Genomic DNA, 407994 nt, shown 5'->3' on the forward strand with positions numbered 1-407994 from the left:
TTTTAGGGAAATTACTTTAAGTAGATATAAAATGTATTAGCCTTCCTAACAGCCCAGTTAAGGTACATGCTTACATACTGATTCAGTATGTTAAAACATCCTTACATCCTAAACCAGTTAAAAAAAAAAAAAAAAAAAAAAAAAAAAAAAGTCCACTTCATGAATAAGAAGTGGAAGCAAAAAGAGAGAAATCAAGACCTCGCTATTTCTTCCTCATTCAGTTTAAAGACCCATTGCCCCATCCTAGTCCCTCTAGACCAAAAGGGAGTTTTACCATTGACGTTAATGGGAACAGGATCTGGCCCAGTAACTGGCTGTTTTGGATCTGTTTCTGTCACCCTTGCTGCATTGTTGCTGAGAGTACAGAACATCCTCGCCTTCTGTTTTTCACTCCTTAATGTTTCCTTAGAATACTTAGGCGGAGAGTGACTGTAAATGCTTAACCTTTGTCAATGGCAGACATTCAAGATAGTTTGGCTGCCTCCTTCTATTTCCTTGTGGACACTGATTTAAGAGTCCATCCAAAACATTCAGGAGGATATGACTAACATGAAAATCTGTCACTGTATAAACACAGTGACCAAAACCTATTTGGCAGCACTTTAGATCTGCTGGCTAATAATTAGGTATTAATGTTTGCTTTAACAGCACCAGTTGTGATGATCTAATGTCTTTTAGTATTTATATGGATAGCTCACCAGTTTTTTTTTCTTTTTACAATGATTCAGCATAATTACATGGGAGATAAAGAACATCTAAGCAAAAAAAAAAAAAAAAAAAAAACTTATTTCAGTAACGAATGCAAAATTTCAGTCGGGGCACATTAGCAATGACATGCTGAGCTCACATGAGAAGAACAACGCCTGAATTTACTGGAAACATTGCAGTAAGGGTGAGTGAAGTCATTGAAAACAAATCGCTGTTCCCTTCCTAAACAGGCTTGGGATGGAATAGGGTCCTCTGGGTTGTGACCAGATTTAGCCTTCACAGCCAGTTTGTTTCACAGAAATGCAATACAATCTCTAGGGAAACAAATCTGCAAAAAATGTACACGAGAAGTTTTGGGGAGGAGAGTGATACATGGATCTAATGCAGTCAGAAATACATTAAAAGCTATAAACAATTTGCTATTGTTTGGGCTGTTTCAGAAGATTGCTTAATCATTTACTGACACTCTTATCACTGCAACAGGTTTTATGTTATTCTGATCCAACTGTGTCAAAAGTTATGTGAACAACACATATATCAGTCTATAATTCAGGTACATGTTGTTACTCACTATCACAAAAACTATAAAAACTCTGAAACCCTAATGATACCAATCCAAGTACACTTTGATAAGCTTGAAGGGCGTAAGATTTGTGTTAACGTGTACCTCCTACAGACTGTTTTCAGAACATCATAAAGGAGTAGGAAAATTACCTTTGATATACCTGCTACTAAAGAGCTTGTGAAAATGTTTGAGGACAAGACCTTTTTTCTGCCCACTCAATGAAGCAAGAACAGCAGAACAACACTACCTTGTTTGACTGTTTGCAAGAAGCAGAAAAATCTGTACACTTCTCCACACACACTCCTCAGATCACCCTAGCAGACCTTAGGAGATGACGGAAAGTCAAATAATGTGTTCTGAGAACCATATGAGAGACAAATTCACCCACAAGCTTTCAAAATCTAACAATGGCACAGAGAATTCAGTGCACAGAATTGCCACCATGGAGAGTATTACTGCTGCTTGGTACCTTCAATTCTTCATTATTTTTATCCTTATTGTGGTACTTTGATATGATGAAGAATACATTTCTGTACAGTCTACTTTTAGCTTTACTTGTTTAGGTCTTACCCTCATACTTCCACTTCCCTTGCAGTTAATTTCCTGTTTTAGCTCATTAATTTCACTCTTATAAACACTTTATCTAGGAAGCTGGAAGTTACTATGAAAGAATCATACAGATTAGGAGTCATCAAATTCATCCTTCCTCTTTTCAGGAGGAGAAAACAAAGAAAGGATGACAGGGAATGAGATGAGAAGCATTACTATGCTATACATGTGACTAATTGTGCCAGCCAAACAAGTGCAGCTGGAAACAGGATATGTTTTGGACAAGTCACTCTCTACAAAATTCTAATCTACTATGAGATTCATTTTTTCAATGAATATTTTTAACTCTGCAAACCCCAGCTTTTGCTTGGCTCACCGGCGACATATATTTGTCTTTGGGACTCTGTTGTCAGTATGTGGATCCCTCTACTTTTGGGAAGTAATGAACTTTGATCTCTGTGGGGAAATTTGATAAGGGTGAGGTGAGGAGAGGAAGAGAGTAGACTTGCATCCTAATGTGAGATATTGTTTGCCCTATAACCTCTCTCTGCCTCTCTTATGGTGGATCTGCTCAAATCACCTTTACCGATGTCAGTTCTTTATTTTCCTGCTCATAGAGATATTAATATGAGACTGCTTCAAAAAGGAAAACATTCTCTCTACAGCTTCCAGTGCTCTGGAGATGTGATCAACTTGCCAGAGGTACAGACATCTCCAACTTCACATAAAGCAAGAATTTTCAGACTACCTGGTAGATACAGGACATTTTCCAAGACAGGAATGAAACTGAAGTGTGCTGATATTCTGCATTTGCACTGAAATGGCAAAGGAATGCTGCTCACAAAGACCTGCCTTTCATTCTCCAGATGTCCTTCCTAAAGTGATTGCTTTATCTGTTACTCACTTGTTCTTTCCACACCCACCTGTGAGTATTCTTCCTCTCCCACTTGCATGCTGAGTGGTTCCCTGATAATTTAGACAAAGACCACCATTTTCACCAGGTTAGTTAACCTGGTTAGAGAAAGCTGGGGACTTGCTCATGTGAGCCACTGCACTGATAGATCAGATGGGATAGTAATTTCCAGTATGAATGCAGCGATGAATGGCTGTGGAGAGTAAACTTCTCATGGAAAAGCTGGAGCTGAAAGAGGATGTGGTACTATGTCCTGAGACAGCCATGCTAGGTAACATAAGCAAATGAGCTGTGTTTACATGATTTCCAGGCACTAAATGAAAAGACTATCCTAAAACCTGCCTCAGTCACCACTAAAAAACCAGCATGCTGTCCTCTGTTCTGCTATGAGAACACACTTAAATTCAATACATTTTTTTTTCCATATTACAGATACGTGTATGATTTTCAAGAAAGACAATAGGTGTTATGTGCCCAATTCTGTACTGAAGACTTCCAAACTTTTGTTTGAATCCTTCAGCCACTGAATGTGGAATTTGTTATCATATGCCAACTGGTAATGCCAGCTTGATGCATACCATTAGAGAAGTTTGTTTTTCATCTGCTTATCATTTTTCTAATCTTTAAAAATTGGTCATTTGATATTCCCTGTTACATGCCTGCATTTTTTTTTCCCTAACCAGATAGGGTCAGCTAGCTGCATAAATTAAGTTAGGAAAAAAAATACCAGAAAGAGGTAGTTTGGTTTTTGCTCAAGATTATACATATATATATATACACATACATATATACATATTAACTTATCATATATACATATACATATATATGAGAAGTGAAATTATTTCTAGAAACACCTGGTACCTTATACTTTGGAGTATGGATTTGAATTTTAGAAGCACTCAGGACTTGCTTCATGGACAGGCTGGCTGTGTGGTTGTGCTCACAAAAATGACCTACATTTGGTTTTCCATGGATTGGTTTACATATCTTCTACAGTGGTATCGTTGATTCTTTTTTGATTCTTTCTTGCAAATCCTCTTTGTTTGTTTGTTTGTTTGTTTGTTTGTTTTTGTTTTTGTTTTTACTGACTATGCTATCCCCCAGGTTGATTTGCTAATGAAATTCATTCAGTGCTCTTACAGGTTGTTTTGGCCCTCAATTTGTATGTGGAGAAGGAAGACAGGCCGTTTACTTCTTGATAGGACATTACATAGACCTGGAATAGGGAGAAGACCACAGACAGAAATAGGGTGGATGGAGGAAACTACACTCAGATATAGGGGTGAGAGATCATTTGACACAATAAAAGAAGAGATGGGCACATTGACAATGGCAAAAGCAGTCAGTAAAGAAGTAGGAAAGTTGAGAGGGAATGAAGAGGTAGAAAGAAGGCAAAGAGATTGTGACAACGGGGAAAAGATAAGCTCATACTCAGAGCTGGTGGATACACATTTCCCCACCATTTCATATTTAGGGTGAATACAACTATACCCATATAATGTAACTATATAATGAGGTGGGGGAGAAGGGTCTTCTTTCAAAACACCACTAGGACTTGAGGAATGCCCCCTATTACCTGCTTGGTAGAGGAGCTTCCACTAGGGCAAGATGTTGCCAGTGAAAAGTTCATGACTGTTCCTGCACTGAGAGGTAAGTGGATCTGTTGGGGTAAGCAAATGAGACTAAACAGACACAAGAAATGTTACAAGAGAAAATACAGAAAGTTTTACCCTTCAGAAAGGTGTACTCTCTAGAGTACATTCCCCATCAAATCCTAAAGTGGAACCTAGACTTCTTGAGTTTGCTGTCAGCAAACCTCTGTAAAACCGTCTGCAAAAAAAATGTCCAGTTCTCCCTCAGAGCTGTTCACAGACAGGATGACAACCTGCTATTGCTATCATTTTCTCCTTCAAGCCTAGTGACAGAGGTAGATCTTAAGTTTCCAACCTCCAATTGACTTGTGTGGGCATCAGCATTACTCTGTGCAACAGAATGTCTATTTTTTTTCCCATTTGATGATTTAAAATGTGGGGAAATGGCATGCTTAGGAACTATGTGAAAATAATATGGATGTCATTTCAAGGATTTTTTCATTAAAAAAAAAAGTGTTTCATTCATTATATAAAATGGATGTGATCAGGACTATGTAGAAAGAGAGATTTTAAAGAAGGATCTCTACAAGAAATACAGACCAAAGGAATGGGGCACAGATTAAAGAGGAAATGTGTGAAATATTAGCCACCTGCTATGTTAAGGTGTTTCAAAGAAGCAGAGAGACATGGATATGAAAGAAAAATACACTTTCCATGCTAAAGACGTATACCAATGCACACAGACACATGCACACACCTGTTCCCTCCTGTAAGGATTGCACAGCAGAAAAAAATGTCATTTCTCACTGACTCAGGCATTAGCTGTCCCACTCCATGACTGCAGACACAACCCCATCAATTCAGCATTTACTTTATGCTTCGCTCTTCAATGAAGATTTACACTGAAAATCATAATGAAACAAATAGGGACAGATTTCTTTAGCATTATTTGTATAAAATATTGCCAGAGAGACAGAAAAATTACTTTGGTCATGAAATAATGTCTGAGAGTGATTATATCAAAGACATACTAACTTTGTTCTTTCCCTTTGGCAATGTTTTACTAATGTTCCCTTGAAAACCAGTCAGAATTTATATCCCCTATCTGTATGCATGCACACATATTATATTCAATTTCTCAGACTGGCTTTAACCCAAAATCTAATTTTTAAACCTGTAAAATTATGGATACAATTTTGCATCTGCAATTTGTTGGTGTAATTTAGGTCCCTGGAACAGGTAGCAATAGACTCTGCCCTAAATTACCAAGCTGTAATGTACATTAGGTGGTATAATATCTCATTGATGTCATAGAAGGTATCTAATATATTTCAGTAAGCAGAACTTTCCCCCTCCTCTGTATTCTTTGGTACTAAGGAGAAAGAGAAATCTAATGCTTGGTAATAAAACCCCTGTCATGCTACAGTTTCTCTGTCCCAGTCCTCCAACACAGTCAACCATGAAACTGTTGGCACTTGCCCCTTAATATTTCCCATATACATGAAATCTCTTCACAGCATAAGGTAGAGACTTTTCAAGACCTGCATTGTGTTTCTTATTCCCCTAGTAAGAAGGAAATATCAGTGGCAAAAGAAACATAAATGGAGTGCTCACAGTCTTGGCTGTTCTTGGGCACCAGAGTAGCCCTTTGTGTCTGTAGATACAGTTTGAGCATTCCAAAGGCTGCTCTAATTTATGCAAGGCACTGGACTGACATCTGGCTGCCTCTAGACTCCAGGGGAAGATATAAGTGGCTTAAAGCCAGTTGTGCCTGTTCAAGTGATGAGAGCAGCTCAGCCAGATCAGAAAATCTGGCACTTAAATATACAAATTACAATAATAATATTTTGGGGCAGAAGAATAAATAGATGCCAGCCTTAGCGAATGTGGCCCAATGGTGATACATAAATAAAACACCATCTGCTGGAGACTTTGCAAGCCTTTAAGAGATGCATTTTTGAGTTCTCGGATTTTTATTAAAATATATAGATCATCAGGGCAAGGTTTAGGGACAGATAACTGTGACTTCTATTTTCAGTTCTTTCCAAAGCACGGCACTTTCAATACTAACAGTAAGGTTTCTGTTTCCCCCTTCACAAATCTGCCCAGCTTTACTGTTTGTATTATCAGACAATGATGAAAAGAGACTGGTTGAGTACTCCTGTATTCATCCCTCCGTCTTTCTGTGTGCTGAAGTTTCAGGGTATGCTGTCTTTCCAGAAAACTGCAACAAGAAGCACTGCAGTTAGAATCTGCTTATTTTTGATGTTCACTAAATTCACAGAAGGTATGTTATGTGGTATTCCTTCCATCTCAAAAACTCTTTTTTGGGTCATTGACACATGCCACTGACCTAGCTTACACATATTTTGTGGTTTTGCTCTGTGAAAAGGAAGTATTAAGCTCTAAGCTACTGTAATAAATTTGTTTGGGTTTGATAGAGATTGACTGCCTTAATGCTACCATTTTTATCAGCTATAAATTGCTCTACAAGCTGTGGAAGGAAGGACCTTTCATGCTCTATTTTGACTTAGACTGGATAAATCATTTTCTATGATTACTTAGGACCTCTGCTTAGGAGGATTACACTCTCCTGTTCTAACAGAACATTTGTATGACTATAGATAACATGATGACAGCAGTTTGGGCTTTCTGCTCTGGGCTCATGTACCCCTTCTGGGAAGAAGGGGGACCATGTTGGGCTTCTATCTTGTGGGAAAGTAAATGATTAGGGAATAAGCAACATGAGCTCCATTTTACTGATGAAGACCTGAACTACACAATGATTGAGTGGTCAAGACTATAACAACATCGTTGTAAGGGCTAGACTTAAACCCAAACCTTAACCCAAAGTTTTAGTTGGAAAATCATTTTTGCTCTCACTCAACTAAAACAGAGACAATTGGAAATATCCTTTCAATTAATATTGGTGAAATGGAACACATTTTTTGTGGACGTAGAGTTATTTTTTCCTAAGCTTTCTATTTTTGCCTTTCTGTAGTGTCTGTCATAGCCTTTTCCTATCCTGGGGTGAAAAAAATTGAACAGTTAGCACAAGTATCAATAACACAGTTAACCTCTTTTCTGTGTCAAAACTGCATTTTGTTAACCTCTCTAAAAGAGGAAAATCTCCCCCAGAGTGTCCAGGGCTGACATTTAGCTAAATATTTTCTCAGTGACCTGTGAACTTCACAAGCATATTAACCATATCACTTAGTGCCAACCAGAAACAAGGTTTTCAGAGAGAAGTAAACAGAGATCGTTATTCATAGGATCACAAGATCATAGAACAGCTTGGGTTGAGACCTTAAAGATCACCCAGTTCCAACCCCCCTGCCATGGGCAAGGACACCTTCCACCAGGCCAGGTTGTCCAAAGCCCCATCCAGCCTGGCCTTGAGCACCTCCAGGGATGGGGCATCCACAGCTTCTCTGGGCAACCCGTGCCAGTGCCTCACCACTCTCATGGTAAAGAATTCCATTTTCTTAATTTGGAAATTGAATAGAATATAAAGATATTCCCTGAGATTAAATTCCGGAGAAAATAAGCAAAGAAATAAAACAAAAACAAAATAAAAAATTATAACCTATCCACTTGTAGTTACTAGACAACAACCTGAAAAATGCTGTGAAGCAACAATTAGTCTGTCCTACCAAGAGCTTACCCTAGTTGAGCAGGTTTACTCACTGTGGAAGATGAAAAAATTCTCTTAAAGCAGTTGTAATATTGGAATCTAATTTTCCACCTCTCTGTGACGTACTTCAAATAGTTCTAATTCCAAAACTCTTGACTGCTTCATGGCTCACTGTAGCTTACTTTCCTGTCTCTTGTGCAAGACTTTCCCAGACAGAATTGCTCTAGACAATGTTCTGCTTGGATGTTTGTGGAAATAATAAAGACTGATTTTGACAATTCTGTTCTGCCCTTCTACACCTTTGTGTGGCACTGTTACTGATCCCAGACTATAAAACCTGCAATATCAGATCTCAATTTGTCTTTCAATATCATAGTAGAAAGCCCCTCCCATCTGCCTTATTAAGAGACATAAAGACATTGTCATTCTTAGAACAAATAATTTTTTTCTCTGAACCTGTTTCGATAGTCTTCTACTGAGGAGTTTTTCATGTGGATGGCAATCCCATGAACACAACAGAGGAATAGAAAAGTGTCTCTTTTATCCACCAACTTGCATGAATATCTTCCCAAGAGAAGATGGTACTTTTTCTACCTCTCATGTCATACAGTGTTTAGGAAGACTAGCAACATGCCTGTCATTGTGAAAGGGTTAACCTGACTATGGGACTCAACCTTCACATCATGCAGCAGTGCTAAATATATCTGTTATTAGAGCTCATTAGATTTGCCAAATGTCTACATGTCTCCCTGACTCCTAGCTCTCGACGTGCCTTTGTCCAGCTGACTCATTGATTCATGACGTCTTTTCGGCTGCATCACTGGTAGCACTGATGTTTTTCATTATTTATTGAACATTTTTTTTTTTTTTCTCTTTCTTAAATTTTGCTCCCTTTCTCCCCCTACAGCATTTTCCAAGAGTAAGATTCCAGTTTTAACCAAAACCAAAATTCCAAAGAGCCAAATAAAATAACATGACAGCTGCCGGCTGTGCAAACTTTGTGAAGCAGGATGTTTTATGGACCCACACAATGGCAGCATCATAAAGAAAAACTAAGTTGGTTCCTTTGTGAACTGGTGGGGTGACTTTTCTTCAGAATAAACAAAACAGCTGTGAAGCTTTCCAAAGTCACAGTTAGAGCTATGTTTTCACAGAGAGGAAAAGAGAAAAAGAGAGAAAATATAACAAGAAGCTGCTTGAAAAGCAGGTGTTTCAAGACAGGTCATAGTATAATAACCCAGCTGAAAAAGGGCGGTGACAAGGGATAACATCAACATTGAAAGTGGTCAATATTTTCCCAGTCATAACTATTGTTATGCTTAATAGATGCTGGCAAACAACTCTGTTGTAACCTTTTAGGTACAGAAGATCAATGGTCTTATTAACGATGCCACTGGATAGACAGTGATATACAAAATAATATGTATTATATTAGCAGAAATAACGTAACTCCTGTTTCCCCTAGTGCTGGAATTAATTCTCTATTCTGCTTAGCTTTGTAAAGGAAAACAAAAACTTGGATCAAAAGTGGATGTTAGCATTTTAGGTCACTGTGATCTAAAAGAACCTAGGGCACACCCATTGTTAGAAGAAGCATATTGATTGTGTCTCTGTGAATATTTTTTGTCCAGCATGATCCACATGCAAAGCAAATCAGGAATGACTAATGGGGTTAAATGTGATCATCACTGCTATCAAATATCAGGTCAGAGTTTCCCATTCTGCACTAATCAGATTTTATGGTATTAATACTAGAATTTCTTTTAATTTTGTCTTTATACTTTGCAGTGCATATTTGTGTTGGACATGATGGTTGGAACTGTGAGAGTGAATTCTGTGTCCTATAGTCAGAATTTGGTGTCAGCTACAGTCTAGGACTAATGTGAGGTAGCTGCAGGTACCCAAGCCAGTCATTTAATGTCTATGACTCACTTAACCCATCCAGAAAAATGAGTGAATACTTACTAACTGACTATACTTACGAAAATTCCAATCAGTTATAAAGAAACTACTTACACCAAACCACATTTAACCAAGGGAGAAATGGACACAAGACAGAGCTATTGACCATCTTGCTACTCTCTGTTCTGTTCTGTTCTGGACTGGTCAGGAATAGGAACACATCAAAAATCAGAGCAATTGAGCATGCTGTAACAACTTCTACCTCCAAGGCATGACCTAGGAAATTACAGACAGCAGCAGCTCAGTGTCTTTCTGGTAGTCTGTATTTCAGGAGGGTTTCCACCATCACCACTCCAAGACAGAAAATATGAGGACAACAGAATCAGAATGAAATAGGGGTCAGCTTAGGTGGTTAGAGTGTGCAAGTATATGCACACTCTCTCTAAAGTTGTGGACTGTTGATGTATGTCTTCATCTCTGCCTCCTACTGATCCCACCTGCTGCTGGAAGTGCTCTTCTGTGCAGAAAGTTAGAGCTATCTGGAAACAAAATGATAGAGCTCAAGTTCATTGCTGGTTTGGCCATTCAATGTGTGGCATGTTCCTTGGTGGCCCTTACAGCCATCCCCTCTCTGCTAAAGAGAGGAGGATACTGTGCTGGGGGAAGCCTGGTTAAGCAATAGTTAATCTTATGGTCACAAATTCTCTAAAATCAAATGACTTCTGCTATGTCTGAAATGCTATTTTAGTGCTTTAAACTTCAGGCAAACTTCCAGCACAGACACTCCTATATCCCAGAAGGCTGATTTAAGTGCATATATAAAGCCTGGAGAAATGGCATTTAGTTCACTGTGCCCTGGATCTATTGCATAAAGGATTAGGAATTTATCCTCAAAACTGATGTTATTCTTCACCCACAAGTAAACATTTTTGAGGTTGGTCATTGTATCTTGGACCAAAAAAATTAATCTTTTTTTGAGAAAATAATCCAAATACAAAATACTTAACATAGACCACAAATATATGGGCTAAGCCCCCTTCTATTCTCCCTCAGGCTGTTTGTTTGCCTTCATTCAATTAAAAAATAAAGAGAGCATCTTCAAAAGTGCCTAAGTAACCATAAGACAAATGAAATAATTTTCCATCAGTCATCTAAGCTCATGACTGTTTGCAACTTCACTGAGATGTAAATTGATAAATGTTAAAATTATGACAGGGAATCAGGGTTCTAAGATATTTATTTGCTTTTGAAATTTTTATATGAAGTGAGACCTGAACAAGAACATCTGGGGATAACCTAAATTGTCAGACTGTGGATGTAGCTTGATGTGGGCAGAGTTTTATGTTAAAAATGGGTTTGTTCTATAAATAAATAAATAAAATAAAATAAAATAAAATAAAATAAAATAAAATAAAATAAAATAAAATAAAATAAAATAAAGGCTAATACAGGTCATTTGGACAAAGAAAAACAAACAAATAAATTAAAAACTGCTGAATGTCTTGCTGCCTTGTGGGTGATAAATAAAGAAACTTTCCCCAAGTTGCAGGGAAAATAAATAAATAAATAAATGCTGATGAAGATGACTTGTGAGTTGGCCTGTTCATCTTAGTAGAGAATGGCTTGATGATATTCAGGAAATTTCTCAGCCTGTATGGAAAAACTCTGCTGTGTTATCATGAGAATTACATGCTTATGTGAATGATGCTGCTCCTTTGTGTCAGGATGATCAGTTCCTGGGGACAGGGTTACCAGCCCCCTTCTGAAGTATATTTTATCACTGTTCAAAGTTGATAAAAAAAAAAAAAAAGTTAGTTTAAAAAACAAATATAAAACACAATAATATAGTTTATTCTTTAAAATTTAAAGCTTGAGGACTAGGTATTTCTTTTGAAGATGTACAGAACAGTAAACAGTCACTCTAGCCTTTAAGCTAGCTCTTCCTCAAGATTTGTCTTTTGAAAAAAGGAGTCTTGATTAAGCTGTAACAGCTACTTTATACCTTGCTCTCTATTAGGTATCTTTTGTGTAAATAAGCATAAGTTTTTTGAAGGTAAAGGTATTATTACCAGCTCAGACTAATCTCAGGGCAAGAAAATAAACAGTCTTTCCCCTTTAGAAGACTACAGTGTCTTTAGAGAAAGAATTCTCATTTACATGAACTTGGAAGTCAGGTATACTCTGACATCTGGGATATAGAAATACCTCCTGATATTTTCAATCACTTTATAACAATGCTCCAGTTCTGAGTTATAATTCATCAAAAGTTTAGTGGCATATTTAAAGGGATATATGGATTTGTTTATCTGACGCAAATAAAAGATGTTTCTTTCTATGGTACTTGACTAATAGGCTGCAAATGAATAGATACTGTAGTCACAAAGGGACAGTACAATTTTTATTCCTGAAGAATCTATAGAGAACATTAGTGCATGGATAAATAATGATAATTTTTTGAAGAGCCTAACCAAATATCATAATGTCATTTTCTGGATTGTGCATTGAAGTGCACAGAAAATGTGAGTCTTTCAGTGTCATATACAGGAAATCTTTGGACAGGCAGACATGACACATAGATCTTCTCTCTAACATTGTAGGATGAGGAGATTTCTTCCTCTCGGCAAACTCATATGTGCGTCACTTCTCTCCAGCTAGTTTTCACTGGACTTAAATTATTTTTACTCTTTCACCTTATTTTTCTTCATCTAATTGTCACAGCACTCCATCTTGCTTGTTGTTTCTCTAAATGACAAAGTAGAGGTCTACATGTATCTAGCCAGAGTGCTGACAGAGGGATGGCTTTTTGTTATAATCAGTTGTATGTTGCTTTCCTGTGAGATGTCCCTGAATTTAATGGGGAATAAAGTTTCTATGTTCAGGATAATAACCCTCACTTTTGGCATTTGCTATGGAGCATGAAAGAAAGGTGCTGTCTGAATTCTCTGTGCGGGAATACATGTCAGGATGGCAACAAAGGGGAGGCAAATTATTGACTCCATGTGCAATGTTGGACAATAAAGAAAATTAAAATAATTAAAAAGCTGAAGTTAACCACTAACCAAGCAAAACAAACAGCAAACACCAATAAAACAAACCAAATAAATGAACAAACAAAAAAACAAGAACAACAAACCAAAAACCTTTTCATTTTAAGAGGAGCTATTTTGGGAACTACTTTGGCACATTTCCTAGTTTCTTGTCCTGGGTGTATGGCAGCAAGTTTAATTAGATTTCTTAATAAAACTTCTGAAATGCTGCAGTTGTGATTTGTGCCTTGTAGGTCATTAATTTACTTTCTGCCACTTTAAGCGTACAGTCTTCTCAGAGCTGGCTAAAGCATGCACTGGCACATGATTCATAGTGATTGATGGTGATCATCCATCTGACATAACAGGTGAGGAAAAGAGAAGGTGGACATTGGAAGTGCTACTTGAATTACTAAGTAAAATACACCATCCATTACAAATATAGTGAAAAGATTACCATTTAGTATTACATTAACCTTTAGAAAAGCCTCATTTTGGTAGATCATCTTTTCACCACCATATTTTGTTCCAAAATTGCTTAACTTCTGTCTCCAACAGAATTTAACTGTTATTTCCCACTTAAATCAATTTTCGCAAATAACTTCAGTAGGTAGCACTGAGAAGAGGAGCGATTTGTCCCTCATGCAGGGAACTTGTGGTCTTCAGACAATATCTTTTCAAGTCTTAGTACAGAATTATACCTTTGTGTGTGTGTGTGTGTGTGTGTGTGTGTGTGTGTGTGTGTGTGTGTGTGTGTGTGTGTGTGTGTGTTTTTCCTGATTTAAAAGGAAGGGTAATAGTCTTGTCTATATTGGACTCTCAGACCTTTCCTGTGGTGATTAAATTTCCCTCTTCAGGGTGCCCAGCTGCTCTTCTTGGCTGGACTTTTTACCAAGTCACTGTTGTGACTTGAAGGCAACATTTTAAGAGTACACCCCACCAATTCATGAGAGCTATATATTTCTTTCCTTATACCTTAGAAGTAAGACATCAGTGGTGAAACACAGACTCTGATTCTAGGTATTAATGTTTCCTACCCAGGCAAATTCATCACTTTTCTCAGTTCCTCCCTGTCTGAACCTGTGTAGCTGAGGGTTTCCCAGTACCAGTGGTCTTAATGCAGGTTTTTATTGCACATGCACCATTTGGCTATGCCACGGGGTGTTTCTAAGTGAAGGCTGTTTGTTTGCCTTCTTCTAGTAGGATCCTGACAGATGTTGCTCATCCAGGCTCATTTACTGCAGGTAGCAATGGGTATTCTAAGTCCTGCTAATGGACGAGCAAAAAGTCACACTCCTAGATCACAAAAATTCAGTGGAAACATAAAATAATTGAATTTACCAACAGGTACCAGCATATTTATCTTTCTGGCTGAGGTCTGCATTTTCAGAACAGCATGGGAACAAATTCTAATAATTTTTGATGGCAATCAGATTCTGTTTCCCATGTAAACAGTGTGGTGCAGTTTCTTGTTTTCAGTGCCGTATGTTTTCATGATCACACTGATTTGCTTTGGTTCACTTCCACTTACCTCCTAGAAATATGGGAGTAAGGGGAAATGATAGGTATTGTACTTGCTATTGCTTTGTTGATAACTTTGTGTCTTATTCAAATCCATGTGTTTATTGCCAGATGAGAAATATCACTAAGATATTACTAATGCTGACAGTATATCACTCTTTAAAGCAAGGCAAATTCTTTTGTTTTTATTATTATTATTTAAAAATTAAGCCCTTTGCAATATTAAAAGCTTGGAAAATTCTCATTTACATGTTTAAGATCAAATGTATTTGTGGGCTATTATCATTGTTCACTTTCTGTCTCTGTATCAGGGATTCCAGTTAGCTTTCACACAGACCCCAAGTCCTGTCAGAGGACATGGATTGTAGCAAGGTATTCAATCTGTTGAGACAGTGGTCTTTACTGAGGTGGTGAAGAAGTAAAAATTTGGCTCTGTTTTGGGGAACCCAAGAATTAACTTAACTGCATCGTTCAGAATTGCTTCCAAGTATTAGCTAGTATATATTTACCTCACAAACAGAGCTTATCTGGGACACATAAAGAAATTGAGGGTACCAAGGGGATATCTTTCTTTAATGAATTGAGTTTGAAAAACAAAAGCATCTCAAGCTCATCTCAGGTTATTACCATGTGTCCAAACACTAGGCATTTTGATATCATTTAAACACAGATGGGAGAGCACTCACTGCTCTTTTTAAAGTTGAGAAACTGAAGCAGCAAAAGCAACCTAGGATCATGTACAAGGTCACCAACAAGAAGTCCTTGGTGGAACGCGGTATGGAAGCCAAGACCTAACACTGTCACAATGAACCTACCTTACTTGTCTAAGCAGCTGACCTTTATGATATCCTTTGGATTTGGAGACACTCATATTCAGCTGAAAGTCTGAGCCCTGGGTTTTAGTCCAAGATGCAGCAATGAAAATTTTCTTGTATCCAGATTTTTATCAAAATGTGTCCATCTGTTGTCCAAATCTTATCAGTTTTAGGAGAAACCTTTATGCCTAAACTCTTCTCTCCTTGACTTTAAGTGAACACTTTGCATGCCAGACATTGATCTTTTATCTGGATTTTCTTGCCAACCCTTCAAGATGGTTGCTGTCACCATGGCATCTTATTTCCATATTGTGTCTGAGAGTGACAGCAATTATTTCCCACTGGAACTGACTTCAATGTCACTACACCGATTAATCAGCAAAGGTTACTATAAGAGAAAGTATCGGTCTTCCTTTTCCATTGGAGCACGAAAATGCCAGATCTTAGCAGCACAGCACCTTGGGGATAGATGTGTTATTTTTCCAATGAAAGGCTCTGCATAAGTCAAACATCCCCTCCCCCTTGCCTTCTCTTCTCTTCTCTCTTTCTAAAACACACACTGAGGTTTAGTATAAAGTTAATTCTATAACTCAGGGATTCAGTGATCTTTTTTTTTTTTTTTAATGCTATTGACCTCCCATTTCCTTGTCAGTCGACACCAAGCAATTCCCCAGATGGAGAGAAAGATTTCCACTTTGAATATCCCTGAAACACATTTAGAGCCAAAGGCTTTATCATGGGAATAAAAGTAGTGAGGTTCTCACAGCTGGGAAGATTTATACAGCTGAGTCTTACCAGCGTAAATGCCTACAGACAGAAACAGCTGAGCTATGTATTATTCTTTTCCCTCCAACTTGCACGGAAGATGAAAAATGCAGAAGCAGCCTGCAGATAGCTATGACTGACAAGGGAAGGGAAGAGCATAGCTGCTGCAGCTGCATTTTTATAAGAAAATTTCAGCTCCAGAGGTGAGGGACTGGGGCTGACATGCTCACCCCAGCCAAGAGGAACTGCCCTTTCAGCTAAAGTGCTCCAGACAGTGCCGGCGAGTCTTAAACATCAGTCAGTGAGGCATGGAGCTGACACCATGCTGATGAGTCCCAAGAGAAGGATGCTTGGTGGAAGATGCAGTGAGTTGAGTGCTATGCACAGCAGAATTGCTGCTTATGGTCTGCATTAAAACAGAATCTAAGCTGTCTCTGCTGTTCTCTCAGTAACAACAGCAGTATTTTATTCCAGAAAAAAAAAAAAAAAAAAGAAAAGAAAAAAAAAGTGAGAGTAGATCTTTCAGAGTTTAATCCATCTCCCTTGAAACAGACAGTCCATGCGTCCATGTTTCCCTTGGAGACAAGCAGGAAGAGTGATTCCCAGATGCTCAGCTTGCCTTCCACCCAAGCAAAGCCTTTCTGACCTGACTGAAACGGCCTTCAGACTTCTCAGAGGAGTCTACACTCTTGCTGGACAAAGGTGAACAGGGGAACTCTGAGAGTTCAGTAGCCATGATAACATAAATATGTCTGTGCTTGTGAGCATCCCTGCCTCCAACATTGTTGTTCTGTGTTTGCATTGTTTGTGCTATCAGTAGTCCTTCATCTCACCTAAGCCCTGGAGATGTGAGCTGCACTCTGCAAAGTGAGTTCATTGCATCTTTCTCAGCCATGATAATTCTGATGATTCCATCATCTCCAGGCACTTTTGTGCCAGAGAGGGGGGAACAAGTTTTAGAAAGAGTAGAGAGAGATCTGTGTGAAGTTATGTGTCCATCCCACAGTGGAGAGGAGATACCTCCAGATAACCACAATGTGCTTCCCATCACACCTGGTTTTCTCACCCAGACAGCCCATGGTCCAGCAGTGCTTTCCTTCTTCTTATATGCCCAGATGCTCAGCCAGGCTTGGGATCCAGCTTGGATGGATCAGCTTGGGATGCTGATCCCTTCAAGAACATGTGAGCTTGGAGCCATCCTTGTTTTATTATATAATGGAGACTAAAATACTCATGGTCTTAAGAACACCAACAAACTGCTTTGACATGGTCAGAATAAGGATGACCAATAAACTTGTAAATCATTTTAGGAAGGGAGCTACATTTTCTAAATGTTGCTAGTAAATCAACGTAGGAAGGGAAAAATTTCAACAGGCCTGGATATTGATTAAAAATATCTTTCAGCAAGCCTAAAATGAAATATCCCGAAATATCCTAGAATACCCTAAAATTAAGGGATCTGGAAAACAGTCTAAGAGATTGTATTGTCAATAACAACATACCTAGTGATTGAAGTGCTCAGAAATAATCAGTGCCAGGCCTGAGGGACCTGATAGGGGGTCTAATTTACAATACTGGTAAAAAAAACTACTCATTGAACACCAGGTTACTTTGGATACTCAGAAACCACTCATTCTACTAAACTTACATCATCATGTCTATCAATATCCAATTATTGTCTTAATCTTAACTGTAATTTTCCTTGGGATATGGACCTCGAACACATGTGTAACAGCCCTTTATTCACTTGCCCTTAAAGTTATTTTAGTGAAGTTTCAATATCATAGAATCATAAAATCATAGAATATCCTGAGTTGGAACAGACACACTAGGGTCCTCCAGTCCAAATCCCGGCTCCTTCTCTAAGTTTTAGTTTTATGTCCTTATTCTGTGGTGTCCAAAACTGTACACAGTACTTGAGATGGAGCCGCACCAGACAGCAGAACTGGACAGTCCCTTCCCTCAATTGGCTGGCAGTACTATGCTTGATTTACCTCAGGACATGGTTGGACCTTTTGGCTTCCAGGCCATGATCTTCATTATCATTATCTGGATGCACAATCCTTGGAAGTGCTTAAGGTCTGGTTGGATGGGGCTATGAGCAACTTGCTGTACTGGGAGGTCTCCCTTTCCAGGGCAGGGGGGATTAGTGGGGGGGGGAGTTAGATGATTTTTAAGGTCCCTTCAAAACCAAACCACTCTATGATTCCTTGATTCTTTGATTCTATGATTCTGTAATTCAATGATTTTAAACAATCAGGTTTTGTAGGACAATATGAACAAGTAGAAACCACATAGCAATTGAGACTCACTTTTTGTTGTCATTTCTATGTGATATCCTGGCTAAGAGTTTTGCTCCTTTCTTCTTCCCCTCAGTCATGACATCTGACTGGTGTTTTAATCCATGAATGTTTCTCAAGCTCCCTCAGGCTTTAGAATCCACCACAAGGTCAAGTTCCCTCACTGACCTTTTCTGTAGACAACAGGAGACTGATTCTGCACCATGGAGGCATAACCAGAGTGTAGAAAGCTTCTGGTAACCATTTTAGTGCTAGAAATCAGCACTCTCCAGATAGTTTTAGACAAGAAAATGAGAGAACCTGCCGTCTCCTTCCAATGTTTTCATGTCCTCCATGGAAATCAAGGAATACCTACCTGGTGGGTACCATAAAAGAGACATTTAGGAGGAAGTACAGCCTTGTCTCACTGAAGCAACCTGTGCAGGCAAAATGTAATAACTCATTTTAAGGCTTGGGAACAGGAAGAGCCAATGGTATAGTGAAAAGGGGGAGGGCAGGGAATTGAGAAGTACAGGTTTAGAATCCCTACTGTGGGTGAAAAATTGGAAAACTCGAGCCTGATCTATGTTTTTCCCCACTTCTTTATCTCCTGTGAGTGACTGATCCTCCCAGTGCAACATGCCCTCACTCCTGCAAGCAATCCAGATTTCCCTCTGCCTTCAGACTCTCCAGTCAGAAACAGGAAAGCTTTATTCTCTAGAAGAATAACTTCATATTTGTGCCAGGTGTATATTTATACACTGTTTGAAGGCTTTCACTATCTTGCAAACTCATATTGCTTATCCTTGTCTAGTCAGGTTTTGCTGATTTTGCACCAGCTCAGGCTAGCCTGCAGACCCCAAAATACTCTGTGGAAACCTGTGTGACCTTCAGCATTCTTTTTTGCTGTGTGTCTGCCTTTTGCTATCTCTGCAGATGCTGCATAATGGAGGGAGAAAAACTGGAAAGCTAAACTATAGTGAGGTATCATTGGAAAGTCTAAAGCTATAAATATATAAATAAATAAATCAGAAATTTGCAATGTCAGCTACAGACTTCAAAGGATATTGACATTTTTTAGTGATCATAAAACATGTGATTTCTCTTAAACTTTTGAGAGGTTGTAAAAAGGACTAAGTTAAATTATGGAATCCCTGAAAATTATAAGACAGCTAAGTCAATATTGATGGTATTTGATAAATGTATCTTTGTTCATGAGTAAGGGTCAATGTTTTTCAAATATGGTGTTCAAAAATGATGGAGATGCAGGAATTCTGAGGTGCTTAGTACTTGGGCCTTGAATGACAACTTAATATAAGGAGAAAAAAAAAAAAAAAAAAGTTGCTAGGAATTGGCCCTTAAAAAAATAGATAAATGAATAAATTAGGTTATTTCAGAGCAATAGGTCAATTTCCACTATGCCCAAGTTACTTTTTTTTTTTTTTTTTTTTTTTTTCTTGTAAGAAAACCAAATGTCTTTACAATGTAATTTGCCAACTATCAGCAGCACCCCCCCTACCCTCCCCAAGAAGGCCAGGAAGGCCCCTCCTAAAATTGAGTTGCACATTTGTTTCCTACTTTAGGACTTCTAGACAGCATGCTTGGCACATCTGAGCTGCTGGCAATCAGTGTATACAATAGTAGGATCAACTGCATGATATAAACTTTTATAACCAAAAATTTATATGGGAAAAATTCAAAGCTCTTTAAAACTGATGCTTTGTTTCTATAGGTGCAGCAGGAACTATATATGCAAAATCTGTTGTTATTTTTTCTTGTGTATGATACCTCATCTGTAGATTTATTTTCATTGTAAAAATTGTAGCTTTAGGCTACCTATTACTTTAAGCAGGTAACTTGCCCACTTTGCAGTAAGAATAAGGACTCTGTGCGGTACTTAGAGTCAGCCAGTACCTTCCCCAAATTTCCAGCAGGGTCAGATGTCAGACTGTTTCTTCACTAGGAAAGGTCTCACTGCAATACAAAGAATCAGCCAGACAAATATGGAGGTCAGCCACCAGTGATGACTATTCTGTAATTGTGGAGGGTACTTCAGTGTGACCACTTAGCTCCAACACTGGTTGCACTGACACTACTACAAATGCATATTCTGTAAGGACTATAGGCAGACATTAAGTTAAGGAGAACTAAAGAATACATAGGGCCGCTCCTTGATAGGGAAGGTCTCCTCACAGACAATGACATAGGCAAAGCAGAGACGCTTAACACCTTCTTTGCCTCTGTCTTCAATGCCGATGATGGGCTTCGGGACCCAGGGTGCCCTGAGCTGGAGGACCAGGACGGTGGGGATGCCAAACTCCCAACCGACCCTGAACGTGTGTGGGATTTGCTACTCCACCTGGATCCCTACAAGTCCATGGGTCCGGATGGGATTCATCCCCGGGTGCTGAAAGAGCTGGCGGACATCATCGCAGAACCTCTCTCAATTATTTTTCAACAATCCTGGGAATCTGGATAGGTCCCGGTAGGCTGGAAGCTGGCAAATGTTGTGCCGATTTTCAAGAAGGGTCAGAAAGAAGACCCTAGCAATTACAGGCCTGTCAGTCTCACGTCAGTGCCTGGTAAAATCATGGAGAAGATGGTTCTCGAACTTATTGAGGCGCACCTGGGGGACAAAGCAGTCATTGGTCCCAGCCAGCATGGGTTTGTGAAGGGTAGGTCCTGCCTAACTAACCTGATTTCCTTTTATGATAAGATCACCCGTATGGTGGACCAAGGGAAACCAGCTGATGTGATTTTTTTGGACTTCAGCAAGGCTTTTGACACGGTTTCACATAGGATCCTACTGGACAAAATGTCCACCATACAGCTAAATAAAAACATCATACGATGGGTGAGCAATTGGCTAACGGGCAGGGCCCAAAGGGTTATGGTAAATGGGGCTGCGTCAGGCTGGCGGGCGGTCACCAGTGAGGTCCCTCAAGGCTCCATTTTAGGGCCGGTACTTTTCAATATTTTTATAAACGATCTGGATGTAGGAATAGAAGGTATTTTGAGCAAGTTTGCTGATGTCACCAAACTTGGAGGAGTTGTGGACTCTGTTGAGGGTGGAAAGGCCTTGCAGAGGGATCTGGATAGGTTGGAGAGCTGGGCGATCACCAACCACATGAAGTTCAATAAGAGCAAGTGCCGGGTCCTGCACCTGGGACGGGGAAACCCTAGCTGCACGTACAGACTGGGCGATGAGACGCTGGAGAGCAGCCTAGAAGAGAGGGATCTGGGGGTCGTGGTAGACAGCAAGTTGAATATGAGCCAGCAGTGTGCCCTGGCAGCCAGGAGGGCCAACCATGTCCTGGGGTGCATCAAGCACGGCATCGCTAGTAGGTCGAGGGAGGTGATTGTCCCGCTCTACTCTGCGCTGGTGCGGCCTCACCTCGAGTACTGTGTGCAGTTCTGGGCACCACAGTATAAAAAGGACATGAAACTGTTGGAGAGTGTCCAGAGGAGGGCTACGAAGATGGTGAAAGGCCTGGAGGGGAAGACGTACGAGGAACGGCTGAGGGCACTGGGCCTGTTCAGCCTGGAGAAGAGGAGGCTGAGGGGAGACCTCATCGCAGTCTACAACTTCCTCGTAAGGGGGTGTCGAGAGGCAGGAGACCTTTTCTCCATTAACACCAGCGACAGGACCCGCGGGAACGGGGTTAAGCTGAGGCAGGGGAAATTTAGGCTTGACATCAGGAGGGGGTTCTTCACAGAGAGGGTGGTTGCACACTGGAACAGGCTCCCCAGGGAAGTGGTCACTGCACCGAGCCTGACTGAATTTAAGAAGAGATTGGACTGTGCACTTAGTCACATGGTCTGAACTTTTGGGTAGACCTGTGCGGTGTCAAGAGTTGGACTTGATGATCCTTAAGGGTCCCTTCCAACTCAGGATATTCTATGATTCTATGATTCTATGATTCTACATCTTGGACAGCTGAAGTTTATCAGATGGGTGTTGCCTGTGCTGGTGAGAACCTTAAAAACCGCTTCATGGCATTAAGGAGCAGATGAGGATCACTCTGTTGTAGTCCAGAGCTAAACTTTTCACCAACAGTAGCTTAATAATGGAACAGGGAGTAGGAAAACATGCTGAAATATTTTCTCAGGCTGAATATATAGTAAATATGTGCTTTTGAATATATTTTCTTTTACTTTGTTGGCAGAATCACACTTTGAGTTTTCTCAGAGCTGCGCAGAGATTCCCTCTGTATGCCTTATAGTTCTGAAGCTTAATGTTCAAGTTTTATGACTCTAAAACATAAGACAAAGCATGTCATTGTTTATTCTTTGATGTCCTAAAGCTTCTTATTCTCCAGAGATCTCAACATGCTGTACACACATTAATTAAAGGCCATAGTACTCCTAAATCAGCTGCTATTATTCCCAGTTGATTGATGGAGAATCTGAGATGCAGAGAGATTATACGGCACATTTTCTAATGTGGGAGTATGTGAAATTATATCCACAAATTTATGGTTCAGCAATTAAACAGCAGCAATATGATATTTTTTACATACACTGGAAAACCTCTATGTTCTACTGAACAACATGAAAATTGTTCTTGAGAACCTTATCACAATGCTCTCAAAACTGCAACATCTTTTGGATAAAGGAAAGTTAGACCATGTTAAATACATAACTCTGTAGCATCGAATTTAGATCTAAATCCAAATATTCTCTTGATTTATAGTCGTTCATATTTATTGTTTCAGCTGAAGCTACTAAAAAAAATGGCAACACCCAAAATAATGCAGGCAAAGCTTAGTCTGTCAAGCCAGCAGGTCATATCTGGCAAAGCAAAACCCAAACCAAATACTGCAAGAATAAACAATGCCACAGGTGAGTATGGTGAACTGAGTGACATATCCTTTTGTTGTGTAATGGGAGAAATTATCTGGAAAGATCCTGGTCTCACTTTAGGAGTGAATCATCTTTCTAACCTGCAGGTCATTTCTGTCTTGCTGGAATTAGTAATATGGCTAATTGACAGACTGGATATTAAAATCTGTTTCCAGTGAAATAGTAATGTGAATGAGACATCTGTTGAATCTTTTTGTCCTATTGACTCTTTCTTAAGCTTAAGAGTGTTTAAACTTAATGTTGATGTGTCTATGAAACATTAGTAGATGCAAATATTTGAAAAGTGCCATTTATTCTGAGTTTGTCTCTTTAAGAAGTAAGCATACACCAACGTGAATAGTCATTCTCTTGCTGCTCCTGGACAGGCTTTGCTAGATGAACTGAGTCCCTCAAAGCTGTGGTTCCTAAAGCAAAGACAGCACATTTAACTACTAGGGAAAATGGAAGAATCTGAGAGTGGGCAAATAATCTTAATTGTTTTGGTTGTGTTTCCCTGGATTTGAGGGCTAAAACTGCTGGTCTTGCAAGAAACTCTCATCTTCCAGGTCAGCAGAAATATCCTCAGATATAGCTTCCTGCTGTTTCTCTGGTCCCCTCTTCAAGTCAGAGACACCTAATGTATCACAGTATTATCACCTGAAAACAAAATATTTGAAATAAGCTATATTTAAGCCTATTGTTATTTCATCTTTTTCAGCTTCAGGTCCCAGCCCAGTCTCAGAACTTTTGCTCATTTAGTGAGGATGTGATGACCCTGCGTCTCCCATAGCAGGCTGTTTGGTGCATGCCCTGAAAGCAGTGGATCGGTGCACTCACCTATGGCATTTTTGATGGCTCGGAGACCTCAGAACACCAGACCATCTGCTTTCTTATTGTAAAAGCATTGCTCCAACTGGATAATTTACAAGAGGCTGAGACAGAGTAACATTTATGCGTGGAGGGGAAGCCTGAGTCAGATTTACAACTTCTATTGCAGTCAGCTGAACAAATTAAAAAAAAAAAAAATCTGTTTAAATTTAATAAACAGGATGTAACTTGTTAAGCCTTAAAAAAATACCTACATGTAAGCAAGCCAGTCCTTTGCTGTTATTGCATTGAATTCTATTTTTGGCTTAGCTACTGTCTTGCTCTGTGACCTTGGCATGTCATTTCCCTCCCTTGTCTCTCTGTTCTGCCTCCCACCACTTCTCTGTCTTGCCTACTTATGTTTTCTCTCACTCCCAGTATTCAAGTTTATTTGTTCTGTCAATTGAATCTGTTCTATTATTTGGGGAAGGCTGTTCTCTAAAGCATTTTGTCAGCCAACATTTTCCCTAGAATATCAAAATTGAGAGTAATGGAAAGTAAATAAACACTCACAAAACATTACTTACACAAGGAGCTTGAACCTTATTATACCTGGCTGCATGACAAGTCTGTCAGTCAGTACCACTTATTCCTCCTTGCAGTTGGCTGTGCCACAATGCTCCTCTGAGTCCATTTTTCTGAATCCCAACCTATTGCATATCCTCTGCAGTGACTGATGTTGACCTTAGGGTTTCACATTTAAAACAACCAGAATTTCCTCGGAAGGACATAGGTAACAGTCTGCATTCAGTGTTTGCAAAGACAGAGATCATAAGTCAAGGCAGAGGAGCACCTACAGGAGCTGTTTCTATAGGACACACTTGGGAGACGAGTCTGAAATGTTACCTCTGTGGCTCAGAGTTTCCACCTCTGAGATTTAGTGATTCACAGACCAAAGCTGTTTCCTAAACATGTACTCCAAAGTTATCTTGTTAAGTACCAAGGAAGTGAATCACTTTCCCCTTTTAAAAAGCAGCTGCTATGGGTTAGGGAGGGCATTGTTGTTTTTTATGTTGTTCAGTGCTCAGATACAGGGAGACCTGAATTCAGATCTCTTGAGCCTGACGTGCTGGGGGAAGCTCCTGAGCACCAGGATATTCCCTCTCACCATCACTGTACAGTGATCAGTGTAGTATCAGTGTGCAGAAACAAGGGCCAGGTGCAAAAGACCAGAAATAAAGTGGGAACGAGAGAAGTTGTCTCTGTAACCAACAAACACATGCATTTCTTGTCAGGCAAAAATGATGGGCTCTGGTCTAATTTTCCAAAACAACTCAAGACTCTTTATATGAAGAGACATTAGACACAATTCATAAGCAATGTTGAATTACCTCCTTTTCCCTAAAGGGTTTTTAACTGCTAAAACATAAAAGATGCTTTCTACTATTATTATTGGTGGTGACTTTTTTTTGTTTGTTTGTTTGCTTTTTATTTTTGTTTTAAATAAGTGGTTTTAAAATCTAAGTTCATGTTTTGAGCTAAACTCAAGGATCTTGATATGTCTGAGCAGCTTCTGGGGCCCCATTAACACTTGGTTCATGAACCCAGAATGAGACTAGACTTGTAATAAAGCAGCCAGGCAGAGCAAGATGTGGCATGTGTGGGCACCTTACATATTATACCAACAAGAGAGTAAGTCTCCATGATACCTCAGGAAAAAGAATTGATCAGTCTGGGTGTAAATGCTATAATTCTATCTATGTTTTACTTCAGACTCCTTATTCTTATTTTGGTGTCTGATAATCTGTTACATTGTTTCTGCAAGTGGCCATCACAGATCAGGATGTTGGGTTCTGTCAAAACACAGCACTGAGTCAGGTAGGCACATCAGATGAAAAGCTGTAGGGAAACTGGCCCAGCAGTTCTCATTCCCATGGGAGATCTCCAGGATTCCATATTACTGAGGCTGTGTATGGTTGACGCAAGAGGACCCAGCACAGCTTTCCTGTGCATTGATGTCAGACCTGGCTTGTTTAAAGCTAAGCTAGATGCAGACCACACAAGGTAGTGTGGTTGGAATTTTCTTTGGAATAAGGTGAATAGGTTAGCTATAGCTCATATCTGAATTAAGGTTGGTTCTCCCTAATAACAACAACAACAACAACAGGATTTCACTGTTAGCAGATGGTGGCTGGGACAAGTAGAGGTGCCAACCAGTGCAAAGTACTGGCTGATGTAAAGTACCCAGCTGGGGAGAGATGCTGGGAAAAACACTCTGAGAGAAAGGGTTTCTTGTACAGTGCTACTGTGGTCATAGAATCACAGAATCAGCTAGGTTGGAAAAGACCTTCAAGATCACCAAGTCCAGCCATCATCCTGACCTACTGAGTCGTATCACTAAACTTCATCCCTTAGGGGCACTTCCACATCTGTCTTAAATACCTCCACGGATAGGGATTCCACTGCTTCCCTGGGCAGCCCATTTCAATGTTTGGACACCCTTTCAATTAAAAAAATCTTCCTAATGTCCAATCTAAACCTCTCCTGGTGCAACTTGAGACCATTTCCTCCTGTCTTATCACTTGTCACCCAAGAAAAGACACCAACACCCTCCTCACTGCAACCTCCTTTCAGGTAGTTGTGGAGAGCAATGAGGTCTCCCTTCAGCCTCCTCTTATCCAGACTAGAGAATCCCAGTTTCCCCAGCCGCCCCTCATAAATCTTGTTTTCTGATCCCTTTGCCAGTTCCATTGCTCTTCTCTGCACACGCTTGAGCAACTCAATATCCTTCTTGTAGCTAGGGGCCCAAAACCGAACACAATATTTGAGCTGCACACAAGGGGACAGTCCCTTCTCTGATCCTGCTGGCCACACTATTTCTGATGCAGGTCAGGATGCCATTGGCCTTCTTGGCCACCTGGGCACACTGCTGGTTCATGGTCAGCTGGCCACCAACCAGCGCCTCCAGGTCTTTTTCTGCCAGCTAACTTTCCAGACACTCTTCCCTAGGCCTGTTCCAATGCATGGGGTGGTTGTGACCCAAGTGCAGCATCCAGCTCATACTTTTGTAATATTTTTATACATTGAAGAAGTCTTTTATGGGAATGATTTAGAGTCCTACATGTAGGAAGCCTTTAGCTCTCAACTCAGTGATGTGATCTGCAATAATCCAACATGACTCAGATTTAGATTCTCACAGTTACAATGATAAAATTGAGGACAAAATCCCCAGAAGTAAAATTGGAGAAAAGAGGAAAATCAGTACCAAGAGCTGAGTCTGCTTAATTGAACCATGCCAAATTACATCAGCTGTGGATGTATCACTGTAATGCTTTCCTGTACCTTGTAACCTGCATTCCTGAAAATCTTTGTGAATGTGCTCGTTAGGCTGGTGAGACGGATGTGGTTGATAGCTGTTAGTTCATGCCATATGGATCACAACTGGAGGTTCTGCAACTTGTTAATGACCTGTCTTAGCAACAGTCTGCCTGAAAAGATGAAGAAATGGAATCTCCCTGTATTTGCTGTGCTAAGCTTTGTGTTGGCAAACACTTGCTAACATATGTCACCAGCTTTGAAAAGACATGGTTTATTTATATGTTAATTACTGCAACACTTTGGGGAAAAATATTTGTTGATACAGGAGCTGTGTAAATAGTCAAGCGCTGAAAGTTGTTGCCATTTAAAAATAAATGAGCACTAGCCAGTAAGAATCTACAGAAGTTCACGAAAATATGAAGGGCATCTCCTTGCTTATGGGTCAGTCTAGTCCCACTGAGATCTCTATTAATTTCCATGAGTCGTGAGTTAAGCTGTAACTGTTCCTCATTTAAACATTAAGAAAACTTGAAGTAATCCCTTTTCTGAACTGGTGCACTGCTTTGAAACACTGCACTGTATTTGAACTTAGAAGACAGAGGTTACTTCTGGGCAGCAACGGAGAGAGGAGGGTGTTTAAGTACTGCTGGAAGCAGTGTCAGTGATAAAATACATTGCATCGTTCCTCAGACTCAGAGCCTCATCTGGACATGAAGTGTAGCTGCTTTGAAGGTGTCATTCCTCCTGTGAAATAGAAGCCCAAGGCCTTCACAGATATGATCATTAAAAGTACTTCAATGCTGTTTATAAGAAAATTATGGCACTTCTGCTCTCTGGGAAAGTCACTGGACAACATGTGGAATTTGCCACTCTGAAGTCTCCGTATTAGTCTCTGATGGAAGTGTTTCTCATCCTGCACTCCTGGCAGGAACCTGGGTAATGACATATCAGACATTCTACAGCTGAATTTCTAGGTCATAAAGTACTTCACAGTGAAAATTGTTCTGCCAATGTATTGAATTTTAACAGTGTTGCTATTAGCAATACTATTTACCTTGAGGGCAAACAACAAAAGAAATGATTCTCTTGGATCTACTTGGTGGTTACAAACACCATGGTGTTTACAAAGTAGTTTACAAACTCCCAGTTTTGTTTATGAGTAGTATCACAGGGCTGTGATGATCAAAACTGAGACATACAGCTTTTCTGCACAGATAACTGAGAAACTGCTGAATGCCACACCCTTTCAATGCATAGAGAGAAAAATTGCTTGCCTTGCTAGTCCACGCTGTAAGACCTGAAAACCCCAAATATTCCCAGCTACCAAAAGCACTTTTTTTTTTTTTTTCCCCTAGCTGTTGCATTCACACAAGAGATTAAAGCAAAGTGTGGGAAAGATAAGAAACATCAATAGTCTTTACTAGCTATCTCCTTTAAGTCTGACACTGCAATGTGAGCATTTTCTATAGACTTAAATGATAGTGGTGAAGCTCACTCCATAGGCAGCCTGTACCGCGGGGATAGAACATGAGATACTAAACACATCTGTGTAGGCGATGAAATGGAGATGTCTAGCCACCATGAGCAGGGAAAAGATCACACTATTCATTCTGGTAAATGCTTGAGGTATCAGTTATGCTCATTATATCCTTCAGAAACTATGAAGGGGAGGGAGGTGGGAATGAAGGGACAAAGGGTGAACTTTCACAGCACTGTTAACTGCTTGTCTATCAGTTCTCAGGAAAAGTTATACAAAGGTTGCTGTTACTATTAGGTGTGCCTTACAGGTCAGAGGAGACATGCTGCTTTAGATGTTCTAGGAAGAACGTTACTCCACAGAGCCCAATTTAAGGACAGAAATGTAGACAGCTCAGGGATGATGTTTGGCTTCATTCCTTGCTGTAGAACATCAAAACCTCAATGGTTGGAATTTTTATGGCAGATTGCTGCAGAACTGTTAAATAATTGCAAACCACGTGTAGAAAAAATAACAAGCTTTGTCATTCAGAGACTGCTTCTTCCTGGTAATAGGGAATGGTTCCATAAATGTAAATGTCATCAAGGATGTTATTTTAGATATTTACTGCACACTTGCTAGAGATCTTGCCATGCATGAGTTGGGAGGGAATCATATTTGATCCCCTGTTCACATGGTAAAATTGGAAACCAAAGTTATGAAACCACAATTAGGAGAGCAACGCTGACTGGTTTTGGAAAGAAACACATCCTGCAGATCAGTACTACTGTCAAGAAAAATAAGCTACTGGGTTCTGGAAGTGGCAAGCAGAGAAGGACTCTGCCTTGCTAAGCATGTTTTAGCCTTTGATCATTATCTGTGCAGTTTACACAGGTAGTGATCCCATGCTGATCAACAAAACTATCCTATGACCTGCACACTATTCTGAGAAGTGACAGAAATGCCGAGTTGTCAGGAAACCACACAGGTTAAATAGACATGTTGCTAAAGAATCTATATTCTTGGCGCCACCCAAAGAAAGAGCCATTTCTGATGGTATTCACAACTCACCCCACATCCTGTTTTAAAACAGAGCAGAACACCTGCACAAACTACAACATTTTATTTTTAACCAGATAGTTCAGATTAACCTATTACTGCCACCATTTATTCTATCCCAATGAAACTTGCAATGTCTCTGTGGCTGCCTAAAAAAGCAACCAGCAATGAACAAAACCCAGTGTGACTGTTTATGTGTCAGGTGTTTCAAATATGTAGGGTTTCTGGGTATGGTTGTGCCTTTGGTGTTGCACATATGGGTGTTGCATAATGTGTTGCTACTTTCAGATGTAGCAATTTCTACATTTGCTATTCAGCAATGAACCACAGAAGATTTTACACATCCATGCAATAACTTTATTTTTCATTCTGGGAAAACAGAGGGAAATAAAGGCCTCATAGCTCTAGGCATGTGCCATCTTACTTCTAAGCAGCTGCCAGTAGTGGAAAGCTATGAAGACACTGTAGAAGATGACAGCTACAACTTCTGGATGTAGTTTCCACACATATGTTGTTGTCTCAAGGAAAACAAGGATTTTTTTGACTGGTCACAAAACTCTCCAGAGTGCCACATGTGAATGTTTCTGAGAATTCTCACTTGGACAGATTAATTTCATTTGACCTTTTGTCACATTAAAAGGCCAGGTTCTACAGGAACTCAAGTGCCAAAATCATTTTCAAAGGATAGGATCTATCTATATATTTCACGTCGGTAATTTTTTGTCATTATTTTTACAAAAGCAAAGAAGTTACACCTTCTTTCTCTAGTTTATCCCCCCAATCACAAGTTGAGACTGATTTAGTAAAACCTTACACTATGCATTACCAGCACAACATGATGACTTTTTCTCTCTTTTCTCAGCCTGTTGGAACTCAGTCTCCAAAAATCCTTGGGAAGAAATAATTGAGTAAAAAATATTGCACTTTGTCCTTTCTTTTGTTCTGGACAGTCTCTGATGAATTGTTACCATCCAAGTTTGTGTATTTTGACCTGAACTTCTCCTATGGCAGATTCAAGGCAAATTGGCAACAGTCTGGAGAGGTATTAGAAGAAGGGCCAACACAGCAGCTGTAACCAGGCTGGTGTTCCCTGTGCACTGGTGTTTGGGCTGTATAAAAAAGCTCTGGGAATAAAGACAGAGGACCCTGCAGCCATTTGTTTTCTCATCCTCAGTAATAATACACCTTCCTGGCTTATTTTACAAGGCTCTTTTGTCCCTCAGAATTCCCAGAGATTGCTTCTGCTTCATTTGTCTGCATTCAGTGTTTGAGGAGTAATGGGAAGAGAACACATGTGAGTGTATATGCAGGAACAGCTTTTTTACAGCAGTTGCTTCACAAGGAAGGCCTTGGTTGTAAAATTAACCAGCCTGACCAGGACTGATGTGAGACCACTGGTCCATTATGAAAATGTAACAGGGCATTAAGGAAGATCAAAGGGATGTGAAAAAATGAACTTCAATTACGGTAAAGCTGAGGTTTTTCAGCTGATCGGGATGTTAAACTGAGTTACTTCCTCAGTTAAAATGAGAACACACCCAGTGGTGAGAACAAAATAAACTTGTTTTGATTATTGCTCTCTTCCTTTCACTTTTCAGACTCTCCAGCCTGCCTCTATTGTCCCAGTTAGGGCTGTTGTGTCCTTGCCTAGGAGGCACAGGACTTATTTTTGGCAGTTGTTTCTACTAACTGTCTGGCTTCATAAGGAGCAAAGATACTATCACTGAACTGCAATAAGATCTCTGCATTAGTTTCCTTGCATTATAAGGTGGCAGTGAACAGGGACTCTTCTTAGTTTTCTTTTCTAATTGGCTGACTTATTACTTATATGAAACCAACCTTATTTTAAGCTCGCTCAACGAAAGGCACAGGAACAAAGTTGATGCTCTATGATGACCTTTCTAGTTACTATTGTTAACCATGTCCTGAAAGCATTTCTCTGGCAAATGTCCTTTTCTCTCCTCAGATCAGAAATGCTTTCCTTAGATAATTTAGAGGTGGACTATACCCAGCCTCACACAAGGTTGGGGAACATGTTTTCAAGGAGCCTTTCCCCCTTTGTGTCCTTGGCCAGAGACTGAAATAATTCCACACCTGGAAACAGACTGTCAAAATTTACCTGGAGAATCTGGATTCTCAACTCCAGTTCATGTCTTAGATACCTTTGACAATGTCACTTGAATCTGTACTGCTTAGGCCATGGTGCAGAATGGTGCACTGGAGTCGTTGCAATGCACACTGAGGAGAAACACGCTCATTGCATCTGCTGAAATCATTAGACCATTTTAAAGTCCAATGAGACCACAGAGCAGTGATGCACAAATGAGGTCTCCCACTGTGAGACTTACGTGAGACTTACACAAATTTCTATGGACTAATTTCAGATATTTTGGATTATTTTGAAGATTTGTTGCCTCTACATTGTCTGTATTAATGTACAGAATAACAAAGAGTAATACCAAACAAACAAACAAACAAAAAAAACCATCAAAGTATAAAACTTTAACATGTGCAACTCTTCTTTCCAGAACAGATTTAATTGATCAGTGTTTTGTGTGTAGATAGATGCTGTCCACGATGACTTTAAGGATTTGGCTTTGCTTAGTGAGACCACTACTGTCATCTCCTACGACATGGAAAAGTGACTCTTTGCGTTGCTTTTTTTTTCGTGTTTTGGCACTGAATAAAAGGGAAGGGGCATGTTGGTTTATTTAAGCAAAGTATATCATATATGCTGTAGGCCTAATTGGCATTTTCCCTGATTTGAATTATGCCTTCCACTGTGTGGAGTGGGAGCATAAGGTTTACGTTGGGCCTGTGTATTTTGTGTACATTCATTTTCCCCTGAGGTTTTCTGTCACTCTTTCCTTTTGCTCTTAACTCAGTGATTTCTGGAGTTTTCATTTTAGGAGCAGAATTTAACCCAGTACAGAAGGAAGAACTAACCCATACACAGTTCTTTGCAATACATTGCAGAACCATTCCCTAATGGAAAACAGATTTTTTTTTTTTTTTCCCCTCAACGGTACAAAATTCCTGCTTTTCTCCTTGTGACACTTAAGCTACTAGCTTTTAATATCATTATTCATCCATCTAATGTAACGTGTTTAAAAACTAGATGCCTATAGGATTGCACTCCTAATTAAATTCTTACACTCTCTCAATATTATTTTTTTTTTTCTCTTTGAATATAACATGTATGTAAGAGAAGACAGTCTGCATTTGTGGAAAGGTTTATTTGACACTTGTGTGGTTTTTACTAGCACTTACAAATGCAAAGTCCTGAGGGAATTTTCATGCCATGTTCTTGGATTCAACACCTCTGAATCCTGAGCTTAACCCAAACTGAAAATCTTACAGGTTGGATTCACAGCTGTTGAATATTGATATCTCTTTATTGAATTCTGCAGAGAAGTACTGATTTCCATCAGCTGAGAATGTGTATGTGGCTGAGTATGTCTGAGGGTGCCCATCTGTTTAGCAGCCAGCAGGGGCGGTTCTCTCATCAGTGATCCCAGCCTACAAGATTTGAATCCTGACCCATCCATCAGTGCCCCCAGGGTGATGAGTCTGACAGAACGTAGATTCAGTGGCTGCAGTCTGTTTGTTTTAATATAGTTTTGTTTACTTTGCTTGGCTCTTATTGAGACAATTAGAGTTTAAATTACCTCTCATCTTCCAGGTCAGCCATCAGCGATAAAAGAGTTCTAGTAAAACAATGGGAGAAGATTATATGCTGGCTTCCTCTCTAGGCTCACACAGGGATTAAATGTAAGGTTTTAATTTCCAGAGCTGCTTACAGGATGCTCATAATTTTTAAAAACCACAAGTTTTGACTATCTTTTAGTTTCCCCTTCAACCCAGAGAAAGTTGAACATTAAAGTAAAGATGAAGAATGTAATCAAAATAGGATTTATATCCCAAGAGGTTTTTAAATGTCCTTGTAATATTTAAATAAAGTTGAAATTATCTTTGTTATTCGTGCCAAGCTGTATAATTTCTTTGGCATATCCTGTCCTATGAAATGGGAAGTGGTTTTGCAGACTTCCTTATATTGGGCCTCTGTTTAAAATAGTTTGGGGTATTTTTTTTTTTTTCTTTTCTCCTTTAACTGTGATAAGAGAATGTAAACTCTGTTGACATTCTTCAGCTCTCTGCCTTTTTATCTTCAAGTGAAGCTCTGTTTTTCTTTGAAAGGTAAAAATGTCATCCTTGGATGCGAATACCATTGTGCTTAGACATCTGATCAGACAATATTTTACTGCCAGTAAGTCAAGGGAAAATATGAGCTCTGCACTTAGCAATAAATAAATAAATAAATAAATGAATTAATAAAATAAATAAATAAAGTCTTTAGCTGTGGCTGAAGAAAAACTTACCATAGTATCAAAGAAAGCAGGAACAAGGATTTTGGCAAAAACTCAGAATGATGCACAATAAGAAGTAGGTACTTTTCTTGGATGAGATGCAAAGAAAAGAGCAGAAAAGCAGGACTGAGGCAAGGGGGGGAATATCTTCAGGGGAGGAGAGCTGGGATGTGGTTTTTCCTTGTACATAGCATAAAGCATTTTTATTATCCTAGCTTAATTGCTTTAGACTTGTGAAAATGAACAAAGATTGGATAGTTTAAAAGGGCAGATTCTCCCTTGTATCTTCTCCTTTAGAAAACAAAGCTGTCAATTAACTGAAACACCCACATGGAGAATCTACTTACTGGAGGAGAGCTCTGAGAATAGAATAGAATAGAATAGAATAGAATAGAATAGAATAGAATAGAATAGAATAGAATAGAATAGAATAGAATAGAATAGAATAGAATAGAATAGAATAGAATAGAATAGAATAGAATAGAATAGAATAGAATAGAATAGAATTATATAAAGCTGTCAGAGTTCAGTCTGATACTAACAATAAATTTGCTAACTACCTAGACTGACTCTAGTCCCCAGCAGAAATAGCTTCTTCACAGCAAGTAGGTTATAGCAGCCACCAAAACAACATCTGGAACCTTGAAGACTATAAGCAAAACCCTAATGGTTTACTTCCAGTTTGTCATAGTACCAGTGTCATAGTGTCATATTTTGTTTTCCAGTTTGTTATAGTATCATTTTCATAGTTAAGATTTTGTTTTCCTCTATGCTAGAATCAGGTTGAATCACAGATAACCTAAACTTGGAGTTGTATCATTTAATTTCATTGGCCACATCACCGTATGACAAAAACACCTCTCATCTACTGTTTACTTTACTGGCATAAGTTGAATGCCATCTTGATTGGGTTTGTACCCTGTATCACAAAGTGATTCTACATTATGTCTAGATTCCACTAAGAAAAATACAAAAATACCAACAGAAACCTAAACAGAATATATATTGATTTGGAGATGAGAGGAGGTGAGAGACGGGGGTGGGATAGAGACTCATGCATGCTTGTCAAATTTTGACATTTGATGATAATAAGTTGTTTTCTTTGAAACTCCAATAAGAATGCAAGTTGTCTCAGATCCTATGAGAAAATATCCTTTTCACTGTCAGCAATGAATCAGTTTTCAGTGGTAGCACAGCAACAAGAAGAATCAAGGTGAGGTTCATCCTAGACTTACAAGGAGTTTGCAACCTAAAGAAAATCAATAACCAGACTTCAACTTCCATTAGGGGATATCCTCATTCCAGATTTAATGTAAAATCATATTTGGATTTTCCCCTCTTCCTCTCAACCATCATAAAGATCACCTCAGCCATGCAACTCAGAGAGCAGATTTATCCCTCACTCAATCCAGCAACTTCCTTGCCCTGCTGATGCCAGATACATCAGTGAAGCTCTGAGCATTCCCCAGAACGATCACACATCTCCTGGTGTGCCCAGGAAGACAGACATATTTATCTTAGAGTTTGAACAGCTCCACTGCATCACAAGAAATCCTAATGGTATGGCACTGGCAGGCACAATGCTGTAGTTTGTGGCATGACTATCCAGATCTGGGGAAGATAAGAATAACTCCTGCAGTCAGAAGTGCAAATACTCCCAGGTACAGTGGACTTATCTGAAGATGAGGTAAGTCTTTATTTTCCTCAGTTTCATCTACAGCTGTTTTCCAATACAAAAATTGCAATCCTGTGGTCCAGAGACGGGTTGACCGTATCAATCTCTATCTCCACTGTCAATCAGTCAAATTCCTCAAAGCACTGTCTTAAAATATATATATATTTATTTAAGGAAGAGACAAATACCAGCCTGCTTCATACATATCTCTGCCCATCTCTGCCCCCTCAGTCCTTTGCTTCTCACATTTTACTCTGATCTCTTTCCTTTTTTTTTTTTTTACCACATATTTTCCCTTTGTAGTAAGGAGAAAATATGTTACCTCAAAAAGCCACAACTAATGCCATAGGGAAACTATGAAATTAATGGCTATGACAAATTAACACACTTAATCATGTGGAACCAATAGGGAGTAAGAAAATGGAAATGGAGAAATGGATCTCTCTTATTTCCTACTTCATTGTGAGATATGAGATATGACACTTCCAAAACGTCCTAATGAACTGTGAGAGGAAGAGCTGCAGCCAAGATGAAGCACACAGAAACACAATTCTAAACCACACAAGACAAACTCCACCTAGCCCTCTTCCAGCAGTCACCAACTTGGGAGCTTTCTGAGCTGTTGGTTCTCCAGATAATCATATTTAACATCCAGCAGTGGGTCTTTCCTTTATGTATCAGCCAACCCTCTTTTCAACCTACTCAGAGTGTTGTGCTTCACATCTACAACTGTGATACATGCAGTGCAAGAAGAATGGTTTTTATCTTGTTAGATTTACTACCTGATCATTTTCTGAAGTGCCTTCCAGGCATGAAAATGTGTTATTCCTGTTAGAAAAAAGTGTAATAACAGTGCTCAATTCCAGCTACACAAGCAGCCACAATGCAAGCTGGCATACTTTCAGAGGCGTATACATGTATGACTTGGTAACTCATTGATGTGAATGCTGAAGGCCTAGCTTCACTTTAAAATGTCAGTATTTTAATTCTTATGCTCTCTTACTTTCTGATACAGATTGGTTGTTTGCTTGCATTAATGGTATTCTCAGAAAATAGCTGCCAGAAAACAGACTCTGAAAAGTACAAAACTTTTTGAGTTGTATGTAGTACTACAATTCATCTCCTTCCCCCACATTTAAAACATAGTAACTTTATGTGTTTTCTTTCTAGGTATATTTCATCTTTAACAGGAGGTTAAGCAAAACTTGGTTTGTCTAGACCATCATTGCTTCAAAGACTGAATGGCAACAGAACAAAAAATCCTTATCTTATTTGCCTTTGCTAGTAGAGGGTTTGTGTAGTCATGTTAGCCAGGGCATTTATGCAAGTCTTGGGACCATTTACAAAGCAATCAGAAAATGTATCTCTTTCCAAACAGTTTCTCAATGTGATTACATACCCTAGCTATTATCTGTGTTTCTTTTAAGATTCTTTTATGACCGTATGCCACATTTGGGTGAATTTCACTGGGGCTGGATGACTTCTGAACTTCAGGAATCTTTTCAGAGTAAGTCCACAACTGGGGCAAATCCCCCTTCTTTCATTGTACTCCACAGGCACAGTGTGACAGTGTTCATTTTGATCAATATGTGAAGAATGGAAGAGCAAACCTCCACTGACAAATGCACAAGACCTTTAGAGAGATCTGTAGCATTTATTAATTTTCCTTGGAGATGAGGTTTAATGGAAGAGGCATAATTTATGTTCACCAGTTAGTTTGACTGCAATAACTTTTGCAACCTCCATGGATCTTCACTGTGATATTAGTAGTAGTAGTAGTAGTAGTAGTAGTAGTAGTAGTAGTAGTAGTAGTAGTAGTAGTAGTGACTACATGACTACACAGAAGTTTATGTCTTTATTCTTTTTTTTTTTTTTCATACTCAGTCATTCTATTTTTATTCTTTTTTTTTTCTATGTATTAAACAATGAAGTATTATATAAAAAGATTTCTTTAAACAAATGAAACCTCATTTTTCTACAAAGGCAAAAGCATATAAAATGTGTGGAAGTGTTACACAGCTTCCTCTGCCATCCCACACTGAAGATGTAACAGCAATGTATATCTTTGTGCACTTAAACAGTAGTCTGTTTACCATCACTCATAACCTGTCTCACTAAAAATGAAAAAAGTTTCTGGAAATTAAATCTTTTTCTGCTAATGTCCGCTGATCTAAGGCTGTCAGCTGCCTTTATAACTTCTCCAGCAGGGAATGCAAATTCAGATGAATAAATGAGTGAAATTCACAAAATTTGTAGGTGCTTGAAATGACATAGAATCAAATTGGCTTTTTTTTTTTTTTTTTTTTTTTTTGTCTTATAGCATTCATCATTTCCCCATTTCCCCCATTTATTGGAATTTGCTATGTATCTCTCTTGCTTTAACTTATCTAATGCTCCTAATCAGACTAATAATCTCTTAACATATCCTAGCTTGTATTCTGTTTGTCTTCCTTCTCCCCTTCCTGTGAGGTCATCCACAGGTATACTTGATCCTCATTGTTTCTGCAGTACTGGTGCCATGTTTAATATATCCTGCAGCCTGACCTTATCTTTGCATAAAAACATACTTCTTACCATCTGCTCATCAAATAACTGTTACCAGAAAATGGGATTTCACAATCTAAAACAGTATGTACATGTGCTTTAGAGTGCTTTAGAGCTTGTCTCTAAAATATGCCATCTTATTAGAAAGTAAGTAAAAATACTTATTTTCCTTTGTCACTATATAGAAACTCCCTGAATACAATTGCTTTTATCTGTAGGGAAAAACTGGACCAACTAGTTTGGTTTTAAGTCTGTGAGTTACTGAGAACAATCTCATTGGTATTAATAGGCTATAGATTTGTAAGAGAATTTAATGAGTACAGAGAGGGAATTGCCATCTGAGCAGTTTCTATTCCTGCAAGCATTAAACGTAATATGTTAACCATGAAATAGAACAAACCCCACTATTAGCCTGGCTGTGAGATGATCTGATAGTCTGTGTTTTTCAAAGTGTGAAAGCAAAAGGCTTTCTTTGAACTAGAAATCAATGGAGATAACATTTCCCTTTTCCCCTGCTGCAGCCTGAACCTCTGAACACTCACACCCTGACCTCAGTGCTGGACGCTGGGTCCTGGTAGTGGAAAGTCCTTGACTGGTGGCGGTGGAGAGAAAATCATCACCTGCTTAGCCACAAACAACACATAGGCCTACATCTTTGTTTGTTAAATATCAGCTAATAGTTGCACAGCGGAGCTTCAAAGTCTCACAGCACTGTTAATGAAGGCTTTGTAGATGCCGTGTCCCCACTGAAGCCTTGAACTTTGGGTCTGATATTTAATGTAAGAAATATAATGCTGTTCAGAATTACCTAGTTTTCAGAATAAAGAGAATAGAATTACTAGGAAACCAGCTCTGATTTTGACTTTCAGATATGATCCTAGCTTTGTATATGTCATTCAAAATATTTTTACCACATCAGTAGAGAAGATATTCTGGTTTGCAAATGCAACAGCAAACCTTGAATCAAAGCTTCTGTCATGACTAAACTTGATTTTTGGAGAGGATTAGGTCTCTGTGTAGTAGAATTGTATGGGTCACTTTTAATAGTGCTGCTACTTCCAGAATCTTCAAATGATACCCAACCTGTCCATCTGCTTGGCTGCATTGAAGGGAAGTCTATATTGCCTATAGTAATTCTTCTAAGAGAATAAATCTCAGCATGTTTTTAATATTTTCAGTAGCATTGTAAACTTTTGCAAACTTTTTAGCCCATGAGTTAAAATGCATAAAGTCAAGTGGATGAAAATTTACTTTAATGGAGGTGTTCTATCTCAGAAGACATTTTACCAGGAGAAGGAAGACCTTTCTAAAACCCAGTTTATACTGTAAGCCCTTCTCTTTTGCTTGCAACTTCTCACCATAATATATATATAATATTACATTCTTAACATGTAAATATATAACTATATATGTATATATGATCTTATATGTGGACATCTGGACCTTTTACTTTCCTCAAATTTCTGTCTTTCATTCTGGTAAGGGAGATCTGAAACATCTACACATAGTCCCAGTAGAGTTGGATAGCACTGATACTGTCAGAGATGGCATTGACTTATGAATGCCTCCTCCCAATACTTTTCAATTGGTCAATGTCTTCTTTTTGCCTAACTTAGGGTCACAGTGCCAGCAACATGATGTGCTGGGTAAACATCACACTGGTACATGCATGACACATTAGTACAATGCAGAAATACATTACCTCTGTGTGGGGTGTCAGAAGACAGCTGTGATAGCAAGAATCTCCAGTCAAGTGAGGAGTTGAGTCCTCGTGAATTTCCCTTTAAGACTTGAACACTCCCCATCTGTGTGTTGAAGTGTTTTTGTGCTAAGATGTAGGTACCATGTTCCTTTCCAGCTCTGCTTTGTCTCCCCACATTTCAGCAGATGAGTGACAATAAACATCTGGGCATGGGTTAGCATTTCAAAATGCTCTTTGTTCACTTGCAAGACTCAGAATTATACAGGTTCTTCTGGTGTGTTTTTGTTTTGTTTTGTTTTCAGAGACAGCTCTAATCCTGACCAACACTGTGTCATGCCTCTCACAACACAACTGATACTGTTTAGCAGAAAATGCTATTCAAATTTATTTCCATTAAGTCTATTTAAGTCATTAATTTCACTAATTTAAGACTGTATCCCTTTACCCCTAACACCATCCACAACCATCTCTTCTCTTTAGGGGACTGGAATTTCTTGTAGCAGTAGGGTATCTGATGGTGTCCTTCAGAAAGGCCCTTCAAGTTGCTTCTTTTATCCTGAGTCCTTCTGCAGTGCCAGAATTTTTTCAGCATAGGGAAAATATTTCATTCATTATCAGGAGCTTAGTCATCTGATTCTTGGTGCTGATGCTGCCTTTCGGAACAATGGCTGGCTGCCACTCTGTCTGTTTCTGTGGGAGAGCTGCACTCTGTCATCTCTGTGTGTTTCTTTTTCTCTCTCTTTTTAATATCCTTGTCTTTATTATGGGAATTGATTTTTTTAAGTGTCCACCTGATAGGCTTTCTTTTTTTTAGAAACAGAGACCAGGTGTTAATTTGCACCAATGTCACTGAATTTTGATGATAATGAGTTCAGAAAGGATAGAATATAAAAGCATACCCCACTATGCCTAGAGAAGCAAGACTATGTGGTGAAAATTGTCTATGGCTGGACAAAGTAGCTGGAGGGCACACTGTCCCTCCCTTACCATGTATCTGCCTTTATCCTCTCTTTAAGTGATTGGCATAACCAAAGAACCCCAGGGGAAAAGATAGAGAAAACAAGAAGTGTCCCACAAAGAAGCATCATGCATTAGCCATGAATAATAATAATAATGATAATAATAATAACAATTATGATAATAATAAAAGGCAGGGCAACACAGTTCTGATGAGCTTGATTCCATTTTTTCTTTCCCTATAGGGAGTTCTCAAATCACACATGGCAGCTAATAGGAGCACAGTGAGGGGCAAGCTTCACTACCTTGACATGTTGATAATAATGTAAACACTTTCAGAGTACTCTGATCAAAGTCTTCCACTACAGGAATATAAGATATGGAATATCTGTGGGACTAAATACATTTTTCTTGGCCCAGGTTTCAGCCCAAATGAAATCATACTCATTCCACAGTCTTGTATACAGAAAAAAATAGCCTGAGGAGTTTTTACATTACTTTCTCTCTCTCTGGATTCACTTATGCTTGGAAGGCAAAATACAAATATTATGATCATGAGCATAGTAGCAATGTTGGATAGGAAAGGACTTCACGATGTCTTTCTTAGGATATTAACAGCAGCACTGTTGCTACATCACTTTATTCTCTTCTCTCCAGTACAAAAGTCTTGTATGCAGTCTCCTTGTGTCTCCTTGGCTATGGTAAGGATGTAGGGGTGTTACTATTGCTTGGGAACAAAGCATCACAGATCACATGCATGGTGCTGAGCCTCTTACGGAGAAATTGTAGTTTATTGTTGTTCCACTTAGGAACAAAATATGAGAGGGCACTGAATATGAGAGGGCACTTCTTTGTGGTGAGGGTGACAGAGCACTGGGACAGGCTGTTCAGAGAGGTTGTGGAGTCTCCTTCTCTGGAGATATTCAAAACTTAACTGGATACCATCCTGTACAACGTGCTCTGGGTTACCTTGCTTGGCAATGGGGTTGGACCAGATGATCTCCAGAGTTCCCTTCCAACCTCAGCTATTCTGTGATTCTGTGAGGCTGAGCCTGAAAAATTCTTGTATATGTTGTGTACAGGACAGCATGGTGTACATGTAAGTGGCAAGCTTTCAGCAAGTGATCATCAAAGCTACTAAGTGCCAATCAGCTAAGCTGAAATTATTCTAGGTCAAGTTAGTGGTCTGTTGACAATGTCTCTCATTACCTAATTGATATGGCTATATGCCTGCAGATAATAATTCTTTTCTCCTTGGGCATAATGCACTCATATTGTGTCGTGTCACCCCCCTCTTCCACACCCCCACCTTTTTTTTTTTTTTTTTTAATATAAAATTAATGAAGGCGAAAACTTTAAAAATTGGAACCCAAGCTTAAGTCCTCCTGCAGTAGTCCAGTTCCACAAACTGGCCTGAGTTTCAAAGATTTTGAAAGGGAAACAAATCCCACTCAAGCTGATGAATATTTTGAATACTTTGGCACACATTTTCAGGGTTAAATGATTAATAGAGATATTCAAATCACTGATGGTCCAAGATAACTGGTTTATTTCTGCTTACACTTTTGATAATGGATGTCACTGTTGGAAGGAAATGAGTCACATGTTTCTAAAAGGCCAGGAGAGACCGATTTCTGAACAGTGTGTGTTCATTCCTGGCAAGACCATGACAGGAAAACTAATGAGAGTAGCAGATCAAACATTCAGGCAGATGAACTGCAGCAGCAAAACCCATCACACAAAGATGGGTTTTCCCCCTGATATGATGAACGGTGTAGTTCTCACAAAAACCTATACAGCAGAGTGGGTGACTTCCTGAGATTCACTCAGAACAAAGCAGAGGGAATAATATCATGGATTTCCTTGTTTGGTGTACATCTTCACCCACTTTTAATATAGTAACTGATTTGTAACTGTTTCTCTGTTGTGACAGAAAAAGAAAAAAAAAAAAGTGGTAAAACTAGCTCCTACTTCTCTACTTCTCCAACCCTTTCCCTTCAGATACGCTGTCTGCATATTGCCTTGCATATCACTCCTTTTCTGTGTTTCCTATTTGTATTTGTATTGGTGTCAGTATGGCTGCTGTTTTCTAGGCAAGGAACACGATTGAACAAGTTGCTTATTAACCTGCTTAGATGCCACCTAAGCTAAACCCTCTGATTTTTTTTTTTTTTTATCCCAAGGATTTTATATTTTTTTCAGTCATTTGTATTTTAAACAAACTGTTGTTTGTATTGAGTTCTGATTTAATACCTTCGGCAGTCTACATATTAGAAGAAAGTATACACCACTGGTATAAAGAAAAGTTTTATCAAAAAAAGGATAACTATCTGAAGTGATGCCAAGAACCCAATCTTATTTTACTTGCCAGGATAGTTTCCAAGTGTTGACATGACCAAATGGGGCCAAATGTGAATGCTGAAAGAGTGAGAAGTACCTGGTGTATTCTCTGCCTTACAGATATGAAGTCTCCTGAAGTCAATGGAGTTGAAGAAACAGAACTGAATTTCACATTCTTGAGTCCAGTGACATTATCTTGGACTTAACATCAGTGAAGTTGAAAGCACACAGTCATTTAGCTGAATATTGCCAAGAGGAAAGATCATGGTGAGCTGCTAATATTTGTTTCTGGAAACAATCCAGGAATGATGCAGAAGCCAGATTTTTACAAAGGTTTGTAACCATCCTTCAGACACACTATGTGGGTCAAGGTACCAGGCAATAATAGAAGTCAAATGGGTCAGAGACCATTTTAATCTTGTCTGATCCAATGACTTTCTCTATACTATTGGTCATTTCACATGAACTTCTTGAATCTGTTTCAGGACAGCTATGAAAGCAGGTATAAGACTAACTTAAAAAACATTTAGGATCCAGAAGCCAGGTTAAACAACATATATTCAATTTTTCTGCCAGTCACTAAAACTGAGATATTTTCACATAGAAATTAAACTGTTGACAATGCAGTCTGAGAAGGTGTTAAATGCATCCTACAGCATGGTGAAGGTCATCAGCCACCAGTGTACAGCACTGTACTGGCTCCAGCTGTAAAGTTACCCTTCTTTCTGTTCTGACAGGCACATCAGAACTCTGCAATACACTATTTTTGATAAGGAAAAGGCTTGTGGGCTGAGAAATTGTTGTAGAAAGGAAGTCAGAATTCTTGCTCTCAGAATGCATAGTGGCTTCAACTGTCTAAATAACTGTTTAAAAGCATGGAATTTAAGACTAATCCACCCCCAGAATTATTTCCTGGTTCCCTCCCATTCACAAGGATGTTTCTTCCTTCTAGTACAGATGATCAGAAAATATTATGACACTTCAGAGGAACTTGGAAATCCCTAACTTTGCTTTTACAGTATTGCTCAGGTGCTCACTATCTGCCTAAATGAAGTAGTTTCTGGAAAAAAAAAAAAAAAAAAAAGTTGTCTGTAGATGTATATATGCTAGTGCATGTGAATTTTCTTCCTGCCTCACCACTGAAAGCGGAACACATTACTCATCCGTTTGCCATATTCAGATCTGGTAAACTCTGAGCAAATTCTTTTGTTAATGTTTGAATAAACGAATGTAACAGGGTTCGGGGGAATTATCCAACCTATATCAGATACATGATGGACGTGTTTTGAATTATATAATTGTTTATTTTTCTGCCAGTAAAACTGGGCAAGAGTCTTTTCAAACTGACTGTGCAAGTGGTTCAAGAAATTCATATGTCTGGTTGGATTAATAGTATAATATAAGTCACAAAACCACTGTTCATAATCCAAGGAAAGCACTGCATAAACATTGTGCCTTCTGCTTGCTCACTGCACTCAGAGGCCGGTGAAATCTAGATGTTTGACCTGGAAAAGATCAAAGCCAAAGTAAAGCCCTTAAATTCTTATCCTGGAAGTTGAAGTTAATTACTAACAAATATTCCTTCTGAAGGTTGTGGCTATGACTTTGTCAGCAGATGATGCCTCAGACATTGACCTCTTTATCAAGGTGAACTTAATCAACCCAGATAATTTGTTGTTTATCTGATGGAATGCTGGAATGGAGCTTTAATGACAGTCTTTTTAAATTCCAACTGCTGTGTAAATATCATAAAAACTAAATATGTAAAAATATGGCCTCATTCCAGGCAGGAAACTATTGTCCTTTTTGATTAACTAAATGAAGAGAAGTGAATGTCTTTCATGTCAATGAAGAAAAAATAAGGAAATAAATAAATTCAGTATCATGAGGTTGTACTAATGTTCATTTCCAGTACTGCTCAGTGCTGTTTCATGCTGTTTTAGCTGGGTTGGGTTAACATGCTCTGGAAGCCTTGAGGGTCTTGTAGACTGGTGTCTGACTCTGACTTTGCTCCCTGAGCCTTTCATCCCATATCTCATAAATCTTCTCCTGACATTAGATTTACCTCTTAGAATACAGTCCTTAGCCATAAAGTCCTGTCAAAGGAGGACTGACATAATAGAAGGCAATCCAAATAAAATAATACATTCAACAGAAGATAGCAATTAAGATATGTGCTTCTTATCTCAATATTTCTTTTGTGTTGACTCATTCCTTCATCTTTTTGGCCATCTTTTTTTTTCCCAAACAAAGCTTCTGGAAGTGCACATTGTAGATGACATAAATTCCCCTGGTAGAAATTACCTTATCTAGCTTTTACTATCCACACTATAAGTTTGTGTCTGAGCTAGTCATCCCATTATAGTTAAAGGAGATTTGGTCAATACAGTCAATAGAGCTTACAGTGAGATTGATCTGAACAAAATCTGTTGTCTGCTTTAGGATAAGAGGAATTACATCTTAAAATCTTTTGACTCTATTGACCTTCCCTCTATTGACTATAAAGAGAACTCATGGCAAGTAGTTCAGATACAGAAGTCCACACTAAATTGAAATGTATCCTGTCCCTCTTGACTGGATGCAGATCAAGACCTTAGCATACACATATACTGAAGGTCTTGATCTTCTACTTCTTTTTAAGACTCTGAGTGTGCAATTGGAAGACTATGAGTAACAGAAATGTTTGTTCTATGTCCACAGAGGTACCATAGTGAGTCATTAACATTTCAGCTCCTTTCATCACCACTCAGACAACAAACAGTTTTAGATATTGCTTAGAAATCTCTGGTATATCTATGGTCAACATGAAAAAATAAAAATAAAAAATTACTCATATGGGTTTTCTGAGTGGGAGACAGAGGATAGTTTCAGTTCATCTGTAGCATGTACTTTCGCAGTACAGACACCTCTCCTGGAAAAGCAATAAATTTACCTTCACTTATCTCTCTTGATAGTGTTTGATGGTAACTTAACACTTTTCCTGGTTCCTCTGGATATTTATTAGATTATATTTGTTTCTGTTCTTGCTGGACAGCTCCTTTTCCAAAGTGCAGCAGCAGAAGTAATTGGAAGCCAGACAACATTCAGCTTACACTGATGAGCTTGTTGTTAAACAGACGGCTAGATTTTGATGGTCATCTTTCCATGGTTTGAGGAGAAACAGGGGCATACACTATGTTACCCATCTGCTAGTTAGTCTCCTGTACTGTGTTACATTCTCCCTCCACTTCTTTTTGCCTTCATGTGTTTTACAGAGTTACTTTGGGGGACTGCAAAACTTTATCCAGACTCAGATGTAAATTTGTTTCTTGAGATCAACTTCAGGTTTTAGTAACATAAAACCTATGAGATAACTTTGACCTCAGCCCCAATGATCATCCTGATGTAAATAAGAAATTATATTTTTGCAATTGGAACAGGAAGAGCTGTGTAGATAAAACACTGCCTCTGTTACAGTGGAAAGGTTGTTAGATTAGCTGTGATTTTTTTAATTTTTTTTTTTTAACTTTGAGGAATGGGACATAATGTAGGCACAGGATGAAATATTCTCAACTATGGAATAGCTTTGTCATATGTTTTTAGTTTGAAATAAGGCCACACAGGATGCAAATGCAAACCAGGCTGATGGAAGTCAAAAATCCACTCCATTTGAGAACCACAAAATGACATTTTGGGAAGAGATGGTTCTGTTCCACTGTGAAGTGGGTGGTGAACATACAATATAGAGATGTCAGAAAACTTTCCAAAACAAATGAGTTATATATTTTATATTTTGAATGGTCTTAGCTGTACTTATTACATATATATGTGTATATATATATATACATACGTATATATATATATATATCTCACAGAATCACAGAATTGTCTAGGTTGGAAGAGACCTCAAGATCATCCAGTCAAACTTCTGACCTAACAGTAACAAGTCCTCCACTAAACCATATCACTAAGTTCAACATCTAAACGTCTTTTAAAGACCTCCAGGGATGGTGACTCCACCACTTCCCTGGGTAGCCCATTCCAATACCTAACAACCCTTTCAGTAAAGAAGTTTGTTTGTTTTTTTTTTTTCTAATATCCAACCTAAAACACCCCTGACACAACGTTAGCCCAATCCCCCTCATTCTGTCACCAGGCACATGGGAGAATAGACCAACTCCCACCTTACTACAGCTCCTTTAATGTACTTATAGACTGATAAGAATGACTCCATTCACCAGAACTCTTTGGGCCTGGCTATCCAGCCAGTTTCTAACCCAACTAAGCGTACGCCAGTCCAAGCCACAAGCAGCCAGTTTCTTGAGGAGACTGTTGTGGGAAACAGTGTCAAAAGCCTTACTGAAGTCAAGGTAGACCACATCCACAACTTTTCCCTCATCCATCAAGTGCGTCACTTTGTCATAGAAGGAGATAAGGTTCGTCAGCAGGACCTGCCTTTCATAAACCCATGCTGACTGGGCCTGATCACCTGGTTGCCCTGTAAGTGCCGTGTGATGGCACTCAATCTGCTCCATGAGCTTCACTGGCACTGAGGTCAAACTGACAGACCTAAAGTTCCGCAGGTCTACCCTCCGGCTCTTCTTGCAGATGGGCATCACGTTTGCTAGCTGCCAGTCAACTGGGACCTCCCCCAATAGCCAGGACTGTTGATAAATGATGGACATGTTGATAAATGGATGTATATATATAGTAGTACATATATATATATATGTGTGTATATATATATATATATATATATATATATATATATATAGTAGTACATAAAAAGGAGGAAAAATATGCTTCTGACAGGATTACATCTTCCATATACCTGGAGGAAAGATCTTGAGGTCAAACAAGAACATGCCTACAGTTGTTATTATTAAGCATTCACTGTGAGAGCTATATGCTTTCCCAGTTCATGCATTCGTCTCCAATTGTCTTCTCTGCCTGAAACCCAACATCTGGGAGGACTGATGACATGTGCTAACGCTGTGGCTCTTGCAGCAGGCTTTTTGAGGACACTCGAGAATACACTAAGAAATAATAATGATAAAATACAAGGATTGCATGCAAAAAGAGCTGTATGTCTGTATCTGTAAGAAAAATAAAAAAAGAAAAGAAAAAAGGTATATATATATTAAGGTATAGAAGGCTACTTAGGTAGATCTATTGATGCAAATATAGCATGACTGAAGAAGCATACTTTCTGTGTATACTTCTGGAAAGGCCCTGTCAGTGCAATAGAAGAGACAAATGTGACTAACATATGATTATTCTTGGTTAATAGTTAATTGAAATGGTTAATCTTCTATTAAATCCGTTATCATTTTTTTTTTCTCAAGTGATTTGATAATATTTTTTTTTGCCTAATTAAGGAAGCCTTCTATAAATCATTCCTGGAGGAGGATGATAGAGTGATTTTGAGAATGTTAGAGAAAAGAATTTTGAAGACCATCAAATATTCAAGGAATTTTGTGAGACGATGCTGAATGTATATGCAATTCAGTATATGTTAATGTGGCTTCTTATAACACTGACTGGCAAATAAAAAGAATAAGGAAGTGACCAACTAGTCATTTCTATTTTATTTTCTATTTTCAGCAGTGTTTTAATTGAATGTATACATTTTTCCAACCCGTCATTGAAAAAGATTCTCTGTGATAACAACTCCAGTTTTTATTACCTTTAGTAATACTGTATTTTAAGGACAGAGAAAGAGCAAAAAGATTGGAAAAAAAAAAAAAAAAAAGAAAGCATGTAAAACCTAGGTTTTTGTTGTGTTTTGTTTTGTTTATTTAATTATTTATTTATGGGAAAGGAAACAGACACCTCTCACTAAGCTGTGGCAGCTATTAAAGATCTAAATCTGTCCTCCTTTCCCAAGTTTTTCCTTATGACTACATCTGAACACTTAGTGCAACTTGTGATGGATATATTTCATCCAGAAAATTCAATTGCTTACTTCTGTTGCTATGGTTACAGATCATGACATAACTTCTTATTCTGCTGATGACGATAATAAAGGTTGCTGTGATGGGTCAACATGACAAGATAAAGTAAGAAAGTAAGATAGAGTAAGAAAACAAGAAAGAATCCTCTGAAGGCCAGTCTCAACAGCAGTTGAAGAAAAGTCTTGGATCTTTCCCCTAGTGGTTTAGGAAAGAGTAAGTTTTCCTTTTTTCCTTTTCAGACAAAATCTTAAAAATGCATATGTGTCACTCATGTCTTTTACCACTTTAAAACATAACCATATATATGTGTGTTTTTCTGATTATTACTCCAGATTAAAGAACAAAACTCTGTTAGGTTAAAGGAGTGGAATCAGATTTAAAGATTGGTTATATCCAATCTTACCTAAAAGCTTCCAGTAGACCAAAACCCAAAGCTTTTTCTCTCAAAACCATGCCTGATATTTTGTTAAATCTGCCTAATCACATTCAGACCCAACATAGCTCATGGTATTCTCTAGGTATGCCTCTGTCAGCCTGGAAAAGTCTAGGTTTCAGTGAGGCTCTAACACTTTAAGGCAGATGATTTTACTTGTTGGCACCTGTTCCAGTCACTTATATATTAGCAGTTTACTTTTTTATTATTATTTATTTGTTTATTCATCAGAAAGCTGGCAATCTCAGCCACGGTAGTATTTCTGTCTAATCCTTTCTGGTGATAAGGGATGCAGGAGAAATGTACAAGGAGAAAATAGTTGCTTTCTGGAAGTCTACTGCTTTTGTAATATCTCCTGTAAACTTCAAAGGTTTTGTTTCTCTTGCAGAACCTAACAAAGGGGAGGATACAAACTGGATAGCTTTCCTCAGGACTCTGTTTCCAGTAGGTCTCTAATTTTTCCAAGCCACATGGAACAAAAAACACTGGGCCAGCATCCTTCCTCATTTGCAGTGACATAAATTTGAAGATAAAACCAGCAAAGTCAACATAGTTTCATAGCAATGAAAGTAATGCAAGATCAGAGGACATTTTTACATAAAATGTAGTGAATTCTGGAATTCACTGATACAAGAAGTTGTGGGGACAGTTTGCCTAACAACTTTAGCAAGATGTTAGGCAAATTCTTGGACAGCAGGTCAGTAAAGAGATACAAACCCACATGAATGCCTAATATGCCTAATATGGTGGCTGCAGAAGCTGAGGAACTGAGGTGAATGGGCCACAAAGTCCAGGTGCACTCCTTCCAAAACATCTCCTTCTGCTGCAGGAGACAAAGCGTTGAACTAGCTTAAGATGCTTGGTAGGGCATTTCTTGTGTTCTTACATCTTCACTTACTATCTTTTGTGACATCCAGATTGTCAGAAATACTTTAACTGGCTTCTGAAGTCCACTAGTATGCTCTTTTTACAGCATGACATTGGGGGTGTGCATTTCATGTCCTGGGTGCTGCACAAGAGCAGGAAAGAACATGTAAAGTTTTCTGAGATATTCTGCAGGACAGCATGAGGAAGAAGTAGCAAACCTTGTTCAATGTTAACCAGACAGAGTCCCTCCTATGACCTCTCAAGACCCACAGCCACACCCAGGCTTTGTTCTGAAGAGAATTAGTTGTTTCACTGCAAAAGAAATTCCAAGAATAAGTAATATTTATGGCATTTATGAAACAAACAGGGATAGTCAGAGGACCAGAACACATGAATGAGACACAAGCTATTTGACAGCATGAACAAAATTAGACTAGTTTTCACCTATTCTATCAGCTAGCCTACTATATTGGAAAAGGATCTGGATATCCTAAAAAGAGTTAAAGCCAATGACAGTGGCCTGCTTGGGGTCACATGGCTGACTTTCCTCCCCATTGGATTACATAGGCTTGCACTCCCTTAAACTGAAGCCTCTTACTTCCATTGTCCTGCATGGTGCTGGCAATGCATGAACTCCTGGGGTTCTGGCTTAAGGGGATTATTTGGAAAAAAATACCAAATCCCATACAAAAATCCAGGGCTAAGCAATGAGGCAGTTTAAAAGACCAATGAAAAGAAGGTGTTGAGCTTTAGCTGTTGCTGTTCCCCATATAACAGGCAGAAATATCTGAGCAAATTCAGTTGAAAGCCTCAGCTTCCTCAACCCAAACTTAGCAGGGACAGACTCAGTCTGTTTCTACTTTATGTTAAGTCAGAAGGAAAAGAAGGCAGGAAAAAAAAAAAAAAAAAAAAAGACTGCTATATGGGAGCACATGGTAACATGGTGCCCTGCTCCTGTTTTTTCTCAAATCCACATGCATGCAGCTATGGTAAAAATGATGTTTGAGTGGCTGGTATGATTTAACTTCATACATAGCTTTACCAGAATTACTAACATGCTCATTTTCATACATGACCTTCATAGAGACATTTTTTACACAGTCTTGTGACACCTTGTAGCTAGAGGAGTAACCAACAGGTCAGGCGAGGTGATTGTCCACCTCTGCTTTGCCCTTGTGAGGCCCCACATGGAGTGCTGCATCCAGGTCTGGGGGCCCCAGCACAAGAAGGATTTGGGGCTCTAAGAGTGGATCCAGAGGAGGGCCACAAAGTTGATCAGAGGGTGGAGCACCTCTCTTACGGAGCCAGGCTGAGAGAGCTGGGGCTGTTCGGCCTGGAGAAGACCTTGGGGAGACCTCAATGTAGCTTTTTAATACTTAAAGAGGGCTTATAAAAATATGGAGAGCAAATTTTTCTTGGACAGACTGATAGAACAAGGAGGAATGGATTTAAACTAAAAGAGGGGAGATTTAGATTATATGTTAGGAGGAAATTCTTAATTCAGAGGGTGAGGAGGCACTCAAATGGGCTCCCCAGAGAAGCTGTGGATGCCCCATCCCTGGAATTGTTCAAGGCCAGGTTGGACAAGACCTTGAGCATCTCTGCCCATGGCAGGGGGGTTTGGTGTTAGATGATCTTTATGGTTCCTTTCAACCCAGGACATTTTTATGATTCTATGATCAGAAACAAAGGTATAGGCTTTTATGACATTATCTGCCTCACCATGGGAACATATGATTGTAAGGTTTGCAAATAAGCTTGCCTGGGGAAAAGGTTTTTTATAAAGATTTTATATGAAGGCCCACAACCTTCTATGACACTTGTGTTGTATGGTAACTCTGAGACTTGTGTTGTCATTTGATTCATACAGAAAATACAGAATGAGATTTTCTCCTTCCTTACAGTAACCTTTCTGGTTTATCACTCTGTTTTTTCAGACCACTGCTCTTCTAGCAGTGGATGAATTGTCATGGACTACAATGTGTTTCATCATCTTTTTGGGGGAAGGAAGGCCACAACTCTGAATGAGGTTGGACTCGATGATCTTGAGGTCTCTTCCAACCTAGAAATTCTGTGAATCTGTAACTTTCTGCATAAGTAATGCAGAATGTATGCAGCTCATCATCCAGTCCAAGTAAAAATGCAGTGCAAGCAAGACCTGATCCTTACTTCTCCCTCTTTTAACAAACATTCTATCAATGATGTTGATTAAATCTGTAAAATTGTCTGCTTCCTTCCTGCCTTTATAACTATTTTCTTATTTGATGTTTATTAGCTTCCATTTTTCCTTTTAGGTTTGAACACACATCATTGTAACAATGGTAATAAATTGCCCCTAACAGTATTTGTCTGGAGCAATAGAGAATTGAGACACTTTGGTATAGTTCCTGGAAAGATTTTTTCAGTTTTTCATAAGTTTTTGAGTGCAGATGATCATTTCAGTCTGAAGAGACACCACAGATGAACTTTGTCAGTTTTGACTGAGTTTCAGTTGGAAAATTCTGTTAAATCAAAACTCTCCAAATGGAACTCATGGAGTGTGAACCACTGTACCTTCAAATCAAGAAAATATTCATATTAATTTCTCGGAAACAAAACTGTTTGATATTTTGTTGTTTATTATAGTCTGGCTTCTATGTTGGAAGAAGATTTCACACTGTATTTTGTGTTTACAGAAGGTTATTTATTAAATTATCTATTTCTAACTCATCATAATTGAAATATTTACTTTTCTTTACATTCTGGATTTTCTGTACCTGGTCTAGCACAGCAGATTTATCAAGGAATCACAGAATCACAGAATTTCTAGGTTGGAAGAGACCTCAAGATCATCGAGTCCAACCTCTAACCTAACACGAACAGTCCCCACTAAACCATATCCCTAAGCTCTACATCTAAACGTCTTTTGAAGACTTCCAGGGATGGTGACTCCACCACCTCCCTGGGCAGCCTGTTCCAGTGCCTAACAACCCTTTCAGTAAAGAAGCTCTTCCTAACATCTAACCTAAAACTCCCCTGGCACAACTTTAGCCCATTCCCCCTCGTCCTGTCACCAGGCACGTGGGAGAACAGACCAACCCCCACCTCACTACAGCCTCCTTTAAGGTATCTGTAGAGAGCAATAAGGTCACCCCTGAGCCTCCTTTTCTCCAGGCTGAACAAGCCCAGCTCCCTCAGCCGCTCCTCGTAGGACTTGTTCTCCAGGCCCCTCACCAGCTTCGTCGCCCTTCTCTGGACCCTCTCAAGCACCTCGATGTCCTTCTTGTAACGAGGGGCCCAAAACTGAACACAGTACTCGAGGTGCGGCCTCACCAGAGCCGAGTACAGGGGGACGATCACCTCCCTAGCCCTGCTGGTCACACTGTTTCTGATACAAGCCAGGATGCCGTTGGCCTTCTTGGCCACCTGAGCACACTGCTGGCTCATATTCAGCCGACTGTCCACCATCACTCCCAGGTCCTTCTCTGCCTGGCAGCTCTAACACAACATTACATTTTTAAATGTGTCCCAACACTTTCCTATATAACCATTCAAATAACTAATGGGAAATAGATATCAGGTATAAAACAAAATAGCTATTTTATACATCTATGAGGCAAAGAAGAGATTCAAGGTGCTTTTTTGTTTGTTTGTTTGTTTGTTTTAATTCACTTTTGCATGCCAGATGTGGACTTCGGAGTGTTCTGAAGTGATTACATAGAAACTGTGTATTTCTTTTGTGCATTTTATGACCATTTTTGTGTCAGGAAGCAACTGCACTTGTAACTGTCCATTTGTTGTGTACAATAACATGTTTGCACTTCTGCATGTGTGTTTTGGAGAATACAAACCAGGATCTCACATTCGCAATAGAACAAATAACACATGGTGCTGAGACATTTAGAAGACTGGTTTGCATCCAAAGTCATTGAATCAGTAGAATTATTGATTGCTAGGACAAAAGCAGTTTCACTGATTAATTCTTCATAAATTATTTTAAAGCTTACACATTAGCTGAAATTTCTATCTTGTAAGCATGGTGAACAAGTGCTTTTAGCCCTTAAGACCTTCTGAGGAACAAGTTCTCTTTTTATTTACATTTTTGATTGTTCATTTGTCACAGCCAGACATGATGCAGAAGATATTTCACTGAATAATTTGGCTCAGTATTTGATATCTGTATTGTTGTTGTTTGTTTATTTTCCCCCAGAGCTCTATGTTATTTGGTTGATCTCAACCTATGACATGTCATTCAACAGTGTATACCTCCATTTTTAACTGCTTCTGTACAGTTCTATTAAAAATATATATATTTAACCTGAATATTTAGTTTCTTATACTTATCCATCCATGGATCTCCTGATTTTTTTTTCTTTACTTCAGCAAGGTCAAACTCATTCCTATTCTAAGTATACACGGTACCTATTCAAACTTTTACAATATGTCAGCTGTTGAAGTAATTATATTAGTATGAATGTGAATGGGGAAAAATATAAACAGTGAGAAAAAGAGGGAATAAAAAAGATTTAAAGCTTACAGAAGAAAATAAAATGATTCCTACTGCCACTGAATGTATCAAGTCCACTCAGATGGTATTGTTCCAGGTGCTCAGCAATATGGGGACCTGTCTTGAATTTAGTTCAAAAATCCCTGTTTTCCATAATTTTTTTTTTTTTTTTTTTTTTTTACTTATTAATCTACAGATGAGACCCATAAGGTTTTCATCAAATTAGCCACATTCAGGGAGGCATCTGTGTTTCTGAAGGAGATGGAAATCTTCAGTTTTGTCCACTGAAGTTATCATCTTATATCATAAATAAGGTTGCTTAGGACCTCCCAGAAAGGAAATAGAGTATTAACTTTTACGAAATGAACTGTTGTCAAAGCTCTGCTGCGGAAAATATAGCAGTTTTCAATTAATATTCTATTTGTCTTGTATCTTTTACTTTGAGGCAAATCTATTGAGAATTCTAAGATGAATCACAGTTGCCTTTTCAATTTAAAATCTATACAGGCTCACTGTTATTTGAGTCTAGAGTCTATATCCTGTACTTCATGCTCTAGATCTTTACTAGTAGTAAGCCTCTCATTTAGCAGTGGACAAAGCTTGGACCTATATATACATCCAGACTAATATTCTTTTCTTCTTGTGGGTGTACTTCAGTTCTCTTCTTAGAAGGGCACAAGGAAAGGAGACCTCTGTGCAAAGGGTAATGTTTCATTTCAGTAGGATTTTGATTCGCTTCTTTTCACAAATCTTCTGATTTGGGTCAGGGAAAAGAAAATAAAAAAAATACATACTTGGCACTTAGAATACAACACAATCTTGTGGAAATTAGATATCAAAGCAGGTCTGAAAAGAGCCCTAAATCAGCTTTCCCTGTGATAACGACTTTCCATTGTCATATGCTGTGGTTGTTCATACTCGTAGTCCGTACCACTATGATCTATACAATAACACTGGGAGGCAAAGTGAGCTTTCTCAGCTTATTGTGATCCCCTCAGGAGTAAAGGAAAAGACCCATATTTCTCTTGCTGATTTTGTCCTAAGCAGATTTAAGTGTGCAGTGTGTATTTAATCAATTTTAGTAGTGGAGTATTCAGCAGCTGTACATATACATGGTGACCATGTAAGATAACACTACTGTTAAAGATTCTGTTTTAGCGATTGGATTTTTGTACTCAATTACACTTCACAGAAATTAGGTAGTGACAGAACTAGCATCTGTGGGCCAATGAAACCAAAAAACGGTGTTCAACACTGCTGATGACAAACTCCTTTCTCCAGTGCAAAGTGAGTGGATTGGATGTCTGGATTTGAGTTATTCTGTAACAATGCATCTGACACCCTTCTGCATCAAGAAGCAAGGGTGAGGTATTTGCACGTAGGAACAACTGAATAGTACTTTTTAGTTTTGTTTTTGAACCTTGTTTACTTATATTAGTTCATGTTTCAAAGTTAGTCTTGTATTAGAGTGATTTTTTTTTCAGACATTTATTCACAGGGAAATACTGATCAGCTACACAATTCACAGATTGTTTTTGAATTCATCACTTTCAGCAGAAGAAAATTACTGAATAAATAATAAAAAAATCTTACTGTAAAAAAAAAAAAAAGAAAATTTTCATTAAGAAATTAACATCATTTTATTAATGAAGAGCTCATAAGATATTGAAAACTATTTTTTTCTTAAGATAAAATGATTTTTGTGTTGAGATTTTTTGTCCAGGCAAAAATAAATAAATAAATAAATAAATAAATAAATATTTAACAATTTCATAGTATTTAAAACTTAAAAAGAGTTTCTTTAGTTGCTGTGAAAAACTGAATTGTGTTTGCAGATCCATCCCTGTGTTCCATGTTTTCTTTCATATAAACTTGGATTTTATTTTGAGATTAATTGGTCTTAGAGTATTGCATTAAATTATGAGAAAATTTTCCTTTCATTGTGAAACCATATGAATAAAGTGTTACAGACTAAGCTAAGTTTACACTCAAACTAGAATAAGAATGGGAAAAAATATAGATCTGAAATGAAATTGAAGAAATGGCAAACAAGCCATATGCATAAAACTTGCATTGAATTCAAATAAATTTGAATTTTCTTTGGTTGAGAGCACTGGGAGAGGGAGATGACACAAACTGTCTTTTGCATGGCTGTGTCACTTCTCACAGTGAGCATGCTGAGGCCCCTTCACTTCTATCCTTTGGTTCTTTGGTCCAGGCCTTTCAATAGACTTGGACAGGAATGCCAGACAGCCGCAAGGAGAAGAGTGTTTTGGTGCCCTGAAGGCAGGACAAGCATTAATATGGGCTGCCAGGGAAGTCGTGGAGTCACTAGCCCTAGAAAAATTCAAAAGATGTGTGGACATGATTCTAAGGGATGTGGTTTAGCAATGGGACTCAGTAGGTCAGGTTGATGGTTGGACTTGATTATCTTGAAGGCCTGTTCCAACCTAGATAATTCTATTATTCTATGATGCAAATGTCATATCTTGGGCAATTTTTGTTTTGTTGGTGGTTTGGAGGGCTGTGAACTAGGTAAGGCTGATGAATGTATAGCATAAATGGCTTGATAACTCTAGAGCTATCAAATACGGAAATTTGTTATCAGCAGAAATCATTCAAAGTTCATGAACATGATTATATTTTAATTGGGTCAGTTTGTCATGAGAGAGCTCTAAGTGAGATTATACTATTTTCTGACATAAAAAGAAACATTTGAGTTTTTCAACGATAGCAGAGTTGATCAGTTTGAGAGAATTTCAGCATTATAACATACATAGTATGAGGATATAGCCTCATAATGTAAAGATAGGTCATTAAGAGTGTAATAAAACAATCACACTCAATGAAAATTAGTATTCTAGAATCTCTGTTTAAAAACAAACCATGTCTTACCACTTGACTTTTTATCTAACAAGGCATTTTAGAGGACAGATTCTATGAAACTTCTATTAGTTCTATGAAAGGAATCCTCCACTTTCACTTAAAAAAAAAAAATCCCTTTCTTTTATAAGTGAAATCCAAACATTTGTATTTTAAATATGTGATTGTAAATAACATATATAGCAGTTCCTCAAATCCAAAGAAATTACAAATGTAGAATTATAGTTGTAAGATTTGAAACCAACCCATAACAACTGGATGTTGAATCTTTTGTATTTTTATTTTCATATCTGCCTGGAATTTTTGCTATGTTATTATTTATTTCTAAATTGGTGTCTTTGGCGCTGACCTTGACTTTAAGGTAGTGTTTACTTTTATATCTGATTAGCTAGGAGGAGTTTTTCTTCCTTTTATACCAAAGGTTAATTAAAAAAAAAAAAAAAAGCAAGGACTTAAATACTTTCTTCTGTGACATGAGTTAGACATGAGTTAGACATGATTATTCAGTGATACTGCTTTACTGCTTTCCACAAAACAGACTACTCATAGTTTCAGTTAAAGCTAGAAAGAAAGAAAATAAATAAATAAATAAATAAATAAAAGCAATTGTTGTTTTAGGGCTTTTAGGTACAAGTCTTTTAAATCAAATCAAAATATACTAAACCAATAGTTACTGTGAAATAGATTAAAATAGAAGCATTTTTAATCTGTAATTTTAAAAGAAAGTAGACAGATGAATGATATGCAAGTCTGTCACTAATCTTCAGTGGATTTGTAAATCTAAGATATTATAATTCTCAAACTTAATTTCACAATAATTCAACAAGTGAGATCAAACCAGTTAGTTAAAATTAGTTAAATCAATTATAGTCCAAATGAATCTAATCACATGAATAAAAAGATATTTCTATACTTCTGCTTGGATGTTGTTTATACATCATGCCTCAGACAAAAATCTTCACAGCTGCAAACATATTGTTCTAAAATCTCTTATTCAAAGACATTTATTGCTATTATTGCCTATGCAAAATAATAAGCACTCTTTCTGACACTAATGATCTGATCTATAATTGTACCATAAATTTTTAATCTCTATTTTTTTTTTCCAAACAATTGATCTCAATTCTGACAGTGGCTCTAATCTTAAATCAAGAGAGGAAAAAAATTAATTTTCTTCCCGACATATTTCACCATATAATCAGATTGTTTTTCTTTAAATTAATTTTTGCTCCATGCTATTTTTCTATATTTGCAGGTACTAATGGATAAATTTCAACTCTGAATCTCAGGATTTTAAATTGGCTGAAGGAATAAATGTATAGCTATGATCATAAATATATATCAAAGCAGTCAAAGACTTGGCTATATATTCTACCTTGATGTATATACAAAATTTCTGTTACTGTTAATGGGAGATAATGTGAGTGTTTTGAGGGCAGAATATATTCTAGACAGTGAAACCAGTTTTTTTCCTACCAGTCCAATTTTTTCCTTCTCAGTATGTTGTTTGCCACTATAACATAGAATTTGAATCTTAGGAATTTTAGGAACTTTACTGAAAGTAATTACAGAATTTCTACCTTTATCATAACAAATCGATTTTACAAGATTCACAAGGGATAAAAACATAATAAGAAATTAAACTGCACAAGGGTATAAACTAAAGTATGTTTGAACAAATTTAGATTTGTAAATTGCAAACAATGTCTGAGTAGGTGAAACCCCCCTGAATTTCTGTTCCAAAATAAGGACCAGAAAGAATGACAACAAAAAGAAGTCATGATTATTAATAATGTTGAAGATGGTAGCAAAGGAACATTGGCACATCATGGTGGTGCAGAAAGGTGAAAGCATAAAGTAGAAAATAAACCATTTTTCCCTATACACAGGCTGCAGATGAAACAACTAAATGCAAAATAACAGATAACATTGGAAGCGTTTTCTCAGGATGTGTAGTGCCATAGCTTTTTCTGAAAGGCTAGATAAAGGTTTTGCTATGTCAGCGAGTTGTTCACAATTTTATTACTATTCATTCATAAAAGACTTTAAAAAGCTTTAGTTTTTCCAAGGGCGTCCCAAGTGACACATTTCACAGAAGCCCCTGTGCTTTCACCACAAGCAGTGTCAGGAAATCACTGGTTCAGTTTACAGATTCAGACCCATTACTTGTATAAGAACAAGAGCCAAGGCAATTCCTTTATTGTCTAAGCATCTAATGATTTCCTTGCTTTTAATGTCATTTGGTTGTGCATTCAGTTCTCTTGAGAGAAAAAGGATGAGAATGAGACAATTGGGTGACACTGAGAACGATGTTTCCCACAAAGCAAACAAGTCAGTGTGGAAACTCCCCTCCCTATTTCAAGAAGTCAATCTTGTTCCCACTTCTGCTGGGATGCGTTCACAGCTCAGTGATAAGTAAAGTGCTAAGCAGGTATGAATAGCCACTGAAATTGGCATTATTAATTTTTTCCCCAGTGAAATGGGTTAGAAAAAAATATTTAGAGGAAATATCCAAACAAACAAAAAACAAGAAAACAAAAACAAAACAAAACAAAAACACATCAAGCCTGTAAGAACTTCTGTAAGAACTTCTCTGATAATACAAAAGTGTGTCACTGGTAGATAGGCACAGATGCCTTCATTTTTGCCCCAGTCATTGTCATCACAATGACATCAGTAAGAGGCAAGCTACATATTTAGAGAAGGTGGATTTAGGTTCCAGGTGGCTGTTTACTGCAGACTAGTTGCAATTGTGAAGTTTTGAGTAACCTAAATGCATAATTTGTCCCTTAACTTATAATTAGCTTCAGATGACAAGCAGTTCTGTCATATTATTTTTCAAGGCAAACAATTTTCCTATCAATAATAATTTTTGGATCAACTGACAATGGAAAAAATGTAAATAAATTCAACATAACATCCTTAAGAGGACCAGAAAGAATATCTTCTGTTGAAATTCTGAGGTGTGCATTCTGCATATAGTATAAATTAAAATACTACATGCACTGATTCAAAAGTGTGGTTAAATAGTGTTATTGTAAGGCTGTACTGAAATGTTTCCTTTGTTAAAAGCACATTAAAAGTATTTATGATCCTATCTAGAATTGATCTCTACACATCTATTAGGTTCAATAAACATGGAATTGTTTATTGAGGGAAAAAAAAAAAAAACGACAGATGATAGAAATGAAGTTTAAAAAGTTGTTACAAAATTCAGTGGAAGATGTTCTGGTACAACAGTAGAAAAATATAGTTTATTTGGAAGAACTGCCAAGGGAAGGTGCTACTGTGATTTAAAACAAACAAACAAACAAACAAATAAATAAATAATCTAGACTTGGAAAAGCCAAACTTTTAAACTAGAAGAAATATATATATATATAATAAATATATAAATATATATATATATATATATATATATAATTCCCTGTTTGCCTTGGAGTGGTGCTTTGTATTGGCTATTTTTTTGTGTTCTTTGGGAATTAAGTGTGGTTTTACTTACAATAGATAAACTTATTTTTTGTAACCTGTTTGCTCATGAAAGTTTGAACTGTTAATTGTGGCATCACTCTGCAGGGAATCATATGCAAATAAGATGCAGTAGTCTTTTGGTCACAGTACTGTCATATTTCATTTGGAAAATTATATGAGATTTCATACAATCATTGCATTCTCTTATTTGTGAATGTCATGCCAAAGTGTTCCCATTAGCAAACAAAAGATGTCCAAGAGATAACGTGCATATTTATATGCAATATCTCAACATTGTTCAGCTTGAAATACCCCAAGGTCTTAGTGTGTTTTCTTGAATGGAGACATGTTGCAGACAGTGTGTTGTGTAGACTTGGAAAAACTTTTAGCTTTAGATGTTATGAAGCTCCAGATACTTTCGCCTCATTTTTTCTAGGTGGTTCCTGCCCTGGAATACTCATCTCCAAGTCTGGATGAACTGATTTTTGTGCAGTTCAAATTGTATTGCATCATCCTTGAAGGATCCTGAGCTTAGCATGCTGCAGGGAAAAAAATGAGTTCATGGACAGAGAGAGAAACAAAGAGACTTCCTGGCCCTGAGAGCTGGCAGCAGGCAGGAAAATGCAACTAGTACGGAAGGAATTTTTAAGCATGCAGCTGCCAACTGCCTCAACTCTTGTCTAAGCATGGATAAACTCAGGATTTTTTTTTTTTTGAAAGGTTAGAGCTCAGAGACAGAAATTGTAAGTGACGCATCCTTAGCCCAGATTTCACCTTCCACCTGTAAAGTTTTGTCTCGAACACAAAATCTAACATTCTCAGTGTTATTTCAAGAAACAGTTTTGTTTTATTTTATTTTATTTTATTTTATTTTATTTTATTTTATTTTATTTTATTTTATTTTATTTTATTTTTTATTTTTCTTTATTTTACTTTATTTATTTTATTTTATCTTATTTTATATTTTTGCTATGGAAAACAGTGAATTTACCCCGAATCTCTTTCTGAGAAATGAATGAGGTATTTTGAATGATGATCTCTAAAAACTCAGGAGCTCAGAAAACAAATCTGGAAAATTTAGCCTGAATAGGTACAGCTTGACAGAAGTTTAAGCCATTAAAAATCAGTATTTATTTGGAGTGTTGGGAAACTTCAGCTGTAGGAGATGTTCCTACCTCCATTAACAATACATGTGAAAATTCAACAGCTAGCAACAGAGAAAAGCTCACATGTATTAGAGTGTTAGTATATTAACATGCATATGGAGAGAGAGAAAAAAAATAAAATGCTTCTTTCCATATTTTTTTTAATGAGACAGAATCATACTTTAGTAAGAAAAACAGGCATACTTAAGAAATTAAATTGAACAGAAATAGGAACAACTCTGGTTTTATACATTCCCTTGACAAATTTCTCAAGTTTTTATGACTGTATAATCCAGTTCCTGTCACAGTTTTCTGCCATGCTATCTTTCAGACGATTGGTTTTGTGCATAGTTATTAGTCTGATGTTGCTAATCTCTCATTCTACAGAAAGAAACTAAACTGCTTCCATCTGACTGCTTATAGCGGCTTTTAAAAGGATGTAGCTGAGGTAGCCTAATGGGAAATTGGGAGATCAAAATTTTAAAGATGATGTTTGATATTTCACATGTTCCAGGTGGTTTAGAGACTACAGTCATTATAGAGGCAGTATTTTCCATCTTTATATGGAAGAAAATAATTAATATCATTCAATTTTATAGTACCTCCTGTTAATTATGAAACACGCATGGTGGGATTTCCTTCACCTATGTTATCTGGGACAAAAGTTATGCATGCAATACAACCCTCTTCCCCATCTGTGGAGAGAATGACTCATCCCAGCATAGGATAGGTTTGTGTTGCAGAAGGGTTAGCTTCTCAGTGGAAGTGCCTGTTTTTCCCCATTAACTACATAAGGGCTCTAGATGATTTGTTCACCAGACATCCAAGTTTTAGATGGTTGAACCCAATGGAGTTGAGACTCAGTGGCTGTAATAAGTTTCTTTCTGTAGACATGAAGCTTATGTAGAGATGAATGTTTTCATGTCTTTTCAGTTATATCCACCATTAGCAATTCAGATATAATTCATCCTGGTTTCAGATCAAATACAGAGCAAATACTCTTTTGGACATTGGTCAGATCATAAAAGGATGAATTTGTTCTTTTGTTGATGTAGACCAACCAAAAAGTAGTGAATATATGAGTGTTTCTACACATTCTAGTCTATGACATTAGTTTTTTCTGTTTCCAGACTCTGGAAAATCATTCCTCACACTAATTCCTGTCAGCAGTAAAGAATCATAAATATTTCTTACTCACACTAAACAATAAATGAAAATGCTAGTCTTCTCTTCAAGCTCCCTCTATAGTTTATTTTTGTTTTGTATATGATTTATCAAAGACTGAATGTCTAGCATCCTCCTCTGCTCCTTTGTTGATAACAGCCTTGATATCCCAGGAGTCACACTTTTTTGAGCCATCATCACTTTCAGATTTTTCTCCCAGTGTTGAATAGTAGGGGAGTTAATACCACAAGAAATACATTACCCTTAACTGATATCTCTGAGATTCAGAATAGTTTGAAGGATTATGGCATCCTTAGGCAGAAAGCAAATGCTGGCTCTACCTTTTAGAAGAAAATTGTTTACTGAATTTTCTGGAGTCAATGTTCCATCTCTGTTTCTCCAGAGCATATGAGATCTGTGACGGTTTTCCTCGAATTTCAATGAAGCAAGCTCTAAGTCTATAGGCCAATGAACAGACATTGTCCCTCTTTCCCCTGCCACCATGCAGCCTCTGAAACACACTTTGAGAAATATTTCTTTGTTCCTCAAGAAAAAGGAATTCTCCTTGGTTTCTCCTAGCTTCTGGAGACTTATGCAAAGACCTGAAACATATATGAGTATAGTTCTCTTAATATACTTCTCACTTTCCCACAGGAATCTCTTTGTCCATTGTTTATCTTGTCATATATAAAATGAGAAAGAAGTCTGTGCTTGATTCATTCTCTGAAGTGTCTGTCACAGCAGCATAATAAATAACTATAAATCTTGCATCCTTCAGATGAGAAATCAATTCACAAAGGTAATTTTTAGATATTTGATTCAGAAGAAGAATCCAGGGTGGAGGAAGATTAAGTGAAGTGGAGAAGTGAAGAACTAACCTCATGTTTCTTGATTAGGTACAACTATAGGAAGAGGCAACATTCAGCTTAAAGGATTTTTCTGTGTGAAAACCAAAGATGAATTCCCTGATTCGCTATAGAAGGTATCCCATTTTCTTTTCTTTTCTTTTCTTTTCTTTTCTTTTCTTTTCTTTTCTTTTCTTTTCTTTTCTTTTCTTTTCTTTTCTTTTCTTTTCTTTTCTTTTCTTTTCTTTTCTTTTCTTTCTTCTCTTCTCTTCTCTTCTCTTCTCTTCTCTTCTCTTCTCTTCTCTTCTCTTCTCTTCTCTTCTCTTCTCTTCTCTTCTCTTCTCTTCTCTTCTCTTCTCTTCTCTTCTCTTCTCTTCTCTTCTCTTCTCTTCTCTTCTCTTCTCTTCTCTTCTCTCTGGATTATTAATTTCACTGACATATTTAAAGCATTTCTGTTTAGCTGCCACTTTTTTCCATCCCAGACTCTGCCTGCCCTCCTCTGGTCTTTCCACACCTTCACAGGCAAAGAACTAAAATGCTGAAACACCTGGAAGCAAGGAAGCAAGCAAGGAAGGAAGGAAGGAAGGAAGGAAGGAAAGAAAAACATTTTTACTGTGAGGATGGTCAAATACTGTAACAGGATTTCTGGTGAGGTGGTTGATGTGTCCTGCCTGTCAGTGTTCAAGAGGCATTTGGACAATGCCCTCAAAAACAGTCTTTAAGTTTTGTTTGCCCTGAAATGGTAAAGCAGTTGGATTAGATGATCTTTGAAGGTACCATCGCGTGGCCAGGAGGTCAAGGAATGTGATTCTCCCTGTCTCTTCTGCTCTCATGAGACTCCGCTCTGGGGTGCTGCATTCAGCTCTGGAGTCCCCAGCATAAGAAGGACATGGACATATTAGAACAAGTCCAAAGGAGGACCATGAAGATTGTAAGGGGGCTGGAGCACTTCCCTTATGAAAGCAGGCTTGGGGTTGTCTAGCTCTGAAAAGAGAAGGCTCCAGAGATACCTCAATGCAGCCTTTCAGTATCTAAAAGGGAAGTACAGTAAAGCTGGGGAGGAACTATTTGTCAGGGAGTGTAGTGATATGACAAAAGGTATTTAAACTAGAGCTTTAAACTAAAAGAATGTAGGTTTATATTAGACATTAAGAAGAAATTCTTTACTACGAGGGTGGTAAGGCATTGGAGCAGGTTGCTCACAGAAGTTGTGGATGTCCCATCCTTGTCCAAGACCAGGTTGGATGGGGCTTTTAGCAACCTGGTGTAGTGGGTAGCATCTCTGCCTATGGCAGGGGGTGTGGAATTAGGTGATCTTTAAGGTCTTTTCCAACCCAACACATTCTATGTTTTTATGACTCTATATAGGCTAGCCCAGTTCACTTCACTTTGTTAAGTACTGTCTAGAATGTCAACCCAGTTGCTCACGTGTATACATCTCATGTAATTTGAGATGTCACATGGAATCCCAAACCATTCTGTGGGATGGGCACACAAAGAAGGATAATGAGCTCTTTCTGAAGTGGTAATTGGAGGTCAGAATTTGTATATCATGATCTAGAATTATACTAGGGAACTCTTTGAGGTAATTGAATTGAATTCTAAATCTCTAGTGGCTGTAACACATTTGATACCTAGATGGCATGTAGACACTTCAATATCAGGTATTTTTGTCTTGAACTGAGTCTTTCTCTGAAGGACAAGTTTAATACTCTGATGACATATTGCTCTGATGACATATAGTTACTATATTTTCCAACGTCAAGTGATGATGTTTTCTTAAACTGTCTTTTAGAAATTTCCCAGGCTAAAAAAAAAATAATAAATAAAGTCTTAAACCCTTCAGCATGTTTCTAAAGCAGTTTCTCTTACTTAAAGGACTGTGAATGTCCTAACGAAGGTATTTCTTTTTTCTGTTTCACTTTCACGTTTATAACTTCACAGCTATGTGGTCATAAATTAAACATCTACAACTGTTTCTAATATATCCTGATTAAATTTTGATATTTTTAGCAACATATAAAGAGTTACAATCAGTTTCATCCCTCTTTTAGATGTTATACAAGCTATAATGAATACTGGTCTCTAACCAGATAGTTTATAAATTAAGAAATACTGCCGTGATGAGGAACATAAGTAAATTTCCTATTAGTTTGTATGAATCACTAGTTTATACTGTAACATCTTAATTTCACATAAATTATTCATATGATTTTTAGTTTAAGATATTCACAGTGGATAAAGATTTTGAGAAAGATGAGTAATCAAACTGTTTTGAAAAACAGCTGTTCATGCACAGTAGACAGGAACTTATGATGTTACTGCATGTTTGAGAGGGATTACAAAAATCTCCCCCTTCATAAAGAAAAAAAAAAATAATCTGCATTTTCAAACTCATTTCATGTCCGATGACTTGAGTTCATTCAATATATGAGTAAAAAAAAAAATAAAAATAAAAAAAAAAATGAGTAGACAGTAGAGAAAATTAGAAATAGCTGTGGGTTTTCCTGTGGCAGGTTTCTTCTATTATCAAAGGCCGCTACTGAACTGAAATAAATTTCTGCTTTACAATTGTATCCCCACTATGTCAGCAGGTAAGCAAGAAGGAAGAGGAGAATAGAGATGGAAAAATGTGGAAAGATTGCATAGATAAAAATATAGCCAAAACCTGATCAGGTAGATAACTGAGACTTATTCCCTGTGTGTTCATGGCTGGTGTTGAAGGCACTGGGAATTACTGTTGCATTAGGCCTTTAAAATTAAGCTATTAGTAAATGTATCTTACTGGCATGGATGTGGACATTAGGAACAAAGATCATGCAATAGATTAACTGTTACTTTCTGCATTTTTTTTCCTGCTACACTGAAGAGAGAAAAACTTTCAAGCCTGCCCCCAGGAACACATTTAGCTTGAAATAAGTATTAGTCAGTTCGTATTAGGTTAGAGGGAGTTTGCAAAGTACTCTCATTAGCTTGGATTTAACAGTTATTCCTTACTTACCTTTCCTACAGTAGGTATTCCGCTCTGTGGGACTGGCAACTGGTCTAAGAATAACTCAGCCCCTTTCTGATGTCTGACACGTCCAGCTAGAGCAGCCAGGAAACATATGGATCATCTGCTTTACTAGCTATGTGTATACCACTTTCACCCTATTATTCCATCTACCTAAAATTCACCTCATGCTTTCAATTGATCTTCCTACTTATTTCCTCCCTGAAGGCTCAAATCTGCATCCAGTGAAGTCAGTATGAATGTTATATGAGAAGGATCAAGCCTTTAGACTGTGATTTAACAAGGTACTTAAGCACATGTCTGGCTTAGTGTACAAGAAGCTTCTCATTGAAAGCAGCAGAAAGATTGCTACTGGCCTAATTGGGAACAAAAGTGAGCTATGAACCATTAACCAGCTGCTGAATTCCACTACAGCAGTGTCTGTATTTCAGTGATGGGTTGGGTGTGAGCACTGAGAATAGTTTACAATGTGCTTGAGAACCTTAAGAATGAAAGCAGCTCTATGCCAGCTGCACAAAACCATGGAATTTACCAGTCTAGACAATATATCTGATGGTCTACAGCCACCAAGAATCTTGTAAAAAAGTAAATGGTATTTTTCAGAACAAGTTGAGAACTATACTTCCCCAAACTTCAGGCTAATTAGTGAAAAGCTGTTGTCAAGACTCTCATGAAGAGTTGGAAATTATTTTATGTATCTCCTTGTCATCTGCCAGAATATAATTTTTAAGCATGAATTTGTACATAGATAAATGTGTATACATATTTACATACAGGGTAGTATACATATCTTCTTAACCTACCAGGGCCGTGCTAGGGATACTTTCTCTGAGTTTGCTCCGCCTCTGTCTTCTTATGTTGCAGAATAGAAGAAATCACCAACATCCTTGGTAAGCACTTAGTAATATTTTTTAGGAAAAAGCAAAACAAACAAAAAAATAAAATAAAAAAAAATTACTTTGACTCATAAAAGCCAGAAAAACAGCAGACTGATGACTGCATCTGTGGATACTCTTATCCTTTTTCCCCACTGTCATATTTGGTAAGTCCTGCAATCTTCACCAGTATAGGCTGTACTCCTGTAGGATGTTTGTTGTGTAGGTGAGAGCAACACAGTTGTAGATTGATTGTGCAGTCTGTAGGCTGATGGTTACGGCATATGTGAGAGGCAAGTGTGGAAGATACACTGTGTGATGATAGGTAGGAAAAGAAAATGCTAATTTTTGTAGGTGGGCATGATCCTCCCACTGCCCTTTGCACTTAGGTCAGTTTATGGCAGTTTTAAAGCTGTGAGATCCACATCCCTCAATTTTCTTTATCACTTGCCAACAGTAAAGCATCACAGTCCACCACATGTCATCAAAAACACCTAGTGCATTAGGTCATGGATCTTTGAAGCAGTTGTGCTGCTCAGTTGCAATTGCACTGCTTTCTACCTACCAGCAAACATGAAACCATGCCAGAAAGGTGCACTGCAGCACCCTGGTCCTCTTCCAGCCCAGAAAGTCCTAGGAGAGAGGCTGTCACTTCATTCTGCAAATGCATAAGGTGTATCCCAAGCCAATGTAAATGTGAGGCTTATTCCATCTGCACAAGTCTTATTCTCACAATGTGGAATAGAGTGGCTGTGTAAAGCCACGTAAGACAGCTGTAGTATATATGTGGCGTGAGCTACTGGTCTTTTTACTCCCACTCTCTGTTTCACCTTGTCTAAGCTTGGTGTTAGGCAATATCATTTAGAAGTGCTGTTGTACTCCCATTGCTGCTGTTTGTGAACAACAGAACCCCTAAAATGTAATAGTTCAACTCAGTCATTCACCAGTCTCTGCCTTAGTCATTAAAGACTGCTAGTACAATGGCCATGAAAAAAGTGTCACAGCACTGAGTTAAAGAGGTATGGCTGAGTTTTCAGGGGATTATACAAGAAACCGTCCATAAATAGCCTGGTTTTCTTCTTAGAAATTTATCTCTGTCTTTGTGGTCATTTATCTCAGATCTGTGCACTGTGTCTGGAAAGCAAACCTTAATTTGAAGATGTAGTTGAGGTCTGTGTGTGACTTATATCAAAATAGCTTTAGAAATCAGCTGAAGAGAACTGCTAATTTAGGCTTTTCACTCTATGTTTATTCATTAAAACTTTCAGCCTCATTTAGCTACCTTATTTTATTCCGTGATCAAAGTCACCTGTATATACCTCTATAGTAGGGTACATCTTCGAGCTACATTTTTGTTTGTACACACAGTTATAATGCTGTGGCAACTGTATGACTCCACCTAAAAAGTCACTTCTCTTTAAGGGTTTCATATTAGGCTAAAATTGCAACAACACTTAAATGGACTTGAAGGAAGCAATTTCAAAAGCATCATATTACTGCTTAAGTAGGTTTATTAAAAAGAAGAGCAACAGGAGGAATATTAGAGCTGAATCCCCTCAGTCACTCAAACTGTTCTGAGTAATGTACTTGCTTAATTACCCACTTTTCCCAATATACTACCTTGTCAGTCCTTGCTATGACTCCTCAGCCAGTCCTGTGCATTACAAAAGGATCTTAGTAGAGAACAGTTGAGTATTTTGAACTGTGAGCACTGAAAAACTGTGTTTTGCTGGCTTTTCCTCAAATTCTCAGGCTGCCTCTGATCACTATTGTTCAAATTTTGAGGCAGAATATTTTACTTCTGCAGCTTGTCATATGCCCTTATTTTTTGCTTATTTGGCAATTCCTGAAGTGTTTGCTTCTAGTTCTTCTAATTTCTTTGTAACTGCATCTGTTGATTTGGAGCTCAGTTCAGGAAAAAAACAATGACCGTGATTTTATTGTTTATGAATGCTCTAATTGCATGGGTCAGCACAGATACCTAGACAGAAAGTCAAATTTTCAAAATGTGATTGCCAGATGACTTAGGCTCATTTCCAAAAATAATTAGGCACTTAAAAGGCTGGATTTCTATGAAAATCAAGAATATGCAGGAGACTTGTGACCTGAAATCTCAGACTTGGAAATTGAACATATGAATACCTCAAATTTTGCTGCTGGCTGTGATCCAGTAAATGCCATCTTGTAACCTACTCATTGCAAGTAGTCTCATTAACTTGTGTTTATTTCACCATGAGTGAGTTAGGTTATGACCTTGGTATGGACACAAGTGGTGACTAATAGAAACAGATGGAAAGGATGTCAAAAGGGGGAACACTATGACTGTATGTGACTGCTTTCTTTGGGTCCACAATTGTTTCTGTATCAATGTCCTGGAATTTTATGATTTCAAGTAACTAATAAAACCTAAGTTTATTTGATGCAGTTATAGGGCACTTGCTTATCTCTTTCCCAAAATACATTTACTTGGTCTAAAACAGTTTAATCTGATCAAGATTCCTCTCCCTTTTCTCCTTTTCCCTTTCTAGATTCTTTAAAACTGGCATGAAGAAGCTTTGTCTCTGTCTAAGAATGAGAATGGATGTAACATTTTTTTGTCTTCATCCCAGCAGTGTTTTGCTGGGAAAAGCCATTTTGGTGGGAGGCCTGGGCTCTAGTAAGCTTTGATGCAGGGAATAGAAATTTGATGGAGGATAGGCTTGGTATGAAGAGTTTTTTCTGTCTTTGTAAAAATGTGGCCAAATCATGTGTGTCTAAAAAGAGTCATATTCCACAAGCTGAGACATTGTTTAAGAACAGGGCGATCAGTTACCCATCTTGACAGAACATGCCCCATCCTGACAGTGAATGAGGACACTCATTACCAGAGCTGCAGAGCTGGAGCAAGACTTCTTTAAAATTGGTCTTCTTTGTGTCTTGCTCCCTGGGACTGTGGTGGAAGTAGTCATGGAAAACTAGAGAGAAGACATTGTCTATTCTGTCTTTAGTCTATGTTCTCTTCACTAATGCTCATCACAAGGAATGAGTCCAACTGAACTTAGCATATGAGTAAAGATGAGAACTGTTCAGTACCTCCATCAGAAAGGACAGATGAATTTCACTGAGAAGTCTTAACTATAAACATTTGAAACTACATTGGAGATGCATCCAGAATCAATACAGTTGCCAAAATAAGTGCCTACTCCAAACCCCAAATCCTAAATGTGGGTATACCAACATATTTAATTTTTCATCCTAATGTATCCCATAGTGCTGTACAAGGCACACAGAATAAGGTATGAATGCATTTGTCACCATCATCCTGGTGAAAAATATCTCCTTTTTACAGCACACTTCAGCGTTACTCTCTTTATGAGAGCAAGAGAAGAAAAGAGTCACTGACATTTTGGAACTTCAGGGAAAACTTGGTCTGTAGCATTTAGCTCGAGTTTTGCAAGCTCTTCAAAGCTAATATCCCTTCTGCAAATAAATGTTGAAGGATTTTTAATTAGTTAAAATGATCAGCATTCAAGACCTTAATTTTTTTCACTTAATCTGAAAATATCACAGTGCCCCTTAGCATATTACTGGAACATTGGCACTGCACCAATTGAGAGAAAATAGTGCCAATTACTTAATCATATACTTCCTGCAGCTTTTTCTATGTTTCAGGCTGAGTTCCTCTCAACAGCTGAGGAAAGGTATTGTCATTTCTACCATTTGTGGTAAAGGGATTTGCGTTTTCCTTGGAAATTTTTTTGTAGGGGTGGTTCAGGGGTTTTGTATTTGTTCACTCAAACGTTAATACAGCAAACTCTAGTGGTCATTATGGTGCAGTGGAAAGGAGTGGAAAACAGTCCTAATCTATACTATGATATATTACCATTCACAGGTGAAACTAGGGCTCCACCCTTTGTGCTTTTCTTGTATACCACAGACTTCTGTTAGCACAACTCTACAAATTAACACCCATATCAGCTCCTGTTGTCCAGCAATAATATGGTTAGAAAAATCTGGACAAGACATTTGCAGAAGTCTCAGTGAGATGTTCCAAAATATCTACAAGTAGCACCAACCCACAGTACCAGCAACCTGCATGCATATGCCAAAAGCAATGCTCCATTCCTACAGATGCCAAGAGTAGGTGGGAAAGAAAGGTGCCTCCCAGCTACAGCCTTGAAGATCATTTCATCCTTGTTTTAACTGCTAAGTAAAAATTAACAGAATGTAACAGCTCCAATATATGCTATGGCATATCTCCCATCTTCAAAAACTCATCTGTGCATCACAGTAGCATGGCAAATCCAAGGATGAGCACTGTTTAAATTAACTTATTGCTACGTCCTGCAGGAAAGATGTCCCGGTGTCAGTGAAGTCTGTAGACCGGGTGCAGCAGGGAGTGAAATGAATGTTGTGGTAGAATTGGACACAATGGGAACATAGTGCCAGGGGCTAAACTCATGGCTCTGCACAAAGACTTGAGACCCATTTTAGCAGAGTTTTGTTTGGTTTTGATTTTTACTGGCAGTAGTAAAGTGGAAAAAAAAAAAAAAAAAAAAAAGTTATAATGAAAGCCAAATATTCTGGTATAAATTTGTACAGTTCTGTCCAAGTCAACAGAGTGACAGTGGCTTAATTCAGAGCTAAATGCCTATACAGATGTAAAGTAGCTCTCTCTGCAACAGGAGCCTGCAACAGCTCCTGGAAGAAATAGTAATAAGATGCCATGAAACTCTAAGTAAAATATGATACCACAACTGTATTTCAGTCTCTTATGAGGACCTACATTACTATGTAGGTTCTAAAAGAACCTACATAGTGATTAAATGAATTAAAAATATGATCAAAGTAGCAGTCCAGTTAAGGTCTTTCTGGAACACTATATAAAGTGCTTTAAAGTCAACGTTTTCTTTCTTTTTCTCTCCTTTTTTTTTTTCTTTTTTTTTTTTTTTTTCTGAAGTAAGCCTCTATTTCCTGCTTTCTTTGAAAAATTGTACTACGAATTATCAACAAGAGGTCACATATTCTACTGTTCAGCAGGCTCTGTCAAACTTGTGTGTGCTACTCTTTAAAGTAACTTAAACTTTGCGTGTTCTGTTTCACACATGGTCTCTGGAGCTTGTAGGTCATGCACAAATATAATGGTGGTCTTTCATGACCACAAGAGTTTCTAAATCACTGTGTTTTGCCTTTTCTCCATCAGTGTGCCTTATTCTGGTCACACACCTTTACAAAGAATCACACTGGCATACTCAAAATCTTGCAACTCAAACCGCTCTCCCCTCAAATGTGAAATTATTTGGTTCACAGTTCTTTGCAGGACTGGATGCAGTTCAGCTCTTGGGTTTACTAAGAAACAGAAAAATGTCTGTTGCAGGTCAGATCAAGCTTTCATCTAGCCCAGTGGCCTTTTGTTAGCAGTGTCCAGACAAGGATACCTATTAAAGAAAGTCAGTAGAGGGAAAACACACTTCTCTGCCACCTTCCAGCTTCCAGGTCAAGTGTCTAATTGTGCAATTTTCTGATGTGATCTGCACAGCATTCAGAACTGTAGCTGTAGTAAAGGGAAGATTGGGGGTGATTTTGAACAGTATAAGCGATGCAGTTTCAGTTTGTATCTGACAACTAACTTCAGTGTGTACTAAAAGGTGGTCATGAAAATAACTGATTAGATTAGAGGTAAGAATAATTCACAGGGGTTCAGGAACCAGTTTCCTCCTTTTCAACATGTTTTGTGACTACAAGAGGGTTAGCAATTAGAATATTATAATAGCAAGAGATGTGAACGTCTGTGCAGATTAATAAGATTAATAAGAACACCATCACCACCTCCGGACCCTGAGTTTTGGCTTCAAGCAATCATAGTTTCTGGACATGCCTGTACGTAACCTGCTGTAAGGTAGCCCTGCCTGAGCCAAGCAGGTTGGACATAATGAATTCCAGAGCTCCCTTACAAACTCTGCTGTTCTGTGATTCTGAGATCTCAATAAACAAACAAACAAATACATAAATAAATAAAAGGAAGTGAAACAAAGACTTTTTGGTACCATAGAGCACCAAGATTTGATCTATTTTTATGCCTTTTTGCTGTGAAAATTAGTGCTCTGTACACAAGAAAAACTCATATGGTGTTATTGCAAATTCAAACCCAGTCATCAGAGCAAAATAAATATTCTGTGCATGTTTAATGATAAGCCTCAGAAAATCCCATTTAGTATCTGTGATTTTTCAAGCTATGTTCTTGGCTTCCATATAGTATGTTAGATCCACATTGGGTATCATGTGCGTTCATTCCACCAAATAAATTGTTCACAGCAAAAGATGCCTATGTTGTGCGAGATCAAAAAACACTTCTGACTTTGGGCAGAAAGTTATAAAAGGTGTATAATAGGTTCAGCTCTGGAGAAACTTTTTTGCCTGTTGTGTTGAATGCAAGCCTTCCTTGTACAGGAAATTCCTGTTTGGAATTGTATTTTTTGTCTAAATATTTTTTTCAGTATTCTTTCCTGAAGCTGTCTTTGTCACCATTCTCTTTCTTCACAACACAAATTGTTTCTGTAGCATTATATCTACATCTGTTCTTCTGGTAAGAAGACAAGATAAAATCACAAAGGCCTATCAAAGTTCCTTAAAAATGAGAGACATTCTTTTTTCCCTGGCTTACTAACATAATTCACAGAATCACAGAATCACAGAATCACAGAATTTCTAGGTTGGAAGAGACCTCAAGATCATCGAGTCCAACCTCTAACCTAACACTAACAGTCCCCACTAAACCATATCCCTAAGCTCTACATCTAAACATCTTTTGAAGACTTCCAGGGATGGTGACTCCACCACCTCCCTGGGCAGCCTGTTCCAGTGCCTAACAACCCTTTCAGTAAAGAAGTTCTTCCTAACATCTAACCTAAAACTCCCCTGGCGCAACTTTAGCCCATTCCCCCTCGTCCTGTCACCAGGCACGTGGGAGAACAGGCCAACCCCCACCTCACTACAGCCTCCTTTAAGGTATCTGTAGAGAGTGATAAGGTCGCCCCTGAGCCTCCTCTTCTCCAGGCTGAACAAGCCCAGCTCCTTCAGCCACTCCTCGTAGGAGAATTCATCTTCTGATTGCTAAGTAGGCCACATGTAAAATAAAATATCATTGAAAAAATTGTACTTTGTGGCTTGAGCATTTGGGTCCATTCATTATTCCATAAGGGTGACTGGGTTAGGTGCTGAAGACTGCAGCAGCCCATGGATCTATATTGACAGCATATACAGTTCCTCAGAGTCATCATTGCAGGTGTATGGCCAAAGTTTACATAATTCCAACTTAAGGAGAAAAAGAAAGGGCAGAAGTTTAGACATAAAGGTTTATGAAAAACATAAGCTCTTTAATCTAACACTTCACTTTTAAATCAGTGGGATAATAGCCTCTTTGAGGCTTTGAGAGCCAAAGATATAGAAAATATTTTCATTTGAAATTCGTTTAGTATAGTAGTTTCCTAAACAGATTAGAAATTTCATACATTTTTTAATGTTTATATTTTTCCTCTCACCTATTATCCAAAACAAAGGCTCATGAAAAGATCTTGACTTCACAAAGTGACTAGAGAAGCTGATTGATCTTTTTAAAATAATTTGTCTCTAAGATGCCAAACTGCCTCTAACTTCAGTGTGGCTTAGAATCACAGAATGATTTGAGTTGGAAGGGACCTTAAAGACCATATAATTTCAACTCCCCTGCCATGGGCAGGGATACCTTCCACCACAACATGTTGTTCAAAGCCCCATCCAACCTGACCTTGAACACCTCCAGGGATGGGGCATCCATAACTCCTCCGGGCAACCTGTTCCAGTGCCTCTCCACCCTCATAGTGAAGAATTTCTTCCTTAATGTATATCTATCCTCTTTTAGTTTATAACCATTACCCTTTGCCCTATCTCTACACATCATTGTAAAATGTCTCTCTCCACTTTTTCTGTAGACCACCTTTAGGCACTGGAAGGCTGCTATAAGGTCTTCCCAGAGCCTTCTCTTCTCCAGGCTGAACAACTCCAACTGTCTCAGCCTTTCTTTACAGGAGGCTCCTGCCACCTGTTCATCTTTGTGGCCCTCCTCCAGACTCACTCCAACACGTCCATTTCTTTATCTCAATCCATTCTCCACTCAGACTGTATTTGTGCCTGGGATTGCCTCAGCCCAGTTGCAGGACCTTAAACCTGACCTTCTTGAACTTCATGAGCTTTTCATGTACCTAGGTCCCTCTGGATAGAATCCCTTCCTTCTAGAGTATCAACTCCCTCACAGCTTGATGTCATCAGCAAACTTACTGAGGGTGCACTCAATTCCACTGTCCATGCTACCAATTACAACTTTATAAAGATATCATTATTTTAAGATATTGAATAATTATTGCTTAGAGAATAACATATTAATTTTGGTTTTGGTCTTCAATGACTTTCTGGTAAATATTCTACAGTTTTGACAAATATTGAACATTTCCGGTAGTAATAATACCTGAAAGATACTAATGTATAACTGCACGCTATACTAACTCTTCATCTCATATTAGCATTATTAACACCAGAATAGATTGTGATATTTGACATCTCTGATATATGATGTAGAATAATAATACAATGTTGAATAATAACATAATCAGCAATCTGAAACAATTAATTAAGAATATATACCCTTCTGTATTTTTATCTTTAACATCATCTTCCCTTCATTCTGTCTCAAATCTGTATTGATATTCTGCATTGAATTAACATGGTATGAATGGAAAGATTTTCTTACAAAATTATTCTTTCTGAAAACCAGACTAATTTTTTTTGATATTAATTCAAAATAAAATTGTCAGAAAATTTCAAAACAAAAATGAAATTGAAACAACAACTATCCACTCAGTTGTAACACTGAGAAAACTTGTCATGTTCCAAATGATTCAGAGGCATATGTTGGGTTACTGGTAGAGAAGTGTATTTCATGTACAGTGCATAGTATTTTGTGGGTGTTCGTGAGCAAGGAAATGATTCACTCACCAAGTGCAATAACTACTTAATGAGGTTTAAAAAAAACCAACATACATTGTCATAACATTTATCTTATAAACTGGTTTTGCTTGCAGATTATTTCAAAGTTGTTTTCAGTACATTAAAATAATTCACTGGCTTTTTTTTTTTTTTTTTTTTTTTTTTTAAATTTGGAAGGATAATAGGGTTTCTTGCACTCCTGATTCCAGCAGAAAGTGACTGGATAGATGAAATAAATTGGCATGAAGTGTTTTAACATGACTATGGACCTTAATTTTTGTTGTAAATACTTTCTGTATATAGGATTTATTTTCCTGTCATCAATATTATTGCTTCTGTTTGTTTGTTTGTTTTCCTTTGTTTTTGTCTAGGTTACATGAAACATTGGAAATATTTTTATCCTAGTCATCCTTTTACTCTCCTGAAATACAGGCAAGGATAAAATAAATAAATAAATAAATTCCTAATGTAATCATCTACTTAAAGGAGGCATTTTGGATTTAATTCTGAACCTGACCTTATGTAGTTCTACTGACCTATGTTAGATAGTAAAGCTCTGTAGAGAGGTGTAAAAATGCACCACTATACTCTCTGAAGTACATTCTTTGCTGAAATATTTTGCAAAAGGACGTAGGACAACTATTTTCACACCTAAAACATGGATGACTAGTCCTACCAAGATCATCTGGACCACCTCAGCCAGAGGTTTATGCTTTTCAGATAGTGAATGGAGGGAGAAAATTGCCTCTGGAAGAAGTGTAGATGGGGATCTGCCCAGAGTTACCAACAGCAAATTGCAAGGAGCACATCTTAGAACCTGTAGCCATCTGAGATCCAGACACTGCAACCCTCTTCTGGAGTTAAACACCCTTCGGGGCAACATTCCCACTGTGCAGAAAGGGATGTAAGATGAATACCCACTTATTTCATGGTAGTTTAAAAACTGATAGCACTGCTGCTAAATAGAGGAGAACTTAGTTTTAGGTCCTCTTCTTTATGCAGGTATTTGGATATATAACTTCAGCATGCTAGACTGGTCTTCACAAGCTGACTGCTATATGCTTAGGACTTATATATTGGATTTATATCCAAGACTCATTTGGTAAGAGAGAGAAACCATGGGAAAGAGAGCATATACTTATATCCCGGAATGCTGACTACAAATCCTGATCCTATGGACCAAGGATTAACTCTTGAGATGGTGAAAGAGAGTTACAGGACAGAAGAACTCAGAAGCAAAATGGAGTTGAAGAACAGAAGTGGTGGTAACAAGCCACTGGCTGGAATGGTTTATTAGACTGTGAAAGTTTTCTAAGCAAATCAATAGAAATCCCTTCACTTTAGTAATTAAAATAATTGAACCATTATTGTGACTTTAATTTCAAGGACAATCTTCATTGAATGATGACAGGGACTGTTTTGTTCTCTTTCCACAGCATACAGCACAGCAAGATGTTGGTTCAGAGCTTGTGTCTCTAAGTGCTGTTGCAATAAAAAGATAAGAATAATACCAATTCTTAACCATATGAATAATCCAAATAATTAAGTAGCATATATCTTTGCATATATTTTTTTTCAGAAACAGACATTTTCAGATGTCTGTGACTCGCTCTTAGTCAGAGATGACTCAGACTTGAAACATAACAACTTCATCCCTTGTAACCAGGATTTCTTTGTCACTGTCACTCAGAGTGCCCTTGGCTACAAGAAACAGATAAACAGGGAATTAAAGAAGATCTCTTGTTTTGCTTTATGTGAGTTTGTAAGAGTTGTGGCATCTCCATGCATTTCTTGGGATCAGAATCTTCATTTCCCTTTCTTTGCAAGAACCCATAATCTCCTCAATGTTTTTCAAAGAAAGTGAAAGAGATGTCTTTTAAAAAGTTCACTAAAATGAAAGATTGCATAGAATCACTGTTAGCTGACCAGATCTTACAACTCAGTTAACAAACTGAAACTTTGCCCAATCTATCATTTCCTTGCTTTCTCCATAGCTAATCTAAAATACTGTGTGTGAAACCAAAGCAGGGTCTACTTTCCATGAAAAATAAATAGACTTCATTAGCAGAACCTCTGAAGCAGAGGCAAACAAAAGCATTTATTGGTCCACCTAAAATACTTTTACCGTATATATTGGTCAGTCCAGAAACTTCTTCCCTAGGGCACTTTTGGTCTAGATTCTATTAATTTCCTTAGGTTCTCCATTCCCTTTACTTTTAGTGGGGAATTTCTCTTTATTTTACCTTAGCTTGTGGTCAGTGGGGTAGTACTGATATAAATTCAGGAGGGGGATTATTGGAATGAACCATGTAATTGTTCATGTAAAACTTGGGCAATTTACAGATCAATTACTAAATGAAATTAAATGACAGCTAGCTTGATCTGGAGTAAATCTGAATGTTGCCATTTCAGGTAAATAAGTTCTGGGATTTGGTTTGCTGGAGTTGGGAGATTGTGGAGAAATGGCAGATTTTAGGTGAGCTACATCTTCCCTTTGGAAGAATTCTAAAGCTCCTTTATCCTGTGTACAAAAGACTTCACCTTTCTTCTTGTGCATTTGGTGGAGTTTTAAGACAGGAATTTTCTCCCATCTGTTATGTGTCTGTTTTACACATAAGCCTATTTTAATCTGAGAAATCAAAAATTTAAGAATTGGCATGAGTATAACACAAAAGTTTTATTTATTTATTTATTTATTTATTTATTTATTTATTTATTTTGTGTGTGTTAGGAAATGGTTCCTTTTTCTCAAGATCTTCAAAACAGAATGTCAGCCCACTTGAGAAAGGAGACATAATAAAATCCAGATCTCCCCCATATAAATGATACTGTTTCCTACGGGGAAATAATAACCTTGATCTCAGCAAGGGAAAAAAAAAGACCCCCACTGCAGGAAATGCATGTTTCTCTTGCACAGTTCAGACTTTTAACAGACAAAGATGCTCAAAGTCTGAACTGATGAGTTTCTTTGGCAGTGATTATCCCACAATAGAATTTCATTAAATGGTGTAGGGGATTTCCTCTTTTACTTCCTCTCCATCCTTACTCACAAATCCCACAGATGCAGATTTCTCTAACAACAGTCTTTTTTTTTTTTTTTTTTTTTCCTCCCAAACCCCCAAGAATTTAAATATTCCTTTTTCCAAAATAAATTTCCCTTTATTGTGACTTAGACTTATTCAGTCCAATACAGCCTATGCAAACACACACGCAGCTTTAAATTAGCATTTGTGAACAAGCTGGGTTTCTTTGGCTGTTTACTGAGACTTGGCAGCTCAGTTCCTCGAGGAAAAAAAAAAAAAAAAAAAGAGAGAGAGAGAAGATTCACGTCTATTTATGACTTGATTTTCAGACATGCTGAGTACCTCCTGTGGATTTTGAGAGCTGTTCCTCTGAAAATCAGGTCACCTATGTGGTGCTGGAAAGAGAAAAAACAAGGAAAAAGAAAGATTTTGATTTTCAAACACAAATGTTTACATGATTTGGGGGAGTAAATAAAATAAGTAAAGAAACTACTTCTTAAAAACCTTGTCTGCAGCTAGGATTGAACTCTGTATTTCAGACTGAATCCACTACTGAGAAATATCTGTGTGTAGAAAATCACTGATAGTCTCCTATTTTCCAGCATAACTAGAATGCAATTTGTTTCTCTCCCCAGCTAACTTGCTGGTCATTACCAGATTACCAGATAACAGATTTATCTGTTAGTGTGTGTCCAGTACTGTCCAGGGAGGTTGCTCTCCTCTCTGCCTCAGCTGCTCTGGTCCCCTACAGAATCACAGAATGTTAGGGATTGGAAGGGACCTTGAAAGATCTATCCCAATCCCCATGCTGGAGCAGGAACACCTAGATCAGGTCACACAGGATAGCATCCAGGCAGGTTTTGAAAGTCTCCAGAGAAGGAGATTCCACAACTCCCCTGGGCAGCCTCTTCCAGTGCTCTGTCACCCTCACTATGAAGAAGTTTCTTCTCATATTTAAGTGGAACCTCCTGTGTTCCAGCTTGCCCCTTATCTTATTATTAGATGTCAGTGAGGGTTGCTATCTTCTCTTTATGTCACTGAACAGCTGCTCAATGGGAGCCATCCCTTAATTATTCAGATGTAGTAGACCTGAAGTACACTTTAAAAAGCAGGTCTTTGACTAAAATACAGTAGGCAATGCACATGTAACCTGTTCAGTTGTGGGATCCGAGAATGGTAATGTTCTTTACCAGAGGCAATATCTTGCCTTACTCGGTCTTGAAAGCCTGTTTTTGACCCAGAATTTCTCTTTCTGAGGCACCCAGCACTAAAACACAGAGTATTTGTTACAAATCAAACCTATGGAGACTTGAAAATAAATCTTTTTTTTGTTGTTTTTTTTTTTTTTTTTTTTTTTTTCCCAAAACTTAGAGTCATCAGTTCCTAAACCAAAACTAAGATTTGGGTCCCGTCTATATTAAATACAAGTACATTACAACAATGTACATGTCCGTTTCTTATTAAGTATTAGAAAAAAAAAATGTATATATGCAATATAGATCTTTATTCCTATACCATTTGTTACGGAATAATTAAAGGTGAGATTTTCAAAGCTATTTAAGCTCATGAAGTGAGAATTTCTTGACTTTCAAAAACATAATAATTTTACGTATGTTGGTTTTGATAATAATTTCCATTAAAAAAAATAATTGTGTTTTGGGGCTATACACCTTTTGTACCTATTCAACATTTAAAAGTTTTAATGAAAGTGTTATATTTTTCTAAATCTCTCAGGTAATTTAATATAGGCATATTCCTGGGGAAAATATATATATATGCATGTATGTATATAAATCAGGTATTTCTATTCTTCACTAACTTCCAGATGCTCTTCAGTGTCAATTGGAATCAAGTGTTCAGATCCGTCCAGTCACTCTATATTTCACAGTAGATATTTAAATTCTGAGACAACTTTTGTAGGTCAAATTTCCTTAGATGGAACTAGAGCAATTGCTATCAAGGACAAAAGCTATATATATATATATATATATGTCTGTGTGTGTATGTGTGTGTGTGTGTGTGTGTATATATATAAAGTATACTACTGTAAATTTGATAATCTGAGTCTCCCTGCAGGAGACTGCAAATACAATAAAGTATCTTGTGATTTGTTATGATACAAAACATATACCTTTTAGTCAGTTTCCTGCAAATACTCAAGTTTGGGCGTTTGGCATAAAAGGCCCACTGGATAAAACTGAGTCGCTGTCCTACATCCTAGTCCTGACAAGTGTATTTGGAATGCAAATTCCATGACGTAAGAGAGGAGTGGAACAGTAACCCTTACATTTATATCGCTTACTGTACACCATCTTCCATAACCTTTTAAGTCTAGGATATTTAAAACCTGTACAGAGATGTCTGGTGAAAGTTACTTGTAAAGCTCTATAAACAACTTTATAAAAGCTAGAAAATTTGCTCGTGACATAATAAGAGTGTGATAACTTAAGACAGACATTGTTATACTGAAAGGCCATTGATACTGGAAGATGAAATGATCCACCTGAAATGTTCAAAAGCACCCAATCTGAAAGGCAGAAATTCTAGTAGCTTTCAACCAGAGCTGGACATATTATCTCTTTAGACAGCTTAAAAAATGCAGCTAATACAGATACAGCAAACTCTTTAAAGATTATTGTTCAAACCTACTTTATTTATTTCTTGTAAGAGCATACACAATATGTTAGACTGGTCATGGCACAAAGGTGTTTCTTGCAGCAGAGAAACAGCTGCAACAAGATCAGAGAAGTGCAACAATGAAAGGGATTTACTATGTATGACACCTTACAGATGTAGCATTCTAAATAAGAAGATAAATAAAAGTAATTGGAAGGTGGGTTGGGATGAGTAATGTTTATGCTTAGAAAGACAGCAATATCTTTATCTTTAAGTGATAAATCAGACGTTCAGCTACTGATGCATTTAAACCAAAAGTTGCTTATGTATGATTATTGGGTAAAATATTTTTGAGCCAATCTTTGCATTTCTTCTGTCTTTGGCAATCGCTTTTTCCAGGAAAACATTTGGCTAACTGAGTGACTAACTGATCAGTAAGAATTAACACAAAATGACAGGTAAATTTCAGTAAGCCCAAGAAATTTAGGAGTCCTGTGTTCTCTTCCCAGGTTTATTCTGAGAGGCTATGTCATTTAGGAAAACTCAGTGCAGTTTCCAGTGCTTTGTTTCTCTTGAAGGTGGAATTCCAGATGTTGTTCTGGAAATAATTCCAGACATATAACACCTGGAAATTTGGGACTTTCAAGCAGGATCTACTTTGTTACCCAGGTTTAGGCAAACTAGACGAAATCAAATTCAGCTCACAGCCAAGTCTGCACCCTACCATGAGAAAATGCTTCAATTCTAATTTAGTTTTTAATATAATTTAAATGATTATTCTTAGAAATGTTGTCCTCATATTAGATTTAGAAACATGGCCAAATAATGAGCTTAAACAAGATGTGAAGACTAACAAATATCCTGAGAATATTTAAATGCAACACTTTATCTCATAACTTAAAAGTTTATGTGCAGGTTTAAACCATGGCTGCTATTTTTTTATTTTTATTTTTCCCCAAGTCATATTGCTTTGCCACACTTCTTGAAATTATTTTCTGATTTTGAAATCATTGATTGTTGATGATATTGTTTCCATTCTTTAGTGCTGAAAGGCCTCATGTCAGCTGCAGGAGACAATTAGAGTGCAAATCATCACGGATGTTTAAACATTTTCTTTAGAGACACTGGTCATGAGTGAAATAGATAACCAATAGATCATATATGCAATAATATCACCAGACTTCAGTGTTAATACCTATTGAAAAATGCAGGCATGGTTCCATTAAAATGATACCACAGAATCACAGAATTGAGGGGGTTGGAAGGGACCTTAAAAGATCATTGGGTCCAACCCCCCTGCCAAAGCAGGTTCCTTAGAGCAGGCTGCCCAGGTAGGCGACCAGACAGGCCTTGAATATCTCCAGAGAAGGAGACTCCACAGCCTCCCTGGGCAGCCTGTTCCAGTTCTCTATCACCCTCACCATGAAGTTCTTTCGCATGTTGGTGCAGAACTTCCTGTGCTCTGTCTTGTGGCCATTGCCCCTTGTCCTGTTGCCCACAAACCACTGAAAAGAGGTTAGCCAAATCCCTCTGTCTCCCACACCTCAGGTATTTTATATATCACATATCATATACATATACATCATAAATATAGAATTCATATATCATGTCGTTTATATATCATGTATATATCATTCTCTAAATACTCAGGCAGACCTTAGTGTGCTAATTATAGATACAGATTATACAGATTCAACAGATTATATGTATTATACAGATTATATAGATGCTAAATACAGATTTAGATACAGGTTTCCTTAAAAGCTGTTATCCCACTAAAATTTACTAATTAAAGCAGGTCTAGACACAGGTAAGACAGCTGCTATTTTTTTTTTTTAATTTTTTTAGGAAAAATTAATGTTTAAATGCATTAAAAAGTTAAAATACAAGTGAGGAAAATAATCTACAAATCCTAAAATTAGCACAGAAAGTTTTGAAGTTGTTCTTGCCTTTTTTTTTTCTTTTTCTTTCTTTTTTTTCTTTTTTCTTTTTTTTCCTTTACTTCTTATTTCTAATTATAGATCCAAAATATGTAGTTTGAGTTACTTTTCCACTGGAAGGTAACAAACAGAACCACTTACACACTCACTTTGCTTGTTTTCATTTTGCTTCTTATTTTGTCAAAGCAAACAAATTCCCTTCCCTCAGTGGCTCCCACAGTTTGAACTACTTATCTACAGGTGTTAAAATATCTGCTGCTTTAAGAAGAATGATATTGCCCACTCACTCCACCCACATGTCTATGGGTTATGAATACCAGTCAGGCAATAAAATAGGTTTGTTTGAATGTCTTCAGCCTCCTCACCCCCACAGCAGTCTATGAAAAAAGGATGAACTGTCCTTTTAGCAAGCAGTGATGTAATGGTGCTTGTTAATAAAGTCTCAGTGGTATTGTGATTGCAGGACTTTCCATCTGAGTGCTTTTGCTGTGTCTTCTCCAAGAAACAAACTCAAATGTAATCACCTCATGTGTTGCAATGGAAATAGCCCCAGAGTACCACTCCAGTGTTTCAAATCACACAAGCCTTGAAAATGAGGAAAATTATTCTGCATGTTTTAATACCAATTTCCTGCAGTCCTTTTCCATACCTTTCACTGTTTTGCAAGAGTTCCTCATGTTTTTAAGAAAGTAGAGAGTTGTTAGAGAGGACAAGGAAAAAATGCACATAAAATTTTGCAAAACTAAAAGGAGGAAAAGGCTAGGAGTAACAGATTTTATGAGGTTCTGCAACACTGTTCCAGTTTCCTGTTACTGCAGGCAATAAGAACTCATATAATCCCCTTCATAAATTGAACAAACTCCATCCTGAATCTGCATAGATTTTTTTGTACTTATTTTGGAAAGCTGTTCAAGATCCTCACTAGACTGAATAGTGGAAAAATTCTTATATTCAATAACCTGTAATTGTTAAAGGTCAGACTAGTTTTGTCTCTGTCATTTCCAACCAATTTTCCACATTGTACTAAAACCATCTATTGTGATTCTTATAGAACCCCTGTTTCTTTCTTCCACCTCTGTAATATTCCCATTCTCCTCAGTGTTGAAGATGTTTTCCAACTTTGTTTCATCAGATAATTTTATTAGTCTCTTGTTCTATTTTGGCTATAGTTTCTAATAAAAATATTGTCAAATGCATTTTAAAACTATTTCTAGTGGAACTCCCTTCTCTTTTTGCGGAGTCTATGTTTTTGTCCTCTTTAACCAGCTCCTTAGCCAATTTAAGATCCATTTATTAATTTACATCTTTCCCAGTTTAATCTAAGGATTCCCATGTGACAACATATAATGTAGAAAGCCAAATAGATTTAATCCACTACATTGTGTTGCCTTACATTTATTTCTCACATAAAGATATAGAGCTATTCTGACATAATTTCTTTGGTAAATTCAAGTGAACATCTCTTGCATGACTTTGCTCATTTATTCTACTGCATGTATATGATCAGTTAAGATCAGATTCACTTTTCTTATATATTTGATATCTTTAAAACTTCTCTTATTTTTTTAAAGGAGAAAACATACTGTTTGTCAGTGATGTCTAGGGGTGGTAACAGAAAAGAGAGAGAGACTCATCCTCTTTGTGTCTCAGCTAGAATATTTCCACTGAATTCAGTGGTCTGTGAATCAGTCTTACAGCAGTGTAGAAAATTACAGTTTCTTTTTAAATATTAGTGTCAGCAGAAACTTATTTGTCCCAGCTACTGAGAAAGACAAGGATTACATATGGTGTTATAACACAGAACAGATTTTTTTTCACTGGTTATTTGCCAGTGAATTTTCCAATCATTACTTTTAACTAAAAATTTTCAAGGTTAATATGGGGTTCAGTGGCTTGTTAATGAAGTACCTAGTCTGAAAAACTTTTCAGCCCTAACTTTTAGACAGTGTAAAGTTAGAAAATATTGCTTCTGGACCTCATGTATGAATTAAGAACAAAATAAATACTTTGGAAATATGATCAAGTTATTATGGAGCAGTCATTGCAATAACAACACTTGTTTAAAAAAGACAGCTATATCTTATTATAGAAACATTCAGTAGCTAATGCAAACACACAAAACTTATGGGCTCAGAAATTAGCTGAACTCTGGCTTTAATTCGCAGTAACACTGACACATGTTCATACTGCATTATTGTTTAAAATAGGTAGTAAGTAGTCAGGAGTGCCTCAGCACTACTGAACGAGTGTACATTTGAAATCATATCAAGTGTGCCGCATCATTCTAGCTCTAGATCCAATAAAGCTTAATCTTCCATATCAAGAGAAGGTGAATGGAAATCAGGCACGAGTTCTTCAGAAAAAAACACAGGCTTTAACATCATGATGTGTTCATGGCCTCCATGTTCACTTCATTAGGGATAAAACTCTTTTATTCCAACTCTTCAGATTCTTTGGATGTAAACTGGTGCCTCTTTCCAAGCTACCAGAAAGCCCACATCATTGGAGAAGTACCCTGACAGAAGCAAATGGGTGAGAAACATATGAGCTTTGACAGCAACAAAAGACAAGGAGAACAGTGCAAGCTATCTGTATTATAATGTAGCAAGCGGGTGATATAGTGTTTTTAAGCCTCATGTCTCTCTAGTTTTATACCTTGGCAGGATTTTAGAAGGTCTGCTGCTGACCCATCTGCTAATTCACAGACTTCAATGAGGGGGTTATTTAGGCATTTCTTCATCTACTGCCTGCTAAGACCTCACTTGTAACATTTCCCAGGATAAACTTTACTTTTAGACCATACACAATCTATTTATTTTCAGAGTTTTATGTATTTTGGTCACCACACGTAGGGATTATTGAAGAGACTATGGCTGATTTTGTGGAATGAAGTCACAAAGGAAATGCAAGTAATAGCTCTGAAATCCTACATGTTTCACATGTTCTCAGATCAGGCTATGAGGCACCAGGTTAGTTTGTCACTTTTAATTACACTGACCCCATTTCTTTATCTTGAGCACATTGGGAAAGTGTCAAAAAAATGGTTAAAGAACAGGATGTCTCATCAAAGGATGATGTAATCGTAGATCTTAACATTATTTTAATGGGCATTTCAGTACTTATTTGTCAACACGAATTTGCAACAAATTTCATATAAAACTACAGACAGGAGTAAATCCAAAGTAAAAGGAGATGCTGTTGTTATTATTAAACCAAAGGAAGTATAAACATTATGTTTCTCACCAAAATAAAATAAAATAAAATAATAAAAAAGTGAGCTGATATTGCACTTTCTGATGTTCTGATGTTTAATATAAATCAACTACTACCAAACAACCTCTTAAGCTTAGCTTTGAGAAACAGCCTGCATTTGATTTCAGTTGACATATCTCATTTACTGATAGACTTCACAAGTCTGAAAAGCAGTATTGAGGAGACGTTGTGGTTCTGAGTAAGAGAAAAAAAAAAAAAAAATCACCGTGGAAATGCCTGAAACTGTTAAAGTTGTGCCTAAACTAATGCATGTGATACTGTTTCTTCATGGTCCAGATGTGAGTCCCTGTGCACCCAAATCCCTGCTTACCTTTCTGTCTCTATGTGATTTCAGGATCCTGATTGTATTGATCTGGCTGTTACAGATGTCTTTTGGCATACAGTCTTGTCCCTAAAGAGACCAAACTCTTCTGTAAAAACAATAAAGCATTTTTTTTTTCAGCCCCACAATTCCCATTGTTCCAGGAAACTCCCTCCTCTGACAATTAAAAACTTGCAACAAATTTCCAGTCTTGAGTCATGCATGGTCAGTCTTCACTCATTCAGCCTTGTGCTGACATGTTTCTACAGTCTTAATGATCAGTTCTCTCCTTGACATATACCCTTAAGAGGCAGAAATAGCATCCCTACTCAGCATTGATTTTGACAGACCAAGCAAGCCACATCTTTCAGGTTCCTCTTACAAATGAAACTCTCTTCCCTTCATTATTGGTTTCCATAAGCATGTCCTACATTTCTGTATAAAATTTGTGTATTTATACATGTGTTCAGGATTTCTGTCTCACTTAAACCCACTGTGCATTAATTCTAATCAGGCTGGGTTCAAAAATTCTACGTTTTTCTTCAGAACATCCTAAACTTAATAAGATATATATATTTGGCCTAACACTTAGCAGAATTATTACCTCTGGACGTATCTTTGAAGGTATCAGACTTACCACTCATGTGTTAAACATGTGCTGTGCACATGTGCAACAAACCTGAAGTGATGTAAAACATTACATGTAGTGCATACATACATGTATCTTTTTACTGCATGGAAGTCTACCTGGGAAATCTGGGGAGGAATAGGGCAATTCTTGCAGTTTTAGTAATATCCTTTACCTGCTTCCAACTTGAATGAACAGAGGTGATGGTGACTGAACACATCAAAAAATCACTATACTTACAGTATCTCACCTGACATGATTTTGAATTTTACTTGGCCAAATCCCAGAGCAGACTCAGACCTCACTGAAACTGATGCATTCAGATTTCTCTGTATCATATTCAACTGAAGGGAACAGAATTCACAGCAAAACTTCATGTTTATCCAAATGAAGTGTCCAAGTAAGCTTCTGACATCCTAATCTTTCACTACTTGCTTGATGCAATTCTAACTTTGTGCCACTAGCAAATTTCATTAATACAGTAAATAAATATTTTTTTTCAAAAATGTCACTAACCAACTATATTAAACTTTTAGTTTCCTTTTCACTAGATAGTTCCTTATCCTTCTGTAATAAACTGTATTAATTCTCAAGCTTAACTGATAAGTCCAGTCACAGGCAACTAATTCATTTTAATTGCAAAAGAATTTCTAAGGGGGAAAAAAAAAAAAAAAAAAAAAAAAAAAAAAAAAAAAAAAAAAAAAAGTTGGTTACTTCTAAGTATCTGGTATCATTTACATTTTTTTCTTTGTTTGTTTTCTGTATAGATAAACATGTTACCTGAGCTACTTTTGAATATATCTTTTAAACTGACACATTTTTTCAATGAGACAAAGTTCTTAGGTGATGAAAATATGTGTTAAAACTGTGGTACATCAGTGGAGAATTTGGCCTGTATTTTTCATGGTATGAAGACAAATTAAATGTAGTTTTTAAAAAATCTTGTTCATAACATCCCTGTATTTGTTAGTTGGATGAGTTTATAGCAGTAAACTTACCCAGATTATATAGGAGACTTTATTTTTCCCTTCAGATACAATAACTGCTTTTAAAAGTACTCTGCATTGGTTAATTCTTTTACTGGAAATATTGCAAACAAATTAGTGAGAAAAAAACACTTCTGAAGTGTTGAATTTGAGGCTCCATACATGAGAAAACAGAGTAGAGAGGTGGGTCACACAGGATAAGAGTTACACCCTTTGGTGTTTTAAAGTGTTCTTGTTTAAATATGAGTACCTTTTGGTGAGTCAATTTTAAAAGTTTTGGTTTTAAGGGTTACTGCTACTATGATTTACTGTAAAAAAGCATTATTGGTAGTAGGCAGAGAGCACTACTTTATTAATGTCTCACTCCATCCAGCTAAACTGTGCTTAAATTACTGTAGCCTTAAGCACTCTTGAACCAGTTCAGTAAACATGGTTTTAATATGAGCAAGGGTTGGACAACAGCAAATCAGTGCCAGAGCCTGGAAAATAATCCAGGACTACTGGCCCCCAAGTCTGTATTCTAATTAATGCAAACATTTCCTCTCCCATCTAGTAAGTTAGGACTGCAAGGGACACAAAATGAAAGCAGAGGTTTTGTGTGTGTAGTTTTACTAACCTGCATCTTGTAAATGTTAGTTACAATTGGACTTTTAGTATAAATTCCAGATTGCAGAGATCACTTTTCTCAGTCAGATACTCTTCTGATTCATTGATGTGTTTTGTTTTTCCTGGCTTTGTATTAAGGGAGCTATGCCTCAGCTGAGTTGTGTAACAAGGACTGGGAGCTGCTCCTTGGCTACAGCAGCGCTCACGCAGATACTCAGCCCCAGTAATGCTGCTTTAAGTCTGCCAGATAACCAACAGCACTTTTCTACTGCTTTTTTTGTTTGTTTGTTTGTTTTTTTTCCTACTGGCTGTGAGTGGCCATTCATTGGCTCCAGCTTAGTCCTCCTGACAGGAAAGGTTTTCTTGAGGATAATATAACATAGCCAGGGTGTCTGAGCCTCTATTGGTCTTTTTCATAACAGGCTAAATCAGTGCTTTTCAAACTGTTTTCATTTTTAGTTCCCTGAACATCTTCAAGGAGAGGTGCAAACCTCTCTGTGATAAATTTTAGTCTGCTGAGAATGGTTGGACGTGATGAACTTAGAGGTCTTTTCCAACCTAAATGAATCTATGATTTTATGCCTTCCACAGTCTAGTAAGCAAACTCTCCAGGAGACCTCTGTGTTCATAAACAAAGTATGGCTGTCCAGAGACAAAGTCTGGTATGTGAACTCACATCAACCAGGAGCATTTTTCAACCCAAATTTTGAGATGAGAGAAATATTTCCAGCGGTAATTCTGTATAGTCCTTTTTTGTTTAAAAGACTGTCCTCTGTTAATGGTATTTCCCCTACATTATAACCTTTTGTTTTGTGAAATTATTTATTAACAGAGTGGTGGGTTCAGAAATTTCCTATGATATCAAGACTTTCACTTCTAAAAGCATTTTTCACTTTCTAAGGTCTTGAATTTGAAGGAAGAAGGGTAGAAAGAATAAGGTACTGTCCAGATAGTGCTTGAGGTGGAAGAGCTTTGCCTTTCTTAGATGATGAAGAGCAAGCAGCACTGTGTGAGAAAGATTAGGGGAATTTATTCTGTTCTCTGTCACACAACGAAGGCAGTCTGCAGCATCAATTACTCACTACAAGCAAATCTTTTGTTTCCATTTGCAAGCAGTGATGTGCAATGGTATTTCACTGTACATACACATGCAGCTCTGCCTTTTTGTGGGTGAGTCAATAGCCCTGTGTATTTTTCTAACCTTTTATCCCATCAAAAGAGCAGATGAGTAACTTCTTGATTCTGCTTTACCTGGTGAGGACAGCTCTGTCTCAAACATGTCACTGGCTGGGAAAGAGGAAGACTGTGTCTAGGACTGAAAAGGGAAGTTTCCTTTTCAGTTTGAAAAAGGGATCTCAATCCTGTATTCTAAGTATTAAGTACTAGTTCACAAAAGTTTCAGGTATTCCTGAAGACCAAAGCAAAGTCCTACAAAGCAGGGCTCTTACAGTGGATTCTGGTTGAGTTATTTCCAAAAGATCACGAATAACTTCCATCCTTAAGTGTACAGATTTAGAAAACTAAATGAAGTCACTGGTTCTGGAATATGGCAGCCTGGAAGATTAATAATTGTCCTTGTGGAAAGCAGTTTCCAGCCACGCTGCCTTATAAAAATACTGGTTCAAGAATTATGTTTTCAACTGAGAAAGTCAAATGTATAACAATTGATAAAGTGTTTCCTTTCTTTTCTCTTAAGTCAGAGGTTTGGTTTCCTTTCTGAAGAAAGTAGCCTGAAAAGAAGTGGAAACTTGTTTGCTGATTTAGATGTATGACTTCACAAACAAAGGATTCTGTCTGCACTGCATCAAATATATATGTTATGGGCAGAGCTTATTCTGAGTTGTAGGAGCTATATAGTTCTGAAATAAGTCATTATCTAATGTAAAATATGAAAATGGTCAATACTAACAACAAAAGACATCTGCCAAAATCAGCTGGGATAGTGGTACTGGGAGTGAAGAGAGGAGGAAAAATAGGTAATGAAAAAAGTCATGTACAAAATGGTCATCCTTTCTGATACTAAGCCTGAAAAGCCCAGTGACCAAGGAGTAGATAGCTTTTATTTTTTTTGTCTTCACTTTGTGAGCAGACTATGAGACAGGGATTTTATTTTATTTTATTTTATTTTATTTTATTTTATTTTATTTTATTTTATTTTATTTTATTTTATTTTATTTTATATTTTATTTTATTTTATTTTATTTTATTTTATTTTATTTTATTTTATTTATTTCTGTTTCCTTTGGTTTTGGGGGGTAAGGGTAGGGAGGAGCAAGGGGGAAATTAGAATAGAATTGTATTTAGTCTTTTGTTGATTCCAGAAGCAGCATAATATTTTGTTTATCTAAGTGCTGATGGTCAGAGAGGGAAACAGAAACATTAACAGGAAAAGACAAACAATTACCTATCTCAACAGTATTACTTTTTAAAATTTTGATAGACTTCAGTTATTTTTTTTTTGTTGTTGCCAGGGATAGGTGTTACTGACTAACCTAGTCTCACCAAAAATTGGTTTTCATCTTTCAAAGTTAAAATAAACAAATATAACACACTAGTAGAATGAGAGGTCTGAGTTAATGCTGCTCATCTTTGGAAGACCATCTTGTCTGAAGCAAGGGTTATGTTCTTTGCTGTTGACTGGAGAGTGAAAGTGAAATACAAATACTATAAATGACCTGAGCTGATGAAGTATTAGAATTACTCATTCAGCCAACAAACCCTGCATTTTTTCTCCTCCCTAAAGTCCAAATACGGACTCTAGTGTAAAAAAAGTCATGATATGTTATTATCGATAATTTAATACCTAACAAAAATAGACTCATATCTGATCCTTGTGGGGTGCTCCTAGTGCCCCACAGACTGATGTCAGTGGTTGTGGTAAAAACTGATCTTCCAGATTATGTAGATTGTTATTGCAAATAAAACCATTTTCTTGTAAGCTCCTCTTAGGTCAGACTTATTTATAACCTCACAAAAACAGCTTTTCCTCACTACATGTCATGCATGCATATTTTGATATTTGGTTATGCTTTGGTGAGTTATGCACTTAAGTAGAACAGTATTATACCATTTGACAATGGTAAAACTTAGTATGCAGTTTCCTGTTGAAGACTTAAAGGAAACAATTAGAAACTTTGGAACATCAATTTTCCTTCTTCCTCCCTTTTTCAAATATTATTTTTTTTCTCTTTGAAAGATTCTTTTTTTTTTTTCCCCTCTAATAAGTGCTATATGTTTATCCTTTCATCATCCAAACAACTAAAAGATGTTTTCTTCATTCTAATATTAGAGAGAATGGTAAGGGGGAGGAAGAGAAATTTTCTTGTAATAAATCATTTGTTTTCATTTTCTTTTATGAATGACAGTAAAGTGTTGAAGCTTGGGATAGGAATTAAGGAGACATTTCTTTCTAGCAGCAGTTAAATCCTCAACATCACCCAGCACTGAAGCTGATTGCAGAAGATGATGGAACTTCTGACATATTCTCAGCCTACACCATGCACTCCACAAAATTTCATCCAAATTCTTCCCCCTAGCTTTCCAGAGACCTGAAACAGCTTCTAGCAGAAGTATTTTGTTTTGATTTTTGCTGAACCTTTTGCTTTGAATATCACAGAGTCTGACTACGTAGATGAATCTGTTAATCCTGTATGCTGGTCTATTGAATCATTCTTCACACTACACTGTGAGATTAATTTTGTCTAACTCTAGTAAAAATAAATAAATAAATACATAAATAAATAAATAAAAATAGATGTTGGACATTGGTAAGTTTGAAATGGCTTTTTATGTTAATCTTAGCTTTTTTTTCAGCCCTGCAGATTCTGCAAATTTGTGTGTTAACCATACTGAGAGGAGGAAGCAGCTCACCCCTGAGTGTGTTAGGTTTTCCTGTTCTAAGCAAGTCTAAACCAATTAGTCTGTAAAGCAATGAAACCACAATAGTAAAACCCCCAAAGAGGTTCAATTGGAGAGTAAGAACTACTTACAGATCAATTCCAAGAATGTTTTCACTTTTAGTTACCTGACTCTTGTGCAACATCAGGTCACTTATACTTAGGTTTCCAGAGGATATGAGTTTTTCATTTTCATCTGTAACCAATATTAAATTTCAAAATGTAACAGAGATAGTAACTCAAAAATGAAATATATGATGTCAAATAGTACCTAAGTATTTGTTGTCAAACATTAATAGCTAACAGAACTCATTTTTCTTCTGTGTTATCTACTCTACTTATTCTCCTTGATTAAAATTCTGTACAAAAATGACAATTTTAAAGGAACTTTTGTAAACACTCCCTCTCTGTAATAATGAGTTTTAACAAAACTCTGAAGCATAGAGCTATGCAAAATGTTGATACTGGAGTTTAAAAACACGAAGTAGTCCTCTGATTTCTGTATTATGACCAGTGCATCTGATTCAGAGCAAAAATGATTAGTGGTTTGTCATCACAATGACTTTTAATGAAATATCCTGTGTCTATCTATATTTCAAAAGGCTCATGTTCAGATCTGAAATCCACAAAAATGTTATCACAGACAGCTTTTTTTACAACATTCCTTTGCCATTGACTTCCAATTCTCATGTGTCATTAGCAAGTTTTTACACACATACAAGTTCTTTCATTGATACTCATCAAGAGCTAAATATGGAACAGAGCTATTGAGTTACTGGGTAATCTCATCAATGATATCCACAAATGAAAGTAAAAGTGTGTTTTTTTGTTTGTTTGTTTGCTTGTTGTTGTTTGTTTGTTTGTTTAATTTGGATGATTTGTCTTCTTTGATTTCTTCAAATCAGTATCAGTTTCCAGGAAACAGAAGAAATGTCACAGTACTTCAGCTATGATAAAACCTTTGCATTTCTGCTAATGTGGCTTATCTACTCTCATTTTTGTATATGCACAGAGTGTTGTATGGACCAGAGATGTAAGAATCACTTAACAAGACCTTGTCTAGGGTGAATAAAATATATGTCATAATTCAGATGAAGGGATAAAAGGTCTGAAAGCTTTCAGTAAAAGACTGAAAGGAAAAGTGAAGATGCTGTGATAAGATCTACATATATGATGCAATTGCTGCTAAGATAACACTTCCCTTGTTGCAGATATCACACTCACACTCACACACAGAGGGAAGTGCTAATGTGTCTAAATACATTATTTTAATTAGCTGCTTGAAAACAATGCACAGGCCTCTGACAGGCTCCTAATGGCTGCAGTGCCTGCATGACGTTCTTAGCAACAGTGACTGCATCTGGGGCCAAATTCTGGTGAGAACAAGTTATATGTATCTTATAACTCTTGTAAGCACAGTAAATATGCTAGTGAGAAGGGGAGACCTTGCAGCCTGTTACAAGTAGGCATGTGCAAGACATGGATGAAGATTTGCATTTGGTCTCAAAGCATTATATGGCCTAGAGCACTGATCCAAGAATTGAGGCAAATGCTGAGAAGTTATTCTATCTTAGGGTTCTTAGGGTATGCAGACAACAGATAGAGACATCACAAGTCCTAATCTACTTCTTTATTTATGCTGTTCATGAACCCATAGGAGCTCCATGTTCCAAGTGCCATATCAAGTGTATGAATTGGCCCAGTGCTATCACACTTTCAAAGAAGCAAGGAATGACCTAATCATTTCTTCATCACCCATGTCAGCAATGACACACAGGACATGAGTTATCTCAACATGATATTGCACATTGATTTCTGTGTATCCTGTAGCTCTCTAGTAAATTAAACTTATTTCTAGCACAAGAGCTGCTGGCTCTTGTGGCAGTTCAGGTCCTTATAGGGCTTTTCATCTACCCTGTGTTTTATAGTCAAGATACATCATAATCATTCCCCATGCACTGACTTTCATGTGTGCCTTTTATTCTTTAATAGACTTATGAGGTTTGGGGGAATGAGATTTTGGTTGATTGGTTGGTTGGTTGTTTAGTTAAATTTGTTTATTTGTTTTACTATTTATTTTCTATGATTGCTCCAAAGGTACCCAGAATGTTTAAGGAGCTCAATTTCTCAAAGAAAAGAAAAAGGGTCTTAGAGTGATATGCATGACCTGTACTAGGAAAAGGTTGTTATTCTAATGTGACGATGCCAGTGGAAACAATCTGAGCTGTCATATCTTTGTTGCTATGGCACAAAACTGGGACATGGCACAAAACTTAGACATTGGAACAGGCTGCCCAGGGAAGTGGTGGAGTCACCATCCCTGGAAGTCTTTAAAAGACGTTTAGATGTAGAGCTTAGGGATATGGTTTAGCGGGAACTGTTAGTGTTAGGTCAGATGATCTTGAGGTCTCTTCCAACCTAGAAATTCTGTGATTCTGTGAAAACTGAGAAAAACTTTCCCCTTTCTGAGTCTCATTATAATGTGTCAAAAACTTGGATAGGCACAATAAACTACAGTATTCTATTTGCAGGTAGTTACTGTCAGTAGACTCTTGGCATTACCTAAAACAGTGGACACAGGTATAATCTCAAAAAACAGTCTTCCAGAAAGCTCCTCTGTCTCCATTTCCTTACATTTACTTAACCAAAGCAATACAAGCTGAGAAACCAGCATAAATGAATGTAACAAGACCTACGGAAATTAATGGCAACTGTTACACATGAAAACACTAAATATTATTTACAGTATTGTTTGTACCTATCTAATATCAAATAAAAAAATCTCATGTAAATTTTAAGAGCTGAGTCCAATGATGAATCAGTGATGGGGAAATTGTGTTCTGGCTGTTAGTCTAGGTCTGTACCTTACTATATAGGTATATTCTAGTACTTCTTCCACAAGTAATCCTGCATAAAAATCTGATCTCAGGCTATCAAGCAAATACAAGGTCAGTCCTTACATATGCTGTTAAGCTACCTTTAAGATACAGCTGATATATACTCCACATGCATCACATGCCAGCTACTTATAAAGATTAAGAAGAAAATGTATAAAAAAGAGAATATAACAAACTTTTTAAACCTTTTGTTTTGTTTTGTTTTCTTCTTTTCTGCATCAGTACTGATGTACTTCTTTACAAATTTGCAGCTATTCATCTTGGATGACCAATTAAGTTATTCATATATATTCACAGAAATCTGCATGAGCAGGGAAAAAGGAAGCTATCAATACTGTGTCAATTGAGTTTATGTTTTACTTGGCCTTACAAATATATAGCCAAAGGCATACTTCCATGGCTATGCCTCACATTCATTAGCTACACCACAAAACATATAAAAGCAGGTATAGTCCTTTGGATCAAAAACACATTTAACATGAAACAGAAGAAAGTAAATGTAATGGAAATGTAATGTAATACAGAAATTAAATTCAGCCACCAAAGGACAACACAAATGGCTCTTTACTTGCCTTTCTCTGCTTGTTACCACAGCTCTTACCTTGACATTGCCTTTCTGTGTTACTCAAATAATGGTGATGTGTTTTGGAAGAGACAGTAAATTTAAAAAGTAACCAGAATTGAATAGCCATTCTACAGTGTAGCACATTTGCTCCACTATTTACTACAAAGGTCTGGAAAAAAATCTGGTCTTTGGGTAAATCTGGTTTAAGTGGTCTCTGCCCCTCCTGACCTTCTTGCTTCTGTTCCTCTTCTTCTTCCTGCTATATATAACCACCCCTTTGACTGTATTGATGCAATTCCTTATGGTACCACATTGTAGATGTTTCACAGGTTCTCATTTACCAGTTTCATAGGACACATTTGCTGCACAGTCTTACCAGTCCTGCATGAAAATAACAGAGGAGAAAATGACTGCAACAAAAGAAACAGAGGCCAGAAGAGAGTGCAGGGAGGTCCTAACCAGGTTCACTCAGCAGGAAACAGCCTCTAAGGACACCATAATCTGATTTCAGGAAGCCATACCTTTACCCTTGCAAGTTTTTCTCTCTCAGAGGGTGGCTTTGCATGTATATATGTATATTGGCAATTAGTCAAAGGGGCTAGGAATGAGGATAGGGAAAAAAAAAAAAAAAAAAAAAAAAAGATTTTAAAGAGGTACCATTATAGGACATAATTTCCAACATCAGTTCAGTTCAGTTCAGTTCACGACCTCTTCCTTTCCCCTTTGTACCTCCCATACAACTGTCCAACTAGCTATAAAACACAAGATAGGTTGTGGTGCTGCACTGGAAATGCATGAATTACAGGCCTCCTTCTGGCAGGAACAGGAGGTAGGAGTCATGTCAGTCTCTGCCTGTGAGCCTTGACAACTGTTGCAGTCAGCCTGAGGTATGAAAGGACAGAGGCAGTTACTTGGCAGGAGAAATTAACTGATCAAAAGAAGCAGTGATTTTCCTTTGCTGCTTATACAGTTAATGTTTCAGACTTTGTACAAAGGCTCCCACAGCAGCCAGAATATATCTCTTTCTCTATGTGTATATATATATATATACGTACGTAAGTATGTGTGTGGGGGTGTGTGTATAGGAAACAGTCTGCCTAAGACACCCTTTTTTGTCTGTGAAAGGAAGTGTTTGAGTTAGAAGGAGATTCTTCCAAGGATAAAGCATCAGGGACAAATTTATACATAGCAGTAGAAACTGCTTTCTGAACTTCATATAGGAAGGAGTCTGAGACGTAGATTTTATAAACAGACCCCTTTGGATCTCTGGAGAAAGGATTTGAAAAGTCAAACACATTCAGGCCATGCCTATAAAAGTAAAAATTACACTGCCCAGAGACTTTTAAACAACAGACTTATTTCAAACAACAGAATACTACGTCTGTTACTTTTTTTCTCTCTCCCTCTCTCTCCATGTAGATACACATTGACAAAACTAACCCCAGTCTAAAGATGCTGTTAGCTTAGAGATTTTATTCTTTACAATTGTAAGCCTCATTGATGAAATCTTCAATGAGAGGCAAACTCATTGAGAGTTGTTGCTGAGCTGGAAGAGAGACAAGTCAGAGCTCAAGAAACAAAGGCCCCTGAGTAAAAGGAGCAAACCAGATGGGATTTGCCTGTCACTTAAGTAATACTTGGGGTGACTTTCTTTCCATTAATGGAATAACTGAAATGAATTAATCCGAAAATTAGTAGAGAAGAGAATTATGTCCAGGACGCTGAAGATAGAGAGTTATTGCAACCTTATTGCAACCTATACTGGATAGAGTTTACATACAGTAAAAAAAAAAAAAAAATGTTGGAGGGGTCTGTCCAAGAGCAGGGTCAGGGTGTAGGATCCTGTATGCAAATGGCTGCTTCTTAAAGGACTGGGATGCTGCTGGACTTTATGGGATGATTGATGGCAAGATGAAAGAGGGTGGCAAGTTACAGCAGTGATGTTTGGCAGTACCCAGTGAAATGACAAACCAGCAGCCATAAACAGTAAGTTCCAGGAGAGCTGTCATGGAAACCATTTTCATGGTCCCCATCATAGCACATCTTGGTCTTACCTTTTCTGCATAGGCCAGAGCTGTGAGTTTCACTCACAATACAAAATTTTAACTCTTTTGAGCTCAGTTTGCAAATTTTCATATATGAGTGCCCTGGCAATATTTATGGGTTTCTGAGTTTGTAGCTGAACTCCCATGCAGCTCTATTTTAAATGTCCTAAGAAACAGACCGTGACTACAGAAATATTTTTTGTGTTTTGCCTCTAAGCCTCTTAAAACAAGATAAACATTTGATTGTGTAAGTGTGCACATAAGAATTTAAATTAAAAGATGATGCTTATACAAGAAAAATCTCTTGGTAAGACTGACAGAGAGTGTAAGATAAGTTCCTGGGAGAAAAATAAATAAATAAATAAATAAATAAATAAATAGTCCTGGTCCTTTGCTGCCATTATCATACATTTGGCATTAATAGATGTATGCCTGGCCATGGCAGAAGTAGTGAGGGCATCGTTGCAGTACTGACTTGTCTCTGGTGCTGTCAGTGACTCTGTAGACTCTACACCTGAATGTGATAATTTGAACAGGGAAACACCACTGCAAATTCTCTTTTTCTTGATAACTTGATCTCTTTGTTATCAGGTGATTGGGCAAGGCACTGTGAGTGGATAGAAAGATTCAAAACTGGTTGAGAAGAATAAAATTGAAGTCTGTGATATATTGACCATGTCTGGAATTTATGGCTTTAATTACCCAAAATCGTGGCCATGTCACAGAAGAGGAGATGAAGGCATGAAATACAACTTCAGATGTAACCCTATCAGCTGGTCCCAGTTACATTCAGAAGGTTTCATGGCCCCTTTTCATGGTCACTCCAACTCAAACTGCTCTGCTTTTCCTAGCACAGTGGGAGCCAGAAAAGTCTATAAGTAAACGTGGCCATAACTGGAGGTGATTCAGAGTCCTTTAACATATCACTAGTTACTCTTGAAACTTCTAGTGCACATCACCTTTTTTTTTGTTCTGCAAGGCACCTGAAGCATATACACATAACTTAGCTGCTTCTGTGTTCCCCCAGAAATGCCCTTCACAGCAGGACTCATTGGCCAGCCAAAAAAAAAAAAAAAAAAAAAAAAGAAAAGAAAAAATAGTTCATAGGTCTTCAAAAATAACAACCCTCTTCCACATCCTTTTTTTTTTCACTGGAGGAATTTCAAGGAAAAGGAAATTTTACCAATGTTCCAACAGCTTCAGTGAGTGCTGCTTCTCCTCCAGAAGGGTTAAGGACGCATAGCCCTGACCACTTGTCAGATTTAGCATGCTACAGCCAACAGCTGGTGGAGGCAGTTAATTAGTCCTGCACCCTGCTCAAAGTTCAGCCTTTATTGGCAGGGAAAAGCAGGCTACACCAGCCCACTTCCCTCTTTCAATTAACAAAGGCCTGTGCCATCAGATTACCTTGGCAACATGCCACGGATCCATGTCATTTGCCTGCCTGAGCTTTGCCATGGTAACAGGAAAGCTAACCTTGCCAAAGCAGCATCTGGTCTATGGGTGGCAGATTACCTGCCAAACAGATTTACTAGCTGCGAAGTGCTGCCGACTATCCCAAGAAAAAAGAGGAGGAGGGAGAATCTTCTGACAAAAAGATGGTTATCCATTTTAATATTTCTTTCTAAGCAAAGATTTCCAGATGTCCAGCTGCTGATGTGTGGATAGAGCTTGTCTTTATTCTTTCTGGGCATGAAAGTCATTAAACAAATTAGGCTTTATCTTAGTCTTGAGGTCCTCTGGGCATTACAGAAGTCTCTGTTGAGGACTAATTTTTATTACACAGTAAGCAGGCTGGTCTTGACAGAACACTGCTGTTTTTTCATTTCATCCTATCACATCCATTCTGTTGTGTTGACACTAGAGATATGTGTGATCCAAAACTCGTGGATCCAAGTGCTCATAAACTTCAGGGAAAATCAGATCTGAATGTCAACATCACATCTAGTTCTAATGGCCTATAAAACCCATAGACATACGGTAGCAGATTCATAAGCACTGTGAGACTTTTCCAGTGGACTGTTGGTGTTCAATAGACACTGAGGTTCTTGGTTCAACAGAGGGCAGAAAAGTAGGCTTGTACCTGTACATCACATGATCATTGAAAGCAAACCATGTTGCAGAAAAAGACCATGAAACATCACCCAGTTGTTCTTTTTTCTCTTCTCTGAGAGACAGCTCCTTTCTGATTCCAACTTGTCAGTCTTTTAAACACTGAGCTGGCATGACTAAGACATACTAATCAGACTCTCAGGAAGTATTTCAATGCAAATGCAATATGATTACCAGTATGCAGCAAGGAGTGAAAGAACAAGGTTCCTTTTCAGGCACTCCTGGGTAGTTAGTACACTCCTGAAACATGAGATTTCTCTGAAGCAACAAATGTGAACAAAGAAAAAAAAAAAAAAAGAGAGAGAAAAAAAAATCAAGTCTCATTTCAGCTCGTCTTACAAATGTAAGCATCTTCTCATAAACTTTAATTTCACGCTCCAGGATACCTCAATCCCTGGCTCTGTGGTCTTTCCACACTGAAGGATGTAGTGCAGTGAGTTGTAGTAGTACAGATGGAGAAAGCAGAGAATTAAGTTGTTGCAGCAAAAGCAAAGTTGGCTTCCTGTTGGAAAGCAAGGTTTGTCTCCAATGCTGGGCACTTATAGACTCAGCAAAAAGTGCCAGAAAATATTTTAAGGAATTCTTTGGTCTAGATGCTTGTCTTCACTGAGGCTTAGGTTCCTAAGGGGCAAAGTATATTTGGAAGCATGTGTATGCATATATCTCTCAGTGACATGCATAAATACACTATGCTGAGTGAGAAAAATCAATAGCTAAATGCAGACAAAATAAAGTGGTTAGCTAGCACATTCTTGAAAGACTTTTGGCTGGAGGCTGGCCACACAGATCAGAATATAAATAAATTGAGAGTTCACCTTTTTTTTTTTTTATCTACATCAACAATGAATGTAACAAAAAAAATTAAAAAAAATAAAAAAATTAAAGCAGTCTTGGTAGCTGAACATGATAGAAGGCTTTACCACATGATGTTTCTACCCAGACCTTTCATGTTTTTGTAGTCTTGTAGCCTGGTGCAGAACATCACCTCCAGCACTCACACAGTTGCTACTGAATAACACTTCACACCATTTGGCATCTTTCCTTAATGTTGATGGCAGTATCACCACAAAAGGCGGCATCCTGTTTCACAGAGTAAGTGAAGGTACAGAGAAAAAAGTGACCTCCCCATATTCACAAAGAAGCTTTGCCATAGGGCATGCTGGCCCACATCTTCCATCTCAGCATCCTAACTATTAATTCATATCCTATTTTATCCCTTCTGTCACTATATGTTCTCCTGGTAATGAACAAATAATATTGCAGTAGAAATCGGAGAACCAGAGACCAAATCCTGCAGCCTCATTGTAGCTGACACAGATATTCCATATTGGCTTGCTGCCACACTGGCTGAGGTAAATGCTATAGTAGACAAGAGAGATGGGCCAAGGTTGGGGGAAGCAGAAGAAAGAAAAGGGTTTTGAATGTACCCGTGAGGAAACACAGCCACAGACTCCAACGGACAGACTGTGCCCTGTGCAGGTAGGAAAGTACAGCTGCAACCATAGAGAACTTGGTCTGGCAGCCCAGAAGCTTCCAGGAGGAACCAGGCTAGTGCCTGAAAACTTCCAGAAGGAACTACCCTGGTGCCTGGAAGTTCCCAGGACGAACTGGCTTTGTGGCCTAGGGGCCATAGGGGAAGGCTATAAGCGGGCCAAGTGCTGCTGTGGGGTCTGTTTCACAGCATGCACTGAGGAGCTGCTGTGGGATAAGGATCCTCTACAAGGATCCTGACCTCCAGGGACCCTGTGGCATGGTCAGCTGAGTACCCAGCATGGCTACAAGTATGATTACGTTTCTGAGTGAGTGCTTTTGCCTAAATCCTGCACATTTTTTCCCTTCAATTTGTTCAGCTATTCTCAATACAAAGTAAACGGACTGTGGCTTGTGTATGACCAGTTGCTCCAGTGGGTAATGAGCCTGATGGAAGTTTTGGCCTGTATCTGCTAAGGCAGTCACCACACAGACATATTACTCAACCAAACATCTTGTGATTTCCTTGCCCTCCCAGGATGAGGAAAGAAAAAAGTACCTCCAAAGAAAGAGTCCTGTCATTTTGTATCATTTGTGGTCAAAAGTCAGAGATCAGCCACACTAATGAAAAACCTTCTGTTTTCAGCCTCTGGTATGTTCACAACTCCTTTCCAGATCCCAGACAGTTGGGCTTTTTGTATGCAAAAATTATCTGAAGTTGGCTGAACATATCTGTTTTATTTGTTTGTTTGTTTTCTTTTTTTTCTTTTCTTTTCTTTTTCTTTTTTTCCTATGTTTTCAGTACTGGAGAAAAATACAAATAAATAAACGAACAAACAAATAAATAAATAAACAGAGAGAAATTCAGTAAAGTCAAAAAAATTGGAAGAGTTTCTACCAGTCTTGGAAAGTTACCAAAATGTCTTGAAGATATCAGAGTGGTCTCACTGAGTTCTCCAGATTTTGTTTAAAGACACATTGATCCTGGGAGCTATGGGTGTTCCTTGCAAAGTGTGATGCCTGGGAGGCATGGTGGAAGGTACCAATACACACACATAACTCACTGGTTCTTATTTTGGAAAGAAGACACAAATGTTAGTGCCTAAATCAAAACTGAGTTGTTTCTGGATCAGCTACCTTCTGAGTCTAGACCAAAACAAAGGTTGTACTCAATAGGAAGAAAGTCCTACCGAATTCTGTAGCCCTTTGTTTGTGCCCTAATAGTCAGGTTCCATCTCTTACACATATATTTTGTAAAATAATAATTAGTAGTTTATCATTTGAACACTTTCAGTTCAATGTCGGGTGTAAAATATAGCAGATCCATCTGTGTCATCTAGGTAAGTATATTGTTTTCCTGTATAATGGAAAACTTGTCAGTTTATCTTGAAGTGGTAGCTCTACTGAAAGGGAGAAAGAGAATTAGCAACCAGAATCTGCATTGCTATATTTTGTTTGCCTCTTTTTGTGGCCTAGCTGTACCCATAGCAATTGTGTGACAAAATGAGAAGGAAGCATACAGAATTCTGGTTTAGTCACCCATATATGATCAGAAGTATGTGCATTGCATATGGGTTTCAGAGGAATGGAATTGATCGGAAACTCTGTCACCTGAAATATACTGCTGGGCCATCCTAGGAAATCCTAATAAATCCTTCTGACTTAATTGTTAAGCTCTCCGGGTCATGGAGACATGGACAATAGCAGAATGCTAAATGGCTTTCTGGGTGTCAGAAAGCTAAAACCAAGTGCTCATTATCACTGAAGCATTTTTTTTTTTGTTGGAGGATTGGATGCGTTATGCTTTATATGAAAGGCTTTATTAGGACACAGCAGTTGTTTCATTACTTACTGGCAGGGAGATTCACCACACTGGACTTTATATGGAGTCACACAGGAAAATATCCAGCAGCCTGAGGAGTGTTTTTGTATGTGGGACTGAATCTTTTTACACTTTTGGAGAACACTATTTTACTTCAAACAATAATACTGTTTCTTTTATATTCATCAATCTGGAGCAATTTTGTTGAACCTGTTATTTCTGAATGCTGAGAACTATGCAACCCAATGCATTATCTCATTTTAGGATCTCAGATTAACAGTCCCACTCTATAACGCAGGCTATTGTTTGCTGCCAAGAATGTGTCCTGGACACCTTCCACTACTGTCAAAGTTTTAATCCAGAAGTAGGTCAAATCTAGCTGGTGTGTCATTAAACATTAATGTATTTTAATTATCAGACTATTTTTAGGAGGTTGAGCATTTTATAGTGCCAGGAAATGAAGTAGAGCAGAAAATAAAATCCAAGTGAGACACTTCACTCTTCTTGAGATAGGAATATGGGTAGTGCATCTTTAATGCAATTAATAAACAAATCATATCAGTTCTAGGTTTAAAAGCTGAATGTCAACACAAAGAGTCTACTTCAGCAACCAGCAGTTCTTGTATTTTTTTTATTTTTATTTTTATTTTTTTACTAAAGTCATGTTTACTGAATTCCAACGTTATTGTCAAGTAAGAGAAGTCTTCATAGAATCATAGAATAGGTTGGAAGGGACCATAAAAGTCATCTAATTCCAACCCCCCTGCCATGGGCAAAGACACCTCCCACTAGACCACATTGGTCAAAGCTCTATCCAACCTGGCCTTGAACAGGAATGGGGCACCCACAATTTCCTCTGAGCAACCTATTCTAGTGCCTCACCGCCCTCCAAGAATTTCTTCCTAATGGCTAATCTAAATCACTTCTCTTTTAGCTTAAAGCCATTACTGCTTGTCCTGTCACTACATTCCCTCACAATGAGTCCCTTCCCAGCTTTTCTGTAGGCCCCCTTTAGGTACTGGAAGACCACTATAAGGTCTCACCAAAACCTTAGAATCATAGAATCATTACAGTTGGAAAAGAAATTCAGGATCATCTAGCCCAAACATCACCCTATAAATGTCACCCACTAAACCATGTCCCTAAGCACCAGGTCCAACCTTTCTTTAAACACCCCCAGGGACAGTGACTTTACCACTTCATTGAGCAACCTTTTCCAATGCCTGAATGCTCTTTCTGAGAAGAAATGTCTCCTAACTTCTATCCTAAACCTCCCCAGACACAACTTGAGACCATTCCCTCTAGTCTATCTAGTTGTATGTGAAGGGAGGCTGACCCCCAGATCCCACAACTTCCTTTCAGGTACTTGTGGTCTTCTCCCTTCCCTTCTCCGGACTGAACAACCCCAACTCTCCAAGTCTGTCTTCACAGAAGAGGTGCTCCATCCCCTTGACCATCTTTGTGACCCTCCTCTGGACTCTTTCCAATATGTCCATATCCTTCTTGTGCTGGGGACCACAGAGCTGAACTCAGTACTACAGGTGGGGTTTCACGAGAGCAGAGCAGAGAGGGAGAATCACTTCCCCCTTCCTGGCCAGCTGGCCACTCTTGAAATTCTGATGGTACATAGTTACACCAAAGCAGCAAGCATTAAACTATATTTGTATTGTAGTTGGCAACTGATAAATTATTCTGATAAGAATCAAGTTTATGTTTGTGAATCCATGTGGTGGTTTTACTCAGGTGGGCAGCCAAGCTCTTCTTTTGATGCATCCCAGGATACAGTTGCCTTTCTGGGCTGCAAGAGCACATTGACAGCTCATGTTGAGCTTCTCATCAACCGACACCCCCAAGTCCTTCTCCTCAGAGCTGCTCTCAATGCTCTCTCCACTGAGCCTGTATTTGTGCTTGGGATTTCCCTAGTCCAGATGCAGGACCTTGCACTTGGTTTTCAATTAGTCCTTTAATGCTATTGGTTTTATATCCTCCTTCCTTCCATTAGTAGGACATTGAAAATAATTATTATCTTAATCTTCAGGAAGTTCTTAAGAATGTTTTCTTTGTGACTGAGCTTGTTTGAGTAGAATGTCATGAATGTTCCAGGACTATTATTCACTAGTAATACTTTTGGTGATAATGAACATCAACTCCTTCAGCCTCTACCTCAAACTATTACTCCATGTTACAAGGTCTAAGCAGAATGATCTAGAGTCTGACATTAGGCAGTAATTAATTTTGTGGTTGATGCCAAAATATTCAGTACATCAATATGTAGATATTTTTGAAAGTCTGGATCTATGGGCCTAGATTTACTGGTTATCAACTGCAACTACTAATTGCGGTTCATTTCTATCTCAGATATGTAGATCAGGCTCTACACAGGCTAGGTTCTAGGCTCTGTCATATATTTGTATATGAACTTTGGCAAGTTAACTGCATTCCCTATCCACCATGTGTAGCATAAGAAAAACAAAACCTTATATCCCTCTTCTGATATTTTTATGTGAAGTGTCTGGCTATAAAGTTTTATTACTTTCACACCTCTCAATATAATTACCAAGAATACAGATTTTTCTCCCCTGAAAAGAAAAAACAAAACAAAACAAAACAAAACAAAAAAAAAAACACCAACATGTAATATATAGAAATAGATAAATTAATAAAAAAGGATTCCATTTCTTCTTCTCAGTGTGCTTCCTGTGAAGCTAGACAAAGCACACTCATTGTTGATTTTTTTTCCATGTAAGTGGCAACCTCAGTTCAAATGATTTCTTTATTCTTTTTTTATTATCAAGTGAGAAGTGTAGTGGGGGTTAACATAAATTGAATACAATGCAAACAGAAGAACAGACTGTAATGAATAATCCAGCCATCCCAGGTATTCTGTCCTCTGTTTCCATCTAGACCCTGGCATAATTGCAAAGGTTTGCATAGGCTGGAAAAATGCTCATGTTGCAGTTGCAAGCACATCGTGTTGGATTTCAGTTTTATTTTTAGTCAAGTGGATTTGCTGTCTCTTGTCAGCTTATTGTGTATTGTTAGCAGAGATATTTGAACAGAACAGAGTTTTGTAGGAGCATCAGAGGGCTCTTGCATATAAAATCAAAGTTCCCTTGCTTACTTCATGTTCTCATTCATTCATTCAGTGTCTCAGAGCCTGCCAAGTCTGTGGGCATGCAGCCAGTTTTGCATTTACTACTGGGTTTTGTGCTGTCTGCCAGTCACAACGGATGGTGATAAATGGATTCAGCAGCACCTATTAGGATTAACTGAAGGCTTAAATTCATTTTGAACCCTCTTACTGCCAAAATTAATTATGTTTAAATTAATTATTCTATGTTATCCATTGAAGAACAGGCCAAGGTGAAGAAAATGCTCACCGTAATGTTTACTGCAGCCTGGGGTTGAAGAATGGAATCTATAGAACACAGCACTTATCACACCTACTAGACTCATAAGTATAAATACTAGTTCTTTGTACTGCCTGTTTTCATCTATTTTTTGTTTGTTTGTTTGTTTGTTTGTTTGCAGAGACCTTGTCCTACACGCTGGCTTCAATGACTTGGGCCAATCAGGACAGCAACTGCATGGTCATCTGCAAAGTATCTTAGAGAATAGGAGTATCCTTGCATTTTAGCAAAGATATTGGCTCAGACGGAATCTTATATATTGTATTTCACACAATGACATTTGGAAGAAAAATGTCAAAAGAAAGTTCAATGATGTGATTGCTTGCTTTGCAAACCAAAAAGGTCTGCTCAGCTGACCTATTGATTGCAATAATTCAGTTCAGCTTTGTGTTGAAGAACAGCTGCTGAAGAACAATATAATACCATTTGGTACTACTATCAAAATAGCAGATTGTCAGTCATCTGATACAGTAAAACTCACAATGGTGGCAAGAAGTGATGAATAACCTCAGTTAAGTTCTTCTTAGTCAATGCAGTTATACCTCGAACTTAAGAGCAACACTATAAAATTGAAATCTTTTTTGAAATCAGGCACCAATGTGAGTAACATTGACAGAATCTGATCAAGACTAGACTATAAGCTGTAGGTGTAATGCTGATATAATAGCAATAAAACCATGAGAGGCACAGTGTCCCTGTAAATGACCTGACTCCTTCCTTTTGTGTGCTCTTCTGTATTCTGACAAGATGTGAGGCCCATCTTTGACTTATAGACAATCAAATTGCATTGAACAAGAAGAACGGTAACTGAAAGGAAGAGCATCATTCAAAAGATGGATGAAAAAGAGGAATAAAAGCATAATGAAAAAAGTTTTCAACAGACATTTCTTAAAAATTAATGGCATATCATTTCTCCCTGCTGCTCCTCAATCCATTCCAGGGAAGGTAAACGTATTCTGACTACTTTAGGGTAGGACCTGAGCCATTTATCCTTTCCAAAGGCTCCTCTACAGTACATACTATCATCAAAAATCAACCACCAAGATTCTACTGTAAAATTCAGGAGTTGCATTTCTGGACTATCTCACTTTCTCAATTAATTTCAGATAAAAGGAAAATCTCTTCATTCTTCTTCGAGTTCCAGACAATTATTTTCTGTTTTCTTGCTGTTATTCGCTCTTAGCTAACAGAAGAAATTATTGCTTGTCTCACCTTCAGAAAAACATGGTGATCCATAGAAAATTAGAATTATTATCCATTGAAAAATGAAATTATAGTGTTTTGTCTACTAGCTGTGCCTTGGTCATAAAGTTACTACAGAGCATACCTTTGCTGAGAAATTAATTAAAATTAAATTTAATCGATGATCTGGATGATGGGATCGAGTGCACCCTCAGTAAGTTTACAAACAACACCAAGTTAGGTGCGTGTCGATCTGCTCGAGGGTAGGGAAAGCTCTGCAGGAGGATCTGGATAGGCTGCACTGATGGGCTGAGTCCAACTGTATGAAGTTCAACAAGCCCAAGTGCCGGGTCCTGCACCTGGGGCAAAACAACCCCAAGCAGAGCTACAGGCTGGGAGCTGAGTGGTTGGAAAGCTGCCTGGCAGAGAAGGACCTGGAAGTATTGATTGATGTTTGGCTGAATATGAGCCAGCAGTGTGCTCAGGTGGCCAAGAAGACCAACAGAATCCCAACAGAAGCAGAAGAAACTGTGTGGCCAGCAGGACTAGGGAAGTGATTGACCCCCTGTACTTGGCTCTGGTGAGGCTGCACCTCAAGTACTGTGTTCAGTTTTGGGCCCCTCGCTACAAGACGGACATCAAGGTGCTCAAGAGAGTCCAAAGGAGGGCAATGAAGCTGGTGAGGGGTCTGGAGAAAAAGTCTTTCGAGGAGCAGCTGAGGGAGCTGGGATTGTTCAGCCTGGAGAAGAGGAGGCTCAGGGGCGACCTTATTGCACTCTATAAATACCTTAAAGGAGGCTGTAGGGTTGTGGGGGTTGGTCTATTCTCCCACGTGCCTGGTGACAGGACAAGGGGGAATGGGCTAAAGTTGCACCAGGGGTGGTTTAGGTTGGATATTAGGAAGAACTTCTTTACTGAAAGGGTTGTTAGGCATTGGAATGGGCTGCCCAGGGAGGTGGTGGAGTCACCATCCCTGGAAGTCTTTAAAAGATGTTTAGATGTAGGGGTTAGTGATATGGTTTAGTGGAGGACTTATTAGTGTTAAGTCAGAGTTTGGACTAGATGATTTTGGAGGTCTCTTCCAACCTAGATGATTTTGTGATTCTGTAAAAAATTGATTTATTTTTTTTTTTCCCCCGAAGGTAACTTTTGAATTACCCTTACAATATTTTTTTTTCTTCTTTCCAGTAATTAGATAATTACGTGTTTTACCAACAGATAAAACATTCCAGTTGAGCCTGGAAGGTCCAAGAACCAAATTCAAGCCAGTTACTATATCAGATACATTAAGTGTAGAACTCTGTTAACCATAGGTTCCCTGTGTGAACAAAGTGACATACATACCTTGAGAATCATTCAGTCAGTTCAGTCTATATAGGTATAGAAAAGTGTAGGATGGACTAAATTCTTAGTTTAAGGTACCTGGGTTAGAATACTAAAGTTCAACTGAGTGAAACCAAGCCAGAAAGGAGAGACAGAAAGGAGTGTGTTATCCAATGTATGGTCTTAAATACAAAATAGCCTCTCACTTGTCTTTTGCGCAGACAGTTCCATGATGTAGCTCTGACAAGTTCTTATTTTCCTAGCGTATCAGAAGACATCTTAGTTCTATATTTTTTCTTCCTCCAGATCATCCTTCAGAACTGTATAGGACATCATCTGGTAACTTCATGATAGTGCAGCATAATGATTTGTCTTTGCACTTTACCCTATCTGTAGTGTTCCAGGGTTTCAGCACATTTCTGCTTCTTTTGAAGCCTGATGGTAAAATATTGGTTTCATTCCTCTTTTGTTTGTTTGTTTGTTTAGTTTTGTTGTTTGTTTGTTTATTTGTTTTTAGTTCCCCTTGGAAGGCAACACGTTTAAGACATTCCATTGGCAAAGTCCTTATTGTAAAACATAGCTCTCATGACAAGAGCAAATCCCTGCTGAATATGAGCTCTACTTTAGGACAAGATTCAAATGCAGAAAATAACCATTCTTGTCTCTTCCCTCTGTATCTTAGCTGCAGTGCAAAGAAAACCTGGGCAAGTGGAGCACATGGAAACTGCAACATCATTCATCGCTTACTCTTGTCTGGACTGTCAGATGTTGACTCTTTCTAGATTATCATCAGAATGGCTGTAAATTCGTCCAGAAAAAAATGAATCTCTTTTGAAAAATAAAGGCTACTGGGTTCTTCTTGTACTTACCATGATCAGATCTATAGAATATTCTCCTGCATGTCATCTATAGTCTCCTAACACCACAGCTTCTGCACACAAAGCATTCTTGACATCTTCCTAAAACACTGAAATTCTGCATGTTCTACAACATAAAGAAAACTGATTCTTTCAGCATTTCATATAGTATGTGCATAGTTAAAAGGATTTTCCCAGTGCACCTACCATTATGAGCTGGTGATTTCTTTCAGCTATCATACATGAGTACCACATGGCACTATGAAGTTTCATTCTCAGAATCCCATAGTCTTGAATAAAGCTATAAGGTCACTAGAAGGAGCTGGTGTGTCTGCTTTTGAGTCAAACCTTTCTGAAAGTAGTGACAAAGAGAAACTAAAGACATTGGTACTCTGCAGTTTGGAGAGTGGAAGCCTGATGGGGAATTTAATTGAAGTTTACAAAATCCTAAAGGTGGTGAATAGAATTGAATGAGAATTCTTGTTCGTTAAATCCTAAAATGTTAAAACTATAGGATATTCACTGATACTATTTGTAGATTGCTTAAAATTTCAGTATTTAAACAATGGGCTGCAAACATTTAGAATTTGTTGCCACATGAGGTTTTGTAGATGACACTTTCTAAAGAGAGTTAACAAATTAATGAACAACAGATCCGAAATAGATACTAAAAGCAATCACCATGGATGTACCCTCTAAAATCCTTAATCCTCCATAGAGTCACTCCAGAATGAGTTTATAATTCTCAGAGGCTTGGAAGAAATGCTTATACTCAGGTGTGTCCATGTACACAACATGTAGACATGAATAGCATAGAACTGCTTCCTGTTCTTTGGCTTCTCATCCTTTTTCACGACACCAGCAAACAGCTATTTCCTCTTGCAACTGTGCATCTGCTGTGTGTATTTATGCAGCACTTAGAATATGGCTCTGGATAGACCATTGATCTGGCTTCTTAGCACTTGTTCTAATGAGCTGTTAGCATATCTTTAAATTCTTTTGATGTTTTCATTCCTTCATCCACCTACAACTTGTCTGAAGTTCATTCAGAGCTTTCAGTTAGCAACCAAACGTGGTTTGGCAAGATGGTTTGAACATGAAATTGTACCATATTGGGGCAACTTCACAGAATCACAGAATCACAGAATTTCTAGGTTGGAAGAGACCTCAAGATCATCGAGTCCAACTTAATTCCAAGTCACAGGTTAATGATGGCAGCTTTTGAAAAACAAAGAGGGAATTTGTTATCTGACACTTCCAAAAAGTGCTGAAAAGATGGCCACCCAACACTTCCGTATGTAGGAGTAGGACTATGTTTCCAAGAAGATGGACATTTTTTTTTTTTTTTCATGTGGAAAGGGGTGCAATTCTCAGATGTCTTTTCTACAAAACCCCAACTTTTAAGCAAGGCAGAAGGGGTCAATCCATAAATCCTCCAAGCTGACAGTTCAGAACAAAGAAACACTCTATAATACTCAGCATGGTATAATGAAACCTTTTGTTTGAAAACAATGCAATTAGCAATGTAACAACCAATTATGTCTGATGTTCTGTTAACAACAAAAGATAAATATATAACATAAAATATGACCACAACATGTTCAATCAACACCTCAGAGAGAGTTACCATTTGCTCTTACATCTTCCTCTATGCAAATAGTGCATTGTTAGCAAAGTTTTATCCATGTGTTTTCTACTACTATTTAATTGAATGGGAGTCAGTTAAGCAGATCAAAGAGGTCTATTAACAGCAGATAACCACAGAGCAAATATGATTAAAAGTAATTACAGCAAGGAAGTAATCTTCTAACTGCTAATTCTTAGTGGTTCTGAAGACTCAGATAGGAGTTCTCAAAGTGATTGTCATCATTGGAAAGCTGGGTATTATGTCAGTGAGCTGATATGGAATTTTAGGTTGCAGAATATGAATTTACAAGCTATGAATTACCTTTACTAAGGAATGGTGAGGTAACTTCTATATTGTTCAATGTTTATCTGAGAACTGTTCATTTCCTTCTTTAAAAACAAAGATTTTGAACCATCAGAAGCTGTGAAAATCTGTAAAAGTTAATCATATAATCATAGAATGGTTTGGGTTGGAATGGACCTTAAAAATCATCTAATTCCAATTTGGACATCTTGGACATCAAATTAGATGATCCAAGATCTTCTATGAAGATCCAAAATTAGATGGTCCAAGATCATCTAATTTCCCCTGTCACGGGCAGGGACTCCTCCCATCAGACCAGGTTGTTCACAGCCCCATCCAACCTGGTCTTCAACACCTCCAGGTATAGGGCATCTACAGCTTCTCTGAGCAACCTATTCCAAGGCTGCTATAGGATTTCCACAGAGCCTTCTCTTCTTCAGGAGGAACAACCCCAATTCCCTCAGTCTCCCTTCATAAGAGAGGTGCTTCAGCTCTCTGATCATCTTTGTGGCCTTCTTCTGGACTCCTTCCACTCTTCTCCATCTCACTCCACTGTAATTCTTCGTCCCCTTCTTTACAGCCCCTTTTCACTTCAGATGTCCATCCCACACTCTCCTTTTCTATTCTTCTTGACCCAGTGTCCATCCTCAAACTTCTTCTATCTTGTCCTTATCTTGATGCCTCAACTGAGGGCTTCGCTGGATAACCGCTCAGTTAATTCAAAATTAAAAGGACATATGTATATGTTTATCTGTAATATGAGAATGTTTATCTGTAATATAAAACCTTATAGAACAAGAAGACATTCCAAATGGACATTCCAAATATCCATCTTCTGTTCGACTCTTCTTTTTCCCCTCCCCAGACTTACTCCTCCTTCTGTTCCCTGTCTTCATTGACACTGAAATACATATTGCCCTTGTGTCTTCAAGCATTTAAACATGAGTGTTTTTACATGTATACTGTTGCTTGACGTTGCACAACTTTTAATGACAGGATACACAGCTTCTGCTAGTGTCTGAAGCTTCCCTGCATCACATTGCTGGTGACACTAAGAATCAAAATTAGAATCAATGAACCTCCTGTGGTCTGAAACCTACACATATTTCCCAGCTACAATTGGCATACTTGTTCAAAACTCATGCTTTATCTTCAGAGACACACAGTATGCACACTGAAACTAGCATTTTTATTACATTTCTCTAACACTTACTATCCAACCTCTTTTGCTTTTCCATCTTTATTTTTTAGATGCCACTCAAAATTTTAATTTCCAACTATTCTTAAATCACCAAAGTAGTTGAGTTCAATGCCTGAGATTTTGTCTCTACTAAAGCCAATAGAATAGTATTATTCTAGTACTAATCTTTTTATCAAACCTATTTTCATGGAAGGCTAAAAATAACCAAGAAAGAGGCCAGATTCCCGTATCTGTATTATGACTAAGTATTTTTTCAAAATTGCTTACATAACCAACAAGACTAGCTTCATATACTCAACTGGTGCCTCTGGAAAAAAAAAAAAAAAAAGATCTACCCAGAAATTAATGATTAGGAATCTGCTGCTTTTTTGAAAAGATAAGATGAAATCAAAATAATATATGTCATGCTTCTGAGAGAAGCCTTCTGCCACTCTTAAGTAACATTAAGAGTGTATTGTCTTCTACACAGATGGAAAACAAGGTGAAATATATTTACTTCTCATAGTCACAAACAAACAAAAAATATTCCTGAGGCAATACAATCTTCTAATGCACAACCTAGTTCTGTGTGTAACTAGACATTCTTTTCTGAGTGTTTGTGTGTTTTTGTTTTTGTTTTTGTTTTTTTACTTCTACTACTCCTATCACACCTTCTTAGAAAGCTAAGATTGCAGGATTGAATTTCTAAAGTGATGTGGGGATTAATGGTTTCCTAATCATGACAATTACCAGAATCCTCCCTAATCAATTATCTGATGTTTAATTTTGTCACATTTTCTTTGTGTCTTCAGAGCTCTTGATCTGTAGAGTTTTCTGGAAGAAAGTTTCCCTTTTATTACAGTGACACGTTTTGGTTTTTGTCGACTGGGCTGTGAGCATTCCAAACAGGGCAAGATGTTCTTTGCAATGGTAGGTGAAGAGTTTGGTTAGGAGCTAATGCACCTGTGCAAATAAAGTTGTCTATGTGGTTGAGTGAGAGAAAGTTGTTTATTGGTCATTTGGGGACCTTTTACCAAGTTATTTCTGGGTCTGAATTAAGCCTTTAACTTACCTGTGTCTAAGAGCACCTAAAGTGAAAGCCTAAGTCCTCATATAAACAAATGGAAGGAAGATGCTTCCAGATGGCAAGTTTGAAGACTCAGTATTGTTGCCAATAGTGTGAACCTCCCTCTACTGAATATACTGATTTTGTAAAGTTTTGTGAGAGTCTCTGTAGACCCTGCCAAAGATGCATAAGAAGTTCAGCCATCTGGTAAGGGGCAAGACCACAGATACATGCCCAAGCTTCCTACATGCAATGTGCATGGCATTTAGGTGGTTCCCATCACCAGAAAGTATGAGGATTACTGGAATTACAGAATCACAAAGTCTTTGAAATTGGAAGAGATCTCTTGAGATCATCTACCTGCTCAAGAATTGACAGTCTATGTTTGCTTTCATTTACTGTACGATAACTAAGTTACCAATAGTGTCCTTTGACTAAATCTAGTAACGCTAAAAATGCTATTTGCAATATGAGGTTCTTAAAAACTCTGCTGTGATCCAGGCAGTAGTCTTTTTTAGGAAAGGAAATGAAAGTTTGGAGAGAGAAAAAAAAAAAAAAAAAAAAAGGAGGTGACACTGCAAAATCTGAAAATATATTTAATTTCTCTTCCAATGAAACTAACAAAGAGGCAAGCTTTTGAACTAAAATTACGTTTGATATTTCCTCACTGTTTAACTTCATTCATCCACTGAAAGGCTTACGTTTATTTCCAGGATGCTTTTAAGGTAGTTTCTCTTTTAAGTTTACAAGAGACAGATTGCTAGACCTGTGGAAGTGAGTTTGTGGCTTTCTTTTCAGCATTTTCTTCACAAGAATGAATATTATTGGCTTCATTTATATTTTTAATAATTTTTCAGAATGCAAGTCAGGCAGCTTGAGTAAGGAAAATGGAGAACTCCATTTCCATTCCTTCATAAAATGTGTTTAGCTTGTTTTAGAGTGAGAAGCTGCAAAACATAAGTGGTGAGAAAAGAAACTTTTTAACAGAGATTTTATTATTATTATTATAAAATAAAAGCATTTATTCTTGCTTTGTTTGAGATAAGTAGAAGCTAAGAAATCAGTCCATCCTAAGTTATTATAATGTTAAATAAAATACACAAAGCTTGAAGTTATTAACTATTTTTGTAAGACACATCACAACTCAAATAAATAATGGATCCCTTCAGTCAATTTCCTATGTCTTACTTGAGGCATGTGAATAAGATTCTTGACTGAAAAATGTTTAATCTCGAAAAAAAAATAATTAATGTGATTGGGATCTGATTAGTGTTCAGCATATAGAATAAACAGAAGATTTATACAGATACCTAAAAGTGTAATCCTCTAAAGATTCATGGATATAAAATCAGTTTTAAGGCTTTTATGTACATTCTAGAGTCCAGTTTTCAATTTTTTGTTTTCAGCATGTTGGCTCTCTATTTTTCACCAATTGATGTAATTTTCCTTTGCCACAAGTTTGCAATATTTAATGCATACAAGATAGTTTGTGATAAATAACTACAATTTTATTAACATAAAAGTTGGAAGGACATGATTGATAAGTAAAATAAATCACTGCAAATCACATAAATCACTGCAAAAATGACCTACCCTGAAAGCCAATCACAGCAAAACCTTAAATCTCCTTGTCTTCTATAGATTTATTCATAAATCGATACACAAATCAGAGCTGGAAAGTTGAATTCAAGAGCAATTAAATTTAGATCAAGATGTCTTGATACCCTGTACAGTGTTAAATAGACAGCTTTATGAACATAATTAACTTTATATTGTTTCTTATTCTACCACAATAAGGACTAGTCTGAAAATAAGTCTGTTCATTTAAAAAACACACATTTTGCTGTCATTTATATTAGAGTGATGAAATAACTCAGCAATCCAGTGTAACTGAATAATGATCATAGATATGTCAATGTATTTCTAAAATGTTAAAGGGCAATATGATCTGCTGTTTTACTGGTAATCTTTCCCTTGCTTCTATATGCATGCTTTTCTGAATGTTACTAACAAAGCAGAAAAGCCTGGTAGAGAGATAATTATTTTTCAGGCTATTCTTTTACCTGTGGTTGATCTTTTTCCTTCAAAACCCCACTTTTAAAAATATCTAGCAGAATGCTTAAACTATGCATTTGAAAGATATTTCATGTGCCCTGCAAAGTGGTGCTGTTAGTTTGTTTAATTATTCATTTATGTATTTATTTATTTTGGAAGTGGTATATAAAGGGGGAAACGGAAAATTGTTATGTGACTACTTCCAGATCTCTTAGTGGCAAAGTAAAATGGGTTAAATCAAACAACATTAAGTATTAATATCCTGAAAGTCGAGAAGGTAATGTTGTCAGAAAACAGAAAAGAAGACTGAGAGCTAACTTTCCAGATGTTGTTACTACCTAGAATACCAAAAGAAGTAAAACTGTTGATTAAAATATCTAAAAGTCACCCCATTTTGTGCCCTTTCAAATATCATATAGAAAGACCTGATCTCCTGAATGCTGTGCCTCTGTTTATCCTCTGGAATTAGCTTTTACTGCAGCTGTTAATCTGTGCTGTCTGACTTTGAGATGAAACGTCTTAATTCTAATTTCTACCCAATCCAAGATTTTAAATAAAGACTAGATGTTTCCTTTACAAAGATCTTGACCTCCTTAGGAAGGAAATGCACAAACAGTTGTATGCTTATAGTATTTGTAGGAGCAAGTCAGTCCATTCTGAGTATACTTCAGCCTTTTCTGTTGTAAAGGAAATACACAGAAAATACACAGTTGTGGTTTAGCCTGGCAGACAGAAAAGCACCACACAGCTATTTGTTCATTCTTCCCTCCCTTCTCTCCTCTCTAAGTGGGATGGGGAAGAGAATCTGGGGAAATAAATAAATAAATAAATAAATAAATAAATAAATAAACAAAATAGTTAAAAACTCATGGGATGAGATACAGACAGTTTAATAGGACAGAAAAAAAAAAAAAAAAAAAAAAAAAAAGAACCCTACCTGGAGAAATTATTCATATTTGAACTCAAGGCAGATAATATGTTTTTCCACTAATCACATAGTTTCTTCTCTAAGGATCATAGGTTCTGTTTAGAGGCACATTTAAGGAAATTTAGCAATTTAGGGTATGTCCCAAAAGATAAACATTTGTTCCCACACTAAGACTTAGAAGAATAGTACTGCTTAGAGAAGCTTGCTAGAGTGTACATATGGATCTGGTATAGGCATTATGGGTGGAAAATTTGTAATTCAGTTTATCATTAACAAATTTCTATCACTTAAATGAAAGAAGTGGGTGGAACGTTTGCTTAACAGCAGTCCTATGGAATCTGTTCTTGCTATGTTGTCCTCTCTCGTACTTTCTGGATATTTACCACATTAACAGATTACAGGCTCTCCAGATAAATTCTTATGAACAATGGGAGTTCCTGGGAGAACAGATAGGCTTCAAAGAGCATGAACCTGTATAAATGCTCATTGTTATTCTGTAGTAGCATTTCATTTTCCAATGAAATAAATTCTTTAAAAAGATTCACAAACTGTGACTCATAAAGGAGTTTTTCCCTGTTAAATCATCCCACTACTTGGATATAAACATTCACATCCTCAGGGAGGCAGTAAGTACATTTTATGCTTTGGTAAAATAGCAATGAATATTCTAAGTCAAAACTAGAGACCTGCTTTGCTTGTGCTGGAGAAAAGAGAGTAAGATTCCAGTGGTTTCCAATGCTAAAGTTAATGTAAGTGAAGGATATGTCTTAGAGTTGATACAGTGATAGAATAAAATGCAAGATAAAAATTGCACAGTGGCATTACAGAAAATATGGAGGAGAAAATAGTAAAAAATGCTTTAGTATTCAGTACAGAAACCGCACTCAGAGCACAGCAATTTGAGGTTAATGCACACCTTCCTCATAAACCAACTTCTGAATAAAGTGGCCTGTTGAATAGAATGTCCTGAAGATTTTCTGCCAAAACATGCTAATAATTACATTGATAGAATTGGGCTCATGGAACTGAGTTCACATCCTGGTAAAATAGGGCTGACATCACTGGAGTGAGAGATGAAAATATATTTGCCATATATTTTTCCATGTCTGAGAATGTAGCATATTTTTGTGTCAATTTTATCCAATCTTTACCTACAATATTACAAATGGTGATCTGGAGATACATGAAACCTAATGAGTATTAGTCTCTCTGAATGCTCTTCAATAATTTTTGTTACATTCAATGATATTACAGCATAGTAAACATACCCTCTGGCTTTGTATGACAAACCTCAGCCTACTGGAGAAATCTGAAATACTTACCAAATTTCCTATTTTCAAAAGTACCCAATAGCATTGATATCTTCATTGCTAAAGGAAGACACATAGAATCATAGAACCATAGAATGGCTTGGGTTGAAAGGGATCTTAAATATCACCTACTTCCAACCACCCCTGACATAGACAGGGATGCCACGCACTAGATCAGATTGTCTAGGGCCTGGTCCAACCTTGTCTTCAACACCTCCAGGAATGGGGCATCTACAGTTTCTCTGGGCAGCCTGTTCCAGTGCCTCACTAACCTAACAGTGCAGAATTTCTTTCTAATGTCTAATCTAAATCTATCCTCTTTTAGTATAAGGCCATTCCCCCTTGTTCTATCATTATCTATCTGAGTAAAGAGTCTTTCTCCATTCTTTTTATATGACCGCAAGTAGGTGTGGCTCTGAGAAATGAAGGCACTCAGTCCAATAAATCACTCCTGAAGGGTGAATGTATTGTATTTTTTGTCATCACCGTACTTATTCCATTTCTTATGTTGCTGCACCTATTTCTTATAACTCTTGATACCAATTTCTGTCAGATATAAAAATAATCTTAGTAAATTATTGGTCAATTCAAATTCCTGACATAGTCTTCACCTGGTCACAGTATCTGCAACAGCCAATTAAATGGAGAATGCTAGAAGTACGGATCTTTGCACCCCCTGGGGCAAAATAAATAAATAAATAATAAATTCTGTAAATGAGAAGTAACCTAATTTTAATGATCACTGTTACAGAAATCATAGCATTAATTAGATTTCCCCAGATGTGGATGACTTATTTTCCCCTTTAAACCTCAGTTTTGTTACAGTTGAACAATGGATAATAATACTACATGTATTGCATGTACATGCAATTTTTGTTTAAACACTCTCTGGGAACACTGAAAGACATAAATATCTGTTAATAAATTGAAGAACACTTTAAAAACAAACAAACAAACAAACAAACAAACAAAAAACCACAAAACATAGACTGCTGAAGAAATGTGTTGGCTGTTCCCAGAAATTTAAATGGTGATTTGTCTCTTGTCATACTCTGCGGGAATGTACATCTAAGAAATCTTAATCTCTACCACAAGAAATATACACAGTCACTTACACAGTCATACACATCACATACAATATACACATCACATACACAGTCATATACGCTTACAACCACCCAATCATTATTTAGAGATAATGTTCTTACTGAAACTAATAAACTTTTTTATTTCTTTTTTCTTTTTTTTTCTTTTCCGGTTTATATTATCACATATGTAAATGAGCTGGGTGAATAATAAATTATTTAGTTCACCAGTTGTATCAACAATTATTTTAGACCCTGGCTAACAATTTTCTTTGTATAAAGAAAGAATTCTCAAAACTTTTGTTGTTCATTTCTTCTTACACCAAGTTTTGGTCATTTAGAGTGAAAATATTAATTTCACAAGATTTAGTTCTGAGTTTAAATAACATTTTGGAATTTTGTATATTTTGTTCTAATTCATTGAGTGTGATTAATAATTCTTTATTCTTTTTGCAAAACAGCAGGCCCACTCCAAAATCTGCTTAAAAATAAAAGGCTGAAATGAAATCACATACTTAATATTCAGATTGCTTACTTCTCTACCCAGACTACACAAGTCATCTGCACAATGAACTTGACATTACCCAAAATTACACAACAAATTTTAGATGAATTTGCTACTATTTTGGTTTGCTTTCAAAACGTGTTTTTCAGCAACTTGAAAAAATTCGCTGTGTTGTCTATCACATTAATGTAATAAGATCTGAAATGCAGCCTGGGTGAAACAATGCATTTCCTTTTACCTTGTCCCCTTCCCTGATAAGTCTTGCTCTTGGGCATCCCAGGAATGTTGCTGCAGGACAACTTTAGCCTTTTGCCATCAGAATGATAATTGTTTCCTATCTCTCTGAGCCTTGAGTTCCATGCATCCCTCCACCCCACCATGTCCTGAATTGAAGCTCTGAACTTCCTGTGAGGTCTTTGCAATAACCCCAAGGGCCTCTTCTGCCACCATATGTATGTAATCACAAACTGAAAACTTCTCTGCTTAAAACACAAGGCTGCCATGTGAGACAACTATTTACAAATATCAGCCTAGCACTGAAAAATGTTCAGATGTATCCTTCTCATGTTTTTATCATCTTTCTATGCTTTTTTTTTTTTTTTTTATATATATATATATTTTATTTTTTTTCCCCAACATATTCTAGAATTACTTTGGCACCAATGTAGTGAAGGGTCAATATTAAGTAAATCAAGCAATTGTAATACATGTAATACACTTCAGGAACTTAACAGTATGACAGATCTTTTCCATTTCAGGAAACTTGCCCCATTACTTAACCAAAATCAGCTTGACTAACTGTTGAACTATAAACAAGGCAAAGCCACCTACACTAAGCTGGTATAGGCAGGATCTAAATTATTTTGTCTATTTATTCACAATCCTAAAATTTTATGAACATATCTGCAATACAAGAACCTAACAGCTGAATCATAAGCAGCATCTTCTTAACTTGGACCAACTCAAGTATGCACAGTTATCTTCAAGGGCCTTCTAGAGCTTTACATCTGATTACAAGGATGATTTTGTTGCTCACGAAGAAGCTGCAGATATGTCATGTTCTCATGTTGGAAAGTGGCCAGAAAAAATAAAGTTAAACTGGTAATAATTTAAGCTAAAAAAAAATAATAATAATCTGAAAGAAAAACTGTGGTCATTCATTTGCTACTAGAAAAGCTGAAACATGTTGCAGTAAGGGTGGAGCAGACAGTAGTATATTCCCCAGCATGGGGTAGGATCCACATTGATTGGGTACCTCTGTGTGCAAGTTATGCCAAAACCAACACTGCTTTTATGGGAAACAGAAGCAATTCTGTTTTCACACAGTAGTTAAAATCAACTGTCCCAAATGAACTGAGAGAATGAAACAAATTTAGAGTCTGGCCCAATAAATGCACATTTTTAACTTACAAAAGGAGCTGGTTTTCATTCTACCATTTCTTTTCTCAGCAGTGTGACATCTTGGTATTATTATTATTGTTATTATTATTAATAATAAGTATTAACACCAGAAAGATTTTCTTTTTCTTTGAATGAAGTAACAATAATATATTTTCTTTTTTTTTTTTAATTTAAGTCAATGCAATACATCCAGTCTAGGTAAATCTGTGACATGTTCATTCCAAGAAACTTAGAATAAATTACATAAAACAAAAAGCCTAATCTACAAAATATGAACTCATTTAAACCAAAGCTAAAAGTGTGCCATTAAATATCCACCAAGTCTAAGAACTTTTGAGGTTTTTCTTTTTGTGGAAAAAAAAAAATAAATATTTATTTACATCGTGCCCAGAAGAAGGATGTAGTTTAATGTAGTTTAAACTCTGATCCAGTATACTGCCTTTATGAGACACCTGCGGTAAGTCGAGTCAGACTTCAAATTATTTCAGCTTCCATTTCTTCTTTATCCAAATTCTTTTAATCCAAGCAAGAGGGTGGTTTGTTGTTGATGTTGTTTGCTTGCTTTTACTTTTTTGTTTGGTTTTAGTTTATTTATCCCAAATAACGTGTGATTCTCAGTTAAGATCTTTTATACAGCTCACATTTTAAGGCATGCTCAACACATGGGCATGAGTTCCGTTGTAACTCATTTGAGAAGAAATTTCACTGGGCAAAACAATGGCTTCACCATCAACTACAGTGTAATTTGTGTTGCCAATTTGTGTTTGCACTTTTGTCCTTTTCATGACATAATTTCATCAAGCATTTGGGTGTTTCTTTTTATTGTTTGAAGTGCTAGGCATGGAATTTTTGTGGTTTAACCCCCTCCCTTCTGCTCCCCAACCCAAGGGAAAAGCAATTTTGTGTGTTTTTCTTCTTCTTTATATTTATGTCAACATTTTCCTTTAACAGATTTAAAAATATGTTGGTTTTGGAGTTATTTCTGTGAGTACTACTTAGTGATGAAATGATTCATGAATGTTGATAACTAATCGGATTCATGTGTATAGATGGTTTTCTATTGATAATAGTCATTCAGTTATGGAATTATGCATTAAAGCCAAATCAGATCCAAAGACAAATTTCAATTTTGAATAGCCTGATTTATTTATAACCCAGATGACAAGTTTCTACTTTAACTGACTACTTGTTTGGTATACAAATAGGATACGAAACTTCCCTTTCTTCAGCAGAGTTTATTCAATCAGTGGATATTGCTTCCAGCTGTGTGACAGTGACTTTCCATGGGTCTAGGTTTCCCTGTGAAACAGAAAAACAGTGAAGAGAAAGAGAGAGAGAGAGAGAGAGAGAAAGAAAAAGAAAAAGAAAAAGAAAAAGAAAAAGAAAAAGAAAAAGAAAAAGAAAAAGAAAAAGAAAAAGAAAAAGAAAGAGATTGGTCAAGCTACATAGAGCCTTCAATTTCTTCTATGATATACCAAATGAAAGAACTTGATTACTCTGTTCTGGGTATGCAACATTGACTTAAAAATATTAGTAGTGCTGGTAATGGTACTGCTAATTTGAAGTGTGGACAATAAGTAACTTCCGTATAATAATGATGATGATGATGATGATGATGATGATGATAATAATTAATAATAATAATAATAATAATAATAATAATAATAATAAACCCTCCCCAATAAAAAGGACATTAACTAATATGAACTGCCAATTTTGGAAAAGGAATTTGGTTTTCGTATAATCTGATTCAGTCTTCTGAAGGAGAAGTCACTGAGGGAAGAACATTAGCTTGAAGAACATTAGCTCCAAATTTGTTGTCACTTAACTAATCTTTCCTTATCTTCTATTTAACAGAAGAAATTCCTCTCCCAGTTGGAAATGTGAATTTTTTTCTTAGAAATCCTCCTTACAGAGGAGATTCTGAAAGCTTAAATTCCACTGAGTGTTTTGTCTTGCTAATGACTTCAGAGAACAATTGGATGCCCAACTGTGCATCTTTGTACTTCAGCTGTTTTGGGACTGATTTGTCCACAGGGAGAAAGTAGACAGCTACAATTATGTCTGAGGGAATCCACCCCTCAAAGCATGGCAGGGACATGAGCAGTGCTGCTCTAGCAAACTGTGTTTTATCTGCAAAAGGCAATAGCTGAAGAATGGAGTTAACAATGAGATGAAAGGTTTTCTCTGAAGTCATTAAAATGTAAGGAAATGGTGATGGTCATGAATTGTTATATAAAATGGGCATGGGGTGGGAGGCAGAAGTATTAATGGGTTGCTGGCACCCAAGTTATAACGTAGTTGAGCTCCTGGACTGATAGGACATTTATATTTTGATGATCAGGTGATGTCTCTCAGTGTTTTCAAGTACTTCATACCACCTTAACCAACCATACAGCTGTAACTGTACATACCTGTTAGGCCTTTGAAAACATAAACCAGCTTAATCAAACTATGTGTGTTCAGTGTTCACATATGTATCTGTAAATATATGTTTCTATTGATTTCTTCAGTAAAAAAAAGAAAAAAAAAAAAAAAGGAAAAAATAAGGGACATTGCTGGTAGCTAATCTTTGTGAAGATGTAAAGGTACACAGAACAAATTGGGAAGGTGGTTAGGTTCGCACAAACACTGGGTACCCATGTCTTACTTGGAACCTATCCCCCTGAGACTTCTTGTATTGATGTGTTATCTTAAATGGTGAGTGTAAGAGACAGGACCCTGCACTGGATGGATTACTGGGGGGCAGGGGCAACAGGAAATTAAGACTAGTAGGACTGCTTTGTTTTCCTCAGATTCAGGGAAAATGCTGGAGCAGTGTCCCTAAGGCCCTGAGCGCATTGATGTACTAACAGGATTAATTCCATTCATCCATTTTGCAGTCCACCATTTTAAATCTGATCTCTAAACACATGGACTATCTATGGTAATTTTTAAACTTCCTTGATGCATTGACAACCAGAAGCAAAATCCCCAGGCTGTATATTCTTTCCAACAGAGCAGATGCAGAAATGGCTAAATTTTGATAGCAGCAGTTGAGATACATCACAGCCATTGGTGATTTTACTATTACTTGCTAATTTTCTACTATCAAAGTATGGAATACATTCATTTTCCTTAAGACTCTACTTAGCTGCAGGCTAACAAAGTTGTTGAATACGGAGAACATTTACTATTGTGACTTGAAATAAGATTAGTGATGCAGGACATTTATTTTAATTTCTTCCAGGTGGCATAAAGTCTCAGCTATTCTTTTTTCCTCTCTAATTTAAGAGGAGTTTGCAGTTAAGGATTTAAAGGCCTAATTAAGCTGCATGTCAAAAACAACAAAATACCAACACAAGTGATTCCTCCTGACAAAACAGCCTTTCAGTCTGGGCTTCACAGCCTCATCTAAGCATCAAATGGCAGGTCTTTTGAGGAGCAGTTTGTCTTAAAAACAGTGGGTCACTGACAACTCTAGCCCTTCAACGTAGCACCAATCTGCTGCTGCACACACAGTTTCAGTGATAGTATGTATAACTAATAAAAATCTAATAAAATACTGTGAAACTTTTCATTGGTAGGTATGCTGTCACACACTCTGTATGAGAGATACAATCAAGGGTTTTGAAAATAGTGTGTGGAATGCCTGGATAATAGCTGTGGCAACTGCTTGAACTGAACCATTAAGAAGTTCTATGCATTTTTTTTTTTTCTTAATCTGTCTTCAGAAACTTGTTATTTGGAGATGGGGAGAAAATGATGTTTTTCTAACTCTGGAGGGCTTTTCATGTTGGTGACCTTCCCAAGTGACCAGAGAATATGTTATAAACTGTCTGGTAGATAATCTGGACAGACGTGTTAAGTGTAAACAAAAGAGACAGGTGTGAGTAGTCATAACACTCAGGCTGAAGCATTGAAAATGTAATATTTTCCAAGAACATAAAATGCCTCACAAAACAATGACTGCATTGGAAACATATTGAAATGATTTATATATACATGGAATTTTAATAAGAGAGACATTTGAATATGAGATTAATAATATATGATTGGGCCTGGGAATGTGCTCTGTCAAGCTTGTGTATGATGGTATAGTGAACAAGGGAATAGAGGGAGCGTCATCCAGAGCATTTTCTCCAGGGACACATGGCTGGAGTTAGGTGACAGCTCTGTAGTTATGTTGAAGAAAGCACTGGGTGTGAGATCTGATTCCACAACTTCACACAAGCCAAGCAGAGAATCACAGGCAGGCAAGTAGTGCAATAGTCTTAACCTAAAGCTTTTGCACCATAGTAATTCAATTCTTTCATTTGAACTGGGCCTTAAACACTACTATTCGGAATATACAAAACATTCCTTTCTCAGGGTGTGGAATAAGTAAAGTTTTTAATTGACGATTATCTTACACTTCTTGACACTCAGTGGGCTGCAGAGATATAGATAAATGAAAACCAAATGTTAGAATTCATGGGTTTTGAAACTTTTTTTTTTCTTCCCCTCACAATTTCTATAAATTAATGTAACTGTCTGAAGAACACTTTCAATATCTAATGAAATGAATACTGGAAAGTTTGTCTTGTCCTAAAGAAGCCTACCAACTCATGCAAACAAAAGGTTCTAGTCCTTGCTTAATTACAGATCATTGGTAAAACTAGCAGTTTCTTCAATATTTATGTATCTATATTCATATATTTTTTTTGTATCTTTTTATTTATTTTTTCTAAGGCATCAGTGTATATAGCAGACGTCTTTTTGTCTCTTCCTTAATGACACACATCAAGAGCCGTATTGCTCATTTCATTCAGAGCAATTAGCATTCATTATTTACCTTCTTAATGGAATGCTCTGGTAACTGCTGTGAAAAATAAAGATGTTATTCATCATTTACAAAGGCACAAGCCCAAATCCTATGTTTTGCTTAGCAACTTACTAGTTTACTTTCTATGAAGAATAGGAGGGTGAAAAGGAAGTAAAAGATGGAGAATCACAAAATTAAAAAATCACAGAATGGTTGAGGTTGGAAGGGACCTCTGATGATCATCTAATCCAACCCCCCTGCCAAGCAGGATCACCTAGAGAACATTATGCAGGATGGCATCCAGGTGGGTTTTGAATATCTCCAGAGAAGGAGACTCCACAACCTTACTGGGCAACCTTTTCCAGTGCTCTGTCACCCTCACAGTAAAGAGTGCCCTCACATTCAGCCAGAACTTCCTGTGCTTCAGTTTTTAACCATTGACTCTTGTCTGTCCCTGGGCACAACCAAAAGGAATCTGGTTCCATCCTCTTGACACCCTCCCTTCAGATATTCATGAGATCTCCCCTTAGTATTTCCTTTTCCAGGATAAACAGGCCCAACTCTCTGTCTGTCCTAGTACACCAGGTGCTCCAGTCCTCTAATCATCCTCTGGACTCTCTCCAATAGTTCCATGTACCTCTTATCCCAAAGTGCAGGAAGATGTTGATACAAGCATTAAATAAAAACATGTGTAAAGTCAAAGAATATTACGAATATTACTCTGAGTAAAATGAGTAAAATTCCAAAAGTTTGCTTTTATGGAATGCAGATTTTTGCTCTACAGAAGTCCAGAAGTCTCTCTCACTCTCTCTCAAAAAAAAAAAATAATAATAAAAAAAAAAAAGTGTCAATTTTATTTAGGAATATCCAGAATAATCCAGAATATCCACTCAGCTAGTATTTATACAAAAGAAAAATATATTGACAATCAGTGGTGATGAAATATGGCTGAATTCTTGTATTGGGTATGTAATATGTAGAAATGTCAAATTAGGTTTACAAAAGGTTTTCACAGGTTTGCAAAAAGTTCTGGAATATATTTTCTTACAGAATATAGTAAGGAACATAGAACTGAATAAATCTGGATAGGAATCACAAGTAATAGTCAAGCAGTAAATGGGTTACTATCAAGCTCCACAGCTGCAAAGTTATTAGGTGTCTGAGGCTGAAGCACATCACAGAAGTAATTGTATCTAATCAAATACCTTTGTGGGAACTTGTGTGCTAAACTATTCTATCAAAATAAAGCTTGTAGAAACAGTTTCTTGACACCTCAAGTAATTGTTAACTCTGGAAGACAAACTATGGTGTTCTTGATTTGACCCTTACTTGATAATACAAGAGTAAATTTAAATATAAATTTAAAATTTAAAATAATAATAAAGTACTAAACATTAAGGGAAACAGAATATGATAATTCAATACCTTTTAAGGAATGGTGATACCAAAATTAGGTAAAAGGTTCAACCTGCCTTTTTGCTTCTAAATTAGGGTCAATTGCATCATTTGAAATACAGAGCAGCACAAGAAGGATTTGTACTCCTATCCTTAGAACACTGAAGTACTAGGTGAGTACAGGGAGAATTGTGTTTACTTTTATATTCCATTTTATTCATAGAAGAAAATAACATTGGCTTTTTGTGCCTACTGGATATTTAATCCCAGTGACTCTTCTCACATGCTAGGATCAGTATATTTTTCTCGCCACATTGTTTTTCACATGTTGAATATTTCACTTATTAATCAAGAGGTGATAACTGCTAAAACCAGTATTTTTTTTCCTTTTGTATCAGTTTCCTACTCTTCAACACTGACCTCCTCTGAGATTTTTGTATGAGTCATTAAGAAGAAACTGTAAGGCCTACTTTCCAGTAAAAAAAAGAAAACCATTTAGAATTAAACATCTATGTCTTTCCTTCAGACATATCCCTCTATATTTCTTAATACATTTTCAGAACTGGTAAATACCAGTCAAATCAGGGGCAGACATAGTTCATTACTACAAAAAACTTACTCACTTTTGTCCAGTGCTAGTTTTTAAATCATGTTTATGTTTTATTCTCCTCTGTCTTTCTTATTTATGTTAGTTTAATTTATATTAGCTTCTTCAGTTTCCTTTACTCTAAAGGACTAAGTTCTGGAAAATGCTGGATTGAGTTCAGGCCTGGGGATGCACCTCCTTTTGTGCATGTATTTGTTCTTATGACATTAGTTCCATGATCCAGAAATGCTTTGGCTATCATAATTAATTTCCTCAAAAAGCAAGGCATGAGTTTTCCACTCTCCTGTGATATCAGCACATTAATTTTCTAAAAAAATGCAAATATCTTAAAACAAGCATTCTAGAGGGAAACTGAGGAGATGTCTTTCTTTGCTATAAACTCTTGGTGTCATCTTTGTTGTCTTCTCTCACTCCTTGTCTTACACAAATGGCTCCTTGCAGATCTTCAATTGACATCTTAGAAATTCAGAAATTATTTTGCACGGTTCTGTGGAATAAGGCTTACACATGAGCCATGTTATTTAAAATATGTTCTTATTATATTGCTTTGGCTGTTGTTCAAACATTTCTGTTCATGAGCACAAGAAGTGCTTTATCAAATTCTCTTCTGTTTGAAGCACTAACATGACTTAGACAGGTATGATAGCTCAGTGCATAATGCTGATAGGAAATCTACTCTGTTTTAGAATACCTTTGATTCTTATCAAGGTGTCAGCTATGACCATTCAAAAATAAGAGAACAGGAACTGAGCTGGTTATAAATAAAGAGTATATTCCTCATAGGTCCTTTAAATTTTGTCTTAGTTGCTCCATAAATGTATAGATATATACATTTATATATATATGTATATATATTTGTAGAAATACTATATGTGTATATATTCTATATATAATTTATTTTAGGCAAACAGAACATACTGAACTGTAGATGACAGGCTAACTTTTGACTGGGGAGAAAGTGTTACAGATTTAATGCCATGAGTGAGAACCTAAAATTGCTGGATTTTGTTTTGTAATTATGCTGAATAATCCTTTTTTGTGATCTAGGCCAAGACAAAGATAGGTACTTACAGCTATAGTTGATTACGTAACAGAGTATAACCTGTATTATGACTATGGCACTAATGATACAGATCCTACCTAAGCTTTTAAAAATCAGTAGGAAAAATGAGTTTGTGATACACTAATAGATGAACAGGAAACTTCTAAATCAGTGCCTTCCACCACTGAGAGGACTTTTTTTCAAAGAGGTCAAATGTTCATGTGGACTTTTCAATCAGTTTGTAACAAGCATCTGATGAGATGGAAAGTATTGGTTAATAGTCAGCTGAATATGAGCCAGCAGTGTGCTCAGGTGGCCAAGAAGACCAACAGAATCCCAACAGAAGCAGAAGAAACTGTGTGGCCAGCAGGACTAGGGAAGTGATTGACCCCCTGTACTCGGCTCTGGTGAGGCTGCACCTCAAGTACTGTGTTCAGTTTTGGGCCCCTCGCTACAAGACGGACATCAAGGTGCTCAAGAGAGTCCAGAGCATGGCAATGAAGCTGGTGAGGGGTCTGGAGAAAAAGTCTTTCGAGGAACAGCTGAGGGAACTGGGATTGTTCAGCCTGGAGAAGAGGATGCTCAGGGGCGACCTTATCGCTCTCTACAGATACCTTAAAGGAGGCTGTAGGGTTGTGGGGGTTGGTCTATTCTCCCACGTGCCTGGTAACAGGACAAGGGGGAATGGGCTAAAGTTGCACCAGGGGAGGTTTAGGTTGGATATTAGGAAGAATTTATTTACCAAAAGTGTTAGGCATTGGAATGGGCTACCCAGGGAAGTGGTGGAGTCACCATCCCTGGAAGTCTTTAAAAGACGTTTAGATGTAGGGGTTAGTGATATGGTTTAGTGGAGGACTTATTAGTGTTAAGTCAGAGTTTGGACTAGATGATCTTGGAGGTCTCTTCCAACCTAGATGATTCTGTGATTCTGTGTGAAAGAAACAAGTAGTAACTACTTGTGAAAGAGGGAGTTTTCTGGGTTTTTACAGACTTTATCTGGAGTGCAGCTCCATCCAATTTGATAGGTATGTCTAGGTAGGCTTACCTGCTTTTATACTAGATTTCTTGTATTTCAAAATTTGGACATTGTTATCAGCACCACAGTGGTTTGCACAAGAATCTAAGGAATGATGGGATGATAGCTGAAAATGTGAGAAAGCCCACATTTATGGCCCTGTCTCCCAGAAAGCTTGTTCAAAAGTATACCTATAAGATTATTTATTCTTCAGTGCTTGCCACTATGAAAAAAAAATAAAATAAGATATATATATAAGTCAATACTGTGTATATGAACTCCAAAACTTCTGACAAGTATAGTCAAAATGAGATAAAGTCAAAATTTAATGTTATTGGATTTGACCATCACTTCATCTTTGTTGTGGAAATTTCAGGGTCCTGGATTCTGTCCAAAAATCAGGGAAGGAACAAAAACACCCATTTGTAGCATTATCCCTTGTCTTTCTCCTCACTGAGTGTTCTGGGAGTGATGCAGGCCTGAAAGGACAGTCATTTTCTGAGGCTTCATTTTTTTTTTGAAAGTCATACTGTTTTCTCTGCAAAGTGACACAAATCAAGTCAGTGTGCAAATTCCACACTATACTGAGAAGCTATGTAATAACAATTTATCACATAATAAACATTCTATAAATAGCTCTTTTAATGGATTACACCTGTGGGGAAGATGTTACAGAAGTCACAGGAGTTGCCATGGAGTTCTTGCATGTGTCCTCTTTTCTGAAGATTTCCTTCATATCCTTGTGTCTGAAAACTTTGCTAACTTCATAGAAGTTGGTCTTGCAGTTGCTGATCTTCATTCACAGCACAGAAAGTCTCCCTGGGGAACAGGTAGAGATTTCAAACAGCAACATAGCTCACATTCTCAAACACTAAGACTGAGACTTTGATCAGCTTTTTAAGAGCTTTCAGAAGCATTTTTTCCTCATTACCACCTCAGTTTTATGAACTACATAGTTGTATTTCAGAAAAATATTCAAGTACATGAAGAATCTATTGCTGTTATTCAAAATATAAGTGATTGTTTTATGTGACTCTCTTTCTTTTATTATTTTTATTATTATTATTTTTTTTTATTAGCAAAACTTCATTGGTTAGGTATTCATGGGAAATAAGGTCCAGGAGGGAGTGAACCAAATTCCAAGCTAATTTCTTCAATTGGTGTCACACATTCTTGCCCAAGCTTGATGTATACGTATGTTCTCCCATCGTGGAAGGAAATAATATGTTTAATATATGTGCTGGTGTTACTTCTTGATTCATCTCACAGTGCAGGAAGTCTTCTCCGGGAAGAGGTAGATATTTCAAATTACGATGAGAGCTCGCATATTCTCAACCACAATCTGATCATCTGGAGGTGAGAACAGTCAGTATCTCACTGAGAAAGAACATCTTTTAGATTATCTCATACGTGATTTCATGAAGGGAGAGGGGAGGGTTGAGCTGATAAGAGTCTTACAGCTTTTGCAAAACTTCATCTGAAATGCCTTGCCATCAGTCTGTCTAGAAACAATTTCTGAAGAATCAGTAATCCTGGAGGAAGTTGAAAACTGACCTTCTCTTTAGGCTACACTAGAAACTAGTGTCTCAAAAAGAAAATAGGTTTTCAAATGCCAAGAAAACAGGGAACCGTGAACTATATGAGACATGATAGTTTAAGAGATTAAACTTCTTAAAGGCTAAAAGTTTTGAGAACTAGATGAAAGATAAAGAAATCCTACTTCTTTAGGAGAGAGGAGTGAAAGTTGGTTTGAAATTAGAGATCATATTCCAAGCTACATTTTATTTAATCTAACTGAAATTCAAGCCTCAAGCTGTTTCAGTTATAATTCAGATAATTTTATGGAGAAGTTAGTCACGGTCATCGGGGTTTTTTCTCTAGACTCCACTCATCTCTAGACCCATTCACACATTCACTCACCATTTCCTGCTAGTTCTCCATATATAGAGGTTATTGACATATACAACATACAGGGAAGTCCATTTTATCACATATGGCCATAAGAAGGACTGCCATAGCAGAGGGCTGCTTCTATGCATCAACTCATGACAGCTAACCAATTAGGGGAAAAAAACACTGTGTTTTTACAGTCAGGAATTATTTCTTGTAGGAAAAATCCTTATATTGATGAACAAGTAGACAAAACCTTCACCAAACAAACAAACGAACTACATACGGAATCAGGAACAGCTTGCAAAAAGGAAATGCTAGCTTAGCAAATAAATTGCAGGCCTGAAGCTTAGAGGAACAGGACTTGCCAATGGTGAAACATCTGCTGACTTTCATAATCAGCACAGAGTGTGATAGCTAAGGAAGTCAGAATACTGAGATATGTGAGCTTGTCACCAAATGAATGTGCTACTATAAACATGCTCTAATGTTAGCAAGCTTATTCACATTCTTTTGTCTCATCTACAGACCAAGATCATAGAGTCATAGAATGGCTTGAGTTAGAAGGGACCTTAAAGGTAATACACTTCCACTCCCCCTGCCATGGGCAAGGATGCCACCCACTAGATCAGGTTGGCCAAGGCCCCATCCAGCTGGGGGCTACACCTACAGGGATGCGGCATACACAACTTCTCTGGGCAGCCTGTGCCAGTGCCTCACCACCCCCTGAGTGAAGAATTTCCTCCTAACGTCTAATCTAAATCTTCCTTCTTTTATTTTAAAACCATTCCCTCTTTTTCTATCATTGGCTGCCCAAGCAAAAAATTGTTCTCCATCTTTTTTATGAGCCCCTTTTAAGTACTGAATAGCTGCAATGAGGTCCCCCCAGAGTCTTCTCTTCTGTAGGCTGAACATCCCCAGCTCTCTCAGCCTGTCTCCATAGGAAAGGTGCTCCAGCCCTCTCATGTGGACCCACTCTAACAGCCCCACATCCATCTTGTGCTGGGGGCCCTAGACCTGGACACAGTACTCCAAATGGTGCCTCACAAGGGCAGAGCAGAGGGGGACAATAACCTCCCTCAACCATCTGGAGTCTCTTTTGATACAGCCCAGGATGAAGCTGGCCTTCTGGGCTGCAAGCACACGCTGCTGACCCATGTCAAGCTCTTTGTCCACCAGAACCCCCAAGTCTTTCTCTGCTGGGCTGCCCTCAGTGAGTTCTTCTCACAGTCTGTAGTCATGTCTGGGATTACCCCAACTCAGGTGCAGCACCTTGCACCCCGACTTCTTGAATCTTGTTAGGTTCACATGGGTCCACTTCTCAAGCTTGTCCAGATCCCTTTGGATGGCATCCCTTCCTTCTGTTGCATCAACTATACCACTCAGTTTAGTGTCATCAGCAAACTTGCTGAAGGTGCACACAATCCCACTGCCTATGTCATTGATAAAGATATTAAACAGTAGCAAAGACACTTTATTACTTTCTCATAAGTTCTAATGGGTTAAAAAAAAAATAAAATCTTATATTATTTCATGTTTACTCATTCACTTTTAAGATCTTTCAATGAGGACAGTAATATGGAAAAGATAGCAGAAAGACCTGTAAACACTTTAGCATGTGATCTTTTTAAGAGACATAATCCTCAATGCTTTACATCCCTGTAGTAAGTAAAGATCTTCTGGAGTGTGAAATTTTAGGAAGATAACTGGGAGATCTCCAGATTTAACCTGCTCATGTAGCCCAATTTCTGCTAGATCTCCAGTTTAAAGCCCTGCTCTCGCCTCCTTGCTTTTCCCCAGAGGATTTCTGTTACTCTCCAGAGGATGCAACTTGATGGCATTTTCCCTCACTCTGTAAGTAGTGAAGAGTATTTTTATTGCCTTAGGAATTCCTTTATGTCTTCTTTCAGTACTGGGTGCAGAATTTTTGTGCAGCATTCAAAGTAACCTCTATCATAGAATCATAACATGGTTTGGATTGGAAGGGACCCTTAAGGACCATCTGCATCCAAACCCCTTGCCTATCTCCCATTACACCAGATATGAGACATTAATAGGAAAATACAGCTTCTTTGTGTTGGACAGGGTTGGATGCTTAATGCTGTGATCTGCGCCATAAAACAGAAGAGGTAGTCCCTCCACTAAGATGTACTAAGACCCTTGACTAAGGTCAGATGCTGTTTTCTTCAGGACTCACAAGTGGCCATTTCTGGGAATATTGAAAAAAGCTTTTCTGTGAATTCACACAGGTGATGAAGTATCTGTCCCTAGTTCATTTTAAAATCCTCTTCACAGGTAACAGAGTACTGTTCGGTAATTTTGACTTTCTTGGTGTTCTTTGAAACAGCGTCTGTGATCTCAAAGGATCTCAAAGTGCTCTGTAGTCATGGACAGATAAGTCTATTTGCTTTTGAAGAACTACATTGATGCAGCCAGCAGACTAAAAGACAATGACTAAAGCCTTATTCTTTCATCCTCCAGCTGCTAGGAAATTTTGCTTACTTTGATAAGTGATCATAGATTTGTCTGACTGGGTCCATGGAGATATAATTTGAAATTACAACAAAGTGCATTGACAATTAAAGGACATTGATCTCTTTTGGAATCAGGTGCTGTTTCCTTAATTGAATACTTCTGCTTCATTTTAAATGGACACATTTTGTATATTTAATATTCCAAAGTTCTGGGTCTATATTTACTTTCAAGTGTCCCTTTAAGCTAAAATGAAAATAAAAATTATAGAGGTGTTTACATGGAAAAAAAATATATTTGTGGTTGAGTTTTGGTTCTGTTTTTGTTTTGAGGAAATTGGGAAACAAAATAACATTTTTTAATGTGAATCAAGACTTTTCTTTCTTCTTTATATTTTTAGCTTGTTTAATCAAATATCTTTTTACTGATTTTTAATTTTGTGTTTTTTAGTGGTTGAAGTATGGAAAAAGTTTTGAAAACTAGAAAATATGAAAAAATAATCCTTAGTTGAAACAAAATCTAGTAAACAAACACAAAGAAAAACAAGTAAAACAGAACATAAATATATATATATATATATATTTTTTTTTTTTCCAGCTAGCTAAAAATAACATGTTTTTTGGCAGAGTTGATTGGCTACTGCAGTACCAGCACTTTGAATTTGCATTTCTTCTTTAAAATTCTTGCTACGTTTTTCTATTGTGAGAGATCCAACACACATACTTCTGTAGCTCCAACTTCTTGTGGCTCCAACACAACTTACATTTTTACTGTTCATAATCAGCGCCTTTTACAAGTAACATCTACTGAGTCATTACCATAGGTCTGTTTTAGAAAATGTATTATTTTACATGTCTCACAGAAAGAAAACAGGCCAAAATACATAACTGTGAACTGTTATGGCCAGAATTTGGTCATCATTAGAATGAATCATTTCCTTTTCAGTTTTTCTTATTCATCTACCATTCTGACAGTCTGAGACCTTGTACCTGGTCTGCAATATGAACCTCTGCCTTTCTGATTCATTCCAAAATTGGTATTTCACAGTCATCTGCAGGCAGTTTCCAGAGCCAAGCCTCTTTCACACATGTTCACACTACCTTATTCATTTCACACATCCTCTGAGCCACAACTTCAGTTTATCAGGCTTAATGCTTTTGACCTCACTTTCATTATCTTGAAAGCTGAAGACCTCACCCACATCTCAGGCCCAGTCTCATTTTGCTTTCTTCATTGTACATTCGTAATAACTTGCCTTTGTCTCTTCTCAGTGTTGGCTGAATAAAACAGTAATACCACAATGATATAAAAGTACAGCCAATCATAATGGTCTATTACTTGGTAAAGAGCTATGTGGGCATTTTGCAGTAGCTCAGGCTGATATAAAAACTTCTAGAAGGAACCATATCTTATATGGTAAGAGAATTATGAGATAGCTGTGTTTCATCTCAGTGCCCAGCACTGTTGTTCTCCAAGTAAACATTTTACTTTTCCTTGCTTCCAGTCCACAACCAAAATAGGAGAGACTTGTCTAAAATTAACTAAAGAGGCTCTTTCATCTTAAGAACATTTAGATTTGGTATTTCAAGTAAATGCTTTTAAAAGAGTCATTTTGTTTTACAGCAGCAGTCTCTTGGAATTTCTGGGCTGTATGCCCTTGGCCAGATCCACATGAGGTCTTCATAAGTGGGAAATGATCTTTATCTCCATTTATCTCTTTTTTTCCCCCTCTAATTTTAAAATACATTGGCTAGAGAATTGCATTTTGGACTGTGTGACATATCTTCTTGAGGGTTTCTGTGTCTATTAATAGGTAGGACTTGAACATGTGCTCCCACATCATGCCTTGTTGTGGGGAAAAAAATGGATGGATATAAAGTAGAAAAATGAAAATTTTAGCATCAGTTCATTTCAGGTTTGAATGTGTACTTTTCAAAACCTCTTTCCAAATGACAACAAGTTCTGTTTCCTTAGAAAACCACAGTGTTTCTTGCCATGAAGAATTCAGAAAGACAGTCTCTGTAAATGCAACTGTACATGCTTTTTAAAATTAATTTCCTTGAGAAAGGAAAAACTGCAAGGCTTATTTAAGATACTTGATAGCCTGATTCTTGTACCAATAAAGGCAATAGTAAGCACTGTCTTGAACCCCATGGAAGAAGGATCAGGTTCCCAGATAGCTGCACAAATATTTATCAGGTTAGGAGGAGCCTGGTAACACCCTCCAAAATAAAGATTGTAATATAGCCTTCATTTATAACTTCCTGTTCTCACATGTTAATAACTTCCTCATGCATTAGTCTTTCTGGCAATTCTCCGTGTTTGGTTTCTGCCTGAAGTTGATGTGTGTATTTGGAACAAATTCATACCACACTTTTAACTAGGCAAACATCCAAAATGGCAGAGATTTGTGGCTTGGTCTAGAGGTAACTGTCCTTGAGGACTAGCACCTTCTCCTGTATGATGAAAAAATTAGAATTGCCAAAGTTCTGAAGTGATTCCAACGTCACCTTTGAGCCAGAGCTGAACCTTTTTGGAAGTGATTTAATGATGTCACATCACAGTATTATTGCTTTTTTATGTCTGAAGAAAACAGTCTATTTAGAGTCTAGTTAAGTCTTCTTAGGGGTCAAAGAAGTGGAAGTAGAATACACTCTTTTATGTGCCTACAGGAAGGAGAGAGGAAGAAGGTTCAAATGGCTTCTAGAAAAGTTTCTTTCCTTTACTTACATGAAATAGTATACATTTCTTTTTGTATTTGGGAGAGTTAGCCATAGAGACTCTTTCTTCAAGTACTGAGTGGCGTTTAAAATACGCCACTCATAGACCAACCAATTAAAATCTGTTGAGCACTTTGAAAAGATACAAGGCTTTGTGTCCAGTTCTGAAAGGTTCTGAACTTCTTTAGCAGAAATAAATGAAGACAAAGGTTCTTGTTTCTCCTTTGTTTCTTACAGACACTAATGTGAAAGCTGTAAGTACACAGATTTAAGGGGTAAGCAGAATATATTATTTCCCCCCTCATTATTTCTGTTTTTCCCACAGCAGGAGTCCTGACTTCAAAAAATTCCTCTCATATATTTTTTTTGTCACTTCAGAAGTAAACTACCACATCTCTGTGTATGATAACAATTCTAAAATGGAATGCATGGCATTTCCTTGCTCCCATGCAGGAATCAGGGCAGGATATTGAATCAAACATTCTGAATCTGCAAAGCTCTCCCTTTTTCCTTATTCATGTGATCTGAGCTCTCCTACCCATGTAGTGTCCAGAATACAGCTAGACACTAAGAGACAAAGCACAAAGACTGTTTTTTTGTAGTTGTTGTTGTTTGTTTTGTTTTGTTTTGTAAGTCTGTTGGTTGATTCTTTCCAGTTTTTAACCCTGTAAATAAAGGTACCAAATGGCACAAATAGAACAGTATTATTCAGGAAAAGTCATGTTTGCAGTTTGTAGCTATGGCAGATAATTCTGGATAACAGGAGGGCCTTACGCTTAGTAGGGGGTGCACAGGTGTATCTGCACTGTACATAAGGACAGATATGAGCTCTTTCCAAAATGGCAGGATATCAGTCAGTCCTAATCCAAATGTTGTGTGACCCTGCTATCTGAATGTTATGTCAGAGTAAATACACCCTGCTGTTCAGTATAGCTTGTTAGCTTAGAATCATTAGTTTGCCAACACTGGTATGCAGCTTTTGGTTGCTTCAGAGGGCAGGCAGATATCAGCTTGTAACATATCCCACCAGCATACCCTGAATGTACCCAGTGAGATATTTACTGAGTTTATTTTCTTATTTCAGCACCAGAGAGGATTTCAACTGATAACTGAAGACTTCCATTATGATCTTTTATCTAGAGGGGTTGGGTGTTTGATAGAGGGCCTGACGTCATTTTTAACCCAGCCTCCTTTCCAGGGAAGCTAGAGCTGGATCTGCAGCATAAAGGATATGACTTGAGAAAACCACCTAAGCAGTATATTTCAGTTTCTTTGAACTTTAGATGACCAGATGGAATTTTGAGTGCAACAAGGTGTCTAATTATCTCCTTTGATGGCTGCCTAAGAAGGACTCCTTGCTGAATGGGATGAGTGATTTAGTAGATGAATGACCCATGTCTTGGTGTTTTATTTGGCTCAGTCTTCACAAACAAGGTTTCCCAGGCCTCTGCTTAGTGAGAAACTTCAAGGAGAAAAATAGATACCAATAAGTGGAGGAGAGAAGGTCAAGGATTACTTCTGAGAACTTGACCAGTACCAGCTCATGGGCTCAAACAGGTTGTATCCATGGTGATAAAAGAAACGTCCAATGACTTTGCAAAGCCTTGCTTACCATCTTTGAAAAGGTTGTGGAGCTCAGAGAGAACCCTTATAACTGGAGAAAGGATAATGTTGCACCCATTGTAAAATGAGACAAAAGGTCAGCCTGGGGAATGACAGGACAGTCAGCCTCTCTTTGGACCCTGGAAAGATAATGGAATAAGTCCTTTTGAAACATGTTTTTGGCCTCATGAAGGAGGTGACTGTGAACAGTCAAGATAGATTTTCCAAGTGCATTTTCCATTGCTAACCAACTTGATTGCCTTCCATGATAACATGACTGGGTTTGCAGATAAGGGCAGAGGAGCAGTTGAATGTCATTTACCTCTTAGCAAGGCTATAGACATTGTGTCCCAAATTTTTTCTGTCTAAGTTAGGATGTTACAGACCACACTGGTAGACAGTCAGAAGTAGTTACATGATCAAACTCCAAGGGTAGTGTCTCATGGGTCCAGCCCTATACATCAAACTCAAATATATATATTTATAATATTGCACATAAAACAGAGCAGAATGTTCTTCTAAATGTTTGCTTGCACTGTTCTTGGTAGGACAGCGTCCAGTTCTCTTATGGGGCCTGAAAGAATTTCTCTGAAATAATTTTATGCAGTTGATTTCTTGAATCATGCAACTACAAAGTCAGTATTATACTGCTAGTTGAGAAGTGACATGTGGGGCCACCGTGGAAATGGTTAAAAACTGCTATCTCTTACTTCTCCCTGAAATTAAGCTTTCTTTAATGAATTTTGGAATATGTCTGCAGGGTTTCATCATTCTGACCTATAATAGATGAATAATACTTTATAGTAGTCCATCTGTTTTATTCATCTCTGTAATACACACTACAAACTTTCCTGAACTAATTCTTCTCTGGGTTAAAGCATCTGTTTCTGTAACACTACATGTGATTCTCAAACTCAATTCCTACTTCACCTAAGATCACTAAGCTTGTCTTAACTACATGTGTTTTTTTGTTGAAGACGCACCTCCACAAAGTTGAAAATTAGCTTGAACATTAGGTGAATCATACACTTGAAAGTGCATTCTCTCTTCTGAGTATATAAGAAGCAAAACAATCAGATAAGATTAAAAGTCTCCAATGTAGATATCCATATTTGATCAAATTATCACCTCTAGTCAAATTAAGGCACATTGAAGGGAGCAGAGAAACATATGGCTCATATCAACAAAAGCAGTGCAAACTTGCAGAAGAAATACAAAGTCTAAACTTATTTTACAATTTACATTTAACTGTTCAAAGAACTCTTCACTATACTTACTATACTTAGCTTTTTGACAAAAGAGCAATTACTGAAGCTTCATTCCCAAATAGGTACTAAAAGACTATAATCAAGTCATCATTCAACATTTTTTTTTATTAAAACAAATAAATTCAGTTCCTGAATATTTCTGTGAAGTTTATTATTATTATTATTATTATTATTATTATTATTATTATTATTATTATTATTATCCTTTAATCATTTCAGTGGCACTTCTCTGAATCCTGTCCAATTTAGCAACCTGGAGCCAGAACGTTATGCATGATCTTTTTGATTTGTTCTTCTTCTTCTTTTCTTTTTTTTTTTTTTTTCATCACAAAACCTCTTGGATCTGTTCCCACCAAATGCTGATATCAATCTGTGTGTTTGTAGCATGCTCTTCTTATGCCTGGGTGGAAGAGTGTTAACATGAGCTCAGTGTTTGGCTGCCTGCCTGGGCTGACATGAACTTTCCCCTGCAATCACCACTTGCAGTGTCAGGGTTTGAGGCAGACATAGTCTGAATGGAGGAGGTTGAAGAAGACGTAACTGCAGCTGTGTCTGTCACACCAGCTAGAGATAACGTAGTGTTTCTGTCTCACTCACAAAATGGCAAAAGAATGGTAATGAGGGAGCTGTCTGCAGTCCTCCTTCTATACAGATAAACCTGAACAACATACTGATGCATTAATAGTGTAAAGATTCTTAATCTATATCAGTTATGGTCAGAACACATTATTAAGTCACCTAGACTATCCTCCTTCCAGTCACAGGCTCTTACTTTTCATCTGCTTATTCTCATAATTATCCCAAAGTGGCAAAATGCATTTAGAAAAGCACTCCAGCCTGGATCTAATTGCTACTTAAGTTAGGAGCCCAGTCCCTGTAGGTTTCATCTGTATTCAATGGAAAAGTCTGAACTTTCTCTAATGTGTGACCCTCCAAAGGGAAGAAGTGAATCACCCTCAGGAGAGACTTAGCATGATAGACTCCAAGTTTGGCCATCTCAGATAAATCCTTACAATAAGGCAAGGTCATTCTGAGCTTTCATCCTTATCTGGAGATACAAGGAGTTTTTTCCTTTGGATCCTTATCCAATGGCTGACATTTTGTTTTCTTTCTAAAGCATCCCATCTTGGGTTTTCAGTCTTGAATTCCCATTGCATCTTTCTTCAGTAGATCACAGAATCCTTCATAACTAGCATTTTATTCCTATGAAAGAAGCAGATTCACTACAGGATGGAGAAGACCAGATTTAAGGAGGATGCAGCCTTCTATTATTAAGTGCTAGTCTGCCAAGTACAATCTCGTACAGGTGACTAGGAACTCTGCAAACTCTGGCATTTACTGTCTTGAAATTATTAGGTACTATAAAAGTGTACCACTGCCATCCACAAATAACTTCTGAATGTTACTTCGGAAACTGGAGAGAATACATCCTGTGACCAGAAACTGATGAAAACAAGAGAGTGTGGTCACTACTGCCTGCTGTGGTGCTTAGGGGACATGTGAACTTAGCGGTGAACTTAGTAGTGTGAACTTAGTAGTGGTGAATTTAGGCTGATGGTTGGACTTGATGATCTTAATGGTCTTTTCAACCTAAATGATTCTATGATTCTACCCCTTTTGAGGTTAAGAAGTCTCTACTTTCATGCTACATGCCTAAGTGTTCAAACCAACATATTGCTCTTGGCCTCCCTTTTCTGTCCCTCTCTTTGTATCACATTGCCCCAAGCTGAAAAGTTAGCTTCCCAAACTTTGGGAAGATCTGATAAGTTCCTACTATTTTTATTGTTGTTAAGAAATAAAACCAACCTCAAGGTAACTTTCAGTTCGTAGCAGAGTCAGGCTGAGCCAAGATGAATAAAGATGTCTCTTGAGATTAGACCTGACCATCAATTTAAATTAACTCTATGGTGTTTCCTCAGGAGCTCACAAGAAACGGTAAGTAACAAAGAGTCAAAACATTGCTTCTTACTTTCCACAGTATTTCTTAAGCTTTTGGTCCATCCTGCCTCAACTCCAGAGACAACTAGCATGTCTCTGGAGTTGCAACTATAATTAACAAAAATTTTCTTGATTCTCAAGTGCCATCCTATAATGCTTGAAATGTCTGATGTTCTATTTGCAAGTCCCCACAGCCACTGAAAACCAAGAGCAGTGTCTCACAAACTCTGGTCTCCAGTAGCTCAGGCAAGTATGCACTAGGGACATCTGAGAAGCCATTTTATGCATATTCCTAATGACCTCCTGCCTGAGTGCACAGTCATTAACATGACTCTGTCACTCACCAGCTGCTACTTTGAGCAGCCCCTGAATGAAAGGGTCAGCTGCACATGATCAAGTCAGCTGAGTCAGTGATCCTTAATCTACCGTTCTATTGAAATGTAACTCTGATGCACATCCACTGACCAGAAGAGCCCACCCTGAACAGGTGCTGGGTGGCTCAGCCAGACAAACCCCTCTTGGAATGAGCACAGAGATGTGCCTGTGAATACAGATACTTGGAACTCTTCAGAATAAATAGAAGTTTTTGTGAGACCAGGGGTGTGCAACATATGCCAGTTCTCCATAGACTAGAAACAATGCAAAGGAAGATGGAAAATAGACATCCAGTTCAAAAGACATCCAGTGTAGCTTAATTTTGGTCCATACTCCAACAGACAGTTTTGGCATTTCATCCTTAACAATACACAAAACCATAAAGATGAAGATTTCAATAGAGGAAAAGAGTATATTAATAGTGCCCTCAGCTGTAGACAGTCTTTTTACTCTAATGTCTACCTCAGGCCCTCAGGAGTCTGCATCATGTTCACCTCTGTAATACAGAAAATGAATTTCTTTGGAGTGAAGTATATCCATATCTATCTTTTCCCAGGATGGTATCCTTTTCTCTAAACTAGAGGGACATGGATTTGATGGATGGACCACTCAGTGGGTAAGGAATTGCCTGGATGGTCGCGCTCAAAGAGCTGCAGTCAACTGCTCAGTGTCCAAGTGGAGATCAGTAATGAGTGGTGTTCTGTAGGGGCTGGTATTGGGACCACTAGAAGTAGGCATTTAAAGGTACACTTCCAAACCGTAGTTCCAAAATGGTAACACTCTTTCACTATAAATGGACCTCAGAGGTTTTTCTGAGAAATATCCATGCAGTGGTGAATGATCTGATTAGAAGGGAATCATAGTTGGAGTAGTCTATTGATAAGCAGAGAACTTGTGGATTAATTATGTACCATTTTCCAAGAGAGTGATAAATTCAGAAGAAAAGTGATACTTTGTTCAGGCTGGTTAATTCTGAAATTGTTTTAGTGCTTGTTCAAATGCTAGCATCTATTACATAACTGGGGAAAACAAACAAACAAAACAAAAACAGGAAGAAAAAAAAAAGCTCTTCAGTAATCTTGTTTTCTATAGTCAGAAAACACTAATCTATATGTCTGACTATATTCTGTCAGCTAAGATCTCCGATAAATCCAGTGGATTTGTTTGCCATTCCTTCATCTTCATAAACAATAAAACATAAGATTTTTATTTATTTATTTTTTATTTATTTTTATTTTTTCAGTCTTCCCACCATAGATATGTACAAAATCTTCAGGCCCCTACAGGGATGAGTTTTATTCAACAAATCATTTTAGGACACAAGCAATATTTAAACATCATTAAGTGTACAGATTCTGAGATGAGCCTTTTGACAGAAATGGTTAGACTAGGGATGCAACTAGTCTTTGGATGGCTTGTGCTTTGCTATACAAACACAGAGCTGTACCTCCCCACATATCCTGTAATATTGTCATCTTCCCACACAAGTTTTCACCTTCCACTCTTTTACCTGTTAATTCTTTTGGCAACTGGAAATCATGCATATCTGATTTAAGGTAACATCCTGTTGTATTTTTAAATGGAGGAAGAGTGTACCTCCTTCACCATCACTGTCTGTCAGTATGTTTCCACAGATGTGAAGCATTTCAGGGTGTTTTTTCTGAACCTATCAGGAAGACAGAGAGATGCCATGGTGGCTTTAAGCCATTGTTGTTCTAGGACCATCTGGAGGCAGTTACAATTTGCTGCCCTTTCTACAAACAGTCCAACCAAGCATCAATATAGTACTAAAATGGGCCCATCGCTTCCCTATCCTGCCCCCTTACTGAGATTTTCAAAGATGTCCTACTTAAGGCAGTTTCATATTTATTTTCTGTAGGATACATGCTGAGACAATCTTCACCATAGCTGATAAAGACATTGGGAATTGCTTTATGCCACTTTCACATAGCATAAATAAGATGGAACATGTTAGACTAAGAAGTAAGAGTCCTTATCCTTTGTCTTTTGCCCTTCACCAGTCAACACTGGAGTTTCTGATCTATCAGTATGATATAGCTCACCAGAAATATGCATCCAGGCTGACTGCCAGTTGAAAAAAAAAAAAGAAAAAAAGTTTAAAAATGCAGTGCATACAAAATTTAGTTTGATATAGTATCTAGAGATGAGTCAGTTTTATGCATGGTTTTATGCATGTGGGAAGTAAGTAAGAATACTGGTTTCTCAGAAGAAAGACGATCAAGAGGGAAGCAAACAAAAATTTTGAAAAGGTGGCACAAGGCTGAAAAAGAAAGGCATGGAAAAAAATGGTGTGAGAAGTAGTAAAGAGCTGAAAGGGAATAAAGGAATGTAAGAAAGAAAGTGAGAGTCATGTGGGGCGACAAATGAAAGATTTAGGGTAAGTTAAGTACACTGACTCTGGCCCTATTTCTTTGCTTTGGGGAAGGCACAAACAGGGCTCCAAAGTCTGGTGAATTTGCCTTTCTTTCTCCCCTCAGTATTCCCCTCTGCATTCCCCCAAATCTATTGATGTGTACAATTTGCTACTGTGATGCAACATAAAAGCAATATATACGGTAGGAAGTGTTTGCAAGATTAGGCCTTTTAATGGTAATGCCTTCAGAGCACAGATTAGTTTCTCAACTGGTATAAACTGAGAGAATTCCATTGAATCCCTATGGTCTTTAGACTAGAATTAAGTATCAAGCACATTAGCGACTGAATAATGACAGAAGAATCTCCTTTTTAACTTCTGGAGGCCCTACCTGGGTCTTTGAACACAACCTTTTTGTCTCTTTAGAAATTTAAACCCTGTTTGTTCCATTCTTATATCCACTGGAATTTGCAAGATATCTACTTTGTAGTTTGGACAAAGCTTGAAGATTTCACCAAAATCAGTGTGAATCAAACCACACAGGAATATTTGTAAAGAACATCTTGGACCCTTTGAAAACATATTCAATTCTCAGAAGCGCTAATGCATTCTACATTTGGTCATTAAACACTAATTGGTAACATGCTGTGGATGTGTTCACTCTCTGACCAGTCAGTATTTCCTAGGTCACAGCATTGCAAGACCTCAGTGCCCTCACATGACCTGCCCTTTTGAACTTTTAATCCTTCAACTCGTCAGAGAGCATTAGTAGCTCAAGCCATTTTGGAAACTACAGGCATATTTTTCCCCTTCTCTTTCAAAGTTTGCTTGGTTTGCCCTCTATCTTTCACTCCCACTCCCCTCCTCACTGGTAATGTCAGGATGTCTTTTGGGAGACTAATTGAAGACTTCAAAGTGCATAGTAGTTTATTATGAAACTATTGTCCTTGGTAAATGTCACAGGACTCATGTTTTATTATATTTTTAATTTTTTTTCCATTATACTGCCATTTCCCTGAGAAATTATGACCTTGTCTCTATCAGTTTAACCAAGTTGATTTTATATATGGCAAATGTGTGTGTGTGCAAAAAAGAAAGGACAAAGGGAAGCCACCAAATAGCTTTCTATTAAAACAGTGCTAGTACTGGTCCCTCCTAGAGTCTGTTAAGGAGTTTAATGGCTGTGATAAAGGAAGAAATGAGGAAACATATTATGCCAACATTGAAGTCTCAAGTGGTGTCTCTGACTCCAGTGGACACAGGGCAATAGATCGTGATTGCTGTCAGGTATCTTATTTAAAATAAATTTAATTTGATGGTTCTCATCAATAACATGTTTAGGATTTTCCCCTCCACCAGTGTGTTTCCTCCCGCTCATTCTCTCTGAATTTCTCAGCCTTAACTTTGGACAAATTTAAGCCACTTTGCCATTAAGCCACTCGTGGATTAAGCATCAGTATATAATACTTATAAAATATATCTTAGCCTTCACAGTAGCTCAGAGGATGAGGATGGGTCACAGAATGTTTTTCAAACAATAGTTCCTACAACATTTTTAAGGAGTCCACCAGAAATAGCTTAAAAACATCTAGATCTTTACCAGCAGACATACATCTGGGATACCAAAGTATGCATCAAACTTGGAGAATGTGGGAGATTGTGGAACAGACAGTGGCTAGTACTTTCATTGAAGTAGGGACCCAGAGCCTTTTTCTCTATGGGTAAATGAACCAGTACCAGGAAATTTTCCCAGGCATAAGACTGTCTACACATTGACCTAGTTAGACCAGTACTGGGCACATTTAATTTACTGGTACGGCTTTAGCCAGAATACTTGAGCTCTGTATGTGTGATCTTAACAAGCAGGCTGATTTCTTATTTAAGAAAAGAACATACTTAACAGTCATCAGTCTTTCTTTCCCGATGAAGTGTTTTAGTGGTTTTGTTTTGTTTTGTTTTGTTTTGTTTTGTTTTACAATCTGACCAGGGGTATTTATGAGCTGAGATCAATGATACTGATCTTTATGATTTTATTTTTAACTACTGCTCCTGCATTAGCACCCATGTATACCATATGTATTTGTTATCTTTTCCTCCTGATCAGGAAGGGCAGTGTCTATCCTTTCCTCCAAGGATTTCTCCTCTTGCCTTTGCCACTCCCACATGTCACTGGCAGTATGTTAAGCCATTAGAGTCATGTTCTTGGCAACATCCCCACTTTTCAAAGCTTCATTCCCAATTCCCACGTAAGGGCTGACAGAGTTTGGTGACCTTTTGCATCAACACTTGTTTACTAAAATTAGATTTTAGTTTCCTGGCATACAACCAGACAGATTATACTCCTTAACCTGTCATCCATGTAAGGCAGGCAGCCCCATAAATTGATGATGATGCAGGGAAAGAAACTTCATGAAAAGTAAAAAGGGAAAAAAAAAAAAAAGACGCCCTAGCAGTTTATATACATCTATCTACAATGTGTATTCAGATGCACATATGATACTAAGTGATGGTGTCAGCCACAAAAGGTTGGTAGGTTAGATGCGGGTCAGATAAGCATCTAGCTATTTAGATGTGTATTGAAAGTTCATTTGAATTTAGTATTCATGTAAGTCACTAGTAAAACTCACATAAAATTAAACATTCCATGGCTACTCCAAATCTTTAAACTGGAGACAATGTTCCAAGTACCCAAATTTCCTTAGAAAGACCATGACTTCTTGTAGAAAGTGAATAAAATAAAATAAAATAAAATAAAATAAAATAAAATAAAAGAGGATTAGGAGAAGAAAGGAAAACCTTCAGTATGATATTCTGAGGAATAAGACTGCTCCAAAGAGAAAAGCTGCTTAATATTTCCCTGTTAATGAGCCCAGATAAATGACCTGAAAAGAGTGCATTCTTCTTAAACTGAGAATTTTAGTACACCCGGATTTATCTTATGGTAAGAATTTTGTTTCCATGATGCTTACCAGTGTATTAGAACATGGGAGGCAATCATTCTTCTACAAACTTTATGGTCTGGCTCACTCTGAGATCCAACAAGCTGATATATAGCTAGCAGAAAACAATCAGAAGATTGACAGGAAGTTTTGGTAATTTGGGACTAGCTATATGCAGTGAGGTGTTTTTTTTCTTTACCTATGAAACATTTAGTTAAGAGAACCTAGGTTACTAATCTTTTTTGAATCAAGATGTCGTTCAGCTTCCTTTGGAGCTCATGGTCTATATAAACTAGTGGATCTCTAAGATCTCTCTTCTCTCAGTGCTCACATCTGACATTAAACTTGATGCTGCGCATTGCTGCCCTTAATGAGGGATTTGTTTGTCAGTGCTTCAGCATCTCTACTGCTACCATCTCTGGAAAAGCCAGGCACCACTCTATTGGCTTCTACACATCACTCTTCCTTTAGGTCAGCATTTCTGAGAGTTGATTGAAAATGTGTGTTAACTATATCCCTCCTTGCTGGACTACGTATAGAACACTTCCATGAAATGATATTTAAGACCACCTTGGATATCTGAAAGGAAACAACTAGACTATGTTTTAGCTGGCTGTAAACCAGCAGAAATGATGGGATAGTAATACTATCTCTCTTACTTGACAGTCTAGGTCATGCATTTACCTGAGAGACGGTGTTAGGAAGTACGTGCAGAGGGGAGGTGGGGACCATGATGTCCTTCCAGCAGGGTAGTGTGTCTGATTCAGCCATGACGTACGAGAAGCACAGTTCCACTGTCTTCTCCAACACACAATACATCAGAGCAGAACATTGCTTGTGTGACTGCTTCACTTGGCCAAACGGCCCACATTCTTTCCTATGTGATGGTGGGGAAAGCAGAGTGTAGACCTTCAAAGTCTGAAGTTTTCTTTCTTTTCATGTGGTTATACTTGCAATTGTGACACTGCAAGTGACGCAAAGGGCGAAAAAAAAAAGGCTTCTTTTTTAGCAAGGTGCAAACACAGAGATATTATCCACCCACTGATTTTAATCTTCCTTCACAAATAGTCATGAATAACTAGATCCAAGCCACTGATGTCATCCCTCCTCCTCTACCTCTGCTATCAAGTTTCTTAGCCCTTCTCAGCAATGGACTGGGAAGATCAGTGCTCTTACTCAGCTGGGAAAAGGAACATTTTATGTTCCTTAAACTGCATTTTCTGCAGAATGTTCACAGTCCTTGGAGACACTATTATGAAGCCTTGCAATCCAGCTGGCAGTTTACACCACTTTAAAAGGCAGAAGTGAACACTGGAAACCCTAACTAGGGAAGAATACTGATCTTCTTCTGCCAAAGTGAAAGGAAAAACAATGTCAGGAGTAGGCTGGCTTGACATTCTTGCACTGGAAAAAAATGCTAAAACAGGTTTATTATTATTATTTTTTAATCCCCTTAAATTGTATTTTTGTTGGAAATGCTGGGCTTCCTAAATTATAAATAATAAGGCCGATGACACAAAAATATTTCAGTCAGAAAAAAGACTGAAACATTTCTTTTGGGTTGGTTGGCTGGCTGATGCTTTTCATGTTTCATCACCTCCTTGTTCTTTTATATGTGCTTCTCAGGCATGTTATGTGTCCCATGATGGACCTTCTTGCATACTGAGTCACAAACACTGTCTCCATTGCATCCTTTCCACTCCTTAACAAGAAGAGCATGGTTCATTAAAGGAAAGGCCATCAGCCAAAATGGTTAACGTATAAAGGGAAAGACTCCAGCTCTCACAAGAAACAATAGCTTTCTCAGTCAGAATATATCAGTTCTTACTTCTTTGCTAAAAATGTGAGTTCTCCTGAGAAAATACTAGTGTTTCATTTTCTTTGAAACTACTTCCTGCTTATGCTGCTACCTCCTCCCTTTCTGCAGGCAGGAGCCTGACTATTCTCTGTATCTCTGCATGGTGTCATTATTTTATTTTTTGAGTTTTCACTGAAAATTTCCAGAGAGTGACAACACAGGGACAACAGTTATGATTTGTTTTCTGATCATCTCTAGTCAACAGTGTTGTGTCTTTGACTTGTATTTTCCATTCAGATTTTCCCAGAGGATCTCTTACCTGTCTCAATGGAAAACATTAGTTTTAAGCAAATTCAGTTTTAACACTGTTGCACACACATGATCAACAAAATGAGGTTCAACAAGTCCGAGTGCAAGGTGCTGCACCTGGGTAAAGGCAGTGAGTACATACTGGGAAAATAACTCATGGAGAGTAGCCCTGCAGAGAAAGACTTGGGAGTTCTGGTAAATGGAAAGCTTGACATGAGCCAGCAGTGCATGCTTGCAGCCCAGAAGGCCGACTGCATCCTGGGCTGCATCAAAAGAGACTCTAGAAGGTTGAAGGCTCTCCTCTGCTCTGCTCTTGTGAGGCCCCATTTGTAGTACTGTGTCCAGGTCTGGGGTCCCCAGCACAGGAAGAATGTGGATCTGTTAGAACAGGTTCAGAGGAGAGACATTAAGATGATCAGAGGGCTGGAGCACCTTTCTTATATGGAGGAAGGCTCTGAGGGGACCTAATTGCAGCATTTCAGTGTTTAGAAGGGACATGAAAAATGATGGAGAGCAACTATTGCTCAATGAGATCATGACAGGACAAGAGGAATTGGTTTAAAACTAAAGAGGGAAGATTTAAATTAGATGTTAGGAAGAAATTCTTCATGCAGAGAGTGGTGAGGCACTGGTTGCCCAGAGAAGTTGTGGATGCCCCATTGTGGTGGTTTTAATCGGGTGGGCAGCCAAGCTCCAACACAACCACTCTCTCACTCCCCCTCTCCTCAAAGAGGAAGGGGGAGAAAATACAACACAAAGAGCTTGAGGTTTGAGATGAGAACTGTTTAATTAAAGGGAAAGGGAATGGGGAGAAAAAAGAAACAAAAGAAACAATAAGGCCACACGGAAACACAGAGAGAAGGAAAAAAAAATTATTCTCTACTTCCCATCAACAAGCAATGTTTGGCCACATCCTGGGAAGCAGGGCCTCAAAACACATAGCAGTTGTTCAGGAGGAACAGCCCCCTCTCCCTCGAGAGCCCCCCTTTTTATTGCTGAGTGTGACATCAGGTATTATGGAATATCCCTTTGGTTGGTTTAGGTCAGCTGCCCTGGCGATGTCCCCTCCACATCACTTGCCCACCCCCAGCCTGCTGGCTCTTGGGGGCTTGGAAGGAGTCCTGATGCTCTGCCAGCACTATGCAGCAATAGACACTGGAGTGATATCAATGCTGTTCCAGCTACAAGTGCAGAGCACAGCACTGCGTGGGCTGCTGCAGGGAAAGGTGACTCCATCCCAGACAGACCCAACACACCCATCCCTGGAGGTGCTGAAGACCAGGTTGGACCAAACCCTGGGCAACCTGACCTAGTGGATAGCACCCCTGCCCGTGGCAGGTGGGGTTGGAACTAGGTGATCTAGGTGAACTATATACCTTCCAACCCAGCCTGTTCTATGATTCTGTGAAAATCAACTGGATCTTCTCCATTGGATTCAGTAGGCTTTTGGGAGCACTCTATATAAAACTGGTCTTTGTAATTTAAAGAAGTCATGAGTAAAAGTTCCTTCTTCTCATTCTACCAAATCAGAAATTCCTACAGTCAGTTGAGTATTCCCCTTTTCCTGCATCAAAATGTAAATGCAAGCAACTCATAACTTGCTGTCTCTACTGGTACCTGTTCCTTTTCCTCAACTGTTCTGCAGTTCTACTTTGACAGCTCCTGCTCTAGTCATGGACTACTGTCAGTCCTAACACAAGGGTGGTCTTTTCCATAGAAATATGTATATAAATATGCACTGATCTCAGATTAACTTTCAGAAAAGCAAATTTGCTATGCATTTGCTATGCTTCACCTTCTTTTTTGAAAACAAGTAATGAATATTGGTTACCCTTTAATAACATTCTTCATACAGATTTGTCCATGCTTTCCATCTAAACATGATTCTTCAAGTTAACAATGTGCTTTTAAAAATCTTAATATGTCACATATAAAATTTATTTGTGGAATTATTCTCACTTCTTTCTTGCTCACCTATGAAGGAAAGCACTGACTGCGTAAGTTGCCTATAATGGTTCTAAATTGAAGGAATGGGAACTGTGACTGGTCTAGACCACACAGTGAATAGTCACCATTTTGTCATCTGCCTCTAGAAAGCCTTGGTACTGCTTGGTCCATGCAGTCTTTCAGTAACAAAACAAAATTACAGTAAAGGCCAAAAGTTCTAAATTTCCTGAACTGAACTTTTTTCATCTGTGTAACCTGTAAGGTTAGGAAGAAAGAGGCCACTTTGGTTGTTATTCAGTTTAGTCATTGGCTGAGAAGGAAAGAAATCCTCAGAAATGTAACCAGAATAATGTAATTCTTAGTGCTTGAGGTGTTTTTCAAGCATATGGTTAATTAATTTTTCATCTTTTGGCTGCCTATACCAACCAATAATATGGTTTACATTCACTTCTTCAGATAGGATGGTTACTAGATAGCGACTTGCAAGACCTTAGTTCAAGGGTGGTTTCACCACAAGTTTCCTGTGAGATTTTGCACAACATGGTTATGCCCAGCATTTTGTGATATTTTATTTTCTGTTTCCCACTGAAATAAGAAGCCCTGAACACAGAAAACCTTTGCCTTGTTTTTCCTGCTTAGAAAATAAGTGTATTTTTTCCTCATCTCAAAAAAATATATATATATAGATAGATAGATAGATATAAAGGAATTAAGGATCAGCTGTTTAAACTGACAGAAAAATATCCATTCTTACATGACTTGCTATCAGTTCAAGTGCTGCCCATTTTCACTGCATGTGCCCATAATGACCAGATCTATTACCTCCTACTTTCACTACTTTCACTGTGGATACCTCCTACTTTCACTACTTTCACTGGGGAGGAGTACTTCAGTGTCCAGTGAAGGCAGGTGAATAATGGTTTCACAGAGTGGAGGAACTCCTTCTATAGAGCAAAGAAGGAAATGTGTGTGTTACCTGAGTAAACCAAGGTAGTGAAAACTTACAGGGTTAAGTGACAGTGCCTTGAAGATATTTCCCTCTGAACTTAGACGCATTTTGAGTACAAAATTATCTTGTAATCTTCTGAAGGCCTCAGAATTATTTTATTTTATTTTATTTCTCTAAATCTCTGTATTTGCAAGATTAAAAAAAAATAAAAATCTATTTTCTTTGTTTGTTTCACAATGTCCTTTTTAAAAGACAATATTTTAATCTTGCAGTGACTTTTATTGCTTTCAAAAGTAACAGTTAACTAAAATTGTCAGTGATAGATGTTTGAGTAGAAAAAATGTTTTCAGGAAAAAAATGTGTTTTGGGATAAAAAAAAAAAAGTCAAAATATATACTTGCACATTTTTTTTTTAAATTTATTTGATCTGTTTGTTTGTTTCCACTATAGCCTTCAATTCTGTTCATAAAACGTAAGCCCATATGGTCTTGTGTACACATACGAATAAGCATATCAGCAGCTTGAGCTTTGGTATATCCATTTTTCCTACTATGACATTTCAACATATGACCTATGTAGTAGCCAGCACCGAGGAAGACATGATCTCCTTCCCAAACAGATAGTTGTCTTAAAACACAAAACATAACACTGGAGATGTGTAAAAAGGGTCACAAATCAAGATCAAAGTGAAGTCTGCATGGAGAACCCATCCTAGGTATCATATGAGAACAAGTAATCATAAAGCACCCTTCAGGCTGAAAGTAGCATTTCCTTAGAATAGGTAAACAGGATTGCAAACGAAGTTCTGTCTGTGGCCTTTTATGTAATATTGAACAAAAGCATAATTTCCTAGGTTCTATTTTCCCTTACTGCAGGTGAGAAATGATGCATTTTCTTCCTCTTGATGATGCATTTTGAGATGGATGTACAGCCTCTTATTGTCAGGGAAAAGAGACAAGCATCCCTGACAGTGTTCTGTGATCTGTGATCATCAGTGGATAAGTGTCTCTCCTAGGCAAAAGATCAGGATCAGAATTGTGCATCCCCCTGTATTTTCTCTGTGTATAGTAGAATTTGAGCTAAGCATGAGGAGCTACGGTGATTACAAAACACTTTCCTTGAATATGTCTTTTGATCTCTGGCCTCCAAATTATATCAACCTCTTCCCTTCCGAGAAGTTGCTCACTTCTTAGAAACAACCACCATTCGGTGAGCTGCTTGTGAACTTTTGCTCTAATGGAAGAACTAGAAATGCTCTAGTTAAAGGTCAGAAGTTTTCTGGGTTTTTGTTTTACGTGTGGGAGATCAGTATTGGTGATTTTTATTTTCTTCACTCTGCCCCATTTTTGTCTAGTCAGCATGAGGAACAGATGTGGGCTTTCATCCAACAGTGTGTAACATGATAAATATTCAGTCTGAGTTTTAATGTCTGGCGTTGTGTCCGCTGGAAATAGTTTTGAACACTGACAGCTATACTTGGCATTTGGTGGAATCAGCTGGGCTATCTAGGGATCACAAGGTCTGAATAGAAGAACTGCAAGACCAAAAAAGTTGTCATGTCTTTTTTTTTTCTTTTTTTTTTTTTTTTTTTCTCAGCACAAAGTTTTGCTGACATATCTGAAATCCTTTGTCAGGAATCCGTCTGTCTATTTCATACATTTATTAGACAAAAACTGGGAATGAGAAGGAGAGCTTGCATATTAAGTACTCTTAACCATTTTTCTTGGATGCAGGACATTTCTGGGTGCCAAATGCAAATTTATATCTTGGAGCCTTGCAGAATGAGAGAGAAGGGGCGGGGGGGGGGGGCGTGGAACAGAGAGAAAGAGAGCGAGAGAGAGAATGCTTTTCTTTTAACTGCATTTGTAAAAAGTCATACATTTGGCATTCAGACCACTCGGAAATGAGCTTGACAGATGCTGGCTGTGATAATCGTGCTGAACTAGGGGAAGTGATCTGGCGATACACCTAAGAGGTGAATCATGCTGCATCGTAGACTTATTTTTAATACAGAGAAACTCAAGCTTTTATGTATCACTCCAAACTCTCATGTGGAGTGTTTGGACTAACTTCCTCCACCCACAAGTAGCTGACTGTGACTTGACTGACATAACATAGGATGTAGCACCTGGCGATGCTATTATTTGTTGGATGCATTTCATGCTTATCTGGAAAAAATGCAAATGACTCACTATTTCTACTTTTCCTTTACGAAATTATACATAATAAAAGTTCTCAGGAGGGAACCTTTATAGTATCCTTATCCTGTGTTGACATACAGACTCCCTTGTGCTTTATATGTAATTTCAGCGACTAGTAACTTAGGAAATTTGACACTTTCATCTCTAACTCATTGCTTCCTAAACCACATTAATTTATACTTTAGCATATGTACAGAAGCAGCCCAGGTACCTAACTGCTACTTAAGCACCGTTGAAATCCAAATAGGAAGTGGCATACCACCAAGGCATTTGACTGACCATGGTGTAGTTGGCTGAAACCCATCTTTGTCTTGGCAACATCCTGCTGGGTACATGCGGCAGCAGAACTTTAGCCATCTGGAGAAACATACAGCTAAAATAGGAGACTTCCTCAGAGTTTAGACCCACCATCTAAGCAGCACTTTTCAGGCTCTTAATTTCAGACCTATTCTTACTTAACTTCCATTTATGTCCAACCCAGAGCATGCAGATCTTCCTTTTAGTTTGCATCCTTAGACGTACTGATAAGCATTCTTTAATAGATATGAATTTTTAATGTGATGTAAATGCCAGCTATCTTTGACAGAAAAAGTTACTGTGGTTTCCAAAGGTGTTAGTCATCAAATATGAAAGCTCATCACTGCTGAAAGTCAAGACTTGTTTACTGACAATATGACTTGTGGGCTGGGGGAGGATTTTCAGAGGTTCAAGATGCTTTAATCAAAGGCAGTTACCTGCCACTAGTATTTCTAAAGTTCCCTATCTCCTTCTATTAGAAATACATATATTATATTATATTAATACATATCATTAACCCTTAATTTTCCATCTAAGTAATATGTTTCAAATCTGATACACTTTCTGGAAGCAATATCAAATTCAGACTGTCAATAGAATAACTGCTGGTAAATCACTATAGGTTTGCTTTCTTTTCCACTAGAAACTTATTTTCATAGTCCTTCTTATCTGCTAGTGATCATCATTAGAGGATAGGAAGGAACAGGAAGGATAGGAAGATTTCTTGTCTGATCCAGTCTGTCCATCCGTACATTCCCATTCCTAGCACTATATAGTAGTGCTGGCATCTGCTATATCTGCTATCTGTTATATTGCATCTGGAAATCTGGAATATGCAATATAACAGTTGCAGAGCATATGAATATTTAATTATTCTAAAAAAAAATAAAAAAGTGGAAGATTGTCATGGATTATTTTAAGATGGAAATATCTGAAAAAAAAAGCTTAAGTATTGAGAACTTATCCATAAGAAACATGCTTAGGACTTGAAGAACTAGATTACAACTTGCTATTAATATAGAACAAATTTATTTGCCAGATGTTACATGAGCTCTGAGACCAAAAAATGCTGTCTCAGTGGAGTACTACAGAATTTTACCTACTGAAACAATTTAAGGTGATGAGTATTGTTGACTGCACATTTAAAAAGAAAAAAAAATAGTTACCTGGGTTATGTACTTTTCATCCAGGAAAAGAAAACTAGTTTAATTGACACTAGAAAATTAATATTTTACATAAGACTAAATGACTGATGTATTCTTGTCATTTTAAAAAATACAGATATTAGAATGGTATAGGAATAATGTCAACATTTCAATCCATAATTTATATTTTATTTTATCATTTAAAGGCTATTATATTTATATACCTGTATATGTCTATTGCATATTTATGTATCTTTATATACTATAATTGCATATCTATGCAAGTGAAAATAATTGTTTCTTAAATTTAGAAACAAAATATTTGTGTGTTTTCAGGAACATAAACTATTTAAGCTTATTACGAGTACATAACAAGTCCTTCCCCCAAAGCGTTTTAGTCACTTATCAGTGAACTAAAGTTCCTGATAGCTGGATGATCTTGATCTTTCCAAGTTAAGATCAAAATTCACTGGATATGATATATCAGAGTGAAGTTTCTCAGTATGCTCAGAGAAAATGTGCTTTTGATAAATGCCCTGACAACTCTGTGCTACCTAATGCATTACTGAATGTCAGAACATTTTCAGGTCACAATTGTGTTCTGTGGGGACACAACTGATTCCTTTCATTACACCTGTCTTGTTTCCTTTGAGTGCTATCCCATGTTACTGCTTGGACATACTGAAGTGCTGGGAATGTAAATAATCATGAATATGTCCCTTTCACACAATCAATAGGTTTCACCTCTGTATTACATATTTTTGTAGATGCTAAATAAACATCATAACTGACCCTGTGAGCTGTCATTATAATGCCTGTTTTGTAGACCAGATGAGAGAGAACTGAAATGAACTGGTCTTGCATATGATCAGCTGGAAGAGAGAGGAACACTTCCTTGCAACAAAAGCTCCTATATGTTTCTTAAAGTAACTAAAAGAGCATGAAATAAGGAAAATATAAAATATACGAATATACTTTATAAATATATTTATAAAAATAAAATATTTATAAATTTATAAATAATAATAAAAAAATTTCAGCGTATTTTATTTTATCTGCTTTGGTAAACAGTCCTTTAGCTTGTCTATCCAGGCAAGCTATTTTGATAGAAAGTTATTGTTTTGACTTATGGTTGGTTGAATTTCTGTTACCTTAAACTACTGATATAATGCTCATTATTAAATAATATCTAAACTTTTTAACAGGTTAACATTATTCAGCTGAGTTTTATCACTGCTGATATTGAATTAGAATAGCCATCACTTAATGAGTGTTTGCCGGAAGTCAAATGCTATTTCATCAATAGATAAAGACATAATTTTCCTTCCTTCCTTCCTTCCTTCCTTCCTTCCTTCCTTCCTTCCTTCCTTCCTTCCTTCCTTCCTTCCTTCCTTCCTTCCTTCCTTCCTTCCTTCCTTCCTTCCTTCCTTCCTTTCTACTCTGACTCATATATACCTGTGCAAAATGTATACAAACTACTGCAAAATGTTTACAATATGCCTGTACCAAATGAAATGGAATAAGAATCTGTACTTAGTTTTCCTTGAAAAACCCTCTTTTTCTTGAGAAATACATTCTTCAGCAATCTTGTAAACAGAGATGGAGATTCACATGGTTTGTATTATCAAGTAGGAGTACTAGCTTCATCTTTCACAATGAAGTACTCACTTAAGATTTTATGTGGTTAACTTAATGTGATGGAGAAATAAGAATAAAATCTTTAAACTTTTGTGCTTATGATTACAATAAATTGAGACTGATCAGCAAGAGCTTTAGGAATTCCAGTTATATTTCAAATCTCCCATGGAAGGTGACGGGAAAAAAATGAGCTGACTATAGTCATCAAGAATTTCAAAAAATCTTGAGGACAAATTTGTGAGGTTGTGGGTCAGGCATTCTGTGAATTTTGGTAGTTCCCTTAGACTATGGAAATATGCTTCTCCATCTGTAAAACTGACATTGTAATTAGCTGTTCACAAGCTTGCTCCATGATTCTATGATTCTTGCCTGATCACTTTGGTCAAAATTACAGTCTTGGACGTATACTATTTGGGATATGGCTTTGCATTTATCAAACTTCTGAGACTCTTTGAACCCAAGACCTTCAAATGACACACTGTTTTGGTCTCTCTTTCTCTGTTTCTAATAATAACAGTGTATTATCAATCAATCATTTCATTATATTTCAATACTTCTTTTCCACTGCTGGTTACTGGACAGTTCAGTCAGCAACTGTGAGGAAAAAGACCCTGTTGCTACTGGTATTGGGTTTTACCAAAAATGTGGTAACATCACTTTTGTTTGGCTTTCATTCTTTTTGTTTAGCAAAAAATGAATGCTCCAAGGGTTATGAAAAGAGTGCTTAGAGGCTGTCGTGTTTGGGTTCTCAGCCTAATATTTTCTGATTTTCTTGAATGGATCACACCTCTGACTGATTTATGAACCTTGCAACGTATGATTGTCTAATTACTTCACACTGGTGAGAGGAGCTCATCCAAAGCTCTCCTACACAATTAATATTCTATTTTCAAAGGATCCCTGGAGGTGAGAAAAAATGCATTTCTACAGACATTTATGTTAGATTGTCCAGAGAGTACAGACATGAATACTTCACACTGTATAAACTGACCAACATAGATATTTGCATTCTTCCTTTTTCACTCACTGTTTCCACAATCAAACTGAAGGTGAGATGAACACAGAAGTTTCAGGTAACTTATAGAATTGAAAAAGGTCGTTCTCAAAGATCGTGTTCCAATGATGATGCATTGGATGATGCATGGACAACAACAGGTACCACTAGATCAGGTGATGGAAGAAAGTGGAGATAAGCACAGGCCATTGGCTGGCTTCATTTCATTTCTTGCTGCTCGTACAAAGCCACTGATCTCTACTTGCTCACTGCAGTGTTATTGTACATCATTTGAAGTGGCTGTTGATGGCTACTCTTATGGGTAGGAGAGTATATAAAGCAGATCACAGCTATGATTTTGTAATGACAGTTCTGGTGGTGTTTTTGTAACAAGAAAAATTGTAACATCCTATGAAACTTCTTCTGTTTTTTTGTTTTGTTTTGTTTTGTCTCTGAACTTTTTTATGTGACCATTCAAAGATAGTCTCAGCTGAATTTTCTTTATTAGACTAACCTAGATTTCTGTTTTGTTTTGTTAGTGAACTCTAAACTGGTTTCACAGACTTTGCAGAGGATAGGCATTCCTTTCTATTTCTAATTCATCCCATGTAGCTATTGAATGATGACGGCAGTATTAACTTAATGCTTGGACATTGGAACCCAAAATAATAAGTCGAAAGAGAAGAGACTGTCAAGCCACAAAACTAAAACCTTTGGGCTATGATTTAACTTACTACTTATTTTTCTCATTTTGATGCTATCAATACTTTAGTTCTACCCTTGATGTGATGTGCTATGCCAGGTATGATTTGAGGCATTTTGCTCTTTAATGTGATATGTGGAGTATTTCTTATTTGTTTGCATTATAACCCATGGTTTTTTTGTTGTTGATGTTGTTTTGTTGTTGTTGTTGTTCTCATTCAGATGTGTGTTATTAATTGTCTTAATGTGAGCTATAAACATCTCTCAGATATGCACCTGTACTTCCTATTTAACTCACACAAAAATCAGATCTCAGTAAATAGAACATATACATTTCTGGGGAAATCTGATAGCCAGGCAGTCTTCTGCCTCTGCATTAAACAGGCTTAGGACACCAGATTGTTAGTATTGGCTAATAATCATTGATACCATTGAAGGTGATCACTTTTCCTTGTAGTTTTGGCTTGGGCTAACCAACAGTGTGCAGATGGTGTATGGGGCCAGTGTGTGGGACAGAGCAGGATGGGAAAATGTCTCATGTTTCTACAATGGACCTAAGCATACTGTTCAACTTTTCTGAAGGAGAGGGAATCATAGAATCATAGCATCACTTAAGTTGGAAAATACCTTCAAGATCAGCAAGCCCAACACTACCAAGTCCACCACTAAGCCATGTCCCTAAATGTCATGTTTCTATGTGTCTTATTTACCTCCAGGCATGGCAACTCTAACACTTCCCTGGATAGCCTGTTCCAATGCTTGACCACACACTCCATGAAATTCTTCCTTATATCCAATCCAAAAATTCCCCCGATCCAAGTTGGAGTGGCAATCCACATGAATGAAAGTCTCTAAATTTGCCAAGTATTACAGTAAAAAAGTTACAGATTTATTTGTTTGTTTATTAGTATCAAGAGTAACAAATTAAAACAGGAGGAATAGGTGCAATACAGAGAGATGAGATTAAATCTGAGAAATAATTCCTCACCTACTTTTAAGAACTTTGATGGTGGAGGAAAATTTGAAGGGAATTACCTGCTTTCATGACCTGTTATCCTCAAGGGTACTTAAGTTATCAAGGTTTATATAGGATGCTCAAGAGTTGGAAAGTATTTCCAAGAGATGTTATTTCTATTCCTGATTCTGCTACCATTCCAAAATAAGACCCTAGAAACTTGTTTCTTTTGGTAGGGAACATAGTGTCAATATTTTCACGTATTATTTCTTGCCTTTTGTCTTCCACATAGGTTGTCCTTTTGAAGTACAGACAGAGCTTACTGGCAGTGGAGTCTACAGTAGTGACTGCTCTGTGTAATACCAGTTATGGTTTATACTTATGATTTCGTAGAATTATGATATGAAAAGTTCCCTGTTATTTGAAATATTTCTCAAGTGCTAAGTACCTCAAAGGGTGAATGTGAGACAAAACCATTATCAAACATGCATAAAAGGATGCTACTGCCTGAGGATTTGCTTTCTTGGCTTTCCATAGCATAATTTCTTTTCACTACTGCAAAATCAAAAATGCTGTAGCTGCATAATAAAGGTGCTACAAACTCATTCTGCTGGTTCAGGTCTATTCAAAATGTTCTCTCTGCACAAAATTTAATGTTTTGTTGGAAGAGGCATCGTGTGTTCCCTGCAATGGGCATAAAACCATAAAATCAGTATAAATTCTGCACTTTTTCCTTCACTGAGTTCAACAATCATAAACCTGCTCCAAGCAAGATGAGAACTGCTGTTTGTGATATTCACAATGGGGAACCATGGCATGAGTGGCAACTGAGCTTGTCAAATAAATAATTGCTTTCAAACAATAGTTAGGATTTCCATTTCTCCAATAGGAAATCCAGGGATTCAGTAGAACTCATGACAATCACAAATGTTAAATATCAACTTGAAGAGTCTGACTAGAAAACAAGCATTTTGCCCATCTCCATTTCTGAATGTTCATACTCAAATACAAGGAGCATTGCTTTTCAGGGGGTTGATGTTCAGTCTACAGATCACAGTTCTAAGATGTCTCAAGCTGAATCCTCCACATCACAGAGTAAAACAACTCTGTTTTGTCTCATAAATGGCAAACAGTACATATATATGAACTCAAGAAATAAAAGAAGTTTTACTCGTTGGACAGGTTATTCCAAGGATACAATTTTGTTTGTAACTAAAATGTCTTTATGGCCTTGACTTACTGCTCTTACATATAAAGCTAAACTCTGATCTCTGTTATACCAGGTTCAATCAAAATCACTCCAAGTTCTGTACCTTTGTCAATCAATGTATTATCAACGTGTTAAAGTCAAGTACTAACAAAATCTGAATGAGTTCTTTGAATTTGAGATAGACAAAAACAAACAAAAACATATACACACACAAAAAAATAAAAATAAAAATAAAAATAAAAATAAATAAAAAAAAAACAGGTGTATAGTTTAAAAAGTAAAGTGTTGATGTATGAGATGACTTTTTCAAAAAGGTGTTTGGATGTTTCAGGAGGAAAAACTTCAAAAGATAATGATGGATACAGACAGGAAACACAGAAGGTTCTGGATAACTTAATTGCCTCTTTTTTTGGCCAACTAACTCTGTCAGGTTTGCATAGACCTGGCAATCTGAAAAAACTCTAGTCTCCTACAAAGATCTCCTCACATAAAGGTGTGAGGAGAAGAGATCACAATCACAGAATCACAGAATGTCTGAGGTTGGAAGGAACCTCTGGAAGACAATCTGTCCAACTTCCCTGCTCAAGTGGGGCCACCTATAGCAGGTTGCCTAGGACCATGTCCAGATGAGTTTTGAAGATCTTCAAAGAGGGAGACTCCTTGTGGGCAACCTGCGCCCATGCTCCATCACCATGCACAGTAAAGACGTGCTTCCTGATGTTCAGACAGAACCTCTTGCATTCCAGTTTTTGCCCATTGCCTCTTCTCCTGGCACTGGGTGCCACTGAAAGGAGTCTGACTCCATCCTCTGCACTCTCCATTCAGGTAGTTATATACATTGATAAAATCCTCTCTGAGACTCCTCTAGGCTGAAGTCCCAGATCTCTTGGCCTTTCCTTATGACAGAGGTGTTCCAACCCCTTAAACATTTTTGTGGTACTTGATGAGATGAGGTGCGCTAATCTGAGGATTAACAGTCTGAACACATTATCAATGTAGATCAAAACTAGGCTTGTCCCTTAATCCCATATTTCCTGTCTTTCAAAGTGGAAACCTGAACCCTGCGCTTCAGTGTTTGTTTTTTTTTTTTTGGTGCAAGCTGTCAGTATGTCCTGGTGGTCCAGGATTGCTCAATGGTGTTGCCAAAAGGCAAGCTCTTTCTCGTGTCTGATAGAGCCAGGCTTGAGCAGGACTAAATGTGATACACTTTGCTCTGTTCAGTAGATACCCTGAGCAGAGCTCTTCCCAAACAGAGGGAAGGTTCTCTCAGCCTAAATTACAGCCAAGAATGTGACCAAAAACATAGGTCAGAGCGGTTTGTGTGCTTAACCCAGCTCTCAGGTCCCTTTTTCCCCTTGCAACAGAGATCAGCATGGCATGAGCTCTCCTCTTTTGTTAGTGTCAGGCCATAAAGACAGGGGTAAATTGACCTGTCATAGGCATGGTTAAGAAAGGTCACAGGTTCAGGTAGGACATCCTCTGACCTTAGTTCCAGGTAGGCCCAGTCTGAGCCATGCTCTTGATCGCTAACACAAATGTTTAGCCATTTATTACTTTCATTGCAAAGTGGAGGAAATCGCACATCAGAAGGCAGTGAGAATTTCCCACAGAAAACTTGGATTCAGTTTTTGTTGCTGCTTGTCACTTCCTGACTGCATTGAAAGCACCATTTATTGTTATCTTGCCTGGGTGTCCATGAAAATGATTTGATTCAGGGCCAGCAGTAACCCAGCTCTTTCCCATCTAGCTTTACTTGCCAGAGTCTTAAACTCTAAAGGGCCCAACTGCAGAAATAATCTTGTTAACTCTGAGCTTTCATAAATTACAAATCAGGGTCCTTAAAATTGTGAGACATGCCTAAAAATAAATAAATAAATAGGTAGATAAATAAATTATGTCTTATGATAGTAATATTGATCTATTTTGTGTCTTCTCTTTTGTAAGACTGAGGAATGCACTTGTATGATATTTTAAAGCTTTTCTCTGCAGCTATGCAAATTGGAAAGAAAGAACATTAAGAGTCTTTTTATACACACATTCCAGCATTTGGAAGATCATATTAAAAATAAATAAATAAATAAACAAATAAACTTTAATAAGAATATCTTGTATAATATAAATTAAAGGACATTTTTCAGTTCCCCTATCTTCTGTAAGGAATTATGTTGCAAATACTCCTTAAAATCACATAATTTAAAAACTAATTAATTTTGTTAAATGAAATTATGCTGAAAAATCTTACTTGCAAGGAGTATCATCGAGACTAATGTTTCCATAAGATAGAGAGAAAACAGTGAGCTGGATAACAATGTTGCTGCTGAAACAATCTGAAGAAAACCTACAAGCCAGTTACTAACCACTAGAGGTTTAGAAAGCATGTCTCTATGAGCAGATTGTTCTCCATTAGTTGTCAGAGATTTCTTTCATTAGTTTGGGCAAAATAGAGAACTAGTTTTGTAGTGATGCCAGAACCCACCATAGCAACTGTAAATGCCCCAAACAAAAAGTTATATATCAGGAAGATATGGGTTGAAACACTGGATCCAAATCATTCGTGGATAAAGAAAAAAGTTAGATACACTTGTTCACTTCCAGCTGCTTGCAACCTCTGTTATCTGCCAGAGCAGTGTCCAAATGCAACCATCAATGACCCTGAAGAAATTCAACAGCTAAGCCTGACTTTTCCTGAAAGCCCCAGAACCATTTTTCTTAGGTGTGTCTCAAACAACCAATCATTTTAATCAAAGAACATGATCACCCTTGGTTGATTTACACCAGAATATTCTTTAATCACACACTAGTGAAAAAAACTCACACAAAAAATTCCTAAACATCAAAACCAGTGAAATTGCCCTTTCTTCATACTTTTTCCTTCACCTCTGTCTTTGTTGTAAAATGTTTTTCATAGAAAGAAGCTGTGTGTATTTATAGTTTCCTGTACAAAGAGAAATCTGACTCATACCTAAAGTAATGGCTCCTTCTTCAATGTAGTATGTTGTTGTGGTTATTGGGTTGGCTTCAGAAAGGCAGACTGAGAAAAAGCCACCAAAGATGAAGACAAATGAACTGACTAGCTAATTCAGTGTCACGGTCAGCTTTTCGGTCTCTTGGTCTCATTACAGCTGGTTGTTTAAAAGTCCATCAAGACGGAAATAGAAAACACTCAACTCTCTTTTTAAAGGTATATCCTTGCTGCTGTAACCCCATAAATGCAGTATTGAGCATGTCTGAGAGTTGTAACTGGAGATGTAAGTTGCTTAATCAGAGGCAAAGAGGCCCTGATACTCTGTTCAATATAAAGAACTTTTTTTTTTTTTTTTTTTAAGCTCAGTTGTTCAGATGGAGTGATTAATTTATCTGCAGAGATCCAAAACTTGATGGCCCATTTTTAACAGGGAGAATGGAAAATACTTTCTATTCTCCATATATATCGTAGATAGGGAGAATGTTTTAAAAATATTGCGAAGGGGTACGTATGCATGTTTAAATGTGAGTTGCATGTGCCAGTTGTGTGTGTGTGTGTATGTGTGTCAGCTACTGCCCTCTGCTGCACAGAATTGGATCTTCCAAGCAGCTCAAAAAACAGAAACCTTAGATGAAGAACAATGCACTCAAGCTTTTGAATCTGGAAAAATTATTTCCCTCCTGACACTGAGATGTTCAGAGAGTCACCATACTTTGCTCTAAGCCTGTCATGAAACTTGTAGAAGGTCTCAGTTTTCTTGCAATGAATCCTGGAAATTGCAGCAGTTCATGCTGCAGCAATGTCTTTGGAAAGTCAGGACAAATCTGTTAAGCTTACTAGGTTCCTCATTCTCTACCCCAAGTTGAGAAGGAGAAGTAGGTTCTACCAGCCCTTGTGCTCAGCCATTGCCTGAGTATGGGCTTGGTCACTTCTCCATGCAGCAAGGAAGAGCAAGACATGAACATCACTTCTCTTGAGAGAAGGCAGTAGGAAATATTTGTCATCTTCAAAAGGTAACTTGAATGGCTCAGCATATGCATGTCTGAGGAAATTAAATAATCTGGGAAATCTGCAAGTCTTAATTTGCATATTAAGACTTGGAAAATACATATCTTGTATTAAATTTGTGTAGCTGAGGATAAGAAGCATTGTTTAGACTGTTCAGAGAACTGTGGTAAAGGGGAAAAAATACTGGAAGTATTTTTAAACTGACCTGACCCTTTTCTGATTCAGATTTAGGGGCTCCACCTACTGCTAAGGTGAAAGTGTGGATGGCTTCAGTACAGGGAAGTTTCGGCTTTGTCTGAAAAGAGCTGAACACTCCCCAGCCAGCAGACTACTCTCCAGACTCCAAGCAAGCAGAAGACCTCACAGTCTGCTCTCCGCTGCTCCTTCATATGTTTGAAAGAGATTACAGCCCTCACAGGTCATTGTGGTTTAACCCGGCAGGCAGCTAAACACCACACAACCATTCACTCACTCATCTCACCCCACCCCCAGTAGGATGGGGAAAAATCAGGGAAAGAAAAAAAACAAAAACAAAAACAAAAACAAAAACAAAAAGTTAAACTCTTGAGTCGAAAGATAAAGATATTCTAACAGGGAAAATAACGTTAATAATTATGATAAAATCACAAATAAAATAAATGACATACAATGCAGTTGCTCACAACCCACTATTAATTATTATAAAGTAATAGTATTAATTAATTAATTAATAATCTCACGGTGCCCCATGGTGTGGTATGTCCCTTTGGTCATGCTGGACCAGCTGTCCTGGCTGTGTCCCCTCCAGCTCCTGGTGTACCCCCAGCTCCCTGACAGACTTTTTTGAATCTCTATTATTTCCATAAAGACTTAAAATTGTATGTGTGTTTGTGGAAGTGTGCATATAGATTACGAATATGTACACAAGTCACATGCCTGGACAAAGAAGGGACTATGGAAAGTGAATAAGAAGAAACTGAATTGCTCACAGCTACACTTTGTCAAAACTTCCAAATTAGAATACTTTTTCTCATAGGAAATTGTTATTTAAGACTTTCCAGATAGAAATCTCACATATTTATCTTGTGTGTGATTTTCTTCCTTCCACCTGCTCTTCTTTCAAATTACTTATAACCACAGCATGTGGAATTGTGAATTGATTCAAACTGTCTTAACATGGTCTGGTGATAAGAATAAGAAATAATGGTACAAAGGAATATTTTCTTATATGTTTTACACTATGTGGTTAAAACAGACATGGACAGTCAAATACAGTGGGAAAAACGAACAAAACAAACAAACAAAAAAGTGTCATGGTTGTATGAACATTTTGAATTACTGATTACAAAGACAGTACAGAACTCTACTTAAAAGCCAAGGTTAACCAGAACCTTACAAGTTGCCAATCATTGGTTTTAAAGGATTGAGCATATTTGGTTAATTACATTTCTGCAGTTGCAAAGTCACCAGTTATCCCTTCTATTCTTCATATCTCCCCTTCATTATTTTTCCTATCTTATCAAGCATTCTACTATAACCATGAAAGTAGCCAGCCATAGCTACAGCCTCAAAAGTCACTTTCAGAACCTACCCAAACAATTTAAGAAAAACAGAACATGCCTTTTTCATACTTGGAAGCCTGGGCTGAAATGACCACAGTATAAATATGATCACCAAAATGTGAGTAGACATGGTAGATTTTAGTTACTCAGAGACATCTGTGTCCAGGACTTCAAAACCTTCTGCACCTTTTTCTTGAATGTCTGGTATCTGAGAAAGCTTGTGGACAAAATGAGCCTTTTCTTTTTGCTGTCATTCCATCCTTTGCCAGAGACAGTTACGCTCACTTAGTGACCACGGGGAAGACATTCTTGCATTAGCACTGTAAGCAGAAAGTGTCTGTTCTGTCCCAGCTTGAGTTTAAGGGACACATAAAATATGAAGGAAGCTTGTCAGCTTGGATTAACTTTGCAGACAGCTCTTCTTCATCTGTGTTGCAAAGGAAGAAACAAGCCTGGAAAAAGAACATTTCTGTAAATGTGTCACAGGCTTGGCTGTGTGTGATCAACATTAAACTACTATTGTTTGTTGGCTACTGAAAGTGACAAAACAAAAGTGAGAAAAGATGTTTCATTAAGTTCAAGTTGCTAAGTGCAGCTCAAGGGGAGATAGGTCGATAGGTCCCTACAGATATTCACTTCAAACATACAGATTTAAAAAAAAAAAAAAAAAAAAAAAAAAAAAAGACTTAAAATAACAAACAGATTATATAAGCAAATTTCAACATCCAGCTCACAGCTCAAAGAACATGTTCTTGATGGTAGCAGCTCAAATAAATCACTTCCACTAAGAGGTAGAAGTAGTTTAGAGTCTAAATCTCTCCTCTGACTTAAAAGAAGCTAGTGAGCATATTGGTTTTGCTTGTTTGTTTTGTTTTTGTTTTGTTTTGTATTTCAAATAATTGTGGACTTGTTGCTATTGTAAGTTTTGTTTTATGTTTCTGGAAGAATTAAATTGTGAGGATGAGCACTATCTCTACATGGAAATCTATCCAGGAGACTGGAACTCTAATCATCTACAAAGGTAATAAAACCTGTATAGAAAAATAGGAGAGATGATACTGGGGTTGCTGTGACATTCCTTTCATAGGCTGTGTGTAGCTCTGTGAAATCTCACTGTGTAGGTGAGGTCTTACTCAGTTTTAGGACAGTCATGGAAAGCATTAAGTACACTGATTATTTGTAATTATGGAGATATTTAAAGGGCAGAGATAAGGGAACTGTTTTAATGTTAGTGAATTGTACAATCACTTGGTTTTCATTTTCTCTTCAGCTACATTTGGCATCTTACCTCTGCCTTTAGGAACTCTTTCCCTTTTGTATCAGTGAGTCCCTGATTTAACACAAACATTGCAGTATCACTATTTCATATGTAAAGAACTGTATTCATCTAGCTTTCTACTTACTGACTATTTTTCGTGCTTTGAGAATATAAGTAAAAAGCATCCTCTGCTGAGCATTCTTTATAAAAGTCACTTCTCACCTTATTGGTTATTTGTCTTCGAATCCACTATATTTCTTCTGCATATAATATCCCTTCCCAGTAATAATAAACCTCTTAGAATTCTATCCTGCATTCAAGTTCAATATTTGTGTGTTTTCAATGAGATTTAACATCATTCAGGATTGCATTGTGTATCACGTAACTATTTGTTCCTCTGGAAATCAACATAAAGTTACCATGCTGAGTCTGTAGCATTACACAAATGCATCAAAATAGTTCAAAGTGACCACACACAGTGCAGTGAAGCAACAGAGGTATCCAAGTATTCAAAGCCTTTCACTATTTCCTAGTAATATGCTGGGACACAAGCTTCTATTGTCTAAAAAGGAATTGTGTCACCTATTGAATGAAATGATAGTTTGCATTTATTTATTGCTTGTCATACAGAATTAGAGAGTATATTAATCTGCCTGTTGATGTAATTTTGGTATTCTTTTGCGTACCACTGAAATGCAGACACCTCTGGGGAGATGCATGGCAGCTGTGAATAGCTTAGGGCCTTGCAACACTGTGGGAACCAAAAGCAGAACTGTGATTTAGTGGCAACCTGGATTTTTTAACAGTTACTGCTCAATGAGTTCTTTGAAACGGTGACTTTACTGCCAGTTGTAGCAGCTGCTGGACTCTCACACTCCCATAAGGAGAAAATCAGAAATACCTAATTCCTAGTTGATGTTTTGTTGTTGTTGCTGCTTCTATAAAACAGCTGGCTAATTTTTGTTGTTGTTGTTTATGGAATTACAGACATAATAGCAGTAAAATACTTAGGAAAATAAACTCTTCTGAGCTACTAAGTGGACCCACATTTCATGGATACTTATTGTGTTTGCTACCTGCCAGCATTCTTATGCAATTAGTCTTCTGTTTCTCTTCTGCTGCAAGTGTTCATCTTGTTTCCGTAAAGCTAGATTCTGCTAATTTCTCATAATAACTCATTTATTTCTTGTTCAGTTCACTATGGTTGTTGTTAACATTCACAAACTGCTCTAACTGCTAGTTATATATACAGTGATCAAAGCCAATTGTACAACATTATTTTCACTGGAAAATTGTTTAAAGCAAAAACATTAGAATTTAATCCTTTGTAATAAAAAGTGCCAACAAGCATAATGTGTGTCATGTTATATACCATAATAATAGTCAAGTATAGCAATTTGACCTACCTGTTGAAAAAGACATGCATCCAAATGGCTAGCTGGACCCACCAAAGACCACTTCTGGATGTTCTGCCATGGGGTTGAGTCCAAAAACTTGCTGAAGGTGACTGTGGTCACTTATTCAATGCCTAGGAAAGGTGGTGAAAAGGAAAAAGATTTCAAAAAGCTTATATGCCAAGGGGAGAGCCACCTGAATGGACATTTGATTAATTTTAAAATATCCAATGAGTTTTTAAATATTCGTAGGAAAGGTGAAGAAATTTCAATGAGAATACCATTTTCCACAGGACTCTACAGCTCATCATCAATTTGCACTCCGGAGCTACAGAGAGCACAAAAATTACCAAGCTGTGAGTCCGCCTTCCCTCAAATTTAATTGAGGTCTAACTCTTCATCAGAATATATTTCAGTACAGTCTCATTCTCTGTACAGTCTCATTACTGTTAGAGATAATTGAATTGGTCTACATTTTAAATAATAATAATAATAATAATAAAGTAAAAAATCAGAAAATAGAATCTAAGACTTCAATCTGTGGGCAATTAATTAATAGCCTGCAGCATATTAAAATATTCAGAAAAGTACATTTCTACATCTATAAGGAAAGGAGCCAAAACTATATGAATATTATGGGTGAGAAAATCAAGATATTTTAGTTGGAATGTCTCACATAGGAAAAATTTTAAATATCATAAACAATACTAAATCCTAGAAATACTTCATAAATCTCATTTCTGCTGCTTCATAGGAATAGTCTATATTAAACATTTTTCCTAATTTTGTTTTTGCATTTAGTGATTTTCAACATTGTATTGCTATAGACAAAATGTCTGGAATTGAAACAAGGATTAAAAAAAAAAATAATTCTTATAACAATTTTTAATCAATTCCAATATCCAGCGAGAAACTAAATTAAGATGAGACTCAGCTGATGCCTTTCAATTTGCATTGGTTCTAGTAGCTGATCAGAGTAGCTCAATCTAAGCTCCAGTCAATTAGATTTGAAGTCAGTTCATCCTCCGGTAAGGGAAGAAATCACTCCTGGCCAATTTAAAAGACAGAATGTTGCCACAAGTAGTCACTGTCTAATGCAAATCAAATAATACTTATTGCTCAAATGTGCTGTATAAAATCCATATACAAGATTCACTCCATAAACAGTGTTTTTTTCATACAGTCTCAATATGTGACATATAAGCACATCAGAAAGCACAGAAAGACTGTACAGAAAACTTTGGAGCAGTAGATTATTACCATTAAAAGCTCTGGTCAATTTTAACATCTTTTTACCTGACAATTTTCTGGCACAGTTAAGCTTTTTTTTTTTTTTTTTATTAAATTTATTAAATTTTTTTTATTAAAAAAAAAAAAAAAGGAGAGGAGGGCTTTTGGATATGTTAGTTCAATTTGGCTGTAAAATGCACGTAAAATTAATTTTACAATCAGTGCCAGCATCAGAAGGCTGCCCCAGGACTGCTGTCCTTCCAGAAAGATAAATTTCTTCAGCAGTGGAGCTTACCAAGGTATCTGAATGGAGTTTGCAGCTTCATAGTCTCCTGTAGGTACAGTGGGTTCTGTAGTAGAAAATGATGTATTTGGATAAAATACAGTCCTAAAATACTCTTTGGACAAAAAACAGAGTTCAGGGGAAATTGCTTATCTAATGCATTTCACTGTGCCTTTCTCCACAGTGTAAGGAAAAGTACATTTGGCTTTTTGTATTTCAAAGCAGTATTTAAATCAAAGGATGGGAAGAAAGAACCACAAATGGCTACTCAGCATTTTTGTTCTGTTTAATGGAGGAGGTAACTTTGCCAATTTTGTTTGTGTCTTTTAAAACAATGGCTATCAAACACTAAACTTTAATTTCCTATGTCTTCCTTTTATTCTTCACAAACCTACTTTTGCACTGAGCTTTAAAAAATATTGAGGAAATTCTGTGAAAGATTCCCATGGCTTCTTTCCTTATTAAATAGTGTATAATTCTTCATGGATAGCTGATACCTTCCAGAGATTACCTTTGGGGAGATAAAGTTGTTACTGGAGTAGCAAAAGGGAGGTAGGAAATTTATAAGAGGAAGAAACTGACTAGGCTGCCTACTCAGATTTTTAATTTCTCCACAGTCCTTGTCATATAATATATAACCATTGAAAGATATCCTGCTCCCACTGAACTCAGTGGGAGTTTAACAGTAATTACCACAGGGCTAACATTTGTCTAAAGAATTTTGGAGTGGATCTAAGCCTCCTCACTTCAGGATACAGCACAACCTCTAACTAGTAAGGCTATGAAGGGAATTTTCCCTGTGGGTAGGTGATTTAGGGTATGGTAGAACTCCATACTCTGTGTCCTGGTGCAGAGTCACACAAAGAGATTGACTCCAGTTGTAACAGGATTACAGAAACCTACATCAGTTCTCCAACTTGACAGTCTTCCCAGGACCAATTCATATCTTCCCAGTCCCTGAGAGATACAAGGTAAAGAAATACATAAAGAGATACAAGCCTAGTTCAAGTCTGACCCTGGAATTTTGGAACATGCCATGCCATTATCCCATCAAGGATATGATGATCACATTTGGTCTAGGATTTCATACACTTTACCCTCATCTATCTAGCACCTTCTGATGATAATAGTCTAGAGTATATGGACCACTAGTTTGGCTTCATATCATTCTCATAAATGTTTAATTAGTGTCATATTTGAGGTGCAGGAATCATTTCTTAGCCTGTGACACCAACAACACAGAGCTATGGATATGTTAATTCAGTTTTAGTTAGTTCAGCACACTGTCTGTGCTGGGATTCCATATTTTACCATTCTGTATCTGTATCTGTATGTTCAGATATACAATCTGAATTCTGTATCAGATTTGCAAGTTTTTATGTAACCAGCTGTCACCACAGCTCAATCTCTAGCTCTGTACCATTTCCCTTCTGCTAAGTACAGGGGCTGAAGGGTTTTTTTGATTTATTTTTTTTTTTCCTGTTTGACTTTCCTCATGTCCAGGATGGATTTCAGCTATGTGTTCCCAGCCCACATATCTGACAACTCGAGGTCCTTCTCTGTTACTCCCCTATCCTCCCTGGTGCTTGCAGCACCATTTAGCAGTACCTTCAGACTTAATAAATGTGATACATACATAAACAGAAACATGAACATAAACATACTTAAACAAACACACACACACACACAAAAAAAAAAAAAAAAAAAAAAAAAAACATAAATTTATGTACATACATGAACATAAACACGTTGAATAACACTGGGCCAAATCCCTTCCTTACAGCACTTCCCCACAGTATGAGGTGCTGCTGCTTAAACTGTACAATAGTGAGTTCTCCCTTCCATAATATATCCTAGTGCTGAGGATGTGCCACAGTGTAAAAGCATAGACAACAGCAGATTAGATTATTCTGATGTATGGTGTTTAGTTAAGTTGCATTTCAGAAGGTTTCTTGTACTTCTGAAGCCTGAAATGCAGGTGTACAATATCCTAGTAGACAGGGAAATCATATTAATGGGTTTGGCAGAGCTTGGGAATTACAGATTGAGCCAACTGTTTGACTTTGGGAGAATGCCTAATGTTTTATTAGCACTGCTGCTTCTTTTCAAGAGAAGTCAGTGGTCATTTGGGAGGTCTAATGAGAAATGTTTCATCAACAGAGTACTGGTGTTTCCAAGAAGGGAAATTAAAATCATTCTGTACCCCCAAAAGTGTTTTGTTTACAAGTATATCTCATGTTATTCTAAGCTGTATATTCAGTCTTAAAAGGCAGTATGAGGATACTGCCAACGTAATGGCATCCCTTTCCTCCCTAGGCACTTCACCAATGTGTAAAGCTAAGTAGCTGTTCCAAATAGTTGACTTTACCTGGGATTTCTCAGTAAGGTCAACCTCTTGACAGATAACTATTTTCTGAATGCAGCCTAACAGAGAAACTTAATGACCTCTATTTACTTCAAGTAGAAATCCATCAAAGGGACAATTAGCTAATTTTAACCAGAAATTGGCTCCCTGGTGAGAAGCAAGCTTATAAATAAACCATTTCATTTGTTCACTGAACTAGACTGTCATGCAAGTGAAATTGCTGACTCCAAAGCAGACAAGTGATTTGAAATGTTTACATGAATGACTTCAAATCGGCAAAGTTTTCTTGCCTTAGATGCCCTGCGAGAATGACTTAGGAGCAGAAACCACAGGAAGTGGCTTCTTTTACTACTGCTGCTTTGCAGGCAGGTGGCAGCCAGGCAGGGTCCTCCTGTACCTACACTATCCACTGGAGCAAAGCAGCCCAAGGTCCCACAGACTATGCTGTTAGCTCGCAGTGAGTTGGAGAGGCAGATACAGCTCATCAGTTTCCCAACTTGCACATAAGTAGCTTATACTTTAACATCACACGTGAAAGGAAGAGCAGGTTTATACTCCCAATTAGGCTCTGAATAAATACTTTTTGCAAGAAAGCTGTATTGACTGCATGCTGGTTTTCTGTTTAAAGTTCCGTATTGCCACAGCACTTTTAATTGTCACAGCAATTATTTCTCCAGTACAAAACAGTTGCCCGAAAGAATGGAAATGGTAGTTTCTGTAGGGTCACTGTGTCTCAGTTTCCTAAGTGATATGTTTGTTGGAACATATGTTTCAAGAACAGCAAAGCAGGGAAGAAAGGTCTATATCTGAGGAAGCTGCCTTATGACATACATTGGGGGCTTTCACTTTCTTGCACACCCCCAATGCAAGAAGGACATGGACATATTAGAGGAGTATAAGAGGGCTGGAGCATCTTTCCTATGAAGACAGGCTGAGGGAGTTGGGGTTGTTCAGACTGGAGAAATGAAGGCTCCAGGTAGACCTCATTGCAGCAGCCTTCCAGTACTTAAAGGGGCCACAGGAAATCTGGGGAGGGACACTTTGTCAGGGGGTGTAGCAACAGGCCAAGGGGAATGGTTGTAAACTAATAGAAAGTAGATTTAGATTGGATATAAGGAAGAAATTCTTTACTCTGAGGGTGATGGGATAGGTTGCCCAGAGAAGCTGTGGATGCCCCATCTCTGAAGGTGTTCAAAATCAGGGCTTTGAGCAACATGGTCTGGTAGGAGACGTCCCCTGGCAGGGGGGTTGGAATTGAATGGTATTTAAGGTCCCTTCCAACCCAAACCATTCTATAATTCTATGATTCTATGAACATCCCTGAGAAACAACACATGCATTCAGCATGTATTGCCAGTAATCACCACCACAGTTTCTGCAATATTAATTTTGTTTAAGGGATGAATATATGAGAATAGCCTGGAGGTATTTAAAAGATGATAGATAGGACAACAGAGAAAAACAGAGACATTGCAGGCCAGTTTCCAATCCCATGAGATATGGGGACTGTGAAAATGTCTGATGAGACTCCAGTGAATTCTCAAGCAGGGAACAAGATGGAGCCTTCCTAGGTCATATGGGGGACTCAGGAGGGAAACTTTATAGCTGTCTTCACTCTGTTTGAATAGAGCTCTCCAGTCTGCTGTGTGAAATGTTATCAGCCCAGAGATTAATTGCTTCTAAAGGCAGCCAAGTAACTGCTAAAGGCAATAAAAAGGGGAAGAAAGAAAGGATCCTTTAAGTAGAATTTAATGACCTTCTCCTCCACATTGTTTTACTTTGCCAGCTAATATATACTCACTTGTATAAATGCAAGTGTGTGTGCTCATGCATGTGTGACTGCGTGTGTGTGGTGAGATTGTACTGGCATACCCAGTTTGCTGTCTTCTTGAAAGTTGATTATCTTTGCTAAGAGGAACATGCCATGATTAAATCAACAACTCTCATCTAAACTTATCTGAAAACAAGAGATACCACTGTTTCCACGGCTGGGAAACAAGCCTCTGTCTATGTTCGGTAGACTTATGCAACCTTCATTTTTCTTTAAAACAAGTGGAAGAAAAGTTCAAATTGTTACACTTTGCTTTGGTCTTTCAGTCCTGCTAAGTGTTAGAAAGGCCTGTTCATAATGAAAGTTTCTCCCGGGAACTAAAAATAACCTTGATGGGATTTTATAGGGCTGTATCTGACATATCAATGCATTCAGGCACGATTTTGTGAACTTGTTACTGAATCTATCTCAAAGCACTAAAACGTCAGATCATTTTCATCTATTAACACTGTAATATTTCCACTTATCACACAGGAGGAGAAGGCACTAGGAAAACACAATATACAATTTTTGTTCCAAAGAGTTCATACATAAAATCTTACTATCATCGCTGCTTAGTTCTTTACAACTTCATTAACTACCCAAGAATATTCTTAATTAAATATGTATTTATATATTTTAATGCATAAAATTATATCCTGGGGAGAAGGCTTCCTAATATTATTGGAATATTTCCTGTGCAGACAGGTAGGCTTTCTTTTTATTTGATCTTTGCAAAATCTGAGTTGATAAATGCCATAACTGAAAATAATAGTGATTCTTCAGAAGTCGCAGAAACCAATAAACACAATTAGTTCAGTCCTTTTCTGACAGGCACCAACATATACCAGACCCACAGTTAATGGAGTTACCTTCCTTTACAAAACATTTACAGATACAATTAGGCACAAAAAGTACTATCACTAATTTATTTTTTTTTTACTTTCACTTAATCTCAGAGATACAGAGAACCCTTTAGTTGAGGAAAGAACAAGTCTGCTAGAAAAAAAAAAAAAAAAGAAGCTAAGAATAGTACACAAAGTATGCCTGGTAGAAGAAGACTCATGCTCCCAGCATTTTGTGGAGAACCACAGCTGTGGGTCAGCACACATTCCCATAAAATGGTTATCAGATGCAAATATGCAGTTTCCCAGCAGTACTCTGTGGTTCAGAGTTAGCAGCTAGCAATTCTCACCACAGAGCTGAAGTCATTTCCCTGTGTTTGCCCTAGTTTTTTAAACAAAATGAAACACACCACAAATTCTGGAAAGCTGAGAAGATAAGTCATGAAGCCAATGCTCAACTTGGGAAAAAAAATAAAAGAGGCAGAAATAATTTAAGGGCAAACGTGCATAATTAGAATAACCACATTCTCTCTTCTAGTGTATCTTCATTGTGACAATATTTTCAGTTATTTTTTCAAAGTCAGGCTGTACACACCATCCTCTTCTGAGCTTGCAAGTTTTATCTCTTGCTCACAGGAAGGAATAGTTGAGATATTCATATTAATGCCATAGGCTAGAGTCAAAGCAAGGATAATCAATGAGATGTTCCCAGCATTTAGAATCATCCCTGGTTTCAGTGGAAATAAAGCCTGTCTCTTTTCTGTTTCTTTTTACTGTCTGGTTTGATCACGCATTTGAAGGATATCACTTCAAGAACACTGCGTGAAGATGACTGCCAGCTATATCATGTGCTTGTCTTGGACTCTTCCCAGGAGGTTGAATCTGAGCTGAAATAAAATGCAAGTCTTTTCACACTCACTTTGACAAAATAATGTAGCCTCTAGATGGGAAACTCATTCAGCTTATAATGATGGGAAAAAGTAATAAAGGATTTTAAATATTCCAGTTGCTGTAGGAAGGAAGATACCTATTGCTTTTTTGCAGAGGTTACGCTATGTTGAGCATTCATTGGCATAGCTATTCCCAGAAAGCACCCATGCAGGGAATGCTAAAATTGCAATTTCTGTTGTTTCCTTCTTAGGGAGTTGTTTTATCCATTCTTAAGATGGGTTTGAACAGAAAGGATATTCTCAGTGCTGTGAATTTTGAGTTAAAGAGGCAAGAAAACTGGGAAAAGAAAGGAAGCTGGAAGAGTTGTCACCAAACAGAGCAGCCTAATTCCCTCAGCTAGTCTTCCCTGTCTGTATCTCAGGTCAAAGGCAGAACAGCATCTCTGTAAGCTAGAAGAATCTCTGTTTTAATCCACTGATTATAGCAAGAGAGAAGCCATCTCTTCTAGGTGACAAGAAAACCTCCTGACTAGTAGTATCACCATCAAAGTCCCATCAAGAGGCCAGAGGACAAGATCACTCACAGCTCTTTCTAGTCTTCCGTGTATATCACGTGCTTGCTCATCTGTACACAAAGATTCTACTTATTGCTGGACTGTGTGTTCCCTGGTGTATATAGTGCTGGAACACTTGTATTAATTTCCCAGATTTACCCTCAAGACCACGGCAGAATATAGATGCTCTAGATTTCACTATTTTTATTTCCTGATTATATATTCTACAGGAGGAAATCACAGTCCTTGGATTTGAAGATCATAAAGGAAGGTTGTGAGACCTGTTAAGGAAATTTTAATAATAATAATAATAACAACAACAACAACAACAGCAACAATTATTTTTTGATCTCAGAAGGTATTTACATTTACTAAAATATTTTAAAATGAGAGAAACTCTGTGCAGAAGCAAGGGATTAGGAAGTACAAATCTCACACTGATCCCAGCCTCTACCCCTTTTTGTGATTGGAGGCATTCTCATGTACTTCTCTCACTTCCTAATGGGATTCAATAATAAACTATTTTTATTATCTAGCTCCTAGGAAACATTTTGTACATCGATCACAATCAACTTTATCAATAAAACTGCATTATTTTTGTTTTTCCAGCTTTGGGGCATGGATTGTGGAACAGAAAGGCAAAAGGATTTGTCCAAAGTTCCCAGCAGGTTAGGTGGACAAAAAGACACCCTTTTCCAACATCTCTAGTTACTCCCATACCCACTATCTCCCACTTTGTAAATTGCTCTCTTACCTACAGTGGTTTCTGAAGCTAAACAAAGTTTGAGGAGCTTAGTGCTCTGGAGATGAATTAGTGTACACTAAGTGTATGGTAAATATTTTATGCATTTTCTGCATAAAACAGCAAAGATTAGTATATCATTGCTCAAAATACAAGTAAGAATTTGCTTGACAAAAAAGAGAAAATGTTTTATTGTTATTTTGTACAGCTGGTCAGCAAGGGGATTTTCTATCCAAGGGGGTGAAAATAAATAAATAAATAAATAAATAAATAAATAAATAAATAAATAAATAAATAAATAAACCTGCAGAATTATTTTACAGAAAGCTATGGAAAAAATGATATTTATTTCAGGTGAATGAAAAGATCCTATTTTGATAAACTGAAAATATTATTCCAAAGAAAGACCTTTAATATGTCCTTTAATAATACTACTAAATAATAATAATAATAATAATAAAAATTCTACTTTTTGTTTTATCTTCTGATTTTAAAACAAATATAGTCATAATTGATTATTTCCAGATAAATTACTTTTTAGCATAGATAAACAGCTGTAGAAGTTTTCTGGTCTTTTTCTTCTCCATTCTTCATATTTTAGAACATTCTTGATTGAGGAGACGAAATAAAGATGGTCATTGAGGAGATGAAATAAAGATACTTGTGCCATTTGTGTTACTTGCAAATAAGGCCTTTGTAAAATGCTGCAGTCATTTTATTGGTGGGGAGAATCTGCTCTTTGTCTTTACACTTGGGGGAAAATGGGAAAACAATTAAAAACAAACAAACAAAACAAAAAATGAGGGAAATGTTGTTCATGAGAAGGATGTCTGAAGTGCTTGCACTTGGTTCTATCCTTCTCACTGAAGTCAATGGCTAAAAGTTGTCAAATGATTGCATTTTCTCAGGTATACAACTCATTTCCACCAGGAAATTTTGTCCCAGTGTTTTCTGATAGTTTATACAGTTTATCGGAGATTTGTGGACAAACCTATTTAAAAGACTGTAATCTATCTGACTCAGCTGATGTAAAACTGGAAACACCTGCTTCTCCAACATGCAGGTCTGCTATCTTATGGGTAAACACGAGAAGGAGTTAGGTCATGTAGAAGCTTGCTATGAAATGTCATCTGCCCAATTCAGTGCCACATGCTCCCTTCTGAAGGGACTTCATGTGTAGGAGAAAGCCCAAGAACTTTATTCATTCAAAAATTTAGTGTCTCTGAAATATCAAGATCAGACACACAACACTGTCCAGCAGCTCTGATTCCTTTACAACACTTTAGGCTCACAGTGAGAATATTTAGGATGTTTCAAAGATCTCTGGAGGATTTTCCTAAATATCATTAAGATAACTCCTTATATTTCTGAAAATCCTGCAAAATATTATAGTAATGGAAGACAATGAAACTAAAATAGCCCGTGATGAAACTTTTTCTATTATTTATGTTTCAAAAAGTATTAGACAATTTGATATGAAGAAAGTCTATTACTATTGTATGTGTAAATATTTGCTCTGTAGTATGTACTTTTGAGCATTCAGATCTGCCGTTTTACAGCTGTTCCTATATTACTGTTTCTATCTCTTCAGTATTTTTACAATCAGAACCATAATCTTTCCTTATCAATGCATTGTAATGATTTACTTAGTTCTAGTTAATGAGATACTTTTGTTTATCATTCTATTTCAGGAATTTTTACTGATCTACTTTCTGTTTAACAGTAACAGTTGGAGTTGATTCAATTGCATTAACATGGTTTATTTGGCTTTGATATCAATGTCAGTGTATCACTGATTCAAAACGTTTGAAAATAATCTAAATGGAGGATTAATGAGGGAGACTACTCCATGGAGTGGTGTTTTTCTAACAAGAACAAAATCCCAGATTTACTGGAACAAAATTGCCACAAGGGTTTTTAGTTGAAAAATCAGACATTTTCACAAAAAAAAAAAAAAAAAAAAAAAAAAAAAAAAAAAAAGATAACTGGTAAATCCCACCTGCCTGATCTTTCAACTGATATTCCTCTCTATGCATATCATGTTTTTCAAGCCTGTGTAATTTCAATTTCAGTGTGTTATAGCAAGTCATGAATAGAAGTAAATTGCAACAAAGCCCTGTGATTTTTAAACAAATCTCATATTTTCCTGTGGCCTAGGTGGTGGATATTTGAATTTAACAACACTGTCATGACTGGCATTTACCAGTTTTATCTTCTTGGACAAGGTATTAGTAAACTGAATTTGAATCTGTCAACCTTGTAAGCAACATAGACCTAAATGGTGTAAATTCCCATTTGCCACAAACTGGAGATCTGTAATAATCTACTCAGATGGAGCTCTTTCCCCATGGGGTGCTCTGGCTAAGTGCCTGTGCTGCATTACCACTTTTGCATGTAATGGCTGCAAAAAGGCTCATGGGCGAAAGTCAAGTGGTAAAAGAAAACTTTTCTTAAAAGCTGTAGTTCAAGGGGGAAAAGAGCTAATAAAGCCTGGCTTTCAGCAGCAATTTCTGATAGCTAGTAAAATATGTTTGTCTTTCCCTTGATGGAGACACCAAAAGAATGTCCCTTTTTTATGCTTACTTTTCTGAAACTCTTTTGTAGTTTGCATGGGATTTCTACTTCCTCAACAGATTTTCTTGGAATTAGTCAAAGATCTCAAATGTTACTAAGCTCAGACAGGTAGATAGACATATGCACGCACACAAAGTATGAACAAACAAGCCTCATTGCCTTACAAGCCTGAGGTAAAAATAACATTTTGGAATTTTCACTGCCAGAGTTTGAGAACTTCTCATTACAGGATCAGGAATGAAACTTGGCTCTGCTGACTGGAGCCATTTATTGTAGACAGTAGCATTATTGTTTACCTTCCAACAAAATATTTCCTACTTCTTCCAGGCCTCATGTGAGAAGTGGGTAAATTACTTAAGAGCAGAAATCTAAATCCCACCATGGCTATCAGAACTTTTCTCAATGCTCTGAGGTGCACCAGAGGAGTCGTAGGTGAGGAATAATTGGTTTGACATGCTTAATCTATTAATTATGCATGAATGTATGTGAGCATGTTGCAGTTTCCCCACATTAATTCATTGACTGGGGATAGCTCACCTACTGCCTGTCAGGAAAGCCAGTTCTGGCATGTTATCAGCACAGGAACTTTCTTCAAGATGGTCTGTGAAATGTTGGAGAGTGTGAATGTGAATACAGAGTATTTTGTCTCTTTTCCATAGTAAAGGAACAAAGGACTCACAGTGCAGTGTATAGATAGCAACACTGCTGCTAAAGTAAACACAAGGACAACCTTTTTCACACATACTGCACTTTCAAAGTTACAGCATGTGTAAACATTTAAAAACAAAAGCAGTCATTGAACTTCAGTGGGTTGGGAGGATAGTGCAATAGGAAGTTAAATAAGCACATGTCCATCAATTGCTGCTTACTTCTGACTCTATTTAACTTTATTTTCCATCCTTGAGATCCCCCATCCCCGTTACACTTGTTCTCCTCTATGGTAGGGAACCTCCACAATGAAATGAAGGACTCTAGCAAAGCAGCTTCCCTGGGAAGGAAGGATTCACTCAAGCGAAGGATCACCACTCCCTGGCCCAAGCCCGCTCTCACACTGTATTCCTGCCTCTTATTTCTGAGAAATGATTCTCTGTCCCCATCCTACTGCCTACACATCATCAATTTAGTCAGAGCAGGTGGCAACTATAAAGATACAACTTGTTCGTGAACAGCATCCAGCTATTGGACAATAGGATGCAGTGGTACATGCTAAACATGCTAAGCTTTTCCGTCTGAATTCAAGCTAGACATTGTAGTCTATGCCTTGCAACTCAGAAGCATTAATTTAGAACAGGCAAAATCTGTGCTTATGGATAGCATAGAGAGAAATATCTCCCTTGCATACATCATCCTGGGGAAATGTAAAGCACTATTGAGGCACATCTGAAAAAGTTAACAAGGATCGGTGTTAATAACAACTGTTCAGATGAAGGCCTACAAAAGTACAAATCAGCAACTTCAAAGGCAGTGCAAATTAGTGCATATGCTTATGAAACTGAAATCATCCAAGAATATTTGTAAAACCTCGGGCAGAGATGTCTGATGTCTCCTTAGAAAAAGTGATGAGCTTTTCTTCATCTATCACTGGCCTAACAATGAACTCAAGTCTTGCAGAAAGCGCATTGTACCTCACTGATGAATTCCCCTGTGTTTGACAACCCTGTAAGAAAAACAGCTGATGAAGCAGACACAAGAGGCATGATTATTTCTAGCACCACACATCAGAAAACTAACTTTATGCTTGTTTCAGGTTGTTTTCCCAATAGAAAAACAAACCCTTTAAAAGCATGAAGGGATGGGATGTCTCTTGAAACTTTGTCAAAAGGTGTTTTTTTCAATTAATTAAAATGAAGGGGTGGATTATGAAATAGTGACAAGCTGTATTGAAAATTGCTGGGGGGAGTTATTCACAAAATTGCCTCATCTTGGGTAGTGGAAACACTGACAAAATCTCACTGAGTTGGAACGAGACTGGCCACTTCTATAAGCCAGATAAAATTACTATAGCCATGAAACAAGCAGTAATTACAGGTTTTAATAATTTTTACCAGAAAAAGAATTGTGGAAGATTTGGAATTGAGGAAGATTTACTGAAAAATTGGTTTGTCAGTGACTGAAAGATTGTAAGAAAGAAAGACGGAAGAAGGAAGGAAGGAAGGAAGGAAGGAAGGAAGGAAGGAAGGAAGGAAGGAAGGAAGGAAGGAAGGAAGGAAGGAAGGAAGGAAGGAAGGAAGGAAGGAAGGAAGGAAGGAAGGAAGGAAGGAAGGAAGGAAGCTCCCCAAGCATATGCAGACTAAATTAACTGGGGAAGTTCATGCTAACATTTCAGAAAATTGAACTGATGAAACTTTGTATCTACTGATACCAACTGTGCCTATGAAATGTGTCAAAAGCAATGTTCTCAATGACAAAATCCCACATATGCTTTGAAGTAATAGAATTGAGTCATTTTTGCTAAGTATGGTTGAAATTTTGGGTTGCTCTGTCATTTTCCTAAGTTGTATTAAATTATAACACTATTTTTTCATCATGTAATTATTTTAAATGTGATAACATTGTTTCATACTACCATTAGTTCTTTAATGAATTTTTTGTGGTAGACTACCTGATGAATTATCCACAGGTCTACAAAAGTGGTAATATTCAATAAATTCTATCTTTAGAGAAGTGCAGATTGCTTGAGATGTAGATTATTTGTGTCAACTATATGCAATATTTTAGCTAGAAATTTAAATCATCACATTTTGGAAATAAAAAGACTAATATGTTCTCCAGAAAAAAATCTGGAAAGTTGGTGACAAGATGGAAAGCTAAGAAAAAGCTTAAATGTCCAATGATGGGACTGGGAAGGATAATAACCTCTCCACTGTATTTGACCTCTTCATTTTATTTTGATAGCCCTTTCCTGCATAGGATTAAATCTCTGAAGGGAGATCTGTGTCTATATTTTTTGTATGCATTCTTTCACCACCTGAAAGCCATGTGCCATGATATACTTGTTTTCAGATCCCAGACCTGTTCCATCACCTCCCTAGCTCTTCTCTCCATTGTTATTTCATCCTTTCTATACACAAATAGGCCCTTTCAAGCAATTCATCTCCTGAATTATATACTTGTCAGCTTCACATCAAACTGACTCTTTTCTTGATTCATGTTGGAATGAGTAGTAATATCACATAATTTTAATCTTGTTCAGTTTAGCCATGAGTTTGCTTACTCAGTTCATATTCCCCTCTATTAAGACTCTCTGGAAGGCTATATTTAACACTTTTATAGCAATATCTTAGTTTAATATAACTTCACTTTATTTTATTTCTTGGTGCTTTTGAGATCCCCTGTTCAGTTTGTCATATAATTTGGATTTCAGCATCACCTCTGTTTAGGACAACAATTCTAGAAAAATTAAGGTATTAGAATTGCTGTTAAAAAAGACATAAAGACCTGATCAATGAAAAGAAGTGTTCTAAATTTCATGTTAGGGATAACAAGATAACATTCATTAACAACAAAATGAGTTGTCTTTGTGGCCTGTTCCCTGGATATTTTTATTTTTTTTTTTTGGGAGGGGAAGGGGTGGCACTTAGTATTTGTTAGCTACAAACAACAGAGAGACTTGAAGCATGAAAGAAATGCTTCTGACCACTATATGTTCTTATGGCCTATCCGTCTCAGAGTTACTGATGGAAAATTATTCATTAGGCACTGCTGTAAAATATTTTCTGTATAATGTTGAAGTGCTCAGAGGAAAGAAAAAGAGCTACTAAACAAAAATAATGACAACATTGCAGGTCTTGAATTACATTAATAAGAAGTGAATTTACTTAATGTACAGTAGGACACAAAATAATGATCTGAGTTCTATAGAAGCTTTTGTTCAAGAGTTCATATGGTGGGTAGAAGGGTCTGAAGTTAAAAGGAATTAAATGCCTCAGAGACACTACTTCAGACAGTGTATTTTCAGCTTACTGAGCAAGAAAAAAAAAAAAAAAAAGAAAGAAAAAAAAAAGCTAACATTTTCCAAAGTCTTTGGTTTTCTATGATCTGCCTGACATAATCAGTGAAGGCTTATATGCAGTCTGTTGGTATACTTACTCAGGGTTTTGAGGTTACCTACAGTCACTTGTGTTGATAGGGTGTTTCATTCCACAAAAATTCCTGTGGATGTATTTTCTCTTCCAGTTTTTAATAAATCCATATTCATACTAAATTTGTTTTTGAACTGAGCAAAGGTTTTTGAGAGTAGAAATCACTCAGAGTCAAAATAGTCCACACCTAGAAGTGAGCTATATAATCCCATTCTGAGAACACAGAAACAGCTTCTATTTCTGATTCTAGAAACAGCTGAATCAGGTAAGACCAACTCACTGGCTAATACTGATAGTGATGTATTTGAATTGATCAAAAATTTCCTTTTTCTTTTTCCTCCCATGATTTTTCCTAATCACTTTTGAAACCATTAAAGTTTCTAACATCCACCACATCCAGGAGACAAGGACTTCATGTCTGGGTGAACAAAAATCACCTTTTTTTAGGTCTACAAACCTACTGCCTGTTAGTTTGACATACTAGTTTTTGTACTGGAAGAGACAGTGAACAATAATTTCCTATTCACTTTTTCCATGTCATTTATGCTTTCACATATCGCCTTCCACTCATCTTCTTTACCAATACTGGAAAGTCCTTGTTAATTTATTTGTTCCTAATATGGAAGATATTTCATGCCTCTGATTACACTTGTTCTTCTTGAAAACTTTTCTAGTTTTACAACATCCTTTTTGAAAGGGTTGAGTAATGGAAAGAAAATCATCGAAATTGAGGGCAGTAATCAAAATGCAGGTGTACATAGCTTTATACAGTAGTGTGATGTTTTCTGGTTTGTTCCCTACACCTTTCCTAATACATTCAGATATCTGGATTGCCTTTCTGAGAACTACTGAGTGCTGAACTGACATTTTTATCAGACTATTTGTTATAACCACAAGATTTTCTCTCTTGGTCATAGTTATCAGTTCAAAATCCATCACATTATTTACAGATTTTTCTTTTTATTTTTTTTTTATTGCTTGCCTTTTTGTGTTTCATCCTAAAGTCATGAAAAACTATGAAAAAGCAATCTTTAGCTGTGATATTGTAGAGAAATAAGCCAGTTCACACTATCTGACACAGCACATAATTTCCTCTAACTCTGCTCTAGTGTGTGCTGAGTCTAGAGCACACTTTCAAGACTCTCTTGAAAATCTCCCCAAGTTTCATCTTCACTGGTGGTGGGAATGAAAGACCCCATTTTACTCTACATTCCACCACAGTAAGGGGAAGAGGTGACCAGATGTTCCCCCTCCTGCCAGGCAACAACAGCTTTTATGAGGGTGAAAAAATGTATATCTCTGGATCTTATTATTGCACAATATTTTACGTTCAATAGTGAAAAAGGAGGCAGGTGACTAACTAAGACTGTTTGAAGTCCAGACGGGACTATTTGGAAGAGGATGTGTTGCCTGTAGTTGTGAGGTACAGAGGTGAAGTGGCAATTTAGGAGGTGGCTTTGTAATAAGTCACTTTTTTATAACTTGAGTAGCTGAGCTTTTATCAAATGCATATCACCTGTTGTCCCTTATCAAACATGCCTCTGATGTTTTTGATTTACTTCATTCATTCATTCTTAACATACAAAACAGCATTGGTGGGCCTGGTCTCATAAAAGCAGATCACTGAAACCCTTGGGGCACAGGAAACCGGCAAATGCACAAATGCATTCTTTTTTTTTTTTTTCCCTAAAATAAATAAATAAATAAATAAAATAAAGGAAAGGAAAAAAAAAAAAGGAAAGAAAGAAAGAAGGAAAGAAAAGGAAAAAACTATATATATGACCTAGCACAGGAAACAAATCTAATGAAGGAATGTCCTCAGCTTTCACAGGAAATTATTTTCATTTTATGCCATTTTCTGCCTCCATAAAAAGTAACAGAGTTGACCTCCTGCACTCCTACCTAACCTTTCAGCATCAAGGACTGGAGAGAGAAGTGTTGGTTCAACCAACAACATGCTATTCCATTAAGAGTGTAAATGGGAACAGACTCTTTTCAGCATGGGCAACGTAACTGTCACACCACAGCCAATATTTTCTGAAACAGAGCTTAGTAACAGAGTGGGGGTATATGCTGTTTTGTAACCAAATGGAGATATTTAAAACATGCTTCATTTTTAGAAAAAGCAGTGAGCACTTGCTTTCCGGCAAACAGATCCCAACTGGGTTATTCAGAATCACTGACTATTCCTTAAATCCTAATAGACTGTAATAAGCAGTTTAAAGCGAGGCTGTAATAAATTACTGGCAGCTGTTAATAGGTTTAACTTGACGCATTTTGTCATACACATTGCTGATTCTGTTTGGTTTTGGTTTAGGGCAGAAGTTGATATAATGTTTCATTTTATCTCATGCAGTCCACATTTTAGTTCACCTTAGACTTCAGAAGGAGCTAAATATCTTCCTGCATGACAGACCATGTATTCATATCTTTAATTGCTGATGTGATATCTAAGGAAGAAATCACATTGGATATGGGCTGACTCAAAGAAGATAATCCCACAATGTCCTTAGGTCACGCTTTTAATGCTGGAAAAGTTGGCACTTAAAACTCTCATGTTTGTTTTCTCATGATAAAAATGTTCAAGGTAGAAAAAATACTATAATACTACTAGCCATAAAAATATAATTTCTTAAATTAGCTGCTTCTGGAGACAATTTTACAAAATGCTTTAGGTCAGGAGGTGAGTGCCCATGTCCCTTCCTCTTCATTAGTTAGGCATGTTAAAGCTACAGAAAACAAGCCTCAGCAATGCGGGTCAAAGGAAAACTCACAGAGAATTGATGATCAGGCTTTAAGAAAAAAAAAAATATCTGCACCATATTCAGTTTCTTTCTCTAACTTATTGCAACTCTCAAATTAACACCAGTGCAATGAGTCTTTGTAAATTAATGAGTTTAATAAGTGAACAAGAATCAAACAGTCTCTCTTGTTTCAAAACTACTAATAAGAACTTAAACTGAGTATAAACCCCTGATTCATAGCCTCTTGCTAATAACATGCTTTTGTCTCTGAAGAGAATAATTAAATCATCACCACATTCCTTTTACTCTGTATAACTTCCTGTATGATATGAATTTAGATCAAAACATGCCCTTTCTCCCCTAAGGGTTCTTTGTTATATTGCTTAGGAAAATGGTTTCATGAATGGCTTTTGTCCTTGAAGGGATACAAATCAGGCAAGGAAGTTAGCTGTAATGATTGCGTGAACCTTAAAAGGACTTGATAAGCCAGACACACCCTAATATTCTTTAACTGCGTTAGATAACATAGAGATCTATACAAAGTTTGCTATCAAGTAGAAGCTGTGAACATGTTGACACTGACATAAGCAGTACAAAAGGTAGATTAGATTGTCAGTGCAGGGGTATATCGACAAAAGAGGCATATCTGAAATTACACAGAACATCCAAAATCTATTTAGTACTGTAATATCCAACGCTAAAATACATGTGAAATTGAGGCTAGGTCAAAGATATAGGGAAATAAGATTTTGCCATAAAGATGGCAGAAGACTCTACGAAGAGCAAAAACCTAAGTGAAAAGTATGCTACATTAGATTTTCTCTCTGGCTACAGATCCTGGGTCATAAAATATATATATATATATATAGATATATAGATATATATATATATATAGTAGCTGGTTAATATTACCACTTTCTGGATCAGGTAAAGGCTATTGAATACAGAATGTGGAGAAAGATCAGAGGCTACCAAGTCTCATAAAATGGTGATAATGGGTGACCTTTGTAACCTGCATATAAACTGGTCAAATGTCGCAATGGGAAAAGGTTAACAGCAGCAATTTCGTGCTACCTGAAACAATTGCTTCTTGGAATAGCTATTAAACAACTGTATTTCCATCTGCCGGTATGTTTTTAGTTCAAACAGGTAGTGTATTATTATTAACAGCTGCATATCTCATACAGTTACAATGAGGTTCACGGTGTACAGTTAGGTCAGAGCACCAGGAAAACGAATAAAGTGCAGACCCACATGTAAGGTGACCTGGTTTCTATTTCCCATCCTGCCAGAGATTTGCAGAGTGATCTTGAATTCAAGTTCCTTGGCTTTTTTGGACTTTCATCTTGCCATCTGCAAAAATGCACTGTCCATTCACCAAAGGTTCTGGGAAGCTAAGCTCATGGCTATGTAGAGAACTTTGAGATTGTCTAACAGAGATGATGGGTGGAAGTGTAAAACATTGCTATGCATGTTAAACAATTATTGTTTATAGTCTGTGAGTGCCGCAGGAGGATGTCATCTTTCAGCAGATGGTCTAAATCAGCAACATTGTCTCCAATTAGACTAAAAATACCATGACTGAGACCAAATACATGAAGTCCACTCAGTCATTGACATCATGGCAGATTAATCTTCTTTAACAAGGGAAAAGCATACTCTTATTTCAAGTGGTGATGGAAAAAGTCTGAGAAGGCTCAGCATAGTGGCAGGAGCATCACTGAACTATTTTCATACTTTCTGTGGTGCACAGATGGAGAGAGAACTGGACATCCTAGCTCCCTGTGGGAAGGAATCTGTAAACTATGAGCTTTAAGTTCCTTGTAATGCATGACTCCAACTATCAGCTGGTCAACAGGTTTTCTTCTTCCACATAGAAGAGGGACCCCTTTGTTCAACACTAGAGTTTTGCTTTGGTTGACAAACCATGAAGTTAAACCCACAGATATTTTTTGCCTTAATGCAGTTTACAAACTGCCCCAAAATGTTGTTTTCACTGTTTCCTTTTACTTTCAGCAAGCAACCTCCTGATTCTGAATTTTCTTTGTACAATATTTCCAAAAACATGAGCTATATAGCCCCAAATCTCAGCTTGTTATTTCCATCTTCATTTTATCAATCACTTTATAGCCCAGCTTTAAGATGTGTTTGTCTCCTGTTAGGCATATAGATGTTAATTTATCACTTGAAAGACGAGTGAGTGCAAAGTAGCAACCTCCCACAAAATGAGTGGCACATACAATTTTCAGTATGTTTGCTACTTAACTCCTTTATCCCATATAGCTAATGCCACCTACATGTATGCATTTTCCAGAGTTTTTATTTTTAAAATGTCTGCACTAAAATTCAATTTAGTATATTTGTCTTCCTATATCTTGAGCCAAATTACCAAAAGACAGCCCTGATTCATCTGTGACCACAGACAATTAATCCTCTTGCTGCATTTGGTTTAGTGCAACCAGAACCTATTCTGGGGAGAAGAAACATTGTCTTTTTTCTGGGCTACTGGCCAGAAGGGGGGAAAAGGGGGACTTTTGCAGACTGGTATGCATTTCTCTGAAGAGTGTCTTTTCTTTATAATTATGTTTAAAAATTGAAAGAAGTATGGACAAAGCTTTTTAAGATGGTGGTTATGTAGAAATAAGATTTCAAATCCGTTTACGGTATGGTCCTACAAAGAATAAATGTGTGCATAGCTTTGTAGAAACTCATGGCCTATCCTCAGCTTATGCACATTCTAAGCTTAGGCATGATCAGGCCTTTCACTTCAAAATAGAATTGTCCTTATGTTGTTAGCAGACTGAAAGGTCTTCAGCTCATTAACTGTCTACCTACTGTTCCATTTGTTTACAAGAGGCTAAAAATTGTTGCCCCAGCTGGAAAATGTTAGTCCATAAATGTGCAAGACAAAGATTACTTAAAGGAAGTATATGTGCAACAGCATATGTTTCTATATATGCAGGTGCAAGTGCAAACGTGCAAAAATTGAGGTCTTGATTCTGCAAATGTTAAATTGTAAGTCCATCTCCCTCTTTGCTTCAGTGCAACCTCAGAGTCCACATGCTTAATTTAAGAATATACTTGTCTGAGAGTTGATCTTTATATCAAGGATGTGTTTTCTATATGTATTCCAAGCTGAAATGATAATGAATGGGTCAAACATTGGGGGAAAACAATAAATAAAATATAAATAAATAAATAAATGATGATTGCAAAGATGGGGTACACCCATTTCTTTGTGTACTATACAATCCTCCATGGGTGACACAGTGACCATGATCTCATTGTAACAACACTGCTCATCTCAGCCAGTGTGTCTTGCCAATCTACCTGTGTTTCCCTTATCATCATGTAGGAGGTTCAGAAATCTCTGCCCAAGCTCTTCGCAGATTAGTACCTCCACAGGATATGGTTCAGTGCTCTTTTGGGACATGATTTCTAGCCCAGAAAGCAGGACAACCTTCAGGATAATTAGCCTGGGCACCGTGCCTTGCTAGTTATACTGATTCCCTTGCACTTAGGCACATGCTGCCCTCAAACCCTTAGGCAGCCAGCACTGAGACCCAGGAGTTTGCATTACCCTTTTCTTTTCTCCTGCAGAGTACTCAGTCAAGGAGAAAAATCTTCTCTCACAGCTCTCATTTCAGACCTGTGAGTGGTCTCTGTTGAAGCTGGAGAAGTTCTCAGGTTCTAAAATAGGTCTATATAATATACTGCACTTTGAGACAGGATAAGTAAATACATGAGAGAATATAAATACTGTGCCTATAAAGCTGTTTTACGGTCACTTTTCAGAGTGTGTCTGCTCTTTAAAATATTTAGAGATATTTTTTAATATTTTATTGAATACCCTGGTTTACAAGTAAATGCCTAACAACCCCACAGTGTAATGCCTGACATTTTCCTGCCAATATCTGTAGCTTCTAGTGTTTCAAACAGTGTATTTCAGCAATAATATCAACTGAGTTTATTCAATTCAGTTTGCATTCTCTGAAAATGATGTGAAGAGGCAGAATAAGGAGCCCAACAGAGCAATGTGTATATGTGTATTCTAGCACTGCCCAAAAAAAGAGGAATCCTTTCCCATAAAAAAAAAAAAAAAAAAGTCATCATTATCGTTATACATTGGGATGGGAAGTCAAGACTGAAATTTTACATGCAAACTTGCTCTTTTCCCTTCACAGATACTTTGTGTTATTAATTATTCACTGGGGAAAAGCCTGAAATTTAAGCATTGCACTTCTCATATATATCTTAATTGTCAGATGAGAGAGGTTGCACTTTTTTTCTTGATCTCTGTCTCCATGTCTCAGCTCTATAATGAAACAGCTCAGAAAAAAAGAAAACAGCATCTTTGTTTCATACTATATGATAGCCAACAGGGAAGAAAACTCACCTGGGAAACTGGAGAAAGCATGCCCATATTAGCATCTCTTTAAAAGTTATACTAGTACTCAGCTGTTTGTTTCTGCTGAAAGCTACAGCCTCGGTAATTATTTGTGTGTTTTGTTACTTCTGTAGTGCTGAAAAGAGGAAAAAAAAGATTTTACTTTGTAATAGAAACTCCTAATACTTGTGGAAATTGCTGTATCTCAGAAGAGGGGCTGAACCTTGTTAAAATGTGCTAATGCTATTGCAAGTAGTCATAACCTGTAATTCAAATCCCTGACCTGAATTAGAAAGACAGTTACTCTAAAAATGGTAACCGTCTCATAAGAAGCCTAGACTTGCTTTCTCAGTTTTCATGAGAAATTCCCTCTCATCAGAGAAGTTGGTTCAAAACTCTAAGACTGAGTGACAGAGGTGATTTCTCACCTAGGGTGTCACATTGGGTTCAAGCCATAGTGTAGTGAGTTGTAAATATTCTTACAAATCAAGACAGTGTCAAGAGGAAATACTGCAACCACTACTAATATGTAGGGCTGCTGACTTGTGTTTTGTTATAGAGGTCCAAGTTTACTTCCCGCAGGTGAAGGAGAAAAGACAACCCGGGCCCCTTATATACACTGAGGGCTGACCCTGAGATATTTGGCTACAAGAGAAATAAGTCTCTATTAACCCGCTCCCATTTTCTCCTCTGTTTTCCCCACCACCACATTGGGGAAAAAAAAAAAAAAAAAAAAAAAAAAAAAAAAAAAAAAAAAAAAAAAAGGCAGCTTATTAGCAATACAATTAAGTATCAAAGTATTATTAAATCCCTTAATTCATAAATAGCTTCCAGGTAACCAAAATAGTATTCCTTTTTTCTTGTTATTTTTCTTAGTCCAGAATAGATTTGGCAGCTGCTCTTTTGTGCTAAGCATTTCAGCCCAGTTTCTAGAGGACAAGACCATATTTGTTTGGCATTTATGGAAGTAAACTACCATGTACCATGTTTAATCTGACAGCCCCATTTCTCAGCCGCCGTGGACCATAACATAAGCAGTGAAATAAATTTGTTTGAATCTATATATTTCCTATTTGGCATCAGTTACTACAGATGACTTTGTCCTAACTGTATGGTAATAATCCTGACCTTATTTTTTTGCACTGTCTTCATATTGTTGGACCTTAACAATGAAGAATGGACTTGAATTACACTGTGGTATTATCAGAGGTTTGGCATAAACAGACAAAAATACATTAGAGTTCCTCAGGTTTAAATTGACTTGATGAGTTTCAAGTGGAGGAGAAGTTGTGCTGTGGCAAGGCAGACAGTAAATATTGCTTTTGTTGCTGACAGCAGATCTAGGTTTGTGAGAGGCTGAGAGTAACTGAGAGTGAGAAGTCTGTGCTCCTCCAGTGTTAGCAGGTGGTGGTGAAACAGTGGCATCCAGTTCAGAGCACCAGGTAAGCCTCCAGGATGAGTGTTAGTGTCAAATGATGGGTATATCGATGAAAGAGGATAAAAATGAAGTCAGAAAACAGCACATTAACAACAGCCTTTCACCTCCAGACAGCCCTTTGTGGTAAAGGCTCTGTCCAGCCAACAGCACTAGCAATGTGCTGCAGAAGATTTTCAGAACAGTAGCCAGATTTGAGAACTTCAGATCAACAAGCATCACTGTCAGATCAGTAATTGGTCCTTTTCAAAGTCCTGTTTTAGTCTCAGTTACACCTTCTCAAATCCACATGGTTTGCATTAGGGTTAGTCAAGACAAAGTTAATTTCAGTAACCTCATCAAAGAATAGACTGAGATAAGTAAAATAAAAAGATAAAAGGGACAGTCAAAGACAGTGAAGAGTTTCTAATGAACATCAACTAGGTAGTTTAGAGATCTTCAACCTTAAAAACTGATGGGGAAGGTCCATATTTTTCAGTCATCTGCCACCTTTCTGATGATGGCTTAGGAATGTTTTCCAATAATACTAAAGAAAAAGAGACCCTGAAGTACACATAAACAATATTGTTGTTTTCTCTTGAAAGTGACTGAAAAAGCAGAGATGTTATATAACTGCCTATCCTTTCCTCCTCCACCTACTCCAGTTTCACACTCAGTAAAGTGCTTGAAATTTGTTAAGTGAAGTTTCCTAAATGGAAGTGGGAGAAGAAAAGGACTAGTTGCACTTCAAAGACTCTGGACATGCTTTCCTCCAAGTACTCCCACAAGGTCAACACAGTGTGAATACCAAAATCTGTGCTCTTAAAAATGTTAAATCCCATGCATTGAGCCCGAAGCCAAACTTTGGATCTGGAAACGTCTGTAATTTGGGGAAGACTGAATGAGTATCTGAACACTGTGGCTCAGACCTCTTCCCAAAATACAGTGGTTGACCTCCATCTGCACTCATCATGTCCTCTTCTCAGATGACTGTGGCTCCTTTGCATGTTGTGGCCAACTGCTTCAAAACAAGACTGCACCAGAGAGCTTCAAGATAATGAAAAATAAAACCAGCAGGAGTTGTTTTTTTTTTTGAATGTGTTATTCTGTGGCATGTTTTTCCATTATAGCCTGAAGAAATTTTAAGCAAAAAACTGAGTGTAGTAAAATCATTGTCTTATCTCTTGAATCAGACCACAATAATAACTGCAAGTTTCAGAGATGTTTGTTAACATTTGCACACAAATTTTCATGTTCATTTTAGCAGTTTTATTTTTATGATAGGTAATCAAGATCTGTTGCTGCTCATTGCCTAGTGTGGTAATTAAATAATCAAATATTTTGCCATAATTTACAAATGACTGCTGTGAATTTTGGCTTTAGCCACCCTAAAACATCTGTTAAAAACCACTGGATCTTCTCATACAATGGGAAGCCCCAGAATAACATGGTTACCATGAAATAAAAAAATTTAGACTTCAAGGATCTGAGACCATGCCAAGTGGAAGAGTTCATCATATTTTCATGGGGTTTGATTTGCCTTAGTTTGTAAGGAAGTACCTTATATTTGTGTTAGAAGTGTTTCATAACTGGTGTTTTGAATGGGTTCATGAAGCCAATGCTCTGCAGATCCTTCTAAGCAACTGCTGGCTTTGTGTCTGTGATGCTTGGACATAGGGTTCAGTGAACCCAAAGGCTGATTTCAACCCTGCATTGTAGCAAGAGTAACAGATTACTGTTGCTAAGGTCAGAAGAAGTATCTTAGAAATCTTCAGGAAGACAATTCTGCATGGGGCTTCAACCTAAATAATTTTAAAATACTGATCTTGGACCCAGCAGCTGCAGTTGCTTATGTGGAAGTGTGCCTTCAGTGGAAGTGGAACACATCTGCACTGTGAGATTTGCTGCTTCTGGATACTGTGAAAGTTGAAAGAGTAAGATGTGTGGCAGTTCCATGACATTGTGATTGAAATCTAGATAATCTATTTCTGCAAATGCCTCAGAAGCTGTGGGGGAATTCTGCTTGAAATTGCAGCCTTTGAAGCTCTCAGTGAAGGAAAAAATTGACCTCTTCTAATCAAGGACACCACTCACTAGCAGGAATGGTCTTTTAGATCCAGACATCAGTGGACAAAAATATCTGTAAACTATCCAGAAATAAGTATCCTTTAAAAAGCAAATAAGTAACATCTTAAAAAATAAACAAAAAAGAATCAAAGATTTAATTACTCAGGTAGGACAAATGCTCTTGGTATAGCTTCCATCTGAAAGAATGGAGTGACCCACATTATTGACCCTAGATGGTATCCCTTTGTGCCTTGATATGACTGAAATAATTTGTGACAGGGTTTAACAGTTTTCACATATATATATATGTATATATATATGTATATATATATATATATGATAAATTTGAAAAAATAAAAAATCTTGATTTTCTTGCTTTATCTTACATCCCCTGCCTCCACCCCACCTCCCCCTAAGAACAAAATAACAATAAAATAAAATATATAAAATCTAAAAATCTTTTTGTTTTTATGTTTCACTATTAGCCTTCTTAAGATATTTGGGAAGTACGCTATATTGTTAACCCTTATCTTACAAAAAGGAATCAAGAGCACAGATGAACAAAAACCCCAGGTTTTCAGTGAAACATAGGCATTTATAGCCTACTGATTTCTACATGTCTTACACAAGGTCAGAAAGGTTTTGTAAACAAATAGGGTTCTGAACCAAATTAATCCCCTGCTCAATAGAATGTTTTTCATCTTAACTGTTATAATGGTAAAGTTTAATGACATTTTTAAACATAATTTTTGAAAAATAATAATACATATACTGTAAAGTTCTCATATAAAGAATGGAAAGCACATATTACTAGTACTTTAATCTTCAGTGTTCTATAAAATAACATAATTTACATAAAATAACCCTTTTGGCAACATCTAAAAAGCTTAGTACATTTTGAAAATGGGTAGGTAGGAAATCCTGTTGATTTAGTAGGTGCATGTTTGATTCACAAGGGAACCTAATTTGGGCCTAAACTCTGTGGGTTTAGCAAGACTCTGACAATGTGATAGAAAAGGAAAAATAAATAAATAAATAAATAAATAAACAAACAAACAAATAAATAATTGGCAGATTCTAGAGGGCACAAAATATTGTGAGCTATCAGACACAGAAATTCACATGGTCAGCAATGTGTCAGATAGCCAATTGTTTTTAATCTTCATTTTATGTGCTGGAATGATTATAGTTTGTTGTTTTTTTTTAATATTTTATTTTATTTGTTGTTGTTGTTTGTTTGTTTGTTTTGTTTTCTTTTGTTTTCTTTTTTTCCCCTTACACTCAGTTTCTAATTTGTCTGAATCATTCACAATGAATTCCTGCTTATAGTTCAGGCAATGCAGCTCTGAGCTCAGTGGGGTTGTTATCCTTTGTGCTCTAAGCAGATCTACAATATCTGGCTTGATTAATCTGTTTGTCTTTGTACAGTTTATTTAAAATGTCAAATGAATAGTTAATGTGGGAAAACATTCTGGGCCAAATTCATCTTCCAGCTACACCTGTGCTGCCTAAGCAAAATCCAAGGAATCTTACAGCTGTGAAGAGAGCAGAAGTTGTAGCTCAGTCACAACAAAGAACATGCTCTGATCCTGAGTACACTAAATCTCAAATCTCACGATTTGAAACCTGTTGACTCAAATTTAGATAATCAAGACTACTGCTTTTACAATGGTCTCATGTTCACACACATCAGGTTTTACCTTTCAATTTTTCATATGTAGCCACTCATTCTATTCCTTTTTGCCATACCTGTGTATGCAATTTTCATAGTCAGAAGCATTTCTATAATCACCGTCCTTTCTGCCTGAAGTACTGAAGAAGCAGCATAAAATTAGACAGTCTAACCAAAGATCAGACAGTCTAACCAAAGACCAGTGAAGAGAGAGTAGAATATTCATCAAGATAAAATAATTAGGGATTTAATTCAAGTTAGCAACTCGTGTTCAATGCTACCGGACAGAAACTTAACCTTAGGCAGTGTCTATGTCATGTCATCTTCCTTGGCACTTTAGCTTGAATGAGTTAGCTTTGATTAGCCAGACTAAATCTCTCTTTTTTTTTTTTTGTTTTTTTTTTTTGTTTGTTTGTTTGTTTGTTTGCTTGTTTGTTTTTTTGTCTGTTTACTTGTTTAATTTGCCATAGATATGTGGTTGTGGCTGTATAACCACAGCCAGCACTAGGTCTCTGAGAACATCAAAATTTTTGCAATACTTATGTGGTAAAAGTCTTTTGGGAGGTTCTTAGACAGTGAAAACAGAGAAAACCTGTCATGCCTGAGGCAGCCTGAAGAAGCTAAGTAGGTAATGAAAATGATCCAGTCACACAGTAAGAAAGTTCTATCACGTTTAGGAATAATACCCATAGACCCATATGTTCCTGTGGTTAGGCAATATCCAAGTATCAAACTGAGGAATACTCCAAGGAAAATCAATGGTCATCTCCAAAACTGTGGTTCATTCCGTCTTAATATCTGAGGTAGATGAAAGAAATTGCTCTATGGAGATACAATTCTCAGTCACCGAATCTAGACAGAGCCTGGGTGACTGGCTTAGTCTGAATGCATTACTTTTGTAGCTAGCTGGAAAAAAAAAAAAAAAAAAAAAAAAAAAAAAAAAAAAAGGAAAAAAAAAGTCATTCTAACTGCCTTACTGCAATCATCATTCAGTGATTTTACAGAAGAGTGATACAAAATCTCAGTCTTCCTGAATCTCAGGTAAATCTTTCTGAACAGTCCTGCAGACAGTAAAGGAAGCTCTTGAAAGCTAGCATTTAAGATAATCAGAAGGCAAACAAATAAGATTGCACATTTCCAGGACTATCACTAAAAATAATGCTAAACTTGGTAGTGCACACCCATTCAATGTTAAAAAGATACTGTTTTTTGCTGTCTCAACAGTATTTTTTCAGAGGTGGTTTTGTATATGAGCATTTGTTTTTGAGATCAGCAATATTCTTAGACATGTTGGTGAACTGCATCTCCAACTATCTCTTTTAAAACCATCCCAGGAGGATTTCAAATATTGTTTTCTAAAAAACTGTGATCCAATTGTCCACTTCAAAGGAAGACATTCCTGCTAACCCAGCAAGTTGTATATGCAATCTTTCTTATGGTGACAAAGCACACAATGCATGTCTTGAAAAGTTGATCTGCACTGATAGAAAATAATATATAAGAGATGAAAATGTGATGTCTTTGTTTCACCGCAAGACAAAGGCTCTGATGAGTGCACTGCTGCTTTATGTTCCAGTTAAGTAGATCCTGCTGTCTTGTTTTCTTCTTCAGCAAAACAAACTTAGGTCAGCCACCCAGTACTACTTACACTAGTCACACAACCCCGTCCCAGCTTCAAATGCAGCCTCCTTGGATGAATAATATGAAAAAAATACTGGAAAGACAAACTTTGAAAGAAAGCCCTTTGTTAGCCCTTCAAACTGAAGAAGGTCTTTCCCTTACCCTTTGAGGTCATCTTGTATGAAAGGCCATTCTTTTTAAGTTAGTCCTATTGCCCAAGAGAACAGGTTTGATCAACTCTCATTGCATACATGAGGAAAGTATGAGACTGGTAACTTTTTATTTTTTTGCTGTGAACAGCACTATTAGATTTCCAAGAATTCTGCCCAACTGTAGAACTACATGCCATTTCTTTTCTCACTCTGCTCTCTTGTGGATACCTCTCTTATTTTGTAATCTTCCCTTAAATACAAGTTCTAGTGCAAGAGCTGAAGCTTGTGGCTTGAAGTTAGGAAGACATGATATATATTTTTAATACCGATCTTTGTATTGTATAATGCATGCAGTCTATCGCCAACCCAGTGTCCATGTCATACCTTTAACAAAGTGATTCAATATTTTTCTATTCAGTGGCTGGAGTTTAGCTTCCTTTTTATTTTTTCTCTTAGAAAATGCTAAACTGAATCTTGCCTCGTAAAGCCTATATATGCTGTTTTTGCACAGACTCCATGATAACAAAATCACAGAATCACAGAATTTTGGAAAATATGACAACACATCCTGAAACAGAATTGTCAGCTGAAAATATGGAAGAGTTTAATAGTTTTAGAGGCCTGAATGTAATCACAGAAATGTGGAAATTAAGCCATCTTCCCATCCAAATCATTCACGACCCATTTCTGGTTTAAGATTTGACATTGTGGGTACATGGGACAATTACCTGTCTTTTCTCCATACTTTGGTGATTTGGGTGTCTAAGCTGAGAGTCCACAGAGCTTTAGTCTCTCAAGCTGTCCATATAGAGAGGTAAGTTTCAGTAGTAGATGAATGGGAACCTAACTGAGGTTCAGGGAACTGTCATACAGAGCAGTCTGTACACAAAAAAATTACCCTCTTCGATTAGATTACTATGAGGATACAGACACTTCTTTAACAACCTTACAGACTGAGCAATTGCCCTGAAAATAAAACTGCCTGAGCAACAATGTCAGAGAGAGCTTCCCAACGCTACCCTCCACATGGGTTCCAGGCCTGGTGAGGGGGTCAGAAGGAGGAGCTCAGATTCGTTAGCTTGTTCAGTCTTTGGGCTGCCATCCAAGGCCAACAGCAAGAATGCCAATGGTGGTGGAGGTTTGTATGATGTGGTGTACCCTCTCTGCTGCTCCAAAACTGTCTGTGCTTTCTTTATTCTCTTGTGTTCTTGGAAATTCCAAGACTTTTTATAAAGATCTTACAAGAGGGTAACCAGAAATATTATATAAACCAACAGCATTCTTCCAGAAGTGCATTTTGCCGCCTGGTAGCTACCCACATTGCTTCAGTGTCTAACGACAGTTGATTTTTGAGGTTGTGTTTCTCAGTGTGCCTAAAGGTGCTCAGTTATGTGGTTTCCTGACCACCACAGTCCTTAGGGACTGATGAGCAGAATTAGCTCAATACACAATTCAGTGCTGACAGAAACACAAATGCCCCAGTTCATCACTGCACGTATATAAATGCTTAAATCACACAAAATTTAGTGCTATTTAAGCCAGCTTCCTTTATCCACGTTAATCATCCCAGCTATTCAGTTAGTGTGGCATATGCCTGACTGCAGTTTGAAGACCCCCAAAATGTGGCCTCTAAAAATCCTCAGGGTGCAGAAGAGATTTCACTGGCAGGCAATATAGCAAATACTGAAGTAATTGATAAGAGACATGGAAATAATTAGCTTATCACTGGACAAGCAGAGGCAGTTTGAAGAGTAGGCACAGAATCACCAAAAACTGATAGGGAGCTGCTAAAACAATTTTTTGTATACACCTCCTGCAGCCCAGCTTTTTCTAGATATCCAAGGTAAATTACTCCTGTCTAATTCACTTCTGCAGCAAATACAGTTAAGTCTGCGGTTTTACTTTTTGTACCTACTTCAATTACACTATATTGTAATTTATTGGTATGGGCTCCCTAATGATTTTTCTCTTAGAGAATATTAAGAAGTCACTGGCTCAGAAATATAACTGACTGCAATGATCTGTTCCACCATGCAACATACTTGCAAGGAAAGGCATTTGTTGTAGTACTTTGAGAGAATTGTCCTTTGAGAATGGCATTTTAAAGTGTTCACCTAAATTACAGTTGTGCTGTAAATATGACAGGTTTAAACTAAGGCAGATGAGAAATTACATATATGAAAAATTACAGGGATATGATCTCTTTGCACTGGTGCATAAAGATTTAATCTCCTAGGTTAAGTACCCAGAACACAGCACTTGTGTCAAGATAATAGTTAGAAGGATGCTTAAAGAAATGTTTCTCATGGTTATTTCTTAGAGCTTTGAGGTATTCTCTGAAGAAAATATATTTCATGGAGTACAGGTGTAAAGCTCTCATGGTGACCCCCAGATGAACACAATTCTAGGGAAATGTAGGCAGGGGAGGTAAGTGACAACTAAAAGGCTGGACCACACACCAGCTCTTATCTCAGCCTTTCACTTTCTAAGAATACTCCATAAATTTCTGGTTAAAGCAGCAATAATATCTACCAGGAAAGTGGTAGAATTCCTGGAGAATTTAGCAGAGATTAGGTCGAGAAATGTTACCAAAATAAAATAAAATAAAATAAAATCCTCTGAATCTCTGTAACTGTGCCATAGTATACCCTAACAACTTTTGGAGATACCTCGGTATTCAGGAAAATGCAACCTGTAGAAAATCTCATATACTAAAGGGACTGTGATAATAAATACCTTTGATTATAGTTTTCCTGAAGTAAATGTTATGTAGGTCCTTCCCCTTATATCCAATGCCATTATTCCCCTTAAATCTGAGTGTGATGGACACAGTTAAATATGTATTCATGAAACCACAGCCTTTGGTGTGATATTTGAGTTACCTTTGTTCAACATTCTACATTTGCTGTATAACATCAGCACAACAGGTAATAGCTCACAGTAGCTCCTACATGAGGTTGGGAGAGCTCTGCATAGGGACGAGGCACAGGCCATGCATTATTAAATATTTTCATCTGATGGGGAGAATCCCAAAGCAAGAGGACTTCAGGACTGTCCTACTTAGAGAATGGGGGAAATGCCTGTATTTAAGGAGTCTGAGGAGAATGTAAGGGGTATTGGGTGCAAGCATCACATACTTTCTGTGACAAAATACATTAATATTATCTTTGGTGTGCAAGTGAAAAGTACTGAGCCAACAAAGTGCCTTGCACGTGGCACAATCTTCTGCTACTCTCTGCAGAAGAATGATGCACAGCTCTCTGCTGTCTACACCTTTCAATTGTAGAAAAGCCAGGGTATTCAGACGGAAGATTCAAATGTTTTGAAGATTATGAAAATTATGTCCAAAGAGAGACTTAAAAGATCTCAATCTGTTTATATGATCAAAAAGAAGAATGAGAGACTACAAGTATGAGCCTTTACACAAGGAAAAGAAAGTGGATAATAAAAAGTCTTGCAGAGAAAGGCATCACATAACACAAGAAATTAGGGACAAATATTTAACAGAAAGAACCGTTAATCAATATAACAAACCACTGGTAGATTGTCTTCTGGAATACATATTTAAGCTGAAGTAGAAACAGAAATTACAATTTTCATATAAGAGTAAGTAGATGACATTTAATGGCCTGTAATATGTAGGAGTTCTAGGTAAATAGACTAATGGTACTTCTTGGCTTTAAACTCTGTTAATTTATTTCTCCTAGGAATACAATTCATATAGTTCTTTCCTTCACAGAAAATTGGTTGCTGTAATAAGACACGTTTTTTAAAAATAAAATTCCATCACATGAACAAAGTCAGATCCCAAAGAAAAGCAATTACACAATGGCAAATTGTAGTGGCCTTTCTAAACAGTCACATTCCAGATACTACAACTGTAAATAGTTACTTGTACTGCAGACAAAAAAGCAAGAGAATTGCTTTAAAGTGTCTTTGATACGTCTCTTAAATTGTAGTCTTCATTTTGAGCTGTTGAAAAATTTCTACCAAACACAAAATCAGATAAAAGATGCAGGCATTTAATCTCTCTTCACTTAATGGATTCTTCACAAAATCCTGGGATGTGGGCACGTCCCCTACAGCTTTCTTTCCACAGATTTCCATAGAAAATATCCTTGTTTTCTTACAGGAGACCTGAAATTTTTGGAACGAATCTCTTCACGCTGCTTTGGATAGACCAGTGTATAAAATTGGCTCCCTACTATAGCATCATGAAGATACCCCATAAATATCTTTTAAACTGGTAAAGACAACTTTTTATATAGTATATGTGGTAAATACAACTATTTAAACTGTGTATTGTAAAATACCAAAAATGAAGTATCTATGTCCATTTTTACTATAAAAAAAATAAAATATATATATAGCAGTATTAATCAGTATTTTCTAGATGATCTCAACTATTATCATCACATTTGTACAAGAAATCTACAATGATTTGTCCAAAGTCACCAAATACTCTACCGGTGAATCTAGAAGACTGTTTATTTTGTGCTCTGTCCTTCAAGCAACTTTACAAAACTTTCATTTTGTGTATAGCTAGAATCTCTCTCCATTTCTATAAATCCTTTGTGCTCTTGTGCTCTTTTTTTCTTTTTTTTTTTCTTTTTTTTTTTCCACATTTGTAAGACTTTCTTTAAGATTTCTTTTCTGTATGTATTTGTTCTATGCATGCTGCTGGCAGAGAGAGGAGAAAAGCTGGCCAAAACTCAGGTATTTTACTGTACATCTGGAAGCTGGTTTTGCAGACCTAGGGCAAAATTCTGGCCCAACTGAAATTAATGGCAAAACTTCAATGGGGCAGAATTTCACCCCTGGGAACTAAGTAAAAATATCTCCACCCTTACAAGCTGAGAACAGAAACTTGCTTTCAACAGGACTTTGCTACTACCTATTCTGCAGTAGTTCTAAAGAGAGTTTTGTAGTCAGCCTAGTTAGATGTTTAAAGGAAATAAGAATAAAATCGTGGTAAATACCATTTCACTGACTTATAAAAATATAGACCAATTAATTCACGTATATAGAAAATTCCTGAGAAAATCTTATACCTATGTTGCATAGATCTTTTTGTTACTGACTTAGAGTGAAGATACTTCTGTTAACACAATTTTTTTTCTAGATAATATATATATATATATATATGTATATATACCTAAATTGAATTTGGAAAAGTTTATTATGTGGGTAAGGTAATAAATCAAAATAAAATCACTAAACAGACAGAAACCAAGAATTCAACCTCTCAAATTGGAAAATAAATAAATAAATAAATAAATAAATAAATAAAAATTAAAAAAGGATGGGAGAAGGCAAAAAAATATATAAAAGCTCATTTTCATTTCAAACAAAAGTTAATTCAAAGCTAAATGGAAAGGAACTCCATAATTGCTTCTAAGGCTTATACTTTTGGGCCTCATTTTTATGGAATTTTCCAAAATCTTTCAGTTCTATGTACTAAAGTCATTCTGTACTCTGTGGCTGGATGCAGACATAGCATTATTGGAAGACAAATTTTGGCCTGCATCATCAAAACAGAAAGAGACCATAGATGTTAGTCCAGGTGTTCCTTTTTCTTCCATTTTAAAATGGGGACCAAAAGGATGAGCATACTTGGCTGGAATCTCTCTTTTGTTTTTTGCAAAGGGTGAAAGTAAGGAAATCCTTGAGACCAATCAGTGAGGCTTAAGAATGACTGACGTTAGGCTTTGCTGAAGTGTGCTGCTGAAAGAGAAGGGATATTTGAATTACAGTCCAACAAGGTTGCATGCAACAAAACTGATCACTGTCCAGGTGCAAATTCACAGGGAACGGCTGAAGACTTGTCTTAACTTCAGGCTATTAAACTGCATTATTTTCCTTTTACAGCTCAGGTTTTTTGTTTCCTCTTACTCTTTCATTTTTTGTTTTTATTTGCTCTGGTCAGGTTCCAAGCCACTCACTTCCCTGCTTAAGACAAAGCATTTTCTCAGGTGCTGTTATCCTCATAACCTCAGTTAGTAATTGATTCACATATATCACTTTCCAAGATGGCAGTGCTAAGATTACTACTAGGAGATACAAAAAAGGAAGGCCATAAATTACAGCAACACATTTAGAGGTAACAGAGAATCAGAGCATAGCAGTGGGTCATCTGTCTCTTTACCTATATTCCTGAGGTATTTTGGAGAAAAAAAAAAAAAAAAAGAGAGAGAGAGACATAAACACTCATCATGTTCTGAGCATTGCTCAAGCATAGTTAAAAAATCATGCTTTGAAATTTATTAGATTCATGGTGGAAGAGCTAAAATTGGTATACAAGACATACAAGACTTTCGGGTCAGTTTGCTTCAGACAACATTGGGATTTTTTGCAGATGCTACTAAAATGTAATTATGTCATTGTTCCAAAATTGACGGGGTTATCAGCAGAGGGGCGTGAACCCAACCAAAGTGAGCAGTCATAAATATTCCAATAAATGTTTTTGTGTCTGCCTCTATGAGGTAGTACATAGTATTAGAGTATTTCACTTCAGATATGTGGGATCAAAAATATATCTATATGTGAGAGCTCAGAGCTAAATTTACAGGTATCCAGAGCAAGGGACAGACTTCAAAACAGCTCAGCTCAGGCTTTGTTGTGACATTTATATTTTAGGCTGACTTTGTTTTAGAATTATTTTATGATACTCCTGATTTATTGATCTTTTTTCTTCATTTTGTTTGCTTACACGTCCATCTTTTCCTTTCTTTGATGTTTCTCATTCCCAAGTCTTTCCCCCCTATAACCTCATTTTTCTCTCCCTATGCTCCCTATGTATCTCATTTCTATTGACTTAGTTATTAGTGATTTTATTTCCAACACATTCTACTACTAATAATGTATGTGAATGCCATCCAGTGTAACTTACTTCTGCTCCAACTTTGCTTAATATACAAATACAGAGGCCATCCAAATATGGGAGATGGGATATGAGGGGGAGGATTTAGATTCTATGATGGCTGGAGTTGTTAGCTCATTCAATTATAGTCATTCAAATGTATGAAAGAGGCATCCAGGTTCTGCTTGCACCATCTGAAAAGAGGTAAGTACCTAGCACAAGACAGTTAATAAAAGCAAGAGCCAGTTGATAGGAAACAGTCAAGAGAAAATCTGCATTAAAAATCTGTCTCGTCCTTGGAGAGCAGCAATGGACTGAGGCAAGCAGGGAGATCCCTTTGCTAAATTGGAATTCAGAGACTCAAACTGCCTTCTTCCTTTTTCATACATTTGGGTAGGGACAAGTACTGCTGTACTGGAGCCAAGGCAGGTGGTCCAACTCTTTCACCTAATCCTTTTCCAGAACAACCTTTGAAATGGCCTGAAAATTTGGAAGACTTGAGGAGGCTTCAAAGTATGCCTATTTTTACCTACTGACAATGTATGTCATTTTAGGATATGAGTTTTCTTAAATCAAAATGAAGAGGAAGCAAAGTGGTTGGGTAACATTTTAAGATTTCAATCAGCCTTTAGTCCACACAGCTTGAGAGCTGGATCCTGGCAGGCAATATTCCCTTCTGTCATGTGCCTTCCAGAGTGAACAGACACTATTCATCATGCATGGGATCAGGGTCTTGTGTTCCTCACATTTTCTTGTTCTGTCAAAATAAAGGCAAGAAAAGCCTTTGCTTGAATGTAGCTATGAAGATACTTGTTCCCCATAATTACCCAATTTAGCTGTACAAAAGGATACCACACTTATATCTGGAAAAGTATTGCATTTTTGGGAACTGTTTTGAAATGGACCAAATTTGAGTCAGTGTCCATCTGATATTACTTAGTTGTTGTGGTAGTATTGTTTGAAGTGGTTTCCTTCAGCATTGGCTTGGGCTCATAAACCACTCAGCAATGGTACATGCTGCCACCCACATTTAACTCAGAGGCAAGCAATGCACAGCTGGAAATAGTCATTGCTCTAGAAAGAGCAGTAAGAGCAAAGCACATGTAGAACTTGCTGACTCATCTCCTTGGCTAGCTTGGTTTTCAGAAATGTAATGGTGTATGAAGGGATGAAATCTAGAACTGCTTAATTATACAGGGGGAGATGTAAAAAGTCTGCCAGAAAATGCTATCTCTTTTCTGCAAGCAACATACACAATTTGAAGTTTTCTTCAATGCGGAACTTTGTGGATTTTTACTATATTTTAGCAAAGATATAGAATAAGCATAAGATCATTGTCAGTGAGAACTGCAAAGACAGGTAAAGAAAAGAAGTGGTGGTAGATCTGCCAAGCTTTGGTGAAAGAAAGATTTAAATGGGATTAACATGCTAAAGTCTTAGGGGTGAAGTTTTGCTTGAAACCTAATCACAACACAGCAGAGCAACAAGTAGAATAGTGTAGAAAGTAATCAAAAGTAAATGGACCGTAAACTTGCAAAGCAATAAGTGCCAAAATCTGTAACGAAAATCTAGTGGAATGACTCTATCTTCCTTCCTTCCACATGAGGGGAAAAAAAAAAAAAAAGGCATTAAGATATGGTAACAAATACCTCATCATTTAATTAAGTTAGTTTTGCTCTTGTGTCTACTCTCCTGCAGTTTTCTAATAATGATTTCTGCATCTTGTTAATTATTTGCATTATAATAATTGCATGCTGGGTGTTAGAGAAGATCAGACTTTCACTTCAGCAGGCTCTCCTATACAAGTACGAGTCAAAAAAATTAAAAACAAACAAAAAACACAAAGACAACCAAATACACACATACACACACACAAGAAATAGCAAAAACAGCGATGACAGGAACAGGATACTATGGAGAAGAGGAAAGGAAGGGGCACTCTTCCCAGTTCATCAATGGAACACTGAATACTCCTTAGTTTCCAGATGAAGGACTGTGATCCCCTAGTCCTTCAACTGTCGTAATCAAGGTTGCAGAAGTGACAGGATAGCTTGGAAGCTGAGCATGAAAGTTAAAAACAGGTAGAGCTGAAAACAGCACTTCAGTTTCTTAAAACATATCAAAGCATCAAACATGATGTCATGACTATGAAGAAGTAAAATGAAAATTTTCAGAATTTCTCACAGAAAAAAAAAAAAAAAAAAAAAAAAGGTAAAAAACTTAGAAGGAAGCCCCAGGAAAACTTGATAATAGGCAATTGCATGGGATGTGAGAGACCAGGTTCACAGATGATCCAGAAAACAAGCAGACTCGAAATGGAGAGACTAGTATTCCCTGTGAGGGCTTGAAACTCCGAATCAGTCCATCTGTTCTTGCAGAGTCATCCCAGATGTGAGGAAAACAGCCCTCAGAATTGATAAGACATTTTGGTTTTCATTAGCTGTCATTTTTCAACAGGTAACTGTTTCATAAAACAAAAATGTTTTTCACCTCAGAGTCTGTGTTTGCCAGTGCAGTATGCAGTGAAGTTTGCCAGTAGATTCTTCTCTTAGTGGTATTTTGTTGAAATAAAAGAATAATAAATAAATAAATAAATAAATAAATGTACAGTATCTGCATATAAATTTCATATATTGAGGCTTCAAAAAGACAGTAGAACCGTACCACAAAATAAAACAGTACTGCTTTCAATCCTAACATTTCCCAGTCAATCCCAGTAACATATACAGTTATTTTTTATTATTTGAGTTAAACACCTTTCCTCTAAATGAATTATGGTAGGCTGAAGACCTGCAATCACTTTTCCTATTCTCAACCAGCCTTTGTTTTTCCACACCACTCACTCCAAAACTGACAACAAGAAAGGTCAGGTAGGTCACACTTAGCTAGTCCCAAATGCCACAGCATATTATCCAAGAGAGAGAATATAATTATCTTTTCACAAGTGGCAATTAGTAAGAATACCCCCCATCAATTCTGTTTAGCATTCAACATTTGCAGTGTGGCAGAAGCCAAAGCTTTACAACAGCAAGGCCAAGTTACCTTAATAAGGTTAAAACTAACACGAAATGCTAAAGGTTTTTGTGTCAGCAGAAACATTCAAAACTCTGAAGTTTGAAGAAAATACAATTTCAAAATATCTTTTGTAAAAATCTGTGTTGTGAAAACATGTATTTGTTTAGGGTGTTCTTTCTGCATTTTAGGAAATCTTGCACAGTTAATGGATAATAAATAGGTAGCAAATCATTTAGTATTATAATGAGGTAGAATGCTGAGCCTATTATCATCTAATTTTTATGGAAAATCAATGTTTTATATACAGTAAGTAAATTCTTCTCTTTATTACTAAATCTATTTACATTGCACAGGGAAAAACAGAGGTAGTAAGAATTTAAGTCAGCAATTAGAAAAGAGACAGTTAATCTGTGATACCTCTGTTCCTGGGTGCCTGATGTAAGTACTTGAAATTATTTTCTGAAGCTTTCAGTTGTGGTCTGGCTTAAGCCTAGATCTCCCTTCTCCCAGGTCTGCGCTTTAACCACAAGACTATTCCTCAGTTCTTCTACAATGAATAAAATTAAATTATATAGATATTGAGAGTCTTCATTTCAGTATCTATAGCCTAAAACTGAAAGTATCCTGGATCACCAACAAAGAGTCCATACATTACAAATGCTTATTTCCTATCATGCCATATCAACAGGATCTTTTTTTTTTTTTTTTTGCCAAGTTAAAATTCTTATATGTAATGGTCTCCAATTTCAGCACTGAGTGAAATGGCCTTGGACTTGCTCATTTAGGATTGTTTTATGCTACAATAGTCTGAACGTGTCTCATTGATTTTTTCCAAGTGATGTCTGGTTTTCTGTTATTTGTCTCATAACTACAGAATCCTGTTCTGGTGGACTCACAGTTGAAAAGCCCTGAACCTTTCCAAGGGGAGCAAATGCACTCATTCTGACACCAGACCCACAGAGAATTCCAGTAATTCCCACAGAAATTTAGCCATAAACCATTTGGGATGATACAGAAATGTCCAATGGGAGGGAATGAATTAACGTTCGCCCACTTCTTTCAAAGCACTGAAAAACACACTGAGTCTTTCCTATTTCAGGAGACACAGCCAACTACTGACAGTCAACCCAGTGTCCACTTGGAGCAGACTGTGCAGTGTATCCAGGAAAATCAGCTCTCTGGCAGTTATCTAGCGGTATTAAGCTTGTAGGTTATATGGGTTATATGATGGAACAGATATGAAAGCAGGGTTACTTTTCTTCTTACATTTTTGCTTGTCTAAGAAGAACTGACAAAACCACAGACAATTAGCTGAGATGGAAAAAGATATATATATTAAAAACAACGACAAAAAAAAAAAAAAAAAAAAAAAAAAAAAAAAACACCTGTAGAAAAGTCATTGTTACAGAATGCTTGAGAAAAAAAAATACTTACTTGCCAAATGGTAATTACTGTTGAACTAACAGTATGGGGTTATGATGTAGTAATTAACAAATTTATGCATTGCAATTTCTCTCAAGCTTTTGGTAAGGAATCAGGATAGTTCTGCAAGTGCTCTTACACGAAGTTCTCCTGTAGACATGTAGATGGACTCTGCCAAGCTCTGTCTACAGTTGATTGAAAGCTTTAATTTTCAGTATTACCCAAGCAAATTCATGTGATTTCACAGGCACTCTGTACTCAGCAGAAAATAACGCAGAAAATATTTCTGTTGGTTTTGGATGAGTAACCAGTAGCCCATCAGAGACTCGATTTCTGTCTTCTACCATAAAGACCAGCATAATAACTCTCTATCAGTTAGGTAAATCAATGGCTAAATCAAGATCTTTAAGATACCTCATTCATCCAGAAACTGGTTTCCCTCCTCCCTATCTTCTGAAAAGATATAACTTCCCCAGCAAGTCTTTTTTTTTAACGGTTTACAGAAATCACATTGGTCATCAGGAGTGAAGTGAAAGCCAGGAAGTTCCCTGCCTGCTTACGGATGGATTCATTTGTCTTTAAAGCTTATGAGTTTTTGTTCTTCCTTTTGCTGTTTGACTATGATGGTGTTTAAGAGAGTATAATTAATTTCAAGTCCTCCATCTGAGACCTTAGGAGTTCATGATATAGTTGGCAAGACAAAATATAAAGGGAAAGAAGCAAAAACTGCCATATTTTTATGTGCATAGTCTTTTTGCCCATGTGATATTTGCCTCAGGCCACATGAAGAGTCAGCATCAATGGCAGGGTCTGAGTCTGGGACCCCCAGGTATGTTGATCTAAACCTTCTGCTTGTAGCTGCATCCTCCAGGCTCAAAGGAAAGGGCTTTTCAAAGCTTGCCACTGTGAACCCAACACAAGTCTGAAAATGAATCAGTTAGTTACCAGCAGTGACCGCACTCTGACCCTTATTTCAAATGCATGTAGCATTAAACATTAACCAGGCAAAGAACTAAAACCTTGCAAGGGGCCTGTCCAAAGCACGAATCAACAATAGCATGCAGTGTGCTAGGGACAGACACGCAAACGCCAAAGTCTGATCTATTCTCTGGCATTCGGCTTTCACTTAAAACTCTTTAAATAGACATAACCTACTTCTCTGTATTTCCTTGCCTCAGATTTCCACAGAAAGCAAAAGCAACTACCTAGCAAAATACAAGGAAAACAATGGATTTCAGCAGGACAGTTTTCACTATGAATATCATTGACAGCATCATTTAAAATACAAAGGTGAAAGGACTTTTTTTTTTTGCTGTCGGAAATCCTGGTAACACACTCTCTTTGTTTCCAATTGACTGAGGCCAGAAAATCCTTGCCTGACTTCTTTATGTACAAACGTTTAACATCCTTGTTCCTGGCTCATGGGAGGCACCTCGTAATGCCGGCTGTCAACTCATTTGTGACACGTAACCGTAGTTGAAAAGTGGTTGAACTGCTGGTGTTGTAATGCACACTTTGTTCAAGATCATCTAACAGCATTAGCCTGTGGGAAGAGGATGGCTTCAGGGTTCTAATTAAAAGAAATCATAGGCAATCAAATCAAGTGCTTCCTATTTGTATTTTATTTAATAAAGAAGGAATGACACAGATAGTATTTCCTCCTGTCTTGCCTATTCAGTAATAGTGGAGGGAGCAATGAGCCCTTCAAAGCTCTGCAACAGCCGTAAACAAGTCCCAAATCGATTGCCATCCCCAAACTCCTTCTCTGAAGGCTTAATGGTATTTTCACATGGGATCCAAAGCAGGCGGTCTTCAAGGAAAGTTATTGCATCTGGTGAAAAAAATAAAGTTGACATTTTTTGACAAGACCCTTAAGTATGCCTTTCCCAGGAGGGTTGTAACATAGAAGAGGCTGAGCAGGTGGTAATAATCAGCATTACATACATTTGAGCATTTTCTATAACATGGATTACCGTGGAATTCCTTCCTCCCCCTCCTCTCCTTGGGGAGACTTGTACAAATTGCAAGCATTTTCAAGGCCCTTTGATAAGCATTTCTATCACCAGTTTCACAGCTGTAGCTGGATTGTTTAAAACATATGAAACACAGCCCCACCTGCCCTCTGAGATGATTAGGATAGGATAGGATAGGATAGGATAGGATAGGATAGGATAGGATAGGATAGGATAGGATAGAGATTTCTCTTCCTTTTTTTTACAGATCCTGCTAAGCCTTTTTTCAAATATTACCTAAAAGTGTTCTACTGATGGGGTTCTGATGGTGTATAAGCAGCAAGAAGCCATTGTTTATCTGCTTTGGAGTGAAGAATAGATGCACAGCCAAAGAAAGTCGGTAAGGAAATCTAAGGTAACTAAGCAAAGATTAACGTGTTCCTATAAGAGGCCAATATCAGCTTTAAAACTTTTGGCCCAGTTCTCCTCTTGCCTGCATGAGAAAGAAGTAAATAATAAAACAGTTTCAAGGCTAAGTAAGGAATCCCATAGGGAAGTAAGATGTGATGATCTTCCTCCCATTTGTGCAGCCTCATACAAGGTCTCCACTACATGCTCTTGGGAGTTCAGCTCCACATGGTGAGAAATGGTCTCTGTTATGAAGACCTTGCAATTTAAGATGAGGTAATGACAAAATCATGTGTGTGACATTGGAGTTGACACCAATAAATGTTTTTATAATTAGAGCTGGGTGATGTGTTTTCATTGAACAATGAAATGACAAAAAATGCAGTTTATGGAGGTTACTGAAGCAATTAAGAAATTGTGAGTAGTATCTGCCACAAAAAAATGGACAATGGAAATAAGAGATAGAGGAAGGCTCTTAAGGATAATGTCTCATTTCTATTCATAAATTTTAATAATCTTCTTAATTTTACATTTCTGAACATTATCTTTGTTTTAATATATTGGTCCTATAGTTTTTGAATTTATTCAGAATTTATTTATTGAGAGCAGTCCTGATGAGAAGGACCTGGTGGTGTTAGTTGATAAGAAGCTCAACTTGAGCCAGCAAAGCCAATCATATGCTGGGCTGCATCAAAAGCAGCGTGGGAGAGGGAGTTGATTCTCCCCTTCTACTCTGCTCTTGTGAGACCCCACCCGCAGTACTGCATTCAGCCCTGGGGCTCCCAGCACCAGAAGGACATGGACTTACTAGAACAAGTCCAAAGAAGGGCCACAAAGACAGTAAGAGGGGCAGAGCACCTCTCCTGTAAAGAGAGTTGGCATTGTTCAGCCTGGAGAAGAGAAGGCTCCAAGAAGACTTTATAGCAGCCTGCCTGGGGAGTGGAATTAGATGGTCTTTAAGGTCTCTTCCAACCCAAACGATTCTATGATTTCATGAATATCATTTAACTTCGTATTTTCCAGAGGAAGAGTATAAGTTTGCTGGGAAAAGAAAGCACTGTGCAAAGTGTTTGGATCATCTTTTATTATTATTATTTATTTATTTTTTCTGAGTCAATCTAAAGCAATTATTTTTGTTTCTACATAAAAATCTACTTCTGTGTCTTCTTGGGATTCTTTATACACTCTTGGATTTATACAGTCTTGGATTTTTTTTTAAAAAAAAGAAACACAAACTTACGACAGGAATATACTAAATGTACACTTCTTCCTCAATTATATAGTGTATCTGCATCTTCACAATTATTTTATGAATTTGTGTAGTACTAGTCTTTAACACTTGAGCAGTTTCACTGAAAGGGACTTTCTATTCTATACAAATATTTACATTACTCTGATGAAATCAGACTTCAATATGCATATGTTTGCTAAAGAATATAAGGGATTCTAAGGGATTCTTTGTATTTCTTTTTTTTTTTTTTTTACAGAATAGCTCTAATTATTTTTTATGTAGTTATTGGATACTAAATTTGTTTGTTTGATTGTTTGTTTGTTTTATTATTATTAACAGCACAGATATTTTAGATACTTCATAGGTAAAAATCATAGACTATATTTTTTCTTTCTTCACATGCTTACCCTCCAATGAGTATTTCTGTCAGCTGTCTCCTGGTTTCAGACATGTTCATTTTATTTTGTGTTTTTATTATTTCCTTTTTTTTGCCAGAAAACTGCAACACATTTCCATTTTACTTAAATTCTAGAAGAGCTTCAACAGAGGTAAGCCTAAACAAAACCATAGTGTGCTCTCCTGTGGTCTCCTCTGATTGGGTTACTTTCATGTCTCAGCACACTGAGGGCTTTATTTCCAAAGCACACAAGCAATTTCCCCTGAAGCCAGAGAAAATAAATGATAATTTTACTGGTTCACTTCTATCACTTGTGTTGCAATTATGTCTAACAGCATGCTTAAGACGAGTTTATTAGGACAATATATTCTTACATGAAACAAGTTAATATCTGGTTTTGCTTTAAAAGATCATTTTGCTAATGATATTTGAATTGCTTCATGGAAACTTTAGGGATGTGTCTAAAGACTGTGTGTGTGTAGGAGAAAGAGGCCAGAGATACTGTAATAATCTTGGGACATGTACGGGATTGTCTGCCTGTGTTTCCTTATCTCTGTAAATTCTTTGTGTATTTGTGAACTAGCATAAAGAGGAGAAAACTGGTGTATCAATGTGGCCTCAATAAAACAAAACAGTTCCAGTGAACTTAGAAAGATCTTGCTAACAGAAGACAGAGTAAAATCTCAACCACTGTAGTTGTAAAATATACCTTTAATATAAAAAATTCCCTGAGATGGTCCTGTGTCTCTTAGTCCCCATATTTCCCTTGAGTGAACTGTATTGACTGTGTGTGAGCTACCAACTCATACACTTGGGGATACTTTCTTCTGCAATGCCATTTTTCAGGGACCTGAATGAAAAGTGCAACTCACTCAGTCCTACAGGTCCCATCTTTGCGTTTGGGATACCAGAGCTGTTTGACCAGTTCAAAGATCTCATCCCTCAGCTGATCTCAGACAAAGCCTTGAAAGTTAGAAGCTCCACACACCAGTCTAAAATTGGAAGTCATTTGATAAATATGGGGTTAATAAACATATTGATAAATCAGGAGTCTGAGGCTTATTTCAGGTGCTTGTGTGTTGACACAGTAATAGGGCAATCCTGAATGAATTTTTTACTCTCATGGAAATGAATTATGACCTTCTCATGTGACAAGGGATGTCAACTTTCTATTGATAAAGTAAAATAATAAAACCAACAACTTACATCTGATACCTGCAGTCATATAAATGCACATGGGAGAGCAGACTGTAAAATGAGAGCTGGCATTTGAGGTAGCTGAGGTCTGATTTGCATATAGCCAAGTAAAACATACTAAATAAAACATGGATGCAAAACCAGTATTTGCACACTAAGGGAAAAAAATAAAAGACTGGTTTCTCAGACATGTTTGTTGGAGAGAGAAAAACCTGTTACTAATAACTAAGCCTGTTATATGCCTCTGAAACTTGCTGATTCTGAACTCAACATAAGGAACACACAAGTCTGATTTATGGACCAGTGCCCTATTTTGTGAATGGTTTTCAAGTTCCCATTAAGAGAACTAATATTACTATTCCCACACAAGTTGGTCATTGTAGCAAAACCTGGATAAGGAACTCCAATAGCATTTGTAGCTGTATACAACAATCTTAAGGAGTTCCCAGCTTCTAGGGTCAGTAGTGCCTCTGGCTAATGAAGCCATAATTAGTTAAGCCAATTACTTGAAGAGGTCATCAGACTCTCTTCCTTCTACTTCCTTTTACCTTGCTTTGCAAGCTGCCTCCTGTTAGGCCTCTTGTTGCTGCCTGGTTTCATCAGAAGCCTCTGCATCGCCACAGCAGGATGCAAGTCTCTGATTTCCATTCACACACAGAGTTCCTGTTTCTAACAGCGGGGTTGTGAGATCTTGGACCTCAAAGGGGAAATACAGGGCAATTTCACAACTGAGGAAAGGGCAACTGAAAACATGGTCTGAATTATCATGTCACTCCAAAATGCTGACTTTGACTGCCATCAGTTCATCAATACAGCAGTACCTAGCAGTAAAGAAGGTTCTTCTATGCTTACATGAATACACCCACAATGCATATAGCTTAATGCACAGCTGCCATTGTTTCTGCCATGACTGCCACTGTACACACCACCAGACATCAGCCAGACTCCAGTGTTTAATTAACTTCTAATCAACAGAAATTTTGTATTTTATATTGTATCTGTACTCTAGAAGATTATGATGAAACATGTTCCTGTCCTAAAAGAAATTTCACTGAGTCTAGCTAAGGTCAGTGCTGGTAATGAGTAAGAAAAAAGTGAAACTCGGTGCTCCACTGCCACCCACATCTAATGGATAGAAAAGTTAGGTCTCTACAATGTTTTGAATTGAGATCAGGCCAAAAAAGTTTGAAACATTATGAGTAGTTCAACAATATGGTTCTCACAGTCCACATAGGGTAAATGAATCCAGCATGGATCTCATATTTACATGTAGAATGAAACAATAAAATGTATGAGGCATTTAATATGATATTGTTATGGCACCTTTAAAAGGCATTGGTTTTACACTAGTTTCATCTACACTAGTCCAAATTTGGGCTCTTTAGGTCAAGAAGACTTTCTAAAAGAAAAGGATAGCTCATACAGGAGTAGCGAGTTTCATCTCCAGGAGTGCCTGGCATAAACTGGTTTTTGGATCTGGCTTCTCATCTTAGAATTAGGAAACTAAATTTCATATTCTTTTATAATGTTAGCAATTACTCTTTGCAGTGTGCAAGAGCCTACTGTGGACAAATAAAGATCCAAATTCCTTATGAAAAGATGAAAGGAAGATGTGAGTTTGCCAAGGAAAATATACCAACTAACCACGTGCTAGTTGCAGCCTTCCCATCTTTTATTCTATAGGATACTCTACGGGATATTCTATGGGTCACTTGAACAAAGTTGAAAAGATATACTGATATGCCATTCATGCAGAGCAAACAGTTTATGCTCCCAGTTTGCCATTGGCACAGAGTTTCCTTTTCTTTCTAGCAAAATAGCTGTCACCCACAGAAATGCTGATTTGTAACTGTAAAATGCATGGTCTAAATGCCATTCGTAAGCTTATGGTGACTCATAAGTTCTAGACACTTTCAGACCATTGCCCTGAGCCAAATGGGAGGCCCAGATTCCTTTAATGTTAAGTGTGATTGAAGAGAGCCTTTACCCTGTTACTGGAGCTGCTAAAACCAATTGCACAAGATGCAATATTAGGCATGTTTAAAACATTTCAGGAAGAGATTAGTTAAATGGCATGCCGGGCCTTTTCCTCCAGCTGGGCTCACAAGCAGCGATAGCAAATCCAGACTTTTCACTGACGTTGGTAATTAGGTCTGCCTCACTCCCAGGAGATTAATTCTCTGCAGAACAGATTATTACAGTCCAGCTCCTGTATCCATGGGCAGACTCAGTCAGCAGGCTGATTTCAATTAGAGAAGTTAAGTGCTATTGACTTCTCCCATGTACAAGAAGAGATAGGCGTAGGAGGTAGGAGTGAGAAAACAAACCAGATTATTGAGTTAATCTTACACTTACAAATATGAGAAAAAACCTTAAACTGTTATCTCCTAAAAGAACAGGTGAAGATACATTGCATTATTTCATTGCAATCAGCTAAATATTTATTAATGATATTTTGCAAAGGATGAAAAAAAAAAAAAAGTGTATTTGTTCTATTTTTGTTTCATATGAGATGAAAAAAACACAAATGTTTTGCATTAGCAATTAAAGTCTTGTCTACCTTAGAAGACTCTGTTACAATGGAGAACTAATGAAGTTATAACCTCCTAAGAGGCAGAGAGCTCAGAGGTCATGATTTAATGGTACAGGAGCTCAGGCAGCATTAATGCTTTTCCATGGATCTGTTTCCCTTCTCCTGGAGACACATTCTCACACTGTTAGTACAAAACACTGCCCTTTATTTATGACAGAAAATAGTCCCTGTTTTGAAGCATGTAACCAAAGAGAGGCTTTGGCCTCCTCAGTGTACCCCACAGTTAGCCAAAATGTCATTGTGTTTGTCAGTATTCAACATTTTTATCAATGATCTGGATGCCAGAGTGAAATGCACCCTTAGCAGTTTTGTTGATTATACAAAACTGGGAGTGTTCTTGACTCTCTTAAGGGACAATAGGCCTTGCAGAAGGATCTAGATAGACTGGAGCATTGGCCAATCATTAATTACACGAAGTTCAACAAAGGAAAATGACTGGTTCTGCACCTGGGACAGAGTAATGTCAGACACGGGTACAGACTGGGAGACGAATGGCTGGAGAGCAGCCCTGCAGAAAGGCATCTGGGGGTGCCCTGCAGCCAAGAGGACAAACTGCATTTTGTGATGCATTAAACAAGGCATAGCCAGCCAATCAAAAGAGGTGATTCTCCCACCACTTTTAGTATTGGTGCGGGCTCACCTTGAACACTGTGTGCCGTTCTGGTCTTCACAACATTATGTTGCTTGAAAGCATACAGAGGAGGGCAACAAATCTAATAAAAGTTTTAGAAGGCGTCCTATGAGGAGAAACTGAGGACATTTGTGTTATATATTCTGGAGAAAAGAAGGATGAGAGGTGACTTCACTGCTTCCTACAACTCCTGACGAGGGGAAATGCAGAGGGAGGTGCTGGTCTCTTCTTCCTATAAACCAATGATGGGATGCATGAGAATGACACAAAACTTTGCCAGGAGAGCTTCAGATTGGATATTAGGAAAAAATTCTTTGCTGTGAAGGTGGTCAAACACTGGAAGAGGCTTTCTGGTGAGGTTGTTGATGCCCAAGCCTGTCAGTGTTCAAGAGGCATTTGGATAATGTCCTTAATAGAATGCATTAATTTTTGGTTAGCCCTGAAGTGGTAAGGCAGGTGTACTTGATCTTTGAAGGTCCCTACCAACTGAGCTATTCTACCTCTATCTCTGCCTCCTCTACCTCCGCTTCTAGGTCTACCTCTACCTCTAGGTCTACCACTACGTCTATGTCTACGTTTACCTCTACTTCTACTTCTACCTCTACTTTTAATTCTAATTTATTGTCCATGGGAATCACACCCAAAGCAGAAATACTCAATGAGGAAACCATGCATGTTTATGACCATGTATCTGTTTCTTTGGTCACTACCTTCTTAATATGTCTTTAGTGATGATTTAAAATGAACACATAATCAACAACTGAGTGAAGCACCTGTGCATGAGTGATCACTTCATAAAGTGCTTGCAGGAGATCTGTTTTCTACTTTGTCTGAATCCTGTTGAAAAAGAATACAGATTCATCTTGCTTTCACAGTGATAATCAAAATGTTGGTGCTGCTGCCCCCTTTACACATACTGAGAACACTCACAGATTCCCATGAGGTGATGAATTCCATTACAATTCTTACAACACCTATTCAGGAGTTAAGAAAAATGTCCTCAGAGGAGTTCACACAGTCTATATATCAGAGACAGCAAGGACAGATGTAGAGGAGGATATTTAGTGCACACTGTTTCACTTTGTTGCACTGGCAGAAAAGCCAAATGTTTTCTGTTTGGTGACAGCAGGAGCTGCTGAGCAGGTGGAGAGAGATGTGCAGGTGGGAAGATCACACAGGTTTCAAGAGCTATTTCACATCTGTGTGCTCAAGGCCCTTCTTTCATCATGGAATTTCTCTCTTCTTTTGAGCACCCTAACTGCAGGAGGCTTTTTGTAGCTCAAGAGTGGTGCTCAAATAATAATAACCATTTTCTTCTTCAAAGTTACATGCAAGTAACAATTACTTCAGTCTTACTACAGTCCTGTAAAGTGGATAAGCTCTTTCTGTACTGTTGTTTTCAAAAGATAAAGGAATAGATACAGAGATGTTCAGTTCCCTCAAGACATGCATCCAGATACTTGCAGAGACAGCTATGGCTACAGCTTTGAAAAGCACAATTAACATCCACATAATGTGCTGCATCATGGCGGTGAGCTCAGAAAGTTAACCAGTGGGTGGGTCTGTGAAGTTTCTTGGAGAGGGAAAAGCATAGGGAGGTTGTAAACTCAGTGCTGAGATGTCCTCGTGCTCAGCTCGAAAGACGGGTCTAGAACCCATCTCTCCTACTCAAAAGGTAAAAAAGCTAAGACAAAGGTGGGTATTCACTGGAAGGCTGTAATTTGAAGTCCTAATGCATAGCTTGGTTCACAAATAGACACTGCTATAGTACAGCTACAGGAGCTGCAGTGTATTGGAGTGCTTGGGGATGGATCTTCTGAAGCTAGTGCCTACAACTTGCTTAAATAGCATTTTTGTTGCCTAAATGACAATTTCAATTTTGCTCTCTACAGTTTTGTCCAGTCACCTATTAGTTCAACATTTATTATCATTCAGAATTTCATGATTCACTTATCCTACTGCAGTAATGGCAGGTGGTGCTCAGATATGAACCAAGTAAAGCTGGTTCTTCCCAGGTGATTTGAGGTACCTGGTGAATGAAGGATCTGAAATTCTCCAGAAATTGTTACTGATAGATCCAGTTTGATTTCAGCTTAAAGCGGTGAAAAATCAAAGTAGTTCTACTTTTTCCAAATTGATTTACCTACTATTGACAAAGCTGCAAAACTCTCAAATGTTCTTTTCAACATGTGTGTGAATCTCTTGCTGCCACTGGAGATTTTCATGTGTTCACCTTCTGGGCACAATAAGGCTTAAACCACTGCACAGGTTGGGAGTTTTCAAATCTTATAATTATCAAAAATTTAAAATAAAATTATTTTTGATAGTGTACCACTTTCAAAAGACTCCTTTTTTTCTCTAGGTAAAATAAATAAATGAATAAAATCAAACTACAAAAGTTGTGTCTGATAGATGAAATAAAGTTCAGTAATTGAGCTACTAAAAGTCTCTTGTATATATGCATACATCAACAAAGCCTAGCTAAACATCCCTCTTATAGGGAAAATAGCCACTGTTTCCAGGTAAAAATAATACTGTGCCGTGATATTTTTATTTCCAATAACAATAAGAATTTATTTATTTCCTAATGTAAGAAGGAAGTAGGTAGGTCTAATGTATTATTAAGTCTTCACAAAATGATACAAAATTGCTTTCAACTCCCCTGAGATTTCCTCAGAAATCCCTTTGGCCAGTCATCTGAGTACCCTAGGAAAAACTTCCTAAGGTCTGGGTAGGAGGTATCCACCTTGTGTAACTGCCTAGCTAATTCTTCAATGTCATAATCAGAATTTAGGAGAAAAGAGCTTCAGTCTTCTCAGCTCCATCTGACAGCCATTTTCACTCTGTACTCAGTACCATACCAGTATTTTCCATGGCCTTCCTCTTACAACAATGAATCATAGAATACTGCCCTACATTCCTTTAGAGTCGTATCTAATTTCTGTCTGTGCTTTTCTGATTTTTTTTCTATCATGTTTGTGCTGCTCTATTTCTCTTGGTCTCAGAAATTTGATGCCATCTCCATTTCTCCCTGTTTGGTTCTGGAGGTCCAGGTTTTTGAAGAATGTCTCACCTAAATTAGAATATCTCTAGATTCTGTACTCTTCCTCCTTGCACTAGAAACAGATAACATTTGTACACTGATTTCTGTCACAAACCCAAGTCTGATTCCAATCTCACAAATGTAGGTAACATCATCACAAAGTCATATAAGCTTTGCTTTCTGCAAGTCTCTTTAAAATGCCTCAAGCTTAACAGGCAATAACGATGATATATTCACTGCTACTGACTTGCTACTGGAGTTACAAGAACTACAGAAGATAATTAAAATTGTCAGGTATGGTAACTGCTGAACATTTATCCGATTCATAAATTATTTGCTATTCCAATCATTCCTAGTAATCAGTATGACTGCAGTCACACCCTGTGCTAAGTAAATCTGCTAAAAATAGAAATTCCTGTCCCAAAGAGTTTCCCAGTATACTTTGTCAAAAGCAGAAATGTATGTTCTGCCAGAAATTCCAAAATTCAGTATATATTTTCTTATAAATTAAAGCTGAAATCTAAAATAAAATTGGAAATACTTCCAGGAACCTAATTCAGAAAACCTTTTTTTGATATTATTAATCTAAATTTCAAACATTCAGTATAATAAAATAGCTATCTTTCTATTGCAGCTTGTGCTTTAATGTCAGAATAAAATTGAAAGTACTTAAAATAAAATAAGCATAATATGTGGATGTATCAAAAACAAACAGCCACTTTATTAAGGCAAAAAAAAAAAAAAGTTTTTAATATTGTTTCTCCTTCAAATTAATAAAACTAGTATTGACCAGCTATTTCCCTTTGTTTTGACCAGACTGTATTTTCCTAATGTGGTCAGTCAAAAAATTTCACTCTGGCTCTTTACATTCTTATACAGCTGATGATATTAAATAGGCAGGACTAACTCATCAAACGCAATCAGTCATATGCAACTAGCCAATTAAAAGTGACTATTACAGTACTTCTCCTTTGGGACTCTCTGTGGACACAAGCACCCATACTCTTCTTTCACAGCTGTGGACCTCACATGTTAACTTCTTCCTGATGTTGACAAAAAATAATGAATATACAGTTATATATGAGTAATTTTACTTTAAAGATAATAGATAATGTATTTGGCTATCTGATTAGAACTACTACTGCCTTACATTATCATGGTTACTTGGTATTCAGTGGTCTGTGATTTTTGTTTCATGTTAAGATGAATCTTTGGTATCATGTAAACACATAAAAAACTCTAATTTGTAATAAACATCTGTCAGCTCTCCCACTTTCTCACCTTCCCACTCCTTTTTCTCCTATTATTTAGAAGAGCTTGGAACTGTGGTTTGTATGTATCCTATAATGTGCAAATGGGGTTATTGTTTCTTCAATGATACCCACTGGAAAAGGAAATCAAGGACGTTTTAAATCCAACTAATAATATGAGCAGCATAACTCATGACCTTTATATCACAAGCTGGTAATATTGATAGACTCGTGTGTGTGTCCTGAACGTTACATGTCCTTCCTGTTTCCTTCAGTTGATGGTGGGCTTTTTCTGTTTTTGTTCATCTCATTGTGGCATTGAGATTTGCTTGGATTTGTGGTCAAACCTCATTTGATTTCCAGAAAACAAAGCAAAACAAAAAAAAGCACTATAGGGTGGGAGTGTAAAAACCTCTCTTCTTCTTCATGTATATCATAGATGTTTTCTCAAGTGGTTAGTTATACTGGGTGCCCTTGCGTATGTGCTGGCCAGGGCCTACAGCGCCTCTGTGGCAGAGGCCATGGCTTCCCCATGCTGGACCCTTTCTGGTTCCAGTTGGCTCCAGCAGCCCCATGACAGGGCCCAGCTGAGCCCAGCACCAAGCTGGTGGCGCCTCAGGGAAAACAGATTTCTGAAAGGGCAGAGCGGGCACAGGCCGAGGAGGAGGCCCAGGGCGAGGGAGAAGCAGCAGAGGGCCCAGGCTCCAGGAGGAGGAGGGCAGGAGGGGCTCCAGGCCCACAGGCAGCAGGGATTCCCTGGCAGCCCTGCAGAGCCCCCGCTGGAGCAGATCTCCACCCTGCAGCCCGGGGCAGGGCCCCTGCTGGAGCAGGGCCATGGGTGAGGAGGAAGGGGCTGCCGAGAGGGGCTGGGGGGGATGTGTGCAGCCCCCATCCCCTCCCATCCCATCCCCTCCCATCCCCTCCCCTCCCATCCCCTCCCATCCCATCCCCTCCCATCCCATCCCATCCCATCCCATCCCATCCCATCCCATCCCATCCCATCCCATCCCATCTCTTGTGCTACTGAGGGAGAGGAGGTGGGAGTGAATGGAGGATGTTGGATTTGGGAAAATGCAGAGGTGTTGAATTTGTTTCTCATTATCCAAAACTTATTTTAATTGTCAAATACTTGCATTATTTTTTTCCCAAAGATGAGTCTGTTTTGCCCTTATGGTAACTGGTGAATTGTCTACCTCTCTCTCTACCCATGAGTTTTTCCATCCTATTTTGTCCCTTCTGTTGTGTTGAGGAGTGGATGGGCAAGCAGATGCCTACCAAAGTGAACCTGCCACATTGGTGTAACATAATATTTTTATCCATTTTCAGGAGCATCCTCATTTTCTGTTAGTTATAAGTCTCCATACTGATTTTCCAAGGACTTCATTTTTGGCACATCTTTTAGATCACAAAGCTACTTCTGAGAGCTGGAGCCTCTTCTTTTTCAAGACAATGAAGAGGAGGAGGATCCTCCAGATTTGTTGAATCAATGCAGAGTTCTTCAGACACTCTGAATTTCCATCTAGAGTAGAGGGAGATACAGTGTACGTCTCTCTGTACCATTCATTCTTGTCTTTAGACAGTAAACAAAGTACTTAACTTCATGTACTGTAAATAGACTTCTTAGGCTATCTTTGTGTTGGTAAATCAACCATTTCCAGTACCCTTGGCACAGAAGCTAAGTAACATGAAAGATCATAGAGCAATACTTTTAAACTCTGTTATCTTTTAAAACTGTAAGGACTGTATTCATGTTACTTAATGTGAAGGGACTTTAGCCCCCACTATGCCTTGAACAAGTTTCAACATTGTTTGGAAAAGCCTGAGTTGACTTGGGCCAAAATAATGCCAATGACAACTCTAACAACATAACAGTATAAGCAATTGAGTCCCAGGGCCCAGGAACATTTGCTGGTAGTTTTCAGTTTCCTAATACAGGCTTAGTCTGAGTCACATTTTATTCCCTGAACCAAACTTCAATAAACATATTGAATAAAAGAGGTTTTGCAGGAGGCCAGAAGGGTGTGAATCCCACACGTGATCCACACACAGTTTGCTCTGCAGTCTCATGACTCTTGTTTTGAGGCTGCTCAGCCCATTTCTTGCAGTGGGTATGGTCCCAAGTTTTACCCACTGCTATCAGCATCTTCCTGTCAGGGAAAACAAGTGACCTTCACAGCTTCTTTCACAAGATGCTTCTGGCCTGCTCCTCACATCTTCAAAGTGTCATTGACATTAAAGCAGAATGTATAATATTGGGAAGTCTTGCAGCTCTGAAACCTCTACTGTTTTCATGCATCATCGAGTTTTACCATTAATGTAGTAAGAAACTAATCAGTGTCCACCACAAAGGCTTGAAACCTCTGTTCTGTGTCTCTCTGTAATTGAGAACTTGCTTTCAGTCAGTGTGGGAAGAAGCATGAAGATGATTTACTGATTTAGGAACTGGGTGGAGTAGACCACAAAGGAATAAACTGAAAACATATGGTGTGAATTATTTGCAAAGGACACTAGAAAAAGGGAAAAATTGCTTATAGATCTCTATAGATAGATCAGGATATATAAGTACATAATGTGGAGTACCAGTGAAACAAAGCACAGATGATTAGGCCAAACCAAACATTCACATTAAACATTGCACTTGGCCTCATTTCAATACAGGCAGCAGTAACAGCAGGGAGAGAAGACTTGCCAAAATTGCATCAGACACACATTAGGGAAGGAGGAAATGAGTTTACTTGAGCCAGCTGTGACATCAAAGGGGTTGGTCTTGAAATGGATTGTGGGAAAGGGTTCCCCCTTTGGTAAAGTTTGCAAAGTTCAGCCAAACTTTTATAAAAAGACCCAATTCTAAAGAGAACTTTTTTTTTTTTTCTTTTTTTCCCTCTCCCCAAAGAAAAGCAGCATTCTTAGTCAGTTAGAAGTGTGAGACTGGGGCCACTATAAGGAGGGAATAACCATAAGGGAAAGGGTGGAGGGAAGGTGTAAAGTTTTGTTCTGGAAGAAAAGGACTGAACCCTAGATTGAATATTTCTGTCTCATATCAAAGTGCCTTTAGTAACAAGTATTGCTCAGTGGTAAAATGATTACAAAAAGTTTTCATTATGAATGGTATTTCTGAGATGAATTAGGAAGGAGCAACTTTGAGAAAGTGGGTCAGTATATTTCCTGAACTGCAGCTAGTTTAAAGGAAACTGTAGATAAAACTTAAAAAACAAAACAAGATTAGACAACTCTTGGAATTATTGAGATCAATGTCAAAAGTCTCACTGACATAAGGCAGACAAGAACATCTTTCAGTCCCCCAACTGCTGTTCTCCCACCTACCTTACAACCCTGCTTTAATGCCTGTTGCAGATGTTCACATTTGTAGTTGCAACCTAAAGATATTCAGCTAAGGGAAGTCCTTGACACGGTCCAACCTCACTGATAACAATAGTTGCAAGATCACTTCAAATAATACACCTGCCACACTTGTCTCTTTGGGACCCTTCATATCCAAAGTCATATGGAAAAAAGGCTGTATCCAAATACTGCTTAATACTGTTTTACCACAGGGCTTGTTTAATCTTTAATGCCACTTTAACAGCTTAATCTCTGATGTATTTCTGTTGACTATGTCCTGGAGACTGAAGTTATAAAAGTAACTCATTTAATGGGATGTTTTCCTGTTTTTCAAAATACTTTCTCTTAATTCTCCTGACATTGATTTGCAAAATGTTTAAGTTGGGAAAAAAAAAAAAAGTGATGCAGAAAAATTCATTGTACACTTCTGAAGAAAATTTTGGTGAATATTTATAATAGTATTCTCTTTACATTCAAAGGGATATATTTTTTTTCCCAAATATTTCCCACCCACTCTCCTTCTTTTTTTTTTTGCCCCTTTAATCTGCCTAGCTGTACGGTAATTTATCCTCACAGAGAGTGTGCAAGTATGTCCTATCAAGTGCACGCACAACACCGAGGTGGCTCGGAAGAGGGTGGAGGGTGGTGATTCAGTGTTTCTCAGTATTAGGGATTTTCTGTACAGGGGTAAACTAAAAAGATCCAAGGTATATTCTCTAATGCTGAGTCTCCATCACCTAAAGTTCTTAACAGCTTTGACCTAGACCAGCAGGCATTTTCCTAAGCAGCTCTGGGTACAGCTGTGGTGGGAAACAATTCTAAGTGTGAAATCTGGTATTGCTTTCCCAGTGGCAGAAAACATTTGTAGGCACATTTACTGTAGCATATAGCAATCTTAATATCCTTAATTTAGGATATTTTCAAGGATCTTTCCAGAGATCAGCAGGAAAACAAACCATACCAAGATGTTTCACAAAAATGAGACCTTCAAAATTACTAATGCTTTAAAAAGTCTCTACTGTGGTCTATGCTGTGTGAAGTCTTATAATACAACAGCCCCAACCCCTCTCAGATTGCTTTAGTAAGAAGGAAGACACTCAAATGATATTTTAACTTCTAATCATCTTTCTTTCTAAGCTGATAATGTATCATCTGAAGGAGGTCTTCCTTGCTGTGGTTCATGAGCATCTTGATCATTGTGTGATGCTCTAAAGGACTGGAAGGTTACAGTTGCTTTTTACTGGGAATAGTGCAAATATACTTCTGTATTTTTATACTGAAAATGTTACCTCTCCTTTCTATTTTATCTGCAGTAGTTGTAGTCACACTACCATCTTACATGTTGCTTGTATTTTTGTCACAACCTAAGGTCTTAAACATCCCTAGCCATAATGGATATCTTAATTTAAGGAAAAAAAAAAAAAAAATCTATACCTGTTCTTTTTACAACCACTGGATCAGAAGGTCCATCTGCCTTCTGCTTTTACTTAAGATCTTCATATTATCTGGAATCACACACTGATATCTTTTCAGAATAAAATAGCTCATGAAATAAATTTTGCTACCTCACAAAGGGCTTAATTATGAAATGTAATCAACATTTATAAAGTACTTTGAGATCATCAGAGAGCAGCAGTTATAACACTATGCAAAAATAAATAAATAAATAAATAAAAATATTGTGATTAATGTTGTAAAGCTCTCCTGTTGATGTTTTAGCAGTTAGATACAAAATTATTTCAGGTGTCTACCCAAGGACAGTAGCCAGCACTGGTAATTGAAAGTATTGGAAACATTATAATAAATATAAAGGGATAAGATGACACGATATAAATCAAACATGCAATGTGAGGTGGTTGAAATAACCAATTTATTTTCACTCTAGGGATATAGCCTTGTGTAATTGGCATTGATGGTTTCTCTTCAATTCATCAATTGTGAATTTTGTGGTCATCCCTCAATCATAAAGATGAACTGACTTTTCTACATATGTACTAAGTTTAAAATAATTGCTAAACATTTTGTTTCTATTATTGTAGCTGGACTTTAGATTTTGTGGTAATAATTTGATAAAAAATACAATGACATTGAATGCATGGAATATGGGGAAACTTTAATTCCTCATCTAACTACACAATTCTAAATAATTATCACCTTTTTTTTTTTTTTTTTTTTTTTTTTTTCCCTGTTTAATTGTAGCTGGCCCCTGTGAGAAACAAAATTTCTTGTGCCTTTTGGAGTGTCACAATAAACAAAAGGCAAATGCATGCTGGTATCCTCACATCTCATTCCTCAACTTCTGACTCAACAGTAGCCTCTGTGTAGTTCTCAGATGTTAGGAGTTAATTCTTCCATCCCTATTTCCTAACAGGTCTTCCTTTTCATGACTCCTTCAGGCCAGAACCCCTGGCACCAACACAGCGTTGCAGAGACAGACAAAACAATTGTTTCTTTGAGTATGACCTCCCTTTCTTAATACAGGTTGGAGAAACGCTCATGAATCTCTATGCCTTTCAGGTTTTCTCTAGTATTTATTTGTACAGAGACATTTATTCTTGGTTTCCCATTCTTCTTGGAAAGCAGGACACTAAATTTCCCATATCAGATGCTAACATGAAAAAATTGCACCCAAAAGTGAACAGAAGGTGAAACTTATCTTCCTACATAAAGATAACTAGAAAGCTTAGTGATGTACTTTTTTTTAAGAACTAAAGAGAGATTCTAAAAATACTCTACCACTAAGGAATGAACCTAAGATCTTAAGTCCTTTTCAAATTTTAAATATTCTTTCTTCTCTTTTTGTTCAAAAGTAGGTGAAGTAAATTTGCCTTTACTCTCAGTTGCATAATTAAGATTTTTTTTCCACTCCATTTAGCAAGTCTGGAAATCTGGAGTGTTCCTGAAGCAATTGAAATACAATGATGTCTATAAAATGTTATATTTCAGTGTTTTCCTCTAATCACCAGATTTGTAGTTAGAATTTCAAACTCTTGCTGTAAAAATTGTGTCCCAGTAAAATTAAAACAAGCTGAATTTCAGCTTCACATGTTACTGTGTGTGATTCAGAGCTGCACCTGGTGAAATAGTCTAATACTTCAAATACAAAAAATGCAGATGTTGAATTGAAGCTCCTGGGCAAGTAAGTGTTAAGTCATCTTTCTCCTTTCTAAAGTCAACGGTCTTATGACTATTTTGTATAGTGTATAGGTCTCAATGTTTTAAAACCATCATTGTCTCCTGGCCACACAACTAATGCCAGTGTGGTGAGACAGATCAACAGTGGGATTTATAACTAGTCATTTGAGCCTGCTGTTAAACCAGTGCTCTGCAAGTCCAGAGAAAGTGGCAAAACTGTTCTCCAGTATATAAAATCAGTGTCAGACCAAAAAGTTTGTTTCTTTTCATTTGATAATTAGATTAGTACTACTACTGTTAGATTTTTGGCTTCATTATAAGGCTTGACTTTGTTTACATATTGATCCTAAAATAGCATGTTATGTCATGCCTGGCCATCCTGGAGATATTCACACTATCTAAGTTAAGGTATGTGATTCAAGCATGTAAACCAAATATCAGTTTTCCGGGTCCAGACACTATTACTGCAAAGCAGAACCTTCCAGAAGATAGTGCCAGAAGCACTTTTTTTTTTTTTAAGAGCCCAAGCAAACTAGTCAAAAGGTTCTGTTTTATGATATTCAGAATGATGCTTTAGTTGACCAGAGGCTATTTGTGTTAGACTCTGTTGTAAATTATCTTGTATCTAGAAAGAAATGAATATTTTTCTCCTAGTTCATTGTTTATTTGTCACATTAACCCTGTAAAGGGTCTAGTATGGAACTTACCTGACCATGGATTGGATTCATTGGTACAGAATGTTTCTGTCTTCTAAAAGAAGATATCATCAATAATCTTAAACCTACTTAAACAGAAAATCAGTCTTATTTGTCCACATCACAGGAAGCAATAAGGAGTCAAAAGTGGAGAAGAAATTTCCTGGAAAAAACTATTGTGATCATCTGACCTGGTCCTCCTCGTAGCTTGGGATCTAACATTTTGGGGAGTTCATTTTTGTTTGAATTGATTTTTTTTTTCAACGTTCATTTATTCATGTGTATACAGGGAGATAGATGAGGGACAGTACTCTGCAACTTTCAGGTTTTCAATATAACAAAAAAGATCAAACTGTATTCAGTGTCAAATCACCAAATATTTTTTCTTTCTTCAATCAAATCAATAAAATATATATGATGAGGATGCTGTCCTTTTGCCATCTATGACCTTAGCAGTTGGAACACTTTCTCTGGATGTAGGTGAACCTAGTTCATTTCTTTCTACAACCTGAAGTAATTTCAGACTGCTAATAGACAAAGGATGGATATGTACTTTAACTTCCATTTTCCCAGTACATGCCTCAAACATCAGTGTAATGTGATGTTAGAGGAGGGAGGCTGTCTCAGAACCAATGCTCACTGTTGTTAATAATATCCCTTCCACTTTGTGTGAATAATTAAGTCTTGATATGGTCCAGACATGGAGCCCAGATTCTCTGTTGTCTAGCTGAAGGTCCTATGCACCAAGTCTGAGCTACTTGTTGACTCAGCGCACCTCACCTCACACCAGCTGTGAGGATAATTTGCTTGTCCTGGGGAACTTAATCTGTTAATGTTCAAACAGTCCCCTATATTGCCCTTAAAGTCAATGAGCAACACAGGCCTCTCTGAAAAACCCCAAAGGAAGTTCAAAGTGAAAAAGCCACTGAGACTGTCCCAGAATATCCTAAAATTTTTATAGAGAGCCACAGACCCTCAGTCCACATCTTATTGTGGATGTTGGTCTACCCAAGTGAATAGCAAAACAACTGGATAATGGTCACTATAATATGTTTTACTGTTTGCCCCTTAGAAATATATGTTCAAAGTTGCAATTCAAAGTTCTGAACCTAGCCAGATTCCAGATAAGTTCTCAGGCATGGAAAATGGGCTTTTATAATATAAAATGTACTCCTCTGCTCTTCTAGAAATGAAACCCAAGAGCTATAATTTGCCTGGAGAATTTTTCCTTCATCCTGATTAATGCAATCCATAGGAAAAGAAATAAATACATAAAGCATAACAATTAATGAGTTGACAGTGCCGAGGAAGTAAAAGTAATTTATTTGCATGCTATTTTAAAAAGTTTTCATTCATTTTTAACCCTGTCAGTACACCAACTAAGCTAGATCCAGTGGTTATTTTGACTTATATTTGCTAGAGCCCTGTCACAGAGGGAACTCCGTCACAATGAACCAGTATCTTTGTAGAAGAGAAATTTGTAGAGCTGCACTAGTAGTCCTTGAACTGTTCCTTTGTGGAAAAGCCTGCTAGCATTTCCTGATTAAGTTGGCTTCTTAAAAGATACTTAAGGCTAGACAATGAGCTCATTGTCAGCATGCTTACTTATACTGTGATTTTTGAAATTATTTTAATGTCTCTTGCCCAGGGTTAGTATTAATATTTATTCCGTCTCATACATAATGAAAATAACTTGGTAATGTAATGCTATACATGTGTTGATTAAGATTTGGTTTCTGGAGTTACGTCTTTGTTTCTGACTAAAAGGTAGTTCAGCCAAAGAACATGCACAAGATCTACCCACAAACATATTTTCTTTTCATTCATACAATAAATAAAACCTCTCTTTTTCTTTAAAGGAAATTGGGGGGTGGGAAATCTTTTTTTCTTCTTTTTTAGCTTCTCAAGGGCAAAATAGAATAAAAATGTATTCATATCAGATGTGAAAGTCTTATTAGGAACATCTGTGCTAATCAATGTTTATAAAAATGTAAATAAATTACACAGGAAGGGAATATTAGAAAAGACAGTTCTTCGTTTTCTCACTCTTCAAGATATTTCATAAATAAGGACTGATCCTCCAAATCTGGAGTCATGTGAGTGATCTCTTTGAAGCTGATGGTTTCACTGAACTGATGTGAATAAATTGCTACTCATATGACTCACAACTTGGACGACCGAAGCTCTGATATAAATATTTTTTTCTGTCTTGTGCATAGGGTTGAATAAATCAGCAAAAGTTTCTTTTCACTTTTTGAAGACTAAGAAATAAATTGTAGAAATTGTAGAAGAGTTCAAATCTGTCACCATTCCTGGTCTCAACTTAAGCCCAACCGTATGGTTGCTCCTGCTTCAGAGAGTAATAGAAGCTGGAAGGTTATCTAGCTCACTGGAATAAGAGAACAGAACATTTTGACTCTCTTTCCACTTGACTCCAAGCATCACATATATTAAATGACACCCAAAAACCCACATGGTGAAATCAAGTCCACCATAATAGGAAATCCCTTTGTGCCGAAGTTGTCACCTAGCCCTTGCTGGGTAGCTATTTTGCAAGTATAGCTAACCTCTCCCAGCTAAAATTTAGTTGTGGTTAAAAACAACTATGCAGTTACAATCTTCAGAAGAGCTGGGAAATCACTTGCCTAAAGATTGTTTTTTTACTCTCTCCACTAACAGTGGACACCTTCTTCTTCACTAGCCTTCACTAGCCAAGAACAATTTGATCCCAAGATGTGTAGCACAGGACAAAACATTCTACACTCTTTTATCCCTTGGACAATTTTACTAGCCTTGAATGAGGTAGATAAATTATCATATACCCTGTAAGATCTCACAAAATAACATGATATGAATTGACAATTCAGAAAGTTTAGCTTACGTCGACTGACAAAGTACTTACAGAGATGTCGCTAATATTCTGCAAATGCAAGGCATATGTATTCAAGTAACATTGCAGTTGGATTTGGGAGATTATTTCTATCACTTGCCTTCTACTTTGGTTATTTCTGATGTGGATGGTCGCAGGGCACAGATAAACCTATGTACAGACTAGATGGTGAGTTTACCAGTAAAAGACTGATCTGTCAGAGGAAAAATACTCATTCTCTGTAAATGACAAAGTTCAATTATTAACTCCATTAAAAGGCATTCAGTTTTAGATTCCCTTAACATTTAGAAGTATTTCAAGTCTGTAGCAATTTTTTGAAAAAAATAAAAATATATATATATATATATATACTTTTTCAACTTGTTCTCCTACAGATTATGCTACTTGATCTCTGATGATATTCTTCCCTTCCCTTCCCTTCCCTTCCCTTCCCTTCCCTTCCCTTCCCTTCCCTTCCCTTCCCTTCCCTTCCCTTCCCTTCCCTTCCCTTCCCTTCCCTTCCCTTCCCTTCCCTTCCCTTCCCTTCCCTTCCCTTCCCTTCCCTTCCCTTCCCTTCCCTTCCCTTCCCTTCCCTTCCCTTCCCTTCCCTTCCCTTCCCTTCCCTTCCCTTCCCTTCCCTTCCCTTCCCTTCCCTTCCTTTCCCTTCCCTTTTATTTTAAGGATGCTCAGCCATATTATCTTCCCAAATTCAGCCAAATTAATATTAAACAATCAAAAATGTATAGAAAGGAAATTTCATACAGAAATATTCTACTATTCAGTGTTAGTGTGGTTATAGAAAGCCAAGAAAAGTACATTTTCATTCAAATGCTGTCCTTTGGTATTACTGTTGTTCATTTCTTAGGTTTGTTCACAGGATACATCTTCAGGTTATTGAGATCAGCTGGTATTGCCTGTTTTTTGACATCCATCTTCACAGCAGAACAAAACAACCTTCTGCTGGTGATAAAAGTGTCAGTAATGATTCTTAGTACCATTCAGAGATGTACAAACCATGTGTTCAGCATTTAATTGAAGATTCTGAATTACAGAGGCTTATTTTGACCGAACTTTTCCTTTTTGTTTATAAAGCTAAATAAGATGGGAAAAGTTTTATTGATCATATCTAAGGATAGGACTAGTATGTTGAAATGAATCAGCCTCTAGTAGCACCTTCTCTCATCACTCTGAACTTCTCATGGTGATAGTTTTGTGAAAAAGTCCATATATGTACCAAACTCTGGAGCTGGTATTTGGATGGGTTTGGAGACAAGGATCTGGGGGTTATGGTTGACAGCAAGTTGAATATGAGCCAGCAGCGTGCCCAGGCAGCCAGGAGGGCCAACCGTATCCTGGGGTGCATCAAGCACGGCACTGCTGGTTGGTCGAGGGAGGTGATTGTCCTGCATTGCTCTGCGCTGTGTGGCCTCAGCTCGAGCACTGTGTGGCAGTTCTGGGCACCAGAGTACAAAAAGGACATTAAACTGTTGGAAAGTGTCCAGAGGGCAATGAAGATGGTGAAGGGCCTAGAGGGGAAAAGTATGAGGAGCGGCTGAGGGCACTGGGCCTCTTCAGCCTGGAGAAGAGGAGGCTGAGGGGGGACCTCATCGTGGTCTACAACTTCCTTGTGAGGGGGAGTGGAGAGGCAGGTGACCTATTCTCTGTAAACACCAGTGATAGGACCTGCGGGAATGGTGTTAAGCTGAGGCAAGGGAAGTTTAGGCTAGATATCAGGAAGAGGTTCTTCACTGAGAGGGTGGTTGCACACTGGAACAGGCTCCCCAGGGAAGTAGTCACTGCACCAAGCCTGTCTGAATTTAAAAAGCGATTGGACTGTGCACTTAGTCACATGGTCTAAACTTTTGGATAGACCTCTGTGGTGCCAGGAGTTGGACTTGATGATCCTTATGGGTCCCTTCCAACTTGGGATATTCTATGATTCTATGATTCTATGCTTCTATGGTTCTATAACGAAAGTCTTCCGAATGCTAGGGTAGGTTATTGCCAGCTCTGCTGTGATTTCACTGGATACTTGTCCAGGTTTGGATGGCTTATCTTGGGTTTCCCTGCCTCAAAACAGGCTGTCAGATATTCCTGAAGTTAGCACACAAAGTTAGTTGTGACTTTTGAAAATTTGTCCACAATCCCTTACAACCCACACTTTCTGCTGCAGTTATTAATGGTGTCCATTTCTGAGGAAAAAATAAATAAATAAATAAAAATGTATTTGAACTTCCTTTTCTCCTGGCTTTTGACTGCCTGTCATCACCAGCTCTTACTTTTGAGCTCAACTACACAACAACTATCACTTTTATGTTTTACTGCCCTTACATCATCACTTCAGTTTCCACCTGCGCTTGGGGAGTACTGAAGAAAACAATTGGACAATACTTAGATCACAAGAGCACTTAGCCTTGAGGTTGATGGTACTTTGTAATCACAGTCCATTCACACTTCAGATTCTTATTCTACTCATGTCCTTCACCTTTGCAGAGAAGAATTTAGCCTGGACTGTGTTTGTAAATGAGGTATGAACACCAGAAGCTTGATGGTCACAACTGTAAAATCAATTTTATTTACTGGCAAGTAATGATCAGCTTTTATTTATGAAGCTGTATTGAGGATTGTTGAGCCTTCTTAGAATATAAAAGAAACTATAATCGGTTACAGTCCCACTCTGGAGCTTCCAGCCAAGAAAGTTTCAAGCCATGTGATTTGCCTGCACTATTTGTCGAATATGTTTCCATGCCTCCTAGAAACAAATAATCTTGACGCAGTGGAAACATAAGGACTACTCTATATACAAAAAGGAGAAAAGCTGCCTCAGCCAGCTTCATCTAAGCTGTAAACCTTTTCAATAGATTGGCTCTGTGGCATGCAGAAAACATAGGGCCTGCACTGTAAATGGGGCCAAAACTCACTCTTCTTAATCCCTCTGCTGCCAATGTAGAGGGACTCAGTCTCCTTCACTCCATGGCCTGAGTCCAGGGGATAACATGCTGGGAAGCTGTGAGGTGTTTTGCTCAGAGCTTCTACTACTTTCCTTTACAATAAAAAATGAAAATTGTGGTTTGTACTTAGCAGCTTGAAAACCTCTGGTAACCTAGTAAAAAAGAAATCCTTTTTAACAAGTCTAGCACTTTGTCAAGTGAGTTAGCAAGAGGAAGAAAAAGATCTTCATCCCACAGATTTGTCTTCCCAAGAGACAGAGAACATGTGAGGGACCATCTGACTCCAGGGCCTTTGCCTGGACACCTATGGGAACAAGTAGGACCAGGGCTTCTCTCCACTCCTGCATCTGAGGAAAAAACCATCATCAGCTGCACAGTCAAGTCTCCCCTAGATCCTCTGGTAAAAGTCTGACATAAATCAAGTGCTTTACTGTGGCAAGGAGCCCAAGACTTCTGGGAAGTACACTCAAACAGCTGTTGTGCCAGGGAACTCAGCAACACTTTAGAAATGGATGGTGAGCAAGCTATAATTAGGATGTTGAACTACCCGTCGTTGTTTGCTCAGAAATCCTTTGGAAACCTTGGATAATAAAAAGAGAGTCGCAGTGTACTTTCTGTTCAGGGGCAGAGCACTCCCACAAATCTCCTTCAAGTGTGAGCTAATGATTACTTTCTCATCTGGCCCTTTGTTTTAGTTGTCTTGTTCTACTTTGCCCTTTCCACCAGGCCCCCTCCTTTTGCTATTTACACAGACTTTAGATAATTCTCCTACAAGACAGTTATTCAGAAACAAACTTCCTACTCTCCCTAGTGCACTGTCTGTCTAAACAGAGTCTGCTTCCCTGCAACAGGACATTAAAGTCTTCTGATATGTTTCTTCCATGTGTTTTGGGTTGTTGTTTTGTCCCTTATACTCTCTTCTTATCTTCCTTTTTTTTTTTCCTTTCTTATTGGATGTCTGAAGCTCCTATTAATCAAATCTCAGAGGAAAGACTTAATATGCAAAAACTGTCACCATGAACCTTTAGCCAGGTGAATCTTTTTCTCCAAGTAATACCCTCTTCCCAATGAAAAACAAAATGAAACAAAACAAAAATCTTTAAAGAAAGAAGTGCTTCTCACTAGTGAGGTAAATTCATCCACAAATACCCTAATCCATTCCAAATTTTCTTCCACTGCCTTTCAATGTATTTTTATAAATCAGAATGGCATAACTATGCTTCATGGGCTTTCAAGGAAGGCCCTCTTCTGGCAAAGAGGGCTGGCAAAGCCAAGCAGCATGATCCTCTTGTCCACATCACACGTCAGAAGGCAGAGAAGCCAGACTGATAATTATTCTACAAGAGTGCCTGGAGCAGTATTATCCACACAATGTGCAAAATTTGAGGTAGCTCCTCTGAGTTTCAACCCTCTCAGCCACACCATGCCCTCGTGGTGGCCTTGGGAAAAGCAAGGCTGACTCTTCTGGGCTCTGCTCTCCATTCAGAGAGGTCCCAGCCATCGGCCCTAAAAGAGCAAATTCAGCTTTACCTTCACCAAGAAGCTTTATGCTAGCTTTTGAGAGAAGTTAGTTGTGGAGAGCCAGGGCTTGGATTTACAAAGCACTAGCTGCACTTCGGTGCTGCTGCTACCATCATACATATCACACTACTAGCATCCCCAAAAAGGAAGGGCTCCTTGGAGGAGTATTCAAAGTACTAAGGGAAGGTTCCTATTTTGAATCATTTTCAGTGGGAGCCTGACTCTTTCCTTTGAATACAGTGGAGTCTTAGAGGCAAAGATGCAGTAAAAGTTATAGGAACATACTTGCAGAAAAGTATCATACCCTTTTAATGTGTTCCATTAATTTCAGCAGAGCTACCTGCAAGAAGATCCCAACCAGATTCTAGCCATAATACTTTATGCAGTTTTGATAGCTCAGTAAGATTTAGGTAGTCGTTATAAACATCTTTAAGCTAGCAATAGCCAGCATGTCTGGTTGTGTGTGCGAGGAAGCAATTTCAGCGTGTGACCTTTACCTGCTATTCCCAAGGATATGGTGAGTTTGTATCCATTTCAAAGACCAGATAATTATTAGATGGTTCTCTAGCAGTAATTCTATAATAAAACCTTTGGTTTTATAGTCTTGGGGCATGACTGAGGAGATTAGAAAGTAGTAATTCACACTCTTGATACCTGAGATTGATCTTGAAATGAGCAGCTGTTTCTCCCCCAAATTAGACACTTTACATATATATCATACTGCTAGATTTACCCTTAATGGTGCTATCTTCACATGTGCTTTAAAGATATCATGTCATCCATGTTGCAGCTAAAACTATAGAGAAAAAATAAATGCACACAAATGAGGCATTTATCACATCCGTATTTCATAATGCCAAATCAAAACCCACAATGTACAGTTCACAAAATCGCTGTGTTAGAAGAGTGAAGAAATCTGCTAATCCATCAGTTTGACTATGTGAGTTTGTTTCTGACTGTGTGTTTGGTAGTGCTCTGATACCATCTAGACTTACATTCCATACAGAATGAAAAGATTGTGCAGAACTAAGACTATTTTCTGAATGTATGTGTTTCTATGTGCCAAAAGCATGATTTCTAGTGTTTATCCCACTGGTCTTCATAGTGAAAACAATTTCTTTGTATGATGAGAGAATGATAAGGCAACAGTTTTGAATAAGCAGAAAGGTTTGGATATTCAGGTTTCTTATTTTATGTTCCACTGTGAATACTTAGCAGTATTCTTTGCAGATGCTTCTCTGACTTGCATCCTGGAGGCAAGGAGTTAGAATATGAGTTTACTGCATATTTCAGACAGGAAAGAACATCTGTTTACATTAAAGATCCATACTACTGACTGCTGAGGGAGATTCATCTCTGGCATCTGTGGTCTTACGTAGGATGACAATGTCCATTGATTCTGAGAATTTAAGTTGTCATGAAATAACTACAAATACTTTTAAAGTAATGTTACAAGAAGCAAGTCCCTTGTGATCCTTGTTCAAGCTATTAGCATGTTAAAAGTATTTACTGCATGTTAATTTTAATAAATTCTTTTCCACTCCTGAGCCTCTCAATTTCTTTTTTTTTTTTTTTATGTACAAGATTTGTACTTGTCTATCATAGTGCAAAAGTATTGAGAGTAAAGTGTAAAAATCAATGTTTCTATGAATATAAAGATGATTCATAGTTCTACTGGGATGAAAAACATATTTCAACTGTTTCTCAACTATTAAATACCGTTCCAGCCTCAGATTGGCTTCACAATTGCATATGATTTGCTAATTATATATGATGAAGCTGCTTATATATTTGGTTCAGTAAGACTGGGTTTTAGCACTCTTGGGCATTGAACAAGATGTAATTCAGTGCTGACACCAGAAATGGGAATTCTTGTATCCCTTATATGCCATGCCAAATGTCTGAGACTGACCAAACTTGCAAACTGAGATATCCCAGCCTATTAGCTGTGGTTTTAATGGTAATCCTTGAGGAACAAAAGCTCAGTGAATGAAAACAACACACTGGGGTCAGTGTATTTCTAAGGACTGGTAAGACATAAGTCATCTGAAACATTATTTTATTCATGTTGTCATAAAGATTAAGAGCAAATCAGAAGAGCTAAGGCAGCAGTTTCCATTAATAATAACTAGTCAGAAGGAATAAAAATAGAGACCACAGGGACTGCTTAAAATATTCACTTACACAGAATTGTGCAAGTGAATTTCATTTGTGTGTAACTGCAGCAGAGGACCCAGGTTTTGTCCACTCTGAAAGACATTTTTCTCTTCTTTCTTAAGAGTATATTCTCATCTATGGCAGGGAAGAGCAATGAGGTGTTTTCATAACTGACAGCAAGGATAAGAGAGTGATAGCACATATTTTCAGTTATCCTAGATTTCTGCTTTTCTTCTGAACAGTTTCCACTCTAGAATCCAATTGCTTTACCTTTTTGCTTGGCTGAAAAACACTGCTCAGCTTGTATAAAGTTAAAGTGGGTTTAATTAAAGATTAATTGAATAGATGAAAATCTGATGTATTCACACAGGCAATGATTGCACTACCAAACCTGAGTGTGCTTTGTGATCTGGGATTGGAAGCCCAAGTATTTGTGTCTCTGATGATAACTTGCCATTGTAAAAGCATGCCTTGTAAGAGAATGTTCTGCTCAGTGACTAAAAGCTTGAGGAGAGAGTCAATAGAGATGGAGCTACCCCAGAGCTTGCTCCCTTGTTGAACTCCCTGATGGGAGGACAAGCAAGGAGACCAAGGAGGAGTAGGAGGTACTTGTCGTCCTCTCCTTAACTGGGAATAGGATTTACCCACTAAAATTAGCAAACATTCAGGATCAAGCCATCAGTTTCACTGTCCTGCAATGAAATACCCAAACATACCCCCAGTTAATACTTCTGCACCAAAGTGCATGAGCAGAGTTGCTAGTCTCCACCAGAATTGCCATTTTACTCTACTCATAGTCAGCATGTGAAAGAAAAGGAATAGAAAACCCCTGTGGAAGATGCACATATACATTACTTTTTTGGCTGAAAGTGTTTCAGAGAACTGAAAGAAAAAACTGCCAGTGTTTGCATCATGCTCAATAGTCATTTGTTTGCCATCATATTTCAAAAGGTCAGATTGTGATTCAAGACCATGACCTTGAGAGCAAAATGACTTCCTCAGTGGGCTCTGACCTGCAGTTACTTGCAAATTAATGAAATTAATGAGTAAAAGAAAAAAAAAAAGAAAAAAAAAAGAAGGAAAAAAAAAGAAGAAAAAAAAAACATTTAGGGTCCAAACCCCAGAGATACAGCTGTCTCTCATAACCTCTAGGAAGCCACATATGACCATCAGTGTCCTATGCTTATTTAAACAGCATTGCACCATCTGTGTGTGAGGGCCATCACCCTCAAAGCCACATGGACCTAAGTGCCGTTGCAAAAAACAGATCTGGGGCTTACCATGACCAAGGACAAGTTCAGAGGCATGCTCCTGAAGTTAACGGATATGTTCCCTGATTGCAAATCTTCATTACTTTTTAAGTGAGCCAATATACTGTTAAGCAAAATGGCATTAGCACTAATGAAATAAGATAATTACACTAATGGCATGACCGGTGATGCTAAGTTCACATTGTACAAGTTGTAATGAGGCTTCTGGATCAATAAGCAGCTCTTTGGCTGGTCACATCAGGCACACAGAGTATAACATTTGTGAGAAAAGCCTTTAGAAAATGCACATAGTTAACTCCAAAGATGCTGGAACAATTCTCCTTAAAAGTCCATTTTTTCTCTCTGGTTACATTTATCTGTCTTATTATGTTTCATTAAACAAAGCAGGATGGAAAATGGTCCTATTGATGGGAACTTTCCCAAATGGTAGAATATATTTCAATGCTCTTCCATCATTATATTTCTTGGGGAAAAAAAAAAAAAAAAGCAAGAAAAAAAATTTAAATTGTATTTCACTGACACATCAGATTAAGTAAACAAAGCATTTCTCTGTGCCTCTGCCAACTGTCACTGCTGTTGGGCAGGAAAATGAGGAGAAAGATAGTGTAATCTTTTGTCTGCCTATTTCCTTTGGTGGCAATTTTTTCTGTTCTTACTGTAGACAAATTCTGGACAGTCCATTGAACTATGTTCTCCTTCTGCAGGAGAAAGACAAGAAACAAATAAATATCAAAAGCAACTGGTTAGAAAGTAGTTCTGCAGCTGGACCTGCTCCTACAGCAGAATACCACAGTGTACACACTATGCCAAGCTCTACATTGCACCCTGGCAGCAGCACAAGGGGGATGTAAAGCCAACCAACTTCTCTTGGGATTTTCCCTGGCTATTCTCAACAAGGAGGTGAATGCCTACGGAGTCCAAATTAGAGGGAGAAAATGGATGTAGCAGAAGGCAAAGCCATCTGAGCCCAGGAACTGTCTGGACAGATCAAGATGACCCAACATCAGTCAGGCAAAGAAATCTTCAGGCTGCCTTAACTGTAGTTCTTGATGGTCTTGGGATACACCTATTGATGAAGCAACATAAATTATCTTGGAAAATAACTCATGAAATTAGAGGGCATTCACAGGACTTACTTAGGCTCTATTTCCATCCCCAAAACATGATGAGGGCACAACTTACTATCACAGTAAAGATTTATTTATTTATTTATTTATTTTACTGGATACTTCACTATATCATGGAATCATTAAGGTTGGAAAATACCTTCAAGATCATCTGTTTCAACCATCATCCTACTACCAATGTCACCCACTAAACCATGTCCCTAAGCACAATGCAGAAAAATTTACAACCTTCTGCCTGAGGAAGGTGTTAATAATCATAATGCTCCAGACACTGTGTCAGAGTCTCTTGAAATGCCTGAAAGGCAGGAGCAAAATACAGATGACAACTTTATTTAATAATAAACAACACTAAAATATGTTCAAATAATGTTTTCGTTGATTTTCAAACCTTTATTTGTTATTATTGAACTAGGTTAAAAGATGATTGCTTAATTACTGTCCCACTGGGCCCATCTCAGAAATGAGATGTGTATCTCATAGGTCTATACCTCTGAGTTATGTTTTAAATAAACCCCATGTCAACTAAGAGATTTAGATGTATAAAGGGGTATGCTGGGTAAGAGTTTACAAAATGAATCTGGTAAATTGAAATTTCCATTTTTCTGAAGAAATTCTTTCGATATTACATGCATTTTCATTCAGTTTCAAAACATTTTACTGACAGAGTGTTTTTGAGTTTTAATTGCATGATATTTAAAATTTAGAATTTTATTCAAGTTCATTATTGATATTCAACTTATTTATTATAACATTGTTACAGGAAATTTATATTTAATGATTATAGTTCAAAGTGGAAAGAAAATTTGTTCCCATGTCCCTTTTATTTATGTTCTGTGTGTGGAGTTTGCTGCAATTTAATAAAAAGAAGGAAGTTTGATCAAGTAGGATGAATATTAAAACATAAGTAGCAATTTCTTAGTGATTCTGAAATAAAGTTAAAATAATATAAACTGTCATTACAATAAGCGGCTGTAATTAAATGACATAAAATAAAATGAAATTCCCAGGTGAAACTAACAATGTCAAGAAAAAGTAAGATTTTTCCCAAACAATTTTGAGTTTAATTTTACAGGTTTTCCCGGAGGACTTTTCACTGAGATTGAAATGTTTTGAAAAAAGCATCAATTTCAACAAAAGATATTATTAAATGCAAGAGAAGATTTCATCCCCACTGCTATTCGGAGGCACAAACAAAACCTTGTAAAAAGCCTGTAGTATAAGATGCATATAATAGTATAGTTCTGACAAGCTGTTTTTCTCTTCTTTGGACCGGGAAATCACAGAGAGTTGTGAGATAGAAAAAATAAAATAAAATAAAATAAAATAAAATAAAATAAAATAAAATAAAATAAAATAAAATAAAATAAAATAAAATAAAATAAAATAAAATAAAATAAAATAAAATAAAATAAAATACAAAACCTCACTCCCAAATTCATGCTTGGTAATCATCAGGATATTTGTCTGAGTAAGGACCCCAAAGCCAGCCACTTCACAGTTGCCTCAGTTGCTGTTTCTTCTGCTGCCACTGCTCAGCAGAAGAGCAGAAGATTTGGTATATTTTATAACCTGTGTCATCACCAGGAAACTCCTTTTAACACAAACAAAAAAGTGGCGTTTAAATTTGGTAGTAACAGTATGGCAAAACAGACTTTCTTCAGGAACAAATGCAAGCTGTAAACACCCTCTTTATTCTTGATAAAAGACATAAGCAGGTTTACCTGGGGCATGAAAGGTAAAGCCAGACAAGCGGTAATGCAGGTAACAAATGTTTCTCAGCCAAAGAGATCCTCCACTTGGACAAAATATTAAGAGAAGTTTTGGACTTTTTCCTAAGGCCTGTATAATGAATCTGGATGATATTCAAGATTAAAGCACTGTACAGAAAGACAAGCTCTTCATGTATCTAAAATACTAAATTGATACAGGAGTGTGTAGATAGATAAAGGAGGTGATTGATTAGTCCGGAGGTGATTGATTAGCCCTTTTTGACTGATTAAAGTCAACCAAAACATTTTTTTTTATTATTATTATTTATTTATTTTTAGTCTAAAGAAAAGACCCAGAACCAATTGCTTAACTTCTGAGCTAAACATTAGCCATGTCTAGCATAGCTTAGCTAATAACCAATTATAGACCTTTAAAGATAAGCATTAGCTTAGCTTTTATATATATATATATATATATACATTCATATATATCTATCTATATCTATATACATATATAGAGATATATATACTTTTAGGAACTTCAGAATTCTTCCCTTCAAAATGTTATGGCTTAACGAGTTTCTAAATTAGAGACCATACCTCTGTTTCTCATAGTTCTTGGGTGATTTTTTCTATGAATCAAATTGAAATTTGAACCAGTTTATGGCTTAGTCATCCAGAATCTAGTTTGTCATCTAGATCTGTCATCCAGAATATCATTACAAAGATATTCAATATTTGATTTATATTTTCTGTATACAATAAAAAAGGGATTTTTGTCTTAAATGGGCAACCCAAACATTTAATTTTTAATCCCTGAGACGTTTTTAACTGCTCTTTGTTAAAAGTTATTTCATAGACAGCCTGATGCCAATATCAGTTCCTTTATATACAAAACAAAACCAAATAAAAATCTATGAGGTAGAGACATCTTACATATTTTTTCTTACATTAGACTTTAAAGAAATTTTAAAACACATGTACTATTTCAATTATACCCTATTTTCACAGTGGAAGCCTAATTCAGGAGATGGGAATGTGAAGCTCCATAACTCTTGGTAAAGTAATTTTTGATTTGAGAAAAAGTCTATTCATGTCTCAAGTGGGGAAACCAGAGTTAGCCTTGATTGAAGGGCACTAAGCTAATCACATTCTACAGTTATTGAGGACAGTTAAAACATCATTTATAAAGTAATGATTGTTCAAATTATCTTATTGAATCCATTTGCCAATCCCTAAGCATTTTTTTTATTGCTGATCAGAGGAAATATCCTTGCTATTGGCAACAACTTGTCTATGAAATAGATTTTAGCAAGAAGCAGTTAAAAATCTATACTAATCTACTAGTTTTGCTTTGCTTTTCTTCATACATTTTGCTTAAAACAATAAATAAATTAAACTTCAGCTCTGCAAAATAATCACTTTTGTTTCAATCCTGAAATCATATAATTTTAAAGTGTTTGATCTTTTTCAATTTTTGTTAAATGTTCTCAGACAAACAGATTAATGTTTACAACACTGGGAACATGGAGCTGAGAAAACATCCTCTTGTGAAATACACACAGATTTCCCCAACCCGACTGGTTACCATGCTACTAAATCAGTTGCTTCTATTCCCATGGTAACAAGAGGAGTTACACCTAGCAGTGCTTCTCACTGTGGATGAGCTGGAGACAGACTCTTGCAGAGTAGCAGGTTTAACCTCCATGCACATGTATTTTAAATGTTCTGCATTTCCTTCATTCACTGCCAAGGCTGTTTCTTTTTTTCTGACAGACTAGAAAGATTTTCCTGTGATGGCAGATCATTGCAGGGAGAGGATGATGGGAAGAGAGTTACTAGTTCTTCTAGTTTTACCCCAAGATTTTTTCTACAAAACTTTTGGCTTTTACCAACAGATCAAATCTACTCCTCACATGAGTTTTGCTCTCCTGCCCCATGCTATGGCTTCTTCCTTCCCCATGAATTCTGACTCCCTCCCACCACTGTCCTGGCCATTTCTCCACCCAAATAAAAGACAGTATCCACAGAGGTCTTGCTTTCAAATCCTCTCCGAGCTGCGCAGGAACTTGCTAAATTTGACTAACAAAGTCTATAGCTGATAACTACATGGTGCTTAGTTAAAAGCCAAGAACTACCACTGCAAAAATGCAGAGTCCCTAGTCTTAAAGAAAGAACTTTGATCACTTGTATTTGGGTTGGTATCTTCTGTCTACAGCAAGGTACATAAAAACCTGTGAACATACATTTGCATGATAGCCAAGAGCGAGCTCTACTGAAGCAGGCAACACAGATTTTGAAAAAGCTTGTGTTTCCGTGGAGCTTGAATTCCAGTAATAAGTTATCAAATATAATTAGCTCAGTGAGAGAGAGACACAAGTGTCCCATCTAGTTAGATTCAACAGCGGAAACAAAAGCGGCAACTAAAGTCCTAGTTAGCATGTATATATATACATATATATTAAACGTTATGTTTTCTATAGACTGCAGTCATGTATTTTCAAATTTGAATGCTATATAATTTTGCCTAACTGGGGAGAACAATGCAAGTACTCTGTATGTCAATGTTACTCCTGTCACTTGATTTCACAAGCCTCTCTGAAAAGAAGACATCATCAGCTGACCCATGGGGGGAAAAAAAATAAAAATAAATTAAAAAAAATGAATTTGTAAATAAGTGAGAAATATAACTCACATCTCCAGGGAAACAATCAGAAAAATGCAGAAAGAAACAAAGAAAATAAAGGATGTGAAAGTTATCTTGAGTGACAGAGATGGAAAATTGCAAGAAATGCCAAATCTCAAGAAGCAACTAAAACCTGTCAGCATGATGGAGACATTGGATGCTGGGGATTTCAAAGCCACCTAAGAGATTTAAATGTATGGCAACATGAGATTATTCTGACTTTTGCTAAGGGTTACAGAGCTGTGCTTTGAAAAGCAGCAGGGACTCATGAGAGTATATTACTTTACCATTCAGTCTCAACAGGCAGTTTGAAAGATCCTGCAAACTTTCCCGTGAGTGATCATCACGTTTTAGTGAATGGTACTTAGTGGAATAGCTGGAGGCTAATTTTTAAACCCCTCTGTGTCATGGTGAATTGCACTGCTTGTAACTGGCAATATGATAATATACAGAACTGAGGCAGGACCAGTATATGTGGATTAGTGAGACTTAAGGTGACTTTATGTATATTGCATCATTCTAGTTTTCATCAGTATTAGTGGTGTCAGTAGTTCATTTTTAGTTTGCTTTGATCTGTTTGGACTCAAGGTGACCCTGTGTGGTAACACTAACTAAGCATAGCATAGGATAGAGTTTTTTATGAGCTAGGAAGCCAGAAACACATGATACACTTTATCCCATAATAATAGCAAAGAACAAAGAAATAGTCACTTTTGTTCAAAGGATGAACAAGGAAGAACAAGGATACAGTTTGTAGTCCTCAGGTCTGCCCTTCTTTTTTTTACTCTATGTGAAATTGTGAAATCTTTTTTTTTTTTTTTCAGATATGCAGAAATAATAAGTGGCTCCTGTGAGAGGTAATATTTCTGGAAATCTAGAGAAACAGTCAGTAGCTGCTGGATAATTTATGTGAATTTGCTTCAAAATGTTGTAATCAGAAGCTTCTGAAGACCTGAACCTGGTCTTTTGGTGGTATTTGCAGGGTTCCACCTCGTGTGTTATTCTGGTCCCCAAAGTTGTCATCCCAGACTTATTTTTATTGCTGTTTTTATGTCTCCACCATGCAACATTATTTTGATCTATTTTACAGGCCATAAAAAAACATAAAAAGGTTTTGCTTGTGCAAATTCCTTTGAAATCATGGAAGCTGAACTCGCAGGGTGGTGCATACTGTGCTGTATCCTCAGTCCTGAGCATGTTTGACATTGTTCTGCTGTCCTGGATAGCTGCATTGCCTCCTCTCCATGTGGAGATGCATTTTTAATTCTTTGATGCCAGCAAAATGATACAAGTTTGCCTTGTTTCCCTGAAGCAATTGTATAGAATAGACAGATTTGATGTTAACACTAAAATTGAATTCAACAGAGTTTGTGACTTTAAACAGACAATTCACACCCCACCCATTGAGCCAGCCTAACTTCACAAAGACTGTATGAGATTTAAAATAATAATAATAATAAATAAATGAACAAAATACAGTAAAATAACTGTCTAGCCAAGCTGTTGATCCAGTCTTTGTGCATAAAATGGAAAGGCTTTTTTTTTATATATATACTTTGATGTAACAGCTTTAATGTGAAAATATGGAGAGGAAAGACCTAATTTGTTGATTTAGAAAAGTAATGCCATTCATTAATCAGAGCACTGAAGAGAGAAAACATAAAGTGACTTGAGCTGGCTTTTATCACACAGGCCTGATGATAAAATATCCACTTCTACTGGAAGCCCCGCCATCCTGGTTTCACTGAATACACAGTAATTCAATCATGACTAGGAGTAATTTATTTGTAACAAGGAAGGCTTCTGTTTCTCTGTAATAAGTTGATTATATCTTGTCAGAGGAACCTTAAACCCCTCAAATGTCAAATGAATTATATCATATATATTATTTTCTTAGCAGCTGGATATGAGTAACCGATGAAACAGAGCTCTCTATTTTCATTTTGCACACTGAATGATAAAATACTGCTTGTAAAATGGAGTCTGTGACACATATTCATGCAAGTCCTTAATTTCCTACTTTTAAAAAGCCTGTTTCATAAGTATGATCTATTCATTTACTCAAAATTGTGTCATAATTTGCTGGGGAAATTGGACACCAGAACATTCTTCTATAAAATATTTATGCTTTTTTATATTTTATTTTTTTTAACATCCAAGTAAAACTAACCCCTGTTCATGACACATGGTCTGATAATGCACTTATCCCCAAATTAGATTTGAGATAACATTTGATCCCATCTGTCTCTAAAAGCGCTTCCTGGAAAAAGGAGTGCAGCAGAGGGTCTGCTGCGGGGCCTGGGGGTAGAAGATAGCCACAGGAGTTGCTGGGTATCTGTCCCCCAAATAAATAGATGTGTGGGTGGCCCACAGGGATTAGCTTTACCTTGCAGCCCAGACCAAGGCTTTAGGATGCCTGCCTGCACAGATACACAGCATTTGCCTATGGCTAGGCCTCCTGGGCCTGTCTTGCTGCTCAATCTCACTGAAACAATCAGAATAGGGAAAAGGGAAAGGAAGATGTTTTCTTGTGGGAAGAACTGGAAGAAGAATAATGAAATGACAATAATCAGATTGAATACTCTGTTCAGCAGCTGCCAGTAGATTATTAAAACAGACCCCAAACAGTTTTGGAAGCATGCAGTCCTTGCTTACTATTACATGAAACACCACACTTTGCCAATACTTTTGGTGTATCAGAGACAATCTTCAATGAACTGGACTGGGTTTGAAGGTTAGAAAGAAGGAAGAGACTGCCATATATAAAGGAGTAACTTCCCCTATTGAGCTGGAGAAGACAAGAGAAATGGTAGCTCATACCAATGCATGCAGCAGCACTCATAGCTAGTAGTCCATGGAAACCAGCATCTTGCTCTTTCTTCATTAATACACATGAGAGGAAAATATTTGCCCACTTTTTAAGAAGAAAAACCAAGCTCTTGTTCAGTATAGATTTTAACATTTAGCTCTTCCACAGAAAATGAGTACTATGGACAAACAGAAATTACAGTCTCACTTTATGATTTTGGGAGTAGTATCTCCTAAATGGGATCCATCTCTGCCTAAATTCTATGCCTTTATGCTGAAAAAAAGATAAATAAATAAAAATAAAATTAGAAAAATTGTTACTAGCCTCTAAAGAAGGAGGAGTGGGAGAGGAACAACGGACAGGCACACCTTGGAGTAACCTGTTTGTCACCTTGCATTGGGACTGTGAAAATTACAGATCAAGAGCTGAAATTTTCTTCTCTTTCACCTCCAGTAATAATCTGAGGAGTCTCCAGAACTGACAGAAACTCAGAGATGGGGAGATAGCAGAATCGAGTAGGGCAAGGTAAGAGAAGTAAGGACTTTGCTGAGAAGTAAGGACATTGTTGGAACTAACTCTGTGATGAATTATGCTTTTGACATATCACCACTGTGAGTTTAGCACTGGGATTTTCCAAAGACAGCTGGACAGCAGGAGGTAGCATCAAAGATGCTTCTGGTTCTTATTACAGATGACTGCAACAAAACAGAATAAATCCAGGTAAAAATTCACCCAGTACCAGCAAAGCAGAAGTCAATGTCACTGTCTCTGATTGTGATCCAGGCAACATTTCTAAATACTAAAGACAGATTCTGAATACTTGGACCATGTTGAGAGCTCCAAAACTGAATGTTTCAAAGGGAGAAAGGAAACAAATGGGTTTTGCTTCTTGGAAATCCACACCCTAGGACAGGGAAATGAAATAACATCTGAGAGTACCATGGTTTTCTTTTCCCAAATCCCAAGGTCCTTCTGATTTATAAAGTATTTCCTTGTCTTATACAGAATTCCTGTCCTTACGGCTAAAGAAATACCACTTCTTAAGAGAACCTGAGGGAGGTATTTCATTTCCTTATGGGATTTTTTGGGTGTGAGGCTCAAGCTAACACTATTTCTTTGTTTTATGGAAAAATGTAGGTGTCTTGAATTTAGCCATTGTTGCTTTGTATGATACTTTGACAGAAGATTATATATTTGGGTGTGCAGTTAATCAATAGAGGCTTTCCCATCTTATTTATGTGAACACAGTACAATAGGTCTAAATTTTAAGTTTTAAAAATGTTGTAGTCGGTGGTGGTATATAGTGGGTTGCACCTTCCACCAGGTAGTATGGTGTTCTGTAGCTTTCTCCCACATCCTCCAGCCTTAGGAAACAATACAAGGTGATGTGAAGTCTATTGTTCAGCTCTTTCCCTACTCCTCCCAATTCGTTTTGGTGGGGTCTGTAGGCAGATCCCAGAATTGGAGCAGGAAGGTGTCTCACGTTATCAATTCTGGTTCATTTTCAGACTTGACCATCTTACTTGGTCACAGAATCAAATATACTGACTAATTTCTAAGATAAGTAATACATTTGTGAACCAAGGACATTTTCTGATAGGCAGTCTAAGGCAAGGCAATCACAGTTGTAAAGGAAGAACAAAATTTTCTCCAGTGCATACTAATAGCACTGAAGGAAAAGAATTATGAACAAGAAAACATATATATATATATATTTAATAATCACTATTTCTGGTCATAAAACCAGACCTAAAGCCAAGTGGCCAGAACTCCTCAGAGAAAAGTTGTTATTTTGTTCCCTTTAGGAGTAAGGAGATGAAAGGATTTTATTAAAATGTATTTATGTTAACAAAACTGCTGTATTATCAGTGTGATCATAATTTCTCTCAGTGAATGGAAATATTCTGGAATTTCCCAGAAGTTTGATATCTTTAAGAGAAAGCTCTAAAATGATGTTGTACTTGAAAACTAGATAAGGACACTATCATTGTTTTTCTCATATTTGATAACCCTTATACGTTACCACACCGCTTTCTCAATTTACAGATTACAGCTTTACTCCAATGTGTTGCAAAAAAAATATTTTAGACTGTTTTCCCAATGTATTTCTCACTTAAGTTGTTCCATAAGATCAAACTACCTATCCCAAGAGACCGTAGTTATGAATGTATCTAATATTTATTTTTTTTATTACTCCTGTAGACTTGAATTCTTCATTAAGAGAAGTAAGAAGTCAGAATAAGTGTATAGATTTCTGTGAGAGCAACTCTGTTGCCTATACCCTGAAAGCAAAGGGGGCCTCCTGCTTCTAGAGTCAGCTCTTCAGGAAACCTAGACGCCACTACATTTTAACTGTCTAGATCTAACTGAACTGTGGTTATAGTCAAGTATTTAACAGCATTTCACACTTCTACTGTCATCTGGATTACATAACAATGTGCTGATTTTATAAACAGCAACTACTCATTTTTGTGGTTGAGTTTTACTGGATGCACAAGAGAAACATCTGACTAAATAAAGCTGGAGACAGGAAAATTGAATGCAGAGGAAGGGCAGGCATTCCTAGGCACATGTAAAACCAAATGGTGCCAGGATTTGCAGACTGCAGTGCCACCACGCAAAGCCCCCGCACACATTTCCCGCCAGGAGACCATAAGAACTCACTTTCTTGTGGTGCTGAAAGTGCTTTTGCTTGGCACGTGCTCTTAAAAACCCTGCAAATGCCACTTATACTATTAAGTGCGTAGGGGGGAGGGTATTTAACTATTCAACTGCAGGAGGTTAGCGATGCCAAAAAGTGTTAAAAATCAAAAGAACCCACATGTTTAAACACAAATGTTGAAAGTGTAATAAAACTAGTGAGGCAGACATTCACACAGAGTAAATCAGATGGCTCTGCTGGCTCCAGCAAAGTTATGTCAGCCTATGCTAACTTGGGCTCTGCTCTGGTAAATACCTCCAAAACAGACACCTGTATCTGTGCTTTACCTGAGATCTGCTGAAACAATTCTCTCTAAGCTATTGTTTTAAAAGTGGGGTGTGTTACCCTGTGTGATTACTGTTAGAGCTTCAGCATGGTGCAGCAGCATGGAAACTCAGGGAGACCTTTTCCTGCGCTCTTTATACTACAATAAAGGACTTCTATTTCTATGTCTTTGTCCTGTGGAGATGGTATGGAGATGCCTCTCATGGATATAGGTCAGCTGAAAAGATGATAGAGTATTTATAAAGTCTGCTCCTACTAAGACATTATGAACTACCATTTTCTGCAGATTCCTTGAGTGCCATATGAGTAAATATTCAGAATTTAAAAGAACATTTGGAGACTGTACCTAAAAAATCTTTGGTACAGGTGAATTATTCCTTTTGAACATGATAAAAGTCACTATTTTAATTCCCAAGGATTACCTCCTTAAGTCTAATCCTTAAATACATGGAACGCCCCTAAAACAGTTTTTATGTCTCCCAGCATTGATAGTGGTTCAGAGCTGGTGAAGGCACAGACAGACTGTTCCCATTCATGGAACTTAGAGCGTTTGGGGTTCATTCAACATTTGCACATGTCCATGCTTGTTGTGCATGTGCATACCAATACTTCATGATAATACTTCAACTGAGCCAGTTCCTCATTCACTTGCATGTAAACTGGCAAACAGAATCTTATGCACCACAACAGTAAATCAAGAGGTCTGCAAGAGACATCAGCCTGGAGGTGTCTACAATGTAGGTTTCTATATCTGAGAAAATAATCTTGGCTTCCTTTGCAGTCAGCAGAGAGTCTGCCACTGGTTAATGGAGTTATCTCGTCTTAAATAGATGTTGATATGGGGTCAAATGAATGCCCATCAGCCTCTGTGGCTGTATTGATTGCATCTTAATGAGCCTTAGCAGGAGCCAAGCAGGTAGCCCAGAACTAACTCAAATGCAAATGCCCATACTGTCGGCACCTAGGGAAGGCTGAAATAAATCTCAGCTCAAATAAGGAGAATTTAACTCCATGTAATTTAGGACCAAAAAAAAAAAAAAAAAAAAAAGAGCAAAAAAAAACAAACACCTTTCTACCCTATAGGCTCTAAGTTCAGTCAGGTGTGGAATCAAGGTGAAATTTCTGCTATGTACTAGCACAGTAATAGGTAGTCTATGCATCATTTTGCCTCCATCTTTGGTTTCTATTTCCCATTACTGGACTTCCATATCAGGATGCAATCTTGGGGATATAGATGCATATACAGATACATACAGATACTTCATTGTCCATTCCTCTCCTTCATTCATTGCAATGCTTGGTTTTAACTCACATTGTAAAACTTAAAGTCACTGATTCAGTATTGAAGTGTAAACAAAGACAATGTTAAGCAAGCTTTGTTTCCAGAAGTACAGAAGTGGTTCAAAGACAGTATTTCTTTGCAGGTTCAAGAATATGACCTCCAAGAGCTCACTCTGGACTGGGGAACTTTGAATTGGATCCTGTATTTCTGTGTGGGGAAACTATTACACATCAGTTCACTCTTTTGTGGGCCAGTGAAGAAGATGCCTTAAGGACAGTATCCCAGTGAGACAGTAAGTCTTGCGTGAACTTTTACCGCTTACTGGATGTTGTTTATCTCTAGAGTTGGATTTAAGCTGCTACATCCAGGGACTAAAATTCTTAAATTGAACAGAGAGCTCACTACTGAGGTTTTTCTTTTCCTTGTTTGTTTGTGACTCACTGCCAGACAGCATAGAAATGTTGAGTAATCTCAGGAAAGCTAGTAGGAAATGTGCTGCTAAGAGAAGTTTCAGCAAAGTAGAGGAGGATTTTTCAACAGAAATAAATATTTCTCTTTTTCAGTTTTGTTTTTGTTTTAAACAGTGCATGGATGCACTCAAATCTATGATAAATACATGCAGGAGACTTCCACTTGCTGTCAATAGATTTCTTTCTGTTACAGTTGTCTGCGGCTTCTTATGCTTAGAAAACAATTTCTTTTGTTGCCAAAATTTCTGGCTGTGAGAGAAGGTTCCACCTTGTTACAGTAATTTAAAAACACCTGTTGTCATATATTTTCATATGGCAGTTACACTGGAACTAATCCCCACATAATCTTCTTAATACAAGATACTATGGGCTTACTCTACTGATAGGGGGGTTGTATTTCATGCCTCACTACATTTAGAACTTTATTTTACTTCTGATACTTTCGTATTATGTCTAAATGCATTTTTCCTTGGCATGTTTGCAAGCGTTTTCCGTCAATTTTAGGGAAGAAAATTAAGCACTGCAACTTTTTTTTTTTCTTTTAAATAATTATTATTCCACCCAAATGATTATCACTAATCTCTGGGCTTCCCTTTGACCCGCTTGAACCCCAGCCTTTGTAAGCAGCACGCTGCTCCCTACTTGTTCTCAATGGCAAGATGAATAGTTGTATGTTCAAAGGATCATATTTGCACTGTTTCAAGGATAAAGAAAAGCACTTAGACACATGCTTGATTTTAAAGCAAGGGCCCATATACCGAATACTTGATTTTAAAGGAAGTGTTTATAACCAGCCACGTTCAGTCTTATGTAAAAGCAAGTAAACAATGGGATACAAGGCTTTAATTTAGAAAACAATTTCCAATATGTCACTTTTTCCTGTACTATTAATGTACTGTTATCACATTAGTAATTAAAGTTGTTTATTCAAAATCGTTTTGCCTTCCTTCCTGACTGAAAGTCATCAGCTATTTTAACTCTCATAGGCATCATTTTATTTTTATTTCATGTATATTATATATATATTATACTATATTTTTATTTTATATTTATTTTTTACCTGTGCATGGTCTGAATGCAGAGGGGTAGCTGGTTTAGAACTATGTGCATATTCTAGAGAGCATAAATACATTAAAAAACAATTCTTTGGTTTAAAGAACAATAAAGTGGAAGAACTAGTAATTATCAGGTAGGAAATACCATAATTATGGATGAATATACAACTTCACTTCAGCCACGTTGTGCACATATTTTATCAAATAGCCTTTAATTACATAATGACAGATTTTTTTTTCCCAGTGGCCTCTTAACTATGCAAAAGCAATGATATTCAATGAATCCGCATCTTGTATTTTCTCACTTTGAACTCACTGATCAGTATCTGTTTTCATGCTTTGTTTAGCACATCATCTTTGAACACTGCTCCAAATATATCTTGTCTGGCTTTTATCTGGTTTCTTTCCAGACATCAAAAGACTGTATTTTTGTGAGGCCTGTTAGAAGTATCCCAAATTGTGGATTGAGATCCTTTGAACAGCACCTAGACTAAATGCTAAATGGAACGATGTTTCTAACATTTCTTCATTGAGCAGCCGTTTGGAGAAGAGTTGTAATTCTCCTTCAACAGATAGAAAAAGTGCTGATAATCATCACGGTTTTCCAGCCTCCTGCTGTCCAGCTGTATTTTTATACCCCAATCTCTAACAATCCCTGTAAACCAGTTTCAGTTTCAGATATCTCCCAGGAGTATTCATTTCATTCACACACAGGAACATATCTGTGATCCAGACACGCATCTTATCCATAATCCAACTTCAGACTGTGATGGCACAACAGAGGACATCGTCATCCATCTTATTCGGCATCTCACCTAGTTTCCTTGAAAGGAAAACCTAAGCTATAGACTACTAGACAGTGTGAGGTACTCAAATCAGACTTCTGATCTGGACAGTAAGGGAAGCTGGACCACATTGTTGAACTATTCATCATTTCAGTGTTTTTTTTCTTGACAGACTTATTCTAAATTAACAGCCTTTTGAAGAGACCTACTGTTTCTTCAAATAAATGTCAGGACTACTCTGTTAATTTATTTCAAGGTCTCCTGGGTCATTTACCTAGCAGGAAGCAGCACTGCAGGTTTCTGCACAGCTGGGAACAGTGGTAACACACTGCAGAACCTCAAGGTCAATAAAAAGAACAGTAAAATGGATAAGCTGGCCATAGCAAAAACAAACAAAATTTGTTCATTGGCCAAATTGAGACTGGAAGCCAGTGCCTGCACTTACACATCCAGAGATATTACTTGCACCAGTATGCTGCCTTCATTTCCCTGTTGGTCTGACTTGCATCCCACCTAAAGCTGAAAGAAGATATTTTCCCCTGTCACCAGTCCAGATACCAGACCAGGAGGGAGGATTGCTGCTCTCAGTGCTGATGCATGCTGACGAAGGATTCTGGAACAGAAGTTGTGGAGAGAGGTGTACTCAGCTCCCACTGTGACAACTTGGTGTGAGTTCAGTGAGGAGAGAGGCTTTGGAAGGTCACCTGCCCAAAATAAAATTCAGAGCATCTGTTAACTAAGATTTTTCATTTATTTATAGCCTAGCTGCTTATGTTGGGATTTTCAACATGACAGCAGCAAGAGGTATTTCACTAACAAAGCTCACAAATGCCAAATTTGAAATACTACTTCAGAACACTGTTGCAATAATACATAGTTCAATAAGGACAAAGCTGCTTATTTTTACCCTGATCTTTTTCTTGGAAACATCTCAACCTCTTTTTGCTGAAACTTATAAGTAAATCCCTCTCAGATTTACTCAACAAGAAGAGCAATATCCTCACAAGAAGAGCAATTTGAAACAAAGAGTTGTCCTAGAATCTTAAATAGTTTACCTTTGGCAAAGCAAAACTGATGAAATCACAGATTTATGGTATGAAATATCAGGCAAACCCATCTATGTGTTTCCAAGCAGCTAGTCCTTTACACCCTATAAAATGCATGCAATATACATAGTTGAACACCCCTTAAAAAACATACACACAAATATACATGTGCACACTTATGCATTGATACATAAGTTTAAGTTTAAACTGGTAATTTTCTTCCATGTTTTCTGACTTTCACAGTGCAGAAGATAAAGTTTCCAGCACTGTATTATATGCTGCAGACAGATGCCTCACATTGTGGTGTGTATGTGGCTCTCATTCATTTGATGGCAATGCTATGCAGGAAAGGAATGCTTGCTGGCAACATTACTTGAAAGCCTCTGCTCCCCTGGAAGGACAGCTCAGAGCCATGAATGTCATTTCAGTAAATGATCACAAAAAATGGCCTTGGCTTCTTTAAATATCCATGTATTCACTCCTGATCTAATTTTACACAAGCTGCAAAAACTTCAACCTTTTATTTTCACTGGAAATTACAGTCTTTGCAACAAAATAGTCCCATTTCGGACCATTTCACCAAAAAGAGTATCACTTCCCACCCTTCCCACCTTCACATGTCAAAAACAGTGAAATTCAGAGCTGGGAATTGCACTACTACTTTGAATCTAAAGAACACTAAGCACTATATATGATCTTAGTTCAACGTTTGTGACTTTATCATTGACCCCTTGCCTGTGCTACATTGCAAAGCAGTGCAGCTACATCTGTGCCTGGTCTGTCCCTCCTGTCTTCTGGCTTTCTTCAGAACAGCTCTTACAAGCAAAGGAAGACTTAACCAGATGAACTCCTTAACACTAGAATAGGGATACAGTCAGGGTTTTGAGACTTAGAGCAAACACAGATTCTCGTATATTAAGTAAACTTGAGTTTCACCCAGTTGACTTTGCTGATTTTTCATCTATTTGTGCTCTCTGCTCTGTTGATGTCATGGCCTTTCTAGATAATTCCCATGCTCATGCAAACCTTGAATTTACTTAGAATTAGTTACTGTTTATTTTATTGATAAATGAACATTCAGGTAGAGATCTCCATTGGTATTCCAGGACTTCATTACTGTTTTTTCCCTCCTTCTCAATAACTTTTTTTCCAGCATAACTAGATGGACTTCAGCTCTGCATGGTAACCAAGGTATTAAATTTGCAGGACAGCAATGCCTCAGGGTTTTGCAGTTTGGTTTTGTTTCTGTATAGCATATTTTATAGGGAGCTATTTACTCTGGTTGTAAAGTCTAAGCCATTGGTGATTTAGAGCTATAACAATATTGATGCAGATGAGCCTCTGTGGAGATATTTGATGACATTATGTAAATGTAATCAATGGGCTCAATAAAGCATAACAGCAATAAAATACTTTTCACATTATATATATAAATAAACACACATGGATACATGTATGTGCTTCCTACATAATTACTGTAACTATGCCTGTTTATACAACTGATCTTCCAGCTCTCTATATGCCAACTCCGTAGTGTCTGTTTATACAGCCTCATTGAATCCATAGCATCTCGCTAACTAATTACTATCTTTACTTATGCTAGAAAACAATAAATCTTCTGAAGAAAGGAGAAAGAAGTTGAAATTAGGTCAACTCAAAGTTGTTTAATGCTGCAGTTCAAAAATTTTAAGTGTTTCTTTTTAAATGAGAAACATTTTAGTGTTGGCTTTTGTGTGTGTGTGTGTGTGATATTATCTGGATTTTAATTCAGTAAAGGAAGATGAGTTTCTAGTCTTCAAAAAGAAGGAGAAAAAATAATAAAATTAATAAAATATTGCTGTTTTTTGTTGTTGTTTGATTGATTGATTGATGGTGGTTTTGAGGTTTTTTTTGTTTGTTTGATTGATTGATTTTGCCAGACTATTATGACATTAACTTTCTAATCTAAAATTTCTGCAATTATGAGTTGGACTTGTATTGTCAGAAAGTAATATATCAGGACACGTGAAGGAGAAACAAAGAATGAGGAAGCTATGATAGAACAGTGCTTACCCAAAATTAGATACCTGTAATCTGAACGGGTTTCTGGTGAGTATATATACATTCAAATGTTTATGTGTAAATCATGATCTCACAGTACTAAACTAGATCTTCGAACAGAACCTCAGGAAAGACTCCAGTCCTTCATGTTCCTTGCTGTGAATTATTTAAGCTTCAATTTTATGCAGTATGTCACTTCATCTTTCTGCTTACTTTTACATTGGGGCTGATTCATAAGTTGAGTCTCAGTGTGATCATAACTGTAAGATTACACAGTGTGTATTATATTATGAAAATATTTCTCTAAACATATGGTGTCATATGATTCCTATCATGAAGGTCATGAAAGGATGACAGCCACTTAATGCTACTCCCGGGACAGCAATGGAAGAAAACTAGCTTACTTATTAAGGAACTAAAGAAAACGTATGAAAAGCATTTAGAAAAATGCTGATATTTCCACATTTACTTCCAAAGTGCTTCAGGATATATTTTTCATAATGTAGAACAAAAACAAGGTCACTCCATCGTCAACTAGATTCGAGGAATGATGACTTCCATTGGGACTCCACTTCTGATCTGATGCAAGAACTCAAAGGGTCTTCCCTGTGAATGAATGAATTCACAGGGTTTCCAAGTGCTAGGTGATTAGTGAGGCTGTACAGCCAATCACAGTCTGGCCTAATTTAAATTTATTGCACAAAATAAAACAGGTCCTAGGAAGAGGGGGTGATCCCTTGCCCACATTAAAGACACTCAGTTGGAAATTGGGAACTTGTTCAAAAGTTCCCTTTTCTGCTCTGAAACTGCCATAGGGTATGTCCAGGATGTCTTATGTTTCTCTTTGAACAAACACTGTATCTTGGCACAATTTTTATTACAACAGTTTGGCATATGTCCAGGTCTTTGTCTTTGGGATATCTGAGTTCAAATACAATCTCTTATTTTTCTGTAGGCATTTTATAATAGACAGTAGAAAGAGATAATAGTTGACAACTTAGATTAAATTTTAGCTGGGCTGAGTGGGTCTCTAGAGATAATTATCTCTTTCTGATAGCTATTTAGTGAAGTGGTGTTGATTATACTCATAACTTAGCTGTCTCATTTAGGTGTTTAATGCTCTCAACTACGAATTTCACCTTTCCTCTTTAAATGTGTAATTCTCCCTTTCCCTGACATGGATGCTAAAACCGATCAATGTAAAAATGATCATAAAGCAGAAGATAGATGCTGTTGGTTCTGTATTGGTATCAGAGCAGAGGAGCAGAGAAGTTCCTCTATATACCTATTATTGTGGGGATCATGACTGAAATGAACACTGGAAATTATTTTGATATAAGACCTGACAAAGAAAAAAAGGAAAAAAAGAACAATTCAAAGCAACAAAATTAATTGATTTCTAACCAAGTAGAAGAGAGTGGTACTGAAATGGAGAAAGGTTGAACTGAAAGGAGGAAATTAGATGAAGCACGGACATGGGAGAGTACATTTAGTCTGATAAAAGACAAGAAGCAACCTCTGACCGTATTTCAGTATCACTTGACTTCAAGTGCCACTAGGAACGTAAACAAAGGAAAGTGTTAACTAAATTCCCCTCCCTTTCCTCCAACTCCTGCAAGAAGTATTTGGGTCAAATTTCAGGCAAAGATCTGGAGAAACTTTTCCTCTCTACAGAAATGAGTTAGTTGCTTTTTCATAGCACAGGTTTGAATTTATGAAAGTTGCTAGTATTCATGATTACATCCCTCTTTTTTTTTTTTTTTTTGAGTTTAATTTTCATGTTGTCTGCATCTTGAAGCTATATGTAAATCTCAAGGTAGAAGCTGCTTGACAAAAATTTGAGTCCACTGATTATTCATCCTTAAAAAAAAAAAAAAAAAGTTGAGAGAGAGAGAGAAAAGAAGGCCATACAAGTCTTTGAAATAGTTGGGGTCAAAGGAATTGTGCTTTCTTCTAATTGTCCCAATAAATTTTAAAGATGTTATTGCTCTGTAGTGATTAAGAAATGGTAAAAAGAGATGCAATACTATAACATCAAGGCCATCAAGCTTAATAGTCCTTAACTGATTGTCACCCCGCCCCAACAAAAATAGACATGTTGTTCTCTCCTTTCCCGTCCCTCCTCCATTACCCTTCCCCCCTCACTCAAAGGCTTCTAAAAGCACCTCTAGCCAAGCCAAGGGGAATTTATACTTCCTGCAATAAAATCCAAAGAACAGAACAGCTGGCAGCTGAACTTAAGATTGCTAAAGCAAACATTGTGACATTGATGTGGGGAGGGATTTTGTTATTATTACAATACAGCATGACTGGTTCTGCAGGAAAAAAGATGCAAGCAGAGCTTTTTTTCAACAATGCAAACAAAAGACTTTAAAAAAAAAAAAAAAAAAAAAAAGCACTATTTGCTCTAAAAATACCTAGAAGAAGGAGAGAAAAAAAAATGCAATGGGCAAGATTCACAATTCTGGCTGCCTAAAATTTAGAGTTGAGAAGACTGAAATTACATGAAGATTGTTCCACAGAGGGGCTGTTAGAAATAGGCCAGACAGAATCATTATTAATTCATCTACTCTGACACATACAAAATATGCAAATGAACACATTATATTATAACAATCCTATACATATCATACTCAATTTCTCCCTGTTGTCTGCGATAACTTACAGTGATCTTCCAGAAGCCACTTGGAAGCCAATTTGAAGACTTCAGCAGGCAGGCCGTCACTATCCAAATTAGGGTAGTGATGGAGTAACAATAATTAATCAAAAGTTGGATCGATAACAATAGTTAGTGTATTTATAACAGTATCAATTATATTAGTAAGAATTACTCCAGTGTTATATGATTTTTTTTTTGTTATTATTTCACAGCAGAATTTCTAAGACAGTAGATCTGAACGTGAGTATCCCTGTTTCCATAAGGTTCAAGGACAACCTCTAATGTTTGTTTAACTCCAGACCCAACAAGTAGGATTCCCAAGACAGTGAGTTAAGATTTCTGTCAGCTGTCCCCACTGAGGTTAGGCACCTAAATTAGTGAACTTTATATTAGATAGTTTATTACATAACTATAGTCAGACTTTCCAAATAACTGTACATTAAGAGCATTGATAGACAGCTCCTGAGTTTCTCCCAAAATCTGATATTTTGTATTGTTTTCTTCAAAATATAGTGATGTTTTTGTCTGCAGGATCCTATCATAGTGAGGCTGGTATCCTTTAACATTGTGTAGTATTAAACAAACAATCTAAGTTATCTTGTTTTTGGCTTTTGCTATACTTCTATACTGTGTGAAAAGCAACATTATCTGACATAATTTACACCGGGTTAAATCAGATTTTCTGGGTGGAATTAAAAGCTTGGGGTGATATTGCAAGACTGTACATGCTAAAAAAATATTACATTACTGATATAGAAAATTACCATCCAATCAAAAAGATATCGGGGAAAGAAAAGAAAAGAAAAGAAAAGAAAAGAAAAGAAAAGAAAAGAAAAGAAAAGAAAAGAAAAGAAAAGAAAAGAAAAGAAAAGAAAAGAAAAGAAAAGAAAAGAAAAGAAAAGAAAAGAAAAGGAAAGGAAAGGAAAGGAAAGGAAAGGAAAGGAAAGGAAAGGAAAGGAAAGGAAAGGAAAGGAAAGGAAAGGAAAGGAAAGGAAAGGAAAGGAAAGGAAAGGAAAGGAAAGGAAAGGAAAGGAAAGGAAAGGAAAGGAAAGGAAAGGAAAGGAAAGGAAAGGAAAGGAAAGGAAAGGAAAGGAAAGGAAAGGAAAGGAAAGGAAAGGAAAGGAAAGGAAAGGAAAGGAAAGGAAAGGAAAGGAAAGGAAAGGAAAGGAAAGGAAAGGAAAGGAAAGGAAAGGAAAGGAAAGGAAAAGGAAAGGAAAGGAAAGGAAAGGAAAGGAAAGGAAAGGAAAGGAAAGGAAAGGAAAGGAAAGGAAAGGAAAGGAAAGGAAAGGAAAGGAAAGGAAAGGAAAGGAAAGGAAAGGAAAGGAAAGGAAAGGAAAGGAAAGGAAAGGAAAGGAAAGGAAAGGAAAGGAAAGGAAAGGAAAGGAAAGGAAAGGAAAGGAAAGGAAAGGAAAGGAAAGGAAAGGAAAGGAAAGGAAAGGAAAGGAAAGGAAAGGAAAGGAAAGGAAAGGAAAGGAAAGGAAAGGAAAGGAAAGGAAAGGAAAGGAAGAGAGAGAGGAAGAAAGAGAGAGAGAAAGTGAAAGAGAGGAAGAGAGGAAGAGAGGAAGGAAGAGAGGAAGAGAGGAAGGAAGAGAGGAAGAGAGGAAGGAAGAGAAGGAAGGAAGGAAGGAAGGAAGGAAGGAAGGAAGGAAGGAAGGAAGGAAGGAAGGAAGGAAGGAAGGAAGGAAAGAGAAAGAAAGAAAGAAAGAAAGAAAGAAAGAAAGAAAGAAAGAAAGAAAGAAAGAAAGAAAGAAAGAAAGAAAGAAAGAGAGAGAGAAAGAGAGAAAGAGAGAGAGAGAGAGAGAGAGAGAGAGAGAGAAAGAAAGAAAGAAAGAAAGAAAGAAAGAAAGAAAGAAAGAAAGAAAGAAAGAAAGAAAGAAAGAAAGAAAGAAAGAAAGAAAGAATGTATCCTTGTTCTGTGCCTGAGAAAATGGGTTCAGGTTTGGGTTGATCAAAGATTTAATCAAAAGTGTTAATATCTCAAATGAAGAGAGATAAAAAGCATATGAAATACAAGTTGCTATTGTTTGGGATGCATTAAAAACAAAACAAAATAAAACTGAAGCAAAACTAAACAAACAAAAAAAGAATTCTTCCACACATTTCTTGTCTAAGGTCAATCTGTGTTTGTTCATGTCTGTCCCGAAGCTAAGCAGTTCTGGATTTGAAAGAAAAGAAATGTTCTGCTTTGGATCCCAGCTCTAGCAACCTGCCTGTTTACCCCCATCTTCAGTTAGCACTGCTCCGCCCCGGTCACTGAACATTGCACAGTCTTCTTCCTGGTAGATATAGTAGAGGACAAAGATAGTCTAAGCTCTGAATTGTGCAAGAAAGGAGTGGTGTTAAACTAGAAGCCAAGGGAAAAAAATAATACCTTTACTTCCTACTTAGGTGGTGAATTAGCAGTCCCCACAACTCCAGATGCTGTTTGTGACACCCAGATGGTTCCTTGGTGGTTTTTACCTTTTCCGAACAGGTGTGAAATATGTGTTTGATGAAGAATTGCACTGGGTTTCATGGTTGAGTTTTCAGTTAAAGAAGAGAAACCCACTGGTACTTTCTCACCTGAGAAGCTTTGTCAGGGACATTGACACAGCCCAGCTATTAACCACATTATCTTAAAGGTTTATTGTTTAAAATAACTTTGTAAGTTTCAAAACAAATATGTGAAGCTGAAGCAAGGCACTTCAAAGAATAATTCTCAGTTATACTTTAACTTAGACCTAGTTGAATACAATATAGTCTTGCAAGTGTCCACACTAAGAATGACACTTCCCATCACAGACCCTTTCACTTGTGTCTTTGAAACTGAAGTTTAGGCTCTGGTTTAATTTACCTATGATCTTCAAGATTGGCATTAATTTCAATGGAATTATGTGTGTACAAGAAGCTATCTACGGAGTTGACAGCTTTTCTGGACTGTAACATAAGACAGATATCCTGAAATGTTTAGCTTTGCAACTATCATACTAGCTGGGCAATTCTTTTGAATCCAGAATAATTTCATGCAAGTACACAAGAACACCTACACCATCTCATACCAAAGATTAGTCTAACCCCATTGTAGATCCCCATGGAAGAGCTAGGGAAAGCATTCAGGAATACTTTCCCAGAATACTCTCCCAGCTGCCAATAATTTTCAGTTCAGTGATGTTCTGAAACAGACTTAGGTTTTCTGTATTTAATAGTCCTCAATGGATTTTTCCTTCATGAACTGGTCTGGTTCCTTCCTGAACCCAGGTAATCTCTAGCATCCCTCACATCCTGTGGGGAGCAGTCCTACAGCTTAACAACAGGCTGTGTGAAGAGCTGTCTCTGGGCCTGCTTCCATCAGTTTTACTGATGTCTTCATGCTGTTTTCCAAGAGGCAATGAAGGATCATTGCTTTTTCACTTTCCCTGAAATGTTTATGATATTACAGACTTTTATTATACTGCTCTTCAGCTGTCCATTCTCTGGGCTGAAGAGTCGTAATCCCTTAGTAGTTACCCAATAGGAGCTGTCCATACTTTTTGTCATCTGTTTTCCAGGCTGGTCCTCTTGTGCTGCTGAAAATGTGATCTCATAGATTAGGTTTAAACTGTATGGCCAGCAGAGCTCTGTTTTCTAGGAACAGATGAAAACATACACAGATCTTCCAAACTAAACCAGGAAAGAGGAAAGAGATGGGACCTTGCTATCATACCATGCCACAAAATAATCATAAGAACCTTTAATTTAAGACTCTGCTACTGAGATTGCAAAAAGTCACCTACTGTGTCTAGTACTATAACTATGCTATCTCAGGTTTTCATTCTGTCTGTATTCATGTGTTGTTTTCTACCCTGTTCTTTGTGAGCTATTTGGAATATGTGTAGTTCTTAACTGTGACAGACAAGTGTAAACTCCAACATAAATTAAAACATTATTAACAAATAACTATTTTATTGTTTCTCTGCATTCAGTGAAACTTCTGTTGCCCAGTAATTTCATCCATCCCTGCTAGTCTGACCATGTTCTTTCCCTCCTAAATTGAGTGTAGCATTTTACACTGTCACTTCCCTTCATCATCAGTCAGCCCAGCCAAACAATTTCCTGGTTACTTATAAATCATAAAATAATTATTATTAAAGTTAATAATAATAATAATAATAATATAAGTGTTGTCCAAGGAATAGCAAGAAATTGTTTCTGATCTTCCAAAAATGATGTTCCTTAAAAATATTGTCAGTTTTGATCAATTTCATGTTTTATGGTTTACAACACCTGATGTCTTTCCATTAGCAGGTTGTGATCTTAAACCCGTGCAGCTTTGAGTAACTTAATCAGAAGATTTGTTTAAGCCTTTAAGGCTGAAGTGTGACAGAGGCACCATGCAGTGTATAAGGACTGTTTGTGTGCTGGTAAGAAAACAACATCTAATGTAGGTCATTAGATCTCCATGCTGCTTCACACAGGCATGTGTACAAAACTCATTCTGTCCCTTGTGGATGTTAAGCACTGATCATAGAATCATAGAATATCCTGAGCTGGAAGAGACCCACAAGGATAATCGAGTCCTGGCTCCACACAGGACCACCCAAAAAATCAGATCAATAATACAGCAATGATACTGTATATATGGAAAGCATACTTTTTGTACAGACATTTAGAAGAGGTGGTTAGTTGTTAAGCAACTTCTGACTGTGTTTTAAAGTGTGTTTTTAATACAGTTTTTAAAGGATGGAATTTTAACTGGCAGTCAAAAGATTTTCTTTAATACTATCCTTTTATTTTTTATTATTATTTATATACGTTTATCTACCTAGTCATTCAAGTCTTAGTCATGACTGCTGTGAGGAGTATAAAAGGATGGTCCAAATCCCAAAGTGGTAACAGTCTAAATTAGAAGGCTGGAGACAGATAGATGCAGGCAAGCAAACATACAAGCTACCCCAGAACAATGTTTCTTCTCCTGATAGATAGTGAAGATCGTATTAGTCCAAATTTGGAGAAATCTTTATATGCTTTGCTGATATGACAGATTTTGGAGTTACGCTTTGGAGTGCTCACTGCTGTTAAAAACCCACAGGTCTTTCTTATCACCTAGTGTTGTCATGAAATAGCTGGAGGATAAATTAGTCCTTGTAGCCTGCTTTGGAAATTATCTATGACAGAACACAGCTACATTTTTAAAGTGAATGTGATAAACAGGGCTGAGCTATGTCTCTATGGCAGCCTGGGGTGCATTGTTTAGCAGGGAAACACTGATGTTTCTTGAGGTTTGTTTAAGAGATGTTAAGGAAAGAACTGATGAAATATTGTATATAATTTTCTAGCAGAGATTCTTGAATTAGCCAGTGAGCTTTGCTGAATCACTGAATCAAAAGATATAATCTTTTGCATTAAAATTTAGTAACACTCATTTGTGTGTTCTGGTCCATGTTTTTGATTGCAGTAGACAATGAAAGATGATAAAATTCAATTAAGCAGGAGGATAGTTGGTTAAAGAATGATTAGCCACCAGAGTTTCTTAGCAGTGTGCCATTGTGTCCTACAGACATGTCCCATAAGGATATGGAGCTGCATCAACCAGAAGAACCCTTGGGAGCTATCAGAACAGTAGTTTTTGATTTCACTTAGTATATGCAGGGTGGTCCCACGTGGGGAGTTGTGCTTCAGCTGGGTGAGTGCATGGCTTGAGAGGAAAGTATAGGGGCAACATCTCTTCATCATAGGCCTACTGCAATTTTTAGACAGCTATGGTCAGTACTGGGAAATGGGAATGGGGAAAGAGGTTAACTGGATTCTCAAGAGTGTGTGTGCATCTCATGGATGAGGGCAGAAAAAGTTCCTAATTTTTTTTAAGTTATAAAATTCCAGTTTATCTTACTTGACCTTTTTAGAAGTTTTCTTAGAGCATGTACCATCTGAACTCAGGCTATAAGCTTTTTAAGTCAAGGGCAGTCTCCAGTTAGGTACTCCCCCTTCTGGGCAAGGACCACTGAGCAATATTTTAAGACAGGTGATAAATTAAAAATTGCAGAGGAAGCTGATTCTTGCATAAGCTGATTTTCAGCCATTTCATCTGGGTTATCTCTGCATAAATTTCCTAGTGAGAAAGTTAAGATTTTATCCTTCATAATGTCTTCCTCTTTCAATACGCAAGGAACCCATTAATAGGTATTATGTACTTCCAGTGGAGGCCCATATCTCCATTAATATAAATGGCCTCCAGGGAGCAACCAGACACCACACAGGTAGTCTTGTGTAACAGAGGGAGAAATGTTAAATAAGAATTAAACCCTTGTAGATAGTCTGGTCACATGGATTTGCCTTGCTTCTCCCCACTGCATTAGGGGCCTCACAGGATAGTTCATTAGGGGCTTACAGGATGGCTGCTTGTGGTGGGAAAGGAAGGAAAATAGGAATTCAATTGTACACATTCAGGGATCATTTGACTAGTATCAATCTAGGAACTCTTGTATCTATAGTTATTTTCATTGGCATAGTTTTATTGCTATTTACCTTTGAGAAAAATTTAATGACTGCATTTTTTTTTCCTGAATATTATCGTCAGCATTTTTAAACAAAAACCTGTGGAAAACAGTGAACATTGATTTCATTGAATTTGAAGGTGGGGCCAGCAGTCTGTAGAACCCAACAACAGAAGAAGGGGCACATGTTGTCTCCTGCTGCTACTGTGCTCAGGTAGAGATCTCACAGATGTTATGCTACATAGACAGGCCAAGGCATGGCAGGAGGGTCACTTCAAGTTAATGTACTGTAGCCTAAGTTTGAGAGCTCATCCTTGGTTTCTGGTATAATCCACATGCCAACAGTGGTTAGACTTTCATTGTATTTAAGATGACAATTGACTTTGCCAACCACAGTGCCCAAATCCTAGTTTCATGATTCCCTCTTGGAGGCCAAATTAGAGACCCAGTACAGAGCTAACATCCAGGCTTATCTAATAAGTGCAGAGCTTTGCGCCTTCCTCCCATGTGCACATAATAGTCATGGTGGCTGGGCTGGGCTCATGTGCCCAGCATATATTGGCATTGGAGCAAGCTGCAGTTATGGCAGAATATTCACCAATAAAAGAAATGTCCCCATTTCCTGTGAGAAGATTTGGTCCACAGGTAAGAGCCAACCTGCAGGCATCCAGCTAGCCTCCCTGACTTAGACCTTTCAGAAAGCTCCAACTAGATAAATAGTTGCTATCTAATAAAATAAAAGATCTGAGCTACGTTTATGGACAGAAAGACATTATCTTGCAGGCTCACTTGAAATTTAAGAATATAATACAGAAAGATAAATCTGTTTCTAACACAAAGACCAGGAAAATGCATGAGCACTTTTAATGAACAAGAAGATATAAAATAGTCCCTTCTGACCAGAAAGCAAAAAATATAGGAGTGGGAAACAAAACTTTTTTCCCTTAATGTCTGCATTTTCTAACCTGCTGGGAAGGAGGAAATGCTCTAAATTCTTCCCTGGTTAAAGTGTTGCAGCAGAAGGGGAAGATCCTGACCAAAGGGACATGGAGGGTCCTGCATTTGACATTTATGAGTGGGAGGCAGCATTACCAGATGTTCATAAAAGTGCAGCTTCCAAACTGAGTTCCATGAAGCCAAATATCCCATTTCATTTGGTTTTCTGTTTCCTCTATTGACTGAGCTACAGCAGGATCTACCAAGAGTATAATCCCAAGCTACAGGGAGCTGGGGTTCAGCAGCTAAGAGGGCTTTTCCATCTCTGACTGCAGTTAATCCTCAAATTTTTATGAGACAAAGTACAGGAGACCTCAAGCTGGGGATGGGTGTATTTTCACATATGACCTATGTGCAAGCTCATGTCAGCCCAGTGCAGCCCTCATTAGGAGAAAACCAGCTCAGGTACCAAATCAAGTCAGAACAATATTTTTCTTGGCTTCTGCCTGTAATCTGGAGTGGGGCATCTAGAAGGACTGCACTTCAACCACTCCACTCTGTGCAGTGTTTTCTTGACGAGTATCTGTGCAGCAGCTTGGAGACACCAGGGCTCTTCAGACTTTGTGTAAGGAGCAAAGACATTCAATTTCTGGATGTGAGTCCAAAGATCTGTTCCCTAAATGTCAAGAGTTGCAGCACATTGCATCTGGGCTTCTACATTTCTTTTCAAATCTGACCTGAAGCAACTCTGAGATCTGAACAGTGGTCTTATTCAGCAGCAAGGCAGATGGCTTCACAATCTTTTGCTACCTGATGTATGAGGAATCTATTAAAACACTTGGAATGACTTTCCGTCATGTGGAAGCAAGGAAATAATTTCATAAATACAATTCCACACCCTTAAATGCTAGAGTAGCCTCACACACAGACCCCACCATTCCCTCTGTTTTTCTCTCCCTCACATGGAGAGTTGAACAATGCACAGAGCCTTCACCGGACTAGCTGCCCTGAGGTTACTACCATCCCAAATTCATTTATTATATAGCCTGTTGCAATGAAGTGTGTGCCTGTATGTGCATACACATATGGATGACATAGTGTGCTTGAAAATGTCTTCCTTTGTGTATTATTAGTCCCTAGCTCATAGGATCTAAAATATCTTTTCTGCCTCTTTAAGCAGACACTGTTCCGTCTCCTTTTTTTTTTTTTTCCTAACAGCTGTGGGCTGCATCCTGCCAGCTGTTTGGTAGATGTCTGAATCAGCTGTGAGGGCTGCATGTCGGCTGGAGCTGGAACAGGGCCTCTTGGCTCAGCCTCAAATGTCCTCACATATCTTGGTTAGAGCTACTCCTAAACAAGCCTTGCATTAGCTCTCAAGATGAAGGAGAGAGTTTTGAAGTGAATTAATCATCTCCATGGGAAAACTAGGAAAGGAAAAGGATCACTACAGTGATGGATAGCTCAGAAAGCGAGTTTGGGTTGTGTGCCTATATATCACCACAGACAGATTTTTTACATCTGTGCAACAAATGTTATGTATTCCAGGTAGGAATCCTGCTTTGTAAAAAGCCAGCAAAACCAGATTGGTGGAAATTTACTGTCAAACTTTCAAAACTAGTGAAATGGGCTTGGTATTAATATCTTCAACTTCTTTAAATCACCTTTAATTTATTGCATACAGTCTTTGCAAAGCAAGGTTCCAAACCAGTTGAGGAATGGAGAAGACCAGCCAAGGCAGAAGGCAAAATGGTGGCCTTCCAACTTTAACCTGCCAATGAATATAAAAATCCAGGGCAGAGCTGTAATTTCTGAAAGCACAAGTAAAGCAGGCCAACTCTATGCTACCCATGATATTCTGAGACTAGACCACTGTAGGATTCACCTGGTACCACAAGTATGTCATTGCACAGGTAAACCTGGAAAGCTAAACTTGAGTGCAAGCCAGGATGATGATGGGTTTCTGATGACAGTTTAAATCCCAGCATTCTTAATAACTTCACTGTTTTGCCAATACATCCGCTTAAAGTGCTTGTCCTAGGGCTGCAAACTGACTCTCAAGGCCTCCCCAGGAGTTTAAAGTATCAGCTGTCAACTCTCCAGCTGTCAAAACATATCATTTCACCTCTGACAGCTTCTTTGATGCAGTTTAGAAAATGTCAGTACAAAACTTTGTGGCATGTTGGAAAATGACAATGCATATACTGCAAAACCTATGCTGAATATTATATGAACATCAGTAAACAAGGACTTACTTCCTCAGAGTTAGACTAAATTGTTCATCATATTATTCCCATCCATGAAGAGGTAGAAGGAGTCACTGCCTCCCATCTAAGAGCTGGCAGGTTCCTGAAGATGGCAGGCTCTCCCACACAGATGTGACAGTGCTTTTCCAGTCGTGATCTGGGGGTTTCAAGACAAAGGGATGAGACCTGTGAGCTCCCAGCTGTGCCTTGCTGGGAGTTACTTCATGGAAGGATGGGGCTGGGCATGAGCAATCCTGGAAGATTAATCTCCCATTCTTCCTTCTTCTCTTTTATAAAAGGTAAGTGTCCTGCATTCCCTGCACTCACATATTCCACCACCAAGCGGAGCCGAAATATGAGCAGCACAGCCTCATTTGTGTGCACTCTGTGCTGATGGGGTGCACACGCAGGGCTTCTCTGAGGACCTGCATCTGAGAGTTATCACCTGCTAGAGCCTATCTGTGCTGCTGTCACCCACATTGATGAACCAAGCCGGACAGGCATGCCAACTTCTTTCCCCTCCTTCTTCGCTGTGCAAAGCAGATGTGGCATGAGGCCCCTTTCTGCCAGGGGCAGCATTTTGCATAGACAAAGCAGGGTGGAGCACGTGTCTTCGCAACTGGATGGAGATGAGAGGGGTGGTTAGCAGAAGGCAAAAAAGGAGAAAAAAACTCTCTGTTCATTTATGATTTACATCTGTCTTTCTTCAAGCTCTTCTAGGCAGGGACTGTTTTTCCCTCTGTGCTTGTGCAGTGCTTAAGACCACAGCCATGCCATACTATCCCAATAGAGGGATTAAATGTAAAGCTTGAATATGATACATATTGAACAAGCCTGTGTTCCTGCAGAAATTACCAGTGAATGTATGTGCAGCAAGATCTGCGTGAACTTGGTAAGTATTATGCAAGCAAAAAAGGACCTACAGAGAACTCTGCCTTGGTGGAAAGCAGGATAGTAGCAGAGCCCACGCATGAGGTCAGAAGGAAAACAAAGAGACTCTGAGAGTTAAATAAAGCCCATTGTTTTCCCTCCATCAGAAGATTTTTTCTTTTCTTTTCTATTTGTTTCTAGTGGCAGGCACACAAATGTGCAAGGCTCTTCTCAGCCTCAGTCTTGTTGCAGACAAAGCCATTGGACAGAGATGAAGGGAAGGGTGATGCCTCACAAGCAAGGCCAGTGGCAACTCCTGACTTCCCAGTAGGACAAGTTTTAAATCTAGAGGTTATGTATTTATACACGTGTGGTTGCACATATGACAAAGAGAGATTTCAGGTGCTTTCCTTTATGTAACCATAGGCTCCATCCGAGTGTCTGCTGGAGCAGAGCCAGCCAAGTGCAAGAATGCAACAAGGAAACATGAAGAGGATGATGGTTTTAATCCTGGGAAACTTTCTGTTGTTTTGATTTTCTCAGCATTGAGCTCTCCCAGCTAGCATTTATCCACTTATCTTCTGATTCACAAAATTAGCTCTCCCCAAGTTCTTCAAAAAACAATCTTCTCTTCTACCACCAGAGCCTAATTTTGATGTGGAAGCTCTGCAAAGCACTTGCCCAGACAAAAGTACATTCAGGGATGTCCACACCTTTTCTTGCCTTAAAATTCCACATCTGGCTATTTCATACATCAGCTGTATTTCTCCATCTCTCACTGCCTCTTTCTCAGAGCTGGCACTCCCCACTCTTCAGAGCACAGCTGAACCAGTGATATGGTGACTTTCTGATTTTAATGCCTGGACACTGCTGCCATTTCTGCCTTTACTCACTAGCACGGCTTTTGTGCCAGCTCAAAAGGGACAGTAATAGCATGCTTTCTCCCCCTCCCTTCCATGTCACAAGCATTGTTACTCAGGGTTTCAAAATTTGGGTGCTAGATAGTGCATGTCAGCAACAGGGCTCCATGCGCTTTTCAAACAGGAACCAGAATGATCTTCTGCTTGTAGCTGAACAGTCTGAATGGAGGGACAAAAAATCAAAAACATTATCATGAAAATGCACATCCTGACCATGGACAGGCTTTAGGGTATCTTACTCTGTCAGCTCCTCCCAGAAGATAAACACCATCTTTCACTGAATGAAACAGAAGTATTTAAATACAGCTAAGAGTCAGGGGTGGGAGGTCTAATCCTTCATCTGTTTCTTCCAAGTTTCCATAAGTGTTCCCACCCCTATGACTTTTAGAACTTTTCCTTCAAGACTAGTCGCCAACCTTATGTATCAGGTGTTCTTTCAGTGTCTCCTGTTACCTTCACAAACCATAAAAAGTAGTATTTCTTCTTCTTTTCCATTTGCACACTGCCTCCAGTCACACATTTTTGTCTTATATCTATTAGAGGCTGGCAATGACACACTCTTGTTAAGTGATGGTTTACACGGCTTCATATATAAATCAGTGGAGTTAAAGAATTATATAATTAATCTGTGTCATGCCTCTGAAATATATATATATTTTTTGCCACTGCTAACTCTTCCTTGAATTGCTGTTTCTTAATACCTCTCTTAATAAGGTGGCCATTACCCAGAAAAAAACTCCTAATGAAAAAAGCACCAAAACTGGAATGGTTCAAGTTATAGTCACCTTTATAGGTCTTCATACCTGCTACTTTATGACTGCTTCACATCCTGTTTTTTTTTTTTCTCATCCTCTTGTTTGCACTCCTGTTGTCACATTGACTCTCGATTTCAAAATCTATCCCAAGCTTGTTTCTTTGCCAGTTCTGGGATTGCTTTCCACTATATTTTCCAAGACTTCAAGTGGCACAGTCAGCTCAGCAGCTGGACCTCTACGTGCACTTTCATTGAGACATGTGTTTTTCCAACTGTTTTGAATCAAAGAACAACACCTTTTGCAGGAAGTCTTAGGCCAATTTTATGCCCCAGTGGTGTGTCATTTAAAAGCAAATAAGGATCAGGCTAAACACTGAAAGTGTTCTTATTTCTCCCATTTTGTTGGCAGCTGTGGGAATAGAGTGTTTGTTTCATTTATACATTTTGGCAGTCATTTCATGGGTTGTTGTGTTGTGGCTTATGTGTCACCACTGGTCAGTGAGCTACTAACCAAATATATTGATCTAAATCAGACGTCCATGAATCCATATTTTCATCTGTTTTTCTCTTATAGAAGAGCTATTCTTAAACAAACCACAGAGTTACCTTTACCTCTTTCTTTTAATTTTAGAGTGCATTAAAAGTTTTGATATTTTAAGATTACTGTTATCAATAAGGGTGATAAGAGTACATAACTAAAATCTTTGTGACTCAGATGTGCCAGAGGAACTAAGGCTCCAACAACAGGTCAGCTGTGTGAGGACACAGCTACAAAAAGAAATCTTTTGTAAATAGCACAATCCACTTAGATGAAATTCTTGAGTTTAAAAAAGCATATTGAGTTGAAAAAACACTTTTGTCCCTTTGAAAAAAACACTATAATAAGTGAGCCAAAAGATTTTCACAGGTATTGGTTCACAAAAATCTGTACTTTCAAAATTACCAAAGTATGTTTGAAATATTTATTTTACTGAAAACACATGAGCAGTACAATCCCACATGGACTTAGGCAAATGCCCATCTCCCTTACCAAAGCGGTCTCTGTTCAGACACTTTTCTTTCCCACAGGAACTAATGGCACAGCCTGCTCTCCATCCAGTGGGAATCCTGTCCTGCCCAAAGATGAAAGAGCAGAGAGCAGTGGGCTCCTGCTGACCAACCCTGACGGAGGTGCTGGGTCCCTAGACTACTTGCACTAGGTAGAACAGATCACTTGACTGGGTAGGAATCAGCAGGGCTCTCACTGGACAGGTCAGCTAGGCAGCTGGCAGCACACAACAGCTCAGGAGGAGAAAGTCCAAGCGAGAGTTTGTTATATCTTTCCTAAAAGAGCTTAACTCTGAGGCAAAAGTGACACTGAGTTGATGCAGATGAGTACTGGAGCAAGGTGGGGTTTGGTTTTTATCCTCTGAAACAAATGCATAAAGGAGAATGGAGCTGCAGATCAACTGGCAGAGGGGCACAATTACTTGCAGGATGCCCCATTGCAATAACAGAAGACATGTTTCAGTGGATAACCAACAAGAAGCTGCCTCCCAGGCTGCAACTAATCCTTCATTGCTCAAGAAAATCTTCCTTGTTTATATTTACCTTACCCAAATGTTTTCTGCTTATCAGTGGGAGAACAAACCCTGAGGCATCAGCTGGTCTCCTGCTAAAGACTGCACACTGTGCTGTGGTGGGGGATCTGAGCACAGACTACGAGGCTGTCAGAAAAGCCAAGCCAGAGTGGTGGGGGATCAAAGAGTCTGGGACTCTTCTGGGAGCACCTTACTCAAAAGATCCTGCCGACTGCATGCAAAAAGTGGCCTAGAATCAGGGAAAGGCCTCAGCAGGAGGGGGGTGAAGATTTGCCTTTCCCTCCTCTATAAACTATAGTAACACTTCACAGATCTTTGATCTCACTACAAGGGATGGAAGTGAGGGAAGTACTGGGAGGACTCTGTTCCTCTTAACATTATCTCAGTTCTTCATCTGAGATGCAGCAACAAGTTTAATTCAAAGAAGATTCATATGAACTCCATGTGTGTTCCTAGCCCCAGAGTCAAGAATATTCTCTGATGAAGATAAATTACAGAACAAGACTGAAAAAGAGAGTTAAGTTGCTCTGGTGTTAGCAAAGTTATAACATGATACTCTTAATAATTTTAATAGCCTCATGTGCAGAGAGAGGACAGACAGGATTGCCTTTTTCTCTAGCCAGTTCCTCCTGATGTGATAGGAGTGATGTCAGTGTAATGTCATGAAGAGTAATAATGAAGGTTTAAGAAAAATGCAAAAAAAAAAAAATCAGAGTTGTGATCACAGCTGCTCTACAGCTCCTCACCCACTGCAGAAATTCAGCTGAGGAAGGGGAGGAGGAGAGGGTTTTGCTGCATTTTGCCAAGCCTGTAATCAATGTCATGAAACCAAAATGACACCAACTTTTTAAAAAATAAATAAATAACAATTAAATGGATGTAGTTAAATCTGAACAGCAAAGTTCCTGTTTCTGTTCCTATTTGTTTCTATGTGAACTTTGTAACATGCACAAAGAGGACTAGATATTGAACCCATCAGTTGCATTCACATGCACATGTCATGGAATCTTGTTTCCTCTTCACATACTTCTTCAGCTAAGGCAAAATTTAATAGGGCATGCCATGGTCTTGTTCATGTTGCATGTCTACGGTGCCAGACATCACTGTGAGACAACCATGAGATGCACCTTGTGGAGGGTATAATCATCATCCTGGACTCAGAGGATGATGGCTGCTGGAGAAGAGATACCTAGCAGCGTTTCATGGCTCGTAAAAGACTTATACTGCAAACCAGTGCTGTGGCCATCTGATCTTATATTGCTATTTCACACCTAGGAAATATATCTGAATGCATGATGCACATGTATACACTGAAAACACATCTAAACAATAGGCTCATCTGCTTACCACCTTGTCTAACTTCAAGGAGTATTCCTGGTGAAAGTCAGTTTGGACATTTGCAGTCGTTTGCAGAACTTGGCACGGAGCAGTGGTTTAATGAGCTCCTAGTTTTGCAAGGTGCCCCAAATCCCATGTCATCTTCTCACTTTCAGGTGTTCAAAACATGGCAAAAAGGGCTATGTATGATTCAGTTTAACAGCTGATGTTCTCTAAAATTTGAAAAGGGTTGATTCCTGTCTAAAACAATAACATAATCCAGATAAATCTTATTCCAGTGTTTTCATTCAAACACTGGAACTTTAGAAGATAAATATGCTACTTGTTTTAATGAAACCCTTGGAGCTGTGATTCCAGATGTGTCCTTTGATTCAGAGAGATAAAGGAGGAATATTCATGTTATCAGACCTCAGGCATCTAAGATCCTCAGAGTAATGTTTAAATTTATGTTGACCACAGCATCAACCTCAGCTCCAGAAGTATAATTAGCCAGTGTGAATCCCATTGCATGTAAATGGCCTTAAGCTAGTGGAAATTTGCAACACATAAAGAACATAAATGAAATGGAGATATATTTATGCAATGTGGGTCTAAGTGAATCAACATTTTGCTCTTCATGAGAGGCTACTTACCTAATAATGACAGTTAATGAGCTCACAGGTAAGGACTTTGCTTGTCAAGAGAATAATAGTTGATGAAGTGGAGGAAGTGTGCCTAATTTTAACAGTCACCATAATTTTCCATGGAAAGAAAGTAAGAAACCAGCTACTTCCCACTGATATTGACAGGAAATCATTTTATTAGGATATTGCAGGATCATTCTCCTTCCTCTTTTCCCTACCCATACAGCATATACTGTAACTTGCTGGTATAGAACTGTAGAAACATTCAGGTTGGAAAAGACCTCTAAAATCATCTAGTCCAACCTTTAAGATCATCTAGTCCAATCTTTAGAGGCATATACTTGGAATCACTGTAAGACCCACAGCCAACAGCTGGTGTCTTTAGAATCTCTTATTCCCTTTGCTACCTTTGCTGAACTAGAGCTTTCTGGAATAGTATGAATTAATTCCCAAAAGTTGTGAATCCTGCATAATTCATTTATTCATGTGCCTGTAAAAGGCATTAAAATTTAAGAGTCTGAAATAAAAATGAGTGTAATTGCACCTGTTTTTAGATTCCTTTCCATTCCAGTGTACCATTTCATTTTTACTGCCATTTAAATGGCACACTGTTTAATTGAAAGCTCTGGATTGCTGATTGCTGTTACAATGTGACTTCTGAGTGGGAAAAAAAATACACCCTTTGTAAATTACGTGGAAATGAAGTGGTATCTTCACTATGAACAATCTCAGATATGGATGTGGAAAGCCAGAATTAGAGCTGTGATAGTGTCCATAATTTCTGGCTTAATGAAGATTTATATGGCTGATTTTAGTGAGCAAACTGTGAGAACCCCATGAGAGCTCTGACATGTATGAGGACATACAGCACACATTTCACCAGGACTCTTCCCTTGCTGGGTTAATTAGCAATTAGTAACCTTAGACATTTGTTGATTTATTTAACCATAACATTGGCAATTGAATATGGCAAATGTCTCCAAAAAGGTAATTAAACATAAATCAGATATTAGATAACTTGATAAATCTGCAAGCTATAGAAATTATGAATCCAACCAAAGGTATGCTGGTTGTACCACATGGGTACATAGCACAACATCAGGCACTTCTGTGAAAGGTGCTATACTCTGTAGCAATAAGGCAGCTTTTCCCCAGCAAGAGCAGGAAGAAGAAGATGAGGCCAGGTGAGGCATTCCATACTGTCAGTGAAACATCCATGATCAGTTAAATGGTAAATGGTAAGTTTATATACTGATCTCAGGATTGCATCCCCAGAGGGTTTGAAGTTGATTAGAAAGGCTTTCCCAACTATTAAGCAATCTGTAGATCAGGCTGCATTCTCACTGCAAATGCAGTGAGAATTTCACATGCTTTCAATCTACCAGAAAGGAATGGTGAAGCATAAGACTCAAAGACTACTCTTTAAATAGGAAACATCCAGTAGAGACAACTGGGATGAAATACAAGCTCTCTGTGGTCAGGGTTCCATGTAAACTCTTACTATTAATATGAAGTAAAGGAGCTGATTAGGTTGTTTTTTCACTTCATTCCTGATCCAAAACTGGCCAAGTTCTACAAAACCAGTAGATACCTGAGCTAAGTTTCAAGCTGGCTCTAATTATTCCATGGTTTTGATGATTTCTTCATCCATTCTAGATTTATGACTGAGGAAAAAAATAAAAATAAAAAAATAAAAATAAAGAGCAAAATTCTATAAAATTCTATGCATATTAATTGTTATGTTTTGTTTTTTTTTTATAGTTAGAAATATTAAGTTCACCTGAATGCAAACCTGATGGAGACGCTCACCAGGGCTGTTATTTCTCGATGCTATCTCTAGGAAATTTTATTCTGATGATATTTTCACATAGCTCTAGTTTCCAGCCACTGTTACATTCTAATGATATTATCAATAACCATATAGATAGAAGGGATGTTTCCTACCACACCAAATACAATAGCTTGAAACATGAGAAGTGGTTTATGCATCCCTTTAACTGGTGGTTAACCTCATCAAATTACTGCACCTGCTATGTCTGTGAGAACTAAATACAGATGGTGTCAGCATCTGGCCAACTGAACCCAACCCTATGTTAATTTGAGCAGATGTAAGCAACCACATGGTTGGTTCCAGCATGACGTGATGCAACTGTGCTTCATCACAATATAGAGTGATTTGTCCCAAGGTGCAGAAAACGGGGCAAGATACAGCTAATTTTTTCTCCATTCTTGCTGAATCCAGCCCTGCCAAATCCACAAAATCAAGGAGTAATTTAGGCTGGAAAGAACCAAGTCCAGGATGCTTCAGTATGGCCAGGAGTCTCCCTTCACCTCACAGCCTCTTAGAGTAGTTGAATTGTCAGGAGAGGGAAGGAAAGGATAAAAGGTCTCAGGGGATGCCTTGGACTAGGCATCCACTCATCACAGGCATTGTACAAGCAGCATAAATCAACAGCCCTGTCCCCCAAGGGGCAGAGAACAAAGTCAATACTCAAAAGTGGGAGAACAAAGAAACCCTGGTTTTGAAATCTAGCAGCCAAGGAGAATATTGAGAAGGAAAGTGAAGAAATGAAATAGCACAGTAGATATGCCTATACGGGATGTTGCTTTTGTTCCTCTGTTTGGTTTGTTTGTTTGTATGTATGTATGTTTGTTTTTCGTTTGCAGAAAAAGTATGAAGGAATTTGCTTGAAACCTGAGCAAAAAGGTGAAGTAGAACAAGAGGAAACATCCTCACTTTATTTACTTCCATCCCATACCCCAGAATGACACATAACAATTTCTTCAAAAAGTACCTGACAACAGACAAAGCCAGTGAACAAGTCGTTTCAAGGGCCTTTAAGGAGTTTCTCCTGAACGTCTTGCACGGACCCAAGAATATCTCGATTGTCATACACTGAGCACAAAACAGCCAGGAGAGGAATGCAGAGCAAGACAGACCCTTATTTTGACCCTGCATGCAGCTCAGCTCTCATTGACTACTCTGAGAGATGATCATATTAACATTACTCAAAGCCTGGAACAGAAGCCTCTTAATGAACATAAGGAATGCAGTCAGCCTGTCCCTCTTCCTCCTTATATTATTTTGTCAGGATTTATTCAATTTTAAATGGCACAAAATGTAAAGTCGTAAGATATCTTAAGTACCCTTAGTTCTATAGCAATAGTGTCAATGAACTAAGTAAATAAAATAGACTAACGTAGCAACTTGTGCTTACAAAATGTACAGACACATACGTAGACACATAATACCTTCTACCAGATGGTTAGAATTACATGTTTACTCTGCCTGTGAGATGTGCCTTTTTATGTATATGCAGATTATGTAGAGATATAGACATAAATAATAGACACAGGAGGACAAATCACCAAGAAAATTCAGATTAAAGCCAACACAGCCTGTGCTTACACATGTGTGCTTACACATGTGTGCTTACAGTCCACATGGTTTGTTGTTTGTTTGTTGGTGGTGGTTTTTTGATTGCTTGTTTTGTTTGTTTGTTTGTTTGTTTTTTCAATTGGGACTACTAATTCATCTATGCATAACTTTCTTTCTCTTGCCATTTATACAATAGGGAGAATGTATTACACGGATGTGAATCCTTTCTGCTCTTCCCCTCTTTTCTCATACAGAATCCCATGACCACACTGTTTTCAGGTAAAAGATTACTCTACAGTATCTTAAGGTCTAATTTAAGAAGAGAGGATATACTTATACTGTATTTACTTCATCAGAGCAGGAAAATCCTCAGCGTTATGTCTCAAATAGAAGAGCTGCAAATCACTGCAATGTACTTATAATGTGACAGCTAACAACAAGCATGGTTTTTTTCACAGATTGACACACACTGGTTGAGAGAATGTCTGAATAAGAAACATGTGATGGGGCTAGAGGACCTCTTGAGGTCCCTTCCAACAAGAGATATCCTATGATTTATGATCCTTTGATTCTAGGAGCTAAACAGCTAAGCTGGGTGACTGCAGCATGAAGACAGAAGAATGAAGACTTTCCTCACATACCTGTCCATTCATGTGGCTCATGCTATTTTCTTCACTCACTTTTTCTGTCTCTCTGCAGAGTAACCTTGCAGAATTCTCAGCTACAAGAAAAAGTCTATGAGAAATGGAGTTTCATTACAAGTTTCTTGACATCCTGTTTCTGTTAGCTGCTCAGAAGCTATGTCAGGGTCCGTTAAAGATATTCTACCTTAGCAGTCAGGAACAAGGAATAGAGTCAAATCCTCAGCTGCTTTTTTCTCTTCCACATGCCCACATTTGGCATAGTGTTGTCATCATCAGTGTGGGGAGCAGCTTCAGTTGCTCTACACTGCAGATGGCCGTGTGCCCTCCTTTATGAACTGACACCTTACCAGTCACACCTATGTCTTATCTCAGTCCATAAATCTCAGCCACATAAGGTGGTTAGACCACAGTAGAAAAGGAAGTTTCTTAGTATACAGCTGAGGGACAAAATCAGACATAGGGGAATGCTTCCAGGCAGGCCATAAAGAAGAATAACATCACAGTCCTTTACGTTTATGCTGTTTACCAGCAAAGTGAGAAAACACCCTGCTTTTGAACAGGTTGGTTAAAATTTTCAGGTATCCCTCAGACCATTAGGTGAAATACTCCTGTTAGTCTTAAAGACATTTTGGTATCACAGAGATTTCAAACTCGTTTTTTGCCAAGCCTGAGGGCACTCACATTTGTTGTTTTTTGTTGGTTGGCCTTTTTTTTTTTTTTTTTCTCGGGGAATTCACTTCATCAGCTGTATTTCTATTTCTGGTGCTCTGCAGAGTGACCTGGTGATCTGTGAAACCTCATCTGCATTGACAACTTCTATGCCACTCTCTGTCCCCATGCATCTGAGGCCCAGGATGTTGAGCAATTTGAGAGCAGGGCTGGTGCCTCTCTTATTACCCAGTCATTACAGACTACTTGTGTCAGAAGAAACATGATTTTTCACTCTTCCAAGGAAAAGTAGGAACTTGATATCATGACTCAGCTCTAAGAGAATTCTTGAGTCACCCGACTATTATTTTCTCTTCCGGAGGCTGTGCAACTCTGTTTAATGTACAAAAATATGCAAGAGGCCACAAAGAGTAAGAGAAAGACTTCCTAACAGTTGTGGTCTTTAACAACTAGTGAGGCCCAGATTCTGCCAGGATGAAGAGAAATTCTATACAAAATGGAACTCTTTCAGGACTGTTATTTTCAAACATTCCCTTTGGACAAGGGTGTCTTGGCACTCAAGCCCTGCTCGAAAACAAGCAGAGATTAGATTTGAAGCTCCCCTGTCCTCAAAGAGCTAAGTTGGCCTAGGTGAAGAAAAAGTTTCCTTTCTCTTACTTCTGGAAGCTATTTTGGATAGACAGAATTTAAGCTTGCTCTGTTTCTTATTGTCTTTACAATCAGCTCAGCAGCTAGCTGAGAGAGCTGCATAGCATGCTGTCTATTCCTTTTCACACTCCTGTAGAGAGAACAAGTATGTGAGCTGGCCTTCAATTCTCCTTTGTAAAACAGAAACACTACCAAACTGGTGCCTCTCATGGACGTTGAGAAAGAAGATAGTGACGTGACTATATACTATAGTAATGAAGTCTGTATAACTACCTAGATTATGAGGAAAATTCCTGTATTTAACTGTGCAGGGACTAAGTAATGTTAGCTAGTAAAATTCCAGACTATTCTACTTTAAGACAAGACAAATTTTAATTCATTGTATATTAAGATGTGTATGCTATACTGAAAGGAAAAATTGTTCTGTAAATAAAAAGAAAGTAGCAAAAAGTACTTCCCATATAATACCGATTAAATGTTGCAGCAATCTTAGGCAAATATTGATTCATCTCAAAATAATCTAACATTATAATTTCAGTTCAATTCAACAGTTGAGAATTTTCTGTTTGGTTGACCGAATACATAACTAAAATGTATCAAGGTCCCTTTTGCCAGAACTGGATTTTCTACAATGCAGTTATTTACACAAAAAATCCCTGGCCAGTCCTGCAAATAGGCTTGGGAAATCTCTGATATCCATCAGAAGAGATAGCTCAGGTAGCTTAGTAGTAACCTTGGCAATATTAACCTCTTTCCAGACCAGTGTCTTGCATAAATCTGAGAAGCTTCTTGAATTTTGGAAAAAATAAACCACAACGGAAGTTCCACCTGCAGATGAACTTGTCTATTACAAAACTTTTTTTGCTGTGTGTCACATTAGGAAAAAATAATAGTAAAAATAGAAACTAAAAGAACTGTTAGAAGTTGCATTTCAGTGCTTCCAGCAGCTGGTGTAGTAAGCAAGATAGTCAGGGATGGAAATATGTCATAAAAATAACGTTAACAGCTTTTGCTGGACTTCTCTTTTCCAGATGCCACAGAGCTAAATGACAGTTCTTAAATATTATAAAAGAAGAAAAAAATGAGGTTGTCTATTTTTTTTAATCAGTCAGCACACCATTTGCTTTACAGCAGTTTTGGCACAGTAATTATCTAAACACAAGTTAAAAAATTACTGTAATCAGAGCTTACATTAGATTAAGTTTATGGCTCTAGAAAAAATATCTAATTCGAGGTTTTGTTCAGATCATAGAGAAATTCTGTCAGAACAGATGGGGAGGGATAGTAAAAGCTACATGAGGAGATTATAAAGCAACAATATTACTGACTTCTAATGTACTTTAAACTCCTGTCTTCTGCAGTTGCCACCTTTCCTCCATACTGCAAAATTTATCAATTTATAGTCCAATCTGGACAATGTAGGCAATTCTATGTGATACAGTAACACGGGTCAAAATGACAAAGCCTTTGAAAGAAACTTGTCAAGTGTGACTATCCTATGTAGTTGCTTTTAGGTATGTTAAGGTAGCACTTAGAGCTGCATCTGCAATTGTGTCTACATACAACATGATTATGGTCTCTGTAGACTGGGAAGATAGAATAGAAGAAAATGAATAAAAAAAGATCACTTTCAAACCTCCTACTGAATGTGCCAGACTAGTGGCTGAAACTAATTCTCTCATGACTGATTAGGGAGCAAAGGTCTGACATTGCTGAATAACAGACAACCACAGTAGCCCATTGTGGAGTGTACATGTCAAACTAGTAGCAGTAGTGTTTTTACACTCTTATAGTAGAAAGTTTATATGCAGCCTATATAGCCTGAAGCTCTGCTATGAAGTAGCCTCTTATGGATTTCAAAAAGGAATAATAAATGCATTGGAATTGCTGAGCTTAATTGACCGAAGTCACAAAGGAAACCCATGGCAGAATGGAAGTTGTATCACCTCTGTCCTCATGCACTGCCTTCATCTGTGGTTGCCCTTCTTCTTTAGAGATGAATAATGAAAATTTTAGTGATGAAAATATGCTAACAGAGCAAAGATGTGTCATATGCCCTAAAGATTTAAAATCTAAGGACCAGATCCTGCAGTTGATCAAGACTTTTTTCCTAGACTTTACTCCAGAAAGATTACAATGGTCATCCTGTGTGACGTTGCCCACATAGTACTCAGTCCAATAATTTATAACGCATTACTTGTATGTACTTTTGGAAAGATGTATTCTTTATATCAGGTGTTCACAACTTACCTCAGAGCACCTCAGAGTGTCCCGGTGGTTAATAGCACCCTCACTTCCACACAAAAGGTTCTGTTGTAAGTTTCTTTTTTATAAGGCTTCAGTTTTATAGTCCTGGTTATAAGGTGATATAATAATATCAGATAGTGGCTTCTTTTTATAACCAAAACGCAAATTTTCTTTTCAAGCTAGATGAGATGAAGATTTTTCTCACTGTAGAGACTTTCTCAATACCCTAAATACTCTTTACACTTTTTTTGTTTTTGTTGTTTTTATGCTAAGCATGAAGAGCAAGGCTCATTTCACTTAATATATAGTTATCTAAAAGTAAGCATGAGATCTTATTCATATAGCCTCTACACTCAGTAGAGAAAAACATCTCAAGAGAGCATTTCCCCTCACTTCTGGATAGCTAGATAACCCCTTTGAGGTACTAATCTTTCCAGTGACTGTAGAAGGAACCTAGACAACAGATTTTGACAAGACATCAAAATTTTTGATCAAGACAAAGCCTCTCCTTTAAGTGGTAACAGTATTCTAGTAGTAGCTAAAACACTGCTCTGGTACCTCATCTCCCAGTCCTGCCCAGAGGAGCAGATATTATTTCCCAAAGAGATCATGGCTGGCCTTCATTTCCTAATAGCTTGTTCTGGCAGGAACACTTGTCCTCAGCCATAGATAAAAGAGTGAAGCTGACAGAGGAAAAAAAAAAAAAAAAAAAAAAAGTGCTGCTCACATAACATTCGTGAAGCAGCAAAGTTAATTGCTATGTAATTACCACCCAAGTAAATTGTTTAATGTGGTAAAATGTGACCAGGGTTGTTACTTCTGTTGCAAGCAGTGGCTCATGGTGCCATCTGCAACCCATCAACAGATCACATAGTGAATTTGCTGCAGATGTAAAGCAAACCCTCGACATCTCCAAGCATGTTGTTAAAAACCCCCATCAAGCGAATACTAACATTTCTGTTGTTTCAGATGTCATTCTGGCTATTTACACAGGGCTCAATGGTGCCGCACTTGTTCATGTTGATGAGGGAAGAATATGGTTAGTTAAGAGAAGAGCAGGTTGGCAATGGCTTCTGAGGTTAGAAACAAAAATAAAAGGGGGATAGAAGACACATCAGTGTTCAACCATAATTGGAAATCCAGCTACGCCATGTGGAGAGGGGAGCAATGAGGGGGAAAGGAATGTGGTCTGTCATGAAAGCAGCATTCTGGCAATTTACTGTGGGATCGCGAGCAGTTCGTATAAACAGCAGGCGACTGCTGGATCAGCTACTGACTCCTTCTGGGTGCAACACGCCTAGTGGGTGAATGTGCCAGATCAGAGTCATAACCACAGCAGGCACCAGTACTCTGCACTGTTAAGCTGGGATAATGCACTGAAAGTTGAGTGAAATGCAAGTGTATGGAGACCCTCTGAAAGGTGCTGCAATGCAAACTGTTCACAGACCTCCAGCATATTCAGCAGAGCATCAATAGGGGGACAGGGCTCCATGGGAGTCATAGGGACATTTTCTGCTGATACCAGCATCACAGGGACTGCCACAGCATGCAGGGAAAACTCGTATATCTTACTTTAACAGTATTATCTATTATTTTAAATTTCCAATTCAAAAGGTCAATGGAAAAAAAAAAAAAACAGAGAGTGACTTTCAATTTTGCTTCAAAACATGGACTTACTTCCTGTTCCCTCTGCATATCAGTTGTCCCACAAAAGTGGTTGGATTTGTTTCTCATGATTTCAGGTTTTCTATAATACAGTTATTTATTATTTATTTTTAAGAGAACATTTTAGAAGCAGCTTGAGGATACAGGAGGCACCAAGACTCTTTAGATTTGAGCTCCTTGGTGCCTGAGGTGCTTTTGAAAATGTCTGCCATGGTTCACAGTAACCCAGATACTCAGGAAATCTCATTCAAAGAGGAAAGTTGAGCCCTTTAAAAAGCTGTTCCTCCTGCTGAAGGGTATCTAGGATTATCAGCGCACATTACTTCATGAGAGAGAAATGCTTCCCAGCTCCACTGATTGTCACACTTTAAGCTATCTCTCATGTCAGTGGCAGTAGCCTGGCTTTGCTCCTTTGGTTACTTTGCACAGAGCAATAAGGAGCATGAAAGAAAAATAAAACAACCTGCAAAGCAGTTTTGTTTTGTTTTAAACCAAGATACCGGTATCACCCTAGTACCACTTTTATGTGCTTGCTGAGCTCCTTGGAGAATCTGTATTTGTGAAGAATTTGGACGCTTCTCAAGTTGATGTGTTTGACCTTATGCTTCCAAAACAAGCAGGCAAAAGTGTATGCTCCATTACCTGACACACACACTTTGCGAGAACAACTTGCACATACACTTCAAGAAACTGACCAACAGGGGCCTGTTGGTCAGGAGCCTTTATTGTTCTAATTAAAAAAAAAAAAAAAAGGGGGGGGGGGCTGATTTACTTACTTGGGGCATTCTTCCTTCAGCTGAATACTCACACTAGGATAAACAGGGGAAAAAAAAAAAAAAAAAAAAAAAAAAAGTTTCTATTTTGGAGGAACAAAAGCAACTTCTAGATTTTTAAGCTGTTTGCTTGCTGTCCTTGAAGAGTTAGCTTGGAGAAAGAACTGGTCTGCATAAAGCTGCACTGTTTAGCATTGTGAGAGAATTTGTCTTAACAAAAGAGTGTGAGAAAGACAGAGACTGTTCTACAACTCTCTCCTGCCCAGGGGAATTTAACAATTTGAATTGCAGCAAAAATCTTGAAATGGAGTAAATTGCCCAAGTTCAGATGATTACAGTAGCTGAAGAGTTATTATCATAGGTTTTGAAAAATCACAGCAGTATGGATAATCTCTAGATTATGAAGCAATGTTGCACTCTTACAAAACTGAATCTTGGTCCTCAGTTTTGTACACATTGTATGCAATTTTAATGCACAGCATAGGGTGACAATAGTCTAAGAACAACTATGATGTGTATCTTCTTGTATTTTTTCATTGATATTTCCAATTGCAAAGTTTTCTTTATTGGAAAAGTGATTTACAATGTACAATAATGCACAGCAGCCTATGCTGGCATTATCATGGGAGCAAAGAAGTGCCATAATAATGTTCACTATCATAAGATAAACTGTAGTAAAAAAAAAAAATGAGACATTACTACTTGATGATCTCTTCCGTTACAGAGCATTTCAGGAAACAGGTCCTCAGCAATTCGTGTACCAGGTAAGGAGTGACACTGGGAACACTGGAATCATGACAGACCCACTGCAAAACAACAGTAACAACAACAACAAAATATATGCTTTCTTTTATGACTTTTTTTATCAGTAGCAGGAAATGGCATTTTGTCATCAGTTTTATAATGATAGCTACTTAAGCCCTAATCTTGTTTTTATGATCCTGTACTAGTAGGTTGAAAAAAAAAGATGTTGCACTGATCCAGAATACAAAATAGCTTCCTTGGACTTGCCTAGATCTTTTGTCCTTTGTCAGTTCAGCACTGCAGAAAATATGGTGACCACACTGTGAGCTCTTTGACTTCATCACGTTGAGGTCCTGCATGTGAGATGTCACAGAGGTTGCAGAGGCATATCACAGACGGACAATGGTAAAGTCCAGAGGTGTGAGTGAAGATGTGTCATGCCCACTACTGAAGGAGTTGTTCAGTCTGGAGTAGAGAAGGCTCTGGGGAGACTTTATAGTAATTTTCCAATACCTAAAGGGGACCTATAAGAAAACTGGGGAGGTACTCTTTGTCAGGGAGTGAATTGGTAGGGGAAATGGCTTTACACTAAAAAAGGTACATTTTAGATTGGACATTAGGAAAAAATTATTTACTATGAGGCTGGGGAAGCACTGATTCAGGTTGCCCAGAGAAGCTGTGGATGTCCCATCCCTGGCAGTGTTCAAGGCCAAGTTGGATGGAGTTATGAGGAACCCAGTCCAGCAGAAAGTGTCTCTGACCATGTCAGGGGGGTTAGAACTAGATGAACTTTAAGGTCCCTTCCAACCCAAACCATTCTGTGATTCAAAGAAGCTATGATTCAATGATTCCTGAAGTTCTTACACCAGCTGTACAAAAACAGCTTGTAAAACAAACAAATAAATAAATAAAAGTACTTTTACTTTTTACATCTCTAAGATGTAATCAGGGTCTTAATGAGAATCATTCAGCAATCATGCATTTTGATGCCTGCCGTTTCAATGAAATTATTATTTTCAGTGAAGAAAATAACTTATAGTTAAATGTTTTTCAGTTGAAAGTCATACAAGAGAAGACACATAGAAAGGAGGTACGTATATGGCTATTTCAGAGCAGAAAATTGTATTCAAATTCAATGGCAAAATAAAGAACAAATAGGTATTTCTAAATAAAATCGTTTTACAGCATTTTATTCCATCAATGATAGTTAGACTTTTTATACTGGGTAAGGCCAAAATGAAATACAGATATTCCAGAAACCTACGTAGGTTGTAAATTCTATTTTCTGACTATGTCTAAATACAACTGAAATAAACAAATTAAAGTGTCATTTTTTTCCTTTTGCAAATATATTGGTTTTACTTAAAGTGTAAATCAAATATGGTGTAAATAAATCCTTGCAATAATTATTTTGAGGAAGAACAGAGGACCAAAAAATAAATAAAGACAGATATGTTTATGGCATCCTCATTTTCTTTTTAAGAAACATGAAAAAATAAAGCCTTCATAGCTGAAGGCCAGTTTTGCATTCTATTTCCTTGCAGATATCATTTTAGCATTTTTTAAAGTTCACAAATCAAGGCAAGGTCATTTTCTCTTGTTCTCAGTAGACAAAGCATATAGTTTTACTGCAGGGGGAAAAGGGCAGCAAAGTTGATCTGCAAATCTCTTACTTGAGCCTTAGTAATTTTAGACAGGTGCCCTTTGCTTAGCGATATTTTTTCTTGAAAGAATGCATCTTGGCACAAAGAAGAAAAAAAGTAATTGTAGACATCTGGCCTTTAGAAAGCCAATGGCTTACAAATTAATTTTACTGGAGGCTGTAGCAATTATAGGACTTGATACTGCCAACCAGATACTCACCTGAACCTTACCACAGGGTCCATTTGTCTGTTCAGGCTTCTGTTGCAATTTGCTGAGGAAAAACTGTGGATCTTAACATGTCCTAAAAACAAAACATCATAGTTATCTCACTGTTAAAGAGAATCGATTTGCAGGTCTCTGTGCTGATACGCAAAGCTTTTCAGATATATCGTTCCTTACACCAAAAATCACCTCTCACTCTGCAACTGCTATGACTTTCATTTGAAGGTTGTCCACTCTGACAGCAAAGGTGCTGCCAGTTAAGGAGCAGTCATATTCTCCAAAGAGCATGAAACATCTTTATTTATGTATTTTGTAGACTGAAAAAGACTTAAGTGTAAATGACAACACCTGTCCATGAAACATAAACTGTTTATAGAAAGGTACTAGTTCCAGAGAAAGGTTTATCAGCAATGATCAGGGAAAGGATCCAATTTCTGCTCAAACGGTGAGAGACTGGAAGTAGTTTGAGAACAGATCAGTAACCAAGAGAAAGCCATTTCAGATCTGTCCTCTGCCCAGTAATCACAGGAGCATTGAACTCCTGAGTGCTCTAATCCACAGGACTGCTGTCCAGTTTTTGCACAAAAACACACAAAGGACTGAGGTTGTTTTGTTGTTGTTGTTGGTTTTTCTTTCTTTTTTTTTTTTTTTTCAGTATAAAGCAGGGTATTTTTCAAAACCATAAAGTGGCAGAAAGAAACATTTACATCCTGGTATGAACATCAATCTCAGGGTCTATCTTACACAATCAACATAATACAAAATCTCCCAAACTTGAAGACTCTTACTTCTGCAGTTTTACTTTCTGATTCAGGATACATGGGCAACATACTTTTAATGAGTTCAATAGAGTGTGGTATTCCAGAGGCTGTCAAGACCTGGGCAGTGCAGTCATCATGTCTGTGAAACCTTCTGAGACAACTACATGATGCCTCTAAGCTTGCCTGGGTTTGATGAGACCCAAATTCTGGCATGGCTCCCTGGGAACCTCTTCTATATCATTTCTGAAATTGCCTCTGTCAAACATGTTAAACACAAGGCTGATAACATGTGATTTTAGAGGTATTCACCTGCTACAATTCCATACTTCCCTTGGCAGTATGTTTCCCAGCTGTAAAAACTGTACTTTCTGTAGTTCTCAAATGTTGAGTTTATTGCTACTTCTGTGCTGCTTTGGCTTCTTAAGTTATCAGCTTTTTAAGTGTTTTTGTTGTTGTTGTTGTTTTCCTAGTAAATAAACCCTAAATTTAAATAATGATTAAACAATAAATCACTAAAGAAGATAGCTGTGGCAGGTTGACTCAAATGTGAGTTTATTTTCAATAATAAAATGTGTCAATATTTATCCTTATTTAAAGCACAATTTTCTCAAATAATAGAGTTAATATTAAGGGACCTATCTATCTTAGGAATATATAAGATGCCATTTTTCATTGTCTGGAGGTTGCAAAACTGAGAAATATTGTAACTTCTGCTATATGAGCATAGCTCTTGAATCAGCTTCTGTAGGGAGACATGACATTTTTCCATTAATCATTGTTTTACTGCTACTCAGTTTCAGCCATTAACTTGTAATGCCCAGAAGGCTTATAGTGCAGAGAATTTGACTGTTGCCAATGTAAAATTACTGATAAGACGATGGTTGTTTTTTTTATTTTTTTTTTTTTAAGATGTGTAGCAATTTGCCAACATTTTTAACAGCAGAATCCAGAAGGTAAATAATTCTTAAAGGTTTTGAAACTTTTGAAAGTAGTTATAAATTTTCAGTATAAATATTGATAACATTATTACAATATCTTGTAAAAAGATGCTTACACTCAAAATCTGACGGCTTATCAATAGCAATGAAACCAGCAGTGGTCTTGAATCAAAATCCTGGATCTATACAGCCTGAAGTCATGAGATATTCAAAATGCAGCTGTAGGTCTTTTCTCTGTTCTAAACTTCACCTTAATTTTACCCCATTGGTGTCCCAGACTGAAGCCTTATATTTACAGCTTGGTCATCCCAGGAAGGGGGAGGACATAGCCCTATGGATATCATTGCTTCATTCTGCACACCAGTGCAGACAAGTAATTTAAAACAATCCTGTTCTGAATGCTTAGCTGGCCATTTCTCAAAGGAAATGAAAATCCTGAAAATCAAGAACTGTATTTTTCTTCGTATATAGAATCATAGAATAACCTGAGTTGGAAGGGACCCGCAAGGATCATAGAGTCTAGCTCCTGGCTCCACACTTTGCCACCCAAAAATCAGACCATGTGACTTAGAGCGTTGTCCAAACATTTCTTGAACTCCAGCAGATTCAGTGCCATGACCACTGCCCTGGGGAGCCTGTCCCAGTGCCTGACCACCCTCTCTCTGGGTGCAGAACCTTTCCCTAACCCCCAGCCTGACCCTCCCCTGTCCCAGCTCCATGCCGTTCCCTCATGTCCTGTCGCTGTCCCCAGAGAGCAGAGCTCAGCACCTGCCCCTCCGCTCCCCTTGTGAGGGAGCTGCAGGCTGCCATGAGGCCTCCCTTCAGCCAGTTCTGCTATGGGCTGAACAAATCAAGAGACCACAGCCACTCCTAGTACGTCTTCCCCTCTAGGCCCTTCACTATTTTCATAGCCCTCCTTTGGACACTCTTTAACAGCTTTATGTCCTTCTCACACCGTGGCACTCCAACCTGTACACTGCCCGAGGTGAGGCCGCACAGCTCAGAGCAGAGCAGGACAATCCCTGCCCTCACCCGGCTGGCGGTGCTGGGCCTGAGGCACTCAAGGTAGGGTTGACCCTTAGGGCTGCCAGGGCACACTGCTGGCTCATCTGCAACTTGCCATTGACCAAAATAATATTGCATTGTTTGTGCATAATTATTGGTGAGTTAGTCCCAATCTCAGTACCTGGTTAATTGTTGTCACCTGCATCACAGAGAATCATCAACATCCATTTTTTGTTTGCTGCCTGGCTACCATAAAGCTAATAACAGCAGTGCCCTGGCCAAAGGTGAAATCCAGCACTAAGAAATAGTGGGCAATACCTAAGTGGTATAAAAAGATAAATGAAATTGTTGGTAACAGCTTTATGTTTGAGAACTTTTGCAAAAAAAAAGTATCATGGCTGAAACTGGTTCTTGTGCATGGGATTGCCCCTCATTTTTGATATGTGGTACAAAACAGCTTGCCCGGATCACATGCATAAGCCTGAATTCCAGCAACTGTGAATTCTGAAACATAATCTAAATAAAAGGACAAATTACTCCAGATGCCTTCAAATAAATCTAGATTCTCCTGCTCCTGGCTACTGTTTCAAAAAGACCAGCTTGCTTTCAGAACTGAAAGTGTATGGTGAATTTGATTTTAAGGTAAATGCTCTCCGTTTTTAACCTAGTTAATTTGTCTGGAAACCTTCCTGTTGATGGCTATCTAGGGTACAGATTGTATTTCAGCCTGGTTTTAAGTGGAGACCTCAAATGGCTCTCCCACATAACATGGAGTAAGTAACTTTCCACTGGCAGAGAAGGCAAGAGGCAGCTGAACTTTTGTTACACCAAATGTAACATTTATTTTGTCAGGATCTATTGTATTTTAGGGACATTAGTGAATTCGTTTGTTGTAATTATATGTGATTGTTGTCAAATTCTGTGGTTATTCTCAGGCAGAGCCAGCTTGACCCTAATACATGGGAGGCAGCCACTTCAAACAGGTTTTGGTTTGGCTTTCCTTTTGCAGGTACACTATTATCCACCACAAAATAATATAATTTCAGCTTCTTCATTTAATATTCCCTAATTCCTACCCATTTTTCCAAAGAGGATGCAATTACTTGGGCTTATCTGACATACTCCTACGAGTCTAGACTGATGCTTCTGATGCTTCCAAACTGCACAGAAGATGAAAATGTTAAAAGCAGATATACTTGTACTAGTCACGTGGGATGTCTTCCAGATGCAAGAAATGGCTCCATAACATTGCTTCATATGCAGCAGGTATATTGGTTTCAATTTCCTTAACTGTGAAAGAAAGCTTCTCAGATTTGTTCATAGCTACGCTGCTGTGCTTAACACACCTGCTGAATATACCTGCAAACAGTCACACATATATGTGTGTCCTATATTTCAGCCTGACAGCCAGATGTGGTACATCTGCAGCACCTGAGGAAACTCCAGATACAGCTGGGATTTGCATTCTGTCTTGCAGACTCCAAACTGGATGCCCTCAGTTTCTACAAGGCAGATTTACTGAGGCTTTATCAGAAAATGTCCTCTCAGCTCCATCTGGCATAGTGAATGCCATGTGTCATGTGCTGGAGGGAAAGCTGTGATACCCTTCACTGCCAGGCAAGGGGACTCTAGGCCCAGCAGTGTGACAGCTGTGCTTCTCCCAGCATCCAAGTTCACCATTGAGGAGCAGCATGGCAGAGCAACACACACCAGCTGAAGCAATGATGTCACCCAAATCAGGATGGCTTTCACATATCCTTGCTCTGGTAGTCATGGTGAGGGGACATGGGGATCAGGGAGGTTTGCAAGATTTCTCATGTACATCCAACATCACCTTCCCTTCCTATTCCTTTCCCAGTGCCTGAGGAATGGGGCCACCTTAATGAACTAATCTTTTTTTTCTGAAGCTCTTAATTTGAATCTTTTCTTGACCTCCTGGGGTCAAGCAAAATCATTGCATGATCATCATGGTTTTATCATTATCGTAAATATATTAGAAACATTTAAGTGGTACAAAATTATTTTTTGATCCAGGATGGATGTACTGCTTTTGCCTTGGCAGCACAGACTGGGGGACCTGACAGCACTAAGTGCTCAGGATAGCACTGTCTCTGTTGATCATACCGTCTTCCCTTGGGCATCGAATATAAAACACCTCCTTAGGTCCACTTTTACATTAACTCTGAGTGGAAGAAGTGGTGACTTGCCTAAGAGCATCTCCCACGCAGGCACAAAATTGCTTGGAAAATCATCTCACTTTAAAATACATCTTTTATACATAAATTAGGTGGAATCAGAATTGAAGTCAAATCCACTACAAAGTGAGGTGAAAAAAAGGTTCAAGAAAAGTATTAAAACACAAACCTTTTTGACTTTTTTTTTTTTCCCAAGCATTTAGTGATATTTCACTTTTATTCTACTATCAGCAGGATGGTTCATCTGAAGAGGATTGTTGACAGATCTGGCATTGAAATCAGGCATATGGCTAGAAAAGATATTGCCTTGGAAAACTGTCCCACAGAGCCATTACTGAGGTGGCTAAGCTGAAGTAAGCATTAGACAAGGGAAGAGGGACTAGATAAAAGAATACAATACAGGCTTTAAACAACATCAGCACTGACTCATCTCATTTGTTTGTTGTTATTATTTGTTTGTTTTGTTTGGTTGGTTTTATTCTGTTTTTTGAGTTGCTAATTTGATTCCAAGAGGAATATGACTGGGTGAACTGGTAGAGAAACTTCAGCTCTGAAAGCAGATAAGTCTGTCATTTGGTATACAAGACAGCTTTTCTTCCTCCTCCACTTTTAAGCTAAAAACACTTTTACTCAGCATTTGGATTGAAAGTTTTAATTCCCCCATAAATAGAAGTGGGTACAGAAAAGAAGAGTAGAAAATTTCAGATCAGGATAGGTGACAGAGGGGAAGAGCCCTGAGCTGATGCTACCAATGGAGATGGCTTTAAAACCAAGTGCTTTTGGGGAGAGCCTGAGTTCACAGGACAGTGACATTGTCCCTTTCACATTTTAATTGGAAGAAGTTGTGTCTGGAGAGTGAAGGGGAAGATCTGTGAGAGATATCAACCAGTTTCCCTTCAGGTGAACAATTCTGATACATATTGTTTCAGTTCTCCTCTGCTGCAGATCACCAAACTCTCCAATAAATATGGATAAAGATGCATCATACTCTTACAAGCAAGCCCTGTTGTATGTGTGTTTGCGTAGCAGTCTTCCTTGTTTAGGAGTGAGGAAGCTGTCATGGTATCCATAAGAGCCCTTTCAGAGGGACAACCCACAACTTGTGGGTTGTGGTTAGACCTCAGAGTATTCTCAGGTTATTTTCCAGCAGGGGACTGTGACTTTTAAATAGCATGTTGGATTGTAACCTCCATCATCATTAACTTTTCATTCCAAATAGTATTTACGCAGGTATCCTCGCAAATGAAACTAGTAGACACAGGTAGCAATGTCTGATGAATTGCAGGTTAACTTAAACTTGTTTAACAGAAGGGATCCAGTTGTCTTTGTGCCTAGGACAGCTGAGATCCACTACACATCCCAGACAGACAGACAGCAAGACAGAAAGGTTGTAAATGGAACAGGAGGGGAAATGTCCACTTTACATAGGGCAAATATAGCGCTGAGTAGGTGGCTCCAAAGCGAAGCAAGGTTTCATGATCCAACCTTTCAGAAAGTCAGGGGAACAAGGGATGTGATCCCTGAGAGAAGAAAAACACCTGCTTAAGACCTTCACTGTCTCTGCATGAGGCAGTACTGCAGAGTGCGCTCACAGCCACCCACTCAGGCAGTGTCCAGGGCTCCCTCACACCACTCTGCATGGCACCAACATTGTGCTGATCTCCTGGCCTTCACCATTAATCCAAGAAAGACCTGGGTAAACATCTTTTGGCATACAGCTTTGCAGATGAGCAAATCTGAGCACATTTGTAAAGTAATTAACTTCCTTACAAATTGCTTAGATTTGCTTCTCTAATCATAAAACCCACAAAATACAAATAGCACTGGCTTTCTCATTACAGAAATGACCCTGTTGCTATTCACACTGTTGTCATTCTGCTAAGCTAGGCTATAATGCTTAGAATTTAGAGTCATAATCATCATTCTTCATCCACCCAATGCTAAACTTCTGGGGACAGATCCTCAGGTTCAGGGAGATTGTTGTAAAACTGAAGTAATGTTGTTTCTTCCAAAGAGAGAGAGAGAAAGAACAAATCTCTCTTCTGTCTCAAATAAATAAATAAATAAATAAATAAATAAATAAATAAATAAATAAATAAATAAATAAAATAATTTGCCCTTCTTTAGTCATAGGTAACACAAAACAATAGCTCATTTTCAGATTTGGTTCTCAGTTGCTGCAGGAATCTAGCAAAGAGAATCTCCACCTTGGAGACATCAATGAAAATTACCCAGGTAAAACAACAGCTTACCAAAAGCAACATATATTGCATATCCTCTGCTTTTATTACATGCAAACACAGGCTTGAATAGATTGATGGGGCAAAGGAATAGATGGGAGAAGTTGCTACAAAAAAATGAAACTAACTTTTCAAGGTGTCTTTTGATTGCTTTTCATAAGAGTTTATATTATAAGAGATCATTTAAAAGGATTATCTTTCTAGTAAATGGTCTAAATAAAGACTCATATAAGTATTCATGTTTAGATACCAGTTGACCACTAGAGAGGAAAATTAACAAAATATGACCTTCCTGTCATATGCTTGTGGGTCAATTTTTGCCATACTTGTTGCAGAGGTACACAGTCTTTCTGCTTTCAACGGGACTTTAGTTGCATTAAGTTAATAAAAGCATTTGTTTCCTCTTCACATAGTCTTAAAAAAAGGTTCCTTTTTTTTAGGAAAAAAAAAAAAAAAAGGTTATGTTTCAGCATCAAGTTCATGCTCCATCAGTCAAAAAATAATCTTTTGTATGAAAAGACAGCACAACATGTATGATTTAAATTGCATGACCATGTCAGAATAGTGTTCTAATATCAAATTTTATATTTTGATCTGTACTCAGCAGTCAAAGGATGACTCAGGTCATTTCCAGTCTGTATCATGTCAGAAGAATATCATTTAAACTTTTGTGTTACTAACCACACACATCTTTTTGAAACAGGACTTCTCTTGCTTCTAAGATTGGGGAATACTGGTACGGACTCCAGGCTTCTTGTATTCTACATATGGAGCCAGCAGAATTTTCTCCCTCCTGCTTTTCTATCAAGATTTATTTACATTACACCTAAGCAAAAGAGGTCCAAAAAGCAATGATTTCTGGAAAATTTCATAAGAATCAGAGGGAGAGTGGGGTGTTATTGAACAGATAAATAAAAAAGTAAATAATCCATGTATTAATTATCCTGTGCTGTGCAGAATAGTCCCATTGGGTCTCAGCCAGTAGAGCCAAAGTTCAAGAGAATAACTCAGGGTTTCAAAGAGAGTGAAACAGTTGTAAAAGTAGAAAGGCCACTAAGCATTACTACTGGATATTGGATACCCATAAACATACAGATTAAATCAATAAGAACCCTTAAAAATCAACTAGAACGTTGTCACCAATTACAGCAGACCAGATGTTTAGGCAGAAAGGCATAAAAACTGCTACAGAATGATTTGTAGGAATGTTAGCAAGGGTGTATTGTATCAAAGTCCTTATGTGTAAAAAATATATGTACTCACCAAAAATGGTGCTAAGGGAAAGGTGAGTCACCAAGTATATACAAAAACACCTCTTCTATTAAGTGATCCAGTGCTAGCACAAGTGGTTGCCGTGAGAAAGAAGTAAGCATTTCCCACTTGTATTCAGCCATGAGTCTAATCTGTTTGCTCTTCCTCCTCAGAGACAGAGTGAGATGAAAATGGTAGGTGGGAAATGGTCTTGGTTTAAGTGCAGTGTCTCTTATCTATTATTTTATTTAACTTAGTTCTAATGAAAATTCTATGGCAACAAATAACATTGAGGAATCTGAGGAAGAAATAGATGACTAAGGTTAATCCCACACCTGTGGAGATCTTCAGATTGAAGTATTAATCTAATTTAATCTAAAGTTTAAAAAAAAAATAAATCATTTTAGATAATGAAGAGAGTAAACACAAACATTCCTGTCAGATTTACTACACCAGTTAACTGTTGTTGCACACATGCTTAACTCTGATAAGAGTCTTCTTTGAAATATACTCATTGCAGCCTCAAAGATACATCTCAATGTCCTGCACTGTAATTAACTCAACATTTATTAATTTATCAAGACTCTTGAAACAAGCATGTCTAATGGCCTTCTTTATTAATACATTCAAGAATGTTTAACATTTTACTGCCTTTTAAACAAGAGTTCTAATAGGATACAATATCAATTAATGGTCCTGTTAAAAGTCAGCTGGTATTTTTACAATAGCAGCAGAACTCCTTGTTATACATTAAACGTTATAGAGCAATCATAAGGTTTGTGGTTTTGTTAGGAAAGGTGCATTGCAATGATATGCTGCCAAGATTTAACAAGCATCTCCCACAAGACATTTCTTCCTTAAAAGGATGGTAAAAAAAATAAAATAAAAATACTTTGGGGCTTGCCCAGGAAAGGAGAGTGAGGGAATAGGAATTCCATTAGTGTCTTTTAAAAGTAGTATGCTTCTCCAAAGCCCTGAAGATTTAAATGCACTACACTGTACTGTTTTTGTTTGGTTCTTCAAAAACTATGATCTTAATGTCTGCAGTCAGTTTTTGTCAGGTTTTGTTGTTTGTTTTATTTTGTTTTGATTTTATTTGGTTGGTTGGTTGGTTGGTTGGTTCTGGGGAGATCATTAGCTTGAACCAAAGTGAGATTAATGTATATCCTCACACTGATGATCTTTACTTATAGAATTCCTTTGGAAAAGTGATGCAGCATGGTGAAGGCTGGTTTTGAAAAGCCTTAGTAAGAAACAGTAAGTGCAAACTTGATAGCTCAGTTGTGCTAAAGAATTCTTGTTTTGGAAGTAGAAATAATGAACCAAAGGCACAAACAGGGATGACCAGAATAGCTGTTCAACAAAGCATACTTTTCTTTCAAAGCCAAAGTGTTCTATAGGCAGACTGGTTTCCACTCGACTTTCATTCAGATGTTTTCTTTCAAAGCCTGAAACTTGGCAATGATATAGGTACAACTAAATAGTTGACTACAGTGTCAGTTAAAGCACTGGCCTGTGATATGAACAGCACAACACAAACCCTTTGTTTTACAGTGACATTCATCAGGACAGCTATAAAATAATGAGACTGAATGAAGCATGATGAATTAGCAATGAAACTCTTTTTCTTCAATATTGGCCAATAAAATCATATTTTACTTACTCAACAGACTTAGCTGAAAAGATTGCTATAAACTTTATATGTTAGACGCACTAAGTCAGTTGAAAATATTTTTATTTCCTTTGTGAATACATCACATAAATTTCCATGAGCCACTGAATGATGAAGAGCTGAACACAATAAACTAGGAAATGACTTGGTAACTCAGGCATAGTGGGTAATTTATTCAAAGACCACTAGACAGTAGGAGCTACTGCTTCAGATGTGATAATCCTCTGTACATTTATCTGCTGAAGAAACCATTTGCTGTACTGGAAGATCATGAGTTTCTCTTTTCCTTTCTTATTCTGATGGTGAAGCAGCCTCTTTTTGCAGGGGCAATAGCATAGACAGGCTAGCAGATCCTGGAGTAGGCAAATCTTATGAGGTTCTTACTCCATAAAACAACTGTTCCAAGAAATGACAAGTTTGTTAATGAATGACAAACCTAACAAAAAAATGGAAATTCTCAGGTTAATAAAAGTTAACTGTTGGTTAAAGGAACTTAGCTATTCCTTCATTTACCAGACATTTAAAAAGCATCCTGTGTTTGAGTACACGCATAACTTTTATTCATGTGCATAATTTTCTCCCAGTAAACCTTGCTGATGTTCAGATACTGAGTCAGGCCTAGGATTCTCTGCACCAAGACCTTGAGCCATGAGGTTTAACTATGACAACCTTTACACGTTTATTACACAATGGTATTGTGTAATATGGGGCTTACCTTATCCTTCAGGCAGGTCACAATGCTATAGGTGGCATATGACACAGGTATACTAAGAAGAAGACAGTTTCTACAGTCAAATATCCACCAGGGAAAATGTTCTCCTTTGGACTGTGGTAAGCCAGCCATAGATACTCTATGCATATGCTTGTCTGTCTGTATGTGCAGTACTGTGGGTGGCTTCAAGACCAAAATTACCCGTGTATGTGGCTTGATGAAGAGGTAATGTGATCCTGCAGACATTGTAAAGGGTCATTTACCTACAAAGTACTGGCCCTGCATCTCTGTCTTGTGCCCCTGGAGTATGATGACAGGACAAGATGAGACACAGGAGAGTTTGATGTGACCTGCTGCTGTCTTGAGACCACGCTGGTCCTCAGAGGGGAAGTTCAGCCCACAGGTGTGGTGCAGAGGTGGGAGGAGACAGTCAAATCAGTGCTGAATAAGAAACAGTGCATCCATGCTTATACTGTCTTTTACCACACTGATGTGCTTTCCTTCTTGCTAAACTTATTTTTTCTGTGGATTTTATGCAAAACTGGTGATGATGATGATGATGATGATGACACAGGACCAGGAACCATCTCAAGTGGAGCCAGTACTGCACTGGGCCATATAAACAGACACTCAGTTTCTGAGAGTTAACAAATCTACACTTTCCCTACCCCTTCTTCCAAAGACAAAAATAAACAGAAACAAGCTGCTTAGCTTTGAAGGAATGACTTGTGCTTTTTTAAAAGCTGCTAACACTTAGTGATCCCATTACCATCCAGTTTGAGATTGACTGCCAAAAATTCTGTCGGCTTTCTCCAGCTATCTCAGCTGGTCTATGAAAAGATTTTGTTTCACTATATAAAACATGCTGCTTGCATCCCTCATACCCACCCATAGCAACCAGCTCCTCAGTTCCATAAACGAGGCTATGGCAGTTTCCTTGAGTTTCCTCCAATGGATAAAACCAATTGCTTGATAGGTTATCATCACACTTCCCTATGTCTTTTTTTCACTGTTTTTGACCACTTGTACGGTAGTGTTGTTTATGTTTTTGCTTTTGTTTCAGATTATTAAGACAAAAGGAATAATATTGGTAGCCAATGGCACTTAGCAGGGCTTTAGATTATTTGGGTTTAGTTCTTTCAAGGTCATACCTGCTTCTGTGAAACTCAGGCTTAATCCCTCAAATCTCCATTAATAAGGAGGGGATAATAATTTATTTGCCTGTCTAGTCTGCTTGGATTAACACCCTGCAGGAGCCTAAATAATTTCCTGGTGAAGCACGCTGTACTTTTGCATAGAGTCTGAAGGAACCATTATAATACACAAAATTATTAGAATATCTTTTTTTTTTTTTTTTTTTTTTCCCTCAGAAAAAGCTCTTTGATTTAAAATCAATATTGAAGTTTCAACTTCTTCAAAAAAAATTTAATTGACAATTAGGATGCAGGATGCAAATTAACTTGATAACTACTAATTGTGGTAGGGACATGTAAATACAATCATGAATGAGCAGGTGAATACATGTAGTGTGGTTTTGAAACCTGTCACTGTCACTGGTTATTTTTCCAGTGTCCTTTGGCTTCACTATCTTTAAAATTGAAAGAGTAACAAGTACCTTCCACCTTAATTACTTTGGACCATAAACTTTTCTATGTCCTCTGAAGAGCATCTCCCTGCCAGCTAGTGGAGGCTTCAGAACAAAGATCAGCACCCACGTTGTTCATACTTTGCAAGGGAAGAGTCAGTCATGTAATACAGCAACAGTGACTATCAAGCTGCCTGAGATAGCTTCCAGTGAGCAGCAGAAGGAAGAGGTTTGCAGTCTACTTGCTACTTCATAGCATTACCATCTTACTTCAAAGCCATTTCAATTTTAAACCCTGTTAAAATCTAAAGACTTTTTTTTTTTTTAAGTTTGGAGAATTAAAGGTAGAGATTTTTCTGCTTTCAGGTTCCTCAGATTCTATAACACTAAAGTTGTCCCTGCCGTCTCAAAATGGAACTGACATTTTTACTGTAAGTGAAAGAACAAGCTCTGCTTGTCACAAAATGTGGATGTGAAACTTCTAAAAAACCTTAAAATATTATGAGACTTTTACAGAACAAAATGATGAAACAAAACATCTTTTCCAAACTTTTCCTCTGTGAATCCCTCTCTGTTGATGGTTCACTTGTAGATCCAAATCCACAAGAGTTCAGCAACATTATTTTGGTTTCTACACAACCAACTTCAATCTTGCCAGATAAAAAGCAATATAGAAGAGGCTTATTTGATGTCTCTCTGGCAGAAATATTTAGCTTGGCCCATGAAGGGCAGTGAATTTTGGTTTCTTTTTCCAGAGTCCCTGTGATAAGAAATTGCTTCCTCTTATGACTGATACCACAAACTGAATGGCCATAGAAAGGGGCAAACCTCAGAATTACAGGGAGCATCTCCAACCATGCCCACTTGTTCTTTACATATCCATTTGTGAACCAGCAATGTCAGAGCAGCAACTAATTGGGACGATTTGTTCTTGGCTTATGGCTGCCTGGCTCGAACACAGAATTTTGTGGTCAGGAGAGCACTTGCTGGTCATGTGTTTGACCTTGGAGTATCTGATGCAGGGAGAGAAAAAACTGATGCCAATGGCACAAGTACTGTGTCTCACAGGGGCTGAGATGCTCCAGAACCCAAAAGGACTAAAAATATTCTGCTGTCTTCTTTATGTCATTGTGCTGAAAGCAACCTGTGGCATTAATTCCAAGGGCATTCTGGTCAGAAGTATCTGACCAGAAGTAACACCAGTGCCAGGGCATGGGTTAACAGCCTTGTGAATCCAACACTATTAAAATAAAGTCTATGATGAATAAAACTTTGGGATTTACTGAAACCCAGTGGAAGCTGTAGAAAAGCATCAGTAAATCAGTAAATATCTTGGAATAAGTTCAACATCATAAAAAATGTCTGTTCCTGATGTAACTTCTTTCTACTATTTGTGCCTCGTAAGTGTTTAGAAACACAAATAAGTGAATTAATGACTGCTGTGGATCCACCATAGCAAACAGGGCAGAACTGACTCTGAGGTGCCCTAAAGCATCCAGAATGTCCACAGGGAGCTATCAGGTATGATGCAAAACCTTCAGCAGACCATGATTTGCAGGATCCCTGGTGATGTGTGGAATGGCACTGACATCCCACTTGAGAAACAATGAAGTAACAACACCCTTTCTTGTGTAAGATGTAAACAGTTGGATTTTATGATCTTAGAAGTCTTTTCCAACCTAAAAGATTTTATGTCTCTATGATACACAGTAAAAGAAAATGTCTTCCTAGACAGATTTCCAAACAAAACAGCTGCATGAGAAGTGAGGGAAAAACAATTATCATCCTACATAAATAGATAGAAAGAGACAGTCATTTGCTTAGAGGCACTGAGAAAGTTTATAGTTCATAGACCATTCCCATTCTGGTGCATTGCTCACCAGACCACACATAGTCCTGCTCTGTGTCCACAGACACCCCACAGTAGGATGCATCAACTGGTAAAGGGGTGATGTCTTACTCAACTGTTTCTCAAATGCTGTACTGAGATTTGGGTTACAAGGGTGTGCAAAAAGCAAAGACCCTTATGGGTCATCCAAATTTCACTAGTGATATGCTGTGTCAGGAAGACAACCTAGATGAAGGAAACATAAATATTGCCTTAAGTTCTCTTGGATCCCCTCCAGGATCTGCGTTAAGTACTGCTGGCTGAACATAAGAATTTTATCCCTTTCCTCCCTATCCTCCTCCTCAGTGATGCTCCTGTGCTGCTTTTAAGACACTGCATATAACAGTCACGCCAAGAGTCAGGACGTCCTGACTCTGTCCATAATGCAGGCTTCCCATCAGACAACATCATTTATGTGTGGTTAACATGGACACAGAAATGGTCTGCTCCCTGAGCCAAAGAGACACAGTCAGTCATTAATTATTTCTATTTCTTCAGAAACTTCACAGAGAAATAAATAGTCATGGAAGCTCACATTGGTGTTTGGACCTCGTGTAGCAGAAGACACAGCATCTTTTGAGCCCCCCATCCCCTCAGGACTCTCAAACTCCTTTCATGAACATGACAATTAGTGCCTTGCAGACAGGACAGACATTGATGGATTATGGATCCTCAGTGAGTTATTGCAAGGTCTTTATTTCACCCATCCTCTTATAATTCAAGATTTTCCCTCTTTGATTTTACATTTCCTCCCCTGCTAGACATAATTTTTCAGCTTCACATGCAGGGGTAAGTGTTTGTCTCCAAGCAGCCTCTCTCCCATTCCAGCTCCCTCCTCCCAGGACTCACTGTGAATAAGATTTCTCTGTCTGAGACAGCAGTCACTGAAGAGCCTCAAGAGTTCCCATTTCTTGTCCTCCTGCTTTGATGCACTGATTATCCTCTTGTTGGATCAATAGCCCATCTGCTTTTAGGAGTTTTCTAGCATTCTGATGTTAAATTAAAACAGAGAGAATCAATTCTCAGTTAATTTCCCCAACCAAACAATTTATATCTCTCATCTGATCCCCCATCATGAGAATTATGTAATACTGACATGCTATCAGGCTTCCCAGACAAAGTAAGCACTTTTATAATGCTGAATTACCCTCTTTATTAGTAACTCTCAAATGTGACAAACTGGGAGATTTATTTTATAATGTTGTCTAGTTCTTATTTGAATGTGTTAGAACTCCCAGCTATTGTAACAGTAAATCGCTAATTAACAGTGGGTTTTGCTTTGTTTTTAATGGACTTTGGGGATACATTTCAGACTTAGATTAAGATTAGTGAAAAACAGAGTTCTCCTTAATTATTTCAAATTGAGTGTTATGCTAATGGTAAACAATTAGTTCTTTCCTGACTGAAAATTAATGTTCTATAAATAATTACAAAACCAAGCCGCTATGTGAGTCCCAAAAGGAGCTGACAGACTTAGTGGTTAACCCACAACAAAGAGGCATGGATCTTTTCCATGGTCTCACACTTTGTGAAAATTAAGCATGCGCTTTGGTGGTTTTCTAGATTTTTTTCTGCCCCAACTAGAGACTATATATATATAAAGTTTGCTGAGGGTGGGTTTGAAGGTAAAGGTGTATGACCTTATAGTTTGTTGATTCTTGAGTAGCTTCTCAAATCAAAGCATAATCAAATATTAACATCTATCTCAGTGGAAACTTCTGCTTCATGATCCTTTAAACCAGATTTTGCACAGGAATAACTGGGGACACAGATAGTTGAGTTATCTCAGCTGCTCCCAGTGGAAGTTCAGCTGGTGAGGTATGAGGCCATTATACTCCAGATCACTTATTTCTCTTGCTGAACTCTTGGGAATTAAATCAAATTTTCCTCTTTATGTCTGGAAAGCCTCGGTGAATTATTTTATTTAATTTTTTTCCTGAGGAATCCGAGCTCTTCAGTTTGTTAACAATACCTTATAGATCCCCTCTGCCATCAGGAGAAAGAGACAGGTCACTCCAGCACATATTTATTTTTTTTTAAGTAAAAAGTGAGATTTCTAAACTCACACACATAGTAAAGGATTTCTCATGAGTGAAGACAACGTTCATCTTGGCAGAAGAAACAACAGTTCCTCTGGACATCAGCATCACCTAAACAACTCTGAATGATAAAATTCTGCGCCCTGTCCTTACAGCAGGTCACCATGGCTCTCCTCTACTGGTCCCCAACCTGTTTCTCTGTCCCAGATGACAGTGCACACACCGTACTCCAGGGTGACAGAGTGACTGGCACAGCCAGGACCAATTTCTCCCACACCTTGCTGTCCCTGCATATACAACCCTACAATACGCAAAACCTATTTTCAGCAGTTAGGAGGGTGACAGCCCTAGGGGACAAGTACATCAGCAGTTATTAGTGCTGCTGGGGATTTGCTCCATCCTGTCGCACTGCTCTGCATGTGCCCAGGAAGCCCCATCCCCAAAAACCTGGCACACAACTCTGACAGAGATGCTGCTGCTTCTCCAAGACCAGTGGGGTCTCTCTTTGTGTCTCAAAAGTATAACTTTTCTTTTCCACTGCATAAAATTTTCCTACCTAATTTTCTTTTTTCTTAAGCTTGCTCAGCATCATACGTTTTCTTAAACATCTTACCGAGGCCATAGAAATCAATAAAAATTGCAATAAACACTTGCCACTGTTTCCTCATCGTTTCTGAGCATTTCCTTGAGCCGTGTCTGCCGCCCTTCCAAAGCCCCATGATAATCCTCTCCTTCCTTTCTGCTGCCACCTTCCTCTGCTGTGAGGGAAGGAGTTAGGTGAGAGCAGGTGTGATGTTCTGTTCTTTCTGATATCTCCTTTCTCTGTCAAGCCTCTAAACCTGCCTCAGAGTGGACTGCATTCCTCACCTCTTGCCCATGTATTAGCTAGGAAAAACATCCACACCACCTTACAAACCAGCTTCGAAGTGCCCAAAGACTGATTAGTGCTAATTAGTCTTGATGTCCAAGGAGTTTCCAAGCCACAAGAACAACCCACTTCTTACAGCCCCTCACCTTCAGAGCAGGAAAAAAGACATAGCTGCATTAACTTAGAGCTTGATAAGCATGTGTGTTTTCCTGATGTTCCTCTCAAACCTGTGCCAATCCTGTTGTCCTCCTCCGAGCATAAGTTCTCAGATGAGAGGGAAATGAATTCTGTCTGTCCTGCAAGTAAAATAAGATTTCAATTTGCTGTCAGAACTTTAATTAAAACACTTATAGATCAACTTTACCGTGGCAAATTGTCTGCACCACTATTACTATAGGAAGATGAATGTTAGCCGTGAAAACAGGCGAAGTACACTCCCCTAGACTAATGTGTAATTTCATAGCCATTGATTTTTGACTTTGAAAATTCTCCCACATGCTTCTGGGAATTGAAACTTGTTACAGGTGACCTGGCAGCAGCTTTTGCAATTTTTTAAACCTTTTGTAAATGTGGAAGAAGAGTCATTTTACCCATTCATGTTTTTCCATGTCAGGCATGACTTGCAAGCACCCACCTCCCAGGTACTGAAATCCAGACTAATTGTTGAATGACTACATTTAGCAGCTCATAAATAATCCACAACTTTAACTTCTATGAGATATTGATAAACAGGCACTATCTTCTGTTGTAAGACTGAGGATCTAATTCTGCATTCAGTCTGAATGCAAACTTACTTTGGGGTAATAATGAAAAGTCAGATCGTATATCAGGAAAAATGTAATTACTGGGATGAATCTGCTTAAGCCAGTGAGGTGTAGTAAAAGAGAACAAAATGTAGGCAACTAGTACTGACTTGAGAGCAGGTGTATGATTTACTATATAACAGGCTATTTGAAATGATCCCATAGCTAAATGGGTGGTTTTATTATTGGAGTTAACCATTTAACCCAGATAAATGTTGCAATGCTTTTGGTAAATGCTGAGCATTTGAAATCAGTCAGTGCAGCCTCTGAGCACCTCACAGACCACAAGACATTATATTCAGATCACTTACTTGGAGCACCTACATTAAATGTGGCTATCACTGCTCTCCATTGGCTCTGCTCTTCACTAAGCCCAGTACAGCGGGAAGGTGACTCACTCAGCACTCCCTGAAACTTGGAGGCATGAGTAGGCATGAAGGCTAGGCTGTGCATAGGCAGTCTGAGCCACAGACAGTCAGCCAGGTCTCCAGGAGGTTTGAATGTCTAAGAAACTTGCCCTATACCACACAAATAGTCAATGGAGACTGCACCACCCTTCACCAGGCAACCGAGCTGTTGGTTTCAGTAAGGGTATGTCATGCATGTTCCATCCCAGCAGCTCCCCTAGGGTTCCCTCAAGAAGTGAAGACACAAGAAATTGAGAAAATAAGAATCAACAATGAGACAACAAAAGAGACAAAGACTAAGCTTGAGTATCCAGAAAAAAAAAAAAAAAAAATCACTTGGGGTTGTATATTACCTTAGATCTGCACCACAAAGCTGCACCACAGTGATGGGACCCCTTTAAAGTTTTGGTAATTCAGACACATGCCTTGGTAATGACCAGTCATAGCATGTTAAGCAGAAAGGAAATAGAATGCATAGTCACATGTTGCATTGGCATATTCACATTGTTAGGGGTGGCAGAAGCTGAAGGCCACCAATTAGACCAGATAATATGCAGACAAGGTCCAGAACAAAGGTCAAGGTGAGGTCTGAGGTTACTCAGGGAAATTTGATCTTGGTACAAAGAGAGAAGGTTCTGCCATGCACCGATCCACTAGGACCCCAGGCAGAAAATGAGATTAGTAGGAATCTCAGAGTCACTGAATGGCTGAGGTTGGAAGGACCTTCTGGAGGTCATCCAGCCCAATCCCTGCTCAAGCCAGGGATACCCAGAGCCTGTTGTCAAGGACCACATCCTGGAAGCTTCTGAATAGCTCCAAGCACAGACTCCACAACCTTTCTGGGCAACCTGTGTCAGTACCCAGTCACCTACACAGAAAAGTTCTTCCTGAGGAGTTGCCACAGCCTGAAGTGTACACACAGCCTTTACTATGCCTGCCTCAACTGCCCCAACCTGCCCACAGGTCACTATTTCAGACCCCCATGGACCATCAGTTCCTGCCCCAACAATTCTACAGAACACGAGGTCTCCAGCTCTTCACCGTCATGGACCCCACCAAGCCAGGCCCAACCAGAGGCCCACATTCTGGCCTGGCCTGGCCTCAGTTAATCACTGTCCCCATGGAGGTGCCCAATGCCTGAGGCTGGGGCTGACCAGGCTGCAAAAAGGGTCCAGCCACCTCATACCACCAACCATCTCATGCCACAATACAATAATGGTGTCTTGACCACATCTACTTAAATGTCCACCTCAACATATCTGGGACTTGTATCTGCAGTTTTCTGAGATGTGAGTTAAGACAGAAAGATTATATCAGCATACCTGTGACCAGAGTCAGGCCAAACTGGCAATGGGAAGGTGGGAAGATAACCTGGTACAGGTTGTCCAGTGATATCTGCCATTATCTGGTATTCACATCCAATTCAAGCAACTGTGTACACAGAACAGGCATGCAATTGCATCAGTCTCATCCATTTACTTTATTTACATTCTCAACATCAGTGGCAAATTTTCCCTTCTGCTCTGGAGTTGTTAAAGGCATCTTATCCGTCAGTGCAAATGTGAGGACTTAATTCCAGCTCCTGCATGCATGGCCTCTGGGCATTGATGAGCAGAAAACCAGTGTGGTTTGATTAACCCAGTTCCTGTCAACATTGTCAGCTGAGTCCCCTTCTTGAGCAAACATAGTCCAGCTGCTTCTTGTGCCGTTATGCATTTAGGTTTTCCTCTATTACACAATAAATGAGAAATCAAGGGTAAACAAGAAGGTGAGGGCTTTATTAAGCTCCTTTACTGTGACTATTGCTTATATTGGCATTTCCTCTGACTTCTGACCTTTCTTGATGCAAAGGCTCTGGTCTCCTTGCAGCTAAGCTGCGGCTTTCTCTGAAGTACATGGTCTGTAATGTGATACCTGCGGATATGGTACCTAAAGTAATTAAGATGTTTGTTGACTTTGGTTCTGCCCCCACCAGTGTATAACTATGCCCATAGGAAACCCGTGTTTGCTTGCTGATGAAGTGCCAAACATTGGTGCATAAAGTCACCAAAGTCCCCGGTCTTTAATGTTTCATGCTTCTTCATTACTAATTGAATAACATTGAAGTCATTGGGTTTGGTGAACGACACATGAAGGTGCCATTCACAACGCAGGAAACAAACATTTATAAGTTGGTTATACAGTGAGGACACTATTTGGCTTGCTTTCTAATGATAAAAGCCTAAGGCATCACATAATTATGCAGTTTTACATGAGTGAGGCCAGATGAAATACATTTGGCCAAATATCAGTGTTTTGTACTACAGGCTATACTGCACCCTAAACTCTGCTAATGTTACTGACCAGCTCTCCACTGACTACAAAGGAGCTGGCCTAGTCGGATGTCTGATTTTTCAGCTGAAGTGTTATTAACCCTCCCTTTATATTATGAAGCATGTTCAGTATCCCAAATTACATTCATTACTCACTTAGTGATTTCATACCTTATATTTTTCACACATCTACTGATATTTCATGAAACAGGTGAAATCTGCACTTTTCCATATCTCCTGGATCCCCATTGTATGGGCCAAGTAGCCTCAGCCTCTCCCTTTCCATATCTCCCATCCAGCTCCATATCTTCAAATCCATATGTTCAAATCAAGACTTTGCAATTTGAGCTGGAGGCATGGGAAGGGGAAAAGGATATGGAAAACATAAAGAGTCCTCCTCCTTTATGACACCTTCTGGAACGGGCACGTTTATAGTACTTGTTGGATCAGATAGTTAGTCTGAGTGATAGGAGAGGGAGTTTTCACCGTAAAACCAATGGGACATGTTTACAAATGCTACCAGAGCCCATTCCAAACAGTTTTACCCATTTTTCCAGAAATCCATGTCACAATCATACATCACAATGTGTATGATTGTTGCTAGTTCCAGAAGGTGTCATGTAAAGTGTGCAGCTTGAAGGCAGCTTGAGATTGTCACCTGATATTAAAAATTTTGCACCAGACACTAAAGAATTTATGATACTATAGATGTGTTATAGATGTGCCCTTTATATGATCATCTTGTTTTGTTTTTTGTTTTTCCCATGTAAATGGCTGAAAGCCATTCTTGTTTTAAGACAGAGGTGTCTGAAAGATCTATTGCATTTTTACCACTCTTTGAATGACAGTATCATTCTACATTCCACCCAAACCAGTAACACAGATTTCTTGCCCGAGCAGCAGCATGAATACAGAACAAGGTACAGAGTACAGAACTGATTCGCCCTCTCTGCATGCAGCATACTGCCAATCTTCTCTCTTCTAGACCACTGTTTTGTATGTAAAACAGCAATGTTATGTGTAGGGAAAGCTTTGTAAAAAAAAATCTCTGAGTGAACCACAATGTAAAATGGTACAGAGAATGTATTATGCTGTGCGGATTCTTCCACACAGAGATACTCGCTCAGGTCTCAAAAGCAGGGCAGAATGAAGCCAGGAATATGTAAACCTAATTGTTCAAGATTGTCTGCTTTCTTCCAAGACAGAGTGCTTTGCAAATGTCCATAGTATAATGCTTGCTGCAGATTTTGCCTCACGGTCTCTGCATTTTATTAATTGGGATAAGGAAGGTGTTTCCTCCCACAAAAATACTGAAAGACATTGCTGAAAATTCTTACTTTTCTTCTTAGCTTGCGCCACCGTCTACTTAATGGGATTATTTAAGTCTTTCCACTAGCACATACTTTATCTTAGTTTGAGGATACAGAAACTTATTGATGCTCCTGACTTTTTCTGCTAATTTCCTTGCTCTTCTCCTCACTTTCTATGGCATGTTAGTTCTGATGGCTGTAAGAGCTCTCCTAAAGGGTCTTAATAAATGAGAGAGTATTAAGACATTGTCATGGATGTGGGCTGTCAGGAGTGGGACAAACTGGGTGCTTCATGGACCTTCTTTACCTCTGATTCCAAGCCCTGGACTGAATCACCATGATCCTTTCTGTCACATATGTCTAATTTTAATAGCACATGGAGGTTACTATCCACTTCCAGTAGGATCACATAGGGCTCAAAACTAAAGAAACTGCAGCTATCAGACATGGTAAAAGCACTTAACGTTCATTACCCTGCCAGTAAGATCCAAGTAATTGAGGTCCTTCCTTTGAGGGGCAGAACTAGAGGAAAGAGTTACAGTCTTTCCTACTGTTCCTGGAAGCAAACATTTCTACAGGGAAATTAGACAGATTGAAGTCTTACTCAGTATTGGATGTGGCAGCTCCAAAGACACCCGAAACGTACAGTATGATTTGGTAGAAGCATAAGGACTTCTGCAAGCCACTAAGACAAGAACACTGAAAATGAACAGTGTAGGAGATGGATTAGTTAGACATTAAATTATATGTAGTATAAGTGACAATGATATCAGAGTAAGGTTATTGCAGCAATGGAATTGACTTTGAAAAAAAGTTTGATATTAGCAGGTCAATTCAAGACTCAGATTTTCAAAAGGAAAGTTCAGTAAGACCAAAGGGAATTGATTAAAAATGCATACCAAAGTGAAAAAGAAGGGCTGCAAAGGTCACCAAATGGCCTGGACAAAATTTACTTGCAGAAAATGTGGCATTAATCACAACAAAATGCAAAGGGTTCCAGTGCCAGAAGAATGTGGCCGTGCAGAGAATACACATAGCTTGCAGCCATCAGATTCATTTTTTCTGCTTGTTCTTCTGGACAGCAGTCCCATGGGTTCCTTGTAGTTGTTTACCCATAAGCTAATCATCTAGATGTCCTTTATCATCATTGAAGAGAAATAGGCTCATCTGGGCATAATTCATCTCACAGTGAGGTAGACACCTGAAATAGTTCAGAGGGACAATGTCCTGAAAGTGACTATGTCCCTCCATTGACTATGAAGAAAGCCAAGGGTGACTGACACCTACATGTGTTTCTATACTGTGGACACTTAGATCAAAGCAAGACTAATCCAGTTTCTGTGGAAAGCCACGGGCATGTCTAGCCCATGAAATGCACCAGTTCTGGAATGAAACACTGCATAAGAACCACTGCACCTAAACATTGCAGGGCTTGTGAACTTGGGTGTGAGGGTAGGAATCACAGGAATGTCACCACACTGCTTTGGGAGCCTGTTTATTCTTCACACACACACAGAACCTAAGTATCTCTTAGATTCCCTCTCTAACCTACAGAGGAAACTCATACTTCTTGACTGGCAGTTTCCACCCACTAATTAATGCCTACATTTGTGCATATTGAGAGTCTTTTCAGCTCCATCTTTTCTTCTCTCTGCATGACTCTTTTCCACAGGATGATGTGGCTTCTCTTCTCTTCACTGGAAAGTGGCCAAACATCTTTCCAGGGTTGCGTCCCCACAGCCTTTCCTCATGCTCCTATCCAAAAAGCTGTCGCCTCTGCTAAACCCACTCCACCATTAACAGTAAACAGGTGTGTACACACTGATGGATAACACTACTGTAGAGCAATTCCCATAGCCTTGCTAATTCACTGAAGCCTGCTAGTGAAGCAGCTGTTGCCAAAATAATTCTGTACTGAATTTTTACCTACCAGTCCTACTTCGGTGATAACAAGATTAATAAGGTTTAGTGATAAAGAGAGTAAACAATAAATTATTGCTTTTCTAGGTAACCAACAAGCCTGATTATTTTAATTTTGCATCGGGAGTTTCAAAGCTTTTGTTTAACACTAGACTTTAGCCAGGCAGTTTAAATGTGTGTTTGAGAAAATAAGTGTAATAGGGGGAGGAAAAAACGATAGGCTATGCACAGATGCAAGAGCATTAAATACACTAACTGTTATCTGATCTTGTTCACAGAAAACGCTGCCACTAAGTTCAATGCAGTTGATGAGGGTGCAGAGGGAGGGCTAAAACCACCACTGATAAAAGGAGAATCTAGTACATGCTGTTTCAATGTCACTTAAAAATGACTGTTGCCCAGCCATGTTTGTTGGGGAAAACAATGGTATGTACTCAAGAGAAGTAGTGTGTGCTGGTTTGGGCTAAACCTCCCTGAGAAGAGAACAATTGCAGCCTCCACCCCCACTGAGTGCATGCGTCCACTCCAGTCATGGCCATAAGGAAAGCATATGCGGGCCGTGAGCATTCCACTGAGAAATGTTTTTCAAGAGGCTGATAGAAAATGTAGCAGAAAAGCACCAGATCTTATCCAGAGAAAAACTTCAAATACAGCTTACAAAGAAGGAGCATGTACTGGCCCAGAAAGAGAAGAGATTGTCAGAGGAGATACTGTGTGGGGCAGGCACTATTCAACCCACTGATTTTAGGCATCTATTTTAGGAGATCTGACTTCTCAATCAGGAGCCTAACCATTGTCTGTACAGATGTTTCTAAGCTGTATCCAGGTGTATCTGCAGGCAGGTAGCTGAGCAATTTGTCCTCCCAAGGAGGGTGCAAGTACAAGCACCTAAACTGAAGTGTTGTGAGCACCCCCAGCATCTCTAACTCATTCCACCAAAGAACAATGGCCTCATCCTCCGTTGGTATAATAACACTATGGCAAAGAGAAAGCTGGCTTATCCCTGCCTTGTCCTGTTAACTGGAACAAGCAGTAAGACCCTGAATTTTGCTCCAACAGTCAAAGATGGTCTTTTGCACTGTTAACAGCAATGACACCTAGGCAAAGGTGGCACTCCCTTGCCAAAAGGATCTTACGAGGAAAAGAAGTAATGTAGAAGAAAGAAGGAAAAGATAAGAAAGGGATACCTCATGTTCTCCACTAACTGCTAGGACATGGTTTAAATGTTGGCTATTCTCATTTTTCAACAATGCAAATCAAACAAAATTACCTCAAGGCTGTGATTTAAAAAAATAATAATAAAATCATATCTTTCAATTTTTCTGATCAGTCTTATCAGTCCTTGAAACTTGGGTAAATCAGCCCATCTAGGGCTGAATCTGTCAGTAAATACCTTTCCCAAGGACTGTATGAGGAGTCCCAAAGATCAGCCAAGCGCTCAATGTTACAGCAGAGGAATCTCCTCCAAAGCACTCCGCAAACATGTAAGACAGACACAAACAATTTACACACCCCAAAATTTGTGAATACCAAGATCTCTCCTGCAGTCTGAAGGATACTTAAACTTTTGAAAAGGGACATTTATATAATAACTCCCAAGCAAATTTGGTTTAATTAAATGTAGGTGTCTGATGCCATTTAAGATGCCCTTGTTTATATGAGATATAATGACACTGCTAGATGTGACGCAGAAGGAAACCTGTGTCCTTCTCCAGCCACTGAAGGTCAGCTGGGTTATGGCAGGTCATCTGAAATGTTACTAGACCCTATATTTAGGAAAAGGATTGAAGTGGAATATGGCTAACCTGAAACCTGTCCTAAGTAAGATCCTTCTCTGACAGGAACGTTGAGTCCCTACACCTTTCAGGGGAAGCTTAATTTTCAGCTAGGACTTCATTTGGAAACATGCCAATGGAGATTCCCTGAGGAATATTCTGCCCTTTCTTTGGCCATTTTGGCCTATGATTGTTGTCTCTGAGCTGAATACTTGTCAGTAGAAAGATAAAGGTACCTCCCTTGGTTTGATTTTCAGTGGGCTAAAGAATGGCCTAGAGAAGGCCATCTCTCTCCCTTAGACTGTAATAGCCTCAGTGATAAAATATTTCTGTTTGGCACTTGAATTAAGTATATAAAACTGGGTGGATAAGTCCAAGAATTAGAGCTTTCTAGTCTTAGATGAGAGTGCCATGTCCATGAGAAATCTCCTTTTTTGATCCAGAACTGAACCAAATACTCACAAGGTACATGTATCTAGGCAAAATACAGTCTGAGATTGTATTTCTGCTTTTCTTAACAGAGATTTCTGCAAATACATCCTCCTATAAGGAATCAATACCTGTCAGCTGGTGAATGTGACTGAGTGAAGGTCGCACAGGCTGTGTTGATGGGTGTGATTAATTGCAGAGGGTCAGCTCAAGTATATCCTGCAGCCGGGTAAAGGTGGCAATAATGCAAATTGGTCAACTGGGAATAAACACCATTAATTCCATACGACATGTCAGATAAACAGCCAGTGGTGAGGTATGCATTTACAAAGCATCAAAAGACTAACTTGGGTAGAGTTTATCCTGAGATAGCAATGAAAGCCATAAATTTGGATTTAAACAGGTTCCCGGAGATATGATGAACCAATTGAGATGAATGGTTAAACCATGTACCTGCTATCTTGCTTGAACCATCATAACACTATCAGTCAGCAGTAACTGGCACACTAAAGAAGTTTATACTGTACATTTAGCCATCAGTGAAATTTTTGTTCCATAGAGGGCATCAGGGTTTCAGAAAAAATATTCATGCCAAATGGAACCAACAGTAATAACCCTCCAAAACATTCACAGGACTAAATGTCCCTTTCCACCCATTCCCAGAGTTCATGGTATGCAGAAGTACAGGCCATTAAACTTTCTAGGAAAGCTGACGTACCAGGGACTATCTAGCCCATCTCTTCCCCCAACACTAAGCCCCCAGGTCAGAAATAAGACACACTTTTTCCTTGTCAGGTGTCTGAGAGAGAAACCAAGCATGCTTCCAGACCAGTAGGAAGCCTGCCACCATTTCAGGTTCCCAAAAGAAAACTCAACATTTTCATGCACAACTTACATTTCCCTTAATGCAAGTTTCAGTTCTGCTAAAAGAGCATCTCCCAGTAGGAAAGTTCCAAACCACCTCTGTACAAACCACCTCTAAGACAAACTCTGGCAAAGGCATTCTTAGACCCTCTCCCTTGGACTTTGTTTTTTTTCTTCTGCACTGATATAACCCCTAGGACACAGGCATGAAGTCGTGGTTGGAACTCTTAAGTACATATCAATTAATAAAAAATAATAATTTCCCATGGGTAATAATTGCTCTCCTACAGTGTGCTCATAATAATGTAATTAGTGTAATTCTGGTGGAGGTCTCTGCTTAGAATAAGTAATAAAGTGAGATCTAACATTGGAGCCTTTCACACAACTACATTTCTTTCATTAATATCTCAAGAGTGCACTTGATTGTCACGGTTCTAACAAATATTTAAAATAGAAATCCAGCCTTCTACAACTATCCACTTGATAACTAAGCCCAATTTGCAACTAAAAGTCACATACCAATGATCAAGACCACACAGCTAAAGCACAGATGCCATCAGCTGGTGTAATTTTACATACATTTTGAAAAGCAGGTGCTGTCCCTAACTTTTGCATTTGCAGGACCTGCCACAGGATCACTCTGGTCCATCAGTGTGGCCTCCAGTCCATCACATTCACAAGTCCTTTGCTTTCCATCATAGCTCTGTATTTAAATCTTTATGGATCTGAATGTGGTTATTTGTAGCTGGAGAATACTGAGAAGGTTACACTTGTTAGCAGAAACTATTTTTCATTTTTTATTAATTGACTGTTTTCCAACTAGGTTATATGAATCATAAGAACTCAGGCTCTGTAACAGATCTTTGACTCAGCTGCTTGAAAATAAAGAGACCTGTACTAACATGGCAAATGAGCAATGAACAGAGGAGCAACTGGTTGTGTGCAGTTCTGAAATTTCTACTACCCCGTTAACATGTTCCCATTTAGGAATGTGCACTTCCACTTGATATCAACATATCATCTTAAAGGAAACAAGCAAATACTGCAGTGGGGAGTGGAACAATTTGTCATGTTGACTTTATATAGACTGAAAGTTACTCACTCTTTCTCTACTCTGAGAACTGATGATTGAGAAAAGACAAATGGTGTTTCACTTGCCCTAGGAAAATATTTCAATAGTAGATAGGATAGTGAATACAGACACTCACCTCGATCTCTTTGTCCTCCTCATCATACCAAAAAATGAAAGAAGAACTAGTTCCTTTCTGAAACCTCACGTTCCTAACTAGGTTTATAACCAAGAGTGTACAAAGAAATGGTGTTTACACAATTCTGCTTTGGATAATACTCTATTTACCCTCTTTCCATGGATTCCAAAAGGGAGAGCTTGCATATTTTACTTCCCTCTAATACAGTGTTTGAGAATTGACTTCTAAAACCTTCCAAGGAGAAGGTAAGAAGGAAGTCTTACTAGCCATGTCAAAGACTCCTGTTTCCTGCACAAAGAGGAAGTCTGAAATATTCTGAATTCCAAGAAATAGATACAATAAAAATGTCACCTCAGCTGACCAGAGGCACAAGAATGAGATTCCACTTCCCTAATTCTATCTGTGATATATGACTTTCCATCTAAGCAGGGTGTCCAAGCTCACTTTATGGACAATTTAAGAATGACAGCAATTCTGACCAACGTGGGTGACCACTTCATCAAGTGCCATAGATTCCCCGAACTCTCCTGACAGCTCTCCACTGATTGTAAAGGCAGCCCAGGTGACTAGCTCAGATATAGATGCCTGCACTGTGGACAACCACTTTAAACAGATAAATCCCACCCTGGAAGGACACACACTTTTCTGAGGCCCTGCGCTTCTGAGAGGGGGTGGGAAGGCAAAGACCTGGGCCACCAAACTCTCCATTTCTTAAGACTTAAAAGATCTGTATTTTCTGGGCAATAAGATATTGAGTGGCAGTTTGCAGATGGTCATTTGTGACTTTGTCACAATGTTCTGTGCAGGTGCTGACCACATTTTGGATCCAAATTTTTACGGGAGATAGGAATAGGGCAGACAGAGGTGGTGGGGGTTGGGAGTGGAGGTGATAACTGGGGGTTAAAAAATAGTCCCAGGGTTGTGATGTAGTTGTGAAAGAGGGAAGAAAGTATGTACAAGGAGAAGGGAGATGAAAAATACTAATGGATTTAGAGACAAACATTAGGTAATTCTAGGGAACAACCAAACAAGGGTTAAGCATGAGGACTTTCTGCTTACAGAGTCATTGGGAGTCTGGCTCCTTGCTTGAGGCTCTTCTCACCAACAAGATAAGTAAATGAGTAAATAAACAAACAAACAAACAAATAAACAAACAAATAAAAGGTCAAGTTTATTCTTGCCTCAGCCACAACTGAGGCACCCAAATGGGGCAACTGCTGAAGCTCCACAGCACCCAGCTGCAGGGGATAAGCAGCACTTCCCAAATACATATGGTAAATCAATGCCTGTTATTTCGCATTTCAGCTTATGAGAAATCTCCCTATGAACCTCGCATATGTCACCACTGATCCCCCCCTTCCCCTTCTCTTCCATTACTGTTGCTGGGATTTGCTCTTTTTGTGTCTGGCTGATTCAAAAATGCAAACTGAAGTTGCACTGCAAATTAAAAACCGTAAAAGCCAGCAGCAACTGCTGCAGCTTTTTCCTGTTCCAAAATTAAGGAGAGTTTGCCATCTAGAGGGCAAGCAAAACAAAAATTTTGCTCCATGCTGGAGAGCAGTCTTCAATTTGAGGAGACAGCTCAGTATCACAAACTGGGCAGCACAACAACGACAGACTTGCACCAATAAAATAGAGAACTAGTGCTTGCTTTCTGACTGAGTCTGGGAAGAATAGTTATTTTCTTATCTAAATCGTGCAAGCTGAAATAGTCAGACAGTTTAATTAAGCTCAGCAGATCAATAGCATTCACATTCAGCAGAGCAAAAACCTTGCCAGAGACCGTACTTTTGAGTCCAGTCAGCTTCACTGTGCATGCAGGCAGATCCAGGATTATAACCAGCAGCGGGTAAATGCTCATCTCCAATGCAACCAAGTACTGTCTGCAAATAGCTGCTGAACCCCCAACCTTCACCCCATGAGAATGGAAGCTTTCCATTTTTGCACCCAAATTACACAGAAAATGAATTACTTTTTTCCAGTCCTACTCCTTCCTCAGTTGACTGTATTTTCTTCATGATAGATGTCAAACTGCACTTCGAGTCCCTTTTTCCCTGGGAAAACTATGTTTCCCTCCCCTTTCTTTATTTTCCTTTCCCTTTCAGTGTTTTTTGACATTAAAATGCTCTATTCTGGAAAACCCTGAGCTACGCTCCCATCTATGCAGTGGCTCTGCACTTCACTTGACAATAATCTTGCTCCCTCAGGGAGGAAGGACTAGATGACCTCCAAAGCTCCTCTCCACCCACCATTTCTGGGATTCTCTGGAGACAGACAGAGCCAGGAGCAGTCCCTGCCCTGTACAATACACCATTAAACATCTTGGCCCCCTTCTGCACTGGGTTCATGGGTCTGCAGCCTGGGGATGGTAGTTCATTTACACTGAAAAGCAGCTCAGAGGCACCAAACTGTTGAATGAGCACCACTTTTATAAACTACTACTACACTAAGTGTTTAGGAATGATGGAAAAGGCATCACAAGGCAGAGACCTCTGTGCATTTCACAGTTTTGAATGCTTGTTAGAGCCTATGTCAACCACTTGGACACCAGGGTATTGGAAAGGAAGGCTTGCACACCAACAGACAAACAGTCCTTCATACAGGTTCCAGCTGCGTCCTACTCATTTCCCTGAGGTTTTAACCTGATGATTTTCCAAATTTGTTTTTGCTTTCCCTCTCTATCCTGGCACTCAGTTCTCAATATGCTTACGGGCTGCTGTGGGCACTGCTGTCATGACCCGTGCAGTACTAATGAAACCATCTGCTGGGTCAACCTGTCACTTTATGTGCCAGTCCAGGATCTGACTGCATGAGATCACACGGGCACAGCAGCTACAGGCCTTGCAGCGGTGCCCTCGTGTGATGTCAGGAGGCCGCTAAGCTACAGGAGGAGTTCTTTAACTGGATGAGACACTAAGCTGCTGTTGGGAACACTTGTGACCTCTGAAGATCACAGGCTGCTTTCTCTAATGAAAAAGCTTAAGTTAGAGGTCCCATTTCTCACTGGAGAAATGTAAATTTTGCTTCCGTTTGCTTTCAGATAGCGCAGTAAGCTGCCTTCTGAAGTGTATCCAAGGCCTCCTCTAGCTTATAAAATGTGTCCAGGGACAACTAAATGAGATAACAATATAGCTATTTAGATTTTTTTCCACCCACTACCTTTTGGGCTTGGGTGCTTGAGTGAATTCAGGCAGTTAATCATGCTACTGATTATCAGCTAAGCCACAGTAATGGCCAGTGCCTGACGGTGCATGTGTCCTTAGCATAATGTAGCTGCAAAGTAAATTGTGATAGCCTAGACCCTAATGAAAATGAAATCCACTGTAGAGACAGTTTAAACTCACACATTTCTCACTGGGTCAAGCTTAAGGCATGCACATGGTCACTTACCAGGTTTCGTATCATGGGCACCTTCAGTAACTCAGTTGTTTCCTCCCATGTGCTTAGACCTGGAACTTATCCATTTAGAACAGTGATGTAAGGGAGGATTAAACTGGTGGTAATTGGTCTGCATAAAGGGCTTGCATGGCTTTAGCTCTGTCTATGCATAACCTTAACTAGATACATGGCAAACTCATTAGAACTCTTTTAAATTGAGACTGAATTAGTGTCTCTAAAAATACACAGACACTCAAACAGAAGCTATGAGCCCTGTGTAGAAAGTTTGGGGTGAGTGTCTTTCACCCATGTGACACAGAAGGTCACCCTAGATGGCCACAGTGAACCTTTGTTGACACTAAAACCTGTGAAACTCTGAGTCCCTGTGGTTCAGTAAGGTATAACTCACTGCCTGTGCCAACTCTGCCTTCTTACCCCCCTGGCATCTGGCCTGCTGAGGCTGCAGGTCTCACAGTGGGGTTTTAGAGCAAACAAATGGGAAAACCTGACTGCTTAGCAGAACAAAACTAAAACACATCAGCTTCCACTCCATGACGCACTGGTATGTGGAGTATTAAAGGCATTTGAACCACAATCCCCACTCAGATCAGCTTGTGCATCCCCTCTGGACATCAGAGCAACATTCCCATTTCTTGCTGCATTGGTGGCTTGCTCAGCAGCAATGTGTTTACACTCCCTAAACCCAAACTCCAGTACTATTATGTCCATATTGCCCGTCCCTGCTCCAGAGAATTCCCCATGTTTAGTCTGAAGTTTCTGCACTGCAACAGCTTATGTAGGAGGTAGCTGCTGTAAGTCACAGAAATACATCCATAGAAATGAGCATTTTCCAAATTTTACAGTAGAAGACAGTGGCTGGGAAAGTATTCTGATATCTTGGAATTAAAGGAATTTGCTTATTACTATGAACATTAAACTTTACTAGGACTATGAACGGAACTTATTTTCTGAGTTTCAGCTGGTATTTTGCAATTTTACCCTCCAGCCTACTTTTTTTTTTTTAATTGAAACTTCTAGAATATACACTTTCTGTTCAGCTTTTGCAACTTCCTGCATGAATGAAATATCCCCTACCCCTGACCAGAAAACCCTTCCACATCTCTTTCAGAAGTTCACTTCAGCAAATGTAACATCCTCACCAGAAGGAAATGCAAGCCATAAAACATTCTGCAGCCTTCCTTTCTGTCTGGCTTGCCTCAGACTTCATTCATAAAAAGAGAGAGAGGAGGGGAGAATAAGAAAAAGTGACAGTTGATTCAGAAAGTTGTAAGATGTAAACACTCGTCCACAAATGATGCATGGATGGTTAGTGTTGCATATCTTTGGGGACAACATAGCCCTGTCTTTCAAACTTGTCAAATCCTAACGGCCATTGTTATCAGCATGCAGAAGCTTCCAAATTCCTACCTGTCACTGAAATTCTTAGAAAACGAGAAACCATAACAGGCTGAGAAAATGTAACTGTGATCTGTGCTATCCTTCTGCTGCCTGGGACACCAGCACTTGCCCACAAGTGTAATGCTTACTTAGCAGAGCCATCTTATTGATATCCTCAGGACTTCTAGTTTCTTTAAGCATTCACAAGGTCAGATGGGCAAGCAAATTTCTCACTCTTTCCAAAGGCTGCAGACACCTCGGTGATTTTTTTTATCCCTAAGTAACCCCTGTGATATTTGCATTGCAGTGGCAGCTCTAGTGCTTCTCCACAAAGCTCAGGCTCCTGCTGTACTGACCACTACTGATACACTCTGTGTGACAGAGAAAGAAAGCACAGTTATTATTAATTCTTCTAATTATTATTATTATTGCTTCCACTTTACAAAAATGAATGAGGGAAGAGCAGCCTTCATTTTCAGCCCTGCTCGGGGTCAGTGAAGTGAAATTTTGCCAAGCACCCAGGGTCAGGACAGGGATGAAACCTTTCACCCTCCTGGGAGAGAAAAAAAAAAAAAAAGCCACTTTCCCCAAGAATTGTAAAACTTTATGAGACCCATCCTCCCAGAAAAATGTCGTTAGCCAGCAGATCAGTGCAATTACTTTTCACGGGTGTGCTGGAGGCTGCTGCCCTGGAAGCAGGTGGGCTTCCAGCCCTGGGGTGCGAGCAACAACTCTCCAGACCCTTTCTCCCACTGCTCCCCAGCTATATCCGTCCCTGGCCTGGGCAGCTCCGAATAGAAAGGAATTCCTGGCACAAAGCACATGGGGAGCAGCAGCCGCCCCACGCGGGCTGCTGCAAAGCTTTCCTGCAGCCTCCCGGCCGCTGGCCCTGCCTTTTGAATGGGCTCCGTGTCAGCAGGCGGCAGGAATTCGGGGAATGCTAAACTGCAGGGCAGTCCACTTGGGAGGATTAAGGCACATGACTCGCAGACAGGAGCGATAGCCCTGAAGGCCAAGCCCTACAATGAGCGGTTTCTCCCCAGGCCCCCCCACAAGCAAGCGTCCTCTGCCCTGGCCAGCAGGGAGGAAGCGAAGCAGGACTTGCATCGAGAGCTTCCTACTTTTCATTGAGAAAAACGAGAGCGTGGCTGCTCTCTGATAGATCCTCTCCCTCCCCAGGCAGAAGACAGGGCTGGGAGATGGGTAGGGACAGAGGCGGCATTTCTTCAATGAATTCAGTTTCCCACTGCGTGTAAAGGTTACTTCCCTCCGTCACCTCGCTGGATCCTGTCACAAGCTTCCCACTCTGAACAAAAAGCAGAAACTGCCTTTCTGAACGAAACCACTTCTCACTTTGCTGTGTTTTAGTGGCCAAGAGCCCCACGCTGCCACAGCCCCGCTGTAGTGCTTTTGAGCATTAAAATTCCCGCGTCTTTGTCGGAGGTGGCTGTGAGAACATATCTGGGAGCTGTTTGTGTGTTTTGCTGCTAAAAGTGTCTGTCATGACAGGCAGGCTTTGCACTGCCTGCTGCGTTGGAGGCCAGGTTTGCTGGGTGATGCCATGCTGCATGCATCCTCTAAACCACACAGTGGAAGAATGTGGCCTGGTACCTCTCCCTCACTCTTTCTTGATAAATCCCACAGGTCCTCTGCATGAACCTGAAGTCAGATGTCTGAAGCACACCCCAAGAGGTCTCCTCCATGCCCCCAGGAGTGCAGGGGACCCCAGAAGCAGCCCCTTCCTCATGTGCCAGCAGGGTGGAAACCCCCTTTTACCTGATAATAGCACCCAAAATATTTACTGTGACCATGTTTATTAACACATGGCATGCATTGTGGGCCAGCTGTAGGTACTGGCTTCAGTCTGAGAAGATCTCACATGATCATGAAATGACCATGAAGAAAGCAACAGGATCAACCACACTAGTCCTATCAATTGTAGAAGACCTTGGAGGGCAGGGGGTGGTCATTTCTGTTTAACTTTTCCTGTTACTTAAGATTTGTTTCATGGAGCATTTGCAACAAAAAACATTGATATGAAAACTCTTAATTGCCTGCACCTGCACTGCCAGTGGTACAGGCAGAGGACTGGCAGGAGGAGCCCTCCCTTGCTCTGCTGTTTCTGACCCAGTGTACCTGAAATAAAAAAGGTCTTATCCTGCTTGTTTTCACATCACTTCACATCCAGTAACTGCAAATTAATCATTCCCATGCAAATAAAAGCAAATTCAGTCTTCATATATTCCTTGGAGATATTCAGTTACAAATAGTCATTTGTGGGATAAATAATTGATTGTAATTAAAGCTGTGTACTGAAGAGAGGAAGTTTCACAGCTCTCCTTTCTTCTTAAAGCCTTGGTGTCCAAAGCTGAGTACCAGCTGGAGTAAATACACCGGAAGTTTAACATAGCTGGCCTTATCTGTGTTGTGCAGAACTGGATAACTTCACGTTTGTAAGCTAACACCCAGATCTTGTGCTTGCCTGAGAATACACGACCGTACAGCTTGCTAGATAAGCTACTGCGTTTGCAGATGATAATGCATGCTCAAAGTGTGATGATGCATGTCCACGTGTTAAATTCCATTCACAAATTATTAAAATATTGTTTATGAACTAGAGGAACTGCTGTGCTAGATCAGATCAAAAGTCCAGCAGCCCCATTTGCTGTCCTGAACTTTAGCCCCGGCAGATTAAGGGGAGGATTGAGGGAGCAGATTAAGCTCTAAGAAAGAGAATAGAACAGGTTATGTGCAGAATGATCCCTTTCCCACCAATTAGCTAATAGTGGCCTTCCTGAGATCATTGTATTAAATAGATGTCACTATACTCCTCCTTCATGAGTTATCATAACCCTTTTTTAAAGAAAACTCCTTTACTTTTTTGGCCTCTACAGCATCCTGTGGCAGTGAGTTCCAATGCTCAGTTCTGAACCTTATGAAAATAATGTTTTTTTGTTTTTTTTTTTCCTTCCTTGAAATGTAAGCCCGTGACTTGACAGCCCCACACAGCAAAAGGAGAAACAGCAAAGGGAACTCGCTGGAGGAGGTGCAAGCACTAATTGAACCAAATGGCCCAAGATAGCATGAAGGTACAAAGATGGGCAGGGGTTTCACTGGGTGTGCAAAACAGATATCCATTTGCAGCCCTTTAATTTATGGACTTAAATTCCCAGCACTGTGGGGCTAAGGCAGGCAGGAGCTTTTGCCCGTGCAGATGGTCTAAATGTCTCCACAGATAGGTTAACCTGCCACTTTGAGCTCACTAAGCCAACCACTAAATCTTGGCTTTCCTTGCTGCTCCCCAATATGTGCAGAGTCAAGAGCTCAGGGGTGGTTACAGGCAGGCCAGGAACAGGCAGACCTGCTTCTCTTGGTGGCAATGCTGGCTGCTGCTAGCTTACAGCAAGCTTGCTCTACTCCTGGGCACTGTCTCCTTGGTGGTATGTCCTTTGACCACAGAGCAGCTAAACATGAGGCCCCTGCGTCACCCCACAGGAACAAATATACAGATGCTGGAAGCCCTCCTGACGGACGCATGATCTGAGCAGAGGCACTCTGCTTCCCTCCCCCTTGCTTTCTCTCCAGCAGAGCTTCTCCTCAGATCTTCAGAACTGCATTTTGAGCAGTTAATATACTTATTAGGAAATAACTGCTCTTTATTGGCACTGAATGAACCTCTTAGCCTGGCTGAGACTTGGGAATGTAACATGTCATTTGCAAAGCTGTCCCGAGAGAGCACAGGCAGATTACAAAAATATGCCTTGTATTCAGTCCGTTTAAATGAGTAAAATGACAGCAGTAGGATTATGCATCGAATTTACATGCTGAATAGTCACACTTAGAGACCTGACAAATTGCTTTGGAAAATGAAATATTACCTCAGAGCAGAGACACTACCGAGTGTGCTCCATAGGAAAAACAGCAGAGTAGGAGGAAAACTGCACATACCGAGATAACTTTATCTGCTTCGCATGAATTGCATAGTTTTAAGAATGGTGATTTACAGGTATACAGGGCGCAGTCCCTCTGCTGCAAGTGGGCCAACTCCCAGCTTTGAGATAGTAAAAGTAAACAGGCAAATTCATTCCTATTTAAATTATATCCACTGATCTGAATTAGGTTTAATAAGCACGGGGATCTAGTTACACAATTGTTCCTGTCCGTTAAAAAAACAACCCTCGTGATAGCTGACATTTTTAATTCAGCTCATGCACATTTAAAACAATACCCCACATATTGCTTCATAGGGCTAAAATATGCTGTTACACACTCCGTGTATAACCCATGCTGGGTCTGCAGTAATTCAATCTACACTCCCTTTTGGTATGAAATACGCCATGTGATATCATCAGCCTGGAATAACACCGGTGACTAGTCAATGACACCATGTATCTAATCTCCACGCATTTCTAGTCAGAAAACAAAACCTAACAGCATGCCCATCCCCATTTAGGAAAACAACCACTGAATCCACTGAGACACGGTGGTGCCCCGAGCCACAATCCTGACATTTCTTTCCAAGAAAAATGGTTAAAAGCAAAGGTTAACTACTGAGTCAGATGCTTGACTTTGCTAAGATGTTGGTCCCAGGCCTTTGTCCTTTTCCACAAAAAGTCCAACTCTGATCTCATTCAGAGGAGTTGCATCCATATAACTTCCCTGGCTTGGTTTCAATTACTCCAGTTGTGATGGAAATGAGAACAGGGTCAGGATGAGGGAAAAGACTGATGGTTCAGACAAAGGGCTGGTGAAATGACAGGAGAAAATTATGTCAAAGCTTTCCCCTCCTTTTTTAATGTAGGTTAACAGAAGGGCTAAGAGGCTTGTCCAGCTCCCCTAGCCAGCAGTGGAAGATCACAGTGCCACCACAGTTCAACTCAGAAATCTTTCTCCTGTTGCGCACAGAAAGCCAACGAAATTAAAATGAAGATATTTATTTACAAAGCACCCTCAAGAACTGACATGATTGACAGCGCAGTACAGAAAGGTGCCAACTCATGAATCAATTGAATTTTCTTGCTGCACAGCAGTTCAGAGCAGGTCTGGAGGAGTGCAAGGGGAGGCTGGGGCTTTCTGGGGCAACAGCTCCCTCTAATGATGGCTGGGAGTTATTCCCAAGCAAAGAGAGAACCTTGCTTCAATTTAGGAAATGTGTCAAGAAGATCCAAAGGGAGCAGTTCCCCTCCCTGTAATCTGGCACCCAGATGGAGTGGGAACCTTTATTTACTGGTCAGTCTTTACTGACAACCAGCAATAAAGAGTATTTTAACAGGAGGAACAGATTAGGAGTTGAACTGCTCTAGTCACACACATGCACTTTTTTACTGTAGCCCTACCAGCTAGGGCTGACTTTCTTTCAGGCACTGATTAGAAGCCACCCATTTACCACCACCACCTCCCCAAAATAATAATAATAATAAAGCATATAGCAACAAGGGTGCCTGTGAAATGAAAGAAAAACTGATTTAAACATTGCTACTGTGGCTGCATTGAAGGAATGACCACTACAAAAGTTGAAGAGAGTCTTTTCTAACCAGGCTGTGCTGTTTATTAGCCCAGCTGCCAAAAAAAAAAAAAAAAAAAAAAAAAAAAAAAAAAATCCAACTTCAATAAATACTTCTTTCTTCTTTCTCTCTTTCTCTCTCTCTCTTTGTTTCCTTCCTTCCTTCCTTCCTTCCTTCCTTCCTTCCTTCCTTCCTTCCTTCCTCTCTCTCTCTCTCTCTCTTTTTCTCTCTCTTTTCTTCTGTTGATCTCTGACTGTACTACTTTAGAGCTTGATCTCAGATCTACAGAAATCAGTAAAAGTATTTCTAATGGCCTCAGGGTTGACAACACTTCTTCATTCACATGATCAGGGAGGAATACAACAAACAGGTAGGGCCTGAACTAGTGCCGTGAGTGAGGAAGTCCCAAATAACTAATCACATGCACAAGAGGTTCATTGAGTTTTAGTCTCTGTTACACAAATGACAGGTATTTTACAAGGCTCCTTTTCTGAGAGACTTTTGAACTTTTACCCTCTTGCACTATCATATTTCCCAACTGCAGAACACTATTTAATTTTGTCTATATTGGTAAATGCTATATGTTGACCACCAATAATTTAGATGATCTGGGTATCATCCCACATGCCTGTAGTATGTACAGTTAGGATGACTAAATCAAGAAATATTTTTCCTGAAAGTTTTCTTCTCAGTCAACCAATAAAGCCACTTAAGGGCAGTCTACACACAGCAACTGCACTCCTTAATCTGGTACCAAAAGCGAGCTCAGATTCATTTGGATTGCACAGTGTGGTGTCCACTCCTGTAGAGCACATGGGATCCTTTACCCCAGACCATGGTGGGAAAAAAAAAGTCTGTGCCTGTGCTCTGGCAGACCATTGCACCTTGCAACCTTTGGTCACCAACATTTCATACCCCTTGTGCTGGACACCATCCACTGGAGATCATCCTGCCCTGCCAGCTAAATTTTTCTGCAAACAGCCCAAAACAAAAAGCTCTCCTACCTGCTCCATTTCCTAAGCAACTGCAGCCTGAGCTGAAGACTTATGAAATCCAAAAATGTTAAAAATAGTCGCCAGAAAAAATAAATAAATAAATAAATAAATAAATAAAGTGACCTCCACCTTGGAACAGATCTTCTAATAGAAATTTTGACTGTATAGAGACTACAGAAGTAGGGATTTAATTAGAATTAGTAAATTGCCTAGAAATAAATTAATTGTGGGGTGTGAGGAGAATGCTTGCTTCTAAGAAGTGTGGAAGCCTCTGATTACCATTTAAGTGTTCCCTTTTTAGTTAATTTGCAGTATGTGAAGATTTTTTTTTCCACATCTCGAGAGAAAAAAATAAATATATAACAACTAAATACCAGCTTTCAACAACTAAATACCTGGTTTCCAACTGCATATCTCCTGCTGGGGCTTACCTCTGGAAACTGGCATGTAAGCATCAGCCTTACACGTAATAGTGCATAGCCCTGCAGATCTCAAAGGAGAGAAGGGTTTTTAATGACCTGTGCAACAAATCCCTGAAAGCGCAAGGTCAGACTACATGCTTACAGGACTTTGTGTTTGTAAAATCAATGAATCCTAGAAAATGTGATCACATCAGTCACGTAGTACAGCTAATTGATCACATGTTTACCTTGCACACCATTCAGGAAATCAGACACAGCTGCGGTGAGCATCACTGCACAGAAAACTCCTGCAGAGAAGGCAGAAGAGTCAACATCTTCTGTCTGTCCCTAACAAATGGCACAACTTTCAGTAGGCATTTCTGTGGAGGCAAGAAGAAAACGAGAACAAACAGTGAGCGAAGAATGTAAATACCAGGCAGTCAAAGTGTAAAAGGGAGCTGTTTTCAACAAACCATGTTTTGACTGGAGTTCTGGGAGGGAAGACATCATGTACTTTGAAGCAATCACATTATCACAAAGAGCAACCGAAAAGCAACCCACAATTATTGCAGTTATTTTGAATCATTCACTCAGCAATTCATCTCCCGCCTCTCTGTAGAAGGTTTATGTGGAGGTGACAGCCTTGCAAGACTTATGTTTACCATTTCTGCTAACATTTGCCATATTCTACTCTATGTATTCAGTATTGAGTAGTTTTGCCATCCTAATAAATAAACAAACAAACAAATAATAATAACAAGAAAAAACAGAAACAGATCTTCAGTGCAGACTGCACTCATAGTATTAAGCCTGCCTGGTTGAGACCACCGAACTATGAAAAATGTGAGAGCATTCTTCCTTTCTTCTTAACTGAAGGCATTGCAAAGGTCATATGATCTGATCACTGAAGCAAAATATCAAGGTCCAGAACAGTGGCTAGTATTAATATTTACTTTTCATTTCATAAACAAAATAAATCATATCATAACCTCCATAGTTTAGAAGAAACGGTTTGTTAATTCTGCCTCATGTTGAGTGTCTACCTTCCCATACAGTTCTGTGGACCAGTTTTGAGTTTAGTCTATCTAGCAGTCTGCCTGGAACCCAATCAGAAATAGTTTGTGCATATCAGCAGCTTCATAAGGCTTTTCCCTGTGTGCAGGCCCATATACTGTGTTACCTGTGTTGTAACTGCAGCAGTAAGTCTCCATCTAGAAAGAGGAACCACATTCCAATGGGCACAGCATCAGAGCATCCCAAGCAAGGGGAGGAAAGGAGGTCATCACAGCACTGGAGTTTACAGACATTCCCAAAAGGTTGAGCCACGGGGCATGGACGTGGCAGGTGGCAGGTTAGACATGCCAAAAAGAAAGGGTATTATAACAAAACTCAGGGCAGATTTGCCTCTTTATGGGTCCTGATCACCAGAGGGGTCAGCACCATTGAGGGCTGGTTGTCTTCACTGCAGAGAAAGTGCTCTCCTACTTGGGCTGTGGAGCTGGGCCCGCTGTGGCAATGACAGCTCCTCAACGTTTATAAGCATTTTTAAAATGCCAAATCACTTGTCCAGCTCTGCTGCAGACAAAATAAAATAGCTCTAGTAAGATAAGCATATCCTGGAAGGCTGGGATTTTCCAGCAGAGAGGGCCAAGTCTCTGTTGGTGGCAATTGGCATGGTTGTGCTCGACTCCACGGACAGGTGCCAAATGACCATAGCAGAGATTTTGGCAGTGGAACAGCAGTTGTAACAAATGACTCTGTGAAGCCTTGTGTGCACTTCAGCTAAACTATTCCAGTCCTCCCTGACCCTCCAAAGCTCTCCAGAAGTGTGGGATTGTGCTTATCAGCATGATGAGCCAGCAAAAAGCCCATCAAGAAAGCTCACCTCCAGCCTCAGCTGTGTGAAAGCAGCACCCGCAGCGAGGAGAAACTCCAGATACCTTTCCAGATGGCTCTCATTGTTCTGACTCCTAAGACACCAGCCCGGTGGAAGGAACCACACGTCTGGACCAGGCTCCTCTTGGGGGAAGGTTGGCACAGTGATGGCTGCCACAGCTGAGAATAATAAAACTATGAGTGGCTTTTATTCTGGTTGCAATCTGAGAGGGCTCCCAGACAGTTATTCTCTTCCATCCATCTGGGAAATCAGTATTACAATAATCACAGTGAGTCACAGCCAGATCTAAGATCATGAAGGGACATTAAAGATGCTGCAGCAGTTATGGTGGCACATGGCTTGTGCTTGGGCTGATGTGTTGAAGGAAAACATTTAAGCACAGGAAGTTCTGGCTGAATATGAGAGGGCACTTCTTTACTGTGAGGTGACAGAGCACTGGGACAAGCTGCCCAGAGAGGTTGTGGAGTCTCCTTCTCTGGAGATATTCATCCTGCATAATGTGCTCTAGGGGATCCTGCTCAGCAGAGGGGTTGGACTGGATGATCTTCAGAGGTCCCTTCCAACCTCAGCCATTCTCTGATTCTGTGATTCTATGAATAGTCATGCTGTTCTGACAACATACTGCTAGCGCAGCCTACTCCTGATACAGCATTGTTTTGACATCTCCCATGCCCACATGTTGTCTAGGCCAAATTGCTTCTTTCGTTAAATCCCCCTGGTACTGGTCTTTGTGTGTCACCAGATTCCCACAGATGTTTGGCTTGAAAGTCCTGGATTGGCAAAAGATGCACAGGACCAAGCCAAATGTTGCCTCTGCCTGGCTGAAATGTTCAACTGATGCTAAATTTGCCTGGTAGATTGGGAAGTAGGGAAGGGAGCAGGAGTCAGGCTTGTCAGCACGGGGCCATTTCATGTGCTCACCCTGCTAGGTCAATTCTTAACTGGGTCATGCTGAAGAGTACAAAAATTACGTGGAGGTGTACCCTTGTGTGGGTAAAGCATGATGGCCCTCCACCAGTCCCTGATGCTTTACATCCAAATAATGTACATTCTGCATCCCAAGTATACTCAAAACCTGAATATTCCTGGGATTTCCCAGGTGCTTGGTAACATCTTTAGCTTTCTACCTGCTCTCAGCTGTCTGCTCCCAGCACCCAGTGAAGGCCAAGACTCCACATAATAACTCTCAGTGTGATTTTATTGTATTTTCTTTAATTAATTTCTGCAGGGAGTTAAAGGCCATTCCTGCCCCTGGAACCAAGTCATTAGCTGGCAACCCAAACTTCACAGAAAGGAGCAACATTACAGTGGTAATGAAAACAAGACAAAACCAAAAAACTGTGAACATTTTTATAGCCTCTGGAGCCATCAGCATCCACAGAGCATACACAGAGCTGTCAGCAATGCCTCTCTTCATTTGGGACCCAGTCAAAACAAAGCTCCAAGTCAAATTTCTTGCCTGACCATTACATCAAGTTTTAGTTTCATTCTCAGTCATGGCCTGCCACTGATTACATTATGAAATTCATTAGGGAAGAGAAAATTGCAGCTATTTCCTTGACGGAGCTTAGTGGTGCTATTGCAGAATAGCTAGGAGCAACCAGGGAAACCATGCCCATTCGAGGCTGGTGTAATCCCACCAGGATCACAGCCAAGCAGTCACAGGACAGAACTGCAATGTGAGAGATGCACTGACAGATCACAGGGCAACTTTGAGAAAAGGAGGATGTTTTGCAAGGCCTGAACTTTGGAGTCAGATTGAGAAACAAATGTACATAAAGGCCTCAAGGAAATTGAAAGAGTGAGACACCAAGTACACCAGAAAGGTTTTCCTGCTGTAGCTGTGCTATAACAGAAGAAGCTGGCAGCATCTATTATTGTTGGTGGTGGTTAATTAGGAAACATGCCATTTCATATCACCCAATTCCCACCTCACTGTCATTAACTGGTTTGTTGTTTATCCTTCTCACAGCAAAGGTAACGTCAGAGCAATAATATAAATGTACAGAGGTTGCTCATTTTTTTCCCCAGAAAGTTTTAAATGGAAGAAGGTGCCAAGATCTCCATCACAGACTACCATCTCACACAATAGCAAAGAAACAAATGATAAATAAAAAAATCTCCAAGGGAAGCTATGTTTCATTCCCACAGAGTGGTTGTGATTGTGCGCAGGTAGTTTTCACAAGGCAATGGTTTTCTTTGTGGGAATAATTTGAACAATTTCCCACAGAAAGAAGCCACTGTGCCGGAAAGTTCGAAGCCATAGGCTGAGGACTCCAAATTCGCAGTATGAGATGTGCCTGCACCAGTCCTGACTGCCTTGGATAAGAGCACAGTGTAATTCTCACAAACCACAACTGACAAGGTGCACTGGAAGATTGGAGGGAACTTGTTTCTTCTGTTAGTAACCACAGGAGTTTCTTGTGGTCGATAGTTCTGAGAACAGGAAGCTGGACAAGCCGTAGGTACGGGAGATTCTCGCTGCCTTTAGGGTTACCCACCCTGCCAGAGCCCAACTGATTAGGAGGGTATCAGAGTTACATAATGGTATTTCTGGGCTGCTTTACTGTAAAGATGTGGGGGGCCTCTTTGAAGCAAGGGGCGGGGGTTGTAAATAGCAAAACCACAAGAAATTGAATTTAAATAGTAGTGCAATTTCACAAGTTTATGTAATATGAAGAATATAATAAACTCACATGTATAAGTAACATATTAAAAGTCAGTATCTAAAACCTACTGAATTTATTAGTGTATTTAGATTGAGAATTATACTTTTAAAATGCCTATAAAATTGCTGTGGATCCCCAGGGATCCATCTCTCCTAACATCAGACATCTGAAATATTGACATCTGTCTCTGAGCTAATCTCTGAGAGTTCCAGAAAGAAAAATAAATAAATAAATAAATAGCCCACAGAAAGAAATAGACACTTTTAATATGTTCTCAGGATGAAACTTTTAGACAGTATGTATCAAATTGTTCTCTGGTCTCCAATGGCTACCAAAAGTGTGTGTTTACTAGACCAGGTGTAGTTATCTGTGTTTTAGACTCCTGTATTTACCCACATGAAGCCCATTCCAAATGTCCTAACATATGTTTAATAACAACTTAATAATGGTAACTTTCAACATTTTAATGGGAGCAGATTCAGCTTCCCTTAGGAATCCCTTTTCAGGTTTTTTGTCATTGTAGGAGGCATCAGCCACCTCCAAATTCCTCATCAAATGGATGAGTTGTGAAGGATGCATTCAACAAAGGCCACCAAATTCACATTTTATGAGGCCAACAGGTGTTAGAAGGCATTACTTTCCCTCCCAGCGGAGGTATTGCATATCATTTTCACATCAAGGCTGTGATGTTGCTTAGGTGGTTTTGCAAACACAGTGGTTCTCTATGTGGAAGAACCACAATCGACTTACCATGAAAATGACCATGAAGTATCAGACCATCTGAAAAGAGGTCAGAGGATAGTCAGGTTTCATACTTATTCCTGCCTCCTGAGACCAAGTGTGGCAGCAGTTTAAGCATCATCCTTCCTTCCTTCCTTCCTTCCTTCCTTCCTTCCTTCCTTCCTTCCTTCCTTCCTTCCTTCCTTCCTTCCTTCCTTCCTTCCTCCCTTCCTCCCTTCCTCCCTTCCTCCCTCCCTCCCTCCCTCCCTCCCTTCCTCCCTCCCTCCGTGCCTTTCTTTCTTTCTTTCTCTCTCTCTCTCTCTCTCTCCCTTCCTTCCTTCCTTCCTTCCTTCCTTCCTTCCTTCCTTCCTTCCTTCCTTCCTTCCTTCCTTCCTTCCTTCCTTCCTTCCTTCCTTCCTTCCTTCCCTCCCTCCTTCCCTCCTTCCCTCCTTCCCTCCTTCTTTCCTTTTTTTCTTTTTCAAACAGGGTTATTTTAAAAATACCCATATTTTCAGATGAGCACTCAAATTCTTAAACTAGGGCTAAAAGTTCTCCCGTGTGCCTCTTTCCTGTTAGATTCTTCATTCTAAAGGAAATTCAAGGCTTCTTCTATATAGCTGCTACAGCATTACAATTGCATATGTATTTCAGATAGCAATAGGTCTCATTCAGTAGACCCTATCAACTCACATCAATTTAGAGGAAAATCTCCATAACTTCACTGGAGGTGGGAAATACAACAGCAAAGCTGCAGTTGTTTGGAGGTTTTAATGATAATACTTTGAGAGACAAAACAGTTCGCCTCTGAGCTCAAAAGCTATTGAAGAGATTTTCTTGACACACTCTAAAATGATTTATTGCAGGTCAGAGGGCAATCACAGGAGAAAAAGATCAATCACACAGGAAGAGATAAGTTTTTCCCTTGATCTCTCTCTCTTTCTCTCTCTCTTTCTTAAGCAAATGTCTCACTTGTAGGATTTTAAAGATTACTTCAGGATTCTAATTTCTGCAGTGATCATATATTTTGGAGCTTGCTTAGATAAGTTTGTTTATGTCAGAAGAGGTGAGTTCATTGTTCTGACCTTACAAAAGCAAAAATCCATCCTACTCACTGTAGCAAATATTCAGCTGAGGTGCTATTGTGAATACAGTAGTGTTAGTGACTGGTAAAAGTTCTCTGTGGATGAAGACAAGAATATAACCTAGTCTGCAGTACTCTGAAAACACAACCCAATGGGATTCTCATAGAGTTACATATTATAACCCCACAGATGCCACACCAATTCATCATGATTAATGTTATCACAGGCAATCCCAAGGGTTGTGGTAATGATTGGCCACTTTTCGTGAAAAGCTGTAAAATGGCTTTTTTGCTCTGCATGCTAGACACAGAAATCATTTAAGTTCAATAGTTTGAGCAAAGCCGATTACCTTCACCTACAAAGCGTGAAAAAGTTTTCTTTCTCTCTACTATTAACGTAGAATATTGTCCATCCATTTCTCAGGGAATTAGCCATGCAGAACCCATTGCCTGTCAGGAGAATAGCATGGCTGATTCCTCAACAGCCATACTCAAAACATATCTCTACCTAGTAATTTATATTTATAGTAATGGCATAATGCAAGTCTCATATATACAGAGGATACAATGATTTTGCATTCATTGTAATAACCTCAAGAATTGGGATTGCTTTTATTAACCAGATATTATCTTCATAGCTGTAGTGTCTAAAAGTTATGAACAGAAGTGTAGGTGAGCTCTTCAAGGGACAAAACCTACTCCAAACTGTTTTGAGCTCATGTCCACAGAAGAGCCATGGTATGGAAGGTGTTGTAGAAGTCATGACAATGACCTACCAGCAGTCACAAACAGGAACAGCCACATAACAGCTGACTGTAGCAGTGAAGTAGGTCTAATTTGGCAGTGTTGCTTCTGGTTGTGCTTCTTATTCCCACTCTTTTTCCATGCTGGACATCTGGTGCTATGCTCTTCCTGGCATAGGTCAGGTATCAGGAAACACAGCTGAGTGTGTGCAAAGCAAGTTCGGGATACTCTGATGCATAAACATTTTTCTAGAGATGGGTACATAGTGAGGTTCACCACCAATGATAGTCAAGATATATGAGCACAAGGCTGCTTCAAGCTCTCCTCCCAGATCCGTAGAGGATCCCCTTCGCTTTTGGCCTATACATCACTGAAGCTAAGCAAGCCAGAAGTAATCTCATTGGTTTCATTAATATGAGCTGATACTAGATCTATAAACCTGGACTACTAAAACTACTTTATACAATTAAATACCATTTTTCAATAGTGTCATTAAAATCTCCACTATTTTTCCCCAGGTAATATGTGGAACATACTCATTGGACATGGAGTGAAACCACAACTTCACAAAAAAAAAGTAAAAAATAGAGAATTGTTAAGCAAACCAGAATTTTATCCAAAGGTTTTACTGATGCTCATTCAGAAAAGATTTCCAGGTCCATTCTGGAAGACTGAACATCCTCCAAGGAGCACAAGGCATTCTCCAAAAATGTCTATTGGACTACAACAACTAGGAGTCATGGTGTTAAATGCTGTTGTTTATGGTGTAGACATACACACCTGAGCACATTGCTCTGGGCTCCTTACAAAGTTGATGGAGATCTGATCAACACACTATATGCTCTTTAGGGTGCAATTCAGCTTAGCCTAGTTAGACCCTCTAAATCTGTTAGACAAATCTCACCCTGAACTCTTTTGACTTCATTGACACATCTCCAAGGACTGTCACAGAAGTCTACAGCCAGCCAGCTTGTCTGCAGACAACCACTCTTTAAAAACTGCTCTGATTTGAGTCTTGCTGAAAGAAGGAGTGGCCAAGTGAAAGGAAGACTACATGAATGCTGTTTTCCAAGAATTTGTTTTCCCCTACTTCCCTCAAAAATCAAGGTTATTGTGTTACTAGAAGCTAGGAAGGATTGAGCCAACACTCATTATTGCTCTATTGCTCTTCTTATTGCTCTAACAAGATGGAAAAAGTATCCCATGAGTTTCTATTGTACAGTGTATCCACAACTGTGTTTACAGCCACTGCTCTCAGTGTCTTATTTTCTTCATGATAAATCATTATAGCCTTCCAGGAATGTTTATTATTACTAGATTTGTTTATTATTATGATTATTATTATTTTGCCTGCTGGAAAATAGCTGAGTAAATAATTTATCCTCTCAGATTTTCAGTAATGAAATAAATAATTCAACATAAGCTACTTAAAGACTTACCTCCTCTATCTCCTTCAGATTTCTTCTGAAAGCTGTCTCTCTCCCAAACTTCAGCCAAATTAATTACAAGATTTAACAAATGTCCAGATTCATTGGCATTGGTCTTTCACTTGTACTTTTGCAATTTATTTTCTCCAGGCTATCTATATATTAGTAACATAAGTGTATAACCAATTTGCTAAACTTGTCAGTACAACAGAGCTATTTCTATCTCTTCCTGTCACCTTTGACATTTGGGTCACTCTATCATGAGCCACCTTGGTCACCACAGTCAGATACACCACTCATTTTATTTGGATCAAACTTCTTGGCTCCCAGTGGAGTGCAGACCCTGAGAGCTGAGTCTAAATATCCTTGGACTCAGTGGAAGTAACACTGAACAAATTGCATACAACCATTAGATTCAAGATGAGCTAAATTCAGCTCCACATTTTTGTTATATGATACATCATCAAGAGAAGCTACCTGTGTGTTTTCCTATTAGCAAGATCTGTAATTTGTCATGCATTATTTGCAGCTGTAATGAAACTACAACAAAGTCTGTCCACATCCATCAGTGGCCAAATGAGGTGCTGCTGCTCCTTCATTGCATGGCTTTTAGAACATAGAACATGTCCTTTGACAACACATCTATAGTGATACAGCCGTTCCCCTTTGTGGATGGTTATTTAAGGGAAAACTGGAGAGAATTTTTCAATATAAAATTACATTAATATAATTTCTCTATTATTACATGATGCACAACAGGTAGCAAGTGTGGAAACACATGGGGAGGGAAGAGAGCAGAGACTAAAGTTAGTCGCAGCCCAAGAGGAACCCCTGCTGATCGCTGGAGGGATTGCAGAGAGCGAGGGACAATTCAGTTCTCACCAAGCCAGACAGAGAAATTGTGTTAACGTGAATTAGAAATAAATAAATAAATAAATATATGAAACTTTAAAAAAATATATTTAAAAAAAAAAAAAAGAGTAAGGTTCTAAAACAGTTGGAAATGAAAGACTAAAATGGATTCACCCCAATATGCTTTCAATTTCAGTTTGTTTTGCAATTGATTTTTTTTATTCTTTGGAATATCTGAAAATCATTTTGTCCAAGTTCATTCTTTTATGAGACATAACCAAGAAAATATATGTGCTCCTGGGGTTTATCTTTATTCACCTCCATTAATCACCCAAGATAAATATTATTCATCAGACAGACACAATAGACTGAAAGATTGGCATGAACTATTAATGATTTCATAACGACTTGGTACAAATAAAGAAATACTCACTTGTGTATAATAATTTCATTTCCTTTTTGTTTGGTTGGTTGTTTTTAATATATATATTTTTTTTTTGAGTATTCTGTATTTCTTTTTCCACCTCTTACTTCTAACACATCTTTTGTATTCCTTTTACAATTCTTCATGAGCAGATCTGAAAGCTTCTGAGGGCAGATTTTCCCAGATTTTCAATGGAACTTGATCTTCACCTTCAGATGGTCCTCCAGGGAGAGCTAATTTTACATACAGGCAGCATAATCCCAATACTATTTGATTAGGACTCACACCATTCTGACAATTCAAGTAAAATAGATTGGTTATGGATTTATCCAGTCTGTCTGAAAACAAAGGGAGGTCCAATTGTGCTTGCATTTTTAGTGTCTAGGATCAAAAACTATATCTGTGCCACAGGAGAGAATAAAGCCTGGTTTCCTTTTCACAGGGCTCAGCTCCCCCATAGGGCCATAGTGTGTGACTGACTCTTGCTCCTAAGGAACAGGGATATGCCTGTTCTGTCCACAGACCTTCCAATGCCTCAAGGATCTTCAAAGCAAATTGATGGACTGGAAGCAGTGGTGTTCTTCAGCATCCCCCACATCTCACAACAGCTTCACACGTATAGGTTTGTAATTCAGATGCAAAGGGCCTCATCTGTTTCTGCATGCACTTGCTTACATGTACATACAACCTGTTCCATCTAAACTTCATTGTTCATACAAGTCACTTATACATAATGATGTAAATCGTACTACCATCCACTGATCAAAAACTACATAATGCTTAGGGACATACAGTGTATAGTTTAGGAAAAACTAACAGGAGACTATAGTCAGTGAACACAGGGATTGTACCCAGACATAAATACATGCAACATCACCAGCTCTTCTATTCAGTAAAGTCCATCTTAATGTAGAAAGGAATAAAGATGGACAGAAAAAGACATCAAAACTTATACAGAGTGTATAATAGTTTAACATTCAATCAGATGCTTGATTTTAAGCCCAAGAAAGTCTTAAAATTTAGTAATTATCTGGGTAGGGTAGCCAATAACATCTACAATTGCACACTACCTAGTGCCTGGAGAGAAAAAAGTAGAGAAGATAGCATGGCCTTCCTGATATCCTTGTTAATGCGAAATCTATGGCATTCAGATTTTCCTGACACACAGCTATGGGACCTTCTTTCTAAGAGGTATGAAATGCCCTCACAGACCCATCATCAAAATGGATGATCTATTGTTCTCACATGGCTCTTGCTGTGCATGCCCCTACACAAATAAAGTAAAAGATAAAGTTGCAGATATGAAGCAGAGCACCCGTCTTCTCTTGGCAAAAGAGGGGTGTCTATGGGAAGAGAATACATACTACAACTTAGCCAGGATGCAGAAACTTGATGTATCTGTTCTTCTGCAAAATGCAAAGAGATCTTCATAAACATGAATAGTCAGAGCTCTTTTTTATCTCTGGTTTGTTAGCTGGGAACTCCTTCAGGTTTGTACTTTCAGTGCCAGTCAGTGCAGGAAGAATGCTCCTGCTAAATCACTCTCCCCCTCCCAGAATCTCCTCTGTTATTGACCAGAGACCAGAGCCTTACCTCACTTGACTTAACTTAGATTTATATCTCCTGATAATAGTGTGTGTGCAAACACATAAAACTGATAGGGTTTAATAGCTCAAAACATTTTTTTTTTTCTGAAATGTGTTTGATTGGTCACCTCATTCATTGCACACTGCACCAAACAATATTAAAAAGGCTCTGACTGTACAAGGTCTGGGGTATTCTGTTTCAGTGATGCTATTGTCTGCACCAAATCTTTTCAACATTTTGCAGAGTTACTATGACACTTTTCAAAGGTTGGAACATACTGGCAAATTTCCATCAAAACTATCTGGATTTGGGAGCTTTAGTTCAGGGAAGGAAAAATATAAAAACCAAACACATTTACTTGTAAAATTATACAAAATTCAATTATTTTTTCCTGCAGGCAAAATAAAAAAGTTTGTTGAAAATTAATGTTTAAAAGGTTTCATTGAAGAAAAACCTTGAAATTTCACAAGAGAATTTTTTGAGAATAATATACCATATTATTCTTCTCATGTATCACAATACAAGAAAAAAAAAAAAAAAAAGGCTGAAAGATATGGTCACTTTTCAATCTAGATTTTTAAACCAGTAAGAATAACCAGCTGATCTCCCTTAGGTCAGTGGCACATATATATATTGCAATTAATTATTTTGCTACTTTGTCATCACATTTGTCATCACGTCACCTCAAAGCAGATGTCAGTCTATCCTGGGGAATGGCAGTTCCAAGTTTTTCCCCGCACAGATGTTGGTCTAACATGTCTGCTTGAACTTGTGTCCTCCAGCTTCCTGGACCATTGCTGGAAAGGAAGAGCAGGCTGGTTCCTAGTCAATACCAGGGGACCGTGACCTCACCTGTGACAATGGAGGTAATATTTCCCTTGTGCCAAACTTAGATTTACAGAGAAGCATCTGCTAGAGAGATCTGTCATGGCAAGCAGAGGTTAAGGTTAAAGCCAGCAGATAAAAGGTAAAACAGAGGCCATTCTCCTACATAGGCACATAGGGACTTATTGAGGGGGACAGCCTAGAGGGATTTGAGCTCATGTTAAGATTGGCCAGCACAATGTGATAGCCTACTTCATCTGAGACTGCTGCAAAACACCATCAGACACTCCCTCTCACCAGAGATAAGGCATAATCCACAGTTTCAACATAAATCTCAGAGAGCTTCTTCCCAAGGTAAGATGAGCATGCTTCAATGAACCACCACCGCAGTGCAGAGCAGAATGCTGAGGGCAAGGAAATGAGTTGCACAACCCCAGGGCTCACTTCATGTGGCCAGAGTCTAGTGGGAAGTAAAAGTGCCATTTTCATCTAGAAACTACTTTTATTTACATTGTTGCTTGCTGATATGGCAGGGCAACTGAGCACTGACCAGAGCCACGCAGCAGTCTTGAGAAAGTTGTATGCCGTTGGAAAGTCTTAAGCAAACTGGAAAAGCTTAGACAAAAAAAAAAAAAAAAAAAAAAAAACTGTCTCAGAAAGTCAGATATAACATGTGTGTAAAGGCCTGGGAGAGGGAATTCTCTGGAGGTGGGTGCACACTCACATTGCTACTAACAACAGTACAGCTGTTCTTTGTTCTTGTTGAAGTACGAAGAAAATATGTTTATGGATAGCTGTAATTAATGTACAACTCCAGCTGTTTAAAAGGGAACTTGGAATTATCTCGCGTATTCTCAATATGTTACTCCTTAAGAAACAGCTGAACCTGGACGTCCTTATCCGCAGGAGAGCCAGCAGTTAGTGTACTGAGAGCTAGTCAAACAAATGTGAATTAAGGTCACCTTAACTCCAAATGGGAGCTTCTGTCCTGGCATTTAGTTCCACTTAACAAATCCATTTCCGTTTCAGACCTTTCTTAGACTTAAATTCACATCCTCATCTCCTGATACCCTGCGGTTAGGGTGGAGATAGGAAGAACTCATTAGCTTCAGTGAGTGAAATGCCACTGAACCACAACCTTCTTTATCCTATTTGTCCAAATTTAGAAACAAGCAGGGTTCCACAGTGAACCAGCTCCAGATTTATCCTAAAGCAGCCTCTATGTTAACAGGTAAATGTGTGACCCTTGCTCACTTTACTTGTGTATGATCAACAGCTTTGGTTTCTAGCCAGTTGTAGGCATGTGAGCTTTTCACATGATCCGTTACTTATTTACAGTATTAGAAATGCATTATGCATACATCTCAAAATGAGTCTGAACTCTCATAACCTCCTTATGCTACTACACAGTTATTTGCTTGAGAGCATTTCATTCTCTTCACCTTCTACCTACTCAGAGCTGAATAAAGAAGCAAACACCAAACACTCAGAAGAGAACATTAAATTTACATTGACCTTCAAGTGAGTTCACCCTAGCCCTAGCAGAGTCATCTGGCCCCTCAGTATCCAGGGATTGCAGACAGACCAGGCAGAGTTATGGGTTTAGCTCAGCATCCCCTTATTTACCTGATGTCAGCTTAGCATAAGGCAGGGGCCGAAGCTCAGGCCCAAAGAGATGCCATGACAAGGGTGAAACACGGAGCACCTTGATGCCCATTCCTACACTGAGTTATTACATACAAAAAGCCCGGCACAGATTTAATTACAAACTTGCAGTACAGGTGATGAAATACAGAAAAACAAAAGTGTGTAACTGTCCAAGCAGGGATATAGAGTTCACGGGTAAAAAAAAAAAAGGGGGAAGGTGATGAATATCACAGATCAGTATGTTTGTCATTGACACTTCCACAAGCACAGCAAAGCATTGTGCTTTTTCTGTAGGAGAGGTGCCCTTTATCATGGGCTGGAAGCACACATTAGTTGCCTTATAACACCCACTCGAAAATCTTTTTCAAGCGTTCACCACCTTCTCAAAACTTATACTATGTCAGCCTAATCAATGAAAAACTGAAAAAGCAGACCAACATCTTGCAAATAAGGAGTAAAAATACAAACAAGCAAACAAACAAACAAACAACAAAGCCACACAGTAAAACCCTTCTCTTGTTACTAGCAGATTTTTGTCATTTTATTTAGAAAATTCTGGGAACAAACACGCAATATGCTGAATTTGCAACTCTAAACGGTACTGGAGATGGAGGTAATTATACATGAGTTGTACCTAGAAACAGAGAACAAAACAGAACAAAACAAAGCAAAGGACACAGAGCTGAGAAGGCCCCAAAATGCTCTCAACCCCCACTAAGTGATTGGATCAAGCTAGAAGACTTCCCCTTCATGAAGGCAAGCAAAGACACCAAAAAGGGTGACTAAAGGCAGCCTTTTCATTAGTAAAGAACAAACCTTATTTGATAATGTGGATATAAATGAAGACAAAGCTAGTGATGAGATGATCAAGATACCTGAAAAAATGTCATAATTCTAGACAGAACAAAATTTTTGAGAGAGACTTTATGATGGTGACTATATATCACATGAGAACTCAAAAAGATGAGAAAAAAGGCTGTTGAGGTTTTGAGAACAGAGTTGTGACTGTTGAATTAATTGTGTCATTTGGAGGGCTTATGGAATCCTTAATTTGAGATAAAAAATGTAATGGAGAGCCAAAACCAAGAGCAATATTGCAGAAAATATTCTGACTTCAATTTGGAAAAGGCAATTAGAGCATAAGTGGAGAACATCACTTGCAGACTGAAGGCTCTGAAGGAAAGCAGGTCTCGTTCAACGGATTGAGTTACACAAAGGAGCAAGTTGAAGAAAATTAAAAGCTCAAAAAAGAACAGGCTACATATGAAAATTTGAAGAACGGTGCATGAAAGACTTTACAAAAAGTGGAAGAGGACACGGACCACATGGATTTCTAGACTTTAGACAGAGCCACTGTAGTTTGTAATAACAAGAATAATTTTGCAAATGTTTGTTGAAAAAGAGAATCACAGAATCATGGAATCATCTAGGTTGGAAGAGACCTACAAGATCACTGAGTCCAACCTCTGACCTAACACTGACAAGTCCTCCACTAAACCATATCACTAAGCTCTACATCTAAACGTCTTTTAAAGACCTCCAGGGATGGTGACTCAACCACTTCCCTGGGCAGCCCATTCCAGTGCCTAACAACCCTTTCAGTAAAGAAGTCCTTTATAATATCCAACCTAAAACACCCCTGGCTCAGCTTTATTCCATTCCCCCTCATTCTGTCACCACGCATGTGGGAGGATAGACCAACCCCCACCTCGCTACAGCCCCCTTTAATGTACTTATAGAGAGCGATAAGGTCGCCCCTGAGCCTTCTCTTCTCCAGGCTGAACAAGCCCAGCTCCCTCAGCTGCTCCTTGGAAGACTTGTTCTCCAGACCCCTCACCAGCTTCATTGCCCTGCTCTATACTTGCTCGAGCACCTCAATGTCCTTCTTGTAGTGAGGGGTCCAAAAAGACAGAATTTACCAAAGTTGGTGTAAAGTACATTATCTTTACACGAGCAAGAATGATTTATTGTGGGAGAGATTCAAGAACTATCAAAATGGAACAGATCTTCACCTCTAACACTGACAGATCCTTTGTTAGTTTTAGTTTGAGTGTTACTACACAGATCTGTGTGATACCTGATTTATGGTAGTGTGAAGACAGACCCAGTCCCACCTATGCTCAGCTCAGACAGAAGACAAATCACTCCTAAAGAGGTGCCATGCAGGTGTGGTGGGACACTCACCACACCACAGAGGGGAACTGCCCAGACCCTTCCCTGCAGGCATACTATCGCAAAAAAATAAAATAAAATACAATATCTTTGCTTTCAATAGCAGCTTCAGTTTTTAAATTAAGAAAACTCACCTTGGATGGATAGATCAATACTTACCCACAAGCCTTCCCTGCTCTTCCTGGAGTCCCTAAGGAGGTTTTTCTGTTCCTTCATGAGGCCTAACCAAGCTCATCATAGTCTTGGGACATGCTGCAGCCTTGAAAACACCACAGCCTCTGTATCCATCTGTGCCCTGGGTTGCTCCCAAAGGAAAGGAGAAGGAAGGGGTCCAGGGATGGGAACGACATTCAGCCAGTCTGCATAGTAGATCATAAGTATATGTCTGAAAACAAAACCAAAACAGACACCCCTGTCATAATGGCATATAAATTGAGATAAAGCACAATCTTTAAAAGCTGAGGTTTGTATTTACTCTGCACCCGAAGCATATCACAATGTCATTGGAAGAGTGCAGAAGGACTGCAGAGAAAAAGAAAAATATAAAGTTAGGTGAAGAGAAGAGAGAACTAGGTTAAAATATGGAAATTACAAAAGAAAACTCAAAATGTCCAGGGTATAGACAAATTCCATAGAGAAAACAATGCAGATGAAAATGCTCTAAATAACGCTGTAAAGAAGAGGCAGTTTAAAAAGACCAGAATAGTCAGAAAGACTCTTAACATCAGTTTAAAATTACAGTTTCTGCTAAACAACAGAAACTTCAGATCCACAATCCAATACTTATATTAATTTATTTGTATGTGCTGGGAAAAATCACCTATTCATTCTGGATTATTACCCTTTTTTATCCATAAACAGCATTATTAGAGAATACAACCACCAAGTACACAATCTCACATCTAAAATCATGTTTGTGAGCCACAGCATACCAGCTGCAGTAATAATGGGTCATGGATCGCAGTTGGTATGTCTCTGTTCTGAAAAATTTTGAGTTAAAAACAGTATTATTTCAACTCAAGGATATATACCTTTTATTGTTGCTGAAAAAGAAGGAAGGAAGGAAGGAAGGAAGGAAGGAAGGAAGGAAGGAAGGAAGGAAGGAAGGAAGGAAGGAAGGAAGGAAGGAAGGAAGGAAGGAAGGAAGGAAGGAAGGAAGGAAGGAAGGAAGGAAGGAAGGAAGGAAGGAAGGAAGGGGGGAAAGAGAGAGAGAAGAAAGAAAGAGGGAAAGAAAGAGAGAAAGAAAGAGGGAAAGAAAGAGAGAAAGAGAGAAAGAGAGAAAGAGAGAAAGAGAGAAAGAGAGAAAGAGAGAAAGAGAGAAAGAGAGAAAGAAAGAGAGAAAGAAAGAGAGAAAGAAAGAGAGAAAGAAAGAGAGAAAGAAAGAGAGAAAGAGAGAAAGAGAGAAAGAGAGAAAGAGAGAAAGAGAGAAAGAGAGAAAGAGAGAAAGAAAGAAAGAAAGAAAGAAAGAAAGAAAGAAAGAAAGAAAGAAAGAAAGAAAGAAAGAAAGAAAGAAAGAAAGAAAGAAAGTCACGAATGTACTGTTAAAAGGGTGCTTAAAAGTGATGAAGACCTTTATTTGAAGCTGCTTAATTTCAGATCAGTACCCTCCAAATAGGGCTGCCACCTGCAGAGAATGTTTCAGCCCAGACTGGCAGATTATTTTAAGTAGTAATGTGAAATTGTGAAATGCTGGAGCATTTTTATGGGGGGAAAAAAAAAAAAAAGTGAACCAGAAAATCTACTGTGATAGTGGATAACATCAATTTAATGGGGCCACAGGACACCAGACTAGTCCATTACAGCAGAGGACAATAGTCTCTTGTGAAGTAGCCTCCCTCCCACGAGGTGATTGCTAATGGAAGACAGATCTACAGCTTCCGTAACAAAAAGAATAGGGGAAAAAATGAGCCCAGACCCTTGACATCAAAACCAGATTCAACAGAAGCAAGGAATAAAGTATGGGAAGGTACTATGCTGAGCAAAACAGAGCTAAAACTCATGAGCTCATGAGATGCTTCAAACATAGGACAGAGCTGGTGAGCATGGGGATTGCTAGAGACCCTGTGAATCCTCATTACAAATGTCTATTTTTTCTCTGAGTGGTGGGAGTTGTTCAAGTAATTGGCTCTTTAGGAAGCTCGAGATAAAATATAACACACTCCGTCTCAGCATGTCTGAGTTAAAACCAGCTGTTGAGGGACTCAGCACTGATGTCAGTGGCTTGAACAGCACACAAAGATCCCCTGTCCTTCCTTGCAAGCTCTTTCCAGCAATACCTTTTTGCTGAACTATTGTTGAATTAAAAAAAATCATTGTAGTTCTCAACTTGAGCACCAAATCCTCCATACTTCTGTCCTAAAACCACTTCCCCTCCATGGTCTAAGCCTCTCCTTTTTCACATCTCTTCACTCCTCTGCTCTCGACAAACATCTGGGACACTTACATGCCACATGTTCCATTTCCTTCCACGCAGCAGGGATGATGAGGACCTGCTCATGCTGTGGGTTACCCTATTAATGCATTTGGCAGGGCTTTACAAAGCACATCTAATGTGCCTGGTCCAGCTGATACCATGTTCTGATTCCCACATGATGTTACATGTCATGTTTCCAAATTTTTGCATGCATAAAAAAAAAAAAAACTGTACCCACTGAGATGAAATCATATTTAGGTTACAAAGCAAATACATGCTGAAATAAATACCACATGCCCAGACACTTTTTGCAAACTTTACAAATTCACTTTTAAAAATTTAGTGACCTCAGCCAGCTTTTCCCATGCACATTCAGTGCAGAAGATAAAACTGGTTTGCAGCAGCTGCTGCCTCAGCTGTAAATGGAGGTGAAGGGAGCTATATTCCAAACACACTCCAAGGGCTCTGAAAATCCCTGGCCTGTAATTACTGACTATTGAATCTCCATGTCACCAAAAATGGGAATAATATCTTAACTTCATCTTTTTGGCAACAGTGAGAAAATACTTTCTTTAGAGTTGCCATAACATTTGGCTGCTGCCATGATGGAAAAGCTCTTGAAGAATGAGCGATGCTTCCTTTGGAGGATGGTTTGTGCAGGTCTTGTAAGTGGGTCAAAAGCCTCCCACGCTGACTGTGCTGAACTGCCCAGTGGTAAATGAACACTGACCATGGAGGCCCTAAGAGATTCAGGGGTCTGTGATTACATCATTAAGGACTAATTTGTTCATATAAAGCAATCAAGTTGGGGCTGCCTAGAAAACTTTCTTTATCTCCTAATTTTGTGACACTTAAATTTGCCACCATGGTAAGATTCTTTCAATACTTGTGAAAGGAATTGTTTCAAAGGTTTAGCAAATAACATAAGAAACACTTCTGAACAACTGTGTGACCTGGTCACAGGTCTCATTTGTCAAAGATGATGACCAGTAGACATCTCTTTGTCTTTAGTGTGTCCCAGGGGTTGAGATACGACTAACAGCAGAAAAGCAGGCACAACCCTGTACTACACTAAAAAACTGCTCCTCGCAAGTAATAGTCTGGGGATGCTGCTTGGTGGGTACTAGATCTGTTGAAATAAAGATATTCCCCCTTTTAGAAGGAAGGGGAAAGAGAGGAACAAGCACAATGTACTTGCTTTACCTCACACCTGGAAGAAAAAGGAAAAGGAAAAGGAAAAGGAAAAGGAAAAGGAAAAGGAAAAGGAAAAGGAAAAGGAAAAGAAAGATTAAATCTACTTCCGTACTTCCATTTCAACTCATCATACAGTGGAAAAAATGGGCATTTTTAAAAGGTTATCTAGGTTTATTGTAAAGCCATTTTAAGGTATATTTGACATACTTACATATGATTGAAACAAGATTAAGAAACTATTCACATTGTTTCTGTAATGTTGGCTGTACTCTGCAGTCTTAGAAGAGATTGTTCTAAGCAAGAAGGGTTTAAGAAGACACAACAAGGGAAAAACAGACCTCTGATATGATACAGAGGGTCGAATAACAGCTGAGGGGGTGCTGAGAGTATTAAACATGAGGTTGTGATGAAGTGACGATAAATAAAGATATCTGTTTTGCTAAAGCAGCAGCCTTTCCACACATGCAGATACCACGGATCTGATTCTTCATTGCTTTGCAATTTATTTTCACCTGTGATAAGGTGGGTGTAGCATACTGAGCTGGCAATAATTTACAGCCCCTTTGAAAGGGTGGAAGAGATGAGTGTAAATGATTGCCAGGAACCAGGGTGTAGTGAGAGATGCATTGACCAGCTTCCAGCACTAGAAATAGCTCTTTTTTTTCTTTGTATTTAATAACTTCCCAGAGGGACACACTCATTTCTGGTCCTGGGAAAACACATTTTAAAGTTATGATATTATTATGTATCAAAAAGCTATTTTGCATCATTTATTATTTATTCACTGAAGCCTTGAGAGCACTTGAGTTTCATCTATGCATGCAGAAAAGATACAACCCAGTCCCAAGAAATTTATTAGCTAAGACATTTGCTATAACTAAACTTGCGTCAGATTTACTTAACAGATTTCTAAATTGATTTAAATAGTGCAAACCTTTCTGCAGACAATGTAAACTTAGCTTAAATGTTACTTAGAGAAATTTAGAAATCATAGATTAGTGACTAAAATCAAGTAAACTGAACTAAGACTCTCAAATTTAAGATGTTTATTACTGTTAGAGTGCAGAAGTATCTGGCCTGTAAAAGTGAATCACATGAAAACTTTTCAAAGACATCAATTCTCTAAAAAAAAATCAATTTTGAAAGAAGAGGGGTTTTTTTTGTCTAGAAAACCTCTTGTAAAACATTAACCAGCTTTTATCCTGCCATTTTGCCGCCTGACTTTATACTTAGCTGCAGCTGCCTATGTTTTTATAATGTGTTAATAAATCTACTCAGACTATTTTTAAATCATTTGTCAGAGAAATGCTTTCTCATTCAGCCTGTGAAGACCGAATCTGTCTGGGAAGTACTTGGCTGCTATACAGATGGGCACTGCAGAAAACCCCTTGATAAAGATAGCTGATTGTGCTATAACCAAAAATAGTTTCTGCCTGTATTAAGGACATACACTGAGTGGAAAATCTGACAGCAGAGAGGTGCTCTGCACCTGTGCCTGGTGCTAATCAGAGCCAAGCCAAAAGTGGCTTGAAGGCTTACAGCCTCTCTGCCCCTTCCTGCTCTTCATATACCAATTCAGGCACAGCTGAATCTCTCTGTGAAATTGGGATGGGATAGGCACCCCCATGAAGTCCCTTCAGGCCCTGGTTTCTATTGCTTTACACTTGGAAGCTGAACTTTCTTTAGATGTGTGGGGCAGAGAGAGGGAACAAAAGATGACGGGGAATTTGCCAAAGCAGCAGAGTACCAAGGATGGATGAAGAAAGATGCACGAGAAAGATGGGGTATAACTTCGGTGAGGTGCCAGCCCCTGGGTACAGGCTCTGCCCAAGACGAATGGAAATTATGTCTGTCTTTTGAAAAAGGTGGATGAGATCCAGGGACCTACCCCCAAATTCACCGCTGTTCACTGCAGTGGCCCAAAGATTCCCACCCATGTATAGCTGAGCTGTCCCTTGCAGCCTGAATGTCTCAGTCTCTTCTTCAGCACATGCTTTTTTTTAGAGGAATTGCAGTCATAAGCCTTTCCACTACAATCAACTTGTAAGTTACAGTCAGTGGGTGAGAAATACCATCTCCTGCTAGTATGCAGACATAGGGACAAGCACGCTCGTGTTTAGTCTAACCTTGGTCTGCCTCTGGAGAATGGGATTTGTAGACCTAGGTCAGATAATTTAAGAGCAGTTTAATAGACTCCTCTTCCATTAGACAAACAACTAAGTGCTTAGGTGAAAATTATATCATTCAAAAACAACTGTATCTAATGGAATATCTGCAAGTTAGAATTTAAACAGCAAAAAAGAGACAATAAATGTTTAATTTGAAGAGGCGGGGTTCAGAAAGTCCTTACAGAGACATCCTGGACTGATTTTTGTCAGTGTCTCTGTCAATGTTCCCTTCCAGATGTGACACCCAGCAGCATTAAGCATCACTGCATTAAGCCCAGGCACTCCTGGTAGAGCAGGGCCTCCCCAGTGCCAGCTCCAGGCTCCCTGCTCAGAGTCATGGCCATGGGATTGCAAGGTATCACTCATGGTCCTTCTCTCCTTGGGGACCTGTGACTCTTGCACTCCTCGTGAGGGATTCACAATGCAGCTTGCACCCAGTCTTGCTGGAAATGCTCTCCAGGCATGATGGGTGAAGTTTTCCTCAGACGTGAGAAGAAGAGATCCCAGTACCCCAGGATGCATGTGTGGGAGTGACTGGCTGTGAGTCTCAGCCCCTTGGTCCCATGTGAGTTTACATGGGAGAAAGGCACTAACTGATGAAATATCTCAAAAACCAGCCACAGTCAGAGCTGTGCGAACTGTGAAATGACACAATTCTGCATGTGTTCATCACATATTTTATCTATGTATCTCCAAAAGCTTTCTATGTTCTGATTACAGCAATGAAAATAGATCTGACCCTCATCCCCAGGTTTACAGAGGGACCAGTGCATTTATAGCATGAACCCCAATTTATGCAGGCACGAGAAATGATACCCATGGTATCGAGGGCTTCCTACCAAACAAGAAATATTGCAGCTAAAGTGAGCATTCAACAGACGTACAGCAATGGCCAAACAAATGAGCAACTCCCCTGGGTTCACACTATCTGCCTGTTTGCATTTCCATGCTAAAGGACTGGTCTTGCTTCCATTAGGAAAGATGGAAACACTCCAAGTGCTTTTGGTGGGACCATATGCCTGCCTCTATACACTCCAGCCTCCTGGGGTGTATATATTGTAGCCTGTATTCAAGCTACGTGCCTGTATGTATTTCCTATGCAATTTCAGCTTTTATAAACCTCTGGAGTTTGCAGCTTTGTCAGCAATGACAATGACGAGTTTTGTTCCAACTGGTGTGTTCCCAGGGAAAGTTTTGGTTTTAAAGAAATGTCACTTCACAGTGAAAAAAAAAAAAATCATAAAAATTGATCTGCTGAAAAATCCTTCACTGGTTCTGCGTTTTGAGTTAATTCAAAGGCTTTTCCTGCTTTTAGGTGTTTTGCACATTCAGGCAATATTGGATCAAAATACCTGAAGATAATATAGTGAACATACATTTTAGTCCATCTTCTTTTGCAGCTGAAATATACCCTTGTGAGTCCCCATTCCAACTGGAGAGGCTGTCTTTGGTCATTTGTTCTTGCTCATCTTGCACAGAGAATTGTAGTACAGGCTTCCAGTTCCTTTTCTGGTCACTTTTTGGGACAGAAGTTAACAACCTTTGGAAAGTCCTCTATACATACTGCTTTGCTCTGGCAATTTCCTCAATATAAACTGCAAACACCTTTAAGTAGCCTTCAAAGTTTAATTCAAATGGCTTCTTCTAGATACGTAGATATTCTTGATTTTGGCTTCTTCTACTTATGCAATTCACTCCTCCATGCATTTCTCAGTCTTTGGATACTAACATATAGCATATGTTCCCCATTTAGCTATTCCTTAATTCGTGTTGGCATCATGTTTGTGACAGAGGAGGAGCAAAATAGTTCCTTTGAGAGAAAATATTTGCTTGCAAAAACAAACTCTTCTTTATATTTATTTGTGTGTGAAAACATGCAAAGCTTTATTTTTTGAGATACGTGTGTTAACAGGAAGAATGTCTTTCACAACCATTCAAGATGTAAAGATGCTTTAATGGATCTTACCTAATAAAAATGAAAAAGTGCATGTGCTAAGGTGTGTTTAAAGACTTAAACTATTTGTGTGTTTCACGTTTATTAAAGCAATTGGCTCCTGTAATGGTGCTGGAAGCACAATGATGGAAGAGAAAACATTTTTAAATAAATTGCCTTGCCCATAATTGAAAAGTTTTGGGAAAATGCTTTTAGCTAACATTTCAATTTCTGTAATTGTTTTGCAAAATACAGCTCAATGACTGTAAGTCTCATGCTGAATAAGCCTGCCTCGATGCTTTCAGACAGGTAAAACCAAGAATCTAAAGAGAAAAAAAAAAAAAAAAAAAAAAAAAAAAAAAGCATACAGTGTAAGCACTTGTATATATTATAAAGTATAAGGAGCACACATATTCAAGACCACAAATCTGGGAACAGAAAAATAAGAAACAAAAACAAACAAAAAAGACCCACCACTATCACCCATCACTATCACCAAGTGAGAATATGAGAAAAGAAGAATTTAGAGTAGTTTTGTGGCTCTTTTTCTCAATGGTCACAAGTGCATACCATTAAGGTCAACACTGATGATTGCAAGGTTTCGCCATGTCCTCCTATAAGGGAAGGTGACACACACCAGATCTGGAATGTTTTTAACAGGGAATAACATCCCAGGAGTTGCAGGTGCTCTACTACTTCTCAGAATTTGACCAAAAATTACAACATCCTTTGTTTCAGAGGAGGGCTGTGCTAGTAAAAATGAAAAAGAAGCATCAAATGCAGAGATACATGAGCTGCCTTCTTTCCCAGGATTATAGAACTCTCTGGAAATGACATGACTTTAGCTCCTGCAGAAAGTCCAATGGGAACAATACCAGAGATCTTTGTAGAAGATTTGAGGATGAGGCCTATGAGTTAGTGTCACTTCAACCCTCCATACCCTCTTGTCTTTACAATATTTCTTGATGCCAAGCCAAAGGGTGGTGGTGGTAAAGGGGAGGGGGGATCTCTTCAGGGGAGCGAAGGGGACAGCCAGCTCTTAATTCAGTTAACGATTGCAGGAAGTGGTTTGTCAGTTTAGAGGTAGTCCCTGCTCAAAGCCAGTGCCCTTCTCAGAAATGAACTTGCAGTTCTCTAAAGATAGATTGCGCAAAACACCAGGGGGCCCTCGGGAACCTGCAGCCACAATTCCCCAGGCAAGGAGCGCCAGAGCAGCAGCGAAATGCCCCCTTCGTGCAGCTGGTCTGTGGACTAAAGTAACGCTCGGTGGAGTGGGTCTCTTATGCAAGTTCTCAGGTTTCATATCCGCAGCCACCAAATTTTGTTAAAAATATGACAGCTACTTCTGTCATATTTTTTTTTCCCATGTAATTTTAACCGTAACTTCAAACTGCACATGATGCATTGTCTGCCTTTCAGGGGTGGCAAATGGAGGTTTGCATAAAGCAGAGGGCTTCCCTCAAGTTGCCAACTTTTGTCACGGAAAGGTCAGGTACGCTGGGCACAACTCACAGTGGTATGAGTTTGCAAACCACAGCAAATAATTGGTCCTCTAGGTGATGTTCAGAGCGATCTAGTCATGCAATGTGGCACAGTAGGATTCAGTTGGATATGACAGCCATGAAATAGATAATTGGGAGTGAAATAAGATGGTACTTCAAGGAATAGCTCCTGGGTTTTCCTAGAGCAGTAGTGAGGATCTGATCAATATAATTACAGAGTATCATGGTGTCCCATCCACACTCCCATGAATTGTACAATCCCTTTCATCAGACCCTCTAACACATCCTGTAACACCATATTTTTCAACCCATAAGAAGCCATTCCAGCTAATCCATCTGAATGACATCCTTTTGCACTGGGATAAATCTGGATTATCTGCACGGATGTCAACAGATTGACTCAGAACTTGACATCCTTGCAACTGGAGAACAGAATCTTTGTCTTATTTTCAACCCAACGGTCCTCAGCTAATTTATGTTCCTTTTGTTAACCAAAACCACAGAAACTGGCACAAAGGTGAATTGAGTGCTCCATCTAACCCAATATGGAGCCCTTGACAGAAGTAACGACTTCATGAGAAGACATCTTAGAGTAGGCCCACCCTTCTCCATAACTGCGGGCCAGACCCAGCCACACGTCATGCAACACAACAGTGTTATTGGGAGCATGATGGTCCCATTGCCATCCCTACTGCCCAACAGCAACAGGCTGGCTGTCTCTTCCTCTGCAGTGGTGGTCGTATCTCAAGAGAGAAACAGGTCCGTCCATCATGATCCTGTCACTGTGTCTCTCCAGAATGACTTCAGCAGTGACAGATTATTTGTTATTTTCTCCCGCAGAGCTTTTACACTATTGTAGGCCAAACACTTCAGGCAAAAAAAAAAAACAAAAAAAAAAAACAAAAACAAAAACAAAAAAAAAAACAGCACTGTGTTTTTTTCTGTTTGTGAACTGTTGTTTTGTTTGTTTGCTACTTTGATATTTTTTTTTTTACCAGTAGGACCTCAAATGCTGTATGGCATAGTGGGATAGGCTTACTTTCAGATGTTCTAAACAGAAAGACCACAAAGCATGGCACCAGCTCATACAGCTCAGGCTGGAGACCAGTGAACACATCTTGTTGTGCAGACACACTTTCTGTTGCTCTGGGGCTAATCCACAGCTCTCTTCCCGAGCTTACTGCAGGTTTCTGCCAAAGGCAGAGCTCACCGTAAAAACACTGCTACATAAAGGCAGGGATTTTCTTTTGAATTCGTGTCCTCAGGTTGGTGGGAGTGTATTCGTTTGACTTGTTTCATCTCCAGAGACGATATACCTCCCTTACTGCTCACTGTCCTGTTTCATCTCTTGATGGGGACCATATTAATTTATTTCTTCCCTGTTTAATGAGCTGTGGCTTGAACTAATCTCCTGTGGCAGCAGCTTCATGAGGTCTCCCTTTCTCCTACCACTAGAGTTCTGCAGACATGGCAGCAGGAACCTACTTGAATTCTGCAAGGAAATGCAGAATGTGTAAAAAAAGTGACCAAAAAGAAAAAAATCAATTCACCTAGAAGTGTGTATTCCACAACAAATGCTAAAGTAAGGGTTCCACTCACTTTTCTCCATGGGTAGCATGGCCTTTCCCGACCTGTGGCACCTCCAGAGCCAATCTGTAAACATTTATCTTTTCATATCTCTCTTCTTGAAGCTTATAGCCTTAGCTTAAAGTCCCCTCCTCGTATGAAGGTCCTTCCCTCTGCCTTTGTGCTTGTTTTCTTGTAAACCAGTGACGCAGGCAAATAAACCGCTAAGTGGTCTACTGACGCCAGCTGCCCTGTCTCCCTCCCTTCTTCCTACACGTGGAGGCACTGGCAGACCTTTCCTCTTCCATCCCCTGAGCAGTGGCTCCAGCTCTCCTTGCAGCACCTGCAAATGAGCTGTGCTGCATTACATGGGATCTCGCAGCAGGGAGATGCCACAGCCCCTTTCCTTCTGGAGGAATCACGTAATGAAAAGTATGCAAAGGGGTGACATAACATCTTGGTTAACATCTCCCAGCCCCAAATGCCACCCATGTCATGACCATGCTCTTCGTCTGCATTTCTCAGCGTGGGCACTTGTTCCAGCTTTGGGAAAGAAGGTCATCTGAAATAGTGATGGCACGCTCAGGACCACAAGAACCCAGGTATGTTGCCTGTGTTAACAGCACATCACACTGTCACTGTGATTGCTTCCCCAAATGTTGTTGCTCAAAGACTCTACACATGTGTGTCAGTGCTCCACAGACTGGTGCGACACAGTGCACAATGCAGCTGGCAGATGTGTCCTTGAATCATTGGCTTGTTTGCTACTGAACCCTCCCCGTGTACCTCCCGCATCCTTTTAATGGAAAACATTAGCGTTCAGAGCTCACAATCATGTATCGACCCACGGGGGAAGGGAGTCTGCTGTGCTCCCCAGTGGATGAATCAGACAAACGAATGAGTGGGCTCTGTCTTCCCAGCTTCCACTTTCCCACTCATGGCCTGTTCTTGTGTTCCTCACTTAACGTTACATTCCCACACTGGGCCGTTCTTGTGTAATTTAGACGGAGATTTTCTCCCCTTTCTTTTCCCTCCCTCCCCTCCGCCCCCCGCATCCTCTGTACAACAGAGCTGGCCACACAGCAACAGAGGAAATGAACAACATCTGGTAAGATTGATTCCTCGTTCTTGTAAGCAGTGAGCTAACAGCTGTGTCAGGCATTTCATCCAGCTCTGGAATAGGAAAGAAATCAATCATGCATTCCCTTTACCACACCTCCTCATTCTGGCATCTGCACTGGTCCTGTAAGATAATTGCCTGATTCACTTTCCTGAAAATATACTGGAATCCCACTCTGTACAAAGGACACTCCTCAACGTAAATAAAATGATCCCTTAAAAATGCAGGAGAGTTTGTTTGTTTTTTTAAAGAAAATAGAAAAAAATGGAAAAAATAAAAACAGAAAAAAAAAATACAAGAAAAAAGGAAAAAAACAAAACAACAACAAAAAAAAAAAAAACAGATCAGAGCACTTAAATGCATGCCCACCTTAAAGAAAAAGATCTCATTGTATTTAATAAAACTATGCATGAGCCTATGTGTGCATTCAAAAAAACAGATTTTTTTCTATTCATTTAGATGCCTAATCATAATTGTATCCTATTGCTCCTGGTAGTATTTAGACACTTAGAAACACTGCTTTTAAGTTCTTAGGCATAGGCATTAGTTGTATCACCATGCACAATGACACCATAATGGTGGCAACATATTTTCTTGGACTAAAATCTTAGTGCTGACAGCTCTGGAACTCAGACCATGGGGATAGATGAGATCCAACACAACAGTAGCCATAGGATGAGCAGTAGCTATAGCAGGAGAAGGGTAATTTTCTTATAATTTAAGGGTGCCTGAGCCAGCTTTAGAGTTAAGGATTAATCTCTTCTTTGTTCGTGTTCCTGCTGACACTGCCAAGGAGCTGCCAACTATCCTTAGATGCCTGGGCAGTTTCTGTGATGTAGGTGTCCTACCACTAAGAACTCGGTGAAGATCTGCTACCAAGGCTTCAGTAATAATTACTGTCCCACAACCTCAGATGTGACCACAGAAACTACAGCACATAGGAAGAAGGATTCAAAGGTAGCTTTTAAGAGAATCTGGGACAACTGAGAATCTGGTGAATTTTTGCTGTCTGTCCCACGGCTGTTCATACTACTGGTTTTGTAGATGAGCCAGCAGCAAAGAGCCCCAAGCAAGGACCATCTTAGTTCTGGGGTACCACTCACAGGCATGCTGACTTTGACTCAATTTCATTGGGATCTGGGCAAAAAGTAATGCTGAAGCTCTCTAGAGATGCCTGATTATCATCAGGACTTTTCCAATGGGACTGAAGCTGTTTGTGTTCTTTGTTCTTGCTATCAAAGTGCTTTCCTAGAAGCCTTTCAGAGTTGTGGTCCCCACCTCCAGGTCTCCAGAGATGCCTCCTGAGGATCCTATAGCATTAGCCATTACCATGAAAAACTTAAAAGCTAAACGTGATGTTGAGAAAGACAACCCTGTATGATATTGGATATGGCACACTACCCTGCACAGTTTTTTCTAACACTAGAAACAGCTAACTTAAGAAAATAAGAAAGCAAAACGAACATTTTTTTTTTTTTTTTACTAACTTCAGATATTATCAGTGGCATTTCATGCTCCCAAGCTAGGTCAGTGGACAGTTAATTTCTCAGTGCCACCTTCATTCTGAAAAGCTGAGCAGTAGTGAACACACAACCACTGTGAAGTAAATGCAGGATATATTATATTATATCTTCCTCTTTTTTTTTTTTTATTTTTTTGTTTGCTAGATATATGCACATGAAAAAAAGTCCTCTTCTCAAACCAGTTAGATTCATTACTCTAAAATAAAATTGAGAGTTTGGAAGCAGAGGGAGAAAGCATCCTAAGAGAAAGTGGGAAGCGGCCAATAAAAGACATATGTAATCAAGGAAAGCAAGCTATAGTGCTAGGGGTTTCCTTGGAGTAGAAGATTTTTCAATAAGCAATGTAACAGAACAGATTTATGATTTCACCATAAAGTTACATGATACCATTTAATGAATTAAACATTCACATACAGGTTCAGAGAAAATATTACTGACTGGGTGAGCATAAAAGTGTTAGGACATTCTTCACATTTATTACTCATGAAAAGCTAAAGAAAGAAAGCAATCACAATAGCAATGAAACATACTTTTCCACCCACATAGCATCTGATCAAATATTCACAGATGGAATTTATATAGGTTTGATGGTAGTTTTTTTAAGCTGCAGTTGTAAGCTAGGTTCCGCTAAAATACAAATATACACATATATCTTAGGTATTTATAAAAGTCCTATTACCATAATAATTGAGCATTTCTCTTTTAATGCATTTACCCTCACAACATCCTTGGAAGGGAGGATGGGCTACCATTCCCAATGATGAGATGGGAACTAACGCAGAGGGGCTACAGACAATAAAGTGTTTATTCTCCTTTCAGTTTGGATGTTGCAGTGCCTAGAAATTAGGTATTTGGGCACATGAGAATGCTTAAGAGATGCAGAGCTAGCCAGTTTCCTAAGCAGTCAGTAATAAAGGCTACATGTCCCCTTTGGACAGAGTACAGAGAACAATCTAAAAGTAGATGAAATTCCCTGGGACATTCATATTTCCCTGGAATTCAGGTTCTCTTGTCAAGGCTGCACAACAAAAACTTCTGCCAGTGTGATATGCAGAGCCTGAGTTCCTCTGTTAATTGAGCAGGGCATGTTCTTAAAAACACGAGCAGATTTTCAGGCCCTACCCTCCCAGCAGATGCCTCATTCAGGTGAGAAGTAGGAGTCCTGTACAAGCAACACTGCCAATTTTGGTATAAAGCATATTCACACATCCGCTGCCCTAGAGTACTCCATTGTGAAAGAGTATTGGGGGGGGGAACCACTGCTGTGCAAACATATTCAGAATAAAGCAAGGAAAACAGGATAAGTCATAGAATCATAAAGCGGCTTGGGTTGGAAGGGACCTTAAAGATCATCTAGTTCAAAGTGCCATGCCACAGGCAGGGATGCCACCCACTAGAAGAACTGAGCTGGAAGGACTCTTTGAGGGCTCAGCACATTAGCTAGGACATTTCACCAAAAGGGGTGGGTCCTGCTATGCAGCAGAATGCAAGTAAAATACAGCTGATGAATATACAGGTATAGAAATAAGCTGATTTTTTTGACCACTTCAATATGGCCATTACATACCACAGTTCCTTAGGGTCCTAAATTCTGCCTAAGTAGCCTCTGAGATTTTTGCCTTAAAACACTCCCCATAGGTGAATGAAGAAGGCTGTGATGAGCTCCCAGGAGCAGCAACAGCCCCATTAAGCAGAACGGAAAAATCTCGAAGGTTACGATCACGCACCACTGCCTTCAGTTCCACACCATCACACCGGTGCCTTCCTCACGCAAGCACTCGGCTATGCAGGGAACAGCTCACTCCAGTGACCAAACTCAGCTCAATCTCGTACCTAAGTGTTTTCCACTCTGACGCTCAGCCTGAGCAGGTCCCTGATGAAATATATTTATAGAAGTTGCAAGATTGATATTTCTGAGGTTGCTGAGTGGGAGGCAATGTCAGCTTCCAAAGTCCTGCTCCTTGTTTGGACTTATGTCACTGACCTGAAAGCATCTCATTTAAACAAGAGTGATATGATAATTTTGCATAATGTAAACTATTCTTTAGAAGTATAATTCACCAAAGAAATTAGGCTGAAAGAAAGCCTCAGACCCAGAAAGCACCATTCAGTTGGGTTGACACAAAGATGAGATTCAATACAGATTCAGTGTGCTGGCACACGGCCAAAGGCCTCGTGCCTACAAATTTTGTTCCAAATACAGAAACCCATAATCTCACAGGGAAAAACAGCCCAAAGTATCCAAAAGTGGTAATTGGCTCAAAACACCATGGAAATAGGCCAGAGCTACATTTGCTTCAGATGTGGTGGGAAATCATTCAAACCTTAGCATCAGTGTTCTGGTCAGTTTGGAAATCTGGGTAAATCTGACACCACTACTGTGCTGAAAACATTCAAAAGATTTTTTCCCACTCTTCTCCCATCCCTACCTCTAAAGGACGAGTTTAGACTGCTCAGCCTCCAACTTTGACAAAGGATATATATGTTACCTAAATCCACTTTGACAGATAGAGATTAAAGTATATCTCTATAAATAAATAAGCTCCATCCAGTTCCCAGTTACCAAGTGGGAGAGGAAGTTATACAGCAAAATCTTCAAAACACACAGGCAGCTGGCTTGAGCACTGCATTCATTCCTCCCAAAACACACAAAGGCATCTTGTTCTGTCACTGACCGTCATGCTACAGAGGGATAAACACTTGCACACCAGGAGGAAGGACAGCTTCAGTACTGTACATGCCATCAGCTGTCACTGAATTCAGCTATAGGTGACATTGGCCATATGCTCACCCCTGCAGACTTTATATGCTGCAGGAAACTGCTTCAGAAACTGCCTGGCCTTTTCTAGCAACATCAGGCCCTACAAAAGCTTGGATCTAGGGCTGTTGATTCATGGCAATTGGCAGGGTAAGCTCAGAGGGTTAGGGGAGGTACCTCCCTTGACTGCCCACTCTGCCTCGTTCCTAGAGACTGCTGCACTGCAGTAAATACAGTCAAAGAGCACACGATGCAGTTCTCAAACTACCATCTCCAACCTGGATGGTTTTAACAGAGCAAGATGCAAATGGCTGTAGTCCAAAAGTTATTTCACATGCAATTCAACTTCCCTGCAAAGGAAAGAAGCAACCTCTGGGAGAGGGGAGGAAGGAAATATTGGGGATAGCAATTATATCTGCCATCTAAGGTTTAATCTTCCTGTCCTTGTGAATCAACATCCTTAGGAAAAAATCCATTTGGAACTTCAAACCATCCTACTAAAAAACATCCCATGTGTTATTTTTTTTTTAAGCAGCATGGCTCAGTGCATTATTGGTGTCATCTTATTTTGTTATTCTAATTTTAAAAAGCATTTCATTTGAGTAAAGCAGAAAAACCTCAGGCTCTTTTTTTTTCAGTTCATTGTTTCTAGACTGAAGTTGAATATACAAAAATCAGTTCAGCTGGTTTTTGTCATTACTAGAAATAAAATAATGACTTAATGACTTACTATCACATGGCATTCAGATTACAAAAGCAGCACTACATAAAAACCAATGCAGCACATATTAAATGGATTAAAATTGAGCTAGATTTCGAATAGTGACTGTATGATGTGGTTACTGGAAATAACTGGGGATTAGACTCAGTGACCCAGGAGGTCTCTTCCAGAGTTGTACTCCTAAAAAGCAATTGTTAACAGGGAATCATCATCAAAGGGGGGGCATTTTCTGTGGGTCCTACAGAGATTTTCTTTGTCCAATGTTATTCAACATCTTTAGCCAGGATGGTAAAGTTTTCAGAGGATACAAACATTTGGAAAACTGTAAACAATAATGGGAATGGGTCAATTGTGCTCACAGCTTGGTAAACTGCTATTTTGAACGTCACTCTACAGCCAAATGCAGTATTCTTGCATCTACCACAAAGTCACTCTTAGAGCATATTCAGAAGTAGGCAGTCCCAAAAACCTGATATGCTGTCCTGTAAAATAGAAGATACAATACTCAGTTATACTGAGAGCATATTGTGCCAAAGCAAGATGTTATTATTACCTCTGCATATGGTGCTGGCGAGACCACTGCTGTAATAATATGTACAATCCAAGGAGGTAGCTGAAACACTGGAAAGGGATTAGAAAAAGGCTGCAGCAATGATTTGATGTCTGGAAAATCTGCCTTAAAACAAAAGACTTAAGAAACTCAACCCCTTAACTTCTCTAAGAAATAAAGAGGCAAAGGGATCACAGCCTGTACGTAGGGAATGGAAAATATTTCTGATAATAAAAAGTTCCTTGGTTTAGCAGGCAAAAGGCATGCAATGTCTGACCAGCTAGAATTTGAAATTAAGTTCAAAATTAGATAACAGATACATTTTAAATATTGAGTTCAGATAATCATGGAACAACTTACCAAGGAAAGTGGTAGATGTGTAAATCTCAGGAAGTCTGAAAGGCCAGCTATCTTCCATAATGACATGGCATGGCTGAAGGAAATAATATTCATCTTGATATGGGAATGGACATGGCCTTTGCTGGAAAGAAAGCAGTATGGGAGATCAAAGCCCTGTTACTGACTTTAAAACCTGAGGACAAGCTGATCTGCCCACTTTCATGGACCATCACATGCAGTCACAAAGTAGTATTACAGGATTCTCTCTATCCAAAGAACGTATATATTTTGACTTCAGTGAGCCATGTATTGGGACTTTATTCTTTCTAAATCTTTCCACTCCTTGAGTTGTTCTCATGTCTTCTTTTAATCCAGTGATTCCTTTTGCATTCCCATAAAGTTGTCATTTCCTTCAGCTGCTCAGACTGATGAAAGAGCCATACAGAAATAAAAGCTAAATGAGGTGAAAGTATACCCCATAAAACCCCCCATTAAGGAGTCTGTGGAGAAATTTCCTACTCCTTTGGCTCAGATAGCTATATTTTATTCCTTGTAGGAAACAGAAAACCCTTAATCCCATAAGAATGCAGCTAGAATCAAAGAGTAAGAGGAGGCATTAGGTTGCAAGAAGAGGAGGAGGGAAGAAAAGAAAGAAAGAAGAATTTCATGGTCAGCCCTTCAGCAGAGTTTGGATAAATGGGCTATCACTGCAGCTCCTGCAAGGAGCACAGACACAGAATGGAGAGGATAGGGGAGAAACATACAATAAAATGGAAATCTACACAAAGTCCATGGTCAGATAGCACTGGATTAACACAGTGTAATAGACCATTGAGTGCTTAATGAGCCAAACACTGTTAGGAAAAAAAAAAAAAAAAAAAAAAAAAAAGTCCATTAGGGGAAAAGAAGAACAGAGAGAAAAGAAATGTATGAAACACTTGTGTTCAGTCATGACTAATTAAGAAATTGTGAGAAACAGTAGATTCGATAGTTTCTCATCCTTTAGATGAGAATACATTTTGATCTAAAAAAGATTCAGTTTCCCTTAGATGAGAAACTGATTCTTCTTTAGATCAAAATATATTCTGTCCCCTCCCAGCTCTCAGGTTATTTCTTCCCCTTGCTTGTTTGCTCTGTGTGTGTGTTTACCCATTATTATTACAGTTTGAGCAGTGATCAAAAAAGACCAGCAACCATTTGGTATGACATCCCATTACAAAAAGCTGGTACTTTATGTAAAGTGCATGGTAGAAACATCACATCTTTTTCTCAGGTTGCTCAAGCAGTTATACGTCTTTGTGGGCTATTTAATTTCTACTTTTGATCAACATATCTTATGTGCTTTGTTTTTTTGCTGTTCTACATCAGTTCTTGTGATGCAAATATAATTCTTTCACTTGCACTTTCCTGGTATTCTCAAGTTAGTAAGAGAAAGAAGGATTAAACCCGTGCCTGTGTTTTAGTGAACCAATATTCCGCTATATGATAGATGTAGTTTTTCTTAGACATATTAATACATTTCTGTGACAAATGCTGCCTGAATTTCTGGCACCTCCTGTTCAAGTTAACTCCAGTGCTACCCAGAAGACACTCAACATCACTCAGGGTTTGGGCTTGTATCATTTCAATTACTTTTTCCCCAAAAGGAGTCCTCATTATTTTTGCAATTTTTCTTGTCTTCATTGTTGTCAAATTGCTTCTAAGAGATGAACACATGGAATTCATTGAGCATACAACAAAACCCACATTCAATTAGATATTGACTGTCTTGAAGGATAACAGCAATAAAATGCGGCCAAGGGGAAAAACAGTTTACGGGTTATGATATAGTGACCCAAGCATTGTGGGCAGAGGGGAATTTTACATAATCAAAACAACAATGGGGTGAGCGTGGGGAATGGCATTGTCTCCTCCACGCCCTGTGATCACAGCACTGTTCCTGGAACCAGCCCTGCCGTTTGTGAGAAAGGCTCCTTGAAAATCAAACCCACAAATTTTCAAACTGCCTTCAGCCACGTGGACAGCAGCCTCACCTGAACAGCTAGCCCAGCTAGCTGACTGCCATGAGCACAACGTGTTTTCTTACTCCATCCTCCACACCAGTCAGAAAACAGCAAGTCAAACTGCCATTCTTTGACTTCACACTCTTACAAAAAGATTGGTCCTCACAAAACTGTAAGGAACTTTTTTGCCCATGATATGGACTACCCCTGAGTAGATCACCTTGCCAGGATCTACAGATAACCATGACTTCCAGCACCACCTTTAAGTCATCTGTCTTTGGCTGTTTATCCAGTCTAAACATTTTGTTTGCACTCCATCTAGGCAAAGGAGAGGGGTTAATTTTAAAGCAATTCATCCCGCCCAACAGAGTTGTTTCAGGGAGGTGCCTGTCTTACTCCTTTGATGACAGATGGGGACCGACTGTGCAGATGGCCATGGTAGGTGGACTGAATTACATCCTTACTTTCTGGCTTCAGAGGACAGTTTTCAATGGGTGTGGCAGTAATCCTATTGAAATCCACTTTGTTGGCTTCAAACCAAAGCAAACACGAGCTAAGAGCATGAAGGAGGATGCTTATCCTCTATGAGACCACCAAGATCTGTATCATTCCCTGTCTCCTTTGGTTATTGAAGGAGTCTAAAGTTATTAGGCTTCTAAATGAGACACCTCATTTGAATGACTGAAATGAGTTGGGCTAAATCTCTCTTTCCTGACTGTCTCTGCAGTTATTTCCTTGCAGCACCCAGATCTGTCAGCTGTACAACTTCTGTAGGATAAATTCTGATCAAAGACCCAGTCCTTTGCCTGTTTTTGCAGAGATACATTCTCGCACCAGAAACTGCAATAACACCTGAGAATCGGGACTGTCACTAAACTCACATACCTTAAAACTCCACAAGTATTTTCTTCTTTATTTTCTTCCTCTAATTCATTTAATCTTTTCCTCCCCACTGACTCTTTCCAAGTGAACACATTATGAAGTCCGCCTGCCACACTCCTTCCCCCACTCTACTCTGCCACATCTATAGGAGTTTAAGTTAAAGGTTTCAGCCCTGTTGTGCTGTGGCCTGAACCACACAGCAATCTTAAGGAATGTTCTATGCAAAATGCTCCCTTTTCCTAGAATTCACTCCCACTTTCAGTATTTCTTTGCAGAGACTCTTCTGTGGGAAATTATAAATAATTTTCCTTTTCTCCCTCCTGTCTTAATTCCATGGTAGATAAAACCTACCAGTAATTCAGTTTTCCCCCTTCATACGTCAGATCTGTACTAACAAGAAAGCTTTATTCTGAAAGCAGCTGAGTATACCCCATATATATCTGCCCTCAATCATGGCTTGCTTTAGCAATTCAGGAATAGGATTATTCCATCCTGGGGACATCTTGATGCACTGTTTTGTCTCACTTTGGGATGAGAGCATGCTCTAATTGCAAGCATCAATGAGGTCCATCCAAACATATCTCTGCTTATAAGCTTGTGTGACCAGACCTGGTCTTTGGCAATTTTGCATATGTCCATTGGTACTCCAGCATTCAGTTCCAAGAGTAAAGACTCAGGTGGAACCTGTCATTTACTTGAGAAGAAATTGACACTTTGATATATTTTAAGACAGATTTTCAGGATGGGGATATATATTTCACTGACATTCTGACCTCACCTCTCTCTCCACTGTGCAACCTAATGGATCCAAGTCACAAGTCTGAAACACCTTGAGGACACCTGAAGCAGGTGAGTGAAATCTATCCTCCTGCTTCAGATTCACCACTGGAATCTGCAATGCTTCCCCATCTAGTTTCCCAGAGGGAAGCTACAGTCCCTACATCATCCCAGTCCACAAACCTGGGACACTGCCAAGAAAATCTGCAGCCAAAGGAGGGGAATGCAGTCTCCTACCACAAGAAAAAGAGTGGCTAGTGCAGATGTTTCCTGTGTGCTCTTCTCTGCAAATCTGTGCTAACTAAGGATGCTCAACACAGTTTGCATCAAACAATTGATGTGAACTGTCACCCTCAATTCAAGCTACGTACTGGTTTGAAAAGCATGGGGAATTGCAGACGTAGATCAAATACCCTGGCACTGGAAACAGCTCTGTGTTACTCCAGTAATTTCTTTCTTTTCTTAACTTGTTACTCCAGTAACTTCTTTCTCCAGTAACCGCTCTGTGTTACTCCAGAAACTTCTTTTACAAGGCTAAGGCCCAAATGCCTGCAGTGGGCTCCACAATTCAGGCTCTTCTTCTTTAAAATCAATCACAGAGGTTGGCATTGCTCACACTGTTTGCAGCACATATTCCCCCTGTATTCCAATTTCTCTTCAGCATGACTGCTCCTTTTGGTCAGACACTATTTCTATGAGTTCTTGTGACACCTGTAGCTTTACAAGCAACAATTTCTAAGCTGCTGTGACATTCTGCTGTTTGATGAGTTCAAACAACCTCTGTTCATTTATTCATAAGAATCTCAGTTTGAGGCTCCAAACACCTGCTTTTCACAAATGGTTACAGAAATACAATTGCTCACAAAAAAGCACACCAAGAAGTCAGGAAGGGTGCAGACTGATTTCTAGTTTAGCAAATCAGCTGGCAACAGAACTTTTTTTTTCTTAGCTATCTGAATCAGGTGCTCTCACCTTTTCTATATCCAGAATCACATGCCATGGGACAAACTGACCTTGTCTGACACTATTAGTGAAGACATATTTTGAGCTGGTATTGCTGAGACCAACATACTTGTTGCCTTCTCCTGAGAGTCTGGACATTAAGAACAAAGGACAAATGTCCTAAAACACCTCAGCTAGATTCACTGAAGGATCATTTGTCTGTCTTTCCTTCCTCAGAACTCAATTTTCTGAAACATATGAAAATATTCCTGTTAAGATCAGCTGTCTCTGAACCAGATTTTTAGAAATGCTTCCATTTCTGTCTCATGTTATCACAATTTCTTACAGAGCACAAAGGATACTTAATCCAAATTCCAGTGCTGGCTGATTCTGGGGTACCTGAACTTCCCTACCTACCTTTTCATCCTTACAGACACTTTGCATCATGCATCAGGTTTCAGAGGGATATCCTTCACTATAACACCCTGTTCACTGCCACCCATATGCATGGACAATAGGTATAAAATTGTTCTGAAACGTAGAAATTGTCCTTCTCCCATCATACCACTCCTCTCCCCACTAGCACTGGATGCAAACCACCATGCAAATAATTAACACGCTTGCCTCCCTTGGGGTTGACTGATAAAATGGAATCAGACAAATGAATCTTTGGTCCCCACTGATCTTTGAGTGCACTGTGTTATGACAGGGTGTGAGGTGACATGTCAGATAATGTATCGTGTCACACTCCATGACTATTTGATGCCATTTAATGTAATGCATCCTGGCATGCCATGATGGGATGACACAGAATGAGAAAGAAGCTGAACTGGAAATACCAATTACCCACTCTTAACCCTGAGGCAGTAGGGGAAAAATATGCCTGTGTCTGGGTGACCCTTGCTCTGTTTATTGCCTGAACTTCATAATTCAGGGAGTTTGTTTCTGGTGCTCCTCGGTCCGAGGTCATTACTATCCATTCAGATGGCCAAAGTATCTGTAACCGTCGCCTTCATCACAAATCCAGGAGAAGCAGTGGAGAAATCAACTGGAAAAAATGTAAATCACTGTTCCCAGAGTGTCAAGTCGAGCTGATATTTTGTGGCTAATGAGCTGCAAAGCCACAGGGTATAAGGAAAAAAGAAAAGGCAGGAGAGAGCAGGCACCACACTGGCAGTGAGGCTGAGCCAGAGAGCAGGCTTTCATCCAAAGGCTTCACGGACAGCCAGGGTGGAGGCTTGTGAGGTGTCCAGCGGAGTGGAAATGAGCAGGACATAGGGACAAGGCACCCTGTTATGCTGTCGGTCAGCATGGTGAGAGGTAACTCTCCCAGCCTACCCCTAGCAGTTTGCTGTCACCTTTCTCTCCATCTGAAGTCACTGCTCCTGTGACCTACCTCCCAACCTGCTCAGGGAATTGCTGCCTAAAGTGATCCACCCAAACAATCCAAGTCAAAGCAAAGCCCCCTTGACCATGGCATGAGGGCACGATTCCATGTGTGGGTATGCTGGCAGACTGGAGGGAGAGCTGGCCCCTCGGCATATAGCCAGGGGTGAGCAGCAGCATCCTGCATCCCTTGGCTGCACCAGAACAACACAAGTCACCAGCATGAACAAAAGTACTTAAAATACTCCTGGATAGTGGTGATGCAGAGTCTTAGTTTCATGGCAGCCAAGCTTATTCCTACTGACAAGGCAAATGTCAGCAAGGTTTCAGAAATTTTGCTTCTCAAAAATCACCTTCCACCTTCACACTTTCTTGCATCTCCATCACATATTCCTAAGAGCAACAATTCCCACCCACATGTCAGGATGCCAAATTCTAAATGCATCAGTCGGAATGAGATCAGACCAAGAACACTGCTTCTACTTGATACAAGTGTAGTTTACTGTTTCCACTCATAAGCCTGTGTGAGGTTGTGCTCTCCAAATATTCCTCTGCCAGTCTCAATGACCAGTCCTTTTCCATCCCAGTGTTCTTTCTTTTTCTTTTTCTTTTTCTTTTTCTTTTTCTTTTTCTTTTTCTTTTTCTTTTTCTTTTTCTTTTTCTTTTTCTTTTTCTTTTTCTTTTTCTTTTTCTTTTTCTTTTTCTTTTTCTTTTTCTTTTTCTTTTTCTTTTTCTTTTTCTTTTTTTTCTCCATAACTAATTCCTGGGAAACAATGTCTGTGCAGCCCCACTGCATCAGTGTGATTATCTATGTGTGCTTACATGTGCCCAACTATTATTCACTTGTCACTTTCCCAAAAGCCATCATGATGGCTTGACTAAAGACATCTGATTCTTTAGATTTTTTAATGGGAAGAAAGAAGTTAAACATTTTGGTGTGGGGCAAAGCACTTACCATAAAAGTCTTGCCCTCGATGCGTACTTGGTTGAAACCTCTAAAGGAAGATTTTTATAAGAAAAGTTATTCATCATTTTCATTTGGGGAAGAAAAAGAAAAAATATATATTCAAAACAAAATTATATCTCCATGAATAATGTCATAAGGATATGAGATCTGCATTTAGAATATCCATCTGAGGCTGCATTGGTCTGTTCCCACGCAGGCTTTAGCACTTTGGAAACAAAGTGTTTAATGGTATATTTTCATTAATTATCTCCATGATTGGAGAAACATTACCCTAGCAATTGAAAACTCTTTTAGTGATATTGTGAGAAAGATGGAGAAATGCCTTTGGAGTGCTTTCCATTAGAAGTGACAATGAGCATATCTTGTTATACCATTTAACAGCTGGCAGCTACAAATATGATATGGCAGATCATAACTACATTGGACTTACATACAGACTAAAAAATTCCACATTGTTCACAGATAAGCAAAACCGGGAGATGCCTTATGGCAACGCTGAGGGGAACAGAGATTTATCCAAAGATTATTTTATTTTGGGGGGAGGCATGCTGTAATTATTATCTCTACTTTATTTGAACTTTTAAAACATAAGTTCCCCTTTTGCATAAGAGAAAAATGCTAGCCAGTCTCCAGCAGTGTAGCAAAACTGAACAAATTTCAAAATCATACCATGTCATTGTCAGGAGAAAAGTGTTAAAATGATGCAATCAAATTCCAAACAGATGGAATACTAGGGGGGAAAAAATCAGACATCTGAAACTGTTGCGCCAAATCAATGGGGCAACTGCAGGATTTAAGATAAAATCTCTGTGTCAGCTCCCGGACAAATGATTGTGAACAGGAATTTAGACATGAAACACCCCCGGTTCAGACAGACACAGACTAAGCCCCATGAGTGGCACAGGTCAAAGCTGCAGGGTTTTTCAGACCAAGTGATGACAGAGTTTGGGGTGGTTTTTGTTGTTGTTGTTTTGCTTTGGTTTTTGTTTTGTGTGTGTATGTGTATGTTATTTATTTGATTGTTTATTTTTTGGTGTTTGTTTTTTTTGTTTGTTTGTTTGATTGTTTATGTTTTGGTGTTTTAGTGTTTGGTTTGTTGGGTTTTTTGTTTGTTTGTTGTTTTAAAACACAATGTATGTAACGCATGCTCAGTCTCTGAGATAATCTTACACAGAAATGAAGTCCATGTAGGACTGTAGCAGAGGATAACAGGGAAAGGAGCTTCCCAGAGGTGACAAATCAGGAAGGCTCAGAGAAATCAGCAAGACCCACCTTCACCCAAAGCAAAGCACAGAGCTGGGCTGGTTCTGTAGGTCTCCACTAAGCCACATCTCAGCACCGATAATACCCTCATTCAACACTGCCTATTCCTCATCCTGCAGCCCTTCTCTGAAAAATGCCAGCACAGCCCTAGGAATCATCAGTACAGCATGCCTTCTATTACAGTGTGTATAAGTGTTAAAAATGGGAATATATTGACATTCATGAGTAAACAGTTCTTTATAAATAGAATAAATAAGCGAAACAAGCCTTATCTCCCTCCAACTCTCTCCTAATGCATATTTAATGTATTACGAGCATTTCTAGTTCATTTTTCCTTTTGACTCCAGGCCTGCCTGTGTTGTGATTTTCCTACAGTTTAAGTAGAACAACCTTTGTGTTTGATACATAAATTTTACTCTTTACGGGCTATACAAAATACTGTTAAGCTTTAAAGAACAGCCCTTGTAAGAACAAGAACAGCCATAAAGCTTCCACAGGAGCCTCTCAGTTGCTTTAATTTCTTATTTTATTGCAGTAGAACTTTGCATGTTTGAGTCATTCCATTCTCAGCAAATTGGTAACTGCAAGTAAACAAAATGATTAAACATTCTGGATAGTGATCAAAATCTCAGTCCTGCCAACAACTATATTTGTATTGTTAGAAGTGTTGGTGCAATATGAAACTCAATTCCTACCCTTCAAAGGTGGAGCCCAAAAGCAGAGAAAAGACATTTTCTGGCTTGTTAAAAAGCCTGTGAGCTTACAATATCCTGGGAACTTCTGCCTATGAGCATTTCTTCCTCTTGAAAACTCTTTCCTCTATCGCTCAGCACTTGATCTGTTGGCTTAGACAGGATTCATCAACACCCAGCTCCAAAAACTACACTCAACTCTGTAGTAATGTTGCTTACACACATTAGACCATACTTTGCTCACAGGGCATGCATTTCAGTGGGAAGGAGGCACCAGACATGGTCTCAATGTGTGGCCAGAATGACTCTTATCAGAGCACAAAGCTTACGTTCATGGTAGCACAGCCAGTGGGGCTTCAACAAAAAGGAACATACGTGTTAGAATAGAAGAGCTGCAGTCTTATCAAGAGCCACTCTGTAGATCAGGGTCCCTAATAAAATATCTGCTTTCAAGTTTTCTGCTAGTATATTTTAGAAAGGCTTGTTTTTTGGTTTTTGTTTTGTTTTGTTTTGTTTTGTTTTGTTATTAATACAATTAATACACCTCTGGGTTTTTAATCAGGAGCACCACATGGAAAACGGCATGCCACCCGGACACCAGACATTATAGCTAAAAGAGTCTAAACTATTTGGTTTGAAAAATCTCATCCCAGAGTTTATCTTTCTTTTTATCCTGGCTCCTTAAATAAAAAAAAAAAAAAGGCTTAACAAAACTGTGTTGTCCCTCAGACAGTCCTTCACTAACAGCCTGAGCATGTTGGTCTGCATCAACTGAATGTGGCAAAGAGCAGCCTCAGAGCACTCCTACATCTGCATTACTATAGATTTTTTGGGGTATAGGTAACTGAGTGGGGGAGCTAGACTTTTTAATGACAGCAATGTCAATAGAGTGTAATTAATTTTAGATACTAAGAATTCACTGAAATGGTAATGTTCATGCCCTTCAATTGTCAAACATATAAGAAACTAAATTTCTTTTCTTATATTGTTCATAATACTTCCCTCCCACCACCATGCAGGAGACAATACTGAGAACGATCAAGAAGTAAATTCTTTTTGTTAACCCAAAGCAGAGCATTTTCCTTTTCAATTAAATTTTATAAATAGAGGAGAAATGAGACCAAGATTGTAAGTATCTTATTCACAACAACAAGCAGCTGTTGACACAGCCCAAGTGACATTGCAGCTACCATTCACACCTGACTGGAACAGACAGTGCATTCCCTGCAATAAGGTGTTACTCAATATTCGATCGAGTATCAGGTGCTGACCCATAAACCATCCCCTCACAATCATTAGGTTTACTTGGGCATAAATTTAAAGAAGTTGTGGATGAAGCTTTGTGCACTATAGCCTTGATAATTCCTGTATGGAGTCCTATTATTTACAGAGGAGCTGCAGGCCACAATTATCATATTTTTATTTCAGAAAGTCAAATGACCAGTCTTTATCTAAATGCTTATTAAGGCAATAACTACTAATACTATGTATATTAAGAAATATTAGGCACAAAGCATTATTATTCAATGCAAGACCTCTGTAGGTAACATCTCCTGAATAATTAGCAGCAGCATCTCTGGTGCTCAGGATTTCAGCAGACAGGGGATATATGTATCACCTCTTGAACCTGTCTTGCAAAAGTAATGACTTGCTCAGATAATAAAGTGATGGAAATCCAGGGGACTCTCAGAAAAATGATGAATCACAAAGTCAAAAAGAACGTTCAATACGCTGATAAGGTTCCCTAAATGTGGTCTCCTGAGAAGATGACTGTACCTACACTCACAAGGAGTTTGGGAGTAGTTTGCTTCAGTACTCTTCATACAGATTTATTTGATGACGGGTTTTGCTGTTGGGTTGTTATTACTCTTACCACAATACTGGGAGACAGTCTGGGAAATGATGCTGTAATATTCCAGGAAGAAATTGCAAGAACTGAGGAATCCTCCTCCTTTCATCACCCGCAAAGTAACTCACAGATCATTTCAGAGAAATAAGCCCTTGGGTCCTGAAGACCTGTGGGCAGCCATGGCAGGCATTTTCCTTCCTGAGAAGTGATATCTCTTTCAGGTCACCTGTCACCATCTCCTATGCAGAAATTTTGGCAGCATTTTGAGAAGTTAGCAGAAATACTCAGCTTCTTGACTCTGACATAAAATCAGAGTTTGCCAGGAAAAACAGAGGAGAGGGACCACAATTCCATGAAATATGTCTGTAAATCCAAATGGAACAGCCATGCAGTTTTTACTCACTTTCACTGAGGTATCTGCAGAAGAAAAGCTTGCAGAGAAAGAAACTGACTGATAGTTTTCTTATACAATGTCCCTCCTCCTACACTTTGGAAGGGGAAATAAATAAATAAATAACATGGGTGGGAGTAGAGGGTGTGAAAGAAGGAAAACATCCAACATAAAACCAGATCTCTGTTTAAAAAAAAATCTTCTTTCAGGATAAGCTAAGCAGTAGTGTGGCACTTTTTGTGCTCTATTTATTATTTGTGTAACAGTAGGACATAGAGGTCTCCATGAGCACGGTTCTTTGTGTTAGGTTCTTTACACAAGCAATGTGAGAGATTACCTGTCCAAAAAACAGCCTTTTTAAATAGACGCTTTCTTCAGGTGCCTAGTGTCAGCATAATGACTGGACTCACTGGTCTGAGGAGAGCAAGCAGAATTACACCCTTTAGGTACACTTTTCAAGAGACAATGAGATCACCATGATGACAACAAGCTCAGGGAGTTTGTGTTCTCGCCATCCTTGGAGGTTTTGAAGATCCCAATGAATAAAGCTCTGCTGTTCTGATCTCCCAGCTGACCCTTCTTTGAGTAGGAGGTTGAACAAGAAACTTCCTGAGGTCCCTTCCAACTTGGATGTATCATAGAGTCATAGAACAGCTTGGGTTGGAAGGGATATTAAAATCATCTAGTTCCAACCATACTACCATTTAACCCATGAACTTGTATTGTGTAAAACAGATTTTCAGCCCTACAGAAAGTGGATTCTTATTTTAAAGCCTCTCCAAATTCAGTGATATAATTCAGTTTAACCCACATTTCACTAATAAATAATAAAATAAAATAAAATAAAATAAAATAAAATAAAATAAAATAAAATAAAATAAAATAAAATAAAATAAAATAAAATAAAATAAAATAATAAAATAAAATAAAATAATTACTCTTCTGCCTACCTGAATTGGATATTAGACACTGACAAGTCATTTGTGTTATTGGTACCTGCAGTGGTGTTTCCATCAGCAGTCAGATGAGCTAATCATTTGCCAATCCAACTTCTAATCACTTTTCTAACAATGTGTATAATTCTTGATAGGAAATTGGACAGCAGTGTGCTATACCGGGTGTTGAAATCTGACCTGCTGACCCATGCTGGGTCTTGCACTCCCATTTGAGCCTGCCTGCTGTATCAACTTGCACCATCCAGCTGAATCACCACAAAGCCCAAAGCACTGTCCATGTAGCCATGCATGCAGGTCTATGATGAAATACATTGGAATTGCTGCACAATCCTGATGAACAGCAAAGCACGCGGCCCGTAGAAGCCCAGCTGTGTCTTTTCTGCTGGCAGTCAGGGCCTGCCAAGGCAACAGGCAGAAGATAATATTGGTGTCTTGCCTTATGCAGACACTAAGTCATTTAAGGCAGCCTTTGTCCTCTCTATACAGTGTATGAAGTGACCTCTAGGAAGGGTCTTGAATTTTGACTAGGTTCACTCATTAATATTCAATACATGCCAAGAGCACTTAACAGTTCCTAATTAGAAAAATGTTTTTTCTTGCTTCTTACCAGACATCTACATGTTATATTTTGTCAGACACAGAATATGATTTGGCTATGAAAACTTTAAATCAGTGCTGAGCATTTTTGCAAAATGATATGCACCAGTTGCATGGCACATTTGATTGATGAAGTGTTTGCTGGATGATATTCTATGAGCTGTGCTATGAGCAGTGGCACAGGACTTTATTGCACAGAGCCTGGTTGGGTTCATTACTTACACTGTAGGTTGACAACTCCAAAGCTGAGTCCGACCTATTCCTGTAATTCTGAATTCAGTTTGCTGAAATGTGAAACTATCTTATTTTCTACTGGCACATTTTAGTCTGATGCTGCTGTATAAACATTCTGCATTATATTACAAGAGAGAACATGGGCTGTCACTGTGACATCCTCAACGTTACACCACTTTGCAGAAACCAGTAGCCTTATCGGTCACTAATATAACCGAGAACTTTGTGCACAGCTGAGAAACAGTGGCTTCATTAGTTATCAACGATCAGCTGAATTGTGGAGACTGTCCATATGATTGCTTATGCCCAGATATGTGGAAATGTAATGTAACTTTAATGTTCTTTATCAAAGTTCAAGATAAGAGACCTGACCCCATAGGCTAAGAGCACGCACTCTGAAGATTGTGGAGAGCTACAACAGCTTGGCTCATGTGCTTTAGTGGGTTTTACTGTGAGGTTACCTTTGTATCTTTGAGCTCTGAGACTACGCATGCTTGATTTAACCTGCTTGATCCTATTGTTTGACATTCTCATGCAATGCAGAGGTCTATCTCTCTCCATCTTCCAGCACACCTGTGCAAATATATACTTACAAGCTTTGTTTTAAAAAGACAGTAAAGGAACCTGTAAACATGAAAATATTTCAGGAAAAATTGGGACAACCCAAGGAAATCACATTGTGCAACTATTAAGAGATAATTATATTCTACAGTGAAGGGTCCGCAAAAAATGTAACAGCGATTAGAGCCACCACTCTTTCTGTTCCCCCGAGCATCAGAAAGCACATCAGATACACAGCAACAGTTATGTAATAGGAAGCAATAATTTCCGGCAATTTCCACATCAGCATATTATATAATGAACACATTGATGTGGAACTGACCAACGAACAAGCCACAGAAGGATGTAACTTTGGCAAGTAGATTTATAGCTCTTCAAAAAAATAAAAAAGTAAAAAATAAAAAAAAAAAAAAAAGAGAGAGAGCGGAAGAAAGAAAAAAGGTGTTGGTTCTAATACCACGCTTTTTCAACTAGAAATCTTCCAGGCACTATACAAACATTGTGCAACACAGTTCTACAAAGCTCCATGAAGGACAATGAATGGGGACAAGTGTCCCAGTTTCATTATTGTGTAAAGGAAGGGGAGGATGGAAAGTTGTAAGGTGCTGTAATGAGACTGCAGGAATTTGGGCTCCTGTGACAGTCCCATCAGAAATACCCAACATGACATTAAGAGAGCTATTTTAGGCCAAAACTCAAAGGTATTTTTAAAAAATTGATTACTCAGCCAGATCTTCAAATCATCCATAGCAAAGGTTTATTAATTTTAAGAGAATTTAGTGTCAAAATTTTGGGGAGACTTAGAAAAAAATATCTCTGGCATCTCCTGAATCTGGAACTGGTGATTATCCCCAAAGACCTCATGGATATTTCATATTATGCATATATCAACCTGAGGTTTTGCCAAATGTGTACTTCATTTTCTTCTTGTACACTTGAGTTACTAATATTTTCAGGTTCTTCCTTTGCCTCTTTAGGTGTGAAGTTGTTTGGAACAAGGACTGTCAGTAACCTACATGTTTATTTCATGCCTAAAATAAAAGTATAAAGGAATTAAAATGCTATAATTAATAATATAATAATAAGAGGCTACATTTAAAAAGCAAGTCCTGTTGTTAATCTTTGAAGGGGCAGCCTCAACTTAAGTAAGCATATTTATGTTTATTTATGCTTCATTTATGCTTGCACAGGTATTACAACATTTCCCAAGTGAAAGAAAGCTTGATTCAAAAAGAGGGGACTATCAGATGGAACAATTAGGTTTCATATATGCCCCCTTATCTCTCTGGGATAGGAAGGCTTCCCAGAACAGACCATAGGAAACCTCAGTCTCTTATAAAGTACAATTTACTGTGATTGATTAACACATGCAAGAGTCCTGGTCCTTCTAGGAAAATCAATGGAAGCTTTGCCACTAGTGCCAGTAGAAACCACCATGCGGCCAAAGTAAAATATCATTAGTCTTGTGTTGTTTTTTTTCCCAGCAATGATCTCTACAGTCAGGGCATGATGAACCAGAAATATCAGCATATTAGTATTTATTCTGAAATGACAGCATTGGGTTTGACAAGTGACAGACTAAACGCAACAAGTCTTTGATTCTGGCAGGTAATTCCTTTCCAGAGTCCCAAAGGTTACGCAAATTAGGAAACAACTATTTTTATATTCAGTCTGCAGAGTCGGGACTCCAGGGAAATTGTTTTGTTTTACTTTAAAGCCTCTGGAACATTAAATTTTACAGACATATTCACATCTGCTTCCACACTTCTAAGACATTTACAGGTGATCTGACCTCTTTTCAGCCTCATTAGACTTACCAAATAATTGCAAGCAAACAATCAGACCCCTTTGAAGGAGAAAAACATCCAGACTGTGCAAGTAGGATGCATTCTTAATTGGTACACACATGCACCACTGAATATTGCTTGGGCTCATTGCCGCTATGTGATTTAATGCAGCAGTCTGTACTTCCCCCTGTGTCTGATAGTAACGTGACAAGGGATTTTAAAATGTATGCGTCTGGGAAACATAACAAAGTAAAAATACTAGGGAGAAAGCAAGGGAGCTGTTTATATTTATAGTAGGTTTTGTATAAGCAGATCCAAATCACAGCTCTAGCAAACTTTGAAGTTGGGGAGAGCGTGTTGCAAAGTGGGATTTGGATAAAAGTACATGGCTAAGGAATAACAGAAGCTGTGGATGCTTAGACCCACAGAAAAACAAGCCTAAGTGTCTCAAAAGGGAACTTAAAATGGAGGAATCCAAAAGCTGAGTTTCCTCAAAAATAAACGGTTTGTTGCTTGGGACCTTGCACAGCTGCAAGGAGGTGCACAAAAGGTGAAATCCAGGGCTCTGTAAATGTTTTCAGTTCAAACCAGAAATGTTTCTACACTCACATTTCTCTCCTATGCGATGAACAGCTCAGGAGGTGATACCAGCAAAGACAACAGTACCCCAGTACTCAATTTCTTCTAACCTTCAAAGCATCCATTGCATCCCCGTTGGAAAGAAGAGAGAGCCTGAAGGAGAGGAGCCACCTGAGCAGTCAGGAAGCATTGGATGAAGGGAGATCTTGTTAGTGTCTCTCCCCTCACCGTGACTCATGGTCAGATTGAGCAAGTGAAGAATCTTCTCAAGTTATTTCAGTTCTTCATTATTTTTCCTTCTCCTGGGAAGAATTTTCCATCAGCTCATTAAGCAAGCTCTGGTGGCAGTGACTGAACAAAACAGTGTGACATGGTACTAAATTATCTTTCCACAGGCATAAGGGTTGATTTATAAAGGGTCTTCACAGTGGGGTCATGCTTCAGAAGTGGCCCAAAGGGAGAAAAGCATCATGTGCTTTGTGGGGACCAGAGGTACAGGAAAAGCCCTGGGAAGGCCTTGTCAAATTTGTGTATCACTTAAATCCTAAGTTTTTCAGGTCTGTCTAGAAAATTCAGAAACTTCAAATATTTTAGGATCAGACCTGCCTTTAACTTTCTTCTACATAGATTATGAAGAGTGTCGATTAACCACAAAAGTGGTGCAGCAAAACAGCAGCAGCGGTCACTTCATACCTGTCTCTGGACACAATGCAGTGGTTGAAGGAAGACTTTAGTTTCCACAGGCAAACCACATCAAGACCTCTCAGCTGAAACCACAAGCAGTATTTCTTATGTAGCTACACAGCACTGGAGAGCCCTGGGAGGAAAATGTGCAAGATCTCTGGAAAGTGGGCACACCCCAACATCTCCTTCCAAGAGAAAAATTGACCACTGTCTAGAATGGGTTGGCACAGGCTGGAAAGGAGAGGTATCCATGCACTTCCCATCCCTGATGCCAGCTTGCTACCTGCGAGGTGGCAGGGTCAGCTCTGTGCTCACAGACACCAGCATCACCCAGAGGCAGTGCTCCAGGAAGCACATCAGTGTAGGGCTGCAACAGAGGCCAGAAACCTGAGCAACTCAGGGTCACCGTAATTAAGCTCCAGAATGCCCTGCAGTGCAAGTCCCAAAATAACTCAACATTTCCTTCAGCTCTCGCCAGAACAAAGAGCCTTAGCAGTAAAATTCTGAGCAGCCCACACCCAGCACTTTGAGTTTTAACAACTAGCCTGGAGGAAGAAGAGGAAAGAAAAGGCTTTCTCTGTTTCACAGGGATGGGGAGATGAAGAATATTTCATTCAGTGCGAGGTCTGGTGTCCCATCTTGGGCAGCAGTCACAAGCTGGAGACTGAGAAGATGGAGAACCAGGCTAGTCCATGGATTTGGAGTAACGTGCCTACTGAAGACCACATAGTCCTCTGCTTTCCAACAGCAAATGCATCACAAATCAACATGAGTCCTGCGTGCCTACAGCAGTGCAGGTAGTCCTTGAACCAACTCCATCTTTTTTACCAATATTATTTCTAATTCCTTAGGCGATTTGCAGCAGAGTTAATCACATCTAATATTTTATCTTTTTGAAAGCAAAAGATCTAAACATCACTGAAGTCAAAAAGAGTTTTCAGCCTTTTGTGGGATCTGGACAGCAAGCAGCAGAACAAGGCTTTATTTCAGGGGAGACCCAGCAGACACTCCGTGACAGTGATCAATGGGTCTGAAAGCAGAGAAAAGGGAAGATCGGGAATACTGATCTCATTTGGCATGCAGACGGCATCTCCGTTTTGCTGCATGTCCAGCTCAGTGGCAGAGCGATGAGTAAAGGTCGCCCTGGTGACCCCACTCTGGGTAATGTCCCCATATGGTGCACTGACACACAGACCTGTTCAATGAGCTGTCAGAGGAGGAAACACTGGACACTTCTTCACGTTCAAACTGCACTGTCAAAACTTCAGACAGAGACATGTATTTTTAGTCTTAAATCACATTGCTCAGCAAGGACTAAAAGCAAGTTGGTGCTTGGAAGGCTTTTTGAGGTCTTCTCTTCATAAAACAAGGAATTCTGTATCAATTCCCCCACGTGTTTATATATATATTTATATGATACAGTAAGATTAATTGGATGAGATTATGCAGAAGCACAGCATCATTTATATAGATTACTCTTAATAACTACAGAATTACTCCAACAATGAGATTCTTAATAGGGGTTGCTGAAATCATCCTGGAGAAGTCAATAACAATACAAATACCAATTTTTTAGTCACATAGCGCAGTTGAGAAAATGCTGCAGACACTAAAATCTCTCTCCTTGTTTACTGGAGAAGGCTCCAAAAAATTCTTTGATTCGTGATCTTTCAGTCTGGTGGGCCAGGCTTGAGACAGACCTCAGAGATTTTGCAGTCTGTGTGCAGCCAGCCTGAGCAAGCGAGCGAGGCTTTGTGCTCCAGACTTCACCTCCCCATGTAGTCCCCTTCACCCTAGACAAGAGCAACCCTGCTGAGCTGAGCTCAGCCTTGGGACCTGCTCTTGGTCCCATCACCATGCTCTCCCTTCAGCCCCCGTGTTATTTCCACCACCAGGTCCACCATTACCTGAATACCTTTGATACCTGTGAAGCACTCCTGCAAAAGGAGAGTTGAGCACATGTGTAAGTGCCCTCTATCCTGGCTTCTTGCAAGAGTTACTGCCACTGAAAACAGTGGCTGAGCTCAGGTAACAAAGGAGGAATCACACTGGGCATCATGCAGATGCTTTACACCGACCTGCACATCTTCCGGGCCAGATGCTGGGAGGAGTACTGATGGCACTGTCCTGTTCTCTGATGGCTCACAAGCATGAGATGTTCCCTGCTATGTCACCTCACAACATGGTCCATGTTCAGTCACACTACTCTTCGTAGGACCTCCTGTCCTCGGTGTGCATGGTGGAGAAGGCTTTGGGATTTCACAGTGAAGCAGTGCTGGTAGGGAGAGGAGTGATGGGGAATTCAGGGTACCTGGAAAATCAGCCCTCCTTTTTTTTAGAAAGCACAATTCCCTCTGGATGTACCTTCTGGGAGTAGGTTCCTTGTGCCCATTTCTTCTGGGGAACCTAAGCCCATCCTGAAACCTTGCCTGGCAGACACAGGCACAGGAGCAGCTGTGCCTCCACCTCCTGTGGACTGGAACAGAGCTCTGCTCCTGATGGCATCAGCTGGGACACTTCTGCTGGGAGAGAGGAACTCAGCACATTGCACGTGGGAATGGTTAAGGATGAGAAGCAGTTACCAGCCTCCCATACACATGTACCCAAAACATCCTCTGAAATGTGACCATCCTGCATCAACCCCAACTGCTGCAACATAAGGTAGGACCAGGTCCCTTCTGTGCCTTCCTAAACCACCAGCACCCTCCTTGGAGGAGCAGCCTGGAGCTGCTTGCACGGCATGCTCACCCTTCACTGTGATTAACTCCTCCGTCACGGAGAGGGACGCGAGCATCCATCTCTGCTCGGCCAACTGGAATCACTGGCCAGCACACCCCATGCCATTTATCACCGGCACTTATGTGGGAGAGACCGACAGCAGGTGCCATTTGTGTCAACGTCCCTGCGTGAGCCGACTGATTAATTAAAGCCACGCGGCCCCCAGGCTGCTGGGAGGGCAAGGAGGAGCAGGAGGGATCATTTGTTAGCTCTCCCTTAGCGCTCGCTGTCTCCTTCAAAGGCCCTTTGAGTAGAAGCACTCGAATCCCCCAGCACCTCGGGGCCATGGAGGTGGGCAGGGTGAGCTCCCCTGGGAACGGCTTCGTGGCTGCTCTTTGTGGGTATCCATGCCCAAGGAGGAGGTGTGGGGGCTCCACAAGCCCACCCCACATCCCACAGCTTTGTTTTTAAACCTACGGCTTTAAAAGGAGTGACAAAAAGGAAAAATAATCCCAGCAAACACTGATAATTAAACAGTTGCCTCACATCCTGTACACTGGGAATCTCTATTATTCATGGACTGGAGCTGATGGGTGCAATACCATTTCTTTTTGTTCTCACGTTACAGATGCACCCACCCAGTTCCACCAACCCTCACATTACCCTCAGCTTAACCAGTTCTAGTAAGCCTGGGCAGATACGGATGCAAGGGCCACCGCCACCAGGCTGTGTCACACATCCCCAACCTGGCTTGGAAGGGCTGTGTGACAGCCCCCTGGAGTGCTTCTCACCCATTTCTATCCAGGCTGGGTTTTGCAGCCGCATGAACCTCAGCAGAGCATCGTGTCACCTAAGGGTGCCCAAAGGAGAGGAGTCGTTTGGGTATGAGGCAGTTCTGACTCACGTTGTGCTGGAGCATCCATTTGGGACTGTCACCCATGCCTGGCACAGCGACTCCAAACCACCTCCTGAGCTGTTGTTGTACGTTCACCCACAGCCAGGCAGTTTTCCTCGCTGCTCTGGCATGAACTCTCTCCCTGATCCTGATCACTGGCCAAAACCCTTTCCCATACTTTGAGCCTGGGAAGTAAAAGACACATTTTATAGTGGAGAGGCGTCTGCCAGCACCCTGCTGCTTTTCAACACTTGCTTACGCCTCGCTGGAGCAGAGGGCACTGGTTTCTCTATCATGCATGTGCAATCAAAACGAAGAGAGTTCCTTAACTTTTAGCACCCCAGAGGTACTGCTTATTTACCAGACTCAACATAGCCAGTTGGCACTGCTTACAGGTGGCAGGAACTCAGATTTTTAGCCTGCCAAATAATCCTATTTCAGTGATCAGGGCTGCAGGGCTCATTTCTTAGCACTTGCACGCACCCCTGCCCTAGTCTTAAATTGCACAGAGCTATAAGGGGCCTAAAGGACAAGATTTGAGGTGATTTTGCCAAAGTCTGAGTGTGGAGTTTTTGTTGGGTTGTCCAAAAAGAAAACAAAAACTTTCAAATTTTTGTTGCCACTTTACCAATAATCTGGTTCACCCTGGTAAGTTTTCTAGGGCTTTGCAATCAAGACCTGGGGGAAGAGTTACCAAAAGAGCAATCATAGGGTAAATTCCCCCTGCTGCCCAGCACCAGTGCGGTGGACACCCTGCTCAGGAGTAGAATGGAAGGCAAACATCTGAGCTCAGGGGAGAGCATTCATCTGTACCTACATTTCTTACAGTTTGAAAGATAGCATTGCTCCCAGCTTGGTTACCCTGCAGAGAAAAGGGTCTATGGGTTTGGGGCAGCATGAGGGCACCTGGGACACCAGGAGGGCCAACAGAGGCCAACCCTAAAGTGGGCTGAGCACCAGCAATGATTGCTGCAGAGCTGTGCAGCCTCATGTGCCAGGTGTGACACGCTGATCATCAAACCCCAGAAAATTGGGAGTCCCGTGATTACTAGGAGCAAATATCTGAGATCCCACTCCAGAGCACAGTGCCCCATTCCTTGACTCCCTGTGTCTGACAGACGAGGCTCAAACAGCAGCAGAGGCTGAAGCCCTGCAGAAGCAGACCAGGGGAGCCCCCACCTCTTGCATCTACAACAAAAAACACTTAATATCTGCACTGCCTGTTGGCAGCATCACTGAAGCTGGGGGGAAATGGTCCAGCAAGCATCAAAAATAAAGCTGTCAGTGTCCCTGAGCAGCAGGCAGGTCCCTGCGCATCTGGGGAGGAGGCAAAGCCTCCTGCTGCTCCAAGCACACCTTGTACATGTGCACTTGGTCTACCCAGGCAGGGACAAACACCCCCAAAAGCAGCACTCTCTCCCTGCTGTCTGTAGGACAGATCCTGCCCGATTTCTCCTTTCAGAGCCCCATCAGGGCAGCCACCCCCCTTCCCGAGCAGCCCAGCCCCACCCGCGCCTCTCCATGCCGCAGCCTTTGCTGCCACCCAGCGCTGCCCCCGCCGGCTGAATAATTCATGGGCAGTAATTTAGCTCAGGCAATTCGCCCTTTTTTGTCTGCAGGTTTAATCATTCGGAGATAAATCGCCCGCATCCCCAGCTTCCCGGACGAGGAATCGTTAGGGGCCAGACCCGTAATTTATTATATTTCGGCAGAGTGAAGGTTTAACTGCTGCGGGGTGGGGTGAAGAGGAAAGGAGCTCTTACAAAGACCGTGAATTAATGCTGCTGAATACTCATCTCTAATCCCCTAGGTGCTCAGAGGAGGAAAGATTGTAGTTACTTGAGGAATGAGGAGAAACTGAGGCACGGATCAGCGGGAGCCTGCATGGGACCCTACATAGCCGAGGCCAGGCATGCCCCTGCAAACCTGTGATTAACCTGATCCTGAAAATGGGTGCTCCCCCACATCATCCTCCCCTCCCGACACCACCCTGACATAAAAATAACAACCAACTCCTACAGAAAGGATTTGCTCAGGAGGTCTCCACGTGGGACCAGGGTGGCAGCAAATAGAGCCCTACCTGGATGCAAAAGGAAAAGTTTATTTACAGGACACCCCCGGGATTAAACAAAGGGCTGGACTTCAGCTCTGCAGTAAGAGCACCCAAGCAGAGCTGAGCCTGGCATTGATGTCTGGCAGACACACACTCCCTTCCCTCTTGACATGCACAGCTAAGAATGGCAAACTTGCAAAATCGTTTTGTCTAAGGGATGAATTCCTTCCTGGTGATCAATGTTAACTCCTGTGGTTGTTGGAAAGGTTTCTGGGCAGTTGGTTTTCTCACGAGGACAATGAAGGAAAACTCGCTTTAGGTTATTTAGTGGATTCTAATCAGTGTTATGGTTGGTAAAATAGTTCATAGGGACTGTAGTCATCACCTCATCAAAAATCAGTTTCTGTGAAACTCTTTGAAGTAATATCTCACAGTCTGTGAGATCTGGGAGAGTCTAATTGTCCCTCCTGGCTTCCTTCTGCACCTTCCTTTAACCTGCTGCCCTGCCACTGTCTGCAGCGAGACCTGCTTCTCCCTTTAAATGCCTTGGTTTGCTCTTTACCCCTTTATCTAAAAGATCACATGAAAAACAAGAGAGGAAAGTATAAAGGGACATATACAAGAGTCAGGAAGAGGAAAAGGAAGAGGAAAACAGAAAAGTGTTGTTTTCTTTAATCTCTCTTTGATTGATATATTCCAGAGATCAGTTTGGGGGGAAAAAAAAAAAAGTTTGTCTAAACCACAATTTTATGATTTGTTTCACTACATAATTCTTATCTAATAAGTGATAATCCTTTTTTAATCAGATGCTTACACTTTAGTAGTACACACTATAAAAGTATAAAGGAGGGAGTAGCAAAGCTGCTATGTTCAGACAATAATTCTGATTTCCGATTAGACAAATTTCTGTTTTCGGTTAAAACATTTTCCTCTCCTCTCCTTTCTCCAGATAGCATTGCCTATTTAATTTGGGAATTGAGATAAACTGGGGTTAAAAAGAAGCTATGTCTCTACATCCCTTGAGGTCCCCTGCACACCCCAAAATATTCAGTCACCACTGAAGACCAGCACATTTCAACCACTTGGAATGCACAAACCTGTCAAAAACCAAACCAAACCAAAACAAAACAAAACAAAACAAAAGAAATACAAACAAACAAACAAACAAAACCACCAGCCTCATGAACAGTCTTTGCAGAGATCGAACCATGTGAGGGCTTGGAGAACTTGTCACTAAAGCACTGCAAAGATGCCAGAGAAATACATTTAGGAAGCAGAATAAACAACAAAGATAGGTGTAGAAACTATGTCCACCAGCTATACGCTACCATAGCTAACCCCAAACCATGCTGAAGAAATGTAAAGCCTTTCAGGCTTTCAGGGGAGTGTATGCTAAAGAGGAAGGGGTTCATGTACATACACTGGTACCTATAACATGAAATGAACCCAACCTGACCCAGTTTAATTGCCCTGGTTCTCACCATCATCAGAGCTTTACCACATCAACAAAAGTGCCAAAAACTTTTGTTTATTTCTGACCCACTAAGGCAGCATCAAGCAGTACTGAATGAAGGCAAGAGACAATAATCCAAAGGGAAATGAAGTGGGGAAGAGGAAAAAAAGGATATCTCTGAGGGATGGCACTCAACGAAGTGTGGAGGTCTCAGACTACATAAAAAAAGCTCTCCTCCAGTGAAGCATAAATGGACAGAGACAGCAAATGATGGTGCAAAGTACCACCAGAACTAACATAAGAATTGATGTAACTTTGCTGGAGGATCCTTTACTCTTGTATGGACCTTGCCTGATCACCTGGACACCATCCTAACATGACTGCATCTCTGCCAGGCCATGGTAACTATCCACTACTGTCACATACATCAGCACTAAGATATCCCTTTTATAGCAAACTGTGCTTAAAAAACTACACAAGGCAGTAATAGCAGGGGAAACACAGCCTTCTTCAGGGAAATCTGCCCATGGGCTCATTGCGCCTCTAGGAATATTTTTAGAGCAGCTTTTTCTGATATAAAGAAACATCCAGCCTAAGATATATATATATATTTTTTTTTTTTGACTCTTTTTCTCACTTGTTCCAGACTGGCCACAAATCAAGATGTTCTCCTGCATTACTCCCCTCCATACCTCTGTCTATATATACTCCAGAAAATGCTTTCTACAGTCTTGGTTCACAAAAGGGTCTGTTTCACTGAACAGTCTCCCCTACATCTCTGGCCGAGATTGCAAAAGGGTCATGCAACCATCATATTTTGGTAGCTATCCACCACTGGCAGATGAGCCTTAGTGAGAACACTTTGAATAGGAGCCCAACCCTTGTCCTGATTTGGCCGAGGCTGGGATTCGGATCCAGGCACTTGCTCGTGTCTTTCTGTTCTCCACTGAGAAAGGGAGAAGAATTTCTTGCAGGCTCCCAAGTCTCTTTTGATGGCAGCCAGAAGGCACTCATTGGCATCCGATCTGATAAACTCTAGCTTGTCTATTTTGGTGTTGTAGGAGCTAGCAGGAATTTCTTGCCTTTGCTAAGGAGTTTCCCATTTCTCAGTGATACTGGGAAGGGGGGATGTGAGTGTCTTCTGTGGATGTCATTGAAAAGCATGTGTGATTCAAGAAAACACTGTCCTCCGAATGCTGGCTGTGTGACTTCGCTCTGGTGCCCCTCACCATGCCTGCTGGCATGAGATGCCTCCTGTCTGAGGGCATGGAGCCTGACCACCAGCAACACAATGCCCTGCACCAAACCACCAAGCACCTCCACCACTGAGCCAACCAGAGGAGACCCAGGTGAGCCAAACAAGGCTAGGACGTGGCTAAGGAAGGTGAAGAATCCAAAGTAAGGTAAAACAAATAGGATTTGTAGTACAAGTCATTTTATGGCAGCATAGAAGAGCATAAGTAACACTAGCATTTAAAGCATTAAACAAGACAGAGCGGATGATAAGAAAGAGTTTAGCCATGAATTTTGGGACTTGGCTTTGCTCATTAGTGCAGATATGGTCAGTGTCTTCAGATCTGGCTTAATTAGAACATGTGACCTTTATCTCACTGCTTGCTTTTGCACCTTTCCAGTGATTACTCTACATAGACATTAGCTACATCCAATGGCAAGAGCACAAATACGGTGTTTTTAAATGCACCAGGAAAGAATTGGGAATAACATACAGTAGTGACACCAGCAGCACCTACCTAAATAGTAAGCAGGCTTAATCCATCCAACTGAAAAAAATAGTAATTGGTTAATAAAAAAAATAGGTATGTGTTTTAGGCATGATATTCCTGTGACAGTCAAGTTTTCCCAAGTAGGTTCACCATGACCACACAGACTCTTTGATTCTGAACACGCATAGTCTTCAAGCTCTCACTTAAGCTTTAGGTGATCCCAAAGATAATCAGCCAGGTATTAGTCTATGTGAATTATCTTTGGCTTCTACTCATTAATGGGAAACAAAGGCTTCAGGGGCAGTGAAGTAGACAACAGGAGGACTCATTGACCCATTTGGCTGCATGCATATTGGTTTTTGACACTTGACTACTTATAACAGATGCAAAGGCCAAAAAAAAAAAGGAAAGCTTTAGGGATACTAGAGTTCCTTTTAGTCACATACAATAAAAATGTGCCTAAAATACTGCATTTCTCAGATCAGCAATTAACATGATCAACATTTTTGCTGCAAGAAATCATTTCTTTCTACAGGAGAAAAAAATAAAATATTCTGAGCTAAAGGGAAGAAATTCTTTCTCTTTTATGCGTCTCCTCTGCCAGCTTAACTATAAAGGGACAGAATTAAGACTTCAAGTCTTGGATTATCAACAATGCTTGGTATTTATGGAGCCTTTCAATATGTTTAATTCTGTAGTAAGTCTGTGTGTAAAATACTGTGATAAATCCTTTGCTGATGTAAATTTTCATCACTTCATTAATTCCATGTTAAAAAAGGATTGGCTGATTTTCACTGAGGAGAATGACTGGTCATATACTTAGCTGGTGGAAAGCTGGTAGGTCAATTGTAGGAAATTTGTCATGCCAGATAATAATATTGGAGAAGTAAGAAAGGCAGAGAAAAGCATTTTGCACCTCTAGTGGCACTCCAACTGGTTTGATCTGTAATTTAATTAATTTATAATAGAAGAGAATCTAATTTTTTATGTGCTCTGGAAAGCAGATGTATATATATAATATATTTCAAGCATCACATCTGAGACTTAAATAAAAAGTCAATATTTTCAAGTGGGGAAAATATCTATCATCAGGAAAGAAAAATATTTACACTAATTTTCTTCATATTTTCCAACCCACATTTGGGCAAATCAAATCACATGATGCTTTGGCTCTGTAGAAACCTTCTCTCCCAAATATAAGAGCAAAGGTTCCCGTTGGAAAAGCCATTTGAAAGCGAGCCACATCCACTTCAGGACTGTGGAGTTGTTCTGCACAGGAGCCCCACAGATGCAGGGCCAAACACCTCAGCCAAATATTTTAGCCTCAGTACAGGCTTTTGAAGATGTCAAGTCAGAACTTCAGTATGTGTGCACCTGCCTTTACTACACAGTAAAGCCAAGGAAATCTCATTACTGCTGTAGAATCTAGATATCCTCATCACAGGCAAATTTTCGTTATATGGAAAGAGAACAAAAAAAAATGTATAAAATAAATCAACCTCACTTGGAAGACTTTACATGTACTAAATTTCTTATTTCCACAGAGGAAAGAGAATTTTTTATTCAAAAAGAGAAAGGTTTTGTATACAAATATTACTCCTGCACCAGCCAAATCAAAAGGAGTTGCTTCTATTTAGAGGGAGAGTGTCATGCCTTCGAGGAGCAGTACTATGTCAGGGACAGGAAGGGACTGATCAGTGTCACATCGGAGACAGTAAGTTCTACAGCATATTCTGGAAACAATAAATTCTCTTGCATGTGCAGTGCAGGTATGTGTTCAACCATTAACACACAGTAAGGCAGCGCTCAGTCAACATCAACTGCTGCTCTCACACAATATAGTCCTGCCCTTTCTGCACGCCTCAAGAATATAAACTACAACAAAACCAGAGCTATGTGTTGTTACTACATGGGAAAGAAGCTTCTGAAGTACTGAGGATTAAATTATTCATTTTGACAAACACTTACAAACCCACGATTGTATGTACCATTGTGATATGAAGAATTCTCTTTCCTCCTTGCAGACCAGGAGGCAAAGTCAGTGTCATACAAGCATGAAGCTTAATATCTGCTTTGACCAGCTTGTCAGCTATTTACATCCAAGGCTATGATTATTACCATTGGCTATTTAAGAATATGCTATTTTTTCCCACATCTGTTACAAATGTCTATGGCAAGCATTTAGCTCTTGCCGGGAATCATAGAATATCCCAAATTGGAAGGGACCCACAAGGATCATCCAGTCCAACTCCTGGGTCCTCAAAGGACCACCCAAAAATCAGACTATGTGTCTGAGAGCATTGTCCAAATTCTTCTTGAACTCTGTCATGCTCAGTGCTGTGACCACCGCCCTGGGGAGCCTGTCCCAGTGCCCGACCACCTCTGGGTGCAGAACCTTTCCCTAACCCCCAGCCTGACCCTTCCCTGTCCAAGCTCCATGCTGTTCCCTCGGGTCCTGTTGCTGTCCCCAGAGAGCAGAGATGAGAAGTTCCAGAAGTTTAAGCTCCAGAAGTTTAAGGCGCAGCCTCTGCTGGTCTTGGTGACGTGAGATGCACCCTCCACATCACCATTGAGCGGTTTCCAGCCCAACAGCGCCTGGTTCAGACCTCCAGCATCCCACAGACCAAACCACCCCACCCAGAAATCTTTGAATCAAGCGCGTCATTTCTCAGTTTGCGCAAACACGTGCGCACGAACAGGCAGAGGAACACCAGGGAGGTTAACATCTCCCTTCGCACATGCTCAGCCAGCCAGAAGGACTGACACAGGCTTGCGTCACTGCAGGAAACAAGCAGCGGCTTGGACCACAACAGACGCTCGCAGTCTGGCATCCCTTTGGAGCTCTTGTGACTTCTTGTCCTCCCCACAAGACAAGAGCCCCCTCTTTGTGTTTGTCTGCCCTGCGTGGCAATGGGGGCCTGAGGCCTCGTTCAGAGGTTTGACATCAGCAACATGAGTGCAAAATAAAGCAAGAGCTGGCTGCTCTCCAAGGATTCATCTCGCTGATGTCTCAGCTGTGCCAGTTGGAGTTAGTTATCGAGGACAAGCCACAGGAACTACCATGAATGCCGACAGGACTGGAAACGTCTTATATGGAGTAAACAGGAACTGCAGAGCCTTGGCTGGACCCATTTGATCTTTGTGGTGTGGGAGAAGACATGGTGCAGTTTGCTTGGGCATGGTCTTCCTCTTCTTCAGCCCAGGAGGCAACGCTCAGAGACTGCTAATGCAATGAGTAAAAAGTGAAGCATTTCAAAAAAAAATCAGAAATCAGAAAGATTTGCTATCTTTCTTCAAACTGTGTGTGTTTCTTTCCACCTGTTTCATCTCTAACCTAGACCAAGTCTTCCCTTCTTAGCCTGCCCCTCCATGTGCAAGGTCAGCACCCTAGGTTTGGGGCTCACCTCCACTTCCAAAACTGCTACAGTTGTGATAACTAACCCAACAGCACTCTAGAGAAGAGGAGATCCTGCAAACTATGGGAGTAGTCATTATTTTTTATCTTGAACCCACCTTAACCCCATCTGAGAGCTGCCAGCTACTAGGTACACAAACGGCTTCTTGGGATGAATCATCAGGAGGCTGCAGGTTTGCCTGTGGTGGGACAGTTCCCTGCCTGGCACACAAAGATGCTGAAAGTTCAGTCTGACTCGCCACTGAAGAGGCAATTAATACAAGCAGGACCATATATTCTCTGTAACCTCCTTAAAGCCACGTTCATGTGTCCTTAGTGGAAATATTCCCAGCATAGATAAGAAATTTTTAAGTTTCTTTGTGTCCTGTTCACTGCAGCATCAACATGCTGCAAGGAGCCAACCAGCCCGAACGTGGTGGGCAAGACACAGCACTCAGCTTGTGCAGCCTTTCTTCAGGCCTCCAAACACGTGCCCTGCAGACCCTGACATACTCGTGTGCACAAAGCATCACCAGGGATCGCAGAATGACATGAAACGGGAACATGCTGACCTTCTGGATGCTTTAAACTCCGGGCAGCACCAGAGAGAAAACATATTAGTCAATAATATGATCTTCTTGGGAGACTTAAGATGAAAAAGAGTAAAATGCACCATTTAAGCCTGACAGTTGTTACCAAACCCACACATCTCTCCTTACCTCCCTGCCATTGATTTATGAATCAGATGCCTCGTCCTCGGACAGGCGCACACATGTTTCACATTGACACAGGTTTTCTTTCCCACACGTCTCTGCTGTGGAAGGTGACCATTTGAACCCATTAATTTACCATACAAAGTGAGCGTGTTCTCCTCTCTGGTGCCCTGCAAAGCTCAAGTTAAGGGCAGGAGAGTAGAAAAGGCTCTTGGTTTGGGGGAAGGACAGGAGGAGGGAAGAAAGCACGCCAAAAGGCTATACTTTAACCCAGAACAACTCGCCTTCCCTTCAGCCACAACATGTGGTGTACACATGATTTGGATGCAGCAAAACAGCTCATTATTTCACACAAACCAAACTGAGGATGCCTGTGGCTCTGATGGGTCCCCAAGTCAACCTGAGCATGGGGGTGCAACTTGCTGCAGCTTTTCCCTACCAGAAACATCTGGAGGGCCTCCAAGCTCCCACACTTTGTTTTGCTGTGCCACAGACTCCAAAATCTTGAAGGTAAAGTGGCTCAGATCAGCTAGGTGAGAGAGGCCGAAGACAAATTTCCCCTGGCTTCAGCCCTCTTCCTTCATCTCCTGTCTCCATCACCCAAGTACCCTCAGAAGGTCCTACCTGTGGGACACTGGCAGACTGAGAGGAGCAAATCAGGCTACTTTGTTCTCCACTCTAAGAGCACATATTTTGGTATGAAAAAGGCAAAAATTTGTGATGGTGGTGAGGTGAAATGCAGCTTCACGGGTAAAGGACAAGTGCTGGCTTCCAGAACACCACTGCTCCCTGCTCCACTTCTCCATGTCAAAACCCCATTTGTGCTCCATCACCACAGTGCCTGGTCCCACATGAAATATTTTTACTCATATGGGAGGCTAAAGGACACTCACGGCTCATTCATAATGTCCTCTCTTCTTCCCAGAGAAGTCAGTGAAAAAGAGGGAAATTTGCACCAACTTCAGACTTACCCTCAGACCTTACTGATGTTAGAGGCAGGGAATGACTGTGCTTGTGGCCAGAGAAGAAATGGAGGGGAGGAAGCAGCGAAAAATAATTGGTGGGTGGATGCCTTTAAGGAAATACATGCATGGTTAAAAGCAATTTCATGGCCAATATATAAATTTTTCCAAGAACTTCAGAGGAGAAGATATGTTCATGATGAGCCAAGGAAAGAGGAGAAAAAAATAAATATATTCACATGTCTTTGTTAAAGCCCCTAAAATGAGCAAAAAATCCTTCCAGGGAACTTTGGGGTTCTTTGTAACATTTCACAGAGCAGCATCTGCCACCCCAAATTGTGGTGGAAATTAATAACATGAAGATGTTCAGTGCTCTCCAATCCCACTGACAGCCCTCTGCAACTGCCTGCAAACCAGGCCCATAATTAGCAGCCATACGCTGTGGATGGAAAAAATCCCCGCCAACTATTACTAGAATGCAGTAACGTTACTTCCAAGGGATTTTGAGATACATCCAGAGCGAGGGAGACCTGACTCATTTCTTGTATTCCATTTTTGGCAGGAGGAAGTGGGGAAAAGGGCTTAGACTCAAAGTGCCAAGTACCAAAAGAAAATGATAAACCTGTCGTGCAGAAGTTGGACACAGCAGGTCACTCACTACGGGGCATGTGGGGAAATCATTTGTGTCCCTTCCTCACCACTTCCCAATGCCAAAAACCTCAACTGATGTAAATTATCCTTCCTCCTTTGACTTCAGTGGCATTGTGCCAGTTTGCAGCAGCTGAGGATGTGACACAACCATTTTCACTCTCTGCAAATGTCGACGAAGTTATGCAAAAATTCAATGAAAAGCATCTGAAAAATAACCAATTTTGAACTATGTCCTATTTGGGGAATTTATTTTAAAACTCCACATAAGAATTTGAGGTCTGACATCCTGCTGGGATAATGTGGCCGATGGCATTGCTTTTTACATGAGCCCATAAAAGAGCCTTTTTAAATCTTTTCTTCTCCTGACCTTGTGTTTAAGGTATTACAGGGGTGGGTGATAAACAGGCAAATAAATTGTTACAGCCAACAAGAAAAAGGACCGTCACCACCACGCCACTGCTGAGCTTGGGTGTTATCTCAGGCAATCAAAACTTTAAAGGGAAGGAGCCAGCTGCAACAAAACCACAGGCTGTGAGAGCCTCCCGTGTCCTTGTGCCCATATGGCTGCAGCATGCAGGGAGGGGAACGCCTGCAGCCGCTGCCACCAGCCCACACGGGGCCAAGCCTCCCGGCACAGCCCTGTGTTAGCAGGAAAGAAATGTGCCTGAGATCCTTTAGGACTCCTGGGAGACCCCTGTTAGCACAGGGTGGGCTGGAAGAGCTGCTGACCCCATCCTTCTCACATCCCACGGCCATCCTTTGTTCTAAAACTGAGATGCTCTTGAAGCAATGGTGCCAGAAATACCCTTATAAACCAGAATTATTCAATACCTGAGTTATGTAAGGAAATCACGTTGGAGAATTCAGTGGCAAGGACCTCATCTAAACACCCCTGAATGCCGCTGGCCCTTGCTGTGCTGCAGCAGTACCTCCAGAGGTGTCTCTGCAACTCCACAGCCAGTTAAATGGCACATTCCTGGAGCTGCTCTAAAAGCCTGGCTTTGTAAAATTTTCCTTATAAAGCACAAATTATAGGGACATAAAATTGTCTTTCAGTGAACAGCCAAAGGTTGATAAACTAACAACACCTGGTTCTCTCCCCTGATATCCCATTGATGCAACCCCTTTAACCACCTGCAAGGGAACACAGTCTCCTGGTTATCCACAGTTTTGGATCCTTTCACTGGAAGCAGAGCTAATGAAATATAGCAAGCTGCCCAGGGACAGGACACAGGCACTGGTTTAACACCACAAATCACCCTTCTCCTGCTGCCCCACAAGTCTGCTCTGCTCCCTGTAGCCTCCAAGGGCCAAAGGAATTCCTGCTTTGGTGACAAAGCCAACAGGAGGCACGAAGAGGTTTGATGCAATATCCAAGATAATGGTAGAAGTCCAAGGGAAATAAAACCTAGGAGTCCTGCCTTCCCGATATCTATGTAAAAAGCACTTCTGTTGTAAAGAGTCTTCTTTTATACTTTTGCAGCATTCACATATACCTGTGAAACAGTTCCAGGAAATGAAATGACATACGTAAATCATCATCATTTGTGTTTTTGTGATTAGGAACATGAGTGGCCCTTCCCTAACCTAGGAAAGGGTTGTAAGCCCTGACTTTGTACCTGTACATTCACTTGAAGCAAAAGTATCCATCCATCTATGTGTGCACACACCACTTACATAGAGGGGAACTGCTAATGCTCTATCTTCCCAAACATCTTGTGTCACATTTTATTTTATTTTATTTTATTTTATTTTATTTTATTTTATTTTATTTTATTTTATTTTATTTTATTTTATTTTATTTTATTTTATTTATTCATTTTTTCTCCAACAGTGCAGGCTTCCTAGTGCCTAGTGCGTTTAGGATTCAGATCCTAAAGCAATTGTCAGCGAGCCACCATGGGAGCCAGCACCCATTTGTGGGTGAAGGATGCAAAGGGATGGCATCATCACAGCCGGGGGCGATAGGTCCTGAGTGACCCCCAGACAGGCAGGAGGTGGCTCACAGCACTGCTGAGGGGATGTTAATCCAATCCTAGCCCACAGTAAGAGCTGTGTCTATGTGCTCTCTGTGCCACTTTGCAATGCTGCAGACATCCTCCCTCCTTAAAGCAGCAATTTCTCTTCTCCGGGCTTTCTTGTACAGCATTTAATGTCAGTGCCAGGGCTCTTTCTCCAAAATGTCTGACAGAGCCACGATACTTGCCAGATATCTGAGGGAGACACTGATTTCATGTGGTAAATACACAGAAAAAGTCTTTAAAAATAATATTTAATTTCGTCACATCAGCTATATGATATCAATCTCACCTACAAAACCTACAGAGCTGGGGCAAAAATGCTGGGCACATGAGTTTTGTGCACAGAACCAAAACACCAAGGGGCAGCAAAATGTGGGATCTGGAGTCTGGGGAGGCTGCTTGAGCCCTGGGTTTTTGCCTCCAATCCAGAGCTCGAGTCCTCAGCCAGCAGATGCTTATTTAACTCATGTCAAGATCTTGGCAGGCAGTCTGACATTTTCAGAAGATAACTGCAGTTAATAGCACAGATCTACTTAATCACTTCAGTCAGGACAGAATGACCCAGTGTCATCTTCTGATCTGATTTATGAAATGATGGCATTGAATAGGATAAAGTAACTGGCTGCTACGGTGTTGATGACATGATGTTCCTGCAGTGCTCAAACACATGCTTTTGGGGAGAGGCATAGGGAGATCTAACAAGGTTGCAGAGACAGATGGTCACATCCTCCTCAAGGGCCCCAGCCTGGCACATTAAAATCCCAAGAAACAACATTTTGAAAGCTTTTTTTTTTTCTTCCCCACAAGGCAAAATTTGACTTTGAAAACTTGCATCACCACTCTAAGAGAAAACATGGAGGCAAAAATAAATAAATGGGGAGATGTAGGGATTATTTCCAGCCCTCCTTCCTTCTACAGCATCACCCCCACTGATAGTTAATAAACATGGTTGTCTCCTTACTGCAGTGCCTGTACTGTCACCTTCAGGCCTGCTCCTTCAAAGAAGTGACCTCAGAAGCTCTACCACAGGCTTTGGGGTCCCCCTCTGAAGGGATGAACAGGTCCAATCCCTAAACATCTTCTAAACCAGTAGTTTTCAACCTAGAACATATGGAACAAGCAGTGGTGGGCTAGGAGTAACTTAAATGGTGCCCATGAAATGCTTTGTGTCAAAAAAAAAAAAAAAAAAGTTTTTTTTCATATGTCAACAGGTGTTTTGTAATGCCTATGGAGAACACCGGTAACTCATCAATTGGCAGAAAAAGGTTGTGATTAAATTTTTGTCTTTGCTGTTGTACATTTTGTCATTATACACAGTTTGTGATCATAGCTTAGCACAAGAGTCCTGTTCCGGTGATTTCATTCACCTCCCAGCAGTCATATACTGGTACAAATCAAGCTGTTCTGCAGATTTTTCCTCAAAAATCGATATGGTCCAATCACCTAACGTCACAGCTCCACCGACTTCAGGCTATCCAGTCCCTGCTGTTTGAAATATATTTTCCCCACTGTTTTTTCACCTCCTTGGTTCTGCAGATACCTTACAAGTGAAGTGTCAGGGCCGTGAGTGTATATCACATACCTGTGCTGGTTTAAGTTTGTCCCTTCAGCAAAAGGTGGTAACAGAAAACCAGGATTGAAACCAGGATCACTTGAATTATCTAAGGAATGGCTATGGCCACCTAGGTTCCCCGTGTAGTCACAGGTGCCTTCAGAAAGTCATTGATCTTGTCTGCCTAACCATCATATGGTAGGATGAATCAATGTAGAGGAACATCTCTCTCTACATCTCTCTACATAGAGAGCTTAGATGAGATTCCTGCTTTGATGAAGCTGAGGGTAGATTTGATTAGCCCAACACAAAAAGACTTGCCAGAAATGAAGGTGTTTGGGGGAACCCATCACCCTTTAGGTACCTTCATCTTCATCTCTTCAACATCCAGTTCCTTCCATTGCATATTGCAAAGTGCCAGTGTAGCCATCCTTGACTGCCCAAGAGCATGATGAACACAGGGAAAACTCTGTCCTGGCCAGGCTGCCTCCTCCCTTCCCTCTGCTCTAGCTGCCACCGCTGCTGGGCATGAAGTCACTTTAATCCCAACTGAGGCTGCACCTGGCCTTTTGTTGGCCAGAGCCAAGCAGTGAGATGCAAGAGCTAAGAATGCACCCCGTCTTCTCAGCACGCCATTTTGCAGAGATTTCCTCACACCTAGACTTTATGTTTGTTTGTTTGTTTGTGTGTGTGTGTGTTTTGTTTTGTTTTGTTTTGTTGGTTTTTACCATGATTAATTTTTACTGTTTTTATTTTATTTATTTGTTTGTTTCTGAAAGATTCAATGTATTATTTCTAAACACACTCATGATTTTGGGGACCATAATCACCAGGATGCTATCTAAGTGAAGTTCTGAATAATAAGGGTCATGTTATTTCAACCACTGACTATTACAGAAATGAAAGACAGATGTGGGGAAAAGTTTTTTAACTGCAGTCAAAATAATGCCCTAAAAACTAGAATGACTTTTTAGTGTTCGTGTTGCTGAATCTTTAGGTTTCGTATCATGGAAAACCATGTGATAAGGTCCCTGCACAAGATGCCAGGCATTTCCAGGCAAGCCATACAGACTGCAGTATCATTAATTTAATTTTCCACTACTCGACTCTTCTCCTGACTGAAAAATCAATGCTAATAAGGAGCTTTGGGAAAAGACTGTGTTGGTGCTTGATCTTGTATGGACTAATTTTAACCTGCTATCAAATGACTAAGTGGCTTTAAAGCACCTATAAACCCAACAAAGAGATTTTTAAACGTCTCTTTCCCAAACGGTGCTCTCTGCTGATGAAGACATCTAAATGCATGAGGATGGGTTTATGTGTGCTACCTCAGCCTCTCCGTCAGGAGCACTGGGGACGATGGCCAAAGTCCTGTGCTTTGGCTGCGCCATCCCCGGCGCTTGCGTGCAGGAAGGCACCAGGCGCTGCAGCTGGCAAAGAGCAATTTCAAGCAGTCAGAGACACTAATAGCATCCGAATCGGCTGTAGCTGGAAGAAAAGTGCGCCGTGCTATCTGCTCATTCGGATAAATTGCCTGCTAGAGCAATAACCGAAGCTGAAGAACAAGCGTGGTTTTAAGCAATAGCTAAGACAGGGTAAAAAACAACACCACAAGTAGTCTTAATGTTGCTCTTGAGCATCCCCTCCAGCACTGAGCCGTGGTGCCTGCCTCTGCTTTCAAGGTCTTTGGGGAGGCAGCCCAGGGGGACACAAGGCACCCAGGAGACCATTCCCCACCTCTGGGAGCTGCAAGACAGAGCTTTGCTGAGTCACACAGCCTTTCCCCACCTTTTAGCAAACTTCCCATCAAAAATAGCCACGTGGCCACATTACCTTACTTTAAGTCATGCCACAATACCTGTTCACTTGGGGACACTGAGTCATGTCCAGAAGACAACAGTTAGCTGAATTAGGGTATGATCTTTCCTGAGGAACTTTCTTCATTTCACAACTATTCTTCATTTTTTTCTTCTGTTCCACCCTGCATCCCAACATGTAGCCACTCTATTTCTGTTGATCTAAGCACCAGACAAGCAACCCTATTTCTTACTTTTTATACAGCTCCTAAAATTAAATCAAAGGTCCTGAGGTACCACTCAAATACAAATAAACACACAGACATTGTTAGCAGATTTTTAGAAAGACACAGCCAGCTTTGCTTGCTAAAGATGCACATGTTGGTATGATTAACATTGGAAAGTGCCTATGAATTTTTCGAGAAAATTCAAGGCTTCCAGTGGACAGCTTATTCACTGAATATTTACTGAACTTTCAAAGTCGGATTAAGTTTCCTTTTCTTTCTATTCAGCACCTTTGACCATGAAAAGAGGGATAGGAAAGGATGGATCCAGGTTTAAATATTCACTCAGCCTGGAAAGAGCTCAGATATTATTTCCCTCATTGCAAAATTGCCACTTAACACCCAATTTCAATATTCCCTCCTAAACAGGGTAATTAATTTAAAATATTGACTGCTATTAGTACATATAAAAACAAACAAACAAACAAACAAAAGCAAAAACACATGGCTGTGGAATACAGCAGTTTATCCCAGCTAAACATCAATGCCTTACCATTGTGAAAAGAGTGAGGAGAAACCAAACTCCACGACATCAATCCAGCTTTTAACATTGAGATCCCTACTGATAACATCACGGCAGGTAGTTTATCAGCAAGATTACTAACTCCTAACAGGGAGTCTATGGTGAGGTTATCATCCTGCCAGAACCCCTTTTCATTTTCCCAGTGCCTCTCTTTCATCCAAGCAATAACAAGCCTGACAGAGACCACTCCAAACCCCACAAGGCTAAGCCCAGAGGGGTGAGGGCTCCTCTGAAAGGCTCTGTACACTGAGGACTTGCCAGCTACCTTCTCCCTTGCATGTGAACCAGCATCATGCTATGCCTTGACTACAGCTTCCCTTTGATGAGGCAGCTCTCAGGTATCTGTTGAATAGTGCCGCAACCTATGGCTCATACAGAAAACATGGCCATGGTCTTCTGTTGGTACCGTGTTCAGCAAAAGCATGGCATTTGGCTGTTCAGTTATCAGAAAAGCAGCTGCTGGGTGTGTGCATGGAGCTAGGCCATACACCCCCAGTCACACCAGGCGAGTCCAGCCCATCACACATCACCACATGCTGGCATCCTCATCTTAACCTGCCTCACCTCTGCTCCAAACATGGCCAGATCACCCACCAGAGACACATCTGCCTCTGTGATGGCTCAACTCACCTGCTCCAGGCTGCATGAGCTCCCCAGTATGCTGTGCACAGGCCTTCCAAAATTCCACAGCTCCAATATTTCCATGGTTGTATCATCACTGGTTCTCTTGTCCGCACCCTGCAGGCCAACACTCGCCGTTCTGCCCCAGAGATCGACCCTGAGTGCATAAAAAGGAAAGGGAAGGCAATTGGGAAGGGGCTGCTCCAGACCAGATCTCGAACCCCAGCACCTGGGGTGGCTCTGGGCCAGCAGCACATCACAGCTGGCAGGTGGGCCCCAGCCTCGGGGTCTCCACCAACACAGAGCCATCAGGCTGGAAAACAAACCCACAGCTAACAGCACAGCGCCAAAGCCTGTGCTCCTGCTGCAGTGAGTTACATGACATGGAAAAAACTATATATAGGAAAAGTTAGTTGCTTTCTGACAATTTCCCAAAACAGCTACCATTCTTTTTTTGGGTTATCGTATAAATCATTGCTCTCACCCACCCTTAGATCATCATGCAGCAGGAAAATGGGATGAAGCTGAGAGATAATAAAACCCTGGCAAGACTCCAGCCACGATTGGACTTTCGTAACGAGCACGACCAGCGTTACAGCAGTAAATATTTAAAGTTATTTTTGAAATGAGGTCTCAGGAAAGATATAAACTCTCATGATTGGAGGCATTAGCTAACCTCTAATTACAGAGGGAGGAATGGAAACTTTTTTGGAGATAAGGGATAACCTAACTGCTTGGTGCAGGGTTTCTTGGAACGCACTCTGACCGCCCCACTCTGGTCAATGTCAAAATCCTGGGCTAGAAGGCTCATAGGTCTAAGTGAGCTTAGCAGTTCCTAAATTCCTAGAAATGCAATTGTAGCTTATACTTTGCTTGCTACAAACATTTGAACAAAATCATAGAAATATATTATTATATAAATCAGATGTTTTGTTGCAGGCCAACCATTACCATAACTACCATTTTTTTTCCCTCAGGAGTTGCAATTAATAGTTTGTCCGTTACAAACATCTGGTTTTTATTTAATGTATACATTATATATATATATACACATGCACAAAAATCAGATGCTGAAAAATATTTTTTAAAGTGCGTATGAGACAACTTGTAGTATATGAGACAGCTAAAGTGAGAAAACAGTTCCCCAGCACAGGAGAACTGAGCTCAAACACCTTCACTTATTTTCCTGGTGCAGTTTATTGGCAAAGTCCATGCATGTACCAATTCACAAGATGATCTGTTCAATTCACTGGAACTCTTTATTACACAGCCTGCTTTGCTTCACTTTCCTCCTAGTAGTGTTGGATCCATTTATGGTTTCATTGCAAACTTCTCAGCAACTTATTTTCACCACTGATTTTGTTATGGACAAGAGGTCTCCCACTTGGGTTGGGGCCTTTAATATCAACTCTTCATGGTATTTCTGAGTTAGGGTCAGAGTGGACCCGGGCAGACCCCATGTTGAAGCCCATCACATCTGTGCCCCAGGAAGAGCAAGGCCAGGGCCTAGGCCAGCAGCAGGGGCAGCAGTTGAAGGACGAGGAGGAGCAGAAACCAGTGAAAGGCACAGGCAGACATCAGTGCAACTGAACACTGGTGGGTTCAGGGTAAGAAAAATGAGGCAGAAACCAGATTTGTCAAGGAAAAGGCAGAAGGAATACTCACAAGCTCAGCAGCAGTCAGTCAAGTAGTGAAGATCTTTTTTTGTGGTAATTTTGTGGTGCTTTTGTGGTACCTGCTTTCTGGGACACCATCATGGCCACCATGCACCACAGTTTGCACCCGGTCAGGCTTTAGGACTGCTTTGGGACTGTCTCACAGTGTCTGGGCCCCATCCAGCCTTAGCTATAGGCACATGGTCTACCAAGCCTTCTGCTTTCAGTCTGCCAAGGCAGGCATGTGTGGGGTAGTTTGTGGGTTTGTTCCTGGGTTTGGGCAAGTCTTCCGTAAAGGAGGTCCTAAAGATGCTTCTCATAGAGGAGGAAGTTTATGGTGGTCCTCAGATCTACAGCTTCAACACAAGAACGTTTCACCTGCTGCCCACGTGCACTTTCTCTTCCTGTAGCAGGTCACCAAAGGAATGTAATGATGGACCACAAACCTCCACCCCCCAGCATCTAGTGTTCTTTGGGTGATCTTTCAGTGATCTCAGTGCCCTGGAGAAGGGGTAAGATGAGGGATGTCACAGGAAACCAGCACACAGGACCAGAATAGATGTGCTTGGCCAACCAGCACTGATCCAGTAACGTAAACCATTGTGTAGACAAGTGAGAGGCCAAGCTGAGCCGTGACCAGAAGAAAGCAGCAGTCTGCAGAAGAGGTGCAGACTGCCCAAATTCTGATCCCCTTACACAGCCCCCAGGAGCTGCTCCGGTGCAGCACGGAGCAGGCATCTTGCTCCAGCAGGGGCTGAGAACACCAAGCCCTTTGCTAACAAGAGAAATCAATTGGAGAGTGGGGGATATTCCTAACCTGAGGCTAGTCAGGCCTCAGAAATTTCCATGTATTGGATGTTTTGTCTGTTGTTATCAACATTTAAATAAAATAAAATAAAATAAAATAAAATAAAATAAAATAAAATAAAATAAAATAAAATAAAATAAAATAAATAATCACTTTGGGGAAAAAAATGCAGCCAAATCCTGCCCCATCACAGGGCTGGGTGAGAAGCAGCACACTGTGCTTGAAGAAGTCACTGCAGTGCACAGTATCAACCCCTCGCTTTTACCTGCAACAGAGGTTTTAGTGTAAATTTAGTGATATCACAGCATATTTAAAATATACATATATAAACATATTTTATAATCTATGTGCACGTGTACTTTTATATATATATAACCATTGCTGTTCACTGTGAACCCCTGTATGAAAAACTCAAAAGATTTTAATGTGTTTTTCTGGAAAAATTCCTCGGTGAGATGGTCAGCAGCACTCATAGACACCTACCGGATGGGAAGCGGTATTTACAGACATCTCTGCTAGGGGTGAAGGGGGACAGACACCGAAGATAAAGGTGCCCTGTGAGGCTGAAGGTCCTTCAGCAGAGCGGCTGATTAAAACGCTCCTGCTCTGCGCCCCAGGCAAGACCTTCCTGCACCACAAAGACCTAGACAGCACCTTCCATAACCAAACCCATCCTGTAAAACTAATTAAAATGTTTAATTGGCTTTTGATTAACAACATATTTCAGACTTGCAGAATGAGGAGGCAGAACTCCGGGGCCTGTGCTGCTGGGTTTGTACACGAGCTGCTCACTTCAGAGCTGACACGCAATTACACCGCAGCACCAGTTGTTCCCCATTTGCAAAGCCCGAGCGTGAAGCAAGTTGTGTTAATGTGTCGAAATGAGGGGAGAAATAAAGAGAGCAATGGATTACCGAGCCTTTGAAGGGAAAAGTAATATTGCAATAATTTATAGAAGGGAG

The 407994-nt window shown here is 38.7% G+C and overlaps 2 long non-coding RNA genes across 5 annotated transcripts; one reads left to right on the top strand and one right to left on the bottom strand.

Annotated features, from left to right (window-relative positions):
• Nucleotides 1-713: 713 nt before the first annotated feature.
• Nucleotides 714-44256, top strand: LOC137851853 (uncharacterized). Its single transcript, XR_011093540.1, has 3 exons — nt 714-892; nt 37221-37300; nt 43457-44256. It is a non-coding gene; the product is annotated as an uncharacterized lncRNA (long non-coding RNA).
• An 80728-nt stretch (nt 44257-124984) lies between these two features.
• Nucleotides 124985-404941, bottom strand: LOC137851487 (uncharacterized). Of its 4 annotated transcripts, XR_011093239.1 has the most exons (10): nt 404579-404941; nt 366681-366801; nt 349032-349257; nt 334713-334882; nt 333076-333207; nt 292967-293048; nt 291059-291165; nt 172607-172728; nt 133361-133524; nt 124985-125162 (listed from the first exon to the last, which is right to left on the bottom strand). It is a non-coding gene; the product is annotated as an uncharacterized lncRNA (long non-coding RNA). The 4 variants fall into 4 exon arrangements; XR_011093241.1 differs by lacking the exons at nt 124985-125162; nt 133361-133524 and adding an exon at nt 166676-170394; XR_011093242.1 differs by lacking the exons at nt 124985-125162; nt 133361-133524; nt 172607-172728 and adding an exon at nt 324542-324606 and having other exon boundaries at nt 290329-291165.
• Between the last annotated feature and the right edge of the window lie 3053 nt (nt 404942-407994).

Source organism: Anas acuta, chromosome 2 (assembly GCF_963932015.1).
Source record: "Anas acuta chromosome 2, bAnaAcu1.1, whole genome shotgun sequence".
NCBI classification, from domain to species: Eukaryota; Metazoa; Chordata; class Aves; order Anseriformes; family Anatidae; genus Anas; species Anas acuta.